The sequence below is a fragment of the Macrotis lagotis genome, chromosome 6 (genome assembly GCF_037893015.1).
Source record: "Macrotis lagotis isolate mMagLag1 chromosome 6, bilby.v1.9.chrom.fasta, whole genome shotgun sequence".
NCBI lineage: Eukaryota > Metazoa > Chordata > Mammalia > Peramelemorphia > Peramelidae > Macrotis > Macrotis lagotis.
This window is the reverse complement of record NC_133663.1, coordinates 31,914,827-32,491,542: the sequence shown is the minus strand read 5'-3', so window position 1 is coordinate 32,491,542 and position 576,716 is coordinate 31,914,827. Positions and strand designations below refer to the sequence as shown.

Here is a 576,716-nt window from a genome sequence, read left to right as displayed (position 1 = left end):
ATATTTTCAAGGAAGAGTACCAAAAGCCTATATCCTTTTTTTGCATTCAGCAAGTGTCTGTGATATTTCCAGGGGCTTATAGAGTGTTTATCTGAAACAGACCATTTAGATCCTTGCACTTGATGGATCAAAAAACTGTACTTACTAGGGACATCCTGTAGTTGGGAAAAACTATTTTGAGACCCCAGATTTTTGCCGTTCTAAAAAAAATAGTGATGTTCTTTCTGAGTTATTTCATAACTGTGATTGTTTACTTAAAACAATACTTTCTCTCTTATTAAAATCATTTCATAATATCCCAAAGGAAACCTGACAGGAAATCAGATGAAAAAATTCAGAAATCAGCTCCGTAAAATCATTTACAGACTTAATAGTTATGGATTTTGAGTTTGCATATAGTCTTCCAGACATGGATATTATTAAGTGAAGTTGGAATGAGTATTTTCCTGGGAAAGTCAATAACATACATATGTGTTTCTAATCATCCCTCATTGTGACATTAATCTCCCTTCAGACATAGTTCAGCCCCACAGTTCTATGGGGGGCAAGGTTAGTCCAGTCCAAAGTCCACTTCTGCTGTTTTGTTCACTATGGGCTGCCAGCTTGAATTGATGAAATGGATTATGTCTCTGAGTTTGGGTTTCATATGCCCAAAATATCCACAGTGCCCACACGTTTCCTGGCAAACCTAACTTTGCAAAGTAAACATAGATGATCTCCCTTCCATCTAGTCTTCTGGAAAGTTTAGAAATGATGCAACCTTTTGGTCAGATGAAATTACACAATGCTTTTTTTTCTTTTTTCTGTGAAGTGTGAACTTCCTTCTTCTCAAGAGTCCTTGGCAAGTCCAAAGTGAGCTCTTGGTTTTGTGATAAAGCAAAACTGTCTTACACAAGAGTAGACCAGTCAATGGACTACAATGGGGAGACCTGGGTGGCATCCACTGGACCAGGTTCTATTCTACATAGTGGTCCATGGCATGTCAATCACTTTATTTTTAAAAATTTTTATTTAAAGCAATGGGATTAAGTGACTCACCCAAGGTCATGCAGCTAGGCAATTATTAATTGTCTGAGATAGGATTTGAACTCAGGAGGACTCTAGGGCTGGTGTTCTGTGCACTGCATCACCTAGCTGTCCCCCATGTCAATCTCTTTAGAAAAACTGGACCTAACTTCTACCCAATCAAGAAACATTTATGAAGTGCCTCTTCTATGCTTCGGGATATTCAAAGACAGAAATAAGATAATCACTGTCCTCAAGGATTTTGCTTTCTATTGGGAGAAACCCTTTGTTCCCCTACAAGAAAATAGAAAATTCACAAAGTAAATCCAGAGAGGGCTTGTGGGAAAATCAGAAAAGGCTCCTTCTAAGAGGTAGCAACTCAACTGAGCCAAGAATTCTGATCAACCCCTCAAGAAGCATTGATTAAGCATCCTACCATGTGCTAGAGCCTGCAGATGAAAAGACAAAACCCAAAATATTCCCTGCCCTCAGAGAGGTTGAGGGGTGAAGGAAGCGGAGAGAGAGAATCCAGACATAGGAAGAGTCTGTATAAATAAAGGCAGGGAGGGAATGCCTTGAGTGAGGAGCAACCAGGAGGCCAGTTGGCTGGACCAGAGGGTGTGTGAAAGGGAGCAATGTGTAATAAGCCTGGAAAAGGTAGGCTGAAGCCAGATTGCCAAGGCCTTGGCATGACAATCCAAGCAGCTCCGCGTCAGCCCCAGAGATCGTCGGAGAGGAGCCTGGTACTGATGCATCAGCAAACTTGATTTTGAATGGTATACTTGCATCTAATACATCTGGATTCTGTATAGAACTCCTCTTTGGAGAGGGTCAGAGTTGACTCTCCACATGTGTTGGTCCACAATGCATCAGAAACTGCACTGCAAAATAAAAATGAATCAAGCCCTGACCTTAACTACCCTTCATTTTATGGGTCAACACGCTCATAGATAAGTCAATGTATTTTTGAGAGACAGGATTTTAGTGAATGCAGAGGGTTATCAGTAGTAGGTACCAAAATGAGCCTGAGGAAGTCAAAAAGCCTAAGGTTGGAGAGGAGGAGAGATTGTAACCAGGGCAATGACAGAGATAGGAGATGGAATGTTCTCTGTGGAGAGCTGGGAGAAGATCAGTTGAGTTGGATGAAGAGTTTGTGCCACAAGCCTGGGAAGGTAGGTGGGGAGCAGCTGAGGAAGAAGGGCAAGAGGGTACCAGAAGCCCAGGGACAGAAGTGACATGTCCCAGGAGATAAATGACAGCTGAAATTCAAAAGAAGATCCTTTAAACTCCACTCCAGGGCTCTTATTAATATAATATGGGATATGATTTTTCTTCTACTGTCTACTTTGTTCTGACTACAGGAAATTGGCACTAATACCCCATTCTTTATCACTCAGCTTACGTAGGATTATTTTTCTTCCTCTACCATAAGCCAACGGGTCCTTTTCATTCCTGAGACAATCCTTCCTCAATGCTTCAGAAATCATAGAATTTTTTTTATTCCTTGGCTCTGTGATCCAACTTGGCTCCCTCACATTCTAACTTACTTTATACTCATCTGCACCAATATCATATTTCTTCTATTTGAATATTAATATCTCTGTAGGCATTTTTAAAATCTCTATACCCCAAATTCCAGGCATAGTCCCCCCAGATGTACTAAGAACTTCAGTAAATGTTTGGCAAGAGAATGGCTACATAATGTGTCTTATAACCGAAGTGTTGTGCACAAATTTAGTTTAATTTGATAAAACACACACTTTATAGTGGACCCCATGTTAAACATTAGGGCAAAAAGGATAAAAATTAAAATAGAAATAGTCCCTGGGGCAGGTAGATGACTTAGTAGATAAATAACCTGCCTCAGGCACTTACTAAGTGGGTGACTCTGAGCAAGTCAGTTCACCCCCTTTGTCTCAGTTTCCTCATCTGTAAAATGAGCTGGAGAAGGAAATGACAACCCACTCCATTGCCCTAGTCAAGAAAATTTCAAATGGGGTCACAAGGAGTTGAAACAGAATGAAAAATGACTCAACACTGATTAAAAAAAACAAAACTTGGCAAGCCTTAAAATATTATGCAAATATTAGTGATGATGACAATGATGGTAGAGAGGCAGTGGAGTAGATAGACCTCTAAATCTGAAGGCGGAAAGATGTGAGTTCAAATCTGTCCTGAGAGACTCAAGAACTAATTTTAGACAAGTTAATGTCCGTGTATCTCAGTTTCCTCAGGATAACAGCAGCATCTACTTCCAAGATTTTTATGAGGATTAAATGGGATAATATTTATAAAAGACTTTGCAAACTTTAAAGAACTATTACAAATGCTAGCTATTACTGTTGAAGATAAGCATTATTGCAAATGGTAAGGTTACTGCTAGTGTTTTTATTATTATTATTTTAGGAAATGCTAGTAGGAACTGGGAAGGGTTAGGAGAAGGTGGTGCTTGAGCTAAATCTTGACAGAAGCTAGGGATTCCATGAGGTGAAGATGAGGAGGAAATCTGTCCCAGGCAGAGGTGGCTGCTGTAAAAGCTTGGAAACAGGGATTATTGTTTATGTGGAACCATAAGCAGGCCAGGGTGGCTGTATTGTGAAGCCTGAAAAAGGAAGAAATGACGAAGAATCCTGGAAAGTTGGGAAGGGGCCAATTTACAAGCCAAACAGAAGATTTTATAGTTGAACTTGGAGATAATAGGGAACCACTGGAGTTTATCGAATGCTTATAAGGGGGTGACTTGGTAGGAGTTTATTGCATAGGCCCCATAGGTTTTAGTAGAACAAACATGATTGATAAGAATGAGATATTATAAAAATATAAATATATATATATATGTGTGTGTATATACATATATATATGTGTGTGTGTGTGTGTGTGTGTGTGTGTGTGTGTGTGTGTGTGAAGAGACAGAGAGAATGTGGTGGCCCTTCATGAGTTCAAAACCATGAATTAAATCCAAATTAAAAAAACAGCCCATGGTACTGAAAGCTGTTTGCATGACCACTGGACATAGAAAGGACTCCTGGAGAAGTTGGCAGTGGAGCTGAATCCTTAATGGAGTTAGGGATTCAGCCAAGTGGAGGTGGGGAGGGAGAACATGTGATAATGGCTTGTGGAAGAACATGGAATGTCGAGAGGAGGACAACAAGAACCTGGAGAAGAGGAGGATTAGGCCTGGCCGTAATAGCTTTCTTTCAGGATTCCAAGGGGTATCAAGGGTTCTCTTGGCCCCTAGGAGACAGGAATGGGACAAGGGGTGGACCCTGTAAAGACTCAACATCAAGCCAAATTTTCCAAAGACTAGAGTTGTCTATAAGGGAATGTCCAGTGGGACCTTCATTCCACTAAGAGTCATCAAGTAAAGATTAGATGACAATTTTTGGGGGGGGGAAGTTGTAGATAAACTCTTTAGGTAAGACTTGGGCTAGGTGGCCATACCCTAAGGTTTTTCTAACTGAGATTTCACGGTTCTGAGAAGTTGGAGTAACTTGTAAATAATGTTTTTGTTGAAACTTCAGTTTTTCTGATGAGTCTACTCATTAGCTTATACTGTGGCCATTTTCTTCTTATGGTTTTATATGTTGGAGAGACATGGACCAGAGTTTTATTTTCAGAAGAAATGAGACATGAAAGGAAATGGAAATGGTGAAGATGGTAGAGAGAAGGGAAAAAAACCCTTTCGACTCATGTTCCTTATTTATACAAGGGGATCAGTTAAGTCCACAGTAAAAAAAAAAAGGTAGCCTCCCCACCTAATGAGGGTGGGTCCACCAGGATAGACTGTGGGAGGGCAGTTTTCATCCAGGGCCTGAACTGGTCAGGGTATGATCTCATTAGCTTTGTGAGTAACTTGGGTCACTCCTGCAAGGGGAGACACCACCCAGGGAGCAAGCCAAGGCTTCAGGATGTAGACAGGGTGATTCAGCAGGTAACAAACCTCTCTTTCTAGTCACTTCAGAGCCAATATCCAACAGACTGAGACATGTAAGCAGGTTTAGAGAAGATGAAACCAAACTACTGATCTTTGTCCTTTTTTTCTCCTTGGGTTTTTTTTTTCTTAGAAGAAAACATTAATATCCTGGTTGAGATAACCAGGCAAATCCCCTAGTGATTTAACCTTTATGTTCTTATTTCCTTCTTCCTTCAAATGAAATAAGGGGCCAGATATTGTTTGGGTGTCTAGGTTCAAGGAAGAGTTGTGACATCGAGGAAAGTTTTGAAAGACTTTCATCTTGCTCTTTCCTTATCATACTGAGAAGTTCCAGAAACTGTAAACAGTGTTTTACGTGAAGCTTTAGCATCAACAAACCGGTAAGCCTGGTTTTTGGACTTCTATTCTTGCTTCATTGTTGCCTTGATACCCCCATTACCCACCCTTGTGCCCATACACAGTAATGTTTAATAAATGCTTCCCCATCTCTCCACTCACATAACCACTGCCCCAGATCTCTCGATGGGAAGTACCTGAGAGATCACATAGTCTCACTCCTTCATTTTACAGAAAGGGGGGCAAAGAGGGTCAAAGAGTTAGAACTTAGAACTCTGCCTCACTCAATTCAATTCATGCCCATGATACCACTGGTCCTCTTCAAGAACAAAGGGCTGGGTGGGCATGTGACTAGGTAGTGCAATGGGTAGAGCACCAGTCCAGGAGTCAGGAGGACCTGAGTTCAAATCCAGGCTCAGACACTTGATATCGATAGTTGTGTGACCTTGGGCAAGTCACTTAACCATCACCTTCCCAAAAAACAAACCCCTCCCCACAGACAAAAACAAAAGGCTACATTCCCCCTCAGCCATCCCCCTCCAATAACAGCAACCAGGGTTACACACACAGACAGTATCTGAGGTCAAGTTTGAACTCAGATCTTCTTGACTTCAGACCTAGCTCTCTATCCATTGCACCATCTAGCTACCTTATATTGTCTGCCGTGTTAGATTGTAAGCTTCTTGAGGTCAGGGACTGTCTTTTGTTTTTCTTTGTGTCAACAGTTCTTGGTCAGTATAATACAACTCTTTCAATTTACAGATAATAACATTGTGCCCCCCCCCAAAGGGAAATAATTAGTCTAAAGTAACAAAGGTTGGGTCATTGGAGAACAGATTCAGAACTTGAATAGATATTGGAAGCCATGTGGTCCAAGCTTCTTGTTTTGAGATGAGGAGACTCAGTTGCAGAGGTTGACCCTCCCTCAAATGGCCAACAGCAGAACTGGCATCTCCACTAGGGTTCTTTGACTATAGTTGAGGGTCCTTTAAATTGTATACTTGTAAAGCTCTCTCCATCTCCTCTCTCTCTCTCTCTCTCTCTCTCTCTCTCTCTCTCTCTCTCTCTCTCTCTCTCTCTCTCTCTCTGTCCTCTCTGTCTCTGTCTGTCTCTGTCTGTCTGTCTGTCTGTCTGTCTCTCTCTCTCTCTCTCTCTCTCTCTCTCTATATATATATATATATATATATATATGTATGTATGTATACACACACACACATAGATATAGTAGATATTTTGAGAAAGAACATTTACATCTAAATGATATGAATCATTTTTCCTAAAAACATGATATTGGCTGGTGAAAAGTCAGACTGAAGGACAGAAGGAGCTGTCTTATTACTTTTAACCTTTGGAAAAATCAGTATCCCTGGTTCCTCCTTGGTGTTGACTTTGGTTTCAGACCTCATAAACCTCTAACTACAGAAAGGCCATCAAGCAGGAGTCTACTGGGAAGCTCTTTACCTCCTCCTCCTTCCCTTCCCTTCTTCCCCTAATCCTCCTGTTCTTCCCCCTCTCCCTCCTTTTCTTCTCCTTCTTCTTCTTCTTCTTCTTCTTCTTCTTCTTCTTCTTCTTTGTTTTTAGTTTGTTTGTTTTTGCAAGGCAATGGGGTTAAGTGGCTTGCCCAAGGCCACACAGCTAGGTGATTATTAAGTGTCTGAGGTCGGATTTGAACTCAGGTCCTCCTGACTCCAGGACCGGTGCTCTATCCACTGTGCCACCTAGCTGTCCCCCCCTTTTCTTCTTGCCAGCATATACCAACCTAACCTGCAAGATCTGCTTTGGACATACTGTCTATAGCTTCCAAGACTCCTCAAGCAGGTGACATATAGATTTAAAAGAATAAGAAAACTATTCCTTGAGTATGGGGCCATTTTGATGGCAAGTACTTTACTGTTATCAATTGGAACCACATTCTAAAAGATTCTGCACTACCCCCCCACCCCATGCATACACACAGTGTTTAGACAACAGTAATTAGATCCACAATTCATTTAACCAATCAACATCAATTAGCTTTTATCATGGGATATTTACTTTGAGGATATAGCAAGAAAAAACCACAAATATTCCCCTTCCCCTAACGTTTCAGAGGCACTCTCTTCCCTACATCTTTGGGAGAATGGGTTCAGACTTAATATATTTTTCTCTGTAGCTCTGGTTCTGCCAATTTAATGTTTATTTCTGGCATATTGCTATCACTGGGCTAAGTCCTGAGATTTCCTCCTCCTTTTCATGGCATCAGTGCTAAACTGGATTGGACTTTCAGACTTAAAATGCCTTGTTCTCCTGAGCTTATGAAATTCATTCTTCATTCCTGTAAAATCAAAGAGCAAACACAGACAAAACCAATGGAGGTGGCTAAGTGGTGTAGAGACTCTGGTAGACTCATCTTCCTAAGTTCAAGTCTGACCTCAAGTACTTACTATGTGATCCTGAACAAGTCACTTAACCTGTTGGCCTCAGTTTCCTCATCCATAAAATGAGCTGGAACAGGAAATGACAAACTATTTCATTAACTTTGCCAAGTCAAGAAGCTCTGAAGCCTATGAACTCTTGACAGGAGACAGAGCAGGCATTGTAATTCCCATTTTACTGATGAGAAAAGAGTCACATAGTTCACACGGCTTTTCAGAGTGATCCAGACTCATCTGCCTCAGACCTACCCTTCCTGCCCACGTTGTATCACATATAGAACAGATTCATCAATTCTCATCACTACTCCCTAAGGCTAAAGGTAACTTAACTATGGGAAGGTCCCTGCTTATTCAAAGGGAAGACCAATACCTTCCCTTGTGGTTGAATTCTATACCAAAGGAAAAACCAACCAGATTTCCTGTTTAATTTAGGCTTGGGACCAGAGTTCTTTCTGTGTCTGGTGAGGCCCCAGCAATGGTTATAGGATACACTATTGTCATTAATTGACTGAACTTCCCATTAGCACCGGGTCAGCCAGAGATCCTTCCTCTGTTTGTTGAAAGAAGGAAAAAGTACTTATTAAAAAATACTTATTATGTATCTTAGTGTGGCATGATTCTTAGAAAGTTGATTTTTAAGCCTGGAAGCCTCTAGTCTGGACTAGTCACTCAACATCTCAAAGCTCTAGAGTCTAGACAATTCTTTAAGATGACAGATTGTGAGGAAGATACAATCTTTCTTGGAAGAAGCAGGTCCTTCACCTGGGAGTTAGTTCTCTTAACTGCTGAAATCATAGCTGTAGCAATGATTCCCATCCCATATGATATGTCAAGCCCCAAGGATATAAATGCAAAATATAAATCCCTCAAGAAGTTTATATTCTGGTGGGGGGGGGTGGACACTTATAGCCTTGGAAGAGCACTTTGGTTTGGAAAACTATAGGGAGGGTGAGTGGAATCACAGTGGAGGAGGTTGACACACCCCATCCAGGGACAATGGTAGGCTTAATTTGATCATGGCTCCAGGGAAGCCATCTGGTGAGTAATTGGGGAGTCAAATGAAGCATGGCTGCAACTTCCTCAATAGAATGATCCAGTAAGGTTTTTCCTTCCATGGTCATATTTTTATCAAAGGGCTGAAGTTGACTGACAAGTCATCAGAGGGAGATGGGGGATGAAAGAGGGTTGTACACAAACAGTCTAGAGAGACTTTAGGATTGAAGCTTGGATCTGCCTTGCCATTCCATCCCATCTGTCTTTCAGGACGGGTCACCCAATGTATGAGTGGCAGAACCCAAATCAGAACTTGAACTCTGAATGCTAGTGCTCTCGGGGAATCAGTCAGATAATCAGCAAACATTCACTATGTGGCAGGTTTTATGTCCAGTTCTGGGGACACAAAAGAAGACAAACTGCAGAGTCTAACCTCAAGAAGCTTACTAATAGGGGACACCCTATAAAATGATCATGTACACAATAAATGTGGCAAATCAAAGGTAATCTATGAAGAAAGGGGAGAGGCATCACCTTGATTTCTACTTCCTCTGTATTTTATTGTTTGTCCTTTATTCTCGAAGAGGACCATGATATCAGGAAGGTGGTGCCATGATATGCAAGTGAATTGGATCGAAGTGAGGAAGGCTTGTGCAAAGTCATCAGTCTCCCTTTCTCTTCTGGAGCCATTTAGGTCCAGTGGCCAGATATGGATCAGGATGACTGGAGATGGCCTTGGATGGGGTGGGAGACATTGACTTTTTTAAGCTAAGCTCTTTATCAGTTTTTAATTTGTCTGAGGACATGCTCTTTCAATGATTAAGCAGGTAAAAAATGAGGCAGAGAATGGCCTCTTTTACCTAGTCCAAAAAGAAAAAAACCAAACCAAACTTGTGTGGATATAGTTGTTTATATCTTTAGATTAGAATATGAGTTCCCTGAAGGCAAGAAACAAGAGTTTGCCTTTCTTTGTACCCACAATATCCGCTCTTAAAAAATTAATACACCCAAAGAAAGCTTGTTATGAGTTCAGAAATAGCTGGGCCATTGGAAAAGGCCTCCCTGGTGAAGGTCTAGGGCTGAGGTTTGAAAGAAGGAGCTCCAGGGAGATCAAGAAGCTGAAGAGTCAGTGGTAACTGTAAGCGACCTAGAGTGTATTTCTTGTAAGTGGGTAGAATCTTAAAAAAAAGTTTTTTTTTACCTTTCCTGTAAAATTGGCCATAATGGATGTCTTATATGAGTTGTCTACTGGGTCCTCTCCCCCTGGCATCCTCAGGGCATACAACACAACCCCTTAAGCTGTGTAAGGAAGAAAGCCCTCCCTTTGGGCTCCAACCTAATTTTCCACTAATCCTGGGTTCCAACTGCCTAGTTTGAATGGAGAACTGTTTGGATGTAGCCAGTGGCCTACAGAGCTGCCAGATTAGACACTTCAGAAGGAAAAAACCCCACAGTGCTTCTTTGAAAGATGCTTGGAAGGGCGTTGCCACAGAATCTCAGTGGCTCCTGGCCACCCACCCAGGAGAAGACTCCAGGTGGTTGTGCCCACACTCCTTTCCAAGTGAGGAGGCCCTCTCAGGTAAAACCAGGGAAGGAAGTGCTCTGCCTAGACTAGGGACATCAAGGACCTGGGATCTGGGACACCATGGGTACCCCCTCCACCTCTCCATTTACACAGACTACACCCACTTCTCAACATGGTTGTTGCCTTTCCAGAGTTTCTGTGGCCAATACCCCCACAGTCAGTAGAGCGACATGTCTCCCTGGGCTTAGTCAGAAAGATCCAGGGACAACAGACTCCCAGTCTTGTCCCTAGGCCCTCCAGCTTGGAGGGACTTGGAAGAACTTTTGCTCCCCTGGCACAGCCCCTAGGAATCCTGCCAACATCATCATCATCATTCCCCCTCCCCAGGTCTTCCAAGAGTCCATGTAGGAATGACTTTGGGACTGATAATTTTTTTTAATTTAATTTTTTCAATTAATAAAACTATTTAAAAAACCTTCCTTCCCACCTCCTACATTGGAGGAAAAAATAAAAATAAAATCCTTTAAAAGATGCATAGTCAATTGATACAAATTCTTACATTTGTTATATAAAAGACATTTCTTTCTGCACCAAGTTCATCCCTCCTTTGAGTAACACTTTCCTCACTTTAAAATGAGGAAGCAGGATCGATGGGTTTCTGAAAAGTTCTTAATGTTTGGTGTCTGGGGTCCTATGATCCTATTTGTGGGACTTTGGACTAATCGCTTTCTTTCCCTTTGCCTCAAGTTCCTCTCCCCTAGTATAAGGGCATTGGCCTAGAAGGTTTCTAAGACCCTTTCCCACTCTCCATCTAGAATCCTATGATCAGTCAATCAATCAAAAAGCATTTTTATTCAGTGCTTTCTATATGTTATGGGAGGCTATAAGCTAGGTGGCTGGCACAATGGATAGAGCACCAGGCCTGGAGTCAGGAAGACGCCTCAAATTCAATCTGAAACACTGACTAGTTGTGTGACTCTGGGTAAGTCACTTCACCCTGTTTGCCTCACCTTCTTCATATGTAAAATGATCTAGAGAAAGAAATGGCAAAATATTCTAGTGTCATGGTCAAGACAACCCCATTGGGGTCATGAAGAGTCACCCTTGACTGTATGCATTATTACCTGTGCTAAGTATTGGGGATAAAAAAACAATGAGGGAAAGGGAGCGGATTTAGATGGCCTCCAGGTGCCCTTATTTCTCCATGTGGGATCTCTCTAAGAGAGATCTTGGCAGTTATTTTCCCATCTCTTCATTTTAGAGATGAGGAAACTAGTTCTTAGAGAGGTTACCTTACCCATGATCTCAGAACTGGTAAGTGTCCTATGATTCTATGATCGTATTATCCTTTGATGTGACTTTTGTGACCTCACACAAACCACTTCCCCAATCCATGTCTTAAGTTTCCCAATCTATAAAATTAGGAGATGGGACCAAATTATGCCTTTTTGATCTAAATCTTAAGATCTTAACTCATTTCAGAGACATGAAAAAACAATCCAAGGTCCCATGCCTGATACTACACAGATCATAAATCACCCAAATCATTCGGTATTATTCTTGTACATTATGATTAGGCATTCCCCTCTTTTAAAAAAATTCAACAGAGGAATTGTATATAAAAAAATCCATTTCTTTATATGAAACCACAATTACCCTGTTAATTATTAATATTATAATTATCAAGGAGTATTTTAATGAAGTATTGAAAATCATTTCATTGAGAATTCCCAAAGTGAAGACTGAAATACCTCCCTCCCTCTTCCTCTGCCATTGTGGTGACATAGTCTTGCGCGACTGGATAGTGGGAAGACTTTCACGGAGGATGGGAACATGACTCAGCTTCCTGAGGTATGCAAAGATCTCTCTAAGGAGAGGCAAGGCAGCCGGTCTTAGAATTCCAATGGAGTTTGGATACAGAGAAAATGAAGATTTCCCCAGCACTGACCACACAGCCTTGACAGGTTGTGACCCAGAATTCCTTGGGTTGATTTTCAAGGAAAGGTCCTTGGGGAAACGAGTTCATCCTTGGCACAGTTTGCATTTCAGCAATATTAAAGGTACTCATTTTTGGAATAAATATTCATGGTTAGATTTCTATGCTCCCCATCCCTTTCTGCTTTTAAAGTTTTATTTATTTAAAATTTTAGTTCCCTAGTATCCTTTCCCTTTCCTTCCCAGAGAGTCATTCACAGTAACAAAAAAAATTTACAGAGGAAATAAAACAAAACAAAAGACTAGCCCAGCAAAAAATTCAGCCTGTCAAAAGCAATTATTAAGTGATTACCATAAACTGAACTCAGGGATACAAAAAAGACAAAGTCCAATCCCTGCTCTCAAAGGGTTTCCATTCTAAAGGATAAAAAAAAAAAAACCAACGAACAATATTCACATAGTTTTGGACATATGAGGTATATACAATGCAAATGTAAAGCAATTTCAGAGGGAAGACAGTGAGGTGACATTGGGGGAGATGGGTGGGGGTCTGGAAGGAAAGACTGGCAAAGGTACCTACAGAAGATGAGATCTGAGTTGAGTCTTGAAAGAAGCCAGAGAAGTCAGGATGATTACAAGGATGAAATCACGTGTTGGACCTTCCCATTCTCCCTAAATATATTCTTTGTTTTTAGGTTTTTTTCCAAGGCAAATGGGGTTAAGTGGCTTGCCCAAGGCACACAGCTAGGCAAATATTAAGTGTCTGAGTCCGGATTTGAACCCAGGTCCTCCTGACTCCAGGGCCGGTGCTTTATCCACTGTGTCACCTAGCTGCCCATCCTAAATATATTCTTCAAGGCTTGTACTTGAAAGGCTACCTTTGCTCCCTAGCTTCTGTTTACTAGCTGTATGACCCTGGATGTTCTGAGTCTTGTTTTCATCATTTGTAAAATAAAAGCAATAATATTTTCCCAATCCATCTCCTAAACCTTCTGTGAATGATGAAGGAGGTAATAAGATATAAAACACCACATGAAGGGGAAATAGTATCATCTTAAACTCTGCTACAGCGGGTAACTTCATCCATCCATTTCTGAGGCATGCTATGGCACCTAAGATGCTTCCTAGGGTGTCATAGGTCCTTGACAACTTACTCAGATACATCAATGGTCTCCAAGGCTACCAGCTTTCAATTTCTGAACATATGTTCCTGTGAGATCTCACCAACGGGAGATTGTGAGATTCTTGTCCTGATCTTTTCTCTACTCAAAATGGAAGTGGCCTTTCTTCAGTTCTTTAAGCATTTTGGAAACACATTGGTATCATTTGGGTGATGTCTAATAGTTTTCCTGTTTCTTGCCCTATGATCAACCTACCTCTCTTAAAATTTTTGGATGCTCTCCTTATGTTACTTTTCACCATGCATATCTCCATTGGTCACCCATGAATCTTAATTTTTATTAATAGCTACCCTCATGTAGAATTTTACAAACATTATCTAATTTGATGTTTATAGCAATCCTAAAACATATGTATTCTTCTAATTCCCATTTTACAAGAGATGAAACTGAGGTAGACAGTCTAAGTGATTTATCCAGGTAATTGTCTGTGACTGGATTTGAACTCAGGGCTTCTTGAGTTCAGGTCCAAAGTTTCATCTACAGCACCATCTAGCTAACTTCCCCTTTTTATTTCTGCAAGTCAGTGGAGTTAAATGATTTGCCCAAGGTCATACAGTCAAGTAAATATTGAGTGTCTGAGGCTGGATTTTGAACCCCAGGGCTGGTGCTCTATCCACGGCATCCCCTAGCCAGCTTCTTCTTTATAGTCATTCCGTATATACTTGTGAGTTACTTGTGAATAGGGACTCTTTCATTCTTTGTATCTCCAGAGTCTAGCACAGTGTTTAGCACATAGTAGGTGCTTAATAAATGGTATTAACTGAATTGCAGATATTTGGTATCATCAAAAGAATACTAGCGCTCATTCAATACTTATTAAACCAAGGTCATAGGATCACAGATCACGAACTGAGAGGAGCCTCCCAAAAGGTCTAGTCCAACCCAATGGACAGATGACAGAGAAATTGAAATCTGGAGAAATGAAGTAACTTTCTCAGGTAGGGTCAGAAGTAGGAACTGAACCCAGGTCTTCTAATTGATTGAACTGAAATTTGCCAAGTCCCTATTAATGTGTGAGACAGTGGGAAGACAAAACTGGTCCTGCTCTCAAGAATATGCTATTCTCCTAGGGACTACCACATGGAAACAGATCAGTGAACACAAGATAATTTGAGTAAGGAGGAAGCATTAAAATCTGGGAAAGTTTCTAGTGGGAAATGGCATCTAAATGGATCCTTGGAAGCAACTGAAGGTTTCTGAGAAGTAGGGAGGAGGGAGTTAGTCTTGGTTCTAGGCAAAGATGGGGAAGTGGGAGATGGACTATCCAGTCCAGGGACTTTGTTGGCCAGCTTTTCCAGAGCATAGAGCATATTCATGCACCCTACATTTTCTCAGTGGGCAAACCAGACAACAATGGAAGAAGCAGGAAATTGGAAAATTCTCTGGAGGCAGATGGCTACAGGCTCTTGACTCTCCATCAAGTCCTGTGGGAGTCCTCTTCATGGTCAAATCCTTTTATTATCAAGTAGACCTATTTCATGGGTTGACGCCTTTTGAGCTGAAGGTGAAATAATTGAAGAACCATTTCATTTTGCATCATTTTATCACAGCGGTAGGGTGTTGGTGACATCCAAGGGTAAAATCTTTGTGCCTTTTTATTAGCTAGATTGACAACTGCCCATGTTTTCCCAAAGAAACAATGGCACATTCTCAAGTCTTCAAAATGAGCAAGTCAGGAGAACTTTAATCAAATCTATAGTAGGAAGTCTAGGGCTGTAACAATGCATTCACTGCCTAGTGTGTTATGAACTCACCATCTCTATGGCAACACTCAGGAACAAATGAAGAGAAATGTGAACAATTTGTCAGCATGGGTGGGAATTTGCCAAGTCTCATTTCATTTAATTAATTTAAAAATTAATAACATTTAAAACTGGAGATGTTCCAAAAAGTTACTACAATTTCTCATCTAAATAATTCCTATCTTTATTAACTTTCACAGTTCTTGAATGCCCATTAAGAAAGAATACCAGTCATTTAAAGAATGAAAAATACTTGTTTTGCAAACATAAAAGTGAGAATTAATTCAAAGTGAGCTATGCCTATTTAAACAATAAAGATTTTTGTCAAATTGGCTTTCTTAGAACTATTTTCTGAACAGAATTACTCATTCATTTGTTAAATTGGTTTCTGCCCCTCCCCTCCCTTCTTTATGTAGCTATAGATGTTAGAGAAAGAGACAGACCCAGAATTTCACTGGGAGAGGGAACTTCTTGGTGGGAAAATTTTCCCTTCTAATGAAGGATTATGCCTTGTCTGCAATTTATGGCCTTTTAGAATTAGCTGACGCACTGAGACATTAAATAATTTGCCCAGAAGCACATAGTCAACAAATATCCAAGGTGGCTCTTCCTGGCTTTGAGACCCTCTTTCCAACCACTGTCTACTTTTCTATAGCTAATGTAGAATGTACAGAAATATGCTCTTAGGTGAAGCAGTATGTGATCCTATCCAGCAGGGGTGTCAAACGGAAAGGATTACAGATTTAAAAACAGCAACACCACCAACAAAACCCAAGTAGGGTCCAAATCTGAACTGGACACTGAGAAATTGCTCTCAGTCTCTTTTGCTCCCCTAACCCCATGCCAGTCTATTTCTTAAGTGAATCCTGCTAACAAAGGTTAGGAATAGATTGTAAGGGATGACACAATCTTTTCTTGGATTATGGAAATAAATTGAGATTGTGAGAGGAAAATTCAAATTCTTCCCTTTAATTAATTAAAACCCCTGTGACAGTGACTTTCTCTCACTATAAAGGGAGATGGGGAAGTTTACTCCCATGCATTGCTAAATTTTCAAGTGAGCATTTTATATCTCAGAAATGGGAAAATTTGATAAGTTAGGTCTTTTTTTGTTGTTATTGGTTATCTTAGGCTTAAAAATATAACAGAGAAAAATGTTAATAATATAAGTTACATTTGAGTGTTTCTTACATACGTATCTCCTACCCACCCTCCTTAAATATTTATCAGCCCCCTCTGACCTGAGATACCTTGAGGGCCTTTCACAGCTTTGACTTGTTACTCTCACTCCAGTGGACTATGGAACTTTAGGGCCTGTTCCTCCCTCAAAGATGGCTATCAGTTCCCTTACAAGTATTCAGGCTCAAAAGACTCCAAATCATGAATTGGTTTCATTTGGCAATAAAAAGAAATAAGAGGACTCCCATAGGACTTCATGGCCAATCAAGACAACTCCAGTTGTCTTTCTCTGGAGAGCCATACAACAGTCTGATCTTCCATTGCTATTTAGTGTGGACACTGGGAAAACGTAGAGGATCCCAGGGTTTACTTCCATCTCTTTTTCTTTACTAGGAAATTCTCTCGCCACTAGAAGCTCTCCTCTGGTTGTTCTGTGTTCCTGTTCCATCATTTCTTTTTTCTTTCTTTTTTGGCTTTTGCAAAGCAGTGAGTTTAAGTAACTTGTCCAAGGTCACACAGCTAGGGAAGTGTCTGAGGCTGGATTTGAACTCAGTTCCTCCCAATTCCAGGGCTGTTGCTGTATCCACTACACCCCCAGCTGCCCCCTTTGCTATCATTCTTACGAGTCTCACTGACCCTCTTGACACCCGTGTAGAGCGATTGTTTTTCACAGGTCCCTGTGTATTCATCTTCCCACTAGAAGAGGGCCCCATCTCTAGGGGACTACTTTTGATTGTCCCTGGCTGCCACTGTTGTAGATCTTTCAGTCCCTGAGAATCAGAACAATTCTGGGATAATCTTATGCTTTATGCCTACTTCCCAAATCTCCATTTTCCATATTCAAGTCTCCTCAAGTGACTGTGGGAACATATAAAACATCTTTTTTTCCATTCTAGGTCAACACGAGATGAATCTGCTAGTATGCTTACTCTTTGCTTCAGTGAATGGATCTTGTGTTCCTTACTCATGTCAGAACTTCCCAATGAATCTTTGGGGGGGGGGGAACTCCAATTTTCTCTCCATTTATATTTCTATCTCCCATCTTCCTTCAGGGCTTCTCGGCAAAGCTGTGTAAATACCTTGGATTGCTTTTTGAAAGGTGTCTAAAAAGGAGAGGGGAAGGGTGAACTTGGCCACTGTGTCCAGCAAAGCTGAGTCCAGCAAGGACTCAGAGAAAGTAGGACAAAGTTAAGATTTGTTGTATCTTTGTTACATAACAGTTCAGAATCTCAGTGGATGGAGTACTGGTCCTGGTGTCAGGAATATTGGAGTTCACAGTGTGATAATGGGCAAATCACTTAACCTTGTCTGCCTCAGTGTCCTCATCTGTGAAATGAACTGGAGAAGGGAATGGCAAAGCCACTCCAGTATCTTTGCCAAGAAAATCTCAAATGGGCTCACAAAGAGTCAGACACAACTGACATGACTGAATTCTGCCAAATTCTTGCTTTGTTTTTTTGTTTTTAATACTATGAAAAGTCTAAGTAGAATTTATTATAGGACAAAAAGAAATCACTTGAGATGGAGACAAAAGGATACCATATGATAAGAGGAAAAATAAAGCTGTTCATTCCTGTCTTCACGTATTACAGATAGATAATTGATTCGTTTTTTTAGTTCTTCTGAGTGTTTCAAGCAGCTGTGAGATGGGAGATTAGGAAAAGGAATAAAACAATTCCACACTTAACTTGGGCTCATTTTTCTAGCAACCTCAATATTTACACTATAACTGAGATCCAAGAAATGAACCAGAAAGATTTTTGGGTAGCCCAAATGGAGGCATTTAAGCTCATGTCCATTATTCACAATCCCCTACTTAGGTCTTCCATCAGCGCCTGTTTTATATCCAGGTCAAATAAACTAGGTTATCTAACTTTTCAGGCTCCCAGAGAGCTCATAGGGAGTTAGGAGGAGAGAGAACTGAGAGGCAAGGAGCTAATAGCACATTTTTCTTTCTTTCTGTTTTTTTTTTCTTTTAGAGGCAGAGAATTGCAGAATAATCCAGAGAAATATGTATGTATGAATTGATGCAATATCTCATATACAGAACAAAGAGGACAATATTCACAATTATCATAGGATTGGAAAGAAGAGCAGCTCTGGAAGACATCAAGTCTTAAATCCTTGCAATGGCCAATGTGGAGTTCAGAGAACAGACTGAAGATGATTAGAGACTTCTCTTCTCTTAGGAAGGAAGTGGTAAAAATACAGGTATGGATTATGTCACTTCCCATTGGACATAGTTGGTGTATAGGTGAATTTTCACCAAAAGAGAGAGAGTCCTTCTATGGCTGTGGGTGGTACTAGTGTTATTGGGGATTTCAATCTAAATCTAATATAAAGAAAAGTACATAATGAATTTAATAATGACTTCATAGGCCATTAAAATTTTAGGGACCTCAGAAATCCTCTAGTTCAATTTCCTTACTGTAGTTAGCTATCATTTTTAAGCATGCACTATTTGTCAAATGCTATCTGTAATATTATATATATTCTATATAATGGTATTTGTATTCAAGTCCTCTATAAATAGGGAAACCAAGGCCTAGAAAGATTATATATCAGTCTCAAAGAGAAAATTCCCAAAGTCAAGGAGCAGGAAAATGATGATAGTGAGATTGGAACTTCCTTTGACCTTAAATTTAGCATTCTTTTAACTGTACCATATTTTTCTATCCAAAGTGTCAAGGATTTTTATAAAATCATTTTGCCACTCAAATGGGTTGGCTATAGTTTTCTGGACATTTATTTATGTGGGACTATTTGTCCCTGATCTTAACTTCAACTTAGGAAGGTTAAATGATTTGCCTTAAATATATATCATAGATAGGATTTGTCCCTAGGTCTCCTGACTCAAAATCTAAGTATTTTTCTCTACTTTTAAGACTATTGGGAGGAAAATAATTCTTAAACCCTAAAGTGTCATGCAAAAATGAATTATTACCGTAGATAAGCTGTAATTGGAATTTTGTTCACATTTCATTATTTTTAATAGGCGCTAACCTGTCAAATAGACAAATTATCCAATAGACAATTATCTGACAATATTCAAGACTGTTGTCAAAATAGTTATTATTAATTAAGCAGAGTTAAAAATTCTGCAAAGTGCTGGGAATAATCAAGGGAGAGACAACGTGGTACAGTGCATTGAGTAGAGTCTGGGATTCCTGGGCTGCTTCTAACATGAGCTAGATGAGCATGGACCAGTTCCACAACTTGTCTCTTTTCTCATCTGTAAAATGGAACATACCTGTCATAGTGAAATCATGGAGCAGCTAGGTGGTTCAGTGGATAGAGTCCTGAGTCTGGCCTCAGACACGACTTAGCATGGTGACCTTGAGCAAGTCACGTCACCTTGTTTACCTCAGTTTCCTCATCTGCAAAATGAACTGGAGAAGGAAATGGTAAATCACTCCAGTCTTGTTGCCAAAAAACCTCCAACACCACTAAACAGGGTCATGAAGAGTCAGACAAGATTGAAAAATGACTGAACAACAGAACCTTATCTCACAAGGTGTTAGACAGAAAAATTAAATGATATATGTGTATTCCCTAGGAAAGTCTTCTCTCATAGATGGGCCCCATAAAAAATAACCTTAATTTCTAGGCACTCTGTGGGTATGCATTCAGTAAGAATCATATCTCACAAGCACCTACTTAAATGCTTACTTTTACCAGAGGATCCAATCAGTTCAAAACAGAGGTCTTTACTGAAATAGCACAGTAAAAAAAAATGATACTGGAAAAATTCACTTCATAAACCTGAATCATACTTTCCCATAAATATACATCTCATGGAAACATAGAGGATCAAACATGGTGACACATATATCAGGAGCATGTATGTGAATGGACAGCTCAAGGTCTCGGTACTGAATCCCTGTTGTGTTCTGATGAAATCATCACTTTGGACTCTGTTTACACACCTTTGGGTGCTCTTCCCCATCTCTCTAGCTCCCTCAGCTTTCTCTGCTCTTCACTGGCTTCATTAGTCCCCTGACTTTGGGGTCCAGCTGCTCTTTGTTCCCTCCAACCTGCCAATCAACTTGGTTTCAGTATGTTTGAATAGAGTGACTAGAAAACCCATCCCTGAACCCAACTCATAAAATTGAAGGGAGCGCATCCCTAGACCAAAAGTAAATTTCTTCCTTTCTTTGTCTTCCTTCTTTCCTTTCTTCCTTCTTTCCCTCCTTCCTTTCCTCCTTCCTTTCTTCCTTTCCTTCTCCTTCCCTATCTTCCTTCCTTCTTTCCTTTTTTTCCTGTTTCTCTTATTCTTTTGTTCTTTCTCTCCTTTCTTCTTTCTTCCTTTCCTCTTTCCCTTTCTTTCTCTTTCCTGCTTTTTCTTGTTTTCTTTTATTCTTTCCTTCCTTCTTTCTTTCCCTCCTTCCTTTACTCCTTCTTTTTTCCTTTCCTTCTCCCTCCCTATCTTCCTTCTCTGCTTTCTCATTCGTTTTTTCTCCCTCCCTTGCTTCCCTCCTTCCTCCCTCCCTCCCTCCCTTCCTCCTTCCTTCCCTCCCTTCCTTCCTCCCTCCCTCCCTTCCTTCCTCCCTCCCTTCCTTCCTCCCTCCTCCCTCCCTCCCTTCCTTCCTTCCTTCCTTCCTTCCTTCCTTCCTTCCTTCCTTCCTTCCTTCCTTCCTTCCTTCTTTCCTTCCTTCCTTCCCTCCCTCTTTTTCCTTCCTTCCCTGTGTCTAAAGATGAGATCCAGTCCTTCACTTCCCCAAACTATCTGATTTACGATTAGAAATTCCCAACATTCTCTCTGGCTAACTAGGCAAATAAATTTGAACTAGAACAAAAGGGGAGAAAAAGAGGTAATGTAATTCCTTTCTGGTCCCCTGGCCCTCCTTCTGACCCTAATCCTGTTTATCTGTTAGCCGCAGAACCCCTCTCCTTTGGTTCTCCATTTTGACTGGAGAAAAACTTCTCTGTCCCTCTCTATAAGCAGAGAACTTTGTCAACCTTAAAAGCACTGCATAAATGTTAGTTGTTATAACCAGTTATGATAAAAGGATGTGGGTGGCATCGGGGTTTTTAGTTTTCTTTGTTAATTCAAAATTTTTGAAAAGTATGTCTTGGATTTCTCTGGATTAGCACTCCTGGATCAATTCTGTGGAAAGCAGAGTCCCCAGTGACTCCTGGATTGAATCTTTTCAATCCAATAGCTGATGTTGGATTGAATCCTCACTACCTGCAAATCCTTCATTATTAGCTGCTGCTGAGAGATTGAGCCGGGCCACTCACCACCCAGTTGTGAGGGCAGAGAGCTTATTTAACTACTTGCTTTTTATTGCTTTTCAAGTAATCCAATTTAATTATTTCATTATAGAAGTCATGATGACAGGACATAGATGGAAAATAAATGCAGGGAGAGAGAAAATAGAGTTTATAGAGTAGAGTCTGCTCTACCATAAAATATGGTTCTAATATTACTTTCCTTCAAGGAAGCCTGAGCCTAGGGTCAGGTAATTATGTGGTATTGAAAGAAAGAGAGACCAAAGTTAGCTGAGCAAATAGCATATAGTGATGCAATGGAGAAGAGGGATCCCACAGAGGCAAACATTTGATGAGGGAATATATTCATTCACATTTCATTGTACTTTAGAAAGTTTGCAAAATCCCTGGCTCAAAATAATCATGTGGCATGGTGTGTTGAAGGAGCTCTAGTCTGGAGTCAGAATTTTGTTTCAATCCCAAATTCTGGCTTTCTCCAGAGGTCTTTAGGCAGGACACTCATCCTCTCTGAGCCTCAGTTTCCTTCTCTATAAAATGGATGATCTATAGAATCATTACAAATTCTGAATTCTTCTTTGTGATCTTTATTTTAGAGAGGGTGAAAATGAAGTCTCTGAGAGGTAGGATTTGAACCCATGCCTCCTGACTGAGTGCTGTTCTTATTCTATTCTACCCTACTGCCTCAAAGGAAAGACATAAGACCTTTCATTATTCAGCAATTCGATTCCCTCAAGAGCAGCTGGTCCACGTCAGTGACTTACTCTGCCAGGGAATAATATTTATGGATAGAGGGAATTTCTAAAGTTCATTGCTCTGTGAGGATAAAATTTGATTAAATGTAAGACCCAGTGGGGAAGTGAACTTTGGCATGTTGTGGTGTGGAGGCAACAAAATATTTCCCAGTAGCTTCTCTCCCTTCTGAAAAATATGAATTCTTAGATGGTAATATAATCACCATTGCAAGGAAAAACAACAGAAGCCTTTAAAGATGAAGATAGATTTTGTTGAGAAGGGCTGGGCAAATATCATTTTGGAACATTATTTAGAATTATCCTTTAATCCAGAAATTCTACCCCCCTGGGAAACCGATGACAGAAAGAAGGGTCCTATATGTGCCAAAATATTCCCTAGAACACTTTTTGTAGGAGTAAAAACCTGCAAACAATGTGGTTACTCATGGATTGAGGAAGATCTGAACAAAATGTATCATAGAAATATAATAGACTATGGAATGTTTAAGGATGGATTTGAAGAAGTCAGAAAAGCATGAGAGGATATTCATGAACTGATGCAGGGCAAAGTAAACAGAACCAGGAAAAAAGAATTCACAGTAGATACAATAATGTAAATGAAAATAGTATTGAAAAAGTAATTGGGTTCACTTGAATAGCTAGGACTTATTTAGATTCCCAAGAATATCGGTCTCAGGTTGAACTGATCTGGGTGATTTCTCAGGTGCCCTCCAGATCAAAAACTGATTTAGGGACCTCTAGATGAGAAGTGGAGACTATGGATGTAGACTTTTTTTGTAACTCCACAGTCCACTGTCCAACCTCATCATTTCACAGAAAGTTCTCTCTCCAAAGTTACCAGTGCTCTCTCAATTGCCAAATCCAATAGCCTTTTCTCAATCCTTATTCTTCTGGGCATGTCTGCAGACTTTGACACCGTTGATTACTTGGAACATTAATACATGCTTTGACTGGATGACAATATTGATCGCCCTCTTCTCCTTGACATTCTCTTTCCTCTAAATTTTCAGAATATTCCTATCCCCTGATACTCCTCCTTTTGATTCTCCTTTGCTACATCTTCATCTAGGTCATATCCACTAATGAAGGGCATCTCATAAGGCTCTGTCTTGGGCTCCCTCCTTGTCTTCCTATTATTTTATTATTTCGTGGATTTAATTATCATCTCCATGTTGATGATTCTCAAATAGTCTCTTCTCTAACCTCTCTGCTCACCTCCCAGTTTCTCATCTTCAAATATTTTTTCAGACATCTTGAAATGAAAATCTCATAGGCATCTTACATTAGACATATCCCAAACTGAATTCATTTATCTCCTCTCTCTCTAATTCTCTCCTCTAACTTCTCTATTACTAATGAGGTTACCACCATCCTTTCAGTTACCCAGGCTCAAAACCTAGGAATCACCCTCAACCCCTTATTTTCTTCCAACCTTCATATTCAACCTATTCAAAGACCTGTTGGTCCATTCAACCTTTATAACTTCTATCACTTACAACCCCTTATCTCCTCTGACACTGCTGTCATCTTGGTGCAGGCCCTCACCACCTCGTGTTTGGATTATGATGATAGCCTACTGGTTGGCACAAGCATATTCCCACAATAGTCCATCTTCCTCTTGTTGTTTAGTTATTTCCCCCCTTATGTTCAACACTTTGTGACCCCATTTGGAGTTTTCTTGGTAGATACTGAAGTGGTTTGTCATTTCCTTCTCCAACTCATTTTGCAGATGAGGAAACTGAGGAAAATTGGCAAAGTAAGTTGCCTAGGGTCACACAGTAGTGTCTGAGGGTGGATTTGAACTTGTGCAGTTGAACCTTCATGAGGAGGGTCAGACCATGTGCTTTCATTGATATATAGCTTCCCTTCATCCACTGCACTCTTATTAAGAGCAGGAATAGTTACTATTCCATTTTAAGATTTAAAAATGTCTATTTTAGCAAATTAATACCTTAGTTTTTTTTTTAATCGAAAATAGTGTTAATGCCTCTTCTATGGGAAGCAGTTGGTTAACCAAATCTTATTAACAGAGAAGTGCCTCCTCTATTATGCATTACTTACCAATTTTCAAAGAATTAGACTCTGGTAAACTACACTTAACACTAAAGTTATAGGCAATATAATCTAATGTTCACTGGGTAACTCAAAGGTTATTTCAGGATCCCCGAGGCTGTCAAGTTCGTCCTTATGAAAGTCACGTCTTCTGGCACTTGAAATGTCTAGAATTGCTGTTTAAAGAAATTTCAGGTTGATAGATTGCCAGTGAAAGCAGCTTCTGCTGTAGCTAGCAAGTTTTCAATATTATTGGTTGTTTTTTTAACTTACAAATTCCTTAAAATTTTCTAAAATGCTCCACTTGTAATTGTACTGTGAATTAATTGAGAGTGAACACTGAGGCCTTCCAGTGTAGTCCCCCCATTTTATAGATGAAAAAACTGAGACCCAGAGAGGAAAGGTGCCTTCCAAAATCACATAGTGTCAGACCTAGTTCTTTAAGCACAGAAACAACAGTTTCCACATTAACTAGCTAGGTTCTATTACAGGTAGGCAGGTGATGCCATAGTGAATAGAGTGTTGGAGCTAGAGTGTGGAAGACTCACCTTCATGAGTTCAAATCTGACCTCAGACACTTCCTAGTTGGGTGACGCTGGACAAGTCACTCTACCCGTTTGCTTCAGCTTCCTCAACTGCAAAATGAGTTGAAAAAGGAAATGGCAAACTACTCCAGTATTTCTGCCCAGAAAACCTGAAATGGGGTCAGGAAGTTTTAGACACGACTGAACAAAATACCAGTCTCTTGGGATGGAAAACCCAAATCAATATTAAATAGAGTTTCAAACATGCTTAAATCTACAAATTTACAGAATGTTATGACCAGAAGTCATAAGCATCATTTAGCACAACTCCCTCCCTCCCTGTCTTCATTTTACAGATGAAGAAACTCAGGATCTCATAAAACAGTCTATACAATTAAAAGATGAAGTGCTGATCCTTTTGCTTCATTATGTCTCCATGTCATCCATATATTAACAAATAATTAAAATGCAATGGAGGTGGGGCAGGGGGCAGCAGAACACGGCCTGGATTGAAATCAGAGCTTCAAACCTGTTTGACCGTGGATGAGGCATATTATGTCCATGAGCCTCAGTTTCCTCATCTGAAAAAAACAAGGGAGTAGAACTAGATGTCCTCCAAAGTCCTTTATAGTTCTAAATCTATGACTCTATGAAAATGTAAATGAGGAAATCTGAATTCCATTTACAAGCTTCTTATCATTTATTGACCTTTCTTAAATTGAAAATTCAAGGGAAGGAAAAAATACTTAGACTGAACACAAAAGGAGATCTATTGAAATCAAAGGGGGGAAAATGGGCAAATCTCACACTATTACCTGAAGATTGCCAAGACATTATGTAAATAAATCATAGTGAGGTTTCCTCTTTCTTCCTTCCTTCCCTCCACCTTCCCCCCTCCGACTTGATTTATTTCTCTCCTATTCAACAAATGTCCTTTTAGAACATAGGCAATATGGCTCTAGAGTCCTGCATTGACCACAGGGCAAAGGGGTTTGGCCTCTCTATGGCTCTTCTCCTCCCCTCCCCTCCCTCCCACCTCAATATCCCAATGCCAATCCTTTGACACTTCTCAATTTATTACACATTATCTGCCCAGCTGTCTGAAATCCTATTCATTGTCAATCCTCTTCCTCTGACTGTATTTGGAAGTTTCAAAAATTCCTCTTGGTTCACTCATGAATGACATGACTTTATTGTGAAGGGTGGATTAGTGGTCAGATTATGGGGCTGGGCATAATAAACCCTGCATTCTTATCTGGCTCTGCCATTGGGCTGCTGTTGCCAGCGGCAATTCCTTTGTGTCTCTTTCTGGATGGTTTTAAAAAAAGATAAATGTGTTATTTAAGAGTGAAATGCGTCTACATCACCAATTCCTACCTCTCTAGGGAGTCATGAGACTCAGGATGAATGGCATCTGACTGTGTTGTGTTCTTTGGAGCAAAATGTCTTTCTTAGGAACATCCATCCATCCATATTTGCATACATACACACATATTAGATAAAAAGACACATGGAAAACAGATGACTTGAGATAACTCCCTGAGTGAATGCCTATAGCATCTCAGTTGATAGGATTCTTAGATTAGCAAATGAGAGGTCTCCTCACAGTTCACTCCTGGACTGCTTCCTCAGGTCTGAGTCATACATAGGTGTGTTTGCTTTTCCTAAAACCACAGGTCCCCACTGAAACTGCAGTTCATGAGCCCCACCATAGGTTTTCTCTATGTGTTAGCAAGAGGACATAGAAGTTTGAAGCAAAAACCACTTAATGAAACTGCAAAAAAAGTGATAAAAAATTTCCCTTCAGCATAATATCATTGGGAAGGGGATGCATATTGGAAAATAGGGATCATATATCCTAGTGCAGGTTTATGGATAATATGAAGGCAAGGGAGGTGCCTCACTAAGTTCATTCCTATGGGGCTGCTGTTATTTGTGGATGTAGTAAGATGAGTTGTTTTCTCTGCTGATGTGGAATTCTTGGATGCTCTACCATGTTGCTCTCTCCTACTCTCTTCTTGACTACTTTGGCTATTGTCTTTGGGATCAAGGCAAAAGCAGATCTGCCTTGGAATCTCCAAGTTTTGACCTAATTATTCCTCTCCCAAGGACTATTTCTCACCATTTGGACCAATCAGAAACTACTCTGATAAAAGGTGACCCTTTTGAATGACTTGAGTCTCTCTTAATCTAAGAGAAATGGGGATGGGGTGAACACTTAGCAGCAATGAGGTCAGATCATAAGAACCATAGAGTTGCAAGGTCTTTTAGTCCAACTTGCCTAAATAGCTACCCCCATACCAAATCCTTGACATGCGGTCAGCTAACCTTTTCTTGAAGTCATGGGGGGCGGGGTTCTCTGCCTCAGGAAGTAGCCTATATCTCATTGGGATAGCTCTGGTTGTTAAGAAGTAAAATCTACTTCTCTATAAATTCTACTCATTACTCAAGGATTGACCCTTTAGATCCAAACAGGACAAGTGAATCAATAAAAAGGTGAGAAGTACTAGGGATAATCTCAAAAATGGCAGAATGACTTCTGTTCAAATCCAAGGCAAAGTATTCACCATCACAGTAATATAAATCTATGTTCCAACTACTGATGCTGAGGAGGCCAAAGTTTCTCAGTTCTATGAAGACTTACAATATTTCCTAAAAATAATACTAAAAAAAAGATGTCACATTGATCATAAAGGATTGGCATGCTAAAGTAGGAAGTTGAAAGATAATTGAAATAAAAGGCATGTTTGACCTTGGAGTACAAAATGAAGGAACTGATAGAATTTTGTCAAAAGCTTTCTGGTCATAACAAACACTCTTTTACAATAACCTAAAAGACAGTCCTACACGTGGACATCCCCAGATGATCACTATAGAATGAGATGAATTCTTCAATCTGAAAGTCCTTGAAACATTAGAACACAACTCTCTGTCCCTCCCAAGTCTTCTCTGGGCTAGACATTCCCATGGCCTTGGATGAATCTTTATATGGCATGACTCAGAGGCTCTTCATTATTATCTCTACAGGTAAGGATTCAAGTACAGAGAGAAGTTACTTGCCAGGGTCACAGTAACTTTTATAACTTGGAACAATATGGAACCTGATCATTTCCCCTATAAGATACTTGACAAGAATTTTCCATGCTTTCTTAATCATTTTTTAAGTCAGTCCTGGAGATGGGGGTGGGATGGGCTTACTTCATTTGTTCCCATCTCTCCTTAAAAATGTTAGAGTCTAGTTTATAAATTTGATTAGTTTTATTTTTAAAAGCCTTTGCAATTTTCCAGGAATCACTTGGAAACAAGACACATGCTGTGCTTCAGGCTCACTGGGAGTGATTGCAAATTAGAGATTGCTTTCATTATATTTGTTATTCTTTTGTCTTTGCAACTTAGTTCTCAAAATAGGCTAGTGCATTCTCTGAGTTTTGCTTATTCATGTTTTTGCTTTCTTTTCTTCTCAAAATTTGCAACTTCCAATTTTATCCAATTATCTATAATGGGTGTTGATATAAAAATGTTTAGAGTAAAATAAAAAAGAGCTCTCTTAAAACATAACCAGATGTCAGATATTTTATATGCTCTCTGATATGACAGGCCAATAATTAATTAATTGTGTCACCTAGATCATTGGATGTGTTGACTGGTTTATTCTTTCCAAATTGATAAGACCTTTGCTATAGGTGGAAAGGAGGAAGATAAGGGCCAAAAGATGCTCAATCTTATTTTGGTTCTGTTTTCTCTGCCAAGAGGAATGACTTTTTCATTGGAAATAACCAAACAAAAATTCCTAACAGGGAATTGATACCTGAGATAATTAAGGGGACCATGAAAAACATCTAGCTGACCTGATGAATTCAAATCATCTGACCCAGATGAATATATCCCCAAGCAATGAAAGAAATGGCCAATGTCAGGGAACTTTGAAAAACTATAGAAATGGGAGAGGTGCCAAGAGACCAAAGCAGGGAAAATTGTTTGTTTTTGGAAAAAGGATAGAGGCAGAATCTATAAACTATAGGTTTGCGAGCTTGATTTTGACCCCTCAGAAAATTCTATATTGGATAATTAAAGAGATAGTTGGCAAATGTGTAGAAAGGGAAATGGTGATTAAAAGAACAGTTCGTGCCCAGCTAAGCTAATTTCTTTAGGTACATCTAGGTGGTGCAATAGATAGAGGGCTAGGCCTGGAATCAGAAAGATCTGAATTCAAATACAGCATCACATACTTCCTACTTGTATGAGCCTGGGTAAGTCACTCGACCTTTGCTGTGGTTTCTTCATCTATAAAAGGGGGGTTAATAGTGGGGTTTCAGCTCTAGATAGATGATCTCATGGATAATAAGACCTTTTACCATCTTGGTTGTCCTCTCACTTGTCAATGTGCTCTTAAACCATGCTGCCCAGAGCTGAACATGATACTCCAGATGATGAGTTGAATAATCTACCACCTCCCTGAGGATTGTTGTGACGATCAAATGAAATAATATTAATATAATTACAGTATATATACAGTAATATAATTACAGCTCATTACAATACCTGGCACAGAGTAAATGCCATATAAATTATGATTATTTTTTAGAAAGACCTCTAAACTCCTAGATGAAGGGAATATTATGATTTGTCTAACTTTTAGAAAATTATCTCATCCAGTTCTCATGGAGAAGACAAATAAATTCAGGACTGGTTGGCCAACTCAGCAAGTGGACTCATTGTCGATGTGATCTCTAGTATAAAGTCCAAGGGATTTGCATTTGGTCCTATGCTCCTTAACATTTTCATTAAAGACTTGGATAAAGACACAGAAGGCATATCCATCAAACATGCAGATGAATTAAAGCTGAAAGGGTAACCAACATGGTTGGATGACAGAGCCAGGATTCAAATGGATCAGGGTAGACTTAAACATTGGACTGAATCTAGAAGATGAAGTTCAGTAGGTAATCAGGAAAGTCTTAAATGTGGTTATCAAAAAACTAGCTCTCTAAATATATGATGAGGACTGAACTGCAAACTTGACATGAGTCAGCCCTGTGAGGCAACAGTTAAAGTTGCTAATGTGACCTTGGGTGTAGCTTCTGGTCGAGAGAAGTGTAGCTTCTGGGAAATGGGAGGTGGTAGATATGCTGTGATCATTGTGTTCAATTCTCAGCACCATGACTTTGACAAGCCAGAGATAACCAATATGGTAGACAGAGTTATGGCCAAGAGATCATCCATCTAGAGCTGAAAGAGGCCTTATAGACCAGTCAAACCAACTCCTTCATTTTATTAAGAAACTTGGAGAGGAAATGGGTGATCAGGGAAAGAAGGGATTTACTCAATGAAATCTTACAGACTTACAGAAAGTAAGCATCAGAGAGGCACTCTCCCTTGGTATTTGGAGGAGTGAGCATAAGGTTTCATCCTCTCAGTTTTAGAATGGGTGCTTCTAATCATTTTTTTTCATGGTCCTTGAGTCGATCATAGGCAAGACTGGTCAATCTGGGCATTTCATAGAATGAGAAGGACAAGATTCCTGGTCATCAGACAATGCCAAAAAATCTCAACAAGTGCTCAGTTACTGGTTTGAATGAAAACTGCCTCCTCAAGGTTGTTCCTATGAGAGGGACAAGATTCCTGGTCATCAGACAGTACCAAAAAATCTCAACAAGTGCTCAGTTACTGGTTTGAATGAAAACTCTGCCTCCTCAAGGTTGTACCTATGCCAAGAGACCAAAGCAGGGAAAATTGTTTATTTTTGAAAAAAAGGAAAGAGGCAGAATCTGTAAACCATAGGTTTGTGAGCTTGCCTTTGACTCCTCAGAAAATTCTGTATCACATCATTCTTCACCAATGGTTTTGAACTATAGGTTTAGAGACAGCAAAACCTAATGGGCAGAATGCTGAGTCTATAGACAGGAAGAACCTGTAGTTGGGTTCACATACTGCCTCTAATGCCTATAAGCTATGCTGAGACAGACAAGACGCTTAAAATCTCTCTGACTCAATCTTCTGGCCCTAAGTCATAGACAAGTGGCAAGTCCAAGTTCCAAGGCCCCAAGGTTTCCTACACTGATGGAATCACTGCTCTTTCAAGTATTGGTTAACACAGCCCTAGGAAGGGCTGCAGAAATGTGGAATTAGAGCAAAAGAGATAATATTCGTAGAGTACTTTGCAAACTTAAAACACAATATGAATAGTGGCTAGTATGGTTGCTATTATTATTACCACAATAGGCCATTACTACTCTACCTCAAAATACATTTTTCTGTATGAAACAATCTTGTTGAATACTAAATATCCTGGCACAATATAAAAATGCATGAGGGATAGATTCTCTTCAAACATTGCCCATTAAAGTTGTCAAAACCTTGTCAAAGTCTGAATCTTATTTAAGTGACTGGCTTATAATTATTCATTGAAAATGAAATCTCAGATCTCACATATGAAAGGCAGGCATGTCATAGGAAATGAAAGACCACTGTTGGTTTTTTTCCCACTAGATAGCACTGCTAACCACGTCGCTGTCCTTGTTCAACATTGACAGATAGCAGTAGCAGCAATAACAATAGCCAGCATTTCTGGAGTGCCTTAAGGTTTACAAAGCACTTTACATATATTACCTTATTTGTCCTTTATAACAGCTTTCTGAGTTAGATTTGGTGGAAAAAAATCATTTTATGGATGAGGAAACTGAGGCAGAGATGTTTAAGTGATGTGCCCAGAAGCTAATCAGAATTAGCTCTGAGCCCCCACCTAACAGTAAAACTTAAATTCTTCCATTGACTTGTTCTATTTGCTAAATCATAATTAGGTGACTTTGGCATGATGGAGTTGCCTTCTCATAAGAACAAACACTTTTAGTCATATTTATCTTATCTTTTGCATATAATCAATAAAAGGAATAGACAATATTTTATTTATTTTATTTTATTTTTTCGATAGACAATATTTAATCAAAACCTACTACATGGCTGTCCATGTAGAATTTTCCCAAGTTTCCAGAAAATTGAACAACGACTGCTCAGAATCCAAAAGTTCCAGGAAAGGCACTGTCTCTCTCCACCTCACTCACCATCCCCCACCCAGTGAACACTTAATTCATTTCCCAGCTGACATTTGACTCATAAATACAGTGAGGTCAGTAATTAATGAAAAGTCTCAAGAAATATGAATCAATGAAGTATGCACTCTTTGTCTCTCAGACTCAGAAGTTGGCTCAGTTGATTTTTTTGTTGTTGTTCTGGGCTTTGTCACTGGCAGGTTGTGGTTATTCAGTTGTGTCTGACTCTTTGTGACTCCATTTGGGGTTTTCTTAGCAGAGATACTGGAGTGGTTTCCTCTTCCGGCTCATTTCACAGATGAGAAAACTGAGGCAAATGGGATGAATTCACTTGCCCAGGGTCAAAGAGCTAGTACATTTCAAAGCCTGGATTTGAACTTATGAAGATGAGTCTTTCTGACTCTAAGATGTATGCTCTAGTCACTATACCCCGAACTGCCCTTCATTGGCAAGTACCTCTGACCAATCCTCAGTTTGACCAATGTATTTGCAAGGCAATGGGGTTAAGTGGCTTGCCCAAGGTCACAGAGCTAGGAAATTATTAAGTTTCTGAGGTCGGATTTGAACTCAGGTACTCCTGACTCCAGGGACGATGCTCTATCCACTGCAACCAATGTATTTTTAGTGAAGTAGCAGATAATGTCAAGACAGATTTGTGCAGAATTCTTACTTCTTTGATCGCCATCTTGCATCCTTTGTCCCTGATATGTTCTTGACTTGTCTAGGGCACGTTTTTCCTTGCCTGCCATGTTTAGTCACTTCCTCTTGAATAGTCTTTTTTCAGTTCCCACTGGGCAGCCAATGCCCTGCCAGTTCCTTTAGAGAGGGAAGGGTGCTGTCTCCAAATTCCAAGATTTTTTTTCATTGATTGGAAATGTATGCATGAGTGTGTGTTTTGTGTGTGTGCGTGTGTGTGTGTGTTTGTATGGTGGGGGGAGTGGGAGAGTGTCTATTCTTCTGTTTGAGACTAACATTTCTACAACCATGTTGTTCTTTTGAATCCACATATGTCCCACAGATATGCATTCTATCTATGACCACTAACTTGTTCTGGCAAATATAATCTGGAACACTGCCATTAGAGAATCCTGCATCGACAGCTGGAGTAATTCTGCATGAATGCTAAGTCCACCCTTTGTATCTTGTCACTTACAAAATATGTGGGTAGGTCATTATTATAAGCACACTGGAAAAAATCAAGTTTAACCTCTGTCCATTAGAGAATAATCACATGGCTCTTTCAGCCAAATGTGAACTCACTGAGCAAAGACACTCTTGTATTTTTTCAGTTTGTGTTTGCCTCAGCAGAGTTTGCAACTCTTCTCTAGGTCCCCATTTGGAATTTGTCTTTCTAACAGCACTGTTCTATATTATCTTTCTGTTACCCAAGGAAGGGCTGATTGCCCTGGTTATGGAGATGATGAAGAGTCAAAGAAAGATGCTGAGGTATGTGGGGCAGTTAACAAGAGATGTCCTTCCCCTGGGAGAGTCTGGAAAATGGCAAGATTCAAATTCATGAGTCTTTCATGCCTAATAGATGCACATCTGGCTTCCCAGACATCAATTTAGGGTCTGCTGTGATATCAATCAGCAAGTATTGTTAACAAACAAAAAGTCAAAGAAAACATGATACAAGCCCAAAAGAAGCTCACATTCTAATAGGGGAGATAATATGTATATATATATATATATATAGATATATATGTATGTATGTATGTATGTTTGTGGTAAACAAAAGGTTCACCTTAGAGTGAATAAACCACTAATGGTCAGGAAGCAATGTTTGTGGGCGAGGCAGGAGGACCTGCAGACCTGTACAAGGTGGGATTTGAGTTGAGTCTTTAAAGAGGCCAGAGGACATTAAGGTGCAAGGTAACAGAGTGAAAGGGGTAAAAAGTTGGGGGGAGAGAGAGAGAGAGAGAGAGAGAGAGAGAGAGAGAGAGAGAAGAAGAAGAAGAAGAAGAAGAAGAAGAAGAAGAAGAAGAAGAAGAAGAAGAAGAAGAAGAAGAAGAAGAAGAAGAAGAAGAAGGAATAGGAGGAGAGGGTTAAGAGGGAGGGGGAGGAGAAGGCAAAGGAGGAAAGGAGGAGGAAAATAAAGAAGATAGAACTTAATAGTAATGGTAAGACAAATCTTTGACCATAAATTGAAATGTTTGGTTTTCCCTTTGTGAGTACATGATAGGGAATGAATAACAATGCAATGTAGTCATGTAGTTAGTAAATGTCTTCCTTCCCATTCTTGATGTCATCCATTTGTCTCCTAATGGCCACATCCTCTTTGGAGACGTGGAACTGTTGCCACATGGCTCTTCAGAGTGTTCATCCTCTTAAACCTTGAGGCTGAGTAGAAAAGGTATAATTCCAGGAAATGAGAGTCTGTTTTCTCAGAGCAGTCTTGTGACCTCTGTCTCTTTATGGGTTATTGGTGATCTAGGTTCAGATTTTTGGTGCTCCTCTGGTTGGCTCCTCATGCTGCTCTCTCACCACCTGCAGACTCTTCTCCCTCACCAGTTGCATCAGCTTGGTCCTGTCCAGCCCTGATATCTTTCTGGTCCCAGGAGAGCAGTTGTGGGGTCAACATTGTCTTTTGTTGTCTCTTGTTGGTCACCTAAAGCTCTCCCTGGGCACCCTACATCATGTTCACTTCCCACAAGAAGCTCTTCTGTTCTTTTTGTTCCTTCTCATTTTTCTTGACTTCATGACCAGGGTATTCTGGAAACATGACCCCTATGACTCATTAGGCAAGGAATAGACAAATAGCCCTATTACAGAGAGAGGGAAGAAAACCATTTTCATGGCAAAAAAGCACCTCAAAGGAATAGGAATCTAAGAAATTAAAAGGTAGAGGACCAAGCCATCTTGCTACCTGCCCTGCAGATACAGTCAAAACCTGTGTATCCATGTCTTCTCCATTTTGGATCCAGTAGTCCTACAATTCCATTGCTTCTTGGTATTATTGTTTGAGGAGGATGATGTTTGTCCTTCATTCTCAAAGAAGACCATGATATCAGGGAGGTGAGACCTTGACATGAAACAATTGAATTTCATTGAGGGTGGAGAGGTCGTGCAAAGTCATCAACTTCACTTTCTCCTCCAGAGCCCTCTGGCTCCAGTGGCGAGATATGAAGCAGGATGACTGGAGATGGCCCTGAATGCAGTGGGAGGCCTTGATCTTTTAAATAGTAGATGTTTCCTAGATCAACAGAACAAAGCACCCTGCTCCTTCCTGTCTATGTATGGGCTTAACCTAAAAGAATCTAAGTTCCATGAAGGCAGAAAGCTGCTCATTTTTTAAATTTGCATCCTCATTATTTAGTATAATATCTGTAATATAAGAATTATTTAATAAATGGGACTTCCTCCCCTTCATTCATCCATGAGGTATTGTTCCTAAAATTATCTTTATTAAGGCTTTCAATTTCTTTCCTTTCCTCCTTCCAATGTTTTCTTTCAGAGATATTATATGGCTTTAAGTCTTGGAGAGTGACGATTTCCTAAGAAATAAAGTGAAAGATCATTCCAAGGGCAGTGGAGGAGATGTACCTGGTGAATATGAGCAAGTCCCTCAATATAGAGAGATATAGATTGGGCAGCAAGGTGGCACTATAGTGGATAGAGCACTGGTCTTAGTCAGAAAGACCTGAGTTCAAATCCAACCTCAGACATTGACTAGCTGTGTAATCTTGGGTAAGTCACTTCCTGTCTCAGTTTACCCCCTTGTAAAATAGAGATTACTTTCTAGGGTTGTTTTGAGGATAAAGTGAAATAATATTTACAAAGTACATTGGAAATCTTAAATGCTGTGTAAATCCTGGTTTCTTCTATATCACTAAGAGACAGCTAGGTTGTGCAATGGACAGAGTACTAGATGACTTTAAATCCAACCTCCCCTACTTACTAGCTGTATGGTCCTGGGCAAGTCACTTGATCCTGTTTGCCTCAGTTTCCTTATCTGTAAAATAAGCTGAAAAGGAAACAACTCCCCACATGGGTTCACAAAATGTCAGACATGATTGAAGTGACTGAACATACAAAACTATAACTAATTTAAGAAGGAACTTTGGTCCCTTTTGAAGGAAGGTGGCAAACTTACCAAAGTATAGGAGTTTTATAAGACACTTATATAGACAAGAAATAATTATTTTTGAACACATTTTTATCAAAAATGGAGGATATAGACTAATATATTTATTTGCAATGAAGGTACTAACCTGCATTGGTAAAGTATCCTCAACCAGGAATTCCCTATATCAATGAAATCACATTTCTAAACTATTCCTTATGTTTATATGGTGATTTTTCTCAAGGACTTTCATATTTCTTAAGTCATTTAGTTTTTAATTTAATTTTTCATTTTCTTTGTATTAGTATCTTGGCAAACAAAAATGAACATTTCAGTTCTTTCAATATACAAAAAATAGAGGATTATTAGAAACAGAACTTTTATTATATACCTTTTAAAATGTGTATATTAAATTTAACACAGAAGTAATAAAGCTGACCTACTTGTCAATGTCCTCTTCTGAACTCTCTTCTCCCCAGTAATTCTGTCTGCCTAATTTTCTACCAACTTAAGCAGTTATTGAATTAAAGTTATGTTTGTTTGTTTGTTTGTTTTAGGTTTTTGCAAGGCAATGGGGTTAAGTGGCTAGCCCACACAGCTAGGTCATTATTAAGTGTCTGAGGCTAGATTTGAACCCAGGTACTCCTGACTCCAGTGGCCAGTGCTCTATCCACTGCACCACCTAGCCGTCCCACATTAAAGTTTTCTTAAGCCATACCTTAGGGTCATAGTTAACTGGTTCATTTTCTTTCTTTTTATTCATTCTCACTCTCCTTGATTTGATTTAGACATCAATTTAGAACTTAATTTGATGAGTTGGGCAATATTTTGGCAAAAAATACCCGAAGCAGTTAGGTGGTGCAGTGGATAGAGCACTGGCCACTGGAGTCAGAAGGACCTGGGTTCAAATCTACCCTCAGACACTTAATAATGACTTATCTGTGTGACCTTGAGCAAGTCACTTAACCTCATTGCCTCACCAAAACAAAAAAAAAAACAAAAATTACAAAACTGGCTAGTTAGGGTCAATGCAGAATTTGCCAAAAGCCATGGTTTCCATTGGATAAAGCTTTTTTGATCAGAGCAACCAATATTAGCCATGAATAAAATCTCTTCTGAATCCCGAAGACTTTGGGGAGATTGGGGTCATTCTTGACCTTAATGAAGGTTTTCTTTGCTATTGAGTGAACCCTTAATGACCCTATTGTAGTTGAAATTGGACAACTCATATCTTTTTTTTAAATTTTAAATTATTTATTCATTCACTTTTCTAACTACATGCAAAAGATAATTTTCTTTTTTTTTTTTAGGTTTTTGCAAGGCAAATGGGGTTAAGTGGCTTGCCCAAGGCCACACAGCTAGGTAATTATTAAGTGTCTGAGACCGGATTTGAACCCAGGTCTTCCTGACTCCAGGGCCGGTGCTTTATACACTATGCCACCTAGCCACCCTGAAAGACAATTTTCAATAATCATTTTTGGTAAGGTTTTGACTTTCACATTTTTCTCCTTCCCTCTTTTCCCTCCCTCCTCCCCCTGACAGAGAACAAAATAATATAGGTTATATATGTATAATTATATTACACATATTTCCATATTAATCATGTAGTGAAAGAAGAATCAGAACAAAAAGAAAAAAATGAGAGGGGAAAAAGCTATATAACATAAAACAAATTAAAAAAAATTAAAACTGGTAAGTTTTGACTATTTTCAGACTCCATAGTTCCTTCTTTGGATGTGAATGGTATTTTCCATTACAAATCCTTTAAAATGGTCTTTGATTATTGTACTGCTGAGATGAGCAAGTTCATTGTAGTTGGTCATCACCCCCATGTTGCTGTTACTATGTACAATGTTCTTTTTTTTAAGGTTTTTGCAAGACAAAGGGGGGGTTAAGTGGCTTGTCCAAGGCCACACAGATAGGTAATTATTAAGTGTCTGAGACCGGATTTGAACCCAGGTACTCCTGACTACAGGGCCAGTGATTTATCCACTATGCCACCTAGCCACCCCTGTACAATGTTCTTCTGGTTCTGCCCACTTCAATCAGCTTCAGTTGATGAAAGTTTTTTCAGGCTTTTATGAAATCCCACACTCATGATTACTTATAGACCAATAGTGCTCAATCACATTCATATACCATAATTTGTTTAGCTGTTTCTCAATTGATGGACATTCCCTCAATTTCTAATTCTTTGCCACTACAAAAACAGCCTTTATAAATAGTTTTGTACATGTGGGTTTTTTAATCCTCTCTTGTGATCTCTTTGGGATACAGACCTAGCGATGGTATTGTTAGATCAAAAAGTATAGACAGTTTTATTGATTTTTGGCTGTAGTTCCAAATTGTTCTCCAGAAAAGTTAAATCAGTTCACAACTCCACTAACAACTCATTAATGTCTTAGTATTCCCATATTCCCTCCAACACTGATCATTTTCTTTTTTTGTCATATAGGTCAATCTGATAGGTATGAAGTGGCACCTCAGAGTTGTTTTAATTTGCATTTCTCTAATCAATAATGGTTTAGATCATTTTTCGTATGTCTAGATATAGCTGCAATTTGTATCTTCTTGAAGGTGACACTGACCTCTGGGGAATTTAGAAACAAGTTTGTCAGCCAGAAACAGTTGAGTTCTGAGTGTGGATCTGGCATATTAATCAATTGCTCAACATTTATTAATATCTATGATTTGCCAGACGATGCTACTAAAAGGTGCTTAATACTTGTTGAAGTGAAAGTAGATTGGATCAGATTGTCTCCTAGGGCTTAAAGATTTCATTGAGACAATCCACTATGTTGGGGGTCTATTTCTGGATTTTGTGACAGGAAGACATGGGTTCAATGATTAATATTCAGTAATTGTATGATTATGGGCACATCATCTTCATTTCTTTCTTAATTGATATTTTATTTTTCTGATTACATGTTATGAATGTCTTTCAACATTCATCCACATACGTATGCATATAATTAAGTTACAAAATTTCCTTCCACTCTCCCTTCCTATGCCCCTCCCTTCAGAGGCAAACAGTTAGTAACATATAAATTTGTGTTTAACATGCTTACAGATTAGTCATTTTTGGTATGGGGAAATAGGATTAAGGGAAAAGAAAGAAAGAAAACCATGGCCTAGAAAAGAAATACATAAGAGAAAATTTTTAAAAAGGGAATGAGGTGTTCATTCAGATTCTGCAATTTGTTTTGTTTTGTTTTTCTTCCTCCAGATGGGGTTAGTATTGTCCATAACAGATCTTCCAGGGTTGTCCTAACTCTCTGAACTGCTGAGAGGAGCTGCATCCATCAAGGTTGATCATCTCACAATGTTGTTGTTAATATGTGTGATGTTCTCTTGATTCTTCTCCCTTCGCTCAACATCAATTCCTGTAATTTGTTCCATGCTTTTCTAGAGTCTGAGTTCTTATAGAAGAGTAATATTCCTTATTATTCATATACTATAACTTGTTCAGCCATTCCCCAATGGGTAGCCCCTCAATTTCCAATTCTTTGCCCCAGCAAAAAAGAACTGCTATGCCTATTTTGGAACATGGGGGACTTCTCCTATTTTTATGATTTCTTATGGATATATTCCTCTTTGGGCATAGTTCCATATTGCTCTCCAGAATGACTGAATCAGTTCACAACTCCACCAACAATACATTATTTCTAAATAAGGATTCCTATAGAATTTGACTTTTGGGGTTGTTGTGAAGCTCAAATAAAATAATGACCATAGGATCCTTGTAAAACTTCAAGTACAATGTAAATACCAGAATATCTTAATTGCAGAATATTTTCACTACAGTTCAGTGACTTTCATTAGACCTAAAGTAATTTCCCAAGCACTTCCAACAGGCTTAGAAAAGATAAAGTTATATAGTAGGGGAACTGGAGTACTGGAAGGGACTCTTGTCCAAGATGGCAGCCTGAATGGAAGTAGGCTTTCTTCTTCCCCATTCTGACTCCAGCAAACACCTGGAGAACACATCAGATGGAATGATGGTCAAATAATCTAAGAAGATCAATAAGTATCTTCCAACTCAATCTTGCTTAATATTCAACCAACAAGGGGGCGGCTAGGTGGCACAGTGGATAGAGCACCAGCCTTGGAGTCAGGAGTGCCTGGGTTCAAATCTGACCTCAGACACTTAATAATTACCTAGCCGTGTGGCCTTGGGCAAGCCACTTAACCCCATTGCCTTGAAAAATCTAAAAAATAAATATTCAACCAACAGTCCATGGACACTAGAAAATAAGACCATCAGGGTCAGAGCTAACCAAGTACAGAGCCCCCAAATTGGACAAAAGATATACAAGAGATATTCTTAATCCATTTGAAGGCACAAGAACATAAACCCTCCAAGAAAAAAGTCCTATAGAGTTTGAAAATTTAAGGTGCTTTGGAAGACCCTGGAAATGATAGTAATCAGTGATAGCATGGCTCAGATAGAGACACCTTAGAGCCCTGAGATCTATCTTGGGAAGTTGTATGTGTGCTGAATATCAAAGGTTCCAAATCTCAAAGATTCAGGGGAAGAACTAATTTCTAAATTAGGAGGTTAGGTGGTCAGTGTAGGAACTCAGGTAACCCAGGGTGTGACCATTAGGCAAGACCATCCAATCTAAAGGTCTAGCAAGGGGCAGAGCCTGCTCCTGGCCCAAAGCCCCAGTTCAGGAACTAAAGATGGAAAAATGAGTAAACCAAAGAAGACTACAAGTAGTGAAAATCTGAAGATCCTTCTCTCCCTTATGAAGATAGTCTTTCCATAGCAATGGCAGGCAGAGACTGAGAGGATTAAGCTGATTTTCCCCACAAGGTCTAAATGAATACTGAAGAAATGAAGCAAGAGGCAAAAGTGAAATAAAAACTCTTCAGAAGAGAATTGGAAAAAAGAAATAGTAGAGAACCTTATGGAAGTCCAGGTAACTAGACTAGACTCAATCAAAATCAACAACTCCATTAGAAGGTAAGAAATATTATTTTTAAAGAAATCAGATAATTGAAAACTAGAAGAGAATGTAATATATATGTGTTTATACATATGTATATGCAAATACATAAATATGCACATGCATGTTTGTATGTAAATGGGGGAGGGGGTGTTTTGTATTCTTTTTTGATGGGACCCTGTAATTTCCTTGATAGAGAGCAGCAGTGAGGGACTTCTACCAAATATGCATTTTTTAATCCACTTAAGAGTCTTAGAGAGTTGTCTTGGCACACTTAGAGGTTAAGAGACTTGCTCAAGGTCACACAGGGATCAGGTGAGTGGATTGTAGGTGTGGGTGGGGGACCTGAATCTAGGTCTTTCTCATTCTGAAGCTAGCATTGGATTGCCACATATACCTAGGGAGAATAAATATGGGGGCAAAAAAAGAAAGGAAAGAAGGAAGGAAGAAAACTTCTCTAGAGTCTTCTTCCTTCTCTGCAGAACTGCCTAAAAATCCTGGGTCACATTTCTGAGGTTTTTCAAGGCTTGCTACTGGCTTCAGGAAGATACAGGAGGTTGAAGTATTGGCAATAGAAACACAGAAATATTAATGAATTGGAAATTTTAGGCACACCTATATGGGGTGGAAATTATGGGCCTTCCTTCCTCTGAATAAATATGTCCGGTATAATTATGAAAGTTAAGAAGTGTCCAAAATAAAAAAAATAATAAAAATAATTTTTAAAAAAGCCTCCCTTTACAAATGGTGCCTGCATCTGCAAAGCTTTCCCTTTCCTTCCCTCTCCCTCCATCAAAAAAAAAATTGTGGTTTTTCTGGTTCTATCAAGAATTGACTTATAAGGTTTGCCCCCTCTTCTTCCTTCCCCTCCCCCCATCAAGCCCATCTTTATATCCGCAGGACCAGGAAATAACAGATATAGTCCCTGAAGTGTGTGCCAAAATCTGAGAGCTTTCACCAAAGGATTGGGGGGAAGGGGGAAATTTTGCAAGAAAAATAAACGCAGTCTGGCAAAGGCTTTCAGTCAGGAAGTTGCTTGTGCCAATCCTGGCCTCAAAGCAAACACCCCACCCTCCTGAAGTTGCTAAGATGGCAAAGAAGGCCTTACCCTCCCCTGTTGACCAGACCTCCCTAGACAAATGGGTCACTCTAGGAACTGCCAAGACAGACTTCTAAATTCACCTCTGCAGACATCTAAGAGCACCTACCGAGGGGCCTCCTGTTGCCAAGTAAGGTAATTGTTTCTGGGCTAGGCTATTAGAAGATCAAAGAAGGTCACCCCTAAATCTTCACCATTCTGGCCCCCATCATGTCTGACATTCTACTCTTGATGGATTTCTTCTTGTGTGATGAGCACATCTCCCATTAGTCTGGTTACATAATAGGTCACTCACACCTTAGAATGAATTAGACCTAGATATAAATTCATGGACCAAGGGGGTCTTAGACGGGATCTAGTCCAATTTCATGGACAAAAATATAGGGCCTTCCTTCTTAGCAAGAGGAAATTGGAAGTAATCAACCTGAGACTCTAAGAAAGGGTCAGTGATGGCAGATACCAATTTCTGTTGACCTGCTAAAAGTGGGAAAAAGAATAGAAAAAGGAGGTAAAGAAGTTGAAATCTAGCTTGCTCTCCTTTTGAATTTTGCTTTGAGCTCACTCAGTATGTGTTATGGATCAAGGTATTCCTGATTTACTTATATGCATTTGTTTTCATGCAACTGGTTTTTCAACTTACATAATTTCCAATTTCACAAGATGCCAAACTCTGGCAACATGTGGTAGCCAAAAGCCCAATGGGAAAGGGGAAATAATTTTCAATGGTATAAGTAAAGTTACTGCAAATAACTCTTTGCAAAATTTGTGAATTAGGGGCAGTTAGGTGGTGCAGTGGATAGAGCACCAGCCCTGGAGTCAGGAGGACCTGAGTTCAAATTTGGCCTCAGACACTTAATAATTACCTAGCTGTGTGGCCTTGGGCAAGCCACTTAACCCCATTGCCTTGCAAAAAAAAAAAACCTAAAAAAATTGCGAATTAGGTGAGATTCTCTTTCTTACTAATCCATTTTCCTTTCCTTTCTCCCTCCTCTCCTTCTTCCTTGGGGGTCTTTCCTGCTCCTACTGCCCTGTGGCTTTCCAAAGCTCTCCATTGTCAAGCCCCATCAAAGAACATCCAGTTTTTGTGGAAAGAGAACTGGATGGAGTTCTTCAGGACTTCTCAAGGACAAGGTTAGATAGCAGGTCATCTGCAGAAGAGCAAGCTTGGTATAATCCCATCATTCAGGAGGCAGCCAGGAGAATCAAGGTTATCTCAGACAGCATTAAAAGAAGTATTAGATCCTGTTCTAGAGCTCATGGCCTTGCTTTACCCAACTTGGTCAGATCACATTGGTTCTAGCACCACATTTTAGGGAGAGTATTCTATAATCTGGAACTATAAAATTCCAAAGAGCAGCCATGATGATGGAGAGCCCTGAGTTCATGTCATTTGAGGATTCATTCCCCCCCCATCAAAGCTCTCTTTTTCCCATCCTTCCCATCCTCCCATTTCCCCAGGTTTACAACCTTGGCATGTTCTTCACTCTGCCTATCCAGTCAGTTACCAAATAGCACCATCTTCATCTTCTCGAGTTCAAATTCAGTCTTAGACACTGACTATCTCAGTGACCCTGGGCAAGTCACTTAACCCTGTTGGTCTCAGTTTTCTCATTTGTAAAATGAAATGGAGAAGGAAATGGTAAGCCACTCCAGAAAAGAGGAGTGGAGTGTGTGAAGACAAGAGTGAAGGTACCATCAGAACGTGGTGGGTTAGATTTCTTGAATTCAACAATTTAAGCTGTCAAGCCAATAAGCATTTATTAAGGATGTGATATGGACCACAAGAAATGTGTAGATTCACATCTCATGCCACCCCAAGTGTTTACACGGACTATTTGTTCCACCAATATGGTAGAGCGTTCCCAGCTCATATTGTGTAGGGAGGAAAGCTTTCCATCCCTCCCTCCCTTCTCAGTGACCATCTGAGGTAGTTGGTACTTGGGAAATGTAACTGTTTACTTTTGTCTCTGTGTTATTTGAAGTTGTTATTAAAAGAGTAGATGAGCATCTACCATGAATTTCTTTCCCTACATTTGCTCAGAGTGGGACTCAGAGAAGGAGAAAGTCAAAGCCCAATGGGAGAGAGATATTTTTCCTTCAGTCCAAGCAGGGGTGAGTGGGTAAGAGCCAATGAAGAGAACATGTTTGCTATTTTAAGTCATTTTCCAGACTACACATACAGACATATAAATGTGGATCATACCTGTAGACCTTTTCCTTTTTGAATCAGAGAAAAAAAGGAGACTGATGAGGAGGAGGAAGCTGCTTTTGCCTGAAGGAGGAGAAGGTACTTGTTTTGGGGAGACACACACACACACACACACACACACACAAACACAACCTTGGGTTTTACCACTCCTCTCCACAAAATACACAAATCATTGGTAGATATTATATAATGTAATGGTAAAAATGTGATCTACTATGCAATAAACTTTGCAAAAGCCTGTCTTTTCTTGTATCTTCATCAAGGATACCTCCTCTCTGTGTTTATATATATAATAATCTCATGAATATTTTATGGGAAAGGGTCAGTAGTGAATGATTCCTCTCTTAGCTGAATTTTTTAGAATTCTTTTAGTTGACTTTTTAGGGTAGCAAGAAGGTCTGAGAATTTTAGGAGCTGTCCAGATTCTCCCCTCTCTGATATCTTCAGAAATTATCTCTCAGACTAGGACAAACTTCTTAATCTTTTTTGTGTGTTTCAGGAATCTTTGTAGTAGTCTGATGGAGTCTGAGGGCCCAAGAATTATGTTTTTAAATGCATAAAATTAATTATGTAAGATTAGAAAAAAATTGTATTTAAACACAATTCTACATGTATTTATAGATGCATGTCCATCTATACATCATCTATTTATCTATTCATTCATTCATTCATCCTAATGTAGCCACACGTGTGTGTGTGTGTGTGTGTGTGTGTGTGTTAAAGTTCACAGCTTCCAAGTTAATCTGAAAGAAGGATCTCTAGAAGATTGAATAGATCCTCTGGAAGGAATTCAGTGAAGGACATGAATGAGAAAAGGAAGAAAATATGTGGAGGAATTCCTTCAAGGTCCTTCTCCATCTGTCTCAAATCTCCTGTTCCAGGCTTATTTCTCATTACCCCCCCCCCCAATTTGACATTGTATCTCCCACCTTCATAAATTTGCTCCATTCAAGTGTCCCCTATTCCTAGAATGTTTTCTTTCCTCAGTCTGGCTTCTGTGAATCTTTATCTTCTTTTGAGGCAAAACTTCTCTCCAAACTTTCCTGAATCCTCCCAGGAGTTGAGCATTCTCTTAGCTCACCTCCATCACTAGCTCCCTCCCCAAGGTTCAGCTCAAAGGCCAGCACCCCTTCAATGATTAGTCCCCTCCTTCCTATAAATTTGCATTGACTTTTTTGTATATGTGATATTTCTTCCTCCTCATTTCCTAGTAGAATGGAAATTCCTTGAGGATAGAGACTATTTCACTTTTGTATTTGTGTCCTAACCAAGCACACAATCTGCTTGAATGAATGGGGAAAAAATTTATTAATCATTGACTATGTGGCAAGCAAATGGACAAGTGAGAAAGCTCTTCCACTATGGTTCAGTGACTTTCCCAGGCTCACATAGCTAGTAGTCAGATTTGAACTCACCAGGATGAGTACTCCTGGCTCCTAGTCTTAGTTAGGAGAGTCTGGTCCATGAGGGCTGAGGCAACTTTGACCACAATTTGGAGCAGAGTGAGGATAATGCACTCTCTTTCATGGGGTGGAAATAGGTATCCATCCATGAAAGGAAGATAGGAATGGAAGCACTAGCAGGAAGGGTTATTTGGGAGTTGAGGGGGAAAGTGTTTCTCAAAGTGCCTGTTTCTTACTAAACTCAACACACATTAAATGTTTTTTTAGAATTTGGAGTCAGAGGGGACTAGATTTGAGTTGTAACTGCCTTTTGAGACTTTTGGGTAATCTCTGCACCCTTCTTGAGTCTCAGTTTCCTCCTGTACAAAATGAGGGGGTGGTTAGATTGTCTCTAAGATAAATTGAGTCAATAAGCCAATTAAGAGAGGACCTTTAGTTTAGTACTGGGGATACCAGAAAGTTCAGGACATAGTCCCTGCCCTCAGGGAGCTTACATTCTGTGGAGCTCTAAGGCCCCTCAGCACTAAACTACTGTCCCCAGCCTCTGACAGATTTGGACATTCAATATGGTGGTGAGACATGACCATCTCTGAGAGCTTGATCAAAGGAGACATGAGCTGTGCCCCATGATTTGAAATTTCTCATTTCCTTTCTTCTTGTTCTTCTTCTTCTTCCACCTCCTCCTCCTCCTCCTTCTTCTCCTTTTTTGTTTCTGACATTGCTTGGTAGGGAACTGCTACCTTTTCTATTTGTCAGGGTAGAGATAGAGTTCCATGGGAATCTTGAGAATAAACTCCACATATTAATTAACCTTCATGTTTGAGGATACTGATAGAGGTATCTTTATTGCTACCATTAGCAAGTATTGAGATGGTTATTTTTAAATGGGTTTGTGGTGCCCAATAGCCCAAGAGAATCCTGTGCCAGAGAAAAGACTAGGATGAAAAGAGGCCAAGTCTCATTTTACAAGATTTACAAGACTGCAGCTGTTGCCTTTCAACGAGAACAGTGGTTTCCACCCAATTGTCTTCCAGGAGCTCTCAGTGGCAGGTTGATTAGGGAGAATGCCCATAAACCACATGAAATATTCCATTTTAATGGTGATGGGTAGGGTCAAGGTAAGCAGGGAGCTGGTTTCCAAAGCCTGGTCAGTTCCTCCATTACAACATCCCTCAAATCTCATCTCTATTCATTCATCCTTCCCTTAGTTCCCATTCTATCTCTCATCTGCAGACCTGTCTCCCTGTGTCCAGTTTCAGCCCTCTCCGATGCCTATTTGATCTTTCCAAAGCCAGATCTGAACCTGCTGCTCCTTTACCCATGATTCTCAGTCTTGTTTTCTCCAACTTTATTGATCAATGAATAGAAAACCCTTTGGAGACCCTCTAGGCTAAGACCCTGAATTTTAAGAGGAAGAAAAACTTGGGTCGGAGGAAATTGGAATGACTTTGTCCGAGGTCAGAACAGCAAGAAATGGCAGCCTCAGGATTTGAATCTGGATGGTAGGAGCATATATTTAGAGCCTAAATGGATCTTGGGTGCCATCTTGTTCAACCTGCATATTTTACTAATTAAGAAGAGGATGAAGATTCCCCCAGTAGCAAAGGACAGAGCTGAGCTCTAATCCTAGGACCCCGACATCAGGGTCCTTTCTCTTGAACCCTATTTCATTATCCTATCAGGTTCTGCTATTAGCAGAAACCATGACCCAAAATGGGAATTCAGGATCTTCTAGCATCACATTTTTTTGCTGAGGCTCCTATCTAGGCCTCAAAGGCGATAAGTTTTCTGATTTGTACAAATGATTATTTCAAATGGAGCTGAAATGAAAAACTCATTATTTTAAAAATGGACACTTAGCTTTCATTAGATACTAATTACTTTCTGTTTTTATCGAATGAGATTTTGACTAGTGACTAAGAAGAGAAATTCATTGAAAGTCTAAAGTGCCTTATATATGTAACATCAGACTATAGGGTCATTTTTTTTTCCTTAAGAAGAGCAACCTCAATCTGACTTTGGGTCATCTCCAAGTATTCTAATTCTGGCAACTATTGAAAATCCTTTTAGGGAATAGGAGACATTCAATTACATTCAGCAAATGTTAAATAAGTAAAATAAATATTAAATAAAATAATATTTATTATTGAATAAAATAATGAAATATTAAATAAAATATTTTTACAAATCATTTACTGAAAACGCTGAACATGATTTTAAATCTTATCCATAACACTTGCTGTTATTGTTCATCCTTCATTTCTCAAAAATTACCAAAGACATCATAAAGGAGATATTTTGACTTGTAAATGAATTGGATTGAAATGAAGCAGGGCTGTGCAAAGTCATCAGTCTCATTCTGTCTTCCAGAGTCAGTGGGTCCAGTGTCAAAGACATAGGTCAGGACCACTGGCGATGGCCCCAGATTCAGTGGGAGCATTTAAGTTCCTATGAAATATTGAGAAATATTTATCTTGCTGATCCATTTCTTCATGTCTAACATTAGAGGCTTGGGCTAAGAATACCCCTAAGGTCTTTTCCTTCTCTAGCTCGATGACTCTAGGATCTAAATCTTTCCAGAGTCAAAAAACAATCAGAGTCCAAAGACAAAAAATCAAAACCATCTCATGCCCTTGAGAAGTTTACAATGGACCAGGAAGATAGAATGTGCCCATAAAACATTTTCATTCAAGGTAATTTAGAGAAGAAGCAAGGTGATTAGCATCTCCAAGCAATGGGGAAGAAGAATTTGTTCATGGTGTCAAAAACTAGTCTAGGCACCTCTCCGGCCCAGATTAGTAGTTTTTTGGCTAAATGTGCTAAATTCTTTATAAATATCATTGTATTTTATCAGTGAGCAGAGACACCCCCTTCCTTCCACCTCATCCTCGATCAAAATTCCTGCCTTTCTCTTGTATATGTAACCAGCAGCTAGCTTCCAAACACCGTACATCAACCAGCAATGACATTTCTTCCGTGGATTCATATCAGCTGTTCCTCTGCATCTTAAAGTCAAAGAAAGTTTTTTTCCCTGAAACACTAAGAAGCATTTAACCTTCACACAGCCTCAGGTGTAGTACTTGAACACAGGTCTTCCTGATTCTGGAACTCTCTCCACAGTCCCCCCTCTTAGGGTCTCATTTACAGAGCTCTTAAGTCAGAGGAGTTGGCCAAGAGCAAAATGAAAGAACTTACCTGAGGCTCCACAGTTGAGACCATATGAAGACTGGGATATGAGTGAGAGAGCTGAAGAGATGACCAGAGAGACTTTAGGGATTAGCCTGATGGAGCTCTAATCAGTGCCTGGCCAAGGGAGATGAGTGCAGTCCTATTTTGTTATGAATACATAACACATGCCTTTCTCCACCCTGAAATGCTTTCTTGCCAACATATCTTCTCCAGGGAGATGGGTGAGGAATGGAAGTCTCTGTTATTCCTAGGCCTAGCAGGACTCTCTGGGGCAGCCTCAGAGAAGATGCATCAGCTAAGACCAAAGTCCCCATCTTCCCAGATTGCTATGGTTTCTCACTGCATAGAGATTTTACATTGGTTCTCCCCCCACCCCATTTCAAGACCAGTTAAAGACTTCACAACCCAAAACAACATAATGAGAAGTACAAAATGACATTTCTGGCATCTAGTCAATGTTCCCCATATCTATCCACTCTATTTGATACTCAAAGTCACCTTTAGACTCAATATATTTTGCCTGGACTGTTGTCACTGGTTTTTTTAACATGTTCTTCCCACCACTGACCTCTCCCCAGGTTCCTCCTTCCCAGCCATTTCTGGTTGATGTAGGGTGCTTTGGAAGCTAGCTGCTGGTTACATATACAAAAGAATGGCAGGAATTTAGATCCAGGATGGGGTGGAAGAGGGTGTCTCTGCTCACTGATAAAATGCGATGACATTTATAAAGACTTTAGCACACGACTGACCCATTATAAACACAATAAATTCTTTTTTTCTTTCCTTGCTCCTTCTTTTCTTCCCTCCCTCCTTCCTTTCTTCCTTCCTTCCTTCTTTCCTTTGCTTATTGTACCTTGTCCCTCACCTCATGTTTTCATTTGTATGAAAAACTAAAACCTTGAGAGTTTCTAATCTAAATTAAAAAGCTGTCTGGGATGAAGAACTGAGAAAGAAACGGGTGCAAAATAGCGTGGAGAGAGGACAAATATGCATTGACAACTGACTGAGAACATGAGGATTGAAGGAGTGGGAACTATCAAAATTAATTCTAAGATTCAGCATAATCATGTCTTGGCAAGAATCTAATCCATCCCTTCCATCCAATTTAACAAATACCGATAATGCATCTGGATGATACATCCCCGCTAACAAAGAGCTTGTGTTATATTGTAGAATAGTGGTAGATTCATAGTTGAAGAACCTGGATTAAAATCTTGACTTCATTACTTACTTATTGTGTGATTTTTGGGCAAATTTCATAATAAACGTCTCTGGGATTAGATATTATTTTTCTGTAAAACGAAAGGCTTGGATCAGACGACCAGCAAGGTCCCTTCCAACTTTAAATCATAAGATAAAAATCTCATTGTTTTATAGATAAAGAAATAAAAGTTCATTCCCCAAACTGTGGTATTTTGGTTAAGTAAATTGTAGTTTAAAAAAAGTCTTTGATATTTACTAGCTATGGGGCCACAGCAAATCTCTTTTTTCTATTTCAGTTTCCTTATAATATCTGAAGTATTCTAACTATAACTTATAATGACTGCCCATATATCTTGCTCCCGCCTTCCAGGCCCCTCTTTAAATGTTGTCTTTCCCATTAGAACGGGGAAGGGCAGAGATAGCCTTTTAAAAACGGTCATCGGTGCAGTGATTAGCACAAGTTGTTCAATCATGTCCAACCATTTGTGACCCCAAGGACCATAGTGTCCATGGACTTTTCTTGGCAAAGATACTGAAGTGGGTTGCCATTTCCTTCTCTGGTGGACTAAGGCAAAGTGAGGTAAAGTGACTTACTCCAAGGCACACAGTTAGTGAGTGTCTGAGGTTGGATTTGAACTCAGGTCTTGCTGACTCCAAGTCCGGTACTCTATGTTATGGCACCACCTCTGTATACTATGGCACTACCTAGCTTCCCCAACAGAGCAGTGTGCATAGTAATGCTTCTTCATTGATTTTTCAGCACCTACCTCACTCAGTGAGACCAAGTATGTAAAATCCTTTTAGATACTTTAAAACCACGTATAAATGTCCATTATTATCTCATCTTAACCTTTCCTACCTACTATGTTGGAATTAAGTGACCCTTTCTAATATTAAAAAGCATCTGGATGACCCAATAGACAGAGCGATGGCCCAGAGTCAGGAAGATCTGAATTTAAATAGTCTCAGACATTTACTATCTGTATGACCCTAGGCAAGTCACTTTACTTCTGCCTGCCTCAGTTTCTTTATTCATCAAATGGGGGTAATACCTAACTCCCTTGTGAAGATCATATGGGATATCTGTAAATTGCTTAGCACCTAGTAGTAGTAGTATGTGTCCATTATAATGGACAACAGTCCTACGTAAGTGGTAGCTATGATTATTATTAAGAAGAAACTTGAAAAAAAAAGAAGAAACTGGGGTGGCTAGGTGGTGTAGTGGATAGAGCACCGACCCTGGAGTCAGGAGTACCTGAGTTCAAATTCCACCTCAGACACTTAATAATTACCTAACTGTGTGACCTCAGGCAAGCCACTTAATCCCATTGTCTTGTCAAAAAAAAAACCTAATTAAAAAAAAGAAGAAACCAGTGTCCAGTAAAATAGACAAATAAGTCCTTTTGCTGCATTTCACTTTTTCTTACTATGAGAAATTGATTGTGAGTGTGACACTCTCTGGGCTAAGTCTTCCTATATGTCCCGGCAGTCAATCAGTTGTGTGACTGCCAGGCAAAACATCTAATCTTTCTGAATCTGGATGTTCACATCTGCAAAACCAACTAATGCTTACACACTTTCTAGGGCTGTTGAACACAATTTCCACCCAACATTTTGTGGATCCAGAGGGCACGCATGGTTCATCTAAAAGGACAGTGGATTTGAAGTAAGAGGCTCTAGGCTGAAATTTGGGCTCTGCCATATGTGTGCTCAGTTGTCTTTGGCAAATCATTTCTCTATTAGTTTTCAGTGGTCTCTAGAGGTCTTGCTAACTGTAGATCTCCTGTGCAAATATCCATGTTGTAAAGACTCTGGATCTCAGTTGGTGTTATGAACTAAACTCATGAGAAACAACTAGGGATGATGGATTTTGAACTGAGAGTGACCATCTCATCTCGCCCCTTCATTTTACAGTTGAGGGAATGAAAGGAAAGATAAATGATTGGTCTAAGCCATGTGGATGGCAGGTAGTAGAACCCATACTGGTATTTAAACTTGCGTATTTTGACTCCAGATTCAGCCCTCTTTCCTCTATGGATCTCTCTGTAATGTGTCTCATTTAGGTCTTCTTAACCAGCAATAGAAATGTCAACTTGTGGGTCTTCGAAATATGGTTGATTTTTTTCCTATGGTACAACCTGAAGTCTTTGCCATTGAGCAAAGGCCAAAGTTAGATGGATAATTGCAAATACAATGACTTTCCCCTTCTAATCACCTTTCTATTGTAGCCCTGATCTTCAGGTTCAGACATTCTCAGTTTCCTTGTATCCCTTCTCAGGGTCTAACCTGAAAGGTGAATGGAATCCCAGAGGGTCTGAGATCAGTAGCTGATTAACTTTTATTTGTCAGACTCCCATGACCATTGGAGAAATGGTGGGAAGGAAGGGGGCCCTGAGACATTGCAAGGTTTGCCCAATTGCTACACAATTATCTGAGACATGACTATTGGAGGTTCAAGGGTCTAACCCTAGGGAAGCTGTGGAGTGTTGGGTGAAGAGCCACAGATTTGGAGTCAGAAGGACTGAGTTCAAATGAATGTTTGGTTATTGATTATATGGGTAACCTTGGAGAAGTCTTTAAGCTCCTTGACGGACCCCTTAAAATCTTTACTTCCTAACAAGGGCAAACTCACTCAGGAACAAACTCACCATGTAGTTTTCTGGAGTGAAAAAGGGGGCTCACACACTCAGGGGAGCAGAGTTTTCTCTAACATGGCCCAGACTCTGGGACAATATACTACCAAAGGGGAGATTCTCCTAAGAGGAAAACAAGCAGGAAGATAATTCAGTGAGTGAGAAAATAAAGTGTTCAAAAGTATTCTTAATATTATTAATTTACAGTCACATTTCAAAATACTTTACACCAGTAACAAAGGGAAAAAAATCACAGTTGCCAAGTATGCAGATTTTGGCAGAGATAATAGGATTAAGCTAGCTTAAAACTACACCAAGACTTTCAAACTAAGAGTCTAGTCAAATAGACACCCTTTACAAATATTATCTCATTTAATAACAAACAGCAATAACTAATATTTATATAGTGCCTACTATGTGCTAGTCACTCCGCTGTACACTTCACAAATATTAGTTTATTTGATCTTCATAACAGCCCTGGGAAGTAGATGCCATTATTTGCCAAATTTATAGATGAGGAAACTGACTTTCCCAGGATTACATGTTTAGTGTCTGAGGCCATATTTGAAATCAGGTCCTATCTAAAATTAGAGGGTAGCTAGTATGGCATGGTAGATAAGAATTCTGAGTATGGCATCATGAGTTAAATAATTTTTTCTCTTTTTTTTTGAGATAATGGGGCTAAATGACTTGCCCAAAGTCACATAGCTAGTAAGTGTCTGAGGCTGGATTTGAACTCAAGTCCTTCTGACTCCAGGGCTGGTACTCTATCCACTGTGCCACCTAGTTGCCCCTGAGCCTGGAGTCAGGAAGACTCAAGTTCACAAATTTAATTCTGGCCTCAGGTTCTTCCTAGGAAGGAAAATTACTTCACCCTGTTTGCCTCAGTTTACCCATCTGTAAAATGAACTAAAGAAGGAAATGATAAAATACTCCAGTGTCTATGTCAAGAAAGCCCCAAATAGGGTCACGAAGAGTTGGATGTGACTGAAAAACAACTAAACAACAAAGCAACCAATCTAAGGTTACACAGCTTGTTAGTGGAACAGATTTTTGATGACCTTCTGCCAAAATGAAATATTGATGACAACTTTTTTTTATTAGCCCCTAAACAAATTAAAGGGTTGGCCTCTTACCAGGGGATAGTTAGACAAATTCTAGCAAATGAATGTAATGACATATAATTGTGCCTCAAGAAATGACGAAATGAACAATTTCAAAAGAAACTTGGAGAATGTCAATGAACTGGTGTAGAGTGACATGAACAGTACAATTTACACAATGACGACATGACTGGAGAAAAATAATGACAAATTTTGAAAGTTTTAGCCATTTGATTAACACAAATGATGAACAATGAATCCAAAAGACTGAAGATGAAACTTACTACAGATCTTCTTCCAGAGAGGTGATGAATTTAAATTGCAACTAAAAAGACATATTTTCAAGACCTAATCATGTGAGAATTTTTTGATGGGACTATTCATGTTAATTATGAAGATTTTAGATTATAAATACATTTAAAAATGTATTTAATAATTTTTTCCTCCTTTGCTACTCACTATAAAATTAACATCCACTTCCAATCCATCTTATCTCATCTACTTCCCTTCTATAAACAATAAACAATGTGTGGGTAGTTATCATTTATATTTTTCACCTCTATTCCAAATATCTTAGGGCATCAGAGAGAGAGACCCATCCAGTCCTTCTGCTAGTGAAATGTTTGACCTTGGTCAAGTCACATCAGTTTTCTGGAGGTTGACAAAATTTCCTTTATAAAAGGAGAGAATTGGATGAGATGAGTTTGATTCATTCTAGATTCTACAATTCTAGTTTCTGGAAAACCCTCCACAGGTTACTTCCTTGTCTCTTCTCTTACAGAGAAGTTCTCATTCTCTGTATCTTATGCCACTCCCTAACCTCTCCCCACTACCCTTCTCACCTTCAGATAGATAGTCTTCCTTTCACTCTGGGGCACTTATGTCTCTCTCCTTGGAACAAACAATCATGAAATCTCTTGCTTTCCCACATAATCTTCATAACTTCATAACATGAATCAAATCATATAAATTCCTGGCAACTCAGAAAATTCAGAAAGCACTGCCTGTCAGTATGCTAGGGATGAAGAAAAAGACAACAACTGAAATAACCCCTGACCTTACTTAACCAGCCTAGATTCTACTTGGAGGACTAGGACAGAGGGAAGGAAGGAAGAACAACTTGTACCTATCTTGCATTCTACTGAAGGGTGAGAGGGAGGGAAGGAAGGCCGGCTTGTACCCAGAAAGTAAACTCAAAGAATACATTTTTAAAATGAACAAAAACAAAAAACAAACAGAAAAATCCCAAACTACACACACTAAATTACAAAGCCATTTCAAGAGGGAGAAAAAACTAAAAACTGTGAAACTTATTCTACCATGAAATTTGGGGAACATCTAGTCTAAACCCCCTACAGATGAGCAAACAGAAGTCCAATCACCCAGGGAATGAGCAACAGAGTCAAGATACAGACCCAGCTCCTAGGACTCCAAATCCAGTCCTCTTACTATACAAGTACCTGAGCCTTGAAGAAGGTTTGGGATTCCAAGAGGAGAGGGGAAGATGCAGTGAAAAGATACAGATGAGGACATGTTATATAGGGAGTACAGAGAAGAGAACAGAGCACCTGAAGAGCACCTTCCTTTAGTTTGGTATCAGATTGTGAAGGACTTTATATACAGAATAGAGGGTGTTCTAAAGGTGATAGGAAGCCACTGGAGTTTCTTGAGCAAAAGTTTTTTGTGTTGTGACCTGTGCTGTCTTTTGATTCACAGATTTAGAGGGACATTAGGGATCATCTAGGCCAAACTGCCCACTTTACAGATAAGGAAACTGGCTGAGGATTTGAACTCAGGTATTCTGACTCCTTCTCAGATGCTCTCTTTGCAATGTGGTCTTCACTAAGCTTCACTATTATTATTCCAACACCAATAGTCTTCAGGAAATTATCTGAAGTGAAATCAAGGGGTGGTGAGGTGGCTCAGTGGATAAAGCACTGGCCCTGGAGTCAGGAGTACCTGGGTTCAAATCCAGTCTCAGACACTTAATAATTACCTAGCTGTGTGGCCTTGGGCAAGCCACTTAACCCCATTTGCCTTGCAAAAATCTAAAAAAAAAAAATAAAAAAAAATAAAGTGAAATCAAAATCATGAACATTTTTATTCTGTTCTTTCTGAAATCTTACCTTTTTTCATATTAGTTGATTTGGAAGAGACTTGAAAGAATTCTTATCAAGCAAAAGAAGATATGGATTAAAATAATCCAGTCTGTGACTCCCAAAAAATCAGTTTCCCCTTCTCTAGAGGGAACCAAACAGTGGCATTGAGTCTGACTCAGAGTTCAAGAGATTTAGAAATTTAGAAGCTATCTGACATCCTATACATTTGATTATTTTATTTTTTAAATTTTTTGGTTCATATTATTTGATTCTTCAGGGGTAGCTCCCTCCACCAATACAGTAACTCATCTATGCCCTTTAGTCTTAGAGAATTTTCTGGGGATGGGAAATGGGAAATTAGTTAACGTACTAGGACCACAATAGCTGGTATGTGTCAGAAGCAGGGTTTGAACCTCAAAGCTCTTCTTGATGTGGAAGCTGGGCCTTTATTCTATTCCACAATTGAATTCAAAAAAATATTCAATTAGCAAACTCCTACTATGTATAAGACAGGTGGCTCAGTGGATATAGCCTTGGGTCTGGACTTAGTAAGTCCTGAATTCAAATCTGACCTCAGACATGGACTCACAGTGTGACCCTGGGCAAGTCACTAAGCCCTATTTGCCTCAGCTTCCTCATTTCTGAATTGACCTGGAGAAAAAAAATGGCAAACCACTTCAGTATCTTTACTAAGAAAATTCCAAATGGGGTCATGAAGAGTCAACACAACTGATATGATTGAACAACAACCACAATGTATTACAACCTGAGTGAGGTGCAGGGAATTTAAAATTAAACAGTTCTGCCTTCTTTATAGGAAGTTGCAATCTACCAGCAGGATGTGAAGAATATAAAGATATATAATAATCATTATTATTATTATAAAACAAAACAGAGCAACTCAAAATAACTTAATGAAAGAGCAGTAATAAGTGGGAGGAGGTGTGGGAGTGGGGATGAAGAAGGTTCTTGGGTAGGACCTGCACTGAGTCTGCAGGAGACTGGGGGACCCCTAGGACCCCCAGTGGTAACTGGGGGACATTCTTGAGGTGGGAGCTCTTTTGAGCAAAGGCACCCTGTCTGAAAAACAACCAATAGACTAGTTTGAGTAGAAAAAGGATAGCAGCAATGAGATGGGCATAGCTACTTCTCTTTCTTGGTGAGACCTGGTATACACTGTATACCCGTATACATATCTAAGGAGGATAGGCATCGATGGGTTTGGAGACAAGAGGACCTGTATTCAGATCCTTTCCCTGTCACTTCCAAACTAAGTGACCTTAAGAAAGTCTTTCCTTCATTTTTGGCCTCATCTTTTTCCATCTGTCCAATGAGGGTAATCCAGCTCCAAATATAACCACCATTTCTGATATACTGTAATTTTAACTCAGGGCAGCCAAAAGCAAAGATTTTATTTATTTTTTATTTTTTTTTTTTACTAAGCATCTAGGACTGTCATCCTGGTGTCTTGAATTCAGTGATAAGTTGCTTTTCTGTTTTGCATTTTAATCTTCTGCCAAGAGGCAAAACCCAGCTCCCATACCTTCTGAATCTGTGTGGCTTCCCCATACGTGAAGCTGACCTTTTCTAGCAGCTGGTAAACAGCTCTAAGATACAGGACCTATTCTCTTTGTTCGACTTTGCCTGGAGAGCTGTAAATGTCAGAAACTCCCAACTTCCTCTCGAACAAAGCCCATTGGTGAATCAGTCAAAGGAAGCCCAGCTTCCCCTTATGCCAGCACGCGAAGTTGCTTCATTACCTTCCTTGCCTGCTGTCAGAAGAGAGAGATGCCTTGGACCCCAGCAAGGCCACAATTTAAAGCTGTTTTTCCTCTTCCCACTGGAATGCACCATTGCAAAGAGCAGTCGGTTTTCATCCAACGTTTCCCTCCAGCTTGGGCAATCTGAAATAATAGGGTTGGATAATTAGGTCAGAGAGAGGGCAATTATAACTGATAAGGGATCAGATAAGAACTGCTTTGACTGTAGAGGGAAATTGAAAAATAAAGATAGAATTGGCCCTTTTTTCTTTTTTTCCCTCATTTTCACTTTTTTTTCCCCTTCTAGAGCTGAAGCTTTACCCTTGACTCTATCAATTAGTCATTCTGTGTGTCAGACATGGCACTTTTTATATAAATATTTTATTTGTTTTCCAATTATATGCAGTAGTAGTTTCTACCTATTATTTTGGGGTAAGGTTTGGAATTTTACAGTTTCCCCCCCTACTTTCCTCCCCCACCCCCCACAGAAGGAAATCTGATTATCCTTACATTGTTTCCATGCTATGCGTTGATCAAAATTGAATGTGTTGAGAGAAAAAAGGCATATCCTTGAGGAGGAAGTTCAGTATTAGAGATAGCAAAATTAATAATAAGAAGAAGAAGAAGGAGGAGGAGGAGGAGGAGGAGGAGGAGGAGGAGGAGAAGGAGAAGGAGGAGAAGGAGGAGAAGGAGGAGAAGAAGAAGGAGGAGGAGGAGGAGGAGGAGGAGAAGGAGAAGAAGAAGAAGGCAGTTTTTTTTTTTTTAATTGAAGGTAATAATCTTTGGTCTTTATTTAAACTCCACAGTTCTTCCTCTGGATACCAATGGTATCCTGTATCAGATACTAAGTGATGGAGATACACAGGTCAAAATAGTGTCTGTTCAGGGAAAACAGTCTAGGTGAGAGCAGATACATATGTGCAATATAGAATTAAGTGTTTAAATAGAAAATTTAGGCTTGATGTCAGAAAAAATGAGAGAGAGAAAAAAAGTCCTTCTTATCAGTGACAAATTCCCCAAAGGGAAATGGACTGTCCTGTTTTATCTCATTTGAGTCTAAATGAAGAACCACTGGGCTCAGAGTCAAGAAGACCTGAGTTTGGATTCTGTTGAGATATTACTAACTCTCCAATCCTGGAAAAATCATTTAACTTTTTTCTAGGCCTCAGTTTACTTGTCTGAAAATGGGGGGGGTTGTATTTGATAACCTATGAGCTTCCAGTTCTAAGTTGATAACCCTGAGTCTTGAGTTCAACGAAGTGAGGATTTTGTTTGGCCCTTGCTACTCTGATGTTCTGTGGCTGAGTAGAGTGCAAGCCCCTTAAGAGCAGGGATGGTTTTTGTATCCTCCATTGCGACTGCACAATGAATAGAGCACCAGCCTTGGAGTTCACATCTGGTTTCAGATATGCACTAGCTATGTGACCCTGGGTAAGTCACTTAACCCTAATTTTCTCCAAAAAATGCTCAAAAAACCCCCCAAAAGTGGGGCAGCTAGGTAGCACAGTGGATAGACTACCAGCCCTGGAGTCGGGATGACCTGAGTTCAAATTCAGCCTCAGACACTTAATACTTAGCTGTGTGATTTAGGCAAGTCACTTAATCACATTGACTTGAAAAAGAAAAAAGCCACAAAAAAAAACCAAGAAAAGAAAAAGCCTAAATGGGATTAAGAAGAGTTGGACCCCTATGAAACAACTGACCAAGATACCCGCAAAGAATTTATAAGTGCTTGCTGGACTCAAATAAATGGGTTTCTGTTCTCTGGACAAGACCTAGAAGACCATTTTATTGCAATTATCAGTTTTGTGAGCTGAGTGTTATTGAGGGAACCAAGCATTTGTGGAGTATCTGTCTGACTCAGAAATAAAGCTGATCTTGTGAGGAAAGTTCTGGGAATCATCACTAATGGCCTTCCCCCAGTCCCTTCCTCTTTAACTTTGGACTTTGGAGAGTGAACCGCCTGAGGATGAGCTGTAGAAGTTCTGGAATGGATGGAGAATGTCAGACTCCTGTTGAAAGATAAAGAAAACACTCTGAGGCTAATGCATGCCTTGAAGAAAAGGCTGCTACAAGATGGATATTGGCGCCATTTCCATTCTTAAACTCAACATTAGCAATAACGAGCTCTTAAAAAAATTTTGTTTACCTATATTTTTTAAAGAACAAGACGCTGTCTGTTTTACCTCTTTGTGTAACAACACACGAATTTTTCAAGATGCATTAAGTTCCAACTGACTAATGTCAATGCACCAAGAATTGGAAAGAAGTTAATTTATAATAACATGGTTTAGTTATTGCCAGAGGTTATGGAAACAACATAACCTGAGTCCGGGTTTGAGCAGCTTATGGCTCTAGGCAGCAAAAATAATGGAAATTCTGAAATTCAGTTTTAGAAAATTTGGTGCTTTATAGGATTGCATTAAAAATTGTCTTGAAGGTAAGTAACTTGGGAAGTCACAGAAGTATGAATCACAGGGTCAAAGAATGCAGTTGATGAATAAAAGGAAAATGGTGGGAAAAGAATCTAGTTGATGAATAAAAGGAAAAGGATGGGAAAACTTAGATTTCTGGACAAAGTGATTAGATAAGTGATTTATTCATGCTTGGGTGAATCCTAGTAATCTATGAATGTAAGATGTTTAGGAACTTCCTTATAGAAACTTTTATGTGCGTGTAAATGTGCATGTGGATGAGTACGGGAAGGTTTATTTTGAAGGGAACAGGAGAACTAAGGTCATAGAAGAGGACTGGAGTAGTTTATAGCAAAGTACTTTTAAAAGTTTTCATTTTTCAGTCATGTTTTTTTCAGTCATTTTTCAGTCATGTTCAACTATTTGTGGTATTTTCTCCATAAAGACACTGGAGGAGTTTGCTATTCTTTTTCAACTCATTTGATAACTGGGGAAACTGAGGCAAACAGGTTAAGTGACTTGCTTGGGGTCATATACCTAATTAAGTGTCTGAGGTCAGATTTGAACTCTAGAAGATGAATCTTTCCGCTTCCAGAACTGGCACTATTTACATGGTGGTGCCACCTAGAATCCTTATATATAATAGAAAGATTCAAAGGAGAGTATGGAAATTACTGTGATTGTTAAGAACTGAAAATGGGGATAGTACTGAAATGATGAGGTGAAGGTTTTTTTCCTAGGCCCTAATTAGTGTGAAGAATGAATTTCCTGAAATATCCACATGTCTTCAAATTTGCAGTATTTGAAGTTATAACCATATTAAATATCATCATTGGCTCTTGCCCAATGGAAATATGCAGAATGAATTTGAGTAATGCCACCATATTAGGGGATTCTGCATTCACACTAGGGACCTAACTATTAAAAAACAAGGTATGCTTGCAATAATTTATGAACACTTCTGAAAGGTGACCCATCTCGTACTATTTGGCAGCTTTTGGAGCCATTATAGAGAAAAACCAAGATTTGACCTTGACAGTCAGAATTGGGTCATCTTCTCTAGGTGCTCCAAAAGGAACAACCAAAAGACTTTTGTTTACAAGAGTAAAAAGATACTTAAAGACCTGCTGAAGGGAATCCCTAAACTAAATGACCCTCTAAGATCCCTCAGTTATTGGAACTCTGTGCTGTGAGACCAGAAAGGTCTGGAATTCCACATATTCAATCACAAGACTTTCTGTATTTTTGAGTACTGCCCTTGGGATAACTGAAAGTGACCCACACTTCAGTTCCTGGGTAGAGGCTATGGCTTTTATTTTTCCTTTGAAAATGAAAAATGATAACTTTGAGCATGTAGCTGTTTTAAAAATTGAAAAGTCCGATATCTTTGGCTAGCTTTGTCAGCTTATGATACCCATAAGCTTGTCTTCTCTCATAACCCTCTATATTTTATAGTTATACATATTCAATGTGTGTGTTTGTGTGTCTATGTGTAATATTAAGGCTTAGCATTGAAAAATAACATTATCATTCTTTACTTCACTTAAAAAAAGGACTAGCTTGCTATTCTTATATCTCTTTCCCCTTCCCCTTTGATTTTGAGACCTGTTCTGACTTTTCATATTGTGATGGAGGTATGGCGCGTGAACAGAATATCTAGGGCAGAAACAGGATATCTAGAATATCAAGTTCGCTTTTGCCCTCCCTGCAGAAGCTGAGAAGTTTGCTTTGGGGTGGATCATGATAAAGCACATTGGAGAGATGGATTATTGAGCATGTGCAGACAATTCTGAAACTGGTTCTGGCCAACTAAGCATGTATAGAAAAGCAGTCACTTTGATTGGACAAGGAGGCATTCAAAAAGCCCTTTTAGCTTCAGTTATGGTCTCTTTGCCTCATTTGACTTTGGGGAATCTTGGTAATTGCTTTGGTGAAAAAAAATGGAGTTTTACTGAAATTTCATAAGATCAAGAAAGCAAGTCCTGAGGACACAGAGGTTGGCTTCCAGATCAAGTGTGGCACCGGTCCAGGACTGACACCCTGAGGAGCAAGCTGGGTTCTTCAGGAAGCTCTTCAGCTCTCTGAGAAAGATTAACCTTGGACCTCTTGGGAAGAGATGCCACCTCTGGATGTGAATTTGGTGGGACCAATGCTCTGTAGAAATTGAATTAAGATGAGTTTTCTTTTCTCTACCTTTCCAGAGTTTGAGATGCTTAAATGTTTGTAGGTTTTTAAGTTAATATCCTTTTGCAAAAGTTAATCAATGAAATGACTAATGTGGAAATATTTTACATGATTGCACATGTGTAACTTATATCAGCTTGCTTGCTGTCTGAAGGAGGGGGAAAGGAATAAAGGAGGGATGGAGGAAGGACCTCAAAACTTATAAAAAAAACCCACAAATGTTAAAAAATAATTGTTTGAACATGTTATTCATGAAAAAAATAAGACATCATTAAAACAAAGTTAATTGATGTTAAGTGGCTAAATGGGGTGCTAGAAGGGGCAACACACTTGAATTTATGTCAATAAAGAATTGATAAATAATTGATGTCAATAAAGAAAAAGCTGTTCCAAGTCCTTCAGGGTATTTTGGAATCCTGAGGGAGATAGATGTAGACTGTCTGCCCTTGGGGAAATGAGTCAGAGTATGCACTTTACGATAGTATCATAGTTTTAGAATTGTAAGGAATCTCAAAAATCATCTCTCTGAGCTTCCTGATTCTATACATGTCAAAACTGAGATCTAGAGAGCTGTAGTGACTCCAAGAGGGCAGAAATTCATACAGTAAGTGTTTAATAGATGCTTGTGGATTGACTGATTGCTTAGGGACACTCGGGTAATATAAGATGCAAGATTTGAACTCAGGTCCTTGGGCTCCAGAACCATCACTTTCATGACTGTACTAGGTGTCTTCTACCTCTACTTCTCTTGGGAGTTCAAAGAATGATGTTCATTCTTCAAGATGCAAGTCAAATTCTTCATCTTCTATGAAACCTTCTCCTGCTCGACTCCCCATCTCCCTCCTTCAGACATTTCCTAATACTCTTGCCCACATTGCCCACATGTCCCTTATTTTGAATTGCTTGAGATGTCATCCCATCAGTTAGATTATAAATACCTTGAAAATAGGAGCTATCCTTCTCACCATCCCCTCCTCTATCTTTTTCTTGTTGTAACACTTTCTTCCCAGTCACTCAGGATCACTTGGGTGTCATCTTCCACTCCTCATTTTCTCCTAGCCCTACCATCTAATCAGATGCCAAATCTTATCTTGTCTCCCTTCATAAAATCTCTTGCCAAATCCAGGTGTCCTGATTCATATGTAGTCACTGTATCCACATAGCTCTAGAGGAGAAACTGAGGCTAGTGACTTAGTCTCGCCTCACTCAAATCCAATTCATTTGCATGTCTTGGCATCACCTCCCTGATGTCATGGTCTTTGAGAATGAAGGACAAACATCATCATCATCATCATCATCATCATCATCATCATCATGAATATGCTCCCTTCTTTCCCCTGACTACTACCCTCATTGGCACAAACCCTCATCACTTTATATTGGACTGTTATTGGTTGGGTTCCCTGCTTCATTTCTCTCCCCATTCCAGATCATTCTTCACACAGTCATAAAACTGATCTTTTCTAAAGTCCTTTAGATTTTTTCAATAAAGCCCAAGGCCCTCGAGACCACCTTCAACTACGGTTGCATTTTTGTCCAAATAACACTATTTTGCTTAGATTAGTAGCTAGAAGATGTATTTTGGGGATCCTACATGGGAGTGAATACAGAGTTGGGAATTACTGAGCCCTTAATGTGACTATTTCACTATCCTCCTTCAATAAACTCCAGTAGCTTGCTATCACCTCCATAATAAGCTATTAAATTCTTTATTTGGCTTCAAAAACCTTTTATAACCTGGCATCTTCCTCTCTCCCTCTCCAGGCTTCCTACATCCCACTTCCTTTCAGGTTCTCTGGGATGGGTGACCCTGACCTTCTTGCTCCTCTTGGCCAGGCGACTCCATCTCCCAAGCCCAGGCATCCTCACTAGCTGGCCCCCATTCCTGGAACCACTCCCTCTCATTTTCATTTCCTGGCTTCCTTCAAGTCTCAGCTACAAGGAGCCTTTCTCACTTCTCAATCTTGATGTCTTTCTTTTGAAATGATCTCCATTTATCTTGTCTGCATTTTGTTTGTACATGGTTGCCAAGAAGAAAGGGAGGTACATTTCCTTGACTTGGCTTTTCTGATCATTACAGTTCCACAACATTCAATTCCATATTTTTACGTGTTTTCCTATACATTTATTTACTGTTCCTTGTACACTATGTAGATTGTTTTCCTTACACTTTTTATTCAGTCTGTATCAGTTCATACCATCTTTCTCACTCCTCTATAGTCTTTATTATTTTTTAGGGCATAATAATGTTTTATTATAAATGTAATGAAGTTCCATTTTGTAATGACCATATTTTGTTTAGTCATTTCCAGTTTTTTGCTATTGCAAAAAGTATTGTTATGAGTATGTTGGTCTTTCTTTGGGTCTTAGATTTCTCTAGCTAGCATTAATATTTCTGGGTCAAACAGTTTGGATAGCTTAGTCATTTTTTTTAAATGGCAAAATTCCAAATTGAGGGTAGCCTTCTTTGTATCTAACTGATACTGATGATGCCCACTCAAAATGGGTCTCATTGAGGATAATTTCACCTTGAATTGTGGGAAGCTGTTGTTTCAAATATTATACAAACATCAAGAAATGAGGGGAAAAAGCATTTAGCCAAACTCCATTTTCTACTTCAGTAAATTGTATTTTTAATGATAGAGTATTCTTGAGTAGGTTTGGATTGAAATGTTCATACAAGAAAAAAAAGGAAATAAGTTATTTCCATTTTTGCTCTCCCCATCAACATGTTAACAACCGGTCCTTTAGATTTCTTCAATAAAGCCCAAGGCCCTCGAGACCACCTTTAACTATGGCTGCATTTTTGTCCAAATAACACTATTTTGCTTAGATTAGAAGTCAGAGGATGTATTTTGGGGATCCTGCATGGGAGTGAATACAGAGTTGGTAATTACTGAGTCCTTAATAACTATAAAATGCTTTCCAATCTCTTAGGAGTCTATCTTTGAAATAGTACAGTGAGATAGGCCACTTATCTTTTGAATTTACACACAGAGAAAGACAGAGAGGTTAAGTAGCTTCCCTGTAATCTAATGGCATGTTGCCTATGGAGTTCCAGTGATCAGCTTCCAGGGGTCCAGCATGAAAAGCATCTGTCATCTTTCCTTTCTAACTTGGAAGGTAAATATATTCCCAAAGCCATCCATTAGCTTCTGAATTATAGGACAATGGAAGCATTTCATCTGTTTTTTTTTTATTCCTTAACAGATTAAAAGGTACATTTTTTTAGCATCTAGTTTAAAGAAGGTTTAAAAATAACTCACTGAATAAAGAAAATTATTTTGTGGAAGAGAGGCTTATGGGAGGTTTTATAATGACCTTTCATCACAATGGCCATATATTCAAACCTCAATTTCAAGAACAAAGATTTCTACCAGGAAAAAAACTAATAACACTTCTCTTTCCTCATTGTTTTTGGTAATCGATTTTCTCTTTGACTTGGGTCAACTTAGCACATTTGGAAAATAGCCCTCTCTAAAAAATAAACATATGATACGTGTATTCTAAACCATTCACTGGTCCACCCTTGACTTTTTGAGATAACCCCCTAAACATCTTCTGTTTGCCCTGGGTATGGTCCAGCCCAGTCTTGCTGATATGCCTTCTTACCATGGATGATCCATGTCAATGAAGATGGACCAGGGATGAAAAAGAGGAGACTCTAACCTTTGTTCTAACTTAGTTCCCAGCTTCAGGAGAAGAGCAGATACTTCTTCAAGGCCTAACCCTGGAAAAACCATCTCTAGATCCAACCTTACCTTGGGAAGGGAAGATTGCTGTTATTGCTGCTTTTGTTGTTTGTCCATCTTTCACAGGGAGGACCAATGCCTTCAGGAAGGGGATATCCTGACTTGCAAGTGAACTGGAGATAGATGAGGCAGGGCTATACAAAACCAGCAGCCTCCCACTTGGGGAAGGGAGGAAGGGACCAAGGGAAAGGAATGTGGGGGAGGGGCTCGGATGAAATGATAGAAGTTAGACTGTCAATAGAGTTGATTCCTCCCCAGATCACAAACTAAACCTTGTTAATGTGTGCTTAATCCTCATAGTTTATGTTCCCATGTAGCGGGCAGTATGGCAGAATGGATGAAAGACCAGCCTGGGCAATCAGGAAGAACTGGGCTCAAATCTTACCTCTGACATATACTAGCTGACTGTCCTAGGCAAGCTAGTTAACTTCTGAGCGGTTTAGACAACTCTCTAAGATTATAAATTGTAGGGAAGGTGCCAACATGTATCGGTAGGTTGAATTTCCTCCTTTGGAAATTCCCTATGCCCGTAAAATCACAGGTCCAACTCTTATGATCTATTTGCAATTTTAAGGAAAATAAAAATTGGAAGAAATATGGTCTGCAAACAATCCATTATCTCCCGAGATGAGGTTTAAATTTTTGGATTTCCAAGCAAAATATCACCAAACAACCCTTCCTTGAAGGCACTCACTGCCTAGATAAATCTTGGTAGGGCATTCTAAGGGCATTTCTCCTTTTGCAGGAAATTGCTTAAGTGATTTGGGTTGCTGGTGGAAAGTAGGGTAAAGATCAGAGACCATTCCTGGGTGCCTCTATTGGTTCAGACTCTATACTTTACATGGGGCAAATAAGTCATGATGGGAGATGGGAGAACCTTTTGAGAAGGTTCTTTCTCCACCCATCCCCCACCCCCACCCCTGGAGTTTTGTTAAGTGAAACTCCAAGAAAATGGTTTATCTACATCAGAAATATAATAGAAATTAAGAGAAAATTTCAGACTATCATTCAAATAAAAGTTGAACTTAGTAAGTCCAAATTTGAAGGGAGAAGGGTTAATTCTTAAGGTAGACTTAAAAATGCCTCAACTTTTCTATAGACAATTACTTGAGTATAACTGGCTGAGGGACTTGTGTTATTAAGAGGAAGATGCTTTCTGGACCTCCAAAGCAAAGGAGGTGGCAGATCCCTTTACAGTGTAGGAAGAGGTGGCATAGTAGCTGAAGGCCATCCAAGCTTGGTAGGGAGAGCAACTGCCCAAGGACACCACCAGAGGACAATGGTGGTTCTGCGCAGCAGAATCATGGTATGTCTTACACTTGGGATTGTCATTCTACAGTGAGAGAGAAAATCAAAGTCCATCTGGCCTATTGTATAGATAAAAATATTGAGGACTATAGAGATCATAGAACCCTTCATAAAGATGTGGAAAATGACCTTAGAAGATATCTAACTAATTATTCTCATTTTCAAGATGAGGAAACTGGGTCCCAGAAATGTGACTCTTCAAAATCACATAAGAAAATATATATGAGAGATGAGATTTCAGAGTCAGAACTTTTCCCACAGTACCACTCATGTGTGCTCTCTTTACATTTATACTCGTTCCTTATATATCTAATGCTACCTATCTACTGCTATTGGCAGTAATGATAGTCTATGGATATATGACAATAATCTTTTTATAAAATCACTTATTTTGTTATACTGACTAATGAAGAGTCTTTTGTCCTATGGTTCATAAAATGGGGGGGGCTCAAAGGCTGTGTAAGGGTATGGATGCTGACCCACAAAAAATACACCAATGAGTCTGTATGCTTGAAAAATACTATATTTTTCTTATATAAACTTCAATGACCAGAATATGAGTGTGACACTATAGGCAGCTGGGTGGTGCCTTGCCACTACAGGTTTTTGCAACCTGTTTAATATTCATCTTGGTGAGTTCAAATCTAGCCTCAGACACTTACTGATTGTGAGACCCTGTTTGCCTCAGTTTCCTTAGCTGTAAAATGAGTTGGAGAAGAGAATAGTCAACCACTCCCTTATCTTTGTCAAGAAAACCAGTGGGGTCATGAAGAATTGGACAGGACTGAACAACAATTAGTTGATATAAATTAAATGTGTGACATTGAACAAATTGCTTTTTCTCTTGAGTTGTTTTACTGGGAACAAGAGGAAGCTGGATGAGTTGTTGCCCAAACTCCTCTCAAACTTTTTTCTGTGATGCTCTCTTCCTATTCTCATATCTCCAACCCGCCTATAGATTGGCTTCCTTTAAAACTGAGAGGCTCTCATACTAATTAGATGCTTATTGCTATTAACTTTACAGCTTTTCCTCTTGAAGCCTCTCATCAGACAGATGATCTTTAGATGAACTAGAATCATAAAAAGGGAGTGATCCAATCAGAGCACAGATTCCCCCTAGGCATGGCTTAGTACCAGCCAGTCAAGTTGGGATGGCCATCCTCTGAATCCCCAAATTTCCCCAGGTCTGTTGAGAATGACTTCCTGAGGACATCCTTTGGAGAGGAGACATTTAACAATCCTACCTAGGGTGATAGAAAGGTAAGAGGGATTTATAGCCAACATCTATAATAACCACATTGGAATCTGATGTCTGTAAAAAAAGCTGCAGAAGTATGGCCTTTGGTTCTTTGTTAATATATATCAATTAAAGTCCAAATGACTTTATAGTCTTAATATTGACTTGTTTTTGATGAGCTATAATTATTTAACTTTCCCAGGACACCATTAAAGGACTATTAAATTAGCAAGGCCTGTCCTGCCTCAGGAAAGATTTAGATTCAAATGAAAGAATCACTCTGAAGTGACCCCAAAGCAATGTCACTTGGATATTCCAAGAGAGGCCCATCAGCTGAGTTTAGTTTTATGACTGGCATCTTTGCAACCTTTGTATTGGATTCTAGATTCATCTTTGACAAAGACCTTGACAATAAAAGAGAGAAGAGGCAGGCAGGAAAAGAGAGGAGAGAGGAAAGAACGATGGAAGGAAGCAAGAAGAAAGGTTAGAAAAAGGAAGAAAGAAAGAAAGAAAGAAAGAAAGAAAGAAAGAAAGAAAGAAAGAAAGAAAGAAAGAAAGAAAGAAAGAAAAAGAAAGAAAGGAAGGAAGAGAGAAATGATAGGAAAAAGAAAAAGGAAAGCAAAAGTCATAAAGGGGTGGAAAATAAAGGAAAATAGAAGGAAAGAAAAAACAAAGGAAACAAAGAAATAAAAGGACGAAATGGAGGAAAGAAGCTAGGAAATGAGGAAAGGAGAGAGGAAAGAAGGGATGGATGGAGGGTGGAAGGCTAGGAGGGAGGTTAGAAAGAAAAGGAAAGTAGGGAAAGAAGGAGAAAGGAGGAGAGGAAAGAGAAGATAGAAATTAAAGAAATAGAAGGAGAGGAAAAACTCAGGGAGCAAAGAAAGAAAGAAAAGAAAAGAAGGAAGAAAAGAAAAGACAGGGGAGAGGAAGAAAGAAAAAAGAAACAGTGGAAGGGAGGGAAGAAGGAAAGATGACAGGAAAGAAAGAAATAAGAGAAGAAAGGGTAAAATAAAAGAAGGAGATTCTTTTTTTATAATTAGTTGTTAAACGTCAGAACTATTTCTTTTTTTAATCTTTGAATTCTCAGCATTAAGTACAGTACCTCATATACAGAAATTTAATCAAGAGAAAAAGTGAAAAGAGAGATTATAAAAAAGAAAGAAAGGAAGGAAAGAAAGGAGGGGAAAATGTGGTTTGGAATTGTTACGGAAGAACCTTAGCATTAACTTCAGTGCTTTGGGGATATGTGCAGATGGATACAAATCAAACCATTTCTTGCCACCTCTTCATTTCTTGCAAAGTTTTCTTGTTGGGGCTGTTCCCCTACCTCTAGGATTCCCTCACTTTGCACTTGCAGCCATCAATCCAAACACAGACTGTTCACCTCTATCCCATTCTCTTAAAACAATAATGATAATAATAATGATGTTTGTCCTTCATTTTCTTTTTTAAATTTTTATTTAGACAATGGGGTTAAGTGACTTGCCCAAGGTCACACAGCTAGGCAATTCTTAAGTGTCTGAGGCTGAATTTGAACTCAGGTCCTCCCAACTCCAGGGCTAGTGCTCTATGCACTGCAGCACCTAGTTGCCCCTGTCTTTCATTTTTGAAAGACTATGATATCAAGGAGGTGCTGTCATGACAAGCACATGAATTGAATTTGAGTGAGGGGGGACTGTGCTGAGTCCCCAACCTCACTTTCTCCTCTAGGGCCATCTGGATCCAGTGGTCAGACATGAATCAGAAGGACTGGAAATAGCCCTGGATGTGAGGCAGCCAGGGTTGAGTGATCTGCCCAAGGTCACACAGATAGTAAGAGTCAAGTGTCTGAGGCTAGATTGGAACTCCCATTCTCTCGACTCCAAGGCCAGTGCTCTGCCCATTGCACGACCAACTGCCCTTTCTTCAAGAACGGAAGGATTCAATCTTCAAGAAGGAACAAAAACCATGTTGGGAGTGGGAACCCATGAGCAAAAGCAAACCAATGTCCTTGTATCCGGACTGGGCTACTTGATTTACTTCTTGATATGAAGATCAAGAATGATGGGAAATTCATGTCTGAAGCGGGAGGCAATGGTTATTGTAAGTAACCCCTCCAAGACCCGCTGGAGGATGCCTGGGTCCAGCCCACATCAAGTAGAATAACCTAACTTTGTGGATCAGGGTTGAGTCTGGTCCTCAGGCCACAAAGCCAGTGGCACAGTTGTGGGGAGCCCAGGACCAGCCAGAGCTCTCTGGAGGGGGGTGAACCAGGGCCTTTGAGCAGGTGTCTGCTCTGTGGGTGTCCCTGGGAATCGTTTCACGATGTTCTATGATGCGCTGAAGGACTTGGGCAGTGATGTTGATATGGTACAAGGTCAGGTTTGACGACACGTTCGGAGCCCTCACTTGGGAGGGAACACGGCTTGAGCAATGCCTGGATCAACTCCAAGGATGATAAGGAGCGGCCCCTCCAAGATATTTGCAAAAAACTTTCCAACTTTATTATAATAATGTATAATTGTTGCTGTTGTTTGTCCTTCATCCTTGAAGAGGACCATGACATCAGGGAGGGGAAGCCGTGACATGCAAGAGAAGTGGGTTGAAGGGAGGAGAGGTTGTGCAAGGTCACGCAAAATATAGGGGAGCCAGGATGGAGGAGGGCAGGACTAAGGTCCGGGGCCTGCACGTGGGATTCGCCCTACACCAACGGGAAGGGGAGACCGACCAAAGGAATGCAGAATGAGTGAAAACCAGGTCAAGAGCCAGAGGCTGCCCCAAGTAACAGAAACACAAGTGCAGAGCAACCATGACTGGTTCAACAGAGACTCCTCCACATGGAGCAGGAGGGAGAATGGGTTTTGGCTAGGCTAATACAATTTACCCCATAATGAGACACACATTGGTGTTTTTATGAAAATAGTTTTCACCTGGTGGGCCCCCTGAAAGGTCTCAGGTACCCCTAAGATAATTCAGACCACGCTTTGAGAATTGCTCATTTTAAAGAGGAAGCCTGGAAAAGTAAAATGACTTATCCAAGTCATCACAGAGAGAAGCAGAAACAAGGTTTGCACTCAAGTCCTTTGATCCCACATCGAGCATTCTGTCCCCTGCCTTATATTGTTGTCATGTGAGGGAAGACTGAGGCTCGGAGGTGTCAAGGAAAAAGGGTATAAGATGTTGAATAAGGGGTCCTATGTCCAGATAGAAAATTGATCTCAAGCTATAATTGACCAACATTCCTCTTAGTTTAAAAAAAAATGAGGACCGTTAGGTGGTGCAGTGGATGGAGCACCGGCCCTGGAGGCAGGAGAACCTGAGTTCAAATCCAGCCTCAAACACTTAATAATTACCTAGCTCTGTGACCTTGGGCAAGCCACTTAACGCCATTGTCTTGCCAAAAAAAAAATCTTAACCCCCCCCCATGAAGTCTACTGATTATTCCACTTTGACTTCAGCCATTTCCAGATACTGATCTCTCTCCCTTCTTCCCCACCCCCCAACATGATGAGCCCTCCTTTGTAACAAAGAACAATCAACAAAAATAAAGTGACATCATCAACATGCCTCCCAATACTGCCCCCCAGTAGTCCCCCACCTTTCCAGCAAATGTTGGGAGAAATGTTTCCTCATTTCTTTTCTTGGACTCAATATTCACTTTCATTGTAGAAATCTTCTCCAGAACATGATTATAGTCATTTTGGTCCTGGTTCTGCCTAACTCTCTCTCTCTCTATTATCAGGCACATTTTCTTATTTTCCTCTGAATCCCTCTCCTTCAAAATTTCCTGTAGAACAAATAATATTTCAAAATCTTGATTCAAATCCTTCTTCACTTGGCAGTTAGGTGACCTTGGGTAATATCCTTCCGCCTTATGAGAGGAAGGTAGTTTATCCTATGTATATGTCACAATTTGTCCAACCCGTCTCCAGTGGATGATCACTCATTTTATTTTTCAGTTCTGTGTTTACCACCACCACCATCGCCACCACCACCGCCACCGCCGCCACCACCGCCACAACACTACTCCTGCTACTGCTACTACTACTACTACTACTACTACTACTATTACTACTACTACTATACTGCCAGTACTACTACTGCAAGTATTACCATGATTTTTACTATTACCATATTACTACTACCACCACCACTGCCACCACCACCACCACCACCACCACCACCACTACTACTACTACTACCTAACCATTATATATAGCATTTTAAGGTTTTTCAACATTAATCTGTTAATTAATATTAATTCATCTGATCCTCACACCAACCTTGGCAGGTAGATACTATAATTATTCCTTTTTTACAGATGGGTTAACTGAAGCAAAGAGAGGTTAAATGATTGACCCAGGGGTTCTAACCATTGTGCCACCATTTTTCACAAAAAGCATGCATAGTATCTGGAAATATGGGAAAAGACGCAGAGCAAAGAAAGGATAACTGCTGATGATATCAACAGAGAAAGCAGAGTTCTTCCAAATCTCTTTTAGTTTCTCTTTTTTTTCCTCATAAAAAAAATGAGCTCACTACTTACTAAGTAAGGTGATAGTGAGAGATCAGACATCTGTCCTTGGTAAGTACAAGTCATCTAGCCCAGAGAACCCATATCCTAGCTTCCTGAAGGGACCAGTAGATGTGACTGAAATCCCACCTTCCTAGTGATCTGTTAATATCTTCTATTAATTTTACATACAGCTTGCTTTGTTTATATTTGATTGATGTTGGCCCCCATTAGATTGTAAGCTTCTTGAGGGCAGGGATTGTCCTTTGTCTTCTTCTGTATTCCCATAGCACCTTGCAAATAGTTTGTAAACATTTAATATTATTTATTGATTGATTGATTGACTGTGAAGCCACTGTCAGGGACCATGGTGAAAGATCATAGTAGTTGGGCTAGGTGCTAAAGAAATAGAGGACAAATATCTTTTTGATGTTCATTTGCCAGTCATAGGTTCAGACACTTGACTTTCATCCCTGGCAAAATTCTAGAGCTGCTTATTAAAGAGATGCTTAATGAGCATCTAGATAAGGAAGCAGAGATCCCAAGGAGCTATCTCAGTTTGAGAAGAGCAAATCACACCAGACTAGCTTCATTTTCTTTTCTTTTTTGTTTTAGATTAGGGAATTGTGTTAAATTTAGTTTACCTGGATTTTATCAAAGAACTCAACAAAATCTCTCTTGCTATTTTTGTGGAAAATGGAGAATAGATGGAGGCTAGATATTAGTTCATTTAGAGATTCAAATGGGCACATCAGAAGAATTCATTGCCCACTCTCAAAGACCTTATGATCCCCAGCCAAAATCAATGTCTATATATTAACAGAAAAATAAATATTATATATGTAAGAAAGATGAATTTATTTACACATATATGTGTGTATGTATATGTATATGACACAGAGTCAAGCCTGGAGTCAGGAAGACCTGAATTCAAATGTGACCTCGACACTTAGTAGCTGTGTGAACCTGGGCAAGTCACTTAAACCCATTTGCCCCAACTTCCCCACTGTAAAATGAGTTAAAATGGCAAAACCACTTCAGTTTTCTCTGCCAAGAAAACCGCAAATGGGATCACAAGGAATTGAACATGACTGAAACCAGTGGACCACAATAATAAATGAAATACTGTTTGTCTCAGTTTCCTCATCTGTAAAATGAACTGGGGAAGGAAGTGACAAAACAACTCGTTATCTTTGCCAAGAAAACTCCAAAGTATTTCCTAAAGAGTTGGAAATGGCCGAACTAAAGAAACAAACGAAATACAAGGCGATAGGGAGCCAGTACAGTTTATTGAGCTAGACAATAACTTGACCAGACAGGTTTTTAGACTTAGAAATATCAATTTGGAAACCATGGGAAGCATGTCTGAGAGAGGAAAACCCATCAAGTAGCTTTTGTCTTAGTTATCAGCTACTGGTAACTGTTAACAAATCAGGTAAAAAGAAAAGTGTCCTAGTAATGAGCTCTAGGAGAGCTAGAAATGACCCGGCTTCCCGGCAGCTAACATCCTCCTTCAAAGAGTCCAAGAAAAGGCGGAAAAGTCTTGTTGGGTTTGTTGTGCAGGGATTTCTTTGCAGGTTGGAATAGAAAGAGATGACCAGTGAGGTCAAGAAATGAAATCGCAGTTATCTAACAAGTGCTTACCATGTGGCCAGCATTGGGGAAATAGCATCTTATATTTTATTAGGTCTCATCCAACTTCAACGTCTATGAATCTCTTATTTAGTCTGTGATTACTATTGTTCTGGTTGTAAGCAGAGACATGAACAAATTACGTTTCTCACTTGATTGTCCTTGGGGTTTTTTGGGCCTGTTTTCTTTGGCAACATGGTTGATATGGGAATATGATTTAATATGATTACACATTTATAATCGATATCTTGCCTACTCATGGAGGGGGCAGGGAAGGAAGGAATTTGAAAGTCAAAATTTAAAAAAAATCAAGGTTAAAAATCTTTTTTTTATATAGCTAGGATATATTTAATAAAATAAGTAAAATATATTTAAAAGAAACTACAGTCATAAATATGGATTATAGTAAATTCAGTTGCAGAAATTGACTAGAAGACAGCTGACCCCAGTTGGATATAAGACATCCACAAGACAGACTGGCTTCAGCCCATCAGAAGAGTCAAAAGCCACCCCCCCAGACTCCCCCAGATTCAGAGAAGGCCGTAGAAAGTAGAAAGCGAAATAATATAAGGAAGCAGACTTTGGGGGCAGCTCAGACACTTAATAATGACCTAGCTGTGTGGTCTTGGGCAAGCCACTTAACCCCATTGCCTAGCAAAAACCTAACCAAAAAAAGCCGTCTTTGAAGAGGGAAGAGATCCTCAGGGGTGACACATTCAGGGAAAGGGGCTTGAGACCCCGTCACCATAGGGAGGGACTGTGTTCCTCAAAAACCAGCTTACTGTAAAATAATCCAGATTACTCTGTCCTAGTTATGTTTTTGAGAAGTAGAAGTTATAACCACCATTCTCTAAGAACTTTTCATCTGGAAAGGAAAATAATACATTCATATAAAAATGTGTTTCATACCCAAGAATCTGTTTCTCATCATCAAAAACTTATGATTTCGCTGGTATGGGAATGCCCTTCACTTATGTAGATTGTGAGAGCAGCCAGAAGACCAGGGAAATTAAGAATCACCAATCTAGTAATTATCAAAGGCAGGAATTGAATCCAAGGTTTCTTGACTGTCAAGCATCCTGTCAATGTGGGTCCTCTTTTGTGCGGTCCAGGTTATCAGTACTATAGGGGTCAAGCAAGAGAAATCTGAAAACTGGAGCAATCAAGGAATGGCCTCTTGATAGAAAAGGGGCTTTAAAATTGGGATATAATTTAGGTAGAAGAAGTTTATGATTAAGAGAGCTGCTTCAGAATCAGAAAGACTGGAAATCCAGTCTCACTTTGAAACATATTGGCTGTGAGATTCTGAGCAAGTCCCTTAAGCTATCAGGGTCCCCAGGCAATTTTCTGAGATCATAAATTGCATAAGGAGATGTCCATTTACATTTGTCAAAGAACCCTCCTCATTAGAATTCCTAAGAAATCACAGGAAGACAGTATGAAGTCAGGAAGAGCATATTGTAATAAGGAACCATAAACCAAAATTCCTAAATCACAAGTCTGAACATCTCTCTATATTTGTCAGTGAAAACTCTTCTCCATTTGGCTCTAAACTGTCTTTCAAGATTGTATATGGAAGGGATCTCATTGGAAAAATAAAGTTAAGTAGGGTGGGGGCCTATTTTTGGGGAAGGAAATGGCAAACCATTCTAGTATCTTTGCCAAGAAAACCCCAAATGGGGTCAGAAAGAGTCAGACACCATAGAAAAAACTGAATATCCATGTGGGGGCCAATATCCTTATATTATATATATTATATCTGATGAGGGTAGGCCAGAGGTCAGTGGTCGGCTGTCTCCCAAATGTTGGGCATTAGTCATAGAGGGAGAGAAAAGATTGAGAAGAGTCTAAGAAGACCCTGTATCACCACTTCAAAAAAAGAAAAACTCAAAACGAACGTCCTTCGGATCAGTAGTAACATTTCTGCATAAATATTACAGAATTTTGAAATCATTTTGGTTTTTAAAAAGTGAATCCAAAAAGTGTTGAAAATCTTGGTCTAGAAATAACACCTTTCATAATTACTTGCAATAATCAGGATGGATTTTATTTAAGGTAACAGGGAAAATGTGTTCTTACTGTACAATTTGCATTTTTTAAAAATAACTACTGACTGGCAATGTCCTCAACTGGGAAATTGCAGAGACAAATACTCTCCCTGCAGTGACCTTGCTTCAGACACCTGAGATCCTCATGGGAAATTGGAATGGACAGCCTCAGTTTCCTTTTATTATCCCACCCTACTAGGTGGCTTTCTTACACTTGGCCCTCCCATCTCTCTGCCTGGAATACTCTTCCTCCCCGCCTCTAGCTTCTGATAAGACTCAGTTCATAGTCCTCATTTCACAGGAGATCTTGGCTGATAGTCATCCCTCTCCCCCTCCCCAACCCTTTGCTTCCCTCTTGTGTCTCAGGTGGAGTGGTCTGCCTCCTTGCTAAATCTGCTAAACGTTCAGCTTTGAGTTTTCCTCCTATCTATTTTATCTCTATCTAGTTATGTTCATGTTTCTTCTCCCTTAGAATGGAAGCTGCTCGAGGGCAGGGACTAATGTTTTGCTTTTTCTTTGTATTTCTAGCCCTTACTTAGCAGAGTGACTAGCACTTAGAATTTAATAGCTGTTTGTTGATTGACTTATTGTAAAATGAAAGTCGATAAGTTCCATATAACTACATTCAAGCCAGATTGAGGGCTGGGTCTGGAGTCAGGAAGACTCCTTTTCCTAAATTCAAATCTGGCCACAGACACTTACTAGCTTTGAGACCCCCAGGCAAGTCACCCAATCTGCCTCAGTTTCTTCCTCTGTAAAACAAACAGGAGAAGGGAATTGGACAGGACTGAACAACAACACCGACCCAGTGGACTACTCTCAGGTTTAAAAGAGATAGTAGGTGTAAAATGAGTTGAAAATCTTAAAACATAATGTAAGAGTCAATTATTATTGTATTTTCCTTGAAGCATTTAATACCCAGTGAATGATGGGGGAGAGAAGGTTTCCTGCCAACTTTGGGGCCAAGGATGAGCTGGTAACATCTTGTGTGCTTTCAAAAACATCGTGGACTTAAGATAAAAAGAATGGCATTGTGTAACTGTAGAAATAACCAAGCCCAGTGATGGTATGTGAGGGTTTTGTTGCCTCCTGAAGCTAAGGAGGACACCAATCTCATGATAACTGATGTAAAGAAAGTTATGAGGTGGATTTACAAGATGAGTATGTTGAATTAGCTGAATTGTGTTTGAGATATCAATGGTTTTCCATACAAGCTGTCATCTCCTTACTTTGTATTACTGGATCAGACAAATAGCTTGATAAAAATGTTTATGGACAAATTTACGACCTATCTTGTCCAAGATAATATTGTAACACTAGTAAGTTGATAAGTATGTTCTGTAAAGGGTAGTGGAATGGGGAGTTAGACAGTAAGATTCAGAGTCAGGGGAGACATGTTCAGATCCTGGCTTTGCATATCACTAGACGTGGGGTTATGGGATTGACACCATCGCCATCCTAAGTTTAGAGATGGAAGGCCCTTAGAGATCATTACAGCAAATTAATCCAAGCATCTTTTCCCAAACCCCTCATTTTATATGAAGAAAGTGAGTTCCAGAGAAAGGAAGAGACTTGCCCAAGATCCCACAGGTAGCAATCCACAAAATTGTGATTTGAACTGGGGTCCAGGGCAGTTAGCCTGGAGTCTAGAAGACTCATCTTCCTGAGTTCAAATCTGGCCTCACACATTGGGCAAGACATGGAATTCTTTTAAATCTCAGTTTCCCCATCTGTAAAATGAGCTAGAGAAGGAAAATGGCAAACCACTCCAGTATCTTTGCCAAGAAAAGCTCAAATGGGGTCACAGAGAGTCACACAACTGAAAACTCACTGAACAACAACCAGTGCTCAAGTCATTTTCTAAACTTCTATTTCTTTATATGAACAAGATTAATAATGATGTAATAGTAATAATATGATAATAGCACCTATTTCAAAGAATTGTCAGTCTGAAACAAAATAGGTAAAATACATTTTGTGAATATACAGTAGGCTTTTAATAAATGCATGCAAGAGAATCAGTATTACATGGTGAATTACATGTTGGCCTCAGAATCAGAAAGACATAAGATGAAGTCTTATCATTGACACCTCTGTCTGTGTGACCCTGGACAAATCACTTAACTTGTCAGCCAGCTAGGAAATTCTTCAAGATGCTCAGTTTCATTGGCCAAGGGAGTTCCTACACAATTAAAATCACAAGTTTGCTCCCTAACCCATGTCCTAAAGCACCTTGTAAGCTTTCAAGTAATAGATAAATGTCCTACCATGGTCTAGAAAGAGTTTCCCAGCCCCAATCCCCTCATTTTGGAGATGAGAAAAATGATGTATAAAGAAGTTAATTAAACTTGGCCAAGATCCACAAGTCAAAATGTCACAGGCAGAATTTGAATTCAAGGTCTCTGATGTCACTTTTTTTGGCTTCAGAAGAAATCTTATTAGGATGGGTCAGCATACTTTAATCTGCACACTCTGCATCTTAATCTATGGGTTCTTGGTACATACAAAGTGCGTAATAAAAATGACATTAGCCCTGTCTCTTGTTGTAAAACTGATTTACGAAAACTCAAAGTAGAATTTTATATTTATCTGTTAGATTTTCTCTTAATAGCTTTGACCCAAGGTTCTATCTTGTCAAAATCCTTTTTGATTTCTGTTCTTTTGTCTGCTGGGTAACCTATCATCCTCAGCTTAGAGTCATCTGCAATTTGTCAGAAAATACACATATTTATCCTTATGGAAACCCTTGATCATATTCACTAAATATGTATTATAAACCAGCTATCATGGTGGATGTTGATGATGAACAGACAAAAGTAAAACATGTCCTGCCCTCACAGAGCTTATATTCTACTGAGGGAGAGAAAACTTACATATAATTATATATAAAATAGATAGTCAATAGAAAGTGGATCAGAAAGAGCCTCTTAGTAAGGGTGGAATTTGAGCAGTCTTGGTGCAACCTTAATCCTGGTTGTCACCTGGGTTTATAATCTAGATGTCATTCTCAACATCTCTCCATCTCACCTTCTCAACTGCTCTCCTTACAGTCCATCAGTTGTCTTTTCTACCTTCAAGACCTCCCTCATGTATTCTTCCTTCTTCCTTCTTCCACTGCCTTCCTCACCCTTTTGGGTTGATCTCCCAATGATAAGTCTCTCCTTGCTCCTATCCATCCTGTCCTCGACTGCCTAATTACCTTCCTAAAATGCAGGTCTGACCATGTCTTTCCTGTTCAACTAATTCCAGTGACTCCCTATTGCCTTAAGGATCAAATAGAAAAATCTCCTGACTCTTATAACCCTTTGTAAACTACCTTTCTAATCATCTTGCACCTTCTTTCCTTCCACGTGCCTTATGATCCAGGGACAGCAGCTTCCTTGCTCCATCTCCCACCTCCTCGTAGTATTATTAACAGTAGGTTCTTAATAAATGCTAGCTGATTGATTGGCTGGGCTTGGCTCACATCCTGGAGCTGCAGGTTTCCTCTTGCTCCCCATGGTCTTTGTATATACTTTTCTGTGTTCAGATTATCCATTAGAATGTAGACTCCTTGCGAGGCCATTTTATCCTTTTCTTTGTGTCCTTTGTGTTGATTAGGATTTGAGAGACATCATCCACTTTTTGCTTTTTCTGATAAACCCAAGGCAACATGGGGAGCCATAGACTTCCCTATATAATTGGCACAGTTCTATTCAATAAGCCTGAATGAGAAGTTGCTATTGAATCGACCTCTGGGAAGCCAAGGCAAACCAGTTCACAAAAGTTTCTTAAGAATTCTTATATGATCAGCACTGCTAATAAAAACAAATATCCATCTATTATACTGAGGTTGGAGGAGTACTTTCCATTTCTTATCTTATTTGATCTCTACAACAGGCACTGGGAGGTTGGCGATGGACATTACATCATCTCTCTTATCATTGGTCAACTGAAGCTCAGATGGGTAAATGTGTCTGGATTATAGTCACATCGCTAGTATAGACCCAGGCTTGAACCTCAGTCTTCTGGACATGAGGCAAGTTCACTTTCCATTCCAGCACGCTTGAATGGATCATCCGCCACGTTCCAGTTGGCCCTGTCAACTGTCTCAACTATGTTGCCACTAGGCCCCTCATTACTGGACACAAGACACTATGCCGAGCACTGGAAGTAAAAAGAGAAATAAGAGTCCCCGACCTCAAGGATCTCACCATCTGTGCTGTCAGTCATCTAAGAAAGATCATCTGGATGATCCAATGGATAATACTCTGGACCTGGAGCCAAGAAGACCTGAGTTCAAATTCATCCATAGACTCTGGTCATGTAATCCTAGAAGTCGCTTAACCTCTGTTTGCCTCAGTCTTCTCATTTGTAAAATGAGTATAATAACAATATCTACCTCCCAACTGTAGTGAGGATCCAATGAGTAATATTTGTAAAGAATTCAGTTGTGTCAGCACAGTCTGAAGCGCTGGTCTGAGGTGAGGAGGATGTGAGCTCAATCTGACCTCAGATGAGTACTGGCTGTGTGACTTGGGAAAGTCATTTAACCTTGATTGCCTCACATCCAGGGCCATCTCTAGTCATCCTGATTCCTATCTGACCACTGGACTCAGATGATTTGGGAGGAGAAAGTGAGATTGGTGATTTAGCTCAGCCCCCTCTCACTCAAATCCCATTCATGTGCATGTTATAGCATCACTTCCCTAATGCCATGGTCTTCTTCGAGAATGAAGGACAAACATTATATAAATATTAGCTGTTAGTAATTATTGAGAAATGGCTGAAAACATGGTATCATCGGATCCTTTCCCCTGTATCTTTCTGCCTCTGTGACTTTAAGAATATTACTTTACCCTTTCCAGGACTTAGTTTCCTCTTTCCTAAAACAAATGGGTTGGATAAGACAGCCTCCAAGATCTTTTTCAGTTCTTGATTTATGATGCTTTGGAATCAATATTTTTTCCTTGTGTAGTCACTCTGTAAGTCAAGGGCAGAGATATTAAAAAAAAATTTTTTAAAGTCTTGTCTCTCGAAAGTTGTACCATCTATTAGCACATCTTGCCCTGTCGGCGACTTTGGGGAGATTATCTGGCTGACTATTTCAAAGAACCTTGAAGCTCTAAGGGGGGGAAAGCCAGAATATAATTGATCAGAGAGAGCTCCATGTTTGTCTTCCCCCTTCCCGCTCATGGGTCTCATTGCGGGAATTGGCGGTGGGGATGGGGGCGGGAATGTTGCAATTTGCTGCAATTGGGAAAATGTTGCAATCAGATAAATATTAACTTTCGAGTCATTGGTGTACATATTTTTAGAATTATGAAAAACATATGTGCCCCATATTGTCAGAGGTGTCACTGGGTTCTTTTTACTTGGAAGTGTTTGAGTAGGGAGTGGAGGCACTATAGCCAGAAATGATTGCGAAGTGAAAAACAAAAAAGCATCGATGAAACTTATTTTTTAAAGAAATTACATATTTTTGTTTCCTTCAAAGGGAGTCTTTTGTTAAAAAAACAATATTATCACTAACAAAAGGATACATGCCTTTGATCTTGTTAAAGGAAAACTCTCCATCACTGGGCTACCATTGCATTATTCTGCAAGGTCTTTCTGCAAACATGATACTTTCTTATTTGTTCCTAGATTAGATTGAATGAATGGTCAGAGACAGTAACAAAACTTTGTTTTATTAACTCACACCGGCCAGCAACAGTTCTCAGGAGCAGCCAGGATCTATGCCTTTTTCACACAGATAGGACTTAGTTTCATGGAACCAACAATGTCCAAAATAACACTTTTTATGAGAGCAAAGAATTGGGGGCGGGGGGAGAGGGGGGAGGAGAGGAAAGATGAGAAAACAGAGTACCCATGGATGGGTTGAACAAATTGTGCAATATAAATGTTATGGAATATTAGCAAACATTTGAGAGACACAAGGGAAGATTTTGAGAACTGATACCAAAGTGATATAAATAGAACCAAGAGGAAAATAAAAATGATGATAACAATAATGCACATCAAAAGAATAGTAAAGGGCGGCTAGGTGGTGTCGTGGCTAAAGCACCGGCCCTGGAGTCAGGAGTACCTGGGTTCAAATCCAGTCTCAGACACTTAATAATTACCTAGCTGTGTGGCCTTGGGCAAGACACTTAACCCCACTGCCTTGCAAAAACAAACAAACAAACAAACAAACCTAAAAAAAAATAGTAAAAAGAAGTTAAAGGGTGAGAAATTCTAAAGATCAATCATGGTCCTAATGAACAAATGATGAAATAGATTTCATTTTTTTAAAAGATAAATGGGGGATGCTGGGTGCAAAATATTGTATACTTGATTAGTTCTAGTCCCTGTTTTTATTTTTTATAAGCTCTGCCTAAATAGAGGTTAGAATGGCTAAAAAAAAGATGTTATTAAAAATAGTGGAAAAACTTCTTTTTGCATAACAATTTGTTATGAAGTCATTTGTCCATTAGCAATGATTAGTGGAAGGGAAAGGTTGGAATTCATATTGGTTATGATCTCTCTACGGTAACAAATGATTTTTGGAGAATTTGGTACTGACAGTATCCAAGATTTAGGATCCAAGAAATACATTTAGAGAATCATGATGACATTTGACGTATGTGAAAGTGTTTCCTTTTCTAATTGGCAGGTAGTAGAGTTCCAGCATCTAACTCATAGACAGAACGTGTAAGAATCCCACACCTAGACACTGCTGTTGGCTTTTTCTCCAGATGCCAAGGAACACAGCTATTCTTGTGTAGGTGAAGTATCATTTGGAAATAGAACTCTGCTTCAGAATAGTAACTGTTCTTTTTAATCATGTATTTCTGCAAGAAATTCTGTGCCTTAAATATCACCATTAGACAATGGTTAGAATTGTAGGAATATATTAGATTGCACGCAAGTTATACTTTTTAGTGCAATACAAGCAATGAGAAAAAAATGATAAAATCCTTCTGTTTAGATGGAGGTAAGGGGTTAATTTTGGGGGTGTCCTGGACTTCATTGGTAATCTAGAGAAGTTTGAGGTTCCTTTCTCAGAATCATGTTTTTAAGCACATAAAATAAAACACAGGATTTCAAAAGAAACAATTTCTAGTAAAATGCAGTTATCAAAAAAATTTTTTAAACAAAGTTCATGGACTCCAGGTTAATAATCTCTTGTCAAGAGCTTCCATTGGGACTGAAACATCCAAACAATCCTTTTTGAAGTCCCTGAAATGAAGGTTGGAGCTGTCAGTTAGATATACTCAATAAAAGTGCCAAGGAATGATTTAAATATAAAGATTAAAGTATTCTCTTTTTTGTCCTTGAGTCTTTTTTTCTGAGGTAGGATTGAGTTGTTCTTTAGAATGGAGATGAAGAGAACATTAGAAAGTGACCTCATCCTTCTCCTTGGCTTTCCTCCTTTATGGCCAATGGATATTTTCTCCAGATTTAGCTTTGGGCCCCTTCTTTGCCAAGAAACTTTGCAATTGAGATTGGAAGTTTTTTGTTTTCACTTTTAACACTGATATTTTGCTCAGTGGAAGTTTCATAAGAGAGATTTGTTGCTTTTCAGTGCCCTAGTTCAGACTTATCTTTCTAGGATATCAATAACTCATTCCTCTTGCCCAAGCTGACAAAGCTTTCTACTGATAATTCTCTCTGGCTACCGGGATAAAGGCTCTAGAGAGTGGAGAATTTATCCACCTGAGGTGCTAAGTTCCGGTTGATAAAAATAGATTTATAGAGACATGACCTGTTTATGCAACCAGGAGATGAGACGTCTTCTCCAGATAGAACCAAAAAAAGTGCCCTGAGGAAGTATATGAAACTTTGATCCATCCTTCTTGCCTATGGGCAAGGCAAAGGGGGTTACATGTAAACAAATATGACCTATGTGTTAAAACTAAACTATACTTTCAACTTGCAGGGGCAAGGGGAAGACTGATTGAGCCACGTCAAACACAGGCTTGGGACTTAGCAGCTCTTCATCTCCATTGACCCTTTAATGCAGTCCTAGCCCTTAGAAGATTAAAATGGAACAAAACAAAAAAAAAATGGATGGAGTTTTAGATACCTCGTTATGAAAAACAGCAGCAAAGTCATAAGATCCTTGGAAGAAAAATCCACTTCACTGCTGATCCTGTTAATAAATTGTTTAAAATGCTACATTCCAATCAAATTTGCTAGCACCTCTTGTCTTGTAATCTCTGATGCTTTGATAAATTGTAAACATGGGGAGAAGTCATTGGAAAAGTCTTATAAGATTGAGGAAGATACCACTAGGCAGGTGTGGCAACAACCTTTCTATTTCCAATCATCTCCAGGGGTAATGGACACGGGCTTTGGGAAGATGCTCACGTCCATGGACATAAACCAGTCTCCTTGCTGTTACCCCAATTTCTTTGCATATTCAATAGCAACAATCTTGAGACCTCCTTCTAGCTATGGAATGATGCTGAGAAGAAATTCATTGATCCTAGGAAGAATGAATGAATGAGTGAATGAAAATGTATTTATTAAACACTAATTTATTAAGCAATTAGGGTCAGTGCTAATTGCTGGGGATTCAAATAGTTTAATGAGGAACTCGTCTTTCAATGGGGGAAAACATACATAAGGAGATTTCAGTTTCAAGTCAGGGGTCTTTGGGGTACAGAGGCAAAACAGGTAGTAATATATTTCACAAAGTTATTTAGACTGATAAAAACCTCATATAGGATAGATTTGGGGCTGGAAAGGATCATCTCGTTCTTTATTTTACAGAGGAAGAAAACAAGGCACCAGAAAATTCGTGACCTTTCCAGAGTTACCATGGAGTCCGAATTTGAACTGGTCTAAATCTAAAATTCTCTCCCCTCTGCCAGAGTACCCTTATAATCTTGTCAAGTCTCTCATTTTATAGTGTATAAAGGGGACTCCAAGAGGGAAAAGATGGGTGATTACAGTCAGGTGGTGTGTTGTATAAACTCTAGATGTGGAGTCAAAAAGATCTGAATGAAAATTCTAGCTCAAACACTTTCCAGCTGTGCCACCCGATTCAAGACACTTACATTTCTTTGCGTCCATCTGTTCATCTATAAAATGGGCGTAATAAAGTAACTACCTCCTATCGCTGTTGCGACAACACGGTGAGATTCAAAGAAGATAATGGCAGGGGAAGTTTTTAGGAAACCTAAAATCTCTCTATAAATCCTCACTATTGTCATTATTGAATATTATATTTTGGTTTTGAAAGTAAAAATCACAAAATAGCACAGGCACTTATCAGATGATACGGAAGTGCCTAGTAACATTGAACATCAATATTAACAAATTCAGTCTTTCTGGTTCCTCCACAGGCTGCTGCTCTTTGTTGAATTTTTGCAGAGAACAACCCTCACTCCTATATACATACCTACACCTGCTTCTGTCTTCCACATCCTTCCCCATCCAGGGATCTTCCACATTCACATCTTTGGAAGTCAATGAATTAACATTAACATTAATCCTACTTTGAGAATTTCACTGTTTCAGTTGATTAGACACCCTCTGAGGGCAGTGCAGGACAGATAAAATATAAGATCCTCCAGGTGAGACCACTTTCCTTCTTGTCTTTCCTTTCCACAGAACCCAAGCTGAGTTTCTGGCATATCATCAAGACTAAATAGATGTTTTTTTTTGATTGATTGACAGTGAAGTGAAGAAAGAATTGCTCTGGAACTGGATTCAGAGTTCTGAGTTTGAATTCTGCCCATACAACTGAGTTATAACCATCTATCCACACCAGAAGAATATTAGTATTTAAAAGATAGACCTTTGTTTCAGGAGGAAACTTGGGGTCAGTCAAAGAACCTTGCCATTTCATAAAGGCTATGCAGCCAACTCTCCCCTTCCTACCCGGTTTTGGGCCTAATTCATTGTTCATTTGCTACATGTTAATAAGAAATATACACATATGTAATGTTATTTATTATTGTTATTTTATTACTTATTATTCTTGCTTTATTATTAATGTTGCTTTATTATCTGTAGCAAGTAATATATTCTATGATGCATTATAATATATCATATAGAATATGTTATAATATAGAATACATAATATGATAGCTCATAGAAGAAGGAGGACCCAAATTCAATTTTTTGTGTGTGTGTGAGGCAATTGGGGTAGCTTCTCCATGGTCACACAGCTGGTAAATGTCTGAGACAGGATTTGAACTCTGGTCCTCCTGATTCCAGGAGGACCCCACCACTGAGTTGCCCCCTAAATTCAAATTTGACTTCAGACCCTGAAATGACATCTCCAGTGATCAACAAATGATGTAGGTATAATTGGAAATTGACTTATTTATAATAATCCATCCTAAAATATGGGAATAGCTTTTTTTTTTTCAATGTGGATTTAACATTTGGAACAAATTTTGACTGAATAGTTACCTAGAGCGATGTTTCCTAAAATGTGCTGTGAGGACCACAAATTTTGTATAGTTATCCAGGTACTATAATAAATCATGTGACTATTTCCTACAGATGAGAAAAATTGAGGCTCAGAGAAAGGTTAAGAGCTTTGCCTGTGGTCACACAGCTGGACAATTGGAGGCAATATTTGCCCCCTCAGTCTACCTGATTCTTTGTTCAATGCCCCTTCTGTTTATCAGCTTCCCCTTAGAGATTTAGTCTGAATGCTATGCCTAAAAGATCTTTTTCTATTTCCCCAGTTAGTCTCCCTTCATCCCAAATATTTGTATTAACAGCAACAACTATTTAGTTTTTATCCTTGGATATACTGTATCTCATAAAGGTCCTGGTATACAGTAGGTAGCTAACAAATGCTTGATGATTAAGATTGAAATGAATTGAACCCTAAGCATGGATGCCTTGGTTTCTCAGCCACCAGCATCCAGGTCCATAGTCACCTTGGGCAGTCGTTCCTCTAGGAAATGGCATTATCTGCGGGACCTTCTTGTTTATTTCCAAGTCCTGAATTGTGGCTCATCCTGCCCAGAATGACTCTATCATTCCTGTAGTGATTACAGATAAAATGAAAAGCAGATCGGAAAGACCAGAGACTCCCTTAGAGGTCTGAATGGGATTTGGATTCAGTACCTAAGTAAAGAAGGGAGAGGGAGACAGCACTGCACAGGATGTGCTCGCCAGCTTCTTGGCAGCAGCCTGGCCTTTCTGGATCAGGTTTAATCAATAGTGACACTGTTCAGTTGAATTTGGATGCCTTACCTAGACTTCAAAAAACAAAACCAAAAACCAACCTAATCTTGTATAAAAGGATACAGGATGATTCCCTGTTCTGCTTTTCTTTCTTTCACTTTCCCTCTTTTTCCTTCCTTCCTTTCTCTTTCTCTCTCTATTGTTCTTCCTTCATTTCTTTCTTTCTTTCTTTCTTTCTTTCTTTCTTTCTTTCTTTCTTTTTTCTTTCTTTCTTTCTTCCTTCCTCTCTCTCTCTCTCTCTCTCTCTCTCTCTTTCTTTTTTTCCCTATGGTTCCTGTATTTGGCTTGAATGACATTATTAAACTATTTCCTGGAATGTCAAGGGCCTCAATTGTCCTGTCAAGAGAGATTCTTATTTCAGGGGCTGTAGGGAAGTTTGTGTGTGTGTGTGTGTGTGTGTGTGTGTGTGTGTGTGTGTGTGTGTGTAACAGAGAGAGACAGAGATAGAGAGACAGAGACAGAGAGAAAGACAGAGAGACAGAGACAAAGACAGAGACAGAGACAGAGAGACAGATAGAGAGATAGAGAGGTTGTGCATTGGCAGAAATTCAGCACATCTGAGATAATTTACAGAAGTCCAACGAGAGTGATCTGTAGCTCAAGAAAGGTTTTCAAGACTGCATGATGGCCCTGTGTAAGAATGTCCTTTGGGGTTGGGGGAGATGGAAGAGGTTTTCTTCTCCCCCCCCCTTTCCTCAACCTCATTTCAGAGCAGCTTAGCCCCTAGGCTAACGTGTCCACATGCTGACCATCCTCACTTCTGTGGCTGTCGATCTCATTAGCCAAGAGGGTCAGCCGTCTGCATGGCTGGAAACTGGTTATTTCAAAGCAAGGTAGGGCCTCAGACCTTCCTGCTGGAAAAAGTACATTCCTTTATTTTCTCTCTTGGCTTTACTGAAGGAACAGCCAAGGGGAGTCAGCTATTTGGCTTTTGCCTGTGGTCAAAGGCAGACTTAGATTTCTTCTTTCTAGTTTATGAACACAATTCCATCTCCTCTTTGGAATTAGTTTTAGCTGCCCATATCTGACCCTCAGTGTTAACCCAATAGATGCAATACTGGTCCCACTTGTCTGTGCCCACCATAGTGTGGGCACTGGGATGCTGGGAAGGAGGCCAGACTCTGGGATTTGAATGAGAATCCTGACTCTGCTGGTCAGTAATTTATAGGCCCTCAATCAAGTCATCTTATTATTGGAGAATGAGGATAATGGTGTTTATTCTCATTGCCTCGCACAATTATCAGGAGGAAAATGCAGTCAAAAAATGCTAACAAGAGTAATTGACTATAAAATTTGCTACTTTTCTTCTTATTTAAAACAATGGGGTTTTATGTGACTTGAATAAGGCCATACAGCTAGGCAATTACTAAGTGCCTGAGGCAGGATTTGAACTCAGGTCCACCTGACTCCAGGGCTGGTGCTCTATCCACTGCACCACCTAGCTGCCCCAAAACATACTATTAATAAAGTAATTTTACTGTAAAATTTACTACTAATAGTAATTTTACTATTTAATTTTATTATAAGAACTTACTATTAATAAAATAATTTTACTATAAAATTTACTACTAATAGTAATTTTACTATAAAACTTACTACTAATAATAGTGATTTTACCATTTGGTTTTACAATAAACATTTACTACTAGCAATAGTAATCTTACCATTTAATTTTACTATAAAAACTTACTATTAATAAAGTAATTTTGCTATAAAATTGACTACTCATAATAATTTGATTATAAAAATTACAAACAATAGTAATTTTACCATTTAGTGTTACAATAAAAATTTACTACTAGTAATAACAATTGACCATTAAATTTTGCTATAAAAATTAATATCTACAACAGGAATTTTACTACAAAAATTTACTACTGCCAATAATAATTTTACCATTTAATTTTACTATAAAATTTACTACTAGCAAAAGTAATTTGTTTTTACTGTAAAAATGTACTGCTAACACTAATCATTTTACCATTTAATTTTACTATGAAAATTTACTACTCCTAATAGTAATTTTACTATAAATTTACTAACTAGTAGTAATTTTACTATAAAAATGCACTGTTAATAATAGTAATTTTGTGATTAAAATTTACTACTATCAACAGTAAATTTATAAAAATTTACTATTAATAATAACTTTCCTCTTAAGTTTACGACTAACAATAGTAATTGTTATAAAAAATGCTGCTGAAAATAGTAATTTTACCATCTAATTTTGCTTCTAATGAAAGTAATTTTCTATTAAAATTTATCATCAATAATAGTAATTTTACTATTTAATTTTCTTGCATATATTTACTACTAATAATAGTAATATAGCACTTTTACGTAGTGACATGTATTAAATAATTTGTTCTAATAATTTATTATTGTTTACATATGTTTACTATTATTTTCTATTTGCTTATTACTTACAGTAATTTACTATTACCTCATTTGATCCTCATAACAATACTGGGAGTAGGTGCTATTGTTAATCCCATTTTACAAATAAGATAATGAAAGGAAGAGAGAGGTTAAGTGACTTACCCGGAGTTCATATTTGGACTTCCTGACTCCAAGTCCAATTGTAGCCCAATTATCCTACACATCTCTGATTTGAAAAAAGAAAAGAAAAGGAAGAGTTGAGAATTAGTTAAGATCTATATTATCCCTTCCTTTTACGCCTTAAGAAATTGGGGTACAAAGCCTAAGTGGCAAGACATGGCCAAGCTTGACTTTGGTCTCAGAGCTTTTCATTTTTGTCTGAAGACTTACATGGACGCTTCTGATGTTCTCTTGGGTGAAGGACTCCCAGGTGCACTCTGTCTCTTGGCTGCTTGGCCAGCCTTGCTTCTTTCTTATCCTCCTTCTCTATGTACAAATGTGGAGCTCTAGGCTCATCGATCCTGTGTTAGAAGGAACCTTAATAGACCTGATGCCATCTCCTTTCTCTACAGTCTTTCTTAGCAATCTTACTCATTGCTAGCCTAGGGAACAGTTAATCATCCAGATGGGTTAGAACCTGGAACATATGATAAAGTTGGCTCCAGGCAAGTTGAGAAAGATCTTAAACAAGGGACAAGGGAATTGATATTTTGTACTCAAGACAGAGGGGAGCAGATGAAGGCTTTTGAGCAGGGGGAAAAGAAGGGAAAGAGAATTGAGTAAGTATTTCTAAAGGGTCAACTATGTGTTGGACAGCTCAGGGTTGTCAGGAAGACGGGTTCAAACTCAGACTCCGACTCTTGTTTGTCTTAGTTCCTCCCCTACAAAATGGAGAAGGAAATGACAAACCACATTAGTACTTTTACCAAAAACATCTCCAAATGGGGTCACAAAGAATAGAGCATGACTGAGCAACATGAACGAGACATTTTACTAAACATTCCCAAATGTTGTCCCATTGGAGTGGAGAATGATAGGATCAGTTGTGGGTATCAGAAAGATTATTTTGGTAGCAATGTGAAGAGTCACAAAGAGACACAGGCAGAATGAATTTACAGGGTGGCCCCTGTAGGCAAAAGAAAACAAGGAAGAAAAACATCTGATCTCTGATAGATGAGATGGCCAGTCACAATTTCAAAAGACTGTCAGAGAAACAAAACCTCCCTCTCTTCGGCAGAGAGGTCAGTCAGTAAGCATTGATTAAGTACCTACCATGTAGAGTGATGAGGGACGGGGAGCCATAGCCCCCACATCAAATCTAAGATGTCAGATATGGCCAATGTTTGATTATTTCATCAGATCCCACCTTTAGAGTTGGAAGAGCACCCCAAATCATCCAGGCCAAGACCTTCATTTCATAAGACTTAGGAAGGTGCAAAGGTTGGATTCAAGGTCACACAGGTGGCACATATCAGGGATGGGTTTGAACCCAAGACCTCAGAGTTGGCACACTACTCACTATTCCACAAAAGTCTAACTTGGATTCAGGACATATTGTGGTCTCCAGACTCCTCCCCTGTACCTAGGCTACATATTCTAGTCTTAGATCCTAAGATCCAGACAAACAGACCGTCTCACTCTTCCTCATGCATGATGGTCTCTGTCCTAGATCCATGACTTCTACAGGCCGCCCCCTCATCCCTAGAATATGATTCTTCTTCATCTCCACCTTCTAGAATTTCTAGTTTCTGTGTAAGCTCAGCACGCGACTTTGCTTAACAACACACATACACACATAGACACATATGCATTTATATATTTATATATCTACATGCATGCCTATATATCTATACACATATATACATGCATGCACACACATGTATATGTATATGTGTATGTATATATATATTTATCTTCCAAAGAAGGATTCAAGAGGAGGGGAGGGCAACATCCTTGTGAAATGACAAGAATGGACCCCAAAGTCCTTAAAAAACCATTTCAACATTTACATTTACCACTTATTTTTAACACAAATGATTTCTAATTTGTTTAAAAATATTAAAAGAATACATTGGTAGAAAGGAGAAGATGCAGATGTAGAAACCAGTTAGGAGATTATTGTAATAGTTCAGGCAAGAATTAAGAGTCCTTGAACTAGAGGTAGTGGCTAAGAGAGTGGAGAGAAGGGGATGGATGTGAGAGAAGTAGAGAAGGGAAAATAATCAGTTTTGGACAATTGATTGGATGTGAACAAGAGCCAAGAGTCAAAGATGAAATGCATCAGACTTGTAAGTACATCTTCTAGGGAGTTTCTTCTCTCTCTTTGGTGTCCAGAATTCTGTGAGAAGACTATGCTGGGACCCTAAGGATCTGACTCCTCAATAATATGCTGGAAGCAGATACCACAAGGTTGGTGGGAGCAGTGATAGGGGGCCAGCTGCAGAATGGAATTCCCTCCTGGGGATTTACTCTCCATGTCAATAGGGCAGACTTAGCAAAACCTCAGATCACTGCTCTTGTTTGACTTTTAAGAAATGATCACGAAAGGAGCCTGAGAAAAGGTTGCTTTAATTCAATGACAAGAGAGCATAGGGATGCTGCCTGGAAGTGTGATCAGAGAGATACCCCCACACAACCAATATATTCTTCCACCAGTGAGGGAGAGAGGGACCATTTTGGCTGGAGCCGTTCAGCTCTACAAATTCCTGCTTTAAACAAACTATGCAAGAATTTCAGCTGTGACATCACATTGACATAGCCCACCGAGGAAGCTTGGGAAAAAAAGAGCTGGGGATCAAAATACACAAATCACAGATGTTTTCAGATGCCAGGGGATAAGCAGGATTTCCAGTGATAGCCTTCTGCAGCTCACCATCCATTCCTCTGACCCTAGAAATAAAGGGGCAAAAAGCTGTTTATAGCGAAGCTTTCCCCAGTCTCTCCTAGGAAACCCCTGTGTCACTCCTAATGTGAAATTCAGTCTTTGTTTGTGTCAGTGGGGGAACTAGTGAAGGAGGGAGTGTGACTCAGGGTAAAGGCATTCTGGTGCCCCTGAAGAATTTAGAAAGTTGGGAAAATGGGGGGAAATGGAAAAAGATCTCACATTTGAAATGAGATAGTTATTGCCCTGGCAGCTCTGCTCTGTAGGGACAGGATGAGGTTGGGTGGAAGGAGGGAGTGGGGGGTCCTTCTTCTCTCTGCCAGAGAATCTTTTGTAATGAAAAAAGAATTACCCCCTTCCCCTCTGACATCTTTCCTTGGGGAAATCAGAACTTTAATTTATGGGGGCAGCATTGTCTTACTGCCTGAACAAACAGCACCTTAAAAGTTGTCTCCTGGCAGGGCAAAAAAAAATGCTCCCTTTACATATTGACTTTTCTGAGCATTTTATTTTATTTTTTTCCATTTTAAAAACCATTTTTTTTCTGTGCATTTTTAGGGTCCTGCTTTAAGGAGGCAAGAGGTCTGGCTAGAATTCCTGGGAGATGGTGGCTGCAGGTCTCCTATGCTAGTCCCCATCCTCACAAACCCTTAATCTTCAGGCCACTTGTTCCAGGGCTGGGTTCTGAGCATCAGCCAATTCCTCACTTGCCTTTGTTCTTCCCTTCTTTATATAGGCTGGCCTCCATGGCTACAATGAACTCCCTCCTCTCCCTCTATATTTTAGAATCCCTAATTTACTTCAAATATTTCCTCCTCCATAAGGTCTTTCCCTCTCTTCTCAACTGATACTGCTTTCTCTCAATTGGGTATTTATTTTCCTATTTCAATCTCTCTTTATTTTTATTGTTTATATGTACATATGGTCACCGTCTTCCCGCTACATAGAATGTAAGCTGTTTGAGGTCAGGAACTGGTTTATTTTGGTCTTTTTTTCAGCCCTATTTAGCTTAGCACAGTCTTAGGTCAAAGTAAGTGCTTAAAAATTCTTGTTGGTTGAGGGCTTATGAAATGCCTATCATGTGCCAGACTCTGGTATTGGTCCTCACAACAACCCTGCGAGGTGGATGTTAATATTAATACCCATTTCACAGGTAAGGGAGCTGAGGCTGAGAAAGTTTACATGGCCCATCCAGGATCACTCATCTAGAAAGTGTCCAAACTTCAAGTCCAGTATCTTATCTACCGCTTCACCAAGATGACATAATAAAAGTAAAGTTCTCCTCATATTTTGGAATGCATATAATTGCTAGTTACTGTTATTATAATCCATTTAAGAATACAGCCACAGATGCACAGAGAAGTAAGGGATTGACAGGTCACAAAGATGGCGAGTGCCAGAGCTAAGGTAGAATGGAAGCTTCTTGAGAATAGAGATTCATTTTTGCTTAAATGCTTGGGTCACAGTAGGTAATTAATGTTTGTGGACCAAGAGGCAAGGACTAGGAATCAAATCTGGTGGGATCCTGTCCAGGATTTCCCCCAACTAATGATACCAGGATGTCCATATGCCTTCTTTTTTTTAAATTTTATTTATTTAAGGCAATGGGGTTAAGTGACTTAACCAAGGTCACATAGCTAGGCAAATATTATGTGTCTGACATCGCATTTGAACTCAGGTCCTCCTGTCTCCAGGGCTGGTGCTCTATTCATTAGCCACCTAGCTGCCCTTCCCATAATGCTTTCAATAGAACTCAACTTTCCTACAGTCACTCTCATTTTCTTTCCTAAATTCTCTTATTTCTTAGAGGTGGAACTGATTATTAACCTGAAATGACAAGATGATTAAACTTGACCTAATCACTACACTCTTTCCTCTCTGTTTTGGTGTATAAGTTCAAAAATGGCTTCATTATTCCTGACAGGAGACTTTGGGAAAGTCTCTGGTTAAAGACAAATGTATTTGACAGGGGAATCATGCTTTGTTACTCTAGATTATATCAACTAATGACTCTCCCTACTCCTTGATTTTGAAATCTAAGACAATCCAGGAAACCTTGTGTTGAATCAACCCTTTAAAAGTTAGTTAATATGGGCTTTTTTAAAAAGGAAGATTATTGTTTTTAAGAAGACATTTCTAAAATTTGTGTCTGGACCTCCAGTGGGATTGCCTTATTTGTGCAAGGATAACCCAGAGACTTTTAAGACCAATGTTAACCCTAAGAAATCTTCCACAGTCCTCCATTAACTCAAGGATAAAATTAAAAATTATTAGTTTGGCATCTAAAAAATCATAAAGTTTGTCATTTAATGACTCCTAGCCACCTTTCCAGTCTTATTTGTGACTTGACTCTCCTCCATTCCAACCAGGTTGGCCAATTCGCTTTTCTTGATGCCTGAATTTCCATCTCCCATTTCTGGATCCCTAAGTTTTGGAATCTGCTACTGCTTCACCTTTACCCTTCTCCCCATAGACTCCCTGAGGTCTTCAAAGCATTGTTCGGGGCCACTTCCTCCTTGCAGTTTTTATTGAGCCCTCCGATTGTCAATGATCTCCCTCTTGTGAAATGACCCAGGGCCTATTCATCTGTCTACATGCTACATCCTTCCACACCCTCTTAGCTTATTGAAGGTAAGCTTCTTGAGGAGCGGTGCGCAATGCTTTGGAAATACTAGATGTTTTATAAATACTTGTCTGGTGGGATTGAATTGACAGGATAATTTTAGTTAACTGTTCTAACCAGTTAACTAGTTTATGAACCTTGTAAACAGCATATCTAAAAGTCTTTTCAGAATCACCTCCCTTCTGAGTGATACAACTGATGTGTGTGTGTGTGTGTGTGTAATTTTGTTTTGTGGTGTAAGTTCTGATGTAGACCCCATTAGATGAGGCTCCAGTGAATGTGTCACACACACACACACACACACACACACACACACACACACACACACACACACACACACACACACACACTGAGCCAGAGGATCAATTTGAGCATGGCCTGATAGCTCCCCTCCCTTCCCCTCCCCCATCACATGGACAGAACTTCTCTAGCAACTCAATTCTCTCCAGGGTCTTAACTTTCCCTTTGCAAACAACTCACTCCCCTCTTCATTCAAGGGGCCTTAGCTTTCCTTTAAACACCTGGTGGGAGAAATATTTGATGGCTGTCTATGTTTTGTTTCCATCAGAATCTAGGCTACTCATTAGATCAGAATTTTTTTTCTAGGGGAGTGTAATTCTCAGTTATTTTCCATGTTTCTAAAGTTCAATATAATCTCACAACTTTGCATCTCTCAAGAATGAAAAGTCTAGTTTAACAGAGTTAAGCAAGGTATCTTTTACATCCCCAAAGGAGAATTCGCTCTCCTCCACTCTATAGCAGAAATGTTCCCTGAGATACAATACTCAGCCTTGGGTTTCTGTTAATTGCTTTCCAATCCCAGCAAAAACAGGGGGTTTGAAGTGACTAAATAACCCACAATCCTATTTTCATATGGAACCCACCTTTAGGAGATTAGGAGAAAGGGAACAAGAGAAGGTGGAAACTGTTTGCATATGGAGTCTTTTTTTCCTAGAAGCTATCCCTACTACATTGGGACGTTCTTCAACGCAGTTTTGATAAATCGTGAGTAGACATAAAAACTTAAATGGGAATTTTGGAGGAGTTTTTTGGAAAGCTAGAGATGACACATGAAGGCCAGCAGATGACAAAGAAAAAGTTTAGGAATGCATAAAATTTATGTAGAGCATTGTAAAATAGGAACATATTTTATCTTTTAATACTAACAATTCAGACATTTTCTCTGGTATGAAGGGAGGGCCAAAATGTTTTATGTGAAATTTCCAGATTGTGGGGGTACCAAACCCCTAACTCCTACAATGTGAAAGGGATAATTATATATTTTCTAATCTCTGAAAGGGATTTAGACATTCACTGAAGGCTGAAAGCACAGAATACCATAGACTCTGACCTTAGGGAACTTTGGGATTTCCTTAGGCTAAGGTATCAGGTATCCTACCCACAGAGAGAGAAGGGAAAAGGGGAAAGAAAGACCACTGATCTTTCTCCTGCCTCAACTGAGGCAGTCATATTGGATTCATTCAGCTAAGATAGAATTTGTGTGTGAAACATCCTCAGCTCCCTGCTTGGAGTCTCCTCTCAGCCCCTCCTGGCCCGAGTCATCTCCATGGAGCACACTTGCCTCTCCTGCTCCTTTTTTCCAACCTCTTCCTTGATTTGCATTTTTGATTTGATGGATTTCATCTCTTTTTTTCATAAGCCTCATTCCCTAAAATCAGAGTCTGTGGCACCCCGGGCAGCCAACCTTCAGATAAAGTCTTAAATTCCCACAGCTTAGGAAATCCTAGGGAAAAAGCAGGTCCATATTTAGACAGCCCCTACCTCTCCTTGCTCTGCATCTATATATTGTGCTGAAGCTCCTAAAAGTGGGTTGCATATGGAAATGGATTTGAAAACCTCAACATGCTATATTATTGTTATGATGATGATTATTGAACCATCAAATCTGGCCCAAAAGAAGGAGCATGGATCTGAAGTCCCAGGACTTGGGTTCAAATTCTATCTCTGTTGGATGATCAAATGCAAATCCATCGGCATCTTGGGACTTTGCTTTCCTCATAAGTAAAATGGGAGCATTGGACAAGATGACCTTGAAGGTTCTCTCCAGTTGTGATTCTGTGATCTTAAATCACTAGATGAAGGTGAGTATCAATGTAATTTTAAAAACCACCCAATAATTTAATAGGATGGTAATAAATGCTTATGAATCTTCCAGTATACTCTTGAGTTCACCAAGGTGGGCACTTCCTTTGAAGTATACTTAGCACTATCCTTCCACGCATTCTCAGTTATTCTAATTGCTGTCCTCACTACAGCTTTAGCTGGAGATCCTCTCAGTCTGGGAGAAGGGCTTCCTGGGGGTCTTATGACACTGTTCAGGAACCAGTGGAAGTCACAAGTTCTGCATTAGTTATTCCTCATTCTTGTCCCATTAGCTGCTGTCTTTCTTTCCTATTCCCTTGCATAATTCTTAGTGGGTAACCCTCACCAAGTAATCTGCCCATCATATCCCTTTCTACTGCCCCTGGAGTGGGTTGATGCTTTAATTCTCTTCTTTATTAAGCAACTGATGACACCTAGAGCTAAGCCAAGAAAACAACTTTGTCCTTTGGACAATAATTTGAGTTAATAATCTAAATATACCTCATTTAATTTTGATTTTGATTAGGACAAACCATTCTTTCTCTCCTCTTGCAATTCTACTCTCGAATGCTCTTGGTTAGATATTATTTTTCATAAATATGAATTTTAAATTCATCTCTCTTCACATGACTATCATGGGAAATCTTAGAACAGAAGTGACCCCCCAGTTTTCCTATTTAGCTCTTTTATTTCTATGTTCATTCTCTGTGTTTCTAGGAAGATGATTTTGAGAGATAATATTTACAGAGCCCTGGAATTGGTCATGAAGAGAATTCCAATTCTTCCTTCAGACTAACTGTGGGGCCATGAGTAAGTTCCTTCACTTCTCTATAAAATGGAAATAGTACCCAAACCCATTTTACCTTAGTGACAAGTTTTTTGTACCTCTGGAGAAAGAGCAATGGATTTGAAATCAAAATAGCTGAATATGAAAGGGGGAGTATTTATTAAATGCCCACTATATGCCAATTTTAGAGGTATTATCTCACCAACTATGGTAGATTCACTTATGACCTTCCTTTAAAGTTGAGGAGACTGAGGCAGAGGGGATATTAAGTGAATTGCTCAGGGTCACAAACTATTAAGTGTCTGAGAGTTTAGATTTGAACTCAGGTCTTTCTGACTCCAGGTCCAACCCTCTATCTACTGTGCCACTTGGCTGCCTCTGTGAATCCTGGATTTAAGTCATTTCACTTCTCCTCAGTTTCTCTACCTGTAAACTAAAAAGCTTGGATCAATTCATCTCTAAGGTGAAAATATAGAGCTCAAATTCTATGATTTTGTTGCACTTGGTTAAACTTGATTAACTCCATAGAAATTAGTTGTTATTTCAGAAAACCCCACATACTTTCAATAGTATTATTTCAATCATTTAAAATAGCTATAGAAGAAAAAATGGTTTAACCAACATTGTACCATTAAAGGATATTTGGAATATCATTTACTAAGACAAATGCTCTTCTCTACATAGGTTAATGATGATAACAGAGGAGCCAGGCTTTTGGATTCTATCCAAATCTCAACCCTTTTAAATAACTCCATTTCAGATTTAGAATAAAAGTTTTGTTTTCTTTTCAAAGCCATTTTAATGTTAACATTTTAGACCACTATGGGAGTTTTGCCTAATTTGTTGCCAATGGGGATGGGTGTGGTTGGAAAGAGAGAAGAATAAACCCCTTTCAAAATAAAACTAGACTTTCTTGGAGAGAAAATTATTTTAAATAAATATTTTCTACCACTAATGAAGTTTAGAAAAAAGCTTCATTTTCATGAAAATATACAAAGTAAAAATTGAGAAACAGAACAGCTGGGGAGTTGTCAACAATGCCCATTCAGCAGAACACCCAACTCACTTCAACACACTGAACCAAATACTTCAATCTTATTTCCTCCTTCAACAACACCCTTAGTATGTTTCCACTGGATACATGAAATGCAAATACTCTCGGAAAATAGCTATCCTCTTCCAACATGGAAATGTAATTTCATTTGGGGGAAGAAGAGAAAGGATTGCCACTAAGAGATGTATGATTACCTCAAGGTGGGCATGACTCATTCTTCAAAGAGCACTTTGAATCTCCCTTTGAATCTCAGAGAGTAGACTCACCCAAAAGGAATGGGGAAAGCCCTGAACTCTGATACTTGTGGTTTTTAGCACTAACAAGCTTTGAAAAAAAAATGGTAGAGTGCATAAAAGTACTGGATGTAATTAGAGGGAATGGTTTTAAATCTGACCCCTAATGGCTTATACTTTTGTGAACTTAAGCAGGTCACTTAACCTCCATGGACATCAGTTTCCCCATCTGTAAAATTCTGAAGTTAGACTAATTGGTCCCTGAGGTCTCTTCCAGCTCTCCATCTGTGATGTTAAATCAAATCATCCATGGTATCTGGAGGGAGGGATTTCAGAGACTGTGCTTCAAGATTCCTGGTGAAGATAGCCCACCCTATGTTTGAGCCACACTAATTATTCAGAAGTTTCTCCTTCATCAAACATAACAATTTCCCTCCCTTGCCCCTGATTCTGCCATAGGGGACCAAGTAGGCAACTAAATGACCCAGGGAGTGGGGAGCTGAGTTCCATTTCTACAACAGACACTGACTAGCTATGTGACCCTGGACAAGTCACTTAAATCTCTGCCACAGTTTCCTCATCAGTAAAATGCAGATAAAAATTGAACTTATCTCCCAGGTTTTTGTGAGAATAAAATGAGATAGTATTGGCTTACCTATATTAAAAATATTTATTTTTCATTTTAATAAAACTAAAAATGTTAAATGATAGTGATTATTATTAGGGGAAAGGGAACTAGCATTTATAAAGAGCCTACTAAAGGTTAGGCATTGTGCTAAGGGTTTTTCAAATATTTTTTTTATTCCTCACAATGATCATGGAAGGTAGATGTCATTATTACTATTCCCATTTTAGAGTTGAGGAAATTGGGGCAAATAGAAGTTTAAGCGATTTGCTCAGGGTCATACAGAAAGTCTGAGGTCAAATTTGAACTCAGATCTTTTTTGACTCCATAACAACTCTTCAAATACTTTAAAACAACCTTGTTTCTTCCTCAGTCTTCTCTTCTCCAAACTAAAAATCTCTACTTTCTTCAAGTGATCCCTATACTTCATGAATAAGACTTTCCACCATATTGGTCTATAACCTTGCTGGAACATCAAGTAAAAGTCAATAGAACTCTAATGAAAGATTGAATGATTATATGTGTAATATGATGAGAATTTTTTGTCCATTAATTATCCTTCTAGTCATCCTGATTCACCACCTTGGAACCATTCTTTATTCTTCTCTTCCCTTCTCTCTGTGTCTCTCTGTCTCTTTCCTTCTCTCTGTACCTGTCTCCCTTTCTCTTTCTCTGTCTCACCACCTCCATCTCTGTCTCTCTTACCGCTTTGTCTCTATCTCATTCTCTCTCCCTCAGTCTCTCTGTCTCTTCCTCTGACTCTCTCTCTCTTTCTATCTGTCTCTTTCCCTCTCCTCTCCTAGACTCTCTTTCTCTGTATCTCTCTTTCTCTCTCTCTCTGTCTCTGTTTCTTTCTCTTTGTGTCTCTCTTTCTCTTTCCCTCTTCCTGTCTCAGTCTCTCTGTATCTCTTTCTCTATCTCTCTTTTCCTCTTTCCTTACCATATACAATCAGTTACCAAGTTGTATCAAATCTTCCTCAAGGCCATCTGTAAAAATCCATCCTTCGCTTTCAACCCAACTGCCCTTGACCATTATTGAGACCTTCATCATTTCTACCCAGGGCTATTGCAATAGACTCCTACCTGGTTTTCTTGTCCCCCAACTCTCCCCACTCCAAGTTACCTTTCACATGGCTGGCGAAAAAACAAAGAATTACTACCTTAGAATTAACTCCTCTGGAGCCCAGGTTAGATGTCTTGTCCTATACAGAAAAATTCTTTGAAACCACCTCCTCCTAAGTATTAGGACTCTTTCCTTCTTGAGAAATGTATAGATATAGATATAGATACAGATATAGATACAGATACACATACAGATATAGATGAGATAGAGATAGAGATAGAGATAGAGATAGAGATAGAGAGAGAGAGAGATAGATATAGATATAGATGATATAGATATAGGTATAGATATATAGATATAGATATAGATATAGATATAGATATAGATATAGATATAGATATAGATATAGATATATAGATATAGATATAGATATAGATATAGATTATCTGTTGTGCCTGACTCCTTGTGAACCTATTTTGGGTTTTCTTGGCAAAAATTCTAGAGAAGTTTTCCATTTCCTTCTCCAACTCATTTTACAGATGAGGAAACTGATTCAACCAGAGTTAGGTGACTTGTCCAGGGCCACACAGCTAAGTATCTGAGAACAGATTTGTCAAAAGGACAGTCTTCCTGATTCCAGACCCAGGGCTCTATCCATTGTGCTACTACTTTCCTACCCATAATTATAATAGTTATAAAGGTTTTAATGATAATGCTAATGATAACATTTATGTACCCCCTAGGCAACTCTCTATGGAGATATGGAAATGTTGAGCCACATCAATAGATGGAGTTTACATATTGTCATTCCCTCTACCAATAAAATCATAAGACTGCGAAAAAATCATTTCTGGGCAGAATTCAAAGGTACTACCTGTATCTTTTATAGAAAGGAAACAGATTTCTCAGCTCATTAAAAAGGCCCATATGACATACTAAGAAAAAAATATTTTCTTTCTCCCTTTTCATTAAAAAAGACAGATGATAATGAAATGAAAATAAATGAAGGCATTCTACCTTATGGAGGAGGCTTTGGGGAGCTGTCCAGGACAGCTGCAATTTGTCCTACACCCTGATCCTTTCTCCTCAAGCCAGTTGTTACTGACTGGTCCAAGAATGAGAACATCCTGGTCTTTTGATTGCATCACATTCCTGTACTTCAGTTTTGTGCTTGTGGAATGAAGATACCTTGATAAAATGTCCCTGCTCTTCTTATGACAGATAGCTATCAAATAGACCTGAATTCAGGAAGATCTGAGTTCAAATTCAGCTTCAAACTGTGGGAATCTGGGAAATTTCCTTCACCTTCTGAAATGGGCATAATCATACTTGCCATATCTACCTTGAAAGTAGGCATTGTGAGTCTCTGTAAACCCAGTCACTGTGTCAAAGGACAAATTTGAACCCTGATTTTCCAGTACATTCTTACACCAAACTGCCTCTCCAAGGCAGGAGAAGGTTGACTTGATCTTCTAACTGTTGCTCTGGCTTTCTATTATGGCACAGCTGTTTCCAGATGTATTTCCTTCTGAACTTTGCATGCTGAAAAGTCATTTGTTACTTTTTCATTTTCCATCAAATTTTTACAAGCAGGTGACCTCTTGTTTCTTGAATGGCATCTTCTGCCTTCCCAAGTCCCAAATAGGGTGGTCCATTCCTTAACATCTTCCATGACTTTCACCCACACTCCTCCACAGTCCTACTCTGAGACCTTGTCAATCCCCAAGCATCTTCTCCCTGAAAAAAAAAAAGCTTTCAAGTCATTCACTGTTGTGATCCAGTTCATAGTGTCCTCCTCACTGGCACTTCTTCAACTTTTTGAGCTTTTCATAATCCAGTTTGGTTTTGGTCCAGACTTGTCTTTATCTTTTGGCTTCTGATAGGAAACTTCCATTCTGGTAGACCATGAGGACAAGGGGACACAGCGGACAGGAGCCAGTAGAGGGTAAACTGCTCCAGAGGAAATCTGTTGGCAAAAACTCCATCCTCAGCATCTGGAGGAGTTCGCATTTTCTTCAGAACAACCCTGCTCTCTTAGGACTTTGGAGAGAGAAATGTACTGATAGCACTCTCCCTCCCTCCCTCTCATTTTTCCAAAACCTTGTCTGTCATCTCCTTTTCAATCCACCCACCTCTGTGTGTGTGCATGTGTGCGTGTGTGTGTGTGTGTGTGTGTGTGTTTGTATATGCACAGACAGTTGGCTTTCCAGAAATGTGTAGTAAATTAAAGAGGGGAACTTGATGTTCCAGACATGGAGGAGAAGGGATGTGGTTGAGCTTGATCAGCATTCTGCATATGCATAGAAGGAGGAAGTGTGAAGCAACAGAATGAGGATTACTTTCGAACATTACTATTTTTAATGTTGTATTCATTTAAGCTAACTCTGTCAGTGGACTGGGATAGAACATAACTGGGGTGTGTGTGTGTGTGTGTGTGTGTGTGTGTGTGTGTGTGTGTGGTGTGTGTAGGGGGATGTTGAATACATTCAGATTTCATGCAGGTTCCAAACTTTTACAAGTAATGCAGTCTGCCTTTTGAGGAAATACCATATTTTCTGAAGTTAGAGCAAGAGGAAAAAAGCAAAACAAACATGACACCTTTATTTTTCCTCTGCCAAGAATAATGGTGACCAAGAATGCAAATTCAGTTTTGCATGCAGTAGGTGCCAAATAAATGTACCATAAAAGAATGAAAGTGTTTGAACTGATTTTTTTGTAAGAACAAGAATCAAGAATCTCAAAAGTAGAAAAGCTCTCAGAGGATGTCTAGTCCAACCTAGACCTAGATTAAGAATCCCCTCCATGTATATCATATTCTAATAAGTGTCTTTTTGGTCTTTGTTTTACAAAGAGGGTTGAACTAGATGACCTTTGTGGTACCATTTAACTCTACATGAAGGTTCTATGATCCTAAAACTTCCATCTTTTGACCTAGTTCTGCCCTCTGGGGCTCATCAGAATAGGTCAGTCCCTCTTGATAGCTACAGGTCTCCAAGCTGAAGGTCTCCATTTCCTTCAACTAAAGCCTCCCATCTTATGAACTCTACTATCACTCACTTTGGGATGCTTTCCAACAAGTCAATATTTTTTCGCTGAGTTGTCTTCCAGAATGGTCCCATCATTGAACTATTATTTTCCTAAGTCATAAACATTATTCCTTTCTTTATGTTTTCATTCTTTTTCCTGTCTGCAGATGCACTGTTGACTCATTTGAACTTGTAGCCCATGACAAATCCTCACTCTTGGGCAGATGTATGGCTGCCCAGTCATGCCTCTCCCCCTCCCCCTCCTTACTTCCACCTTGTACTTTTTTTTACTTTGGAGGCAGCTAGGTTACTCAGCACTTGGGATCATGAAGACCTGAGTCCAAATACATCCTCAGACAATTACTATCTGTGTGACCTTTGGGCAAATCACTTAACTTCCCTTTGCCTTAGTTTTCTCAACTGTGAAACAGAGATGATAATAGGGCCTACAGTTCAGGAGTTGTGACAATCAAATAAGATATTTGGGGATGGGTTTGTTTTGTTGTTGTTGGGGGTTTTTTTTGGCAAGGCAATGGGGTTAAGTGACTTGCCCAAGGTTACACAATTAGTAATTATTAAATGTCTGAGGTCACATTTGAATTTAGGTCCTCCTGACTCAAAGACTCTATCCACTACGCCACCTAGCTACCCCTCAAATAAGATATTTGAAAAGCAATTAGTGTAGGGCCTGGTATAGAGTAGATACTTATTGTCTCCCTTGTAAGGCTGATTTTTTGAACCCAAGTATAAGACTTTGCATTCATCCCTTTTAAATTTCATCTTCTTCAGTCTAGTCCAGTGTTCTAGCCTGTCAAAATCTTTTGGGAACCTGGCTCTGATTATGCTCAGATTCTGCACACTTTCCCTGAACTCCAGCCCTTGCTATCTTTATTAGCACAAAATGTCATAATTCATTTCCGTCAGCAGCTTATCCTTGCTAATGTAACATGATGTGCTGCCATTATCGATTATTCTGGGCTGTCTCATCCTAAAAATTCATGTACACTGAGGGCATGCTACTTTTTAAAAGCCACTGGGATGTGTCATCCAAACCAGGGCTATGCTGCTCGTCACCCTTCAGTAGTTCTTAGAGGGATCCGAGCTAGGAGAAAGCATCATTGTGACCAAGTACGATTATTATCCCAGCAGCAGGTTCAGCAGAGATACCTGCCTGAAAAACCCACCCTGAACCCAGTTTTCACCCATTCCTGATTGTGAAAAGGAACCTTAAAACTATCTCTATGGTGGGGGGGGAACTGAATTTTCTTAATTTTGGCTTCACTCTTCATTTCTTCCTCCATTTCTTTTTTTTGTAAAATATTTTTAGGCATCACCTCAATTTTCCCCTCTATCCCTTCCCCTTCTGCCTCTCAGAGGTATGTAGGTAGATAGGAACTCCATTAAACCACAGGACTTTTTTCCCTAATAAAGAAAAAGATTGAAAACAAATTCTGCAAAAGCAACACATTGAAAGAGTTTGATTTTATATACACTACTTTTTTTCTTGTTTTTTTTTTTTTTGCAAAGCAATGGGATTAAGTGGCTTGCCCAAGGTCGTGCAGCTAGGTAATGATTAAATATCTGAGATCATATTTGAACTCAGGTCTTCCTGACTCCAGGGTTGATGCTGTATTCATTGCAGTACCTAGTTACCCCGGTACAATATGTCTTAATGATAGATCCCAAGGTCTACAAAGAATTGTCCTTCTTTTTCAACTTGTGTCTTTTTTTCTAGCTCTCCTCAAGTCATTTGACTTGACTTTAGACCTCAATTTCCTCTGGACTCCGAGACGTAATGTGTCATAGGAGAGCCCTAGACTGGTAAAGGATGTGAGTTCAATTCTTCCACTTCCCAGTCTACATGACCTGGACCTCATCTGTAAAATGAGGGGTCAGATCTAATGACTTAACAATCACATCTGAGTCAAGTCCAGCCTCTCCTTGAAGATGTAAAGAAAAGAAAGAACCCATGGCCTCCTGACATTGCCCAAATTGTTTTTAATTAGGAAATCCCCCCTACAGGTTTCTCCCAGCTTTAGATGTAACAATCTAGTCATAAGTTTAACATTATAGGGGCAGCTAGGTGGTGCAGTGGATAGCGTCCTGGCCCTGAGTCAAGAGAAACTGGGTTCAAGTCCAGTCTCAGACACTTAATACTTAGTTGTGTGACCTTGGGCATTTAAATACCATGCCTTGCAACCCCCCCCAAAAAAATGTTTTTGCATTACAAGAGTCATAACTACAACTGGTCAATAGGAGCCTCTCCAAGAATACAACACTGTTAAAACAACAACACAATTCCGCAACTTGTTAGCAAAAGTAATTGGTTAAAATGGGAAGTTAACCAGTAAGTCCATTTCTTCATTCTGACCCTGAACCCCAGGTGAACTTTCCTCTCCCTAGGAGGGTTCCTAGTGGATTTTTACCCACTGAGCCAATTGAGACTAATTTGAATGACCTAGAGATACTCAGCTTAGAGGAGAGAGAGAAAGCTTTGCTAATGGGTGGATGGAGTGTGATTGGTTGTCAAATCTCATATCCATTAGCCTTGCTCTGCTTGGGTAGAATCAAGAACAATGAATGGACATTTAGACAGGATTAAACTTAGAAAACTTCCTAATTAATATGCATTTGGGCAATGTCAGGAGGCCATGGGTTCTTTCTGCCTTTAGGTCTTCAAGGAGAGGTTGAACTTGACTCAGATGTTATAGAGGGAAGTCTTTAATAAGAGTGGGTTGGTTGCCAAAGCTCCTTCTCAATACTGGATATTGGGATTCCCTGAGTAAGCATGAACCTCAAATCCCTATAGACTTGAGTAAGAAAATTTCTCTAGAAGGATCTTATCTCTCCCCCAAGTACTCCCCCTCCCTCACCCCCAGTTTCATAATATTTCCATAAATGAAATGCCAGAGTGAGTCTAAGGCTCTCCAATTCATCCCTGATCTTGCTGTGCAATTACTCTCTGGTTGAAAGAGCTATTGAGAGATAAGGTATTATGGGATTGAGGAAGGCCAGGAAGGGTTGACTAGAGAGACAGAGAACTACAAGCAGCCGAAAGGAATAATCTAGCATGGAGAAGAAAGGGACAAGTTAAGATGGATTAGTTCCATCTGTCTTTTCAAGGAGCATAACTTTGGATTTCCTTAAAATCACGATTCAAAGATGGGTAGAACAGTCACTCGTTACTATGTGATGAGTATGCTGTGTGATCAGTGTTAAAAAGTGAGATAATTCCTACCCTTAAGGAGTTTATATTTTAAGGCAAGAAGGAATAAGGTTCTAGGTCTTTTGGGGGGAGCTTGGATTTTCTTATTCTTAAATTTCATCATTACATCTGAATTTTTAAAAAAAAAAAATATATATATATATATATATATATATAAATTTTGCCATAGCTTCTGAAATTCCTTCCTTTTAGCCTCCTGTTACCCCTTCTTTCCATTAGCTAGGGGAGTGAGACGCCATGGGGAAAGGGATGTGAGTCACAGGATGAGGAAGGAGGTAGTGGGAAAGAAAAGGGGGAGTCACTCTTCCAGTTCCTTTCATACCTCCTTCCATCTCAAAACTTGTTTGAAGTGGGAATACACAAACTCCCCCGCTGTGACCACCTCTCGTCCATCCCCAAAATGTGTCATATATCATAGGAGGTCAGGAAAGGTCAGTTGAATTAACTTGATGGTAAGTGGGGTATGTTGGTGGCTGAGTGCTTTTCATCATCTTCATCATCTTTGGAAAGTAAAGTCTGGGAGGGTTTCTTTTACTCTCCAGCCAAAAAGCATATGTTGTTTACACTCTCCTGAGCTCCAAGGGGGAGGATCTGAATGAAGATGTCTGCATTGGACAAATGTTAGCAATATTTCCATTAGGAAAGCCAAACTGGTGGAGTAATCCAGTGGCAGCCAGCCCACACACCCTTTTAGCTTTTACAGAGCTTTGGATTTCCCTTCATTGGTTGGTTTCTAAGACCAAGGAGTTTAGGTATAATCAGGAATTGAGTCATTATAGTTCTGACTGTACCTTTAGCCATCATGTCAACATAGGTCACTAGATGTGTGACCTACTCATAGTAGATATTCATTAAAAATGAAACAGGAAAAACACAGGAAGACCGTGATGTGTGACCTACTCATAGTGGGTATTCATTAAGAATGAAACAGGAAAGAAAGAAATTTGCAGAATTGGAAGAACCTCAGGCTCTCAATGATCCAAATCATACTCCTCAAGCTATTCCTACTACAATATGGCTTAGGAGGGATTATTCTGACTTTGGGGGACATGGGACATGTGATCAGATCAATGTAGTAGGAAGATTAAGAGAAGAGCACCCATTCCCAAAACAGTTTATTCTACTTTTAGATAGCTCTAATTTTGAGGAAGTTTTTATTTTCTGACGTCAAATCTATATTTGTCTCTGTGATGCCTAGCCTTTCCCTTTAGTTCTCCCACCAAGGCCATAACTAAATCCTCTTTTTCCTCTCCTTAAAGAGGACTCTTGTGTCTCCCTGAGTCTTTATTTCTCCAGACAGAACATTCTCAGTTCCTTCAACATATCTTAATGCCTTCCCTGCTCTGTAAATTATTTATATTTATTTTTGTATATTTCTATATACTTAAATATGTCCATTCTGTCTTTCTCTAAAGAGCATAAATTCCAAGATCTGCTTTTTTTAATTTTTATACTCCCAATGCCTAGCACAGAATAGGAGCTTAATAAATTCTTGATTCATTGGTTGATGTAAAATAAACTTGAGGTCCTTCACCATGGTGGATGCCTTCCTCTGGACTTTGTTCAGCTCATCCAGTTGGGATCTGATTAGGCAAAGGACAAGCATGTCTATTATTTACTTATTCCTGAATGGGACCATTGTTTCTGAGGACTTCCATTTAAGTCTCCAAACCGGAGGAGCCTTAAGAAAAGCTTGACCAGCACAGTCAGAGAAGCACAGAGCATGACCAAACCGGAAGCCAGGTCGACAATTTGTAGAATCAGGTGGTACTCTTCATAGTGGAGTGGATCCAAACATATTGATGGGTATTTCATATAATGAAAAGGAAATATCACTGCATAACCTAGATAATTGGTTCCAGCAATTCCTGAGAATGAGTAGTAACAATAGGGTCCCAGAAGGGCAGATTGTATGGCAATTGCCATTTGAAGTGGGCATCCAATGACACTCAGGATAGCAAAGGTGAAACTAGCTTCCCACTGAAAAAGAGACAAAGGAATTATTATTTTTCAGGGGGATTGTTTCCAAAACTTCCTAGTAACATGAAATAAAACATTCTGGCTTCTCTTCCTTCCTCTTAGGTATGAGAGGGAAAGAGGTTCTTTCTCTCCTTCCCAGATCTTTCTAGTCTCTTCTCTAATTAAGTCTCCACAATATCATGGCAGCTAACAAATACAAGAGAGAAGCATTACCTTCAGTCAAAGATGAGGATAGTTTTATCATTCTGTGGAGCTTTCATCCTAATGTCTGGATGGTGGCATTTCTGCTCTTTGAGTCAAAAGAGGCAATGGCTCAGTGAGTCTTGAAGGTGCACTAATATTAAAATTGGTATGATATGGCTAGGGATTAGACTTTTGATTTTATTGTAATAGGGAACTCTCACACGAGAAAAGTCCCTTGACTGGTATAGTTCAGCATTTCCTCTTCAATCTGTTTAGTGTTAAAGCATTATCTAGAACACTTAGAACACCTGGCTGATGCCCAGGGTCATGCAGACAGAAGTAGACTTGAATTCAGGTCTTTCTAATAGACATAAATACACATACCTATACATATACATATATATGTATATAATATCTATATATAAACATGTTTGTCTGTCTATCTATCTATCTATCTATCTATCTGTCTTTCTGTCTATAGCTTATTTTTTTCCCCTTGCACCCTTCTAGAGAAGAGGTACTGTGACTTAGTGGAAAAAGCATTGGCCTTGGAGTTAGGTAAACCTGGGTTCCAATCCTACCTCTCTACAACCTCAGGAATAGTCATTCCCCTCTGTGGAATAAATAAAGTACTAAGGAGAAGCTCATCCTAGGCATTTTCTGCATTTTTCCAATTAGGAGAAATTTCTACATCCTATCTTCATAATGTCAATTCATATGGTCCTATGGTTTTTTCTTTAACATTGTACTTTTATTTGAAAGAGGCAGTAAAGTAGATTGATTCTTTCAAGATTTTCAGAATCATTGGCTGAAAAGAAAGTTTTCTGATTTAACCCTCAGTTTCTTAGAAGATTCAAAGATTTATCTTTAAGAGGGTGAATTAAAAAAAAATAAATACCTCAGGACATTAGAGAGGATCCCAAAGATATAGTAGGGTAGTGGTCATGAGAAAAATTATTAGCCTGGTTAGATCTTAGTTCTCACATCTGTAAAGGGGTTGTGGTAGTGCTGTTGGACCAGATGAATTCCAAGGTCTCTTAAAACTATGGTTTTGACATCCCCAACCATTCCACCTCCATAGTAAACACCTTTAGATTTACCAGAGATCTTTGTGTCTGTTTTCTGTGAGCCCAGAGGACAAAAATACCAACAGTAATTACCTGTAAGAAGAAAAACAAGGAAAAATTGTCAATGAATGAGTTCACAATGAGAAAGGATTGAGTTCATCTCATAGCGTGATGAGTCTATCATGAACTAGAAAGGGCTATAAATGGCTAAGTTAGTTACTGGCCTCATATCCTTCAGCCAAACAAGAGACCAAGATTTAAGGAACCTGTGGTGAGAATAAGTGAAATAACCCATCATTGTGGTAAAGGCATAGTTCTCACAGAGACAGAGGGCACTTCCTGGTTCACCAGGACCTTAGATCATAAACACAGAGGCAGTGAGAGGGCATCACACACAGAGTTCTAGAATTGAAGTCAGAAAGATCTGAGTTCAAATCTTACCTCAAACATTTTCTTAACTGTGTGAACATGGGCGAATCACTGCTTTAGTTTTCTCATCTATGAAATGGAGATAACAATAGTTCCTATCTCCTACAATCTTGAGACTCAAATATAATGAGATTTTATACACATACATATCTATACATATGCATATAGATCAAGAACTTTATTTATCTTAAGGCAACCTATAAATGTTAACTGCGATTGTTATTAGAAATGAAAGTGAATTCAGAGTCTATTTTATACAATATTCTCATTTGTACAGATCATGGAATGACAAAATCATCCAGGAAACAAATGTCCCATGTAGTAGAATGGTTACCACCTCTGTGGTGGTGAAGTGAGATATCACATCTTTTTACTTAAAACATTTTAAATTAATATATTAATATTATCTTATTATATTTCATTACTTTTATTAATATTTTAGTTTAAAAATAACAATCATGGACATGCATAGAATCCTTTTCTTGGAGGAGATCCATATATATTATTTCATCAATATAGGAAGCTCCCATTGTGAGCAAACCTTCCATTGGTACAGAGCAGAAACTAATCTGTAACAGAGGACTTTGTATCTCCAGAATGTAACCCAGAGCCTGGCACATGGTAGGAACTTAATAAATGTTTGTGGATTCAATGACTGAGTTGCTAGAGACTCTGAGGTATTCAGTGATTCCATGGGGGTCACATAGTCAGTTGGGATCAGAGATAGGAAGACTCCTATCTATTGTGTCCAGTTGCCTTTCTTATTCCTGTTAGCTTTGCAAAATACTTAGTACACATAATTTCATTTGATCTGCAGCCTCTGGGCTTCAGTTTCTCAACTGTACAATAAAAGGATTAGATGAGGCATCCCCTGACATCTCCTTCTGCCTTGAAGTCGATGATACTATAACCTTCCCAACAACTCAGGGAATTGGGTATTTGTTGTTGCTGATTTATTTTTCAATTGTGTCCAAGTCTTTGTGACCCCATTTGGGATTTTCTTGGCAAAGAGACTGCAGTGATTTGTCATCTCCTTCTCCAGATCATTTTACATATGAGGAAACTGAGGTAAACTGGGTTAAGTGACTTGCTCTAGGTCACACAGCTAGTGTCTTGAGGATAGACACTATCCTTGAGGATGGTGTTATGGATATTATTAGTCCCATTTTTCAGATTAAAAATATGAAGTTCAGAGAGACCAATTGATTATAGTTTCATAGCTAGTAAAGATAAGACAAAGAATTTGCTCTCATAAACCAAGGTTTTCCCTAAGCTCAAAGTTCCACATTCTTTCCCTATAACCCATTATCATTATGTTTTGTATTGACTGGTATTATTATTCCCAAGGAAGAAAAGAAGATGTTTGTCAGAGAGGACAGAACCAAGAACCAAGAACCAATGGTGGGTAGCTTTTTTTCCATTTTTGTTCTCTAAGAAACTGTAACTCCTGTGATTTAGTATAATATGATAAATCAGGGACTCTTTCTTGCAACCAAGATTTGCCCCAAGAATCAATTCAGTATGGAGGTTTTATTGTTTTTAACTTCATTAATTCCATTGCCTTAGAAGGGGAATCCATGTTTTCTAGGTCAGCGGAAGAAGGCCTGGGGTACAGAATAGAGATTTTTGAATAAGAAAGTGAAAGGTTGCATTAGAACTCAGCAAGCAAGAGTCCTTGAGAAGCCCGGCCAGGTTCTTGCTTGAATTGAGTATCAGGTATAAAGATTGAGAGCTCTGTGGTTGGTCAGGCTTGAGACTATTTCTTCCTGACTTACAAATCATGGGTCGTGGAATGTTCTGTGGTTGAAAGAGTACCCCAGGAAGAGTTGTGCCTGGAACAAAATTTAGAATGTGAGCAGGTCTAAAAATGGCACCAGTAGGACCTCCGTTGGACAGATCAACGTGGCACTGCTCATTGTATCAACAATTTTAAGGAAAAAGGAAATCCAGGATGTTGACCAAGCTGGTTTTGTGGCTTGCTGCTTTTGTAGACTGACTCTTTCCAGGTCTGGCAGATTTATTGTTTGGAGACCTAGATTTTTATTTTCCTGGCACGTTTCATTTTGAATTTTGCATTTGAAGATTTTGCAGAATTTTTTTTAACCTCCTCATGTAGTTGAGCCTGAAAATTCAATCTTGGCATGGCCATTCTATAAAGATCCCGTGGATAAAAGTTGAACCATCTGTATGTAGTCGTGAGTGGTTACTGGCTTCTCTCTCTCTCTCTCTCTCTCTCTCTCTCTCTCTCTCTCTCTCTCTCTCTCTCTCTCTCTCCAATCGGAAGGGTTCCAAGGGACCCTTTAAGATCAGGCCAGCATAAATAAAACAACTCGAAAACCCAAGGACAATCAAGAGTCATTGTAATACTGATGTTGCGATGGAGAATGATGACTGAACACTTTTAAAATCGATATTTTCAAAGGGGGAGGACTCAATTCACACTTGCTGTACATGTGGTTAATTGAATAAAGAAAAACTGAATTAGGATAACAGCTGAGGAGGGTTGATTCCCCCTCTGCTGGCTTCCCTCAAAGGAGAGAGTTGAAACTCTTGGACCATCAGCTTCCAGTTTCCTTTAACTATTTTGGCATGAGTATTGCCTTCTCTTTCCTTCCCAGGCTGGAGAACACTCTCTGCTTACTGAGGCCTGGTATTTTTGTGAGAGTTGCCTCCAGCCCGAATTTTGCTTTGTTTACACAGAACTCTGAAAAGGATCTTTCAGGGAGAAGGGTGCAACAGGAATGCAATTATGAGACATGCAAAGTCCGCCTTGTGGATGGCAGCAGGAGGACTTGGCACAGCATACTCACCATCTTTAGCTTTGGAGACTGGGAGAAGAGAGGGACTGTCCCCCTACTTCACCCTGCACTTGAAATTTCCCCTTTTCCAACTATTTCTTTTAGGGGGGTTGAGGGAGAAGGAATATTAAACTGCTTGAAGATGGAAAAAATCAGAAGAACTATATGTCAGAAGGGTTTGATGGTGAAAATGAAGATGAAAACAAAGACCATTGAGCTTATGTATGGGAGGGAACTAAGTAAGGGGAAAATAGAGCAAATGATTATAGATCTATACAGGACCTCAGAGACCATCCAGTCTAACTTTCTCACTTTGCAAATAAGGAAACTGAGGCACAGAGAAGTTTCACATAATTTGCTCATGAGATGGTAATAAGCATCTCATCCAGGATTTGAACCTTGCTCCTCTGATTTCAGAGCCAATGATTGGAATTCCCATTGTTTCTTCCTTCTCCCTCATTGCCTCCCAAAGAATAAAAGTGAACGAGAAATAAAGACTAGACATAAATAACACTATTATAATTAATACTGATATTAATTTTCAATTGTTGGAGATTATAGTTTTGCATGACTTGAATTGATAAGTTTTTTATTTTCTCAGCCTCTGGTATCTCCTCCTCAATCAAAAGATGAAAAAAGAAAAAAACCAAGCCCTTGTAACAAACATGAGTATTTGAGCAAAAGAAATCCCCTCATGGCTATGATCATATCCCAAAATGTACTGGATGTTTCCTTGTACACTTTGCATCCATCACCACAGACAAATAATTAGTAGTATGATTCATCACTGGTGCTCTGGAATGATGACTTATGTTGCTATGATGTGAGTTCTTAAGTCTTTCAAAGTTGTTGGTCATTACAATGTTGGCTATTCTGGTTCTGTTCACTTTGCTCAAATTCATTGAATTCATCTTCCCAGGTTTCTCTGAAATCATCGCTTTCATCTTTTCTTATGGCACAATAGTATTCTATTACTTTCACATTCCATAATTTGTTTGGCCAGTGTATCTTTCCAGACATATCTCATTACACCCCTTCACTTGTTCTGCATTCCATACAAATGGTCTGCCTACTGTTTACCCATAGATCACATTCTAACTCCTGCCTTATTCACCTGGATAAAAAGCAAACTAGTCTTAGGAGAGACAAAGCACTTGAGTAATTACACACTGTGACTTGAGAGACTGTCAAAGATTTGCCAGAAGTTTTGACCCTTTTTGCCACTGTTTGGATTTCAGTATCATTTCCCTTGGCAGCTCCCACTAAATGGCTAAAAGATAAATAGCTAAATGTGTTGTGTGGAAGAAGTAATGTATTAATCCACTGCCACCCATTAACCCAACAACAGAGATCCAGTTTTTGGATTAGCTGTCAACTTGCTATAAAAGAATGCCTTGGAACATGGGATAGTTTTGATATAGGTGCTTGAGCTGGGAAAGGTCTCCATTTTAGAGTCTTACTTGGGAAACATTATTGCTTTGTGCAGCTCTGGATATCCAGAAGGCAATATGAGGGAAGTGATGTTCCATCAGCAATGAAGAGGCACATGTGGGTGTTTAGACTCATTTAATAGTTGAATCTAAGATTGAACCTTGCAAGAAACTGGTATATATGGGGGGACTGGGAGACAGGATGCCCTAGAGCAGGTGCAGCCCTCAAAGACCATTCATGCAACGTTATTACATTTTATTATTACACCCATTGGTGATATGGGTTACACTGTAATCATAAATAAGTATTAAATTTTACATGTGGCCCTTAGAAAGGTTTTATTTGACGATGTGACTTAGTAGAGCTAAAAGGTTGGTCATCCATGCCCTAGAACAAGGCACTGAAGGAGGTCAGTTTAGCCAGTTGGGCTTTTTGCATATATGTTCAGCTTTAGCTCAGCAGCCAAATAAAAAATTTAATTCATCATCAATCAATAAGCTATCCAAAATTATCTATACATGGTCTTTAATGGAGAGCATGGTTCTCTATTATGCAAGTTTGGAAGCAATAACATTCACAGAGAGGATTACATCAGACAAACCACAGAAGAGAACTGTATTTCTGTAGAACTGGACTCTGGCTCTTTCATTAGCTATAAGACTATGGTAATTGATTAATTTATCAAAGAACATTTATTAAGCAGAATATTATGGCAGGCAGTTGTTGCTTGTCCTTCTTTGAATAGAACCAATGATATGAGGATGATATTTTGACATATTTGGTGAGTTGTTTTTAAGTGAGACAGAGTTGCAAAAAACAATCAGAATCACTCTCTCTTCCAGAGTCATCCAAGTCAAGAGAATAGGCAATGGTCCCATGCTAGGCAGTGGGGATACAAGTAAAAATAATGAAACAGTCTCTATTCCCAAGCAACTCACTCTTCCAATGCTCCTTTTAAAAAGTGTCTGTAATCAACCAGTCGGATGTTGAGTTGGGAAGAACTGAGTTCAAATCTAGCTTCAGTGGCCTTGGGCAAGCCACTTAACCCCATTGCCTTGCAAAAATAAAACATGAAAATAAACAACAAATCTAGCTTCGGACTCTAATTTTATGAGCCTGGGCAGGTCCCTCAAGTGCTCTATGCCTCTGTTTCCTCAACTGTAAAATGAGGATGCTAATAATAGCATCTACCTTGCAGGGTTATTTGTAAAGCACTTGGCACGGTGCTTACTTCTTAATAAGTACTTATTTCTTTTTTTCCTTTCCTAGTTAATTCTTTAATTCCACTCTGCTGTCAGGGACGCTGGATTTTCTCATTTCTACTAATTCTTCAAATGTTGATTTAAGTAAATTAATAAAAATAGCAATTCACATTTAGTGTGTGTGTTTTTACTTTACAAAACCATTTTTATCAATGACTTTATTTTATATATGGACCTTATGAAGCTTGAATTATTATTCTCCTTCTTTTATAGAGAAATTAATGGTAATACAGATAGTGCCCAAGGTGCGATAGCTATTCTAATGTTCAGTGCTCTGTGTTTTCCTGAGTAATTTCTCTGTCTTATATTTATCCCTCCCTAACCCATTCCCCTTTTTGGAAATAGCAATCACTCGTGGGGGAGGATTCTTTGCCACAAAATGAGTAGGGCAGTTAAGTGTCACAATGAATAGAGCACTGGCCTTGGAGTCAGGTGTATGGGAGTTTGAATCCAGTCTCAGATACTTGACAGTTACTAGCTGTGTGACCTTGCCTCCAAGGCCATCTCCAGTTGTCCTAATTCCTATCTGGCTACTGGACCCAGATGACCTGGAGGAGAAAGTGAGCCTGGTTAATTAGCACCATGCCCCTTCACTCAAATCCTGTTCATGTGCTTTGTCATGGCATCACCTTCCTGATGCTGTGGCCTTCTTCAAAAATGAAGGGCAAAAATTATTATTGTTATTAGTTTATTATGATGATGATTTTATTAGAAGTACAAAGCAAACAGTTGGTCAAGAATTCTGGGAAGATAGACTTAGCCTTCACAGACTGTGTGTTTTGCCATTGCATCCTCATAATTTGCCTTCCCAGGGTTGCGAGCACAAGTTCTGATCCAAGGATGTGTGAGGAAAGGCAGCAATGAGCTGGGTTTCTAACAGCTGTCTGATCCTTTTTTCCTTGGACCAAAGACAGTTAATCTTCAAATTAGAAACTTGAAAGAAATGGAAAGTCAAAAAGAAATGTGAAACAAATACCAACTTGTAATCAGCTGTAAATCATCTCCCTTTCCCTTCTTTCTGTTTCTCCCAGACACAAAAAGGTTCACTGAAGGCCATTTTCACATGGAGCTAAGAGCAATTGCAGAAAGGATGGAAGGAATTTCAGGCATTGTCAAGTCCGATTCAGTTTGACACTCATTGCTGTGTAATTCTGAGGGAATTATTGTAGTGAAAAAAAGGCTAAAAATTCCAACGATTCACTTAATGAAGGTCACTGAGGGTGGCCACAGAACAAGACCCAAATGTTGGTTTAATCCCTTCCTCCTACCCACAACCCCTCTCTTGTTTTAGCAAGTAGAGGGAAAGTGGCCTGGTGGTGATGGGAAATTATCAGAGTAAATATGGTAACTTGGGATGGCAAGGCCACAATATCTCCAAAGAACTCAAAGCATTTTCCCAGAACGGTATAATCATTTCCCAGGGCCTAAACTACAATTTGGGGAGAGGGAGCTTTTTATAATGTGGATAAGATGACTTCAAGGTTAGAGGGCCGACTTCAGATTCATCTGAACTGTGTGGCCCTAGGTAAGTCACTTAATCTTTTCCTTGCCTCCAAAAGACTCTCTAAGATTATAAATTGAACCAAAGGTTTTGATCTGATGGATACAAGGAATTTCTACAATAAAGATTCCTTATGCTAATGAAATCAATGGTCTAGATTTTTCATCTCTATCTACTTCTCCTTTCCCACCCCCTCAAATAAGTAACTCATTCAGGCCACGTGGTTACTAAGTTACTGCTTAAGCATCCTCAAAAACAATGTGATAAAAATTAATGTAGCTTCCCAGTGCAATTTGACACTGGGAGAACCAGGCCCACTGCCTCATTAATTCTTACAATGTCCTGGTTTAATTGGCTGGCTAGCATATTAAGCATTTGGCTCCTTAGCTTCTTTGGAGAAAGAGAGAGACAGAGACAGAGAGAGACAGAGACAGAGACAGAAATGCAGAGATAGAGATAGACAGAGAGACAGAGAAAGAGAGAGAGAAAAGAGAGAGGAAGAGAGAGAAGATAGGAAAAGGGAGAGAGAAAGAGAATAAAGGAAAAGGGAGAGAGACAGAGAGAGGAGAGGAGGAGGAGGAGGAGGAGGAGGAGGAGGAGGAGGAGGAGGAGGAGAAGGAAGAGCAGGAGGAGGAGGAGGGGGGAGAGAGAGAGCGAGCGAGAGAGAGAGAGAGAGAGAGAGAGAGAGAGAGAGAGCCACAGTGAGTTTGGAGTAGCCCAGACTAAAGCAAATGTTTCAGGATTTTACTCTCACTCTCTGCTGCCTATTTCTTAGTGACATATTTCCTATAGCCTGCCTCAAAGACTTTGGAAGGGAACTGATTGTATAAGGGGGCAGAACAAAGACATGAGAATGCAACACATGGGAAGCATTCAGAGCTTTGACCCTTACTAGCTATTTGATGGTATATAAGGCCATCACACTTTCCTCAGCTGTAAAATGGGATTTATGATCCCTATAGTGGGGTAAATAATATTTATTTCGAAAGGTTGCTCTGATTGGGGCAGCTAGGTGGTGTAATGGGTAGAGCACCAACTCTGGAGTCAGAAGGACCTGAATTCAAATCTGACCTCAGACACTTATTAATTACCTAGCAGTGTGACCTTAACCTCATTACCTTGCCCCAAAACAAAGTTGCTCTGAGAAACATGGAAAGAATTAGATGAACTGATGCTGAGTGAAGTAAATAGAACCAAGAGCACATTGTACAACACATTAACAACCACATTGTGAGATGATCAACCATGATGGATGCAGCTCTTCTCAGCAGTTCAGAGAGCTAGGAGAACCCTGAGAGACCTCCTATCAACAATGTCATCTACAGAGGGGAAAAACCACAGAATCTGAATGCATACTAGGTTCACTTTTTTAAAACTTCTAAGTTTTTCTATCCTATCTTAAAGGTTTTCTTTTTTTTACCTTTAGTTGTAATTCCTCATATACAAAATGGGTGATAGAAAAATGTATAAATCATGAATTCGCAAGTGGATGAATTTGAAAAGCTACCACAGATGTAATAGGAAATAAAATTTCAATAAAAGAAGAAAAAAACAATAACAAAAACCAAAAAGTTGCTCTGAGAGAAACTATGGAAAGCACTTTGGGGGCATAGGAAAAAAAGACTATCAGTTCCCAAGTCAGACTCAGTGCTGCCAATATTCTTGTCCAAGGTCACTTAGTCTCCAATATCCTCATTTTCCTCATCTATAAAATGAAGTGATTGGACCAGATTCCAAAAGTCCCTTCCAGTTCTAAATCTGATTCTATGACCTTAGGGCCCTATATATTTTCCCCTGCTTTTATTCATTCATGAACCTATCCTCTGAACAGCAGTTCAAAGGAGATTTTTTCACGGTCTTCAGTTACATATATCTAGTTTCACAATTATTTATTAAGTGTCCATTTATGCTGGCTATCATCATGGCTATCATCAAAAATGACTTGTGTGTACAGAGTCTGAGCCAGATTCTCTATCTTTATGATCAGTATGTACTGGGTATAATATATTATATATAGTTTTAGGTTGGTATATGTCATCAAATGTAACCCTCATAACAATCATAATTTAAGAAAATGGAGGCAGACAGAGGTGAAGGTAATTTATCCAGGAGACACACACACAGCCAAATTTGAACTCAGGTCTTCTTGCCTCCAGAGGAGGTGCTCTATACCCTGAACCACCTACTTGCCAGAAAGGCAATTAGAGATTATGAAACTGGAGACCATTTTACAGATGAAAGAACTGAGGCTCAGAGGGAAAGGTGAAAAAATTAGTTAGTGGCAGAACTGTGACTGTGACCCAGACTTCCTTCCTTTCAGCTAAATGTTTCTGCCACTGTGACTCAGAAATACAATGAAACTTGATATCTCTCATACCAGAATAACATTTCAGAGTTGAAGGGGACCAAACCATACCCGGAAAACAATCCCCCTCTTTAACATTCCACAAACGGGATATCAAGCCAAAATTTGCCTCTTTTTAACTTTTCCTCATTGTTTTCTATTCTACTCTCTAGGTCAAGGGTTAAATCATCTTTCATATAAAAACCCTTCCGTTACCAGAAGACAGTAACTAAGATCCCCTAAGTCTTCTCTTCTCCATGTCACTCCTCAGTTCAGTAAAGTGCCTTCAAAATCAAGTGAAATCATCCAGTAAAGATGAAATTATGTTTAGTGGGACTACAACATTGTGAATTCCTTTCTCTTATTTTTTATTACTTTTTCACATGGTTCATGCTTGTATTTTCAAAATTAAAATATCAGGAAATAAATTCCAAGAATATCTCAGAGCATCTGTTTAGTGGGAAAAAAGATGGAATAAATCAAACAGCTTTTCAGTCTTACCGGAATAATCAGTTATTATTTACTGCACATAACAAAATGGAAGTACCCAAATAGGCCAGTAATTACAAGAGTGATGTATTTCTATTTTAGCCAATTTTAGTCAATGCTCTCCATTTGTGTCATCACTACAATTTCACCCTATGAACATTATAGAGAATTTCAAGAGATAGATACCTTTCTGAATCATTACATTTAATAAAACATGAGTCCTACCAAAGCTCCATTCCAGATGGGGCAAGCGATCCGGGCACTCCATCCAGAGAACCAAATCTTATAGGAAAATACCGGAAAGAAAGCAAAGATCCCAGAGATTATGCTCAATGTTCCAAAGATGATAAGGACCAGGCCAGCAAACTGAAATGGGCTCCTCATTTTCTCCTGGGTCTAGAAACTCAAAAATGTTATGTCACTCAAGCATGTATGTCTTTAAACAAATGTCTCTTAGATGCTGTAGCCATGGCAGTCAAGAATAAACAACATATTCTTTAGAGAGGTAACAGGACTTGATCTGATTCTAGTGTGTTTTCAATGAGAGAGAGGGGGAGAGGAGAGGAGAGGAGAGGAGAGGAGAGGAGAGGAGAGGAGAGGAGAGGAGAGGAGAGGAGAGGAGAGGAGAGGAGAGGAGAGGGGAGGAGAGGAGACAGAGAGAGACAGACAGAGAGAGAGAGACAGAGAGAGAGACAGAGAGGCAGAGAGACAGAGAGAGAAAGAGACAGAGACAGAGACAGAGACAGAGACAGAGACAGAGAGAGAGAGAGAAGGTTGAGAAAAGAAAGGAAGAAAGGTAGAGGGACAGGGAGTGGGAGAGAGAGGTGGAAGGGAGGAAGAGGAAGAGAAAACCTGGGAGAAGAAGAGGCTAGGGAAAGAGAGACAAGAAAGAGACAGGAAGAGAGGTAGAATGATGACAAGAGAAGTAGAATGGGAGAAGGAGAGGGAGAAAGAGAGAAGTAGAGAAGTGGTGAAGAGGAGAGACTGGTGGGAGAGAGGGGAGAAATGAGAAAGAGGAGAGGGAAGAAGGAAGGGGGAAGGCAGAAGAAGGGAAGAGAAAAGAAGGAAGTGGAAGGATGAGAGAAGAAGTAGAGAAAAGAGGGGGAAGGAGAGGAGAGGATCTAGGTAAAAAGAAAAAAATGGGAAAAAAGTATAGTAGGGAGACAGAGAAAGAAAGAAGTGCAAGAGAGGAGGGGAGTAGAGATGAAAAAAAGACGAGAGAAGAAAAAGGAGCAAAGAGGAGAGGACAGAGAGAGAAAAAGAAGGGAGAAGGAGAAAAATGAAAGAAGAGGAGAGAAAAGAAAGGCAATAAGAAGAAAGGAAAGAAAGAAAAGAGATAGTTGGCTTACTGGATATTTTTAGAGATTCTTCCATTATTTTGTTCTGATCTGGGCAGTGACCACTTCCTGGCTCAATCAACCAGGAAGATTTGCTGACTCCACTAACAGTTTTTTCCCTTACAAAACCCTACATCCTTTGTGCCCCATAAATCAGCATTTACAGTTCAGTTTCCCACAAAACAGAGTAAAACAGGCGACTCAGAAAAATTTTCTGTTCATTCATGTTTTGCAAACTCCAATCATTGGAGCCAGGAAAACATTCCTCCACCTTATTGGATCTTATCATTTTAGCTTCACTAGAGCCCTTTTAAAGGTGATTCATTAGAAATGGATTCATCCTAAAAATGGATTTATCTTATTTTTAAAAAAACCCTATAGGATATAGTTTCATCATTGAGCTTTCCTCCCACTAAATGTTATGAAATCCCCTTAATTTAACCAATAATGGTGATTTAATTTAATAGATCTCTCTTTAAGCTAATTTTTCCCATTCCCATTTAGCAAGTGCAGAACATACAGATATAAGAGAAATGAAAACTCTGAGCCATGATTTCACTGGTGAAGAAAGCACTTTTGTTTTCATCTATTCTTGGATCAAAACTTGGGTTTTAGCTACTGTAGTCTCTGAACATTTAAATCATTATCTGTTAGCTTTTCAGGTAAGGTTATGTCTGTATAGAGATGAAGTCACTGAGATCTGGTCAGAAATCATTCATTAGGATTAGGTGACTGGGGCTTTGTTCCAGAGTGATGAACTCAGAGGTACCTGAAGTCAAGTATGGAACTTCATATCTGGTTTGAAAGACTTAGTTAAAATAGTAACTTGTTATTGCTTCATCATTTCAGTTGGGTCCAACTCTTTATGACCCCTTTGGGGTTTTCTTGGCAAAGATACTGAAATGGTTTGCCATTCCTTCTCCAGCTCATTTTACAGATGAGGAATTGAGACAGAGTTGTATGACTTGTCCAGGTATGGTAAATTAAGTAGGGAAAGGAGATCTTTAAAAACCTACTCTGCTTCCCTCCAGCTCTTCTGAAACTTACATTTCTTCTTCTTCCCATTCCTCTGATGAAAATAAAGACTTGGTCCATACTTGCTATTCCAGGTACAATTTGTGATCATCCCTTGCTTCATGCCTACCCAGATATTCCTTTATACAGAGCCCTTCCTAAGCAACTGGTGCCTTTTCTTTCTTGAAATGACCTTGTATATGTGTGCATTTATGTTTGTGTGCATAGTGTGTGTGTGTGTGTGTGTTTATATTGACTTCTTTGTGTTCATAAGGAATTCCTTTACCTCTAATGTACCTCCTTGAGAGGAGGAACCTTTTAGTTGTTGCTATTTATCCTGATATCCCCAGAGCTCAGAACAGTACCATGTATTTTTTCTCAATTAGATCTATGATTTCATAAGTACAATGAAATCTAAGTTAAGAATTTAATGTGTTACAGAATTAATAGGCTCAGAAAAACTTTCAAAGGTTATGGGGTCTAACTTGTACCCATAAAAATATTGCCACTCCAACATAACTAACATGTGATCATGTACCCTCAGCTTGGAAGACCTTTAAGGAGAGGAACCCTGCCAACTTTGCTCAATATTCCATTTCAATTTGCCATAGCTTATCCTGGCATCAGAACCATTGACCACTGTTTCTGTCTTCTAAGACTTTTTAAAAAGGACAAATTTGTTTCCTTTTCTTGATAACAGCCCTTCCAAAAGGGCTGAACATGGGCTTCATGCCTACCCATGCCTTCTTTTATTCAGGTTGAATATCCCTAGTTCCTTACTTCTTAAATGAGTGAATGACTTTCTCGTTATTGATAGTTACGCAATATCCGTCTTGAAAATGAATTGCATTAATTGGCAAAAGTTTGGATTCTAGGAGTGAGGAATCCGGGATGAGTCCTAGCTTGTGAGTCTGAGGGACTGGTAGGATAGTGTTGTCCCGGACAGGAATAGGAAAGGGAGGAGCAGAGGAGCGCATACAATTGTCATGAGAATAAAACTATCAATCACTTATAATAATAAAGGAAAAAATAAATAACCAAAAAGATAGCAATTACTTTTCATAAACTATTGGAGGTTAAAACTGCAATGAGATTTTTGGGAAAACCTATGTAATAAAATTTACATCCTAATCTAAATTAATTTAAAGATTCATTTCCTATCAATTAAAAGAAACACCAGGGGCGGCTAGGTGGCGTAGTGGATAGAGTACTGGCCTTGGAGTCAGGAGTCCCTGAGTTCAAATCTGGCCTCAGACACTTAATAATTACCTAGCTGTGTGGCCTTGGGCAAGCCACTTAACCCCATTGCCTTGCAAAAACTAAAACAAACAAACAAACAAACAAACACCAAAAGATTACCAAGTAGACTAGATGAAATAAAACAGAATTCAACTGGAAGAACAAAGTATTAAGAATCTCAAGAAAAATAATGGAAAAAAAAGGTGAGGTGGAGAAAGGAAAAGAATCTAGCATAATCAGATCTTAAAATATGCAACAATGCAATAATTATCAAAATATAAAATTACCAAAATAATTATCAAAGTATTTTGTTTGGGGTTATAAAAGAAAAAATAATTTGATTGAACAGATCCAGAAATAATTGAACATAGAATGCTTTATGAACCCAAGATCATCTACTATATTTACCATAGAATAAAGGGTGATAGATGTAACAGACTATTATATAAACATTATATATTATATCATATCATATTACATACATATTGCATATGAAGAGCACCATTCATAACTATGGAGTTTGGGGGAAGCACTTGAACAAACACTGAAGAAGATGAAATGGATATTTTAATTATGTAAAATTGAACATTTTTTCCATAAACAAAATCAATGGAGTTAAAATTAGAAAGAAAACAGTTAACTAGAAAAAAAAAATCTTAGCTTGAGAGAGGCATTTTCAGACCATACCCAAATGTAGGAATTTGCTTTACCTGAATATTCTTATTTGTTAAAAGGGAGAGGTTTTATTTTTTATTTCTGGAGGAAATAGGGGATATAAGGAGAAGTGGTGAATGGATAGTGTTAGCATTTTCCTCCAGAACAAAGAGAATAGAATGAAATAAGAAACAATGCACCATTTTTTTAAAAGAGAAGATAGCAGAAGGAAGTTCAGAAGGTAACATAGACTAGCAGGGAGATATTGATACTCTCAATCTAAATTTATCTTAAAATAAATAATGACCTTATACATAATGGAGATTTATGATTTCCTATAAAATCCCCTTTAATTTTTTTGTTTATGGAAACTTTTGTGTTTTTAATGTTTGATAATTCAATAAAAAAGAGGATATCATAAAGTCACCTTCTTTGACAGTGCAGGCACAGAGGAATGCTCTTGATATAAGTTACATAGATATAAGCAAAATATTTAACAAATTCTTTCATGCTATTTTTGTGGTCATAATGGAGATAGGTAGACAATTAACAAGGTGTCTTCAGGATTGCTTCAGTAGCCAAATGCAAAGCGTAGGTATGAATAATTCAAGTCAATTTAGCTGGAGTCTCTATTGAAGTACCCCATGAATCTGTCCTTGTCCCTGGATGTTTATTATTTTTTGTCAATGATTCTCATAAGAGTATAGAAGATAAAGCCAGATTTGTTGACCTCACCAATCTAAGAGGGAGCACTAATACTTTACATAACAGGCAAGTCTCCTCAAAATCTCAAAAGGCCAGAACATAGAAGTGATAGGGTCAAATGCAAAGTCTTATACTTGTGCATTTTTTAAAAATCAATTTTGCAAATACAAGGTGGAGTAGATGAGATCAAACAGCAATTTGTCTATAAAGGAACTAGAAGTTTGGGGTTGACTATAAGTTCAATATGTGAAATAGTAGCTAAAAACAGATTAGCTACAGAAGCAGAGCTTTTGAGAAATCAAGAATTAGTTGATAGAATTCTAGGTTTCATGTGAGGAAGACCTGGGTTCAAATTCTGCCTCTGACATTTGCTAGCTTTGGGGCTTTGGGCAAGTCCTTAACTTCTGTGGATCTTGGAAACCTGCATAGCTGAAAGAAGTTTCCATGCTGAGATTTCCATACACTGAAGAAATTAGAGACCCTTTGGGTAAAAAATATCCCTTGTACAAAAATATTCATAACAGTCCTGTTTATGGTGGCAAAAAAATGGAAATTAAGTGAATGTCCTTCAATTGGAAAATGGCTTAGCAAACTGTGGTATATGTATGTCATGGAACACTATTGTTCTATTAGAAACCAGGAGGGATGGGAATTCAGGGAAGCCTGGAGGGATTTGCATGAACTGATGCTGAGTGAGATGAGCAGAACCAGAAAGACATTGTACACCCTAATAACAACATGGGGGTGATGATCAACCTTGATGAACTTGCTCATTCCATCAGTGCAACAATCAGGAACAATGAGGCTATCTTTGAAGGAGAATACCATCTGTATCCAGAGAAAGAATTGTGGTGTTTGAACAAAGACCAAAAACTATTACCTTTAATTTTTAAAAAAATTGCTATCTTTTACTTTATGTTTCTTTCTTAAGGATATGATTTCTCTCTCATCACATTCAACTTAGATCAATATATAACATGGAAACAATGTAAAGACTAACAGACTGGGGCAGCTAGGTGGTGTAGTGGATAAAGCACCGGCCCTGGAGTGAGGAGTACCTGGGTTCAAATCCAGTCTCAGACACTTAATAATGACCTAGCTGTGTGGCCTTGGGCAAGCCACTTAACCCCGTTTGCCTTGCAAAAACCTAAAAAAAAAAAAAGAAGAAGGAAAAAAAAGACTAACAGACTGACTTCTGTGGGGGGTTGTGGGGGAGGGAAGCAAGAGTAGGGGGGAAATTGTAAAATTCAAAATAAATAAAATCTTTCTTTATGGGGGGGGGGGTGACTAGGTGGCGCAGTAGATAGAGCACCGGCCCTGGAGTCAGAAGTACCTGAGTTCAAATTTGACCTCAGACACTTAATGACTGCCTAGCAGTGTGGCAAGCCACTTGGCCCCATTGCCTTGCAAAAAAAAAAATCTAAAAAATAAAAGGAAATAAGGAAATTACAGACCCTTTACATGTTTGCTTTGCATAATATCCAGGACTAGGAAGATAATTCTTCTTGCTGGGAGAAACACATCTAAAAACATGCTCCTGTTGGGAGAACCTTTAGCAGTCACCTACTCTAACCTTCACTGGAACAGGAGTTTTTGCAATAACAGACACTCCTTAGAAGTGGTCGTTTCAGTCTTTGATTTAAGCCCTCTAACCAATAGTGTGGTTGATAAATAGTTGACAACTGGGTCTCTTAAAAAGAAGTTTGCAGGACACATTTTTTAAGCCTAATCTGCATTATTAAAACTTTCTCCATCACTTTTCCAATTCTAGATAATTAATAAAACAAGTCTTCAAGTCTTGATTTACAGCATTTGCCAATTTCCAAGGTGTAAATGCTCACACCGAACATTTAACAACTGGACACTGAGCTGGCTCCAGCAATCCCCTACCTTTAGGCTGCTATCTCCCCATGTAGTCCATTTTACTTTTGGATGATTTTCTTTGTTAAGTAGTTTTTCTTTACTTTGATCCTAAATCTGCATCTTTGCAACATCCAACTATTAATTGGAATAAGTCAAGCAGAGTAAGCCCAATTCTTCTGTCACATGAAATATATTTCCAAAATTTGTACTTGGCTGTTATGTTCCTTGAGTCATCTCTTCTGCCGACCACACGCTCCCAGCTCAGTCAACTAATTCTCATCTAGCAGGATCTTAAGGCTTTTAACCATCCTGGTTGCCTTCCTCAGGACATCTTGAACTTGACAATGTCCTTCCTAAAACATGACTCCCCAAACTGAATATGATACCTTAGCTATTGTCTGACAAGAATAATAGATAATGACGAATTGATTTTATTGGGGCATGCATTACATTAGCCTCTTGATTTTCTATAAGTTTCCATCAATGGGGATGAGTAAAATATACTGATTATTGGGGAGGGGGGAACAATATGATTGTTTTTTTTCACTATATGTTTTTCAAATAATACTAATTCCATTTATTTTGTAGCCATTACTATGGTAATATTCTCTAATAGTTATAAGATCTTAGGCTTTGCATTTTCTCAGATAGCAGGATAACTTTGAAATGTTATATATGTTAAATCTAAAAGACTTAGATGTATCTGAACCAATCCTCTTATTTTACAGACCAGAAAACCAAGACTCAGCGAAGTGACTTGCCCAAGGTCACCCAAGGTAGTATGTGGCATAGCAGTGATAAGAAGCCAAGCTGGTTAACTTTCAGCCAAAACAATGGAAGTTCCTTGAGATTAGGAATGACTTTGTTTTGTCACCAATCAAGATGCCTGCCACATAATGGCCATTCAATAAATTATTGTGGAATTGAATTGCATAGTTTCTTTCTTCTACTCCTTATACCATTTTTTTTTACATTGTATTTTGCTTTCTCACCTTGATTATGCTCAAGAGAGCTGTAGTCATGGGGTGGCTAGGTGGCATAGTGGATAAAGCACCGGCCCTGGAGTCAGGAGTACCTGGGTTCAAATCCGGTCTCAGACACTTAATAATTACCTAGCTGTGTGGCCTTGGACAAGCCACTTAACCCCATTTGCCTTGCAAAAACCTAAAGAGAGAGAGAGAGAGAGAGAGAGAGAGAGAGAGAGAGAGAGAGAGCGAGCTGTAGTCTGAAGATCTGAAGTTTGACTATCTTCATAGATGACACTGTTGGGGAAAAGCTAGGGATCTGCTCAGGACCCAGAGAATTAAATCTATGAATCAACAGACCAGTGAAAGTGGCTAAGTCCAGAACAGGAATGGTGGATCCCCTCTATAGACACGCCTAAAATTTAGTCCTGGGTGGAGGCCAGGGGGATATGAGGAGTCACAATAAAAAAAAAATTTAGAAAATTAATCTGGTTAGTTCCTTGCATTTTGGCTTCCTCCCCAGCCCTGATAACCAGTCCAGTAACATAGCTTACATTTCTTTTAGTCTCTTTGATCTAACAATAACAATAATCAATAAACTAGTATTTATATACCCCTATTATGTGTCAGATACTTTGCAAATGCTATCTCATCTGATACCTATAACAACCTGAGGAGGGGTGGATTTCATTATTATCCCCATTTTACCAATGAGGAAACTGAGGCAGAAATTAAATAACTAGCCTGAGATCACAGTCAATATCAGTGTCAAGATTTGAACTCAGGTCCTCCTGATTCCAGGTTCATCATGCTAACCACTGCACCACCTAGCTGCCCTAATTTTATGCAGTAGATATTTATGCAGTGGTTTTTATATATGCAAAAGTCTTATTTGGTAGAGTGATATATTTCCTAATAGAAGACATGTATGTAGCCTGAATAAATATGGTATATAATAAGCCTAATCTTACTTAATCTCTTCCTTATCGTGATCATATTACAATAAAGATTTGCCTTTAGATTGATTCCTTGTCTTTTTAGTCAAAGTCTACTCTGGTGGAGTCATCCAGTCTAATCTTTTTGGAACATTGAGTGTACTGATAGTTTGGAGAAAAGTTGGCTACGTGCTGATTAAGTTTCAAGCTGATGAATACAGTCTTTCTAAGTGGCTCTCAATTTAGCTCTCTGGAGAGCCAGAGGCACAGTCCTAAGGGAGGTGGGGGATAGCTTCAAATATGCCTCTCAGTCTTGTCTTAACAGAACACTACTGTTTCTCCTGATAAAACTGTTACTAACATGTGCTGTGTGCTTGGACAAATCAAGGTTCATTGGTACAGCTGAAAATCAACTTCAGATTTGGGGAGAGTTCACTCTGGAGGAAAAAGAGCTCATCTCTATGCAGCTGCTTTACACTCATCTCATTTGATGTTGATGACAACCTTTTGAGTTTAGGGACTACTGGGATTATTGTTCCCATTTTGTAATTAAGGACACAGAGACTCAAGTTGTTAAATGTCTTGTCCATGACCACATGGCTGCCAAGGGATGAGAACTTGGATCTTCTTTGTTGCGGTACCTCTCCCAGTGTGACCCTTCATCACATTTATGTAGGTAATTCATCCCAAGGGCTTCTCCCATGTCTTCTCATCCAGTGTAGCTCTTCCATAAATCTTCCACAGAGAAGGCACTCAATGGGTTGGAAGCCATTCTCTAAATCTGTGGTTAGTCAATGGATACTCGTGCAGTCCATTTTTTCTTCTCTGTGTTCTCCACACAACACCACCCCACCCTCTATTCTAGCCAGCCATGTCCTTAATGATATCTTTTATACTGTTTTTCACAAGTGAGCCAATGCTCATTGACCAAACTACAACCTACTTAGAACTACTACTGTTTTGTTTTGTTTGTTTGGGATTGATTTTTAACTTGTGCTTGCAATTCAGATTCTTCCATAAGGATGTCGGATGAGGTAATGAAGAAAAAGTTCTTTGCAAATCTCCAAATACTATATAGTTGTGACTTACTGTTGTGATTATGATTGCAATGTCCATAATCACCAGGAGCATTTTGGTGCTTATGAAGGTGATTTTTGTTATAGAGAACAATTTGGCATCAGTGTAAATACTGAACTCTCTCAAATGGGATTTTGCTTCTTAAGGAAGGAAGAACATGGAAAGATCCTAAGTAACACTGCTCCAATCTGACTTATTTAAGCTAGTAAGTGACTTTGAAAATTTGGTAGTTGCTCTAGGCTTCAGACCACATGTGATATTGGAAGTTTCTTAATAATGATAAAACATGACTCATGCTCTGACCATAGAGATCTGCTGGCAATTGCAGCATTTGGTTCATGTTTCATCAAGGATCCTTCAATCCACAGAAGGTTTCAGGCTAATGAAATATATATTGGATATATTTTCTTTAACCTGACAAAAGCTCTAAGTGACTCATACCTGAACCCATAAGTGAGTAAGACATTTCCTCTTCTGTCTTGGCTGAACCTCAGACTTCCCCAGTTAACTACATTGCTTCTAGACTTAAAATGTTACTCTGAGTGGGGTCCTCTTATGTGGAGTGGGGAAGAATTTAGGTAGTGATAGCATCAAATATCCCTCCCCTGTGGACAATACCCACCATCCCCAGTGACACATATATTCCTTCTGACAGCTATTCAGGGTTGGCCCCCTGACCAGGGGAAAGATATCAAATGACCTTTTTGGTCCTCATGACTCATAGTAACAGTAAGAGAATATATTGGGGTTGCTTGTCCAAGTCATGGTCCCTTGCTGGACCAAGCCTAGCTTTCTACTGTGTTTCTGCACTCTAATATCATTTTCTCCTTTCACATCTGCCCATTGTTTCATCTGATACTAGTTTCTCTTTCTAAGAGGTTCAATATTTACCTGATGTTCAGGCTGGATTTCTGTACAATTTTATCATGTAGTTATCTATCCCATATCTTCAAACTTTTAGTTTCCCTGAGGCAGGTGGTGCTACAGTAGATATAACATGGGGGCTAAAGTAGGAGATCTGAGTTAAAATCCAGCCTCAGACACTTGCTAGCTCTGTGACCCTGGACAAGTCATTTAATGCTGTCTCCCTCGGTTTCCTCAAATGTTAAATGGGGTTAATTATATTACCTACTTCCCAAGATTATTGGGAGGATCAAATGAGATTGAGATATTGGTAATGTATTTCACATACTGTAGGTACTTAATAATGCTTATTTCCTTTTTTTTTTGCTTCTTTCTAATGTAAGAATCAGTGTGGACAACTTACTATAAACTTGAATTCAAGTATCAAAAAAGCTCTTATCAATGGGGTAATGAGAATTTTGGACAAGAGGAATTCATACTGTGACATATCTCGCTTCTACCTTGATAAAATAAAGGTGTTGACTTTGATGATCAGAATTTTTTTGCTTTAGCTATATATAATATTTTTATGTATATATACACATATGTGAACATTTATTTTTAGTTATATATGGTCAAAATAACATAATTATTTCCCCTTGCACATAGTGAATACTCAATACATATTTGGAGTTTTATGCTTATTCAACAGGGAAAGTGGAACATTTGTGTTATGCTATATATGTAGATGTATTGTTAGGTGGAACTTGGAGGAGAGCACCAGAGGGGCAGAGGCCTCTTCCAGGGTGAGAAGGTTCTATGGACATGGTGGGAAAGTCCTAAGAATCAGCAGTGAAGCTAGAAGAAGAGCTAGGGGGATTTGGGCTTTTAATTCATGCCCATATTTCTATTTTTCTTTTCTCCCATAAACAATGGAAATGAAGACTCTCTCATCATACTGTGGGAAGATGTGACCAAACATAACCTTTCAAATCACAAATCTAGCCATAAGAGGTCATGTAGCCCAATTCTCTTGTTTAAGATAGACGAAGAATCTAAGACTCAGGGAAGTTAAGTGACTTGTCCAAGGTCACATAGAGAGTGAGTCAGAATTGAATTTGAACTCAGGTCCTCTGATTGCAGAGATGACATCTTTTTTCTTAGACTGCTTTGAAATAATTCCAGTTCTTTCTAATCACTTGGAGACTAAGGTTAAATTAAATTATCCACAGTCCACAGTCCCAAAAGGGGTCAGATTTTTTAGTATTCTGACAGGTGACATACTTGGTCTATGAGAGAGCATCATGAATTACCTAGATCTTCCTCATTCGGATTTTATCTACTTTTGTATGGCCTACCCTGAGATACATCTAGGAGTCATCTGGAATATATCACTGCTCTCCTACATTTTTTGCAAAGGAAAACAATTTAAGGGTGACATCAGCAAGCTTCAACAGTACAGCATCCTAAGATTGCAGCTGCAAGCAAATGCTTTCCCTGCCAGGAGAGATTTGCCAGGTGCCCCTCCTCTGTGGGCTACTGTTCAGAGCATCTTGTCTTTCTCCTATGGTCATTCCAATCATATTTGATCATGGAGATGGAGGTGTCCCAAAAAGAACTGTGTGTGGGTATGTGAGGAGTTGTGATTAACTGAGGCCTTGGCTGGAGATGAGTGAGAAGATTCAGAAAGCAAGAAGGGAGATGGGTCATGTGGGTGAGGGGAGACAGAGGTCAGAGGATAGGGAGGGAGAGTGGAAAATGAGAACAGAGAGGGAAACATTGATGAAGCCAGAAAGGGCTTCTTGGGTAGGTCACGGAGATGGAGCAATGCTTTGGCCAGAGTTGATTCAGGAACAGAATGGTAAGAGAAGCAGCAGGACAACCATGTACTTTCCACAGAAGACGCAGAGCTTGGGGAAAGATACCAGAGGGAGTGGAAGGGGGGAATAAAGGAAAAGCAGAATCAAAACAAAAGGAAGAAAAGAAGAAAAGTTATTGGAATCCTGACACGATGAACAAGTAGAGTTGGAAAGAGAACTAGGAGTGGGGAAGTACGAGCTCTTCATTTTGCAGAAGATGAAATCGGATCCCAGGGAGGTTAAATGATTCAGCCAAGGTCACACAGGTGGTGGATTCATATCAAGACGGGGAACGATCCTCAAAAGCCATCAAGTCCACCCCCAAGCTCATGTTTTGCGGATGAGAAGACTGATGATTATGGAAATGAAATCTCTTGCCCAAGGTTCTAGAAGCAGTAGCTAGAAGAGGTGGAATAAAACTGTCTCTTAGGATTACGTTTTCCTAGATTATGAAATTGTTCCTTGGAACAAGCCCTTGAAAACTGTGTAGATATAGCTTAGAATCTTTAGATTGAAAGTTATAAGGACTGTTTGCTGATCATCTATTCTAATTCAGAATAATACCTCATTCCTATTAATATAATCTTATATTGTTATCTCATTCCTCTCTCTCTCTCTCTCTCTCTCTCTCTCTCTCTCTCTCTCTCTCTCTCTCTCTCTCTCTCTCAGATGGGGATCAGTTAGGAATGGGTCCTGTAAATTCCTTAATATTCTTTTTTTGTTGAAATTCCTAGGGGGCAGCTAGGTGGTGCAGTGGATAGAGTTCTAGCTCTGGAGTCAGGAGGACCTGACTTCAAATATGGCCTCAGACACTTAATAATTTTTTGGGGGGTGGGGTTTGCAAGGCAATGGGGCTAAGTGACTTGCCCAAGCTCACATAGCTATGTAATTATTACGTGTCTGAGATCAGATTTGAACCCAGGTCCCCTGACTCCAGGATTGGTGCTCTATCTAATGCTCTACCTAGCTGCCCCCTGACACTTAAAAATTACCTAGCTGCCTGACCTTGGCAAATCACTTAACCCCATTGCCTTGCATAAAAAAATAAATTTTAAATATTTAAAAAAATGAAATCATCCAATCCCTATGCCTATGTAAATGAATTAAACGGATATTTATAGGAATTCCTTAATATTCAGTGTTCTATGGGTAGTTAGGTGATGGAGTGGATAGAATATGGACCCTGGAGTTAAGAGGACATGAATTCAAATCCAGCCTCAGACTTGATACTTATTAACAGTATGACTCTGGGCAAATCACCTAACCCTATTAACTTGCAAAAAACAAATTCACACACACACACACACACACACACACACACACACACACACACACACACACTCAATGTTCTATGGACAATTGCACAGTTCTATGGACAGTGCCTTTTGATGCTGGACAACAATATCAGGATGAAAGCACCGGCTCAATGAAAGATGCTCAGTGCACTTCTTGAAGCAAAGAGTGAGATGTGGATGATCTGAATGGATGGGGATGACTTCTTGTTTCCTTGCACTTTAATCGTATCCAGGTCCCTGCATTTGGAATATTTTGATTCCATGAAGCTTGGAGATGATAACATTGATTGCAAGATTGTTCCTCAGTTTTTATACCTCAATGAAACATGGTTCCACTGTGCTCCAATGGACGGCTTCTTCTAGATGTCATGAGTCTTTATTTTCAGTACAGGGATTTTGTCATCTGTCAGTCAGTGGAAGATAATGAGTTCCTAAAGTTTAATTATGATTGCCAGTTTTCTAGGTATTCAGCAGGTACTAAAGATTTACTGCTTGCAGTGAAACTTGGTTCTGTCTCCATCACTTCCTTGTAAAATCTGCACTAAGTCTGGGGCCCTTAAGGACCTGGTGTACTTTCTAGGGGCAGGAACTCCTTAATTGCCATCATAAAATCCCCTGTTTCCCCAAAAAATAAATTGAATAATTCAGACCTTAGATTGATTTTTTTTTTTGGTTAACAAATTGTTGGCTGAGTTCTTGCAAATGTCTCTCAAGTTTGGTCTTTAAATACCATTCCTAGATGTTAATCATTTCCATGTAGAGGTAACCCACTTGAGGTTACATTAGACAAATCCAAAGATGCGTAACTTTTATCAGATTTTATTACTCCTCAGTGAAGTGAGGTCTACCTGCCTCGAAAGTATTCCTATAGGTTTTTAGTAATTCATATTTGCCCTTAGAATGTCTATCAGTTCCATTCTTCCATTCTGGTGCCTGAACATTGATTTTTTTTCCTCTATAACTGCTTGTGGATAATGGAGTCAATGTTTTGTTAATATTGGGTGTGCTTTTGTTAGGATACTTTCAGAATCTGTTACGGTTCATTCTATACTTCTGAAAGTATACATTAAGGCTGGTCACAACCTTTTCTTTGATATTTTTATGCTCAATCTATCTACTTTAAATGATAGCAATTCATTACAGGTCCCCGACACCAAAAACTACAGAAAGGTCACCCTGGAACTTGTGATCAAAGGCTCCATTATCCTTCCTGTCTCCCAGATTCATTCCTTAGAATTATCCAGGCCTTCTCTCTTCCTCATTTTCCCTCTCATTTGCAATAAATTTCTGAGTCTTGACATTTTTCCCTTCACAATATTTATCATATCAGAAGACAAAAGCAGGAACAATTATAACTTTTACTCAGTAAACCAATTAATGTGGTTCACTCTCTTGCACTAATATACAGAGATCTGGGAGAAGGGGCACACACTTTAAAAAAAATCCAACAATGGGAAAATCAGAAATGACCTAACCAAGCTCTGAGTCCCCCTAATGCCTTGCTTCAGTCACTTTCATAGCCATTGGAACAAATTGCTTTCATATTCCCATTCCACCAGGGAAAATCTTCAAAATCTTGGGGTTGACATCTCCCTAACGCATCGGTAGTTACCCTTAACTTGGGTTCACCCATCTCCCAAGATGGTTTTCCAGGGTTTGACCACTACACATGCACAGTTTCTTGGAGACACAGATGAGAGAGGGGTGAATCAAGGAGGCACCGCAGGTGACTGAGCAACCCTCAAAAGGACTCAGTACACCCTCATGTTAGAGGTTCTAGTCCTCCTGAACACCAAACCTCACTGTTTGGTGTTTAAAGTCCTTCACCACTGATTCTAGTCTACTTCTCTATTATACTATGCCTCATTTCCCTCCATGCACACTTGGACTAGCCAAATGGGTCTACTTGATCACTGCAGCCCACCTCCAGACCTTGTTTCGATTGTCCCCTCAGCCTAGAAAATGCTATCTGCTCACTGATATCTCTTGGTTTCCTTCAAAACTGAAATCAAGTACCATCCCTTCAAGAAGCTTATTCTCATCTCCTCTCTGTCATCTCCTCTCTATCACATATCATCTCCATTCTATTATCTCCTCTCCCCCAGAAATTATGGTGCATATATGTTGTATGCATTTCATACTACCTGCCTTTGGAGAGAGACTGACTTTGACTCCCAAACTCACCCCACTTTTTTTAAAAAAAAGAATTTATGGATAGAAGACCCTAGAACCATGCAAGCAAGAAGAAGAGGCTCCAGACCATTCGTTTATCATTTTTTAAAATGGGAGTATCATAGAACCATGCAAAGAATATGGACTGTGGAATCAGAGATGCTGGTTTCAAAGTCTACCTCCAGGGCTTATCTTTGGGACCCTGGCTAAATCATTTATTTGCTTCCATTTCTTCATCTGAAAATGAGGTGCAAATAGACTTGATAGCCTAAGAAGACCTCTCAAAAGATTTATGTTCTCATGGCTCCATGATATGTTACAATTAACATCACATTTCTCTGAACCCATTAAGGATGTTGGGGTAAGTCTGCATTGGCCTTATGAAAATAAGAAGCAGTAAAATAAGGCTTAGCTTGAGAATAAAGAGAGAAGAGATCTGGGATATCCAACATACCACATATCTTAAGGTAAATGGACCAAAACAAAAGCATGAAGTAGGAAACAAGATAAAATAAATCCAAAGAAGAGGGAGGGAACACTTGATAGAGCTGCCAAATTTCCAGTTCCTGAGAAATTTCCTATGTACATTAGATTTAACTCTTTGAAGGAAAGGTCCCTGTCCAACATTGCTTATTTATCTTCTTTTAAGGAAAGTGTATGGCATAGGGATTAATGACCTGACCTGGGACCAAGAAGAGCTGGGCTTGAGTCTTACCCTTAACCCATACTGGATAAGGTAGCCCCAAGCAAGTTTCTTATCCTTTTAAGGTCCCAGAAAACTGTAAGGCTATGAGTAACAGAGAAAGCTCTAAGATGAATTACGGATGGGCTTATTTCCTTTTTTGGTCATTATTTTAAAAAATCTTTTTTTTTTAAGAGATGACTTCCATCATTACCATAGTCATTTTTATATATTGCTGGTCCCAATAACTCAGCACCCAAAAATAGCCATGCAGGGCAGTGGTTAGACCACTGGGCCTTGAGGTGGGAAAATTTCAATCCAAATCCTACCTCTGGCACTGACCAGCTGTGTGACCCTAGGCAGGTCTCTTAAACCTCAATTTGCCTCAGTTTCCTCAGTGGTCAAATGAGGATCAATTCCTATTTCCTTCTTCCATCTGTTTATGCTTTCTTGTCCTTTGTGACTGTTGTGACTGTGCTTCTATAGATACTCTAGACGGTTCCTTCCAAATGCTGGACACCTTCCTCAAGAACTCACAACCATTGAGTGGATTCCAGTGTAGCCTAGGGGTGATCTAGAAATCACTCGTCACTCTCACAATGGATCACACATATCTCTGATGGCATCCTGAATCCTACTTCTTCCATAGTTTCTCACTGGCATTAGAGTAAAGCCTATTTCTTTTCACCATGTAACAACATTAGAAGGAAGGAAATAAGAAAATTTATTAAATATATACTATGGATCAGGTACTATGGTAAGCATTTTGCAAATATCTCATTTTATACTCATAACAAACTTAAAAAGTAAGTGTTATTAATATTCCCATTTTATAATTGAGGAAACTGAGGCAGACAAAGCTTAAGTGACTTATCCAGGGTCATACAATTAGTGTCTGAGGAAGGATTTGAACTTAGGACTTCCTGACTTCAGGCTCAGCACTGTATCTACTGACATAACCTAGTTGCCTCTAGATAATTGACTCTCAAATTCATTTTAAAAAATTCTGAACTTAGCAAATACAAATAAAAATGGCATTTTTCACATCTATAGAACAGGAAAATGATTGTCCATATGGAGGGAGCTTTTTCCTTTAAACCAATGAAATTAAAAGTCCAAAGTTTAAAAGTTAAAAAAAAAGCTTCTATCATTAAAGCATACAGTCACCCCATAATGGATGATACTGAATAATTGACCATTGCCTGGCCAATTGACTCTTGTTCTCTCTCTCTCTCTCTCTCTCTCTCTCTCTCTCTCTCTCTCTCTCTCTCTCCTTTTTTTTTTTTTTTTTTTTGGTTTTTGAAAGGCAATAAAGTTAAGTGACTTGCCCAAGGTCACACAGCTTGGCAATTATTAAGTGTCTGATGCTGGATTTGAACTCAGGTCTTCTTGATTCCAAGGTTGGTGCTCTATCCACTGCACCACCTAGCCAATTGGCTCTTGAGAAAATTTAACCCGATCTTTTCCTATGAGAACACAATTCGGTCCTAGGTTTAACATATTGTTCAGTTGTTTCAGTTATGTCCTTCTGAGATAAATGGAATGAAGTAACTTGCCTAGGATCATACAGCTAGAAAGTGTCTGAGACCAGATTTGAACACAGAAAGATGCATCATCTTTACTCCAAGCCAAGTAGTAGTTAACCATAGGTTCTATGGGTTGGTCACTTAAACTCTCAAGTCTCAGTTTCCTCATCAATAAAATGAGGAGGGAGAAAAATTTGTGATTTTTGTGAAGACAAAAAAACTTTGAAAGGTTTAAGAACTCTGATCAGCATAATGAGCAACCATTATCCTCTCTAAAACTGGTAAGGAACTATCACACCTACTTCCTGACAGAGACATAATGGATAAGGGATAAATAATTCCTATATTTTTTGAAATGATGGAGTAAGAATTTGTTTTCTTTGACTATGCAAATTTGTTACAAGCCTTTTCTTTTTCTTTTTGTTTTAACCCAATGGAAAGAGGTAAGAAGAAGAGCTCAATTTGATAGTTGGAAAAAAATTAGAAATAATTAAAATGAAGAATTTGTTCTTGGCAGCCTGTTTGGTCCTTTCTATCAGGAAAACTATGATCCCAGGGCTACATTGTCCATGCCACCTGACTCAGAAGTGTCTCTCAGAAAGAGGTGATTTGAAGCATTACAGAGGAAGCAAATACTACTGTGGAACTGAGAGTTAGTCTGACAATTGTGACAATTTGTTAGGAATCCTGAGAAAAAGTTGTTAGCCAGTTCATCCCTATTGACCTAATAGCTCTGCATCTATCACCCCTTTGCTCAAGAGACTCAACTAGCTTATTATTGGAATAAGAAGTTGGAAGAGAACCAAAATATTACAAGCAGAGTAATGGACTTGATGACCTAGTTGGAAGGGAAAGATAATTGAAGTTCATTGTTAAGTAATAGATACAGAAAATGTCATGGACAGTTAAAAAGTCCCAGTGATGTACATATATCCCAGAGAAGACAAAGACAAAAGGCAAGAAAACAAGATATACAATTTATACAAATAATGAAAAGTGGGGGGCGGAGCCAAGATGGCGACATGAAGGGATGGAGTCTTAGGAGCTCTCTGATAAAAACTCATCAGCTAAGGACTCTAACTAAACTTTCGAGAGACAGAACTCACAAAGGGACCCAGTGAGGCAGTTCTCCTACTCAAGGTAACCTGGAAAAGAGCAGAAAGGCTCTGCTCCCCGGGGTTGGGGTCGGAGGGGCGGCCCGCCAGAGGGGTGGTCCGCCAGAGACAAGGAACTTCAGCCTCCCGGAGGCAGCCCCAGGGCACTGGGAGCTGCAGCTCACAGCAGCAGGGGAGTCTCCCGAGCTACACCCCGGGGAGCACCAGGCACAAAGTGGGGGAACAGCGGGGGACCTCTGCCAGAGCGAGCATGTGGAGCCCAGTCCTCAGGGCACACAGCCAGCAGCTTGGTCTTTCTGCAGCCCAGAGCCTGAAACAGAAGCAGCTGGAGCAGATAAGCAGGAGCCCCCAGGGCATGAGCCCATTGAGCTGAGGGAGGGGAGTGAAGAGAGACTGCAGAGCTCTGTCCTCTGCCCCTGGAACAGGACTCTGGGGCTCTGACCACATTCAGATCCTGATCGCAGTCCAGGCCACCCCATAAAACAGCAGGGCCCCCCCCACCTCAGCCCCATGGCAGAGGGGGGCGCATATGGTCATCCACAGACCAGGAAGGAGAACAGAGCCTCACACACTGAGACCCTGGTGGGAGTGTCCCAAAAGCTCAGGAAGCACCCCAAAAAACAGGCCTAAGCCTGTTTCCCAGCCTAAGCTGGGAAAGTGAACAAGCAAAGAAAGAAGAGGAAGACCATTGAGAAATATTTTGCAAATGAGCCCAAGAAGGATCAAAACACTCCGTCTGAAGATGAGGAAGCACAAGCTCCTGCATCTAAAGACTCCAAGAAAAACAGAAATTGGGCTCAGGCTATGATAGAGCTCAAAAAAGACTTTGAAAATCAAATGAGGGAGTTAGAAGAAAAACTGGGAAAAGAAAGGAGAGAGATGCAGGAAAAACATGAAAATGAAGTCAGCAGCTTAGTCAAGGAAATCCAAAAAAATGCTGAAGAAAATGGCATGCTAAAAACCAGCTTAGGTCAAATGGATAAAACAGTTCAAAAAGTTATTGAGGAGAAGAATGCTTTAAAAAGCAAAATTGGCCAGATGGAACAAGAGATAAGAAAACTCTCTGAGGAGAGCAAATCCTTCAGACAAAGAATAGAATTCAGGGAGATTGATGAATTTACCAGAAATCAGGAATCAATACTTCAAAACCAAAAAAATGAAAAATTAGAAGAAAATGTGAAATATCTCATTGAAAAAAACAACTGATATGGAAAACAGACTTAGGAAAGATAATTTGATAATTATTGGAATACCTGAAAATCATGATCAGGAAAAGAGCCTTGACATCATTTTCAAAGAATTACTACAGGAAAATTGCCCTGATATTCTAGAAGCAGAGGGCAAAATAGAAATGGAGAGAATTCACCAATCCCCCCAAGAAAGAGATCCCAAAAAACCAACCCCCAGGAATATTATAGCCAAGTTCTAGAACTCCCAAGTCAAAGAGGAAAATATTACAAGCAGCCAGAAGGACACAGTTCAAATATCGTGGAGCTGCAGTCAAGATCACACAGGATTTAGCAGCAGCTAAATTGGAAGCTCGTAGGGTTTGTAATACAATATACCAGAAGGCAAAAAAGCTTAGAATGCAGCCAAGAATGAACAACCCAGAAGGCTGAATGTCCTCTTCCAGGGAAAAAGATGGACTTTCAATGAACCAGGGGAATTTCAAAGGTTCCTTTTGGAATGGCCAGAGCTGAACAGAAGGTTTGATCTTCAGATACAGGACTCAGGTGAAGCATGGAGATTGGAGGAGAGGGGGGAAATATGAGGGACTTAATGAGGATGAACTGCATGTATAGAAAAATGATACTGATAATATTCATATGAACCATCTCAGTTAATAGAGCAGGTAGAGGGGGCTTTTATAGTTGAAGTACAGGAGAAAGTTGAATTCGAAGATAAAATATGGTGTAAAAATGGAGTCAATAAGAAAAAAGGGAAATGAAAAGGGAGAAAGAAAAAGGAGAGGGGGAATAGTCCAAGATATTTCACATAATAAGATTTTTTTATTACAATGAGCTATTGCAATGATATGGAAGGGGGGAGGCAAGGGGGAATGAGGGAAACTTTTCTCTCATCAGAGGTGGCTAGGAGAGGAAACAGCAAATATAGTCAATGGGGTATAGACATCTGGAGTAAGAAGGAGGGGGAGCAGGGGGAAGGGGTGGGGATGTGAATAAAGGAGGAGAGGATGGACCATGGGGGGAGAGTGGTCAGATATAACACATTTTCTTTTTTACTTCTTGCAAGGGGCTGGGATTGGAAGGCCTGCCCAGGACCATAGGGCCAGGTGGATTCTGGGCCTAAGGGGTGGTATGGGGGCTCAGGGCTTCTTGGCCCCAGGACCAGGGATCTGTCTGCTGTGCCACTCAGCAACCCTACAGCAGAGTCAGAGTGAAAGGAGAGAGAAAATAGAGTACATGATAGTGGAGAAATAAGAAAGGAGGGAGTTGCGATCAGCAATGGCAATGGTGGAAAAATATGGAAATAACTTTTGTGATGGACTTATCATAAAGAATGTGATCCACCCACGACAGAGTTGATGGTGTTGGAACAAAGACTGAAGCACATTTTTTGTTATGATTATTTGGGGGAGGGTGCAGGGCAAGTGGGGCTGGGTGGCCTGCCTGGGGCCACATAGTAGGGTGATCTTTGGGTGTCTGGGGCCGGATTTGGACCCAGGTGCTCCTGGCTCAAGGGCCAATGCTCTGTCTGCCACCCAGCCACCCCTACTATTATTGCTATTTTAAATTATTTGGGGTCTTTTTTTTTCTTCTTTTTGGTTTTTGCAGGGCAGTGGGGATCGGGTGGCTTGCATGTCACATGGCTGGGTGATTATTGGGTTTTACGAGGCTGGATATGGACTCCGGTGCTCATGGCTCCAGGGCTGGTGCTTCGTCCATTGCACCACCTGGCCATACCTACAATTATTACTATTATTTTCTTTTCTTTTAATTTTTTTTCTCTCCCCTTTACTTTTTTGCCCAAGCAAGTCTATCTATATTTATGGGGGGAGGGGTATTTTGTTTACTTGTAAACAAGTATATTTTATTAATGTAAAAAAAACCATTTGTACAAAATGAGAATAAAAAATAAATTAAAAAAATAATGAAAAGTAAACCTGAGCGTCTCTCAGTCCCTACTACTCAGCGAATAGTTCATCCAAGTTCTTAGGGTGAATGGAATTCAGGTGTATCAGGACTCATGGACTGAAGAGTTTTGTGTAAATGAAATTATTCCCCAACATGGAAAGGATAGAAATGCTCTGTTTCAAGAGGGATCGATGTCTAGGGGCACTGGCTGAAAGTTGATGTTTACCTCAGGATTCATTTGAGAATCAGAAGAATTACAGAAGATAAAATAATGGTGGGTAGATTGACCTGCATGGGAGACTATAAAAGACAACTGATAAAGCCCTGGAACTTCCTTTACCCTCTGTAGTAAGATAGGTTGTGTGTGTTTAGGGCTGAGGTGAGAGGCAGGTCTGATTGTATTGAATGTCCCTTTGCAAGAAAGTTGACTTTTTGGAGAACTGATTCAAACAAGGGTGTTTAGGTAATACTTCCCTTCTTGCACTTTCTCAAACCAGAAGATTAATATCTATTCACTTCAAAGCCTTCCTTTGCTTTAAAGTTTCATTTAAATTTCTTTCCATTTAGTTCTGAATTTGCCAACTATATAAAGGGACCAACCATAACTTCTAAGATCTAGGTATTTCCTTATTTGTGAATGAAGAATTGAAAAAAAGAGAGAGAAACAGTAACAGGTACATGATAGAATGAAAGGAAGGGACCTTTAGACTCGCTGTTTAAGTAGTTTTGTTTTTATTTTATTTTGTTTAGTTTTGTTCTGTTTCCTCTACTCCTTCCTGGGGGCTCAGTAGATATAAGAATGAGAATCATATTGATATATTTCAAAATATTTTGAATAAACATTTCAAAGTAGGGTAAAAGTTGACTCTCCCCTTTCCCTGCTTTAGATTGATTTGGTTGTCATTGCTATCTGGTGGGGGACTTTGCATGTTTTCCTACTCCAAATGATGCTCAATGAAATGTCTCTGGAGATGGAACCCAAGGTCAGTGACTACAGAGTAAGTTCTGCCTGGTGGAAAAAGAAAGAGAATGGTTCTAAATGACTAATAATGCCCACATTCCAAGGGTAGGGGCCACCTAGAGGAGAGTACCTAGCTTTTCTCTTCACCCATTTCAGCCAATCCTCAGAATAATTGGGCTACATTAAAAAAGGGGAGGGGAAAGAAAACCAAAGTCACACAGTATATAAATCTAATGCCTCATCTATTGAAGAGGAGAAAATGCTACTGCCTGCTTTCCTCAGAGAGGTGAGGGACTATAGGAGCAGAATATTGCATTCACTGTCAGATGTACTTTCTTTCTTTCTTTTTTAGGTTTTTGCAAGGCAATGGGGTTAAGTGTCTTGCCCAAGGCCACACAGCTAGGTAATTATCAAGTGTCTGAGGCCAGATTTGAATTCAGGTCCTCCTGACTCCAAGGCCAGTGCTTTATCCACTGCACCAGCTAGCCACCCCCAGATGTACTTTCTATATTTCTCTTGATGCATGGGAAGGTATGCTAAGTAAAGATGAGGATGGGGGCAGTGTGTAAATCAGGTTGTGGTGTATCAGGAAATGACTGATGCAAAAACATCATATGTTCATTAAAAAAATAGGTAATTTCCTTTGACTTTCTAGTAGATGTGATGTGAAATAATTTAACTTTGACAGAAGCCAATGACTGAACAGTCATGACAAGCAAATCACTTTCCTTATTTGATCCCCCCTCCATCCTGTTATTGGAAGAGAGATGAGAAGCTGGAAGAGAACCAAAGATATTACTAGCATAATAATGAATTTGATGATATAGTTGGAAGGGAAAGAAAATTGGAGTCCATTGTTAAGTAATAGCCATAGAAAATGTCATGGTCAATTAGACCTGCCAATGAAGACACCTGAGTCAAAGGTGTGAAATGATGAGTTATGATCGGATTGGAGCCTGAGAGGATTGAGCTGGGGAAAGGTCCACTCAGTCCTCCCAGCCCAGTTATCAACTCAGCTGGACTCAAAGTCTGTTGGAACATTTAATTTTAATGGTCTGTATTTTCCAGCCAAAATTAAAGGACTATGGAAGCCAATCAGTAACATTTTAACCTGTATTTAGTATTTAATAATGAATTGTGAATGACATACATAGAGGCATCTGTGGAAGAGATGAGAATAAAAAACATTTGTGTATATAAATATAAATATATATATATATATATATATAAGCATTTTATAATTATAAATGGAACTATAAATAAAGTCAGAACATCAAAGACCTGGAATTTTGTTGGAATGGGTTCCTAGTCATGAACATATCATAACTGATATATAATTTAGAATCTCAAATAGCTGCATAAGAATCAATAGAAGAAACTGAGGCAGACAGAGGTTAAGTGATTTGCCCATGGGCACACAACCAATAAATGTCAGAGATGATGCCTTCAACTGAGCTTTTTCTTATCTCAAATGTAAACTCTATGCATTATATCCTGTTGCCTCTCAAACACCTACATTACAAATCATCAATAAATCAATAAAAAGCTATTAAGCATCCACTTTGAGCTAGGCCCTGGAGATAAAATACAAGGGGGGTAAAAAGACAATTCCTGCCCTCCAAGAGTTTATAATCTAATGGAGGAATACAATGAAAAGTCAGAGGGAGTGGGAGAGGTACCCAGTTAGGGGGCAAGATGGAGAAATTCAAAGAGGTCTAAAATCAGTGGTTGTTGGAAAATCAAAAGAAGACTGTGCAGAATGCCCCCTCCAAAAATGGACATCCTAGAGACTATGGCCCTACTCTTTAATCAAAGGGGCAGCAGATACTGATGAGACGTGAGGCAGATTTAGTCTTGAAGCATGAGATTGTCCAATGATGTATTTACTGGAAAAGGAGGGCATGATTAAGAGACCTAAAGAAGCCCCAAGGCAGGGTAAATTATGGAGAATGCTAATGATAATTATTGCATTTCAGTCATTTCTGACTCTTTGTGACCCCATTTGGGGTTTTCTTGCAAAGTTACTGGAGTGGTTTGCCATTTCCTTCTCCAGCTCATTTTAAAGATGAGGAAAATGAGGCAAACACAGTGCCTCGTCCAAGTGACCTGTCCAGGGTCACCCAGCTAGTAAGTGTCTGAGCAGGATTTGAACTCAGGGAGATGATGTTCACACTTCAGGGGCTGGCACTCTTATCTACTGTGCCACATAAGCTGATGAGACATTCTAGACTCTAAATCCATCACAGGACACTATGGCACCACCTAGCTGCAAGTGCTTTAAGTAGGATAACTTATTTGATTCTCACTTATGAGGCCGGAACTGTTAGTATCTCCATTTCACAGAAACTGAGTCACAGAAAGGTGCCTCATTGTCCCTCCTAATCTCTGTCTGCTTCCCTGGCTTCCTTCCAATCTCCACTAAAATCTCAAGAATTCTTTTTTAGTCCCTTTAACTCTGGTGCCCTCTCTCTCTCTCTGTCAATTATTTTCTATTCATTCTGTACATAACTTTATTTTAAATACATTGGTTTGGCTTCCAGTAGATCATGAGCTCCTTGAGGTAGTGAGTGTTGGCTTTTTTCTCTTTTTGTAGCCCTGGGATTTAGCTCAGCACCTAACCCATATAGGAACTTAATCAATGTTTGCTGTTTGTTGACTTAAGTGGTTCACCCAGGGTCCGAAGCAGGATTCTAATTCAGATATTCCTGGTTCCAAACCCTGCGCTCCATGCATTGTGTCTCTTAGCTGTCCCCTATTGATTGATATCACCTATACCAATATGGATAACATGACAGAATCAATGCTGCTGCGACCTTTGGACCTTGGAGTCTCTAGTTTGCCAAAGGGGCTGCTGGTGAGCCCAGTGGCTAGAGCACCAGACTTGGAGTCAGGAAGATGCGTCTTCCTGAGTTCAAATATGACCTCAGACACTTACTTGCTGTATGACCCTGCGCAAGTTTCCTCATATGTAAAATAAAGTAGAGAAGAACATGGCAAAGTACTCTAGTATCTCTGCCAAGAAAATTTCAAATGAGGTCACAGCGACTTGAACGCAACTGAAATGACTACGTGACAAAAATAATTTAAATGCCAATTAAAAACATTTTTGTGTAAATAAATGATACAAACAGTCTGAAAATCCCTGTGATTCTGTGAATGGCTTGAACTAGATGGTTTCTAGGGTTCCTTTGGACTCCCAAATTCTATGATTTCTCTCATTTTCTTAAAAGTGACACACCTAATTGTTAATTATGATAGTAGTTATGACATATTTGTATATTGTTGTATTATCTCGGGAAGATCATTCTTTTTTTTCCTTTGTGCAAAGTAATGGGGTTAAGTGATTTGCCCAAGGTCACACAGCTAGGTAATTATTAAATGTCTGAGATCAGATCTGAACTCAGGTCCTTCTGACTCCAGGGTTGTGGCTCTATCCGCTGCACCACCTAGCTGCCCCATTAAAACATATTTCCTTCTGGTGGGGCAGTAGGTGGTGCAGCGGATAGAGCACCAGTACTGGAGTCAGGAGGACCTGAATTCAAATCTCGCCTCAGACATTTAATAATTACCTAGCTGTGTGGCCTTGGGCAAGCCACTTAACCCCGTTTGCCTTGCAAATAATAATAATAATAATAATAATAATAATAATAATAATAATAATAATAAAGTATTTAATTCTGATGGTAAAACATTTTCATAACTGATTAGAACTGAAGAAAAGATGATTTCTCATGAAATTGCAAACATGTACAATGTATATAATAATAAATATGTAACTTTTTCCTTTTTTCTTTCCTTCCCCACCCATCACCATAGAGATGGCTACCATAAGACATACATATACATATGTATTTACATATATATATGTGTGTGTGTGTGTGTATGTGTGTGTGTCAACTCATTTTATCTACATATTTCTATTAGTTCTTTCTCTGAAATATTTTTCAGATAGTATTTTCCTTCATATTCTTTGGTAGTTGATTTAAGTATTTACACTAGTCAAAATGACTTAATCACTCAAAATTGTTCTTAAAACAATATTGCTGCTATTATTGCAACATATTCTTATCTCTGCTCACTATATTCTTGATTATTTCTCGCAAATCCATCCATAGTTTTATTTGAGTTTTTTTTACAAGCAATAGGGTTAAGTGACTGGCTCAAAATCACACAGCTAGATAATTACTAAGTGTCTGAGACTGAATTTGAACTCAGGTCCTTTTGACTCCAGAGTATAGGCCACCCAGATGCCACAAATCTACCTATGTTTTTTCTAATATCACCAAACTCACCATTTTTTTATAACACAGTAGTATTCCATTATTCAACAGCCTATTATGTCCCAGGAATTATATTAGACAAAATACAAAGACAAAAGCAAAAAAAAAAAAAATTGTCCATAAGCTTCTCTTACTCACCACAAGTTAAGAAGGGGAGAAGAGACAGTCCCTGTTTTCCAGGAGTTTACATTCTAAGGATGGAAGACCATACATAAAAGGGAAAGATACCTGAAGGACCACCATATAGAGACCTTGGATCCCCTGCCAAGACAAGACAAAAAAGGAATTTATCAGATATAGGGAATACAGAAATGAAGTCCAAGTTTCTGGTGGGGTGAAGAGCACTGGAGAATAGTGACATGCCAAGTAGCTCTAAGGCAACCCCAGAGGAAAGACTAGCCTCTGGGGAGGATTGAGAAAAATTTCCCTTTGAGATGGGTGTGGAAGAAGTGAAGGCTTCTCAGAGGTGAAGGGGAGAGAAGAGGACTCTAATCACGCAAAGACCCAAGGCCAAGAAATGGAGAGTCATGTGTGAGAGACAGCAGAGCAGTCAGTCTTGTGGGACCCTAGCATACTGGGAAGGTGACACTTTCCTTTAAAACTGAAAGGGGTTTTTATGCAAAATAGAATAGCCCCCATTGGATCCTCGAGGTGTTAAGAAGCTATTGAGTTTATTGGGTAGGGGGAGTGACATAATCAAACCTATGGTTTGAGAATTTGGTGAAGGATGGATTGGAATGGGAAGACACCTAGGCTAGGGCTAAATATTCTGGGTGAAAGGTGGTGAGGGTCTGAACTAGCAAGGTTGACTGTGTAAATGGGGAGAAGCAGACAAAGATGAAAAATATTGTCAAGATGTGACAGAATTCTGACATGTAGTTGTAAGTGAGAATAAGAGTCATGGAAGACACCCAGGGTATAAGTTTTAGTAACTGGAAGAATAGGGTGCCCTTGGCAGTAGCAGGGAGATTCAGAAGAAGGGGGGGAGAGAATGAATTCTGTTTTGGACATAGACAAATAGAGGAAACGTGTATTAGGTTCTTATTGTGTGCCAGATACTGTCTCCATATTGAATTTGAGATGCTTATGGGACATTCAAGTTTAAAACTACATTAAGTAGTTCATGATGGACCTTAGGAGAGAGACAAGAATATGAGATCTATCCATCTGCATAGAAATATAGATGTATTTAAATGTACATATCTCTATATGAGTATGGGAGGAAATGGTAGCAGGAGGAGGAGGGAGACAGAGATAGAGAGAGGAGAGAGACAGACACAAAGACATATAGAGACAGGAGAGAGAGAGACAGACAGAGAGAGAGAGAGAGAGAGAGAGAGAGAGAGAGAGAGAGAGAGAGACAGGCTAAATATTTCTAATTTCCTCAATGGGTTCATCTATGACATGAACTCAAGGCTCTTCACTACCCTCGTTGCCTTCCTTTGGACAGTCCCCACCTTATCAATATCCTTCCTTAACTCTGGTGCTCAGAACTGTACACAATGCTCCAGCTGTTTTCTAACCAGGGCAGAGGCCAGAAGGCTCATCACCTCCTTGTTCCCGGACATTGGACCTTTCTATTATTATCCTCATGGTGCTGCTGCTGCTGAGGAATCTGAAGCTCAGAGAACTTAAGCAAACCTCTCAGGGTTACACATCTGGGAAGCCTCAGAGGCGGGATTCAAACTCAGATCTGGATTTCAACTCCAGTCCTAATCCCACTCTTCTCAAGGGGTTAGAGAGTGAATCTTCGTTGTGAACGAAGCTGTAGACTCAAAACATAAGAACCCAAAGTGATCCCCACCCCCGGCCCCATCAGCTTACAGTTATCACCCTCCAAGATCTACCTGGGGAGAAGGCTCAAGTCAAGTCCCATGGACCAGCTGGGGCATCACATTTCTCTGCTATATCATGGTCTGGCACTAGGTGTTGCTATGCAGCTGTTGCTAGGAACCTCTCCTGGTGGCTTCCTTTTGACTGGCAGCAAGTGTCCACACCCTGATCTGGGTGTCTTTCCTTAAATGCTTATTATTACAGTTTCATGATACACAAATTGCAGCTTCATCTAGGGGATACTCTAGGGAAAAGGGGCTCCCCAGTGAAAATGGTCAAATTGTCCTCATTCAAATATTTACTTGAACTCTATTTTTCAATTATTTGTAATCCGAGGGGAATGACATTGTCTCCGAGTTGTTTCCAGGAACTGAGTCTCTGCTCCAAGGTCAGAGATAACATTTGTTTATGGAAAAACAAAATAGGAAGGAAAGTTTAGCCCCATACTATTTGGGGTTTTGTCCTCCCACGCATGGCAAGCAAAAGCAAGGCCAAGGCTCCCAGACCTTGATTTCCCCATGGCAACAAGGGACGGCAAAGCTTTAACCCAGTCGAGTGATATGAATCATTGTTCAGCTTCCTTGTATTTTCCACGTTCTAAAGATTATTTTGAAAGGTCGGGATAGTTGAGGAGTTTGGGCAGCTGGTATTTGGGGAGACAGGCAAATCTTTGGTTGAACTCTGGTTTAGGGAGATCAAATTGAGAGGTTGTTTCAAATAAATATCAAACAAGATATTTATTTGTATAAAGTAATTGTTATTGACATTATCGTTTCAGTTATTTTATTTTCTGAATTCAACTGCACTTTGTATATCACCACATTAGAAAGGTACAAGATCAAAGGCCGAGTCCACTTCATAATCTATTGGCTGGGAGGATCCTATCCTGGAAAAACAATATACACTTATGGATTTCAATTCCTTAAGATGTTCAGTTTTAGTCTAGGTGATTTTTATCTCTCTTACTATGCAACCTTGAGCAAATCAACTAACCTAACCTAACCTATCAGAATTTTAATCTGCAAAATGGAAGGGCAACATGGGTCAGCCTCAGAATCAGGGAGGTCTGGGTACAAGTCTGCCTCTGACATACACTGGTCGTATTATCCAGGGCAAGTCTTTTAACTTAGAGGAAGCAAGGTAGTGATATGGAGAGAATACCATATCTGGACTCAGAAAGAACTGGCATGTCAAGTTTAAGGTGCCTATAGTTTAAGAAGTCCAATAGGACATCTTCCAGAATGGAAGTCGTGAGAGAGGTTGGGGTTGGATCAATTGATATGAGAATTATCTGCGCAGAGATGATAAATGGGAAGCTAGGTGGTTCATTGTGGATACAGCATTTGTCCTAAAGTCAAAGTCTGAGTTCAAATCCAGCCTCAGTAATTACTTGTTATGTGACTCTGGGTAAGTCATCACCTCAGTTTCATTTTCCTCATCTGATAATGATAGCACCTACTTGCCAGAGTTGTGAGGATCACGATTGTAACGTGCTTACCACTTTGGTCCAGCTTATAATAAGTGCTAAATAAATGTTAATTATCATCATCATCATTATTATTATTGTTAATTATTATTAATTGAATCCGCGTGAGCAGATGTGATTATCAAGTGAAATAACAGAGATGTAGATGAGGAAAGAACCAAGGTCTCATGAAAGGAGCAGTTTATTGAGACAATAAAAAGAATTAGTAATTAGGGAGAAGATGGTCTCTTACAAAAAGATCCCCCCACTCTAGCTTTTCTGGATTGTTTTGACAACACTAAATTGAGGTGAAGTGTAAAATGCCCAAGATAGCAGTTCTGAAAGTTTCTTTATATCCCAATATGATGAAGTATTATTTTCACAGATTATGATTAGTTATGTTGTTACAGAATCCTGCTTTTCAGTTGTTCTATTAACATCTACATGTTCTGAATTTAGCATTCTATTTGTGTATAGGAATAAATTATCTGTTCCACACCTGATTCATATTTGCATGTAGAATACATTTTTAAAACCTCCTTCTTTCTGGACAACCCCTAGATGTGAGTGATGATATAAGTTATAAGTTACATTCCCCTAAGGGACAAAGCCCCCCAAGGATGTAAGAAAAAGGAACTTAATCTTTTTTTATTGGAGGAGAGAATCTTCTGAATTAAACTCAGTCTACATGCCTGGATATACACCAGTTCCTGTGTATCCAGAAGCAGTTCTTCAAAGTTAGAAATATCACGACCATGATGATCACGATCATAATAATATTCATCATCACCACCACCACCACCACCTCCACCATCAGCATGATCACCATTACCACCACCAACACCACACCACTTCCACCATCATCATCATCATCACCACCACCATATCATAATCATTACTGCCACCACCATCACCACCACCACCACCACCACCACCACCACCACCACCATCATCTTTATCACTATTACCACCACCATAATTGACATTTCATTTATTCATTAGACACATTTATTAAATGCCTGCTATTACCAGTTATTTAAAAATTTGCAAAACATTTTACATACATTATTTGCTTTGAATCTCAAAATTATCTTGTGGTAGGTATTAGAGTACTATTATCCCCATTTTATAGATGACAAAATTGAGGATCAATTTATGCTGCCTGTGACAGCATAGCAATAAATGTCAGAGGTAAGATTTGTTTTTTTCAACTCCAACTCCAGTCTGTCAACAGCATTGTGTCTAAACAAATAATAAGGATAATATGTTCTCTTGATGCTAATGGAAAAAGTAAAAATTGCTAAACATAAATACACACTTATGGAAATATTTGCCATAGATCAAATGAAACTAAACAATGGACCAGATTGTGTTCATGGGTCAGAGGTTCCTCATTCAAGTTACAAACCCACCCTGTATGAAATTATATTGCCATTCATTTATCAGGTAAAATCAGGAAATTCCAAGGAATAACTGTATTTGGTTTTTGTTTATTCATGCCAGGAAATGGATTACAGTAGTTAAATAGCCCCATTCAAATCACACACACACACACACACACACATTTTTGTCTAGCAAAAACCACCTTGGAAAAATAGGGAGAGCAGAATACCCTCCTGGGCAAAGCTAAACTCCCAAAACCTAGAAGAATGTAAAGGTATAATATTATTTTGCAATAAACAATTTTTTGTATCTTTTGTTTTATAACACCTACTCAAAGAATGATAACATATAGAAAAGAATAAAAGAGAAAAAAACAGAGTTAGTTCAGTAAAAGGGACCCACACATCAACCAAGGCCCAGGTATTAGGGATTAGGGGTTGGCCCTCAGTGCTGTTAATTCATCGTGTTTTTAGCTCATTAAACTTCTTGGTGTCTTGACCAATTGAAGCAATTGCAATTATTTTTCCTTCTTGCATGTAATTCTTCCATTAAGGAATTTTGAGAGTTAATATAGACTAGAGAAAATATCTAGTCTCTCCCTATACCTGCCATCTTGTTGACCTTCTTTGCCTTTTGCTTTGTCTTTGCAATAACTTCCTCATAGGTCTCCCTGTTTTTAATCTCTTCTCTTTCCAATCCACTCATCCACACAGTCACTAAAATGATGTTCTTAAATCATAAGTCTGACCATGCTCTCCCCATTCCCTTCCTCCCCGTCCAACCTTTTTCTGTAAAGTATAAACCCTCTCTGGCATGAAAACCCTTTAAGCTATGACGCTAACCTTCCTTCCATTCCAACCTCATTTCACAGAACTTCCTATCAGATCTTTCTGTCCAAGATGAACAAGTCAGCTTACTACCCTCTGAATTCAACATTCTTGCCCCAAGTTTTATGTGAGCACATACTCCATCCCCACTTACCTGGATTGTCTTTCTCACCAATCTCGACCTTTCTAAATCTTTTTATTCCTTCAAGGTTCAATTCAGGCCCCACTCTCTCCAGGAAACCATGCTGGACACATCTAAGTATTACTTCTTTTCCCCTCCCCAACCTTCCTTAGAATTCTTTTTTTTTTTTTTTGCAATAGAATGGGGTTAAGAGAGTTTCTCAAGATCACACAGTTAAGTAATTATTGTCTGAAGCCTGTCTCCAGGGTTGGTGCTCTAGCCACTGCACCGCCTAGTTGTCCCCTTCCTTAGAATTCTTTACTTATTTTACTACAGTCTTCATCACATGCTAAAATTTGTTGTATCTCCTTCAGGAGAATAGAACATTCTGAAGACAGGAGCTATCTCACTTTTGGGTGTGTATTCTTAGCATTCAACATAGTGCCCAACAAATGGTGAGTCCTTAATAAAGACTTTTTCACTAATTAATTAATTCTTCCCTTCATCCAATCTTTCATTGAATGATTTGTTTTTCTCTTTGTATCTCTGGGCCAGCACAGTAAATAGTGAGCATTTAATAAGTGTGTGATAAATTCAATGAATTATTCATCAATGTCTGAACAATGCTCCCAACTGAACTCTTTTTTCATTGCTCAACCTGGTCTTTGTGATCACCAGAAACTCATCTGGTAAAAATATAGCACTGCTTCCCTCATGGGAGCAATCGGAGAATTGCTACAGCAATTTCCTACTTCGAATTTTCAGACTTTGGTCCTTCGGGGGTTACATGATCTCATTGCTATGGGTGCTTCCTCCAAGAGAACTGATTGCAATCCCTTATTGCTGTCATTCTAGACCAGGTCTTTCTATAAATCTCCTGTAGAGAATCCATTCAATTCATGTGATAGCATTTTCTGATGATTTATAACTTGTGGATATGAGGTATCTGTTAACCCTTATTCTCACGACTTCTTAACTCTGCCCCTTAGGACACTCTACTTCCTTCCAAACTCAGCTTAAGCCTCTTACCTGATAGCTTTCCTGATCTCTAAGAGCATGATGTCCTGCTCCCCCTAAAACATCTTATTTTTATTTCGTATCTTCTTCTGGAAAAGGCAGTGAGAAGGATGTCTTTGAGCAACACTCCCCTCACTATGATAAACATAAGTCATACTTTCATCATGTATGTAATTGGCATGCTCCTCTTCCATTAGGAAGGATGAACACACAAATAAATGAAAGGGAATTTATTAAGTGCTCATTGTATTAGAAGCACTGTGCGATGTAATGGAAATACAAACAAAAAGTTTGTAGATATTCTCTTCTCTCAGTGAGTTCACATTCTAATAGAGGAAAAACACAAATAGAAGGGCTCAGCTTCAAGTCAGATAGATAAGTTCCTTGATCTCTTGGTGCATCAGCAAAACAAATGGCATTATTTCTTCTTTGGTGTCACTTCCATGCATAAAAATCCTCATTTCCTCCCCTAATATTCCTAATGTTAAACATTTTATGTCTCAAATGTTGAACCATTCAACAGCACCAAAGACTGAGGATGAGACTGTTGTAAATTGTAGCCATCGAAGAAATGGGGGCTGACCCCACATGCATAGAGAGAATGTCATCACAATGTATGTAGTGGTTTCCCTATAAATTGTCTCCACTGACAGAATATAAAGTCCTCATGATGAGTTTTGTCCTTCATTCATTCATTCTTTCTTTTTTTTTTTTTTTTTTTTGCTAGGTAAATGGGGTTAAGTGGCCTGCACAAAGTCACAGCTAGGTAATTATTAAGTGTCTGAGGTCGGATTTGAACTCAGGTCCTCTATCCACTGCACCACTAGCTGTCCCTGTCCTTCATTCTTTTTTTTTTAATATTTTATTTTGAGTTTTACAATTTTTCCCCCTAATCTTGCTTCGCCCTCCCCCACCCCCCACAGAAGGCAGTCTGTCAGTCTTCACATGGTTTCCATGGTGTACATTGATATAAGTTGAATGTGATGAGAGAGAAATCATATCCTTAATATAAATATCCTTAAAATAAAGTATAAGAGATAGCAAAATTACATAATAAGATAACAACTTTTTTCCCCTAAATTAAAGGTAATAGTCTTTGGTCTTTGTTCAAATCCCACAATTCTTTCTCTGGATATGGATGGTATTCTCCATGGCAGATACCCTAAAATTGTCCCTGATTATTGCAGTGATTAAATGAGCAAGACCATCAAGGCTGACCATCACCCCAACGCTGCCATCAGGGTATACAATGTTTTACTGGTTCTGCTCATCTCGCACAGCATCAGTTCATGCAAATCCTTCCAGGCTTCCCTGAAATCCCATCCCTCCTGGTTTCTAATAGAACCAAGTATTCCATGCCTGTCCTTTATTACTAAAGAAGACAAGAAACCATGACAAGCACATATTTGAGCAAGGTAGGGGGAGGGGGCTGAGCCAGCCTCGCTTTCTCCTCGAGAGCTATCAGGTTCAATGGCTAGACATGGATCAGGATGACTGGAGATGTCCCTAGATGTGAGGCAATCAGGGTTAAATGACTTGCCCAAAGTCAGACAGCTAGTAAGTGACAATGTCTGAGTCAGGATTCAAATTCAGGTCCTCCTGACTCCAGGACTGCTGCTCTAACCACTATGCAACCTAGCTGTCCTAGAGAACAAGGGATGAATGACTGAATGAACAGCTTTTATTAAGTACTTTCTATGTGCTAAGCATTAGGAATACAAATAGAGTTTTGAGACAGTCCCTGCCCTTGAGGAGTTCATAATAGAAGATAACACATAGAGAGGAGTGGGGGCCAAGTCACAATGTTGTTGAGTGAAGCCAGTTGACTGACATTCCCTTACCAGGGTCAATGATTGTGTTGATTTGATTACAATTCTCAGAACAAGAAGTTAAAAGAAGGGGGGAGATGGTCAAAGAGAAGTAGAGGAAACATGGCATTGGGGAGTGCAAGAACAAATGGTCACTGGTGGTCCGTTTGGAAGGTAACTGTGGCACCCGATATTTGCCTCTGGGTTCTGAGCACCTAGCATAGCGGCGTCACAGAGTAGGCCCTTAATAAATACTGGTTGATTGGATAATCTCACCCATTTCTTTTTTCCAGTCATTGATGTTCTTGGAAATGGTATTTGGACTACTTCTTTCACACAATTCAGTATCACCAACCTATGATAGTTTCCTGATACCCACCATACAACTCTCCACTGTTTTTTGAGTGACTTGTGAAGGTATCCTGTTGTTATGAAAAGTCTATTTACTTTGGAGGTAGTGGGCCTGAAATCAATGCTATGTCTGTTAGTTGACCTTGAGCAAAACCCTCTCTTGGCCTCAGTTTATTCATCTATAAAGGAAAAATATTTAAGTAGGTGGTCTCTGAATTACCCCTGAGATGTAAATCTCTGACCCTAAGTATTTTCACTATCCTTCACCTGCAGAACTCTCATTTTTTAATATAAATTATTATTTTATATTATACTTTTATACAAAATATAAAATGGAACTAGATGACTGTTGAGATCTCTTCCAACTTAAAATCATGATCTTGTTTAGAAACCTCTGATTCTTTGGAGTTTGTGGTGTTTCATGATTCCAGGGTACATAGCATCACTGTGCAAATATTCAGGTTGAAAAGATGGATTTTGGTTTCAACGAGAGACCTTGACTCCCTAAAAGAATAGTAAAGTTTCTGAAATGCGACTGAGTCTCTTCTTCCTATTCATTTCTGACCCCTGATAATTGTCCATCTGTAGTAAATGTCTGAGATATATGTGTTGATGAGTTAACTCACTGGGTTGCCCAGCCAACATGTCATATAAAATGGGCAAGATGCCTCCTGCCTAATTTCACCAAGTGAATTTTCATAAAGTGGTCCAAAAGAATTGAGTGAGTGCTATGGACATGCCTCTGGGTTAGGCATTAGGTAGAATTTTTTAGAAAAAATGAGATAATCTCCATCATTGAAGAGCAAGTATGTTATATAACTCCCATTGAAAGATATCTGGAGGTCACATTTCTTCTATGAACCCATCTCTCAAGCTATGCAGGGTAGGATTGCTGCCAGACATATACATCATCTCAGAGATCAAATACAAATGCTCATTCAGCACCAGAATACAAATGAAATTTTAAAATATTCTTTCCACAAGAAAAAATGTAGAGTCACTTGCATTTTAATCATATACTTAACATTGATTTCTTCTAGAAATATGTTCCTGATTTTGTTCCATCAGAGTTGTAACAGGGGTGGAGAGCTTTGGTTCGGGATCCTGTAAATTCTTTCCATTTTTTATCAGGTGAAACAGCAGAATTCACCAGTTAGTAAAGAAGTGTGAGATAAAAAAGGAAGTTATAGGTTCCCCATAGCTACCCTTTACCATCTCTTTCATTGGAAACCAAGTGAGCACTTCAGTAGCCTGGTCTTATCCGCCTACCACCCTCCCACTTAGTTCACAGGGTTATGAGCCCCTAGTCATGATGGTCAGCAACCATGTTTGAAAGAAGGGGTTTTTTGGTCATTTGATTTGGGTTGTTTGTGCAAAAAATTCCAGTATAGCATATACTGGTATAGTATACCTTTCATGTCTCACCAGATCATAAGATCATAACTTAATTGCTGGAAAGGGCTTCAGAACTCATCCAGCTTCCTCATTTTGGGGATAAGGCTCAGAGAAGTGACCTTTCCCAGGGTCACAAGGTTCCATAGGATCATAGACTGAGAAGTTGACAGGAACCCCAGGGTTACTTTGTCCAGACTCAGCATTTTATAAATGAAGAAATTGAGGTCCAAGATGGTAGACTGATGTGTCCAATGTCACAAAAATGGCAAGTGGCAGAACCCGAAGGTTCCTCTTCAGGTGCTGTGTTCAGAAAATATGGATTATTTGGTGGCAAATCTCCAAATTTAGCTCCACTGACCATCTAATGACACACAACACACACAGAGTACATCATCAGACCTGTATTTGAAGGACCTACCATGGTGAAATGTGAAACTGGGTTGCATCTCCACCAAGATGAGGCAAGGGGGGGGCTTCCAGGAAGGTCTGCATCAACTCTTGCTAGGAAATGCAAATACTTTTTGGAAACATTCTCTTGGAGAAGGAAGTTACAAATACAATAGAGAATATGAAAAAGGCTAGTTAATCTTAAACTGCTAAGACCCTCTCCATCAACTCTGACATTGTCTTGGTTGCCATTTTTAGCAAACCATAAGAAAAAGAAAAAGGACCAGACTTCAGAGATGTAACAATTGTATAACATGTCTGCACAAACAAAAAAAAAAAGACGTGGAATTTCTTTGGAAGATTCCAAACCAGAAACATAACTAGAGATGAATGACTAGAGATTTGCCCTAAAGTTCTAAAATGTCAAGGCTGGTGACTGTTTTACTTGGAATTCTTCAGCAGCTAGAAATAACTATGCTTCATATCAGAATAATTAGACAAAATAGGTCATTGGTTGGATGATGGATGCTACCACCCTTGGATCTGTCCTGCTTCCTCCCTCAAGGTCTCTTCCTCAGGAAGAACTCAAGGAGTTCAGTCTTCCCTCCTGGTACATTATTCTAAGTTCTCTCTCTTTTTGTGTCCCAAGACTTGTCGAATGTCTCTTCCTTTACCAGATTGGTTTTAAAAAGTCAATTTGAGAGCATGATTTTGTGCCGTTTCCTCCTCAAACTAAAACTATTTACAGTTGATATAAAATGTCCCCTGACCATAGGAGTAAGCTGGTGTAGTGAATGTAGGTCTAAAAGGTATAAGTTCAAATACTGCCTCAGAAATTTAGAGACTGTGGGTCCCTGCTTATATTCAAATCTGAGCTTCATTTGTCATTGGAGAGTTGGATTCAGTGACCTAACTCCCAGAGTTATCCAGTGATTCTAAAATAAAATGTCTGAAGAGTTGCTACATTCACAAAATTAAAAATCAATAGGATGTGGCTCAAAAATCATTCCAGTTATATTAAGTCCATCACTTTACATGTAAATTCATTAGGTTTATAGTCTTTTACCAGTATGAGCTCTAATTAGCTTCTAACCATTTTATACTTAAAGAAAATTTGCTTTGTTGATCAAAGAATCTCATTTTAAGCACAAGGTAACACTGCTATCCATCAGGCTTGATTTTTGTTTTTGTTTTCATTTTTGTAAGGCAATGGGGTTAAGTGACTTGCCCAAGGTCACTCAGCTAAGTAAGTATTAAGTGTCTGAGGCCAAATTTGAATTCAACCCTCTCACTCCAGGGCCAGTGCTCTCTATCCACTGTGCCACCTAAATGTCCCTAGTCTTAATTTTCATGTGAATTGTTAGAAGCCTGTAAAAAAATCATGGCATCCAAGGACATAAGGAAAATAGAAACCTTTTCCCTTTAATTTAATTAAATAAGCATTTGTTAAATATAAGCTTTTGGACTGCTAGCTGGTGAAGTGGATAATAAGGTTCCTGAAGTCAGGAATACTCATCTTCTTCAGGTCAGTGCCTTAGGAATGTCACTTTGGCAACTATGTGGAGGATCATGGAGAGGGAAGAGATTGAAAACCAGGGGCTACAATTAGGAGAAGACTCCCACAATGCCAAAGCAAGAAGTAATGAACTAGAATTAGAAAGCAGTCATGTGGGTGGAGAGGACACAGATATGGAAAGAGGCAAAATGGCAAGACTTGGTGAGTCATTGGATATGGGAAGGGGTTGGAAGTATAAAGTGAGGAGGAAGAGTGATTCTGAGTCTGTTGATCTGAATTATTGGAAGGCTGAACCCATTAACAGGCTATTACAACAGTCCAAGTATGAGGCTACATGAGCCTGAAAATGATGGGAACCGTGGGAGTGTCAAGAGATCTTTAGGAAAAAACATTACTCCAGTAAGAATAGGTTACCTAAGAGTAGAGGTTGATTAAATGGTTGGCTCACATCCCATTTAGGGAATATTGAAATGATTCTGTTTGAGATTTTTATAAAACATAAAGCTTAAGTTCCTGTACAAATTGGTTCACTAAGTGATTTTTGAAAAATGTACAAACCCCTGAAGAACAGAAAAACAAACCAACAAACCCACAAAAACAATATAAACTTTGGTTGAGTTCATGGTTGTTTAAAAAAATTATACACACACTAAAGTAACACTTTGCTTCATTATTAACATTGAATTCAATTTGCTGCACATTTATTAAGCAGGTATTATGCCAGATTATGCTAGGCTCTGAGTCTACAAAGACTAAAGAAACAATCCCCATCCTTGGAGAGGTACCATTTCTTTAGTATATGTGTGTGGGTATATTTTCACTAAAAGCAAGCACAAAATATGTACAAAATTAACACAAAACCATTTTGGAAAGTAGGGAAAGGACTAACAATTGAGCTGTCAGGAAACAATCCATTTAAGAGGGGACTTCATAGATAAACCTTCAAGGAAAGGATGGCTTACAAAATGCAGAGGTGAGGGGGGGGTGCATTACAAGCATGGAGATTGGTTTGGGCAAGTCAGAAATGGAATGTTTCTTATCTTTTGATTCAGATCCTAGATTTAATCCAGAATTGAAGTCTCCTTGAAGAGTGATGTCAGCAACAGCTGATGGAATGGACAAACCATGGAGGATGACATGGCAAAGATTAACTAATCCAACCCTCTCATTTCATTGATGAGAAAATTGAGAAAATAACATGAAGAGTCCTTCAGTGTCATACCAGGAGTGAGTGGCAGATCCAGGATGCAAACTCAAGTCCAAGTATTCTCTATCCAATAGTCTTTCTAATATACTAGTCTGTCCCCAAGATTGCTAAAACAGAGAAGAAATAAGAACACCCACAGATGATATCCTCATGATGAACCAGAAACAGAAACTGAGAAGTGGTCCAACAGGTAGGAGGAGACCCAGGGAAAGTAGTATCAAAGAAACCAGTGAAGAAGATATAGCTTCCAGAGTTCAGCAGAGAGGGTTTCTTACATGGCTGGTGAATGAATACACAGGTTCCTTCATTATTAAGTCTTCTGGTCAACAGCTTCAACCAGTGTGCAATTACGACTTTCTTGACAGAAGTTCACACAAATACTTTGTCCACATCCTGTTGGAATTAAGATATAGTATAATTCTAACATTCATCATAAATAGTTTTATAACCCTTTGGGCATAGAAACACAATCCAATCCAATAGAAATATAAGGCATTAAATACTGAGATAATTCTAGCAATGGGTGTCCTTGAAGCTACAAAACAATTCAGGAAAATAAAGATGCTTCAAAACCATTACAAAAGTCCACCAAACAAATAGTTTCATAAATGCTTAGATCACTGGAAATCTATGTGTTATAACAAGAAAATGCAAGGGAACAGAGAGGTAAGGGGCAGTTATTCTATGAAAATTATTTTTAAAATAATTTGGCTGTCCTATATTAAAGGGAAACATTTAGAACAAGTGCAACTATTCTAAAACATTTGCTGACAAAACAAACATGGTCTTAAGAAATCTAAGCTTTAGCCAAAAAGCATGTAATACTAAATGAATGCTTGTAAAAACACCTTATGGCTGGGAAAAATTGCCTGGATAGATGTCAATGTTCACGTGCTATGGATAATGTCTGAAACTGGATAATGTCGATGTTAACAAACTAACAACCAGCATACAGATATGAAGTGAAATGATGTAAGTGATGATAGATGGTATGTGTATCTGTGTGCATGAAAAACTAGGTAAAGACTAAGTTGTAACTAGGTGAAATAAGTGACACAAATTTGATTCTGAAATGCTAAGTACCTACAGTAAGTAGGTTAGAAATTAGGAAACCTAGTACTCACCCAGGCTTATCACTAAGTAAATGACTGTATGGCCTTGGACAAGGTGACTTTCAAGGGTTCAGCTGCTATATTCTACCCAAGGCAAGTCTGACATATCAGATTCTCGGGATCCATATGGGAAATAACACCATAAGGGATCATGGAATTTACTAGTGTAAGAAAACTTACAAATCATACTATCCAATTGACTCATTTTATAGAAGAGGAAACTTCCAAAAGAGATGATCAAAAAGGAGATGATTTACCCCAAATGATGTAATTAGAAAGTGACCAAACCTGGATCCACATTGAGCAGAATAATCCAAAGAAATAAGCAAAGACCTCTAAATTCAAACTGGGTTGTTGCAAGACAACAGAGTGATGAAGTTCCAGGCCTGAGGTAGAATTCTGAGTGGGATTAACAAGACTGTTGATCCAATTGATCCTTCTAAATCTATGATACTATGATCCTATGATGTCCAAATCTTTTGTCTTTTTAATTTTTTTTTTGTGACAATCAGGGTTAAGTGATTTATTTGCCCAAGGTCTACAGCTATTGGTCTTTTTGAATTCTGTCATCTTGCACGACCCTCCCCAGGCATGGTTGTAGGTTGGGCTTGCTCTCCTCACTAAGTTTTGGCAGTTCATATTCAGTTAACAAATAGAAATTGACTCCCATGATCTCAAACAGAATTTAGCCATCACACGAGTCACTGCTATTTTTTGTTGTGTTGGAATAGATCAGACTTAGGTTTGAAGAGAAATTATATCCTTTCCTCCTCTCTTTGCATCCGACACTTTAGCATGCACCACTGAAGGATCCAATGGTAATGTTTTTGACTCATTAATGCACCTTACTAGGGAATGACTAATTCTCTTGGCATGAATGATCTGGCTCATCTTGGGTATTTGTTGCACTTAACATTGCTACATTTACAACATACTTCTTCATTAAAGACTAAAGGTCTCTTACGTAAAAATGAGCTTAGAGAATGTATTTCTCTTGCAAAGGTTATTTTTTTAAATGATTGGATTTAGAGCTAGCAGTCATATCCTGGAGAACTTCAATGCTTCATATTTAGTTTATTAGCAACATTTCATATATTCACCTATATTCCCTCATTGGTGTAGTGGATTCGGACTCAGCAAAACCCAAGTTCAATTTGCTACCTTAGATATTAGCTGTGAGGGTCTGAGCAAATCATTTAACTTCTCAGTCACAATGTCCTCCTTGGTAAAGTGGGGTTGATAACAATAGCACCTACTTCACAGGATCCAGGGGAAGATTTTGTGAAGTCACATGTATATCACCTCAAAAACTTCTGAGTTATTACTACCATTTAGTTATTATTTATTATTATTATTATTTGCTATTCAATGATGTTATAGTAACACCTTAGCCAAGAGTGCTAAGGAGCTAAGAGCCAACACTACCACCTCTACCACCACCACCACCACCACCATCATCATCATCATCATCATCATCACCACCACCACCATCATCATCATCATCATCACCACCACCATCATCATCACCATCATCATCATCATCATCATCATCACCACCACCATCATCATCATCATCATCATCATCATCAACGTTATTGTTATTATTGTTGTATGCTCTGTGTTTTGGGGTAGTATGAGTTGAATAGTACAAGGGAAGAAACATGTATTGTTAAATGTATGCTAGGCGCCAAATACTTTTACAAATATCCCATTTGGTCTTCACAACGACCCTCGGAGGTAGCTTCTATCATTATTATTCCCATTTTGCTGTTATTGTTGGGTTGTATTGAATCATGTTTGACTCTTTGTGTCTCCATTTGGAGTTTTCTTGGCAAGCATACTGAAGTGATCTGCCATTTTCTTTTCCAGCTCATTTTACATATGAGGAAACTGAAGCAAACAGAGGTTAAGTGACTTTCCCAGGGGCAGATAGCTAGTAGGTGCCTGAGGCTTAATTGGAACTCATCTTCCTGAATTTAGACTTGGACTCTCACCACTGTGCCACCTAGGAGCCATGACAGAACATATATATGTGATGATTAATGCTCTGGAAATGGGTTAGAGATGATATAGTCATGATAGAGTTGTATAGTGGACAGAAAGACCTAGGTTCAAGTCCATTTCTGACATACGTTGGTGTTCTAACTTAATCTCAGCTTGCCAAATATCTAAGACTTTAAACTGCAAAGAATGATTGAACAACCAAATCTGTTTGAATAAATGTTTTAAAATTATTAAGCTTTTACTGAGAAACAATATAGTATAATGGATGTGGCACTAGAATTGGAGTCAGAAAGTCCTGGTTTTAAATTCTGCCTCCCACAAAAAATACATGGTCCTGAGCAAGTCACGTAATTTTTCTTTGCTTCAGTTTCCTCTTCTATTAAAATGATGGGATTAGGTTCAGGGGCTTCTGAAGACCATTTTAACTCTAAATATATAATTGTACTGTGTGCTAAGCACAGCCAATCTGCATCAGAAATGGGAATTTCCTTAATGGAAGTTCCCCATATACACAGAATCACACCTCCAATCAAAAAGCTAAAACAAAACAAAAACCTAAACTAAAACCTAATCCCTTTATAGACTGTGGACTTTTCTGCTGCTGTCACTTGCATCTGACTTTTTGTGACCCCATTTGGGGCTTTCTTGGCAAGGATAGTGGAGTGATTTGCCATTTCCTTCTCCAGTTCATTTTATAGATGAGGCAACTGAGGCAGACAGGATGATGAGACTTGCCCAGAGTCACTCAGCTAGTCATTGTCTGAGGGGGTCAAACTGAACTCAGGAATATGAATCTTCCTAACTCCAGTCCCAGTGCTCTATCTACTTCACTACCTCACTGTCCCATACCATGGGTTTCCCAGGGGCCAAAATCAGAGGCCAAATAACATAAAAATGTTATTCTATTTTTCCCAATTCAATGCAAAGATATTTTTAACATTCATTTTTAGTAAACTTTAGAGTTCCACAGTTTTCTACCACTCTCCTTTCCCATGGTAGTAAGTAATCTGACATATTATATTTGTACAATCATGTTTAACATGTTTCCATATTATTCATGTTATGAAAGAAGAATCAGAACTAAGGAGGGAAAAAAACCAAGGGAGATGGACAGTTAGGTGGCACAATGGATAGAGCACTGGCCCTGGAGTCAGGAGGACTCAAGTTCAAGTTTGGCCTTAGACACTTAATAATTGCCTAGCAGTGTGACCCTGGACAAGTCACAAATAAAGAAATAAATAAGTGAGTGAGTGAATGAATGAATGAATAAAAAAGTTGATTAAATAAATTAATTAAATAAATAGAACAAATGAATGAATGAATGAATGAATAAACAAACAAATAAATAATAAATGAATGAACAAATAAATTAATAAATGAATGAATGAATAAGTAAATAAACAAGCAAATGAATGAATGAATAAACAAAGAAACAAATGAATAAACAAAAATAAAACCATGAGAAAGAAAAGACATAATAGAAGTTTTTAAAAGAGGACATCTTATGCTTTGCTCTGCATTCAGACTCCATAGTTTTTTTATCTGGTTGTGGATGTCATTTTTCATCACAAGTCTTTTAGAATTGTCCTTGATCATTGAACTGCTGAGAGGAGCTAAGTCCATCATGGTTGATCATCATATAATGTTGCTATTAATGCTTCTCCTTGTTCACACCACTCAGGATCAATTCATGTAAGTCTTTCCAAGTTTTTCTGAAGTCCTCCCACTCATGATTTCTTACAGAACAATGGTACTCCATCATATACATATACCATAATTTCTTCAGCCATTCTTCAATTGATGAACATCCCCTCAATTTCCAATTCTTTACCACTACAAAAAGAGTTGCTATAAATATTTTTTGTATGTGTGGGTCTTTCCCCCTTTTTATGATCTCTTTGGGATAAAAAAGCTGTGATATTGCTGGATCAAAAGATATGCAGTTTTACAACCCTTTGGGCTTGCTTCCAAATTACTCTCTAGAATGGTTGGATCCATTCACAACTCTACCAAAGTGTCCCAGTTTTCCCACATCCTCTCCAACACTAATCATTTTATTCGCTCTAATAGGTATGAGGTGATAACTCAGAGCCATTTTGTCTTTAATCTATAATGATTTAGAGCATTTTTCATGTCTATAGATGTTAGAAAATTGCCTGTTCATATCTTTTGACCATTTATCAATAGCATGACTTGTATTCTTTTAAAATTGATGGAATATGGGACTTAGTCCAATATCTGGCATTGCAAGATAAGTTCATAGGTCTTAGGGATCATCTGATCCTAGCTTTTCCTTTTATGGATAAGGAAACTATAACTTTCAGAGACATAAATAGGAAGGATGCTTTGCCTTGAGACATAAATAGAAAGGATGATGATGTTTTGTCCTTCACTCTCAAAGAAGACCTTGACATCAGGGCAGCTAGGTGCCATAGTGAATAGAGCACTGACTCTGGAGTCAGGAGGATCTGGGTTCAAATACGACCTGAAACACTTAATAATTACCTTCCTGTCCCTGGACAAGTCACAATTTTTTTTTTAAAAAAAGACCTTGACAAGCAAATGAATTGGATTTGAGGGGGGGGGGCGGGTTGTGCTAGGTCTCCAGTCTCACTTTCTCCTCCAGAGTCATCTGGGTCCAATGAGCAGATATGAATCAAGACGACTGGAGATGGCCATGGATGCCAGGCAATCAGGGTTAAGTGACTTGCTCAGGATCATATACCTAAGTTAGGATCAAGCACCTGAGGTTGGATTCGAACCCCAGTCCTCCTGACTCCAATGCCAGTGCTCTATCCATTTCAACAAGTAGTTGTCCAAGAAGGAAGTAGCAAAGTGCTTCTCTCACTGTGCCAATCTTGCCTCTCCATATTCTTCAGGATATGGAGAAAAGATGGACATGTTTGGCCATCTTTTCTCCACATCTTGTGGACTATGGAAGGATCACCTAATCTAACCCTCCCCCTAAATGCTATCTATGGAATGCTGATGCTTTACATTCCATGGATTATCCTGATCAGTTTGGCCTCTCAGCCAGCTAACACATGGGAAGGGCCCCTCTTGTCCTTCCTGCCCTGGAAAGCAGAAGCTAAATTACCTCCGGGAACAATCCACTGATTGCTATTGCTAATTACCGCTAGTAATGAAGATGTATGTTTGCAGGTATTGGAGCCAACTGTTTAACCGACAATGCTTTGGTCACATTGAGTAATTTTATATCCTGCTGAATTTACTAAAGTCCTGCAATCTCCCCAGACAGCTGTAAGATTCCAGTTATTAGTACACACACAACACTTAGCAAGTCATCTGTGACTAATAAAACTTGAGAAAGAGGGGAAGAAGGAATGGGCAGTCGGTTGTTTTGGCAATGTTTTCTCCAACTTGCCAAACTTTTCTTGGGCAATGTTTAGTCCCCAGAGTAGCCCACATGTCTAATTGTAAAAATCTGTCGGCATCATAGGATTCCAGATAGCTTGCTGATTTCCACTGAGGATAGTGATAGGAGGTTGAGTCTTCCATTGTAAGGAAAAGATGAATTCAAGGGGTAATAATGAAGTCAAGGACTGCGATGGGGGAGGGAGTTGACTGAAACTGTATGTTACTGGAGACAGATCTGAAAGCTTGGAAGTTTCCACTTGCTCTCACTTTGGGTATGACTTCTATCCATTCCAAGCCCCAATTCTTTGTCTGAAGGACTCCCTGTGACTAGGCCACTGGTGGCTACTCTTGGCAAGCTAGCTTCTGAGGTTTGCTTTCAAGTGGTCATCCTTCCTTGGTTTGCATGTGGCCAGGGTTACTGTCTTTACTCTTAACAGGATGTGCTGTTGTAAGAAGGATGGATTTGGACTCTATTCAAAGCAAAATCCCAGAGGTTTGTCCATTTGCTCAAGGCCCCCCAGTCACCTTTTCCCCCAAGTCCTTTTTTTCTATGGCAATGGGTGGAGTAAGACAAGGTGGTTGTGGGATCTGGCTTTTGCGGGCCCCTCCCATGATTGAATTCAACACATACTTATTGAATTGATAAATGCTAAGCTGTGGAAATAGAGATGGATTTGGAGGCAGAGGACCCAGTGAAAATGCTGTGTGCTGCATCCTGTGTCACTCTGAATCTCCTTTCTGGAGCCCAGTTCTGCCCCCTGTAAAAAAGGAGGAGGCTGGTCCATTTCAGCTCTAAATGTGCTGAGAGATAGAACACTGGAGATGAAACCTTGGAATTGGGGCCAGGAGGATGTGGGTTCAGATCTCACTTATCCTAGGCAAAGCCTCTGATGGGTCTGAGTTTCCTCATATTTCAAATGGAGATGATACCAGCTGGATTTAGTGTTTGGCAGTATATGTGCTTTCTCTCCTCCACCTTCTTCTTCTCTTTCTCCTTCTTCTTCTCCTCCTTCCTTCCTTCTTCTTCCTTCTTCTATTGTTCTCTTCTTCTCTCTCCTCCTTTTTCTTTTCTTCTCTTCTTTTCTTCTCCTCCTCCTTTTCTCTTCTCTTCCTTCCTTCTTCTTCTCCTTCTCTCTCCTCCTCCTCTTCTCTTCTTCCTTCTTCTCTCCTCCTCTTCCTCCTTCTCTCTCCTCCCTCTCCTCCTCTCTTCTCCTCCTCCTCTTCCTTCTCTTCTTCTCCTCCTTCTCCCTCTTCTCCTCTCTTCCTCTTCTCCTCCTTCTCCTTCTCTCTCCTCTTCCTCTCTCCTCCTCTTCCTTCTCCTCCTCTCCTCCTCCTCTGCCTACCTTCTTCTCCTCTTTCTCCTTCTTCTCCTTCTCTTTTCCTCCTCCTTTTCCTCCTCCTCCTCCTTCTTCTCTCTTCTTCTCCTCCTTCTCCTCCTCCTTCTTCTCTCTCCTTTTCTCTCCTTCTCTTCTCTCCTCTTCTTCTCCTCCTTCTCCTCCTCCTCCTCCTCCTCTCTCCTCCTCCTCCTCCTCCTCTTCCTCCTTCCCTCTCCTCCTCCTCTTCCTTCTCCTCCTCTCCTTCTCCTCTGCCTATCTTCTTCTCCTCTTTCTCCTCCTTCTCCTCCTTCTCCTCCTCCTTCTCTCTCCTCCTCTTCCTCCTTCCCTCTCCTTCTCCTCCTCTCTTCTCCTTCTCCTCTGCCTATCTTCTCCTCCTCCTCCTCCTCCTCCTCCTCCTCCTCCTCCTCCTCCTCTCTCCTTCTCCTCCTCCTCTTCCTCCTCCTCCTCTCCTTCTCCTCTGCCTATCTTCTCCTCTTTCTCCTCCTCCTCCTCCTCCTCCTCCTCCTCCTCCTCCTCCTCCTCCTCCTCCCCTCCCCCTCCCCTGTCTCTCCCCCACTCTCAGGGGCACCCAGGCCCCCGGGCTGGCCGCACTGGCAGAGCCGGGGCTCCTTCGGGTGCCTCGGAGGGGCGTCCGTCGCCCTCGGGTGGGCGCGGTCCGCAGGCCCCTTCCCTGGCCCAGGCCCCCGCGGCTGCCCTGCGCCCCCCCCCCCCCACCGCGTGTGCCCGGGCCGGGCCGTGTGGCAGCGCGGGGCGGGCACAGGGCGGCCGCGGGGCCCGGCCCCGCCCGGCCGCCAGTTCCGGCCCGCCCGGCTCCTCGGCGCCCCGGGCCCCCCGCGGCCCCGCCAGGTAAGGGCTGCGCCCCCCGCGGAGTCCCGGGGGCCCCTGCCCTGCGCCCCCCGCGGAGTCCCGGGGCCCCTGCCCTGCGCCCGCCGCTCCGGCCCGGGGGCCCCTGCCCTGCGCCCCGCTCCGGCCCGGGGCCCCGCCGCCCTGGAGCCCGGGCCGCGCGGCGGCCTCAGCTTTTTGCCTCCGTCAAATGGGCGCGAGGAGGCCGCGGCCCGGGCCGAGCCGGCGTGGGGGACAGACAGGGCGCCCCGGGGTGCCCCGCCGCGGACGGGCAGGTGCCCGGAGCTCCCGCGCCCCGAGGCGGCGGCGGCCAGGCGGGCAGCGCGGGCCGGGGGCGGCCGGGGAGGGCAGGGGGCGCCGGCCGAGCTTCGGGGCCGGCGTGGGGAGCGGAGCCTGGGGCTGCGGGTGCTGAGCCCGGCCGGGCCCGGGGGGGGGGCGTCTCTTTTTAGGGTTTTCTTCGCAAGGCAGTGGGGTCGGGTGACTCGCCCAAGGCCACGCGGCTAGACGAAGTGCCCGCGGCCGCACCTGACCTCGGCCCTGCAGAGCCGGCCCGGGCCCTCCCCGCGGCGCCGCCCGGCCGCCCCATCGCCCGGTGGCCGCGCCCAGTCCTGACCCAGCGACGGACTGGGTGGCACCGAGCCGGGAGCCTCGTAGCCCCCCTTTGGGGCCGCCGGGGCCAGACCCGCGGGCCCACGGAGCTGGGGGCCGCCGGGGCCAGTCTATCTCCCGTTCCAGCACTCTCTCTCTCTCTCTCTCTCTCTCTCTCTCTCTCTCTCTCTCTCTCTCTCTCTCGATTCATCTGTCCTTATCTGTCTATCAGCTTCTCTTTCTGTCTCTGTCTCTCCGTGTCTCTCATACTCAAATCTCTCTCTGCCCATAGACACCCAAATCTCTCTCGCATGTTGCAGTCTAAAATCGGCATCTTTCCCGGGGAACTTTTTTATCTCTGGTCTCTCCTGTAGCCACACTCACTCAGTAATTCAATGGAGGACTTTGTTATCTTAGAGAAACACATTTCTTTTTAAAACAAATGATGAAACACAAAACAAAACTAACGCTTCAGAAGTAGGAGTTGCAGATACGATTCAGCACTCTCCTGGAACAGCTCCAGTGGGAGCCTGAAGAAAGAGACCACAGAGTAAGGTGTCCTGGGCTCTGTTCTTAGCAGCATCCACGGCCCAGCCACTGGGTGTCCGCCCCATAGGGTGAGGCTCTTGGCCTTCTCTCCCTGCCAGGTCACCCAAAGTCGCTTTGGCATCGGTGACCCAGTCTCTGCTTCCTTGTGACCCATCTTCTATTCTTTCTCTCACCATTACCTTTCTTGGAGCTTTTCCCATTTCTTCCTTCCCCCTTTTTTGGAATGGAGTGGTTGGTTCCACAGACCCTCCTCAAGTGGGTAGATATTGGGGGTTTCAGCCTAAAGCAGACAATATCATTTTCTTGTTTTTTATGTTTTTGTTTTTTAGATTTTTGCAAGGCAAATGGGGTTAAGTGACTTGCCCAAGGCCACACAGCTAGGTCATTATTAAGTGTCTGAGACCAGATTTGAACCCAGGTACTCCTGACTCCAAGGCCGGTGCTTTATCCACTACGCCACCTATCCGCCCCTAGACAATATCATTTTCTACCAAAACTGTGTGAGTAATTATATCTTATAAGAAAATACTCTTCTTGCCTCGGTGATCATTTGGAAAACACTTCACAAGCCTTAAAGCTCTAAATCAATGCTAGCTCTAATCGCCAACATCATCTGTATCCTCCCTAGATGAGCTTCTCTTAGGATTTACTTCTAAGTAGCTTTGGGAAGTTAGGATTTCCATGAGGATAGGAAGCAAAAAGACTTTGGAACTTGGGTAACAATTCTGCTATATATTAATAATTAAGTTCAATTCTGTATTACTTCAAAGGATTGTTGGCTTATCTGAACTTTATAAGTCACTTAATACAATGCTCCTCTCCATTTTACAGATGAGGAGATAGAAGCCTATAGAAATCAAGTGTTCTATTCTAGGTAGTAACTATCAGAGACAAGCTTTGAACCCAGGGATTTAAGACACTAGGGACAGATGTGAAAAAAAATGAAAATTGTCCCTGTCTTCAAGAAACTCACAATATATTGAGGTAGGGATGCTGACAACATTTAAATGCATAAATAAGTATAACCTAATTTGAAGAGGAAGAGAGCCCTAAGGACCAGGGAGAAGAGGTAAGACATCTCCTAGGAGATGCTACCTGGATTGAGTCTTGAGGGAAGACATCTTCTAGGAGGTATCATCTGGTTTGAATCTTGAGGGAAGCGTGCGCATTCCTGGAATGGGGGCCAACCTATGCAAAGACATGGCAGAAGGAGATAGAATCCCAAGGCTGGGAAAGCAGCTAGGGCAGTTTGGTCACAAGGTGGAGTGGTTGAAGGACAATTATTTGACCATTCTGGAAATTGAATGAAACCAGATTTTGGAGGGTTTTACACGCCAAATCCTAGAGTCAAAAACACTGGACCACTCTTGATCAAGTAATTGCATAATCTGTCCTGTGCTTTAGGAAGATATTTTGATAACTGGAAAGTGAAGGCATCGGAAGTAGGGAGTTCAGTTAGGACACCTGGAATGAGGAGGATCTGAGGTAGTGTGGCAGCTATAAGAATGGAAAGAAGCACCCTTGGAGAAGTAAAATATCATCTTAAAAGAGAAAAAGATACCTTAGAAAAAGAGCTAATTTTTTTTAATGAATTTTCATCTTTGTCAGAAAGGTCCTCTAAATCCTGCAAGCTCGGGGCAGCTAGGTGGCGCAGTGGGGGTGCCTAGGTGGTGCAGTGGATAAAGCACCTGCCCTGGAGTCAGGAGTACCTGGGTTCAAATCTAGTCTCAGACATTTAATAATGACCTCGCTGTGTGGCCTTGGGCAAGCCACTTAACCCCACTTGCCTTGCAAAAAAAAAAATCCTGCAAGCTCTAATTATACCCATTTTATAGATGAGAAAGCTGAGGATGAGAGAAGTTAGTGACTTGCTCAGGGACTCACAGCTTGCAAGTGCTTGAAGAACACGTTGAATTCTGGTCTTCCCCACTTAAAGTGTAATGCCTTATTTAGTCTGACTTGTTGCCTCTCTCATCTTGACAGAGAATATAGAAAGGCTGCCTGAAAAATGGCTAGGAGAGCCTGTGTCAAAATTAGTTTAATTTACAGTTATTTAGTATTTTGGCTGTGACTTCTGTCTTCTTCCTCTGAAACTAAATAGTTATGTGAACCTGGGCAAATTCACTTAACTACTTTCTGCCTCAGTTTCCTCATCTGTTAAATGAAGTGTGTATGTATACTTGGGCATATACATATATATACTATATATATATGTATATGTTCATATATGTGGGTCTGAGAGGTAGCTATATGGCTCAGTGGTTAGAACACTGAACCTGGAGTCCAGAAAACCTGAGTTTCAAATGTGACCCCAGATACTTCCTAGTTGTGTGACATTAGGCAAGTCATTTAACCTCTATTTTGTCTTGATCCACTGGAAAAGGAAATGGTAAATCACTCCAGTATCTTTGCCAGGAAAACTCTATATGGTGTCCTGAAGAATTAGACACAATTAAACAACAAATGTAGACTTGGGTATTTTAGATACCCAAAAGAAGGGACAGAGTTTATTTTATGTTCAGTTAAGAGTTGGGAAAGGATTAGATAAAATAAAAAGAAAGGAAATAAGTGAAGAGAGACACAAAAAAGATCGCCCTTCCCCTGGGCTGTCCAATAGAATGGCAGGTTTCCTTGCTTGCAAAAGCTTGAAACAAAAGACTTCTCTTTGATTTTTTTTCTTCTTTCCTGAAGCTGATATTCGTCTCATTTAAGTCTTTGTATCATAAAAGCAAATTTTGCCCCACCTGTTTTATCAGCTTTTCTAAAAAGCTATCCAATCATTGTTTTGATGACTTTTCTGTGTTTGTTGGCTGAGTCTCCACCCCTCTGGTCCTATTTGCTAAGATGGTTCCAGACAGATGTGAAGCTGGAAATTAAGTTAACTGTAATTAATGTGTTTTTGTGATAGTATTTTCTTTGTGGCAGCAGAAGGCTAGCTGGTCCATGAATGTAGTTCTTTGTCTTTCAGCTTTCCTGAAATGTTTTATTAGAAGTCACATTGAACATCAATACAGGCAGTTTAGTAGCTATATACAAGCTGATTCAATAATTTCAAAGTACAAGTCATGTCAGCAAGCTTTTATTTATTCCTCATTGGTGTATTTAGGGAGATAAATGGCAGCAAAAGTAGATGTATCTTTTTTTTTGTTCATTTTGCAAGGCAATGGGGTTTAGGTAAGTATTAAGTGTCTGAAGCTGGATTTGAATTCAGGTCCTCCTGACTCCAGGGCCGGTGCTCTCTATCCACCATACCACCTAGCTACCTCATGGAAGCAAAAATAGATCATAAAACTTGAAGTCAGGAAGACATGAATTCAGATTTAGCCTGGGGTAACTAAATAATTACTTTCACAGACACTGTATTGTGTCTGTGTCTCTGGGAAAGAATCTTAACTTTTGGGGGCCTTGTTCCCTCATCTGTAAAATGAGGATGATAATAATATCTAATTTAAAGGGTGGTGGGGAGCATCAAATGAGATAGTCTTTACAAAACTCTTTTCATACTTTAAAACCCTATATAAATAATCACTGTCAGATAATTCTTCTTGTCCATTTCATTCTCTTTTTCTCTTATATGGTCATAATTAATGTGAAATTTTGCTTTTTCTTTTGGTTTTTGCTTTGGGTTTTGGGGGGAATTTTACATGATTTCATAAAAAAAATTTTAGGGGGCATCTAGGTAGTGCAGTGGATAGAGCACCAGCCCTGGAGTCAGGAGTACCTGAGTTCAAATCCAGCCTCATACACTTAATAATTACCTAGCTGTGTGGGCCTTGGGCAAGTCACTCTTTACCCCACTGCTTTAAATAAATAAAATTTTAAAGCAAATTTTTTTTTCAGATCTCTCTGATTCTCATACTTCTATGAATAGGACACAATTTATTTAACTATGTCCCCATTGTTGAATGTCTTGGTCACTGACTTTTATTTTCAATTACCTGTAATGTGACTATGAAACTATTTGTGGGGAGCAGTTAGGTGGCACAGCCCTGGTGTCAGGAGGACCTGAGTTCATTAAATAATTACCTAGACCTCAGACACTTAATAATTACCTAGCTATGTGACCCTAGGCAAGTCACTTAACCCCATTGTCTTGCAAAAAACAAAGCAAAACAAAAAAAAAAGAAGCTTTGCATGGATAACTTTTTTTTTATTTTGGCCAAGAAAAACCCTATATAGGGTCCTGAAGAATCAGACACAAATTAAACAACAACAAATGTAGACTTGGGGTATTTTAGATACCCAAAGGAAGGGACAGAGTCATTTTATGTTCAGTTAAGAGTTGGGAAAGGATTAGATAAAATAAAAAGAAAGGAAAATAAGTGAAGAGAGACACAAAAAAGATCACCCTTTCCCCTGGGCTGTTCAGTAGAATGGCTAGGTTTGGCATATTTAGAATATATGCACACTGATGGGTTTTTAAACTCTGTGCAATATCTTGCAGAATTGTTAGACAGATCTGTAGGCAGATCAAAGGAATCCCCTGATCATAACCTCAAAGATAGTCTGTATCTTCAAACATGGTGTATCTGGGTTGGATTTGCTCCCATAGGGTCACAGGTAGAATGGTAAATTTACAGGTGAAATTCCCTGCAAGCTGAGTGAAAAGAAACCTCTTTCTTAGGAATTCCTCATTGCCAGTGAGACCACAAAGCACAAATCTTCCTCTTGAATGGCATTTGAAGTAGGGTATTTGGGGGTTGGGAAGAGCTCATAATACCTCTTTCCTCTTTGGCCATGGCAAAATTATCTAACCTCTCTGGACCTCAGGTATACTTATGCATTCATTAATAATGTCCATGGAGATCTTCTCCCAGGGTTTCTTCAAGCCTTGAAGTAGATGAAACTCTTTAATCTAGGAACACTTCAGGTAATGTTTGCCTTGCAGAAGCTCTTGCCCAAGCCTGGATTGCAATCCTCATCTTCACCTCCATCAATGATCAGCTCATATTCTACCTCCTACCCCCCACTTTTCTTAACCCCCAATTAATCTCTCCCCCCCACTCTATTTTGCATTTATTTTTCTATATGCTTATTTGTATACCTTATATCTCCCCCATTATATCACCCTCTGAGGGGCTGGGTCAGTTTTTGTATCTCCATCTCCCATATAAAATGAATATTATGTGTATTAACTTCCTCAAAGATATTGGCAAGCCTCTCTTTGCAGTGTTGTTGCTGTTCGATTGATGTCCAAACTCTTTCCCAATTGGGGGTTTTCTTTCCTAAAATACTGGTGATCAGTTCTTTTTACAGTTGAGGAAACTGAGGCAAAGAACTTAAATGACTCATCCAGAGTCACATAGTTATTAAGTATCGGAGGCCAAATTTGAACTCAGGAGCATGAGTCTTCTTGACTCAAGGTCTAGTTCTCTATCCACTGCACCACCTAACTGCCCTGATGTTATCACCTGATTATTACCACCTTTAAGAGTTTCACAGAGCGGGCAGCTAGGTGGCACAGCGGACAGAGCACCAGCCTTGGAGTCAGGAGGACCTAAGTTCGGATCCAACCTTAGATATTTAGTAATTACCTAGCTGTGTGGCCTTGGGCAAGTCACTTAACCCCATTGCCTTGCAAAAACTTAAAAAAAAATAGTTTCACAGAATTGTACAATATTACGACTAAGAAGACATCTTCTTAGAAAGAAAATTTCCACCCCATCCTTTCCATTTTTTTCTCAGAGTCCAAACTGATCCCCAGAGAAATGACTTGTCACACAGGGAGCTCATGACAAAGCCCAGACAAGAGGTTGGGTCTCCTGACTCCCAAGTCGCTTCTCTTTCCAAATGCTGTTTATAGCCCCCATGTTCACCCACTTCCTTTGGATAGCAAGAATGTGGCATTTATCACCCTATAACTTGCTGAGCAGTTTAAAGCAGGGATGGCTCATGGGGAAAAAAAAACAATCAAAATCCAGACAGAAGTAAAAAGTAAAACTAATTTAAACTGATTTGATTTGATTTGATTGTGGAGGGTTTATAATAGAAAAGGACTTCTGAGAGAGACAGCTATCTAACAGGTTCATCTGACCAGATCTTAGTTATTAACAGAGTGTACAGTTTATTTAATTAAAAAATTATTGGACATATTTTGTTTATTGCCTTCATTTTCCAACATTTCCCCTGCTGCCATTCCTTCTAACAAAGAATAATATAGAGGAAAAATGGTAGGTCAGTGAACCTAAAAAACATATCAATTAATCAAGTCTAACAGTGTATACTGTGTTCTGCCTCCATAGTTTGGAGAAATGGCCAACCACTCCAGTATCTCTGCCAAGAAAACCCCCTAATGGGATCATGAAGAGTCATACGTGACTGAACAATAATAACCTCCTTCTCCCCAGCCTCCAGAGTTCCCCCAAAAGGAAGTTCATCGTTATTTAGTATAATTATACAGCACTTGGTTTTCATTCTGAAAATGAAATTTTAACATGTAACAGCAAACAATTTAATTGCACTTTACTTTGACCTTGTCACCAAATAAATGATGGAGAGGAAGGGATAAAAAAGAAGAGACAAAAGAAGGACAAGGAGGGAAAGAAAGACAGGGAGACAGGGGGAGCGGCAGATGAAGGTTCAATGATTGAGAAAGATGGACACACTAGAGAGAGGAACTGGGCAAGCTGGGTAACTTATTCTTATTATATCTGTCTTTTTAGGCTATAAGTTTCAATGTTCATTCATCATTGCCAGCTGAAACATGAATTAGCTGATAAGCCATTATTCACAGCACTTATGGTGGTTACTTATCTATATACCTTAAGAGATTTCTCTCTGAAAAAAAGAGATTACTCCAAATCAACTTTAATGGCTCATTGCCCCACCCTCAAACCCTTAACCATGTGGTTTGACAAGTTAATGACTGATTCTGGCTCCCTATTATAATAAATAATATTATATAATACATTATCATTTATTTTTTATTTAGTGTTTTGTAAACCACGTTCCTCACAACAGCCTTGGTGGATGTCTTAGAATAACCATAACCCAAGGATATAAACTTCTTGGGAAGGACTTCCTACAGTAAAGGTGCTTGGAAATTTGGGGAAGCAATATACCCCAAACCCAGTTAGTAAAAGCCAGATGTGTCAATGAGACATTGAAAATGTAAACACAATGCACTAGAGGGAAAGAGAATCAGATGGAGTAGTGGGAAATGCCATTATATTAAACCTAAGATAGACTTTTTTAAAGGTTTTTGCAAGGCAAATGGGGTTAAGTGCCTTGCCCAAGGCCACACAGCTAAGTAATTATTGTCTGAGGCTGGATTTGAACTCAAGTACTCCTGACTCCAGGGCTAGTGTTCTATCCACTGTGCCACCCTAGCTACCCCATAGGATAGACTTTTAAAAGGTGATCTGCATATAAGAGAGATCTATATTTTCATTTACAGTCTTTTTCTGTTATTTGGATCTAGACAAGTTTATGATTGTTGATGTTTATCAGGTTGAGAGAGACAGAGAGGGAGAGAGAGAGAGAGAGAGAGAGAGAGAGAGAGAGAGAGAGAGAGAGAGAGAGAGAGAGAGAGAGAAGAGAGAGAAGAGAGGAGAGGAGAAATTCTTATAAAGAAGGGCTTTGATAGGTTGACTTGGCCATGGTCATGCCCTGAGTGGCAGAAATAGGTTTTGAACTGGATCTCCAGACTGCAAGTTGGTTGCCTTTCCAAGATTCCTTACTTCAGTACTGAGAAGTAGAATATATAGTGAGGGGTGGCTAGATGGCGCAGTGGATAGAGCACTGGCCCTGGAGTCAGGAGGACCTGAGTTCAAATCTGGCCTCAGACATTTCATAATTACCTAGCTGTGTGGCCTTGGGCAAGCCGCTTAACCCCACTCCCTTGCAAAAACCTAAAAAAGAAAAAGGAATACATAGTGAAATGAATTCTGAATTTGGATTCAGGAGTTTCTGAGTTCTGATCTTGGCTTTGTGTGAGCCTCCTCTCTAAGATTTCGCTCAGGGAATTACTGTTCCAGTGAAATGACTGTTCCTAAAATCTATGTATGTCACAGGCAAAGTGCTTTCTTGATATAACCTGTAAATTAGGTCCTGTGGGTAATATTACTCCAAAATTTTACAGATGTAAAAAAGTGAGTTAAGTCATGTGGCTTACTCAAGATTGTAGAGCTAGTTGAGGGTGGAATTTTAATCCAAGCTTTCAAGACTTCAAATATGTTCTATGCCACACTACCTCTGTCCATCAATGAACAACATGAGACAAAAAAAAAATGGTAGCAGGGATTTGAGTGATTCTGTTGAAAGCAGAGATTTTATCTGGATTTCATTTTTTTGAGACTTGTATAATTTCTCCATCTCCTATTGGCCTAGCATGCAAAAGGTCTTCCTGGAGCATGTGTGTGAAAAATTCTGGTTATGGGTGTGTGTCAAGGGGACAGATATGCAAAGCAACAAATTGTTTCCTGCCCAGTAGCTGAAGGAAAGAGATAAATTACTAGTCAGAGTATTCCTCCTTGCACACAGATGGTTGGGATTTTTGTGAGCAATAGGTGATGGAGGAGAACTGGGTGAGGAACCTGTTGGGAAGCTGAGACTTTTATGTTTCAGAACCTTATGTTCCCCAATTACACAATGGCCAGAGGGTTATTCAGCTAAAGAGACTCTCATTTGGCTGTTCATTTCAGAACCTCATTTGGGGTTTTCTTTGCAAAGATACTGGAGAAGTTTGTCATTTCCTTCTCTAGTGCCTTTCATAGGAAACCGAGGCAAACAGGGTAAGGTGACTTTCCCAGGGTCACACACCTAAGTAAGTATCTGGGACCAGATCTGAACTCATGAAGATGAGCCTAGCTCTCTATCTACTATGCCACTTAGCAATTCTTCAATAGTATTCATAGTTTCATTGATTTAGAGCTGAAAGAGACTCCAGAGATTATTTAATCCATTCCTCTCTTTTTTGCAGATTGGAAAACTGAGGTCACTGAGGTTAAGTGACTTGTCACACCAAAGCAGTGATTTTAATCTAGACCTTTGATAATTTAAGGAGCCATGATTTTGTTGATATGGGTACTTTGTTCTCCAATGCAGATCAGCATCTTATCAGAACTCAGATAATTTTTGCTAGATAGACAGAAAATAAAAATAATAATGATATTTAGTAACTGGCATTAGTATCATGCTTTGGAGTTATCTCATTTGAGCTTCACAATAATCTCATGAAGTTATTCCTATAGATAAATTCTCTCCATTTAGCAAATAAGGAAAGTGATTCTTAGAAGTGAAATGATTTGTTCAGGAATGAAGGTATCAAAGGCAGGATTTGACCATGGGTCTTCCTGACTTTTCCTATTGTACCATGGTCATCCTATAATCAACCCTTTGATGAACATCTTCTATATTGGCTAGGATGGTCTTTTGGCAAGATGTTCAGTCCTTTATAAATCTGTCTGCCTATCAGAGAGAAGTCTGACTAACCTTTGAGAACCAAAAATTTTCTCCATCACAGTGATGCATCAGAATGTAACTTTAAAGGAGACTTGGAGCTTATTGTTTGTTTTATTTCATAATTATTCATTAAAACTTTGCAATGTTTTAGATGCTCTTCATAATAACCATACAACACTTTATGTATGGGCTTACACTTGAAGTCATTATTCAACTCAATGCAATCTGTTAAAGATTGTTAAGGTGTCTTCTGAACTTGGATTGTAAATTCTCTAGGTTCCACATACCTATTCATTTCTCTTATAATAAACCCAATTTTCATTTAAGCTTCGTGAAATTATGATTCCCTGTTGACCCATCCTACAAACACTGATTCAACATATACAAGATATGGATTGTTTTATTTTTGTCTTTGAATTCTTGCTATCTAATGTATACCTAACATTTAATTAAATTAAATTAACCATGTCATTCTCTGTCTCACTCAAGAATCTACTACAGTATATGGTTCAAGGGTTAGATAGGTCATCCAGCTCATTTCCCAATATCTAGTAGCAAATGCTCTCTAAATGAATTGTTTTATGATATACAATACCTCAGTGCCAACAAAAGGTGAAAAATCAATGTATAACTCATGTTTATTCCAGTTGGGTTTATCGAAGGATATGAATTACTTCAAGAAATGAATCATAGTTGGCAGGATCTCAGAATCTTCTTGAGTGTAGGGAGTGTTAAAACTGCCAAGACTTCTTGAGGATGTTTCCAGATTGAAGGACATGGCCTCAGGCTTGTTGAGTTTCTGTTCCTTTGCTAGCTGATAGTAGTAACTTTAACCACATAAAAGCTGAAAGATGAATCTTTGTCAACCATGAAATTTGAATCTGGATGGCTCTGGCCTGTATGTTCTGACATCAGTCATTATCAGTTAAACCCCTTCTCTCTAAATGTTCTTGAAGAGTTATAAGCACTAGCTGGTCAGGGCCACACTCCTGGTTTTGTCAGAGGACATGGCCAGTTTCTGAGGCAATTTGACCATGCTATATACTCAAGACCTTCAGCATCCTCATATCTGACAGATCTGTGATGGGTTTGTTCCTATAGCTAACCTAAAGATGGTAGGCAGTTGGTGACATTGGAAGATGGCAGTTTTCCTAGGATGAACAGTATGCTCACCTTAGACTCTAACATCTATTCTGAGATTGACCTTGACAGATGCTCCTGTTCTCTTAGAATGTTAGGGCAGGGGAATAGAGAAAGAAGGGAGGGAAGCCTTTTACTAAAGTTAAAGAAAAGAATTCTGACAAACAAATTTATGAGTATGCTTCAAATAAAGCTATTAACCCAAGCAAAAAAAAAGTCTTACATAAAAACTTTAAATATTCAAATGTAACCTCTTCTTTAAAAAGAAGAGTCTCCTAAATTGGGGATCACATTTGTGATATTCAAAAATAATAAGTATTCTCATTAATGGGGCAGGTGGGTGGTATGATGGATAGTGCTGGGCCTGGAGTCAGGAAGACTCATCTTCAAATCTGTCCTCAGACAGTTCTAGTAGCTTTGTGTGGACAAGTCATTTAACCCACTTTGCCTCAATTTAATGTGAAGTAAGCCTAAAAATGTAGGCTGTAAGCAGATTGTGAAAAACTTTAAATAATAAAGTGAGAATGAATTTTATCCTAGAGGTAAGAGGGCATTCCTTCAAGACTTTTTTCTGCCTGGTCCTTTTTCTTTAACCAATCTCTTCTTTTGATAGCTGTGAGCCATCTCACAGTTTCAGACACTACTATTGTATGGTTTCTGTCTGTAGAAATGAAACCAAGAAATTGTTACAGCCAATAGTTTTTTTTTTTTTTGTGGTTATTCTTGGTAGATTATTGTTCAGTCATATCAATCATGTCTGACTCTTCAGAAAACCTTTTGGGGTTTTCCTGGCAAAGATACTGGAGTGGTTTGCCATTTCATTCTCCATTCATTTTACAGAAGAGGAAACTGAGGCAAACAAGGTTAAGTGACTTGTTCAGGGTCACATACATCTAGTAAGTGTCTGCGACATTTACCACTTCAAAACTGGCAAAGACTAAAAATTGGGGATTAATTTATTCTTTTGTTGGTTTCTAGCTTAAGGCAGATTAAATTTAAAGATGTATCATGCAAAGATTCCCCCTCCAGAGAGCAAATTGTTAAATATGAACCAGAGCACTCACTGTTACTTGTTAAATGACATAAGTCCCAGTAGAAGGTGATCTCCTGAAGGCTTAAGGGTATTGTCAGAGACTGTTTTCTTTTGTTTTGATGTTATGTCACTAGTATCTACAATAGAATGCAAATGGTAGACACAGTAATAAATGCATGTATTGTATCAGAATATTTAAATACTTCTTTTAGGGTTTTTTTCCTAAGACAAATGGGGTTAAGTGGCTTGCCCAAGGCCACACAGCTAGGTAATTATTAAGTGTCTGAGACCGGATTTGAACCCAGGTACTCCTGACTCCAGGGCAGGTGCTTTATCCACTATGCCACCTAGCTGCCCTAAATACTTTTTAAAATAAAAAAATGTACAAAATTAATTTGGCTTCTATTTCTGTTTTTCTTTCCTCTTTAAAACTCTACCCACAAAACTCTAAACTTGGTGGTACCTCTTGGGCTAAGTGTTGGGTAAGCTTCAACTCTTATTTCATTTATTGGGTTTAAGAGCTGCTTCTGCACAAGATGCCTTTGATTTAGGGAGACCCTTAAAAGGAGGAAGGGAAATTGTGTCATAATTTGACGCTGGAAGGCAGCTCCTAATGTGAGGACCTTAAATTGGGTGAACCTAGATGAAAAGGGATGATGGGAACAGTGGAAAAAAGGGTCTGAGGATGATTTATGGAAGAACTCTTGATTATTTGGGCAACTGCAGCCCAGTGTGGTCTATCTAATTCTGCCAAATCTTGATTTTAGATGTATTTGTAATAGAATGGAAGGAGTCTTTGAATTAAAAGAACAGCCAGTCCAACACCATTAAGTCCTGGCTTTGACACTTTCCAAGGGTGAGATTTGATTTTTAGATTCATTGCTGTGAAATTACACTAATTGGGACAGCTTGTACTCATTGTTGAAACTCTTGTCATAGTTTCCATTTAGTCTCTCCCAAGGAAAAGAACATCTATTCACTAATTATTATGGAAAAATGCAGGACACAGACATGACATGAGAAAAGAGTATCTACTTCATAGATGATTATGAAAAAATAAGATGCAGATAAAGGCATAAGAAAAAATCATCGACTTCACGATTATTATGAAAAAAAATAGGATAAAGACAGAAGGCAACATAGGAATCATAAGATTAGTTAGTCGGTTAACAAACATTTATTAATTGCTTACTATTTGCCAGACTGTGCCAGTGCTGAGGATACACAAAAGACCTTCCTGCCTTCAAGGAGCTATGAGGCTAATGGAGAAAAAGGGACAACATGCCTAAATCACTATGTATATGCAGGATCTATGCAGAGCAGATGGGAGGCAAGGATTATAGCTTCAGCACTGAAAGGGAACTAGGAAAGTCTATTATTTAGTTCTTGGCTCTGCTCATTTTGCTCTTCATTATTTTGTTTAAGTCTTCCCATGTTTTTCTAAGATCATTGAGCTCATCCCTTCTTATAGCTCAGTAATGTTCCATCACAATCATGTACCTCAGCTTGTTCAGTCATTCCCCAATTAATAGGCATCCCTCTTCCAACTACCTCATTTTACAAATGAGAACAGACCCAGAAAAGTAAAGTGAATTGTTTTGATCACACAGATAGTAAATGGCAGAGCTGCGATTGGAACCCCAGGATGCTTCCTCCTCCAGTGCCTTTTTCCACTGTACCACCTTCCCTCGATCCTGTTGGTCATTTCCCCCACTTTAGTCCAGGACAGTGGTTTCATTAGTGTACAGACTTTACATTTATAGAACTTTTCTTCACCAAGGCAGGTCTCTGATTCATTTGTAATTTAAGAGTTTTAGAGAGGTGACTCCCGGGAAACTCTGAACAATAAAGGACTTGTTTGGGGGTCACTTTGCCAGTGTGTCAGAAGCCAGACTTGATCCTAGGTCCTCTTGATGTTGAGGTTGCACTATTCCAAGCTTTCTCTTTATGCTAGAGATATAAGAGAAAGGAAGAAGCCAGAACCATGTCTCTTTTATTGAAACAAAAAAGGTTTGGATTTTATTTAGTATATAATAGGGAAGGAACCATGGAAGGTTTTTGAGTGAAATAGTGGGTGGTGGTGGTAGTATGTATATGTGTGTGTATGTGCATGTGACATATTGATAACGATAACTGATATTATAGTGATTTAAAGCTTTAAAATACTTTGAATACATCATTTGAGCCTTCCAACAAACCTATAAGGCAAGGAATACAGATATCGTTCCCATTTCTGGAGGAAGAAATGGAGGTTGAGAAGTGAAATGACTTGTCCAGGGTCACACACCAAAAGTTTCGGACTCTCCCTGCTCCCAAGTTCAGCTCTCTGCCTCCATATTTCCCTCTCACAGATTGATGAGAGCAGGCATTATTAATATCATACTGGTCCTGGTAAGTATGATGGATTATTCATGTCTTATTCTGAGAGTACACAAATGAAGGAGGGTCATGCCTTTAACTTGAGTTGCACTCAGTTTGGGTTGGGGCAGAGCAGTTCATTGATGTTATTGTAGTTAATGTGTATATTGTTCTCCTGCTTTGTCTTCATTGACCTTGCTTCAGTTAAGTCTTCTTTTTCTTCTTTCTCTGAATCCATCAATCTCCAACATTTGTCAATTGGTTCAGAAATTCCCAAAAGGTTGAGGGGGGAGACAAAATGAAGCTTATTCTATGCCTAACTGGCATTGACACATGGGAACTGAGACTTGTCTTCTTGTCCACATTTGCAGAGATTTTTCTGGGAGCAATTTCAGGTAGGGGCAATGAGCCAAAAAAAAAAAAAGATCCTCTTGGTGTCATCCTTCAGGATGGAAACCCATCCATGTCAATCAGTCAAGTAACAAGCAATACCAATTATGAGGCCTCTGTCAAAGGTTGTTTTTTTGGGGGGGGCAAAGCAGTGGGGCTAAGCAACTTGCTAAAGATCACACAGCTAAGTAATTAATAAATGACTGAGGTTGGATTTGAACTCAGGTCCTCCTGACTACAAGGTCAGTGCTCTAGCCTCTGTACCATTAACTGCCCCCATCACAAGGTTTTTGAGAAAAATATTGTAAATCTGAAACCTCCTTATAAATATTAATTATTGCTTCAGTGTGTTTAGTCTATTTCTAATAGGAAATAACAAGAACTATGCCATTTTACAAGACTTTTTCTTTTATTCAGTCTTTTCCATTGTGTTCAAATCATCGTGCCCCCTTTGTGGGTTTCTTGGTAAAGATACTGGAGTGGCAGACTATTTTCTCCTCTAGTTCATTTTACAGGTGAGCAACTGAGGAAAACAGGGTTAAATGCCCTTCCCAGACTCACCCAGTTGACTAGTTAAATAACTGAGATTTGAATTCAGGAAGATGAGTCTTCTTGACTCCAGGCCTTGTGCTCTATCAACTACTATGTCCTGAGTTAATTAATGCTTGGTGAGTTGGATTTTTAGCATTTTGGCATTTTTTTTTAACTGAATAAAAGGCATATAGCTATCACTGTTCTTGGATAAATATTGCAGTCATGTTTTTGTTAGGTTAGAATTCTCCTATGGTGATAGACATTGGCAGCAGTCAAGGTTCCTCCACCCCATACTTCCCTGCTGAGCCCCACCTGTGTGTACAGGCCCTCCCATGTCTTGGGCAGGGAGCCTCAGAATTATTAGTCTTGTTGTAAGTATTCCCTCTAACTTCTGTTCCCTTCTCTCAAGTAAGACAACCCCCAAGACAGATGACCCCCATGTCAGACAGCCCCCCAAATAGTCCTCAGGTCAAATATCACCCTACCTTAGATGACTGCCAAATCAAATATCCCCACTCTACCTTCAAGTCAGATGGTCAAGTCAAGCAGCCCCCAGATCAGACAGCACCACCTCCCCCAGATGGCTCCCACCTCTTTCAAACTCTTGGACTTTGAATATTTGGGGCCCTTTGCCTTTCATAATTTTTCACCCTAATATAGAGCTTGAATGAACTCTGTTTACTTATAACCAGAAACCTAGTATACCCTTTTGGCCTGACCACTGCTTCCATGCCCTCCCTGTAAGCATAAATCCTTTTCTGACTTTTCCTCTCTGACCATCTTGAACCCTGAGCTCCACGGTCCCCAGTCTTCCTGTAAGACTTGACATCACAATATGTCTCTAGATTATATATATATATATATATATATATATATATATATATATATACACATATATATCAACAAACAAACTTGTATTAAGTGCTCTAGGGCATTCCTGACTAAAGAATAACACCTGCCCCCTTCTACCTCTCCTCCCCTCATACCCCCCATGCAACTCTTCATTTCCTACCAGGACTTTCCTATCAACCCTCTTGTTGAACCCTCCTGTCTTCCCCCCAATTTCAGCTTCTTTTGGTGCTTTGTCCTTTCTTAATAGATTTTAAGCAACTTGAGGTCAAGGACTATATTTATTATATTTGTTTTCTCATTGCTAAGCATTTTGCACATAGTGGATAATTAATAAATAATTGTTGACTGCCTAGGAACTGTACTATTCTATGGTGATACAAAGACAAAAATGAAACAGTCTCTATACTCTCAGGGGGTTACATTCTATTATGATAGACCTTTTGAAGACATTTAAGTGCCTACAAACATATAATAAGTAAAGCAAGGAATTTGTTAGTCTCACCATAAGCCTGTGAGGTAGGTACAATTGTTATTCATATTGGATTACTCATGATAATTTCCAGGATCAATAAGCTAGTAAATATCTAAGCTGGGATTTGAATCTCAGTCTTTCGGTGGTACAGTGATTAGAGCTGGTCCTGCTGAATTTGAATGCTGAAATCTGGCCTCAGACCCTTACTAGCTATGAAATAGGAAATAATGAATCTGAATAATACAGAGAAGCTTGGGAAGAATGAGTGCAGAATGAAATAAGAACTAGTTGTATGACCCTGGGAAAGTCACTTCACCCCATTTGCCTCAGTTTCCTCATCTGTAAAATGATCTGCAGAAGAAAATGGCAAACCACTTCAGTATCTCTGCCAAGAAAACCCCAAATGAGGTCACAGAGTCAGATACAACTGAAAAATGACTGAATAATAATAGACAAAGAGAGAACATTCCTGCATCTAAGGAGTATAGATTCTCAAACCTCAAAGGTATTTTGGTTTTCATTGTTCTGATTAGAAAGCAAAATGATCCCCTCCCCCAAATATTCACTTATAATCTGCACTTCCTTTGCTGAATTTTCTGCCCATTTCCTTTGATCATTTATCTAGTGATTATTGTACGTTACTCATCAATTCTAATTCTGGGAATTAGAATTTTTCTTATTAGATTAATCTTGCCAATTAGTTACTTTAGAAAATTCAATATTTATTCATATTAGTTTTGAGTATTCACTATTGTTTACATATCCTTCCTCTTTCCCCAGGCTGCTATAGCTTAGAGCATAGGGCACAACCTTTTTGTTAATAGGTGGGTGTTAAAGACATTTGGTTTCCCCCCCCTCATAGTAAATAAACGTCCAAATAGAACAAATATCACCCCACTAAAAATTCACAGGGGGGCAATGGATAAAGAGGTAGGGAGAAATATCACTCAATTTGGAGCCAGAGAGTCTTGATTCAAGATACCTTGTCTCTCAAATCTGAGATATGGGCTATATCTTTTCTTCCCTTCCCTAGAAAATAGTTTGAAAAAGCTTTCCTCATTACACAGTTTCTCTTTGGCCCTTTGCAATCTTATTTCAGTACCTACCAATACTGAATCCAGTCTCTCAAAACTCATCACCATTCATCTAGTCATCAAACCAAATGTCCTTTTTTTTTTTCAATTCTCATTTCTTTTTGCTTTTCTGGGAGAGGCAGTGAAGGCAGTTAGATGATCCAGTGGATAGAGCGTTGTACTTGAAGTCAAGAAATCTTTGAGTTTGAATCTGGATTCAGCCATTTACTAGCTATATGATCATGGTCATGTCATGACTTCTCTGTATATCAGTTTCCTATCTATAAAAGGCATGTTATAATAATCACACCTTTACTGCTTTTCTGGGAGAGGTAGCAAAGGCAGTTAGATGATCCAGTGGTTAGAACGTTGTATTTGAAGTCAAGAAATCTTGAGTTCAAATATGGATTCAGCCATTTACTAGCTATAAGACTGTGGTCATGTCACAGTCTCTCTGTATATCAGTTTCCTCATCTATAAAATGCGTATAATAATAACAATAATAATAATAATACCTCTCTCCCAGGATTGTTGTAAGAATCAAATGTAATAATAGAAGCAGAGTGATTTGCAAACTTAAAAGCGCAATATAAATGCTAGTGATTACTAGCTTTTGAAACTATCATTTCTCACCTTGTGCTAGAAACACTTCCTTGGTGTCAGAGTCCCCAAACTTTTTCATTGTCCTTCTACCTTTAATTACTACCTCTTTTCCTTAGTGGCTCCACATCCTCTTCCCGATTCCTTAATATTGGTGTTCTGCAAAGGCCTTTCCTTAGCCTCCTCTGTCAGTACTTCCTCTCATTGTATCTTCTCTTTCTATTTGATTGAAAGGCACATGAAAACAAGGATTATAAATTATCATCTAAATTTAGCACCATTTTCTGTATACTATAGGCGCTTAATAGATATTTCTTGCTGTTCCAGTTCTAGTTTTATACAGCATGTCCCAAAAGTCTTAGCACAGTTTAAAGTTTTAGGAGCTCAAAACAGCTTTAAAGACTTTTGAGATTGGCTGCATATTATTCCATGGCTTTAGTCAGACTGAATTATTTTCTTCTCTAACATACAACCTACCTTATAGGGCTTCCCTTGCACTATTTTCCATGCCCCAGCTGTCTCGCTTTCTTGTTTTACCTCTTATTTGAGCCCTGATGCAGGTGCTCCTTCCCCTATCCATAACACTCCCAATCAATAGCAATCCTCTTTTTTTTTTGTAGTGTGGAGAGAAGCACCTCTCTATGTATTTACTATTTAATATCAGGTATTACAGTTGTTTCATACTTGATCGTTCTTACAATATAAGTCTTACCAGGTTTTTCTGAAATTATCTTGCTCACCACTTCTAAAAGTCCAATAGTATTCCATCACAGTCATACACCATAACTTGCTCAACAATTCTCCAAATGATGGCCATCTCCTCAGTTTCCAACTCTTTGCCATCACAAAAAAAAAGAACTGCTATAAATTATTTTCTACAAATGGCTCCTTTTCTTTGATCCCTTTGTGATATTTGTTATTGTTTAGTTGATTAATCATATTGAACTTTTAAGGATTTTCTTGGTTAAAATACTGCAGTGATTTGGCATTTGCTTTTCCAGCTCATTTTACAGATGAAGAAACTGAGGCAAACAGGGTTAAGTGACTCATCCAAGATCATATAGTTAGTACAAATCTGAGGCTGTATTTGAATTTAAGACCAGACACTATCCAGTATGCTACCTAGCTGGCGCTTAAGACAATGCATATACATACATACATATGTATTTGTGTATGTGTCTATATGATCATTAATAATCCACCAATAGTGCATCAGTATTCCTGTTTTCCTAGAACCCCACAAACATGTCAGTTTATTTTTTATAATCTTTTCTGTATTAGTTTTCCTTAACTGTGTCATCTTGTTGTGAGACCATTCATGAAACAGGATGAATCTCTAAATGTATGTAATATAAAAGCAAAGTAGATTAATACAATTAAAATATTTATATATTTTTAATTCAGTGCATTAGTTCTTATACTATCTGGCTTATCTGTGTTGTTCCTTGAAGTCCCTTATTATCTGTTCTATTTCTTTAAATGTTTCATTGATGCTCTATTATTTCTTTTTTGAAGGAACCTTTTTCCACAAATTTCCACCCCTCCCTCCAAAATCTCCCTCATTTTACAAATTGGCATAGTCAGATAAAGCAAACTGGGTCTCATTTTGCATATCAAATTCATCATTTTCCCACCAGGAGTTGGTAACATGCTTCATCAGTGGTCCTCGTGAGTTGTGATCATTGCACTGAGCAAAATTCTTAAATATGCTTCAAAGTTGTTTTCCTTTAAAAATATTGGAGTGATTATATGAATTATTCCTTAGTTTTGCCCCTCTCATTATGCATCATTTCATGTAAGCTTCCCTAAAGTTCTCAGAATTACTCCCTTTAATCATTATTTGTTGTTCAGTCATGAACAACACTTCATGATGTACCATAGCAGGTCAATGCTGTCCCTGGGGTTTCCTTGGCAAAGATCTTAGAGAAGTTTGCCATTTCCTTCTCTTATTGTCAGATGATATGATCTTTTATACTTGTCTTGTATAGATCTGTAGTGTAGGATGTGACATGTTTCTGTCACATAATTTCTGATATACTGTTTTCTATTTTTTTTTGTTAAATCAATATTTCTTGTCCTCTGAGGCACTGAACACAATTTTTTGTTTGTTTCTGGATATTGTGCTTTTTCTGTAATGAAATTACTTTGTTTTTTCTGATTTTGTTCTTTTATGCTACCAATTCTTTAGAATAAAGTTTTTTAGTCTATTGAACTACGTAACTATTCATCCTTTCACCAAAGGTCATTTATTAGTGATAATTTTATTGTATTATAGTCAGTAAGGAATAGGTTCAAAAATTCTGCTTTTCTGCATTTATATCAGGTTCCTCCACACTTTCAACATGGCTAATTTTTGTAAAGTTACCGTGTACATCTGAGACAAATGTGTCCTTTTCCATTAAGTATTCTCCACAGAACTATTAAATCTAATTTTCCTAGTTCCACTGGATTCATGACCTTCATCCTTAATTACCTTTTTGCTCTATTTTAGTCTTAGATTCACTTTTGTATCTTATTGCTTGACTTTTTCTTTAAGTACTCAGTTGCTATGATATTCAGTGTCTGAGTGGGTGTATACATACATATAAGTATACAATTTATATTCACATTTATACACAAATGATTGGTATTATTCCACTGTCTGTGTGGTACCTTTGAGCACAATGTAACTTACCTGTTTATACTTTTAATTTTGTCTCTTTTTATTCTGAGGTCATAGTTGCTATCCTGATTTTTCTCCAGCCCCTTATTTTAATTCTATGTGAATCTTTATGATTCTCTTGTAATAAACCAAACTTAGATTCTCCTTCTAATCCATCCAGCTGTACTATTCCATTTAATGAATAAGTTTTTCTTATTAACATTCATGATTATGATTGTGATTGCATATTTCCCTGTAGTTTGTCCTCTTGGACTTTTTATTCCCTTTGTATTCTACCACCTTTTTACAACAGATAATGAATAAGAAGGAATATGATAAATACTAGTGTTCTGTAATTGAAATTACATGCTTCCATTTTACTTCCCCAGACTCTAATCATTGGTTCCTATACTTTTTCCCCCTTTTAATCTCTCCCTTATATATTGCACTTCCACATTTTGTTTCTCTCATGACAATTCCTTCCCCGACTCTACTTGTCCACTGTCTCCCTTTCTCTAAATCCCTGTTTATTTCTCAGTTGAGTTTAATGGTAGCACATCAGACTCTTGTGTGTGTGAATGGATGCATGTTCAACCTTCTTTTGTCCACTTTAGATAAGAGTGAGGTTCACATGATGCTCACTTCCTCTATATTTGTATACTTTTTTCTTACACAACTGAATTATGAGACATAGTCATTTCTTCCCCTTTCTTCTCTCCTGTACTACTTCCCTCCCCTTTCCTTTTTCTTCTCTTAAGAATATCAAAACAGAACAGTTATCCCCAATCCCTCTGCCTCATTCAATTGCCTCTGTGACCTTGAAGATGTTTTCTTCTGTAATGTAAGTACCATATCCTTGTAGAATGTAAATACTACATCATTATTTATCCTCTTCTAATTATTCAATTGTTTTTTACTTTTCTAGGTTTCTCTTTACTCCTGGGTTTATGGTTAGACGTTTCTACTCAGCTCTGGTCTTTTTATCAGGGGAATAAAAGTCCTCTATTCCATTAAAAGTTCATTTCTACACATACACACTTACCCACTCAGCCTTTCAAGGTAAGTGATTTTTTTTATCGGGTGTTCTCTTTTGCATTTTAGAATATTATATTCCAAGACTTTCTATTCTTTATAATAGTTGCTGAAGAGTATTGTATGATTCTGCAGATATTTAATTTCTTTCTGACTGCTTTTGTAATTTTTTTTCTTTGATTTGGAAGTCTGCATTTTGGTTATGACACATTTGAATCTTTATTTGGAGATTTCTTTTAGGAGGTGACTTATGAATTCTCTCTATTCTCACTTTGTGTTATTGTTCTTAGGAAATCTGGGCAATTTTTATTTATGATTCCTTGTGATCTAATATATAGATTATCTCTTGGTTCTTAAGGAGTCTTAATATTACTAATAATTATAATTCTTAAATTATTTTTATTTGTTTTCTAGGTTGGTTTGCTTTTGAGAGCAGACAACATTTTTTAAACTTAAAAAACTTTATTTTATATTATTATATTCTGTTGACTTATGAAATCAATGAGTTCTGTTTTCTTTATTCTAATTTTCAGAAAGTCTGAAATGTTTTCTACATTCTGCTCTAATCTATCTTCTTCCAATTCTTTCCTGCAGAGGTCTTATTTTTGCTTATAACGTTATTTTTTATCTCCTGATTAATTTCTTCTGAAAATTCTTATTGTGGTGTTTAGTTCAAATCATTTTTTTCCTCTGAGACTGTTTAGGGTTGTTATGGAATTTCTCTCTTCTTGGTTTACCTTCTTGGGCATCTCTTAAAATGGATTTCTTTATAGTCTTTGGGATCTTTTTTTTTAAAAACTCATATCTCCAATCTCAGTTCCTGATTTGGGTTTTTGTGTCTGGGCTAGACTCTACCCCTTCCCACTTTTGAAAGGAATGGATAGTTCAGCCTTGTTTGGTGCTTGCCTCAGTTTCCTGAGCTCTGCCACTGGTTTTCCCTTAATCTGATGTGTTTACATTTAGAATACTGGAGGATTCTGAGTACAGTCAGAGTTTTGTGATATGTTAATCCTAGTCAGGATGATTCTGAAGGCTTCTGTGTTCCAAACGCCTCCCCATTTAGTCCATTGATTCAAATTTGGGGTCTATTCTGAGATTACTGTTCTGGCTTTTTGAAGGAGTCATCTCTTCTAGGAGTTACAGTTTCCATTTTTTAAAAATTTAAGGCAATGGGGTTAAGTGACTTGTACAAGGTCACACAACTAGGCAATTATTAAGTGTCTGAGGCTGGATTCGAACTCAGGTCCTCCTGACTCCAGAGCCAGTACTCTGTCCACTGCACCACCCAGCTACCCCCTCCATTTTGGCTTTTTGCATTTTTATAGGCTGGATGGAAAAATTTTATTGATATTTCTTTTAGGGTTTCTTAGTCATTATTTGAAATGGTATCTTTTTTATCATTGTTGGAGCATATTTTGGGGTGCTAAACTATTTTGAGACCTATCATGATAAAGCAACTTTATTTTCAGGGATCATTTAACTGTTTGGCTGAGAAGGGATTTAAGTAATACCCATAGACTTTTACATATGCACAAACATGTAAATATTTTGTACTGTTAGTGTTTTGGTTTTAACCATTTTCAAATATGTCACATACTGTTTTCTATTCTGCACATTATTCTTTGTAACAAAAATTACAAAAGAAAGAGAAAAAAATGCTCTCAGAAAAAGTCCCAAAATCTGAACGTATATGCAACATTTCAAATCTAGAGTTCTTCATCTCTACAAAACTTGATTATTATAATTATCTGACAGTTGATTTTATTCCTTCTATTTACATTGTTTCTATCATTGTGAATATTATCTTCTTGTTTCTGTTGTTGCTGTCATTTAGTCATTTTTTAATCATGTCCAAGTTTTTGTTGAGGTTTTCTTGGCAGAGATACAAGAATGGTTTGCCACTTCCTTCTCCAGCTCATTTTACAGCTGAGGAAACTGAGGCAAACAGGGTAAATTGACTTGCCTGGAGTCACATAGCTAGTTCATTTTTCTTCATTCTGCAGCTACTCTTCCTAAGCTTCTCTGTATTATTCAGATTCATTACTTCTCATTTCACAGTAATTCTCCTTTACATTCATGTACTCTGATTTATTTATCCTTTCTATATTTTGTTGGCATCCACTTTGTTTCTAGTTTTTTGCTTCCACAAAAAAAAAGTATTTTTAGGGCGGCTAGGTGGTACAGTGGATAGAGCACCAGCCCTGGAGTCAGGAGTGCCTCAGACACTTAATAATTGCCTAGCTGTGTGGCCTTGGGCAAGCCACCTAACCCCATTGCCTAGCAAAAACTAAAAAAAAAAAGTATTTTGGTAATATAGCATATTAAAATTTGCAAAGTACTTTGCATATACTGTCTCAATTGGTTCACAACAACTCTGGAAGAGAATTGCTATTATCATCATTCCCATTTTACAGAAGGGGAAACTGAGGCTGAAAAAAGATTAAGTTGTTTTGGGTTTTTTTCCCAGGATCCCACAGTTAATCTATTTCTACCACACAATTTGGACTCATGCTTTTCTTATTCCAATTTCACTATTCTGTCTTATGGAGGAACTTTCTGTCCTTCATCTCCTTGGAGTATTTGCCTATAGGTGGGCATATGCCTCTGGATCAAAGGATATGGAGATTTTCAGTCATTTTGGTATGCTCAGAATTCCAAATTATTTTCCAGAATAGTTGGACCAATTCATAACTCTACCAAGAAATACTCTATTAGTGATGAATAAATATCATTTATGAATCTTTCATCTAAAAAAGATCCAAAACCCAAAATATAGCAAGCATTCTAAAGGACGGGGACAGTGCTATGAGAAATTTCTACTTTTTACCCTTTTCTGTACTTTTTATGAGAATTGAGATGTAGCAATGGCTCTTTTGTTATCTCTGTAAGCCTTTGTAATCCTTGAAACTGATACTGAAGGGACTATAGCTGAAAAAATGTTTCTTTCCCATCTGGTTTCACCAGAGAATGTGGGGTATGGCTGATTAAGGGTGAAATCATTTTTCCATAATATGTCCCAAAAAGATGATAAGTTCAAGAATGGAAGTACATTCTTAGAGATTGCCATGGTGTGTTCCCATGATTGAATCTTCAATGATTAATAGACAAAAGTGTCTACTCTGGGCCTATGGGGAAGTGCAAAATCCAACTGAATTCATCAAACCTTTTATTTTTTTCAAGCAACTATGCTAGATCTTTTACATATAAATACATAAACAAAATAATTCTACTCTCAAAGAACTTGCATTCTTACAGTGATTACATATAGAGTGATTGTAGGAGAAGGGAGTAGAGAGGCAGAAAAAGCTAATAACCATAAATCTAATCACCAGCATAATAGTGGATCAAGGAATGTCTCACATAGGAAGAAGCATCTGCTTTGAAAGAAATGAGGAATGCCTGGTGATAAGGGAGGAATGGAGTTTATTTCACATATAGAAGACTATGCACTTGCCCACAAGTTTGTACCATCTATTTAAGTCAACTGCAGATAAAAGAAAACACATCATTCTAATAATAACTGACTTCTTTAAGAGTCTTTACACACATTATCACATTTGAACCCGACAACAACCCTATGGGCTGGGAATCACAAGGGTTATTATTACCCCATATCATAGATTAAGAAACTGAAGCCCAGAAAGGTCAGACTAGTCACAATGGCCATCAAATGCGGAATGGCAGAGCCAGTTATGATGTGTGAATGAAATGGGTTTTACTGTGAAATAAGAAATAATAAAAACATTTATGCTTTAAAAATCTGACTTGAAATAGGCACTGGCTCTATTACCTTGGAAAAGTCATCTAACTTCTGTCTGCCTTAGTTTCCTCATTTTTTTTAGGGTTTTTTTTTTTGCAAGGCAAACAGGGTTAAGTGGCTTGCCCAAGGCCACACAGCTAGGTAAGTGTCTGAGATCAGATTTGAACTCAGGTACTCCTGACTCCAGGGCCAGTGCCCTATCCAGTGCACCACCTAGCTGCCCCTTAGTTTCCTCATCTTAAAAATTAGTATAAAAATATCATTCACCTCCCAGAATTGTTGTGAGGATAAAAATAAATTAATATTTATCCAGCACTTTGCAAATTTTAAAGTTCTATATATGTGCTACTGTAGCCATCACTGTTTTTGTGTTAATCTCTCACACAAGGGGCAGTTAGGTGGCGCAGTGGATAGGGCACCGGCCCTGGAGTCAGGAATACCTGAGTTCAAATCCAGCCTTAGACACTTAAGAATTATCTAGCTGTGTGGCCTTGGGCAAGCCACTTAACCCCATTTGCCTTGCAAAAACCTAAAATAGATAAATAAATAAATAATCTCTCACACAATTTAATAATAAACAGGAATGCAGTTTATGAAGTCAGAAAACTTGGATCTGAATTTAATCTCCTCAAATAACAGTCTTGATTCTCTTTCACTCTTTTATTCTTGGTTTTCTTCTCTTCAAAATGTGGGGTTGCACTAGACACTGTCTCTGGTTTCTCCCTGGACTAATTATGATGATAAGAAGTTCTGTGATTAGGAGTGATCATGCTGATTCTCTTACTTTTGAAGAAAATAGAATCTTTGACAATTCTTCTTTTCCCTTTCTCCCTTCTTCCCCCATTCCACCCTCCTTTTAGTCCTTAGCACGATCATGGTGCCAGATGCATGAAAATGTGGAAGGGTGGATGGGTGGAAGGGCTTGGTCTATGTCTACTCCAGTTTAGCCCACAAATGAATGGTTTTAAAAGAGGGAAATACACAAAACTCAGTTTCCTGTGAGTTCTCGCCGTGTTTCTTCCTGTTCCTAAGATAACATCACACAGTTATTCTGACATATTTATTGACCTAACTTAAGAAAGAGAAGTAGATTCAGAAAAATATTCATTCCTTTGGCTTTTCTTAATATTCCTTGTTCTTTGGTCCTCAAGGCCTGAGGTATTTCAGTTTTTGTTTCTCTATTTCTCTACTAAATAGTGTTAAGGAAAAGTCTTGAATTCTCAGTGAGGAAAAGCCCTCTATCAATGCAGGAGCACCCTGTCTGCAATATCTTGGCTTAGAGAGTTGACAGAAGTCCATGGTGGCCTGCACTTCCAAGAGCCTCAACTAGACTGAAATATAAGCAAGATATAATTAACCAAATATATAAATAAAATAACATATAAATAATATTACAGTTTGAAACTAAGTCAGCATGTGGGTAGGGATACTTTCATATGATTAGTGACCTTTGTTTTTGGGTTTGTTTGGTTTTTTTTTAATTTGACACCACTGAGAAGTTAAGTGTCTTTTCCAGGGTAACACAATTAGTATATGTCATCAGAGGCCAAACTTGAACCTGTGTCTTCCAAGCTTTGAAACTGGTTCTCTCTGGCCACTGCACATTTTATTTTATTATTTTATTTATTTTATTTTATTTTATTTTATTTTATTTTATTTTATTTTATTTTATTTTATTTTATTTTATTTTATTTTATTTTATTTTATGGCAATGAGGTTGACTTGCCCAAGGCCACACAGCTAGGTGATTATTAAGTGTCTGAGGCTGGATTTGAACTCACGTCCTCCTGACTCCAGGGCCAGTGCTCTGCACCACCTAGCTGCCCCACATACCTAAACATTTTATAGAAAATTTTGCTCGCTCTCTCTCTTCCATCCAGATACATATGTGTGCATTTATACATCTATATCTAGCTGTATACACTTTTATATGTATTTATATTTGCATGTGAGTCTGTGTACATGTGTATGTTTGTGTGTGTTCACACATGTGCATATAAAACTACCAGGTAAGGAAAGACCCCCTTTCTCCTTCACTATATATCTATATCTATATCTATATCTATATCTATATCTATATCTATATCTATATCTATATCTATATCTATATCTATATCTATATCTATATCCATATCTATATCTATATCTATATCTATCTATATACACCCACGTTATGCATTTTATGTCTATGAAGAACATCTCCTCTATCTATTGCTTATGAGCAGGAGAGAGCCATGTCATATGAACAACAAATGAGGAGGGTTGTACATGGAAGCAGTAGACTTTTGGTGTTGTAATCAAATTCATGACCCTCTAAACACAATATATTTGTTTTGGTGCTTCCTAGTAACTCGGGACAAATGCCAAGCTGCTCATCTAAAAGATGAACATTAGGATTACTTTTAAGAAACCAAACCAAATTGTTTAAGTTCCCCCCTTCAGTTTGGGTAGTTCTTCAGTATCTATAAATAGTTACTTCCTGATACCATATGCCATTTAATCATCATTGTCATCCTTCCCCACATACACATAAATGGCTCAGATCTTATGCCAGACAGCTTGGGATTGCTTGACCTGAACATCCCCTCATAATGTCCAGCACTGAGGTCCCCCTTGTGCTGCCCATATGCTTTGATTGAATCAGTTTTCTCCTGTGTCCCCTGACCCCATTCAATGGGTCTCTAAATTCCACATCCAGCTGTTTCTGATTCCTTTGACATGGGTGGGCAAGACTTTGAGGTAGTCGAAATTGAGTGACAAGGAGAGCTATCATCATCATCTTCAACACAAGATGTCTAAGACACAACTCACCGTCTTTCTCCCTAAACCTACCTCTCCCTCAATTTCTCTATTTTTATTGAGAAGCACTGCTATCTTTCAGGCTATTTAGATATACTACCTTGGAGCCAGTGTTGACTCTTCCCTTTCCCACCTCCCCATACATTTCGTTGCCAAGCCTCTGATTCTGCCCCCATAGGATTAATCTCCACTCCATTCACTCTATTTCAAGCCCTCACCTCTCTCTAGTCTCTCTTTTGTATATATTATATCTATAAACCTATACAAATTCATTCAATTACACACACACACACATACACACACACACACACACACACATATATAAAATGTCTGAACACATAGATACATAGCTAGCTAAAGCTAGGTAGATATAATTGCTCTCCCTTATTCTAGTTTTTCCTTTCTCCAAGTCATTCTCCACACAACTGCCAGGTCTGACCATGGCCCCTTCTCTACTTGAAAAGTTTCAATGGCTCACTATTGGGTTTTTTTTTTTGCAAAAAAACTTATTTTGGAAATTCATTATAAGATTCTTCAATATTTGATGCTTAGGCATTATACATATGACATTTCATAAGCTTTGGTTCCTATATTATTTCAAAATATTTATATTCAGAGATACTGGTCTAGAAAAACAGTTTAATAAATAACATGAGTTGTATGCTTTACAGATATGCTTATGAAATTCAAAATCAAAACAAATGTAGTCACAGATGAACTTTTCTCTCACTTTAAATATATATATTTATATGAATACACTGTCTATTGTTCATTAGAGATTGTTTCCTGTAAAAATACATGCAAATAAAATGAGATTGTGTGCAGAAATTACTAAGAGACTAAGGTAATCTCACAGATAGAATAAAAAGTTGGCTTTCTTAAAAAAATAAATAAATAAGAGACATAAGAAATTGGTTTGTCACTTAGCCAGAATCCCTCCTGCTTTTACATATTGACATAACGGGTGACATAGAGTTCCTGTTCCCAGGGCTAGTAGTAGATCCCCTTCCAGTCACAGTCTAATAGAGATAAAAAACAGCTCCATGAGGAGCATGGAAAATGAATAAGGCCACTGATGAATTATTTACTAGTCAATCACACTTTTTCTGACTTGCCAATCTTAGAACTTGTCAGGGTAAGATTAATGCATTTCTGAATGTAAGGAATCTCAGTGAACAGGGCAAGTCTTGCTACCTAAAAATTATGTAAAAATAAAGGTTAGAAGACTTAGTGTTGATGAGATCACTTCCCTCATTCCAAAATTTAAACAATTAGCTGCTAGAAATCTTAGAAATGACAATTTTCTATATAATTAAAAATATTCCCTTGATGTTTTACAATACAAGTGCTCTTGAAAGAATACACATATATTTTAATGAAGTCAAAGATTTCTTATTAAACAGAAATCATAAGTTAAACAAAAGTAGAAAACCTAGTATAATCTCTTGCTTAGAGTTGAAGAAATAATATTTCTTTTTTTCATTTCACCAATGAATATATTCAAATCATTTCCCTTTTCTGTCATTTCCTGGTCAGTCGTTTAACCGAGGCGGGTCACAGGCCAGGAGTCCTTTCCTCAATCCTTGTACTTGCTGATGTGTTTTCAACCTATGAGCAGCCTTTGGAATTGAGCAATTCTTCCATAAATCTAGTCAATGTTGGCATTTCTCATTAGTTTTTCTATTGGGTATTCATTATTAAATTCACTGCCTCCAAAAAGCTGTACCACATCGCTAGCTAACTGGTTTGCAATGTTACCAGGCAGACACTGACATTGGCAGAGTGGTAGGTACCAACGGCCAGTCTAATCAACTTCCTATGCTACTAATTCATAACTCAATTTGATTAGTTCTACCTTCATTGTCACCAAAAGGGGGCCTTCCTAAGATGTTCCTCTTTAAAGACATGCTTGGTAGTTTTGTCCAAAGCTGCCTGGGCAAACCCAGCAGCACAGCGGCTACCAGGTTTGGATTTATTCAAAGCACCCATTGCAAACTGGAAACTGGTGCCTTTCGCCAAGAACATTCTCTGAACATGATCGGATCTTCAAAGACAATCTCTCCGACCATATCTCCAAAGACAGTCCCTCTGATGCCAGAACATGGCTGATTGTTGTTTATCTTCTTTCTTCAGATCTGGATTCTTGGGGTGTCTGCTTCTACAATAAATTCACTAAAGGCTTTTAATTGCAGGGGCTTTGGGATCAAAGTTGTTATGAAACAAAAGAAAAAGCAAGTTGCTTTTTTCTATATTGTTTGTCCACATCTTTTGACCATTAGTAACACACTCATTGCTTTTCTTTTCCCCTTTGGTCTGTAAACCATTCACATCAGAGTCTGCTCCAGGTTTTTTACAAAGAAAGTACACACCAATGGTTGTTCATTCATCCTCCCAAGATTTTTCTTTTATTACTGATCATTTCCCCACAATGATAATAGTCATTTGTCCTATAGAATGTACTTCAATGACAGTGTGACAACCAGTGTTGTATAGCAGCCCAAGAAGCTAATGTGGTCTTGGGCTGTCCCCAAAAAAGCATAATTTCTAGGGTAATGAGGTTATAGTCCCATGTACTCTATTCTCATTAGACCAGAGCATGGATATTGAAGTGAATTCTGAGCACTATCATTTGAGAAGGATGTTGACAGATTGGGCAGCTATGATTGTGAGTAGCCTCATGATTTTGCCTTATTAAGACTGAATGAAGAAGCTGATGATGGCTAGTCTGGGAGAAAGAAGGCTTTGGGGAACATGATCACTGACTTGAAGTACTTGCAGGACTGGCATGTGGAAGAGAGATTAGATTTTTTTCTTTTTGATCCAAAGGACAGAACTAGGAACAATGTGGCAGAGATTGGAAAGGAAGAAATCTAAGTTCAATGTCAGTAAAAACTCCTTAATAATTAGTTATCTTCAAGAAGAATGGATTGCAGGGCAGCTAGGTGGCACAGTGGATAAAGCACCAGCCCTGCAGTTAGGAGTACCTTTGTTCAAATCCAGTCTCAGACACTTAATAATTACCTAGCTGTGTGGCCTTGGGCAAGCCACTTAACCCCATTTTCCTTGCAAAAAACTAAAAAAAAAAAAGAATGGATTGCTGCAGGTATGGCAGCATCCACCTCAATGAAGGTTTTTGAGCAGAATGAACACTTGCAGAGAATATTGTAAGTGAGGGAAACCTTTCAAGGAAAATTGGGCCAAAAGATCTTTTCAAACTCTAAGATTCTGTGATTTTCTGAAATTTTTTGATGCTAAAATTCCTGAAAAGTTTGAGAAGCACCTATTTAAGTCTGAAAATAGCCCTTGAGATCATCTAAGCCAACCCTTCACTTGACAGGTAAGAAAATCAATATTTAAAAAATTAAAATAGCATTAATAAAAGATTTTAAGATTTTCAAGGTGCTTTATAAATAACATCTCATTTTATCCTCATAATAACACTGTGAGGTAATTGATATTATTACTCCCTTTTCATGGACAAGAAAACTGAGGTTAAGTTACTTGCCTAGTGCCTGGGGCAAGATTTGAACTTGTCTTCCTGATTCCAAGTCCTGTGCCATGTGTCCTGGGCTAGAACTCAGAAAGGTTGAGTTATTTGCCCAAAGTTATACATTTGAGTGTCAGTAAGAACCCACATCAGAACTCAGGACTCCCAACTCTCAGTACAGTACCCTTTCTACTTTAGCATGCTGTTAAATTTGTTTACCGACAAGATAATTTTCAGTATATGTCCAGTCTACTTGATTGTGCTCAGTTTGGGACAATATCAAAAAGTTTAAGATTTGATCCTTCCCTTAAAGAGTTTATAAGTGAATAATATATTACAGTGTACTTTCAATGTTTTCTTCATAAAAGACCTTTTACAATTTAATAATAATAATAATAACAATTCATAGTTGATTATAATTAGAGTAAAAAAGTACTTTGCTTACATTCATTTTATCTTTTCCCCAATCTTATCAGGTAGCACAAATTTTTTTTTTCTTATTTTACAGATTAGGAAACTGAGATTCAGAGGTTCAAATGCATTCCCAAGGATATATAGCTAGTAAATTAGAGCAAATCAACCCAAGTGCAATGCTTGGGGGGTTTATTCCTCCATAACACTGCAATACTTCCCAATATGGCTTACGTATACCCAAATGGTTTCAATTTGTCTATAGCTGCATAATCTCTCCTGAGAAATCTCTCTGTACAGTGCAGATTGGCAACAATCATGTTATCTTACCTGGTGACTGGAAGGTCCTTGAGATCACAGATTATTCGATCCATAAGCATTTATTCAGTGCTTTCTTTTTTAGATTTTTGCAAGGCAAATGGAGTTAAGTGGCTTGCCCAAGGCCACACGGCTAGGTAATTATTAAGTGTCTAAGGTCGGATTTGAACCCAGATACTCCTGACTCCAAGGCCGGTGCTCTATCCGCTGCGCCACCTAGCCGCCCCCTCAGAGCTTTTTAATAAGACAAGCTTTCCTTTTTTTGAAGGTAGGGTAGGGACTACAATTATGATTTTTCCCCATGATGAGAAAGCTTCCTCTATTTTTTTTTTAGGTTTTTTCAAGGCAAACAGGGTTAAGTGTCTTGCCCAAGGTCACACAGCTAGGTCATCTTTAAGTGTCTGAGGTTGGATTTGAACTCAGGTACTTCTGACTCCAGGGCTGGTGTTCTATCCACTGTACCACCTAGCCACCCCAGCTTCCTCTATTAATGCAGAGTAGGAAGACTCTTTTTTTTCTTTCTTGTCTGAGGTCTTACCCTCCCAACAATTTTTTTTTCTTCATTGTCTTTTTTGGAAGTGATCATTCTTGGTTTCTTTGCCTCATCTCTCTCTTACCTAACCCTAACGATTGAATGAGTGTTGCCTCAGTCAGACTGTGAGCTGGGAAAGATTTCATTTTTAAAAGCCACTGCATCCAGAGGCATCTCCAGTCATCCTGATCCATATTTGGCCACTGGACCCAGATAGCTCTGGAGGAGAAAGTGAGGCTGGGGACTTAGCATAATACTCCCTCACTCAAATCCAGCTCACTTCCCTGATGTCATGGTCTTCTTTGAGAACAAAGAATAACAACTTATATATCCCCATAGAGAGTTTCCTGAAACACCAAAAAGGTTCGGTGACACTCCAGGGTCACCTAGCCATTATGTCTGAGATAAGGTTTGAATTCCAATTTTTCTAACTCTACAGCCATTGCTTTATTCACCAACCCATGATTTTCCATATAGCAAATTATCAAATAAGCTAAATAGAAAAGATAAGATTGGTCTAAAATATTTTCTGCATTCTTAAAAAAAATTAATTCCCAAGAATTTCTCAGTCTTTAGTTGAAGTTTTCTATTTTTAGTTTTTTTAAATGAGACTCAAAATAAATGAGAAATTAAATAAAAAAGCATATCAGACATGTCAGTGAATGTTAGCTCTTTCACACTTCAAAGATATTTGGAGTTGTTGTGCTTTATACCAGATATCTTTTAAAAAATATATTTTACAAGAGAGTAACCTGCAAAGTGCAGATGGTGAATAGATTAGTTTTGTTTTTAAACAGCCCTTGGAATTTGCATATTGCAACACATTGCTGAGCATATTGAACTTGAAATCTGGAATCTGGGTCCCCAGGAGCTTGATGGTCTCATCCATTTCCTGTGGGGACAGCTGGTACGAAGGCATCTTGGAAGAATCCTTGTTCTGTCCTGTTTTAGAGAGCAGATCTCTTTGGAAGTGATCTTTGTTGAAAGAAACATTTGAAAATCACCTAAATCACCTAACTTGTTCAGTGATCAGTCTGGTATTAGTTAATTTATATATATATATATATATATATATATATATATATATATATATATATGTGTGTGTGTGTGTGTGTGTGTGTGTGTGTGTGTGTGTGTGTGTGTGTGTGTGTGTATGTATATATATACACATATATATTTTTCTATTCCACATGAGTCATAGGATCATAGGTTGAGAAAGTGGAAGGGATCTTAGATTTCATGTGATGCAACATCTTTATTTTATAGATGTGTAAACTGAGGCACAGAAAAAAAGAGAAAATTAAACACTGAATTAAGTGGATATCAGCCCCTGTAGTCATGAGGACCTGAGTTCAAATGTGATGGCAATCACTTAGTAATTGCCTAGCTGTGTGACCTTGGGCAAGTCACTTAACCCCAGTGCCTTAAATAAGTAAAGAAAAAATTTTTTTTAATAACCTACTCCAACTGTATATCCATCAAAATGTGTTCGACTATAGAGAACTGTTTAACTTAGCCTGCCTCTTCTCTTTACACCTTTTCAAGGATGCCCTCTATCTCTGCTTAGATTATTCTCCTAAAGATTTTGTGAAGAAGGGAAAAGAGCCATGATTCAATAGTTACTGCTATTTTCATGAGCACTGTTTTTTTTTTCTTTGTGGAAGGTGGAGAGTAATAAAGTCTATGATTTTCTCAAGGATTTACTGTCTTGCCCTCTTCAGAACTGGTCCCTAAATGGGCTCAGAATTGTGTTGCCTCTGGCTTAGGTAACTGTATGGCAATTTGGTCCAAACAGCTGCTCTTTCCAGTTTTTATTGATTTTTCTACATCATCATGTAACTGCATCTTGAAGGCTTTGCTTAGAGCACAAATGTGGTGATTTCACTCTCATTTATGTAGAAGAAAATTTGTCTTTGAAACCTTTACAGATAGTCTCTATTTTTCATATTTTTTTGTCCTTCAAGTTTCATCTTTAAGTGCCCTAGGGATGATTATGTTTATTTGGGTCATATACCAAATGTTCAATAAACTTTTTTTTTTCCCTGAGCTACTTCTTGCTCTTTTATGGGCTTTTTTTAAATTCAGTACTTAGCATAGGGCCTAGGACCATAAATCCTTCTTGATTTGACTTGATTATACTCAACTTTCCTTTCCTTCCTGGTCACAAACTTTCAGAGAGCAGGGGTCACTTTCTCTCCAAGGTTCTTATCACTTCCATTTTGGTAACCAATTTCTCATTGTCATTTAATGTTAGATTCAGATTAAATAGTTCCTTTTCTTACTTCCTCTACTTTTTTAAAAAATGAAATTATTATTAAGATCAGGCAGAATTTCACCACTGCTCTGCAGTGGAAGAGAAAGGGTTTCAACAGATATGTAGATCACTGGACTTCCTTATCACTACTGTTTCTCTAGTCCACATCAATTTTAAGATCTTTTTCCCCAGCTCCTTGTTTGTATCTTCTCTCCAGATAGTCTGTTTATTGACAATTTCCCTTCTGTTTCTTTTTAGTTTGATCTATACTAAAATACTGAATTTGCTTACTTTCATAAGAATTTTATTCCTCATATTTTCATTTTTAAAAATGAAGTTATTCTGGCTCTTAGTCATCATTGCTTTCCTTTCTAAATCCTTACAAACCCTCCTTTGAAAAATATGCTCTAGAATTTTGCCAGAAACCAAAAGCAAGATCATTAGTATATAGCTTCTTTGTTGTTTTTCTCCACTTTCCTTTTTTGAAAGTTATAACATTTGGTCTTTTCTGGTCTTATGACACTTTTCTTGTATTTTTTCAAATATTACACACTAATAATGAATTTTTTTGACAAGGCAATGGGCTTAAGTAACTTGTCCAAGGTCATACAGCTAGTATGTTTCATGTGTCTGAGGCTGGATTTGAACTCAGGTCCTCCTGACTCCCCGGCCAGTGCTCTATCCACTGCACCACCTAGCTGCCCTCTGATAACGATTTGAAAATCAGACACAAGTATATTATTGTACAACCCTCTGACTTTAGATAGATAGATAGATAGATAGATAGATAGATAGATAGATAGATAGATATGGAAGCACAGAGATGTTAAATCATTTGCCTGAGGACTTGGGCCAAGGATAGATTTTTTTTTTTTTTTTTAGTTTTTGCAAGATAGTGGGGTTAAGTGTTAAGTGGCTTGCCCAAGGCCACACAGCTAGGTAATTATTAAGTGTCTGAGGCCCGATTTGAACTCAGGTACTCCTGACTCCAGGGCTGGTGCTCTATCCACTGCACCACCTAGCCGCCCCCCAAGGATAGAATTTGAAGTCAGCTCTTGTAACTCAAATCCTAAGATCTTTACCTTTCATCACAGTTCTGGAGGATTCAGTAAACATGTGGACCATGACTGTGTAGAAGCCAATTGTGATTAGGAGAACACCTTCTGGAAAACCTGGTGGAGGAACTGGGTCAAAGCCGTACTTGGTTGGTTGGATAGAAAAATACAATATATAGTATAATATGGCAGAAAACTGAACTTTGATTCTATTCTGCATTCCTGTAATTTTTTATATATTTAAGGAAATATGTACATTCACATATCTATCTATATCTATACCTATACCTATACCTATATCTATATCTATATCTATATCTATATCTATATCTATGTCTATGTCTATGTCTATGTCTATGTCTATGTCTATGTCTATATCTATATCTATATCTATATCTATCTATATCTGTATATCTATATCTATATCTATATCTATATATCTATCTCTTTATCAATCTCTATCTCTATCTTTATCTATATACACTGGTGTAAAGGAGACAAATAAGAGAGCAGAGAGGAGATTCATCCTCTCAAATTCTCACTGATGAGTAATTTGTTGAGGAAGGGGGCAGGAAGGACATAGAGGAGGTCTGAGTGTATACAAATGGAAAGTGTTCCCAGAAGGACCCATATAGAGTTCATGAAATGCTTACTCTGTTCCACAGGGTATGATTTTCAACTATTATAGGGAATTTTTGACTTGTTTCAAGATGTTAGCTTCTAGTCAGTCAATAAATACTTCTGAGGCATCTATCATATGCAACCATATGTGTTAAAAGAGGTAAAAAGTCCATCTCTGCCTTCAAAGGGCTTGTAATATAATGAGGGGAGATAATAAGTGAGCAATTATGAAGAAAGCAGCTATATTTATGTATATCAAAATATACACTCACCCATATGTATATTTAGTGAAAAGGAAACAATTAAAAGAAGGAAGGACTAGAATTAAGAGGGATTGGGCAAGGCTTCCTTGCAGAGATATGAATATTTTATCTGACACTTAAAGGAAGCTGCAGAAGCCAGAAAACAGATGAGGAAGGAAAACATTCTAGACACCAGCAGTCACAGACTATCAAGCGCTAAGAGATGAAGTAGTCAGGAGGCCAGTGTCACTGGATCAAACCTCCCTGGGAGGAAGGTTTAGGAAGACAAGAAAGGTAGGTTGGGGAGAGGTTATGAAAGGGTTTGAATGCCAAACAGAGGGCAGAGCCATGGAAGTTAATTGAGTATGAAAGGGACATGGTTATGATGAAGAAAGTATAAGTTTGATCATTTGCTGACACAACATCATTTTTCACCATCTAGCATTGCCATGGCATCAGTTAGACCTACACGCTGGGAAAAATCACTTTAGTGACTGAATGAAGGATGGATTAGGGAGGGGAGGGAGTTGAGGCAGGCTGACCCACTGACAGCTATTGCAGTAATCCGAGCATGAGATGATGAGAACCTGCTTTGGAGCAGTAGCAGTGTCAGAGGAGAGAAGGGGACATATTTGAGGGATATTACAAAAATAAAACCAGCAGGTCTTGGCAATAGATTGGATTCGGGGAAGGTGGGAAATAGTGAAGAGTCTGAGGAGCTAGGAGGATGGTATGACCCTCTCTAGTGAAAGGAAAGTTAGGTGGGGGAAAAGCATTAGACAGAAAGATAATGAGTTCAATCTGGACATGGTAAGTTTAAGATGTCTACTCAACACCTAGTTTGAAATGTCTGAAAAGCAGTTGGAGATGTGAGATTGGAGGTCACCAGGGAGACTGGAGCCAGATAGGAAGATTTGAGAATCATTAGCATAGAAATGGTCATTAAATCTATGGGAGTGAGGAGATCACCAAATGAAATGGTCTGTTTATACTTGGTCTTCAATCTGCTATTTTCTTGTGTCTTCCCCTAGAAGCATGATGTGTAGACTTTCCATTGCCCCAAATTTCAATAGGTATGGCTAATATTAAGCACAAAACAAGGGTTAGTTACCATTTTCCTTTCTTAAAAAGAAGACTAGACTAGACAATAAGGAGGCAAACAACAGTAAGGGAGGAATGGTTCAGGATGCAACATGGTGCACTTTAAGATTTGCTAAGAGATCTGCATGCGATACAACAGCCCTCTGAGATGGATGCTCTTGTTATCCCAATTTTATAAGCAAGAAAAACTGAGAATGCCTTATTCAAGGTCACAGCTTAGTACCCATTTGAGGCAGAATTGGAATTCAAGTCTTTCTGACTCCAAGACCAGTATCAATCATTTCTGTTCATAAAACCAATAAATGGGTCATTATGCTTAGTCTCCTGAGGGAAGAAGAGAGAGGTAGTCCTCAGAGGGGTTTCCTGTTTAGGAGGTGGGTTTCTTTCTTTGAATCAGAGGAATGGGAGAAGGATAATATTGAGGTCCTTGAGTTAACTCACCATTTTTCTCATCAATGTACTAAAACATCCTCATTAACAGAATGTCACAGTTCTTTCAGGAAGAGCTGCAGGGAGTAAAATGTCCCATGGTTCCAAAATGAAAGATGCACCCCCATCTCCAAACCCTCCAATTCTTCACCAGGCTTGCCTTTCTTTCTCCCAGCATTTTTTGCAAAGCAGTCAAAGAAACTCCAGTCTCATAGTGTTGGTGTTGTTGGATTTTTTGGAAGCATCTATCATCTCTGTGTCAATATGGATAAAGGGTAACATAAAATTCCCCCCAAAAAATCTGTTGACCATTCAGGTTTTTAATGCAATGAAACAATTAAACAATTGCTGTGAGAGAAATTGAAATTCAGTTCAGGGACTAAACTAAATAAACCATTTGCTGCCTGAACCAGAAGAGTGAAAAAGAACAAAACAAAAACTTTTATAGAGTCATTAGTTTCCATAATTGATAAAAATGAGAGTTGGATTGGTTTAGAGGTGGATTCATTTGTTTTTAAACCTATTGATCTCCAAGTCCTCCTGTTCTGAGTTAGGATTGTTAATTTTCAAAAGGAGTCAGAAGCCTGGGTCTACACCATCAGCATCCTAAGTGATGCTGAGTCTAGGACACGTGAGACTTTGGTGCAGGGCTGTGATTTTGAGCCTGTCCCTCTTAGCTTTTCTAGGCAATATGAGAAGAAAACACATTTACTTGAAACTGAAGGTGTGGAAAAGTGTCAACATTTCTTGTTTGATGCCTGTTGCTGTCTGTTCCTTGTTAATCATTCCATTTTCCCCTTGGTCTGGTGCCATTACTCATCTTGTCTGAGGGTTTTTCTCTTGGCAGCTGCCATCTGACTTACATATCAACTCTTAGCTTTGTAAGAGTGTGTCCCATTGCCCAAATTCAATGCAATGTAACAACATTATGTCTACTAAATGCAAAGCATCATGCTGCATGAAAAGGATGCAAGAGATGAAAATAAAAAAAAAACAATTCGGCCCTCAAGGAAATTATATTCTACTGAGGAATGGACTCAGATATTCAAAGAAGTCTGACCTCATTGCTTTGGAAGTTCCCTTCAGTGATATAGCCCCATCTTCTCTATGTCATGCCCTAAGGATGCCACAGGGGTTTACCCGACATGCTGGAAGCCATCCTTAGTTTTTCCCAACACAAGGAGGGTACCAATTGAGTACCAGATTGTCTACCTCTCATATATTACCTTTGCCTTGGGAACAGTTCATCTTCTTGTCCTATTATCAAATTCCTTAATGATATTGTTACATATAAACAATTCAAGAGACATAGTTTCTGGATAATGATTTTATTAATTATGTTAACAATTAGTAATAAAAGGATGATCATTTGGCCCTCTTTCCTAAACCAAAGATAGATCATGGTGTCTTCTTAATGCTTATATGCCATTGGAAAAGTGGGTGTTCCCAATAGGCAGCAAACAACTCTGATTGGTTAGTAATTAATGAAGAAAATGAATATTATAATGAGTGGTGGACCTATTCCAATGAGGAGCTATGGGACATGACTTTGATTATGTCATTCATGAACAAAGAGAGACTATCTTAAGCTATAGCACCCCCCAGTTCTAGACAAAGGATCTATTTCCTCCTCTCCCCTCCCCCCCCACCAAGCATGAATTGAATACAGTTGGCAAGAATTCACCTTAGATTAAACTCTTTTCTAAAAAACAAGAAAACAAACAAAAAATAAGATTAAATTCTTTGTAAGGTTCTCTCATTGATGGAAGGGCATGTATTTGGGGAATTGGGGCAATCTCATCCCTGAAGTAAGAAGTAATGAAGCATGAGGACTTCAACTGTATTTTTTATTTAATTTTCTCTGGTTGCATACAAAAACAAGCTTCAACATTCACTTTCAAAACCTTAAGTTCTGAATTCTCTCTCTTCCTCCCACCCCAATCCCTCTCATTGAGAAAGCAAGTTATTTAATATAGGTTAGAAATCCGTAGTCATGAAAAACATCACCACAATAGTCAATAAACATGAAGAAGAGACATTAGACCTTCCCAAGTTGGACCCAAAGGAGAAGTGGATGGAATTTGAAAGGTGGCAGATTTAACTTGATATAAAGAAAACCTTCCTACCAATGACAGATGTCCAGAAGTGACCTTGGCTGCCTTGGCAGGTGGTAGATTCTTCTTCCCTGGAGGTCTTCAAGCAAAGTCTGTCATGAAGGTTGTAATAGGAGATTCTTATTCAGGTAGGAGTCAGACTCCATGGTCTTAGGTCCCTTACCAACTTGAAAAAAATCTCATCTATTTTTCTGACAGTAGCTCGTCTAAAGGATCCTCTGCTGAAGGGATATATGTGTGTGAGAAGGCCATAGCACCAGCAGAAGATGTTGTTAGATTACTTTTGAGGACAATTGCTGGAATGAGGGTCATACTAGAAGCAGGGCCAGTGGTGGGGCGGAGGGAGAATCTGCTATTCCTGGAACTCAATCTGGCCTAGATGTAGAAGCCTTACTGTTGCATCACTTCCATCATTTTCATCACATTGGTTATAAAGGGATTTAGTTGCCTGTTTTTGCATATTTTTGGAAAGATTTCCAAAGTGGCCATCAAAAGCTGAGTATTTTCTTATTTCTTCATCACCTGAAGATGAATTTAAGAGTAAAACTGAACAAACAGAATAAGCAAAAATAAATTGAGTAAAACTAGGGTAGGGTGGAGGCAGCACTTTTGATAAGCTGACAAAGCATTGGATTTGCAGTGGTTTGACCAAATGAAGATTTGGAAGTGTTAAGGAACCTTTCTCTCTCTCTGTGATGAGGTTTGGGTTGGGGTTGGACTGGGACATGAGAAAAGTCATTTTGTTAACCCAGCCTGGATCTTAGAAAATTTGGAAACTGCCAACAGATTAATAACTGTGTTTCCTATCCATTCACTTACATTACTAGGTTCCTGGGCTCACAGGTTTCTCATTCTCCCTAACAAGATCATTTCCGCAGCCTCACAAAGGTTTGCTTTATTCTCCAAGTTGAGCATTAGAACACTTGGGCATTCTGTTTTGTTTAAACTAGGTCAATTCTAACTTTATCCCATTTTTTACTAATTAGCATGAACAAGCCCCCTTTCCCCCAAACAGGTCAATTCTAATTTTAGTTCAATTTTATTAGATTATCATCAAAAATGTACCTTTTCTTTCAAACTGAGTAGATTCTAATTTTAGTCCCAATTTTGTTAGATTATTGCCAAAAATGTACTTTCTTTAAAACTAGGTACATTCTAATTTTAACCAATTCTGCAAATTATTCAGCAAATATTTTTTAAAATGTCTAAGCATGGATTCACTCAAGTAATATCAAGCTTCCATAGGGATAATTTTTATGATTTTTTTTTCATAAGAGAGTGTGGTATCATAGAAACAACCCTGGTTCTGTAATCGGAAAGAAAAGGTACACACCCACTCTTTGTTGTTCACTTCCAGTGGGTCCTTGGGGAATTTACTCAATCTCCTTGGATCTCAGTTTCCTCAGTTGTAAAATGAGGAATTTGTACTAGATGTTCTGAGGTTTCTTCTACCTCTAGACTATCAATCGTGTGATTTTAATTTAGAGATTCAGAGTTCAATGAAAGCTAAGTTATAACATACTGCATATGTTCCTTAATTTATGTATTCCCAGTAACTGGAGCAGCTGGCATAAAAGGATAGGAGTCTCCTTTTCCATCTCTTTACTGTCTCCTACCTCCTTTCTTTTTCCAAGACCCAGAAAATAAAGTGAAATAAAAACAAATCATTTCATCAATTTTAGTTCTACTTGTAAGTGGATCTTTAAGAGCTATAAATGTATTATCATATGTTTACATGTTGTCCATTTGTATTATCAGACATTTGTTCTATTTACTCAGAAGTTCAGAATTTTCTCCAAGGTCAAAATATCAGGGGTGAGATCTGCTTATTTTGGGGAGTTCTTAGATCCTCATCATATTTCTTCTGAGAGATGGTTCTTGGCATGTGAAGAAAGAAACAGCCACTTGGGGGCATCCAGGTATTTATTTAGTGAATAATCTGGAGACTACCAAGGAGGAAATAATCTCTTTAGAATTAAAGACAAAAATCAAGCAAACAACCCACTCCTCTCTCCTCTGAAATAGAAAATTTGTCCTATAGTGTTGACGTCAGATGACCAGACTTTCCAACAACAACTTTCATTGCTAGATGACTTTAAGATTTACAAAACTCTCTAAAGCATTATTTGTTTGACCATTAGAGCAGTTATTTGGAACATTTTAGCTGTAGAATACTCCTGTGGCACAAATCTCACTTGTAGACATGATCAGATTTCCAGTAGGAGTGATACACCCAACCTGTGATCCTGTTATCTGTCCTTCATTTTGTTTATTCAGTTGACTCATCAAATATTTATGAATTCAAGTCTTTTTTCCTCCCTTTAAAAACAATACTGTTCCAGGTAACAGTATCAACATTAAAAATCAATCAACCAGCATTTATTAACTACCTTTTGTATGCCATTCACTGTGCTAAGGAGTAGGGGTAAAATAAATTTTTTTAATCACTTAAAGCTTAAGGTCTTCCACTTCTAAAATTATTATTTTGATATTATGTTTATACATGATTTTCATTTCCAAATGTGTCCTTTTCCCATCACCTGTGACTATCTGAATGACTTCAGACAATTAATTTTGCCTCCCTTTGCCTCAGTGTTCTCATGTGTAAAATGAGAGGGTTGAACCCTCTCACATCTTCAGAACCCATCCTTGAACTGATGGCATGAATAGAATAAACTGCTTTAAATTCATTAAATAGAGTCTTAGAATAAAAAGTACTTCAGGAACCATCTATCCAGCCCATTTTTAAAAATGAATTTCCATTATAACCCACCCACAACATGTCATTATCAAAAAAGAACTCAACTCCTGAGGTACAATGCTACCTCAGAGCCTGAGGCATCTCATTCCACTTTGAGCCAGTTCTAAGAGCTAGCATCCCTAGTTTATAAATTTATAGTTTACAAAGTATTTTTTACAAATATTGCCTCATCATTCTCAAAACCTACCCTGAGAATAGATGCCATTATTTTCCCATTTACAGATGGAGAAACTGAGGCAGACAGAGGTTAAGTGACTTGTCCAGGGTCACACAGCTACAAAGCATCCAGGGCTGGATTTGAATTTAGTTCTTTCTGATTCTAGGTCCATATTTATTCACCCTACTGTCCTAGCCACTCTGCTTATTTAAAGCATGTTTATTTATTTGCTTAGCTACATGTAGTGAAAAGTATGAGAAATTTGACTAGGTTAGCAATTATTCTGTTGAACTGATAATCAGTAGTTCAAGGAAAAAGGAACTAAAGACTTTAAAGGGATATAGGCTCAATAAACAAAGAGACCAAGAAAATGAATGTGATTTTCAACTATAATGAGAACCACAAAGTTGTCTTTGATAGACCCACCATATCTCTTTGTATAAGAGTCCTGCTCCTGGCAGTTCACCAAGACTGTGTCAGATTTAATGCAGATTCAATCAGCTTAGACCTCTTGTGCACAAGGGATCTGCCAGCCTCGGCCTCTCCCTTGGCTGGGATTACTGGCAGCATCCCCAAATCCAATATATATTTTTAAATAATTTGAAAGAACAGTAGAAACTTATGTTTTCTGTACTCTTTAATCAACTTAGTCATGGACTGAGAAGGTGTTGTCTGCAGAACATCATTTGCACAAGCCTGGTACTTCCTTTTTTCATTTTTTCATCAAGGACATTCTATATATCCTTGAGATTGATACAGGTTATTATCATAAAGAAATTTTAGAAAGAGAATACTTAATATTAAAAGAAATTAATTCAGGCTATTATTCATTGAAAGATCAAATATTGAAGCTTAAATATTTTGATCTTATAATGAGGATGGGAGTCATTGGAAAAGACCCTGAAGGCAAAAGGAAAATGGAACGATGGAGGAAGAGATGGATAGAGAGTACCATGTAAACAATGAATAAAACTTTGAAGTAGACTTCATGAGATAAGGCTTGTATATGTGTATAGTAAAATATGAAAGGAGCAAGTGCATCCTAAGCATACATCAATGACCCAAGTCCAAGAATATAAAGCTGAATGCCAGCTTTCATCTAATTCTCTTGGTTTTACAAGAGCCCAAGATGCTATTGACTATAGTAGCTCAGTTAGTAAGAAGCAGAGGTGGGATTTGAACTCAGGCCCTGTGACTCCAAATTCAACACTCTGAGGAGCTTCATTTTAATCCTGGCTACTATTGATGTGGAAAAATCACTAAGTCTTGATAGATATTTGCTTTCAGTTGGGACCAGTTTCCTCAAGGAAATCTTTCAGAGTCCAGGAATAAATTGTACATTGGAGCCTCAGGAAGTGGTGGGTTTTCCCTAATTTGTTCTCTTTAAGGAAAGGCTGAATGACAACTTGTCAGGTAGAGGGTAATCTGTTCATCTTTCTCAGGTACAAGTAGACTAAAAAAACCATATGAGAACATGGATATAGTAGATAACACACTTGACTTGGAGTTTGGAAGCTCTGAGTTCAAATTCTTCTCAAATACTATGTTGCCCTCAGACAAGTCACTTAACCTTCTATGTCTCAGTTTTTTCATCAGTAAAATAAGGGGGTTGAACTTAGTGATCTCCGAGGTTCCTTTTAGCTCTAATTCTATTATTTTGTCCCCTTCTTGTTCCTTTCAACCCTGAATATTTATTTTCTGACTCTCAAGTTAGACTGTCAACAAGCATAGTGTAACAGATAAATGGTTTGAAGAGATGGTCTGGTATGGAGAGATAATATGATATAATGGAAAACTCTTTACTTGGAGTTAAGAAAGATCTGGATTTGAAATTCACCTCAGATACTTGCTAGCTATGTGACCTTGGAAGAGTGGGATCATTTTTCTAGACCTGAATTTCCTTATCTTTTAAGGAATTTGGCTTGGATGAAGGTCTCTATGATCCTTTGATCTTTTGAATTTCATCTCTGATACATACTAATTCTGTGACCATGGAAAAGTCTTTTAGCCTGTCAACACCTCAGTTTCCTTGCCTGTAAATGGAGGATAATGATACCTGGCACAGCTATCTGGGTTGGTGGCTTTCTGCTCTAATTTCCCTAGTGAACCCAGGATCAGTTTGAGTCCAGGAAGGCAAAGAAGGACTTCAGATTTGAATGGCAATTCCAAGGACCTTATTAACTGTCTAGTGAAGTGTACTTTGGTAGACTGTGTGTGTACTCTGTCCCGACCTTGAAGAGCGTCTCACCCTGACTTTCATCTTGTATGATTCATATTCATGTTTTCCCAGAGGTTCTCTGGGGAAGCTCTTCTGCAATCCCTGGCATGAATAGCACAGACTAACATTCCTTGGGGAACTAGAGGGGAGAGAGAAACTATATCCCAGAATCATAAATTTAGAACTAGAAATGACCTTAGACTCATCAAGTCCAACCTCTTCCTTTTATAGATGAAGCCAAAACTCAAGAGACTCAGTTAAGGACTTGCACTGATCTTCTGGTAAGGGATAGTTTTTGATATGATTTTGAAGAATGGATAAAATTTGAAAAAAGTGGTGGGTATTTACTAGGATAGCAAACTGTAGGAAATGGGGAGACAACACAGGGTAGCTTTAGGAGACAGTGATAAGCTAATTTTTCTGGAGAGGGAAATTCCCATAGAGTGGAATAATAATAATAATGATAATAATAATACTAATAATAATTTTTATCCTTCATTTGGGAGGTGATGCCATGACAAGCACACAAGCTGGATTTGGGGAGGGGCTAAGCAAAGTCATCAGCCTCATTTTCTCCTCCAGAGTGGCCAGATATGAATCAGGATGACTGGAAATGGCTCTGGATCAGAGGCAATAAAGCTTAAGTTGCCCAAGACACACTGCTCATCAAGTGTCTGAGACTGGATTCAAACGTCTATCCTGACTCCAAGGTCAGTGCTGCTAAAACTTAGGAGGAGAACTCAGAAAGTAAGTTGTAAATAAAGATGGAATATATCAAAAACAAAGACATAAAATTGGCCACAATTTTTTCAAAGAGCTAAAAAAAGGAAAAAAATAGCAAAATTATGTTCTTCCTTAGGTCAATATGAATGACAGATAAGTTTAGTAGTTAGAAACCTGGCCTTGGAAGCAGGATTCTGATCCAGTCTGCAACACATTAGTTGTGTGAAACTTGGCAAATTATTTAATTTCTCATTGCTCCTGGCAACTCTCTTTAGAAGACTAATAGCTGCAGAGAGGTACCTGTTAGATCTGCATTGGTGAAAGGAGCTTCACTATTGGAATTTCTCTCTATTGATCAAATCATGTGTCCAAAAAATTCAAAGAAAATATCAAGTTCATTAAAGACACTATTTGACATGAAATCAGAAAGACTTGGATTTGATACCTGTGTTTCTTACTTATTATCAATTTGACCAGTACCTGATCTGTAAGTTGAATGGATAAGACTTGATGACTTCTAAGGTCCCTTCCACCACAAAAATCTATGATAATTATGTCAATATTCATGTGGGACTTTAAGGAAACAATTAGTGATTCCTATCTCTGGGAAGCAGGGTAGAATGATGGTAATCTGTGATTCACAAATAGTTGACATGTAAACCAGGTGGCAGTTGAAAGTTAGTAGGAAGGATTCATTTTTCTTTCTTTGGTTCTGTTAGAGCCACCTTTCTCACAATCTGGGACTTATTTCTCCACTTCTCACTTGGTCACTTCTTCTCTCTTCCTATCTGAGCACACTTTTTAGAATCTTTCTGGGAGGAAAGTGGATATTGTCCTGATGAGATTATCATAAAGAGTGAGGAGGAAAGGAAACCATGTCTGCAAACATGTCACATGGATGTCTGAAGTGCCTATGGTAGCTTATTTTCCTCTTAGGAAATTCTGAAAAAGTATGGAGAATCGATGCTCCCCAAGTCAGCCACATTCATGATCAGACAATGGCAAGACATATTAAGGACAATAAGCAGACTGGGGCATAATGCCAATGGAGAATTCTGGAGAAGCCATGTACATGGTAACAACAGGAAAGGAGGCAAGTCCATCATATAGCAGGAGGGAGGGAAAATGAAAACAGCCTATGTCTCACTCTGCAATGGAGACAGTATGGGATAGTGTATAGGAAGCTTCTGGCCTTGGAGTTAGGAAGAGAATTTTTGAGTTAAAAATCTCTTCTTTTTCACTTACTTCCTTTGAGACTTTAGTCATTTAAACTTGCTTGGCCTCAGTTTCCTCATCTGTAAAAAAGGGTTGATAATGGCCCTTATGTCCAGAGTTTAAAGTCCTGAACAAATATGACCATACATACTAAATACTTAATACATGTTTATTGATTGATTGATTTAAAGACACTCTAAGAGATCTTGGGGGCAGCTAGGTAGTACCATGGATATGGTACCAGACCCGAAGTCAGGGAGACCTGAGTTCAGTTCTCTGTTCTCAGACGTTTACTACCTGGGCAAGTCACTTAATCCTTTCTGTCTCAGTTTCCTCATCTGGAAAATGAACTGGAGAAGGAAATGACAAACACTCCAATATCTTTATCAAGAAAATTCCAGATGGGATCCTGAAAAGTCAGACACGTGTGAACAACAGTAACAAGGCATTGTACAGTTAATCTACTCCAATCCTCCTCCTACCCTCCTATTTTACTTATGATGAATCAAAAATTGAGAGTCTCAAACTGCCCAAGGTCACATAAATTGTGTCAGAGTGAAAAGTTTAAATGCAGTTTCTCTGATGCCAAATTCAACCTTTTTTTTCCCCAGTGTTCCATGGGTGAGCAATTATTTTTAATATTTTACCCATTGGTATCTAGAGGACAGTTCCTAAAATTTTGGGTGGATTGCTCTCCCCAGGAGGATTTGTAAAGGACATGAAATAGAGGATGGGAGGACTTTTATGGTTTTTAATCAGCATTATTGGAGAGTGTATCCATGTTGAGAAGCTCATAGGTCTGCTAAAGTATTAGAGGGACTGCACTATTCTGAACAAATTATCATGTTTACTTAACAAGGGCCAAGTAACCTCTTTGTTCCCTTTATTGTATAGTATGTTATTTGAAAAATTGTTAACCATTTGGAAGGTAAGAATATAATTAATTCCTAATGAATTTTACCAATTAGGGAAATTGGCCAAGACAAGAGCAAACCACATAGGAAATCTCTTAAAATCTGTGGATTTTAGGAAAGAAAAATAAGACATAGGAGTATCTGATTGTATAGCAAAACTCATTATAGGCTAGCAGCTAGGTGGCACAGTGGATAGAGCACCGGCCCTGGAGTCAAGAGGACACAAGGTTTAAATCTGTCCTCAGACACTTAATAATTGCTTTGCTGTGTGACTTTGGACAAGTCACTTAACCTCATTACCTTAAATAAATAAAATTTTAAAAAAACTCATCATAACAAATTTGGGGAAAAATTGAGTATACAAGGGGTGGCTAGGTGGTGCAATGGATAAAGCAATGGCCCTGGAGTCAGGAGTACCTGGGTTCAAATCCGGTCTCAGACACTTAATAATGACCTAGCTGTGTGGCCTTGGGCAAGCTACTTAACTCCATTTGCTTTGCAAAAAACCTAAAAAAAAAAAAAATGAGTATACATACATTTCTTTTTTTCCTTTTTAGGGTTTTGCAAGGCAAATGGGGTTAAGTGGCTTGCCCAAGGCCACACAGCTAGGTCATTATTAAGTGTCTGAGACCGGATTTGAACCCAGGTACTCCTGACTCCAGGGCCGGTGCTTTATCCACTACGCCACCTAGCCACCCCAGAATATATATACATTTCTGAAAGGCTCCAATTAACCTGTCCTCCTAGGAGTACCTAAATCACAGATTAAATACTGACTAACCATTGTAATAGAAGACTAATTACAAAATTAACCAATTGTACTTCTGTTCATTTATCAAATGTCAAAGCTAGTCATGTAAGGAAAGATTTTTGACTTGATTATAACCCTTAATAAATTAAGCCGTTTGAATTTAACAAGTCTGTCATTTCAAACTAAAAAGTAAAACAATGCAACTTTTTCTGTTATTGTTATGATCAAAACAGGGTGTTTGACATTTAAAATTAAATGTACAATTAGCTTTGCCAGTATAAAGCTGAATGAGATCACAATTGAATAAAGTGTTATTTGATATTCCCTTATAATGCTGTGGGTCTTTAGAGGTACCTTTCCCCACAAAGTAGGTCATATTATTAACCTCATTTTATAGATGAGGAAACTGAGGTAAACTGAGGTGACTTCTCCAGGATCACACAGGGGGTCTGAGATAGGCTTTAAATACAAATCTTCTTTTCTCCAAGACTAACATTTTATCTACTGACTCAAATGAGATAATACTCTCAAAATTTAGTACAGTAACTAGATCATAATAGAACCTTCCCTTTCTCAGAATACCATTTAGCTGCCTAGAGAGATATACAGAAAAAAATAAAGCAGTCCTTACCCTCAAAGATATTAAATTCTATCAGGCACCTACTTCTAAGACTCACAGCAAATAATCTTAATTTTCTACTTTTTCTATATCTTTCCTTTATTCATCTTTTTCTACCCATCGACTAGTAGCACAGGGAAGAAAAAATAGAAGATAGCTGCATCATCCCTCTGCTCCTAGAGATGGACTTTCACAAGTGCTGCTATGGACATAGTAAGGATTTTTCTTTCTGACTTGTATCTCCCTGGGGTGTGTGGTCAACAGTGGGATCCTTCAGTCAAAGAAATGTAGACATAATTGCAAATTACTTTCCAGAATAGATGAACCAATTCCTCGCAATGTATCACTGTACCTAGCTTTCCACAGACTCTCCAGCATTGATTATTTCATTGATCATTTTTGCCATTTTCAAAAACAGATCACACCTTATCTCTGTTCCCATAGCTATCAGCCTGATCTGGACCCTCACGCTATAGTGGGGAATCAATGAATTTGGAACCAAAAGATCTGGGCTCAAGTGCCATATTGCTATTTACTACTTATGTAACATAGACATGTTCTTCATATCCCACCTTCAAGTCTTTTTCACATGTTCTTTATGCTTGGAATAGCTTTCCTTTTGCTTGTTAAATTTCTCTTCTTCACGGAGTGGAGCCAAGATGGTGGCAGAACAGCCTCTCTTAGGAGCTCTGTCCAAAATGTCTCAAATTTCTCTTCTTTCCAATACCAATTTAATTGTCACCTTTTCTAGGAAACTTTCCCTGTCCTCAGTATTAATGATATTTCCCTCTCTGAGTTGACAAAGCCCTTCACTTTCATTTCCCTCATGTACAAATCATTTTATTTTATCTTGTGATGTGTTTGTGTGTTTGTGTTTGTGTGATGAGGAAGCTGAGAATGGAAGAGGTAAAGTAATTTGCCCAAAGTCACAGCCAGTATATACATGAGGCAGAATCTGAATTCAGGTCTTCCTGATTCCAAACATAATTCTCTATTCTTTGGGCTCCTCAGCTCAATATTCCAGATTTACTTTACAAGGTTTATGAAGGCAGGGACTGGTGAACCTTATTTAAACTTATGTATTCTAATGGCAACACGGTGTTCTGTACACAATGGATGCTTAATATAGGCTTGTTGAATGAATCAACGAATGAATATGTTCTTGTTCCAATAAAGTAAGGTGTAATTGCATGTAAGCATAATATGAGCAATGATTAAAGCTAGAATTATTTTCAAAGTAATAACTGTCAGGCAAAACAGGAAATGTGGAAAGGACTGGAATCTTCATAAGTAAAATGGGGGAGCAGTTGTTCATGGTGGTCTCTAAGGTCTTTCAAGTTCAAGTTAAAGACCTGAAATAAATCCTCACTTCTCCAAAACCCAGTCTATAATCCTAGGATCATCACATACATAACCACCAAAAAATCAAATATGACAAGTACGTAAGTGATGTGCAAACTTAGGGAATTCTCAGAGGAGAGAAACCAATCAACAATGCAAGTTGGTCATTTTTCTACAATTTCTAGTCTTTGAGATTTACCTAGAGCACTGAGGTCAAGTGACTTGTCTATTTACAAAACTAGGATTGCTCAGAGGCAGGACTTGAACCCAGGTCTTCCTTTTGTATCAAATCAACATGGCTTGGAGCAATAGTAGGACACGGGATTTGCCATTTTCACTATCCTTTGTATTAGGTAGGTTTTTATTACACTCAATCAAATATTCTGTTTCTCTCTTGAACTTAGTGACAGAGAAAATATGATTTCATTTCAATATATATTTCTAAGCATCCACCCTAGTCTGGGTGCTATGAGAAGATCTGAGATAAATAATCACAAATTTCTTGTCCCCAAGAGCCAATAGCTACTACATTAGAGGAAAAGGATCAGTACTTGTACCAACCACTTAAGCAGAGACTGATGGCCATTTGCCATTGGATGTGGAAGGGGGGATTCTTTCATTCTCTCTATTTATTTACCTATCATCCATCTATCTATCTATCTGTCTATCTAGCTATCTATCATCTAACCATCCTTTTTGTTTTATTTCACTATTGCCTCTAGATACTCCCTCCTGACTAGGTACTGAACTCTTCCACCTAACAAAGGAAACAAGATAAGCAAACCCACTGATACTTTTATCTGGTTTGACTGTGTCTGCAACAGTCTTTTCTTGTAAATCCTCACTTCTCCCAAAACCAGAGAAAGGAAAGCTTCCTTATCTCTTCAAGCAATTATTCATAGTATATATCTTTTTCATGGTCTTGCCATGTATGGTATTTTAGCCTTTGTGTATTTGTTCTTCTTATGCTCCTTATATCATTCTGCATCAATTCATATATATCTTCTATGTTTTCCTGAATTTTCCATATTTGTCATTTCTTATTGCTTACTAATATTTCACTGCATTCATATACCATGGTCTTTTCAATCATTCCCTCATCTTTACTTTCTGTAGTTTGCTACTACAAAGAGTGATCTGTGAATATTTTGGTATTTTAGAGGCTTTTCCCTCTGTCTTTGACCTCCTTGGGATGTGTCCAAAGATTGGGACTGCTAGGTCAAAGAGTATGGACAGCATCATCACTTTTCTCACACAAGTCCAAGCCCATTCTACTCTCTGTCCCCAGTACAGTTAAACCAATTCTCAGCTTTATCAACAATGTATGTCTGTTTTCCCACAGCCTCTCCACCATTGACTGTTTCAAAGTTGATTATTATATTTGTTTGTTTTGGGTTATATTTGCCAATTTCAGATTGGCCTTCAAAGTTCCTCTTAAATCTGAAATTCTGTGATTCCAACAAAAAAAAGAGGGAGGGATAAAATCTAATGTAAAGTGCCTGAGATGGACATTTGTTTATTATGGGAGTATATTGCAAGATTTTTGAGGCGATGGGGAAAACTATTTTTATGACAACATATGGTAGAAAAATAGGATAGAGAGCTACCCCCAGAACAAGAAAAATGAAGATTCAAGTCTTGCCTCTAATGCATGTTGTCTGAGTGAACTCTCAAGAAGCTGATAATCATAGATAAGATTTGATTTTAAAAATGTGGTGGAAAGAGTTATTACAGCAGTCATCAGGAGATATGGTTCAAGACCTGGCCCTACCAGTTTTTTAGCTCTCTGACCTGAGTTTTTCTGGGCCTCAGTTTTTTTTCCTATATGTAAAATATTGGGGTTGGGCCTCTCAGATTCCTTCCTATTGGCAGTGGGGTCCTGGCACACTGTTGAGAGTTCAACCAAGGACAGTCCCAGACTTTGGGCAGCAGTGTTCTTTAATGAAGAGAGATCTAGGAGGTATAAGAATATATATTTTATAGCCAATAGCAATTGGCTGGCTTTCAGAGATTTGTAGCAGCATTTCTAATCAGACTACAGTGAGGTTCTAGAAACTCTGAGGTACATTGCCTAGAGCAGAACACAGAAACAAGGTAGTGTAGGGAAAGAATCCTGGTCTTGGGGTTAGGAAATCTCTGAATTAAAATTCTGCCTCTGCTGCTTCCTAGGAACTAATATGGGCAAGGCACAGAATAGCAGGTGCGGTATATAATGTGACACAGTAGAAAGAACCCTGGTTCTGGATTCAGAGATAAAATTCCAACTCTGCTTTTATTTTTGGCATTTTTATTGTTTATTAATAATATATCTATTATTTAGACAAGTCCCAGCTCTTTGGGTCCCTATTTTCTTATCTGAAAACAACAGAATTGAACCCTGTGGGTACCTTTCTTTTCTCAGTTGGAATCCTGTGATGTGGCAAGTCACTTAAATGCTCCATGCCTCAGTTTTCCCATTTGTAAGTGAGTTGGGCTATATAATCTGTAAATTCTTTCCTGTCACTCAAATGGTCCCAGTCCCCATATCATATAAACAACCCCCTCAAGAGATACCTAATGATTGTCTAAAGTCAGACAGAACCTCATACTTCTTGAGGTATTTTTGAACTTTTGTATAGCTCTGCCAGCAAGTTTATGCCTTATATCAAGCCCAAATTTATCTCTTTGCAACCCTGCCTCCAAAGTAACCAGTATTCTTGATCCTTTATAACCAAAGAGATCACTTCTAAGCCTGCCTTTCTTCTGACTCTCCCCCTTTCCACTAATTTCTCAATACCTCTCTTAAGCTTGCTCAGTCTGAGTTTCCTCACCTGCAAAATAATATTTGAAATACCTGGGTTTTGTCCAAAGAATGTAAACTCATTGAGAGCAAGGACTATTTTTTTATCCCCTGGACCTAGCACAGTGCCTGTGGATTCTTATTAAGAATTATTGATTGATTGTGAAGGTCAGATGAAATGATATATATGTCAAAATACTCTGCAAACCTTAAAGTGATGTGTAAAAATCACCTGTTAGTTTTACAAGCCTCAGGAGGGCAACCAGGTAGCTGCCTGGGCAGTGCTCTCCTCTACCCCTCCTTTTCATCTTGAATAGTGTGGCTATGCTTAATATTTTCCGCCTCCCTTCCAAAGGGGCAGGGAGTGAGGCAGCCTTATGGGATTGAGGCAGTTTCCCATTATATACCTGATCAGTCTGAAATTCTACCCCATCAGCCTGGGAGGGGTGCAGTTAGAGAGCCCCAGACATAGCAATGCCCCCAGTTCTTTGTCTCCTTTCCCTGCTCTTGGCAGAGGGAGGGGAAATATCAGGCTAGCCAGTGATTTCCTGGGGATGTGGGTGGAGCAGAAAATGCCAGCCAGAAATGCAGGGGCCTCTCGCTTTTCTGAGAGAGTGCTAGGGATTGTGGGAGAAAGGTTGATCCACTGTATTTTAGTGGGCAAATCCCTTAGAAAGTAAGGAGCTGGGGCAGCTAGGTGGCTCAGTGGATAAAGCACCGGCCCTGGAGTCAGGAGTACCTGGGTTCAAATCCGGTCTCAGACACTTAATTACCTAGCTGTGTGGCCTTGGGCAAGCCACTTAATCCCATTGCCTTGCAAAAAAAAAACCTAAAAAAAAAAAAGAAAGTAAGGAGCTACAGATCAGAGGATACCAATCCTAGGAGGGTTCCTTAGGGAATACTATTCCCTGGATGGTAGAAGGAATTACAAAAGACTGTGCTTGGCTAAAAATCAGGAAATGTCCATTTTGGCATCATGCAGGTTGGCAGCAAATCATTTTCTTTTGTGGCATCTCTAGCATTTGGAGTCAGGGGAGCTGAGTTCAAATCCTATCCCTGACCCTACTCACACCCTCCCTAAGTCACAATCTGACAAATGAAATGGGTGCCTTGGTTGGCCCCTAAGGTTGGTACCAGATGTAAATGGATAATCCCATAAGCAAAAGGAATCAAAAGCTTCAGCAATAGAGAGTTTTGGCAAGGAGCAAGTGAGGGAGGAGATGGAATCTGCTTCCCTGGAGAACTGAGATAAGCATCTCTCTTTGAAGACTTAGGTGCCAGCCCTAGACCACCTCTTCACATCGCTTCCATTTCAGGGACCCTCCGGACTCCAAAGGAATTTTTTCTGGAGAAAGAGAAGAGAGCTTTCTCATTAGGCAGTGGGTCAATTTGAGGATGTCTAAGCAGGCACTTCAGACTCCACATGAAAGAGGTGGCTATGGATGTAATTATCTTCTTTGCCAAGGCCTTTTCATATCCTCGAGGAATGTTCCACCCTCAGGCAGCCTGTTGTAAAATGTCTCAATTCATATATATGATTCCCTCCTTCAGCTTGTCCTCTACCATCCTCCCCAACAGAAACACATTTTTTTCTGTTTCTTTCTGTTCTTTCTTTACTCCCCTCCATTTAGACACATGACTCAATCTTTCTAAACCTCATCTATAAAAATGGGAGCGGGTGGGATTGAATGCTATGGACTCCATCCTCTATGCTATTCTGATCAAGACAAATGAGCGGATAGATTGCCTTTTCTCCATACAAGATCCAAGCACGATGATGAATAGATGTCTTCCAGCTTCTTTCCTCAAGGAAGAAAATATTTACCTTTCAGCTCTAAATCTTAGAACCCATGTGTAACCTTGAACAAGTGTCTCAGGCTTCCCAAATCTCACTTGCACCATCAGGAAAATGAAGGAGCTAGACTAACTGCTTTCTAAGGGCCCCACAATCCTAGGGGATGATTTTACAAAAGCATCATTTAGACAAAGTCTCAGTTTCCTCATTTGTAAAATGGGAGGAGGAGATGGATTAGTTGGTTTCTGCCCTTTCTTTCCTATTAGCTCTAATTCTATGATCCTGGGGATGACCTTGGACAAGCATCACTTAGGTTAAGCCTCAGTTTTCTCATCTGTAAAATGGGAGAAGGGGTGAATTAGATGGTTTCTGAGCTTCCTTCCCTATCAACTCTCATTTGATGATTTTGGAGATGACCTTGGGGAAGAATCACTTAGGCTAAACCTCACCTTCCTCACCTGTAAAATGGAGGAGAGGTGAATTAGATGGGAAGTTAGAGAGTTTCTTTCTCTATCAGCTCTAACTCTATGATTTTCGTATGAGTGATCTTGGGCAAACATCACTTAACCTAAGCCTCAGTTTCTTCATCTGTAAAATGGGAAGAGGGATGGATTTTGTGATTTCTGAATTTCATTCCCATCAGCTCTAATTCTATGATCCTAGAGGTGACCTTGGCCAAGTGTCACTTAGGTAAAGCCTCAGTTTCCTCATCTCTTAAAATGGGAGGAAGGGCTAGATTAGTTGGCCCCTGAGGTTCACCCCAGCTCTGAATCTGAGCCTGTACTTCCTTGCCAAGGTCCCAGTCGTCCCTGGCTTTGGTCACCAGGTGGCAGTGCTGCCTCCATTTAGAGGCATAATCTAAAATCATGGGATTTATTTCCTTTTTCCCCTTCCTTGAAGTTTCCTTCTTCCTTGAAGGAGAAAAATGAATTCACTTTTGCTTCCTTGGGCAGATAAAGGCAGGTTCTGGTCCCAGACTCTCCTCCCTATTGAAAAGCTTTCCCAGGCTTTATGTGATTTCCATTTGACAAGAAATACAAGAAAATCTACTTGGCAGAAGCTTACTCATGGTTTCCTTGTGACATTTTGGCCTGGGGAGAATGATCTCAAGATGATTAACATGAGTAAGGAATTGCTAAATTGGGGATAAAATGGGGTTACCAAAAATAAGAGAGACTGAACTGGGCAGAGTAGCTCAATAAATACTTGGTGGATGAACATTTCTCTTAAATCATCTGTGTGTAGAACAGAGGAAGCACGTCTTCAATGGGACCTTCATTTCTAGTCACTTCTAAATAAGCAATGTGGTAGGGTGGAAAGAACTGTTGATTTTTAGTACAAGGACTTGGTTCAAATCCTGCCTCCAATATTTTCATGATATACTCTGGGCTTTAGTTTCCTGATCTGTAAAGTGAATGGGTTGGATTAGATGACTTCTAGAATCCTTTCCAACTTTATATAAGTTTTAAATATATTGGATCTTACCAATCCAATAAGATAGCTAAATAGTGCAAGGGTTGAAATACTGGACTTAGAGTTCCTACCTCAGACACTTAGTAGCTATGTGACCTTGGGTAAGTCTCAGCCTCACCTGTAAAATGGAGATGATCAAAGCACCTACCTCCCATGGTTGTAGTGAGGATGAAATGAAATAAGACAAAGTGCTTTGCAAATCTTAAAGCAATAAAATTGCATATTATTATGATGATAATGATAAGCATATAATAGTATAAATATGACACACCTTCTATGACAGAATATCTGGAATTATTCTTGGCACCAGAAATAGGAAAACAAATATCACCATGATCCCTGGTCTCCACATTCTACTTGATGGGGGGAGGGTAGAGTGTGAGAGATCATGGAAATCATTTGAACATAATAGACTTGCAGTTTCGTGTACAATCATCTTTTTTTATGGAAATACTGTTATGGAAATACTTGCTTTATTCCATAAATTAAAAATCAATTAATTTTTTTTAAAAAAGAAGGAGATCATAAGCTCATAGAACAAGAGCTGGAAGGTACCACAGAGACTATCCAGACTATTTTACAGATGAGAAAACTGAGACCCAGAGAAGCTAAAATGATTTATCCCAGGTCAGACAGGCAATAAATATCACAGGTGTGGTTTGATCCCAAGTTCTTTAACTGCAGAGGGTTTGAATTATAAGGTTCTTTTCTCCTTGAGGCAATTAAGTAAAAAGTCAAAGGTCATAGGAGCAGTTGGGATGGGGTGGGACAGGAAGTTCTAAAAACTAGAGATCTCAAGCTGATGGCACTTAAGCAGAATCTCTCTGGGAGCTGTGGATTTCAAGAGCAGGAGGTGAGAAAGGGAGTGCTCTCAGAACACTGGAGACTTTGGAATAAGGCAAATTTTCTCTCTCCCAAGAGGGGACGTGAAAGGCATTTATTCATCATTGTGCCTGGATCTTTTAGGGAGAAAAAAGCAACATATCCTATCATTTGTCTTGCTCAAAATGCCCCAGTGTATACATTAGTCAGCTGTAGTGAGTTAAAATCCTCTCTGCCATTACTGGTGTGACCCAGGGGTAAATGAATTCCATTTCCTGGGCCATTTTCCTTATCTCTAATGTAAAGGGATGAATTAGATAATCTTTTAGTAACCTTCCATCCCTCAACCTATGATTCTATGTTCTGACAAATTCACTTAGCCAAGAAAGATTTTTAAATCAAATTGTAAGAGCTGAGGTGAGTATTGCCTTGACTTCAGACCTCATTGGGGAAACTGGAATTAACTTTCATTTTGAAAAAAAACTTTCATTTTTAGTCTTCCGAGCATTTTGAACATGTGTCATGGGGTTCCCAATTTTGCAGATGAGGAAGACTGTTGAAATTTCCTTCCACATTTGATCTGATTGCTAGCAAGTTCTGAGTAGAGTTTGCATGATTTCAGCCTAAAGGGACCTGAGAATCATCTGGTCCAACTCCCTCATTTTACAAATGAGGAGACTAAGGCCCAAGTTCCAGAGTCCAGAGTCTAATTTAGTGCCTTTGAATCCAAATTTAATTTAACTGAATGACTATTCCCTAATTTAATTGCATAGTGGAAAGCAATTTACTGGAGACACAAGGACAAAACCTAAACAAGTCTTGACTTCAAGGAGTGTCCACTCTATTAGGAGGATACAACCTAGAAGTGATCAGAGTAAAACAAAATGATTCTGAGAGGTAGAGATGCCACTGCTAGAGGTAGGTGGGGGAAATGGGGAATAGAAAATGCTCTTGTAGGAGGTTGTACCTTTGAAGGAAGCCAGGGTGATGCTGATGTTTGTCTTTTGTTAGTGAAGAAGACCAAGACATCAGGGAGGTGAAGCCAAGACAAGCACATGAAAAGGATTTGAGTGAGGGGATGTTGTGCTAAGTCACCAGCCTCACTTTCTTCTCTGGAGCCATTTGGGTCCAATAGCCAGATATGAATCAGGATGGCTGGAGATGGCCCTGAATGGGAGGCAATCAGGGTTAAATGACTTGCTCAAAGTCACACAGTAAGTGGCAAGTATCAGCTTCTGACTCCAAGGTCAGTGCTCTATCCACTGCACTACCTGGCTACCCCGGAAGCAGAGAGGAAAAGAAACGTTCTCTTCCTACAATTACAGGGTGTTAGAGCTTGAGGCAATCATGGCTTCATCTAATCCAATTCCTTAATTTTATAAAAGAGGAAACTGCCGGAGAAATGAAAGGAAGTGTAGGATCACGGTTTGTAGCAGGAAGCAGTATCAAGTTCACCCCCCTCATTTTACAGTGGAAGCCTCTGAAACTCAGGGAACTCTGTGACCTTCCAAAGGTCACACAGGTAAAATGTGCTACTGCCAGAATCTAACCCTAGGTGTTTAAAGTGAGGAACTTCTCAGTCCTTCATTCTCCAAGAAGATCATGGCATCAGGGAGGTGGTGCCATGACAAGCAAGTGAATTGGACACCATCTGAGTCCAGTTGGTCTTCTTGGAGAAGGAAGGACAAACATCACTTGGGTCCAATGGCCAGATAGGAATCAGGACAACTGGAGAGGGTCTTGGATGCGAGGCACTCAGATGTAAGTGACTCTTCTAAGGTCACACAAGTGTCTGGGGCTGGATTCGAACTCCAGCCCTCCAGCTCCAAGGCTAGTGCCCCCTCCACTGCACACACTCCCACCCCACAGCGCTTCAGGCCAGGAGCTGGGGGTCCTGGAGCCACTAGTACAAGCTGGAGGGAGCAGATTGTTAAATGTTCAATGTGAGCATTCTTGGAGAATGCTGCGAATCAGGGTTCTAGAGTTCCGAAAAAGTGAGGAAAACACTGTTAAGAATTAAAGTCAAGGGGCGGCTAGGTGGCACAGCGGATAGAGCACCGGCCCTGGAGTCAGGAGTCCCTGGGTTCAAATCCGGTCTCAGACACTTTATAATGACCTAGCTGTGTGGCCTTGGGCAAGCCACTTAACCCTATTGCCAAGGAAAAAAGAATTAAAGTCAAGTTCAAAAGCGAGGCAGGCCTGCAGACCCACCCCAGACGGGGCCTCTGCCCGGCGCAAACTCCAGGATCCGCAGCCGCTCCCTTCCCCCTTTTCAGAGAGGAGCCCAATCTCGGCAGAGGGGAGCTCGGACCGGGCCAGGCCCAGCCCGGGAGCCCCGAGGAGCCTCCTCTCTCCGAGGCCCCGGAGCCCAGGGTCCGGCCTTGCTGGGCCCGAGGCGGGCAGTTGGGCGGCCCTGGTGGACCGAGGCCCGGTGCCCATCAGAGCCCCCTTTGTTCGCGCCTCGCGGGCACCGCCCCGCGCCAGGGGCCGCAGAAAAACAAAGCCCCGGGCATCCGGCCGGCTCCTCCTCGGAGCTCCGCCCCCGGGCCTCAGGGCGGGGTCTCAAGTTCAAGGCTGACTCCGATAGGCGGGCCGGGGCGGGGGCGGAGCCTGGGGGGCCGGGCCGGGCTCTGGCCGGAGAGTCCTCCTGAGCGCCAGCTCCTCCTCGGAGCTCCGTCCCCGGACCCAGGGGCGGGGTCTCAAGTTCAAGGCTGCCTCCGATAGGCGGGCCGGGGCCGGGGCGGGGCCGGGGCGGGCTGGGGGCCGGGCTCTGGGCCCGAGAGTCCGCCCGAGAGCCCGCTCCTTCGTAGGAGCTCCGCCCTCGGGCCCCGCCGCGCCCCGCCCCCGGCCCCCGGGGCGGGGTCTCAAGTTCAAGGCTGCCTCCGATAGGCGGGCAGGGGCGGGGCCGGGGCGGGCCGGGGGCGGGCCGGGCTCCGGACCCGAGAGTCCGCCCGAGCGCCCGCTCCTCCTCGGAGCTCCGCCCCTGACCTTCGGGGCGGGGTCTCAAGTTCAAGGCTGCCTCCGATAGGCGGGCCGGGGCCGGGGCGGGCCGGGGCGGGCCGGGCTCCGGACCCGAGAGTCCGCCCGAGCGCCCGCTCCTCCTCGGAGCTCCGCCCCCGGGCCTTGGGGCGGGGTCTCAAGTTCAAGGCTGCCTCCGATAGGCGGGCCGGGGCCGGGGCGGGCCGGGGGCGGGCCGGGCTCCGGACCCGAGAGTCCGCCCGAGCGCCGGCTCCGGGCTCCCGCAGCAGAGCGCCACCGTCCCGGGCCGCAGCCTCGCGGGGGGGCAACTCGTGGAGGGCCGAGCCGGGGGCCCCGCTTCTCCGCGCCGCCGGGATGGCGCTGCCGCCGCCCCAGGGGCCCCAGGTGAGTGCGGGGCCAGCCCCGAGCTGGCTCCCCGGGCTAGCTAGCGGGCCTGAAGAAGTAGCGGCGCCGGCCCGTGAGGGGGCCCCCGGCGCCCCTGCCCGGGGCGCTGCGCCACGCCTCAGCCCCGGGCTGGCCAGCTGGCCGGGGGCCCGCGGGCGGGGCCGGGGCCCGGGTCCTTCTCCTCGGCCCCTCCCGGGAGCTCCGCCCGGAGGCGGCGCGGCCGGGGTCGGGGTGGGCCACGCGGGCCGCCGGCTCTCCGCCGCCCGGGCGCAGCCAGACGCGCGCCGGGGCCGGGCGCGAGGCCCGGGGGGCCCGCTGGGCACGGCCCGGGGCCCCGGCCCTGCAGGTGTCTTGCACCCCGACGCGCGGGGCGGGGGCCGCCTCCTGGAGCCGGAGGAGCTGGGGGGCCCCCAGCGCGGGGCGGGCTCGCTCCTGGGGGGCCCCAGCCTGCTTTACAAGCGCAGCCACCGAGGACCAGAAGGGGCCCGTCCCCGGAGCTTCGCAGGCTCCTTTCCAGGATTTCTTTGGAAGAAGCTGGTCCGAGGCGGAGGGAAGGAGAACTCACATACTTATATAAAGAGGAGACTTGTGTCATAGAAGTTGTCGGAAAAAAATGGTGGAGGGAGTCTAGGCTGAGTCCGTGCAACTGAAGGTTTTCTTCCTGGCTCTCAGATTATCAGGCGGAATTTTCAGTCATTTCAGTCCCGCCTGACTCCTTTTGGATCCCATTTGGGGTTTTCTTGGCAAAGATTCTGGGGCCGTTGGCCATTTCCTTCCACGGGTCATTTTACAGAGGAGGGAACAGGGAAACAAGGCTAAGTGACTTCCCTCGGGTCAGGAAGCTAGTAAGTGTCCGAGGTGGGTTTTGGATTCCGTCAGATGAGCCTGCCCACTGTGCCACCCAACTGCCTTTATAAAACGTAGATACTATTAAGAAATGGAAATTACAGGAGCAGCTAGGTTGTAAGGTGCATAGAGCACCAGCCCTGGAGTCAGGGAGGACCTGAGTTCAAATCCAGCCTCAAACACTTCATAATTACCTAGCTGTGTGATCCTGGGCAAGTCACTTAATCCCATTGCCTTGCCAAAACAAAATAGAAATAGAAATTGCCAAGTGCGTAAAGAGTGAGCTAGTCTCTGAGGCTTCTTAATATACATTTCTAGAAATAAATGTTTTCTTTGTCAAATGATCTTAGACTTTGTGGTACAGTGCACTGCACTGATTCAAAGGGCCTGGGTTCAAACTCCAAACCCACCTTTTCCCCAGGTTTACTGTCTGTTTGACCTTGGCACGTCACTTTTTCCTCTGTAAAATTTGAGAGCTAGACAAGATCATTTAAAAAAAAGATTTGCATTACAAAGAAGTAGCAGGTCAACTAGAGGATGGTTTAAACTCTGCCATACCTAATTTGTCTTCATCTCTCCTCTGACATTGCCTTCTGTCTACTCTGGACTTATCTCATATAAGCCTAATAAATGACATTATTTCTTTGGCTACAGGGACTCTTTTTGCCTTTCTTTGCAGGCCCAACTCTTAGCACAGTGCATTTAGATCTAGCTGCAACCCATTGGGATCCAAGCAAAAACAGTTGACTGAGTTTTTGTTTTCTTAATTGCTTCTTCCACCATTATTGGAAAGAGTTCCCCATTATTAATTTAGATTCTCCTTCCCTCTAAATGCCTTCACTGGCTTGGTATCCACTTCTTTCAAAGAAATCTTGGGAATAATCTGATAAACTTCATGGAAGCTAGTTCTCATCCATACCCTGGGCTTCAGAATTGTCCATTTTCTCAGGTCACAGATGATAAAGGACTCAGGAGCAGAATGAATCACACACTTGCCCTCCCTCAAATATGATTATGTCTTGGTTTAGGCAGGCGGTATTTTCCTAAAACAGACTCTATTAGGCCTTCAAGAAACATCAAGGTATGTGTCATCACTTGTGGTACCTCCACTGTTACTAATGACTGTCAGTGACCCATAAATTAGAGGAAGACTTTGCTGGACATAGCCACCAGATTAAGAAAAAGACTCTCGGACTGGAAGCTGAAATGTACTCCTTAGGCCAGCTAGTCCAACTACCCGTTTTACAGATGCAGAGAGAGCAGGTGACTTGTTTAAGGTCACATCAGTAAGAGGCAGGAGCTGAATTGGAAGTCAGGTTCTCTGACTTCAAAGTTTTCCCCCTTTCTGTTGTACCAAGACATTTCCTATTTTCCTCATCAGTTAACTGGTGATGTCTTCTGGAGATTGGCAACTTGAAAAACTCATATTTTTTACTGACTTCAGAACTCCTTTTCAGGAAGATAGCTCTATAATGCTTGATGGGTATTAACAATTTTCTTATGGATAGCAGTATATCCAACTCAAAACATTAGTGATAGTGGAAATGGGGAAGTGGTATGGGGAAAAACCTAAATAACCAAATTTTGGGGTTTTTCCATAGGTACATTTTCTGACAAATTCTATTTCCATGAAAATGAAACTATCGTACAATGAGAATCAGTATAGCAACATGGATAGATTGCTGAATGTAGAGTCAGCAAGATTTAGATTTGAATCCCTCAAATAAGAAATTTAACTTCTCTGAATCTAACTTTTCTTATCTATAAAATGAAAAATGATAATAACAATAGTAACTCATGTTTATGCGGCATCTTATGATTTTCAAAGTGTTTTATAGAGTTTATATCACATAATCCTCATAACAATCTTGTGAAGGAAGTAGTATATAATTCCCTTTTTTTAGGTCATTGAGTAAGTGGTTTGCCCAAGGATTTGAACCCAGGACTTCCTGACTCCAAATCCTCCCAAAGCATGAATCTCATTGACTGCAATGTAGATCAAATAGATCAAATGTGTTTAAAGTGCTTTAAAAATGTATTATTATAAATGTCAGCTGTTAGTATCACCCTATTCACTTTTGTGGTGGCAAAATATTAAAAATTCATAATTTTTGGCATCAGGAACTTGCTAAGTTCAGACTTCTAACAATTGGAATAACAGGGACATAAGATGTTATGAGAATAGTGAAGTTAAAGGTCTTTGTTGACTGACTTGACTTCTTCCTGACTTTGTGCCTTATTTATTCACCCTTCTTTCTCTTCTCTAAATCTTGAAATACCTTTTCTTCCTGAGGGTATCTCTGTTACTACTTGCCTAGGTTTATTCAATTAGTCTCTCAACTTGTTACAACTAGAGGGTCAAGTTCATTCACTCTTACCCAATGTGACTTCCTTTTCACAAGCCACTCAGTAACCACGCATGTGAGGGCTATTTTATTTGAAAACAAAACTGAATCTCAAAATGAGAAGACAGGTAGTTTAGGCAAGCCATCCATAATAGGTCCAAGTCAGAGTGTTACAGTTCTGGATTTGAGTCAGAGAACCTGCCACATTACCCATGTGACTTGGAACAAATCCCTTAACCTCTCTGGGTCTCAATTTTTTCATCTGTAAAATGGACTTGACTACATGATTCCTTCCAGCTCACAATTTAGGATTTATGATCTCACTAAGATGGGCAGATCTTGACACATGAGGAGAATAAATTTTCCTTTTCTAGCTTCTGGGAACTGAAGTGAACCCCTTTAGGACAAACTAGTCCAACCACCTCCTTTGATAGATGCAGAAACTGAGATCCAGTGAGAGCAGGTGACTTGTTTAAGGTCACGCAAATAAGGGGCAGGGGCTGACTTGGAACTTGAGTTCTCTGATTTCAAATTTTCACCTCTTTATGATATACCAAGATGTTTCCTGTTTTCCTCATCAGTGAACTGGTCTTCTGGAGATTAACAAAAGCTTACAAAGTTTACTTGCCAAATCCAGTAGATATATGAAAAGAAGGAGGTAACAAATCAGTAACTAGGTCCAATTCAGTAGTAGGGAATGTTTTTTCTGACTTCTTGACCTGATTGGTTCTCTTGGGTTGGGCAAACTGGACTCATGTCTGAATCCACTGTCTCTTTTGCCACTTCTGACTGTTATTTCGAAAATAATAAACATAACAAGAAATAGAAAGGGTGAAAAGATGTTTTACTTTAATTTTCACAATAAATCTGTGAGGTGCATGCTGATAGGTATTATCTGAATTCTCTAGCTATGGAACTGGAAATGACCTGCCTGGTTTTACAAAGTCTTCAAGGTGGGAATGATGTACCAGAATTTGGGAAACAGACATTTTGCTATATTGCACTCTAGTCTCTGCTCAGATGCCATCCTTGCTGCATTGGGAAAAACTACTGCCTTAGAGTGGCAAATACTTTTTTTTCATTGAGCAATATACTGATCTGAGGGAAGAATTCTAGAAACAAGACTTCTGGTTCCATGTAATTCCTCGGTGAATTACTGTCCTTCCTTTATGAGGCTAATGCTCATTTATCTCATGCTATAAAGTATACAAAGTGCTCTTCTCAAGTCTTGTGGAAGTAACGGTGGACATATCATTGTCCCCCTTTTTCAGATGAGAGAGAGAGAGAGAGAGAGAAAGTAAAAAACACACTCTTCCAGGGTCACATGGCCAATAAGCATCAAATCCAACACTTTTGGTTCCAAGGTCAGAGACTTTCCCTCAATATTATCTTGTTAAATGCTACTGATGCTTCTCCAATTGAGCATAGGATTTGAGAACATAAGTTCTTTTTTTATTAGCTAGAAATTATCTAGTTCATTGCCAATGGTTCTGAGTACAAGGTGTGTTTGTTGGTATACTCTGAGGGTAACTGGGGCATTTTAGGATTGATGACCATATGCTTTATCTGCAATTTTTCTCTATTTTCCCCTAGCACCCATGTAAGTGGGAATAAACAAGATAATAGAGAGGAAGGGTAAGGAAATAAATGTTTATCAAGTGCTTAAAATACACTAGACAAAGCTCTAACCACTTCATAAATATTTCTTTTGATGGTTACTATATGACCTGAGAGGTAGGTGCTGTTATGATTGTCTTTTACAATCGAAACAGATGGAGGTTAACCCAGGCTCACACAAGTATAAGTATCTGAGGTCAGATTTGAACTCAAAAATTGTTTTTTGGGGGGCAAAGGAAAAATGGTAGTTTGTTAATCCGTTCCCTTTCCCTTCTAGTCCTTAAGTACAGGAGCCTCCTCAAGGTGTCTTATGTCACATGTGATGGAGAGCAGAAGGTATAGGAGAAGACATCCACTGAATGTGAATGTGGGATCTTATAGTGTGTCTACAGATATCAATTATTTATTATGCTGGTTTAGGAGATGGCACCAATAGAATGTCTCTAAGTTCTCTAAGTTTTAGTGTATAGAAAAAAGCACAAGATACAGAATTTGAGTTGCCTCTGATATTAGATTGATAGATTAAGCATTTATTAAGCACCTATATAGTTATTAATATATTTACATACACATTTTTAGATATTTATTCAGGTTTTTGTTATATATTTATTAAGTGCTATTTAATTTGGGAACACAAATACAAGCAAAAGGAAAGACAGCCGCTGCCTTCAGGGAACTTACATTCTATTGGGGGAAGACAATAGAGTATAAATTTCTTTAGGGAAGACAATAAGTAAAAAAGGAGAAAAGTAGGGATAGAGGATGGAAGGCCACCATGTAGGAGAATTGTGGAGAAATTTAGAAAGTGAGCAATACAGCAGTGTGCTGCAGTCAGTTTGAATTGGATTACTGAAATTGATTGTTAAATTTTCAGTGTAAGAATTTATACCTTGGAAATTGGGGACCACTACAAAAACAGGGCTTGTTGATTGTCCCAGACAGAGAAAATGTGAATAATGCAATTAAACTTAAGTGTGTTTCCTGCATACATTTTGTTCCTTCGGGAGAGAGTTGGGTTGTTAAAACATTTAACTAGTCTACCAGTAGGTCCCTTGGTAGTGTTGAGAGAGGGGTGAATATGTTTCATTTAGACATTTTCTCAAATAGAGGGTTTGAAGGAGAATTCACGAAAAGGAAGAGGTGATAGAGGAATCTTCCAGGGTGAGGTGACTGTTGGGATAGAGGTAGAATGTTTGGAAAATCAAGAGCAGAGTCAAGAGTAGGCTGATCGTAGTTGACTTGGACACTTCCTCAAATGAAGATTCTGAGGAGGAACCGGACAATTGGTGGAGGGATGAATGGAGACTTCACTACTTTCTAACTCTGTAACTTTGGGCAGACCCTTCATCTCTAGGATGAAGGAATACAGATGGTCTTTAAGATCCCTTTCAGCTAAAGCCCATTGATCCTATGGTCTTTGTATCTACAATTCTTCAATTACTGGAATTCATCTTATAGTAATGCAGACTGAAGCTATTGGAGATGAATTCAGAATTTGGCCTTTTTGTTCTGTTGAATTTAATTAGAAAAAACATTTGTGTTCAATTTATTCATCCTTGTCATGTGGGACTTCCTATTGAGAATAAGCAGCAGAATGGCATAGTGGAAAGCACTTTAGTTTTCTAATCAAGTAGATGCCGGACCAAATCTGGGTTCAGACATTTATTAATCATGTACTCGTGGGGAAATCATTTAATCTTTCCAAGCCTCAATTTCCTTATCTGGAAAATGAAGGCAGTAGTACTTACTTCATAGGGTTTTCTTAGGCTCTAATGAGGCGATGAATGGAAGACATTTTCAAAATGGTAAAATGACATGTAAATGTGAGGAAATAACAAAATGAAGGAAGTGTGGGGCAATGGGGAGAGAGCTGTCCTTGTTAGGAAGACACATGGTCACTCAGTGTGACTAGGCAATGCTCTGAGCACCCTCATTAAGAGGATTGGTAGAGAGACCTAGGATTTCTCCACACCAATGATATTATAGACCCATTACATGACCCATTATTATTATTTGACTCGTCTTATCACTGAACTTAATCATTCTTGATCATCAAAAACTTAAAAGCATTATGGAAATTTCGAAGGACTCTCAGAGCCTTGGAGATAAGTCAGAGACATCAATAATAGTTGTGGGGAGAACATGAGTTTGAAAATCAATAATCCATACTAGTGGGATAGCTAAGTGGTACAGTGTCTAGAGTATGAGAGCTGGAGTCTGGCAGACCTGAGTTCAAATCTGGCCTCAGACATTTCCTAGTTGTGTGATTCAGGAGGGCAAGTCATTTAACACTTTTGCTACCTCAATTACCTCATCTGTAAAATGAACTGGAGAAAATAGGAAACCATTCTAGTATCTTTGCCAAGAAAACCTCAAATGGGGTCAGGGAGAGCTGACACCACTGAAATGACTAAACAATAACAGCAACATCAATAATGCATACCGTTAGTGATCAAACCTCATGTAGCCATTACTTCCCCCTTTCCGCTTTCTTTTAAGCATGTCTTGTTTCAGATTCTAACAAATCACATTTATGTATTTAATTTTTCTCATTTTAAGTGTGTCTATTGACGTTTTTATTTTTACATCATTTTCTTTCCAGATATACCCTTCCCCCACACACATATAATGAGCCATCCCCAGAAACAATTAGGCTGTGACTTCTTTGTGTGCAGGGTCTTTTTTTGGGGGGAGGGGTGTTGCTTGGGGCAATCTTTGTATCCCCCATGCTTAGTATAGTTTCTGGTATGGTAAATGGTCGATTCTTAATACATACCTGTTCATTTAACTGAAAAGAAACCTAAAAATTATTGCAGAAAACAGGTTAGCAAAATTAACCAACACATCAACCTTTGGTTGATAATATTGGGTTAATTCTGTAGCAACTCTTAAGTATTTTTTTTTTTTAGTTTTTGCAAGGCAGTGGGGTTAAGTGGCTTGCCCAAGGCCACACAGCTAGGTAATTATTAAGTGTCTGAGTTCGGATTTGAACTCAGGTACTTCTGACTCCAGGGCGGGTGCTCTATCCACTGCACCACCTAGCTGCCCCTAACTCTTAAGTATTTTAAGATGGCAGCCTTTTGATTGTTTTGTGTCTTCACTTTATTTCACTATAGAATCATACATTTAGAGTTGGAAGGAATCAACTTTCTCATTTTACAGATAAGGAAACTGAAACCCAGAGGAGTTAATTCATTTGCTCAAGGTTATATAGCTATTGAGTGTCCAAGGCAGTATTGGAACTCAGATTGTCCAGCTACCTTATAGTATGCCTCCCATTTGCCTCTACAGACCTAGCTCCCCTAAAGAGTTACTAGTAGAGGTAGTTTTTATAACTACAGGACATTATACAGGGGCCTCATTGCCTTCAATGTTTTTAAAACTTTCCCCCAGGAGATGCATGTTCTATCTTCCTTCTCTTGACCTGATTTCTTGATAATATTTTCTTGCTCTTTGGGGGATGTCGATTTTTTCATACATTCATAAATATTTACGGAGCACCTCCCCAAACCACATTTAGGGGTAGGCCATGTGTTCATTTGCCAGGGTCCAGCTCACAGTGGGGACAGAATGAAGAACAATATTGAATGTTCTCTTTTTGTAAATGCATATAACTTTGTTTAAAGGGGCCAGTCTTTGATTTTTATTGATGTAGAGAACTCACAGATGACAAAACTCCTTCCACCAATGTGGGTCTGCATTTCCTCCAGAATTTAGAGTCCTAGTTGTCCAAATGATGAGACTTTGGGTGATTTGTTCAGGGTCACAGAGCCAGTGTGTATCAGAGACCTAACCAGATCTCTGGGGACAATGCCACTTGTACTAATCCAGGATGACATATAGCTTCCTCTGATACTCACCATCTTCAAATTACCTTTCTTGCTTTATCATACATCACATTTTTCTCTTTCTTGAATTCCATGGTCCAGTTAAACTGGCTTTGGACCTGTTACTCACCCCTGACCTGATATCCTGATATCTCCACTTTCTGAACCTTTAATTGGACTAGAGTATTCTCCCAGTTCACCTCCACCTCTTGGGATCATTGACTTCTCAAGTATCTCCTCAAGCACTATCTTGCTTAGAAGACCCTTCCTGGTCCCTACTCCTGCCTGACCCTGGTTACTAGAGTCTCTCTCTCTCTCTCTCTCTCTCTCTCTCTCTCTCTCTCTCTCTCTCTCTCTCTCTCTCGTTACTTTGTATTTGTCTTATAGCAACATTATCTGAATATTACCTCTCCAGTAGAATTGATCAATGGATGGAGTGGTGATTTTCCCCACTTCTGCACAATCCCTCTACCAGTGTCTTTTCATCTGGTGATCCAAATGATCTTTGGGAAACTTGCTGAATATTTAGTCTTGTTCCCAACGTGAAAGGATCACCCCCTTCCCCAGAGTGACCATTGTTATTGGAACATTCTGATCCTGTGTGTAGCCTCATTTCAGGAACATCTGTTTTTCATGAACCCTCTTGGAGGCAGCTGTCCATGTGCTGTGAAAGTAACTACACAGACCCCTAGGCTAGCATGAGGCAATTGCTATATAAATTGTCTGAATTTTTCCCCCAACAATTTCCTGAAGCATGGATCAATGGTATGTAGTCAAGGATATCACCTGTTATATCAGACAGGTGGCCTTCCTTCTAGTGCCTTAGAGTCCCAGTGTCAACATAAAGAAGTTACAGATGCAAATAATAAACAAATATTGAAAGTATGTTCCAAATACATGCAGAGACTTGTACTAGTCACCAGGACTGGTATAATATAGACTGGCCTTTAAAAAATTTGCATTCTAACAAGAGGCAGGAAAATCATGTGCATCCATAACTATGCTACATGAATGGGTATGATAAAGCAGGTTCCAAAGTACCATAAGCTATTTGAAGTCTAGGGAGAGATGGCATTTCAGATAAAGTTAAGGAAGCACTGGAATTGACTTTAAAGAATGGGAGGGACTTCAATAGACAGAAATGGATATGGGGAAATAAAGATTTTTATCCATAGAATATTCTATGTATAAAAGGTAGAGGATGTATGAATGAAAAAACTAAAGAGAGTTCTTTCTAGCCACTATACTAAGTACAACAGATATAAATATTCAAGGAATTTAACACTCTAATTGCATGATTCTTAATCTGAGATTATATATTCATTTATTTTTCTCCTCATCCTCTGCAAACTAAGTGAAATGGACAAATACATGATTTTTAAAAAATTGATAACTATTCAATATAGTTGATTTCCTTTGCCATCCAATGCATTGAAAATATTCTGAGAAGGGATCTATAAGCTTCATCACACTTCCAAAAGGGTCCATTGACACAAAGCAGATTAAAAACTCCATTTTCTTAGTTTAGGGTGGTGATGACCAAGAGGGATATTTTGGTTTGAAAAACTATAGGAATGTTTAGTAGAGATATTGTTGAGGAGACTAGCACATCCTTTCAAGAAGGATTTGAGTATGATTCCAGATCTGGGAAGGGTGGAGAGCTGGAGGATAATCCTGTTTGGTCAAGTCATGGTAAAATGTGGAGAAGTATTTAAATGACAGGATCAGAAATTTATACTTTATTTAGCAGGTAATGTCTGTTAGCACTCATTTTAAAAAATATTTACTAGTTACACTCCTACAAGGTGTTAAAGTTTGTAAATACAAATGCTAGCCAGAAGGAAAGTCCCTCCCTCAAGGAGGGCTACACAGCAAAGGAAGCTGCCCTATAGGCATGATAGAGAAAGTCTGGGCTACAGCCTGTAGATAAAAGAGACCTAGCTGGCCTGGAGCTTCTAGGAGGAGCATTCAATCCGAGGGAGAGCCTGGGGCAAAGGGATATGGGAGGAGAGACAGCAAAGATACTCCTGTGGTGTGAATGGAGAGACACTTTAGGTTTCCAAGTAGAAGAGTAATTCCATCTGAGGGGCACCTAGGAGAACCCTCTTCATTCTCATTTGAGTGGATTGGGGAGGAGACCCATTAAAAAGACCGGGGAAATCCATGAGGAGGCTGTTACAGTAGTCTCAGCTGAGAACAAGTAAGACCCTGAATTAGTGTAGTTGCAGTGGAAATGGTAAGAAGGGGACAGGTCAAGTAGGATTACAAAACTGAGGTGGACAGTCTGGAGTGCCTAAATGGATTTCAGGGGTAAGGGGGTGAAGAAATGAGGTGAATCTAAGAGAATTCTGAGCTTAATGATCCTGGGTGACTGGTAGGATGATATTACTCTCATTGGGAATAGAGAAGTTGGGGGCAGGGGGTATGGGAAATTGAAGACAAATTTGGGTTTGAACCTGAGTCCCAATGGTACATCTAGCTTGATGGTCAAGGCCTCCAGTAGACTTTTGGAAATATAAGATTAGAATCTGGGGAGAAGAGGCAACTGAATGGGGTGGTTCAGTAGAAAGAGCATTGATTTTCCAGTCACATGCTCTGGTTTCAAATCTCATCTTTCTGTATGACTTAACCCTCTGGGTCTCAGTTTCCTTGTTTTCCAAATGAACAGGATGGACTAGGCCTCTCCAGCTCTAAATCTCAGGTACTATGAAAAAGAGATTTGTGAGTTATCTCCTAATATGTGATTATTAAAGTCATGGGAGTAGATAAACCTTCCAAAGGTAAAAGGGCAGGTACATAGGGAAAGAAGACTGGGGACAACTCTGGAGGATGGTTATATTTAAGATAAAGGAGGCAGCAAAAGAGATAGGAGAGAGAGAATGGCTCAGCAAATCATTTGATTGTACATCTAGAGCTGGTAGGGTCCTCAGAGACCTTTTGGAAATTTCAATAGAAACCTTTATTTCTGCCAAGGGCCATTTGGATATTTATAACATCATTCACCTGTTACATTTGGTCAAACATTTAATTAATTCATCTCTAAAAAGCTTCTAGATTTTTGAATTTTGAGACCTGCCTGAGGTTGCTGTGGCAGTGCGAGATCATATATATGACCCATGGGGCAGATGTTCCCCATCTCTGGACCAGTGTGCAATATCTTCAATTTATAGGTAAGGAAACTGAGACCTGGGGAGATTATGTGCCTTACTCAAGCTTGACTAGGGCAGTGTCTGAGGCAGAATTTGGCCCCTGGACTTCTACCCCAAAGTCAATGTTCTCTCCCTGCCCCCCCCCCCCCCCCCCCCCGTCATCTTCCTTCTAATATGATGAGATCAAGGGTATAAAGATATAGGAGTTAGCAGCTTTTCCTCTTAGACTAGAGAGGAGGAGAAGCTAAATGAGGACAAAGAAAAGTTTAGAAGAATAGCAGAGGGGAGTTAAGGAAGATGGCATCAGATGAATTCACTCTATTGGAAAAGTAGGAAGTGAGATCATATACTGGGGGTGTTGGGGTACAGGTATAGTCAGGGACCTGAGAGAAGAGAGAATGAGAAGTCACCATGGGAAAGGAAATATGAGAGTCAATAAGGTGAATTTTAAAATTTGCCATATGGTTGGGAGGAATTATCTTGTGTGAGGAAGAGTGATGAAGACCCATTCAGAACTGTTCAATGGCTTCCTCTAATAAAAACATCTGGTCCTTTCATTGTAATAATAGTAACAATAAAATTTTTTTAAAGCAATAAACAAATGCAGTATCAATCTTAATGTCCATTTTTTTGAATTTTAAAATGGATTATTGTGATAGATTTTTAAAGTATCCTAACAAAAACACATACAAACAAAATACTAGGTCAGCTCTAAATAGAGTAACAAACAAAAGGGTAAAAGTGTATGTATCTATATCTCTATAGAGTGTACATGTCCTATCAAAACACATATAGACATATGCATATGTGTGTGTGCATGCACGCGCGCGCGCGCGCACACACACACACACACACACACACACACGCATTCTGATAAACCAATAAAAAAACCTTCAGAAATACTTTTGTAACTCAGGATTCACTTTACCTAACAATGGTAAAGTTTGATAACAGGTACTTACCATTAGGTTTGTCAAAGGTAACAAAATGGGGCTTAATCCAGTGATTAGAATGATAAGAACAAGGTCCATTGCAATATAAATGTAAGCATTCAGCTCTCTGAGTTGATGTTAGGTAGAGTTTGTGTAGGCTGTGATTATGTAGTCACTGGAAAATACTAGAGCAGATTAAAAAATCCTAAATGGTGGGTGGCATTCTACTCATCTAGATGAAGGTTTTTGTCCAAGGAATGTTCTTTATTGCTCATCTCCATTCCTGTACACAGGTGGTTCTCCCTAACCTCTGATCTCTACCCCAGTACTTGGAATGTTCTCCCTTCTTACTTCTGATCTTTGGAATCCCCAACTCCCTTTAGGCTAAGCTCAAAGACCATCTCCTACAAGAGATCTTTCCTGATTGATCCAGATGTTAGTTCTCCCCTTACAGTTACTTCTTTCTCTCTGTCTCTGTCTCTCCTCTCTCTCTCTCTCTCATTTTCTCTTTTTGTCTCTATCTCTGTCTCTCTCTCCCTCTCTATCTTTCTGTCTCTCTCCCTCCATTCATATAAAGCATGTATTTATGTGTGAATATAGATAGATACATACTTCTCTACAAGCAAACATTTGTGCTTTGTGCACATTGTTATTAAGGACAGAGGCCTTCATTTTTATCTTTCTATTCCTTTTACTTCACACAGTGTAGGTCATACAAAGTCATTTAATAGAAGCTTAATGAATTGAACAGAGTGGGGCTGGGTCTGCCCCTGTGCTTCTTTCCACTTTTCCTTTGGGACTGATTGGGAATGTCTCTGTGCCCACAACTGATTGTTTGGGCCGAGCATTGGGTTAATCTTCATTGTATGTGCAGGTCACACTCAATAAAAACAATGGGATCCCATGACAGGGTAGAGAGAGCCTCAGGGTTGAAATCAGAGGACCTGGGCGCAAATCTTGCCCCATGCTACCTACTTCCTCTGTGCCCAAGGAAAAATTGCTTGGGTTGCTCTTTATTTATTTATGTAGTGAGAGACTGGGCAGAGGTGACCTCTAAGTTTCCTTCCTTACCCAAGATCCCTGATCTTCAAGGTCCCTTTCAGCTTTTAATCCTAGGTAATTAGAATTTAAACATTGCAGGAGAAACAAAGAAAACATTATCATGACAGGTAAATTACCTTCTGGCTACCTTTGCTCAGGGAGATAGGAGGGTTCCTGGTGAAGTTGGCTTACAAAGTTCACAATATATCCAACAGCCATCAAATCAATGCTGATAAAGAGATACAGCTCCAGGTTATTTTTTTCTATCTTTTTCTAAAAACACATTGCAGTTTTTCATTCTTAATAAGGATGACAGTTTCATTTCATAACAGTGGTTGCCTAAGGAAATGAAATGATGGAAAGGAATTTAGGTGTTATTAAGAGATTGATAGACTATGAATGAGATTTACAGGTAGAATTCATATTGGCTGGTCTAGCCAGGGTAGATCCTGTGGTATAAGAGGATCGTGGTGTCCCCATTCTAAGAAGTTGGATGCTGTATCTAAATGCCCTGCTGTGGGAATTCCCAGTTGTTTTAGAGTTTTAAGTTAGTGCCTGATTTCTTCTTTTCCCCTGAGGTCAAAATGTGAACTGGCAAAATATCATCTATATCCACTGACACCCTTTGGTAGCCTACCTTAAAGAAATTGCTTTCATCCAAACATACAGCATTTACTTTTAAAATTCAGTTTTGTTTTCATTTCTAAATTTTCTCCTTCTTACTTCCCTGTAATCCCTCATTGAGAAAACAAGAAAAGCAAAAATCATTGCAAATGCTCTAGTGAAATAAATTCTCATATTGACCACATTTCGCTCCCCTCCCTTCCCCCCTCCAAAATATGCTTGAATCTCGTCCCTCAGCTCAATCTGGAAGCAGAGAAGATATTTCATGGTGATTCCTGATCCTGTAAGGGTCTGTGACAGCTTTGCCTCCATACATCCAAGACCAAAACATGATAATTCTTGCCCTTAATGAGCTTATATTTTCCTGTAATGTAAGTAGGGAGAGGGGTACTGAAGTTAGTGAGGAGGAGGGTAGAAATTCAGTGCATTCACTGAGCAGCAGGCAAAAGAGCAACACAAAATACATATTCAGTAATGGGGAAGCAGGAATAAAAATTGGGGGAATCCAAGCACTCATGTGGGAATTGGAGCTGGTACTGAACCGTGAAGTGACTTCCGGGGAGGTAGAGGTGGAGGGGAGCTGGAAAGTTGAACATTTCAGGAGTTCAGATTAGGAGCAGAGGTTTGGGGGGAAGGAGATAGAGATGGAAAGTTGGGAACAAAGGAAAAGCAAGATGAGAGAGAGAGAGAGAGAGAGAGAGAGAGAGAGAGACAGAGACAGAGACAGAGACAGAGACAGAGAGTGATACAGAGAGAAAGAGAGAGAGACAGAGATCCACTGGAGCCAGATTGTGAAAAGTTTTGGATGCCAAAGTTTGTATTCAATGACAACAGACAATAGGGAGCAATAGAAGTTTCTTGATGGTGGAAGTAATAGGGGTAGCTGTGAACTTTATGTATATCAGCATGGAGCAGCGAGCATTTTGAATTCAAGAGGAGGAGAGACTGAAAACAACAAAACAAGTTGAGAGGTTTAAAATTTTCCCAGGCAATCCGAGTTTCCTTGACCTTGAGGACCTCTGTAAAGCTATAGAGTAATGGAAGTTTAGAGTTGGAAGGTTCTAATGAGATGATCTAATTCAATTTCCTACCAAAAGAAGGAATCTGTTTCATAGAATTTCTGGAAGTTGGTCCTTTAGCTCTTGCTTGAATGCTTCCTGGAACAGGAAGCTAACTCACAAACTTGTTCAAAGTTGCCATAAACCATTGCAAAGTAATTGAGAGAAAGCTTTTCCTTCTCCTGGGCTAAAACCCACTACCCTAGAATTTAGACTCTATCGGGTCATAGTATGTAATGGTCATAGCTAGAAAGACAGTATGTCCTACTGTAGGGTAGAGTGCTGGCCTCCAACCTAGAAAGACTTGAGTTTAAGGTTCACCAAGGAGTCATCCTGGCTGTATGATGCTGGGCACATCCCCTAATGTCTCAGTGTTCCTGGGAAGGTCTCTTAAGACCATAAGAGGAAAAAATATGGCAATCTGCATGGGAAGAGGAATGTTCATCTCCTTGAAACTCCCTGGAATAAAATCATCATACATGCAATCCTTCTTCTTGAACAGGGGACAGCTAACTTATAGCACTTGTAGAATTTCAAATTGATACACACACACACACACACACACACACACATATGGATAAATATGTGTAGACACACTTATAATCACACACACATGCATATACAAATACATGTTAGGGTTTGATTTAAGATTAACGATGTAGTTCCCATAGGACCTCTTCAACCATCTAATCCAGCCCCTGTGTGATAGAGAATTTTCTCTATCAATCAACAAACATTTATGGAGGGCCTTTTATATGTTGGGAACTGGGGATACATAGTCAAAATGAAAAATCCATGCCATTTTGGAGATAATTTATGTGCATACACACACATATGTTTATATGCATGTATATAGATATGTTTATATTTTTGTAAATGTATATATTATATACAAATGAATTATACAATATAACTTTTTAAATGTATTTATGTGAACCTACACAATTATAAAATAATTTTGGGAATTCTGACCCCTAAATTCCTTCCTCCCATTAGTCAGTCCCTGCTCCTTGAAGACAGGCACCATGTTTTTATTTTTCTATGTAATTCCATCATTTTATTCAGTTCTTGATGCATAGTGGATGCTTAATAAATGTTAGACTGACTAATTGAATGATGACTGTACTCATTTTCTTTTAACGCGTTGGCATTTGGGGGATTTAAAAAAAGACCTTAGATAGGAGATGCCATTTGAACCTAGCTTTAAAGGAAATTGAGGATTACAAGAGATGATGAATCCAAGGCACTCTTGGGCATGGGACTCAGACTGTTCAAAGACAAAGAGATGAGAGATAGAATGTCATTTGTGAAGAATAGCCAGAATTTGAGAAGGCTGATAAAGTGGACTGGAAATGTAAGCTGAAGCCATATTATGAAGGGTCTTAAATGCTAAATATAGGAGATTCTATTTAATCCTGTAGGTCATAGAGAATCCTCTGGAGTTCATTTATTAAGGGAAGGGCATGGTATCAACCTGTGCTGTAGGAAGATCACTTTGGCAGGTGATTGGAGGATGGACTGGAAGGGGGAGAGACTTGAGCAGAGAACTATTTAGGAAGGGGTTGCATGAATACAGGTTGCATGGAGACATCTCTGTGGGTGGAGAAAAAGGAATTAATGTGAGATTTGGGGAGGTAGAACTGATGAGACTGGACCTGATTCATTGTGAAGGTGAGTGAGAAAGAATGAGGAATTAGGGAATGACTGGGTTGTAAACCTCAGTGACTGGAATGATAGCTGTGCCCTGGAAGAAAGAGAAGTTTTAAAGAAGACCCAGTGGGAGGGTGGGGCAGAACAAGGTGTGAAAGATGTATAATAATTTTTGGTTTGAACATATTGAATTTGTGACTTCCCATTACAAAGTTGGCTGGGTGGGACTGGAGCTCAGAGAGAGCCCTTCAGCCAACAATGAGCGAGCATCTGAGTTTTGCTTGGGAAGCCTTACCTCTTGAGGCAACCCATTCTGCTTTTTGGATAGCTCTGAGGAATAACAAGTTTTTCAGTAATTTCAAGTCCAAATCTGCCTCTCTATAATTTGTATACACTAATCTCAGTTCTTCTCTGTGGAGCCAAGGAGAACAATTCTAACATCTCTTCCACAGACTTGCCCAGACTTCCGCAACCTCCTGAACTATAAAAGACAATTGGATATAACTTCTGGTAAATCTCACAGATCAAGTGATTATTTTTCTGCTATAGGCAGGGTGTGAGTCAAAGGCATACAATTTCTTTCTTTATGTGGTTTCTATTTTGGTTGAATGAATGGACAAGTACATTACCTGGAAGACAGTTCATGAGAAACAAACTCATTCTACTTCTCATTGTTGTTGGGAAAAGGCAAAGAATGGAAGGAAGAAGTATGAATGAAATACAAGAGTGGTCACTTAGGACCCTAGGGAGAAGAACCCCACCTGTTGGTTTTAAATGAAAAATAAAAAAGACTTTGAACTAATCTAGAAAATACGACTAGATGACTTGAAACAAAGATAGGAAATCTTTTTATTCAACAAAGAAGATTAAGAGCAAACAGGATGTTACTACGACCTGATATTAAAGCCCTTTTTGGTGATGTATTGCCAGATTGTGTAACTGCAGATTCAGACTCCTGTTTAGATATCATTAATGTAAAAAGAAAATTGAAGCATCGTGAAGTAATATTTAAATTCTCATTCTTATTTCTGGGAAGATTCTTCTGGGAAAGAAAGGTTCTTCTCATCTACCTCACCTCTAAACTTAGACGATTTTGTTTTTCAGTTAAGCAGTTATACTTTAAATGTATTTTGTTAATGAAGTAGCTCAGGCTTAAATCAATACTCCATTGATTTTTAATGTAACCATGTTCTCTCAAATGGGTTAATGTTCCACCAAGACCAAATGACTTTTGATAAGGGGCTGACTCCTGTAGAGTAAAAAAAATTGCATTAATCTAGCCTTGTAAATCCTAAATTTATGGAGGCTGATTGATTTTTAAGTCAACCCTACAGACATTGCACCAGAGGAATGACCTGGAATGTCTGCTTGCCATGCTACTATGGATCTCCTACAGTGGTAATGTTCTTAAACTAATGTAGTTTATTTGTATAAAAGACACAGTGGAAGAGACAGCATGGCACAATGGGAAGAACATTGGCTCTGAAGCTATTGGTTTTACCCATTTCTGTCATTTCTTATGTGACTTCAAGCCAATCTGTCATTTCTTATGTGACTTCAAGCCAATCCTTCTATCTCTCTGGGTCTCAGTTTCTTCATCTGTGAAATAAAAGGAGGTACACTGGATATATCTTCAAGATCTGTCCTAATATGTGATCAGTGATTCCAGGCCATATGGAAGGAAGATGACAGAAGACATTTCCTATAAGATTTCATTAAAGTCTAGGAAGTAAGATTTATTTGGCAACATCTTATCAACCCCATGATTTTAAAGCCATTAAGTTCATAAACATTCATTAAATAAACATCTACTGTGTGCTAGAACTATGGAAAAGTGCTGGGGACACAAAGAAAGGCAAAAAAAAAAATAGTCCTGCTTTCAAGCAGATCATGGAACTTAGAACCTCTGATGCTAGAGCCCAGGGTTCTTGATTCTGTACTGTCTTTTCATAGGTGTGGAATGCTGTTCTGCATTAGTTTTGCAGAACAGAATTTTTTTTTCCTTGCCCCATCTGCATACAAGGGGGAAGGCTATACTTAGAAGATGATATAAACACCAAAGTTGGCAATCAAAATTAAAAAATTTGAGAGAAAAAAAGAATCCATTTTACCTCTACCAAGTGGCATCCTAAATTTAGAAGATTTCTCACTCTTGTGTTTACATAATACAACAGATGGTACAACTACAAAAAGAACAATTGTGGTCTTTTCTAAATAACATTTATTTAGAGTAGAGACTTGGCCCATCATTCCATGGACAGTGGGGACTTCCAGGTAGGGAGACTCCCAATGCAAGCTGGTACTTCTGCAATTTATATTCTTAGAAAGTTACCCTAAGCATGGTAAGGTTAAATCAGCATCATTCGCTTGAGGAAGACTTTGAATCCAAGTCTTCCTGGCTTCAAAACTAGCTCTATCTACTGTATCAATAGTTCTCTAACTTTGTGGTCTCTAGACATTTGTATACTAAAAATTATTGAGGACCTCCCCAAATGTACTTTTGCTTATGTGAGTTATAGTCTTAACTATATGTGAAATTAATATATATCAGTGCTATTATAAGAATAGTTTTGACTTCATAAATTCCCTGAAATGGTTTTGGAGACCCCCAGATTAGGGGGTCATAAGACCCTCTTTTAAGAGCCATTGCACTGTGTCATGCTGCTTCTTATAGACACAAAGCAAGGGGAACTTTCCTAACAATCAGGGTTTTTGAAAAAGAAAGTAGACCACCTCCTCCAGAGTAGGGAGTTCCTTACTTCTAGTAAAATATAGACTATAACTAGACAAAAGATTTGTCTTGCATTTCCCATTCTCTCCCTCTTGTTTGTGCTCTGGGCTGGTTTTCTGGCCTCACCAGCCAAAGTCTGGGTGGCTTGTTGGAGATGTTATAGAGGGGTTCTTGTTCAGATATGGGTTGGACTTGATGCCATACCCAATTCTGTGGGAAACATGATTAGTTCTGTGTATAAAGATTGATTGGATAGTCAAATGAAGGGTTGTTACATCAGAGAAGGGAGAGTCTAGAGAGAGGAAGACTTGATAGGAGACAATTGCAAAAGATAGGTGGGTGGGGATGGACTCCCATGCTTGGTTGTGAGTAGTGGGAATCCAGAGGAGGTTTGGGTACTGGTGATATTGGGTTGGAGTTAGAAGCACTTGGCAACTGACTGAATGAGGAAGATGAGGAAGATACAGTGAGGTTTTAAGCACATACAGATAATACCTTGATGTTAAGAAATCTACCTTGGGACTTCTCTTTTGCAAATATTGAAATATATGTATATATATATTTATATACATGTATGAAAATATACATGTGTGTGAATATATATACATTTTAAACAGGTCTTAAAAGTAGAATTTATGATGCAGAGTCTTAGAATTGATTGTAGATCCCCTATTATGTATCTGACTCTTTAGAGTAGTGTAGCAATTAAATCTAAATGCTACGGATGTTCAGACCTCCATGTCATGTCCAGCTGGCATTGTACCTTAATTTGTATCTGATTAAAACTATCTGAAAGGTGGTCATACAGTGTTTTCTTGGAGACTTCCAAGAAGGGCAACTCACCTCCTCCTGAAGTTTTTCTGGGTTGCAAACCTAGGTTTGACTCTGAAATTTGCTAAATAAATGTTTATTCTGTTCTTTCCTAGGGATATTGAAGAAATTAGTTTTTTTTTGAGGGGGGGTGGCAAATGAGAAACTAAATTCATAAGATATAGACTATAACTAAACAAAAACAAGATTAGTCTTGTATTTCTCATTGTCTCCCTCTTGTTTGTGCTCTGGGCTGGTTGTCTGGCCTCACCAGCCAGGCTCCTTGAATGGGAGCAGTATTCAAATGTTATTCATTCCATCCACATGTGGATCCTGGGACGTCACTATTTGTTTGGCTTGGCGACAACCTCTGCATTATGAGGCAGCCATTTGCCCGGTTGGACAACGTGAAATTTCAACATGTTTTCTGCTGACACGTTTCCCACAGCTTTACAATACAGTTAGAAGCCACACTGAGGCTTGAAGGGGCCCCGGGGGAAATGGTGAGATAGACCAGTCAATGTGGACAGCAATTGCCCCTTTTATTGGGTGTTTAAAGAGGGAAAGCCACGTGATCAAACTGGAGAAACCCAAACTGGAGAAGACCCCACAGATGGTGTTCAGAACTTTTCACTAACTCTGTAATATTTGGTATAAGATTAGCATCATCTCTAGAGGCAGCTAGAACTCACAGTGGGTAAAACACTGGACTTGAAGTCTGGGAGTACTGAGTTCAAACACACACTAGCTATGAGATGTTGTGATCTGTTTGCTTTAGTTTTCATGATTGTAAAATTAGGTTTCTGTGAGAATTAAATGAGAATTTAAATGAAATTAAGTTCATAAAGTGCTAGTATACAGTAAGAGTCTAATAAATGTTTGTTCTTGTTATCTTTGACATGCTGCTTTATTAGTTTCATTATATATGAATATCATGTGATTGAATATTATTAGTCCTACTTAATGAGATCACCTGTTTCAATTACCTTGAATAGTCCTCATTACATAATTATTTATATAGCATCATCATTATTGTTAGTGTGGAAGCTTCATTGGTGCCAATGGATGATTTGTCAGTCTAGGAACCTGAGAAATTGGGTCTTTCTTTTTTTGGGGGGGGGGGCGTTTTGCAAGGCAATGGGGCTAAGTGATTTGCCCAGGGTCATGCAGTTAGGTAATTATTAAGTTTCTTGACTTGGTCCTCCTGATTCCAGGGTGAGTGCTCTATTGAATTAGCAGGATGTGGGCATAGCACTCTAGTGCTCTTGACTCCAGGGTGAGTGCTCTATCCACTGCCTCACCTAGTTGCCCTGAAATTGTGACTTTTTTACAGTCACAATTTAGATAGATAGACAGATAGATAGATAGATAGATATGTATATCTATATCAGAGGCAGGATTTGAACCCATGTCTTCCTAGTCACAACTTGTATGTTTCTGAGGCAGCTGATGGCACAATGGATGCGTATCAGAATTATTTACTAACATTACTTCATGTTTCGCACCAACTAAAACAAGTTTAGGGGAAAGGGGTTGGATTCTGAATCAGATTTGAATTAAAATGCTGTTCCTTCAGTTACTATTCATGTAATCCTGAGAAATTCACTTAATTTTCAAGTGCCTTAATTTCCCCACTTGTACATGAGAGTTTGGGATTAGGTGACATCAAAAGTCCCTTCCATATCTAAATCAGTGATGCTGTGAGCAACCCTCTCTGGTAGGGTTCTATCATTCTCCTCATTTGACAGACAGTACAGTAAACTCAGAGTGGGGAGGAGCCTTGCCCACTGGGGTCATCCTGCTAGGAAACATAAGAAATTCATTCAGATACACCTCAATTCAAATCCAGCCTCAGACACTTACTAGTCGTGGGATCCTGGATAAGATACTTGTCCTCTATTTGCCTCAATTTCCTCAACTATAAAAAGTACTCTATAAATTTTTATTCTCTCCTTCCATTTCCTCCCCTCCTTTCAGTTTCCTCATCTATAAAATGAAGGGATTGAACTCCATGTCTCTCAAACTCCCTTCTAGCTTTCAGTCTATCATCAATGATCCCCAAGGGAAAGTCTAGAACTCAGCCTGTCCTGGGCAATCTCAACTACTCTAGATGTGAGAGTGAAGGAAAAAATCCCAAACAAAATTATGATTTTTAAATTGTTTATAAGTACCTTGGGTATCTTCCAGAGGGTCCAGGTCCTAAGCAAGCCACAGTGGGTTGGCTCTACCACCCAACAGATGAGTCAGGATGACATGAAGACTAGACTGGGAAGGGGAAAAGGAAAAATCAATGTCATCAAAGGGTTCCTATTACCAGGGAGAGATCTCCAAGCAGCTAGATCTGAGCAGATTCCTAGCTGAATGGCATTTCAACACCTGCCCTTACAGGTGTTGCATCTTACAAAGGAGGAAACTTGGGCTAAGGTTATGTAGGCAGTAAATATCAGAGTCAGGATTTGAATGCAGATCTCTCCTGACTCTAGATCTAGCATTGTAAAATGAGGTTGCTGTGAGTTTCATATACCATGTGCCTTTATTTTTAGCAGGTCAGTAAAGGGGGCTCCATGTCCTTTTCTATTTCTAACTTTAACCAATTCTTAAAACATTGAGGCTGCCCCCTCATCCTGCTGAGCTCAAACCAACACTAAGTGTGTGATTTTGAATATAACTCAAGCCTCAGTTTCTCATCTGTAAAAGGGGAATAAGACATAACACACACACACACACACACACACACACACACACACATATATATATATATATATACACACATATATATATATATCATATGGTTGTGAAAATCAAATTAAAAACGAATAGCAATCTTGAGTTTTCAAAGACTATGCCAGAAGGCCAGTGAAAGATTGTTTATCATCCAAGGACCAACCTACTGTTTGGATAGTCTGGTCACAGGGTAATGAATTTTTTAGCCACTTCAACTCTTAAGATCATTGATTGCATTGTCAAAGGGTTGAATCTGACTTTCCTGAGATACATGGCTATTTTTCTCCATGGACCCTATGGGAGTGAAAGAAGGAAAGAACAACTTGACTTGATGACCAGTATCAGCCCACACTTTAGATTACATACCTCAAGGTTGATGTCAGCCATCCGCAGATGCACTACAGCATTGTCATACCTAGGATTCCATTGTCTCACCCCAGCTGCTAGGGTTGAGTACCTTTTCCTAAATTAACTTGTATCTCTTTTGTATGTGCCTCTATCTATCATCCATCCATCTAATCTATCTATCTATCTATCTATCTATCTATCTATCTATCTATCTATCTATCTATCTACCTTCCTTGTCCATATGTATTATATCATCTATCCATCCATATATACCTATTTGTATGCTTTGACATATATATAATTACTTGATCTCTCCTAATTGCAATTTCCTTGTTGGTAAAAACTGGGGATAAAAATAGCACCTACCTCACAGGATAACTGCAAAACTCAAATGAGATAACAGAGAAAGAATTTTTCAAACCTCAAAGCATGATAAAAAATATGGTCTTCATTATATTAGTTTATTTTTCCTTCTTAACTCAAGTTTCTTCACTTGTAAAACACAATTTGGACTGATGACTTCCACGGTCCTTTCAGCTTCCATATAAACACAGAAAATTCAACCTGGCCAGGTTGGCATGGAAGAGCTGGTGAAATGGTGAGCTTCTCTAGGGTAGGGGCTGTGTCCTTTTGTCTGTTTTTTCAGGACCTAAACCAGTGCCTAGTATGTACAAAACACTTACAAGAGTGATGACTGGTATGAAAGGGGAAGACCCACACTGAGGAAATAATGATTCTCCATAATATTCAGAGCATTTCAAGGTTTTAATATACTTTGCTGACATTACTTCATTCCTTTTTCTTTTTTTTTCTTTTTTAGGTTTTTTTGCAAGGCAACTGGGGTTAAGTGGCTTCCCCAAGGCCACACAGCTAGGTAATTATTAAATGTTTGAGACCGTATTTGAACCCAGGTACTCCTGACTCCAGGGCTGGTGCTTTATCCACTACGCCACCTAGCCGCCCGCTTCATTCCTTTTTCACACCAACCAAATCATGGTTAGGGGAAAGGGGGTTGGATTCTGAATCAGATCTGATTTAAAATGTTGTCTCTCTACATACTACCCATGTGATCCTGAACAAATCACTTAATTTTCTAGTGCCTTAATTTCCCCACTTGTAAATGAGAATTTGAGATTAAGTGACATCAAAGGTCCCTTCTAGCTCTAAATCAGTGACACTATGAACAGCCTACTCTGGTCGGTACAAAGGATATCATACTCCCCATTATACAGATGAGGATAATAAAAACTCAGAGAAGAGAGGAGCCTTGCCTGCTAGGGTTATCCTGATAGGAAACATAAGAAATGGGATTCTGCCCAGATTGCTCCCCATTCTGTGGGTATGCACTTTCCATCCAAGTTTGACATTCTTGCTGCTTTGTACCTGGGACTGATTCTATCCATCTATCCTCTTGCTGTTGTGCTAATGGGGATGATCCCCACCTTGGATGGCAATGCAAATATTCCCTACCCACTGGGTTTATAATCTAATAAACCTGTTGTACACTCCTCAGATGGACAGATAAAATTCTAAAACTGAAAAATAAGGTAAAAGTCAGGTGTTACTTAATTTCAGAACTTAATTTCATAAAAATCAGTGCCAGACTTGAACCCCAGAGACTGGCACTCTGATTTTCCCAATTTGGTATTTTGAATTCTACCCCCACGAAAGAAGCATCTGAATAGACCCTCCAGGGTAAGGTACCATTCCCTCCATACTCTAGTTCACTGCCAGCTAACGTGTGATGGAGAGAGCTCTGCTGCCTGGAAAATCTGGGTTCAAACAAGACTTACTTGTTGTGTGATTTTGACTGGTTTCTTCCTCTGTAAAATGGGGAGAGTAAGAACTGAAGTACCAGGAAGACATTTGACCCAATGGAAATACTGAATTTGCAATGACACGATCTGGGTTAGAAGCCCAGCTCTACCATTTACCAACTGTAGGAAATTAGACAAATTGCTTCATCTCCTTGGGCCTCAGTTTCCTCCTCTGTAAAATAAGAGAATTGAATTAGATGGCTGCTGACTCCAGAATCTAGTTCATAGGCTTTCTACAAGTGTCAATCAACCAACCAACAAGCATTTCTTAAGCTAGAGATACAAGCAAAGAGTGATATGTACCCTTCCTACCCAGAAGGAGCTTCAATGAGACAGTATTTGTAAAGCAGTTGCATATCCTTAGGTGACAGGTGGGTGTCAGTTATTATTATGAAGAGGTCCCCTGAAAGCATCATTTATTTGCCCTAGGTGAACCCAGCTTCTGGGAATTATGGTTGGTACTTGGATTCTTGGATTGCTTATCCAACCAGCCAACTTATTCCAAACAATCCATCAACAGGTAGATTCTGGAGATACAAGGAGCAAGAACAAAACAATCTCAGCTTGCAATGAGGGAGACAAGGACATATGCGACAATAGTATCATGGGAAGATACACAAATTCTTCCAGAGTATTTTGGGAGAGAGGACGCTAGAAGTTGGGGACATCAAAAGACTTGAATCAAAAGGTGTTTCCTGAGCTGATCACAAAGAAAGAAGACTTGAGGGGAGGGACAGTAATGACAGAATGAAATCAGGGCATGATGGACGGTTTCTGCAAAGACCCGGAGGTGGGAGGCTTTGGCTGAATCCCAGATTACAAGAAAAGAGTAATGTCCTAATGAGACTGAAAAGATAGGTTGGGAGAAGGCTGTATAGGATTTTAAAAACTAAGCAGAGGAGTTAATATTTTATTGAGACAATAGGAAGCCAATGGAGTTCATGTGAGTAGGAGAGTCACCTCTCCAGATTTAAATTTAAGAGAAATTAACTTGTCAGCAATGTGGAAGATGGACTGGAGTGAGATGTTTGAGGCAGGGAGACCAGTTTGGAGGCTGTTTTAATCATCTAGGCTAAAGGTGGTAAGGTGGTAGTTGCATGAGTGGAGAGAAGCAATTGGATAGGGAAACTTGTGAAGGTAGAAATAGCAAGAGGTGGCATCATTGAACTAAGTTGAGTGATGGAGAGTGTGGGATCTAGAATGATGCACTTGCTCAGTATCTAACTGGGAGGGATGCCCATCAGCATCCTCATGATAGAGAATGCCAGCTACTATCAAGCTGGTTTCATTTTATTTCATTGGGCCAACAGATGACGGCTCTAGAAGTAGATAGTGGGAGTATTATTCATACCAGAAATTCCTCATATGTGATTCTTCTTCTTCCTTCTTGGTGTCTTTGCACTGGCTGTTCTCATGCCTCTCATTTCTACCTTGTAGTTTCCCTGGCTCAAATTCCACCTTCTAAAATAGACTTTTCCCAGAATTCCTTAATGGCCATCTTTTGAAGGTCTTCTTTCAGTGATCACCTTCCATTTACTCTGTCTCTCTTTCTATATACATATGTATGTATATATATATATATATATATATATATATATATATTATATGTGTCTACACACATAATATGTATACATCTGTGTAGAGATATTCACACAACACATACACACATGTCTCCTGTAAGTACATATTATTTGTTTGCTGTGTTTCCTCCATTAGAATGTGAGCTCCTTGGGAGTAGGGACCATGTTTTTGCCTGAGAGATAGCAAATGCTTGGGAAATGTTTGTTGATTGACTGAAAATTATGAGATAGATAATGTGATTATTAAATGTTTACTAAGCTAAGCGTAAGGAATATTAAAAAAAAAAGTGGAGTGACACAAGGTCACTACTCTGAAAAAATCTACATTCCAGTAGAAAGACAAAACATAAAAAGGGGAACTAGAAAGATGAATAAGGGGAAAAGATTAAGAAAGGAGAGATAAGAAGGGTACCCACATAAAAGCAGGTAGTCAGTGTGGAGAAAGTCTAGACCAGAGTGAACTGAAAGTCAACAGAATGACTGAAATTTCTTTCAAAATATGATTGTCCCACCTCAGAAAATCCTAGAAAGACTTAGATGAACTGAGCATTATACACATTAACAAGCAACATTGTATGATGATCAGTTATGATGGGCTTATCTCTCCTCAGCCATGCAATAATCAAAGACAATTCTAAAGGAATTGTGATGAAAAATACCAGCCACATCCAGAGAAAGGACTATGGAATCTAAATGCAGACCAAACCATACTATTTTACATTTTAAAATTTTGTTTTATACTTTTTTTTAAACCTTCTCATGGTTTTTTTGTTCCCTTTTGTTCCTATATATCTTTCACAGCATGACTAATATTGAAATATGTTTAACATAGTTATGCATGTTTAACCTATATCAAATTACTTGCAGTCAAGGGAATGCAGGAAGGAAAGGAGGGAGAAAAAAATGCAGAACTCAAAATCTTATAAAGTGAATGTTGGAAATTATCTTTGCATGTAGTCAGAATAATAAATAAAAACATTTAAATTCAAAAAATAGTATGGTCCTAGACCATCAGAATTGGTTTTGGGAAGGAGTTATTCTTGGGAGGGTAGGGCAGTACCCTACTTCTCAGTCCTTCATATTGTCGATCACCCTTTTTTCTTTGATGCTCACTTTTCTCTAGGTTTTCACTCTGACAACTCCTTCTCAATCTCCTTTGCTTCAGTCCTCTTGCCTGCTGACCATGAGTGCCTCCCAAGGTTCTGTCTTGGGACTTCTTCTCACCTCTCTCTGTTTTATTTCACTTGATAATCTCATCAACTCCCATGAATTAATTAATATCTCTTTATAAATGATTCTCAGATATATTTATCCAGCCCTATCCTCTCTCCTGATCTCCTCACATCTCTAACCGCCTGTTAGACAACTAGGCCTGGATATCCTGTTGATATCTTTAACTCAAAATGTACTGAAAAAGAACTCATTATCTTTCTTCAATTTATCCCATCTTCCTAACTTCCCTATTACTGCCAAGGCCACTACCACCCTCCCGGTCACCTCATTTTCTCTTTGTCTTTCACCCCATCTCTATCTCCTATATCCAATCTCTTGTCAAGTCTGGTAGTTTTTTTTTCATAATATCTTCATTTTAGGTCCTTTTTCTTCTATGCCATGGCCAACATCCTAATGCAGACCCATATCACTTGATACCTGGACTATTACCATAGGCTGCTATGGGGGAGGGGGTTGGTCTGTCTATCACTGTCTATCTCTCCTCACTCCAGTTCATTCTTCATTTGGCTGTCAAAGTGATTTTTCAAAAGATAAAGACCAGGTCTGACCATCAGCCCTAGTGGCTTCTGATCACCCCTAGGATCTAATATACTTATCATCCCTTTGGTTCCTAAAGCTCTCAATAACCTGTCCCTGTCCTTCCTTTCCAGTCTTACTATAATTTTTTTTCTTATTCTCTGCAATCCAGTGATACTGACCATCTTGATGCTCCTCATACAAGTCATTCCATCTTGTGATTTTGACATTTTCACTGACCCATTCCTAGAACCCTCTCCCTCTTTACCTCCATCTCATGATTTTCCTTGACTTTTTTTTCCAGTGTCTGCTAACATCTCAGCTTTTGCAAGAAGTCTTCCCCAGTCCTCCATCAATGTAGTACCTTCTCTTTGAGACTATCTCCAAATGTATCCTGTATACATCTTGTTTGTGCACAATTGTTTGCACATTAGACTGGGACCTCCTTAAGAGCAGGGAATGATTTATGTCTTTCTCTGTATCAGCTCATGAAGGAAGAACCATGGAGAATGAAGATGCTATCTCTACTTGCTACTTAAGTAATTCCCCATCTTAGCAACCTTCTGTCTTATTCAAATCATGGCCAATTTATGTTCAACTAAGGAATTACTCTTATTAGACATGAGAGAAGAAGGCAGCTGGTAGAATTTGGGTTTGACATGAAGACATTAGGAAGCCATTCTCTTTATATGAATGCAACTGTGACCCTGGGCTGCTTCCCAATTTTCCTTCCCCAGGACCAGAAGGATAGAGATGACAGTGATTTTTAGATTGCACTTAAGGACATTTTGAGTACTGAAGGTTAATCTGATTTTCTTCCCACATCTTTGAACTTTTTGTAACTATCTTGACTTTTTGGACCCACTAGAACCTCACCCACTGTCTCATGGGAAGTTGAATCACCTGCCAGTGAATGACACAACCTTTCACCAGTCTAATGAGATCTGGCACACTGAGGCTTATTTTCCCTTATGCAGTGATGTCAATCTAATCCCTGCATCTCTAATTATCTAAAGCAGCAGAGGAATGTGGCGGATGTTAGGTTTACTTGGCATGGCTCTACTTTTTTTGACTCACACTCACTGAAGGGGATGATTGGTTGAGTAACATGAGCCAAGCTTTACTTCTTCAGATGTCCAACATCTTGGGAAGGAGCACAGTTACTTTGTCTAAGTGCTTGCCTGCCTATCTTCATCCATCACACCTAAGGCAAAGATGCTCCTCAGAGAAAATGTATGTATTGTCTGGTCCTTCCCTTCCTTTTTATCCCCTACAAGTGGAGTGTGAGCCCCAAGAGAATAGACAGTGGTCTAGAAAGCTTTGCAAAACTGACCTCTTCTTGTCTTTCCAATCTCCTTTCCTATCTTCCATGCTCTATTTTAGTTAGGCTGACCTATTTGCCATTCCACCTCCCATCTCCAACATTTGGAGCTTTGCCCCCCTGCTTGACATGGGGATCTTCAAGCTTCCCTGGCTTCCTTTAAGCCTCAGATGAAATCCCAGCTTCTGCAGGAAGAATTTCCCAATCCCAAATCTCTCCTTGAAGATTATCTTCATCTCTTCTGACTATATCTTCTATGTTCCCACAATATTTCTAAGTTGTCTTCATCATTAGAATGTAAGTTTCTTGAGGGCAGGGACTGATTTTACCTTTTTTTTTTGGTAGCCTAGCGTTTTGTATACTTAGTATTTACAGCACGTGTTCAATGAACGCTTTTCCAATCCAGTCTTGATCTACTCACCCAACAGTCAATGCTTCCTTGACAAGAATTTTATGATAGCATCAGTAGCTCAAGACAGACTTGAAGACAGTTCTGGGAGGAAGGGGAAAAGATTGAACCCATTTGGTGCCTGCTTTGTGATAAACACTTTTTAATATTGTCTCATGAGACTCACAACAACAAGCAAAGGATTATCATTATCTTCATTTTACAATTGAGGAAATTGAGGCAAACAGATTAAACAACTTGAGAAATCTAGTTATTGATATGAGTTCAAAATATGCTGTCATGAAAAACATTACCATAATAAATGTATTATTATTATAAGAATAAATATAACCTCCCCCCAAAGGAAAGAGAAACCTCAAGAAAATATAGTAAAAAAAAAGTATGTATCAATCTGTATTCAGACCTCATCAACCCTATCTTGGGGATAGATAGCATTCTTTATCACAAGTTCTCTCGGGTCACAGCATTGCTGAGCAAAGGTAGGTCATTCTCAGCTGATGATCCTACAACATTGCTATTTCTTTGTACACAGTACATTTTCCACTGCATCTGCTCTTTAAAGTTTTTTAATGAGAGCATCCTATTCATCATCTCTTCCTTTTTTCTTTTTTGGTTTTTGCAAGGCAATAGGACTTGCCCAAGGTCACACAGCTAGGTAATTATTAAGTGTCTGAGGTCAGATTTGAGCTCAGGTACTCCTGACTCCAGGGTCAATGCTATATCCACTGTGCCACCTAGCTGCCCTCCTGTTCATCATTTCTTATAACATCATAATCACATACCACAATTTGTTCAGCCATTCCCCAATCTCCTCAATCTCCAGCTCCCTGCTACCAGAAAAAGAGTTTCTATAAATACCCTTATCCATAGAGATCCTTTTCCATTCTGATTTTCATCTCTTCTAATAAACAGACCTGATATTGGTATTGATAGGTCAAGAGGTAGGCATGGTTCCCTTTGGGCATGGTTCCAAATTGCTCTACAAAATTATTGGGTCCCTTTGCAACTCCTCTGACAGTATATTAATCTAATTTTCCCTCATGGCCTCCAACTTTTGACCTCTTCTCTTTCTGTCCTTTTAGACAATCCAATAGGTATAAGATAATAGTCTTAGAATTGTTTTAACCTGCATTTCTCCTATCAATAGTGAGTTAGGACATTTTATAAAAATGATTTAAATAGATAGCCTTGATAACCTCCTCTGAAAACTTTTTGTGCCTTTTGATCATTTATCAATTGGAGAATGGCTGTTATTTATTATAAATTTGATTCAGTTCTCTATGTTTGAGAAAAGAGTTCTTTTTCAGAGAAGTGTTTCAATATTTTTCCCTACTGTTTCTGTTGCTAATTGTATTTCCCTCCATCCCATTCTCCCCACCCCCATTTCTTCTTTCTCCTTTTACTCTGTTCCTCTTCAAAAGTATTTTGCAACTGACTGCCCCCTCCCACAGTCTTCCTTCCTTTCTATCACCTTCCCCCCCTTTCTCCCATTCCTTCACCTTCCTACTTCTTCAAGGCAATTGAGTGTGTAATGTTATTTCCTCTCTGAGCCCATTTCAATGAGAGTAAGGCTGACTCACTGCTTCTCAACTCCCTCCTCTTCCACTCTGCTGCAAAAGTTGTTCTTGCCTTTTATATAAAATAACTCAAACTATTCTACCTCCCCTTTCCCTTTCTTCCAGCACATTCCTCTCTCACCCATTAACTCCATCTTTTTAATATATTATCCCTTCAAATTCAGCTCCCACTTGTGCTTTGTCTACATATGCTCCTTCTAACTGTCCTAATTAATGAGAAAGTTCACATGAATTATCAGTATCATCTTCCCATGCAGTACTATAAGCAGTTCAACATTATTAAATCCTTTATGATTTGCCTTTTCTGTTTATCTTTTTTTGCTTCACTCAAGTCTTGTATTTGAAGATCAGATTTTCTGGTCAGCCCTGGTTGTTTCATCAGAAAATTTTGCAAGTCCCCTATTTCATTGAATGTCCATATTTTCCCCCTGAAAGAATATGTTCAGTTTGGGGGCTGCTAGGTGGCGTAGTGGATAAAGCACCAGCCCTGGAGTCAGGAATACCTGGGTTCAAATCTGGTCTCAGACACTTGGCCTTGGGCAAGCCACTTAACCCCATTTGCCTTGCAAAAAAAAAACCCCTAAAAAAGAGAATATGTTCAGTTTGCTGGGTAGTTGATTCTTGGTTGTAATTCAAGCTTTTTATCTTTTGGAATATCATATTCCAAGCCCTATAGTCCCTTAAAGTAGAAGCTGCTAAATGTTATGTTATCCTGACTGTGACTCCACAATATTTGAATTCTTTCTTTCTGGCTGTGGGCAGTATTTTCTTCTTGACTTGGGAGCTCTGAAATTAGCCTATAACCTTGTGGCAGTTTTCATTTTGGGAGCTCTTTCAGGAGGTGATTGATAGATTCTTTCAATTTCTATTTTGCCTTTTGCTTCTAGGATATCAGGATAGGTTTCTTCGATAATTCTTTTTTTTCCTGCAAGGCAATGAATTAAGTGACTTATCCAAGGTGACACGAGTAGGTAATTATTAAGTGTCTGAGGTCAGATTTGAACTCAGGTTCTCCTGACTCCAGGTTGAGTGCTCTATCCAACTGTGTCACCTAGCTGCCCCCCCCCCCATAATTTTTAAATTCTCTCTCCTGGCTCTGCTGCAATGAGATATTTGACATTTTCTTCTAGTTTTTCATTTTTTTGGTTTTGTTTTATTGTTATTGATTTCTCACAAAGTCATCAGCTTCCACGTGCTCCATTCTATTCTTTAAGGAATTGTTTTCTTCAGTGAGTTTTTGTATCTCCTTTTGATTTTGGCCACTTCTGCTTTTATAGGGCATTCTTCTCCTCATTGACTTTTAGATCTCTTTTTCCATTTGGCCCAGTCTGGTTTTTGAAATGTTATTTTCTTCAGTGATTTTTGTATCTCCTTCACCAAGCCACTGCCTCAGTTTTCATAATTTTCTCATATCACACTAATTTCTCTTCCCAACTTTTCCTCCACCTCCCTTACTTTCAGAATCCTTTTTGAACTTTCCTAGGTCCTGAAATTATTTCATATTTTTTAGAGGCTTTAGATGTAGAAGCTTTGACTTAATCTTCTTCTGAGTATGTATTTTGAGCTTCCTCATGACCTCATGATTGTTTATAGTCAATTTTTTTCTTCTGTGGTTTGCTCATTTCCCCAACCTATGACTTGATTTTAACTCTTTGTTAAAGTTAGGCTCTGCTTCCAATGTGGAAGACATACTAATACAAGCTTTTGGGAGTTTTTGCAGCTGTTTCCAAAGATACTTCTAGAAATCTACAAATTTTCAATTCTGTCAAGATTTTATGAGAGGTTATGACTACTCTCCTGGCCTCTGATCTGTGTTTGACCACAAGCATTCCTTTTTTTAAAAATTTTTTTAGGTGGTTTTTTTTTTTGCAAGGCAAAATGGGTTAAGTGGCTTGCCTAAGGCCACACAGCTAGGTAATTATTAACTGCAAGGTCGTATTTGAACTCAGGTACTCCGATTTCAGGGCTGGTGCTCTATCCACTGAGCCACCTAGCTGCCCACAAGCACTCCTTTCTGTGAAGAGAGTCCCTGCTCCACTGGGACAGTAAGCTCTGAGGTACTTTTGCTCCTTTTCCTGGGACTGGGACCCTAGACTGCAATCCAGATGTGAGTATGGGCGAAGTAACTGCCTCGGTGATAGTAAAGACACCCCTGCAATCTCCCCATCCCACCCACTCCACTACAATCCATGGACTGAGAGCTGCTATTCATTAGCTGCTGGGTCTGGGCTGTGCTCCATGAGCCTGTACTGGATTGTGCTCCCCTCTCACCCTGGTGGGGCAGACATTCCTTACTGACCTTCCAAGTTGTCCTTGGCAATCTCTGCACTAAGAGGTCTGGAAACCACCAGTACCACCACTGACCCAGGTTTCCAGCCATCTGTTCTTGGACGGCTGATCCCGGTCACTCTAGCATGCTGCTTTGGGCTTCCCTCTCACCCCAGGGCAGCAGACCCTTCTCACCTGATCTTCCAAGTTGTCTTGGGCTGGAAGACCATTTCCCTCAATCTTTATGTGGGTTCTGCCACGCTAGAATTTGTTTAGAGTAATTATCTAAAAGTATTTGAACTGATTTGGGGGAGAGCTTGGGTGAATCCTTGCCTTTACTCTACCATCTTGGCTTTGCACTCTAAAATGGTGACTTCTAAGAATCCTTTCCACATCTAAATCTTTGACTTTATGACCTTAAGAAAAAACTTCTTGACCATTTGAGGGATCCAAAAGAAGACTGAGCTTCCCAGAGAAGCAGCAGTTTCCCTGGAATTGTTGGCCTTCAACACAGTCATCGACCACTTATTGGGAATGTTTTAGACTGGCTTCTGGTTCAAAAATGGATTCAAGGGACAGCTGAATGACACAGTGGTTAGAGTACCAGTCCTGGAATCAGGAAGACCTGAGTTTAAATCCACTTAAGACATGTAACATTTATTAGTTGTGTGATTCTGAAATCAATTAACCCTAATTGCCTCAAAAAGAGAGAGATAGACAGAAGACAAAGAAAGAGAGAGAATGTATTGGACAGAATGGTCATTCCTTCCAACTCTTAGGTTATGAGAATGACAAAATATGTTTTGCACAAAGCTACTATAATAATGGGAGACTTTATGAGCATGCCTTGAAGGTTAAATGTTGATGATAACTGCCTAATATGGCATAGAAATTTTCTACATAAACAATTTTGTTTTGGGATGCAGCCAGTCAGTCTGTAAACATTTATTAAATCCCTACTGTCTTCCAGATGCTGTGATAAGCTCTGGAGATTCAAAATGAAGCAAAAAACAACCCTACTCTCAAGAACCTGCTCAGAATATAATGGTACAAACAACAAGAAAATATATACAAATAAGTACTATACAGAATAAAAGTATTATTATATAAGTATTTTATGGGAATGAGGGGGACATGGAATCAACCTATGATTTCATTGAGATAGAGAACTCTAGGTGAGGAAATACCAATCAGTATCTTCTCTACCATTTATAGGGCTAGGCCTCTAGGGTTCCTTCTAGCTGTGAGATTTTACGATTCTATGAGTCTATGAAAACCTCAAGCACATGATTTTACAACTGTTTCCTAGAGAGAAATGATTAAACAAAGATTTAAAAATACTGATTTCTTAAATGCTATTGAATTTGACTGGGAGAAGAAATCTTGAAAATAGAACATTCAGTCAACCATCCTTTTAAGCATTAGAAACTTTTAAAAGTATCTACTATGAGCCACTTCAAGAGTCCTGTTTCTAAAGGAGTTAAAGAATCTAAAGGAGAATTCATGGGTACCCAAGTTATCTATCATCTCTTAAATGAGAAAATATTTAACATAGCACTTATGTGATGCTCATTCTCTTTCCCCCACTTAGGAAAAAAAACAGCAAAACAAACTAAATGCACTCAACCCTTCAAACTTGGCCTCTTCTTATTTGAAGTAATAGAATTCACCCAGTTGGGCTCTCTTCCTAGGCTTTGAAAGTTTCATATCTACCTTCCTTGGTTCCAACTGGAACAATACTGCATAATAGCTTTCATCTCTGGGGTCTGCAGAAATGAGCTGTTTAGTGTTGGAAATGTTCAGTCTCTTTGTACTTTTTGAAGTCTTAAAATTTTGGGTTCAAGGGTGGAGGCTCCTTCCCGGAGCCAGGATGATGACATTTGGCCATTTTCAAAGTGGTGTGCGAGTCATTTTTAATAAATATTGTTCCCTAAGGGAGGAGGGTCTCCAACTTAAACATTCTTCTCTCGTGTTCAAAGTGATGATCAGTAGAGATGAAGCTGGTAGCCAGGACCCTGTAAATAAGAGCCTTCCAGAAGGTTATCAACAGCATGGAAAAACCAGCCATCCTTCAAAGACTTTCTTGGCAGTGTTTGTTGCTATTGCAAAAGCAGAAATAGAACTGGAAGAAACCTAATTGTCCAGTCATGGGGGAATAGTTAAACAAATTGCGATACATTAATAATGAGACACTGTCATGCAACCAAGATAGACCATGTAAGGAATATGAAGAAATCTGGAAATTCACCAAAGCATAACCTCATCATAGAAATTGTCCTAGAGCAGTCAAAGGCTAAGAGATCAATGAGTCCAACTTTTTCATCTTACAGGTATGGAAGGCAAGGGATTTGTCCAAGTCACAAAGTAGCAAAACTGGAATTTGAACCTAGGTCCTATTTTGCTAAATCCAACACTCTTTTTTTTTTGCCGAATTCTCTTCTTATCTTTATCCCTAAATCAATCCCTCCTCTTAATTTTCCTGATCAATCCTTCCAAGCCCTCAGGTCTAAAACAGAGGCCTTCTCCTCACTTCTTCACTCCCATCACCTCCTGTATCTGATTCCAGTCTACTTCCCAAGCTGGTTATATGTTGTTCCATCTTCTACACTCTGAAGTTCCTAGGCAAAATAGCTGACTTACTATTTTCAGATATTCCATCTGCCTGAATGCTTTTGTTTAGGCCAACACTTTTGTCTTCATCTTTCTCTCCATTTCTTGGAAGATCTGGTTTCCATCAAGGTGAGACTGAGGCAGATGCAGACCAACCACTCATTTATAACTTCTCAAAGAGTGTCCTAGGGTTCTAAGAGGTAATAAAACTTGTCCAGGATCATATAACTGGTGTGTGTCCAAAAGCTTACCTGACAGACCTCCAAGGCTGGTCCCATCCACTGTGTCCCCATCTCTTATAGGAGAAATGAGCAAATCAAAAACTTCCAAGTTGTCAGGAAATGAGTGAAATGTTGCCTGGGTTGTTTCCTCCCCTCCCATTTTCTTCTTATTTTTAGTAACTTCCATTGGTAGATAATATTTTTTTACAAAGGGTTCTTCTAACACCCTTAGATTAGGCAGGGAGACTTTTTACCCAGGCTCCTTCCAGACAATTTTAGATGCCTGACATTCTGGCACTGACCCAGATGACAGAGCTGGCAGGCTCCTAGGCTTGTTAGCAGTCATGGGGGCAGGGAAGTGGCTATTTAAGCTATTGCTGCTGAGGTCTGGCCTACCCAGCACATTCCTCAGAAAAGTCTATGCTTGCCTTTAGAATTTTCATGAGCTGTGTCTCACTTCCCATAGACTGGGGAAAATCTGACTACATCATTTAAAAATATTTTATTAGTGAAAAATAATGGTCTCATTTCTTAATACCAGCCCACCCAGTAGACCCCTGCTTCATTTGTTGTTTTTTGTTGTTGTTTTTTTTTTTTAGGTTTTTGCAAGGCAGATGGGGTTAAGTGGCTTGCCCAAGGCCACACAGCTAGGTTATTATTAAGTGTCTGAGACCGGATTTGAACCCAGGGACTCCTGACTCCAAGGCCGGTGCTTTATACACCATGCCACCTAGCCGCCCCAGACCACACTTTGTAACAAAAGAGTATAGCTAAGAAAGACAAATGCTGCACCAACTGTATTTTGCAGCATGTGTATATCTTGATCCATACCTGTAGTCCACCACCTCTCTACAAGAGAAAAGAGGCATTTTTCAAAGTGGGTTCTTTGGATTCCATTCAACTCACTTTCAAGATAAGAACTGAGAAAGCTTTGAATGTGGTTTTCCTTTCAATTATTTCGGTCATTGTGGATATTATTTCCTTAGCTCTGCAGTTTGGTGTGATAGAAATCACAGGTGTGATTCAATCACAGAACTTGGGTTCAAAGTCTAGCTTTCCCCTTTAGTGCCTATGTGACCTTGGGTCAGTCACCTAATCAATAAGCAATTGTTGGCTGCTGAGTGGTGCAATAGATAGAGTGCTAGATCTCAAGTCAATATGACCTAACTCAAATCCAGCCTAGTGGGATGACCCTAGGCAAGTCATTTAACCTCTGTCTGCTTCATTTATAAAATGGGGATAATAGCACCTGCCTTCCAGGGATGTTGTGAGGATCATCTGTGATCACATTTGTGCTATATAAATGTTAACTATCAACAAGCATCCATTAACCAGGCACTGTACTGGGGATATGAAGAGATCGACCTGTGATTTCATTAGTAATAAGATCTCCCTCCATTAATGCTAAGAGGCACCTTCTCTGTCATTTGCCATTCTAGAAAAGTTGGTGGGATATGCCTGGGGTCACATATTCTACATGCTTCAGAGGCAGGGCTGGAGCTATAGTTTCTTGGTTTTTCAGACTTTGATGATGGCTTTCTATGCCCTAACTCTCAAGGAGTTTGCATTGGGAACATACTATATCTAAGTATCTACGAAAAGGGCTTGGTCTCCCAATGACAAGGCTGGATGAGCTGATCATTGCTCAGATGCCACCCAGCTCTAAATCTTTCACTTAGGATTATGGTCCCCTGTCCTCATGGCTTTCAGAAAGCTCTCCTTGGAGGGCTGGCCAACATATGTGGTCCTGCCGAAGAGCAGAATGGAGGAATATATGTTTTCTAACTGACTTTTTCGTCCTTGCGTCTCTTGAGAACTCTCGTGTTTCATCAGTCCCAGGGGTTCAGGCTCTTGAGAGGAAGGAAGAAGACAGAAATTCCATATAGAAGAAATACCTTGTATTTTCTCATCTCTGTCTTATGATCCTTTCTGAAGTGGACTATTGGAACCCAAAGAACTAAAGATTGGGACCATTGCCACCATTTTGGGAACAAATACCTCTGTGGGTACTGAGCAGTTGGTCCTGTGTTAGACATCAGGATGGACCTGGATTCTGATCCTAATTCTGAACCCAGACAAGTTGCTTCAATTCAATCTCAATTGAATAAGCATCTATTAAGTGCCTACTGTGTACAGTCATGCTAAGTGCTGGAGATTTATTTTATAATTTAGTTCAACACTTATCAAGTATCTATTATTTTATTGACATGAGGTAGTTGAAAGAATTCTGAATTTGGAAGGAGAGATCTTTGGCTCAAATCCCAGCTCTATCACTAGGTTCCTTTACCTATAAAATATGGGTCTTGGACTTGATGATTCCAAAGGTCCCTTCCAGAGCTACATTTCTGATTCTATGTTCCAGAGAGACTTTTATTTTTGTATTTGCAAATTTATGTATTCCACATTTTCTACCACCCTCCCTTCTCTCTCCCTCCCCTTGGTGGTGAATAGTCTGGTAAAAGTTATATACATACATTTTTGTTTAACATGTTTACATATTAGTCATCTTGTGTAAGACAATTAAGGGAAAAGAAAGAAAATCATAAGATAGGAAAAATATGAGTTTTTTAAAAGTGTACATAGTATACCTTCAGATTCTATGCATGGCATTGAACATAACAAGTCTCCCAGGGTTGTCCTAGCTCTCTGAACTTCTGAGAGGAGCTGTGTCCAACTCACAATGTTGTTATTAATGTGTACAATGTTCCAGATAGAATTTCTCTCCTCAAAGAACAAAGACAAAAACAAGGGCAATCTCTGCCTTCAAGAAACCCAGAATTTCCTGGAAGACAACATGTAGACAGACAAATATGTACAAAATGCGCACACTATAAATAATAGGAATTTTGTGCTGGGGTAGAGGTGGGGAATCACAAACAACCAGGAGAGTAAGAAAGACTTCACGTAGGAGGTCAGTCAATCAGTAAGTATTTTATTAAGTGTTTACAAGCTCCTGGTTCCATGCTAAGATCCAGGAATAGAATAAAGAGAATCTGAACTATTTGGTTATTTGTTTGATTTTTGCAAGGTAATGTAGTTAAGTGACTTGCCCAAGGTCAATTGGTAGGTAATGGTAGGTAATTATTAAGTATCTGAGATCAAATTTGAATTCAGGTCCTCCTGATTCTGGGGTCGGTGCTCTATCCACTGCGCCACCTTAGCTGCCCCCGACTATTTGTTTTTTTAAAGAAATTTAGGGATTCTGGTGGCAAAGGCAAGGAAGCAAAGAAGTCTATATGACCTTTGGGAAGTCTATATGAGATTATATGTGGAAATCGTCTGGCAAACCTTTAAACATTTAGAGAAATATCAGTTAATACAACACCCATCACCACCACTCTGCTATCACCACTTAGAAGAAGCACTGGGATTGGCATCAGAGGGTCAGGGTTCAAATCTCCCTTTTCATGCTTATTGTGTGACTCTAAGTAAGTCCAGCATCCTTAGGACTCAGTTTCTTCACTTGTAAACTAAAGGGATTGGAGTGATTGATCTCAGAAGCTCCTTCCAGCCATACAACCAGTATTCTATGATTCTATAATGTTAAGGAAGAAGAAACAATGAAATGATTAATGATTTGAGATCTTTTTGTTACTTTTCAAACTGTGTCTATTAAAAATCAGCAGAAAAAATGACCCTGTCTTTGGAGTTTAAACTGTTCTCTCCTAACATTCCAAATCAAATGCAAGAGGAAAGAAAAGTGCATCATTTCCTTTTCAATGAATAAGTTTATTGGATCAATACAGGGGAACCCTCTCTGGGAAAGAGAAATCATTCCGATTACAGATTCATGCCATCTCAGGTGACCTTTGACTGTTTCTATCTAGAACAACCAGGGAAAACATAAGTTTCTGAAAAGTGAGAGTTTGACATCTTTTTATAGAAACTGAACAGTGGGTATACATTCCCTTTGTTTCTTTAAAAAATGCGCTCTTCTAACATTTAAGCACTCTATTTTTAGAGACCTGACCATAATTTTTTTTAACAATACTAATTAGCCTTGTGGGGCTGGGAAAACAGACTACAGGGGGGAAGAAAAGCTTTCTTGACGAACCCCTAATTGTTTTAGTTAACCCAGCTTCCAGGCACAAGCAGGGATTTTTATTTTCACTTGAATCTAAAATACTTTTATAGGGTATATGGGTGAGGAACATTAATAGAGGTAGAAAAGTAGTGGCTTATGGGAATGCAATGAAAGGGGTGATCCCTTCCCTTCCCTACAGCCTGTGATCTCTTCCAATGCACCTTTCATAAGGGCAGGTTAGACCACTAACCACAGAGTAGGTATAAGATTTTCATACCAGTGTGCCTCTCACCTTCCCCTTCATCCCCCATAAACACCCTCATACAGAAACTTATTCCTAGGACTATACCCCAGTCTTCCCCCTCCCCTCCACCCATCCCTTCCTTTATACTTCTCTCTTGAAATGTATTTTTCCACTTGTATCTTATCTAATACCTTCATTCATTTAAATCTATTCAAATGTTAATATACCTATGAACAGTTTAGTGACATTGATAATGCTCAGTGAAATTGTTAATTGATAAATATTATTGGCAGCAAACTCTTTCATCCATGTGTGTTATGACATACTTTTCAAATCTGGAAAAATGGCTCTACTAGTTTAGTCTCAAATTACAAATGGAAAACATTTTTCTTTGTTAATGGGAGTAGGACAAAGTCATTTCCTGGCTTTCTAAAGGAATGTTTCTAAAACTGATCCAACCCAGGTATATTAACATCTCTTATAGGCCACCAATTATACATAGTTTTTTCTCTGGTGTTTAATGACAGATGTTTTCTTACCAGTCTAAACAATTCTTTTTTTAATTTTTTTGATATTTATTTATTCTCTTTTTGTACAAAAAATTTTTTTATACATTAATAAAATATTCTTGTTTAAGAGTAAACAGAATACCCCCTCCCCCCCCCACAAAATATAGACTCGCTTGAGCGATAAAGTAAAGGGGAGAGAAAAAAATTAAAATTAGAAAAATAATAGTAATAATTGTAGGTATGGCCAGGTGGCACAATGGACCGAGCCCCAGCCCTAGAGCCAGGAGTACCCAAGCCCATATCTGGCCCCATACACCCAACAATTACCCAGCCATGTGACATGCAAGCCACCCCAACCCCACTGCCCTGAAAAAACCAAAAAAAGAAAAAAAAAGACCCAAAATAAAATAAAATAGTAATAATAGTAGGAGTGGCTGGGTGGCAGACAGAGCATTGGCCCTTGAGCCAGGAGCACCTGGGTCCAAATCCGGCCCCAGACACCCAAAGACCACCCCGCTATGTGGCCCTAGGCAGGCCACCCAGCCCCACTTGCCCTGCACCCTCCCCCAAATAATAATAACAAAAAATGTGCTTCAGTCTTTGTTCCAACACCAACAACTCTGTCGCAGGTGGATCACATTCTTGATGGTAAGTCTATCGCAAAAGTTAGTTCCATATTTTTCCACCCTTGCCATTGCTGATCTCAACGCCCTCCTTTTGTATTTTTCCACTACCATGTACTATATTTTCTCTCTCCTTTCACTGACTCTGCTGTAGGGTAGCTGAGTGGCGCAGCAGACAGACCCCTGGTCCTGGGACCAAGAGGCCCAAGCCCCCCTACCACCCCTTAGGCCCAGATCGACCTGGCCCTATGGTCTCGGACAGGCCACCCAATCCCAGCCACTTGCAAGAAGTAAAAAAGAAAATGCGTTATATCTGACCACTCTACCCCCATGGTCCATCCTCTCCTCCATCATTCACATCCTCACCCCTTTCCCCTGTCCCCACCTTCTTACTCCAGATGTCTATACCCCATTGAGTATATATGCTGTTTCCTCTCCTAGCCACCTCTGATGACAGCGAAGATTCCCTCATTCCCCCTTGCCTTCCCCCCTTCTATATCATTGCAATAGTTCATTGTAATAATGAAAAAAAAATATTATATGAGATATCTTGGCCTATTCCCCCTCTCCTTTTTCTTTCTCCCATTACATTTCCCTTTTTTTCTATTGACTCCATTTTTACACCATATTTTATCCTCAAATTCAGCTTTCTCCTGTGCTTCAACTGTAAAAGCTCTCTCTACCTGCTCTGTTAACTGAGAAGGTTCATATGAGTACTATCAGTGTCATTTTTCTATGCAGGAATACACGTAGTTCATTATCATTAAGTCCCTCATATTTTCCCCCTCTCCTCCAATCTCCATGCTTCACCTGAGTCCTGTATCTGAAGATCAGACCTGTTCAGCTCTGGCCATTCTAACAGGAACATTTGAAATTCCCCTGATTCATTGAAAGTCCATCTTTTTCCCTGGAAGAGGACATTCAGCCTTGCTGGGTAGTTGATTCTTGGCTGCATTCTAAGCTCTTTTGCCTTCCGGTATATTGTATTCCAAGCCCTACGAGCTTCCAATGTAGTTGCTGCTAAGTCCTGTGTGATCCTGACTGCAGCTCCACGATATTTGAACTGTGTCCTTCTGGCTGCTTGTAATATTTTCTCTTTGACTTGGGAGTTCTGGAACTTAGCTATAATATTCCTAGGGGTTGGTTTTTAGGGATCTCTTTCTCTGGGGATGCTCTCCATTTCTATTTTGCCCTCTGCTTCTAGAATATCAGGGCAATTTTCCTGTAGTAATTCTTTGAAAATGATGTCAAGACTCTTTTCCTGATCATGACTTTCAGGTATTCCAATAATTTTAAATTATCTTTCCTAAGTCTGTTTTCCACATCAGTTGTTTTTTCAATGAGATATTTCACATTTTTCTTCTAATTTTTCATTGTTTTGGTTTTGAAGTAATGAATCCTGGTTTCTCATAAATTCATCAGTCTCCCTGAGTTCTATTCATTGTCTGAAGGATTTGTTCAGAGAGTTTTCTTATCTCTTAACATCTGGCCAATTTTGCTTTTTAAAGCATTTCTTCTCCTCCATAACTTTTTGAACTGTTTTATCCATTTGGCCTAAGCTGTTTTTTAGCATGCTATTTTCTTCAGCATTTTTTTGGATTTCCTTGACTAAGCTGCTGACTTCATTTTCATGTTTTTCCTGCATCTCTCTCCTTTCTTTTCCCAGTTTTTCTTCTAACTCCCTCATTTGATTTTCAAAGTCTTTTTTGAGCTCTATCATAGCCTGAGCCCAATTTCTGTTTTTTCTTGGAGTTTTTAGATGCAGGAGCTTGTGCTTCCTCATCTTCAGACTGAGTATTTTGATCCTTCTTGGGCTCATTTGCAAAATATTTCTCAATGGTCTTCCTCTTATTTCTCTGCTTGCTCATTTTCCCAGCCTGAGCCTGGTTTTGGGGGTGCTTCCTGAGCTTTTGGGACACTCCCACCAGGGTCTCAGTGTGTGAGGCTCTGACCTCCCTCCTGGTCTGTGAATGATCATAAGCGCCCCCCTCTGCCATGGGGCTGAGGTGGGGGGGGGCCCTGCTGTTCTATTGGGGGGGGGCCTAGACTGGGATCAGGATCTGAATGTGGTCAGAGCCCCAGAGTCCTGTTCCAGGGGCAGAGGACAGAGCTCGGCAGTCTCTCTTCACTCCCCTCCCTAGGTTCAATGGGCTCATGCCCTGGAGGCTTCTGCTTACTGGCTCCACCTGCTTCTATTCCTGGATCTGGGGTGCAGCAAGACCACTCTGCTCACTGTATGCCCTGAGGGCTGGGTTTCATGTGCTTGTTCTGGTAGAGGTTCCCCCCCCCCCCGCTGTTCCCCCAATTTGTGCCCAGTGTTTCCCAGGGTGCAGCTCAGGAGACTCCCCCACTGCTGTGAGCTGGGGCTCCCAGCGCCCTGGGGCTGCCTCCGGGAGGCTGAAGTTCTTTCGCTCCGGCGGGCCACCCCTCTGCCGGGCCTCCCCTCCGACCCCAGGGAGCAGAGCCTTTCTGCTCTTTTCCAGGTTACCTTGAGTAGGAGAACTGCCTCACTGGGTCCCTTTGTAGGTTCTGTCTCTCAAAAGTTTAGTTAGAGTCCTTAGTTTAGAAGTTTTATGAGAGAGTGCCTAAGAGAGGATCCTCTCTTGTCCCCATCTTGGCTCCGCTAAACAATTCTTTCTAATTGTTTTCATGGGCTTTATAATCCTGGGATAGTAATTAAAGTTTTAAAGTTCCCACAGGTCCTTGGAGATTTTTATTCTTACTATCTTCACTTTTCAGGTGAGCAAATGAGTCATAGCTTGAGGATTTTACCTAAGGATTCTAGTGGGGTTATTATTGACTCCCATCAATCAATGCCAAACTTGCCTTCAAACTGCTAAAACCCATTCATGACCCTTGGCCACCAGGCAATATCCTGAGCAGTGCCCCTAACACTGTTAGCCTAAGCAAGCCTCCTGATTGCTTGGTCGGTATCCAGGTGTTTTCTGTATTCCATCCTCCCCAACCATAACCCAGCCTCGGGATCCTCCCCCCACCCCCCCAACTATTTAAGGAGCAATTGTGAACCAGACTATATGACCCTGAGTAAATCACAACTCAGGGATTTGTAACTTAGAATATGTATATATTTGCATATATGAACTATATGTGGATATATATATATATATATCCACATATATTCATATATAGGTTTCCATATAATTTCTTATGTAATTTTCCTTATTTTAATTAATTTTCTTATATTTTACTTAATTAAAAACTTTTTTTCTGAAAATGCATCCATTGATTTTAGCAGACTGCCAAAGGGGTACATAATATTCCCCCCCCAAAAAAATTTGAGAACCCTGACCCAACTCTCAAAACTCCAGGGAACTCCCTGAGTTGGTATGTTCCAGGCAGGTCAGTGATCTGCACTGATTTCAGAGAGTATTTCCTTTTCTGTATTTCCTTATAGATGTGAAATCACAGATTTAGTCCCCTGCAAACAGGAGTACAAATCACAAGACTAGAATTTTGACTCCATTCCCAGGTTGACCAGCTGTGGAACTTTGAACAAGCCCCCTCTCCACTATGGGCCTTAATTTTTCCATCTATGAAATGATGATATTTGTCTATCAGAGGTGTCAAACTGGAATGTAAAGTATCAGATTAGAATGTAATTGGGAAATGTTTTAAAAAATAAATAAAAATACACATAGATAATGTTAATCTGAGGTTTTCTAATCCAGAGATGACTTTGAAGGCTCCTTCCAGACCTGAAATTTAAGACCTCAGTTTAATAAACTTTAATTAAGAGCCTGTTATTATAGAGAACTGGGTTGGTGTCTGACATTTTAAAGGACAGATTTTGTTTTTGAGAAATAGGCAGAAATATAAATTAATGTAAGGCAGAATGTGATTGGTCCAAGAAGAATTGAGATAAATAGCCTTGAGAGAATGGTCACTTTAATTTGGGTGAATAAGAGAAAGTTTTGTGGAGAATTGGCCCCCTGGTCTAGTCCTTGATCTGCAGACATCATACACTCAGCATCTATAGAATTGTTGACTCCTCTCACTCTACCTGGCCAAAATTCCTTATCACCATGGAAGGCACCAACAGCCTTCAAATCTCAAGGCTCAAAACTCTTCCCTAGAAGGGAAAGTTAGTGATGATTCCACAGTTTTGGGACTGGAATCTAGGAGGACAGAATTAGCATCTACAAAACTAAGAAAGTTGGCAAGGAGAGTTATTGGATATGCTCAGTTTGAGATATCAATAGAACCCAAAGCTAGAGTTTTTCAGCTGGGAGTTGAAAAAGCAGGTTTAAGTTGGAAGTATCTGTGGTTTGCTGGTAAATGACTTTCAAAAATGTTTATAGGACACACTTTTAAGTTTTATCTGCATTTAACATGTTCACCATTACTTTCTAATGTCCAGATGATCTTCACAACAATAAATCAAGCCTTGATTTTTGGTGTTTGCCAATTTCTGAGATAGAAATAATTATTTTGAAAAAATTTAACTGTCCAATTGAACCTAGTCCCACATGGCTATGGGAGATGGGGATGGGATAGTTCTAATTTTTCAGGGCATTCCAGAAGGAGTATGGCCTCTAATCAAGGTTTTGGGGAGTCCTGATCTCAACAAAACTTAGGAGGTCACTTGTGACATAGTCTGTAGAGGACAATTTTATTCAGGCACAAATTCAATTAGATGACTCCTCTTGTGCCTTCCAGCCCTGAGATTCTGGGATGTTGACTTTGTGTGAGAACTATATTGATCTGATTCACTTAAGCACAAGAAGAAACAACTACCTTTGCTGGGAATCATTGAGATGATGAGTGACTTGCCTAGGGTCACATAGCCAATTCTAGGGAGGAAGGGACTTGAACCCAGGTCTTTCTGACTACAAGTCCAACTCCATATCTATTGCTACACAAGTAGTGAGTATGTAATCTTTAGAATGTAGGCTGAATTGAATTTTTAAAGACCAGACTTGAATACCTCATCTTAGCTCCAGACATTATCTTACAATTAATACACAGAATCATATAACAAAGAGGCTAGTTTTTTGATGTGGTGACTTGGCAGAACAGATCTGAGAATGTAAATTATGGACCAGAAAGTGTTAGACCATTTCAAAAGGTAAGAGTCATGAGAATATTTGGAGAGTTTCCAAGATGGTGAGATGCTTTTACTAAGGTGCTCTCGAAAAAATTCCTGAACTGGGATTGAGTTGAATAGTCACTTGGATGATTGAGAGGGCAAGAGAGGAGTTCAGAATTTTCAACCTGGGTGAATGGGAGAGTACTATTGGCATTTCCTTTCTAAAGCTGTTTTAAAATGGCCCATCGATAAACTGCCATAATCCTCTCTTGTTGGCACCATCACCCCCTCAGGTCTCACTGTCTCCCAGGACATGTAAATGGGAATCATTTGGAAAGTAGAATAATGCAAATCTGGAATTATAGCATATATATATATATATATATGTATGTATGTATGTATGTATATAGAAAAAAGTCATACTTAAAGAGAAATGGTTTCCATTCTACAGTAACAAGATTGTTCTCTTAAACACTCCATGGTAGTAGGGAGAAGCTCAGCCGCTGACAAATCATTTCCATTGGAAACAACCACCTCCTAGTAGCATCGATGTGTATTGTTACATGATAAAGTTGTCCTGTTTGCCTTGAATTAGTATTAAAAATAGCCAAGAAGCATCATTATCAAAAAAGCATCTTATTAACACATTAGATTTGCTTGGAGCAGCTCATTTGGCAGAGGGTTATGGAAAATTGTAGGAACTGTGGAAAACAGGCTTAAAGCAGTTGTTCATTTGCTTTCATTTTTTTAGCCAAGACAAAAAAAAAAAAGAAAGAAAACAATAGTTTTTGTCCACTGAGCTATGGAGCCTGTAAATTTGACTTAAGTTTTTGGCAGCATCACCTCTGATTTCTTCCCCCAAGATGGGAGAATGCCAACATCAGCACTATGTCTGATAGAAACATCTATCTCCAGGCAGAAAACAAAGACTGAATGTGGGGTGACATTGGGTAATGGGAATCAAAGGACAGACTATAAGCAGGGTACGGATGCTTTGGGTCACCTGGTAACCAAACTACTTCTTCTTTTCACACATCACACAGCTATGTAGCAACACAGAAAACTGGGTCCTGGAAATTGTAATTTAAGGGGAAAACTGCCCAGAAAGTAGCCTTTTGATGAAATTTTGCTAATGTACTTTTTTGGGTGAGGTCCTAGGAATAGGATTTTTAGTTCGGGAAATATGGAATTTTACAGATGGTGAGACTAAGAAAGACAGATGAAGGAACTCTTCCAAAATGATAAAATTAGTAAGTGGCAGAGTCAAAATCTGAATCCAGGTCTTGTGACTCCAATTTCATCACTTGTTCCCCTCTCCTACAGATCTTCAAGATGAAGTTCACAAGTCTTAAAAATTGGCTTAGTTGAGCCAGTGAATGAGCTAATGAAAGGACTTTTATTTTAATAAGGTACTTGGAAGGTGCTCAAGAAATCCTGGTTGAGTTGAATTGAGTAGACACTTTATCAAATGTGGGCAGAATTGAATGTTTGAATAAATTGTTTATTTTTTAAAAAACAACAGATATTTTGTTAAACGTCAAGACTTGAAGAGTGCCTTTAACGTCAAACATCTATCTTAAAAGTAACATATAGAACTGTCTTTGTACAGTAGAAATTAAACTCTGATTAATAGATAGGCATTAAGCCTACTTGATGACAAAGAATTAAATTTATTACTTTAATGTGTGCATAGTATACACATATATGCATATATTTGAATATTTTATATATATTTATTATATATGTATATTTCCCTTAGGAAAAGAATCAAGATAGTTTCTAACATTCATTTGCTACTTAATGTGTGTGGAGGCTCATGTTCATCCAGTAGAAATTCTAACTAATCTCATTTTAATGAAATACAAGGAAACAAAGACACTACATCAGATAGATGGGCAGTGTTTGGATTTAATGAGTTGTGAGAGGAAAGCTGTGTTCTTTGGGAGGCAACTGAGAAATCTGGGGTATTTATTTCTCATGGTATATATAAATATGATTTGTGAAATGTACTCATGAATGCAAAAGGAACATCTTTTGTCCAACCAAATGACAGTGATTTTTAGTTGAAGGAATTTGGCACATTGGTTAATGAACTTAAATGCTTAGCAAATATGCAGACCTTTTTAATCTTTTATTCCCTTCTTCTCCAAGCCAGATATACACACACACACACACACACACACACACACATACACACACACACACACACACACACACACACACACATGTGCCATATTGTGAAGTAAATAATAATAACTACAACCTCAAGAAGCCTGCTTGACTGAGAAAATTCTGATTATGGAAGTGAGAAATAAATTTGAATATGAATTAAATTAGACAAGAGTTTCTTAAGTCCCATCATATATCAGGCCTCCTATTAAACATGAGGAATTTTAAAATCAAGGAGCCTACATTAATCAACAAATATTTATTAAATATCTCCTATGTGCTTAATAAATGGGGTGTTGTTCTAGGTGCCAGAGATACCAAGGAAAGCATAGAATAATCCCTGCCCTCTACGAATTTACATGAATATGTATGTGTATATATTTATATATAATAGAAAGTAATTTATAAAGAAGAGGATAAAGATGTACCAGGGAGATATATCCACTAAGGGAGAAGAAATAAAATAAAAATATATCCACAGTCATTTTGGAAGGACAACGGAAGCTCTAACTACTGGAGAGTCCTGTAGTTAACACTTGAACTGAACCCTAGGAGTTGGAGGTATGGGAAGAAAGCATTCCAAAAAGTACAAGGGAGGAAATAAGGAAGAGGGATTAGTTTCGGGAGAAAGAATTAATGTTTGTCCTTCATTTATTTTTTTTTAGTTTTTTGCAAGGCAGAGGAGTTAAGTGACTTTCCCAAGGTCACACAACTAGGTAATTATTATATGTCTGATATCAGATTTGAACTCAGAGCTGGTGCTTTATCCACTGTGCCACTTAGCTGCCCCTGTCCATCATTTTTAATGAAGATCAAGACATCGGGGAAGTGATGTCATGACAAGTCTGTGAATTGGATTTGAGTGAGGGGGGGTCTATGCTAAGTTACCAGCCTTACTTTCTCCTCCAGACTAGGTTCATTATGAGAATTATCAGCTTTTAGCCTGTAAGTTCAACAAGAGAAGGGAGGGAGGATACTTCCTAATATGACCTCTAGAGCCACACTTCATTTAATTTCAGTTGATAAGAGAAACAAAATCACAGACCATCTGGCTCCTTCCAGTCCAAGTGGATGGAGGAAGCAAGTCATCTTTGTCCCACGGTGGTGTAATTGGGGCATTGTTTGCCAGTTTTACTATTGAGCAAGAAGGGTCTTGGATTTCTTGAAGGTCTCCATCCAAGCTCAGTCAACAACCTTTTGTTAAGCCCTTCCTATGTGTTAGAGACACAAAGAGAGGCAAAACAGGCCTCCCTTACCCTCATGATGAGATGATCATATGATTTCGGTGTTGACTAATATCAGAAAATTATAGCATCATGCATTTAAAGCTGGGAAGGTACTTTGAGATCATCTAATCCGGCTCTTTCATTTTGCTAATGAGGAAACCAAGACCTAAGGGTGCCACTGGATTGCCCAAGACTGAGTGGGTGGTATATAGATCCATCTATTTTGCATTGGACTATGCTGTCTCTAAAAGAGAACTATGGCTTTCTCTACTTGAAACATTGACTTACTAGAGATTTTTGATTTGTTTGTCTAAAATTGTCTGAAAAGAGAGTGCCACTGTTCATAATGAAAGAAGAACCTATTTTTTTCCCTAATGCAAATGCAAACAGAATCAGCCAGAGTTGCTCTGAGATCTTCATGGATACTCTCCCCTCATGGTACTGAATGTGATAATGATGTCTGAGCATAATTTCATAGCAAGGTAATGAAACCAATTACATTATCTGAACTGTAAACACAAAAAAGCATTCTATTTCTCTGACTGAGTCAAAAAAAGACCACTGTCCCCGGCAGCTGCTCACCCACCACTATATATTATTGTGCCTGAAAGAACACATTGGTTATTAAATGAAGGTTTAGAGGCTGGAGAGTGGCAGAGAGGCTCAGAGCTTAGGCATCAGGGACTAAAGTACTACTGTTTAACTTTGAGAGATCTTCTGGAAGGAAATCTTGATTTGGAGTCAGACAGCCTGGATTCAGATCCCAACTCAGCAATTTAACTTTTGACAAGTCATGCCTTGCTATTGCCTCAGTTTTCTTATTTGTAAAATGGGGGCGTGGATTAGATGATTTTTTAAAGTCTTTTTCAATCCTATGGTCTTAACTAATATTTATATGGCCTTTCATAAATCCCTTCACCTTTTAAAGTCTCAGTTTCTTTCTTCATCTGTAAAATGAAAGGGTTTGACTAGATGACCTTGGAAATCTTTCAGTTCCTATACTTGAACCTTTATTTATCTCCCGGTAGGCTGGGCTGAATCTTAAGCTTTTTATTTCCTTTAGAGTACTTAACTATATGTTGGATATTAGATATGAGGGTTAGATATTTTAGTGTGTGTGTGTGTGTGTGTGTGTGTGTGTGTGTGTGTGTGTGTGTGTATCCCTCCCCTCTTTCTCTAAGTTTTTAGTTTTTACAAGTGAAAGGACCTTAGCAACCTTTTTAGCTCATAGCACATAGGAAGTGTTTCATAAATATTCATCAGTTGCTTAACAGAGCTACTATGATGTCCCCATTCTACAGATTCATAAAGTAAGCCTCAGAAGTTTGCCTGAAGTTACTCAAAGAGTGATAGAGTTAGGATTTCTCTAAGGAACCCACAGGGATAGATGCAAATACACACATATACACTATGTATATACTGGTTCATTTTACTTTATTTTGCTATATTTATTATACTTTACTATATTTATATAGAGATATTTGGACTTAAGATACCTTGGAGGATAGCTTTCTCTTCTCTCATTCATACTTTCCCAGTTAATTTATCTGCTTGTTCTCATTTTTTTTAAAGTTTTCTTCCTCTTGAGATCTTTGGCTGCCCCTCCCTACATTAGAATGCAAACTGCTTGAGAGAAAGGAGTGTTGTTCACCTCTTTTTTTATATCCAGCACTTAGCATAGTGCTTGCCTCATAGTGGGAGCTCAATAAATGTTGATTGATTGATTTCCATTTTCCCTTTTTATAATCCCCTATTTCTCGCTTTCTAACTCCTTCCTCTTTCACGGTGAATTCCTAAGGTATGACCTCAAAACTTTTTCTCCCACCCTGGGGAATTCACTTAACACCAGCTTCATTCATTCCTTTCCCCAACTGACTTCTGAGGGGAGAAAATGGCAGTTCCCTTTCCTTCAGGTCTGGAACAACCTTACACATTTCGTGCCCAACCCGTTACCTCTGTTCTTTAGTTCTCTGACTGAGCACTACTGGCAGTGTGCTATTAGTCCAGGTGAAGCATACTCCTACCTTCCTATTTCTCCAGCTCTTGCTCAGGGAAGCAGGGCAGAGTTGAGTTCCATTGCCTGTTGCTGCAGAATGGAGAAAGGGCAAAGGCAAGGAGAAAGGACTGGCAGAGACTACACCAGCAATCAGCAGAATTAGAGCGGATAGATCCCCGACTTCAAGTCCATTGGTTGCATTGTGCTCCCCAGGCAGAGTGTGTAGAGGCTGGCTGAGGAAGGGGTCCTTAATGAGCACCTTAAGCATTAGGGATTAGCCATCCCTGTTTAATTTATCTTAGTCTGTGGAAGTATACTTATCCCCATTTTACATGTAGGAAACTTAGGCTAAGAAAGGTTGAGTGACTTTCCTAGAGTCATGTAACTGTAGCTATTAAATGTTTTAAGAGATATGAAAATTCAGCTCTTCCTGACCTCAGACTCAGCACTCTAGTCACTGTACCACCTAGTTACCCCTCTTAATACATGCTTTTTCTTCATTCATCCATTTCCATTTAACTTATCCTTTTTGTTATGCATTTTATTCTCAAGTCTTTCAGAGAGTATATCTTTATTTAATCTTTTGCATCTGACAACTAAATCTCTCATTGAGCACAACTTCTTTTATTTCAATCATTAACTTCTGGCCAGAGAGCAGAGCACCATCTCTAATAGATAGCCAAGGGTTCTAATTTTGCTGTACAGAGAAAATTGTCCAAGTGAATCATAATTCTGTTTAATGAATAGGATCTAAAGTCTTTATAAATTAACAGGAAAGGTAGAATGGAATATCTTCTTTTATTTGACTTGTCTCATTCACTCCAAAATTTCTACCAATTTGAGCTATAAATATTATAAGAAAAAAGGTAACAGCACCCAAGTTGGGCACCACAATTTCCTGGTAAGAATTTATGTATATAAATGAAAAAATAGTTTAACATGAATAGGATCCAATTAATAACTTGATTTCCTGATACCATTTTTCAAGGCAGTAGAAAGATCACTGATGTTGCAGCATCAGTTCCATTTCCAACTCCTTCCTCTTTGATGGTAAATTCCTAAGGAATGGACCTCAATACTTTCTCAACTTTCTCCAACATTGGGGAATTCACTCATCCCCAACTTCATTCATTCCCTTCCCCAACTGACTTCTGAGGGGAGAGAATGGACCTCAGCTGAATGCCAGTTTCCTTTCCTTCAAGGCCTAGGATGACCCCTACATATAGTACCTTGCCCTTTCTCTCTGTTCTTTAGTTCTCATTTCTCATTGCTTTCTTTGGTACTTCTTTTTCATTTTAATATGATTTCCAGATTTCGCAGTAGCCTGTATGCTATATTGGAAAACCTAGAAAGTCAAGAGAATTTAAGGAAAGTCAGCATATTGGCTGAATTCCATGTGACCAACTCTTCATGGTTTAGAATTGACAAGAGTAGCTTAAGATAGTCATGAATGAGCATCAGTCTGTACTGTTGGAGGGAATGCTCATATTGACGGCACATTGGGGTATTTTTATTATTTCAGTGGATCTTTAATTCTATTGGTATCTCTTCCAGTAATGCAGAAAGAAGCCTTTGCACTGTGTATGTGTTGTCCATGGTCTCCTACAAATTCTCTGTTGTTGTTGCTGCTATCATCATTATTATTATTATTATTATTATTAATACTATTAGAGATTTAAGACCTGGGTTTTGGTCCCACCTTTGACACATACTAGTTATGTGATCCTGGGCAGGTCATTTACCTTCTTAGTGTTCTAGCCAACTCTCTAAAAATATAAATCTCACAAAAAAAATAACGCTAACCTGGACTGGCAGAACGTTTTTCTTCATCAATGAGTTTCCAACAAAATCACAGGTTTAATCCTTAGTACTATTAATATTTTGGTAAATTCATCTTCAATTTGAAAGGTGTGTGATACATCTGTGTTGATGCTCTATTCATCAATGCTGGTGATGTGAGTCCTCATTTACCTAGCAGCCCTGAGTGGGAGAGCACTGGACTCAGAGTTAAGGAAATTTCCAGATCTGAGGTAACTTTGTCCATAGGGAGCAATGTGGCAGAGCATGAATGAGTAGGGAAGTAGGAAAAACTGACCATCACTTAATCATTAGGTGGCCTTTGAAAAATGCTACTTCCAAAAAACCTTATCACCCCATGAACAGTGTAATGATGAGCCTTCCCAGACTTAATTTGAGTAAATTGTGGAGGGGAGGCATATAGTCCACCCTGGACTCTTCCTTGGAGCATTTTCAGCTTTGCAATTAATCAGTCAACCACTCAACATAAACTATATTGTTTACTATGTGGCAGACATTGTGCTGTCTTGTCTGATGGTACAAAGAAAGAGCTTGTGAGCCACTTGCAGAGGCAAGTGGAAAGTCATCTCCTTACGTTGATGAGGGATTAAGGATTTTGGTGCAGGGGCACTCTTAACAAATATGTTGATCAATCATTTTTCATTGTGTCTGATTCTTTGTGACCTCATTTGAGGTTTTCTTCACAAAGATACTGGAATGGTTTGCCATTTCCTTCTCCAGCTCATTTTTATTAATGAGGAATCTGAGGTAAATAGGGTCAAGTGACTTGCCCAGGTTCACACAGCTAGTAAGGGCCTAGAGCCATATTTGAACTTGGAAGAGAAATCTTTTTGACTTCAGGCCTGCCTGACCTCTGTCTGAGACTCCCCTTCTTCACAAATGCCAATTAAACATTTTTTTAAAATTGCGCTGAATTTATTTTTATTTTAATCTAGTCTTCTGATTGTATTGGCAAAGGCAACTTTGTGTGGAAATGCCTCTGATTTAGATTCGAAACTCTTTTGGAATGTATGATCTGAAAGTACTGGGAAGATTTGACTTTCTCAGTGGTTAAAGAGTCAATATATGGCCCCAGGAAAGACTTGAATTCAGGTCTTCCTGACTGCAAAACTAGTTGTCTATCCACTATCCCATCCTGCCTCTCTAATCTCCAAATAAAATTGTAAAATTCAAACTTGAATTTTAAAGTTTATTTGTTCAATAAATATTTATTTAGCTGTCCTGGTGAAGATTACTCTGTTTCCAAGAGCTGAAGGAATGACAAAGATTAGATAAGATATCATCCCTAAGAGACAGGATAAGGCAGTGGAAAGATCACTGGACTTAGAGACAAGAAACACCTGAGCTTGAATATATTTCTGGCATTTGTTCCAAGGGAGTGTGGGCAAGTCATTTAAAGGAGGCAGTATGGTACCACAGAAAGAAAGTCTTCTGTCTCTGGAGTGAAACATCTGAGGTCCAAATCCCATTGAGTGTACTTATGTAACCCTGAGCAAAGGTTGTACTCACTTGGGCTGAAGTTTCTTCATCATTGCAATGATGGGATGAGGCTACATGGACTCTCAGGTTCTTTTCAGCCCTAGACCAATGAACTTCAATAATAATATTATTTAACAACAAAAATAAAGGCTACATCTAGCTCATAGGACCTTTGTGAGATTTACAAGGCTTTATATAAATGATTTCTTCCTTTTCTTCCTTCTCCTTTTCTTTTTTGTTCTTGTTTTCATCCTCCTCCTTCTCTCTTCTTTCTTCTCCTTCTTCTCTCTTCTTCTTTCTTCTTTTTCTCCTCCTCCTTTCTTCTTCTTTCTCCTCCTCCCTCTCCTTCTTTCCTTGCTTCTTCTCTCTTCTTCTTCCTCTTCCCCTTCCCCTTTCCCTTCTCCTCCTCCTCCTCCTTCTTCCTCTTCCTCCTACTTCTTCCTCTTCTTCCTTCTTCCTCCTTCCTCCTCCTCCTCCTCTTCCTCCTCTTTCTTTTTTCCTTGACTTCATGGAGGCAGTCTAGTAACTGTTGGGTGATTTCAAATGTTTTTGTTAAGTGACTGATTTCAGTCTCCCTAGGGAGACTTTCTTTTTGGTCATGGATAGGAGACACCCGGACACTTCTTTGCTCCTGGCAATGGCACTTTTCTTATATGATTTCAGGTGATGTTCTGGAGGTATAGTCTATTTCTTAAATAATATCACTATCAATCACATATTTATAAATGCTGAAGGATTTCCTTAGGAATATTAGGACACAACTTGAAGCTGAAACAATTTTCATATTGTTTTTCTCCACCAGCACCCTTCCCAATTCCCAACTCTGTCAGCTGGATTTGGCAAGGAGAGATCTGCTCTCTTTGGGTGATCTCAGCTAGAGAAAGGGGTACTGAAGTAGAAGGAGGTGCGTCCTCTATCTGGCAGGCCAGTATTCTAGTGTCAGACTATAAGAATCTAAGCTAATAAGTATGAGAAAAGCAGAGGGACTATCCTATAGGGGAAAATTTGGTGGAAGCTAAAGGAATGAAGAGGATGGTGGTGGCAGGGCAGAACAATAAGGTCATTGTTCAAGAGAACACAAGGAGATAGGAAATAGGAGTCCTTATCTGATGAACAGCAGTGCTGCAGAGTAGAAGGATAAGATCTGAATATAAGTCCCATTTCTTCCATATGCTAGCTGTATGACACTGGGCAAGTTGCTCAGTGCTCTCAACAACTCTTTCAGGTTAGAAATTGCAAAGAAAGTGGAAGAGGATATTTTCTCAGCTATACTATGAAATCACAGGTTCCATCTCTAGTCATATTCTTATATGGAGAGATAACTTATTTCTATAAATTTTAACATAAAATTTATAATCTATTAAGTCAATAAAATCTATAAAACTTAAAGTTTGAAAGGCAGTTTCCTGATCTGGGATTTGAATCCTGATTATCTCATTTGAAATCTGGTATTTAGTTCTCTGATTCTCATTCAGAAAAAAGAAGAAAAGACCAGATTGTTTTTCACTGACTCCCTCTCCCTCCCCTATCTTCCACCTACTTATATGGCCCTGAGGTTGTAAGATAAGACTTGACTAGAACCTAAAGCAATATGTAACTACTTCCTGAATCCAATGCAATAGACATTTATGAACAGTTTACTTTGGACTTGACTCTGAGAATTCAGAGACAAGAAGAAATGACTTGCTTGTCCCCAAGAAACTTAATGGAGGGCTATGACAGATACCTAGATAAATAAACTGAAAGAGGAAGAGGAAGAGGAAGAAACACCAATAACTAAGGAGAGGTAACCAATGATGGCAATAAATATGCCCACCAGACTTCTTAGAATTTTGTAGAAGCAAATTAATAAACATAATTGACATTTATCTATTGCTTTAATCAAAGCTATTTACATCATTTATCTTACTTAATCCTTTCCACAAAAAGCCATGAGAGGGAAATATCCCAGATGGTATTTTTTTCTATTTCATAGAGAAGAAAATGGCAAACTGCTTCAGTATCTTTGCCAAGAAAGTCCCAAATAGGGTCATAAGAATCGAACATGACTGAATATATCAAGTAATAAAAACTGATGAGAATCTATGAAGAGTGAAACTATGGGATCCATGCTTCTTAATGTTTGCTATTTGGGAGCAAAGTATTAAATTGTCATTCAAGCTTATTTTTGCCTCACAATTTCATTTTATTATTCTCAGTTAACTTCCTATGAAGCAAGAGAAACCAAGATATCAATTTCTAGGAGAAAGTCAAGGATTCTAAAAATTACAGAATCACAAAGGGATAAAATTCATGTGACTATAGAGTGAACTGCCATTTCTAAGTTCTAAAAATAACCTTGACTTACTTAGTAATAAACTTGAAAGGACTCAGTTCATAGATGTGAAAACTAGGGCTAATTACTGCTTCAGTCCTTTAGGCAGAAACATACGTATTAGTGACCTTTACTAAACCTGCAATCTGGCCTTTTGTTGGGTAATAATGTTTTTTGTCCTTCATTCTTGAAGAAGACCCTGACTTCAGGGAAGTGATGCCATGACAAGCACATGAATTGGATTTGAGTGAGGGGGTTGTTGTGCTAAGTCACCAACAATCTCACTTTCTCCTCCTGAACCATTTGGGTCCAGTGACCAGATATAGATCAGGATAATTGGAGATGACCTGGATGTGAGGCAATCAGAGAAATTACTATGGACATTGACTCCAAACCTCTTTGGCCCAGCCATACTGCCCAGATGTCCCAGCATCCCTCCTCACAGAATGATAGACACAAGAGCTGGAAAGATGTTAGAAACCATTTTCCCCAGTTTATATCTAATCAAGCATCCAGAAAGTGATCATCCAGTCTTTGCTTGATATATAATATTATATTGTCAATATGAATTTAGAAATATAAATAAATAGAATAGAATAGGAATGTAACATTATTAACATTTGATTAATGATTCATGTTTTATATCTCTTCCTCCCACACCCCAAAGTTGCTAAATCTTAGACTCCATTTTCATGTATATAACTGAGAAACTCTCTACACTCAACATAGGGACTTTTTGTTTAAAACTTTCAACAGTACTGGAGGCTCAAAACTCAGCCTTTGAAATGAAAAATGAAATCTATATAAACCCCACTACCTTAGCTACTGATGTGCAGCGGCTTGTGGGATGAGATGTCGGGAGTGAAATAGAACCCTTTTTGTGAAAGAAGTCTGATCTCATTCTTGTACCTTGAGTATATATCAGTTAGAATAATTTTCACCCAAAACTGTATTTTTCAGCCAGACTAATGTTAAGCCAAAATCTCTGATAAGAAATGTATCATGTGTTTCCCATACCCCATAACAAATTGTATTCTATATTGCTATAGATACTGGAGAATGGTTTTATACCTGGAGAAGAATCTTTTAATGTCTCCATATTGAAATGCCCATTAAATAGCATAATTTTAGCTTAGAAATCATTCTTCTTAGGTGAGCCCATCAAGAAGACGTATGCTGCTTACCTGAGCATGGTATTTGCTATTGTTGATTATATCACAAGAGTTGCTAATTTTTCATAAGGGTCTCTCTTCTCCAAGGCCCTTGAGTGGAAGCATGCTGTCTTTGAGATGTGTCATCCCTCTCCCAGAGCTGATAGTAAGCCATCCATACCTCCTCTTCCTGTTTTGCTGCTGCTTCCATCCTTTCTTCCATGAATCCCCTAGGGAAGAAGAAGCAGCATTGGACCTGGAACCTGAGTTCAAAACTAGTCTTCAGACCCTTACTAGCTGTATGACCTTGGATAAGTCACTTAACTGTTATTTACCTCAGTTTCCTCAATTGATAATCATAGAGGGCAGCTAGGTGGCACAGTGGATAAAGCACCAACCCTGGAGTCAGGAGGACCTGAGTTCAAATTTGACCTCAGACACTTAATAATTGTCTGTGTGACCTTGAGCAAGTCACTTAACCCCATTTCCTTAAATAAATAAAATTTTAAAAATTGATAATTATAGCACCTATCTCTCAAGGTTGTTCTGAGGATAAAATGAGATATTTGCAAAATTCTTAGTATATTATAGGTGATTTAAAAATGCTTATTTCTTTCCCCTTTCTTTTCTTTCCTCCTTTCTACTCCTAGTGCACTTGATAGAATTCATAACATCTTTTCATTAAAACAATTTTATGCATTCAACAAATTTGTACTTTTTTTCTTACTCCTATGCTAAGTTCAGGGATTACAGAAAGAAAAGTTGATAATATTAATAAAATTTACTAATAGTATCTAACTTGTAGTTCCCATGTTCAAGGAGTTCCTTTCTACTGGAGATCATATAATGTGTATATGGGTTAAAAAATAAAAGAAGTATGCAAAAGGATACAATATAATTACAAAAGTTAGGAGATAATGTCTCATAGAGGCAAACTGATCAACCAGTGTGGATGGAACTAGGAATATGATAGAAGGCAGAAGGAAGAATCAAGGATGACTTAGAAGTTGTGACCCTGATGGGGTGGATGAGAGATGCCTTCAACAAAAATGAAGTTAAGTAAAAATGATGAGTGGTGGGGAAAATACACATACACATTCTGGCTTGATCAAGTTGAATTTGAGATGACTAGAGAATGTCGGGCCAGAGCTGTCCAGGAGGCACTTAGGAACCCGAGGCTGATGAAATTCTGTTGTTGCTTGTCCTTTGTTTTTGAAAAGGACTATGACATCGGGGATGTGATCCCTTGACTTCCATGTGAATTGGATTTAGTTTGGGAGCAAGGGGATTGTGTAAAATTGCCAGCCTCACTTTCTTCTTTGGAGTCATTTGGATCAGGTGGCCAGATATGGATCAGGATGACTGGAGTTGGCCCTAGTCCTTGGCCTTTTTAAGCTAAGGTCTTTAACAGGTCTCAGTTTAACCGAGGCATCTTTTGTAATGTTGCTTAAGGGAAAACATGTTCCCAAGTCTCAACAGTGGACTTTAAAATACTGAATACTATCCATTTGTAAGTTGAAATCTATAACTCAGTCAGCCAATGGATATTTATTGAGCAGGGATAGCTAGGTGGCACAGTGCATAAAGTACCAATTCAATAGTCAGGAAGACCTGAGTTCAAATATGGTATCATGACTAACCATGTGACTTTGGGAAAATTTCTTTTTCCTATTTGTTTCAGTTTCTTCATCTGTAAAATCAGTATAATAAGAAGCCCTATCTTTCAGGGATGTTATAAGACCCAATGAGATATTACTCGTAAAGTGATTAGTACGGTGGCCGGCACATGGTAAGAACTCTATAAATATAAACCATTAGTTACCATCATCCACATGCCAGAACTTTTCTAAGTTGTGGGTGTTAAAGTAGATCTGTTCAAGTTGTTTTTCAGCCATGTTCAACACTTCATGACTCCATTTGAGGTTTTCTTGACAGATACAGGAGTGTTTGGTATTTCCTTCTCCAGTTCATTTTACAGATGAAGAAACTGAGGCAAACAGGGTGAAGTGACTTGCCTAGGATCACATAGCTAGGAAGTGTCTGAGGCCGGATTTGGACTCAGGAAGATGAATTTTCCTGACTCCAGCTCTAGCCACTGCACCACCCAACCACCCCAAAATGGATCTAGGTACAAAAGAATTTTGTGATTGTTTTTCAGAGCTATGCTTTAGTGGGTGAAGGAATCTCCAGAATGGATATTCTTTTTAGCAGTGTTGATCAACATCTCATCTATAATCTAGAGTTTTCCAGAATTGTCGGGGAGCACTTGGAGGTAGTATGGCATGCTCACAATTGCATGACTTGTAAGTGGCAGAGCAGGAAATGAAACTTGATATTTCTGAATCGAAGGTCATCTCTCTTCTATCTCAAATGATACACTGGACGTTATTGTCGTTAATACATAGATAGTGTTCCATAAATCTGTCACATGGTATAACATCCTAGGGTCAGAAATTTATAACTAGAAAGGATAGTAGAGATCATTTAGATCACTTTTCCTCATCTTATTGATGAAACCCAGAGATAGAAAGAAACTCACATATGGTCACATAGTGAATATTAGAGTGGATATTAGATTTTAGTGGATATTAGACTTTCTAGAAGCTTCTCTCTTTTTTCCCTCTTCCTCTTCCTCCTCCCCTCTCCCCTTCCTCCTCCTCCTCTTCCTTCTCCCTCTCTACCTTTTTTCCCTTCTCCCCTACCCACTCTGCTGCTCCCCTTCTTCTTTCTCATTTTTCTTCTTTTCCTCCTGTCTCCTCCTCCAAAAATCAACATTTGATTATTGAAATAGAAAACCCAAAGGGAATTCTCCCAAGACAAAAAAAAAACTTAGCTTTATCAGGATGTAGAATTTCCGAATAGTAAATTTTCATTTTGAGAAAAAGTGACTACATTGATACCTATCAGTATTGCCATTATGGTTCCCTTTAAATTAGTTGATGTGTAGCTGGGCTCCCTCCAGATATGCATCAGCCAGCCCTCACTCTTGTCACCTGGCCAGCCCAGCACCTTTTATAAGCATACATTTCTTGGATGAAAGATTTTCCATTATGATTTTCCTGGCTTTCATCATCCCTACTACACCACAGCCCACTTTCACAGATGAAAGACTCATTAGCATTATATTGTAGATCTACTACCTCCGTCCCTTTTAAGTCTAAGCACCCGACTTCAATTTAAGCCTTTTCTCCCCAGGTTAACTTTTAAAAGATCTGCAGCCTATAATCACACACACACACAGGCATCAATTATATAAAATATATTTAATAATTGTATATATGTATATACAATGCATTTAATAGCCAGCAACAAAGAAGGTGATCAAATAAACATGCACAACAAAGAATAAAATCCTTTATGAAGTCCAAGGCATCTCACAATTGAATTGACTGACAAATATTGTTTGTTCTATGTTCCTTTCCAAATTCATCTGAAGTTTTATTACATATCTATATGGATGTGTGTGTGTGTGTATTTACCCATACACACACATATATATGGGCAGCTAAGTGGTACAATGAATAGAATGCCAGGCCTGGAGTCAGGAAGACTCATTCTCTTGAATTCAAATCTGACCTCAGGCATTTGTAGTTGTGTCACCCTGGACAAGTTACTTAACCTTGCTTGCCTCTGTTTTCTTATCTGTAAAATGAGCTGATGAAAGAAATTGCGAACCACTTCAGTGTCTTTGACAAGAAAACTCCTGGACAACTTTGGAAAACTCTTAAGTTATGGAGGGGATGTTGATCAACCTTGGTAAAGAGAATGTTCATATTAGAGATTCCTTCACCCATGAAAGCACAGCCCTGAACAGCAATAATAAAATTCTTTTATACCCCGATCTACTTTAGGGTGGTTGGGTGGTGCAGGATAGAGCGCCAGACCTGGAGTCAGGAAAGCCCACCCTCATAACATGTATGAAGAATTGAACGTGACTGAAGACTGAACAACCAGTATATATGCATATATGTATATTTGTTTAGACATCTATATTCTCTACACACATTTTTATAGATACATTGCATATACCTATATATAATATATATGTATATACATATATATTCATATTTACACAAGAAACAAAATAGATGCCCATCAATTAGGAAAGGATTGAACAACTTGGGGTGAATGAAGGTTATTAAAGAATATTGTTCAGGAAAAAGTTATGATTTTGAGGAGTCTTGAGTTTCCTCCAGGATTACCTTTCTTGAATCCCTCCCCCAAACTGCTAGGTCCTTCCCCTTCAAAATTCCTGCATATTTTCATTGTATTTATTTCTTTAGATTCATATTTTTGAAGATATTTAGACTGTAAGCTCCTTAAGAACAGGAATTTTACACCTTAGTCTTTGTATTCCCAGTATCAACCACAATGCCAGGCAAGTAGTAAGTAGTGAACAGTTCCTTAACCTGAGGCCTATAAACCAGTGCATGGGTATCCCATAATCTTTTCAGTCACTGGTTCCAATTGTTGAGCATATAGATTATTTTTAAAACAATTTTTTAAGATAGATTATTCTTTAAATAAATAAAGAATATTTTGTACTATTTTCCCTTTATATTATTATTTTTTAAAAAATAAAAGTCCTAGTAAGAAAGTATTGGTCAGACTGCCTAATTAGTTTTGCAACATTTTTCTCCATGTTTCCCCATTAGAGAAGGAGACTTGACCTGTGATTTCATCACAATAGAGACATAGAAGGAAACTCCCTCTGCCCATTCAAGTTAAATCTTATAGGGTTGTCCAGGTCACTGAGAGTTTAAGTGACTAGAATGGGTTCACAAAACCAAAATGTAATATATATATATATATGTATATATGTATATATACACACAGATTTGAACACAGATCTTTAGTTTTGAAACACCGCTCTATCCACATTGCCTATCACACACTTGCTACATTTCTCTCTAGGCAGTGTGCACCAGTATAACATCCTATCAACAATCTATTCAATTTTCATTTCTAAATGACCTTGACAATATTTCATCATTGAAGGGGAATATTTTCACCATTCTTATTGTATATAACTTGGTATCTTAAGGTTTTCTAGATTTGTCTTTCTCTAATCAAAGAGAATATGAAAATATTTTTCTGTGGTTACTGAAAGATTACATTTCCTTCTTTGATAATTTATATACTACTTTTTCTCCCTTGATAATTAAATCTTCATGTCTTTTGATCATTGCAGAGAGGGCATGTTATACCACATATCCACACATAAAACAACATACATGCATGTTTGTACACATACGTATATGTGTAGACAGGCGTGTGACACACTCATACACAAATGACGCATGTGTTGTGGTATGACACATGCATGCAAATATATGTTTTGTGATTACATTTTTCTTATGGGATCCAAACATCAGGCCTTTATCCTCTAGAAAATACATAATACATATAACATGGGTGTTCATACATGTATGTAATTGTGAACAACAAAATGTCCTCACACATATATCTATAGACGCATGTGTATACAGCACATTTGCCTGTGTTTTATGTGTAAATATTCCTTAAGAGCTCCAGATAGCTAACCTTTACCCTATAAAATACCTATCTCAAAGGATTTTTGTAAGCAACAAAGTAAATAATTTATGCAATGCTCTAATGCACTTTGCTAACTTCAAAGAGTATATAGATGATAATTATTATTGTTCTCACAAACTCTATCTATATTCCACTCAAATTACTGTCTGGGCAGAACTTTCCATTTCACACCTTCATGCCTTAGTCTTCCTCCAAAGACTTCTTTCATCTACTTCTAAGCAGCCCTAGCTTTCTTCAAGGCTCAGTTCAAATCTACCTTGTCCAGGAAGTCTTCCCTCATCTTCCTAGTTGTTGGTACTCTTTCCTTCCTCAAAATATCCCACATTTACATATCTATGTACCCATTTTATTTATTTGTATCTATTTACATATCTATTGTGTTATGCAGTATAGGGCAGTTGGGTGACTCTAACTGCAAGGGCGCTGAATCTGGAATGTGGAAGACTCATCTTCCTGAGTTCAAATCTAGTCTCAGACCCTTGCTAGCCGGGTCTGTAACCTGGGTCTATAACCTGGGTCTGTAAACCCTCACATGCCTCAGTTCCTCATCTGCAAAGTGTACTGGAAAAGGAAATTGGTAAACCACTCTAGTATCTCTGCCAAAAAAAACCCGTTACCAAGAGTTGGAAAAAATTGAAAAATGACTGAATGACAGTACTGAAATGACCTAATAGTCATACTAGCTCATATTCAAATGAAGCTTAAAGGTTTACAATGTTTACATATATCATTTTGTAGCCTCTGGCTACTTATGTTTGATTCTGTCTATGAGGAATCATTATTCATACTGGGAAAGCACAGGTGGAAATAAAACAAAAATTTATTAAAAAGGTTACGAGACACAGGAAGGATGAGAGAGAGAGAGAGATAAAAGAATAGCCAAATGGTGTTGGTTGGGCCATGATCAGTGAAGACTGTAGCCCTGAGCCAGGGTCCAACCCAGGTTTTTATGTCTTACTTCTTATCCAGAGGGCAAAAGGTAAACTCCCTTCCTCTATACTGGGCCAGGAATTAGGCAGAGGGTAAAGCCCAAGGAGATCCGGATACAAATTTTACAGTAAACAGTGAATCAATGGTACCTTAAGAATTAAGAGGGTCTCCACCCTAAGCAGCTTTTAAGATTACAATTATTTTTCTTACAATCATAATTCTCTACTTCAAGTCAATTTATATCTCAAGGGTCAATTTACATCTCCACCCAAATTCTTTCTGTTATATTCAAATTCTCTTTTTCTTCCCCTGCATGAATTTCATTCTGACTGTCAATTTTTCAGAGATAGAGGTTATTTTGGTGACTTTTTTTTTGTGCACAGTAGGTACATAATAAGGGCTTATTGAATTAAATTACTTCGGATGGCTGAGAGCTATGTACAGTTGGTTGGTTGTTGGTTTTTGTGGTTGTGTGTAGTGCATTTTATCTTGGATTTAAGCCATGAGTAAAGTTTTACTCAGCCAACATAGTGAAGCATTCTTAAAATGAAAACCACTTCCTCTTTCCCAGCTCCTGGGCCTCAGAACCATCAGAACTTAAGATGTCTCTGAAGAATGAACCTCGAGTAAACACCTCTGCATTGCAGAAGATCGCTGCAGACATGAGCAACATTATAGAAAACCTGGACACCAGGGACCTCCATTTTGATGGAGAGGAAGTGGATTTTGATTTGTCCCCCGATGATTCCAAGTCGGGTAAGATGGGAGATCCCTGTCCCTTCAGCACCTAAAAATTGCTAAATTCATTTCCTCTGGAGGTATGGGGAATAGGAAGTGAATGTATAAGTTAGGAATGGAGCCGCAGTTCTACGAAAGCAGCCAATTAAAGACCAGAGCCTTTAACTGTCTTACCCTGGGTCATAAACCCTCAGTTGCCTCAGTTTCCTCATCTGAAAAATGAATTGGAGAAGGAAATGGTAAACCACTCTAGTATCTGCCAAGAAAACCCCAAATGGGGTTACAGAAAGACAGATACAACTGATGAAAACCCTTGGAGTCTGCCCATTGGGAGTTGGGGGGTGTAGGCCTGAATGTCAGGATTCCAGACTTAGAAATAAAAGAGCCTTCTGAGGTGGTTCCAGGTTGACCCCCACCTGCCTGGAGTCTCACATTCATGGAGAGCCAGAATGGCTCAGAATCCTTCCATCTATCATCTCACCCTCTTCAGATTCCATTAGGATTCCCCCCTTCCCAGTGATTGCATTCCGGCCCCTCTAGACTACAGGATGGGCATGGCTACTCAAACATATTGACGATTCCCCTGCCATTCCACCCCAAGGACTCCTTGACCTCACCATCAACCATGCCCCCGTAGCCTAAAGAATACCAGACTTTTCCATCCTACCAGCAGCTGAATTCTCCTATATGTGTTGTCTCCTTAAATAGAAATTGAGCTCATTAAAATCAAGGCCTATCTGACTTTTCTATTTTTGTTCTAGTACTTAGCATGGTATTTGGTAACGCGTGGCTTAGTGGACAGCTCACCAGGCCTGGAGAAAATCAAGACTCCTCTTCCTTAGTTCAAATCTGGTCTCAGACACTTATTAGCTGTGTGACCCTGGACAAGTCATTTAACCCTGTTTGCCTCAATTTCCTTATTTGTAAAATGAGCCAGAGAAGGAAATGGCAAATCACTTCAAAATCTTTGTCAAGAAAAATCAAAATGACATCACAAAGACTTAGATACTACTGAAACAAATGAACAGCAACAAAACAATGATTGTATTTCTATTCCTTTTCTTTAGAACTATTCCAAACCTCTCCTTTTACAGGAGAGGAAAATGAGACTCAATCAAGTGACTTATCCAAGGATGAGGATTAAAGCCTGTTCCTCTGGCTCCAAATCCAGAATCTTATTTCTACTGCTTATTACTTGTGGAGTTTTCCATTTTTTTTTTGATCCAGTGACTTCATTATTGAGGAAGTTTCCTCTAATGACTATTGGCACCTTCCCTCTAATTTAGAATCTTAAGAGTTTTCTAATGCTCTGCAAAGTTATGTGACTTACCCAAAGTCACACAGCCAGTATGTGCCAGATTTATGATCTGAACCCAGTACTTCTTTTTTGTTTGTTTTTGCAAGGCAATGGGGTTAGTGACTTGTCCAAGGTCATACAGCTAGGTGATATTAAGTATCTGAGGTCAGATTTGAACTCAGGTCTTCTTGACTCCAGAGTCAGTGCTCTATCACTATGCCACCTAGCTGTCCCCAAATCCAGGACTTTTGATTTCTTGAGGCTAGCTTTCTAACAACCTTGTAAGTCACAAAATGCTATCTCTCCAGTTACCTGTATTACATAGCCAAATCATTTCACCTTTCTCAGCGTGTTTTGTCAACATTAAAATGCTAAATTTTGAGAATTCCACAAGTCCTATCAGTCCACACTATGATCTTAAAAAAAAGTATTGTTACCATTCATTTTATAAAAAATTGATTCTTGTCAAGGCCCTGTGACCTAATGACTAGAGTACTAACCTTGGATTCAAGTCTAAAAACAATTATTAATCATCCACTATGTGCTAGGGACTATGCTGACTGCTAGGGCTATGATGAAAAACATAAACCAGACCCTATTTTCAAGGATCTTGCATAGTAATGAAGGAGACATCATGTAAAGAAGGTGTGTGAAAGACCAATTGGAAACTATCCCAGAGGGAAGAAACAAAGATCAAGGAGAACTGGTAAAGGTTTCTTGCAAAAGAGATTTAAGCAGAGACTTGAACGGAGCCAGGGAAGTTCAGCAAGAAGAGAGTTCTAGACATGGAGAATCCCCCATAGTCCAGATATTGCATGTGGTTATTGGAGGAGCAGTCAAGAGGCAGAATACGTGGAGAAAAGAAAGGTGTAAGAAGACAGGAAAGGTTGGAATGGATCACGATATGAAGGGCTTTGAAAGTCAAATAGAGAATTTTAGATTTGATCTTAGGGGGTATGGACAACTGCCAGAGTTTACTGAAGAAGGGAGTGATTGGCATTAGTTAGATTGGCATTTCAGGATGATCTATAACAGTTGAGGATTGCCTGGACTATGAGTCAGGGAGACAGTAGTTCAGGTGAGAGGTGATATGGGTCCAAGGAGGGAGTAGAGAGTTTTTTTTTTTTAAAGAGAACTGAGAGGGGCAGCTAGGTGGTGCAGTGGATAGAGCACTGGCCCTGGAGTCATGAGCACCTGAGTTCAAATCTGACCTCAGACACTTAATAATTACCTAGCTATGTGGCCTTGGGCAAGCCACTTAACCCCATTTGCCTTGTAAAAACTAAGAGAGAGAGAGAGAACTGAGTTCAAATTCCACTTGGATGTAAGTCATCTGGATGGTGACCTCTAGGTAGGTTAGCCTCAATGTGCTCACCTGTGCGAGGTGGAACCATGAGGAAAGGCAAAGCTTTTTTAAAGATATAAAATGCTCTTCTGATTGTTGATGGTCATCAAATTTACTTTAATCAATTGATTGTTTTTAGTGCGCATCCCCTTCTCTATTATCTACCACACTCAAGGATTTAAGGAGCCCAACATAACCACCTATCTCACTGGGTGTCCCATCAAAGCCCAGGTCTTGGAAGTGGAGAGATTCACCTCAACAACAAGGGTCAGTACATGCCTGTATCCTCACTCCTACTTGTACATTGCTGATTCACTTACTTGCTTTTATATATCCCAAAAGATTGTTCCCAGTGGGTTGACTAAGCTACAACAGTGCAGATAGCATCTCTTCCACCATGTTAGTTGGGTAGAGAGCCTTCCTAATTTGTTGGCCACCAAAATTCACTTGGCAGCAGGTGACTTGATGAAGAGCCTCTTGGGGCTTAGCCAGGCTGATCTATTGGCCAAGAGATATACACCCTCTCATCTGGTCTACATTTAACTTCTAGTCAGCTTGGTAGGACCAGAGCTTGCCCTTTGCTTAAGACTCCAGGGTCTCCATATAATTATAAAGCTCAGGATAGGACTTGTATTTCTCCTAATTTCCTCAAGATTTCAAAGAAAAGCCTACCAAGTACATTAAAACCTTTCTATTTTCTTTTCTCTATTACATGAGGTTTTTTTTGGTGACTCCCAAATTAGATTCTACCTTATTTCTATCAATCCTCTTGTCTCCCTGTGTCTGCCATGTTTGCCTCCATGTCCATATCTTTGTTCTCCAGCTAGGAGTAATGGGTCCATTTCTGATCTCTTGCTTTCTCCCCTTGCTATCACCACACAGTGGGAAAAGCCCAAAAATTTACATAAAACCTCATTTTGTCTCTTTGTAAATTCTACCCATATATCATAATTTTGACCACTAGAACCAGATAGACTGAGACTGATCTCTCCCTTCAAAATTGTGGAAGGAAGCCAACATGATCTCATGCATCTTCTTCTCTTTTTCATGATAAACATCCCTAGTTCCTCCCACCAATCTACTTGTATAGTCTCAAGACCCTTTGACCATGCTTTTAGCCCTTCTTTGAATGCTTGATAATTTAAATCTTTTAAAATGCAGCATCCTCAACTGAACGTAATATTCCCATTGTGGTATAGTTGAGGCAGACTAAAGAAGAAAATAGACTATATACTATGCAGACCATATTTTAATTATCTTTGCATGACTCGTAGCAAAGTTCTTTGCTAATAATAGTGGCTTAATGAATGAGCTTTGACTACACATATAACAATATCATGTAGGGTTTTTTGGCCACATATTTTCAGAGAACTTCAGGGACTAGCAATCTCTCAAAGATGGATCCAAGGTGATTTTTCAGCAACTCACAGGTACCATTACCCCTACATGCTTAAGTAAAATTTCAGAGCTAGCAAGTTTGTTTTGCTTCTATTACTACCTTTTTCCCCCTGTTTCCTGGACCCTCCTCCATACTTCTTTCCAGGTTCCCAGTACCCTATGATTGTCCAAGCTCTTTCATTGATGGCAGTCTACATAAGCTGATCCCATCTCTAAAGATTCTTATGATTCAAATTTATGCCTTCCCATTTCCCAAAATAAAAGCTCTGATTTCCACATGGCTTCATTTTAGCCAGTCTGATAAACTAATTATTGTAATGAATAGTATAATCTTCTAGAATAACACTTTTGAAAGAAGTTTTAATCTTGAATCTTTCATTTGTGGGCTAAGGAAGGATGAGGAATTGGAAAGACATTTTTGAAAAGAAGATTATTCAGGGTACCTCTCATCGACTTTAAGACTCTACCACATTAATCTAATTTTCTAGGCTCCTTTTAAGGCAGCACAATGGGAAATTCCCCATTACCATGTTTTCTGTATGATTTCTGGGAAATGAAAAAGAGCAAAGTAGTCCCACTTTTTTTTAATTTATTTTTTTATTCTCATTTTGTATAAATTTTTTTTACATTAATAAAATATTCTTGTTTACAAGTAAACAAAATACCCCTCACCTCATGAATATAGATAGACTTAATTGGGCGAAAAAAATTAAAGGGGAGAGAAAAAAAATTAAAATTAAAAAAATAATAGTAATAATTGTAGATGTGTCCAGGTGGCGCAATGGACGAAGTACCAGCCCTGGAGCCACGAGCACCCAAGTCCATATGCAGCCTCATAAACCCAACTATCACCCAGCCATGTGACATGCAAGCCACCCAATCCCCACTGCCCTGCAAAAACCAAAAAGAAGAAAAAAAAAAGACCCAAAATAAAATAAAATAGTAATAATAGTAGGGGTGGCTGGGTGGCAGACAGAGCATTGGCCCTTGAGCCAGGAGCACCTGGGTCCAAATCCAGCCCCAGACACCCAAAGATCACCCTGCTATGTGGCCCCAGGCAGGTCACCCAGCCCCACTTGCCCTGCACCCTCCCCCAAATAATAATAACAAAAATGTGCTTCAGTCTTTGTTCCAACACCAACATTTCTGTCACGGGTGGATCACATTCTTTATGATAAGTCCATCACAAAAGTTACTTCCATATTTTTCTACCATTGCCATTGCTGATTGCAGCTCCCTCCTTTCTTATTTCTCCACTACCATGTACTATATTTTCTTTCTCCTTTCACTCTGACTCTGCTGTAGGGTCACTGAGTGGCACAGCAGACAGATCCCTGGTCCTGGGGCCAAGAAGCCCTGAGCCCCCATACCACCCCTTAGGCCCAGCATCCACCTGGCCTGGTCCTGGACAGGTCTTCCAATCCCAGCCCCTTGCAAGAAGTAAAAAAGAAAATGTGTTATATCTGACCACTCTCCTCCCATGGTCCATCCTCTCCTCCTTTATTCACATCCCCACCCCTTCCCCCTGCTCCCCGCTCCTTCTTACTCCAGATGTCTGTACCCCATTGAGTATATTTGCTGTTTCCTCTCCTAGCCTTCTCTGATGAGAGCAAAGGTTCCCTCATTCCCCCTTGCCTCCCCCCTTCCATATCATTGCAATAGCTCTTTGTAATAAAAAAAAAATCTTATTATGTGAAATATCTTGGACTATTCCCCCTCTCCTTTTTCTTTCTCCTATTCCATTTCCCTTTTTGTCTATTGATTCCATTTTTACACCATATTTTATCTTCAAATTCAGCTTTCTCCTGTGCTTCAACTATAAAAGCTCTCTCTACCTGCTCTATTAATTGAGAAGGTTCATATGAGTATTATCAGTGCCATTTTTCTATGCAGGAATACATGCAGTTCATCATCATTAAGTCCCTCATATTTTCCCCCTCTCCTCCAATCTCCATGCTTTACCTGAGTCCTTTATCTGAAGATCAAACCTTCTGTTCAGCTCTGGCTATTCCAAAAGGACCATTTGAAATTCCCCTGGTTCATTGAAAGTCCATCTTTTTCCCTGGAAGAGGACATTCAGCCTTGCTGGGTAGTTCATTCTTGGCTGCATTCTAAGCTCTTTTGCCTTCCGGTATATTATATTCCAAGCCCTACGAGCTTCCAATGTAGCTGCTGCTAAGTCCTGTGTGATCCTGACTGCAGCTCCATGATATTTGAACTGTGTCCTTCTGGCTGCTTGTAATATTTTCTCTTTGACTTGGGAGTTCTGGAACTTGGCTATAATATTCCTAGGGGTTGGTTTTTTGGGATCTCTTTCTCGGGGGGATTGGTGGATTCTCTCCATTTCTATTTTGCCCTCTGCTTCTAGAATATCAGGGCAATTTTCCTGTAGTAATTCTTTGAAAATGATGTCAAGACTCTTTTCCTGATCATGACTTTCAGGTATTCCAATAATTTTTAAATTATCTTTCCTAAGTCTGTTTTCCATATCAGTTGTTTTTTCAATGAGATATTTCACATTTTCTTCTAATTTTTCATTTTTTTTTTTTGGTTTTGAAGTATTGATTCCTAATTTCTGGTAAATTCATCAATCTCCCTGAATTCTATTCTTTGTCTGAAGGATTTGTTCTCCTCAGAGAGTTTTCTTATCTCTTTTTCCATCTGGCCAATTTTGCTTTTTAAAGCATTCTTCTCCTCCATAACTTTTTGAACTGTTTTATCCATTTGACCTAAGCTGGTTTTTAGCATGCTATTTTCTTCAGCATTTTTTTTGGATTTCCTTGACTAAGCTGCTGACTTCATTTTCATGTTTTTCCTGCATCTCTCTCCTTTCTTTTCCCAGTTTTTCTTCCAACTCCCTCATTTGATTTTCAAAGTCTTTTTTTTGAGCTCTATCATAGCCTGAGCCCAATTTCTGTTTTTCTTGGAGTCTTTAGATGCAGGAGCTTGTGCTTCCTCATCTTCAGACTGAGTATTTTGATCCTTCCTGGGCTCATTTGCAAAACATTTCTCAATGGTCTTCCTCTTATTTCTCTGCTTGCTCATTTTCCCAGCCTGGGCCTGGTTTTGGGGTGCTTCCTGCACTTTTGGGACACTCCCACAAGGGTCTCAGTGTGTGAGGCTCTGTCCTCCCTCCTGGTCTGTGAATGACCATAAGCGCCCCCCTCTGCCACGGGGCTGAGGTGGGGGGGCCCTGCTGTTCTATGGGGGGGCCTAGACTGGGATCAGGATCTGAATGTGGTCAGAGCCCCAGCATCCTGTTCCAGGGTCAGAGGACAGAGCTAGGCAGTCTCTCTCTTCACTCCCCTCCCTGAGCTCAATGGGCTCATGCCCTGGGGGCTCCTGCTTATGGGCTCCAGCTCCACCTGCTTCTGTTTCTGGATCTGGGCTGCAGCAAGACCAAGCTGCTCCCTTTGTGCCCTGAGGGCTGGGCTCCACGTGCTCGCTCTGGCAGAGGTCCCCCGCTGTTCCCCCACCTTGTGCCTGGTGCTCCTCGGGGCATAGGTCAGGAAACTGCCCCCACTGCTGTGAGCCTTGGCTCCCAGTGCCCTGGGGCTGCCTCCAGGAGGCTGAAGTTCTTTTGCTCTGGCAGCCGCCCCTCCGACCCCAGGGAGCAGAGCCTTTCTGCTCTTTTCCAGGTTACCTTGAGTAGGAGAACTGCCTTACTGGGTCCCTTTGTGGGTTCTGTCTCTGGAAAGTTTAGTTAGAGTCCTTAGTTTCACGTTTTATCAGAGAGCTTCTAAGACTCGATCCCTTCTTGTCGCCATCTTGGCCCCCCCACTTTTTTAATATACATCTGGATCCAGTCTCCTGGCATTATCTCCCCTTTCCCTCAGTCACCTCTCCTCCCAAATGTGCTTGTACTTGGGTGACCAAAGACCACTGACTTAATATTTCTAGACAGAGGGTTTTAGGTAATTCCAGGAATGCATCGTCTAAGGGGTTTAAAACCTAAGAGTCTTTTAATGATGTGCTTGTGTGAGGAGTATACAAAACACTAATGCCATTTTCCGAACAATCTAACTTCTGTAAAGTGAGGGGATTGGTCTTGTTTGACAAGAGTCATTGAACAACTTTCTGAGAATTATGGCTACTCCTTGTTTGTCCATTCTTCAAGTCTGTGACATGATTCAGTTCTTCATTTTTTAAATATCACAATCAATTGGTGTATCAGTTGCCATCCAGATGCCAGTAATTTTCATCTCTCACTGCAGGTACCAAGTATTAATCTATACACTATTGAATTAACGCATGGTGAATTTACATGGCAAGTAAAAAGGAAATTCAAACATTTTCAAGAATTTCATAGAGAACTACTGAAGTACAAAGCTTTTATTCGAATTCCAATTCCCACTAAAAGGTAAATGTTTCATCTATTTCAGAATGAATTCAATAAGCTTTACAAATGCTACTTAATGGTTATATGAACTTGGGCAAGTCACTTGATCTCAATGACCCTTAAGTGTCCTCATTGGTCAAATGAACATGCTGAACTCAATGATTTCTGATAACTCTTTATTTTAGTCTATACTATACTCTAGATCTATAATCTTAAGTATTATCAAATACTTCTTACTAATGATGTGACATTGGAAAAATCCCTTTATTCCTTTTTACCTCAGTTTCCTTATTTGTCAAATAAGGGAGTTGCTATCTAATTAGTTCTTGTTTTTCTCCCATTGGAACAATGTGCCCTTATCCCTTTTATACTCTTATATTCTGTAGTTTCATTTGAACTGTACATTGGTGCATTGTGGCAGATGGGAAATCCTGAAAGAACTATTAGAACTTCAAGGGGTGGCTAGGTGGCGCAGTGGACAGAGCACTGGCCCTGGAGTCAGGAGTAACTGAGTTCAAATCTGACTTCAGACACTTAATAATTACCTAGTTGTGTGGCCTTGGGCAAGCCACTTAACCCCATTTGCCTTGCAAAAAACCTAAAAAAAAACTATAGAACTTGCTAAATATGAGTCATGTTATAAAGGTATTTTCCCATTGTTTAATGAGTCAGTTTTTTGTTCCCATGGACCATAGCACACCAATATTGTCTGCAGAATTTTCTTGGCAAAGATACAGAAGTGGTTTGTCATTTTCCTTTTCCAGTAGAAGGCAAACAGAGGTTAAGTGATTTACCCAGGGTCACACAGCTATTAAGTGTCTGAGGTCAGATTTGAACAGTGTGTTTCTTGTTTAAGTTGTGTGCATATTTGCATTTAGATTTATTGATGCTTTCTTGGTTTTTACTTTATAGTAATTTATTTCCTGATAGACCTTAGAAATATAAAGATAGAGGTAGATTGATATAGATATATTGTTGGAAATATGAAGCATTTCACTTTTTTTCGTTATCGTCAATTGTATGTGTGGTTTGCCTGGTTCCACTGACTGTCTCAGAACCAGCTCATACGTCTTCCTTGTTTTCTTGTATTCTTTATAATCCTTGCTTGTTCTTGTTCAATAATATTCCTTTTCTGTGTGTGTTTTAAGGCATACATTTCGAAGACAAAATGTCAAAGGAGAAGAACCAAGGTCAATGCCAAGCTTACCTCGGACATCAGAAAACATGGTCAGAGAGGAACAGTTCTCCAGTAGAAGGGTAAGTCCTTCACCTTCTCTTGTCTCAACTATTTGTTACCAATTGAATCAAATCAAACTCATTCTGAGTTGAAATTGTCATCTTTAATGGTCCTCTGAAATCTGTGTCATATTCTTCCATATGTTTCCATATACTTATTACATATATATTTTCTATATACATTTCCATATATTTGTCAATATTTAAGCAGAGAGAGGCAGTGTGTCATATTGGCTAGGGAGATGGCCTGAGAGTCACAAAGATTTGTGATCTCTTTGTCTTAGTTCTAGGACTAGTCACTTTACCACTGTTCAGTTAGTTTATAATTCTAAATTGTGATATAGTTGTGGATCTGAGTTAATAAAGGAAGTTTCCTCCTTAGATTTCCCCAGACCAATAAAACCATGGATCCATTTGAAAACTAGAATTTGAAATCAGGAATAACTGGATTTAATACTGTCTCTGATACTGACTACCTGTGTAAATCACTCAACGTCTCTGAAATTTAGGCAACTCTCTAGGATTTACCTACCAAATTGTATATAAGATTGGAGGAAGTTGGAGGTATGTAAACCCCATTGTCAAAGGGTAGAGTATCATACATCAAAATAGTGGAACGGAAATCTCTTGAGATAAAGCCTCACTTTCCCCCTACTTTAAAAAAAGGTCCACTACTGAGTTAGAAATTAAACAGTAGAGAATTCACAAGTTAATGTCAGTTTTCAAAAACCAATGAAAAATTCCAAAAATAATCCAAAGAAATAAGCAAAAACCTCTAAATTCAAACTGGGTTGTTGCAAGACAACAGAGTAATGAAGTTCCAGGCCTGAGGTAGAACTCTGAGTGGGATTAACAAGACTGTTGATCCAATTGATCCTTCTAAATCTATGATACTATGATCCTATGATGTCCAAATCTTTTGTCTTTTTAATTTTTTTTTGTGACAATCAGGGTTAAGTGATTTATTTGCCCAAGGTCTACAGCTATTGGTCTTTTTGAATTCTGTCATCTTGCACGACCCTCCCCAGGCATGGTTGTAGGTTGGGCTTGCTCTCCTCACTAAGTTTTGGCAGTTCATATTCAGTTAACAAATAGAAATTGACTCCCATGATCTCAAACAGAATTTAGCCATCACACGAGTCACTGCTATTTTTTGTTGTGTTGGAATAGATCAGACTTAGGTTTGAAGAGAAATTATATCCTTTCCTCCTCTCTTTGCATCCGACACTTTAGCATGCGCCACTGAAGGATCCAATGGTAATGTTTTTGACTCATTAATGCACCTTACTAGGGAATGACTAATTCTCTTGGCATGAATGATCTGGCTCATCTTGGGTATTTGTTGAACTTAACATTGCTACATTTACAACATACTTCTTCATTAAAGACTAAAGGTCTCTTACGTAAAAATGAGCTTAGAGAATGTATTTCTGTTGCAAAGGTTATTTTTTTAAATGATTGGATTTAGAGCTAGCAGTCATATCCTGGAGAACTTCAATGCTTCATATTTAGTTTATTAGCAACATTTCATATATTCACCTATATTCCCTCGTTGGTGTAGTGGATTCGGACTCAGCAAAACCCAAGTTCAGTTTGCTACCTTAGATATTAGCTGTGAGGGTCTGAGCAAATCATTTAACTTCTCAGTCACAATGTCCTCCTTGGTAAAGTGGGGTTGATAACAATAGCACCTACTTCACAGGATCCAGGGGAAGATTTTGTGAAGTCACATGTATATCACCTCAAAAACTTCTGAGTTATTACTACCATTTAGTTATTATTTATTATTATTATTTGCTATTCAATGATGTTATAGTAACACCTTAGCCAAGAGTGCTAAGGAGCTAAGAGCCAACACTACCACCTCTACCACCACCACCACCACCACCACCACCACCACCACAACCACCATCATCATCATCATCATCATCATCACCATCATCATCATCATCATCATCACCACCACCACCATCATCATCATCACCATCATCACCACCACCACCACCACCACCACCACCATCATCATCATCATCATCATCTTCATCAATCATCATCATCATCATCGTTATTGTTATTATTGTTGTATGCTCTGTGTTTTGGGGTAGTATGAGTTGAATAGTACAAGGGAAGAAACATGTATTGTTAAATGTATGCTAGGCGCCAAATACTTTTACAAATATCCCATTTGATCTTCACAACGACCCTCGGAGGTAGCTTCTATCATTATTATTCCCATTTTGCTGTTATTGTTGGGTTGTATTGAATCATGTTTGACTCTTTGTGTCTCCATTTGGAGTTTTCTTGGCAAGCATACTGAAGTGATCTGCCATTTTCTTTTCCAGCTCATTTTACATATGAGGAAACTGAAGCAAACAGAGGTTAAGTGACTTTCCCAGGGGCAGATAGCTAGTAGGTGCCTGAGGCTTAATTGGAACTCATCTTCCTGAATTTAGACTTGGACTCTCACCACTGTGCCACCTAGGAGCCATGACAGAACATATATATGTGATGATTAATGCTCTGGAAATGGGTTAGAGATGATATAGTCATGATAGAGTTGTATAGTGGACAGAAAGACCTAGGTTCAAGTCCATTTCTGACATACATTGGTGTTCTAACTTAATCTCAGCTTGCCAAATATCTAAGACTTTAAACTGCAAAGAATGATTGAACAACCAAATCTGTTTGAATAAATGTTTAAAATTATTAAGCTTTTACTGAGAAACAATATAGTATAATGGATGTGGCACTAGAATTGGAGTCAGAAAGTCCTGGTTTTGAATTCTGCCTCCCACAAAAAATACATGGTCCTGAGCAAGTCACGTAATTTTTCTTTGCTTCAGTTTCCTCTTCTATTAAAATGATGGGATTAGGTTCAGGGGTTTCTGAAGACCATTTTAACTCTAAATATATAATTGTACTGTGTGCTAAGCACAGCCAATCTGCATCAGAAATGGGAATTTCCTTAATGGAAGTTCCCCATATACACAGAATCACACCTCCAATCAAAAAGCTAAAACAAAACAAAAACCTAAACTAAAACCTAATCCCTTTATAGACTGTGGACTTTTCTGCTGCTGTCACTTGCATCTGACTTTTTGTGACCCCATTTGGGGCTTTCTTGGCAAGGATAGTGGAGTGATTTGCCATTTCCTTCTCCAGTTCATTTTATAGATGAGGCAACTGAGGCAGACAGGATGATGAGACTTGCCCAGAGTCACTCAGCTAGTCATTGTCTGAGGGGGTCAAACTGAACTCAGGAATATGAATCTTCCTAACTCCAGTCCCAGTGCTCTATCTACTTCACTACCTCACTGTCCCATACCATGGGTTTCCCAGGGGCCAAAATCAGAGGCCAAATAACATAAAAATGTTATTCTATTTTTCCCAATTTAATGCAAAGATATTTTTAACATTCATTTTTAGTAAACTTTAGAGTTCCACAGTTTTCTACCACTCTCCTTTCCCATGGTAGTAAGTAATCTGACATATTATATTTGTACAATCATGTTTAACATGTTTCCATATTATTCATGTTATGAAAGAAGAATCAGAACTAAGGAGGGAAAAAAACCAAGGGAGATGGACAGTTAGGTGGCACAGTGGATAGAGCACTGGCCCTGGAGTCAGGAGGACTTGAGTTCAAGTTTGGCCTTAGACACTTAATAATTGCCTAGCAGTGTGACCCTGGACAAGTCACAAATAAAGAAATAAATAAGTGAGTGAGTGAATGAATGAATGAATAAAAAAGTTGATTAAATAAATTAATTAAATAAATAGAACAAATGAATGAATGAATGAATAAACAAACAAATAAATAATAAATGAGTGAACAAATAAATTAATAAATGAATGAATGAATAAGTAAATAAACAAGCAAATGAATGAATGAATAAACAAAGAAACAAATGAATAAACAAAAATAAAACCATGACAAAGAAAAGACATAATAGAAGTTTTTAAAAGAGGACATCTTATGCTTTGCTCTGCATTCAGACTCCATAGTTTTTTTTATCTGGTTGTGGATGTCATTTTTCATCACAAGTCTTTTAGAATTGTCCTTGATCATTGAACTGCTGAGAGGAGCTAAGTCCATCATGGTTGATCATCATATAATGTTGCTATTAATGCTTCTCCTTGTTCACACCACTCAGGATCAATTCATGTAAGTCTTTCCAAGTTTTTCTGAAGTCCTCCCACTCATGATTTCTTACAGAACAATGGTACTCCATCATATACATATACCATAATTTCTTCAGCCATTCTTCAATTGATGAACATCCCCTCAATTTCCAATTCTTTACCACTACAAAAAGAGTTGCTATAAATATTTTTTGTATGTGTGGGTCTTTCCCCCTTTTTATGATCTCTTTGGGATAAAAAAACTGTGATATTGCTGGATCAAAAGATATGCAGTTTTACAACCCTTTGGGCTTGCTTCCAAATTACTCTCTAGAATGGTTGGATCCATTCACAACTCTACCAAAGTGTCCCAGTTTTCCCACATCCTCTCCAACACTAATCATTTTATTCGCTCTAATAGGTATGAGGTGATAACTCAGAGCCATTTTATCTTTAATCTATAATGATTTAGAGCATTTTTCATGTCTATAGATGTTAGAAAATTGCCTGTTCATATCTTTTGACCATTTATCAATAGCATGACTTGTATTCTTTTAAAATTGATGGAATATGGGACTTAGTCCAATATCTGGCATTGCAAGATAAGTTCATAGGTCTTAGGGATCATCTGATCCTAGCTTTTCCTTTTTATGGATAAGGAAACTATAACTTTCAGAGACATAAATAGGAAGGATGCTTTGCCTTGAGACATAAATAGAAAGGATGATGATGTTTTGTCCTTCACTCTCAAAGAAGACCTTGACATCAGGGCAGCTAGGTGCCATAGTGAATAGAGCACTGACTCTGGAGTCAGGAGGATCTGGGTTCAAATACGACCTGAAACACTTAATAATTACCTTCCTGTCCCTGGACAAGTCACAATTTTTTTTTTTAAAAAAAAGACCTTGACAAGCAAATGAATTGGATTTGAGGGGGGGGGGCGCGGGTTGTGCTAGGGTCTCCAGTCCTCACTTTCTCCTCCAGAGTCATCTGGGTCCAATGAGCAGATATGAATCAAGACGACTGGAGATGGCCATGGATGCCAAGGCAATCAGGGTTAAGTGACTTGCTCAGGATCATATACCTAAGTTAGGATCAAGGCACCTGAGGTTGGATTCGAACCCCAGTCCTCCTGACTCCAATGCCAGTGCTCTAATCCATTTCAACAAGTAGTTGTCCAAGAAGGAAGTAGCAAAGTGCTTCTCTCACTGTGCCAATCTTGCCTCTCCATATTCTTCAGGATATGGAGAAAAGATGGACATGTTTGGCCATCTTTTCTCCACATCTTGTGGACTATGGAAGGATCACCTAATCTAACCCTCCCCCTAAATGCTATCTATGGAATGCTGATGCTTTACATTCCATGGATTATCCTGATCAGTTTGGCCCTCTCAGCCAGCTAACACATGGGAAGGGCCCCCTCTTGTCCTTCCTGCCCTGGAAAGCAGAAGCTAAATTACCTCCGGGAACAATCCACTGATTGCTATTGCTAATTACCGCTAGTAATGAAGATGTATGTTTGCAGGTATTGGAGCCAACTGTTTAACCGACAAATGCTTTTGGTCACATTGAGTAATTTTATATCCTGCTGAATTTACTAAAGTCCTGCAATCTCCCCAGACAGCTGTAAGATTCCAGTTATTAGTACACACACAAACACTTAGCAAGTCATCTGTGACTAATAAAACTTGAGAAAGAGGGGGAAGAAGGAATGGGCCAGTCGGTTGTTTTGGCAATGTTTTCTCCAACTTGCCAAACTTTTCTTGGGCAATGTTTAGTCCCCAGAGTAGCCCACATGTCTAATTGTAAAAATCTGTCGGCATCATAGGATTTCCAGATAGCTTGCTGATTTCCACTGAGGATAGTGATAGGAGGTTGAGTCCTTCCATTGTAAGGAAAAGATGAATTCAAGGGGTAATAATGAAGTCAAGGACTGCGATGGGGGAGGGAGTTGACTGAAAACTGTATGTTACTGGAGACAGATCTGAAAGCTTGGAAGTTTCCACTTGCTCTCACTTTGGGTATGACTTCTATCCATTCCAAGCCCCAATTCTTTGTCTGAAGGACTCCCTGTGACTAGGCCACTGGTGGCTACTCTTGGCAAGCTAGCTTCTGAGGTTTGCTTTCAAGTGGTCATCCTTCCTTGGTTTGCATGTGGCCAGGGTTACTGTCTTTACTCTTAACAGGATGTGCTGTTGTAAGAAGGATGGATTTGGACTCTATTCAAAGCAAAATCCCAGAGGTTTGTCCATTTGCTCAAGGCCCCCCAGTCACCTTTTCCCCCAAGTCCTTTTTTTCTATGGCAATGGGTGGAGTAAGACAAGGTGGTTGTGGGATCTGGCTTTTGCGGGCCCCTCCCATGATTGAATTCAACACATACTTATTGAATTGATAAATGCTAAGCTGTGGAAATAGAGATGGATTTGGAGGCAGAGGACCCCAGTGAAAATGCTGTGTGCTGCATCCTGTGTCACTCTGAATCTCCTTTCTGGAGCCCAGTTCTGCCCCCTGTAAAAAAGGAGGAGGCTGGTCCATTTCAGCTCTAAATGTGCTGAGAGATAGAACACTGGAGATGAAACCTTGGAATTGGGGCCAGGAGGATGTGGGTTCAGATCTCACTTATCCTAGGCAAAGCCTCTGATGGGTCTGAGTTTCCTCATATTTCAAATGGAGATGATACCAGCTGGATTTAGTGTTTGGCAGTATATGTGCTTTCTCTCCTCCACCTTCTTCTTCTCTTTCTCCTTCTTCTTCTCCTCCTTCCTTCCTTCTTCTTCCTTCTTCTATTGTTCTCTTCTTCTCTCTCCTCCTTTTTCTTTTCTTCTCTTCTTTTCTTCTCCTCCTCCTTTTCTCTTCTCTTCCTTCCTTCTTCTTCTCCTTCTCTCTCCTCCTCCTCTTCTCTTCTTCCTTCTTCTCTCCTCCTCTTCCTCCTTCTCTCTCCTCCCTCTCCTCCTCTCTTCTCCTCCTCCTCTTCCTTCTCTTCTTCTCCTCCTTCTCCCTCTTCTCCTCTCTTCCTCTTCTCCTCCTTCTCCTTCTCTCTCCTCTTCCTCTCTCCTCCTCTTCCTTCTCCTCCTCTCCTCCTCCTCTGCCTACCTTCTTCTCCTCTTTCTCCTTCTTCTCCTTCTCTTTTCCTCCTCCTTTTCCTCCTCCTCCTCCTTCTTCTCTCTTCTTCTCCTCCTTCTCCTCCTCCTTCTTCTCTCTCCTTTTCTCTCCTTCTCTTCTCTCCTCTTCTTCTCCTCCTTCTCCTCCTCCTCCTCCTCCTCCTCTCTCCTCCTCCTCCTCCTCCTCTTCCTCCTTCCCTCTCCTCCTCCTCTTCCTTCTCCTCCTCTCCTTCTCCTCCTGCCTATCTTCTTCTCCTCTTTCTCCTCCTTCTCCTCCTTCTCCCTCCTCCCTTCTCTCTCCTCCTCTTTCCTCCTTCTCCTCTCCTTCTCCTCCTCTCTTCTCCTTCTCCTCTGCCTATCTCCTCCTCCTCCTCCTCCTCCTCCTCCTCCTCCTCCTCCCTCTCCCTTCTCCTCCTCCTCTTCCTCCTCCTCCTCTCCTTCTCTTCTCTGCCTATCTTCTCCTCTTTCTCCCTCTTTCTCCTCCTCCTCCTCCTCCTCCTCCTCCTCCCCTCCCCCTCCCCTGTCTCTCCCCCCACTCTCAGGGGCACCCAGGCCCCCGGGCTGGCCGCACTGGCAGAGCCGGGGCTCCTTCGGGTGCCTCGGAGGGGCGTCCGTCGCCCTCGGGTGGGCGCGGTCCGCAGGCCCCTTCCCTGGCCCAGGCCCCGCGGCTGCCCTGCGCCCCCCCCCCCACACCGCGTGTGCCCGGGCCGGGCCGTGTGGCAGCGCGGGGCGGGGCACAGGGCGGCCGCGGGGCCCGGCCCCGCCCGGCCGCCAGTTCCGGCCCGCCCGGCTCCTCGGCGCCCCGGGCCCCCCGCGGCCCCGCCAGGTAAGGGCTGCGCCCCCCGCGGAGTCCCGGGGGCCCCTGCCCTGCGCCCCGCTCCGGCCCGGGGGGCCCCTGCCCTGCGCCCCGCTCCGGCCCGGGGGCCCCGCCGCCCTGGAGCCCGGGCCGCGCGGCGGCCTCAGCTTTTGCCTCCGTCAAATGGGCGCGAGGAGGCCGCGGCCCGGGCCGAGCCGGCGTGGGGGGCAGACAGGGCGCCCCGGGGTGCCCCGCCGCGGGCGGGCAGGTGCCCGGAGCTCCCCGCGCCCCGAGGCGGCGGCGGCCAGGCGGGCAGCGCGGGCCGGGGGCGGCCGGGGAGGGCAGGGGGGCGCCGGCCGAGCTTCGGGGCCGGCGTGGGGAGCGGAGCCTGGGGCTGCGGGTGCTGAGCCCGGCCGGGCCCGGGGGGGGGGGGCCGTCTCATTTTAGGGTTTTCTTCGCAAGGCAGTGGGGTCGGGTGACTCTCCCAAGGCCACGCGGCTAGACGAAGTGCCCGCGGCCGCACCTGACCTCGGCCCTGCAGAGCCGGCCCGGGCCCTCCCCGCGGCGCCGCCCGGCCGCCCCATCGCCCCAGCGACGGACTGGGTGGGCACCGAGCCGGGAGCCTCGTAGCCCCGCTTTGGGGCCGCCGGGGCCAGACCCGCAGGCCCACGGAGCTGGGGGCCGCCGGGGCCGGACCCGCAGGCCCACGGAGCTGGGGGCCGCCGGGGCCAGTCTATCTCCCGTTCCAGCACTCTCTCTCTCTCTCTCTCTCTCTCTCTCTCTCTCTCTCTCTCTCTCGATTCATCTGTCCTTATCTGTCTATCTGCTTCTCTTTCTGTCTCTGTCTCTCCGTGTCTCTCATACTCAAATCTCTCTCTCTGCCCATAGACACCCAAATCTCTCTCGCATGTTGCAGTCTAAAATCGGCATCTTTCCCGGGGAACTTTTTTATCTCTGGTCTCTCCTGTAGCCACACTCACTCAGTAATTCAATGGAGGACTTTGTTATCTTAGAGAAACACATTTCTTTTTAAAACAAATGATGAAACACAAAACAAAACTAACTCTTCAGAAGTAGGAGTTGCAGATACGATTCAGCACTCTCCTGGAACAGCTCCAGTGGGAGCCTGAAGAAAGAGACCACAGAGTAAGGTGTCCTGGGCTCTGTTCTTAGCAGCATCCACGGCCCAGCCACTGGGTGTCTGCCCCGTAGGGTGAGGCTCTTGGCCTTCTCTCCCTGCCAGGTCACCCAAAGTCGCTTTGGCATCGGTGACCCAGTCTCTGCTTCCTTGTGACCCATCTTCTATTCTTTCTCTCACCATTACCTTTCTTGGAGCTTTTCCCATTTCTCCCTTCCCTCTTTTTTGGAATGGAGTGGTTGGTTCCACAGACCCTCCTCAAGTGGGTAGATATTGGGGGTTTCAGCCTAAAGCAGACAATATCATTTTCATGTTTTTTTTGTTTTTGCTTTTTAGATTTTTGCAAGGCAAATGGGGTTAAGTGACTTGCCCAAGGCCACACAGCTAGGTCATTATTAAGTGTCTGAGACCAGATTTGAACCCAGGTACTCCTGACTCCAAGGCCAGTGCTTTATCCACTACGCCACCTATCCGCCCCTAGACAATATCATTTTCTACCAAAACTGTGGTGAGTAATTATATCTTATAAGAAAATACTCTTCTTGCCTCGGTGATCATTTGGAAAAACACTTCACAAGCCTTAAAGCTCTAAAATCAATGCTAGCTCTAATCGCCAACATCATCTGTATCCTCCCTAGATGAGCTTCTCTTAGGATTTTACTTCTAAGTAGCTTTGGGAAGTTAGGATTTCCATGAGGATAGGAAGCAAAAAGACTTTGGAACTTGGGTAACAATTCTGCTATATATTAATAATTAAGTTCAATTCTGTATTACTTCAAAGGATTGTTGGCTTATCTGAACTTTATAAGTCACTTAATACAATGCTCCTCTCCATTTTACAGATGAGGAGATAGAAGCCTATAGAAATCAAGTGTTTCTATTCTAGGTAGTAACTATCAGAGACAAGCTTTGAACCCAGGGATTTAAGACACTAGGGACAGATGTGAAAAAAAATGAAAATTGTCCCTGTCTTCAAGAAAACTCACAATATATTGAGGTAGGGATGCTGACAACATTTAAATGCATAAATAAGTATAACCTAATTTGAAGAGGAAGAGAGCCCTAAAGGACCAGGGAGAAGAGGTAAGACATCTCCTAGGAGATGCTACCCTGGATTGAGTCTTGAGGGAAGACATCTTCTAGGAGGTATCATCTGGTTTGAATCTTGAGGGAAGCGTGCGCATTCCTGGAATGGGGGCCAACCTATGCAAAGACATGGCAGAAGGAGATAGAATCCCAAGGCTGGGAAAGCAGCTAGGGCAGTTTGGTCACAAGGTGGAGTGGTTGAAGGACAATTATTTGACCATTCTGGAAATTGAATGAAACCAGATTTTGGAGGGTTTTACACGCCAAATCCTAGAGTCAAAAACACTGGACCACTCTTGATCAAGTAATTGCATAATCTGTCCTGTGCTTTAGGAAGATATTTTGATAACTGGAAAGTGAAGGCATCGGAAGTAGGGAGTTCAGTTAGGACACCTGGAATGAGGAGGATCTGAGGTAGTGTGGCAGCTATAAGAATGGAAAGAAGCACCCTTGGAGAAGTAAAATATCATCTTAAAAGAGAAAAAGATACCTTAGAAAAAGAGCTAATTTTTTTTAATGAATTTTCATCTTTGTCAGAAAGGTCCTCTAAATCCTGCAAGCTCGGGGCAGCTAGGTGGCGCAGTGGGGTGCCTAGGTGGTGCAGTGGATAAAGCACCTGCCCTGGAGTCAGGAGTACCTGGGTTCAAATCTAGTCTCAGACATTTAATAATGACCTCGCTGTGTGGCCTTGGGCAAGCCACTTAACCCCACTTGCCTTGCAAAAAAAAAATCCTGCAAGCTCTAATTATACCCATTTTATAGATGAGAAAGCTGAGGATGAGAGAAGTTAGTGACTTGCTCAGGGACTCACAGCTTGCAAGTGCTTGAAGAACATGTTGAATTCTGGTCTTCCCCACTTAAAGTGTAATGCCTTATTTAGTCTGACTTGTTGCCTCTCTCATCTTGACAGAGAATATAGAAAGGCTGCCTGAAAAATGGCTAGGAGAGCCTGTGTCAAAATTAGTTAATTTACAGTTATTTAGTATTTTGGCTGTGACTTCTGTCTTCTTCCTCTGAAACTAAATAGTTATGTGAACCTGGGCAAATTCACTTAACTACTTTCTGCCTCAGTTTCCTCATCTGTTAAATGAAGTGTGTATGTATACTTGGGCATATACATATATATACATATATATATATGTATATGTTCATATATGTGGGTCTGAGAGGTAGCTATATGGCTCAGTGGTTAGAACACTGAACCTGGAGTCCAGAAAACCTGAGTTCAAATGTGACCCCAGATACTTCCTAGTTGTGTGACATTAGGCAAGTCATTTAACCTCTATTTTGTCTTGATCCACTGGAAAAGGAAATGGTAAATCACTCCAGTATCTTTGCCAGGAAAACTCTATATGGTGTCCTGAAGAATTAGACACAATTAAACAACAAATGTAGACTTGGGTATTTTAGATACCCAAAGGAAGGGACAGAGTTATTTTATGTTCAGTTAAGAGTTGGGAAAGGATTAGATAAAATAAAAAGAAAGGAAATAAGTGAAGAGAGACACAAAAAAGATCGCCCTTCCCCTGGGCTGTCCAATAGAATGGCAGGTTTCCTTGCTTGCAAAAGCTTGAAACAAAAGACTTCTCTTTGATTTTTTTTCTTCTTTCCTGAAGCTGATATTGTCTCATTTAAGTCTTTGTATCATAAAAGCAAATTTTGCCCCACCTGTTTTATCAGCTTTTCTAAAAAGCTATCCAATCATTGTTTTGATGACTTTTCTGTGTTTGTTGGCTGAGTCTCCACCCCTCTGGTCCTATTTGCTAAGATGGTTCCAGACAGATGTGAAGCTGGAAATTAAGTTAACTGTAATTAATGTGTTTTTGTGATAGTATTTTCTTTGTGGCAGCAGAAGGCTAGCTGGTCCATGAATGTAGTTCTTTGTCTTTCAGCTTTCCTGAAATGTTTTATTAGAAGTCACATTGAACATCAATACAGGCAGTTTAGTAGCTATATACAAGCTGATTCAATAATTTCAAAGTACAAGTCATGTCAGCAAGCTTTTATTTATTCCTCATTGGTGTATTTAGGGAGATAAATGGCAGCAAAAGTAGATGTATCTTTTTTTTTGTTCATTTTGCAAGGCAATGGGGTTTAGGTAAGTATTAAGTGTCTGAAGCTGGATTTGAATTCAGGTCCTCCTGACTCCAGGGCCGGTGCTCTCTATCCACCATACCACCTAGCTACCTCATGGAAGCAAAAATAGATCATAAAACTTGAAGTCAGGAAGACATGAATTCAGATTTAGCCTGGGGTACTAAATAATTACTTTCACAGACACTGTATTGTGTCTGTGTCTCTGGGAAAGAATCTTAACTTTTGGGGGCCTTGTTTCCCTCATCTGTAAAATGAGGATGATAATAATATCTAATTTAAAGGGTGGTGGGGAGCATCAAATGAGATAGTCTTTACAAAACTCTTTTCATACTTTAAAACCCTATATAAATAATCACTGTCAGATAATTCTTCTTGTCCATTCATTCTCTTTTTCTCTTATATGGTCATAATTAATGTGAATTTTGCTTTTTCTTTTGGTTTTTGCTTTGGGTTTTGGGGGGAATTTTACATGATTTCATAAAAAAAATTTTAGGGGGCATCTAGGTAGTGCAGTGGATAGAGCACCAGCCCTGGAGTCAGGAGTACCTGAGTTCAAATCCAGCCTCAGACACTTAATAATTACCTAGCTGTGTGGCCTTGGGCAAGTCACTCTTTACCCCACTGCTTTAAATAAATAAAATTTTAAAGCAAATTTTTTTTCAGATCTCTCTGATTCTCATACTTCTATGAATAGGACACAATTTATTTAACTATGTCCCCATTGTTGAATGTCTTGGTCACTGACTTTTATTTTCAATTACCTGTAATGTGACTATGAAACTATTTGTGGGGAGCAGTTAGGTGGCACAGCCCTGGTGTCAGGAGGACCTGAGTTCATTAAATAATTACCTAGACCTCAGACACTTAATAATTACCTAGCTATGTGACCCTAGGCAAGTCACTTAACCCCATTGTCTTGCAAAAAACAAAGCAAAACAAAAAAAAAAGAAGCTTTGCATGGATAACTTTTTTTTTATTTTGGCCAAGAAAACCCTATATGGGGTCCTGAAGAATCAGACACAATTAAACAACAACAAATGTAGACTTGGGCATTTTAGATACCCAAAGGAAGGGACAGAGTCATTTTATGTTCAGTTAAGAGTTGGGAAAGGATTAGATAAAATAAAAAGAAAGGAAATAAGTGAAGAGAGACACAAAAAAGATCGCCCTTCCCCTGGGCTGTTCAGTAGAATGGCAGGTTTGGCATATTTAGAATATATGCACACTGATGGGTTTTTAAACCTTGCAATATCTTGCAGAATTGTTAGACAGATCTGTAGGCAGATCAAAGGAATCCCTGATCATAACCTCAAAGATAGGCTGTATCTTCAAACATGGTGTATCTGGGTTGGATTTGCTCCCATAGGGTCACAGGTAGAATGGTAAATTTACAGGTGAAATTCCCTGCAAGCTTGTGAAAAGAACCTCTTTCTTAGGAATTCCTCATTGCCAGTGAGACCACAAACCACAAATCTTCCTCTTGAATGGCATTTGAAGTAGGGTATTTGGGGTTGGGAAGAGCTCATAATACCTCTTTCCTCTTTGGCCATGGCAAAATTATCTAACCTCTCTGGACCTCAGTATACTTATGCATTCATTAATAATGTCCATGGAGATCTTCTCCCAGGGTTTCTTCAAGCCTTGAAGTAGATGAAACTCTTTAATCTAGGAACACTTCAGGTAATGTTGCCTTGCAGAAGCTCTTGCCCAAGCCTGGATTGCAATCCTCATCTTCACCTCCATCAATGATCAGCTCATATTCTACCTCCTACCCCCCACTTTTCTTAACCCCCAATTAATCTCTCCCCCCCACTCTATTTTGCATTTATTTTCTATATGCTTATTTGTATACCTTATATCTCCCCCATTATATCACCCTCTGAGGGCTGGGTCAGTTTTTGTATCTCCATCTCCCATATAAAATGAATATTATGTGTATTAACTTCCTCAAAGATATTGGCAAGCCTCTCTTTGCAGTGTTGTTGCTGTTCGATTATGTCCAACTCTTTCCCATTGGGGGTTTTCTTTCCTAAAATACTGGTGATCAGTTCTTTTTACAGTTGAGGAAACTGAGGCAAAGAACTTCAATGACTCATCCAGAGTCACATAGTTATTAAGTATCGGAGGCCAAATTTGAACTCAGGAGCATGAGTCTTCTTGACTCAAGGTCTAGTTCTCTATCCACTGCACCACCTAACTGCCCTGATGTTATCACCTGATTATTACCACCTTTAAGAGTTTCACAGAGCGGGCAGCTAGGTGGCACAGCAGACAGAGCACCAGCCTTGGAGTCAGGAGGACCTGAGTTCGGATCCAACCTTAGATACTTAGTAATTACCTAGCTGTGTGGCCTTGGGCAAGTCACTTAACCCCATTGCCTTGCAAAAACTTAAAAAAAATAGTTTCACAGAATTGTACAATATTACGACTAAGAAGACATCTTCTTAGAAAGAAAACATCCACCCCATCCTTTCCATTTTTTTCTCAGAGTCCAAACTGATCCCCAGAGAAATGACTTGTCACACAGGGAGCTCATGACAAAGCCCAGACAAGAGGTTGGGTCTCCTGACTCCCAAGTCACTTCTCTTTCCAATGCTGTTTATAGCCCCCATGTTCACCCACTTCCTTTTGGATAGCAAGAATGTGGCATTTATCACCCTATAACTGCTGAGCAGTTTAAAGCAGGGATGGCTCATGGGGAAAAAAAGCAATCAAAATCCAGACAGAAGTAAAAAGTAAACTAATTTAAACTGATTTGATTTGATTTGATTGTGGAGGGTTTATAATAGAAAAGGACTTCTGAGAGAGACAGCTATCTAACAGGTTCATCTGACCAGATCTTAGTTATTAACAGAGTGTACAGTTTATTTAATTAAAAATTATTGACATATTTTGTTTATTGCCTTCATTTTCCAACATTTCCCTGCTGCCATTCCTTCTAACAAAGAATAATATAGAGGAAAATGGTAGGTCAGTGAACCTAAAAAACATATCAATTAATCAAGTCTAACAGTGTATACTGTGTTCTGCCTCCATAGTTGGAGAAATGGCCAACCACTCCAGTATCTCTGCCAAGAAAACCCCCTAATGGGATCATGAAGAGTCATACGTGACTGAACAATAATAACCTCCTTCTCCCCAGCCTCCAGAGTTCCCCCAAAAGGAAGTTCATCGTTATTTAGTATAATTATACAGCACTTGGTTTTCATTCTGAAAATGAAATTTTAACATGTAACAGCAAACAATTTAATTGCACTTTACTTTGACCTTGTCACCAAATAAATGATGGAGAGGAAGGGATAAAAAAGAAGAGACAAAAGAAGGACAAGGAGGGAAAGAAAGACAGGGAGACAGGGGGAGCGGCAGATGAAGGTTCAATGATTGAGAAAGATGGACACACTAGAGAGAGGAACTGGGCAAGCTGGGTAACTTATTCTTATTATATCTGTCTTTTTAGGCTATAAGTTTCAATGTTCATTCATCATTGCCAGCTGAAACATGAATTAGCTGATAAGCCATTATTCACAGCACTTATGGTGGTTACTTATCTATATACCTTAAGAGATTTCTCTCTGAAAAAAAGAGATTACTCCAAATCAACTTTAATGGCTCATTGCCCCACCCTCAAACCTTTAACCATGTGGTTTGACAAGTTAATGACTGATTCTGGCTCCCTATTATAATAAATAATATTATATGATACATTATCATTTATTTTTTATTTAGTGTTTTGTAAACCACGTTCCTCACAACAGCCTTGGTGGATGTCTTAGAATAACCATAACCCAAGGATATAAACTTCTTGGGAAGGACTTCCTACAGTAAAGGTGCTTGGAAATTTGGGAAGCAATATACCCCAAACCCAGTTAGTAAAAGCCAAATGTGTCAATGAGACATTGAAAATGTAAACACAATGCACTAGAGGGAAGAGAATCAGATGGAGTAGTGGGAATGCCATTATATTAAACCTAAGATAGACTTTTTTAAAGGTTTTTGCAAGGCAAATGGAGTTAAGTGCCTTGCCCAAGGCCACACAGCTAAGTAATTATTGTCTGAGGCTGGATTTGAACTCAAGTACTCCTGACTCCAGGGCTAGTGTTCTATCCACTGTGCCACCTAGCTACCCCATAGGATAGACTTTTAAAAGGTGATCTGCATATAAGAGAGATCTATATTTTCATTTACAGTCTTTTTCTGTTATTTGGATCTAGACAAGTTTATGATTGTTGATGTTTATCAGGTTGAGAGAGACAGAGAGGGAGAGAGAGAGAGAGAGAGAGAGAGAGAGAGAGAGAGAGAGAGAGAGGGAGAGGGAGAGAGAGAGTGAAACAGACAGAAAGGGAGGGAGAGACTGAGAGAAAAGTATAGGAGAGGGGGAGAGAGGGGGAGAGACAGACACAGAGAGAGAGAGAGAGAGAGAGAGAGAGAGAAGAGGAGAAATTCTTATAAAGAAGGGCTTTGATAGGTTGACTTGGCCATGATCATGCCCTGAGTGGCAGAAATAGGTTTTGAACTGGATCTCCAGACTGCAAGTTGGTTGCCTTTCCAAGATTCCTTACTTCAGTACTGAGAAGTAGAATATATAGTGAGGGGTGGCTAGATGGCGCAGTGGATAGAGCACTGGCCCTGGAGTCAGGAGGACCTGAGTTCAAATCTGACCTCAGACATTTCATAATTACCTAGCTGTGTGGCCTTGGGCAAGCCGGTTAACCCCACTCCCTTGCAAAAACCTAAAAAAAAAAAAAAGGAATACATAGTGAAATGAATTCTGAATTTGGATTCAGGAGTTTCTGAGTTCTGATCTTGGCTTTGTGTGAGCCTCCTCTCTAAGATTTCGCTCAGGGAATTACTGTTCCAGTGAAATGACTGTTCCTAAAATCTATGTATGTCACAGGCAAAGTGCTTTCTTGATATAACCTGTAAATTAGGTCCTGTGGGTAATATTACTCCAAAATTTTACAGATGTAAAAAAGTGAGTTAAGTCATGTGGCTTACTCAAGATTGTAGAGCTAGTTGAGGGTGGAATTTTAATCCAAGCTTTCAAGACTTCAAATATGTTCTATGCCACACTACCTCTGTCCATCAATGAACAACATGAGACAAAAAAAATGGTAGCAGGGATTTGAGTGATTCTGTTGAAAGCAGAGATTTTACCTGGATTTCATTTTTTTGAGACTTGTATAATTTCTCCATCTCCTATTGGCCTAGCATGCAAAGGTCTTCCTTGAGCATGTGTGTGAAAAATTCTGGTTATGGGTGTGTCAAGGGACAGATATGCAAAGCAACAAATTGTTTCTGCCCAGTAGCTGAAGGAAAGAGATAAATTACTAGTCAGAGTATTCCTCCTTGCACACAGATGGTTGGGATTTTTGTGAGCAATAGGTGATGAAGGAGAACTGGGTGAGGAACCTGTTGGGAAGCTGAGACTTTTATGTTTCAGAACCTTATGTTCCCCAATTACACAATGGCCAGAGGGTTATTCAGCTAAAGAGACTCTCATTTGGCTGTTCATTTCAGAACCTCATTTGGGGTTTTCTTTGCAAAGATACTGGAGAAGTTTGTCATTTCCTCCTCTAGTGCCTTTCATAGGAAACCGAGGCAAACAGGGTAAGGTGACTTTCCCAGGGTCACACACCTAAGTAAGTATCTGGGACCAGATCTGAACTCATGAAGATGAGCCTAGCTCTCTATCTACTATGCCACTTAGCAATTCTTCAATAGTATTCATAGTTTCATTGATTTAGAGCTGAAAGAGACTCCAGAGATTATTTAATCCATTCCTCTCTTTTTTGCAGATCGGAAAACTGAGGTCACTGAGGTTAAGTGACTTGTCACACCAAAGCAGTGATTTTAATCTAGACCTTTGATAATTTAAGGAGCCATGATTTTGTTGATATGGGTACTTTGTTCTCCAATGCAGATCAGCATCTTATCAGAACTCAGATAATTTTTGCTAGATAGACAGAAAATAAAAATAATAATGATATTTAGTAACTGGCATTAGTATCATGCTTTGGAGTTATCTCATTTGAGCTTCACAATAATCTCATGAAGTTATTTCTATAGATAAATTCTCTCCATTTAGCAAATAAGGAAAGTGATTCTTAGAAATGAAATGATTTGTTCAGGAATGAAGGTATCAAAGGCAGGATTTGACCATGGGTCTTGCTGACTTTTCCTATTGTACCATGGTCATCCTATAACCAACCCTTTGATGAACATCTTCTATATTGGCTAGGATGGTCTTTTGGCAAGATGTTCAGTCCTTTATAAATCTGTCTGCCCATCAGAGAGAAGTCTGACTAACCTTTGAGAACCAAAAATTTTCTCCATCACAGTGATGCATCAGAATGTAACTTTAAAGGAGACTTGGAGCTTATTGTTTGTTTTATTTCATAATTATTCATTAAAACTTTGCAATGTTTTAGATGCTCTTCATAATAACCATACAACACTTTATGTATGGGCTTACACTTGAAGTCATTATTCAACTCAATGCAATCTGTTAAAGATTGTTAAGGTGTCTTCTGAACTTGGATTGTAAATTCTCTAGGTTCCACATACCTATTCATTTCTCTTGTAATAAGCCCAATTTTCATTTAAGCTTCGTGAAATTATGATTCCCTGTTGACCCATCCTACAAACACTGATTCAACATATACAAGATATGGATTGTTTTATTTTTGTCTTTGAATTCTTGCTATCTAATGTATACCTAACATTTAATTAAATTAAATTAACCATGTCATTCTCTGTCTCACTCAAGAATCTACTACAGTATATGGTTCAAGGGTTAGATAGGTCATCCAGCTCATTTCCCAATATCTAGTAGCAAATGCTCTCTAAATGAATTGTTTTATGATATACAATACCTCAGTGCCAACAAAAAGTGAAAAATCAATGTATAACTCATGTTTATTCCAGTTGGGTTTATCGAAGGATATGAATTACTTCAAGAAATGAATCATAGTTGGCAGGATCTCAGAATCTTCTTGAGTGTAGGGAGTGTTAAAACTGCCAAGACTTCTTGAGGATGTTTCCAGATTGAAGGACATGGCCTCAGGCTTGTTGAGTTTCTGTTCCTTTGCTAGCTGATAGTAGTAACTTTAGCCACATAAAAGCTGAAAGATGAATCTTTGTCAACCATGAAATTTGAATCTGGATGGCTCTGGCCTGTATGTTCTGACATCAGTCATTATCAGTTAAACCCCTTCTCTCTAAATGTTCTTGAAGAGTTATAAGCACTAGCTGGTCAGGGCCACACTCCTGGTTTTGTCAGAGGACATGGCCAGTTTCTGAGGCAATTTGACCATGCTATATACTCAAGACCTTCAGCATCCTCATATCTGACAGATCTGTGATGGGTTTGTTCCTATAGCTAACCTAAAGATGGTAGGCAGTTGGTGACATTGGAAGACGGCAGTTTTCCTAGGATGAACAGTATGCTCACCTTAGACTCTAACATCTATTCTGAGATTGACCTTGACAGATGCTCCTGTTTTCTTACAATGTTAGGGCAGGGGAATAGAGAAAGAAGGGAGGGAAGCCTTTTACTAAAGTTAAAGAAAAGAATTCTGACAAACAAATTTATGAGTATGCTTCAAATAAAGCTATTAACCCAAGCAAAAAAAAGTCTTACATAAAAACTTTAAATATTCAAATGTAACCTCTTCTTTAAAAAGAAGAGTCTCCTAAATTGGGGATCACATTTGTGATATTCAAAAATAATAAGTATTCTCATTAATGGGGCAGGTGGGTGGTATGATGGATAGTGCTGGGCCTGGAGTCAGGAAGACTCATCTTCAAATCTGTCCTCAGACAGTTCTAGTAGCTTTGTGTGTGTATGACCTTGGACAAGTCGTTTAACCCACTTTGCCTCAATTTAATGTGAAGTAAGCCTAAAAATGTAGGCTGTAAGCAGATTGTGAAAAACTTTAAATAATAAAGTGAGAATGAATTTTATCCTAGAGGTAAGAGGGCATTCCTTCAAGACTTTTTTCTGCCTGGTCCTTTTTCTTTAACCAATCTCTTATTTTGATAGCTGTGAGCCATCTCACAGTTTCAGACACTACTATTGTATGGTTTCTGTCTGTAGAAATGAAACCAAGAATTGTTACAGCCAATAGTTTTTTTTTTTGTGGTTATTCTTGGTAGATTATTGTTCAGTCATATCAATCATGTCTGACTCTTCAGAAAACCTTTTGGGGTTTTCCTGGCAAAGATACTGGAGTGGTTTGCCATTTCATTCTCCATTCATTTTACAGAAGAGGAAACTGAGGCAAACAAGGTTAAATGACTTGTTCAGGGTCACATACATCTAGTAAGTGTCTGCAACATTTACCACTTCAAAACTGGCAAAGACTAAAAATTGGGGATTAATTTATTCTTTTGTTGGTTTCTAGCTTAAGGCAGATTAAATTTAAAGATGTATCATGCAAAGATTCCCCCTCCAGAGAGCAAATTGTTAAATATGAACCAGAGAACTCACTGTTACTTGTTAAATGACATAAGTCCCAGTAGAAGGTGATCTCCTGAAGGCTTAAGGGTATTGTCAGAGACTGTTTTTGTTTGTTTTGATGTTATGTCACTAGTATCTACAATAGAATGCAAATGGTAGACACAGTAATAAATGCATGTATTGTATCAGAATATTTAAATACTTTTTTTAGGGTTTTTTTTCCTAAGACAAATGGGGTTAAGTGGCTTGCCCAAGGACACACAGCTAGGTAATTATTAAGTGTCTGAGACCGGATTTGAACCCAGGTACTCCTGACTCCAGGGCAGGTGCTTTATCCACTATGCCACCTAGCTGCCCTAAATACTTTTTAAAATAAAAAAATGTACAAAATTAATTTGGCTTCTATTTCTGTTTTTCTTTCCTCTTTAAAACTCTACCCACAAAACTCTAAACTTGGTGGTACCTCTTGGGCTAAGTGTTGGGTAAGCTTCAACTCTTATTTCATTTATTGGGTTTAAGAGCTGCTTCTGCACAAGATGCCTTTGATTTAGGGAGACCCTTAAAAGGAGGGAGGGAAATTGTGTCATAATTTGATGCTGGAAGGCAGCTCCTAATGTGAGGACCTTAAATTGGGTGAACCTAGATGAAAAGGGATGATGAGAACAGTGGAAAAAAGGGTCTGAGGATGATTTATGGAAGAACTCTTGATTATTTGGGCAACTGCAGCCCAGTGTGGTCTATCTAATTCTGCCAAATCTTGATTTTAGATGTATTTGTAATAGAATGGAAGGAGTCTTTGAATTAAAAGAACAGCCAGTCCAACACCATTAAGTCCTGGCTTTGACACTTTCCAAGGGTGAGATTTGATTTTTAGATTCATTGCTGTGAAATTACACTAATTGGGACAGCTTGTACTCATTGTTGAAACTCTTGTCATAGTTTCCATTTAGTCTCTCCCAAGGAAAAGAACATCTATTCACTAATTATTATGGAAAAATGTAGGACACAGACATGACATAAGAAAAGAGTATCTACTTCATAGATGATTATGAAAAAATAAGATGCAGATAAAGGCATAAGAAAAAAACATCGACTTCACGGATTATTATGAAAAAAAATAGGATAAAGACAGAAGGCAACATAGGAATCATAAGATTAGTTAGTCGGTTAACAAACATTTATTAATTGCTTACTATTTGCCAGACTGTGCCAGTGCTGAGGATACACAAAAGACCTTCCTGCCTTCAAGGAGCTATGAGGCTAATGGAGAAAAAGGGACAACATGCCTAAATCACTATGTACATGCAGGATCTATGCAGAGCAGATGGGAGGCAAGGATTATAGCTTCAGCACTGAAAGGGAACTAGGAAAGTCTATTATTTAGTTCTTGGCTCTGCTCATTTTGCTCTTCATTATTTTGTTTAAGTCTTCCCATGTTTTTCTAAGATCATTGAGCTCATCCCTTCTTATAGCTCAGTAATGTTCCATCACAATCATGTACCTCAGCTTGTTCAGTCATTCCCCAATTAATAGGCATCCCTCTTCCAACTACCTCATTTTACAAATGAGAACAGACCCAGAAAAGTAAAGTGAATTGTTTTGATCACACAGATAGTAAATGGCAGAGCTGCGATTGGAACCCCAGGATGCTTCCTCCTCCAGTGCCTTTTTCCACTGTACCACCTTCCCTCGATCCTGTTGGTCATTTCCCCCACTTTAGTCCAGGACAGTGGTTTCATTAGTGTACAGACTTTACATTTATAGAACTTTTCTTCACCAAGGCAGGTCTCTGATTCATTTGTAATTTAAGAGTTTTAGAGAGGTGACTCCCGGGAAACTCTGAACAATAAGGGACTTGTTTGGGTGTCACTTTGCCAGTGTGTCAGAAGCCAGACTTGATCCTAGGTCCTCTTGATGTTGAGGTTGCACTATTCCAAGCTTTCTCTTTATGCTAGAGATATAAGAGAAAGGAAGAAGCCAGAACCATGTCTCTTTTATTGAAACAAAAAAGGTTTGGATTTTATTTAGTATATAATAGGGAAGGAACCATGGAAGGTTTTTGAGTGAAATAGTGGGTGGTGGTGGTAGTATGTATATGTGTGTGTATGTGCATGTGACATATTGATAACGATAACTGATATTATAGTGATTTAAAGCTTTAAAATACTTTGAATACATCATTTGAGCCTTCCAACAAACCTATAAGGCAAGGAATACAGATATCGTTCCCATTTCTGGAGGAAGAAATGGAGGTTGAGAAGTGAAATGACTTGTCCAGGGTCACACACCAAAAGTTTCAGACTCTCCCTGCTCCCAAGTTCAGCTCTCTGCCTCCATATTTCCCTCTCACAGATTGATGAGAGCAGGCATTATTAATGTCATACTGGTCCTGGTAAGTATGATGGATTATTCATGTCTTATTCTGAGAGTACACAAATGAATGAGGGTCATGCCTTTAACTTGAGTTGCACTCAGTTTGGGTTGGGGCAGAGCAGTTCATTGATGTTATTGTAGTTAATGTGTATATTGTTCTCCTGCTTTGTCTTCATTGACCTTGCTTCAGTTAAGTCTTCTTCTTTCTCTGAATCCATCAATCTCCAACATTTGTCAATTGGTTCAGAAATTCCCAAAAGGTTGGGGGGGGGACGACAAAATGAAGCTTATTCTATGCCTAACTGGCATTGACACATGGGAACTGAGACTTGTCTTCTTGTCCACATTTGCAGAGATTTTTCTGGGAGCAATTTCAGGTAGGGGCAATGAGCCAAAAAAAAAAAAAGATCCTCTTGGTGTCATCCTCCAGGATGGAAACCCATCCATGTCAATCAGTCAAGTAACAAGCAATACCAATTATGAGGCCTCTGTCAAAGGTTGTTTTTTTGGGGGGGCAAAGCAGTGGGGCTAAGCAACTTGCTAAAGATCACACAGCTAAGTAATTAATAAATGACTGAGGTTGGATTTGAACTCAGGTCCTCCTGACTACAAGGTCAGTGCTCTGGCCTCTGTACCATTAACTGCCCCCATCACAAGGTTTTTGAGAAAAATATTGTAAATCTGAAACCTCCTTATAAATATCAATTATTGCTTCAGTGTGTTTAGTCTATTTCTAATAGGAAATAACAAGAACTATGCCATTTTACAAGACTTTTTCTTTTATTCAGTCTTTTCCATTGTGTTCAAATCATCGTGCCCCCTTTGTGGGTTTCTTGGTAAAGATACTGGAGTGGCAGACTATTTTCTCCTCTAGTTCATTTTACAGGTGAGCAACTGAGGAAAACAGGGTTAAATGCCCTTCCCAGACTCACCCAGTTGACTAGTTAAATAACTGAGATTTGAATTCAGGAAGATGAGTCTTCTTGACTCCAGGCCTTGTGCTCTATCAACTACTATGTCCTGAGTTAATTAATGCTTGGTGAGTTGGATTTTTAGCATTTTGGCATTTTTTTTAACTGAATAAAAGGCATATAGCTATCACTGTTCTTGGATAAATATTGCAGTCATGTTTTTGTTAGGTTAGAATTCTCCTATGGTGATAGACATTGGCAGCAGTCAAGGTTCCTCCACCCCATACTTCCCTGCTGAGCCCCACCTGTGTGTACAGGCCCTCCCATGTCTTGGGCAGGGAGCCTCAGAATTATTAGTCTTGTTGTAAGTATTCCCTCTAACTTCTGTTCCCTTCTCTCAAGTAAGACAACCCCCAAGACAGATGACCCCCATGTCAGACAGCCCCCCAAATAGTCCTCAGGTCAAATATCACCCTACCTTAGATGACTGCCAAGTCAAATATCCCCACTCTACCTTCAAGTCAGATGGTCAAGTCAAGCAGCCCCCAGATCAGACAGCACCACCTCCCCCAGATGGCTCCCACCTCTTTCAAACTCTTGGACTTTGAATATTTGGGGCCCTTTGCCTTTCATAATTTTTCACCCTAATATAGAGCTTGAATGAACTCTGTTTACTTATAACCAGAAACCTAGTATACCCTTTTGGCCTGACCACTGCTTCCATGCCCTCCCTGTAGCATAAATCCTTTTCTGACTTTTCCTCTCTGACCATCTTGAACCCTGAGCACCACGGTCCCGTCTTCCTGTAAGACTCGACATCACAATATGTCTCTAGATTATATATATATATATATATATATATATATATATATATATATATATATACATATATCAACAAACAAACTTGTATTAAGTGCTCTAGGGCATTCCTGACTAAAGAATAACACCTGCCCCCTTCTACCTCTCCTCCCCTCATACCCCCCATGCAACTCTTCATTTCCTACCAGGACTTTCCTATCAACCCTCTTGTTGAACCCTCCTGTCTTCCCCCAATTTCAGCTTCTTTTGGTGCTTTGTCCTTTCTTAATAGATTTTAAGCAACTTGAGGTCAAGGACTATATTTATTATATTTGTTTTCTCATTGCTAAGCACTTTGCTCATAGTGGATAATTAATAAATAATTGTTGACTGACTGCCTAGGAACTGTACTATTCTATGGTGATACAAAGACAAAAATGAAACAGTCTCTATACTCTCAGGGGGTTACATTCTATTATGATAGACCTTTTGAAGACATTTAAGTGCCTACAAACATATAATAAGTAAAGCAAGGAATTTGTTAGTCTCACCATAAGCCTGTGAGGTAGGTACAATTGTTATTCATATTGGATTACTCATGATAATTTCCAGGATCAATAAGCTAGTAAATATCTAAGCTGGGATTTGAATCTCAGTCTTTCGGTGGTACAGTGGTTAGAGCTGGTCCTGCTGAATTTGAATGCTGAAATCTGGCCTCAGACCCTTACTAGCTATGAAATAGGAAATAATGAATCTGAATAATACAGAGAAGCTTGGGAAGAATGAGTGCAGAATGAAATAAGAACTAGTTGTATGACCCTGGGAAAGTCACTTCACCCCATTTGCCTCAGTTTCCTCATCTGTAAAATGATCTGCAGAAGAAAATGGCAAACCACTTCAGTATCTCTGCCAAGAAAACCCCAAATGAGGTCACAGAGTCAGATACAACTGAAAAATGACTGAATAATAATAGACAAAGAGAGAACATTCTTGCATCTAAGGAGTATAGATTCTCAAACCTCAAAGGTATTTTGGTTTTCATTGTTCTGATTAGAAAGCAAAATGATCCCTTCCCCCAAATATTCACTTATAATCTGCACTTCCTTTGCTGAATTTTCTGCCCATTTCCTTTGATCATTTATCTAGTGATTATTGTACGTTACTCATCAATTCTAATTCTGGGAATTAGAATTTTTCTTATTAGATTAATCTTGCCAATTAGTTACTTTAGAAAATTCAATATTTATTCATATTAGTTTTGAGTATTCACTATTGTTTACATATCCTTCCTCTTTCCCCAGGCTGCTATAGCTTAGAGCATAGGGCACAACCTTTTTGTTAATAGGTGGGTGTTAAAGACATTTGGTTCCCCCCCCTCATAGTAAATAAACGTCCAAATAGAACAAATATCACCCCACTAAAAATTCACAGGGGGGCAATGGATAAAGAGGTAGGGAGAAATATCACTCAATTTGGAGCCAGAGAGTCTTGATTCAAGATACCTTGTCTCTCAAATCTGAGATATGGGCTATATCTTTTCTTCCCTTCCCTAGAAAATAGTTTGAAAAAGCTTTCCTCATTACACAGTTTCTCTTTGGCCCTTTGCAATCTTATTTCAGTACCTACCAATACTGAATCCAGTCCCTCAAAACTCATCACCATTCATCTAGTCATCAAACCAAATGTCCTTTTTTTTTCAATTCTCATTTCTTTTTGCTTTTCTGGGAGAGGCAGTGAAGGCAGTTAGATGATCCAGTGGATAGAGCGTTGTACTTGAAGTCAAGAAATCTTTGAGTTTGAATCTGGATTCAGCCATTTACTAGCTATATGATCATGGTCATGTCATGACTTCTCTGTATATCAGTTTCCTATCTATAAAAGGTGTGTTATAATAATCACACCTTTACTGCTTTTCTGGGAGAGGTAGCAAAGGCAGTTAGATGATCCAGTGGTTAGAACGTTGTATTTGAAGTCAAGAAATCTTGAGTTCAGATATGGATTCGGACATTTACTAGCTATAAGACTGTGGTCATGTCACAGTCTCTCTGTATATCAGTTTCCTCATCTATAAAATGCGTATAATAATAACAATAATAATAATAATACCTCTCTCCCAGGATTGTTGTAAGAATCAAATGTAATAATAGAAGCAGAGTGATTTGCAAACTTAAAAGCGCAATATAAATGCTAGTGATTACTAGCTTTTGAAACTATCATTTCTCACCTTGTGCTAGAAACACTTCCTTGGTGTCAGAGTCCCCAAACTTTTTCATTGTCCTTCTACCTTTAATTACTACCTCTTTTCCTTAGTGGCTCCACATCCTCTTCCCGATTCCTTAATATTGGTGTTCTGCAGAGGCCTTTCCTTAGCCTCCTCTGTCAGCACTTCCTCTCATTGTATCTTCTCTTTCTATTTGATTGAAAGGCACATGAAAACAAGGATTATAAATTATCATCTAAATTTAGCACCATTTTCTGTATACTATAGGCGCTTAATAGATATTTCTTGCTGTTCCAGTTCTAGTTTTATACAGCATGTCCCAAAAGTCTTAGCACAGTTTAAAGTTTTAGGAGCTCAAAACAGCTTTAAAGACTTTTGAGATTGGCTGCATATTATTCCATGGCTTTAGTCAGACTGAATTATTTTCTTCTCTAACATACAACCTACCTTATAGGGCTTCCCTTGCATTATTTTCCATGCCCCAACTGTCTCGCTTTCTTGTTTTACCTCTTATTTGAGCCCTGATGCAGGTGCTCCTTCCCCTATCCAGAACACTCCCAATCAATAGCAATCCTCTTTTTTTGTAGTGTGGAGAGAAGCACCTCTCTATGTATTTACTATTTAATATCAGGTATTACAGTTGTTTCATTCTTGATCATTCTTACAATATAAGTCTTACCAGGTTTTTCTGAAATTATCTTGCTCACCACTTCTAAAAGTCCAATAGTATCCCATCACAGTCATACACCATAACTTGCTCAACAATTCTCCAAATGATGGCCATCTCCTCAGTTTCCAACTCTTTGCCATCACAAAAAAAAGAACTGCTATAAATTATTTTCTACAAATGGCTCCTTTTCTTTGATCCCTTTGTGATATTTGTTATTGTTTAGTTGATTAATCATATTGAACTTTTAAGGATTTTCTTGGTTAAAATACTGCAGTGATTTGGCATTTGCTTTTCCAGCTCATTTTACAGATGAAGAAACTGAGGCAAACAGGGTTAAGTGACTCATCCAAGATCATATAGTTAGTACAAATCTGAGGCTGTATTTGAATTTAAGACCAGACACTATCCAGTATGCTACCTAGCTGGCGCTTAAGACAATGCATATACATACATACATATGTATTTGTGTATGTGTCTATATGATCGTTAATAATCCACCAATAGTGCATCAGTATTCCTGTTTTCCTAGAACCCCACAAACATGTCAGTTTATTTTTTTATAATCTTTTCTGTATTAGTTTTCCTTAACTGTGTCATCTTGTTGTGAGACCATTCATGAAACAGGATGAATCTCTAAATGTATGTAATATAAAAGCAAAGTAGATTAATACAATTAAAATATTTATATATTTTTAATTCAGTGCATTAGTTCTTATACTATCTGGCTTATCTGTGTTGTTCCTTGAAGTCCCTTATTATCTGTTCTATTTCTTTAAATGTTTCATTGATGCTCTATTATTTCTTTTTTGAAGGAACCTTTTTCCACAAATTTCCACCCCTCCCTCCAAAATCTCCCTCATTTTACAAATTGGCATAGTCAGATAAAGCAAACTGGGTCTCATTTTGCATATCAAATTCATCATTTTCCCACCAGGAGTTGGTAACATGCTTCATCAGTGGTCCTCGTGAGTTGTGATCATTGCACTGAGCAAAATTCTTAAATATGCTTCAAAGTTGTTTTCCTTTAAAAATATTGGAGTGATTATATGAATTATTCCTTAGTTTTGCCCCTCTCATTATGCATCATTTCATGTAAGCTTCCCTAAAGTTCTCAGAATTACTCCCTTTAATCATTATTTGTTGTTCAGTCATGAACAACACTTCATGATGTACCATAGCAGGTCAATGCTGTCCCTGGGGTTTCCTTGGCAAAGATCTTAGAGAAGTTTGCCATTTCCTTCTCTTATTGTCAGATGATATGATCTTTTATACTTGTCTTGTATAGATCTGTAGTGTAGGATGTGACATGTTTCTGTCACATAATTTCTGATATACTGTTTTCTATTTTTTTTTGTTAAATCAATATTTCTTGTCCTCTGAGGCACTGAACACAATTTTTTGTTTGTTTCTGGATATTGTGCTTTTTCTGTAATGAAATTACTTTGTTTTTTCTGATTTTGTTCTTTTATGCTACCAATTCTTTAGAATAAAGTTTTTTAGTCTATTGAACTACGTAACTATTCATCCTTTCACCAAAGGTCATTTATTAGTGATAATTTTATTGTATTATAGTCAGTAAGGAATAGGTTCAAAAATTCTGCTTTTCTGCATTTATATCAGGTTCCTCCACACTTTCAACATGGCTAATTTTTGTAAAGTTACCGTGTACATCTGAGACAAATGTGTCCTTTTCCATTAAGTATTCTCCACAGAACTATTAAATCTAATTTTCCTAGTTCCACTGGATTCATGACCTTCATCCTTAATTACCTTTTTGCTCTATTTTAGTCTTAGATTCACTTTTGTATCTTATTGCTTGACTTTTTCTTTAAGTACTCAGTTGCTATGATATTCAGTGTCTGAGTGGGTGTATACATACATATAAGTATACAATTTATATTCACATTTATACACAAATGATTGGTATTATTCCACTGTCTGTGTGGTACCTTTGAGCACAATGTAACTTACCTGTTTATACTTTTAATTTTGTCTCTTTTTATTCTGAGGTCATAGTTGCTATCCTGATTTTTCTCCAGCCCCTTATTTTAATTCTATGTGAATCTTTATGATTCTCTTGTAATAAACCAAACTTAGATTCTCCTTCTAATCCATCCAGCTGTACTATTCCATTTAATGAATAAGTTTTTCTTATTAACATTCATGATTATGATTGTGATTGCATATTTCCCTGTAGTTTGTCCTCTTGGACTTTTTATTCCCTTTGTATTCTACCACCTTTTTACAACAGATAATGAATAAGAAGGAATATGATAAATACTAGTGTTCTGTAATTGAAATTACATGCTTCCATTTTACTTCCCCAGACTCTAATCATTGGTTCCTATACTTTTTCCCCCTTTTAATCTCTCCCTTATATATTGCACTTCCACATTTTGTTTCTCTCATGACAATTCCTTCCCCGACTCTACTTGTCCACTGTCTCCCTTTCTCTAAATCCCTGTTTATTTCTCAGTTGAGTTTAATGGTAGCACATCAGACTCTTGTGTGTGTGAATGGATGCATGTTCAACCTTCTTTTGTCCACTTTAGATAAGAGTGAGGTTCACATGATGCTCACTTCCTCTATATTTGTATACTTTTTTTCTTACACAACTGAATTATGAGACATAGTCATTTCTTCCCCTTTCTTCTCTCCTGTACTACTTCCCTCCCCTTTCCTTTTTCTTCTCTTAAGAATATCAAAACAGAACAGTTATCCCCAATCCCTCTGCCTCATTCAATTGCCTCTGTGACCTTGAAGATGTTTTCTTCTGTAATGTAAGTACCATATCCTTGTAGAATGTAAATACTACATCATTATTTATCCTCTTCTAATTATTCAATTGTTTTTTACTTTTCTAGGTTTCTCTTTACTCCTGGGTTTATGGTTAGACGTTTCTACTCAGCTCTGGTCTTTTTATCAGGGGAATAAAAGTTCTCTATTCCATTAAAAGTTCATTTCTACACATACACACTTACCCACTCAGCCTTTCAAGGTAAGTGATTTTTTTTATCGGGTGTTCTCTTTTGCATTTTAGAATATTATATTCCAAGACTTTCTATTCTTTATAATAGTTGCTGAAGAGTATTGTATGATTCTGCAGATATTTAATTTCTTTCTGACTGCTTTTGTAATTTTTTTTCTTTGATTTGGAAGTCTGCATTTTGGTTATGACACATTTGAATCTTTATTTGGAGATTTCTTTTAGGAGGTGACTTATGAATTCTCTCTATTCTCACTTTGTGTTATTGTTCTTAGGAAATCTGGGCAATTTTTATTTATGATTCCTTGTGATCTAATATATAGATTATCTCTTGGTTCTTAAGGAGTCTTAATATTACTAATAATTATAATTCTTAAATTATTTTTATTTGTTTTCTAGGTTGGTTTGCTTTTGAGAGCAGACAACATTTTTTTAAACTTAAAAAACTTTATTTTATATTATTATATTCTGTTGACTTATGAAATCAATGAGTTCTGTTTTCTTTATTCTAATTTTCAGAAAGTCTGAAATGTTTTCTACATTCTGCTCTAATCTATCTTCTTCCAATTCTTTCCTGCAGAGGTCTTATTTTTGCTTATAACGTTATTTTTTATCTCCTGATTAATTTCTTCTGAAAATTCTTATTGTGGTGTTTAGTTCAAATCATTTTTTTCCTCTGAGACTGTTTAGGGTTGTTATGGAATTTCTCTCTTCTTGGTTTACCTTCTTGGGCATCTCTTAAAATGGATTTCTTTATAGTCTTTGGGATCTTTTTTTTTAAAAACTCATATCTCCAATCTCAGTTCCTGATTTGGGTTTTTGTGTCTGGGCTAGACTCTACCCCTTCCCACTTTTGAAAGGAATGGATAGTTCAGCCTTGTTTGGTGCTTGCCTCAGTTTCCTGAGCTCTGCCACTGGTTTTCCCTTAATCTGATGTGTTTACATTTAGAATACTGGAGGATTCTGAGTACAGTCAGAGTTTTGTGATATGTTAATCCTAGTCAGGATGATTCTGAAGGCTTCTGTGTTCCAAACGCCTCCCCATTTAGTCCATTGATTCAAATTTGGGGTCTATTCTGAGATTACTGTTCTGGCTTTTTGAAGGAGTCATCTCTTCTAGGAGTTACAGTTTCCATTTTTTAAAAATTTAAGGCAATGGGGTTAAGTGACTTGTACAAGGTCACACAACTAGGCAATTATTAAGTGTCTGAGGCTGGATTCGAACTCAGGTCCTCCTGACTCCAGAGCCAGTACTCTGTCCACTGCACCACCCAGCTACCCTCTCCATTTTGGCTTTTTGCATTTTTATAGGCTGGATGGAAAAATTTTATTGATATTTCTTTTAGGGTTTCTTAGTCATTATTTGAAATGGTATCTTTTTTATCATTGTTGGAGCATATTTTGGGGTGCTAAACTATTTTGAGACCTATCATGATAAAGCAACTTTATTTTCAGGGATCATTTAACTGTTTGGTTGAGAAAGGATTTAAGTAATACCCATAGACTTTTACATATGCACAAACATGTAAATATTTTGTACTGTTAGTGTTTTGGTTTTAACCATTTTCAAATATGTCACATACTGTTTTCTATTCTGCACATTATTCTTTGTAACAAAAATTACAAAAGAAAGAGAAAAAAATGCTCTCAGAAAAAGTCCCAAAATCTGAACGTTTATGCAACATTTCAAATCTAGAGTTCTTCATCTCTACAAAACTTGATTATTATAATTATCTGACAGTTGATTTTATTCCTTCTATTTACATTGTTTCTATCATTGTGAATATTATCTTCTTGTTTCTGTTGTTGCTGTCATTTAGTCATTTTTTAATCATGTCCAAGTTTTTGTTGAGGTTTTCTTGGCAGAGATACAAGAATGGTTTGCCACTTCCTTCTCCAGCTCATTTTACAGCTGAGGAAACTGAGGCAAACAGGGTAAATTGACTTGCCTGGAGTCACATAGCTAGTTCATTTTTCTTCATTCTGCAGCTACTCTTCCTAAGCTTCTCTGTATTATTCAGATTCATTACTTCTCATTTCACAGTAATTCTTTACATTCATGTACTCTGATTTATTTATCCTTTCTATATTTTGTTGGCATCCACTTTGTTTCTAGTTTTTTGCTTCCACAAAAAAAAGTATTTTTAGGGCAGCTAGGTGGTACAGTGGATAGAGCACCGGCCCTGGAGTCAGGAGTGCCTCAGACACTTAATAATTGCCTAGCTGTGTGGCCTTGGGCAAGCCACCTAACCCCATTGCCTAGCAAAAACTAAAAAAAAAGTATTTTGGTAATATAGCATATTAAAATTTGCAAAGTACTTTGCATATACTGTCTCAATTGGTTCACAACAACTCTGGAAGAGAATTGCTATTATCATCATTCCCATTTTACAGAAGGGGAACTGAGGCTGAAAAAAGATTAAGTTGTTTTGGGTTTTTTTCCCAGGATCCCACAGTTAATCTATTTCTACCACACAATTTGGACTCATGCTTTTCTTATTCCAATTTCACTATTCTGTCTTATGGAGGAACTTTCTGTCCTTCATCTCCTTGGAGTATTTGCCTATAGGTGGGCATATGCCTCTGGATCAAAGGATATGGAGATTTTCAGTCATTTTGGGATGCTCAGAATTCCAAATTATTTTCCAGAATAGTTGGACCAATTCATAACTCTACCAAGAAATACTCTATTAGTGATGAATAAATATCATTTATGAATCTTTCATCTAAAAAAGATCCAAAACCCAAAATATAGCAAGCATTCTAAAGGACGGGGACAGTGCTATGAGAAATTTCTACTTTTTACCCTTTTCTGTACTTTTTATGAGAATTGAGATGTAGCAATGGCTCTTTTGTTATCTCTGTAAGCCTTTGTAATCCTTGAAACTGATACTGAAGGGACTATAGCTGAAAAAATGTTTCTTTCCCATCTGGTTTCACCAGAGAATGTGGGGTATGGCTGATTAAGGGTGAAATCATTTTTCCATAATATGTCCCAAAAAGATGATAAGTTCAAGAATGGAAGTACATTCTTAGAGATTGCCATGGTGTGTTCCCATGATTGAATCTTCAATGATTAATAGACAAAAGTGTCTACTCTGGGCCTATGGGGAAGTGCAAAATCCAACTGAATTCATCAAACCTTTTATTTTTTTCAAGCAACTATGCTAGATCTTTTACATATAAATACATAAACAAAATAATTCTACTCTCAAAGAACTTGCATTCTTACAGTGATTACATATAGAGTGATTGTAGGAGAAGGGAGTAGAGAGGCAGAAAAAGCTAATAACCATAAATCTAATCACCAACATTAATAGTGGATCAAGGAATGTCTCACATAGGAAGAAGCATCTGCTTTGAAAGAAATGAGGAATGCCTGGTGATAAGGGAGGAATGGAGTTTATTTCACATATAGAAGACTATGCACTTGCCCACAAGTTTGTACCATCTATTTAAGTCAACTGCAGATAAAAGAAAACACATCATTCTAATAATAACTGACTTCTTTAAGAGTCTTTACACACATTATCACATTTGAACCCGACAACAACCCTATGGGCTGGGAATCACAAGGGTTATTATTACCCCATATCATAGATTAAGAAACTGAAGCCCAGAAAGGTCAGACTAGTCACAATGGCCATCAAATGCGGAATGGCAGAGCCAGTTATGATGTGTGAATGAAATGGGTTTTACTGTGAAATAAGAAATAATAAAAGCATTTATGCTTTAAAAATCTGACTTGAAATAGGCACTGGCTCTATTACCTTGGAAAAGTCATCTAACTTCTGTCTGCCTTAGTTTCCTCATTTTTTTTTTTTAGGGTTTTTTTTGCAAGGCAAACAGGGTTAAGTGGCTTGCCCAAGGCCACACAGCTAGGTAAGTGTCTGAGATCAGATTTGAACTCAGGTACTCCTGACTCCAGGGCCAGTGCCCTATCCAGTGCACCACCTAGCTGCCCCTTAGTTTCCTCATCTTAAAAATTAGTATAAAAATATCATTCACCTCCCAGAATTGTTGTGAGGATAAAAATAAATTAATATTTATCCAGCACTTTGCAAATTTTAAAGTTCTATATATGTGCTACTGTAGCCATCACTGTTTTTGTGTTAATCTCTCACACAAGGGGCAGTTAGGTGGCGCAGTGGATAGGGCACCGGCCCTGGAGTCAGGAATACCTGAGTTCAAATCCAGCCTTAGACACTTAAGAATTATCTAGCTGTGTGGCCTTGGGCAAGCCACTTAACCCCATTTGCCTTGCAAAAACCTAAAATAGATAAATAAATAAATAATCTCTCACACAATTTAATAATAAACAGGAATGCAGTTTATGAAGTCAGAAAACTTGGATCTGAATTTAATCTCCTCAAATAACAGTCTTGATTCTCTTTCACTCTTTTATTCTTGGTTTTCTTCTCTTCAAAATGTGGGGTTGCACTAGACACTGTCTCTGGTTTCTCCCTGGACTAATTATGATGATAAGAAGTTCTGTGATTAGGAGTGATCATGCTGATTCTCTTACTTTTGAAGAAAATAGAATCTTTGACAATTCTTTTCCCTTTCTCCCTTCTTCCCCCATTCCACCCTCCTTTTAGTCCTTAGCACGATCATGGTGCCAGATGCATGAAAATGTGGAAGGGTGGATGGGTGGAAGGGCTTGGTCTATGTCTACTCCAGTTTAGCCCACAAATGAATGGTTTTAAAAGAGGGAAATACACAAAACTCAGTTTCCTGTGAGTTCTCGCCGTGTTTCTTCCTGTTCCTAAGATAACATCACACAGTTATTCTGACATATTTATTGACCTAACTTAAGAAAGAGAAGTAGATTCAGAAAAATATTCATTCCTTTGGCTTTTCTTAATATTCCTTGTTCTTTGGTCCTCAAGGCCTGAGGTATTTGAGTTTTTGTTTCTCTATTTCTCTACTAAATAGTGTTAAGGAAAAGTCTTGAATTCTCAGTGAGGAAAAGCCCTCTATCAATGCAGGAGCACCCTGTCTGCAATATCTTGGCTTAGAGAGTTGACAGAAGTCCATGGTGGCCCACACTTCCAAGAGCCTGAACTAGACTGAAATATAAGCAAGATATAGTTAACCAAATATATAAATAAAATAACATATAAATAATATTACATTTTGAAACTAAGTCAGCATGTGGGTAGGGATACTTTCATATGATTAGTGACCTTTGTTTTTGGGTTTGTTTGGGTTTTTTTGAATTTGACACCATTGAGAAGTTAAGTGTCTTTTCCAGGGTAACACAATTAGTATATGTCATCAGAGGCCAAACTTGAACCTGTGTCTTCCAAGCTTTGAAACTGGTTCTCTCTGGCCACTGCACATTTTATTTTATTTTATTATTTTATTTTATTTATTTATTTTATTTTATTTTATGGCAATGAGGTTAAGTGACTTGCCCAAGGTCCTACAGCTAGGTGATTATTAAGTGTCTGAGGCTGGATTTGAACTCACGTCCTCCTGACTCCAGGGCCAGTGCTCTGCACCACCTAGCTGCCCCACATACCTAAACATTTTATAGAAAATTTTGCTCGCTCTCTCTCTTCCATCCAGATACATATGTGTGCATTTATACATCTATATCTAGCTGTATACACTTTTATATGTATTTATATTTGCATGTGAGTCTGTGTACATGTGTATGTTTGTGTGTGTTCACACATGTGCATATAAAACTACCAGGTAAGGAAAGACCCCCTTTCTCCTTCACTATATATCTATATCTATCTCTATCTCTATCTCTATCTCTATCTCTATCTCTATCTCTATCTCTATCTCTATATCTATCTATATCTATATACACCCACGTTATGCATTTTATGTCTATGAAGAACGTCTCCTCTATCTATTGCTTATGAGCAGTAGAGAGCCATGTCATATGAACAACAAATGAGGAGGGTTGTACATGGAAGCAGTAGACTTTTGGTGTTGTAATCAAATTCATGACCCTTTAAACACAATATATTTGTTTTGGTGCTTCCTAGTAACTCGGGACAAATGGCAAGCTGCTCATCTAAAAGATGAACATTAGGATTACTTTTAAGAAACCAAACCAAATTGTTTAAGTTCCCCCCTTCAGTTTGGGTAGTTCTTCAGTATCTATAAATAGTTACTTCCTGATACCATATGCCATTTAATCATCATTGTCATCCTTCCCCACATACACATAAATGGCTCAGATCTTATGCCAGACAGCTTGGGATTGCTTGACCTGAACATCCCCTCATAATGTCCAGCACTGAGGTCCCCCTTGTGCTGCCCATATGCTTTGATTGAATCAGTTTTCTCCTGTGTCCCCTGACCCCATTCAATGGGTCTCTAAATTCCACATCCAGCTGTTTCTGATTCCTTTGACATGGGTGCGCAAGACTTTGAGGTAGTCGAAATTGAGTGACAAGGAGAGCTATCATCATCATCTTCAACACAAGATGTCTAAGACACAACTCACCGTCTTTCTCCCTAAACCTACCTGTCCCTCAATTTCTCTATTTTTATTGAGAAGCACTGCTATCTTTCAGGTTATTTAGATATACTACCTTGGAGCCAGTGTTGACTCTTCCCTTTCCCACCTCCCCATACATTTCGTTGACAAGCCTCTGATTCTGCCCCCATAGGATTAATCTCCACTCCATTCACTCTATTTCAAGCCCTCACCTCTCTCTAGTCTCTCTTTTGTATATATTATATCTATAAACCTATACAAATTCATTCAATTACACACACACACACACACACACACACACACACACATATAAAATGTCTGAACACATAGATACATAGCTAGCTAAAGCTAGGTAGATATAATTGCTCTCCCTTATTCTAGTTTTTCCTTTCTCCAAGTCATTCTCCACACAACTGCCAGGTCTGACCATGGCCCCTTCTCTACTTGAAAAGTTTCAATGGCTCACTATTGGGTTTTTTTTTTTGCAAAAAAACTTATTTTGGAAATTCATTATAAGATTCTTCAATATTTGATGCTTAGGCATTATACATATGACATTTCATAAGCTTTGGTTCCTATATTATTTCAAAATATTTATATTCAGAGATACTGGTCTAGAAAAACAGTTTAATAAATAACATGAGTTGTATGCTTTACAGATATGCTTATGAAATTCAAAATCAAAACAAATGTAGTCACAGATGAACTTTTCTCTCACTTTAAATATATATATTTATATGAATACACTGTCTATTGTTCATTAGAGATTGTTTCCTGTAAAAATACATGCAAATAAAATGAGATTGTGTGCAGAAATTACTAAGAGACTAAGGTAATCTCACAGATAGAATAAAAAGTTGGCTTTCTTAAAAAAATAAATAAATAAGAGACATAAGAAATTGGTTTGTCACTTAGCCAGAATCCCTCCTGCTTTTACATATTGACATAACGGGTGACATAGAGTTCCTGTTCCCAGGGCTAGTAGTAGATCCCCTTCCAGTCACAGTCTAATAGAGATAAAAAACAGCTCCATGAGGAGCATGGAAAATGAATAAGGCCACTGATGAATTATTTACTAGTCAATCACACTTTTTCTGACTTGCCAATCTTAGAACTTGTCAGGGTAAGATTAATGCATTTCTGAATGTAAGGAATCTCAGTGAACAGGGCAAGTCTTGCTACCTAAAAATTATGTAAAAATAAAGGTTAGAAGACTTAGTGTTGATGAGATCACTTCCCTCATTCCAAAATTTAAACAATTAGCTGCTAGAAATCTTAGAAATGACAATTTTCTATATAATTAAAAATATTCCCTTGATGTTTTACAATACAAGTGCTCTTGAAAGAATACACATATATTTTAATGAAGTCAAAGATTTCTTATTAAACAGAAATCATAAGTTAAACAAAAGTAGAAAACCTAGTATAATCTCTTGCTTAGAGTTGAAGAAATAATATTTCTTTTTTTCATTTCACCAATGAATATATTCAAATCATTTCCCTTTTCTGTCATTTCCTGGTCAGTCGTTTAACCGAGGCGGGTCACAGGCCAGGAGTCCTTTCCTCAATCCTTGTACTTGCTGATGTGTTTTCAACCTATGAGCAGCCTTTGGAATTGAGCAATTCTTCCATAAATCTAGTCAATGTTGGCATTTCTCATTAGTTTTTCTATTGGGTATTCATTATTAAATTCACTGCCTCCAAAAAGCTGTACCACATCGCTAGCTAACTGGTTTGCAATGTTACCAGCAGACACTGACATTGGCAGAGTGGTAGGTACCAACGGCCAGTCTAATCAACTTCCTATGCTACTAATTCATAACTCAATTTGATTAGTTCTACCTTCATTGTCACCAAAAGGGGGCCTTCCTAAGATGTTCCTCTTTAAAGACATGCTTGGTAGTTTTGTCCAAAGCTGCCTGGGCAAACCCAGCAGCACAGCGGCTACCAGGTTTGGATTTATTCAAAGCACCCATTGCAAACTGGAAACTGGTGCCTTTCGCCAAGAACATTCTCTGAACATGATCGGATCTTCAAAGACAATCTCTCCGACCATATCTCCAAAGACAGTCCCTCTGATGTCAGAACATGGCTGATTGTTGTTTATCTTCTTTCTTCAGATCTGGATTCTTGGGGTGTCTGCTTCTACAATAAATTCACTAAAGGCTTTTAATTGCAGGGGCTTTGGGATCAAAGTTGTTATGAAACAGAAGAAAAAGCAAGTTGCTTTTTTCTATATTGTTTGTCCACATCTTTTGACCATTAGTAACACACTCATTGCTTTTCTTTTCCCCTTTGGTCTGTAAACCATTCACATCAGAGTCTGCTCCAGGTTTTTTACAAAGAAAGTACACACCAATGGTTGTTCATTCATCCTCCCAAGATTTTTCTTTTATTACTGATCATTTCCCCACAATGATAATAGTCATTTGTCCTATAGAATGTACTTCAATGACAGTGTGACAACCAGTGTTGTATAGCAGCCCAAGAAGCTAATGTGGTCTTGGGCTGTCCCCAAAAAAGCATAATTTCTAGGGTAATGAGGTTATAGTCCCATGTACTCTATTCTCATTAGACCAGAGCATGGATATTGAAGTGAATTCTGAGCACTATCATTTGAGAAGGATGTTGACAGATTGGGCAGCTATGATTGTGAGTAGCCTCATGATTTTGCCTTATTAAGACTGAATGAAGAAGCTGATGATGGCTAGTCTGGGAGAAAGAAGGCTTTGGGGAACATGATCACTGACTTGAAGTACTTGCAGGACTGGCATGTGGAAGAGAGATTAGATTTTTTTCTTTTTGATCCAAAGGACAGAACTAGGAACAATGTGGCAGAGATTGGAAAGGAAGAAATCTAAGTTCAATGTCAGTAAAAACTCCTTAATAATTAGTTATCTTCAAGAAGAATGGATTGCAGGGCAGCTAGGTGGCACAGTGGATAAAGCACCAGCCCTGCAGTTAGGAGTACCTTTGTTCAAATCCAGTCTCAGACACTTAATAATTACCTAGCTGTGTGGCCTTGGGCAAGCCATTTAACCCCATTTTCCTTGCAAAAAACTAAAAAAAAAAAAAAAAGAATGGATTGCTGCAGGTGTGGCAGCATCCACCTCAATGAAGGTTTTTGAGCAGAATGAACACTTGCAGAGAATATTGTAAGTGAGGGAAACCTTTCAAGGAAAATTGGGCCAAAAGATCTTTTCAAACTCTAAGATTCTGTGATTTTCTGAAATTTTTTGATGCTAAAATTCCTGAAAAGTTTGAGAAGCACCTATTTAAGTCTGAAAATAGCCCTTGAGATCATCTAAGCCAACCCTTCACTTGACAGGTAAGAAAATCAATATTTAAAAAATTAAAATAGCATTAATAAAAGATTTTAAGATTTTCAAGGTGCTTTATAAATAACATCTCATTTTATCCTCATAATAACACTGTGAGGTAATTGATATTATTACTCCCTTTTCATGGACAAGAAAACTGAGGTTAAGTTACTTGCCTAGTGCCTGGGGCAAGATTTGAACTTGTCTTCCTGATTCCAAGTCCTGTGCCATGTGTCCTGGGCTAGAACTCAGAAAGGTTGAGTTATTTGCCCAAAGTTATACATTTGAGTGTCAGTAAGAACCCACATCAGAACTCAGGACTCCCAACTCTCAGTACAGTACCCTTTCTACTTTAGCATGCTGTTAAATTTGTTTACCGACAAGATAATTTTCAGTATATGTCCAGTCTACTTGATTGTGCTCAGTTTGGGACAATATCAAAAAGTTTAAGATTTGATCCTTCCCTTAAAGAGTTTATAAGTGAATAATATATTACAGTGTACTTTCAATGTTTTCTTCATAAAAGACCTTTTACAATTTAATAATAATAATAATAACAATTCATAGTTGATTATAATTAGAGTAAAAAAGTACTTTGCTTACATTCATTTTATCTTTTCCCCAATCTTATCAGGTAGCACAAATTTTTTTTTCTTATTTTACAGATTAGGAAATTGAGATTCAGAGGTTCAAATTCATTCCCAAGGATATATAGCTAGTAAATTAGAGCAAATCAACCCAAGTGCAATGCTTGGGGGGTTTATTCCTCCATAACACCGCAATACTTCCCAATATGGCTTACGTATACCCAAATGGTTTCAATTTGTCTATAGCTGCATAATCTCTCCTGAGAAATCTCTCTGTACAGTGCAGATTGGCAACAATCATGTTATCTTACCTGGTGAATGGAAGGTCCTTGAGATCACAGATTATTCGATCCATAAGCATTTATTCAGTGCTTTCTTTTTTAGATTTTTGCAAGGCAAATGGAGTTAAGTGGCTTGCCCAAGGCCACACGGCTAGGTAATTATTAAGTGTCTAAGGTCGGATTTGAACCCAGATACTCCTGACTCCAAGGCCGGTGCTCTATCCGCTGCGCCACCTAGCCGCCCCCTCAGAGCTTTTTAATATGACAAGCTTTCCTTTTTTTGGAGGTAGGGTAGGGACTACAATTATGATTTTTCCCCATGATGAGAAAGCTTCCTCTATTTTTTTTTAGGTTTTTTCAAGGCAAACAGGGTTAAGTGTCTTGCCCAAGGTCACACAGCTAGGTCATCTTTAAGTGTCTGAGGTTGGATTTGAACTCAGGTACTTCTGACTCCAGGGCTGGTGTTCTATCCACTGTACCACCTAGCCACCCCAGCTTCCTCTATTAATGCAGAGTAGGAAGACTCTTTTTTTTCTTTCTTGTCTGAGGTCTTACCCTCCCAACAATTTTTTTTTCTTCATTGTCTTTTTTGGAAGTGATCATTCTTGGTTTCTTTGCCTCATCTCTCTCTTACCTAACCTTAACGATTGAATGAGTGTTGCCTCAGTCAGACTGTGAGCTGGGAAAGATTTCATTTTTAAAAGCCACTGCATCCAGAGGCATCTCCAGTCATCCTGATCCATATTTGGCCACTGGACCCAGATAGCTCTGGAGGAGAAAGTGAGGCTGGGGACTTAGCATAATACTCCCTCACTCAAATCCAGCTCACTTCCCTGATGTCATGGTCTTCTTTGAGAACAAAGAATAACAACTTATATATCCCCATAGAGAGTTTCCTGAAACACCAAAAAGGTTCGGTGACACTCCAGGGTCACCTAGCCATTATGTCTGAGATAAGGTTTGAATTCCAATTTTTCTAACTCTACAGCCATTGCTTTATTCACCAACCCATGATTTTCCATATAGCAAATTATCAAATAAGCTAAATAGAAAAGATAAGATTGGTCTAAAATATTTTCTGCATTCTTAAAAAAAATTAATTCCCAAGAATTTCTCAGTCTTTAGTTGAAGTTTTCTATTTTTAGTTTTTTTAAATGAGACTCAAAATAAATGAGAAATTAAATAAAAAAGCATATCAGACATGTCAGTGAATGTTAGCTCTTTCACACTTCAAAGATATTTGGAGTTGTTGTGCTTTATACCAGATATCTTTTAAAAAATATATTTTACAAGAGAGTAACCTGCAAAGTGCAGATGGTGAATAGATTAGTTTTGTTTTTAAACAGCCCTTGGAATTTGCATATTGCAACACATTGCTGAGCATATTGAACTTGAAATCTGGAATCTGGGTCCCCAGGAGCTTGATGGTCTCATCCATTTCCTGTGGGGACAGCTGGTACGAAGGCATCTTGGAAGAATCCTTGTTCTGTCCTGTTTTAGAGAGCAGATCTCTTTGGAAGTGATCTTTGTTGAAAGAAACATTTGAAAATCACCTAAATCACCTAACTTGTTCAGTGATCAGTCTGGTATTAGTTAATTTATATATATATATATATATATATATATATATATATATATATATGTGTGTGTGTGTGTGTGTGTGTGTGTGTGTGTATGTATATATATACACATATATATTTTTCTATTCCACATGAGTCATAGGATCATAGGTTGAGAGAGTGGAAGGGATCTTAGATTTCATGTGATGCAACATCTTTATTTTATAGATGTGTAAACTGAGGCACAGAAAAAAAGAGAAAATTAAACACTGAATTAAGTGGATATCAGCCCCTGTAGTCATGAGGACCTGAGTTCAAATGTGATGGCAATCACTTAGTAATTGCCTAGCTGTGTGACCTTGGGCAAGTCACTTAACCCCAGTGCCTTAAATAAGTAAAGAAAAAAATTTTTTTAATAACCTACTCCAACTGTATATCCATCAAAATGTGTTCGACTATAGAGAACTGTTTAACTTAGCCTGCCTCTTCTCTTTACACCTTTTCAAGGATGCCCTCTATCTCTGCTTAGATTATTCTCCTAAAGATTTTATGAAGAAGGGAAAAGAGCCATGATTCAATAGTTACTGCTATTTTCATGAGCACTGTTTTTTTTTTCTTTGTGGAAGGTGGAGAGTAATAAAGTCTATGATTTTCTCAAGGATTTACTGTCTTGCCCTCTTCAGAACTGGTCCCTAAATGGGCTCAGAATTGTGTTGCCTCTGGCTTAGGTAACTGTATGGCAATTTGGTCCAAACAGCTGCTCTTTCCAGTTTTTATTGATTTTTCTACATCATCATGTAACTGCATCTTGAAGGCTTTGCTTAGAGCACAAATGTGGTGATTTCACTCTCATTTATGTAGAAGAAAATTTGTCTTTGAAACCTTTACAGATAGTCTCTATTTTTCATATTTTTTTGTCCTTCAAGTTTCATCTTTAAGTGCCCTAGGGATGATTATGTTTATTTGGGTCATATACCAAATGTTCAATAAACTTTTTTTTTCCCTGAGCTACTTCTTGCTCTTTTATGGGCTTTTTTTTTATTCAGTACTTAGCATAGGGCCTAGGACCATAAATCCTTCTTGATTTGACTTGATTATACTCAACTTTCCTTTCCTTCCTGGTCACAAACTTTCAGAGAGCAGGGGTCACTTTCTCTCCAAGGTTCTTATCACTTCCATTTTGGTAACCAATTTCTCATTGTCATTTAATGTTAGATTCAGATTAAATAGTTCCTTTTCTTACTTCCTCTACTTTTTTAAAAAATGAAATTATTATTAAGATCAGGCAGAATTTCACCACTGCTCTGCAGTGGAAGAGAAAGGGTTTCAACAGATATGTAGATCACTGGACTTCCTTATCACTACTGTTTCTCTAGTCCACATCAATTTTAAGATCTTTTTCCCCAGCTCCTTGTTTGTATCTTCTCTCCAGATAGTCTGTTTATTGACAATTTCCCTTCTGTTTCTTTTTAGTTTGATCTATACTAAAATACTGAATTTGCTTACTTTCATAAGAATTTTATTCCTCATATTTTCATTTTTAAAAATGAAGTTATTCTGGCTCTTAGTCATCATTGCTTTCCTTTCTAAATCCTTACAAACCCTCCTTTGAAAAATATGCTCTAGAATTTTGCCAGAAACCAAAAGCAAGATTATTAGTATATAGCTTCTTTGTTGTTTTTCTCCACTTTCCTTTTTTGAAAGTTATAACATTTGGTCTTTTCTGGTCTTATGACACTTTTCTTGTATTTTTTCAAATATTACACACTAATAATGAATTTTTTTGACAAGGCAATGGGCTTAAGTAACTTGTCCAAGGTCATACAGCTAGTATGTTTCATGTGTCTGAGGCTGGATTTGAACTCAGGTCCTCCTGACTCCCTGGCCAGTGCTCTATCCACTGCACCACCTAGCTGCCCTCTGATAACGATTTGAAAATCAGACACAAGTATATTATTGTACAACCCTCTGACTTTAGATAGATAGATAGATAGATAGATAGATAGATAGATAGATAGATAGATATGGAAGCACAGAGATGTTAAATCATTTGCCTGAGGACTTGGGCCAAGGATAGATTTTTTTTTTTTTTTTTAGTTTTTGCAAGATAGTGGGGTTAAGTGTTAAGTGGCTTGCCCAAGGCCACACAGCTAGGTAATTATTAAGTGTCTGAGGCCCGATTTGAACTCAGGTACTCCTGACTCCAGGGCTGGTGCTCTATCCACTGCACCACCTAGCCGCCCCCCAAGGATAGAATTTGAAGTCAGCTCTTGTAACTCAAATCCTAAGATCTTTACCTTTCATCACAGTTCTGGAGGATTCAGTAAACATGTGGACCATGACTGTGTAGAAGCCAATTGTGATTAGGAGAACACCTTCTGGAAAACCTGGTGGAGGAACTGGGTCAAAGCCGTACTTGGTTGGTTGGATAGAAAAATACAATATATAGTATAATATGGCAGAAAACTGAACTTTGATTCTATTCTGCGTTCCTGTAATTTTTTATATATTTAAGGAAATATGTACATTCACATATCTATCTATATCTATACCTATACCTATACCTATACCTATATCTATATCTATATCTATATCTATATCTATATCTATATCTATGTCTATGTCTGTGTCTATGTCTATGTCTATGTCTATGTCTATATCTATCTATATCTATATCTATATCTATCTATATCTGTATATCTATATCTATATCTATATATCTATCTCTTTATCAATCTCTATCTCTATCTTTATCTATATACACTGGTGTAAAGGAGACAAATAAGAGAGCAGAGAGGAGATTCATCCTCTCAAATTCTCACTGATGAGTAATTTGTTGAGGAAGGGGGCAGGAAGGACATAGAGGAGGTCTGAGTGTATACAAATGGAAAGTGTTCCCAGAAGGACCCATATAGAGTTCATGAAATGCTTACTCTGTTCCACAGGGTATGATTTTCAACTATTATAGGGAATTTTTGACTTGTTTCAAGATGTTAGCTTCTAGTCAGTCAATAAATACTTCTGAGGCATCTATCATATGCAACCATATGTGTTAAAAGAGGTAAAAAGTCCATCTCTGCCTTCAAAGGGCTTGTAATATAATGAGGGGAGATAATAAGTGAGCAATTATGAAGAAAGCAGCTATATTTATGTATATCAAAATATACACTCACCCATATGTATATTTAGTGAAAAGGAAACAATTAAAAGAAGGAAGGACTAGAATTAAGAGGGATTGGGCAAGGCTTCCTTGCAGAGATATGAATATTTTATCTGACACTTAAAGGAAGCTGCAGAAGCCAGAAAACAGATGAGGAAGGAAAACATTCTAGACACCAGCAGTCACAGACTATCAAGCGCTAAGAGATGAAGTAGTCAGGAGGCCAGTGTCACTGGATCAAACCTCCCTGGGAGGAAGGTTTAGGAAGACAAGAAAGGTAGGTTGGGGAGAGGTTATGAAAGGGTTTGAATGCCAAACAGAGGGCAGAGCCATGGAAGTTAATTGAGTATGAAAGGGACATGGTTATGATGAAGAAAGTATAAGTTTGATCATTTGCTGACACAACATCATTTTTCACCATCTAGCATTGCCATGGCATCAGTTAGACCTACACTCTGGGAAAAATCACTTTAGTGACTGAATGAAGGATGGATTAGGGAGGGGAGGGAGTTGAGGCAGGCTGACCCACTGACAGCTATTGCAGTAATCCGAGCATGAGATGATGAGAACCTGCTTTGGAGCAGTAGCAGTGTCAGAGGAGAGAAGGGGACATATTTGAGGGATATTACAAAAATAAAACCAGCAGGTCTTGGCAATAGATTGGATTCGGGGAAGGTGGGAAATAGTGAAGAGTCTGAGGAGCTAGGAGGATGGTATGACCCTCTCTAGTGAAAGGAAAGTTAGGTGGGGGAAAAGCATTAGACAGAAAGATAATGAGTTCAATCTGGACATGGTAAGTTTAAGATGTCTACTCAACACCTAGTTTGAAATGTCTGAAAAGCAGTTGGAGATGTGAGATTGGAGGTCACCAGGGAGACTGGAGCCAGATAGGAAGATTTGAGAATCATTAGCATAGAAATGGTCATTAAATCTATGGGAGTGAGGAGATCACCAAATGAAATGGTCTGTTTATACTTGGTCTTCAATCTGCTATTTTCTTGTGTCTTCCCCTAGAAGCATGATGTGTAGACTTTCCATTCCCCCAAATTTCAATAGGTATGGCTAATATTAAGCACAAAACAAGGGTTAGTTACCATTTTCCTTTCTTAAAAAGAAGACTAGACTAGACAATAAGGAGGCAAACAACAGTAAGGGAGGAATGGTTCAGGATGCAACATGGTGCACTTTAAGATTTGCTAAGAGATCTGCATGCGATACAACAGCCCTCTGAGATGGATGCTCTTGTTATCCCAATTTTATAAGCAAGAAAAACTGAGAATGCCTTATTCAAGGTCACAGCTCAGTACCCATTTGAGGCAGAATTGGAATTCAAGTCTTTCTGACTCCAAGACCAGTATCAATCATTTCTGTTCATAAAACCAATAAATGGGTCATTATGCTTAGTCTCCTGAGGGAAGAAGAGAGAGGTAGTCTTCAGAAGGGTTTCCTGTTTAGGAGGTGGGTTTCTTTCTTTGAATCAGAGGAATGGGAGAAGGATAATATTGAGGTCCTTGAGTTAACTCACCATTTTTCTCATCAATGTACTAAAACATCCTCATTAACAGAATGTCACAGTTCTTTCAGGAAGAGCTGCAGGGAGTGAAATGTCCCATGGTTCCAAAATGAAAGATGCACCCCCATCTCCAAACCCTCCAATTCTTCACCAGGCTTGCCTTTCTTTCTCCCAGCATTTTTTGCAAAGCAGTCAAAGAAACTCCAGTCTCATAGTGTTGGTGTTGTTGGATTTTTTGGAAGCATCTATCATCTCTGTGTCAATATGGATAAAGGGTAACATAAAATTCCCCCCAAAAAATCTGTTGACCATTCAGGTTTTTAATGCAATGAAACAATTAAACAATTGCTGTGAGAGAAATTGAAATTCAGTTCAGGGACTAAACTAAATAAACCATTTGCTGCCTGAACCAGAAGAGTGAAAAAAAAACAAAACAAAAACTTTTATAGAGTCATTAGTTTCCATAATTGATAAAAATGAGAGTTGGATTGGTTTAGAGGTGGATTCATTTGTTTTTAAACCTATTGATCTCCAAGTCCTCCTGTTCTGAGTTAGGATTGTTAATTTTCAAAAGGAGTCAGAAGCCTGGGTCTACACCATCAGCATCCTAAGTGATGCTGAGTCTAGGACATGTGAGACTTTGGTGCAGGGCTGAGATTTTGAGCCTGTCCCTCTTAGCTTTTCTAGGCAATATGAGAAGAAAACACATTTACTTGAAACTGAAGGTGTGGAAAAGTGTCAACATTTCTTGTTTGATGCCTGTTGCTGTCTGTTCCTTGTTAATCATTCCATTTTCCCCTTGGTCTGGTGCCATTACTCATCTTGTCTGAGGGTTTTTCTCTTGGCAGCTGCCATCTGACTTACATATCAACTCTTAGCTTTGTAAGAGTGTGTCCCATTGCCCAAATTCAATGCAATGTAACAACATTATGTCTACTAAATGCAAAGCATCATGCTGCATGAAAAGGATGCAAGAGATGAAAATAAAAAAAAAAAAATTCGGGCCTCAAGGAAATTATATTCTACTGAGGAATGGACTCAGATATTCAAAGAAGTCTGACCTCATTGCTTTGGAAGTTCCCTTCAGTGATATAGCCCCATCTTCTCTATGTCATGCCCTAAGGATGCCACAGGGGTTTACCCGACATGCTGGAAGCCATCCTTAGTTTTTCCCAACACAAGGAGGGTACCAATTGAGTACCAGATTGTCTACCTCTCATATATTACCTTTGCCTTGGGAACAGTTCATCTTCTTGTCCTATTATCAAATTCCTTAATGATATTGTTACATATAAACAATTCAAGAGACATAGTTTCTGGATAATGATTTTATTAATTATGCTAACAATCAGTAATAAAAGGATGATCATTTGGCCCTCTTTCCTAAACCAAAGATAGATCATGGTGTCTTCTTAATGCTTATATGCCATTGGAAAAGTGGGTGTTCCCAATAGGCAGCAAACAACTCTGATTGGTTAGTAATTAATGAAGAAAATGAATATTATAATGAGTGGTGGACCTATTCCAATGAGGAGCTATGGGACATGACTTTGATTATGTCATTCATGAACAAAGAGAGACTATCTTAAGCTATAGCACCCCCCAGTTCTAGACAAAGGATCTATTTCCTCCTCTCCCCTCCCCCCCCACCAAGCATGAATTGAATACAGTTGGCAAGAATTCACCTTAGATTAAACTCTTTTCTAAAAAACAAGAAAAACAAACAAAAAATAAGATTAAATTCTTTGTAAGGTTCTCTCATTGATGGAAGGGCATGTATTTGGGGAATTTGGGCAATCTCATCCCTGAAGTAAGAAGTAATGAAGCATGAGGACTTCAACTGTATTTTTTATTTAATTTTCTCTGGTTGCATACAAAAACAAGCTTCAACATTCACTTTCAAAACCTTAAGTTCTGAATTCTCTCTCTTCCTCCCACCCCAATCCCTCTCATTGAGAAAGCAAGTTATTTAATATAGGTTAGAAATCCGTAGTCATGAAAAACATCACCACAATAGTCAATAAACATGAAGAAGAGACATTAGACCTTCCCAAGTTGGACCCAAAGGAGAAGTGGATGGAATTTGAAAGGTGGCAGATTTAACTTGATATAAAGAAAACCTTCCTACCAATGACAGATGTCCAGAAGTGACCTTGGCTGCCTTGGCAGGTGGTAGATTCTTCTTCCCTGGAGGTCTTCAAGCAAAGTCTGGGTGGTCATCTGTCATGAAGGTTGTAATAGGAGATTCTTATTCAGGTAGGAGTCAGACTCCATGGTCTTAGGTCCCTTACCAACTTGAAAAAAATCTCATCTATTTTTCTGACAGTAGCTCGTCTAAAGGATCCTCTGCTGAAGGAATATATGTGTGTGAGAAGGCCATAGCACCAGCAGAAGATGTTGTTAGATTACTTTTGAGGACAATTGCTGGAATGAGGGTCATACTAGAAGCAGGGCCAGTGGTGGGGCGGAGGGAGAATCTGCTATTCCTGGAACTCAATCTGGCCTAGATGTAGAAGCCTTACTGTTGCATCACTTCCATCATTTTCATCACATTGGTTATAAAGGGATCTAGTTGCCTGTTTTTGCATATTTTTGGAAAGATTTCCAAAGTGGCCATCAAAAGCTGAGTATTTTCTTATTTCTTCATCACCTGAAGATGAATTTAAGAGTAAAACTGAACAAACAGAATAAGCAAAAATAAATTGAAGAGTAAAACTAGGGTAGGGTGGAGGCAGCACTTTTGATAAGCTGACAAAGCATTGGATTTGCAGTGGTTTGACCAAATGAAGATTTGGAAGTGTTACGGAACCTTTCTCTCTCTCTGTGATGAGGTTTGGGTTGGGGTTGGACTGGGACATGAGAAAAGTCATTTTGTTAACCCAGCCTGGATCTTAGAAAATTTGGAAACTGCCAACAGATTAATAACTGTGTTTCCACTCCATTCACTTACATTACTAGGTTCCTGGGCTCACAGGTTTCTCATTCTCCCTAACAAGATCATTTCCGCAGCCTCACAAAGGTTTGCTTTATTCTCCAAGTTGAGCATTAGAACACTTGGGCGTTCTGTTTTGTTTAAACTAGGTCAATTCTAACTTTATCCCATTTTTTACTAATTAGCATGAACAAGCCCCCTTTCCCCCAAACAGGTCAATTCTAATTTTAGTTCAATTTTATTAGATTATCATCAAAAATGTACCTTTTCTTTCAAACTGAGTAGATTCTAATTTTAGTCCCAATTTTGTTAGATTATTGCCAAAAATGTACTTTCTTTAAAACTAGGTACATTCTAATTTTTAACCAATTCTGCAAATTATTCAGCAAATATTTTTTAAAATGTCTAAGCATGGATTCACTCAAGTAATATCAAGCTTCCATAGGGATAATTTTTATGATTTTTTTTTTCATAAGAGAGTGTGGTATCATAGAAACAACCCTGGTTCTGTAATCAGAAAGAAAAGGTACACACCCACTCTTTGTTGTTCACTTCCAGTGGGTCCTTGGGGAATTTACTCAATCTCCTTGGATCTCAGTTTCCTCAGTTGTAAAATGAGGAATTTGTACTAGATGTTCTGAGGTTTCTTCTACCTCTAGACTATCAATCGTGTGATTTTAATTTAGAGATTCAGAGTTCAATGAAAGCTAAGTTATAACATACTGCATATGTTCCTTAATTTATGTATTCCCAGTAACTGGAGCAGCTGGCATAAAAGGATAGGAGTCTCCTTTTCCATCTCTTTACCGTCTCCTACCTCCTTTCTTTTTCCAAGACCCAGAAAATAAAGTGAAATAAAAACAAATCATTTCATCAATTTTAGTTCTACTTGTAAGTGGATCTTTAAGAGCTATAAATGTATTATCATATGTTTACATGTTGTCCATTTGTATTATCAGACATTTCTTCTATTTACTCAGAAGTTCAGAATTTTCTCCAAGGTCAAAATATCAGGGGTGAGATCTGCTTATTTTGGGGAGTTCTTAGATCCTCATCATATTTCTTCTGAGAGATGGTTCTTGGCATGTGAAGAAAGAAACAGCCACTTGGGGGCATCCAGGTATTTATTTAGTGAATAATCTGGAGACTACCAAGGAGGAAATAATCTCTTTAGAATTAAAGACAAAAATCAAGCAAACAACCCACTCCTCTCTCCTCTGAAATAGAAAATTTGTCCTATAGTGTTGACGTCAGATGACCAGACTTTCCAACAACAACTTTCATTGCTAGATGACTTTAAGATTTACAAAACTCTCTAAAGCATTATTTGTTTGACCATTAGAGCAGTTATTTGGAACATTTTAGCTGTAGAATACTCCTGTGGCACAAATCTCACTTGTAGACATGATCAGATTTCCAGTAGGAGTGATACACCCCAACCTGTGATCCTGTTATCTGTCCTTCATTTTGTTTATTCAGTTGACTCATCAAATATTTATGAATTCAAGTCTTTTTTCCTCCCTTTAAAAACAATACTGTTCCAGGTAACAGTATCAACATTAAAAATCAATCAACCAGCATTTATTAACTACCTTTTGTATGCCATTCACTGTGCTAAGGAGTAGGGGTAAAATAAATTTTTTTAATCACTTAAAGCTTAAGGTCTTCCACTTCTAAAATTATTATTTTGATATTATGTTTTTACATGATTTTCATTTCCAAATGTGTCCTTTTCCCATCACCTGTGACTATCTGAATGACTTCAGACAATTAATTTTGCCTCCCTTTGCCTCAGTGTTCTCATGTGTAAAATGAGAGGGTTGAAACCCTCTCACATCTTCAGAACCCATCCTTGAACTGATGGCATGAATAGAATAAACTGCTTTAAATTCATTAAATAGAGTCTTAGAATAAAAAGTACTTCAGGAACCATCTATCCAGCCCATTTTTAAAAATGAATTTCCATTATAACCCACCCACAACATGTCATTATCAAAAAAGAACTCAACTCCTGAGGTACAAATGCTACCTCAGAGCCTGAGGCATCTCATTCCACTTTGAGCCAGTTCTAAGAGCTAGCATCCCTAGTTTATAAATTTATAGTTTACAAAGTATTTTTTACAAATATTGCCTCATCATTCTCAAAACCTACCCTGAGAATAGATGCCATTATTTTCCCATTTACAGATGGAGAAAACTGAGGCAGACAGAGGTTAAGTGACTTGTCCAGGGTCACACAGCTACAAAGCATCCAGGGCTGGATTTGAATTTAGTTCTTTCTGATTCTAGGTCCATATTTATTCACCCTACTGTCCTAGCCACTCTGCTTATTTAAAGCATGTTTATTTATTTGCTTAGCTACATGTAGTGAAAAGTATGAGAAATTTGACTAGGTTAGCAATTATTCTGTTGAACTGATAATCAGTAGTTCAAGGAAAAAGGAACTAAAGACTTTAAAGGGATATAGGCTCAATAAACAAAGAGACCAAGAAAATGAATGTGATTTTCAACTATAATGAGAACCACAAAGTTGTCTTTGATAGACCCACCATATCTCTTTGTATAAGAGTCCTGCTCCTGGCAGTTCACCAAGACTGTGTCAGATTTAATGCAGATTCAATCAGCTTAGACCTCTTGTGCACAAGGGATCTGCCAGCCTCGGCCTCTCCCTTGGCTGGGATTACTGGCAGCATCCCCAAATCCAATATATATTTTTAAATAATTTGAAAGAACAGTAGAAACTTATGTTTTCTGTACTCTTTAATCAACTTAGTCATGGACTGAGAAGGTGTTGTCTGCAGAACATCATTTGCACAAGCCTGGTACTTCCTTTTTTCATTTTTTCATCAAGGACATTCTATATATCCTTGAGATTGATACAGGTTATTATCATAAAGAAATTTTAGAAAGAGAATACTTAATATTAAAAGAAATTAATTCAGGCTATTATTCATTGAAAGATCAAATATTGAAGCTTAAATATTTTGATCTTATAATGAGGATGGGAGTCATTGGAAAAGACCCTGAAGGCAAAAGGAAAATGGAACAATCGAGGAAGAGATGGATAGAGAGTACCATGTAAACAATGAATAAAACTTTGAAGTAGACTTCATGAGATAATGCTTGTATATGTGTATAGTAAAATATGAAAGGAGCAAGTGCATCCTAAGCATACATCAATGACCCAAGTCCAAGAATATAAAGCTGAATGCCAGCTTTCATCTAATTCTCTTGGTTTTACAAGAGCCCAAGATGCTATTGACTATAGTAGCTCAGTTAGTAAGAAGCAGAGGTGGGATTTGAACTCAGGCCCTGTGACTCCAAATTCAACACTCTGAGGAGCTTCATTTTAATCCTGGCTACTATTGATGTGGAAAAATCACTAAGTCTTGATAGATATTTGCTTTCAGTTGGGACCAGTTTCCTCAAGGAAATCTTTCAGAGTCCAGGAATAAATTGTACATTGGAGCCTCAGAAGTGGTGGGTTTTCCCTAATTTGCTCTCTTTAAGGAAAGGCTGAATGACAACTTGTCAGGTAGAGGGTAATCTGTTCATCTTTCTCAGGTACAAGTAGACTAAAAAAACCATATAAGAACATGGATATAGTAGATAACACACTTGACTTGGAGTTTGGAAGCTCTGAGTTCAAATTCTTCTCAAACACTATGTTGCCCTCAGACAAGTCACTTAACCTTCTATGTCTCAATTTTTTCATCAGTAAAATAAGGGGGTTGAACTTAGTGATCTCCGAGGTTCCTTTTAGCTCTAATTCTATTATTTTGTCCCCTTCTTGTTCCTTTCAATCCTGAATATTTATTTTCTGACTCTCAAGTTAGACTGTCAACAAGCATAGTGTAACAGATAAATGGTTTGAAGAGATGGTCTGGTATGGAGAGATAATATGATATAATGGAAAACTCTTTACTTGGAGTTAAGAAAGATCTGGATTTGAAATTCACCTCAGATACTTGCTAGCTATGTGACCTTGGAAGAGTGGGATCATTTTTCTAGACCTGAATTTCCTTATCTTTTAAGGAATTTGGCTTGGATGAAGGTCCCTATGATCCTTTGATCTTTTGAATTTCATCTCTGATAGATACTAATTCTGTGACCATGGAAAAGTCTTTTAGCCTGTCAACACCTCAGTTTCCTTGCCTGTAAATGGAGGATAATGATACCTGGCACAGCTATCTGGGTTGGTGGCTTTCTGCTCTAATTTCCCTAGTGAACCCAGGATCAGTTTGAGTCCAGGAAGGCAAAGAAGGACTTCAGATTTGAATGGCAATTCCAAGGACCTTATTAACTGTCTAGTGAAGTGTACTTTGGTAGACTGTGTGTGTACTCTGTCCCGACCTTGAAGAGCGTCTCACCCTGACTTTCATCTTGTATGATTCATATTCATGTTTTCCCAGAGCTTCTCTGGGGAAGCTCTTCTGCAATCCCTGGCATGAATAGCACAGACTAACATTCCTTGGGGAACTAGAGGGGAGAGAGAAACTATATCCCAGAATCATAAATTTAGAACTAGAAATGACCTTAGACTCATCAAGTCCGACCTCTTCATTTTATAGATGAAGCCAAAACTCAAGAGACTCAGTTAAGGACTTGCACTGATCTTCTGGTAAGGGGTAGTTTTTGATATGATTTTGAAGAACGGATAAAATTTGAAAAAAGTGGTGGATATTTACTAGGATAGCAAACTGTAGGAAATGGGGAGACAACATAGGGTAGCTTTAGGAGACAGTGATAAGCTAATTTTTCTGGAGAGGGAAATTCCCATAGAGTGGAATAATAATAATAATGATAATAATAATACTAATAATAATGTTTATCCTTCATTTGGGAGGTGATACCATGACAAGCACACAAGCTGGATTTGGGGAGGGGCTAAGCAAAGTCATCAGCCTCATTTTCTCCTCCAGAGTGGCCAGATATGAATCAGGATGACTGGAAATGGCTCTGGATCAGAGGCAATAAAGCTTAAGTTGCCCAAGACACACTGCTCATCAAGTGTCTGAGGACTGGATTCAAACGTCTATCCTGACTCCAAGGTCAGTGCTGCTAAAACTTAGGAGGAGAACTCAGAAAGTAAGTTGTAAATAAAGATGGAATATATCAAAAACAAAGACATAAAATTGGTCACAATTTTTTCAAAGAGCTAAAAAAAGGAAAAAAATAGCAAAATTATGTTCTTCCTTAGGTCAATATGAGTGACAGATAAGTTTAGTAGTTAGAAACCTGGCCTTGGAAGCAGGATTCTGATCCAGTCTGCAACACATTAGTTGTGTGAAACTTGGCAAATTATTTAATTTCTCATTGTTCCTGGCAACTCTCTTTAGAAGACTAATAGCTGCAGAGAGGTACCTGTTAGATCTGCATTGGTGAAAGGAGCTTCACTATTGGAATTTCTCTCTATTGATTAAATCATGTGTCCAAAAAATTCAAAGAAAATATCAAGTTCATTAAAGACACTATTTGACATGAAATCAGAAAGACTTGGATTTGATACCTGTGTTTCTTACTTATTATCAGTTTGACCAGTACCTGATCTGTAAGTTGAATGGATAAGACTTGATGACTTCTAAGGTCCCTTCCACCACAAAAATCTATGATAATTATGTCAATATTCATGTGGGACTTTAAGGAAACAATTAGTGGTTCCTATCTCTGGGAAGCAGGGGTAGAATGATGGTAATCTGTGATTCACAAATAGTTGACATGTAAACCAGGTGGCAGTTGAAAGTTAGTAGGAAGGATTCATTTTTCTTTCTTTGGTTCTGTTAGAGCCACCTTTCTCACAATCTGGGACTTATTTCTCCACTTCTCACTTGGTCACTTCTTCTCTCTTCCTATCTGAGCACACTTTTTAGAATCTTTCTGGGAGGAAAGTGGATATTGTCCTGATGAGATTATCATAAAGAGTGAGGAGGAAAGGAAACCATGTCTGCAAACATGTCACATGGATGTCTGAAGTGCCTATGGTAGCTTATTTTCCTCTTAGGAAATTCTGAAAAAGTATGGAGAATCGATGCTCCCCAAGTCAGCCACATTCACGATCAGACAATGGCAAGACATATTAAGGACAATAAGCAGACTGGGGCATAATGCCAATGGAGAATTCTGGAGAAGCCATGTACATGGTAACAACAGGAAAGGAGGCAAGTCCATCATATAGCAGGAGGGAGGGAAAATGAAAACAGCCTATGTCTCACTCTGCAATGGAGACAGTATGGGATAGTGTATAGGAAGCTTCTGGCCTTGGAGTTAGGAAGAGAATTTTTGAGTTAAAAATCTCTTCTTTTTCACTTACTTCCTTTGAGACTTTAGTCATTTAAACTTGCTTGGCCTCAGTTTCCTCATCTGTAAAAAAGGGTTGATAATGGCCCTTATGTCCAGAGTTTAAAGGTCCTGAACAAATATGACCATACATAACTAAATACTTAATACATGTTTATTGATTGATTGATTTAAAGACACTCTAAGAGATCTTGGGGGGCAGCTAGGTAGTACCATGGATATGGTACCAGACCCGAAGTCAGGGAGACCTGAGTTCAGTTCTCTGTTCTCAGACGTTTACTACCTGGGCAAGTCACTTAATCCTTTCTGTCTCAGTTTCCTCATCTGGAAAATGAACTGGAGAAGGAAATGACAAACACTCCAATATCTTTATCAAGAAAATTCCAGATGGGATCCTGAAAAGTCAGACACGTGTGAACAACAGTAACAAGGCATTGTACAGTTAATCTACTCCAATCCTCCTCCTACCCTCCTATTTTACTTATGATGAATCAAAAATTGAGAGTCTCAAACTGCCCAAGGTCACATAAATTGTGTCAGAGTGAAAAGTTTAAATGCAGTTTCTCTGATGCCAAATTCAACCTTTTTTTCCCCAGTGTTCCATGGGTGAGCAATTATTTTTAATATTTTACCCATTGGTATCTAGAGGACAGTTCCTAAAATTTTGGGTGGATTGCTCTCCCCAGGAGGATTTGTAAAGGACATGAAATAGAGGATGGGAGGACTTTTATGGTTTTTAATCAGCATTATTGGAGAGTGTATCCATGTTGAGAAGCTCATAGGTCTGCTAAAGTATTAGAGGGACTGCACTATTCTGAACAAATTATCATGTTTACTTAACAAGGGCCAAGTAACCTCTTTGTTCCCTTTATTGTATAGTATGTTATTTGAAAAATTGTTAACCATTTGGAAGGTAAGAATATAATTAATTCCTAATGAATTTTACCAATTAGGGAAATTGGCCAAGACAAGAGCAAACCACATAGGAAATCTCTTAAAATCTGTGGATTTTAGGAAAGAAAAATAAGACATAGGAGTATCTGATTGTATAGCAAAACTCATTATAGGCTAGCAGCTAGGTGGCACAGTGGATAGAGCACCGGCCCTGGAGTCAAGAGGACACAAGGTTTAAATCTGTCCTCAGCCACTTAATAATTGCTTTGCTGTGTGACTTTGGACAAGTCACTTAACCTCATTACCTTAAATAAATAAAATTAAAAAAAAACTCATCATAACAGATTTGGGGAAAAATTGAGTATACAAGGGGTGGCTAGGTGGTGCAATGGATAAAGCAACGGCCCTGGAGTCAGGAGTACCTGGGTTCAAATCCGGTCTCAGACACTTAATAATGACCTAGCTGTGTGGCCTTGGGCAAGCTACTTAACTCCATTTGCTTTGCAAAAAAACCTAAAAAAAATGAGTATACATACATTTCTTTTTATTAAGTGTCTGAGACCGGATTTGAACCCAGGTACTCCTGACTCCAGGGCCGGTGCTTTATCCACTACGCCACCTAGCCACCCCAGAATATATATACATTTCTGAAAGGCTCCAATTAACCTGTCCTCCTAGGAGTACCTAAATCACAGATTAAATACTGACTAACCATTGTAATAGAAGACTAATTACAAAATTAACCAATTGTACTTCTGTTCATTTATCAAATGTCAAAGCTAGTCATGTAAGGAAAGATTTTTGACTTGATTATAACCCTTAATAAATTAAGCCGTTTGAATTTAACAAGTCTGTCATTTCAAACTAAAAAGTAAAACAATGCAACTTTTTCTGTTATTGTTATGATCAAAACAGGGTGTTTGACATTTAAAATTAAATGTACAATTAGCTTTGCCAGTATAAAGCTGAATGAGATCACAATTGAATAAAGTGTTATTTGATATTCCCTTATAATGCTGTGGGTCTTTAGAGGTACCTTTCCCCACAAAGTAGGTCATATTATTAACCTCATTTTATAGATGAGGAAACTGAGGTAAACTGAGGTGACTTCTCCAGTATCACACAGGGGGTCTGAGATAGGCTTTAAATACAAATCTTCTTTTCTCCAAGACTAACATTTTATCTACTGACTCAAATGAGATAATACTCTCAAAATTTAGTACAGTAACTAGATCATAATAGAACCTTCCCTTTCTCAGAATACCATTTAGCTGCCTAGAGAGATATACAGAAAAATAAAGCAGTCCTTACCCTCAAAGATATTAAATTCTATCAGGCACCTACTTCTAAGACTCACAGCAAATAATCTTAATTTTCTACTTTTTCTATATCTTTCCTTTATTCATCTTTTTCTACCCATCGACTAGTAGCACAGGGAAGAAAAAATAGAAGATAGCTGCATCATCCCTCTGCTCCTAGAGATGGACTTTCACAAGTGCTGCTATGGACATAGTAAGGATTTTTCTTTCTGACTTGTATCTCCCTGGGGTGTGTGGTCAACAGTGGGATCCTTCAGTCAAAGAAATGTAGACATAATTGCAAATTGCTTTCCAGAATAGATGAACCAATTCCTCGCAATGTATCACTGTACCTAGCTTTCCACAGACTCTCCAGCATTGATTATTTCATTGATCATTTTTGCCATTTTCAAAAACAGATCACACCTTATCTCTGTTCCCATAGCTATCAGCCTGATCTGGACCCTCACGCTATAGTGGGGAATCAATGAATTTGGAACCAAAAGATGTGGGCTCAAGTGCCATATTGCTATTTACTACTTATGTAACATAGACATGTTCTTCATATCCCACCTTCAAGTCTTTTTCACATGTTCTTTATGCTTGGAATAGCTTTCCTTTTGCTTGTTAAATTTCTCTTCTTCACGGAGTGGAGCCAAGATGGTGGCAGAACAGCCTCTCTTAGGAGCTCTCTCCAAAATGTCTCAAATTTCTCTTCTTTCCAATACCAATTTAATTGTCACCTTTTCTAGGAAACTTTCCCTGTCCTCAGTATTAATGATATTTCCCTCTCTGAGTTGACAAAGCCCTTCATTTTCATTTCCCTCATGTACAAATCATTTTATTTTATCTTGTGATGTGTTTGTGTGTTTGTGTTTGTGTGATGAGGAAGCTGAGAATGGAAGAGGTAAAGTAATTTGCCCAAAGTCACAGCCAGTATATACATGAGGCAGAATCTGAATTCAGGTCTTCCTGATTCCAAACATAATTCTCTATTCTTTGGGCTCCTCAGCTCAATATTGCAGATTTACTTTACAAGGTTTATGAAGGCAGGAACTGGTGAACCTTATTTAAACTTATGTATTCTAATGGCAACACGGTGTTCTGTACACAATGGATGCTTAATATAGGCTTGTTGAATGAATCAACGAATGAATATGTTCTTGTTCCAATAAAGTAAGGTGTAATTGCATGTAAGCATAATATGAGCAATGATTAAAGCTAGAATTATTTTCAAAGTAATAACTGTCAGGCAAAACAGGAAATGTGGAAAGGACTGGAATCTTCATAAGTAAAATGGGGGAGCAGTTGTTCATGGTTGTCTCTAAGGTCTTTCAAGTTCAAGTTAAAGACCTGAAATAAATCCTCACTTCTCCAAAACCCAGTCTATAATCCTAGGATCATCACATACATAACCACATTACAAAAATCAAATATGACAAGTACGTAAGTGATGTGAAAACTTAGGGAATTCTCAGAGGAGAGAAACCAATCAACAATGCAAGTTGGTCATTTTTCTACAATTTCTAGTCTTTGAGATTTACCTAGAGCACTGAGGTCAAGTGACTTGTCTATTTACAAAACTAGGATTGCTCAGAGGCAGGACTTGAACCCAGGTCTTCCTTTTGTATCAAATCAACATGGCTTGGAGCAATAGTAGGACACGGGATTTGCCATTTTCACTATCCTTTGTATTAGGTAGGTTTTTATTACACTCAATCAAATATTCTGTTTCTCTCTTGAACTTAGTGACAGAGAAAATATGATTTCATTTCAATATATATTTCTAAGCATCCACCCTAGTCTGGGTGCTATGAGAAGATCTGAGATAAATAATCACAAATTTCTTGTCCCCAAGAGCCAATAGCTACTACATTAGAGGAAAAGGATCAGTACTTGTACCAACCACTTAAGCAGAGACTGATGGCCATTTGCCATTGGATGTGGAAGGGGGGATTCTTTCATTCTCTCTATTTATTTACCTATCATCCATCTATCTATCTATCTGTCTATCTAGCTATCTATCATCTAACCATCCTTTTTGTTTTATTTCACTATTGCCTCTAGATACTCCCTCCTGACTAGGTACTGAACTCTTCCACCTAACAAAGGAAACAAGATAAGCAAACCCACTGATACTTTTATCTGGTTTGACTGTGTCTGCAACAGTCTTTTCTTGTAAATCCTCACTTCTCCCAAAACCAGAGAAAGGAAAGCTTCCTTATCTCTTCAAGCAATTATTCATAGTATATATCTTTTTCATGGTCTTGCCATGTATGGTATTTTAGCCTTTGTGTATTTGTTCTTCTTATGCTCCTTATGTCATTCTGCATCAATTCATATATATCTTCTATGTTTTCCTGAATTTTCCATATTTGTCATTTCTTATTGCTTACTAATATTTCACTGCATTCATATACCATGGTCTTTTCAATCATTCCCTCATCTTTACTTTCTGTAGTTTGCTACTACAAAGAGTGATCTGTGAATATTTTGGTATTTTAGAGGCTTTTCCCTCTGTCTTTGACCTCCTTGGGATGTGTCCAAAGATTGGGACTGCTAGGTCAAAGAGTATGGACAGCATCATCACTTTTCTCACACAAGTCCAAGCCCATTCTACTCTCTGTCCCCAGTACAGTTAAACCAATTCTCAGCTTTATCAACAATGTATGTCTGTTTTCCCACAGCCTCTCCACCATTGACTGTTTCAAAGTTGATTATTATATTTGTTTGTTTTGGGTTATATTTGCCAATTTCAGATTGGCCTTCAAAGTTCCTCTTAAATCTGAAATTCTGTGATTCCAACAAAAAAAAGAGGGAGGGATAAAATCTAATGTAAAGTGCCTGAGATGGACATTTGTTTATTATGGGAGTATATTGCAAGATTTTTGAGGCGATGGGGAAAACTATTTTTATGACAACATATGGTAGAAAAATAGGATAGAGAGCTACCCCCAGAACAAGAAAAATGAAGATTCAAGTCTTGCCTCTAATGCATGTTGTCTGAGTGAACTCTCAAGAAGCTGATAATCATAGATAAGATTTGATTTTAAAAATGTGGTGGAAAGAGTTATTACAGCAGTCATCAGGAGATATGGTTCAAGACCTGGCCCTACCAGTTTTTAGCTCTCTGACCTGAGTTTTTCTGGGCCTCAGTTTTTTTTCCTATATGTAAAATATTGGGGTTGGGCCTCTCAGATTCCTTCCTATTGGCAGTGGGGTCCTGGCACACTGTTGAGAGTTCAACCAAGGACAGTCCCAGACTTTGGGCAGCAGTGTTCTTTAATGAAGAGAGATCTAGGAGGTATAAGAATATATATTTTATAGCCAATAGCAATTGGCTGGCTTTCAGAGATTTGTAGCAGCATTTCTAATCAGACTCCAGTGAGGTTCTAGAAACTCTGAGGTACATTGCCTAGAGCAGAACACAGAAACAAGGTAGTGTAGGGAAAGAATCCTGGTCTTGGGGTTAGGAAATCTCTGAATTAAAATTCTGCCTCTGCTGCTTCCTAGGAACTAATATGGGCAAGGCACAGAATAGCAGGTGCGGTATATAATGTGACACAGTAGAAAGAACCCTGGTTCTGGATTCAGAGATAAAATTCCAACTCTGCTTTTATTTTTGGCATTTTTATTGTTTATTAATAATATATCTATTATTTAGACAAGTCCCAGCTCTTTGGGTCCCTATTTTCTTATCTGAAAACAACAGAATTGAACCCTGTGGGTACCTTTCTTTTCTCAGTTGGAATCCTGTGATGTGGCAAGTCACTTAAATGCTCCATGCCTCAGTTTTCCCATTTGTAAGTGAGTTGGGCTATATAATCTGTAAATTCTTTCCTGTCACTCAAATGGTCCCAGTCCCCATATCAGATAAACAACCCCCTCAAGAGATACCTAATGATTGTCTAAAGTCAGACAGAACCTCATACTTCTTGAGGTATTTTTGAACTTTTGTATAGCTCTGCCAGCAAGTTTATGCCTTATATCAAGCCCAAATTTATCTCTTTGCAACCCTGCCTCCAAAGTAACCAGTATTCTTGATCCTTTATAACCAAAGAGATCACTTCTAAGCCTGCCTTTCTTCTGACTCTCCCCCTTTCCACTAATTTCTCAATACCTCTCTTAAGCTTGCTCAGTCTGAGTTTCCTCACCTGCAAAATAATATTTGAAATACCTGGGTTTTGTCCAAAGAATGTAAACTCATTGAGAGCAAGGACTATTTTTTTATCCCCTGGACCTAGCACAGTGCCTGTGGATTCTTATTAAGAATTATTGATTGATTGTGAAGGTCAGATGAAATGATATATATGTCAAAATACTCTGCAAACCTTAAAGTGATGTGTAAAAATCACCTGTTAGTTTTACAAGCCTCAGGAGGGCAACCAGGTAGCTGCCTGGGCAGTGCTCTCCTCTACCCCTCCTTTTCATCTTGAATAGTGTGGCTATGCTTAATATTTTCCGCCTCCCTTCCAAAGGGGCAGGGAGTGAGGCAGCCTTATGGGATTGAGGCAGTTTCCCATTATATACCTGATCAGTCTGAAATTCTACCCCATCAGCCTGGGAGGGGTGCAGTTAGAGAGCCCCAGACATAGCAATGCCCCCAGTTCTTTGTCTCCTTTCCCTGCTCTTGGCAGAGGGAGGGGAAATATCAGGCTAGCCAGTGATTTCCTGGGGATGTGGGTGGAGCAGAAAATGCCAGCCAGAAATGCAGGGGCCTCTCGCTTTTCTGAGAGAGTGCTAGGGATTGTGGGAGAAAGGTTGATCCACTGTATTTTAGTGGGCAAATCCCTTAGAAAGTAAGGAGCTGGGGCAGCTAGGTGGCTCAGTGGATAAAGCACCGGCCCTGGAGTCAGGAGTACCTGGGTTCAAATCCGGTCTCAGACACTTAATTACCTAGCTGTGTGGCCTTGGGCAAGCCACTTAATCCCATTGCCTTGCAAAAAAAAAACCTAAAAAAAAAAAGAAAGTAAGGAGCTACAGATCAGAGGATACCAATCCTAGGAGGGTTCCTTAGGGAATACTATTCCCTGGATGGTAGAAGGAATTACAAAAGACTGTGCTTGGCTAAAAATCAGGAAATGTCCATTTTGGCATCATGCAGGTTGGCAGCAAATCATTTTCTTTTGTGGCATCTCTAGCATTTGGAGTCAGGGGAGCTGAGTTCAAATCCTATCCCTGACCCTACTCACACCCTCCCTAAGTCACAATCTGACAAATGAAATGGGTGCCTTGGTTGGCCCCTAAGGTTGGTACCAGATGTAAATGGATAATCCCATAAGCAAAAGGAATCAAAAGCTTCAGCAATAGAGAGTTTTGGCAAGGAGCAAGTGAGGGAGGAGATGGAATCTGCTTCCCTGGAGAACTGAGATAAGCATCTCTCTTTGAAGACTTAGGTGCCAGCCCTAGACCACCTCTTCACATCGCTTCCATTTCAGGGACCCTCCGGACTCCAAAGGAATTTTTTCTGGAGAAAGAGAAGAGAGCTTTCTCATTAGGCAGTGGGTCAATTTGAGGATGTCTAAGCAGGCACTTCAGACTCCACATGAAAGAGGTGGCTATGGATGTAATTATCTTCTTTGCCAAGGCCTTTTCATATCCTCAAGGAATGTTCCACCCTCAGGCAGCCTGTTGTAAAATGTCTCAATTCATATATATGATTCCCTCCTTCAGCTTGTCCTCTACCATCCTCCCCAACAGAAACACATTTTTTTCTGTTTCTTTCTGTTCTTTCTTTACTCCCCTCCATTTAGACACATGACTCAATCTTTCTAAACCTCATCTATAAAAATGGGAGCGGGTGGGATTGAATGCTATGGACTCCATCCTCTATGCTATTCTGATCAAGACAAATGAGCGGATAGATTGCCTTTTCTCCATACAAGATCCAAGCACGATGATGAATAGATGTCTTCCAGCTTCTTTCCTCAAGGAAGAAAATATTTACCTTTCAGCTCTAAATCTTAGAACCCATGTGTAACCTTGAACAAGTGTCTCAGGCTTCCCAAATCTCACTTGCACCATCAGGAAAATGAAGGAGCTAGACTAACTGCTTTCTAAGGGCCCCACAATCCTAGGGGATGATTTTACAAAAGCATCATTTAGACAAAGTCTCAGTTTCCTCATTTGTAAAATGGGAGGAGGAGATGGATTAGTTGGTTTCTGCCCTTTCTTTCCTATTAGCTCTAATTCTATGATCCTGGGGATGACCTTGGACAAGCATCACTTAGGTTAAGCCTCAGTTTTCTCATCTGTAAAATGGGAGAAGGGGTGAATTAGATGGTTTCTGAGCTTCCTTCCCTATCAACTCTCATTTGATGATTTTGGAGATGACCTTGGGGAAGAATCACTTAGGCTAAACCTCACCTTCCTCACCTGTAAAATGGAGGAGAGGTGAATTAGATGGGAAGTTAGAGAGTTTCTTTCTCTATCAGCTCTAACTCTATGATTTTCGTATGAGTGATCTTGGGCAAACATCACTTAACCTAAGCCTCAGTTTCTTCATCTGTAAAATGGGAAGAGGGATGGATTTTGTGATTTCTGAATTTCATTCCCATCAGCTCTAATTCTATGATCCTAGAGGTGACCTTGGCCAAGTGTCACTTAGGTAAAGCCTCAGTTTCCTCATCTCTTAAAATGGGAGGAAGGGCTAGATTAGTTGGCCCCTGAGGTTCACCCCAGCTCTGAATCAGAGCCTGTACTTCCTTGCCAAGGTCCCAGTCGTCCCTGGCTTTGGTCACCAGGTGGCAGTGCTGCCTCCATTTAGAGGCATAATCTAAAATCATGGGATTTATTTCCTTTTTCCCCTTCCTTGAAGTTTCCTTCTTCCTTGAAGGAGAAAAATGAATTCACTTTTGCTTCCTTGGGCAGATAAAGGCAGGTTCTGGTCCCAGACTCTCCTCCCTATTGAAAAGCTTTCCCAGGCTTTATGTGATTTCCATTTGACAAGAAATACAAGAAAATCTACTTGGCAGAAGCTTACTCATGGTTTCCTTGTGACATTTTGGCCTGGGGAGAATGATCTCAAGATGATTAACATGAGTAAGGAATTGCTAAATTGGGGATAAAATGGGGTTACCAAAAATAAGAGAGACTGAACTGGGCAGAGTAGCTCAATAAATACTTGGTGGATGAACATTTCTCTTAAATCATCTGTGTGTAGAACAGAGGAAGCACGTCTTCAATGGGACCTTCATTTCTAGTCACTTCTAAATAAGCAATGTGGTAGGGTGGAAAGAACTGTTGATTTTTAGTACAAGGACTTGGTTCAAATCCTGCCTCCAATATTTTCATGATATACTCTGGGCTTTAGTTTCCTGATCTGTAAAGTGAATGGGTTGGATTAGATGACTTCTAGAATCCTTTCCAACTTTATATAAGTTTTAAATATATTGGATCTTACCAATCCAATAAGATAGCTAAATAGTGCAAGGGTTGAAATACTGGACTTAGAGTTCCTACCTCAGACACTTAGTAGCTATGTGACCTTGGGTAAGTCTCAGCCTCACCTGTAAAATGGAGATGATCAAAGCACCTACCTCCCATGGTTGTAGTGAGGATGAAATGAAATAAGACAAAGTGCTTTGCAAATCTTAAAGCAATAAAATTGCATATTATTATGATGATAATGATAAGCATATAATAGTATAAATATGACACACCTTCTATGACAGAATATCTGGAATTATTCTTGGCACCAGAAATAGGAAAACAAATATCACCATGATCCCTGGTCTCCACATTCTACTTGATGGGGGGAGGGTAGAGTGTGAGAGATCATGGAAATCATTTGAACATAATAGACTTGCAGTTTCGTGTACAATCATCTTTTTTTATGGAAATACTGTTATGGAAATACTTGCTTTATTCCATAAATTAAAAATCAATTAATTTTTTTTAAAAAAGAAGGAGATCATAAGCTCATAGAACAAGAGCTGGAAGGTACCACAGAGACTATCCAGACTATTTTACAGATGAGAAAACTGAGACCCAGAGAAGCTAAAATGATTTATCCCAGGTCAGACAGGCAATAAATATCACAGGTGTGGTTTGATCCCAAGTTCTTTAACTGCAGAGGGTTTGAATTATAAGGTTCTTTTCTCCTTGAGGCAATTAAGTAAAAAGTCAAAGGTCATAGGAGCAGTTGGGATGGGGTGGGACAGGAAGTTCTAAAAACTAGAGATCTCAAGCTGATGGCACTTAAGCAGAATCTCTCTGGGAGCTGTGGATTTCAAGAGCAGGAGGTGAGAAAGGGAGTGCTCTCAGAACACTGGAGACTTTGGAATAAGGCAAATTTTCTCTCTCCCAAGAGGGGACGTGAAAGGCATTTATTCATCATTGTGCCTGGATCTTTTAGGGAGAAAAAAGCAACATATCCTATCATTTGTCTTGCTCAAAATGCCCCAGTGTATACATTAGTCAGCTGTAGTGAGTTAAAATCCTCTCTGCCATTACTGGTGTGACCCAGGGGTAAATGAATTCCATTTCCTGGGCCATTTTCCTTATCTCTAATGTAAAGGGATGAATTAGATAATCTTTTAGTAACCTTCCATCCCTCAACCTATGATTCTATGTTCTGACAAATTCACTTAGCCAAGAAAGATTTTTAAATCAAATTGTAAGAGCTGAGGTGAGTATTGCCTTGACTTCAGACCTCATTGGGGAAACTGGAATTAACTTTCATTTTGAAAAAAAACTTTCATTTTTAGTCTTCCGAGCATTTTGAACATGTGTCATGGGGTTCCCAATTTTGCAGATGAGGAAGACTGTTGAAATTTCCTTCCACATTTGATCTGATTGCTAGCAAGTTCTGAGTAGAGTTTGCATGATTTCAGCCTAAAGGGACCTGAGAATCATCTGGTCCAACTCCCTCATTTTACAAATGAGGAGACTAAGGCCCAAGTTCCAGAGTCCAGAGTCTAATTTAGTGCCTTTGAATCCAAATTTAATTTAACTGAATGACTATTCCCTAATTTAATTGCATAGTGGAAAGCAATTTACTGGAGACACAAGGACAAAACCTAAACAAGTCTTGACTTCAAGGAGTGTCCACTCTATTAGGAGGATACAACCTAGAAGTGATCAGAGTAAAACAAAATGATTCTGAGAGGTAGAGATGCCACTGCTAGAGGTAGGTGGGGGAAATGGGGAATAGAAAATGCTCTTGTAGGAGGTTGTACCTTTGAAGGAAGCCAGGGTGATGCTGATGTTTGTCTTTTGTTAGTGAAGAAGACCAAGACATCAGGGAGGTGAAGCCAAGACAAGCACATGAAAAGGATTTGAGTGAGGGGATGTTGTGCTAAGTCACCAGCCTCACTTTCTTCTCTGGAGCCATTTGGGTCCAATAGCCAGATATGAATCAGGATGGCTGGAGATGGCCCTGAATGGGAGGCAATCAGGGTTAAATGACTTGCTCAAAGTCACACAGTAAGTGGCAAGTATCAGCTTCTGACTCCAAGGTCAGTGCTCTATCCACTGCACTACCTGGCTACCCCGGAAGCAGAGAGGAAAAGAAACGTTCTCTTCCTACAATTACAGGGTGTTAGAGCTTGAGGCAATCATGGCTTCATCTAATCCAATTCCTTAATTTTATAAAAGAGGAAACTGCCGGAGAAATGAAAGGAAGTGTAGGATCACGGTTTGTAGCAGGAAGCAGTATCAAGTTCACCCCCCTCATTTTACAGTGGAAGCCTCTGAAACTCAGGGAACTCTGTGACCTTCCAAAGGTCACACAGGTAAAATGTGCTACTGCCAGAATCTAACCCTAGGTGTTTAAAGTGAGGAACTTCTCAGTCCTTCATTCTCCAAGAAGATCATGGCATCAGGGAGGTGGTGCCATGACAAGCAAGTGAATTGGACACCATCTGAGTCCAGTTGGTCTTCTTGGAGAAGGAAGGACAAACATCACTTGGGTCCAATGGCCAGATAGGAATCAGGACAACTGGAGAGGGTCTTGGATGCGAGGCACTCAGATGTAAGTGACTCTTCTAAGGTCACACAAGTGTCTGGGGCTGGATTCGAACTCCAGCCCTCCAGCTCCAAGGCTAGTGCCCCCTCCACTGCACACACTCCCACCCCACAGCGCTTCAGGCCAGGAGCTGGGGGTCCTGGAGCCACTAGTACAAGCTGGAGGGAGCAGATTGTTAAATGTTCAATGTGAGCATTCTTGGAGAATGCTGCGAATCAGGGTTCTAGAGTTCCGAAAAAGTGAGGAAAACACTGTTAAGAATTAAAGTCAAGGGGCGGCTAGGTGGCACAGCGGATAGAGCACCGGCCCTGGAGTCAGGAGTCCCTGGGTTCAAATCCGGTCTCAGACACTTTATAATGACCTAGCTGTGTGGCCTTGGGCAAGCCACTTAACCCTATTGCCAAGGAAAAAAGAATTAAAGTCAAGTTCAAAAGCGAGGCAGGCCTGCAGACCCACCCCAGACGGGGCCTCTGCCCGGCGCAAACTCCAGGATCCGCAGCCGCTCCCTTCCCCCTTTTCAGAGAGGAGCCCAATCTCGGCAGAGGGGAGCTCGGACCGGGCCAGGCCCAGCCCGGGAGCCCCGAGGAGCCTCCTCTCTCCGAGGCCCCGGAGCCCAGGGTCCGGCCTTGCTGGGCCCGAGGCGGGCAGTTGGGCGGCCCTGGTGGACCGAGGCCCGGTGCCCATCAGAGCCCCCTTTGTTCGCGCCTCGCGGGCACCGCCCCGCGCCAGGGGCCGCAGAAAAACAAAGCCCCGGGCATCCGGCCGGCTCCTCCTCGGAGCTCCGCCCCCGGGCCTCAGGGCGGGGTCTCAAGTTCAAGGCTGACTCCGATAGGCGGGCCGGGGCGGGGGCGGAGCCTGGGGGGCCGGGCCGGGCTCTGGCCGGAGAGTCCTCCTGAGCGCCAGCTCCTCCTCGGAGCTCCGTCCCCGGACCCAGGGGCGGGGTCTCAAGTTCAAGGCTGCCTCCGATAGGCGGGCCGGGGCCGGGGCGGGGCCGGGGCGGGCTGGGGGCCGGGCTCTGGGCCCGAGAGTCCGCCCCAGAGCCCGCTCCTTCGTAGGAGCTCCGCCCTCGGGCCCCGCCGCGCCCCGCCCCCGGCCCCCGGGGCGGGGTCTCAAGTTCAAGGCTGCCTCCGATAGGCGGGCAGGGGCGGGGCCGGGGCGGGCCGGGGGCGGGCCGGGCTCCGGACCCGAGAGTCCGCCCGAGCGCCCGCTCCTCCTCGGAGCTCCGCCCCTGACCTTCGGGGCGGGGTCTCAAGTTCAAGGCTGCCTCCGATAGGCGGGCCGGGGCCGGGGCGGGCCGGGCTCCGGACCCGAGAGTCCGCCCGAGCGCCCGCTCCTCCTCGGAGCTCCGCCCCCGGGCCTTGGGGCGGGGTCTCAAGTTCAAGGCTGCCTCCGATAGGCGGGCCGGGGCCGGGGCGGGGCCGGGGCGGGCCGGGGCGGGCCGGGCTCCGGACCCGAGAGTCCGCCCGAGCGCCCGCTCCTCCTGCCGAGCTCCGCCCCCGGGCCTTGGGGCGGGGTCTCAAGTTCAAGGCTGCCTCCGATAGGCGGGCCGGGGCCGGGGCGGGGCCGGGGCGGGCCGGGGGCGGGCCGGGCTCCGGACCCGAGAGTCCGCCCGAGCGCCGGCTCCGGGCTCCCGCAGCAGAGCGCCACCGTCCCGGGCCGCAGCCTCGCGGGGGGCAACTCGTGGAGGGCCGAGCCGGGGGCCCCGCTTCTCCGCGCCGCCGGGATGGCGCTGCCGCCGCCCCAGGGGCCCCAGGTGAGTGCGGGGCCAGCCCCGAGCTGGCTCCCCGGGCTAGCTAGCGGGCCTGAAGAAGTAGCGGCGCCGGCCCGTGAGGGGGCCCCGGCGCCCCTGCCCGGGGCGCTGCGCCACGCCTCAGCCCCGGGCTGGCCGGCTGGCCGGGGGCCCGCGGGCGGGGCCGGGGCCCGGGTCCTTCTCCTCGGCCCCTCCCGGGAGCTCCGCCCGGCGGCGGCGCGGCCGGGGTCGGGGTGGGCCACGCGGGCCGCCGGCTCTCCGCCGCCCGGGCGCAGCCAGACGCGCGCCGGGGCCGGGCGCGAGGCCCGGGGGGCCCGCTGGGCACGGCCCGGGGCCCCGGCCCTGCAGGTGTCTTGCACCCCGACGCGCGGGGCGGGGGCCGCCTCCTGGAGCCGGAGGAGCTGGGGGGCCCCCAGCGCGGGGCGGGCTCGCTCCTGGGGGGCCCCAGCCTGCTTTAGAAGCGCAGCCACCGAGGACCAGAAGGGGCCCGTCCCCGGCGCTTCGCAGGCTCCTTTCCAGGATTTCTTTGGAAGAAGCTGGTCCGAGGCGGAGGGAAGGAGAACTCACATACTTATATAAAGAGGAGACTTGTGTCATAGAAGTTGTCGGAAAAAAATGGTGGAGGGAGTCTAGGCTGAGTCCGTGCAACTGAAGGTTTTCTTCCTGGCTCTCAGATTATCAGGCGGAATTTTCAGTCATTTCAGTCCCGCCTGACTCCTTTTGGATCCCATTTGGGGTTTGCTTGGCAAAGATTCTGGGGCCGTTGGCCATTTCCTTCCACGGGTCATTTTACAGAGGAGGGAACAGGGAAACAAGGCTAAGTGACTTCCCTCGGGTCAGGAAGCTAGTAAGTGTCCGAGGTGGGTTTTGGATTCCGTCAGATGAGCCTGCCCACTGTGCCACCCAACTGCCTTTATAAAACGTAGATACTATTAAGAAATGGAAATTACAGGAGCAGCTAGGTTGTAAGGTGCATAGAGCACCAGCCCTGGAGTCAGGGAGGACCTGAGTTCAAATCCAGCCTCAAACACTTCATAATTACCTAGCTGTGTGATCCTGGGCAAGTCACTTAATCCCATTGCCTTGCCAAAACAAAATAGAAATAGAAATTGCCAAGTGCGTAAAGAGTGAGCTAGTCTCTGAGGCTTCTTAATATACATTTCTAGAAATAAATGTTTTCTTTGTCAAATGATCTTAGACTTTGTGGTACAGTGCACTGCACTGATTCAAAGGGCCTGGGTTCAAACTCCAAACCCACCTTTTCCCCAGGTTTACTGTCTGTTTGACCTTGGCACGTCACTTTTTCTCTGTAAAATTTGAGAGCTAGACAAGATCATTTAAAAAAAAAGATTTGCATTACAAAGAAGTAGCAGGTCAACTAGAGGATGGTTTAAACTCTGCCATACCTAATTTGTCTTCATCTCTCCTCTGACATTGCCTTCTGTCTACTCTGGACTTATCTCATATAAGCCTAATAAATGACATTATTTCTTTGGCTACAGGGACTCTTTTTGCCTTTCTTTGCAGGCCCAACTCTTAGCACAGTGCATTTAGATCTAGCTGCAACCCATTGGGATCCAAGCAAAAACAGTTGACTGAGTTTTTGTTTTCTTAATTGCTTCTTCCACCATTATTGGAAAGAGTTCCCCATTATTAATTTAGATTCTCCTTCCCTCTAAATGCCTTCACTGGCTTGGTATCCACTTCTTTCAAAGAAATCTTGGGAATAATCTGATAAACTTCATGGAAGCTAGTTCTCATCCATACCCTGGGCTTCAGAATTGTCCATTTTCTCAGGTCACAGATGATAAAGGACTCAGGAGCAGAATGAATCACACACTTGCCCTCCCTCAAATATGATTATGTCTTGGTTTAGGCAGGCGGTATTTTCCTAAAACAGACTCTATTAGGCCTTCAAGAAACATCAAGGTATGTGTCATCACTTGTGGTACCTCCACTGTTACTAATGACTGTCAGTGACCCATAAATTAGAGGAAGACTTTGCTGGGCATAGCCACCAGATTAAGAAAAAGACTCTCGGACTGGAAGCTGAAATGTACTCCTTAGGCCAGCTAGTCCAACTACCCGTTTTACAGATGCAGAGAGAGCAGGTGACTTGTTTAAGGTCACATCAGTAAGAGGCAGGAGCTGAATTGGAAGTCAGGTTCTCTGACTTCAAAGTTTTCCCCCTTTCTGTTGTACCAAGACATTTCCTATTTTCCTCATCAGTTAACTGGTGATGTCTTCTGGAGATTGGCAACTTGAAAAACTCATATTTTTTACTGACTTCAGAACTCCTTTTCAGGAAGATAGCTCTATAATGCTTGATGGGTATTAACAATTTTCTTATGGATAGCAGTATATCCAACTCAAAACATTAGTGATAGTGGAAATGGGGAAGTGGTATGGGGAAAAACCTAAATAACCAAATTTTGGGGTTTTTCCATAGGTACATTTTCTGACAAATTCTATTTCCATGAAAATGAAACTATCGTACAATGAGAATCAGTATAGCAACATGGATAGATTGCTGAATGTAGAGTCAGCAAGATTTAGATTTGAATCCCTCAAATAAGAAATTTAACTTCTCTGAATCTAACTTTTCTTATCTATAAAATGAAAAATGATAATAACAATAGTAACTCATGTTTATGCGGCATCTTATGATTTTCAAAGTGTTTTATAGAGTTTATATCACATAATCCTCATAACAATCTTGTGAAGGAAGTAGTATATAATTCCCTTTTTTTAGGTCATTGAGTAAGTGGTTTGCCCAAGGATTTGAACCCAGGACTTCCTGACTCCAAATCCTCCCAAAGCATGAATCTCATTGACTGCAATGTAGATCAAATAGATCAAATGTGTTTAAAGTGCTTTAAAAATGTATTATTATAAATGTCAGCTGTTAGTATCACCCTATTCACTTTTGTGGTGGCAAAATATTAAAAATTCATAATTTTTGGCATCAGGAACTTGCTAAGTTCAGACTTCTAGCAATTGGAATAACAGGGACATAAGATGTTATGAGAATAGTGAAGTTAAAGGTCTTTGTTGACTGACTTGACTTCTTCCTGACTTTGTGCCTTATTTATTCACCCTTCTTTCTCTTCTCTAAATCTTGAAATACCTTTTCTTCCTGAGGGTATCTCTGTTACTACTTGCCTAGGTTTATTCAATTAGTCTCTCAACTTGTTACAACTAGAGGGTCAAGTTCATTCACTCTTACCCAATGTGACTTCCTTTTCACAAGCCACTCAGTAACCACGCATGTGAGGGCTATTTTATTTGAAAACAAAACTGAATCTCAAAATGAGAAGACAGGTAGTTTAGGCAAGCCATCCATAATAGGTCCAAGTCAGAGTGTTACAGTTCTGGATTTGAGTCAGAGAACCTGCCACATTACCCATGTGACTTGGAACAAATCCCTTAACCTCTCTGGGTCTCAATTTTTTCATCTGTAAAATGGACTTGACTACATGATTCCTTCCAGCTTACAACTTAGGATTTATGATCTCACTAAGATGGGCAGATCTTGACACATGAGGAGAATAAATTTTCCTTTTCTAGCTTCTGGGAACTGAAGTGAACCCCTTTAGGACAAACTAGTCCAACCACCTCCTTTGATAGATGCAGAAACTGAGATCCAGTGAGAGCAGGTGACTTGTTTAAGGTCACGCAAATAAGGGGCAGGGGCTGACTTGGAACTTGAGTTCTCTGATTTCAAATTTTCACCTCTTTATGATATACCAAGATGTTTCCTGTTTTCCTCATCAGTGAACTGGTCTTCTGGAGATTAACAAAAGCTTACAAAGTTTACTTGCCAAATCCAGTAGATATATGAAAAGAAGGAGGTAACAAATCAGTAACTAGGTCCAATTCAGTAGTAGGGAATGTTTTTTCTGACTTCTTGACCTGATTGGTTCTCTTGGGTTGGGCAAACTGGACTCATGTCTGAATCCACTGTCTCTTTTGCCACTTCTGACTGTTATTTCGAAAATAATAAACATAACAAGAAATAGAAATGGTGAAAAGATGTTTTACTTTAATTTTCACAATAAATCTGTGAGGTGCATGCTGATAGGTATTATCTGAATTCTCTAGCTATGGAACTGGAAATGACCTGCCTGGTTTTACAAAGTCTTCAAGGTGGGAATGATGTACCAGAATTTGGGAAACAGACATTTTGCTATATTGCACTCTAGTCTCTGCTCAGATGCCATCCTTGCTGCATTGGGAAAAACTACTGCCTTAGAGTGGCAAATACTTTTTTTTCATTGAGCAATATACTGATCTGAGGGAAGAATTCTAGAAACAAGACTTCTGGTTCCATGTAATTCCTCGGTGAATTACTGTCCTTCCTTTATGAGGCTAATGCTCATTTATCTCATGCTATAAAGTATACAAAGTGCTCTTCTCAAGTCTTGTGGAAGTAACGGTGGACATATCATTGTCCCCCTTTTTCAGATGAGAGAGAGAGAGAGAGAGAGAAAGTAAAAAACACACTCTTCCAGGGTCACATGGCCAATAAGCATCAAATCCAACACTTTTGGTTCCAAGGTCAGAGACTTTCCCTCAATATTATCTTGTTAAATGCTACTGATGCTTCTCCAATTGAGCATAGGATTTGAGAACATAAGTTCTTTTTTTATTAGCTAGAAATTATCTAGTTCATTGCCAATGGTTCTGAGTACAAGGTGTGTTTGTTGGTATACTCTGAGGGTAACTGGGGCATTTTAGGATTGATGACCATATGCTTTATCTGCAATTTTTCTCTATTTTCCCCTAGCACCCATGTAAGTGGGAATAAACAAGATAATAGAGAGGAAGGGTAAGGAAATAAATGTTTATCAAGTGCTTAAAATACACTAGACAAAGCTCTAACCACTTCATAAATATTTCTTTTGATGGTTACTATATGACCTGAGAGGTAGGTGCTGTTATGATTGTCTTTTACAATCGAAACAGATGGAGGTTAACCCAGGCTCACACAAGTATAAGTATCTGAGGTCAGATTTGAACTCAAAAATTGTTTTTTGGGGGGCAAAGGAAAAATGGTAGTTTGTTAATCCGTTCCCTTTCCCTTCTAGTCCTTAAGTACAGGAGCCTCCTCAAGGTGTCTTATGTCACATGTGATGGAGAGCAGAAGGTATAGGAGAAGACATCCACTGAATGTGAATGTGGGATCTTATAGTGTGTCTACAGATATCAATTATTTATTATGCTGGTTTAGGAGATGGCACCAATAGAATGTCTCTAAGTTCTCTAAGTTTTAGTGTATAGAAAAAAGCACAAGATACAGAATTTGAGTTGCCTCTGATATTAGATTGATAGATTAAGCATTTATTAAGCACCTATATAGTTATTAATATATTTACATACACATTTTTAGATATTTATTCAGGTTTTTGTTATATATTTATTAAGTGCTATTTAATTTGGGAACACAAATACAAGCAAAAGGAAAGACAGCCGCTGCCTTCAGGGAACTTACATTCTATTGGGGGAAGACAATAGAGTATAAATTTCTTTAGGGAAGACAATAAGTAAAAAAGGAGAAAAGTAGGGATAGAGGATGGAAGGCCACCATGTAGGAGAATTGTGGAGAAATTTAGAAAGTGAGCAATACAGCAGTGTGCTGCAGTCAGTTTGAATTGGATTACTGAAATTGATTGTTAAATTTTCAGTGTAAGAATTTATACCTTGGAAATTGGGGACCACTACAAAAACAGGGCTTGTTGATTGTCCCAGACAGAGAAAATGTGAATAATGCAATTAAACTTAAGTGTGTTTCCTGCATACATTTTGTTCCTTCGGGAGAGAGTTGGGTTGTTAAAACATTTAACTAGTCTACCAGTAGGTCCCTTGGTAGTGTTGAGAGAGGGGTGAATATGTTTCATTTAGACATTTTCTCAAATAGAGGGTTTGAAGGAGAATTCACGAAAAGGAAGAGGTGATAGAGGAATCTTCCAGGGTGAGGTGACTGTTGGGATAGAGGTAGAATGTTTGGAAAATCAAGAGCAGAGTCAAGAGTAGGCTGATCGTAGTTGACTTGGACACTTCCTCAAATGAAGATTCTGAGGAGGAACCGGACAATTGGTGGAGGGATGAATGGAGACTTCACTACTTTCTAACTCTGTAACTTTGGGCAGACCCTTCATCTCTAGGATGAAGGAATACAGATGGTCTTTAAGATCCCTTTCAGCTAAAGCCCATTGATCCTATGGTCTTTGTATCTACAATTCTTCAATTACTGGAATTCATCTTATAGTAATGCAGACTGAAGCTATTGGAGATGAATTCAGAATTTGGCCTTTTTGTTCTGTTGAATTTAATTAGAAAAAACATTTGTGTTCAATTTATTCATCCTTGTCATGTGGGACTTCCTATTGAGAATAAGCAGCAGAATGGCATAGTGGAAAGCACTTTAGTTTTCTAATCAAGTAGATGCCGGACCAAATCTGGGTTCAGACATTTATTAATCATGTACTCGTGGGGAAATCATTTAATCTTTCCAAGCCTCAATTTCCTTATCTGGAAAATGAAGGCAGTAGTACTTACTTCATAGGGTTTTCTTAGGCTCTAATGAGGCGATGAATGGAAGACATTTTCAAAATGGTAAAATGACATGTAAATGTGAGGAAATGACAAAATGAAGGAAGTGTGGGGCAATGGGGAGAGAGCTGTCCTTGTTAGGAAGACACATGGTCACTCAGTGTGACTAGGCAATGCTCTGAGCACCCTCATTAAGAGGATTGGTAGAGAGACCTAGGATTTCTCCACACCAATGATATTATAGACCCATTACATGACCCATTATTATTATTTGACTCGTCTTATCACTGAACTTAATCATTCTTGATCATCAAAAACTTAAAAGCATTATGGAAATTTCGAAGGACTCTCAGAGCCTTGGAGATAAGTCAGAGACATCAATAATAGTTGTGGGGAGAACATGAGTTTGAAAATCAATAATCCATACTAGTGGGATAGCTAAGTGGTACAGTGTCTAGAGTATGAGAGCTGGAGTCTGGCAGACCTGAGTTCAAATCTGGCCTCAGACATTTCCTAGTTGTGTGATCCAGGAGGGCAAGTCATTTAACACTTTTGCTACCTCAATTACCTCATCTGTAAAATGAACTGGAGAAAATAGGAAACCATTCTAGTATCTTTGCCAAGAAAACCTCAAATGGGGTCAGGGAGAGCTGACACCACTGAAATGACTAAACAATAATAGCAACATCAATAATGCATACCGTTAGTGATCAAACCTCATGTAGCCATTACTTCCCCCTTTCCGCTTTCTTTTAAGCATGTCTTGTTTCAGATTCTAACAAATCACATTTATGTATTTAATTTTTCTCATTTTAAGCGTGTCTATTGATGTTTTTGTTTTTACATCATTTTCTTTCCAGATATACCCTTCCCCCACACACATATAATGAGCCATCCCCAGAAACAATTAGGCTGTGACTTCTTTGTGTGCAGGGTCTTTTTTTGGGGGGAGGGGTGTTGCTTGGGGCAATCTTTGTATCCCCCATGCTTAGTATAGTTTCTGGTATGGTAAATGGTCGATTCTTAATACATACCTGTTCATTTAACTGAAAAGAAACCTAAAAATTATTGCAGAAAACAGGTTAGCAAAATTAACCAACACATCAACCTTTGGTTGATAATATTGGGTTAATTCTGTAGCAACTCTTAAGTATTTTTTTTTTTTAGTTTTTGCAAGGCAGTGGGGTTAAGTGGCTTGCCCAAGGCCACACAGCTAGGTAATTATTAAGTGTCTGAGTTCGGATTTGAACTCAGGTACTTCTGACTCCAGGGCGGGTGCTCTATCCACTGCACCACCTAGCTGCCCCTAACTCTTAAGTATTTTAAGATGGCAGCCTTTTGATTGTTTTGTGTCTTCACTTTATTTCACTATAGAATCATACATTTAGAGTTGGAAGGAATCAACTTTCTCATTTTACAGATGAGGAAACTGAAACCCAGAGGAGTTAATTCATTTGCTCAAGGTTATATAGCTATTGAGTGTCCAAGGCAGTATTGGAACTCAGATTGTCCAGCTACCTTATAGTATGCCTCCCATTTGCCTCTACAGACCTAGCTCCCCTAAAGAGTTACTAGTAGAGGTAGTTTTTATAACTACAGGACATTATACAGGGGCCTCATTGCCTTCAATGTTTTTAAAACTTTCCCCCAGGAGATGCATGTTCTATCTTCCTTCTCTTGACCTGATTTCTTGATAATATTTTCTTGCTCTTTGGGGGATGTCGATTTTTTCATACATTCATAAATATTTACGGAGCACCTCCCCAAACCACATTTAGGGGTAGGCCATGTGTTCATTTGCCAGGGTCCAGCTCACAGTGGGGACAGAATGAAGAACAATATTGAATGTTCTCTTTTTGTAAATGCATATAACTTTGTTTAAAGGGGCCAGTCTTTGATTTTTATTGATGTAGAGAACTCACAGATGACAAAACTCCTTCCACCAATGTGGGTCTGCATTTCCTCCAGAATTTAGAGTCCTAGTTGTCCAAATGATGAGACTTTGGGTGATTTGTTCAGGGTCACAGAGCCAGTGTGTATCAGAGACCTAACCAGATCTCTGGGGACAATGCCACTTGTACTAATCCAGGATGACATATAGCTTCCTCTGATACTCACCATCTTCAAATTACCTTTCTTGCTTTATCATACATCACATTTTTCTCTTTCTTGAATTCCATGGTCCAGTTAAACTGGCTTTGGACCTGTTACTCACCCCTGACCTGATATCTCCACTTTCTGAACCTTTAATTGGACTAGAGTATTCTCCCAGTTCACCTCCACCTCTTGGGATCATTGACTTCTCAAGTATCTCCTCAAGCACTATCTTGCTTAGAAGACCCTTCCTGGTCCCTACTCCTGCCTGACCCTGGTTACTAGAGTCTCTCTCTCTCTCTCTCTCTCTCTCTCTCTCTCTCTCGTTACTTTGTATTTGTCTTATAGCAACATTATCTGAATATTACCTCTCCAGTAGAATTGATCAATGGATGGAGTGGTGATTTTCCCCACTTCTGCACAATCCCTCTACCAGTGTCTTTTCATCTGGTGATCCAAATGATCTTTGGGAAACTTGCTGAATATTTAGTCTTGTTCCCAACGTGAAAGGATCACCCCCTTCCCCAGAGTGACCATTGTTATTGGAACATTCTGATCCTGTGTGTAGCCTCATTTCAGGAACATCTGTTTTTCATGAACCCTCTTGGAGGCAGCTGTCCATGTGCTGTGAAAGTAACTACACAGACCCCTAGGCTAGCATGAGGCAATTGCTATATAAATTGTCTGAATTTTTCCCCCAACAATTTCCTGAAGCATGGATCAATGGTATGTAGTCAAGGATATCACCTGTTATATCAGACAGGTGGCCTTCCTTCTAGTGCCTTAGAGTCCCAGTGTCAACATAAAGAAGTTACAGATGCAAATAATAAACAAATATTGAAAGTATGTTCCAAATACATGCAGAGACTTGTACTAGTCACCAGGACTGGTATAATATAGACTGGCCTTTAAAAAATTTGCATTCTAACAAGAGGCAGGAAAATCATGTGCATCCATAACTATGCTACATGAATGGGTATGATAAAGCAGGTTCCAAAGTACCATAAGCTATTTGAAGTCTAGGGAGAGATGGCATTTCAGATGAAGTTAAGGAAGCACTGGAATTGACTTTAAAGAATGGGAGGGACTTCAATAGACAGAAATGGATATGGGGAAATAAAGATTTTTATCCATAGAATATCCTATGTATAAAAGGTAGAGGATGTATGAATGAAAAAACTAAAGAGAGTTCTTTCTAGCCACTATACTAAGTACAACAGATATAAATATTCAAGGAATTTAACACTCTAATTGCATGATTCTTAATCTGAGATTATATATTCATTTATTTTTCTCCTCATCCTCTGCAAACTAAGTGAAATGGACAAATACATGATTTTTAAAAAAATTGATAACTATTCAATATAGTTGATTTCCTTTGCCATCCAATGCATTGAAAATATTCTGAGAAGGGATCTATAAGCTTCATCACACTTCCAAAAGGGTCCATGACACAAAGCAGATTAAAAACTCCATTTTCTTAGTTTAGGGTGGTGATGACCAAGAGGGATATTTTGGTTTGAAAAACTATAGGAATGTTTAGTAGAGATATTGTTGAGGAGACTAGCACATCCTTTCAAGAAGGATTTGAGTATGATTCCAGATCTGGGAAGGGTGGAGAGCTGGAGGATAATCCTGTTTGGTCAAGTCATGGTAAAATGTGGAGAAGTATTATCTGGAAAAGTTAGGAAGGAAGTTTGAAGCCAGATTATGAAGGATCTTAAATGACAGGATCAGAAATTTATACTTTATTTAGCAGGTAATGTCTGTTAGCACTCATTTTAAAAAATATTTACTAGTTACACTCCTACAAAGTGTTAAAGTTTGTAAATACAAATGCTAGCCAGAAGGAAAGTCCCTCCCTCAAGGAGGGCTACACAGCAAAGGAAGCTGCCCTATAGGCATGATAGAGAAAGTCTGGGCTACAGCCTGTAGATAAAAGAGACCTAGCTGGCCTGGAGCTTCTAGGAGGAGCCATTCAATCTGAGGGAGAGCCTGGGGCAAAGGGATATGGGAGGAGAGACAGCAAAGATACTCCTGTGGTGTGAATGGAGAGACACTTTAGGTTTCCAAGTAGAAGAGTAATTCCATCTGAGGGGCACCTAGGAGAACCATCTTCATTCTCATTTGAGTGGATTGGGGAGGAGACCCATTAAAAAGACCGGGGAAATCCATGAGGAGGCTGTTACAGTAGTCTCAGCTGAGAACAAGTAAGACCCTGAATTAGTGTAGTTGCAGTGGAAATGGTAAGAAGGGGACAGGTCAAGTAGGATTACAAAACTGAGGTGGACAGTCTGGAGTGCCTAAATGGATTTCAGGGGTAAGGGGGTGAAGAAATGAGGTGAATCTAAGAGAATTCTGAGCTTAATGATCCTGGGTGACTGGTAGGATGATATTACTCTCATTGGGAATAGAGAAGTTGGGGGCAGGGGGTATGGGAAATTGAAGACAAATTTGGGTTTGAACCTGAGTCCCAATGGTACATCTAGCTTGATGGTCAAGGCCTCCAGTAGACTTTTGGAAATATAAGATTAGAATCTGGGGAGAAGAGGCAACTGAATGGGGTGGTTCAGTAGAAAGAGCATTGATTTTCCAGTCACATGCTCTGGTTTCAAATCTCATCTCTCTGTATGACTTAACCCTCTGGGTCTCAGTTTCCTTGTTTTCCAAATGAACAGGATGGACTAGGCCTCTCCAGCTCTAAATCTCAGGTACTATGAAAAAGAGATTTGTGAGTTATCTCCTAATATGTGATTATTAAAGTCATGGGAGTAGATAAACCTTCCAAAGGTAAAAGGGCAGGTACATAGGGAAAGAAGACTGGGGACAACTCTGGAGGATGGTTATATTTAAGATAAAGGAGGCAGCAAAAGAGATAGGAGAGAGAGAATGGCTCAGCAAATCATTTGATTGTACATCTAGAGCTGGTAGGGTCCTCAGAGACCTTTTGGAAATTTCAATAGAAACCTTTATTTCTGCCAAGGGCCATTTGGATATTTATAACATCATTCACCTGTTACATTTGGTCAAACATTTAATTAATTCATCTCTAAAAAGCTTCTAGATTTTTGAATTTTGAGACCTGCCTGAGGTTGCTGTGGCAGTGCGAGATCATATATATGACCCATGGGGCAGATGTTCCCCATCTCTGGACCAGTGTGCAATATCTTCAATTTATAGGTAAGGAAACTGAGACCTGGGGAGATTATGTGCCTTACTCAAGCTTGACTAGGGCAGTGTCTGAGGCAGAATTTGGCCCCTGGACTTCTACCCCAAAGTCAATGTTCTCTCCCTGCCCCCCCCCCCGCCATCTTCCTTCTAATATGATGAGATCAAGGGTATAAAGATATAGGAGTTAGCAGCTTTTCCTCTTAGACTAGAGAGGAGGAGAAGCTAAATGAGGACAAAGAAAAGTTTAGAAGAATAGCAGAGGGGAGTTAAGGAAGATGGCATCAGATGAATTCACTCTATTGGAAAAGTAGGAAGTGAGATCATATACTGGGGGTGTTGGGGTACAGGTATAGTCAGGGACCTGAGAGAAGAGAGAATGAGAAGTCACCATGGGAAAGGAAATATGAGAGTCAATAAGGTGAATTTTAAAATTTGCCATATGGTTGGGAGGAATTATCTTGTGTGAGGAAGAGTGATGAAGACCCATTCAGAACTGTTCAATGGCTTCCTCTAATAAAAACATCTGGTCCTTTCATTGTAATAATAGTAACAATAAAAATTTTTTAAAGCAATAAACAAATGCAGTATCAATCTTAATGTCCATTTTTTTGAATTTTAAAATGGATTATTGTGATAGATTTTTAAAGTATCCTAACAAAAACACATACAAACAAAATACTAGGTCAGCTCTAAATAGAGTAACAAACAAAAGGGTAAAAGTGTATGTATCTATATCTCTATAGAGTGTACATGTCCTATCAAAACACATATAGACATATGCATATGTGTGTGCATGCGCGTGCGCGCGCACACACACACACACACACACACACACACACGCATTCTGATAAACCAATAAAAAAACCTTCAGAAATACTTTTGTAACTCAGGATTCACTTTACCTAACAATGGTAAAGTTTGATAACAGGTACTTACCATTAGGTTTGTCAAAGGTAACAAAATGGGGCTTAATCCAGTGATTAGAATGATAAGAACAAGGTCCATTGCAATATAAATGTAAGCATTCAGCTCTCTGAGTTGATGTTAGGTAGAGTTTGTGTAGGCTGTGATTATGTAGTCACTGGAAAATACTAGAGCAGATTAAAAAATCCTAAATGGTGGGTGGCATTCTACTCATCTAGATGAAGGTTTTTGTCCAAGGAATGTTCTTTATTGCTCATCTCCATTCCTGTACACAGGTGGTTCTCCCTAACCTCTGATCTCTACCCCAGTACTTGGAATGTTCTCCCTTCTTACTTCTGATCTTTGGAATCCCCAACTCCCTTTAGGCTAAGCTCAAAGACCATCTCCTACAAGAGATCTTTCCTGATTATCCAGATGTTAGTTCTCCCCTTACAGTTACTTCTCTCTCTCTGTCTCTGTCTCTCCTCTCTCTCTCTCTCTCATTTTCTCTTTCTGTCTCTATCTCTGTCTCTCTCTCCCTCTCTATCTTTCTGTCTCTCTCCCTCCATTCATATAAAGCATGTATTTATGTGTGAATATAGATAGATACATACTTCTCTACAAGCAAACATTTGTGCTTTGTGCACATTGTTATTAAGGACAGAGACCTTCATTTTTATCTTTCTATTCCTTTTACTTCACACAGTGTAGGTCATACAAAGTCATTTAATAGAAGCTTAATGAATTGAACAGAGTGGGGCTGGGTCTGCCCCTGTGCTTCTTCCCACTTTTCCTTTGGGACTGATTGGGAATGTCTCTGTGCCCACAACTGATTGTTTGGGCCGAGCATTGGGTTAATCTTCATTGTATGTGCAGGTCACACTCAATAAAAACAATGGGATCGCATGACAGGGTAGAGAGAGCCTCAGGGTTGAAATCAGAGGACCTGGGCGCAAATCTTGCCCCATGCTACCTACTTCCTCTGTGCCCAAGGAAAAATTGCTTGGGTTGCGGTTTATTTATTTATGTAGTGAGAGACTGGGCAGAGGTGACCTCTAGGTTTCCTTCCTTACCCAAGATCCCTGATCTTCAAGGTCCCTTTCAGCTTTTAATCCTAGGTAATTAGAATTTAAACATTGCAGGAGAAACAAAGAAAACATTATCATGACAGGTAAATTACCTTCTGGCTACCTTTGCTCAGGGAGATAGGAGGGTTCCTGGTGAAGTTGGCTTACAAAGTTCACAATATATCCAACAGCCATCAAATCAATGCTGATAAAGAGATACAGCTCCAGGTTATTTTTTTCTATCTTTTTCTAAAAACACATTGCAGTTTTTCATTCTTAATAAGGATGACAGTTTCATTTCATAACAGTGGTTGCCTAAGGAAATGAAATGATGGAAAGGAATTTAGGTGTTATTAAGAGATTGATAGACTGTGAATGAGATTTACAGGTAGAATTCATATTGGCTGGTCTAGCCAGGGTAGATCCTGTGGTATAAGAGGATCGTGGTGTCCCCATTCTAAGAAGTTGGATGCTGTATCTAAATGCCCTGCTGTGGGAATTCCCAGTTGTTTTAGAGTTTTAAGTTAGTGCCTGATTTCTTCTTTTCCCCTGAGGTCAAAATGTGAACTGGCAAAATATCATCTATATCCACTGACACCCTTTGGTAGCCTACCTTAAAGAAATTGCTTTCATCCAAACATACAGCATTTACTTTTAAAATTCAGTTTTGTTTTCATTTCTAAATTTTCTCCTTCTTACTTCCCTGTAATCCCTCATTGAGAAAACAAGAAAAGCAAAAATCATTGCAAATGCTCTAGTGAAATAAATTCTCATATTGACCACATTTCGCTCCCCTCCTTTCCCCCCTCCAAAATATGCTTGAATTTCGTCCCTCAGCTCAATCTGGAAGCAGAGAAGATATTTCATGGTGATTCCTGATCCTGTAAGGGTCTGTGACAGCTTTGCCTCCATACATCCAAGACCAAAACATGATAATTCTTGCCCTTAATGAGCTTATATTTTCCTGTAATGTAAGTAGGGAGAGGGGTAGTGAAGTTAGTGAGGAGGAGGGTAGAAATTCAGTGCATTCACTGAGCAGCAGGCAAAAGAGCAACACAAAATACATATTCAGTAATGGGGAAGCAGGAATAAAAATTGGGGGAATCCAAGCACTCATGTGGGAATTGGAGCTGGTACTGAACCGTGAAGTGACTTCGGGGGAGGTAGGGGTGGAGGGGAGCTGGAAAGTTGAACATTTCAGGAGTTCAGATTAGGAGCAGAGGTTTGGGGGGAAGGAGATAGAGATGGAAAGTTGGGAACAAAGAGACAAGAGAGAGAGAAAGAGAGAGGGAGAGACAGAGACAGAGAGGGATACAGAGAGAAAGAGACAGAGACAGAGAGATCCACTGGAGCCAGATTGTGAAAAGTTTTGGATGCCAAAGTTTGTATTCAATGACAACAGACAATAGGGAGCAATAGAAGTTTCTTGATGGTGGAAGTAATAGGGGTAGCTGTGAACTTTATGTATATCAGCATGGAGCAGCGAGCATTTTGAATTCAAGAGGAGGAGAGACTGAAAACAACAAAACAAGTTGAGAGGTTTAAAATTTTCCCAGGCAATCCGAGTTTCCTTGACCTTGAGGACCTCTGTAAAGCTATAGAGTAATGGAAGTTTAGAGCTGGAAGGTTCTAATGAGATGATCTAATTCAATTTCCTACCAAAAGAAGGAATCTGTTTCATAGAATTTCTGGAAGTTGGTCCTTTAGCTCTTGCTTGAATGCTTCCTGGAACAGGAAGCTAACTCACAAACTTGTTCAAAGTTGCCGTAAACCATTGCAAAGTAATTGAGAGAAAGCTTTTCCTTCTCCTGGGCTAAAACCCACTACCCTAGAATTTAGACTCTATCGGGTCATAGTATGTAATGGTCATAGCTAGAAAGACAGTATGTCCTACTGTAGGGTAGAGTGCTGGCCTCCAACCTAGAAAGACTTGAGTTTAAGGTCCACCAAGGAGTCATCCTGGCTGTATGATGCTGGGCACATCCCCTAATGTCTCAGTGTTCCTGGGAAGGTCTCTTAAGACCATAAGAGGAAAAAATATGGCAATCTGCATGGGAAGAGGAATGTTCATCTCCTTGAAACTCCCTGGAATAAAATCATCATACATGCAATCCTTCTTCTTGAACAGGGGACAGCTAACTTATAGCACTTGTAGAATTTCAAATTGATACACACACACACACACATATATATATATGGATAAATATGTGTAGACACACATTATAATCACACACACATGCATATACAAATACATGTTAGGGTTTGATTTAAGATTAACGATGTAGTTCCCATAGGACCTCTTCAACCATCTAATCCAGCCCCTGTGTGATAGAGAATTTTCTCTATCAATCAACAAACATTTATGGAGGGCCTTTTATATGTTGGGAACTGGGGATACATAGTCAAAATGAAAAATCCATGCCATTTTGGAGATAATTTATGTGCATACACACACATATGTTTATATGCATGTATATAGATATGTTTATATTTTTGTAAATGTATATATTATATACAAATGAATTATACAATATAACTTTTAAAATGTATTTATGTGAACCTACACAATTATAAAATAATTTTGGGAATTCTGACCCCTAAATTCCTTCCTCCCATTAGTCAGTCCCTGCTCCTTGAAGACAGGCACCATGTTTTTATTTTTCTATGTAATTCCATCATTTTATTCAGTTCTTGATGCATAGTGGATGCTTAATAAATGTTAGACTGACTAATTGAATGATGACTGTACTCATTTTCTTTTAACGCGTTGGCATTTGGGGGATTTAAAAAAAGACCTTAGATAGGAGATGCCATTTGAACCTAGCTTTAAAGGAAATTTAGGATTACAAGAGATGATGAATCCAAGGCACTCTTGGGCATGGGACTCAGACTGTTCAAAGACAAAGAGATGAGAGATAGAATGTCATTTGTGAAGAATAGCCAGAATTTGAGAAGGCTGATAAAGTGGACTGGAAATGTAAGCTGAAGCCATATTATGAAGGGTCTTAAATGCTAAATATAGGAGATTCTATTTAATCCTGTAGGTCATAGAGAATCCTCTGGAGTTCATTTATTAAGGGAAGGGCATGGTATCAACCTGTGCTGTAGGAAGATCACTTTGGCAGGTGATTGGAGGATGGACTGGAAGGGGGAGAGGACTTGAGCAGAGAACTATTTAGGAAGGGGTTGCATGAATACAGGTTGCATGGAGACATCTCTGTGGGTGGAGAAAAAGGAATTAATGTGAGATTTGGGGAGGTAGAACTGATGAGACTGGACCTGATTCATTGTGAAGGTGAGTGAGAAAGAATGAGGAATTAGGGAATGACTGGGTTGTAAACCTCAGTGACTGGAATGATAGCTGTGCCCTGGAAGAAAGAGAAGTTTTAAAGAAGACCCAGTGGGAGGGTGGGGCAGAACAAGGTGTGAAAGATGTATAATAATTTTTGGTTTGAACATATTGAATTTGTGACTTCCCATTACAAAGTTGGCTGGGTGGGACTGGAGCTCAGAGAGAGCCCTTCAGCCAACGATGAGCGAGCATCTGAGTTTTGCTTGGGAAGCCTTACCTCTTGAGGCAACCCATTCTGCTTTTTGGATAGCTCTGAGGAATAACAAGTTTTTCAGTAATTTCAAGTCCAAATCTGCCTCTCTATAATTTGTATACACTAATCTCAGTTCTTCTCTGTGGAGCCAAGGAGAACAATTCTAACATCTCTTCCACAGACTTGCCCAGACTTCCGCAACCTCCTGAACTATAAAAGACAATTGGATATAACTTATGGTAAATCTCACAGATCAAGTGATTATTTTTCTGCTATAGGCAGGGTGTGAGTCAAAGGCATACAATTTCTTTCTTTATGTGGTTTCTATTTTGGTTGAATGAATGGACAAGTACATTACCTGGAAGACAGTTCATGAGAAACAAACTCATTCTACTTCTCATTGTTGTTGGGAAAAGGCAAAGAATGGAAGGAAGAAGTATGAATGAAATACAAGAGTGGTCACTTAGGACCCTAGGGAGAAGAACCCCACCTGTTGGTTTTAAATGAAAAATAAAAAAGACTTTGAACTAATCTAGAAAATACGACTAGATGACTTGAAACAAAGATAGGAAATCTTTTTATTCAACAAAGAAGATTAAGAGCAAACAGGATGTTACTACGACCTGATATTAAAGCCCTTTTTGGTGATGTATTGCCAGATTGTGTAACTGCAGATTCAGACTCCTGTTTAGATATCATTAATGTAAAAAGAAAATTGAAGCATCGTGAAGTAATATTTAAATTCTCATTCTTATTTCTGGGAAGATTCTTCTGGGAAAGAAAGGTTCTTCTCATCTACCTCACCTCTAAACTTAGACGATTTTGTTTTTCAGTTAAGCAGTTATACTTTAAATGTATTTTGTTAATGAAGTAGCTCAGGCTTAAATCAATACTCCATTGATTTTTAATGTAACCATGTTCTCTCAAATGGGTTAATGTTCCACCAAGACCAAATGACTTTTGATAAGGGGCTGACTCCTGTAGAGTAAAAAAAATTGCATTAATCTAGCCTTGTAAATCCTAAATTTATGGAGGCTGATTGATTTTTAAGTCAACCCTACAGACATTGCACCAGAGGAATGACCTGGAATGTCTGCTTGCCATGCTACTATGGATCTCCTACAGTGGTAATGTTCTTAAACTAATGTAGTTTATTTGTATAAAAGACACAGTGGAAGAGACAGCATGGCACAATGGGAAGAACATTGGCTCTGAAGCTATTGGTTTTACCCATTTCTGTCATTTCTTATGTGACTTCAAGCCAATCTGTCATTTCTTATGTGACTTCAAGCCAATCCTTCTATCTCTCTGGGTCTCAGTTTCTTCATCTGTGAAATAAAAGGAGGTACACTGGATATATCTTCAAGATCTGTCCTAATATGTGATCAGTGATTCCAGGCCATATGGAAGGAAGATGACAGAAGACATTTCCTATAAGATTTCATTAAAGTCTAGGAAGTAAGATTTATTTGGCAACATCTTATCAACCCCATGATTTTAAAGCCATTAAGTTCATAAACATTCATTAAATAAACATCTACTGTGTGCTAGAACTATGGAAAAGTGCTGGGGACACAAAGAAAGGCAAAAAAAAAAATAGTCCTGCTTTCAAGCAGATCATGGAACTTAGAACCTCTGATGCTAGAGCCCAGGGTTCTTGATTCTGTACTGTCTTTTCATAGGTGTGGAATGCTGTTCTGCATTAGTTTTGCAGAACAGAATTTTTTTTTCCTTGCCCCATCTGCATACAAGGGGGAAGGCTATACTTAGAAGATGATATAAACACCAAAGTTGGCAATCAAAATTAAAAAATTTGAGAGAAAAAAAGAATCCATTTTACCTCTACCAAGTGGCATCCTAAATTTAGAAGATTTCTCACTCTTGTGTTTACATAATACAACAGATGGTACAACTACAAAAAGAACAATTGTGGTCTTTTCTAAATAACATTTATTTAGAGTAGAGACTTGGCCCATCATTCCATGGACAGTGGGGACTTCCAGGTAGGGAGACTCCCAATGCAAGCTGGTACTTCTGCAATTTATATTCTTAGAAAGTTACCCTAAGCATGGTAAGGTTAAATCAGCATCATTCTCTTGAGGAAGACTTTGAATCCAAGTCTTCCTGGCTTCAAAACTAGCTCTATCTACTGTATCAATAGTTCTCTAACTTTGTGGTCTCTAGACATTTGTATACTAAAAATTATTGAGGACCTCCCCAAATGTACTTTTGCTTATGTGAGTTATAGTCTTAACTATATGTGAAATTAATATATATCAGTGCTATTATAAGAATAGTTTTGACTTCATAAATTCCCTGAAATGGTTTTGGAGACCCCCAGATTAGGGGGTCATAAGACCCTCTTTTAAGAGCCATTGCACTGTGTCATGCTGCTTCTTATAGACACAAAGCAAGGGGAACTTTCCTAACAATCAGGGTTTTTGAAAAAGAAAGTAGACCACCTCCTCCAGAGTAGGGGGTTCCTTACTTCTAGTAAAATATAGACTATAACTAGACAGAAGATTTGTCTTGCATTTCCCATTCTCTCCCTCTAGTTTGTGCTCTGGGCTGGTTTTCTGGCCTCACCAGCCAAAGTCTGGGTGGCTTGTTGGAGATGTTATAGAGGGGTTCTTGTTCAGATATGGGTTGGACTTGATGCCATACCCAATTCTGTGGGAAACATGATTAGTTCTGTGTATAAAGATTGATTGGATAGTCAAATGAAGGGTTGTTACATCAGAGAAGGGAGAGTCTAGAGAGAGGAAGACTTGATAGGAGACAATTGCAAAAGATAGGTGGGTGGGGATGGACTCCCATGCTTGGTTGTGAGTAGTGGGAATCCAGAGGAGGTTTGGGTACTGGTGATATTGGGTTGGAGTTAGAAGCACTTGGCAACTGACTGAATGAGGAAGATGAGGAAGATACAGTGAGGTTTTAAGCACATACAGATAATACCTTGATGTTAAGAAATCTACCTTGGGACTTCTCTTTTGCAAATATTGAAATATATGTATATATATATATTTATATTTATATACATGTATGAAAATATACATGTGTGTGAATATATATATTTTAAACAGGTCTTAAAAGTAGAATTTATGATGCAGTCTTAGAATTGATTGTAGATCCCCTATTATGTATCTGACTCTTTAGAGTAGTGTAGCAATTAAATCTAAATGCTACGGATGTTCAGACCTCCATGTCATGTCCAGCTGGCATTGTACCTTAATTTGTATCTGATTAAAACTATCTGAAAGGTGGTCATACAGTGTTTTCTTGGAGACTTCCAAGAAGGGCAACTCACCTCCTGAAGTTTTTCTGGGTTGCAAACCTAGGTTTGACTCTGAAATTTGCTAAATAAATGTTTATTCTGTTCTTTCCTAGGGATATTGGAGAAATTAGTTTTCTTTTGAGGGGGGGGTGGCAAATGAGAAACTAAATTCATAAGATATAGACTATAACTAAACAAAAACAAGATTAGTCTTGTATTTCTCATTGTCTCCCTCTTGTTTGTGCTCTGGGCTGGTTGTCTGGCCTCACCAGCCAGGCTCCTTGAATGGGAGCAGTATTCAAATGTTATTCATTCCATCCACATGTGGATCCTGGGACGTCACTATTTGTTTGGCTTGGCGACAACCTCTGCATTATGAGGCAGCCATTTGCCCGGTTGGACAACGTGAAATTTCAAAATGTTTTCTGCTGACACGTTTCCCACAGCTTTACAATGCAGTTAGAAGCCACACTGAGGCTTGAAGGGGCCCCGGGGGAAATGGTGAGATAGACCAGTCAATGTGGACAGCAATTGCCCCTTTTATTGGGTGTTTAAAGAGGGAAAGCCACGTGATCAAACTGGAGAAACCCAAACTGGAGAAGACCCCACAGATGGTGTTCAGAACTTTTCACTAACTCTGTAATATTTGGTATAAGATTAGCATCATCTCTAGAGGCAGCTAGAACTCACAGTGGGTAAAACACTGGACTTGAAGTCTGGGAGTACTGAGTTCAAACACACACTAGCTATGAGATGTTGTGATCTGTTTGCTTTAGTTTTCATGATTGTAAAATTAGGTTTCTGTGAGAATTAAATGAGAATTTAAATGAAATTAAGTTCATAAAGTGCTAGTATACAGTAGGAGTCTAATAAATGTTCTTGTTATCTTTGACATGCTGCTTTATTAGTTTCATTATATATGAATATCATGTGATTGAATATTATTAGTCCTACTTAATGAGATCACCTGTTTCAATTACCTTGAATAGTCCTCATTACATAATTATTTATATAGCATCATCATTATTGTTAGTGTGGAGGCTTCATTGGTGCCAATGGACGATTTGTCAGTCTAGGAACCTGAGAAATTGGTTCTTTCTTTGGGGGGGGGGGGGCGTTTTGCAAGGCAATGGGGCTAAGTGATTTGCCCAGGGTCATGCAGTTAGGTAATTATTAAGTTTCTTGGCTTGGTCCTCCTGATTCCAGGGTGAGTGCTCTATTGAATTAGCAGGATGTGGGCATAGCACTCTAGTGCTCTTGACTCCAGGGTGAGTGCTCTATCCACTGCCTCACCTAGTTGCCCTGAAATTGTGACTTTTTTACAGTCACAATTTAGATAGATAGATAGATAGATAGATAGATAGATAGATAGATAGATATGTATATCTATATCAGAGGCAGGATTTGAACCCATGTCTTCCTAGTCACAACTTGTATGTTTCTGAGGCAGCTGATGGCACAATGGATGCGTATCAGAATTATTTACTAACATTACTTCATGTTTTGCACCAACTAAAACAAGTTTAGGGGAAAGGGGTTGGATTCTGAATCAGATTTGAATTAAAATGCTGTTCCTTCACTTACTATTTATGTAATCCTGAGAAATTCACTTAATTTTCAAGTGCCTTAATTTCCCCACTTGTACATGAGAGTTTGGGATTAGGTGACATCAAAAGTCCCTTCCATATCTAAATCAGTGATGCTGTGAGCAACCCTCTCTGGTAGGGTTCTATCATTCTCCTCATTTGACAGACAGTACAGTAAACTCAGAGTGGGGAGGAGCCTTGCCCACTGGGGTCATCCTGCTAGGAAACATAAGAAATTCATTCAGATACACCTCAATTCAAATCCAGCCTCAGACACTTACTAGTCGTGGGATCCTGGATAAGATACTTGTCCTCTATTTGCCTCAATTTCCTCAACTATAAAAAGTACTCTATAAATTTTTATTCTCTCCTTCCATTTCCTCCCCTCCTTTCAGTTTCCTCATCTATAAAATGAAGGGATTGAACTCCATGTCTCTCAAACTCCCTTCTAGCTTTCAGTCTATCATCAATGATCCCCAAGGGAAAGTCTAGAACTCAGCCTGTCCTGGGCAATCTCAACTACTCTAGATGTGAGAGTGAAGAAAAAAATCCCAAACAAAATTATGATTTTTAAATTGTTTATAAGTACCTTGGGTATCTTCCAGAGGGTCCAGGTCCTAAGCAAGCCACAATGGGTTGGCTCTACCACCCAACAGATGAGTCAGGATGACATGAAGACTAGACTGGGAAGGGGAAAAGGAAAAATCAATGTCATCAAAGGGTTCCTATTACCAGGGAGAGATCTCCAAGCAGCTAGATCTGAGCAGATTCCTAGCTGAATGGCATTTCAACACCTGCCCTTACAGGTGTTGCATCTTACAAAGGAGGAAACTTGGGCTAAGGTTATGTAGGCAGTAAATATCAGAGTCAGGATTTGAATGCAGATCTCTCCTGACTCTAGATCTAGCATTGTAAAATGAGGTTGCTGTGAGTTTCATATACCATGTGCCTTTATTTTTAGCAGGTCAGTAAAGGGGGGTCCATGTCCTTTTCTATTTCTAACTTTAACCAAAAAACATTTAAAACATTGAGGCTGCCCCCTCATCCTGCTGAGCTCAAATCAACACTAAGTGTGTGATTTTGAATATAACTCAAGCCTCAGTTTCTCATCTGTAAAAGGGGAATAAGACATAACACACACACACACACACACACACACACACACATATATATATATGTGTATGTGTATATATATATATATCATATGGTTGTGAAAATCAAATTAAAAACGAATTGCAATCTTGAGTTTTCAAAGACTATGCCAGAAGGCCAGTGAAAGATTGTTTATCATCCAAGGACCAACCTACTGTTTGGATAGTCTGGTCACAGGGTAATGAATTTTTTAGCCACTTCAACTCTTAAGATCATTGATTGCATTGTCAAAGGGTTGAATCTGACTTTCCTGAGATACATGGCTATTTTTCTCCATGGACCCTATGGGAGTGAAAGAAGGAAAGAACAACTTGACTTGATGACCAGTATCAGCCCACACTTTAGATTACATACCTCAAGGTTGATGTCAGCCATCCGCAGATGCACTACAGCATTGTCATACCTAGGATTCCATTGTCTCACCCCAGCTGCTAGGGTTGAGTACCTTTTCCTAAATTAACTTGTATCTCTTTTGTATGTGCCTCTATCTATCATCCATCCATCTAATCTATCTATCTATCTATCTATCTATCTATCTATCTATCTATCTACCTTCCTTGTCCATATGTATTATATCATCTATCCATCCATATATACCTATTTGTATGCTTTGACATATATATAATTACTCGATCTCTCCTAATTGCAATTTCCTTGTTGGTAAAAACTGGGGATAAAAATAGCACCTACCTCACAGGATAACTGCAAAACTCAAATGAGATAACAGAGAAAGAATTTTTCAAACCTCAAAGCATGATAAAAAATATGGTCTTCATTATATTAGTTTATTTTTCCTTCTTAACTCAAGTTTCTTCACTTGTAAAACACAATTTGGACTGATGACTTCCACGGTCCTTTCAGCTTCCATATAAACACAGAAAATTCAACCTGGCCAGGTTGGCATGGAAGAGCTGGTGAAATGGTGAGCTTCTCTAGGGTAGGGGCTGTGTCCTTTTGTCTGTTTTTTCAGGACCTAAACCAGTGCCTAGTATGTACAAAACACTTACAAGAGTGATGACTGGTATGAAAGGGGAAGACCCACACTGAGGAAATAATGATTCTCCATAATATTCAGAGCATTTCAAGGTTTTTATATACTTTGCTGACATTACTTCATTCCTTTTTCTTTTTTTTTCTTTTTTAGGTTTTTTTTGCAAGGCAACTGGGGTTAAGTGGCTTCCCCAAGGCCACACAGCTAGGTAATTATTAAATGTTTGAGACCGTATTTGAACCCAGGTACTCCTGACTCCAGGGCTGGTGCTTTATCCACTACGCCACCTAGCCGCCCGCTTCATTCCTTTTTCACACCAACCAAATCATGGTTAGGGGAAAGGGGGTTGGATTCTGAATCAGATCTGATTTAAAATGTTGTCTCTCTACATACTACCCATGTGATCCTGAACAAATCACTTAATTTTCTAGTGCCTTAATTTCCCCACTTGTAAATGAGAATTTGAGATTAAGTGACATCAAAGGTCCCTTCTAGCTCTAAATCAGTGACACTATGAACAGCCTACTCTGGTCGGTACAAAGGATATCATACTCCCCATTATACAGATGAGGATAATAAAAACTCAGAGAAGAGAGGAGCCTTGCCTGCTAGGGTTATCCTGATAGGAAACATAAGAAATGGGATTCTGCCCAGATTGCTCCCCATTCTGTGGGTATGCACTTTCCATCCAAGTTTGACATTCTTGCTGCTTTGTACCTGGGACTGATTCTATCCATCTATCCTCTTGCTGTTGTGCTAATGGGGATGATCCCCACCTTGGATGGCAATGCAAATATTCCCTACCCACTGGGTTTATAATCTAATAAACCTGTTGTACACTCCTCAGATGGACAGATAAAATTCTAAAACTGAAAAATAAGGTAAAAGTCAGGTGTTACTTAATTTCAGAACTTAATTTCATAAAAATCAGTGCCAGACTTGAACCCCAGAGACTGGCACTCTGATTTTCCCAATTTGGTATTTTGAATTCTACCCCCACGAAAGAAGCATCTGAATAGACCCTCCAGGGTAAGGTACCATTCCCTCCATACTCTAGTTCACTGCCAGCTAACGTGTGATGGAGAGAGCTCTGCTGCCTGGAAAATCTGGGTTCAAACAAGACTTACTTGTTGTGTGATTTTGACTGGTTTCTTCCTCTGTAAAATGGGGAGAGTAAGAACTGAAGTACCAGGAAGACATTTGACCCAATGGAAATACTGAATTTGCAATGACAGGATCTGGGTTAGAAGCCCAGCTCTACCATTTACCAACTGTAGGAAATTAGACAAATTGCTTCATCTCCTTGGGCCTCAGTTTCCTCCTCTGTAAAATAAGAGAATTGAATTAGATGGCTGCTGACTCCAGAATCTAGTTCATAGGCTTTCTACAAGTGTCAATCAACCAACCAACAAGCATTTCTTAAGCTAGAGATACAAGCAAAGAGTGATATGTACCCTTCCTACCCAGAAGGAGCTTCAATGAGACAGTATTTGTAAAGCAGTTGCATATCCTTAGGTGACAGGTGGGTGTCAGTTATTATTATGAAGAGGTCCCCTGAAAGCATCATTTATTTGCCCTAGGTGAACCCAGCTTCTGGGAATTATGGTTGGTACTTGGATTCTTGGATTGCTTATCCAACCAGCCAACTTATTCCAAACAATCCATCAACAGGTAGATTCTGGAGATACAAGGAGCAAGAACAAAACAATCTCAGCTTGCAATGAGGGAGACAAGGACATATGCGGCAATAGTATCATGGGAAGATACACAAATTCTTCCAGAGTATTTTGGGAGAGAGGACGCTAGAAGTTGGGGACATCAAAAGACTTGAATCAGAAGGTGTTTCCTGAGCTGATCACAAAGAAAGAATAAGACTTGAGGGGAGGGGCAGTAATGACAGAATGAAATCAGGGCATGATGGACTGTTTCTGCAAAGACCTGGAGGTGGGAGGCTTTGGCTGGATCCCAGATTACAAGAAAAGAGTAATGTCCTAATGAGACTGAAAAGATAGGTTGGGAGAAGGCTGTATAGGATTTTAAAAACTAAGCAGAGGAGTTAATATTTTATTGAGACAATAGGAAGCCAATGGAGTTCATGTGAGTAGGAGAGTCACCTCTCCAGATTTAAATTTAAGAGAAATTAACTTGTCAGCAATGTGGAAGATGGACTGGAGTGAGATGTTTGAGGCAGGGAGACCAGTTTGGAGGCTGTTTTAATCATCTAGGCTAATGGTGGTAAGGTGGTAGTTGCATGAGTGGAGAAAAGCAATTGGATAGGGAAACTTGTGAAGGTAGAAATAGCAAGAGGTGGCATCATTGGACTAGGATGAGTGATGGAGAGTGTGGGATCTAGAATGATGCACTTGCTCAGTATCTAACTGGGAGAGATGCCCATCAGCATCCTCATGATAGAGAATGCCAGCTACTATCAAGCTGGTTTCATTTTATTTCATTGGGCCAACAGATGACAGCTCTAGAAGTAGATAGTGGGAGTATTATTCATACCAGAAATTCCTCATATGTGATTCTTCTTCTTCCTTCTTGGTGTCTTTGCACTGGCTGTTCTCATGCCTCTCATTTCTACCTTGTAGTTTCCCTGGCTCAAATTCCACCTTCTAAAATAGACTTTTCCCAGAATTCCTTAATGGCCATCTTTTGAAGGTCTTCTTTCAGTGATCACCTTCCATTTACTCTGTCTCTCTTTCTATATACATATGTATGTATATATATATATATATATATTATATGTGTCTACACACATAATATGTATACATCTGTGTAGAGATATTCACACAACACATACACACATGTCTCCTGTAAGTACATATTATTTGTTTGCTGTGTTTCCTCCATTAGAATGTGAGCTCCTTGGGAGTAGGGACCATGTTTTTGCCTGAGAGATAGCAAATGCTTGGGAAATGTTTGTTGATTGACTGAAAATTATGAGATAGATAATGTGATTATTAAATGTTTACTAAGCTAAGCGTAAGGAATATTAAAAAAAAAAGTGGAGTGACACAAGGTCACTACTCTGAAAAAATCTACATTCCAGTAGAAAGACAAAACATAAAAAGGGGAACTAGAAAGATGAATAAGGGGAAAAGATTAAGAAAGGAGAGATAAGAAGGGTACCCACATAAAAGCAGGTAGTCAGTGTGGAGAAAGTCTAGACCAGAGTGAACTGAAAGTCAACAGAATGACTGAAATTTCTTTCAAAATATGATTGTCCCACCTCAGAAAATCCTAGAAAGACTTAGATGAACTGAGCATTATACACATTAACAAGCAACATTGTATGATGATCAGTTATGATGGGCTTATCTCTCCTCAGCCATGCAATAATCAAAGACAATTCTAAAGGAATTGTGATGAAAAATACCAGCCACATCCAGAGAAAGGACTATGGAATCTAAATGCAGACCAAACCATACTATTTTACATTTTAAAATTTTGTTTTATACTTTTTTTTAAACCTTCTCATGGTTTTTTTGTTCCCTTTTGTTCCTATATATCTTTCACAGCATGACTAATATTGAAATATGTTTAACATAGTTATGCATGTTTAACCTATATCAAATTACTTGCAGTCAAGGGAATGCAGGAAGGAAAGGAGGGAGAAAAAAATGCAGAACTCAAAATCTTATAAAAAAAGTGAATGTTGGAAATTATCTTTGCATGTAGTCAGAATAATAAATAAAAACATTTAAATTCAAAAAATAGTATGGTCCTAGACCATCAGAATTGGTTTTGGGAAGGAGTTATTCTTGGGAGGGTAGGGCAGTACCCTACTTCTCAGTCCTTCATATTGTCGATCACCCTTTTTTCTTTGATGCTCACTTTTCTCTAGGTTTTCACTCTGACAACTCCTTCTCAATCTCCTTTGCTTCAGTCCTCTTGCCTGCTGACCATGAGTGCCTCCCAAGGTTCTGTCTTGGGACTTCTTCTCACCTCTCTCTGTTTTATTTCACTTGATAATCTCATCAACTCCCACGAATTAATTAATATCTCTTTATAAATGATTCTCAGATATATTTATCCAGCCCTATCCTCTCTCCTGATCTCCTCACATCTCTAACCGCCTGTTAGACAACTAGGCCTGGATATCCTGTTGATATCTTTAACTCAAAATGTACTGAAAAAGAACTCATTATCTTTCTTCAATTTATCCCATCTTCCTAACTTCCCTATTACTGCCAAGGCCACTACCACCCTCCTGGTCACCTCATTTTCTCTTTGTCTTTCACCCCATCTCTATCTCCTATATCCAATCTCTTGTCAAGTCTGGTAGTTTTTTTTTCATAATATCTTCATTTTAGGTCCTTTTTCTTCTATGCCATGGCCAACATCCTAATGCAGACCCATATCACTTGATACCTGGACTATTACCATAGGCTGCTATGGGGGAGGGGGTTGGTCTGTCTATCACTGTCTATCTCTCCTCACTCCAGTTCATTCTTCATTTGGCTGTCAAAGTGATTTTTCAAAAGATAAAGACCAGGTCTGACCATCAGCCCTAGTGGCTTCTGATCACCCCTAGGATCTAATATACTATCATCCCTTTGGTTCCTAAAGCTCTCAATAACCTGTCCCTGTCCTTCCTTTCCAGTCTTACTATAATTTTTTTTCTTATTCTCTGCAATCCAGTGATACTGACCATCTTGATGCTCCTCATACAAGTCATTCCATCTTGTGATTTTGACATTTTCACTGACCCATTCCTAGAACCCTCTCCCTCTTCACCTCCATCTCATGATTTTCCTTGACTTTTTTTTTTCCAGTGTCTGCTAACATCTCAGCTTTTGCAAGAAGTCTTCCCCAGTCCTCCATCAATGTAGTACCTTCTCTTTGAGACTATCTCCAAATGTATCCTGTATACATCTTGTTTGTGCACAATTGTTTGCACATTAGACTGGGACCTCCTTAAGAGCAGGGAATGATTTATGTCTTTCTCTGTATCAGCTCATGAAGGAAGAACCATGGAGAATGAAGATGCTATCTCTACTTGCTACTTAAGTAATTCCCCATCTTAGCAACCTTCTGTCTTATTCAAATCATGGCCAATTTATGTTCAACTAAGGAATTACTCTTATTAGACATGAGAGAAGAAGGCAGCTGGTAGAATTTGGGTTTGACATGAAGACATTAGGAAGCCATTCTCTTTATATGAATGCAACTGTGACCCTGGGCTGCTTCCCAATTTTCCTTCCCCAGGACCAGAAGGATAGAGATGACAGTGATTTTTAGATTGCACTTAAGGACATTTTGAGTACTGAAGGTTAATCTGATTTTCTTCCCACATCTTTGAACTTTTTGTAACTATCTTGACTTTTTGGACCCACTAGAACCTCACCCACTGTCTCATGGGAAGTTGAATCACCTGCCAGTGAATGACACAACCTTTCACCAGTCTAATGAGATCTGGCACACTGAGGCTTATTTTCCCTTATGCAGTGATGTCAATCTAATCCCTGCATCTCTAATTATCTAAAGCAGCAGAGGAATGTGGCGGATGTTAGGTTTACTTGGCATGGCTCTACTTTTTTTGACTCACACTCACTGAAGGGGATGATTGGTTGAGTAACATGAGCCAAGCTTTACTTCTTCAGATGTCCAACATCTTGGGAAGGAGCACAGTTACTTTGTCTAAGTGCTTGCCTGCCTATCTTCATCCATCACACCTAAGGCAAAGATGCTCCTCAGAGAAAATGTATGTATTGTCTGGTCCTTCCCTTCCTTTTTATCCCCTACAAGTGGAGTGTGAGCCCCAAGAGAATAGACAGTGGTCTAGAAAGCTTTGCAAAACTGACCTCTTCTTGTCTTTCCAATCTCCTTTCCTATCTTCCATGCTCTATTTTAGTTAGGCTGACCTATTTGCCATTCCACCTCCCATCTCCAACATTTGGAGCTTTGCCCCCTGCTTGACATGGGGATCTTCAAGCTTCCCTGGCTTCCTTTAAGCCTCAGATGAAATCCCAGCTTCTGCAGGAAGAATTTCCCAATCCCAAATCTCTCCTTGGAGATTATCTTCATCTCTTCTGACTATATCTTCTATGTTCCTACAATATTTCTAAGTTGTCTTCATCATTAGAATGTAAGTTTCTTGAGGGCAGGGACTGATTTTGCCTTTTTTCTGGTAGCCTAACATTTTGTATACTTAGTAGTTACAGCACGTGTTCAATGAACGCTTTTCCAATCCAGTCTTGATCTACTCACCCAACAGTCAATTGCTTCCCTGACAAGAATTTTATGATAGCATCAGTAGCTCAAGACAGACTTGAAGACAGTTCTGGGAGGAAGGGGAAAAGATTAAACCCATTTGGTGCCTGCTTTGTGATAAACACTTTTTAATATTGTCTCATGAGACTCACAACAACAAGCAAAGGATTATCATTATCTTCATTTTACAATTGAGGAAATTGAGGCAAACAGATTAAACAACTTGAGAAATCTAGTTATTGATATGAGTTCAAAATATGCTGTCATGAAAAACATTACCATAATAAATGTATTATTATTATAAGAATAAATATAACCTCCCCCCAAAGAAAAGAGAAACCTCAAGAAAATATAGTAAAAAAAAAAGTATGTATCAATCTGTATTCAGACCTCATCAACCCTATCTTGGGGATAGATAGCATTCTTTATCACAAGTTCTCTCGGGTCACAGCATTGCTGAGCAAAGGTAGGTCATTCTCAGCTGATGATCCTACAACATTGCTATTTCTTTGTACACAGTACATTTTCCACTGCATCTGCTCTTTAAAGTTTTTTAATGAGAGCATCCTATTCATCATCTCTTCCTTTTTTCTTTTTTGGTTTTTGCAAGGCAATAGGACTTGCCCAAGGTCACACAGCTAGGTAATTATTAAGTGTCTGAGGTCAGATTTGAGCTCAGGTACTCCTGACTCCAGGGTCAATGCTATATCCACTGTGCCACCTAGCTGCCCTCCTGTTCATCATTTCTTATAACAGAATAGCATTCCATCATAATCACATACCACAATTTGTTCAGCCATTCCCCAATCTCCTCAATCTCCAGCTCCCTGCTACCAGAAAAAGAGTTTCTATAAATACCCTTATCCATAGAGATCCTTTTCCATTCTGATTTTCATCTCTTCTAATAAACAGACCTGATATTGGTATTGATAGGTCAAGAGGTAGGCATGGTTCCCTTTGGGCATGGTTCCAAATTGCTCTACAAAATTATTGGGTCCCTTTGCAACTCCTCTGACAGTATATTAATCTAATTTTCCCTCATGGCCTCCAACTTTTGACCTCTTCTCTTTCTGTCCTTTTAGACAATCCAATAGGTATAAGATAATAGTCTTAGAATTGTTTTAACCTGCATTTCTCCTATCAATGGTGAGTTAGGACATTTTATAAAAATGATTTAAATAGATAGCCTTGATAACCTCCTCTGAAAACTTTTTGTGCCTTTTGATCATTTATCAATTGGAGAATGGCTGTTATTTATTATAAATTTGATTCAGTTCTCTATGTTTGAGAAAAGAGTTCTTTTTCAGAGAAGTGTTTCAATATTTTTCCCTACTGTTTCTGTTGCTAATTGTATTTCCCTCCATCCCATTCTCCCCACCCCCATTTCTTCTTTCTCCTTTTACTCTGTTCCTCTTCAAAAGTATTTCGCAACTGACTGCCCCCTCCCACAGTCTTCCTTCCTTTCTATCACCTTCCCCCCCTTTCTCCCATTCCTTCACCTTCCTACTTCTTCAAGGCAATTGAGTGTGTAATGTTATTTCCTCTCTGAGCCCATTTCAATGAGAGTAAGGGTGACTCACTGCTTCTCAACTCCCTCCTCTTCCACTCTGCTGCAAAAGTTGTTCTTGCCTTTTATATAAAATAACTCAAACTATTCTACCTCCCCTTTCCCTTTCTTCCAGCACATTCCTCTCTCACCCATTAACTCCATCTTTTTAATATATTATCCCTTCAAATTCAGCTCCCACTTGTGCTTTGTCTACATATGCTCCTTCTAACTGTCCTAATTAATGAGAAAGTTCACATGAATTATCAGTATCATCTTCCCATGCAGTACTATAAGCAGTTCAACATTATTAAATCCTTTATGATTTGCCTTTTCTGTTTATCTTTTTTTGCTTCACTCAAGTCTTGTATTTGAAGATCAGATTTTCTGGTCAGCCCTGGTTGTTTCATCAGAAAATTTTGCAAGTCCCCTATTTCATTGAATGTCCATATTTTCCCCCTGAAAGAATATGTTCAGTTTGGGGGCTGCTAGGTGGCGTAGTGGATAAAGCACCAGCCCTGGAGTCAGGAATACCTGGGTTCAAATCTGGTCTCAGACACTTGGCCTTGGGCAAGCCACTTAACCCCATTTGCCTTGCAAAAAAAAGCCCTAAAAAAAGAGAATATGTTCAGTTTGCTGGGTAGTTGATTCTTGGTTGTAATTCAAGCTTTTTATCTTTTGGAATATCATATTCCAAGCCCTATAGTCCCTTAAAGTAGAAGCTGCTAAATCTTATGTTATCCTGACTGTGACTCCACAGTATTTGAATTCTTTCTTTCTGGCTGTGGGCAGTATTTTCTTCTTGACTTGGGAGCTCTGAAATTAGCCTATAACCTTGTGGCAGTTTTCATTTTGGGAGCTCTTTCAGGAGGTGATTGATAGATTCTTTCAATTTCTATTTTGCCTTCTGCTTCTAGGATATCAGGATAGGTTTCTTCGATAATTTCTTCTTTTTTTTTTCCTGCAAGGCAATGAATTAAGTGACTTATCCAAGGTGACACGAGTAGGTAATTATTAAGTGTCTGAGGTCAGATTTGAACTCAGGTTCTCCTGACTCCAGGTTGAGTGCTCTATCCAACTGTGTCACCTAGCTGCCCCCCCCCCCATAATTTTTAAATTCTCTCTCCTGGCTCTGCTGCAATGAGATATTTGACATTTTCTTCTAGTTTTTCATTTTTTTGGTTTTGTTTTATTGTTATTGATTTCTCACAAAGTCATCAGCTTCCACGTGCTCCATTCTATTCTTTAAGGAATTGTTTTCTTCAGTGAGTTTTTGTATCTCCTTTTGATTTTGGCCACTTCTGCTTTTATAGGGCATTCTTCTCCTCATTGACTTTTAGATCTCTTTCTCCATTTGGCCCAGTCTGGTTTTTGAAATGTTATTTTCTTCAGTGATTTTTGTATCTCCTTCACCAAGCCACTGCCTCAGTTTTCATAATTTTCTCATATCACACTAATTTCTCTTCCCAACTTTTCCTCCACCTCCCTTACTTTCAGAATCCTTTTTGAACTTTCCTAGGTCCTGAAATTATTTCATATTTTTTAGAGGCTTTAGATGTAGAAGCTTTGACTTAATCTTCTTCTGAGTATGTATTTTGAGCTTCCTCATGACCTCATGATTGTTTATAGTCAATTTTTTTCTTCTGTGGTTTGCTCATTTCCCCAACCTATGACTTGATTTTAACTCTTTGTTAAAGTTAGGCTCTGCTTCCAATGTGGAAGACATACTAATACAAGCTTTTGGGAGTTTTTGCAGCTGTTTCCAAAGATACTTCTAGAAATCTACAAATTTTCAATTCTGTCAAGATTTTATGAGAGGTTATGACTACTCTCCTGGCCTCTGATCTGTGTTTGACCACAAGCATTCCTTTTTTTAAAAATTTTTTTAGGTGTTTTTTTTTTTTTTGCAAGGCAAAATGGGTTAAGTGGCTTGCCTAAGGCCACACAGCTAGGTAATTATTAACTGCAAGGTGCTCTATCCACTGAGCCACCTAGCTGCCCACAAGCACTCCTTTCTGTGAAGAGAGTCCCTGCTCCACTGGGACAGTAAGTTCTGAGGTACTTTTGCTCCTTTTCCTGGGACTGGGACCCTAGACTGCAATCCAGATGTGAGTATGGGCGAAGTAACTGCCTCGGTGATAGTAAAGACACCCCTGCAATCTCCCCATCCCACCCACTCCACTACAATCCATGGACTGAGAGCTGCTATTCATTAGCTGCTGGGTCTGGGCTGTGCTCCATGAGCCTGTACTGGCTTGTGCTCCCCTCTCACCCTGGTGGGGCAGACATTCCTTACTGACCTTCCAAGTTGTCCTTGGCAATCTCTGCACTAAGAGGTCTGGAAACCACCAGTACCACCACTGACCCAGGTTTCCAGCCATCTGTTCTTGGGCGGCTGATCCCGGTCACTCTAGCATGCTGCTTTGGGCTTCCCTCTCACCCCAGGGCAGCAGACCCTTCTCACCTGATCTTCCAAGTTGTCTTGGGCTGGAAGACCATTTCCCTCAATCTTTATGTGGGTTCTGCCACGCTAGAATTTGTTTAGAGTAATTATCTAAAAGTATTTGAACTGATTTGGGGGAGAGCTTGGGTGAATCCTTGCCTTTACTCTACCATCTTGGCTTTGCACTCTAAAATGGTGACTTCTAAGAATCCTTTCCACATCTAAATCTTTGACTTTATGACCTTAAGAAAAAACTTCTTGACCATTTGAGGGATCCAAAAGAAGACTGAGCTTCCCAGAGAAGCAGCAGTTTCCCTGGAATTGTTGGCCTTCAACACAGTCATCGACCACTTATTGGGAATGTTTTAGACTGGCTTCTGGTTCAAAAATGGATTCAAGGGACAGCTGAATGACACAGTGGTTAGAGTACCAGTCCTGGAATCAGGAAGACCTGAGTTTAAATCCACTTAAGACATGTAACATTTATTAGTTGTGTGATTCTGAAATCAATTAACCCTAATTGCCTCAAAAAGAGAGAGATAGACAGAAGACAAAGAAAGAGAGAGAATGTATTGGACAGAATGGTCATTCCTTCCAACTCTTAGGTTATGAGAATGACAAAATATGTGTTTTGCACAAAGCTACTATAATAATGGGAGACTTTATGAGCATGCCTTGAAGGTTAAATGTTGATGATAACTGCCTAATATGGCATAGAAATTTTCTACATAAACAATTTTGTTTTGGGATTCAGCCAGTCAGTCTGTAAACATTTATTAAATCCCTACTGTCTTCCAGATGCTGTGATAAGCTCTGGAGATTCAAAATGAAGCAAAAAACAACCCTACTCTCAAGAACCTGCTCAGAATATAATGGTACAAACAACAAGAAAATATATACAAATAAGTACTATACAGAATAAAAGTATTATTATATAAGTATTTTATGGGAATGAGGGGGACATGGAATCAACCTATGATTTCATTGAGATAGAGAACTCTAGGTGAGGAAATACCAATCAGTATCTTCTCTACCATTTATAGGGCTAGGCCTCTAGGGTTCCTTCTAGCTGTGAGATTTTACGATTCTATGAGTCTATGAAAACCTCAAGCACATGATTTTACAACTGTTTCCTAGAGAGAAATGATTAAACAAAGATTTAAAAATACTGATTTCTTAAATGCTATTGAATTTGACTGGGAGAAGAAATCTTGAAAATAGAACATTCAGTCAACCATCCTTTTAAGCATTAGAAACTTTTAAAAGTATCTACTATGAGCCACTTCAAGAGTCCTGTTTCTAAAGGAGTTAAAGAATCTAAAGGAGAATTCATGGGTACCCAAGTTATCTATCATCTCTTAAATGAGAAAATATTTAACATAGCACTTATGTGATGCTCATTCTCTTTCCCCCACTTAGGAAAAAAAACAGCAAAACAAACTAAATGCACTCAACCCTTCAAACTTGGCCTCTTCTTATTTGAAGTAATAGAATTCACCCAGTTGGGCTCTCTTCCTAGGCTTTGAAAGTTTCATATCTACCTTCCTTGGTTCCAACTGGAACAATACTGCATAATAGCTTTCATCTCTGGGGTCTGCAGAAATGAGCTGTTTAGTGTTGGAAATGTTCAGTCTCTTTGTACTTTTTGAAGTCTTAAAATTTTGGGTTCAAGGGTGGAGGCTCCTTCCCGGAGCCAGGATGATGACATTTGGCCATTTTCAAAGTGGTGTGCGAGTCATTTTTAATAAATATTGTTCCCTAAGGGAGGAGGGTCTCCAACTTAAACATTCTTCTCTTGTGTTCAAAGTGATGATCAGTAGAGATGAAGCTGGTAGCCAGGACCCTGTAAATAAGAGCCTTCCAGAAGGTTATCAACAGCATGGAAAAACCAGCCATCCTTCAAAGACTTTCTTGGCAGTGTTTGTTGCTATTGCAAAAGCAGAAATAGAACTGGAAGAAACCTAATTGTCCAGTCATGGGGGAATAGTTAAACAAATTGCGATACATTAATAATGAGACACTGTCATGCAACCAAGATAGACCATGTAAGGAATATGAAGAAATCTGGAAATTCACCAAAGCATAACCTCATCATAGAAATTGTCCTAGAGCAGTCAAAGGCTAAGAGATCAATGAGTCCAACTTTTTCATCTTACAGGTATGGAAGGCAAGGGATTTGTCCAAGTCACAAAGTAGCAAAACTGGAATTTGAACCTAGGTCCTATTTTGCTAAATCCAACACTCTTTTTTTTTTTGCTGAATTCTCTTCTTATCTTTATCCCTAAATCAATCCCTCCTCTTAATTTTCCTGATCAATCCTTCCAAGCCCTCAGGTCTAAAACAGAGGCCTTCTCCTCACTTCTTCACTCCCATCACCTCCTGTATCTGATTCCAGTCTACTTCCCAAACTGGTTATATGTTGTTCCATCTTCTACACTCTGAAGTTCCTAGGCAAAATAGCTGACTTACTATTTTCAGATATTCCATCTGCCTGAATGCTTTTGTTTAGGCCAACACTTTTGTCTTCATCTTTCTCTCCATTTCTTGGAAGATCTGGTTTCCATCAAGGTGAGACTGAGGCAGATGCAGACCAACCACTCATTTATAACTTCTCAAAGAGTGTCCTAGGGTTCTAAGAGGTAATAAAACTTGTCCAGGATCATATAACTGGTGTGTGTCCAAAAGCTTACCTGACAGACCTCCAAGGCTGGTCCCATCCACTGTGTCCCCATCTCTTATAAGAGAAATGAGCAAATCAAAAACTTCCAAGTTGTCAGGAAATGAGTGAAATGTTGCCTGGGTTGTTTCCTCCCCTCCCATTTTCTTCTTATTTTTAGTAACTTCCATTGGTAGATAATATTTTTTTACAAAGGGTTCTTCTAACACCCTTAGATTAGGCAGGGAGACTTTTTACCCAGGCTCCTTCCAGACAATTTTAGATGCCTGACATTCTGGCACTGACCCAGATGACAGAGCTGGCAGGCTCCTAGGCTTGTTAGCAGTCATGGGGGCAGGGAAGTGGCTATTTAAGCTATTGCTGCTGAGGTCTGGCCTACCCAGCACATTCCTCAGAAAAGTCTATGCTTGCCTTTAGAATTTTCATGAGCTGTGTCTCACTTCCCATAGACTGGGGAAAATCTGACTACATCATTTAAAAATATTTTATTAGTGAAAAATAATGGTCTCATTTCTTAATACCAGCCCACCCAGTAGACCCCTGCTTCATTTGTTGTTTTTTTTGTTGTTGTTGTTTTTTTTAGGTTTTTGCAAGGCAGATGGGGTTAAGTGGCTTGCCCAAGGCCACACAGCTAGGTTATTATTAAGTGTCTGAGACCGGATTTGAACCCAGGGACTCCTGACTCCAAGGCCGGTGCTTTATCCACCATGCCACCTAGCCGCCCCAGACCACACTTTGTAACAAAAGAGTATAGCTAAGAAAGACAAATGCTGCACCAACTGTATTTTGCAGCATGTGTATATCTTGATCCATACCTGTAGTCCACCACCTCTCTACAAGAGAAAAGAGGCATTTTTCAAAGTGGGTTCTTTGGATTCCATTCAACTCACTTTCAAGATAAGAACTGAGAAAGCTTTGAATGTGGTTTTCCTTTCAATTATTTCGGTCATTGTGAATATTATTTCCTTAGCTCTGCAGTTTGGTGTGATAGAAATCACAGGTGTGATTCAATCACAGAACTTGGGTTCAAAGTCTAGCTTTCCCCTTTAGTGCCTATGTGACCTTGGGTCAGTCACCTAATCAATAAGCAATTGTTGGCTGCTGAGTGGTGCAATAGATAGAGTGCTAGATCTCAAGTCAATATGACCTAACTCAAATCCAGCCTAGTGGGATGACCCTAGGCAAGTCATTTAACCTCTGTCTGCTTCATTTATAAAATGGGGATAATAGCACCTGCCTTCCAGGGATGTTGTGAGGATCATCTGTGATCACATTTGTGCTATATAAATGTTAACTATCAACAAGCATCCATTAACCAGGCACTGTACTGGGGATATGAAGAGATCGACCTGTGATTTCATTAGTAATAAGATCTCCCTCCATTAACGCTAGGAGGCACCTTCTCTGTCATTTGCCATTCTAGAAAAGTTGGTGGGATATGCCTGGGGTCACATATTCTACATGCTTCAGAGGCAGGGCTGGAGCTATAGTTTCTTGGTTTTTCAGACTTTGATGATGGCTTTCTATGCCCTAACTCTCAAGGAGTTTGCATTGGGAACATACTATATCTAAGTATCTACGAAAAGGGCTTGGTCTCCCAATGACAAGGCTGGATGAGCTGATCATTGCTCAGATGCCACCCAGCTCTAAATCTTTCACTTAGGATTATGGTCCCCTGTCCTCATGGCTTTCAGAAAGCTCTCCTTGGAGGGCTGGCCAACATATGTGGTCCTGCCGAAGAGCAGAATGGAGGAATATATGTTTTCTAACTGACTTTTTCGTCCTTGCGTCTCTTGAGAACTCTCGTGTTTCATCAGTCCCAGGGGTTCAGGCTCTTGAGAGGAAGGAAGAAGACAGAAATTCCATATAGAAGAAATACCTTGTATTTTCTCATCTCTGTCTTATGATCCTTTCTGAAGTGGACTATTGGAACCCAAAGAACTAAAGATTGGGACCATTGCCACCATTTTGGGAACAAATACCTCTGTGGGTACTGAGCAGTTGGTCCTGTGTTAGACATCAGGATGGACCTGGATTCTGATCCTAATTCTGAACCCAGACAAGTTGCTTCAATTCAATCTCAATTGAATAAGCATCTATTAAGTGCCTACTGTGTACAGTCATGCTAAGTGCTGGAGATTTATTTTATAATTTAGTTCAACACTTATCAAGTATCTATTATTTTATTGACATGAGGTAGTTGAAAGAATTCTGAATTTGGAAGGAGAGATCTTTGGCTCAAATCCCAGCTCTATCACTAGGTTCCTTTACCTATAAAATATGGGTCTTGGACTTGATGATTCCAAAGGCCCCTTCCAGAGCTACATTTCTGATTCTATCTTCCAGAGAGACTTTTATTTTTGTATTTGCAAATTTATGTATTCCACATTTTCTACCACCCTCCCTTCTCTCTCCCTCCCCTTGGTGGTGAATAGTCTGGTAAAAATTATATACATACATTTTTGTTTAACATGTTTACATATTAGTCATCTTGTGTAAGACAATTAAGGGAAAAGAAAGAAAATCATAAGATAGGAAAAATATGAGTTTTTTAAAAGTGTACATAGTATACCTTCAGATTCTATGCATGGCACTGAACATAACAAGTCTCCCAGGGTTGTCCTAGCTCTCTGAACTTCTGAGAGGAGCTGTGTCCAACTCACAATGTTGTTATTAATGTGTACAATGTTCCAGATAGAATTTCTCTCCTCAAAGAACAAAGACAAAAACAAGGGCAATCTCTGCCTTCAAGAAACCCAGAATTTCCTGGAAGACAACATGTAGACAGACAAATATGTACAAAATGCGCACACTATAAATAATAGGAATTTTGTGCTGGGGTAGAGGTGGGGAATCACAAACAACCAGGAGAGTAAGAAAGACTTCACGTAAGAGGTCAGTCAATCAGTAAGTATTTTATTAAGTGTTTACAAGCTCCTGGTTCCATGCTAAGATCCAGGAATAGAATAAAGAGAATCTGAACTATTTGGTTATTTGTTTGATTTTTGCAAGGTAATGTAGTTAAGTGACTTGCCCAAGGTCACTTGGTAGGTAATGGTAGGTAATTATTAAGTATCTGAGATCAAATTTGAATTCAGGTCCTCCTGATTCTGGGGTCGGTGCTCTATCCACTGCGCCACCTTAGCTGCCCCCGACTATTTGTTTTTTTAAAGAAATTTAGGGATTCTGGTGGCAAAGGCAAGGAAGCAAAGAAGTCTATATGACCTTTGGGAAGTCTATATGAGATTATATGTGGAAATCGTCTGGCAAACCTTTAAACATTTAGAGAAATATCAGTTAATACAACACCCATCACCACCACTCTGCTATCACCACTTAGAAGAAGCACTGGGATTGGCATCAGAGGGTCAGGGTTCAAATCTCCCTTTTCATGCTTATTGTGTGACTCTAAGTAAGTCCAGCATCCTTAGGACTCAGTTTCTTCACTTGTAAACTAAAGGGATTGGAGTGATTGATCTCAGAAGCTCCTTCCAGCCATACAACCAGTATTCTATGATTCTATAATGTTAAGGAAGAAGAAACAATGAAATGATTAATGATTTGAGATCTTTTTGTTACTTTTCAAACTGTGTCTATTAAAAATCAGCAGAAAAAATGACCCTGTCTTTGGAGTTTAAACTGTTCTCTCCTAACATTCCAAATCAAATGCAAGAGGAAAGAAAAGTGCATCATTTCCTTTTCAATGAATAAGTTTATTGGATCAATACAGGGGAACCCTCTCTGGGAAAGAGAAATCATTCCGATTACAGATTCATGCCATCTCAGGTGACCTTTGACTGTTTCTATCTAGAACAACCAGGGAAAACATAAGTTTCTGAAAAGTGAGAGTTTGACATCTTTTTATAGAAACTGAACAGTGGGTATACATTCCCTTTGTTTCTTTAAAAAATGCGCTCTTCTAACATTTAAGCACTCTATTTTTAGAGACCTGACCATAATTTTTTTTAACAATACTAATTAGCCTTGTGGGGCTGGGAAAACAGACTACAGGGGGGAAGAAAAGCTTTCTTGACGAACCCCTAATTGTTTTAGTTAACCCAGCTTCCAGGCACAAGCAGGGATTTTTATTTTCACTTGAATCTAAAATACTTTTATAGGGTATATGGGTGAGGAACATTAATAGAGGTAGAAAAGTAGTGGCTTATGGGAATGCAATGAAAGGGGTGATCCCTTCCCTTCCCTACAGCCTGTGATCTCTTCCAATGCACCTTTCATAAGGGCAGGTTAGACCACTAACCACAGAGTAGGTATAAGATTTTCATACCAGTGTGCCTCTCACCTTCCCCTTCATCCCCCATAAACACCCTCATACAGAAACTTATTCCTAGGACTATACCCCAGTCTTCCCCCTCCCCTCCACCCATCCCTTCCTTTATACTTCTCTCTTGAAATGTATTTTTCCACTTGTATCTTATCTAATACCTTCATTCATTTAAATCTATTCAAATGTTAATATACCTATGAACAGTTTAGTGACATTGATAATGCTCAGTGAAATTGTTAATTGATAAATATTATTGGCAGCAAACTCTTTCATCCATGTGTGTTATGACATACTTTTCAAATCTGGAAAAATGGCTCTACTAGTTTAGTCTCAAATTACAAATGGAAAACATTTTTCTTTGTTAATGGGAGTAGGACAAAGTCATTTCCTGGCTTTCTAAAGGAATGTTTCTAAAACTGATCCAACCCAGGTATATTAACATCTCTTATAGGCCACCAATTATACATAGTTTTTTTCTCTGGTGTTTAATGACAGATGTTTTCTTACCAGTCTAAACAATTCTTTTTTTAATTTTTTTGATATTTATTTATTCTCTTTTTGTACAAAAAATGTTTTTATACATTAATAAAATATTCTTGTTTAAGAGTAAACAGAATACCCCCTCCCCCCCCACAAAATATAGACTCGCTTGAGCGATAAAGTAAAGGGGAGAGAAAAAAATTAAAATTAGAAAAATAATAGTAATAATTGTAGGTATGGCCAGGTGACGCAATGGACCGAGCCCCAGCCCTAGAGCCAGGAGTACCCAAGCCCATATCTGGCCCCATACACCCAACAATTACCCAGCCATGTGACATGCAAGCCACCCCAACCCCACTGCCCTGAAAAAACCAAAAAAAGAAAAAAAAAAGACCCAAAATAAAATAAAATAGTAATAATAGTAGGAGTGGCTGGGTAGCAGACAGAGCATTGGCCCTTGAGCCAGGAGCACCGGGGTCCAAATCCGGCCCCAGACACCTAAAGATCACCCTGCTATGTGGACCCAGGCAGGCCACCCAGCCCCACTTGCCCTGCACCCTCCCCCAAATAATAATAACAAAAAATGTGCTTCAGTCTTTGTTCCAACACCAACAACTCTGTTGCAGGTGGATCACATTCTTGATGGTAAGTCTATCGCAAAAGTTACTTCCATATTTTTCCACCATTGCCATTGCTGATCTCAACGCCCTCCTTTTGTATTTTTCCACTACCATGTACTATATTTTCTCTCTCCTTTCACTGACTCTGCTGTAGGGTAGCTGAGTGGTGCAGCAGACAGACCCCTGGTCCTGGGGCCAAGAGGCCCAAGCCCCCCTACCACCCCTTAGGCCCAGATCGACCTGGCCCTATGGTCTCGGACAGGCCACCCAATCCCAGCCCCTTGCAAGAAGTAAAAAAGAAAATGTGTTATATCTGACCACTCTACCCCCATGGTCCATCCTCTCCTCCATCATTCACATCCTCACCCCTTTCCCCTGCTCCCCCCTCCTTCTTACTCCAGATGTCTATACCCCATTGAGTATATATGCTGTTTCCTCTCCTAGCCACCTCTGATGAGAGCGAAGAATTCCTCATTCCCCCTTGCCTTCCCCCCTTCTATATCATTGCAATAGTTCATTGTAATAATGAAAAAAAATATTATATGAGATATCTTGGCCTATTCCCTCTCTCCTTTTTCTTTCTCCCATTACATTTCCCTTTTTTCTATTGACTCCATTTTTACACCATATTTTATCCTCAAATTCAGCTTTCTACTGTGCTTCAACTGTAAAAGCTCCCTCTACCTGCTCTGTTAACTGAGAAGGTTCATATGAGTACTATCAGTGTCATTTTTCTATGCAGGAATACACGCAGTTCATTATCATTAAGTCCCTCATATTTTTCCCCTCTCCTCCAATCTCCATGCTTTACCTGAGTCCTGTATCTGAAGATCAAACCTGTTCAGCTCTGGCCATTCTAACAGGAACATTTGAAATTCCCCTGATTCATTGAAAGTCCATCTTTTTCCCTAGAAGAGGACATTCAGCCTTGCTGGGTAGTTCATTCTTGGCTGCATTCTAAGCTCTTTTGCCTTCCGGTATATTGTATTCCAAGCCCTATGAGCTTCCAATGTAGCTGCTGCTAAGTCCTGTGTGATCCTGACTGCAGCTCCACGATATTTGAACTGTGTCCTTCTGGCTGCTTGTAATATTTTCTCTTTGACTTGGGAGTTCTGGAACTTGGCTATAATATTCCTAGGGGTTGGTTTTTAGGGATCTCTTTCTCTGGGGGATCGGTGGATTCTCTCCATTTCTATTTTGCCCTCTGCTTCTAGAATATCAGGGCAATTTTCCTGTAGTAATTCTTTGAAAATGATGTCAAGACTCTTTTCCTGATCATGACTTTCAGGTATTCCAATAATTTTAAATTATCTTTCCTAAGTCTGTTTTCCATATCAGTTGTTTTTTCAATGAGATATTTCACATTTTTCTTCTAATTTTTCATTGTTTTGGTTTTGAAGTAATGAATCCTGGTTTCTCATAAATTCATCAGTCTCCCTGAGTTCTATTCATTGTCTGAAGGATTTGTTCAGAGAGTTTTCTTATCTCGTTAACATCTGGCTAATTTTGCTTTTTAAAGCATTTCTTCTCCTCCATAACTTCTTGAACTGTTTTATCCATTTGACCTAAGCTGGTTTTTAGCATGCTATTTTCTTCAGCATTTTTTTGGATTTCCTTGACTAGACTGCTGACTTCATTTTCATGTTTTTCCTGCATCTCTCTCCTTTCTTTTCCCAGTTTTTCTTTCAACTCCCTCATTTGATTTTCAAAGTCTTTTTTGAGCTCTATCATAGCCTGAGCCCAATTTCTGTTTTTTCTTGGAGTCTTTAGATGCAGGAGCTTGTGCTTCCTCATCTTCAGACTGAGTGTTTTGATCCTTCTTGGGCTCATTTGCAAAATATTTCTCAATGGTCTTCCTCTTATTTCTCTGCTTGCTCATTTTCCCAGCCTGGGCCTGGTTTTGGGGTGCTTCCTGAGCTTTTGGGACACTCCCACCAGGGTCTCAGTGTGTGAGGCTCTGTCCTCCCTCCTGGTCTGTGAATGATTATAAGCGCCCCCCCTCTGCCATGGGGCTGAGGTGGGGGGTCCTGCTGTTCTATGGGGTGGGGCTAGACTGGGATCAGGATCTGAATGTGGTCAGAGCCCCAGAGTCCTGTTCCAGGGGCAGAGGACAGAGCTCGGCAGTCTCTCTCTCTCTTCACTCCCCTCCCTAGGTTCAATGGGCTCATGCCCTGGAGGCTTCTGCTTACTGGCTCCACCTGCTTCTATTCCTGGATCTGGGGTGCAGCAAGACCACTCTGCTCACTGTGTGCCCTGAGGGCTGGGTTTCATGTGCTTGTTCTGGTAGAAGTTCCCCCCCCCCTGCTGTTCCCCCAATTTGTGCCCAGTGTTTCCCAGGGTGCAGCTCAGGAGACTCCCCCACTGCTGTGAGCTGGGGCTCCCAGCGCCCTGGGGCTGCCTCCGGGAGGCTGAAGTTCTTTCGCTCCGGCGGGCCACCCCTCTGCCGGGCCTCCCCTCCGACCCCAGGGAGCAGAGCCTTTCTGCTCTTTTCCAGGTTACCTTGAGTAGGAGAACTGCCTCCCTGGGTCCCTTTGTAGGTTCTGTCTCTCGAAAGTTTAGTTAGAGTCCTTAGTTTAGAAGTTTTATGAGAGAGTGCCTAAGAGAGGATCCTCTCTTGTCCCCATCTTGGCTCCGCTAAACAATTCTTTCTAATTGTTTTCATGGGCTTTATAATCCTGGGATAGTAATTAAAGTTTTAAAGTTCCCACAGGTCCTTGGAGATTTTTATTCTTACTATCTTCACTTTTCAGGTGAGCAAATGAGTCATAGCTTGAGGATTTTACCTAAGGATTCTAGTGGGGTTATTATTGACTCCCATCAATCAATGCCAAACTTGCCTTCAAACTGCTAAAACCCATTCATGACCCTTGGCCACCAGGCAATATCCTGAGCAGTGCCCCTAACACTGTTAGCCTAAGCAAGCCTCCTGATTGCTTGGTCGGTATCCAGGTGTTTTCTGTATTCCATCCTCCCCAACCATAACCCAGCCTCGGGATCCTCCCCCCACCCCCCAACTATTTAAGGAGCAATTGTGAACCAGACTATATGACCCTGAGTAAATCACAACTCAGGGATTTGTAACTTAGAATATGTATATATTTGCATATATGAACTATATTTGGATATATATATATATATACACATATATTCATATATAGGTTTCCATATAATTTCTTATGTAATTTTCCTTATTTTAATTAATTTTCTTATATTTTACTTAATTAAAAACTTTTTTTCTGAAAATGCATCCATTGATTTTAGCAGACTGCCAAAGGGGTACATAATATTCCCCCCCCAAAAAATTTGAGAACCCTGACCCAACTCTCAAAACTCCAGGGAACTCCCTGAGTTGGTATGTTCCAGGCAGGTCAGTGATCTGCACTGATTTCAGAGAGTATTTCCTTTTCTGTATTTCCTTATAGATGTGAAATCACAGATTTAGTCCCCTGCAAACAGGAGTACAAATCACAAGACTAGAATTTTGACTCCATTCCCAGGTTGACCAGCTGTGGAACTTTGAACAAGCCCCCTCTCCACTATGGGCCTTAATTTTTCCATCTATGAAATGATGATATTTGTCTATCAGAGGTGTCATACTGGAATGTAAAGTATCAGATTAGAATGTAATTGGGAAATGTTTTAAAAAATAAATAAAAATACACATAGATAATGTTAATCTGAGGTTTTCTAATCCAGAGATGACTTTGAAGGCTCCTTCCAGACCTGAAATTTAAGACCTCAATTTAATAAACTTTAATTAAGAGCCTGTTATTATAGAGAACTGGGTTGGGGTCTGACATTTTAAAGGACCGATTTTGTTTTTGAGAAATAGGCAGAAATATAAATTAATGTAAGGCAGAATGTGATTGGTCCAAGAAGAATTGAGATAAATAGCCTTGAGAGAATGGTCACTTTAATTTGGGTGAATAAGAGAAAGTTTTGTGGAGAATTGGCCCCCTGGTCTAGTCCTTGATCTGCAGACATCATACACTCAGCATCTATAGAATTGTTGACTCCTCTCACTCTACCTGGCCAAAATTCCTTATCACCATGGAAGGCACCAACAGCCTTCAAATCTCAAGGCTCAAAACTCTTCCCTAGAAGGGAAAGTTAGTGATGATTCCACAGTTTTGGGACTGGAATCTAGGAGGACAGAATTAGCATCTACAAAACTAAGAAAGTTGGCAAGGAGAGTTATTGGATATGCTCAGTTTGAGATATCAATAGAACCCAAAGCTAGAGTTTTTCAGCTGGGAGTTGAAAAAGCAGGTTTAAGTTGGAAGTATCTGTGGTTTGCTGGTAAATGACTTTCAAAAAATGTTTATAGGACACACTTTTAAGTTTTATCTGCATTTAACATGTTCACCATTACTTTCTAATGTCCAGATGATCTTCACAACAATAAATCAAGCCTTGATTTTTGGTGTTTGCCAATTTCTGAGATAGAAATAATTATTTTGAAAAAATTTAACTGTCCAATTGAACCTAGTCCCACATGGCTATGGGAGATGGGGATGGGATAGTTCTAATTTTTCAGGGCATTCCAGAAGGAGTATGGCCTCTAATCAAGGTTTTGGGGAGTCCTGATCTCAACAAAACTTAGGAGGTCACTTGTGACATAGTCTGTAGAGGACAATTTTATTCAGGCACAAATTCAATTAGATGACTCCTCTTGTGCCTTCCAGCCCTGAGATTCTGGGATGTTGACTTTGTGTGAGAACTATATTGATCTGATTCACTTAAGCACAAGAAGAAACAACTACCTTTGCTGGGAATCATTGAGATGATGAGTGACTTGCCTAGGGTCACATAGCCAATTCTAGGGAGGAAGGGACTTGAACCCAGGTCTTTCTGACTACAAGTCCAACTCCATATCTATTGCTACACAAGTAGTGAGTATGTAATCTTTAGAATGTAGGCTGAATTGAATTTTTAAAGACCAGACTTGAATACCTCATCTTAGCTCCAGACATTATCTTACAATTAATACACAGAATCATATAACAAAGAGGCTAGTTTTTTGATGTGGTGACTTGGCAGAACAGATCTGAGAATGTAAATTATGGACCAGAAAGTGTTAGACCATTTCAAAAGGTAAGAGTCATGAGAATATTTGGAGAGTTTCCAAGATGGTGAGATGCTTTTACTAAGGTGCTCTCGAAAAAATTCCTGAACTGGGATTGAGTTGAATAGTCACTTGGATGATTGAGAGGGCAAGAGAGGAGTTCAGAATTTTCAACCTGGGTGAATGGGAGAGTACTATTGGCATTTCCTTTCTAAAGCTGTTTTAAAATGGCCCATCGATAAACTGCCATAATCCTCTCTTGTTGGCACCATCACCCCTCAGGTCTCACTGTCTCCCAGGACATGTAAATGGGAATCATTTGGAAAGTAGAATAATGCAAATCTGGAATTATAGCATATATATATATATATATATATATATGTATATATATGTATATAGAAAAAAGTCATACTTAAAGAGAAATGGTTTCCATTCTACAGTAACAAGATTGTTCTCTTAAACACTCCATGGTAGTAGGGAGAAGCTCAGCCGCTGACAAATCATTTCCATTGGAAACAACCACCTCCAGTAGCATCGATGTGTATTGTACATGATAAAGTTGTCCTGTTTGCCTTGAATTAGTATTAAAAATAGCCAAGAAGCATCATTATCAAAAAAGCATCTTAATAACACATTAGATTTGCTTGGAGCAGCTCATTTGGCAGAGGGTTATGGAAAATTGTAGGAACTGTGGAAAACAGGCTTAAAGCAGTTGTTCATTTGCTTTCATTTTTTTAGCCAAGACAAAAAAAAAAAAGAAAGAAAACAATAGTTTTTGTCCACTGAGCTATGGAGCCTGTAAATTTGACTTAAGTTTTTGGCAGCATCACCTCTGATTTCTTCCCCCAAGATGGGAGAATGCCAACATCAGCACTATGTCTGATAGAAACATCTATCTCCAGGCAGAAAACAAAGACTGAATGTGGGGTGACATTGGGTAATGGGAATCAAAGGACAGACTATAAGCAGGGTACGGATGCTTTGGGTCACCTGGTAACCAAACTACTTCTTCTTTTCACACATCACACAGCTATGTAGCAACACAGAAAACTGGGTCCTGTAAATTGTAATTTAAGGGGAAAACTGCCCAGAAAGTAGCCTTTTGATGAAATTTTGCTAATGTACTTTTTTGGGTGAGGTCCTAGGAATAGGATTTTTAGTTCGGGAAATATGGAATTTTACAGATGGTGAGACTAAGAAAGACAGATGAAGGAACTCTTCCAAAATGATAAAATTAGTAAGTGGCAGAGTCAAAATCTGAATCCAGGTCTTGTGACTCCAATTTCATCACTTGTTCCCCTCTCCTACAGATCTTCAAGATGAAGTTCACAAGTCTTAAAAATTGGCTTAGTTGAGCCAGTGAATGAGCTAATGAAAGGACTTTTATTTTAATAAGGTACTTGGAAGGTGCTCAAGAAATCCTGGTTGAGTTGAATTGAGTAGACACTTTATCAAATGTGGGCAGAATTGAATGTTTGAATAAATTGTTTATTTTTTAAAAAACAACAGATATTTTGTTAAACGTCAAGACTTGAAGAGTGCCTTTAACGTCAAACATCTATCTTAAAAGTAACATATAGAACTGTCTTTGTACAGTAGAAATTAAACTCTGATTAATAGATAGGCATTAAGCCTACTTGATGACAAAGAATTAAATTTATTACTTTAATGTGTGCATAGTATACACATATATGCATATATTTGAATATTTTATATATATTTATTATATATGTATATTTCCCTTAGGAAAAGAATCAAGATAGTTTCTAACATTCATTTGCTACTTAATGTGTGTGGAGGCTCATGTTCATCCAGTAGAAATTCTAACTAATCTCATTTTAATGAAATACAAGGAAACAAAGACACTACATCAGATAGATGGGCAGTGTTTGGATTTAATGAGTTGTGAGAGGAAAGCTGTGTTCTTTGGGAGGCAACTGAGAAATCTGGGGTATTTATTTCTCATGGTATATATAAATATGATTTGTGAAATGTACTCATGAATGCAAAAGGAACATCTTTTGTCCAACCAAATGACAGTGATTTTTAGTTGAAGGAATTTGGCACATTGGTTAATGAACTTAAATGCTTAGCAAATATGCAGACCTTTTTAATCTTTTATTCCCTTCTTCTCCAAGCCAGATACACACACACACACACACACATATACACACACACACACACACACACACACACACACACACACACACACGTGCCATATTGTGAAGTAAATAATAATAACTACAACCTCAAGAAGCCTGCTTGACTGAGAAAATTCTGATTATGGAAGTGAGAAATAAATTTGAATATGAATTAAATTAGACAAGAGTTTCTTAAGTTCCATCATATATCAGGCCTCCTATTAAACATGAGGAATTTTAAAATCAAGAAGCCTACATTAATCAACAAATATTTATTAAATATCTCCTATGTGCTTAATAAATGGGGTGTTGTTCTAGGTGCCAGAGATACCAAGGAAAGCATAGAATAATCCCTGCCCTCTACGAATTTACATGAATATGTATGTGTATATATTTATATATAATAGAAAGTAATTTATAAAGAAGAGGATAAAGATGTACCAGGGAGATATATCCACTAAGGGAGAAGAAATAAAATAAAAATATATCCACAGTCATTTTGGAAGGACAACGGAAGCTCTAACTACTGGAGAGTCCTGTAGTTAACACTTGAACTGAAGCCTAGGAGTTGGAGGTATGGGAAGAAAGCATTCCAAAAAGTACAAGGGAGGAAATAAGGAAGAGGGATTAGTTTCGGGAGAAAGAATTAATGTTTGTCCTTCATTTATTTTTTTTTAGTTTTTTTGCAAGGCAGAGGAGTTAAGTGACTTTCCCAAGGTCACACAACTAGGTAATTATTATATGTCTGATATCAGATTTGAACTCAGAGCTGGTGCTTTATCCACTGTGCCACTTAGCTGCCCCTGTCCATCATTTTTAATGAAGATCAAGACATCGGGGAAGTGATGTCATGACAAGTCTGTGAATTGGATTTGAGTGAGGGGGGGTCTATGCTAAGTTACCAGCCTTACTTTCTCCTCCAGACTAGGTTCATTATGAGAATTATCAGCTTTTAGCCTGTAAGTTCAACAAGAGAAGGGAGGGAGGATACTTCCTAATATGACCTCTAGAGCCACACTTCATTTAATTTCAGTTGATAAGAGAAACAAAATCACAGACCATCTGGCTCCTTCCAGTCCAAGTGGATGGAGGAAGCAAGTCATCTTTGTCCCATGGTGGTGTAATTGGGGCATTGTTTGCCAGTTTTACTATTGAGCAAGAAGGGTCTTGGATTTCTTGAAGGTCTCCATCCAAGCTCAGTCAACAACCTTTTGTTAAGCCCTTCCTATGTGTTAGAGACACAAAGAGAGGCAAAACAGGCCTCCCTTACCCTCATGATGAGATGATCATATGATTTCGGTGTTGACTAATATCAGAAAATTATAGCATCATGCATTTAAAGCTGGGAAGGTACTTTGAGATCATCTAATCCAGCTCTTTCATTTTGCTAATGAGGAAACCAAGACCTAAGGGTGCCACTGGATTGCCCAAGACCGAGTGGGTGGTATATAGATCCATCTATTTTGCATTGGACTATGCTGTCTCTAAAAGAGAACTATGGCTTTCTCTACTTGAAACATTGACTTACTAGAGATTTTTGATTTGTTTGTCTAAAATTGTCTGAAAAGAGAGTGCCACTGTTCATAATGAAAGAAGAACCTATTTTTTTCCCTAATGCAAATGCAAACAGAATCAGCCAGAGTTGCTCTGAGATCTTTATGGATACTCTCCCCTCATGGTACTGAATGTGATAATGATGTCTGAGCATAATTTCATAGCAAGGTAATGAAACCAATTACATTATCTGAACTGTAAACACAAAAAAGCATTCTATTTCTCTGACTGAGTCAAAAAAAGAAGACCACTGTCCCCGGCAGCTGCTCACCCACCACTATATATTATTGTGCCTGAAAGAACACATTGGTTATTAAATGAAGGTTTAGAGGCTGGAGAGTGGCAGAGAGGCTCAGAGCTTAGGCATCAGGGACTAAAGTACTACTGTTTAACTTTGAGAGATCTTCTGGAAGGAAATCTTGATTTGGAGTCAGACAGCTTGGATTCAGATCCCAACTCAGCAATTTAACTTTTGACAAGTCATGCCTTGCTATTGCCTCAGTTTTCTTATTTGTAAAATGGGGGGGTGGATTAGATGATTTTTAAAGTCTTTTTCAATCCTATGGTCTTAACTAATATTTATATGGCCTTTCATAAATCCCTTCACCTTTTAAAGTCTCAGTTTCTTTCTTCATCTGTAAAATGAAAGGGTTTGACTAGATGACCTTGGAAATCTTTCAGTTCCTATACTTGAACCTTTATTTATTTCCCGGTAGGCTGGGCTGAATCTTAAGCTTTTTATTTCCTTTAGAGTACTTAACTATATGTTGGATATTAGATATGAGGGTTAGATATTTTAGTGTGTGTGTGCGTGTGTGTGTGTGTGTGTGTGTGTGTGTATGTGTGTATCCCTCCCCTCTTTCTCTAAGTTTTTAGTTTTTACAAGTGAAAGGACCTTAGCAACCTTTTTAGCTCATAGCACATAGGAAGTGTTTCATAAATATTCATCAGTTGCTTAACAGAGCTACTATGATGTCCCCATTCTACAGATTCATAAAGTAAGCCTCAGAAGTTTGCCTGAAGTTACTCAAAGAGTGATAGAGTTAGGATTTCTCTAAGGAACCCACAGGGATAGATGCAAATACACACATATACACTATGTATATACTGGTTCATTTTACTTTATTTTGCTATATTTATTATACTTTACTATATTTATATAGAGATATTTGGACTTAAGATACCTTGGAGGATAGCTTTCTCTTCTCTCATTCATACTTTCCCAGTTAATTTATCTGCTTGTTCTCATTTTTTTTTAAACAGTTTTCTTCCTCTTGAGATCTTTGGCTGCCCCTCCCTACATTAGAATGCAAACTGCTTGAGAGAAAGGAGTGTTGTTCACCTCTTTTTTTATATCCAGCACTTAGCATAGTGCTTGCCTCATAGTGGGAGCTCAATAAATGTTGATTGATTGATTTCCATTTTCCCTCTTTATAATCCCCTATTTCTCGCTTTCTAACTCCTTCCTCTTTCACGGTGAATTCCTAAGGTATGACCTCAAAACTTTTTCTCCCACCCTGGGGAATTCACTTAACACCAGCTTCATTCATTCCTTTCCCCAACTGACTTCTGAGGGGAGAAAATGGCAGTTCCCTTTCCTTCAGGTCTGGAACAACCTTACACATTTCGTTCCCAACCCGTTACCTCTGTTCTTTAGTTCTCTGACTGAGCACTACTGGCAGTGTGCTATTAGTCCAGGTGAAGCATACTCCTACCTTCCTATTTCTCCAGCTCTTGCTCAGGGAAGCAGGGCAGAGTTGAGTTCCATTGCCTGTTGCTGCAGAATGGAGAAAGGGCAAAGGCAAGGAGAAAGGACTGGCAGAGACTACACCAGCAATCAGCAGAATTAGAGCGGATAGATCCCCGACTTCAAGTCCATTGGTTGCATTGTGCTCCCCAGGCAGAGTGTGTAGAGGATGGCTGAGGAAGGGGTCCTTAATGAGCACCTTAAGCATTAGGGATTAGCCATCCCTGTTTAATTTATCTTAGTCTGTGGAAGTATACTTATCCCCATTTTACATGTAGGAAACTTAGGCTAAGAAAGGTTGAGTGACTTTCCTAGAGTCACGTAACTGTAGCTATTAAATGTTTTAAGAGATATGAAAATTCAGCTCTTCCTGACCTCAGACTCAGCACTCTAGTCACTGTACCACCTAGTTACCCCTCTTAATACATGCTTTTTCTTCATTCATCCATTTCCATTTAACTTATCCTTTTTGTTATGCATTTTATTCTCAAGTCTTTCAGAGAGTATATCTTTATTTAATCTTTTGCATCTGACAACTAAATCTCTCATTGAGCACAACTTCTTTTATTTCAATCATTAACTTCTGGCCAGAGAGCAGAGCACCATCTCTAATAGATAGCCAAGGGTTCTAATTTTGCTGTAGAGAAAATTGTCCAAGTGAATCATAATTCTGTTTAATGAATAGGATCTAAAGTCTTTATAAATTAACAGGAAAGGTAGAATGGAATATCTTCTTTTATTTGACTTGTCTCATTCACTCCAAAATTTCTACCAATTTGAGCTATAAATATTATAAGAAAAAAGGTAACAGCACCCAAGTTGGGCACCACAATTTCCTGGTAAGAATTTATGTATATAAATGAAAAAATAGTTTAACATGAATAGGATCCAATTAATAACTTGATTTCCTGATACCATTTTTCAAGGCAGTAGAAAGATCACTGATGTTGCAGCATCAGTTCCATTTCCAACTCCTTCCTCTTTGATGGTAAATTCCTAAGGAATGGACCTCAATACTTTCTCAACTTTCTCCAACACTGGGGAATTCACTCATCCCCAACTTCATTCATTCCCTTCCCCAACTGACTTCTGAGGGGAGAGAATGGACCTCAGCTGAATGCCAGTTTCCTTTCCTTCAAGGCCTAGGATGACCCCTACATATAGTACCTTGCCCTTTCTCTCTGTTCTTTAGTTCTCATTTCTCATTGCTTTCTTTGGTACTTCTTTTTCATTTTAATATGATTTCCAGATTTCGCAGTAGCCTGTATGCTATATTGGAAAACCTAGAAAGTCAAGAGAATTTAAGGAAAGTCAGCATATTGGCTGAATTCCATGTGACCAACTCTTCATGGTTTAGAATTGACAAGAATAGCTTAAGATAGTCATGAATGAGCATCAGTCTGTATTGTTGGAGGGAATGCTCATATTGACGGCACATTGGGGTATTTTTATTATTTCAGTGGATCTTTAATTCTATTGGTATCTCTTCCAGTAATGCAGAAAGAAGCCTTTGCACTGTGTATGTGTTGTCCATGGTCTCCTACAAATTCTCTGTTGTTGTTGCTGCTATTATCATTATTATCATTATTATTATTAATACTATTAGAGATTTAAGACCTGGGTTTTGGTCCCACCTTTGACACATACTAGTTATGTGATTACCTTCTTAGTGTTCTAGCCAACTCTCTAAAAATATAAATCTCACAAAAAAAATAACGCTAACCTGGACTGGCAGAAAGTTTTTCTTCATCAATGAGTTTCCAACAAAATCACAGGTTTAATCCTTAGTACTATTAATATTTTGGTAAATTCATCTTCAATTTGAAAGGTGTGTGATACATCTGTGTTGATGCTCTATTCATCAATGCTGGTGATGTGAGTCCTCATTTACCTAGCAGCCCTGAGTGGGAGAGCACTGGACTCAGAGTTAAGGAAATTTCCAGATCTGAGGTAACTTTGTCCATAGGGAGCAATGTGGCAGAGCATGAATGAGTAGGGAAGTAGGAAAAACTGACCATCACTTAATCATTAGGTGGCCTTTGAAAAATGCTACTTCCAAAAAACCTTATCACCCCATGAACAGTGTAATGATGAGCCTTCCCAGACTTAATTTGAGTAAATTGTGGAGGGGAGGCATATAGTCCACCCTGGACTCTTCCTTGGAGCATTTTCAGCTTTGCAATTAATCAGTCAACCACTCAACATAAACTATATTGTTTACTATGTGGCAGACATTGTGCTGTCTTGTCTGATGGTACAAAGAAAGAGCTTGTGAGCCACTTGCAGAGGCAAGTGGAAAGTCATCTCCTTACCTTGATGAGGGATTAAGGATTTTGGTGCAGGGGCACTCTTAACAAATATGTTGATCAATCATTTTTCATTGTGTCTGATTCTTTGTGACCTCATTTGAGGTTTTCTTCACAAAGATACTGGAATGGTTTGCCATTTCCTTCTCCAGCTCATTTTTATTAATGAGGAATCTGAGGTAAATAGGGTCAAGTGACTTGCCCAGGTTCACACAGCTAGTAAGGGCCTAGAGCCATATTTGAACTTGGAAGAGAAATCTTTTTGACTTCAGGCCTGCCTGACCTCTGTCTGAGACTCCCCTTCTTCACAAATGCCAATTAAACATTTTTTTAAAATTGCGCTGAATTTATTTTTATTTTAATCTAGTCTTCTGATTGTATTGGCAAAGGCAACTTTGTGTGGAAATGCCTCTGATTTAGATTCGAAACTCTTTTGGAATGTATGATCTGAAAGTACTGGGAAGATTTGACTTTCTCAGTGGTTAAAGAGTCAATATATGGCCCCAGGAAAGACTTGAATTCAGGTCTTCCTGACTGCAAAACTAGTTGTCTATCCACTATCCCATCCTGCCTCTCTAATCTCCAAATAAAATTGTAAAATTCAAACTTGAATTTTAAAGTTTATTTGTTCAATAAATATTTATTTAGCTGTCCTGGTGAAGATTACTCTGTTTCCAAGAGCTGAAGGAATGACAAAGATTAGATAAGATATCATCCCTAAGAGACAGGATAAGGCAGTGGAAAGATCACTGGACTTAGAGACAAGAAACACCTGAGCTTGAATATATTTCTGGCATTTGCTCCAAGGGAGTGTGGGCAAGTCATTTAAAGGAGGCAGTATGGTACCACAGAAAGAAAGTCTTCTGTCTCTGGAGTGAAACATCTGAGGTCCAAATCCCATTGAGTGTACTTATGTAACCCTGAGCAAAGGTTGTACTCACTTGGGCTGAAGTTTCTTCATCATTGCAATGATGGGATGAGGCTACATGGACTCTCAGGTTCTTTTCAGCCCTAGACCAATGAACTTCAATAATAATATTATTTAACAACAAAAATAAAGGCTACATCTAGCTCATAGGACCTTTGTGAGATTTACAAGGCTTTATATAAATGATTTCTTCCTTTTCTTCCTTCTCCTTTTCTTTTTTGTTCTTGTTTTCATCCTCCTCCTTCTCTCTTCTTTCTTCTCCTTCTTCTCTCTTCTTCTTTCTTCTTTTTCTCCTCCTCCTTTCTTCTTCTTTCTCCTCCTCCCTCCTTCTTTCCTTGCTTCTTCTCTTCTCTCTTCTTCTTCCTCTTCCCTTTCCCCTTTCCCTTCTCCTCCTCCTCCTTCTTCTTCCTCTTCCTCCTACTTCTTCCTCTTCTTCTTCCTCTTCTTCCTTCTTCCTCCTCCTCCTCTTCCTCCTCTTTCTTTTTTCCTTGACTTCATGGAGGCAGTCTAGTAACTGTTGGGTGATTTCAAATGTTTTTGTTAAGTGACTGATTTCAGTCTCCCTAGGGAGACTTTCTTTTTGGTCATGGATAGGAGACACCCGGACACTTCTTTGCTCCTGGCAATGGCACTTTTCTTATATGATTTCAGGTGATGTTCTGGAGGTATAGTCTATTTCTTAAATAATATCACTATCAATCACATATTTATAAATGCTGAAGGATTTCCTTAGGAATATTAGGACACAACTTGAAGCTGAAACAATTTTCATATTGTTTTTCTCCACCAGCACCCTTCCCAATTCCCAACTCTGTCAGCTGGATTTGGCAAGGAGAGATCTGCTCTCTTTGGGTGATCTCAGCTAGAGAAAGGGGTACTGAAGTAGAAGGAGGTGCGTCCTCTATCTGGCAGGCCAGTATTCTAGTGTCAGACTATAAGAATCTAAGCTAATAAGTATGAGAAAAGCAGAGGGACTATCCTATAGGGGAAAATTTGGTGGAAGCTAAAGGAATGAAGAGGATGGTGGTGGCAGGGCAGAACAATAAGGTCATTGTTCAAGAGAACACAAGGAGATAGGAAATAGGAGTCCTTATCTGATGAACAGCAGTGCTGCAGAGTAGAAGGATAAGATCTGAATATAAGTCCCATTTCTTCCATATGCTAGCTGTATGACACTGGGCAAGTTGCTCAGTGCTCTCAACAACTCTTTCAGGTTAGAAATTGCAAAGAAAGTGGAAGAGGATATTTTCTCAGCTATACTATGAAATCACAGGTTCCATCTCTAGTCATATTCTTATATGGAGAGATAACTTATTTCTATAAATTTTAACATAAAATTTATAATCTATTAAGTCAATAAAATCTATAAAACTTAAAGTTTGAAAGGCAGTTTCCTGATCTGGGATTTGAATCCTGACTATCTCATTTGAAATCTGGTATTTAGTTCTCTGATTCTCATTCAGAAAAAAGAAGAAAAGACCGGATTGTTTTTCACTGACTCCCTCTCCCTCCCCTATCTTCCACCTACTTATATGGCCCTGAGGTTGTAAGATAAGACTTGACTAGAACCTAAAGCAATATGTAACTACTTCCTGAATCCAATGCAATAGACATTTATGAACAGTTTACTTTGGACTTGACTCTGAGAATTCAGAGACAAGAAGAAATGACTTGCTTGTCCCCAAGGAACTTAATGGAGGGCTATGACAGATACCTAGATAAATAAACTGAAAGAGGAAGAGGAAGAGGAAGAAACACCAATAACTAAGGAGAGGTAACCAATGATGGCAATAAATATGCCCACCAGACTTTCTAGAATTTTGTAGAAGCAAATTAATAAACATAATTGACATTTATCTATTGCTTTAATCAAAGCTATTTACATCATTTATCTTACTTAATCCTTTCCACAAAAAGCCATGAGAGGGAAATATCCCAGATGGTATTTTTTTCTATTTCATAGAGAAGAAAATGGCAAACTGCTTCAGTATCTTTGCCAAGAAAGTCCCAAATAGGGTCATAAGAATCGAACATGACTGAATATATCAAGTAATAAAAACTGATGAGAATCTATGAAGAGTGAAACTATGGGATCCATGCTTCTTAATGTTTGCTATTTGGGAGCAAAGTATTAAATTGTCATTCAAGCTTATTTTTGCCTCACAATTTCATTTTATTATTCTCAGTTAACTTCCTATGAAGCAAGAGAAACCAAGATATCAATTTCTAGGAGAAAGTCAAGGATTCTAAAAATTACAGAATCACAAAGGGATAAAATTCATGTGACTATAGAGTGAACTGCCATTTCTAAGTTCTAAAAATAACCTTGACTTACTTAGTAATAAACTTGAAAGGACTCCTCAGTTCATAGATGTGAAAACTAGGGCTAATTACTGCTTCAGTCCTTTAGGCAGAAACATACGTATTAGTGACCTTTACTAAACCTGCAATCTGGCCTTTTGTTGGGTAATAATGTTTTTTTTCCTTCATTCTTGAAGAAGACCCTGACTTCAGGGAAGTGATGCCATGACAAGCACATGAATTGGATTTGAGTGAGGGGGTTGTTGTGCTAAGTCACCAACAATCTCACTTTCTCCTCCTGAACCATTTGGGTCCAGTGACCAGATATAGATCAGGATAATTGGAGATGACCTGGATGTGAGGCAATCAGAGAAATTACTATGGACATTGACTCCAAACCTCTTTGGCCCAGCCATACTGCCCAGATGTCCCAGCATCCCTCCTCACAGAATGATAGACACAAGAGCTGGAAAGATGTTAGAAACCATTTTCCCCAGTTTATATCTAATCAAGCATCCAGAAAGTGATCATCCAGTCTTTGCTTGATATATAATATTATATTGTCAATATGAATTTAGAAATATAAATAAATAGAATAGAATAGGAATGTAACATTATTAACATTTGATTAATGATTCATGTTTTATATCTCTTCCTCCCACACCCCAAAGTTGCTAAATCTTAGACTCCATTTTCATGTATATAACTGAGAAACTCTCTACACTCAACATAGGGACTTTTTGTTTAAAACTTTCAACAGTACTGGAGGCTCAAAACTCAGCCTTTGAAATGAAAAATGAAATCTATATAAACCCCACTACCTTAGCTACTGATGTGCAGCGGCTTGTGGGATGAGATGTCGGGAGTGAAATAGAACCCTTTTTGTGAAAGAAGTCTGATCTCATTCTTGTACCTTGAGTATATATCAGTTAGAATAATTTTCACCCAAAACTGTATTTTTCAGTCAGACTAATGTTAAGCCAAAATCTCTGATAAGAAATGTATCATGTGTTTCCCATACCCCATAACAAATTGTATTCTATATTGCTATAGATACTGGAGAATGGTTTTATACCTGGAGAAGAATCTTTTAATGTCTCCATATTGAAATGCCCATTAAATAGCATAATTTTAGCTTAGAAATCATTCTTCTTAGGTGAGCCCATCAAGAAGAAGTATGCTGCTTACCTGAGCATGGTATTTGCTATTGTTGATTATATCACAAGAGTTGCTAATTTTTCATAAGGGTCTCTCTTCTCCAAGGCCCTTGAGTGGAAGCATGCTGTCTTTGAGATGTGTCATCCCTCTCCCAGAGCTGATAGTAAGCCATCCATACCTCCTCTTCCTGTTTTGCTGCTGCTTCCATCCTTTCTTCCATGAATCCCCTAGGGAAGAAGAAGCAGCATTGGACCTGGAACCTGAGTTCAAAACTAGTCTTCAGACCCTTACTAGCTGTATGACCTTGGATAAGTCACTTAACTTATTTACCTCAGTTTCCTCAATTGATAATCATAGAGGGCAGCTAGGTGGTACAGTGGATAAAGCACCAACCCTGGAGTCAGGAGGACCTGAGTTCAAATTTGACCTCAGACACTTAATAATTGTGTGACCTTGAGCAAGTCACTTAACCCCATTTCCTTAAATAAATAAAATTTTAAAAATTGATAATTATAGCACCTATCTCTCAAGGTTGTTCTGAGGATAAAATGAGATGTTTGCAAAATTCTTAGTATATTATAGGTGATTTAAAAATGCTTATTTCTTTCCCCTTTCTTTTCTTTCCTCCTTTCTACTCCTAGTGCACTTGATAGAATTCATAACATCTTTTCATTAAAACAATTTTATGCATTCAACAAATTTGTACTTTTTTTCTTACTCCTATGCTAAGTTCAGGGATTACAGAAAGAAAAGTTGATAATATTAATAAAATTTACTAATAGTATCTAACTTGTAGTCCCCATGTTCAAGGAGTTCCTTTCTACTGGAGATCATATAATGTGTATATGGGTTAAAAAATAAAAAAAGTATGCAAAAGGATACAATATAATTACAAAAGTTAGGAGATAATGTCTCATAGAGGCAAACTGATCAACCAGTGTGGATGGAACTAGGAATATGATAGAAGGCAGAAGGAAGAATCAAGGATGACTTAGAAGTTGTGACCCTGAGGGGGTGGATGAGAGATGCCTTCAACAAAAATGAAGTTAAGTAAAAATGATGAGTGGTGGGGAAAATACACATACACATTCTGGCTTGATCAAGTTGAATTTGAGATGACTAGAGAATGTCGGGCCAGAGCTGTCCAGGAGGCACTTAGGAACCCGAGGCTGATGAAATTCTGTTGTTGCTTGTCCTTTGTTTTTGAAAAGGACTATGACATCGGGGATGTGATCCCTTGACTTCCATGTGAATTGGATTTAGTTTGGGAGCAAGGGGATTGTGTAAAATTGCCAGCCTCACTTTCTTCTTTGGAGTCATTTGGATCAGGTGGCCAGATATGGATCAGGATGACTGGAGTTGGCCCTAGTCCTTGGCCTTTTTAAGCTAAGGTCTTTAACAGGTCTCAGTTTAACCGAGGCATCTTTTGTAATGTTGCTTAAGGGAAAACATGTTCCCAAGTCTCAACAGTGGACTTTAAAATACTGAATACTATCCATTTGTAAGTTGAAATCTATAACTCAGTCAGCCAATGGATATTTATTGAGCAGGGATAGCTAGGTGGCACAGTGCATAAAGTACCAATTCAATAGTCAGGAAGACCTGAGTTCAAATATGGTATCATGACTAACCATGTGACTTTGGGAAAATTTCTTTTTCCTATTTGCTTCAGTTTCTTCATCTGTAAAATCAGTATAATAAGAAGCCCTATCTTTCAGGGATGTTATAAGACCCAATGAGATGTTACTCGTAAAGTGATTAGTACGGTGGCCGGCACATGGTAAGAACTCTATAAATATAAACCATTAGTTACCATCATCCACATGCCAGAACTTTTCTAAGTTGTGGGTGTTAAAGTAGATCTGTTCAAGTTGTTTTTCAGCCATGTTCAACACTTCATGACTCCATTTGAGGTTTTCTTGACAGATACAGGAGTGTTTGGTATTTTCTTCTCCAGTTCATTTTACAGATGAAGAAACTGAGGCAAACAGGGTGAAGTGACTTGCCTAGATCACATAGCTAGGAAGTGTCTGAGGCCGGATTTGGACTCAGGAAGATGAATTTTCCTGACTCCAGCTCTAGCCACTGCACCACCCAACCACCCCAAAATGGATCTAGGTACAAAAGAATTTTGTGATTGTTTTTCAGAGCTATGCTTTAGTGGGTGAAGGAATCTCCAGAATGGATATTCTTTTTAGCAGTGTTGATCAACATCTCATCTATAATCTAGAGTTTTCCAGAATTGTCGGGGAGCACTTGGAGGTAGTATGGCATGCTCACAATTGCATGACTTGTAAGTGGCAGAGCAGGAAATGAAACTTGATATTTCTGAATCGAAGGTCATCTCTCTTCTATCTCAAATGATACACTGGACGTTATTGTCGTTAATACATAGATAGTGTTCCATAAATCTGTCACATGGTATAACATCCTAGGGTCAGAAATTTATAACTAGAAAGGATAGTAGAGATCATTTAGATCACTTTTCCTCATCTTATTGATGAAACCCAGGGATAGAAAGAAACTCACATATGGTCACATAGTGAATATTAGATTTTAGTGGATATTAGAATATTAGACTTTCTAGAAGCTTCTCTCTTTTTTCCCTCTTCCTCTTCCTCCTCCCCTCTCCCCTTCCTCTTCCTCCTCTTCCTTCTCCCTCTCTACCTTTTTTCTCTTCTCCCCTACCCACTCTGCTGCTCCCCTTCTTCTTTCTCATTTTTCTTCTTTTCCTCCTGTCTCCTCCTCCTCCTCCTCCAAAAATCAACATTTGATTATTGAAATAGAAAACCCAAAGGGAATTCTCCCAAGACAAAAAAAAAACAACTTAGCTTTATCAGGATGTAGAATTTCCAAATAGTAAATTTTCATTTTGAGAAAAAGTGACTACATTGATACCTATCAGTATTGCCATTATGGTTCCCTTTAAATTAGTTGATGTGTAGCTGGGCTCCCTCCAGATATGCATCAGCCAGCCCTCACTCTTGTCACCTGGCCAGCCCAGCACCTTTTATAAGCATACATTTCTTGGATCAAAGATTTTCCATTATGATTTTCCTGGCTTTCATCATCCCTACTACACCACAGCCCACTTTCACAGATGAAAGACTCATTAGCATTATGTTGTAGATCTACTACCTCGTCCCTTTTAAGTCTAAGCACCCGACTTCAATTTAAGCCTTTTCTCCCCAGGTTAACTTTTAAAAGATCTGCAGCCTATAATCACACACACACACACAGGCATCAATTATATAAAATATATTTAATAATTGTATATATGTATATACAATGCATTTAATAGCCAGCAACAAAGAAGGTGATCAAATAAACATGCACAACAAAGAATAAAATCCTTTATGAAGTCCAAGGCATTTCACAATTGAATTGACTGACAAATATTGTTTGTTCTATGTTCCTTTCCAAATTCATCTGAAGTTTTATTACATATCTATATGGATGTGTGTGTGTGTATTTACCCATACACACACATATATATGGGCAGCTAAGTGGTACAATGAATAGAATGCCAGGCCTGGAGTCAGGAAGACTCATTCTCTTGAATTCAGATCTGACCTCAGGCATTTGTAGTTGTGTCACCCTGGGCAAGTTACTTAACCTTGCTTGCCTCTGTTTTCTTATCTGTAAAATGAGCTGATGAAAGAAATTGCAAACCACTTCAGTGTCTTTGACAAGAAAACTCCTGGACAACTTTGGAAAACTCTTAAGTTATGGAGGGGATGTTGATCAACCTTGGTAAAGAGAATGTTCATACTAGAGATTCCTTCACCCATGAAAGCACAGCCCTGAACAACAATAATAAAATTCTTTTATACCCCGATCTACTTTAGGGTGGTTGGGTGGTGCAGGATAGAGTGCCAGACCTGGAGTCAGGAAAGCCCACCCTCATAACATGTATGAAGAATTGAACGTGACTGAAGACTGAACAACCTGTATATATGCATATATGTATATTTGTTTAGACATCTATATTCTCTACACACATTTTTATAGATACATTGCATATACCTATATATAATACATATATATTCATATTTACACAAGAAACAAAATGGATGCCCATCAATTAGGAAAGGACTGAACAACTTGGGGTGAATGAAGGTTATTAAAGAATATTGTTCAGGAAAAAGTTATGATTTTGAGGAGTCTTGAGTTTCCTCCAGGATTACCTTTCTTGAACCCCTCCCCCAAACTGCTAGGTCCTTCCCCTTCAAAATTCCTGCATATTTGCATTGTATTTATTTCTTTAGATTCATATTTTTGAAGATATTTCCTAGATTAGACTGTAAGCTCCTTAAGAACAGGAATTTTACACCTTAGTCTTTGTATTCCCAGTATCAACCACAATGCCAGGCAAGTAGTAAGTAGTGAACAGTTCCTTAACCTGAGGCCTATAAACCAGTGCATGGGTATCCCATAATCTTTTCAGTCACTGGTTCCAATTGTTGAGCATATAGATTATTTTTAAAACAATTTTTTAAGATAGATTATTTTTTAAATAAATAAAGAATATTTTGTACTATTTTCCCTTTATATTATTATTTTAAAAAAAATAAAAGTCCTAGTAAGAAAGTATTGGTCAGACTGCCTAATTAGTTTTGCAACATTTTCTCCATGTTTCCCCATTAGAGAAGGAGACTTGACCTGTGATTTCATCACAATAGAGACATAGAAGGAAACTCCCTCTGCCCATTCAAGTTAAATCTTATAGGGTTGTCCAGGTCACTGAGAGTTTAAGTGACTTGAATGGGTTCACAAAACCAAAATGTAATATATATATATATATATATATATATATATATATATATATATATATATATATATATATATATGTATATACAGGATTTGAACACAGATCTTTAGTTTTGAAACACCGCTCTATCCACATTGCCTATCACACACTTGCTACATTTCTCTCTAGACAGTGTGCACCAGTATAACATCCCATCAACAATCTATTCAATTTTCATTTCTAAATGACCTTGACAATATTTCATCATTGAAGGGGAATATTTTCACCATTCTTATTGTATATAACTTGGTATCTTAAGGTTTTCTAGATTTGTCTTTCTAATCAAAGAGAATATGAAAATATTTTTCTGTGGTTACTGAAAGATTACATTTCCTTCTTTGATAATTTATATACTACTTTTTCTCCCTTGATAATTAAATCTTCATGTCTTTTGATCATTGCAGAGAGGGCATGTTATACCACATATCCACATATAAAACAACATACATGCATGTTTGCATGCATGCGTATATGTGTAGACAGGCATGCGACACACTCATACACAAACGACACATGTGTTGTGGCATGACACATGCATACAAATATGTTTTGTGTTTACATTTTTCTTATGGGATCCAAACATCAGGCCTTTATCCTCTAGAAAATACACAATACATATAACATGGGTGTTCATACATGTATGTAATTGTGAACAACAAAATGTCCTCACACATATATCTATAGACGCATGTGTATACAGCACATTTGCCTGTGTTTTATGTGTAAATATTCCTTAAGAGCTCCAGATAGCTAACCTTTACCCTATAAAATACCTATCTCAAAGGATTTTTGTAAGCAACAAAGTAAATAATTTATGCAATGCTCTAATGCACTTTGCTAACTTCAAAGAGTATATAGATGATAATTATTATTGTTCTCACAAACTCTATCTATATTCCACTCAAATTACTGTCTGGGCAGAACTTTCCATTTCACACCTTCATGCCTTAGTCTTCCTCCAAAGACTTCTTTCATCTACTTCTAAGCAGCCCTAGCTTTCTTCAAGGCTCAGTTCAAATCTACCTTGTCCAGGAAGTCTTCCCTCATCTTCCTAGTTGTTGGTACTCTTTCCTTCCTCAAAATATCCCACATTTACATATCTATGTACCCATTTTATTTATTTATATCTATTTACATATCTATTGTGTTGTGCAGTATAGGGCAGTTGGGTGACTCTAACTGCAAGAGCGCTGAATCTGGAATGTGGAAGACTCATCTTCCTGAGTTCAAATCTAGTCTCAGACCCTTGCTAGCCGGGTCTGTAACCTGGGTCTATAACCTGGGTCTGTAAACCCTCACATGCCTCAGTTCCTCATCTGCAAAGTGTACTGGAAAAGGAAATTGGTAAACCACTCTAGTATCTCTGCCAAAAAAAAACCCGTTACCAAGAGTTGGAAAAAATTGAAAAATGACTGAATGACAGTACTGAAATGACCTAATAGTCATACTAGCTCATATTCAAATGAAGCTTAAAGGTTTACAATGTTTACATATATCATTTTGTAGCCTCTGGCTACTTATGTTTGATTCTGTCTATGAGGAATCATTATTCATACTGGGAAAGCACAGGTGGAAATAAAACAAAAATTTATTAAAAAGGTTACGAGACACAGGAAGGGTGAGAGAGAGAGACAGAGAGAGAGAGAGAGAGATAAAAGAATAGCCAAATGGTGTTGGTTGGGCCATGATCAGTGAAGACTGTAGCCCTAAGCCAGGGTCCAACCCAGGTTTTTATGTCTTACTTCTTATCCAGAGGGCAAAAGGTAAACTCCCTTCCTCTATACTGGGCCAGGAATTAGGCAGAGGGTAAAGCCCAAGGAGATCCGGATACAAATTTTACAGTAAACAGTGAATCAATGGTACCTTAAGAATTAGGAGGGTCTCCACCCTAAGCAGCTTTTAAGATTACAATTATTTTTCTTACAATCATAATTCTCTACTTCAAGTCAATTTATATCTCAAGGGTCAATTTACATCTCCACCCAAATTCTTTCTGTTATATTCAAATTCTCTTTTTCTTCCCCTGCATGAATTTCATTCTGACTGTCAATTTTTCAGAGATAGAGGTTATTTTGGTGACTTTTTTTGTGCACAGTAGGTACATAATAAGGGCTTATTGAATTAAATTACTTCGGATGGCTGAGAGCTATGTACAGTTGGTTGGTTGTTGGTTTTTGTGGTTGTGTGTAGTGCATTTTATCTTGGATTTAAGCCATGAGTAAAGTTTTACTCAGCCAACATAGTGAAGCATTCTTAAAATGAAAACCACTTCCTCTTTCCCAGCTCCTGGGCCTCAGAACCATCAGAACTTAAGATGTCTCTGAAGAATGAACCTCGAGTAAACACCTCTGCATTGCAGAAGATCGCTGCAGACATGAGCAACATTATAGAAAACCTGGACACCAGGGACCTCCATTTTGATGGAGAGGAAGTGGATTTTGATTTGTCCCCCGATGATTCCAAGTCGGGTAAGATGGGAGATCCCTGTCCCTTCAGCACCTAAAAATTGCTAAATTCATTTCCTCTGGAGGTATGGGGAATAGGAAGTGAATGTATAAGTTAGGAATGGAGCCGCAGTTCTACGAAAGCAGCCAATTAAAGACCAGAGCCTTTAACTGTCTTACCCTGGGTCATAAACCCTCAGTTGCCTCAGTTTCCTCATCTGAAAAATGAATTGGAGAAGGAAATGGTAAACCACTCTAGTATCTGCCAAGAAAACCCCAAATGGGGTTACAAAAAGACAGATACAACTGATGAAAAAACCCTTGGAGTCTGCCCATTGGGAGTTGGGGGGTGGGGCCTGAATGTCAGGATTCCAGACTTAGAAATAAAAGAGCCTTCTGAGGTGGTTCCAGGTTGACCCCCACCTGCCTGGAGTCTCACATTCATGGAGAGCCAGAATGGCTCAGAATCCTTCCATCTATCATCTCACCCTCTTCAGATTCCATTAGGATTCCCCCCTTCCCAGTGATTGCATTCCGGCCCCTCTAGACTACAGGATGGGCATGGCTACTCAAACATATTGACGATTCCCCTGCCATTCCACCCCAAGGACTCCTTGACCTCACCATCAACCATGCCCCCGTAGCCTAAAGAATACCAGACTTTTCCATCCTACCAGCAGCTGAATTCTCCTATATGTGTTGTCTCCTTAAATAGAAATTGAGCTCATTAAAATCAAGGCCTATCTGACTTTTCTATTTTTGTTCTAGTACTTAGCATGGTATTTGGTAACGCGTGGCTTAGTGGACAGCTCACCAGGCCTGGAGAAAATCAAGACTCCTCTTCCTTAGTTCAAATCTGGTCTCAGACACTTATTAGCTGTGTGACCCTGGACAAGTCATTTAACCCTGTTTGCCTCAATTTCCTTATTTGTAAAATGAGCCAGAGAAGGAAATGGCAAATCACTTCAAAATCTTTGTCAAGAAAAATCAAAATGACATCACAAAGACTTAGATACTACTGAAACAAATGAACAGCAACAAAACAATGATTGTATTTCTATTCCTTTTCTTTAGAACTATTCCAAACCTCTCCTTTTACAGGAGAGGAAAATGAGACTCAATCAAGTGACTTATCCAAGGATGAGGATTAAAGCCTGTTCCTCTGGCTCCAAATCCAGAATCTTATTTCTACTGCTTATTACTTGTGGAGTTTTCCATTTTTTTTTTGATCCAGTGACTTCATTATTGAGGAAGTTTCCTCTAATGACTATTGGCACCTTCCCTCTAATTTAGAATCTTAAGAGTTTTCTAATGCTCTGCAAAGTTATGTGACTTACCCAAAGTCACACAGCCAGTGTGTGCCAGATTTATGATCTGAACCCAGTACTTCTTTTTTGTTTGTTTTTGCAAGGCAATGGGGTTAGTGACTTGTCCAAGGTCACACAGCTAGGTGATATTAAGTATCTGAGGTCAGATTTGAACTCAGGTCTTCTTGACTCCAGAGTCAGTGCTCTATCACTATGCCACCTAGCTGTCCCCAAATCCAGGACTTTTGATTTCTTGAGGCTAGCTTTCTAACAACCTTGTAAGTCACAAAATGCTATCTCTCCAGTTACCTGTATTACATAGCCAAATCATTTCACCTTTCTCAGCGTGTTTTGTCAACATTAAAATGCTAAATTTTGAGAATTCCACAAGTCCTATCAGTCCACACTATGATCTTAAAAAAAAGTATTGTTACCATTCATTTTATAAAAAATTGATTCTTGTCAAGGCCCTGTGACCTAATGACTAGAGTACTAACCTTGGATTCAAGTCTAAAAACAATTATTAATCATCCACTATGTGCTAGGGACTATGCTGACTGCTAGGGCTATGATGAAAAACATAAACCAGACCCTATTTTCAAGGATCTTGCATAGTAATGAAGGAGACATCATGTAAAGAAGGTGTGTGAAAGACCAATTGGAAACTATCCCAGAGGGAAGAAACAAAGATCAAGGAGAACTGGTAAAGGTTTCTTGCAAAAGAGATTTAAGCAGAGACTTGAACGGAGCCAGGGAAGTTCAGCAAGAAGAGAGTTCTAGACATGGAGAATCCCCCATAGTCCAGATATTGCATGTGGTTATTGGAGGAGCAGTCAAGAGGCAGAATACGTGGAGAAAAGAAAGGTGTAAGAAGACAGGAAAGGTTGGAATGGATCACGATATGAAGGGCTTTGAAAGTCAAATAGAGAATTTTAGATTTGATCTTAGGGGGTATGGACAACTGCCAGAGTTTACTGAAGAAGGGAGTGATTGGCATTAGTTAGATTGGCATTTCAGGATGATCTATAACAGTTGAGGATTGCCTGGACTATGAGTCAGGGAGACAGTAGTTCAGGTGAGAGGTGATATGGGTCCAAGGAGGGAGTAGAGAGTTTTTTTTTTAAAGAGAACTGAGAGGGGCAGCTAGGTGGTGCAGTGGATAGAGCACTGGCCCTGGAGTCATGAGCACCTGAGTTCAAATCTGACCTCAGACACTTAATAATTACCTAGCTATGTGGCCTTGGGCAAGCCACTTAACCCCATTTGCCTTGTAAAAACTAAAAGAGAGAGAGAGAGAGAGAGAGAACTGAGTTCAAATTCCACTTGGATGTAAGTCATCTGGATGGTGACCTAGGTAGGTTAGCCTCAATGTGCTCACCTGTGCGAGGTGGAACCCAGACTTGTAGCTGAATTAACAGACAGCTCCATGAGGAAGGCAAAGCTTTTTTAAAGATATAAAATGCTCTTCTGATTGTTGATGGTCATCAAATTTACTTTAATCAATTGATTGTTTTTAGTGCGCATCCCCTTCTCTATTATCTACCACACTCAAGGATTTAAGGAGCCCAACATAACCACCTATCTCACTGGGTGTCCCATCAAAGCCCAGGTCTTGGAAGTGGAGAGATTCACCTCAACAACAAGGGTCAGTACATGCCTGTATCCTCACTCCTACTTGTACATTGCTGATTCACTTACTTGCTTTTATATATCCCAAAAGATTGTTCCCAGTGGGTTGACTAAGCTACAACAGTGCAGATAGCATCTCTTCCACCATGTTAGTTGGGTAGAGAGCCTTCCTAATTTGTTGGCCACCAAAATTCACTTGGCAGCAGGTGACTTGATGAAGAGCCTCTTGGGGCTTAGCCAGGCTGATCTATTGGCCAAGAGATATACACCCTCTCATCTGGTCTACATTTAACTTCTAGTCAGCTTGGTAGGACCAGAGCTTGCCCTTTGCTTAAGACTCCAGGGTCTTCATATAATTAAAAAGCTCAGGATAGGACTTGTATTTCTCCTAATTTCCTCAAGATTTCAAAGAAAAGTCTACCAAGTACATTAAAACCTTGTTATTTTATTTTCTCTATTACATGGGGTTTTTTTTGGTGACTCCCAAATTAGATTCTACCTTATTTCTATCAATCCTCTTGTCTCCCTGTGTCTGCCATGTTTGCCTCCATGTCCATATCTTTGTTCTCCAGCTAGGAGTAATGGGTCCATTTCTGATCTCTTGCTTTCTCCCCTTGCTATCACCACACAGTGGGAAAAGCCCAAAATTTACATAAAACCTCATTTTGTCTCTTTGTAAATTCTACCCATATATCATAATTTTGACCACTAGAACCAGATAGACTGAGACTGATCTCTCCCTTCAAAATTGTGGAAGGAAGCCAACATGATCTCATGCATCTTCTTCTCTTTTTCATGATAAACATCCCTAGTTCCTCCCACCAATCTACTTGTATAGTCTCAAGCCCCTTTGACCATGCTTTTAGCCCTTCTTTGAATGCTTGATAATTTAAATCTTTTAAAATGCAGCATCCTCAACTGAACGTAATATTCCCATTGTGGTATAGTTGAGGCAGACTAAAGAAGAAAATAGACTATATACTATGCAGACCATATTTTAATTATCTTTGCATGACTCGTAGCAAAGTTCTTTGCTAATAATAGTGGCTTAATGAATGAGCTTTGACTACACATATAACAATATCATGTAGGGTTTTTTGGCCACATATTTTCAGAGAACTTCAGGGACTAGCAATCTCTCAAAGATGGATCCAAGGTGATTTTTCAGCAACTCACAGGTACCATTACCCCTACATGCTTAAGTAAAATTTCAGAGCTAGCAAGTTTGTTTTGCTTCTATTACTACCTTTTTCCCCCTGTTTCCTGGACCCTCCTCCATACTTCTTTCCAGGTTCCCAGTACCCTATGATTGTCCAAGCTCTTTCATTGATGGCAGTCTACATAAGCTGATCCCATCTCTAAAGATTCTTATGATTCAAATTTATGCCTTCCCATTTCCCAAAATAAAAGCTCTGATTTCCACATGGCTTCATTTTAGCCAGTCTGATAAACTAATTATTGTAATGAATAGTATAATCTTCTAGAATAACACTTTTGAAAGAAGTTTTAATCTTGAATCTTTCATTTGTGGGCTAAGGAAGGATGAGGAATTGGAAAGACATTTTTGAAAAGAAGATTATTCAGGGTACCTCTCATCGACTTTAAGACTCTACCACATTAATCTAATTTTCTAGGCTCCTTTTAAGGCAGCACAATGGGAAATTCCCCATTACCATGTTTTCTGTATGATTTCTGGGAAATGAAAAAGAGCAAAGTAGTCCCACTTTTTTTTAATTTATTTTTTTATTCTCATTTTGTATAAATTTTTTTTACATTAATAAAATATTCTTGTTTACAAGTAAACAAAATACCCCTCACCTCATGAATATAGATAGACTTGCTTGGGCGAAAAAAATTAAAGGGGAGAGAAAAAAATTAAAATTAAAAAAATAATAGTAATAATTGTAGATGTGTCCAGGTGGCGCAATGGACGAAGTACCAGCCCTGGAGCCATGAGCACCCAAGTCCATATCCAGCCTCATAAACCCAACTATCACCCAGCCATGTGACATGCAAGCCACCCAATCCCCACTGCCCTGCAAAAACCAAAAAGAAGGAAAAAAAAAAGACCCAAAATAAAATAAAATAGTAATAATAGTAGGGGTGGCTGGGTGGCAGACAGAGCATTGGCCCTTGAGCCAGGAGCACCTGGGTCCAAATCCAGCCCCAGACACCCAATGATCACCCTGCTATGTGGCCCCAAGCAGGCCACCCAGCCCCACTTGCCCTGCACCCTCCCCCAAATAATAATAACAAAAATGTGCTTGAGTCTTTGTTCCAACACCAACATTTCTGTCACGGGTGGATCACATTCTTTATGATAAGTCCATCACAAAAGTTACTTCCATATTTTTCTACTATTGCCATTGCTGATTGCAGCTCCCTCCTTTCTTATTTCTCCACTACCATGTACTATATTTTCTTTCTCCTTTCACTCTGACTCTGCTGTAGGGTCACTGAGTGGCACAGCAGACAGATCCCTGGTCCTGGGGCCAAGAAGCCCTGAGCCCCCATACCACCCCTTAGGCCCAGCATCCACCTGGCCTGGTCCTGGACAGGTCTTCCAATCCCAGCCCCTTGCAAGAAGTAAAAAAGAAAATGTGTTATATCTGACCACTCTCCTCCCATGGTCCATCCTCTCCTCCTTTATTCACATCCCCACCCCTTCCCCCTGCTCCCCGCTCCTTCTTACTCCAGATGTCTATACCCCATTGAGTATATTTGCTGTTTCCTCTCCTAGCCTTCTCTGATGAGAGCAAAGGTTCCCTCATTCCCCCTTGCCTCCCCCCTTCCATATCATTGCAATAGCTCTTTGTAATAAAAAAAAAATCTTATTATGTGAAATATCTTGGACTATTCCCCCTCTCCTTTTTCTTTCTCCTATTCCATTTCCCTTTTTTTCTATTGACTCCATTTTTACACCATATTTTATCTTCAAATTCAGCTTTCTCCTGTGCTTCAACTATAAAAGCTCTCTCTACCTGCTCTATTAATTGAGAAGGTTCATATGAGTATTATCAGTGCCATTTTTCTATGCAGTTCATCATCATTAAGTCCCTCATATTTTCCCCCTCTCCTCCAATCTCCATGCTTTACCTGAGTCCTTTATCTGAAGATCAAACCTTCTGTTCAGCTCTGGCCATTCCAAAAGGACCATTTGAAATTTCCCTGGTTCATTGAAAGTCCATCTTTTTCCCTGGAAGAGGACATTCAGCCTTGCTGGGTACTTCATTCTTGGCTGCATTCTAAGCTCTTTTGCCTTCCGGTATATTATATTCCAAGCCCTACGAGCTTCCAATGTAGCTGCTGCTAAGTCCTGTGTGATCCTGACTGCAGCTCCATGATATTTGAACTGTGTCCTTCTGGCTGCTTGTAATATTTTCTCTTTGACTTGGGAGTTCTGGAACTTGGCTATAATATTCCTAGGGGTTGGTTTTTAGGGATCTCTTTCTCTGGGGGATCGGTGGATTCTCTCCATTTCTATTTTGCCCTCTGCTTCTAGAATATCAGGGCAATTTTCCTGTAGTAATTCTTTGAAAATGATGTCAAGGCTCTTTTCCTGATCATGACTTTCAGGTATTCCAATAATTTAAAATTATCTTTCCTAAGTCTGTTTTCCATATCAGTTGTTTTTTCAATGAGATATTTCACATTTTCTTCTAATTTTTCATTTTTTTGGTTTTGAAGTATTGATTCCTAATTTCTGGTAAATTCATCAATCTCCCTGAATTCTATTCTTTGTCTGAAGGATTTGTTCTCCTCAGAGAGTTTTCTTATCTCTTTTTCCATCTGGCCAATTTTGCTTTTTAAAGCATTCTTCTCCTCCATAACTTTTTGAACTGTTTTATCCATTTGACCTAAGCTGGTTTTTAGCATGCTATTTTCTTCAGCATTTTTTTTGGATTTCCTTGACTAAGCTGCTGACTTCATTTTCATGTTTTTCCTGCATCTCTCTCCTTTCTTTTCCCAGTTTTTCTTCCAACTCCCTCATTTGATTTTCAAAGTCTTTTTTTTGAGCTCTATCATAGCCTGAGCCCAATTTCTGTTTTTTCTTGGAGTCTTTAGATGCAGGAGCTTGTGCTTCCTCATCTTCAGACTGAGTATTTTGATCCTTCCTGGGCTCATTTGCAAAACATTTCTCAATGGTCTTCCTCTTATTTCTCTGCTTGCTCATTTTCCCAGCCTGGGCCTGGTTTTGGGGTGCTTCCTGCACTTTTGGGACACTCCCACAAGGGTCTCAGTGTGTGAGGCTCTGTCCTCCCTCCTGGTCTGTGAATGACCATAAGCGCCCCCCTCTGCCACGGGGCTGAGGTGGGGGGGCCCTGCCTGGGATCAGGATCTGAATGTGGTCAGAGCCCCAGCATCCTGTTCCAGGGTCAGAGGACAGAGCTAGGCAGTCTCTCTCTTCACTCCCCTCCCTGAGCTCAATGGGCTCATGCCCTGGGGGCTCCTGCTTATGGGCTCCAGCTCCACCTGCTTCTGTTTCTGGATCTGGGCTGCAGCAAGACCAAGCTGCTCCCTTTGTGCCCTGAGGGCTGGGCTCCACGTGCTCGCTCTGACAGAGGTCCCCCGCTGTTCCCCCACCTTGTGCCCGGTGCTCCTCGGGGCATAGGTCAGGAAACTGCCCCCACTGCTGTGAGCCTTGGCTCCCAGTGCCCTGGGGCTGCCTCTGGGAGGCTGAAGTTCTTTTGCTCTGGCAGCCGCCCCTCCGACCCCGGGGAGCAGAGCCTTTCTGCTCTTTTCCAGGTTACCTTGAGTAGGAGAACTGCCTCACTGGGTCCCTTTGTGGGTTCTGTCTCTGGAAAGTTTAGTTAGAGTCCTTAGTTTCACGTTTTATCAGAGAGCTTCTAAGACTCGATCCCTTCTTGTCGCCATCTTGGCCCCCCCACTTTTTTAATATACATCTGGATCCAGTCTCCTGGCATTATCTCCCCTTTCCCTCAGTCACCTCTCCTCCCAAATGTGCTTGTACTTGGGTGACCAAAGACCACTGACTTAATATTTCTAGACAGAGGGTTTTAGGTAATTCCAGGAATGCATCGTCTAAGGGGTTTAAAACCTAAGAGTCTTTTAATGATGTGCTTGTGTGAGGAGTATACAAAACACTAATGCCATTTTCCGAACAATCTAACTTCTGTAAAGTGAGGGGATTGGTCTTGTTTGACAAGAGTCATTGAACAACTTTCTGAGAATTATGGCTACTCCTTGTTTGTCCATTCTTCAAGTCTGTGACATGATTCAGTTCTTCATTTTTTAAATATCACAATCAATTGGCGTATCAGTTGCCATCCAGATGCCAGTAATTTTCATCTCTCACTGCAGGTACCAAGTATTAATCTATACACTATTGAATTAACGCATGGTGAATTTACATGGCAAGTAAAAAGGAAATTCAAACATTTTCAAGAATTTCATAGAGAACTACTGAAGTACAAAGCTTTTATTCGAATTCCAATTCCCACTAAAAGGTAAATGTTTCATCTATTTCAGAATGAATTCAATAAGCTTTACAAATGCTACTTAATGGTTATATGAACTTGGGCAAGTCACTTGATCTCAATGACCCTTAAGTGTCCTCATTGGTCAAATGAACATGCTGAACTCAATGATTTCTGATAACTCTTTATTTTAGTCTATACTATACTCTAGATCTATAATCTTAAGTATTATCAAATACTTCTTACTAATGATGTGACATTGGAAAAATCCCTTTATTCCTTTTTACCTCAGTTTCCTTATTTGTCAAATAAGGGAGTTGCTATCTAATTAGTTCTTGTTTTTCTCCCATTGGAACAATGTGCCCTTATCCCTTTTATACTCTTATATTCTGTAGTTTCATTTGAACTGTACATTGGTGCATTGTGGCAGATGGGAAATCCTGAAAGAACTATTAGAACTTCAAGGGGTGGCTAGGTGGCGCAGTGGACAGAGCACTGGCCCTGGAGTCAGGAGTAACTGAGTTCAAATCTGACTTCAGACACTTAATAATTACCTAGTTGTGTGGCCTTGGGCAAGCCACTTAACCCCATTTGCCTTGCAAAAAACCTAAAAAAAAACTATAGAACTTGCTAAATATGAGTCATGTTATAAAGGTATTTTCCCATTGTTTAATGAGTCAATTTTTTGTTCCCGTGGACCATAGCACACCAATATTGTCTGCAGAATTTTCTTGGCAAAGATACAGAAGTGGTTTGTCATTTTCCTTTTCCAGTAGAAGGCAAACAGAGGTTAAGTGATTTACCCAGGGTCACACAGCTATTAAGTGTCTGAGGTCAGATTTGAACAGTGTGTTTCTTGTTTAAGTTGTGTGCATATTTGCATTTAGATTTATTGATGCTTTCTTGGTTTTTACTTTATAGTAATTCATTTCCTGATAGACCTTAGAAATATAAAGATAGAGGTAGATTGATATAGATATATTGTTGGAAATATGAAGCATTTCACTTTTTTTTCGTTATTGTCAATTGTATGTGTGGTTTGCCTGGTTCCACTGACTGTCTCAGAACCAGCTCATACGTCTTCCTTGTTTTCTTGTATTCTTTATAATCCTTGCTTGTTCTTGTTCAATAATATTCCTTTTCTGTGTGTGTTTTAAGGCATACATTTCGAAGACAAAATGTCAAAGGAGAAGAACCAAGGTCAATGCCAAGCTTACCTCGGACATCAGAAAACATGGTCAGAGAGGAACAGTTCTCCAGTAGAAGGGTAAGTCCTTCACCTTCTCTTGTCTCAACTATTTGTTACCAATTGAATCAAATCAAACTCATTCTGAGTTGAAATTGTCATCTTTAATGGTCCTCTGAAATCTGTGTCATATTCTTCCATATGTTTCCATATACTTATTACATATATATTTTCTATATACATTTCCATATATTTGTCAATATTTAAGCAGAGAGAGGCAGTGTGTCATATTGGCTAGGGAGATGGCCTGAGAGTCACAAAGATTTGTGATCTCTTTGTCTTAGTTCTAGGACTAGTCACTTTACCACTGTTCAGTTAGTTTATAATTCTAAATTGTGATATAGTTGTGGATCTGAGTTAATAAAGGAAGTTTCCTCCTTAGATTTCCCCAGACCAATAAAACCATGGATCCATTTGAAAACTAGAATTTGAAATCAGGAATAACTGGATTTAATACTGTCTTTGATACTGACTACCTGTGTAAATCACTCAACGTCTCTGAAATTTAGGCAACTCTCTAGGATTTACCTACCAAATTGTATATAAGATTGGAGGAAGTTGGAGGTATGTAAACCCCATTGTCAAAGGGTAGAGTATCATACATCAAAATAGTGGAACGGAAATCTCTTGAGATAAAACCTCACTTTCCCCCTACTTTAAAAAAGGTCCACTACTGAGTTAGAAATTAAACAGTAGAGAATTCACAAGTTAATGTCAGTTTTCAAAAACCAATGAAAAATTCCAACTGTTAACCTGAGAATTCAAAAATAAATAAATATATGGAAACACTTTTTGTGTTCTAAAAGGGAAGAGTTGGTTTAGCCAACTTTGTGGTTCTGATTCTAGTTTGAAAACCTTTGGAGAGTGGTAATTTTTTCAGTTTGATCATTGTATTCTTAGCACCTATGGAGGCATTTTTCTTTAAAAGACTCTGGTTCTATTTTGTTGTGTGAGAGTATGATTGGAAACACTGATTTTGTGATCAGCATGTTTCCCTATTGGCACAAGGGAATAATGCTCAACTTGGGAGCAGATTTAATTCTGTAGATAGATTTACTCTCCAGCTCTTCCTGTTCCTGAGTCCAGTTCTCTGTCCACTTTGCCAAATTGCCTCTGATAGAGTGTGACTCTGAACAAGTCACTTAGGCTCCTGGTCTAATCAATTCTCTAAGACTATTAGTTGAAAAAAAGGAACCAATCTGTGTTTGCTCATCTGAAAAGTTCCCATAGGCAATTTAAGTCTAAAAGTATTTATTAGGCACCTACTATGTGTATCAGATACCATACAAATGCCAGGGATGCAAAAAGAAAAAATGATCCCTGCCCTCAAGCAGCTTAAATTCTAATATTCCTATATAATGAAATCACAGGTTGAATCCCTTTTTGTTCTCCAAGTTGCCCATCTATAGGTGATTCAAATAAAAATCTCCAAGTATTTATAGAACACCTACTATGTGTCTTCCCTTGCTATAGAGGTTGAGATGGAGAGCGGAGAGAATGGGGATAGATGCCAAAAAAGGAAAAATCCTTACCATCAAGGAAATAATAATCTCATTAGGACCTAGAAAATGGAATGTTAGAGTTAATTAGTAACTAAAAATTTAAATAACTCAAGAGAACAATAGAAGATTGTTGCTATATGAAATATATAGGACAGTAACTGGTCCTTGAGGTTAGAATCATTTTTTTATGGCTTTCCATTCTTTCAAATATTTACACATTACAACTGAAACTAATATTTGCATTTCAGAAACAGCTGGAAGATTACTTGACAAAGCTATTAAAAATGCCCATGTATAGAAACTATCATGCCACGGTGAGTATCATGCAGTGATTTGACTTTGGAAATAATATCTTTCATTGGAAATAGAGAATCCGATTTGTGACAGTCTCGGATTTATGAAAATGAAAGCTCCATTATTGCATTGTTTATTAACTTGCATTCCTTTATCCACTTATATATTGAGACTTTAGTTCAAAATAGATGAAAATGGAATTGAAAATTGATCTGACATGAGAAACATCCAGATGATGGCGATAGAATGCTATTGCAATGGATATAAAATCTCATTGATGTTGGCATTCTTTCCTACAGTACAGACTGTGATTCCTCCATGCCTTCCTACCCTCTGATATTTTAGTCACATCTCCCCGAAGTTCCTATGGGAACATGAGTCCAATATGCTTGGGGTGGGGGTACTTTCCTAGGTGTTTTGGCTGGTGTTACTTGTTATCCCTTGCTCTGCCAACATGACCTGCTCACTTCTATTTCCAGGCATGGATCTCATTGATAATTATCTCATTGATATTCAAGTAGTTATGCTTCCTAAACTTCCTCATATCCCATATGATTAGTTGATTTATTTTGGATACTGAGGTAAAGAAATAGCTTTTGTTTTGTTTTGTGTATGTACAACTGATTAAAAATTTCTGTTTGATTTCTGGGGTGAATTGATTTGTTTTCAAGTATTAGTTGTGTTTTATTTTGACATTATAGTAATTTTAATACATTATTACTATCCTCATGTACCCCTCCCCTACTTCCCCAACAATGAGTCTTCCTATTTTTCTTTAAATTTTTTTTAAAGTATTATTTTATTTGGGGGACATCTAGGTGGTGCAGTGGTTAGAACAGCAACTCTGGAGTCAGGGGAATCTGAGTTCAAATCCAGACTCAGACCCTTGATTCTTACTAGCTGTGTGACCTTGGGCTTAACTCCAATGCCTTGCGAAACCAAAACCAAAAAATTTTCCCCAGTTATACATAAAATTTTTTAACACTCTTTTTAAAAAAAAAAAATTAGAGTGCTAAATTTTCTCTCTCGTTCCCTCACCTTCTTAAGGTAGTAGGCAATTTAATATGGGTCATACATGTTCAGCCATGCAATACATTTTACCATTTTGTTGTTTGACTTTTTTTCTCAAAGAGGACCACGATATCAGGGTGGTGATGCCATGACATGCAAGTGAATACAATTTAATGAGGGAGGACCATGCAAAGTCACCAGCCTCACTTTCTCTTCTGAAGCCATATGGATCCAGTCACCAGATATGGCTCAGGATGACTAGAGATAGCCCCTGGCTGCAGTGGAAGCTGTTGACCTTTTTTTAAGATAAGGTCTTAAATATTGATCTTGAGAAAGAAGACACAACCTCAAAGGAAAAGACAAAAACAAAAAATAAACCAAGTGAAAAAATAATATGCTTCAAATCTGTATTCAGATTCCCATCAGTTCTTTCTTGGGGGTAGAATAGTATTTTTCATCATGAGTTCTTTGGAGTAATCTTAGATCCTTATATTGCTGAGATGAGATATTAGTTAGAGTTGATCATTGCCTAATGTTGCTGCTACTATGTACAATGTTTTTCCTGGTTCTACACATTTTGCTTTACTTTGCATCAGTTCATATAAGTCTTTCCAGGTTTTTCTGAAATCTTACCTATTCATCATTTCTTATGGCACATTCCATTCCATTCCAATCATATACCACAATTTGTTCAGCCATTCCTCATTTGATGAGTATCTCCTCAATTTCCAATTCTTGCCACTACAAAATGAACTGCTATAAATATTTTTGTACAAATAGGTCCTTCCCCCACTTTTTTCCTTTTTCATCTTTTTTGGGACATAGACTTAGTAGTGATACTGCTGGGCTGATGCAGTTTTATAACCCTTTAGAAAAGGTTTCCTTTTTAACAGGGGAAAGCATATTTAGGTTAAAAACCAAACCACATCATAGTCTCAGCCTTAACTAGTAAAATCAGGAAGCCTCAGATTTTTTTTCCTTTCAATTTTGAAAGTGGTTTTAGAAAATTCAACTGCTTGACAACATTGTTTTCAGACAATTTAATTTTAGGTTCAGTTCAACAATTCAACTTAATGTTTATTCAGTTACCAAAGCAACAAGCATTTATTAAGCACTTTTTTGTATACCTGTGTACCAAATGCTTAAATATGATCACATTTGATCCTCATAACAACCATAGGAGGAAGATGCTGTTATCCTCTACATATTACAGTTGACCAAACTGAAGCAAACTGAAGTTAAGTGACTTGCCCAGCTCTCAGATGCTAAGAGTAGGAGACTGGATTTGAATTCAGGTCCACTTGACTTCAGGCTCAGCACTATGCACATTAGGCCACAACCTAGTGGTGAAGTAAGAGCTGAACCAGATTTCAACCAATTTCTTTACAATTCCCATTAAAAATCCATAATGATTTTGCTCCAAGTTAACTTTTCCCCTCTCCCATAATTCACTTTTTGCATTTCTCTTAACTTGAAAAATATGGTTAGATGGTGAATTTCCCTTTCTGGTTTTCATGTATGTTGGCAGTTCCAACATACTCATTGAATTGAATTTTTTAAATAAACTCTCTTTTTTTAAAAAAAAAAGCTTTAATTTCTCTTCCATGCCTAGTAAGCGTCCTAATTTTCAACCTCATTTGGTTGAGTTTTCTGAATTATCATCAGTATTTCTTTGAAACAAAAAGAGACTCCAAGTCAAAAAAAGTCCCTTTAGCAACTAAAAGTGTTTTTCTCCCTTTTAAATGTTTGTTTGGATTCATTTGGTGGAAAGTGCTAATGAACTCAGGGTAGAATGCAATTAAATTATGCTAGTCTTACCTAACAATTTTCTCCATTAATAAAACATAGTCTAGCCTAGTCTACTGAACAAAAAAAAAAAATCTCATTAGAGCAAATACCCCCATTTCCCCCCCCCCAAACTCTGCTTATCTAAATTCTTTCTCTGTTGAGTTGAAGGAAACTTGATAAATTGACTTTAAAAATAAACACTGATTTGATTTTCCCAGGCCCTATCATTCTACTCAAGTTATAGTTTTCTCAGGTTATTTGTCAGTTTTCTCATTCAACAAACATAATGTGAGGCACTGGCCTAAACATTTAAAATTATTATCGCATTTGATTCTCACAACAGCCCAGAGGGGTAGGTGCTATTACCCAGATAAATTAGGAGCAGTTACAGAAGGAAGACACCAGGATAGGGAGAAATGGGGCAGGCTTCTTGATGAGAGGTTTTAGTCGAGAATTGCAGCTAGGAGGTGGAGATGAGGAAATGAGAAAGGAGTATGATATTAGTCTACCTTCCTCACAAGAGCAGTTGTGATTAAATTTTAAATGTGCTTTATAAATATGAAAAATTATTAGTGTTAGGCTTATATAAGTGAAATTCTCCAGAATCCTCAGATCCTGGGGAGTGAAAAGACCTATTTACTTTTTCCTATTCATCTTTTTTTTTTCCAATTCAAAATAGAAGAATAGGCAGGCACTTTGTTGGAGGGGAGAAGCAGTGGGTCCTGCTAGAATTTGTTGTAGACCTATTTGATGTCATTGTCTATCACCCATTTCTTTTTTTTTCTTTTGTTTTGTTTTTTAGTTTTTTGCAAGGCAAATGGGGTTAAGTGGCTTGCCCAAGGACACACAGCTGGGTAATTATTAAGTGTCTGAGATCTGATTTGAATTCAGGGACTCCTGACTCCTGGCTGGTGCTTTATCCACTGTGCCACCTAGCCACTCCTTACCACCCACTTCAGGTAGCTACCTGGTTGTTTTCATGAATTTACTGAAGAACTTCTTTACAAGTGATTCTTTCCAAGGTCCAGGAAGTATTCTTGCCTCAGTTTAATGAAAGCCTTTTAACATTAATGGATGCAATTTTATTAAAATCAAGGAACATTTATCTATTAAATGCCTATTACATCCCAGGTTCTGTGACAGGCTCTGGAGGCACAGAGACATAAAAAAAATTAATGGGTCCCTGCCCTCAATGGGTTTACCTTGTATGGTGGTCACCATCTAATGGTTATGAGCCATATATGGGACCTTGGGCAAATTAAATTTCTCTGCTTCCCCATGTCTAAAATGGCTCTAATATGTTTGTTGTCTTAAAAACCTGAGAGAACAATAGAAATTGTTGTTGTGTCATTTTCTCAGGCTTTTATGACTCTTTGTGACTCCACTGGATTTTCTTGGCAGAGATACAGGAGTAGTTTGCTATTGCTTTCTCTAGATCATTTTACAGGTGAAAAAGTTGAGGCAAAGAAGGTGAAGTGACTGTCCGGGATCACACAGCTAGCAAGTGTCTAAAGCTAGGTTTGAACTCAGGAAGAAGTATCTTCCTGACTCAGGGGGTCCTGAGGCTTGACTTTGTAGTCTCTCCATTACAACTTTTCTTTTATACATTGACTTTCTAGATGTTGAGTCTCAGTAAACACATTTGAATTTCTTGACCTTCAAATACTGTTTGCATTTGAAATATTTTTGAAGGAAAGTCCCACCTCTGACACTGGCTGTATATATGGAGTAGAATCTTAAGCAAAATAATTAACTTCTGTATGATTCAGTTTCCTCGGAAGTAAAATGAAGATATCAGTACCACTAATATCTACTTCAATAATATGTGTATCCAAAGACCTTTTGGCATCATTGATTTAGAGCCAGAAACGACTGTCCTTAAAAGTCCTCATTTTGCATCATCCTCATTTTGCAGATGAGGAAACTGAGTCCCAAAGAGGTCGCAAGATTTAAAGCCAAGCCTTTTAGATAGGTCATCGTTTGCACAAGAATGATTTGCTTCTTTCCTTCCTGGGCAGTTCATTCTATTTGGAAAGAATTTCTATTGTTAACAAGTTGTTTTTGGTGTTTTTCCCCCTGATCTCAGAGTCTAAATCAGCTTTTCTTTAACTCTGCCCCTCAATCTTAGTTCTCCAGAATAATTTCAGTTCCCCTTCCTGAAATAACTCTGAATATTTTAGGATGTCTGTCATGTGGTTTCCAAGTCTTCTCTTCTCCAGGCTAATCACCCCAATTATTTTTATTGGCATTGGCATGGACACAAGGCCCTCCTGGTCTTAGGAGACCAGATTGGCCTAATCTTCCTTCCAATGCCCTCTCCATTCTGTCCTCTTTCTTCTTTGTGCATAGTTGTTTGTGTGTTGTTTTTCCCATTAGATTGTAAGCTCCTTGAGGGCAGGAACTATCTTTTGCCTTCCTTTGTAACCCCAGCACTTAGTATAGTGACCAACACATAGTAGGTCCTTAATAAAAGCTCATTAATTGATTGAGTACAGAAGACATTTCTTTATTCATCAAAGAATAGACATATTGACTTTTAAATTCCTACTTTCAGAAAGTTTGCTAATTCGAGGAGACATTTACAATATTTTCCAAAATTTCAGAGAAAGCATGATATTATGAATGGTGTGCTTGCCTCAGTCTATAAGACATGGATTCCAATTCTGCCTCTAACTCATACTGTGTGATTTCCAAATAAGTCACTTGAACTCCCAAGTTACTAAGACTGAATTACAGAGTAGGTGTTGATCTGCATCGACAGAGGGAGTTTTCTCCCCCTAAAGAAATCAAAGCTACAAACACAACATCTGAAAACCTGTGTTCTTTTGATACTTAGAAAAAAAAGACTTTTTCAATTGGGGAGGAATGTACATGGTTTGAACTGAATTACCCTTTGTTATTGTTTTAGTTGTTTTTCAGTCATGTTCAATTCTTCATTACCTCTTTTGGGGTTTTCTTGGCAAACATACTAGTTTGCCATTTCCTTCTCCATTAGCTTAAGCCAAGCTTCCTTTTTTCTCCCTTCAAACAACCTATTGCCAACCTAAATTAGCTGACATTCTCATGTTTCCTTTGTAGTTTGCTAGGTGTGTTTCCTAGAGAGATGGTGGGTGCAGGTTTCTGATTTGAAAACTCATGGCTTGAGACTGTAAATGAGGCTCAACATCACTAACCAATTGCAGAAGATGTTTTAAAATAAAAAGTGATTGGATAGAAATAAATGCTGAAACATTAATAACAATAATAATAATTTTATCTACTTGTGTAATAATGTTAAGCATGAAATACCATTAATAGGAGAGCAACTTGTCATAAATCTGTCTCAATTCAACTCCACCAAAGATGAGAATAAAGTATTAATGACAGTAATATTAATAATAATCATAGTTCACCTCTACACCATAGTTCCTTTTTAATTTCATATTTAATTTATGGAATAAAACTAGCATTTCCATAACAGTACAATAAAAAAGTATTCACATGAATCTATAAATCTACTATTTGCATTATTTTCAAGACATTTTTCAAAACTATGAAGGGAAAAAAATAGCTCAAGTATAATTATCCCCATTTTACCACTGGAGAAACTGAGGTTCAGTTTCCATGAGTTACTCAGATCTTCATAGCTACTAACTATTGGAACTTTGGGATTCAAATCCAGGTCTTTTCATTCCTATTCTTGAGCTGCATCCACAGTGTGACTTTTCACAGTGTGACTCGGCAGGTAGAATCTCTTCTTGTGAAAACTGATCATGAGGGGGAAATGAGCATGGCAGAAATTATATTTTCTTTACACAAGTATATGTGGAGTATGTGCCTGTACCTCAGAGAACTTTGTCCACAGAACTGAAAAGGAGTCCCTAGAATGAAAAAGAGGTATAAATTACCATTGGGTGCTAAAGAAAAAAATCCAACAAAGGGGGTAGCCACTTAGGAAGAGGTATATATATTAGCCTAAGGAAATACCAAAACATCTATGTTGTGGTTCATTGCATGTCTTTTATGAGTTCCCACTGTGATTATTTTATAGCCATATTGTTCAAATTTTTCTCATCCTGAAGCCAGGGTTGCAGAACCAAGTGTAAACCCCTCCAGGTCTGCTTCCTAAAGACTACCTTCTGTTTTATTTTTTTTTTGGGGGGGTGTTTTTTTGCTTCTGTTTTTGTTTTGCAAGGCAATGGGGTTGAGTGACTGACCCAGTGTCCCACAACTAGATAATTATTAAGGCCGTATTTGAACTCAGGTCCTCCTGATTCCAGGGCTGGTGCTCTATCCACTGTGCCATCTAGCACAAGACCATCTATTGTTGACTGGGTCCTAACATGTAACTCCTTGGTCCCTTTGCAGACTGAGTTCCTGGATGTGAGTCAGTTGTCCTTCATCCATGATTTGGGTCCAAAAGGCATGTAAGTTCAAGTTGATCATAGTTTAAATGAATCATGGTACATTGGTCAGCATCACTGCTGAGATGCTCTGGCATGAGGACTGCCCCAGGGATGGTGTCCTCATGTGGCCAGATGTTGGCCAGATGTTGATGTTCTTCTCCCCCTACCCCCCACAGATTATAGAAACTGTGGGAAATTATCTGACAGGAACCTCGCCCATCATGCTGCTGTGAACAGCTGTGGCAGTCCCTAGTGAGCCCGGTGAAGAAATTTCCTTTATTTTTTAATCCCAGAGTACATTACAAACTGTTGGTCACAGCTGGACAGTTGGGGGGGAGGGGAGGGGGGATCAGGGGCAGGGTAGGGGTTGGATAGAAATACAGCAAATAGGAAGACTTTCCTTTTGAGGATCCTGCAAGACCGAGCATTAATCCTTCCAGTGGCCTGGATTTTTAAAGTCATTTTTGGATATGCAGTATAGACTTCAAAAAGGGCTATTCATTTCTCCAATCTTTAGTCTCTTATATTGGGAGAATTTCTTGTTATAGTTTGATTGTGCTAGAGGGGTGTGTGTGTGTGTGTGTGTGTGTGTGTGTGTGTGTGTGTGTGTGTGTGTGTGTGTGTGTGTGTGTGTTTGGATATGCAGTATAGAGCAGAGAAAGGGTTATTCATTTCTCTAACCTTTAATCTCTTGTGTTGGGAGACTATCTTGTTTATAAAGAGTTTGGCTTTGCTGGTGTGTGTGTGTGTGAATAATCCTGAGGGTTATTCATTTTTTGTTACTACCCTTTCTGTTTGACCCATGCCCAGTAGTCACAGAGGACTTAGAATAGGGAGGACCCTTGGAGATCATCTACTTTCCAACCCTTTTATATCTTAGAAGATCACCAGTGACTCAGCTGATGGTGTCCCAGTAACTAGACAACCAGATTTGGAGTCAGGAAGACCTGAGTTCCCATCTAACCTCAGATGTGAGGTGCTGTGAGACTCTCGGCAAATCACCTAACCTCTGCCTTAGTTTCCTCATCTATAAAATGGGCATAATAATAACATCTACCTCCTAGACTTAATCTCAGCATTAAACGAGATATTTGAAAAGTGCTTTGCAAACCTCAAAGTGCTATATTAAGCTAATAATGATAACAACAACAAATGCTTAGTGTTACTAATACATGACGCAGCATTCAGGTGAAGTGTAAAACTGTACGAGAGGGACATCAGGAGAAGAAACCAGGTCTTTCCAAGTCTAAATTGACCTTAGTGACAAATTAAAGTTCACTAATTGATTTAATTTTTCTTTTGCCATAAAAAAGAGTTTGCCAGAGTAGATAGAATGATATAGTTAAAGATGATAATGTAATAATAGCATCAATAGCTATCATCTATATAGGCTTTTAAGGTTTGCAAAACACTTTCCAAGTATCATCTCATTTAATCCTCATAGCGACCCTGGGAGGTAAGTGTTATTATCTCCATTTTATAGATGAGAAAACTGAAGTAGGAAATTATGACTTTCCCAGAGTTATATAATTAGAAAACATTTGAGGCACTATTTGAATCATGGCTACTGATTCATGAACCATGCCCACTTCTCTATCTACTTCACCACCTTTGTTGCATCAGGTGCAAGAAGACCTAAGTTCAAATCCTACCTCAGACATTATTTAGAGGGATGACCTTAGGTAAGTCACTTTCCTTCCTCTGAAATGAGGAAAATAGTAGATAATAGTAGAAACTCTCTAAAAGTTTGCTATGAAACTCCAAGATGATGAATAAGCACAACTCTCTGCCAGCGTCAAGTTCATGATAACATTTAAAGTTTGTAAATGTAAATTATCGCAATTCTTTCAGAGAAGGCATGATAATGAAAAGATCTGGTGGACATCGAATTCCAGGTCTGAATTGCTGTGGCCATGGAAGAGCCTGCTATCGATGGTCCAAGAGGTAAGTTTTGGGAGTGCTTCTATCGTTTTTATAAATGACAAACCCTTTTGTCCTTATTGGTGTAGAACCTGTCTGTGTCCTGTCATGATACTTCCATTGAAGAACTCCATCATATGCTGTAGACCTTCCTTTAGACCTTGTCATCTTTCCCATGTGGGCTTTAAATTAATTTAATAAACATTTTTAAATATGTTTGACTAATAAAATTGATTTAAAGGTAGAAATTTGAGAATGTAAAATAACTTATTTACAAAACTCCCAAATTTTCTCTCCAAATCAACAAACACTTAGATGTTCTCAAGTTGATACCCATTTTATATTTGGTATCCTTTTATTGTCAAGTCACTTCACCCTGATTGCCTCGCACCCAGGGTCATATCCAGTCATCTTGATTCATATTTGGTTACTGACCCCAGATGGCTCTGGAGAAGAAAGTGAGGCTGGTGACTTAGCACAGCTCCCCTCACTCAAATTTAATGCACATGCTTGTCATAGCATCACCTCCTTGATATTGTTCTTCAAAAATGAAGGACAAAACATTATTGTCAAAACAGACTATTGTACGGTACCAAGAGTATTTTTGAAATACTTTTTTTTAGCTGTTGGGTTTTTGAAAAATGAATCCAGTCAGAGGCTGCAGCTCCTAGCTCTTACCCCTTATTTTTTGAGCCTCTGCTTCTACTATCTGTGAACTTCTCTATCCGTAATTTCCTTATTTGTGAAATGAGGGATTTGGTCTAAGATGGCTTCTGAGACCCTTCTACCCCTGTCAATGAAGCAGTCAGCCAACAAACATTTATCCAGCATTTAATGTTTGCCAGGCAATGTGTAGGTATTCTGGGCTAGTTATTTTGCTGTTCAGTTCAGTTGTGTCCGACTCAATAATACACAGAAAGAAAAATTGTACCTGCCCTCACAGAACTGGCATTCTAATGAGGAAAAGAAAGGGGGGGATAAAAGAGTTCAAAGGAAGAGAGGGAGATGGTGGGTGTGGTAGAGAAAGTCTGGCATGTAGCCTGGAGAAGAATGAGACATGACTGGTTTGAGTCTCCTCCATGGAGAGTCTCAGAGGAGTCCTCCAATTAGATGTTGCTTTGCAAAACCCATGAAATCAATTCCCTCATGGATAATCCCACTTTACTATCTTGAAATTTATATCTGAAATTCGTGATACATCTGCAACCTTCTCTGTAAACTTATTCACCATTTTTCATAGCATAGCCCTAAGCTATTTGGAAGATCATCATGTCACGAGCATCTATTTTCATCACCAAATTGTTGAATCTTTTCCTAGCAACAGGAAGTCTAAGTAGAGAAAGGCACTTGTTTCATGTTGAATGTAAGCTCCTTGAGGACAGGGAATGGTTCTCATTTTTTTGTCTTTGTATCCCTAGCACCATAGAAATGCTTGGGTAAAAGAGATTAATGGCAGTGAATTGAAATGCTTATCTAATTGAAACGAATTTTTGAGGAAAATATACTCTGGAAGGTTTAAGTCTAACTTCATAAACTAATTTATGGGAAAAATGAAATTACTTTAAAAATGTTCTTGCCACTCCTATGTATTAGATGAAAGTTGATCTGAAAGACATTGCCAGAGAACCCCTGCTGATTTAATTATCTGAGGGATGGAAAGTGCCTTCACTTTTAACATTTTTAGAAAACACATTTCCAAGCTGATTGGAGCCACAGTTTTATATTATTAAGCATTTCTAATTGTGCTTTATAAATTAAAAATAACAACAAGATAAATGGGGAGGAATGATCGTGTCTTGTAAGCAGATTCAGGGAGAACATTTCCCAAACAGCAGATGGTTTATTGGTAGAGGCGAGAGTCACACTTTGAAAATGATCTGACACCTGGTGGTAACTATCCTTTTGTTGTGAGGCCCATTACAACCCTCCTGGGTCCTTGGTCTTTATTCATAGAATGACCCTCAACTGAGAAAAAAGAAACAAACGAGTTAGTAAATTTTTAAGTAGAATAATAGAATTTTAGATTAGCAGTGGATGTCAGAGGACCCCTGAAGCCTGCCAATGACCCTGGAGCTATTTTATGAGTTCTTTGTATATATTTGTTATAGTGTTATATTATGTATATGGTATTTATTATAGTATCTATATAGTTATAATGAATATGATATTGTGTTACATTAGATAATGTGTATATGTATACATAATGTATATATAATATTCATTATATTATTTATATACATATATATATATAACCCATTGTTTTACAACTATGTATATGCACATATTATGTTAGAAAGAGAATTTCATGTCTCCAGTGGATTCTTGGGACTTTGTTCCTTTGCATTAAGGAGGGAGTTTGGCAAGATGGAAAAAGGCAAAAATTTAATAGCAATTATAAACTCTTTAAGGGGAATAAAAACAATTTCATTTTTGTCATTTTTTGTCATCAATACTTTACAAGGTGCCTGGCTGGTTAGTTAGCAAGTTGGTTGATAAACCTAATCTATCCCATATCTGAATATGTAAATTCCTTCAAGGGGACAGTTCAGTTGCCATGCTCTACTTAGGCCTTTGTTAATAGTGCATGCTATCTTAAGATGATTATTTTGAAACTATATTAATATATATGTATATATACACTTGAGAGCATATTAGCTAGAGAGAGCCAGCTCAGGGCCAGAAAACTCTCAGTTCAAATCTCACCCCTGATACCCACTGAAACTCCTGGGTGATCCTTTAAGACTAGATGTTACATAGAAAATACCAGCTTGCATTAAACAAAGGGAGTTTCCTCATCTGGAAGAATCCCCTGTTCCAATGATGTTATTCATTGTATTATATTTTTTTTGCAAGGTAAACGGGGTTAAGTGGCTTGCCCAAGGCCACACAGCTAGGTAATTATTAAGTATCTGAGACCGGATTTGAACCCAGGTACTCCTGACTCCAGGGCCGGTGCTGTATCCACTGCGCCACCTAGCCACCCGATGTTACTCGTTGAATGAGTGAGAATCCCTTGGCCTATTAGTTATCTTCCAAACTTTGTTGGAAAACTTGTACTTACCAGGAACCACCTAATTCTCCAAGTAATCCACTCTATAGGAAATCTAACCCTAATTGTATCTCACAGATGAGTAACCAAAAATTTTTTATCTCATAGCCACCTCTCCTCCTCTGAACCTTCATTCAATCATAAGCCTACCTATAAGGAGGCAGGAAAATATTTATGAAGTTTTCACTATATACCATTAGGCTAAGCTTTGGGGTTAGAAAAATACAAGCAAAAAAAAAATCCTGATCTCAAGAGCTTACACATAGCTGGGGGTAGAGAGAACCCAAGAGGAGTGGAAAGGCAAGGGGAGGGACACGTAGCCAAGAGCATTGGCCATTCACAATCCCATCACCCTGTTTTTACCTGCTTCCAGGTAAAAACACCTCCTCTCTCCCTGCTCTCAAAAACAGACAAACCAAATGAGACATACTATCCATTTCCTAATCTCAGAAAGGAACCACCACCACCACCACCACCCTGGCCCTGAAGCTATCTTGTCCAGATTGCAAATGATTTAGTATCTCCACTACAACTCATCTGACAAGTGGGCATCCAACCTTGGCTTAAACCTACTGCCTCTCAAGACCACTCATTCCATTTTCAAAAGCATCCATCTGTAGCACTTTTCTCCACTGATATCAAATCTGCTCCTTATTCCTAGATCTAAGGTTACTCCTACTCCTTGGTCTAGTCATCTAGTAATGTCAAACTGAGATGTGTTGGTCTGGCATGACTTCTTATGCAAGAAGACACGATGAATCATTTTAAGGACCACTTAACATTCTAAATTTATGCCAACCATCCATTTAATAAAATATTTTTGAATTTTGCCAGGAGTCAAAGCCAGGTTCACTGGCCTATTGTTGGAAGACTCCTAGGCTTCCTGGTCTAATGTTGACCCACTGACCTGGAGACCTGGAGACTTCACTTCCTAGAAAATTGTCCTCCAATACTGTGGTACTTTTCCTATTCTCCTTAGATTATTCAATCATCACACCTCTCACTTCTGTCAGTACCCAGGGATGTAGTTCATCTAGGCCTGGTACATCAAGGGACAGCAAAGTGAGGAAATTATATATAAACCCTGTGTTTACATTAAATATCAATTTCTTCCTAGCTGTTTTTGATATCTCCAGCCCAAGACCATTCTCCCTGACAGAGAAAATAGAAGGAAATGGAGACTTGAGAAACTCTGCCTTCCTTTATTATTGTTTCATCTGTCCCAAGCAGTGGCCCTATCTGTCCATTCCTTGTTCCTTTCTTTTTTTTTTCCCAATAAAGCTAAAAATTATTTACCTTAACCTTCTTCACCAAACTCAGTTTATTCTTTATAGTACCTATGTGCTTTATATGTATCCTTCTTTATCTGGATTTACTTCCATCTTCTGTACCTGTTCACTCCCCAAAAAAAGTATGTTGTCCAACATTTTACTCTGTGCCGATCTGTTTGATGCAAAAAAGGACAAAAACAGTCCTTGTCTTCAGGAAGCTTACAATCAATTGGGGGGGGGGGTAAGGAAGTAACTGGGTGATTCCATGGATAGAGTGTTGGGCCTGAGTTAGGAAGATCTGAATTCAAATCTGACCTCAGATACTAGTTCTGTGTGATCCTAGACAAGGCATTTAACCCTGTTTGCCTCAGTTTTCTCATCTGTAAAATGAACTGGAGAAGGAAATGGCAAAATCCTCCAGAATCTCTGCCAAGAAAACCAAGTAGACAGTATTCGTGTGCTGTGTTCCAAGGGATCATGAAAAGTCAGACCTGATTGAACAGTAGCAGAGCTTAGCTATAGCTACCTATAAAGCAGGTAGCAAGAAAATGGTCTTCTATTTTCCAGTCTCCTCATCTATTTCTCCTTTTTGTCCAGATGAACTCTTGTCCAGTACACTCCATGGACAGTATCACTTCGGTCTCTGCCACAGATTTTCTTCCCCCCAGTGCTGACTATCGTGCTCTTTGTTCCTGCATTTCTTCACTCTAGTAAATCTTGCTATATGGTGTCATTTCAACCCCTGAGTCCCTTTTCTGTCTTATTCCTTTGAAATAAAGTATACCCTTCCAGAGCCATATATTCCAGTCATGAGTCTCGTCCCACTAATTCTAAGTGATACCTCTGAGATCTTTTTTGATTCATGGAGAAAATGAGTGTAGCTCACAATACTTGTAACTTTGAGTATTTTTGTATTGACATAATGCTTCCATGTCTTTTATTTTTTACTCTTTTCCTGAATCTTTACCTCCTGTGAATTTCTGTATATTTATGGCTATTTTGGATCTCTAGTCATACATTACAACCATAGTCTATGATTTCCAACTTATTGAAATAGAGTTGTCTCTGTCTTCTTTCCTTTTTTAGATTAGATTTTTAAGACTCTAGGTAAACAACTGGTTTATGTAGTGTAGTTGATAGAGTCATGGGACTGAGAGTTGGGAAGACCTGAGTTCAAATTCAGCCTGACTGTATGGCCCTGGGTCATAATCACTTAACTTCTTCCTTAGTTTCCTCATCTGTAAAAGATGGATAAATAATAGTACTTCCCATCCAGGGTTGTCATGAGGATAAAATGAGGTAATATTTGAAAGTGTTTTGTAAACATTGTTATTATTATTATAATAATACAGGTTTTTATTAAGCTTTGTTAGGTATACTCCATTCATAGTTAGAAAGTTATTCATTTGTAATTTAGACTGTGATCCTAGGATTAAACACCCATCTTGTTGTTCTTTTCAATATTTTATTTATTCATCATTTTTTGTAAGGTTTTGAGTTTTACATTTTTCTCACTCCTTCCCTTCCTTATCTGCTCCCTCTGACAGAAATCAATATAATATAGGTTATGCATTCTAAACACAGATCCATATTAATCATGTGGTGAAAGGAGAATCAAATCAAAACAGAAAAAAATTAGAGAGAGAAAAAAGCATAATACATAAAACAACTTTTAAAAATGGTCTGCTTTGGTCTGCATTTAATTTCCACAGTTCCTGGATGTGAATGGTAGGTCTTTGATTATAGTACTGCTGAAGTGAACAAGTCCATACTCACCAATGCTGTTGTTGGAGTGCATGATGTTCTTCTGATTCTCCTCACTTCACTGCGCATCAATTTGTGCAAGTCTTTCCAGGCTATTCTGAAGTTCTGTCCCTCATGATTTGTTACAAAACAATGATGCTCCATCACATACATATACCACAATTTGTTTATCCATTTCCCAATTGTTTGGCATCCCTTCAATTTCCAATTCTTTGCCACTATGAAAAGTGCTACTATAAATATTTTTCTTCATGAGATTCTTTTACCCTTTTTTTGTGATCTCTTTGGGATACAGACCTAGCAATGGTATTTCTGGATCAAAGGTTGTACACAGTTTTATTACCCTTTGAGCATAATTCCAAATTCCTTTCCAGAAAGGTTGGATCAATTCACAACTCTACCAAGAATACATTAGTCAGATGCCATCTTCTTAAATTAATATTCACTTCCCAATCTACTTCTCTTCTGGTGTCCTGATCTTTGATAGCAATGATGGAAAACCACCCTCTTCCTGGAAGATCTTTCTCCAGTTTCTTAACCCAAACTTCCTATTTCATATTCTTCTTGTTGTCCTACCCCCACCTTCCCCATGAATCACTAGAAGTAGGAAGCAGTCATCTGGTTTAACAGGTCTTTGGAAATTCTTTGGCACCTCTTGGTTACATTCTCTGGGAAGATTTCTCTGTTATCACCAGGTTAACAAAATAGCTGCTTCTGCTGACCTATGCCAGATGAGCTCCCTTCACCTGATAGTACATGTTGATCATTGGCATCATGGAAGGCCAGTGACTGCTTCCTCTCAAGACCCATTTCCCTCCTTCCTTTCTCTCCACCTTCTCGAGGAGCTTTCTGTAGGTCAGATGCTCATTGATCAAGAATGACTTAGTCGTACCTCAAAACAGGGGGATGGATGAAAATCATAGAATTGCAATGTTAAAGGGAATCCTCATTAGTCATTTCATATGACCTTTCCCATTGCATTAATCTTAGTTGCATCATCCCTGAAAAATGGTCATCTGGCTAGAGTTTATAGACCTGGTGACAGAGATCTATTACTTGCTCTATCCCTTGAGGCAGTGTATTCCATTTTTGTTCTCCCTATACATATATATCTTATCCACATATATAAAAGGGAACTTTTATATATGTGGATAAGAAATATATATGTATACCTACCCACACCCTTATACATATATATATGTATATATATGCATATATATTATATGTGTGTATGTGTGTATGGTGCATATTTTATAGCTATGTACATATAGATTTGCACATGCTGACCCTAGAATCAGAACTAGACCTGAGTTCAAATTCAGCCTCAGACACTTACTTAGTTCTATGAGTCTGGGCAAATCTCTTAAGCTCTGTTTCCCTCAGTTTCCTCAACTTTAAAGTGAGGATAATAGTCTCTACCTCCCAGGGTTGTTATTTGAGTTTCTAATGAGGTATTATTTATTAAGTCCTTAGCATAGTTCCTGGGACACAGTAAATACTATATGATGTTTTCTGTTATCATTAGCATCATCATCATTATTGTTTTTATTTATCCCTACCTCCTGTGTATGACATTGTTCTACCTTCCAAACTCCTGACACATCAGCATTCCCCTTTGCCTCATCATATCCTTTTGCTTTCATCTTTGGTTTTAACATGAAATCCTTTTTCATTGTTTTTTAAAGGAACATTTTATTGTCCCTTAAGAGTAAAAAGGCCTTATTCAAACACCCAGATCGTCTCTTCTTGGAGGGAGCTCACGTTAGCCTTTGAGCAGACACAACAGTCACTTGGCTGTCAGAGAAATACAAATATAGCATCCTCCATATTATAGCAACCACTGCACAAAAGGTCCTTGCTTTTCCTGTTTCTTTAAGGGGAAGTCCATCTTCCTTTGTCCTCAGGAGAAATACTATAGGAAATTGTTAGTATGTGTCTTCAGTCTAGATATATCATTAGTTAGCACCTTGACCCTCACATGCAAGCTTCCTTTCTCTTGTCTTAGTAACCTTTGGTTCTATCTGTCCTACATAGACTTTTTGGGGGGAGGCATTTGGGTTGTGACTTGCCCAGGGTCACTCAGCTAGTAAATGTCTGAGACTGAATTTGAACTCCTGATTCTAGAGGTTGTTCTCTACCTAGCTGCCTCTCCTACTTAGTCTTTACTAAATCCTCACTTCCCTTCCTCTGACTTCAGTTTCCTCTTCTGCTTCTCCTACAACTTTCCAAGTTGCATTAAATTTTCCCTTCCCAAATGAATCTTGTGCTTTATTCACAGCTCTGCATCTTTTTTACAATTCCTTTTCCTTTTTTAGCACAAGTCATTATTTGACTCCTTTTCTTACTCAGCCTTTTCCCAAGGAAACCAATAGTAGATACAATTTCACTGGTATTTTGGGGTTTCAAAAATCATAGTGTTCTATCGAAACTAGGAGTGTCTTAGAGATTGAATGTTGGCCCAGAAGAGAAGGGTAGGTGGTTGTTGCCACATAATTATAGATATTTACTTTACTGAACTGTGAATTCTCCCAGTGATTGAGTATTATGGGATGTGTCAGTAGATCGATGAATATTATCTTCTGGCTGGCTGACACTCATTTACTCATTAACAAGACAGTCTCTGTCACACACAGTTCATTGCAAAGTGATCCGTACTTGTCAGGAGAGTGTTCTTTGAGTATTGCTATCACTGTGATAGATGCAATTTATATAATTGGTGCTAATTATAATGTCGTCATCAGAGATCCAAGGACAAAACAAGACTGAGAGAGGTATAGTGGTACAAGAGAAAGAACACTAAATTCAGAGATGAAACCTTCTCATTTGAGTCTTTGTTTTCCTTTATTTTGACCATTTAACAGTCACTTTCATCTATAAAATAGAAATCAAATACTTATGCTATAGAGAGTGACCACATGCTATGGTATTTCTTGGTGTCAGAAATGTAGAAGCAAGTAGGGGTTACAGTAGACAGAATATTGGACTTGGAGGTGGGATGATCTGAGTTCAAATTCTGCCTCAAATTTTGTATATTAGTTGTATCATACAACATCTTCCTGCCTCAGTTTCCTTATCTGTCAAATGGATGTAATAATAGCATCTCTCTTCTAGGGTTGTTTGTTGGGTTTTTTGGTTGTTGTTTTGCAAGGCAATGAGGTTAAGTGATTTGCCTAAGGTCACACAGCTAAGTAAGTATTAAATGCCTGAAGCCAGGGAGCAACTAGGTGGCTTGGTGGATAGAGCACCAGCCCCAGAGTCAGGAGGACCTGAGTTCAAATCCGGCCTTAGACACTTAATGATTGCCTAACTGTGTGTCCTTGGGCAAGTCACTTAAACTCCACTGCTTTAAATAAATAAAATTTTTTAAAAAGTTTGAGGCCAGATTTGAACTTGGGTCCTCCCCAGGACCGGTGCCACCTAGCTGCCCCATTAGGGTTGTTGTGATGAATAAGATAATATTTGTTAAGTACTTTGCAAACATTAAAGTTACATAAATACTAATTATTATTATTATTATTATTATTGCTGGCTATGTCAAGCAAGTAGCAGCCCCTCAGAGTCCTAGACAATTCATTAAGTCTCTCAGTTGCAAAGAGCATTGGTGGAGGAAGTTTTCTCCCAAGGAACTTCCCAGGTAGTGAAATCACAGATCTTGCCCTAAACCTCCACAAAATTGTTGTGAAACTCTGTTTTGATCAAACACATGAAATTGTCTCACCATTGTAAACTTTTATGGAGGCAGATAGACTAGTAATTCAGTTTAACTATTGAGCAAACACTGACTGCCATCTGCCAGGAACTGAGGACATTCCTTCCCCGAGATATTGAGATTTTACTGAGGGCAAGGAATATCCCTACAGGTGAGAAAGTGGTAAGCCAATATCAATAGGAACAAAGTAGTTATGATGACCAGGCTTCCAGAAGCAGGTGAAGTAGAGCTGAACTTTGAAGGAAGGGCAGGTTCCAAGAGGCGGAGGTGAGGAGGCAGAGCATCCTAGATGTGAAGTCAGAGGGTGCACAAGGATGGAGATGGAGGGGAGAGATGGAGTGTCATATGCAGGGAACTGGCTCATCTGACTGGAACAGTGAATGCATGAGGAGAAATGAGGTGTAATCATCCTGGAAAGGTAAACGGGAACCAAATTGTAAAACAGTGTAGGTGATGGGGTGATGAAGAGATGAGCCTGGATGATTGTGGCATGAGTTGAAGGGAGACATGTCAGAGATGTGGCTGGGAAGAATCAACAAGACTTGGCAACTGTGGGGGGTGAGGGAGAGGAAGGTGCAAAGATCAGTTGATCCAGGATGCATTTATTAAACACCTATTGTATTCCAGTCACTGGAAGGGACCTCAGACAACATCTAGTCTGACTCCCTTCATTTTACGGGAGAGAAAATTGAGGTCCAGGGAGGTTAGGTCATTTGGTCAAAGTCATACAGGTAACTGGGATTTGAACCCAGGTCCTCTGAGTCCAGAGGCAGGGAATCCTTCCACAGTTGACTTAAAATGACTAATATTATAAAGGAACTCATTTTCAAACTGGGATGGTTCTGGGAGCTGATCAATGTACTCCCTCTAGTGGTGCAGATTGTAATCCATCCCCACCTTCTCACCCCATCCACCATTTTCTCCATGTTCTCCTGGAAATCCCCCACAAGGAACATCTCCTCATCATCTTAAAGTTCACTGTGCAGTTGAACTTTTTAAAAATGTCGCTTCTGGAATGAATGAGAGAAATTCTTTTGCAGACTAATATGGTATAACCTTCACTTAAAGGCCAAAATAATAAAACACCAACTGGACAAAAATCCAAATGGACAAAACAGAGAAGTTTTGTAGGCAATGATTATTTTACAAAGTTCACCATGATTTTCCTTTTAATAGTCAAAACTTTCAGTATCTTTAAACTATTTCCTTAATAAAAGTGTGACATTTGATTTTTGCATCTCTACGATTACATAAAGTGAGAGACTCTCAAGACAGATAGTCCCTAAAGTCCATTGAACTTAGGTTCAGAAAAGACATGGGCTCAAATACTGACTCAGATGCTTACCAGTAATGTGAACTCTGACAAATCATTTCATCTGAGCTTCCTTTAGTTTCTTTGTATGTAAAATGGGGGTGAGAGGAACCTAAGTTTAATGGTTAGAGATGGTTAGAGGACTGGAACTGCAATCGAGGAAGACCTGAATTCAAATCTCACCTCTGGAATGTACTTGCTGTTATCCTGAGCAAGTCATAACCCTGGAGTGCTTCCAAGCGACTTTCTAAAATGTAATTTGCTGAATATATACCACATAGATTAGGTGAGAGACAGCTAGATGATGCAGTGGGTAGAGCATCAACCCTGGAGTCAGGAGGATCTGAGCTCAAATCTGGCCTCACTTACTAACTGCATGACCCTAGGCAAATCACTTTACCCTAATTGCCTCAAAAAAAGAGGTTGTATGTATTAGAAAAAAGGAATTTCATCTCTAGCATAATCCCTGATCTTCCTTCCCCCTGCCCTGGACCACAAATTGTATCTAAGTATATATTGATTAGTGTTGTATAATTGCAGTCTTATTTTTTTTTGTCTTCCTCCCAGTCCATTTGCACCTTCTCATCTACACCATAGTATTTCTCAGCTATGCTTCTACCCCGATGGGTAGAAATATAATAAAACCATATATACTATTTGTTTAATATCTCTTTTCATTTTTAACTGCATTGAGAACGATTTTTTACAAATTCTGAAAATAACTCATAGTTTAGTTTCAACAGAGATGTGAAAAGCAGAATGATCATGCAATGATGGACTTCCTAAATTAATTAAAAGAAGGGTTATTCCAGTCCTTGGTTATGTGCCTCTAGCATGATCAGCTAAATGAAGAGATGGATAGATCACTGAATCAGGAGTCAGGAGGACTTAAGTTCAAGTCTACTCTCAGACATTTATTAATTGGGTGACTCTGGGCAAGTCCCTTAGCCTCTGTCTGCCTCAGACAAAGGAAACCTCATTTCCTTTACTGTAAAATTGAAATAATAATAACACCTGCTTCCCAAAGTTATGTGCATCAAATGAGATAGTATTTGTTAAGCAAATAAAAAGTAATTAAAACAGTGTTTAAACATATTAGACACTTAAGAAATTCTTCTTCCTTCAAAGAGAAAATATTACAAGCAGCCAGAAGGACACAATTTAAATACCATGGAGCTGCAGTCAGTATCTCACAGGACTTAGCAGCAACTACATTAAAAGCTCGTAGGGCTTGGAATACAATATACCAGAAGGCAAAAGAGCTCAGAATACAACCGAGAATCAACTACCCAGCAAAACTGAATGTCCTCTTGCAGGGAAAAAGATGGACTTTCAATGAACCAGGGGAATTTCAAATGGAATGGCCAGAGCTGAACAGAAAGTTTGATCTTCAAATACAGGACTCAGATGAAACATAGAGAGTGGAGGAGAGGGGGGTAAATATGAGGGACTTAATGATGATGAACTACATGTATTCCTGTACAGAAAAATGACACTGATAATACTCATATGAACCTTCTCAATTAACAGAGCAGGTAGAAGGAGCTTTTATAGATGAAGCACAGGAGAAAGCTGAATTTGAAGAAAAAATATGGTTTTAAAATGGAGTCAATAGAAAAAAGGGAAATGTAATGGGAGAAAGAAAAAAAGGAGAGGGGGAATAGGCCAAGATATTTCATATAATAAGGTTTTTTTCCTTTGTTACAATGAGCTATTGCAATGATATGGAAGGGGGGAAGGCAAGGGGGGGTGGGAATGAGGTAATCTTCGCTCTCATCAGAGGTGGCTAGGAGAGGAAACAGCATATGTACTCAATGGGGTATAGGCATCTGGAATAAGAAGGAGAGAGGGGGGATGGGGGAAGGGGGGGATGTGAGTGATGGAGGAGAGGATGGACCATGGGGGGAGAGTGGTCAGTTATAACACATTTTCTTTTTTACTTCTTGCAAGGGGCTGGGATTGGAAGGCCTGTCCAGGACCATAGGGCCAGGTGGGTGGTAGGGGGGGCTCAGGGCCTCTTGGCCCCAGGGCCATGGATCTGTCTGCTGTGCCACTCAGATACCCTACAGCAGAGTCAGTGAAAGGAGAGAGAAAATGTAGTACGTGGTAGTGGAGAAATACGGAAGGGGGGAGTTGCGATCAGCAATGGCAACAGTGAAAAAATATGTGATGGACTTCTAAAGAATGCGATCCACCCACAACCAGAGTTGGTGGTGTTGGAACACAGACTGAAGTATTTTTAATTATTATTTTTTGGGGGGGTGCAGGGCAAATGGGGCTGGGTGGCTTGCCTGGGGCCACATAACAGGGTGATCGCTGGGTGTCTGAGTCCAGATTTGGACCCAGGTGCTCCTAGCTCAAGGGCCAGTGCTCTGTCCACCACCCAACCACCCCTCTTATTATTACTATTTTATTTTATTTTAGGTCTTTTTCTTTTTTTTGGTTTTTGCAGGGCAGTGGGGTTGGAGTGGCTTGCATGTCACATGGCTGGGTGATTGTTGGGTATATGGGGCCAGATATGGGCTTGGGTGCTCCTGGCTCCAGGGCTGGTGCTCCATCCACTGTGCCACCTGACCATACCTACAATTATTACTATTATTTTTTTTTATTTTATTTTAAATTTTTTTCTCTCCTCTTTATTGCTCAAGTGAGTCTATATTTGGGGGGAGGGGTATTTTGTTTACTCTTAAACAAGAATATTTTGTTAATGTATAAAAAAATTATTTGTACAAAATGAGAATAAATAAATATTAAATTAAAAAAAGAAAAAGAAAAAGAAATAAATTCTTCCTTCCCTTTGTTTTTTTAGTAAAGCACCAGGTTGTGTCAGGATAAAGATGTATATTTTTTCTCCTTGAGTGATTCTCTGAAATTTATGTATATCCTTGCAGGTGGTTAATAGTAAAGGATTCCTTCTTACTCTATATGAAGCCTGACAGTGGAGCCATTGCATTTGTCCTTTTGGTGGACAAAGAATTCAGCATTAAGATGGGGAAGAAGGAAACTGACACAAAATATGGGCTCCGGATTGATAATCTTTCAAGGTGAGAATTTTAGCTACTTTCAGTATTTTCAAAAATTGTTCTCTCATGTGTTCTATGCATTTTAAAAAGTTTGAGTATTGATTAGGAATAGTCTGATGTCATTAAAATAATGCATGATTATAATAGTAGATGGCCTAGTTAGATAAAAGAGGATTTACATGCTCCATTGGTTTTCTCAAGAGGTTAAGATCAGGGAAGCCCATTATATTAAAGTTATGAGAAAAATAGACAAGGGTTGCACCAAAGAGACTAGCATAGATAGGGGATGGTTTCTTTCATTGGAAGGAATATCAACATTTATAAGAATGGTATTGGAATATTTTAATGACATGTTCATCTATTTTTGAGTGAAAGGAGGGAGGAGGAAGATGGAGAGAGAAACAGTTTCAAAGTCGCGAAGATCCAGTTTCTTGTCCCACTTCTGGCGTATCCTGACAGTATGACCCTAGAAAATTTATTTAACCTAGGAAAATTACTTAACCTCTTGGTGCCCCCAAGAAATTTTCTAAGCCCTAAGATACAGAGAAGGTGCTGACCTGTATTAATAAAGAAAATTTCCTCTTGGGTGGGGTGAAATAATTTATAAGTTCACTCTTATCTCACTAAAATGTAGTTACTATGGGAATATTTTTATGACACATTTAATCCTTAGAATAGAAATTCCATTATAGGAATGGAGCACAGGTCATCACTGAAGCTCACTAAAACTGTTTCTTCCTTTTTTATAGGACACTGATTTTGAAATGCAACAGCTACAGACATGCACGGTGGTGGGGTGGGGCCATTGAAGAATTTGTCCAGAAACATGGTGCCAATTTCCTCAAAGAGCACAGGTTTGGCTCTTACGCTGCAATCCAGGAGAATATCTTGGCCAAATGGTAAGGAATTTTCCTTCTAGGTATAGCATAGATTGAACCTGAGGTCCATGATTTCAAGAGATCTGTGAATTTGGATGAGGAAAAAAATTATATCTTTATTTTGAATAATCTCTCATTGTAATTAGCATTTCTTTTGATTGTGAATGTAGGCAGTGAACCACAACAGTATTAGTGGAACTTTAGACTTTGTCATTAATAGAAATCACAGATGTTTTCATGTGACATTACATTTGTTGTAAATCATTGCTTTGAAATTCCTATAGTTATTAAACCCACCAGTAAATGACAGGCAATCATAGTCATTCTATCTATAGACTGTATTTCAGTATAATTGGCTTCATTTGTAATCTTATGAATTTTATTTAATGCAATTAAAAACATCATTCTGAAAAGAGGCCCCTATGTTTTCCCAGACTACCAATGGGGTACTGCCAAAATACAATATAATTAGACTACTAAAATAATCAGATGACTTGAATTAATGTGATTTTTTAAAATTTGGATGGTATTTCACTTTCTTTTTTTCCAAAGGAGTTTGTCATCATGTGGAAGAATGGATAGAAATGAGTTTTTCTACTTAAGTATCTTACAAATTTTATTTTCCAGTGGATGGGTTTATGATGGGTTTTCCATCTTGCAGGCTGAACTTCAGTCATATAGAAAGTACATTGAATTTTTTCTTCTTGGTACATTAGAGAATCAGTGTGGTAAGATGGAAAAGGCACACCTGCATCAATTGACCTTATGGCAAATCACCCAAACTCTTTGGGACTAGATTTCCTCATCTGTAAAATGAGAGGGTTAGGCTAGATGGCTTCTTCCTGGTCTGGATGTATGATACTTTAAACAATCAAAGGAATTATTAGCCAGTTAATTTTCCTTTATAACAAAATACATTCAGGTTGAATTTGTTTTCCTTGCCCATTCATTAATGGGTAATGAATATTGTTAAGTGTTAGAAGAGAAGCTTTCTGTGGTTTTATGCTAAGAGCTAAGACCTTCCCATTAGTGGTAAATGACCTCTGAGACTGTAAAAGGAGGAAATCATCCTCTTAATCCCCCAGAAACATCTTTAGTAAACCTCCTTTTTCATTTGCACTCAAACCATCAAAAACAAAATGATCAAGGTAGTATTTCCTAACCCAAGACTCAGAAATAGACTGTATGACTTAAGATAGGAAGGTCTAGGTTCAAATCCTGCCTTACATTTAACCAACTGAATGATGGTGGGAAAAGTTATTTAAATTCTTTCATCTTTCACATTAATTTGAGAAATCCTGTAGCACTTTTCCCACAGACTTGTAAAGGACTTTTCAGACCTTCATCTGCTTATGTAAAGTTATCAAAACCATGAATTGTCCATTTACATCTATAGTGGGTGTCTCCATCCTATAAATCTCTTACACTGATGAAATCATAGATCTGAAATGAAAACAAATGAACTCTGATGTTTTGCTAAGAGAGATTTGATGTTGTTTTCAGTGAAAAATTTTTAAAGGACCTATTTGTTTTCTTGCAGGTATGTTAATGCAAAAGGGTATTTTGAAGACATAGCAAATGCAATGGAAGAAGCTAAAGAAGAGATTTTCATCACGGATTGGTGGTTAGTATTCCCAAGTGAGGATCTGGTCCAAAGGTCTCCCCATTTGATGTAGCCCACAATGTGGGGCCCTGTGCAGAAGTCTTACACTATGGAAACTAACATCATGACCAGATGGTCTGGCAGTCGCCTGCACCAACTCACAACTCAAGTCTCCAGTCAAAGGCCTTTTCAGAAAATTTGGCATCCAGGCAGGGGATTTATGTCTTCGGTTTGGAGATTTCTTTTTTCTCTCTTGTTTGGAGGAGAGATGCCCAACTGTTTCCTTCAGGGAGGACTGTAGGCCGAGTGGGTGTTCAGTGACAAAGCCTTCATTTGACCCTTTCTCTGATTTCTTGGGACTCTGCTGCTAGTTACAGCTCACACATCCCTCTGAGTCTTGTTTCTTGGAGGATGCAATGGTTTCATTTGAGCTTCTTGATTAGAAATGTCAGATAGAAGAATTGGGACTAGTAGCTGACTAGATGGGTTTCTTCTTTCTTATCACCGAATTAATCTCAGACTTTCTGACCCCCATTTAAAGTCTGTGATGATTCCTAATGAAAAGTTAGTGGTGGAAGCCTCCACCAGAAAACCCATTCAATTAGTAGGAAGGCATATTCTTAGAGTCTTTGATTTTTTGACTTGGGCTCCTGCCTACCTGTCTTTCCAGCCAGGATTCACAGGATAAACCAAAGAGCATCTTGGAAGTGTTCAACTATAATAAATGTTATTTTCTTTCTAAGAATTCATTTTCTTCTCTGTCTGTCTGTCTGTCTGTCTCTCTCTCTCTCTCTCTCTCTCTCTGTGTCTCTGTCTCTCTAAGACAAGTTCCCATTTAACAGAGGTTCAAAGATGTATTACACATGGTCATAATTAACAAGTTTTAGAGCCAGGATTTGAATTCTAGTCTTTCCCAACTTCAAATCCAACCCCTTTTGCATTAGGAAGATGCTTCTTCTCAATTGTTTTTCCTTTCATGTCTCACTCACATAATATCCCCGTCTCAGAAGAAAGGAGTTAGCCCCAGGTTCTGTTTGATTTTCAAAATACAACTTTAATATTCTCCCACTGCATCCAGGACCATGTCCAGTTCTCCTCTTCCATATCTGGCCCCTGGACCCCAATAGCTCTGGCTGTGACTTAGCACACAATGCTACCTCACTGAAATCTAATTCATGTACCTATCAGGCACATGGTATCTCCCTGATGTCTCGGTCCTCTTCAAGAACAAAGGACAAACGACAACAACAACAATGAACTGTTAGAGTCTGGAGCCATATGAAATAGAATTCCATATTTAGTAGCTAATTCCTATTTTAAAACACTTCTTAAAAAGCAATGCCCAGACATGAATGAGATACTAGTCTAGCCATAATTGCTGCCATTAAAAACTCATTTCTTTGCTTTCTGAAGAAAGAAAAATGTCCTTCTTGACCCTTCAGAAAAATAAAGTACAAATTCCCAGCCTCTTAGGTATCTGAAGAGACAGGGTGCTGAATGTTTTCTTTCCTCTTGTCTACCTTCAAATGAGTAATGACTCTAAAACTAATATCTGGTGAAAACAGACTCTAAAATAAAAACTACCTTCCTGATTCTGGAAGGGAAAACCACTTGGCTTTTCTCAGTCCCAATTTCCTCATCTATAAAATGGGGATAAGAAAATGGCAATAAATAATTATTTCCCAGTGTTGTGAGGATTGAATTAAATAACAAATAGTGTTTTGTAAATCTGTTATCAGCATTGACATCATTGTTGTGACTATTGTATGTTATTCATAATAGTTGTTACCTCCTCAGGTCACCTTTGAAAAATCTACTTAGTTATTAAATTACCTGAGGAATAGTTATGCTGGACACTGTAGACCTTTCCTTATCACAATAAGAATCATTATACAGTCTAATATGGGGTCTAACAATGAAGTAGCATTGTTTTTGTGTTCATTCATGTCTAACTCTCCATTTGGGGTTTTCTTGGCAAAGATACTAGAGAGGTTTGCCATTTTCTTCTCCAGTTCATTTTACAGATGTGGAAACTGAGGCAAATAGGATGAAGAGGCTTGTTCAGGCTCACATAGTTAGTGTCTGAGGCCAGATTTGAATTCCTGAAAATGAGTCTTCCTGACTCCAAGCCTGACTCCGTATCCATTATGCCTCCTAGCTACTCCGCTTTAAAATATACCCACAAGTTAAATCTTCCCTTCTCTACTTCACACTTCTTATTAAGTAAAAAAAAAAAAATTCTCTTTGGAGAGTGGTTGCCAGAGATGAACATTTCCCCATGAATAAAATCCAATACTGACAACATATGAATTTAAGCAAAATGAATCTAGGCTTCTTTCACATTGTTGATAATTACCTAAAGAAACACTGATAAGTAAATTCAGCCCTTGGTCTAAGAAGACACTCATTAGTGGTTGTCCTGATGGTCTCCAATGGTCTTTTAGTTCTATTTCTTAGATATTCCAACTTCCTTCAAGGGAAGGTGGTACTCTCTCCTACATAATTTCTCCAAATCACTCATTACGTTCTTACCCTCTTGAAATAACTCAGAAGTCCAGGGCAAAGACAGGACCAGTATGACAAGGGAGAAGGACAGAAATGGGAGAGTTTCTGGGTCTGGACCACCTTAACAGGACCATATACCTCCCCATTAGTTCCATCATGACCCAGCTCTGGGACAAAGTAAGAAATGTGGACAGTTTGGGAATAATTGATGAACCTAGGGAGCTGTCAACTGAGGAAGAAACAGAAAGGAAGGGAAAGAAGGGAATGGAATAGAGTTACCGGAACCATAGAGGCATCTACGTAATATTTACCCAATAAAAAATAATCAGTATACATGCTTCCCCTCATCTTTCTGCTAAAAAAAAAGGAAGTCATTATCATTCCCTTCTTAAGGACTGTTTGTCAATGTAATTATTCATTTAGGTTTCCTTCTTTTTTTTAAGATTTTATTGAGCAGACACTATGCTAAGCATTGGAGATGTAAAGAAATGTGAAATGTAGGTTCACATTCTAATGGAGGTAAATATTTAAATAACTGTCTATATAGAAAATACAGGACTAACAGGTATACCAGAGGCAAGATCTGAATCCAAGCCTTCCTGACTCTAAATCTTGTGCTCTTTCCCTGATACCATGATAATTCTCTTCTGTTAAAAAAAAAAAAAGAAAGATTTGGACTAGATCACATGGAAGGTCCCTTCCAACCCTAAAACCCCATAAGCCAAGATTCCATAATAGAGAGAAATAAGTAACCAAGCTATTTCATTAATTTATTCAACTTGAGTAACAGGCAGAACATAATTGATATTATATACCTTGGCTTATTCCAATATTAGTTTGATATCTTTTACTAAAGTTCTGTGATCTAAAAACCTTTACTCCCAAGTATTTTGGAAATTGAACATTCAACAAGGCTGAATCTCTTGAAAATGTTATCCTTAAATTTTTAAAGATCAATCAAAAAGAATGTAGTATTTATTATTATTAGAATTTATTAGAATCCATATACTCACAGAGATATGTTTAGATGATTATGGGTAGCACTTTTATCTTTAAGAATTCTCCAGTTCTAGTAAAGTTTAATTGTTGAATCCTCAACATTTTATGGTTTGTATTTGTATAATGAATTGGCTGACAGTTTATGAAAGATAAAGAGCTCTGGCTATTTAATTCCAGTTCTGAGTAATTTTTTTCCAGGCATTTAATAACAGTTAAATGTTTTGCAACCTACTAAAATATGTTATGCAACTTCTTACATTTTCTTGCACAGTCTGTGTTTTTCAATAAATTTGACATACTTATAACCCTTGTGACCTTGATAACCTTTTTGTAATTTCTGTTGGCCATGACCTAGTCCCAAATTCCCATGATAAACATCTCCATTTCTCCCAAACAAATACAATTGACAACCATTAGTTCAATGCATATCGTTAGATGAGTTTCTTGGGATGTCACTCGTAGTGTGTCTTTTGGTTGCACTGTTGGTTTATTATTATTATTATTATTATTATTATCATTATCATTATCATTATTGTCACCATATATGAACCAGACTATTTAGTCACCAAGGGCAGGATATAGGGATGAGTTAGAACTTGAATTCTCTCATTATTGAGACACAGGTAGAGAAGTAAATTGACTTTACAGATCATTTGAATAACTTTGGAACTACAATTTATGATTTTAGGTTAAGTCCAGAAATCTTCTTGAAACGTCCAGTGGTAGAAGGAAATCGTTGGAGACTAGACTATATTCTCAAACGGAAAGCAGTAAGTACTTGACAGATGTGTCCCCTAATGCCCACCCCCCTGCAAAAAAATTCCTATTGATTTTTAACATAATCTACTTAGGTTCTCTGTGACTCTGCTATTCTCTGTGTACATGTGAACCCCTTACTGGACAATCTAGTGTCCCTTCCATCTAAGGTCTCTATCTCTGTGAGTTTCATCATACATACAAAAACTATTTCCTGATGGCCATCCTTCTGGAGGGCAGACTTCATTGAATTTAGTTAAGCCAGTCTTCAGATACCTGTCGCATCCTTTGTCTCTGGGATCCTCCCTGAAATCTTTTTCACTTTCATAAAACCTGTGACAGTTTTATTCCTGTGGCACTGTCTCCAGGAAGCCAGCATCACCATCAAGTCATGAGGCAGTATTGGGATAGGACATTAGTAAAGAAATATAATCATCCCCCAATTTTTCTCATAATTTATCAAAAAGCAATATGTAGCTTGCTCACAATCTCATTCTCACAGTGCCATTTTTCTCCATTAATGTTTGACTCCATGGAATGAATCTTTTATAATGCATTCCATTAACAACTCTTATCCTGTCAGCTGTTGTTACAGTCTCAAGTCCTAAAGTAGAATGAAAATTACTCGTCCAAAGGAAAAACTTTGTGACAAATCTTAGAGAATGCCTAGTTCAGTTCATTCTGTTTTAGAGATGAAGAAATCGGGGCCCTTGGGAACTGCCTAATGCACAATGAGCTTAAATGACTTGCACTGGGTTCTAAAGCTCATCAGTGTCAGATATGGGATTTGAACCCATGCAGATTGGACCTATAATTTCATTGGTGTGAGAAATTAAGACCAAGGAATTTCTTCTACCAGTGCAGACAGATGTATACCCTATAACCCACATTCTTAGAGAGTTATCTAGAACTCTGAAAAGTTAAGTGACTTGCCCAAGGTCACACTGATAATAATCAGAGTCAGGACTTGAACCTGAATCTTCCTGGAGTCTAAGATTAATTCTCCATTCACTACACTTGCTGGTATTATTTGTTCAGTCCTTTGTTCAGACTCTTTGGGGTTTTCTTGGTAAAGATACTGGAATGGTTTGCCATTTCCTTTTCCAACTAATTTTACAGATGAGAAAACTGAGACAAACAGAGTTAAGTGACTTATCCAGGGTCACACAGCTGGTAAGTGTCTGAGGTCAAATTTGAGCTCAAGAAGATGAATCAGCCTCATTCCAATCCCAGTGTTTTATGCACTATGGCACCACCTAGCCATCCATTCACTGCTCTCTGTCCTGAGTCAAATTAAAAGGAAAGTGAAGGGATCTGTCGGTCAATCAGTCAGTATTGCTATAAGCTAATACTTCTGTTAAGTGCAAAGCAAACAAAGATAATTACCATGAACTTTATCATCATCTCTACCCTGATCCAGGAAGTTAAGAATATAACTTTTCCTCCATGCTTTGGAAGGACTTTTTTTTTTAGGATGTATCATAAATGTTCCCTGGTCAGGGCTGACAACCCATGATATCCCTTTGTTATCTGCCATCTCCTTCTTAGCTCATGCTCTCTCTTTTCTTCCCCTGCCTTTCCCTATACTGAATATTGTCAAACGTTCCCTCCTCTCTTTGTTTTCTTTCTTCTCCTGTGGTGTCTTATCCTACTCTTGGGAACACTCAGTACTGATGGTGGGTAAGTAAGGAAGGGATGTAGTCAAAGAGATATTTTAGAAATAGTAATCTAGTGCTGATATGTGGCATGAGAGCATAGATTTAGAGCTGGGGAGGGGCTTAAGATATATTTCTGTACTAATTATATTTCTTTACTAAGAAAACTGAGGGCAAAAATGTGGAGTATATAAATGGCAGAATTTGGAATTTGAATCAGATTCTCTAATTCTAAAATGAGTGTTCAAGTCCACTGTACTACTGAACCTCCCTTAGATTAGAATATGGAGAGATTGGAACAGACTGGAAAAAAGAGCAAAATCAGAAGTCAGGGAATGGTTTTGGATATTGTGTCCTGAAGTGATAAAAATAAATGTGCAGTGGGCAAATGGAAATGCAATATTGGAGTTTGAGTCACAGAAGAGTCTTCATGCCCCCCATAGTCATCTTTCAACAAGTCCCCCTAGGTCTTGGGGTGGTGTGTATCCGTTGTCATTGAGTTCATGGACATTTGAACCAGTCTTCCATCATGTTAGTACCAGGGATTCTCTTTGTTCCTCTCAGCCCCCATGTTCAGGTGGTGACAGTGGCCAACACTGCTCATCCTTTATTATTCTTTTCATGTAAATCCATACTCTCTGAAACTCATTGTTATTAAATTGCTGATAACTGCATAAATCTCCCAAGAAAATGATAATTTCATTAGATTAATTTCCCTTGTGATGCATCGGTCTCTTTGTCCTTTTTCTTCATCTAGCCTGGCCCTTGCAACAGCTGGATCATCAATTTTTAAAACTGAATTGACATTTTCATACGCTCATAAACACCCATCATTTAAATAATTTAGTCCTGGAAAGTCACACACTAAATCCATGAACTTCTGCAGTCATGGGAGGATATTTATTCTTGCATTAATGGGCCGCAGGATCTCTGAAATTGAGAGAGATGGGCACCTTTGACACCTGAATAGGCCTATTCTTTGATGGGATGAATTCAGGAGGCTTTGTACAGACTGCCAGTGTTACTGTGTTTGTTCATCCTAGCTAAGCCTATTCTCCTCCCTCATCCAGAATCTATTTAGAGCTCCTAGTACCATAATTTGTTCATTCAAAAACATTTATTAAGCACCATTATTTGCCAGGATCTGGGGATTGAAAGACAAAATGGAAGACAGGACTTACATTCTATGAGAGTTATAAAGGCAGGGAAAGACATACAAAGAAATACAAAATAATCTAAGGTCCAAGATGAACACTGACCTCTGAGGCATTAGGAAGACCCAGTGAGAGAGGTGGCCCTTGAGTTGAGCCTTGAAGATACTTAGAATGCTCAGAGGTAGACATGAAGATTTGCATTCTAAGTCTGGGGGATATGACTTGGGCAAGGGGACAGAGATGAGAGATGTGGGGTCATGTATGAGAAACTGATTGTTAGTGTACCAGTTTGACTGAATTTGCCACTGCTTTTTCGTTTGGTTTTTTTTTTTGCAAGGCAAATGGGGTTAAGTGGCTTGCCCAAGGCTACACAGCTAGGTGATTATTAAGTGTCTGAGACCAGATTTGAACCCAGGTACTCCTGACTCCAGGGCCGGTGCTTTATCCACTGTGCCACCTAGCTGCCCCTGCTTTTTCAAGAGGAAAAAAAACAGAAATAGAAGAAATGTGGGACTGGGGAAATGAGCACTGGAATCCAAAGACCTAGACTCAGATCTCTGCTCTGGCAATGTGACATTGGGGTGAATTAGTTTATTTCTCAGGGCCTGCATTTGCTGACTTATAAATGAATGACTTGGTCTAAATGGCACAGAAGATAGAGGTCTGGATGTGGAATCAGGAAGATCCAAATTCAAATCCTGCCTCAGACACTTTTTGTTATTGTTAGTGTTGTTATTATAAAGAGTTGTGAAATAAATATTTTGGTACCTTGACTTTCATGAAATTTACTTTAGATTCACTCTTTTTTGTCATTCCTTTGGATCATATTTATTTTTAAGCCTTAAAGCAAAAGAAAAAAATGTATGGGTGGTTTGATACAAAGGACTAGAGAGCAGACTTTGGATTAGGAAGATCTGGGTTCAAGATCCACCTCTGCCCCAAATGGGCTGTAGGGTTCTGGGAAAAAAATTGTTATTAAACTGTTCATCTTTTATTCCTCTGTCTTTCCAGCACTAAGATGGGAATCATAATTCCAGTCCTGGTGATTGTGAAATTGAAGATAATACTGAAAGCACTCTATAAATGTGAACCATTAATACATTTCATATCACTCATTTAAGTAATTTGATAGGGTTTAATTTTGTACACATCATCTTATTATTTCATTTTATATCTAATATTATTAATAAAATTGGACTTTTCCATTGTCCTTGCCCTCAAGTAGTTTGTGTGCTATTGGGGGAAACAAAACAATTTAAACATATAAATAAATACAAAATATGTATCAATTAAATACTGGACAGTGAAGAAGGAGGAGGATTCCAGTAATAAGAAGGATTTTCTTCTGGTGAATGTGGCACTTGAATGAGAAAATCCCAGGAGAATGAAAGTATCCAAGGCAGTGTATAAACCTATGCAAAGTCATGGAGGTAGGAATTGAACTGCCACTTAAGGGAACCAGGAGGTTGTCCAGTTTGCCTGGAATGTAGCATGGGAGGGGAGAGGCAGTCTTTCCACTAAGAACCTATAGCCATTAGTTATTTTTCTTTTCTCTTTTTTTAACAGCAACAAGGGGTGAGGATATTTGTGATGCTCTACAAAGAAGTTGAACTGGCCCTTGGCATCAACAGTGGATACAGCAAGAGAACTTTAATGCGCCTGCATCCCAACATCAAGGTCTGCAACATGGGCTGAGAGTCTTTCCACATTCTTGTGGGATTCAAAAGCGTTTTTTAAGACATTTTACAGTAGTAGTGACAATCATCCATTAAGAGCACCAAGCGCATCTTTTAAAAAACAACACCAAAAAAACCCTGAAAATTATTCTTTAAAGAGAGGAAGGTAGTGTGACATTGTAGATCGAAAACGAAGAGGTCCTAGATTCAAGTCTGGTTTCTAAGACCTACTGGTTTATTGTCCTTGGACAAGTCACTGAATCCCTCAGTGTCCCAGGAAAGTCTCCAAGTCCAAGTTGCAAAAAAGAGAGGACCCTTATAGAATGAGGAACTCTGTAAGGAAAAATCACTTGATGGTTTTTTTCCTCTCTTCCTTTCAATAATGCCTCATCTCTGTTCTCTTAATACAGAATCATTGTGATAAGAGGGTACACGTGATCATTGACTCTTTACCAAAAAGTTAACAGTTATTAGGGAATATGATGTTATCAATGAGACACCCCCCCGCCTTGATTCATGGAATAATTTAAATTTCCCCTGCTGGTTAGCATAGATAGGATCAAAATATTGGTTATTAAGTAGAAGGGGAAAAAATAGGTTTGTTTTTAAATGTTTGTGAATATTAATTTTGCCACAACTTAGTGTAAAAAAAAAGTGTTTAATATTCTCCAGACAAAGGCTATACCAAGACCTCCTATCCTCAAGTTGCTTACATTCTACTGACCAGTTTCAGTTGTATTTTCAGTAATTTTCATATCCTGACATTATAACTACCAGGCTAGCCAAAATGAATGGTTAATTCTGAGGATTCAGAATTTAAAAAAAAAACACTCTTGGAGAATCATCAGAATATTTCAAACAGAAATAATTTGTTGGGGCTGAATTGTGTAACCTCGATCATTGATTTTTCCTTTACTAGGATAAGACTACCTTTATTGTGGCATAAAAATAATGAGCCTCGTAATATTTTAGTATGCTAATCTACTATTATTTTGGTATGTTAGTCTCTAGGCATTTAGGTGGATCAGTGAGTAAAGCATCAACCCTGGAGTTGGGAGGCCTGAGCTCAAATCTGGCCTCAGACACACTGGTCAAGTCATTTAACCCTGTTGCCTCAGTTTCCTCATCTGTAAAATGAGTTGTAGATAGAAATGGCAAACCTACTTCAGTATCTTGGACATTTAACCCTGTTTCCCTAAGTTTTCTCATCTGTAAAATGAACTGGAGAAGGAAATGGCAAACCACTCCAGTATCTCTGTCAAGAAAACCCCAAATGAGTTAGTCTACAGTATCATAATTTGGCCTAGACTTTAGACATCAATTCCAATTCTCTCATTTTACAGATGAAAATGCTGTAAATTTAAGTTACTTGTCCAGGATCCATGAGCAGCAAGAACAATTGGGGTTAGAACTAAATTCATACTTGCCTAGCATGTTTCACATATTATCTCATTGAAATATCAGAATATTCTCTGGGAGAAAGTGACTTATTTTATCTCAGTTTTACAGAGGAAGAAACTACAGATCAGATATGTTCAAGGGACATTTCTGTGGTTCCACATTATACCCTCCCTCTGAGATTATTTCTAGTTTATTTTGTATAGACCATGTATGTAGAATTATTTGCATGTTTTTTCCTCCATTGGATTGTGAGCAGGGACCTTTTTTTTTTTGCATCATAGTCCTTGACCTGGAGATCTATAGATGTTTAAGAAGTGTTTCTTGACTCCATTGGAGGTGGGAATTGAACCCATGACTCCCAGTCAAGAGCACTACCCACCAAGAAAATTTTTTCTCAAAATTTTTTCAGCTAGATAATTTAATTAATAGAATATATTGAAAATTCTCCTTGTTAGATGGGTTTACCATATATTCAAGCATTAGTTAAAAAGATAGATGCTATGAATTCATTTAATAAAAGAGAAAATATGAAAGGTAGCCATGAAATAAAGTTGAACTTTCCAGAATCATATACATAGGCAAAAATTTAATAGGAATAGCCACCCTCAATTTTTCTGTAGGTTCCAGGGAGCACCTCCCACTATTGATGACAAAACATATTGAACTGATTTGTAAGTCATGAAATACTATATAAATATCAATTATTGCCATTAAGCTTTGATTAAAAAACTTACTTTCTTTGATTAATTGACATGGCATATTTCAATATTTGACTGTTAACTGTACATATATTAATAGCTATAGCATGTTAGGAGAAGCATCAACATTTTTTGTGAAAACTCTTCTCCACTTGTTGACTTATTCTCCCCCCCAGGTGATGAGACACCCAGATCATGTTTCTTCCAGTGTGTATTTATGGGCTCACCATGAGAAACTTGTTATCATAGACCAATCAGTCGCATTTATTGGTGGAATAGACTTGGCCTATGGAAGATGGGATGACAATGAACACAGGCTGACAGATGTGGGCAGTGTCAAACGAGTCACTGTGGGACAGTCAACTTTTTCCCTCACAGTAAGATATGGAGAGATGTTTGGCAAGTTATCTTTAGGTTACAAGTGAATGTGAGTTATATTGGAAGGAATAAAGGGAAGGAGGGAAAGAAGCAGGGAGGGATGGAAGGAAGGAATGAAGGGAGGGAGGGAGGGAGAGTAGGGGAAGAAAAGAGGGAGGGGAAAAAGGAAGGAGATTAGGAGGGAAGGAGGGAGGGAGAGAAGGAAGGGGGAGGGAGGAAGGAAGGGAAGAAGGAGAGAAGGAGGGAAGAAGAGAAGGAAGTGAAGGAAGGAAGGACAGTAGGAGAGAAGGAAGGAGGGAAAAGGAAAGGAAGGAAAGACAGACTATAATGTACACATACATGCAAAAGGAAGAGTAATAATTAGTAACCATTAATTATTAGCATACTTCTAGAAGTTTTTCTTTTTTTATATTTAAGTATGACATTCTAATCTGTCTTTGGATAGAGCTATGTGGTCAGTGGTTGCTCTCAGTTCTTCTCTGGGGCAGCTGTTTGGAAATTGAAGCAAGTTATAAATGCTGCACCTTAACTAAGTTTGACTTAATGGGGGGAGGAGGCAGGGGTTTGTTGCAACACCCGTTTTTAGTGTTTCTAAACATTTAAAAGTTTTGCCCATATTTTTTGTCTGCAGGGGGAGATGGGAGATTCCAATGAAGCCTTGAACCTCAAAGGAAAAAAAGAAGTTAAAATCAATCTCCCATTCCCAAAAAATAATGATGATTTTGACTCTAAGATGAAAGGCGTGGGTAAAGGAAGCAAATTCCCCAAATTCAGTCTTTACCGACAGCTATACCGCCACAACCTGGAAAATGCTGATAGCATCAGCAGTCTGGATAGTGGCTCAAGTAAGTCCTAGTCCCTTGAGAACTTTCCTTTTTTAAAAAAAAAAACCCAAAACTAAAAAGTCTGGTTTTAGTAATGATTTTTATTTTTATATTATATTCACTTCCATTTGCAGCATTGAAATTATAGATACTTTTGAGGTTTCATTTTCCAACAATTCCCTGTCCCATTGGTACCTTCCCTTTAACAGATAACAAAGAAAAACCATTTAAGAATAATTATCTATTTCAACTATCATGACTGAGAGAATGCACAAAATTCTAAACCTGTGGTTCACCACTTCACTATTGAGAGGAAGGTTGTATTTCAAACAGTAGTCATCTTTCTATGATCTCTCTGACCATTCATATATTTATAGCAACAGGCTATGTTTTTTGTTTGTCCACCTCCCTGTAAAATAATATACTAAACTGTTGGCGACCATCATCTACTTTCCTTCCTGGTCTCATTACATTTTCCAGAATTGATCCTTCATTTTGAAACAAAACAATTGGTGTTTTTCTAGCCCTAAATGGTCAAAAGAAGGTGTGTACCCACACACCCACAGAAACACCATGCATACATACATACATACACACATAACATAATACACACACACACTCTCCCAAATTTTAATGGTAGTAGAATCATACCAAAAAAACATGAATTACAAAACAGCCAGAGAATATATCAAGAGAATTTTCCAGACTTGGACAAAAAAGCATTAGCACTTTTTTCATTAGCTAGCAATGGTGCATTTGGCTTACATAAGCCCATTTGAAATTCTCTCCAATTTATTAATTTATTATCTGTTCTGGAGTTGAGTCATTTATACCCCAAGGATTTGCATTCCCTGAAGTCATGGATCGATATAAATTTCTAGCCAAGTCTTAAAGCTAACCAACCAACAAAAAGTCCAGACCTATTTTATATTGATCTTTAGTGACTATCCATGTGTTTGTAAAAAAGAGCATCTCAACTTTCCCCAGGTTATACTAATCATTGTAGAAGCCGCCAGCATTTAATCCGAGGGTTAAAGCCCCACTTGAAATTCTTACATCATTCCAGCGAGTCCGAACAAAGACTCGCAAGCTCTGGAGGTGGTAAGTGAAGGCGGACGCAGGCAAGGTTCTCTGTAAGCTTTGGCTTTTTGTTCATGCCTGGTCACCATGAGTGTGCAATGTTTCTGGATCAATACGCTATCCATGCAGTGTTCATTCATTCATTCATCATTCATTCACTCATTCCTTCACCAAGTAGTTGTTGAATGGCTGGCTGTTTTATATCAAATGCTTTGCTGGTTACTATTAGAGAACCCTACATATATGTGCTGTGGTTCCTGCCCTTCCTCACTATCCTCTGTGTAGATCCATAATAAAATAGATCCATCTCACTGTTGCTTGAGGCTCAGTCAGAGAATATAACTGACTTGTTCAGGCTCAAATAAGCAATATTTTTGTTAGTGGCAGATTTGAATGTGCATTTTTATAAAGGATATTTCAATTGCATCTTTCCTAGATTGAAGGACTTCCCATTTTTTTTTACAATGTTTGTGAGGGCAACATTCAAAGCAAGCTAGATGAATGTGGGAAATCATGGGAGTCAAAGGAAATGAATGATCTGGGTCAGTTATTAGAGCTTTGAATGAAAACTCAATGTTATGGATTAGTGGAAAGAGGAGAAATCATTTGGGCTTGGAAAAGGACCAGAAGGGATCAAGGTCTTAGAGGCAGATTGGATAGATGTGGTGATGGCTTGATTCTTACACTCAACTGATGTCAGTGAAGATAATGAAGAAGATGGGAAGGCTAAAGAAGAATGTTTGATAGGTTATTAACACTAAAGATGGGACTGTGTGCTAGGGAGAGAAGAAAATGAATGAGGCATTAGTGGAACTTAAGACATTTGAGCATGGACCAAGAGGACAGGAGTCAATTGCAATGTTATCTTAAAAAAAGCTTCCTTCGATAGATGTATGACTTCAACTGATGAGAGGTAGAGAGTTTCTGGTAGATTGAGTGAAAAAAAAAATAACCATCAAAGCTGGAGTTAGAAAAGCTGGTTTCAAATCCTAGCTCTGTATCCATCGGACTTCCAAATCTGATTCAGGGAATTAGCATTGAGGAATACTGTCTTCCCAGCACTGGGAAATCAAAACTGAAAATCATTAACCCAAAGAGACCCAAGTCTAGATAGACATGAGATTCAAAACTGGTTACTTGCTAGAGTTGATCACAAGACCATAGCTTGTTACTTGGAAGTTACCTTAGAGACCATCTCATTCAACTCCTTCATTTTATAGGTGGAAAGACTGAGTCCCATTGAGGGAGAGTGACTTGCCCAATGTCACAGAATTAGGATTAAAAAATCAAATCTTCTCAATTCAGATCAGTAGAATGGAGTTCCATTCATGTAGTTATGAACAGACTTGATTGTTTCAATTGGATGTACAGTAACCTGATAAATGAATCACATAGTATATTTTAAGGGTTTGTTTTCATTGATGATGAGTAACAATCAGATGGAATGTGACTGTGAAATCTCCTGCTGACTCAGCATTCAGAAACCTTGACTGTAATTAGTCCTACTTGATGATTAGTTACATGGCAGACTCCTGTTTAAAAAACTGCTGTGGTTTCTTAGATCAGTCTTTCTCCTGTTATTTTACATGTCTTGTTTACCCCAAATTATATACTTTTGGGAGGAGCTCAGTTTCTTTGATTTTTATTGATTCATGAATGCTTGTTCAGAAACGATTTGCTAAACTTTTTAGTTTCAATAAGAGTAGATGTATTTGGTTTGGCTAGGAGGAAGAAACCCCAAAACTTTTTTTATTAAGCCAAAAGGTCCAATTTCTCAGTTAAAAAAAATTCTTACAACAAGATTGTTTCCTACCTAAATATTACCAGGGGAGACTAAGCAACTTCATTCATTTAGCAAATACATATTAATCTGTACGTTTTTGTTGTTGAATCCTTTCAGTTGTATCCAACTCTTTGTGATTTCATTTGGAGTTTTCTTGGCAAAGATATTGGATTGGTTTGCCATTTTCTTCTCCAGCTCATTTTACCAATGGGAAATCAAGGCAGAATTAAATGACTTGCCCAGAGTCACATAGCTAGAAAGTATCTGAAACCAGATTTGAACTCAGTCTCCTTGATTCTCAGCTCAATGCTCTATTCTCTAACCCCATCTAGCTGTGCACAGTAGTGTCCATATTACAATCTTCTTAAAATGCTCCTCTAGGCTTTCGATTTCATTCCTCTGGCTGACTGAATAAAAAAGTCAACCTGCAGATTGGGGCTCATGAGCTATTGCTTTTAATGAATATTTACTGAAAAATGTGTTCTGAGGGTTCAATGTATGGAGAGAGAAAATCATCAGAGTACAGTCATTAGACTGTAAGATCCTTTAGGGCAAGAAGTAGAAACAATATGATATGAGGTAGTAAATTATGGAACCCACAAAAATAGTGTAAATTTTAATGGAAGTTTAGAGTTTACTGTCTACTAATGGGGCTCACTCTCTAACCTATTCAACATACTGGCTGCTTGGTCTCTGAGGATGACACTAACCTACGGTAACTCAATGATTGTATGGAAGTGCCATATTCTCAGAAGACCCATTCATACTGCTCATTCTATACTTCTGGCCTGATTCAACATCCATACTGGCTTCCTGGTCCAATGGGGATGACTCTATCCTAAGTCCAACCCAATCACTGTTATCATGGAAATAGAAACTGAATGATAGAATGAGTAAGAATGAGGAGTCAAGGAATTCATCAAGCTTGAAAACCTGCATGGTGGTACCTTCAACAGAAATGAGAAGCTCACAAGAGGTGTGATTGCAGGGGAAACACAATAAGTCATACTTTGGACATATTGAGATTGAGCTACATAAAGAACATCCAGTTCAAAATTAAAATTAAAGTTTGGGATTCAAGAGAAAAGTTGGACTGAGTATATAGTTTGGGAGGCGTACTGACAGAGTTGATTACTGAGACGAATGGAAAAAGTTACTGCAGGAAGAAAAATAGGAAGAGTAGAAAAGATGGACTTTTTAGAGCTAGTTCCATTTAAACATTGGAAGAAGGAGCAATAGATGGAAACAAGCAGCTGTGGTCAACAGGAGCATAGGATAAAAGAAAAATCAGGAGCATTATTTCCCAGAAGCCAAGGGGAAGTATCATAAAGCAATACAGGAGTATATCTTTCACTATATATGTTTTGACTAGGTAAAGAACAATCTTGATTGTAGGCTATGAGCATATGAAATCATCCATTAATTTAAAGCTGTATTGCTCATATTAATTAGAATGAAAAATAGTAAGAAGCATGAATATGAGTTTATGCTTTTCCATCATAGAGTTATGCTAGGAGATATCCTACATGATTCTGGCAAAGTCCTTAAAAGAGATTTGTGCTTTGAAATTTTTACCTTTTTAGTTTTCCCCTAAGGAGTACCCAGGAAATGTTCCTACAGAGTTAAAGATGATTTAAACTTTTAGAGCAACATCAAGTCCTAATTTATTGCATCCCCACTGGTTAAGGTTCCACTGGACTTTGGATAGAAGCCTTCCTTTTTCTAATTCTTGTTCTGATGGAGTCACTGCAGAAAGAGACAATTGTACAATAATAAAGGAATGTGTGTGTATGTGTGTATGTAATGGGGGGATGTGTATGAGAAAGAAAGAAGAAGGAAAGAGGAACAGGGAGAAGAAGAGGAAAAAAGGGGGAAAAAGGAAACAGAAGAGGGAAAGAAGAAAGACAAAAAGGAGGAAAAGGAGAGGTAACAAAAAAATGAGAATTTTTTGTCTTTCTCAGTGTTTATGTTCAAAAGAAAATTCTAGCTCATCATGCTTTTCTTATATGTATATCTAGATAAAATCATAGGGGGCAGCTAGGTAGCACAGTGGATAGAGCACCAGCCCTGGAGTCAGGAAGGACCTGAGTTCAAATCTGGCCTCAGACACTTAATAATTACCTAGCTATGTGGCCTTGGGCAAGCCACTTAACCCCATTGCCTTACCAAAAAAAAAAACTAGATAAAATTATAGCTTTATCTTTATCTATTCCTCTACCATCTTGACCTTTTGACCTTGGCATCTTCTTTCTAGCCCACCATCTCAACAAATAGATTTTTACTATGGAGACTTAAAATTTTCCTCTAACCATGGACATAAAAACATTGAAGCCTTAGAGGTCATCTAGTCCAAACTTTTCACTTGATAAATGTGAAAACAGTGGCCAAGAGAGGTTAAATATCTTGCCCAAAGTTATCCCAAAGTCACCAGTTTGGTGACTGGTTTTATGACTGTCTATTCAGGGCCCATTCTACTGCATCTTTGCTCTCAGTGTATCAGAATCAAAGTCCAAAGACTTCACTATCTACAATGGATGTCATCATGCCCCAGGATCCAGAAGAACTCCAAGGGCACCTAAACAGGGAAGCAGGAGGGAGTGTGGTAAGGCAGTAAGAGGCATCTGATCAATGGGGCTGCAGAAAGATGAGTAAGGATGTCCCGCATGTAGCCTCTCCTCCCACAATCATGAAATAATGAAGTTGGAAAATAGGAAGAAAGAGGGTCCTTCACATGAAGTTCTCCCTACGCTAACCTATCTCCTGGGGTCTCATGTTGCTCCAGGCTCCATGGTAGAGAAGATGATAATTTGGTCCTTAATGTTGAGTTTGAGGTCTGTTTTGAGACAAATCAGGTCTGTTTTGGGGTACTGCAGGCCATTGCTCCCAGGTGAAGTCAGGTAGAAATGAGGTGTTGGATGTTTATGCTTCTCTTCAGATAGCTGGATGACTGAATTTAATCTTTTAAAATTAGTGTTTGAGGGCAGCTAGGTGGCACAGTGGATAGAGCACCAGCCCTGGAGTCAGGATGACCTGAGTTCAAATGCAGCCTCAGACACTTAATCATAACCTAGCCATGTGGCCTTGGGCAGGCCACTTAACCCCATTGCCTTGCAAAAACCTAAAACAAAAAATAAAATTAGTGATTGGGCATATGTGTGCTTGTGTAAGAATATCTTTCTAAATTCACAGATTTTCTCTGTTGGATTAAAATGAAATGGTGAGAAGCCACTAATCTGCACACATTAATCAAGCACCTATTATATTTTAGGCCTTGTGTTAGGTGACAGGGATATAGAGGCAAAAAAATGAGGTAGTCCTTACTCTCCAGGAGCTTACATTCTACTACAAATTTAACCCATTTTTTGTCTCCCCCCCCACTCTTCTTTTAATTTCTTGTTCCTTATATAGGTTGGTTAAAAAAAAAGTATTCACTAGCATTTTAACAGTTGTACTTCTGGAAATGAAGCAATTCAAATACCCTATCTAAATATTCATTTTGATTTTTTGAAAAAAAATCTAGACTTTTCTGGGTATAATTTCCAATATGGAAATTTCCTCCCTCGACACAGATTGAGATCTTGCTTTTTAACTTACAGTTTACCTTGTAGTAACTAGTTAGACTATGGCTTGCCCACAGTCGGACAGCATAATTTGAACACGTCTTCCTAACTCCAAGATCAATGTTTATCCACTAGCTCACTCTGTTTCTGAGTTTTGTCTTGGGTTTCCCCCAAACTGTGCTTGTCCATAGATATTCTAAAGGATGTGAGTTGTCAACCTAAAAAATACTGATAGACATAATGATTATCTTAATCTGTGCCCTCCCTGACTATTTTATACAATTCTGCCCTATCCCCTGACGGATTGCTTTCTATTCTGCATGTGCTATGAACTTCCAATGACCATTTATCTCAAACCATTGACTCTAGTATAGTTCTGGCAACCCTTGCAATAGATATGTTGCAGAAAATCTTTGCCCCATGTTGCCATATGCTGCTGCTGCTGCTGCCGCCACCACCATATGCTTTTGTCTGTTGCTGTCATGAATTTTCATGGGTTACTGGCAGGCAGAAGAATGAATGTTCAGGTGTCTGAGACCCTCACCCTTTGACATATATGTAAATACAACCCCACTCACTGGTCATGTTACACACTTTTTCTTCATTGAGAAAAATTTAACTCCCTCATTGCCTCTGAATCTTTCCCCCTCCTGATGCACTTTGTTTTATTTTTATTTACTATTCTCCAACTAGTCCTATGTTTCCAGGTAGCATGTTGTGGATTCTAAGAACTAAATTGATAACTGGAAAAGTGTTGGTTCTATAAGGCAATAGTAGCCTTATAGGCAATTCAATAAAATGGATTCAGCCAATACTCTGCTAATCACTGAATATCAGATTCAAGTCCCATGGTTTGAGTAAATGGCTGCAAGTTTGAAAGGGAGAATTCTCTTTTTTTACCGAGACAACTACTTCTCTCCTTTTATGAGCTTGTAAAAGTTTTATTTTTTTATTCACTTTCATTTTTAATTCACAGCATTTTTTAACTGAAAGGAGATAGGATCATAACTAGAAAAGCCAGAAGGACTTTAAGATAATCCTATGAACTCAGCACACTCATTTTACAGGTGTAGCAATTTCATCTCAGAGAAATGAGACCTATCCAAAGTCACATAGCTAGGCATTGGCAGAACCAGAAATTGAAACCAGGTCTAGCGATGTTTCCACCACAGCATACTCTATGCTTATCATTATATAGATGTCAGGTACTACTACCTTTCCAAAATTTCTTTGCCCCTATTGTGGGAGTTATAGTACACTAAAACCCTTCATTTCACTAAACTTTTCCATCTCAAATTTTACCAAGTCCTGAATTCCAGAACTACCTTCTTCCTTCAACACCATCATTTATGTGAGTCAGGGGTTCTTATTTTAGGGTCTAGAAGCACCTCCCAAAGGATCCATCGACATGTTTAAAGGTTTCCATGTTGTTGGATGGAAAAAACATATTTTTATCTTTGCTAACTTATAAGTGAAATTTAGGATTTCTTTAATAATTTATTAGACAGCCAAAAGGGGAAGGGGGAATACATGAAACAAGAGGTTAAGAAACCCTGATAGTAAGGGATAGGACTCCTATCTCTGAGATCTGTCTTATTGAGTTTCTGAAAGTATGTTTTCTTCTGCAAACTTGCAGACACGGGATCCATCCGGAGTTTGCAGACGGGTGTTGGAGAACTCCATGGAGAAACTCGATTCTGGCATGGCAAGGACTATTGTAATTTTGTTTTCAAAGACTGGGTTCAACTGGATAAACCCTTTGCTGGTGAGTGTCGCAGCAATCTGGTAGAAGCTGGGATGGGAGTGTGCATTTTGACTTGAGGCTATTGATTCACATCCAAAGTTATCTCCAGTCATCCTGATTCATCTCTGGCCACTGGACCCAGATGACTGTGGAGGAGAAAATGAGTCTGGTGACTTAGCTAGTACCCCTTCCCTTAAATCCAATTCATGTGCTTGTCATGGCATCACCTCCCTGATGTTGTGGTCCTTATAATGAAGGACAAATATTATTATTGACTTTGTCAATCCTCTTTATAGTTATTAGTAAAGAGAATATCTACAAATGTAACCGTTGTTATTTATGGTTATATTCCTTTTAACATTTGGATTTAAATGTTCAAAAGTCTAACAACCCTTTAGAGCTTGTGGAAGTAGACCAGGTCACTTTGGTTTTTAGTTTTTAGTTGTTGTGGTTTTTTTTTTGCAAGGCAATGGGGTTAAGTGGCTTGCCCAAGACCACACAGCTAGGTAATTATTAAGTGTATGAGGCCGGATTTGAACTCAGGTACTCCTGACTCCAAGGCCAGTGCTCTATCCACTACTCCACCTAGCCGTCCCCAGGTCACTTTGACTTTGAAAGAGCCAACATTATCATGGGCATTCCCTGCATTGTTGGCGATGGCAACATCATCCACACATTAGTTAGATAGACTTCATTAGTGATGAGCTTTTCCAGACCCATGGGGCTTTTCTTGAGCCTTTAGCTACCCAAGCTGTCACCCAACCCATGCAAAAGTCAATCCATCTTGGAGAGACTCTACCAAGACATAGGTTCATAGGATTCAAAGAAAAATCAAATCATCCCTAATCTCAAGGAACTTTACCAAAGAAAAGATAAACTGAGGCAATTCTCTGGACAATATATCATTTATTAACTAAGGAATATGACCTGATCTGGTAATAAGATGGTTCAAATGATCCTACCTCTAATTAGAAAACTCTAAATTGAGGGTGCAACACATTTTTATAAACATAAAAAAAGAACAGAACAGAAATTATCTAATTGTCCACATCACAGAGATGAAAGATAATTTTTGGTTACGTCAAAGGAAGTGGGAATAACCTCCAAATGTCATGAGGAACTCTCTCTATCTCTGAGGAATGCCTTTGTAAATTTACAGGACCTAGCTGTATCCTGAAGTCACTGATAAAGGAAGACTTAGAGGTGACTAGGGAAAGAGATAAGGCCACCGTAATTGTTAATGATGGGGCAAAATCAGGTTGTCCTGGCTCTCAAGGATACCCCACAAGACTAGCAGGAAATGCTGAGATAATATTTGTGAGAGTATTATGAACAAAGTTTTCTTTAAACAGTAGAAATTGTAGGAAAGCTTAACTTTTAACATCTAACTAGAGCGAGGGAGAAGCTGAACCTTAGTTTCTTCTTTCAGAAGAATATGATTTCGGAGTAAAATCAGATATAAAATACAAGATCAAGAATTAATTTCCTCATAATTTGTTTATAGAATAGATTATATGTAGGATATATTACATGTAGAATATATGTAAATTATATATACTATATATATATACTAAATATACTGTATATTAAATATATTTCACATAGAATATGCTATATATTCTCTATATAATATGTGATGTATAATATATTCCATCAAGGAAAGTATATTCTATCAGAATATATTATATAATTAATATTCTAAAAATATAGTATATATGAAATATATTCATTAATGTATATATTAAATTACATTATTCATTGGAACCTATTATATAGAAAATATATTCTATCAGAATATATTATTTAGAAAATATAGAGTATCTGGGGAAGTAGGATCATAAAATAAGAGTAGAAGGGACCTCAGAAACTAGCTAATCTAATGCCTTCATTTGACAGAATTAGAAATTGTGATCCATGAAAGTTAAGAGATTTTCCCATGGTAGAAAGCATCAAAGACTGTAAGTCCAGGGTAGGTGTTCTTTCCATTGCAATGCACTGACTAGTTAGCAGATACATTAGGAAATGGTGATGATAGATAGATAGATAGATAGATAGATAGATAGATAGATAGATAGATAGATAGATAGATATTAATATCTCTGTATATGAAGAATAAGGAAAGAGAATAACAAAGTGCTAAGCTCTTTAAAAATATTATCTCACTTGATCCTCACAACAACCCAGGGAGATAGATGTTATTATCTCTGTTTTACAGTTGAGGAAAATGAGGCAGACAGCAGTTAAATGACTTGGCCAGGAGTCAGACAGTAAGTATCTGAAAATGTATTTGAGTTCAGGTGCTCCAGACCTGGTGATCCATCCATCATGCCATCTAGCCGCTAATATAAATATAAGCTAAAATAAATATAATTTAAATGTAAATATAAAGTGAATGTAAAGATATTTGAGAGGCAGAGAAAAGAGGATAGGCACAAATCCTGAAGAGATCCTCATATTTAGCAGTTTAAAATTATTCAGTTCAGCAAATGTTTATAAATACCCTGTGTGAGGCATCATGCTAAAGGAGAGAAATTATTCTGTATCACAGCTCTTGCCTTGTTTTACAATTGCAAAGTACCTTTTTATGCTAACTGATTTAGGAATTGCAAATATTATTGTTCTCATTTTACAGATGGGAAAAATGAGGATCATGGAGGCTAAGTGATTTGTTCATAATTATATAGCTAGTCAGTACATGAAGTGAGTTGTTTCAGTCCTGTAAGTCAGGAGGGAAGCCCCAGATCCACAAGAGCGAATTGTTAGATTTTCATTGTGAGCATTTAAACCTTGGAAATCACAAATACCACAAATCAGGGCTTAGTTTATTGTTCTGTTGAATATCCAGGCTTAAGAAAATAATAATGTGGTTAAACTTAAAAGTGAGTCACAAGTACATTTTTCTTGAAGAGCTGGTTGTTAAATGTTTACTAGCACATCCCTGCTCGATAGGCTCTCATTTCTACTATAGCAGAATCAAGTCTTTCCATAGTAGTTCTATGTTGACAGTAAGAAATTGTGTTGTAGAGTCATTTTTCTTTCATAGTCAAATTTTTATGACTCAATCTGGGGTTTTCTTAGAAAAGGTGCTGAAGTGGTTTTGCCATTTCCTTCTCCAGTTCATTTTGCAGATAAGGAAAATGAGACCAACAGGTAACTTGCCCAGGGTCATACTGCTAGTAAGTCTCTGAGGTCAGATGAGGCTTCCTGACTCCAGACCCAACACTCTTTGTACTATGGCACCACCATTGTTCACATAGTTGTGATAATTCTACTAATTTCCCTCTTGATATGTCTTCATGTCATAATCAATTTTGTTAGAATAGATTCAGAGAACTTGGATTCAAATCCCACCTCTGATATTTACAACTCATGCTATCTTGGATAAGACAGTTAATCTTTCTGGGCCTTGGTTTTCTTATCTGTAAAATGGGGAAATTGGACCAGATGAATTCTAAGATCCTTTGCAATTCTGCCTTCATGATCCTAAGAGTCGGATTCCCAAAGATGGAATTCTTCAAGTGACCATCTCTTATTTAATTCAGACTTTAAGAGTTTCATTTTCCTTTTGATGGAATGGGTTGTCTTTGTCGCTCATCTCAGGCTCATCTGTCTAATTGGAAAAACGGATGACGCTTTACAAATGATCTACCCTTGCTTTAAGATGATAAAAGAAAAAAATATATCAAACACAGAGTCCTAGGATAATTATCATGAGCTCAATTTTATATCTTGGTGGCTGATTATCTGCTCTCATCTAAGGGAGAGAAGAGAAAATATAAAATACTTAAAGGGTCATTTACTCAAGCTGGTGGAAGTCAAGCATTGATACATCTGAATCAGGGAAATTCAATTCATTTCAACAATTCAATGAATGTTAATTATATGCATCACCATGGGCAACCAGCTGGTGCAGTGGAGAGAGCTCTAGGACCTGCAGTCAGGAAGATCTGAGTTCAATAAGACACTAGCTGTGTGACTTTGGGCAAGTCATTTAAACCATTATTGCCTTAGTTCCTCATCTGTAAAATGAGAACAAACTGGAGAAGGAAATGGCAAACCAGTCTGGTCTCTTTGCCAAGAAAACCCCCATGGACATGTCCATGATAGACTGAACAAAAATAAAACACAACATAGCAGAGTCTGAGAATACTAACACACACACACACACACATCAAAATAGCCTCTGCCTCAGGGAGGTTACATTTTACTGGGGGAAATAAGGCAAGATAAGTAAATAAAAATGAGTGACAAAGGAAAACCAAATTCATGAAGGTGAGTTTCTGTAGTTGAGAAGGGACTGTTTCAGCTCTAGCTTGAAGGAGGTTAGAGACAAAGGTGAAGAGAAAGAGCATTCCAGATTGAGAGGATCACCTGTTCACAATCCAGAGATGGGGGAGGGAACATGGAGACAAGGTGCATGATAAGATCATAGGTCCAGACTTCAGACATGAGCATCATTATTTGTCATTTGACCGTCTGATGTGTCTGGGTAGATTTCATTGACAGGTATTCCACCCCAAGAATGCCATGGCATGATATTGCCTCTGTCGTCCACGGAAAGGCTGCACGAGATGTTGCCCGCCATTTCATACAGCGATGGAACTTCACCAAGGTAGGTTGTTCCTTTGAGCACCACCTGGGCACCAAGATATGATGCACACTTCTCCAAGAAGGGCAGAGACAAAAGAATAGAGTATGGGGGATGAGACATCAGGGATCAAGTGCCCAAATGAGCATAAAAACAAATATTTATATGGTGTCATCTATAATCTATAACTATCCTATGTTTCTACACATAATATTAATATATATGGATGCTTATATATAAATATATTATGCCTATGCTGAGATAGAGCATATATTGGTTGTGAGGGTTAAATGAGATGTTTCATATATATGAATATTTATATATATAAATATAAGTATAGATATAATATATTTATATATAATCCTGTATGTATAACATATACATGTATCTATACATATATATCAATTGAGATATGTTTTATATAAAATATAATAATCATTGATAATATTATTAATATGCTAATGGTTATTATATATTAATAATGTAATGATCAATGTGTTAATAATTATTAATCCTATTAAATTTATGTGTGTGTGTTGATCATCACAGCAATCCTCTGAGGTAGGTGCTATTATTAGACATCTTATAGCTGAAGAAACTGAGTCTAAAGGCAATTAAATGACTTGCCCAGTTTCATACAGCTGATAAATCTCTAGGGTGATATTTGAACAGGAGTCTTCCTATCAGCCCAGAGCTCTGTCCATGTTACCAGCTAGCTACTGGAAGGACATGTTAGTTCCTTATTTTCTAGATGAAGAAACAGTCCCAGAGGAGAGAAGAGATTTGACCAAGGAAGCAGTGCCAGGACTGGACGTTGACTCTCTGGTCCTTTAATTCTCTGTTATATCTCTGTGGTCTTTTCCCTCTGACTGCCACCCAGACTGGGCTGAGCTTCTCCATTAGATCCTGAGTTCCTCCATTGGATGGTTGGCTGCTGTGGAGGACTATCTTTTTGCTGCTCCTAATGGTTCGCATATTATTGACTTTGATTGAACCTGAGAATAGAGGGCAATGATATCTCCTGCCCTTTGTATTTTACCAAGCCCTATTCATCAGCAAAACATCAACATTGATGTTTTACTGAAATATGGGACTATAACAGAAAGACTTTGTGCTTGTAGCCTTCAGACAGGCCCTGAAGCCAACTGTCCGGCTAATGATGAAGGAAAGCTTCATTTAGAGTGCGGCATCTTCTAGCTCATCACACAGCTTCTATGTCTAATTGAAAATATGGATGGCACTGGAAAAATGGATACCTTTCCCTTATTTCAGTATGAATATTTATATGAGGAAGGATAGGCACAAAGTAGCTTTTCTCCTTCAGAGAATCTGCCTTTGTCTGTATGGAGATACTTACCTGGCAACCAATATGAATTTCTGTTGATCTAAAAGTTATTTATATACTTTTGTATTTTTAAAAATCATTTTATTATTTATTTATTTTGTCGTTATTTATTTATTTTATTGGCTCATTTCCATGGAAACATCATTCATCCTAAGTAGTCCGGTTGCACTAGGGCTTACATTCCCTTCATGAACTTGGGGCATCTTTACCGTGTAGTCATGGCCTTTGCATTCTTCACATATATCCTGAACTTTCTCTACTGGGTTGGAGTCACATGTCCTAGCATCCTTTGGGGCTCTCCCCTACTCCACATGGCAGGGCCAGGGGACTACCTGTCCTTTCCCTCCCTAAGGGGCATTTGTTTCTATCTTTGGAGGCAAGACAGTGGCCTTCAAACGGGGGGGAAGGCACCCTTTCCAGGGCTGTTGCTGTTCAGTCACGTCCAACTCTTGTTGACCCCATTTAAGGTTTTCTTGGCAAAGAGTTTCTTCTTCATACAGAGTTATTGTGACTTGTTTAGGATCACACAGCTAATAAGTAATGAGGTCAGAATTGAACTCAGGAAGATGACCTGGCTTTAGGTCTGGTATTCTATCTACTAGGCCCCCTAGCTCCCCCCTCAGTTTTACAGATGAGGAAACCGAAGCACATTCACTATAAATAGCAGAACTGGGATGGGTGGAGGATTGAGTGGCTTTCCTTTTCTTCCCAAATTAATATTTATTTGCATGACAATGCAGAAAGTCAGACAAATCCACAGGCTTAGAGTTAGCCCCCAATTCATACCAAAACCAAATATCAGTAACTAGGGTCTATGGATTTCAAAGCCTACTTCCATTGATGGGGATAATATTTGTTAGGAAAGGGTGAATTCAAAAGCTTATTAAAAATGTTGATAGCCTAATTTTTATAAATCTTTCCCCAATCTCTTCCTAAGGGAGGAAATAAGCTTCTCCTTGTTTGCTTCAACAAAGATATCAAATATTTAGGTGGGTATCTAATATTTTAAGATTATAAAAGTGATAGATTTGCAAATTTTTTTGACTCCATCTGAATTAGGGCACACAAGTTACAAATTAAAAATGGAAATGACAAGTTCCCAGTGAAAGAGGAATCAAAGGTAGTAGACATATAAGTTTAAATACATATTATCAAGATGTCATTGCAATTTGAGAAATAGCAGCCCTCTTTGCAAGTGAACGGCAATTATTTTCCTTGGTAATTTGCAGAATTTCTCAGTTTGATTTATAGTGTGGTGCCTAGCATCAACCATTCTCCCTGGCACTGGAAAACTGAGTGGTAAACACATTTTTTTAAGTAAACAGGATCTCTTGGAAACAACGAAAACATTCCACACATAAATCTTGAGGAATAAATTTTTTTTTAAAAAAATGCCCAGCTTCTTTTTTCCAGCCCATCACAGTCACCTTCTAGTTTATCTTGGAATGAAATAAGCATTTCCATAACATAATATAATAAAAAAAAAGATGATTGCAAATAAAACTGCAAATTTCCTATGTACAACTTGCTATCCCTTTTAAATGTACAACAAAATTACCATATAAATTTCTTTTTTTCCCCTTTTTTCCTTCCTTGAGATGGCCATTATTAGACACAATAGGTATATATTATGTAAAATTATTCTATTCATCCATTTATCAGTTCTTTCATTTTTTTCTCTTTTTTACAGATTATGAAGTCAAAATATCGATCTCTTTCTTACCCATTCCTACTACCCAAATCTCAAGCTACTGCCCACGAGTTGAGATATCAGGTGCCTGAGTCTGTTCATGCCACAGTACAGGTAAGTAAAGAAAACCACAATTTTATTTCATTTTATTTTTAAATATTCTATTGGTGTTTTGCTGTGTTTTTATTTTTGCATCACATTTGTCATTTAATATATTTTCCTTCTATTCTGTGTGTGCCTGTACATAGACACACACACACACACACACACACACACACACACACACACCCTCCTTCACAATATAAAAAAAAGATGTTAATCAAGAGTGTTCAATGGAGTTCCTAGGTTTGCTATTGCCTGCAGTATTCCATACTCGTGGATATCCATGACCTCTCTCTTAAAAGAAGGGGTACGGAAAATATCATTGCTATCAGCAAAACAGATGTCAAGTCACTGTTGTTTGTTTCTATAACTAGTGCTTCTATCCTACCCTTCTAAAATGTATTCAAAATGAATCATTTCCTATCTCATTTTAATGGCTATACTAGGTTATTCCTTCTTTAGTCAGTGATAATAAAGGCTTCTTATTTTAATGTGCTGTCATTTCCTCTTTTTAGAAATTTTATTAGATGAGATGAATCGATTAGAGTTGCAGTCGGCTTTCATCCAGAAAATGAAATCATAAGACCTTCATTTTGGAAGGGACCTTAGAGATCATCTGGCTGAAGCCACTTATTTTATAGAAAAGGGAGCTGGGGCCTGGGAAGTTGCAGTGATCTGCTACGGCCCACTCCCTTGGAGCAGAAAGGTCCAAGGGGATGCTGATACTGCCTCTCTAAGACAAGTCTGTAGAAAATCTGAACCTTTTTTTTTTTGGCAAGGCAGTGGGGTTAAGTGACTTGCCAAAGGTCACACAGCTAGATCATTATTAAGTGTCATGAGTTCATATTTGAACACAGGTACTCCTGATTCCAGGGCTGGTGCTCTATCCACTGTGCCACCTAGCTGCCCCCCAAAATCTTAATTTTTAACCAATATGTCCAATAAAATTTCAAAGGTAATAAATAGGTGAGAGTGAGAACTAAGACATCAGATGGTGGCTTTTCCATGTCATTCACAGAAGGCTTGGTAGAATAAGATCTCATTTTGGAGATAGTCCCAAGGAAGTACAGATTTCACATCTTGCCACAGACAAATACTTTGTGCCACTGGATAAATCACTTAATCTTGTACTTCAGTTTCATCCTCTGCAAAATGAAGGGTTTGGATCCTCTATGGTCCTTCCAGCTCTAAATTCACAATCATATTATTCTCAATAAATCTGATTCATAGCTCTGTTATTATAAATTCATTTTAGAGTTTTTTTTTAAAGAAAGGGAGTTTGCTTAGTTCATCATTGTTATTTTATCATCATTAAAAATATACATTGATTACTACTTACTTAATGAGATAGGCAATGAACAAAGTAGGAATGGATTCCCTTTCCATCTGGGAAGGTAGTGGTCTTAGCAACAATGTGATTGGGTATATTGAAATTAATGATGGTTAAAAAAAACAAATGTATCACCAGTATCTGAAGTCATGTATTTTGTACTGAATGTCAGCAAAATGGGGCTTGTAGTAGATTTGAGCAATGAGTCGTTAACTATGTGACAACTATGTCTCCATGTGCCAAAGTTCCAATTGCTTTAAGCTTATACTCGTTGACATGGATCCATTCATTTATTAAATTCAGTTGTGTAGTTTCTTCGTAGTCTTATGGCCCTATCTATATTGCCTAATGAAGAAAATGGCACATAATCTAAGATACAATCAGGACCTCTTTTAGAGGAAACTCAAAGAAAACTGTGGCAAGAAGAAATTTAAGTTCACATTAATATTTGACTTGTTGACATACTGGATAACATCTTTTTTTATTAATTGCATTATGATTAAAACCTATTGCATTTGGAGCCCCTCTCAATGAAACAATGTTATTTGTTTCATATGGGAGGAAGAAGAATGGAGAGCATCCAACGGGGAGATTTGAGCTCTGGTTCTGTCTGGACCACTGGCATTTCACATGGCCTACAGGGAAAACAGGGCTTTCATTTTCTTACATTCTTTCTCCCCACGCCTTTGGATACTGTCTAGAGTTATAGGATCAAATAAACATTCCCAATATGGAAAGCATTTGGTACACTGGGTTAGCTTACACAGTTGCAACTTTTTACTGACAAGTCCCAGTGAATTTTCCAAAGATTCATTCATTTACCTATCTGGTTTAATTCACTTCAATTCAACAACCACTTTGTAAGCCCCTTCCTATAAACCAGAAATCATGGTAAGCCATGGGAAGGCAAAGTTAAAAATTGAAAAGCAGTTCCTCCCTTCAAGGATTCTACTGTAAATCATAGATCTTCATAGATAAGGGTGACACATCTTGATTTGAGGAGAAAGAGTCCAACTAACTGGGGACTTTCATGAAAAACTTCAGAAAAGTGAATCTGAAATGAGCTTATGGGCATCTTTTGTTCATTAGAAGGATAAATACAGAAATTGAAACTAAAATATTTTGGTCACATAATGAGAAGACAAATATCATTGGAAAAGACCCTGACATTGGGAAAGATTGAAAGGAAAAGGAAAAGGGGATGGTAGAAGATGAAATGAATAGAGAATATCGTGGAAGCAATAAGCATGAGCTTGAATGGACCATAGGAGATCATGGAGGATAGAAGGACCTGGCTTGCCATGGTCCATGTGGTCATAAAGCGCCAGATACAATTGAACAAATGAACAACAGCAACAAATATACACAATAGAGATTTAGCATTGAGTAGAGAACATGAGGCATTTCTCTCTTTCCTACCAGAAGCCAAGATACAAGCTAAGGAAAAATATCAAAGGATCCCAGATTTAGAGCTGGAAGAGACCCTAGAAGTCACCAAATTCAATCATCTCATTTTCTACATGAGATACCTGAGGCCAAAGGTCACAAAGGTAGCAAGTATCAGAGGTGGGATTTGAACCCCAGGTCCCTTGACTGCAGAGCCTGCACTTGCTCTGCTCTATCATACTGCCTGATTTTAGAAGACTTTATCTCCACATTTTATTTTTCACTTTATAGTCCAGAGGTGAGTCTTTCTGAGTTGTAGCATTTTACCTAGAAATGGAGTTCATTACCTACCTATAACTTGACTGTTTTATCTTAAAAAAACAAGGCTCAGAACAAGTTTGACAGCCTAGCTTTTTGTAAGCTTCATTGCCCTAGGCCTTTTAGGACAAGAAGGGTATTGATGAAGGAGAGATGAAACATCCAGAAACTGCGTCCACCTGGTTGTATAATAAATAACAGTAGCTGACATTTACATATTCTCTCATTTCATCCTCCCATCAACTTTGTAAAATTAAGGTTATTATTATCATTCCAAAGACTACAGTTGAGCAAAGTAAGGTTCAGCAAGAGTTTAAGTGACTTGCCTGGCAGGGAGGGGACACAACTGGAAATATCAGAGATGAGATTTGAACCCTAGTCTCCTGATAACCAGAAGAGCAATCATCTTTTATACCTCACTTTATTTGGAACCTAAAGTATTATCAGCATCGGATTATCTGCAATAAATCTGGGCTGGAATTCTGTAAGAATGATTGCAAGGGGCTATAGCCAGAGATAATGAAATTTGATCATCTCTGCATCGTGTGTAGAAGCCAAGAATTTTTGATGAAAAAAAGCTGGAGGCAACACAGGAATCATAAGTTACAAGTGAATTATAAATCATGTCACAATAAAAGGTATAGCCAAAAGTCTAATGGGATCTGCTTGTTCAAATTAGTTTCTTCCATGGGGAAGTAGTAGAAAGGAGACTCATTTTTCAAATGCAATGAGATAATATGTATAAGGTACTTCATAAACCTTAAAGCGCTATATAAATGAGAGTTATTATTATTTTAAAAGGGAAAGTAGTTTTATGGGAAATGGACTGGGAAGAGTATGGAACAGTTGGGAGAGAGAGTAGGATTAAAAGCCAGAAACTTAGGGCTCAAATAAACCATTTTTCATATAGTACCTGGGGGACTCCACATTCTCATTCAGTCTTTAAATCTATGTTCCTTTGACTAAGTGATCAACCAGAATTTATCACTAGGTATCAGTTACTATAATACAAAGCTGATAGTCAAGCAGGAACTAAAAGACAGACAGCTCTCATATCCTCCTCTTCCTCTCATATCTTTACACGCACACAAACACACACACACACACACACACACTCTCACGTGTTTTCTCCTCTACTTCTGATTCTTCTGATTCTTTCCACTAGGCTTCAGTTAAGATAGCACAACCCCAATAATTTCACCATCATCATTAGGGTTCTCTGGGCATGCCTCAGTTTGTCAGTATCCTTAATAAAATATGATATCCCAGACTAAGCACAATATTCCAGATGTGGTCTGAATTGAAAACTGTCCAGAGGAATCATCACCTCCTTCACTTCCTTGATGTAGACATTCATCATATCTCTATTGACATGCTTTAAGATAATTTTTTTCATTGCCATATCATATTGGTGCATATGAAACCTATAGGTCACTGAACTGACATTTTTCTTATGCACCATTATTTTTATTTTTTATTTTTTTAGGTTTTTGCAAGTCAATGGGGTTAAGTAATTTGCCCAAGGCCACACAGATAGGTAACTCTTAAGTATCTGAGGCTGGATTTGAACTCAGGTACTCCTGACTCCAGGGCTGGTGTTCTATCCACTGTGCCACCTAGCCACCCCCAATATGCACCATTATCTAACTGTGCCTCTTCAATCCTGCACTTGTTCAGTTGACTTCTTAATCTAAAACTAAGATTTCATATTTATCTCAATTGAATTCCATCTTAATTAGATTTCATTTATCCCTATTAAATTCCATTCTACCCTATTGAGATTCCTTTGAATACTAATATTGTCATTTGGTAATATATTTACTATTTTATATCTCAACTTTGTATCATCTGCACATTTTATCTTACTTTTTTAGAGACAAAAACATTATTTAGGTATTGCAGTGGTTAGCAGAAACTAAGGAGGAGAGAGATTAGCAGCAGCAGCTGCTGCTATCAGGAAATAAGTAGTAAGGAAAGATATAGAGGCAAGAGAGTTTATTTGGGGGATCATGCTCCCCAGGAGCGGACTGGCTTCCTAAAGGAAGACACACCCATCTGCATGTTTTATAAGCACAATAGATACCTTCTCCCCACCTTGAGGTCACTGATAATAATACTTGGAATCCACACAAACTGTGTTGTTACCTAGTTCATCTCTCCATTTTGTCCTTGAAAGTAGCATGTGAGATTTGGTCAAATGCCTTGCTGAAAGTCTAGACTTTCAATGCATCATTTAATTGACTAATGGTCTAGTGACTTTTTGACTTATTGCCACTATTATTCCCACAAAACACTTTCTTATTAGAAATTTTCTTAGCAATGATAGAAATCATAGAGGAGGCATAGGGATGCATTCCTAGGAATGGATTCCTAACCTGCAGTGCCTCACAGAGTGTTCCTTTCATCTCTCTTGTCTAGCCAAGGTAGGAAATAATCCTTCTTCCCTCTGGCCGGTTTCCTACTAAGTTACTAAGTGGTACTTCTGAGATAAAGAGATGATAGATAGATAGATAGATAGATAGATAGATAGATAGATAGATAGATAGATAGGGATGGATGAATAGATAGGTGGATAGATAGATGGATGATGGATAGATGAATAGATAGTTGGATAGATGGATGTCTCAATGATAGAGATAGATGAATAGATAGACAGATGGATAGATGATAGATGGATGAATAGATAGGTGGATAGATGGATGGATGATGGATAGATAAATAAATAGATGGATAGATGGATGTCTCAGTGATAGAGATAGATGGAGATGAATGATTATCTAGATAGATTAATGGATAGATGGATGGATGAATAGCTAGATAGAAAGATATATGGATAGATAGATGTATAGGAAAAGAGATAGATAGCTATATCTGTATGTGTTTGTAGATGCACACATGAATTTTTTTATATATATATATATATATGTGTGACTTCTTTATATATTTGTATTTATACCAAAATAGACATACATATATCTTGTATATATTAAATATAAATGTATTACTCTATAATATGCATATTCCATGACATAAAATATTCCATATATTATATAGTATAGGTATATATTAAATATGTACATATATAAATATTTATACACATATCTCTATCTTACACATCCATAGCTGTTTGCATGTTGTGCTTGATAACTAAGTGATAGACTCAGAAGTCCCCTATAGCCCAGGGCCAATCAGCACCTCCACTGTCCTAAGTGAAGAGGATATACTAACCCCACGATTTCTGGCCTATCCTCAGCTCCACCCAGGCCCCCTCCCCAGTCCCCAGCCAGAGTGTCCCAAGTCTTCATTGCTACCAATGCTGGGGTGGCACAAATTCCCCCCTACCCTCTCCATTCCCCATCTATCTTATTTTTCCTGTCTACACACACACACACACACACACACTTTTTTTTTCCTTAGAGAATTGTTCTCAAGGAGAATCACTATAATTAAGTGTTAGCATTCATTCCTCATCTGAATTCTGCAGCCCTGATACAGCTATAGTGCCCTCTGGCATCATTAGTGAAATGACTCAGGAAAGAGAGAGAGAGAGAGAGAGAGAGAGAGAGAGAGAGAGAGAGAGAGAGAGAGAGAGAGAGAGAGAGATATTTAGGAAAAGATTCAGCCCCCCAAAAAAAATTGATTTCTAATTCTCCAAAATGGTTTCTAAGCCTTGGCCCGTTGCTCTGGCAGCTTCAACAGCCACTTCCCAAATAGGGCTGGGCACTTTCCTTTAGCCCTGGGCACATGGACCAAAGCCTGCCACAAGAATGCAGAGGGCAAAGAGCCAGAAAGAGGCAGGGAGCACTCTCTGAAATTGCTGAGGTGCAGAGAATCAAAAAGTGCAAGGTGTGGGATTTTTTTTAAGGGGAATAAACTCTATTAGCCAGCAGTATAATGACTGCTCTAATATGTACCAAATAATGAAAGTTAGGCTTCCTCTAAGTTTTTAAATGTACAGTCAGCCCAGCTTGGTGAAGAGAGCATTGGATAGGGATGGCATAGTGGCATAGTGGATAAAGCACTGGCCTTGGAGTCAGGAGTACCTGGGTTCAAGTCCGGTCTCAGATACTTAGTAATTACCTAGCTGTGTGGCCTTGGGCAAGCCACTTAACCCCATTTGCCTTGCAAAAACCTAAAAAAAAAAGAGAGAGCGCATTGGATTTTTTTGTTTGAGAATCTGGAGTTGAATGCAGAGTATGATACATAATCATTGTCATCATTCTTATATCACTTTAAAATCTAAGGATCAAGTCTCTTGACTCTCTCAAAAACCTTATATAAGTGGATGCTATGATTATCATCCCTTACTTACTGTTTGGAAGCCCCAACTTGAAATTGTCTCTGAGCCTCAGTTTCCCCATGTGTCAAATGAGACTAATAGATTATATGAAATGACCTCTAAATTCCCCACAGCTGCTAGAGCTGATTGTTAAGTTTTCTCTAGGATCCTTTACACCTTGGTCATTGGCTACCACTGCAGACCAAGACTTGACTTCTTATTTTGTGAATTGTCTAGACTTGAGAATGTAAAAAGAACATATCAATAATGTAGCTTAAATTTAAGAGTGTATCTTGTTAGACATTTATGATCACCGTTACTAGACGTCTAAATCCCATAATTCTATGGCAATATCTGTTAAGACAACTAGTGGCAAAATGCTTATTCATTCATTTATCAGTTCATTCAACCAGCAGTTCCATTGGCGGGTGTCTATTGTATAGTGAAAATAGAATATAGGAAAGTTTATATTAAACGTGATTTCTACCATTTTGGAATTTCCAGTCTAGTTAGTGGGAAAGAACCTAATGTAGTTGTTGTGTGATGTTATTATTATAATTAAAATTATAATTAGAGAATTGAAAAACAAAGGCAGATTTAAATGACAAACTTGTTTAGGACCTGTAGAATCCAGAGTGGGTAGGAATTTGCAGGCAAAAATAGAGAGGGAGGATATTCCAGAAATAGAGAATCTCTTGAGCAAAGACAAGGAGGTGGGAGAATGGAGAATATTTTCAGGGACAATGAGTCCTTAGCCAATTTGGATTTGAATGCTGACTCTGATACCTAATCATTATTGTTGTCATAATAGCTGACATTTTTCTATCACTTAAAAATCAGTATGTGGAGGAGATTAGAAATTTGGTGCCTTGGAAAGTATACTGAATTTGGAATCTTGAAAATTTGGGTTCAGACCCCAGCTCTGCCATTAACTACTTCTTTGACCTTGGTCAAATTCCATTCCCTCCATGGGCTTCCATTTCCAGCTGTGAAATGAGAGTTTTAGACTAAATTACCTTCAAACTTGTATTCAGCTGCAAATCCTATCATCCTTTGAGCTATAATAACAAATCTCATTTCTTCAACCCATAAAGTTTGTTGAAGTATTTTCTTCTCAGTCCTTTCAGATGGGGAGTTTGAGCATTATTGTGCTTTGGTGTATGACAATATATCAAGGACTAGTGATTTCACCAAACATGGAACCCTCCATGCATCCAAGCAATCTGCAACTTTCTTCTATCTTCCCTGTGCTTGGTGAACCTTGGGGTGACAGACTCCTTAGAGTGGTGGGGGGAAAAAACTAAGGTTCAGAAAGTTGTGGAAATATATGGTAAAAGAAAGTTAAAAGCAGAAATTTTTCACAAAGTTTAACAGTGACAGGGAAGAGAAGAGGCAATATCCATCCATTGGATAAAGGGAATGGGGTCAGGGACTCATCTTTTTTTTAGGACTTGGGGAAACTTGAGTTATTTTGTCTGCAATTGGAAAGGAGCCAGAAGTTTGAAAATACTTAAAGACAAGAGGTGACTGCTGGAGCAATTTCCTGTAGCAAGTGGGAGGGAATGTCATTGAGTGGTCAGATTGAGAGATTAGCCTTGGTTCCTTCTCTATTAGAGATTGGGAAAGAGAAAAAGTAAAAGAAGATAAAAATATCCAGAAGTGGAGAAGAATACGTGAAGGAAATTAAGAGAGATCTCATGTCAGAGGGAATTGTTTATCATTCATTGGAAGGGTGGAGGATGGAGCTCGGAAATCAGGTGGGGGATTAAGCAATGAGTAAAAGTTTTGGAACAATTACTCTTACCAATTAGCTGGAACAACAAGAAGGGTAGAGATCAAAAGATTTCCAAGCAGGATTGAGGGCCCATTCATGCTCATGGATGATGAATTTGTAGTAAAATCAGCTCAGTTCTGTGACTTTCCATCTCAGGGTAGGGTGGTCAGTTGGAGTTGGGGTAAGTTATGACGAAGATGACCAGAGATGATGCACCTAACACCACTTTGTCCTCAGTATAGGAGCTCTTTTCACTAAAATGCCCCCCCCAGTTGAAGCATGTTCTCTCCCCCACTTCTGGGAAACTAAGGCTATACCGCATTCAATCCCAAATCATTGTATGGTCTTGGTGTCTGTAGATGGAGCATTCCTGAGCAAGCTTGGTCTAGTACTCAAAAACACTACTGGAGTGAGTCTGTCTTGGCAAACAATGAATGAGCTGTTCGTTAGCATTTGTGCAAAGTGTCCCAGGAATGCCACTGTAAGATGAAATGCCACTTTAGATTATTGTAAAGTCATAAAGTTTGGCGATATGCGGCTCAAATTTGAGCAGGGCAACATGGCAGTGAAGGAGAACTATTTGAATCATTTTCAAGCAATTTTATGAATGTTAAATTTATCCCCCCCCCATACCAGGATCCTCAGCACTTAGCAGAGTAGTTGCTTAACAAATAGTCATTGCTTGATTGATCAATTGTATGGTTTTGGTCTTGAAGCATTAATACAGTACAAAGGCACTGACAGCTTCAATGTAGTTTGGTCTTAGATGAAATGAGGGACAATAACATTGCCTTCTGATGGGTTGGAGGATCACTAACCCTTAACATTTGCCATGTTCCTGCATATTAAAGTTCCCTCTGTCTTACCCTTCAGACACTTATGAGCTGTGGGACCCTAGGTAAGTCACTTAACCCTGCCTCACTTTCCTCATCCATAAAATGAACTAGAGGAAGGAAATGGAAAATGGAAGGAAATGGCAAACCACTGTAATATCTCTGCTAAGAAAAGCTCAAAAGGAGTCAAGGAGAGTCAGACACAACTTAAAGGGACTCAATAGTACTCAAATACTCAAAACAGTACATTTAGGGGTGTCTAGGTGGTGCAGTGGGGGGGCGGCTAGATGGCACAGTGGATGGAACACCAGCCCTGGAGTCAGGAGTACCTGAGTTCAAATATGGCCTCAGACACTTAATAATTAGCTATGTGGCCTTGGGAAAGCCACTTAACCCCGTTTGCCTTGGAAAAAAACCCTAAAAAATAATACTATATTTAGAATGGCATCTAGGTGACACAGTGGACAGAAGGTGAATCTTGGAGTCAGAAAGACCTGCGTTCAAGTCCTTTTTTCATACACTTATTAGCCATGTGACCTAAGGCAAGCTCACTTGACTACTGCCTTCCTCAGTTTCCTTCCTGTAAAATGAAAGTAATAATAGCACCTATCTTTTAAGGTGACCATGAGGAGGAAATGAGATTAATATTAATTTTAATATTTGTAGGCAAAAGCTGAAGGTGCCATATATAAGTGCTAATTCTAACAATAATTTTGATTATTAAACAATGACATCAATATTCATAATTATGTATAATTATATAAGTGATAATACTATTTATTGTTATTAGTATTAGCATACCTTTAATACGTAAGACCTGTAATGATAATGATAGTGATAATTATCCTCATTTTTCTATTGAGAAAGCCAAGACTCAAATTCAGATCTTCTTTCTCCAAAGCTCATCTGTCTTCCAGGATCAATACCATAACTACTCCAAATTATTACAAGAACTTTAAGACAAATTAACCTTTAACTCACAGAATACATTGGAGAGGGATGTTTTTAGGGCTAAGATTATAACACTGTAAATAATAGCTAAAATTCATATACCATGAACCTCAGAAAAACCTATGAGATCGATAGTAATATTATCCCCATTCTACAGATGAAGAAATCAAGGATCTGAGGTGGTTATGGCTTTACTGTGGGTACTACTAAGTTACTAAGTTTCTGAGACTAAATTTGAACCCAGGTCTTCTTGACCTTCAAATTGGATGGATGTTAAAATTGGGAGACTCTAAATTCTGCGTTGCCATAAATTCAACATTAAAGCAGATTAAAGAAAAGCCATCTACTTTCCATCTTGCTTCAGAAAAATCACCAACTCCATTTATTAGTATCTAATGATTGCTGATTGAGTAACTGAGAAAAGTAGAGGGATGAGGGAAACAGCATTGGATTAATGATGAGACCTGAGTCTGAAAAGGTAAATGAAGGCATCAGGTCAAGAAAAGAAATGCAGTTTGGGAGCAATTCTAGGAAAATTAGAAATGTTCCCCTCCAAGAAGAGACTCCTATTATGCAACTTATGAGTTCTACTTGGAAACAATAGAGTAAGAAGACTGGGAATTGTGCTTGGCTGGAGGTATTCTTTGTGCTTAAAAAGGTCACAGTAGAAAGAAAAATGATGGGTTCCAGTTGGAATTTTGAGAAGAAACATATTTTTAAAGAACCACCCCTGCATTTTTCATATACATTCTGTAATTTTGTAATGCTGAGGTTTGAAAAGTGGAGGTTCGACTTGACTCCAGCTCTATTTGGGGCAATATGATCTATTCGCATTTCTGCAAGAGTTATGACCAATTTCAGTCTTGGCACCATTACTGAGGTTTAATCCAGAAATGGAATCTGGGCAGAAAAAAAGAAGGGGAACAGCTGGAAAAAAAATAGGCATTCGGTGGTGATGAAAATATTTCACTGAAGAAATACACACATTTGTCTGAGCCATCTAATTTTTTATTTTGATGCAGTAAATTGGATTACAGGCTTTTCATTTGAGCATCTAGAAGCTCAACTAACATTGGCTAATGACCACAGACTACATAGTCTTTGTGCTCGTCTTGACCCAGAACATAATATAAGAAATGGCCATAACTTTCTTATTTTTTTTGAAGGGGATTGGAGGGAAGCAATTAGAATTAAGTGACTTGCCTAAGGATACAGTGATAGTAGCCATAATTTTCACTGGCAGTATTATTTAGGCCCACTGCAGCTCTGTTCTTACAAATTTGGGTGCAAATAATAAGAGTTTATTTGTTTAGTTTGCTTTTTTTGGTGGGGGGAATGGGACGGCTAATTGGCACAAGAGTTAGAGCTCTAAGCCTAAAGTCTGGAAGACCCAGGTTCAAATCTGTCCTTAGATATTTACTAGCTGTATGACCCTGCACACATCATTGAACCTCTATTTGACTCAGTTTCCTCCCCTTTAGAATGGGGATGATAATAATAATAATGGCACATAGCCCTCAGACTAGTTTTGAGGATCGAATGAGATAAGAATCACAAAGTATTTAACACGGTGCCTGTAAGCACCACATAAATGTTAGGTAGCATCATTATTCATGAGTATCTAATTCTGATGGTTTCCTCAGGGTAGACATGCATTTTCGCCAGTCTTCTGCACCTTATAATCCAGAGAATTGCCTGGGCAGTGAGAGATCAAATAATTTGTCTGGGATCACATGATCAGACTTGAACCCAGTTCTCCCTGCCTCTGGGGTGGACTTCTTTCTGTTCCTCAGGCTACCCCCCCCTTTTCTTTTTAGATAATCAGATAAATTTTTTAGATAATTAAGGGACTTGCCCAAGATCACACGGTTAAGACTCTAAAGTCAAATTTGAACTCAGGTCTTCCTGACTTCAAGCCAGTGTTCCATCCACCATACCACCTAGCTGCCCCCCAAAGTACTTTCTGGATTAGGAAAACCCTTATTCTTTTATTGAACTGACTTAAGATAGAATCTCCATTTGAATATACTTTTTATTTTTTAAAAAAGGCCCTTATAAAAAGCCACAAACCCAAAGTTAGCCATTTATGGACTGTCTCTAAGGAAAGTTAACATCATCATCCTTGTGTCCACCTGGTCTGAAATGAATAAATGCCATCCTGGGCCTCACGAATGTCCTTAAGGAATCTGCTTCCTCCCATACCACCATCTCTTCTCATCTCTTTGATGACTTTCCTGATGCCTTTGAAGGAGGCAGGATAGTCATGTTGTGACAGTGAGGGATGAAAGATGGATAGTCCATATCCTCCATGGAATTCTGACCTAGGTTTGAATCTTCCATCTTCTATGTATTGCCTGTTGTCGTTCAGGTTCTTTTCAGTTGTGTCTGATTCATCATGACCCCATTTAGGGGTCCCTTGGCAAAGATACTGGAGTGGTTTGCCATTTCCTTCTCTAATTCATTTATAGATGAGAAAACTGCAAATAGGGTATTATATGAGTATGTGGGCACATGGATGTATGTGTGTGTGCATGTATATATACATTTCATTTGATCCATTGGACAGAATGCCCACTTCAAAGAGATCAGGACCCCATTGAAGCAAGTAGATGAGATCTGCCCATGCAAGGTGGTTTTTCTAGATGGAGTGCAACATTTTCAATCCTCATATTCTATGAGGAGGACATAAGGTTCTCCAGCCCCATGAGGGGGAACCTGAAGAGTCTCCATCCCGAGAATTCTGGAGCCTGGAGGGTTAACAGTCTCCAGAGAGTGACTGGAGAAGGTCCGAGTTGGGTGGGGAACCGGAAGCAGTAGAGGTGATGACCAGAGGCGCTCATCTGGGGCGAGTTTTGGCTGGTTTTCAGACCTGGGTAAAAGGCCATTTAGTAAACTGAACTCCAGGGAGAGGCTCCCTTTACTGGGAGCAAAGGGAGGGGTAGAGGAGAGGGCTTCCACAGGGTCATGTTCAGAACTGACGGAGGCCAGAAAAGGAACTCACAATGGGAGGTGTGTGCAACCATCCTCAGGAGAGCATGTAGAGAGCCAGAAGGAAAGGGGCAAGGTGTACCCTTGCTCCTGGGTTCTTTTCCTGGTATTTGTTTTGGATTAGTTGACTGGGTCCCTAACACTTGGCCAGGTTTTGATGGACTCCACTTCTAAGTCAATCAGCAATTAAAACAATTCCAAGACAAAGAGGTGGCAGGGGAAGGTGAAAGGGGGAGAATGCAGAGCCAAAAATAAAATTGAATTAAAAAAAGACATTGCTGAACTGAAGCTCTAAACAAGCAAACAGATAAATAAAAGACATTAAATATAGAATAAATTCAGAATTTCAGACTATCGCTAGTTTCTTACCTGTAGACAGAAGTAGACTCAAAGTATGGAATTAGGCGGACATGTGTTGTTATCATTTTCACAAATTTCACTGGTTTTCTTACAAGTGAGTCGCTGGGGAAATCACAGTCATTTCCTTTTGATATAAGGACCTATAATCTCATCAAAGCCAGGACCGTCCATGCAGATTGGCACCTGCTGAATACTTTAGAGTCCAGGCATGAAGAGCATGAAGAGTTAAATGACTTTCCCAGGGGCACACAACCTGAATATCAAGAGGTCAACATTGAAGATAGTTTTGTATCCCCTGCACCAAAGAAAAGGGCATCCACAAGAGAGATTTATCTCTGTGGTATGTCATGAGAGACAGAGTAGTATAGAAGAGAGAGCATCTCCCCTGACCCTCCTAACATCTCAAAACAAGGATTATTATCCCCATTTTACAAATGGGGAAGCTGAGTTTCAGAGAGATATATGCTTTGTCTGTGACCACACAACTAATAGGTATCAGAGGCTGAGTTTCAATCTAGATAGGTTTGAACCTACCATTTCCACTATAATTAAGCTCAGAAGATAGTAATTTTTTTTCTGTTAATGATGCAAATTTCTGTTTTAAAAAAGTTACCTGGAAAAAAAATTCCCATGGTCAAAAGACACTTATATCTGTCTCAGGTATATCTGTTAACTGAAGTAAAAGTGTTCTTTGAAAGGGGGAAAAAGCCACATTTTGAAATCATATTTCATAAGGTAAACTCTTTTAGTGGAAACTGCATTTCCATATTTTCAATGTGAAATGAAAATATTCCTGATAGGAGGGTAGCCTGCTCATCCATGACTTCACCCTAAACAATGTCTTGAAAATAGGAAATATTCTTAACAAATTTATTGTTGTAAAGTCATTTTTCAGTTGTGTTCAATTCTTTGTGACCCCATTTAGGGTTTTTGGGGGGGAAGAGATATTGGAATGATTTGCCATTTCTCTCTGTGACTCATATGACAGATGAAGAAATAGAGGCAATCAGGGTTAAGTGATTTGTCTAGGTCCACACAGTGTCTAAGACCAGATCTAAACTCAGAAAGGTGAGTCTCCCTGACTCATGACCTGATGATCTATGTACTATGGTGCTCACTTGTACCTTTCTTAACAAATGCTTGCATAAAAGTATCTATTATTCCCAGGAACCATTGAGGCAATGTAGTCTAATGGAAGGAGCATGGATTTTGAGGTCAGAACATCTAACGTTGGTCAGTGTGACCTTGGGCAAGTTAAGTCATCTCTCTGGGCTTCATCTGTGAAATGGGGATAATAATAGTACTTACCTTGCAGGATTGTTGCGTGAATCAAATGAGATAATAATTATAAAGTACCTAGCACAATTATAATAGTAATAATGATTATTATTAAAATCACATCCATTAGAGAGTAATTTAAGTTTTAACCTTTCTTAATTTTCTCTTGTAGTTACTCCGTTCTGCTGCAGATTGGTCGGCTGGTATAAAATATCATGAAGAATCCATCCATGCTGCATACACATATGTGATAGAGAACAGCAAACACTACATCTACATAGAAGTAAGTCCCAGGATGGGAAATAGCAAGAATCTGCTTTCCCCAGAAGAATACTTATTTATGACAGTGGCCCCTGAATTCAGGGCCAACCATCTCTATGGGTGGCCAACAGCTGTATGGTCTGACAGCAAGAGATCTGATCAGAGGAGATCTCTTTATTTTCAAAATGTCACATCCATCATGACCTCTGAAATTCTATCATTAGATTAATATTGCTTGGGGTTAAGATCCAGTTTGTCCTAGAATTCCTTCTTAAAAAGACATGATGCGTGGCTTAAGATTTACCTTGTTTTTTACTACTAACAGAAGCCTGGAAGAACAGGACCTTGGACAGACAACACTACTAGATGGTAGAGTTAAATCGAGAATATGGAGGACTTGAGGGGCTGAAGAGGTAGAGACCCAAGTACAGTTAGCTTATTGAAATGGAAGCATCAGGAGCTTCCATTTGATTGTATAATATCTGATTGAACATTTAACAACAGGCTTTCAGGAGCCCCAGTCTGAGCTAGTTCTAGTACATTACCCTCTCCAGATAGCTTCCATCCAGGTTCTCCAATGAAGGATAGGAAGGTAGCCTGCTCAGCCTTGACTTTACTCTAAGCCAATAAAGACCTGAAACCATTATACTCATTAAAGTCAAAGTGAGGTGGATGGAAGCAATAGAGCTGAGGGTTTTCCAAGAGTCCTACACTCATTGTGTATCAGACTTGGGACATGAACCCATGGGTTCCTGACTCTAATGCCTGCCCTCTACCCTCCCTCTCAGCTAACTTTCTACAATATCTTATGTTGCAATAAATTTATTTTGCCCAATGTGTTCATATTGCAAACTCTAGTTAATGGGAAAAATTAAAATATTTTAAATTAATGAATCCCAGGGGAAAAAAAAAGATAGAGGTAATAAAAGTCTGCCCATTTTAAATAAGTGAACCTTATGAACTCAGAATATAATATAATATTCCATATTATGATATTTTTACTTCTTTAATCTGGTCAAATATAATTAACCCAGTATATGATCTGATCAAATGTAATTTAATTTAAATTACCTTCCAGAGAGTTGTCAGTATGGAATAATAGTTCCATCATTCACTCGACTAAGTTGTATCAAATTATTTTTACAAAGAACTTCAGAAGTTTCTAACACTAATAGTCAGGCAGTGTGGCACAGATATGGAACTACTAGTCTAAGAGCCAGTAAGAATTGACTTCAAGTCCTGACCCTATGTGTGACAGTTAGACAAATTAGCTATTTTCTCAAAGCCTTGGTTAATTCTGATAGCTTGAATCTAACTAATTAATTTTGAAATTATCTTGTCCTCTCCTTAAGAATATATGTTCCTTGAAGAAAGGGACTGTTTTTTCCTCCTTGTCTGCCTGCCTTCTTTCCTTCATTCATTCATCCCTCCCTCTTCATCTCTCTCCTCTCCTCCTCCCTCCTTCTATCCCCCTCCTTGTCCTCCCTTCTCTTTCCCCGCTTGCCCTCCATCTCCTCTCCCTCTTCTTTCTCTCCTCCCTTTTCCTCTATCCCCCCTCTCCTCCCTCTTTCTCTTTCTCCTCTGCTTCCCTCTATCCCCCTCCCTCTCCCTCCTTCTCTTTTTCTCCTCCTCCTCCCCTGCCCTCCATCTCCTCTTCCTCCTTCCCTACCCTCTTCATCTTTCTCCCCCTTCGTCCCCTTCTTACTCTTCCTCCCCTCTTGGTAGTACTAAGGAACTGAGTGATTTCAGTGAGGGTCACATTTGTTTTCTCTAGAACCAGTTCTTTATTAGTTGTGCTGATGACAAAGTTGTCTTCAACAAGGTTGGTGACACCATCGCACAGCGGATCCTCAAAGCTCACAGGTAACTTTTCAGCACTGTCTTGGATATTGGGGATTTGGGAGACATGGGTGGGTTCTGGGCCAGCTACTAAGCCACTGGGAGAATCTGCAGCTTCATATTCTCACATCGATGGTTAGGAAAGCTTTGGGCTCAATATTTGCAATTTGACTTCTTCGATCCATGTCATTGGTTAAAACTTTTTTACCCTGTCTTTGGAGAGAATTCAAATTCCAGCTGACTTTGGTAATTTTCACTATTTTCCAGCTTCTCCAACTTTTGACATACTTTCCAGGCTTGAGGGAAAAAACCCAAGCCCAGTCCCTGTCATGTTTTCCGTTAAGATTTTTCTTCATCTAATCTTCTGCAGGCAATGGGTGTGTTCCTTCAAGTGACTGGTTTCAACTCTATGGGAAGGCTTTCCTTTGATGACATCAGGTCATTTGAGTGAAGGCAGCAGCATACACACATACATATCTGGATAAAAATCACTCTTGCCTGCAGAAGGTCAAAGCGAAAATGTCCTGGGGATTCTAGATTAGATTACCAAATTGGTTGGCATCATCAGTTGGTCTTCCTTCTAAGAGTTTTGAGAAATGGTGATTGATCTGAGACTTTAGGATTATTTCCTATACATTTGTGATGATTAGTAGAAGATATATTTTCTTAGCTCATGTTGAATATGAGACTCCAGATGAAAAAGCCACTAATAGAATCCTTCAGATTCTATAAAAACTTTAGTCTTTTAATGTCAAAGATCTGTGATTGCTACAGTGTGAGACTCACCCCACTGAAGCAGATTGTGTTTTATCTATGACTGATAGCCCTGGAAAGTTGTCTGAAAGTCAGAGAAATTCAATGGTCACATGGTCACAACTAGCAAGTGTTAAAAATCATCAGGATTTGAACCTAGATCTTCCCAGATTCTCTACATTATCCATCATAACATGCTGCCAGTCTCTAGGCAGGCAAGTTCATCTCTCCTAACTTTTCTCATATCCAACATGTAAACTCTATAAGTCCAGTAAATGGCTACTAATCATCCAACAAATATTTATTAAGTACCTGGTAGGTGCTAAAGATCCAAATACCAGTGAGATTGCCCTACCCTCAAGAAGTTTACATTTCACTAGAAAGATCCAGATATGTCTATATGGGATAGTCTATGTAGACTAAGCAGCAGGTAATTTCCTGGAGGTCAGGGATTATTTTGTTTTTGTGTTTGTATACACAGAAGTTTGTATAAGGGTCTTATTTATTTTTTTGAATGAGATCTGTGATGTCATTGCTTCAGAGAAATCCATGGTGACAAAATGCATTAATACAGATCAGCCTCTTCTCTGAAACATATCTATTTTTTTAGATTTTAAAATTCCTTTTTAGCTTTTTAAAAAAAAATTGAGTTCTAAATTACCTCCCTCCTGCCCGTTCCCCAGCCCCATCCATTGAGAAGGCAAGAAAAATGAGATTGATTATATATATTAAGTCATAAAGACCACATTTCCACATTAGCCACAATGAATTCTAGAATAATCCTAGAGTTACCTGATACTCCAAATTAATTGACTTGCCCAAGGGCACATTGCCTAAATAAGATTTGAACCCAGCTCTTCCTACATCCAAGCCTTGCATGCTGTGAGCCAGATAATACTCTCTCTCTCTCCTTTGCTATATATATAGTAGAGGCTTAATAAATGTTTGTTAAATTGAATGAAGGTTGATCTCTACTGTGACCTTTATATACATGAGCCTAATAATCATAATATTAGCTAGCTCTTACAATTTGCTAGACACTATGTTAAGTACAAATGTTTGTGCAAATATTTTACAAATATCTCATTTACTCTTTGTAACACCTTTGGGAAGAAAATGCTCTTATTATTCCCATTTCACAAGTGAAGAAATTAAAGCAAGGAGAGGGTGAGTGACTTGCCCAGGGCCACACAGCTAGTAAGTGCCTAAGGCTGTATTTGAACTTGGGTCTTCCTGATTTGCACCATCTTTCTGCTTCATAGAAAAAAAAAGGCACAGGGGTCATCGAATCTCTTTCTCTGAAAGTTTTTAAAGAAAGTCATGGAATCTTTCTGTGATTTCTAAAGTCTAGTTTTGCTTGGAGACCTTTCCAGTCACATGATTCTAGAATATTCTACATTGAGGGAAAATTTAATCCCTTTCTAGTTCTGTTGAGTCTCAGAAATGTTGAAGTTACTTTTATTACATTTGTGGAGCACATTTGGTAAAGGAGATTATTCTTGGAGTTGAAGCAAAATCACAGGAATTACATAAATTACAAAATATGTCCATTGGGGCTAGCACCCAGCAAATGTTTTAAGTCTGAAAGCAGCCCATATCACATGGAATGATTCCTTGTCCATCATAAATAAGTCAATGACTTTATTTCCTGTAAGAGGGGTGCCAATAAAGATGTGAAAGATTTATTTTTGGCTACAGAGATTGTTTTATATAATAATTTTTCTAAAATAAAGATCATATTAGACAATTTTATATAGTTTTATAGTACATATAAACTCTGAGGCTATGTAGCTCAATTCTGACTTTCTCAGATAAATCTTTGGGACCTAGGGCAAGGCTATATTTCCCCCTCAGGGTATCAGAGGAGCAGAGAGTGATTCTCTCCTGTCATAGCTTTGAGTCCCCCCACTGGTGTGCTTTCCCCTGAAATTATTAGTTGATTTAGTCACTCATCCTTATGTAGCTTTTACAAAGGGGTGGTATAATAAGAAAAATATAATTCAATATGCCCTCAGGGTTAATCAGTTCTTTTTCTGGTGGTTAAGATAGCATTTTTATCATGGGTCCTTAGGAATTATCTTGTATCATTATCTTGATCAAAGTAACCAAGGCAGGGTGGCTAGGTGGCATAGTGGATAAAGCACCAGCCTTGGAGTCAGGAGTATCTGGGTTCAAATCCGGTCTCAGACACTTAATAATTACCTAGCTGTGTGGCCTTGGGCAAGTCACTTAACCCCATTTGCCTTGCAAAAACCTAAAAAAAAGTAACCAAGGCTTTCACAGATGATTATTGTACAAAATTGCTGTTATTGTTGGTAAATAGCACTTTTTTTTATCATGGGTCCTTGGGAATTATCATGGATCATCCTCTTGATCAAAGTAACTAAGGCTTTCATAAGTGATTATTGTGCAAAATTGCTGTTATTATATACAGTGATCTCCTGGTTCTGCTCACTTCACTCTGCATTAGTTCATATAAGTCTTCCTAGGTTTTTCTGAAACTACTCACTTCATAATTTCTTATAATAAATTCTAACTGGTTTAATTTATTATTTTATTATTATGATTTCTATGATTGGTTAGATTGAATTGAATAGGAATGACATGATTTTCAAATCTTTCCTCCCTATGCACAGTTTCTTTCTCTAACCATGATGAAGTACTACCCCTTGGGCTTTCCTCTGCTCCCCCACTTCCAGATGATTACTTTCCCTTCCCACTAGCCTCAGTCACTCTCTTCATTGATCTTGACAAAGACTTCATGGGTTAGAGAATGAGCAGTGTTCCTTCAATTCAGTCTTCCAAGTAAATATGCTTAGACATTAGGCAGGAATTTAAAATTTAAAAACCCCAAAGCATGGTTCTCATAGAGGCTGAAAGATTTGTGGAAACTAAGGAAATTTACCCCAGCCCCCTTCTAGATATCTTTATCAGCAGCAATGAGGCATCTCTTGTGATAGTTGGAGAGCAAGGTCATGTATATATGAATGTGTAAATAAGTGTATGTGAATATAGTAAATGTGTGTGTTTGGGTGAGAAGAAACAGGCTTCAATTCAGTTACTTTTTTGTAAACAATTATTGTGTAATTGGCCTTTGAAGGGTTTCTGAATATCACCCCAGGGCTGCTATTTGAGGAAAATAGAGATGCATGCACCTGTTTCTTAGGTGATAAGCCAGTGAATGGTAGAAAGTCATTCTTAGAGCATTTATCATCAGGGAATTGACACACTCAGACAAAATGCAGAAGTGAGTTTTGGGGGGGAAGAAATTCATTTGCTGCTAATAGTTGCTAATAGGTGATATGCATACAGTTTATGAATTGTTTAGCTTATATTATCTCATTTGATCCTTCAGTTCAAAAATATATTCATTAGGCACCTATATGGCACCATTACAACAGCTCCGTGGGAGAGCTATTATTAGCCTTATTTTACATATGGGGAATCTGAAGATTGGGGGGAGGATGTGCCCGAGATCACACAACTAATGAATTCCAGGTCAAGATGATTTCATTGATTATACAGTTTCATCAGTTACATGATCATAGATCAGGAAATGGCAGTGATCTTAGAGACTGAGTCTAACTCTCTCATCTTAGCAGTGAGAAAAGAAGGAAAGGAGGAAAAAAATGCAGGAAAGGGAAGGAAAGGAGGAGGGAAGGTGGGAGAGAGAGAGAGAGAGAGAGAGAGAGAGAGAGAGAGAGAGAGAGAGAGAGAGAAGAATTTGTATTCCTTACAGACAGCTATTATCTCCTTTTCCAGTGTTCTCTTCAGGCCAAATATCCAAGCACATTCATTAGACATCAAATAAATTCATGGGAACGACATGAGATGTTTTTCAATAAATGGTTCCCCAGAAGCCTAAAAAAGAGGGGCAAGTTTGTGTTTTAAAAGCAAACATGAAATGAATGTATTGTGGTTGCCAGATAGATGATGACTTCTTGTTTCTTGTCTGCATCCTATAATTACTGTAACCTATTATTTGCATCAGTGTGTGGGTACCCAATGGAGAGGACATGTCAAGTATGTTTTAGAATTTTAAACTGCAGTTATAATAGGATAGCTTGAAATTTTGTTTTAATTCCATACACCACCCGCTAGAGAAGCAACTAGTCAGTTATTTCCATTTCTGAGATCTGGAACTGACAGAAAAAAAAAAGCTTTGTTTCTGCTCATACATCTGGAAGACTGATGGACAAGAGGCTCCTATCATCAACCAACAAACATTTATTAGGCACTTACTATATGCTAAGGGCTGGGGATGCAAAGCAAAATAAAAACAATCTCAAGGGGCAGCTTGGTGGAGCAGTGCATAGAGCACAGGCCCTGGAGTCAGTGGTCCCTGAGTTCAAATCCAGTCTCAGACACTTAATGATTACCTAGCTGTGTGGCCTTGGGCAAGCCACTTAACCCTATTTGCCTTGCAAAAACCTAAAACAAAAAAAAAAACTGTCTCAGCTGTTGATGAGCTCACTTCCCAGCATGTAAATGACCCATATAAACAGAATGCAGATTAATCATAGGTTCTCATAAAAGAGTAATTGAGGGTAATCATAAAAATCTCCACAATAATTTTCAGACTGATTTGCATTGAAAACACAGAAAAATGAAATAATACAATTCAACAAGCATTCATTGAGTGTTTACTGGGGATATAAAGACAAAAACCAAAACAATCCCTGACCTCTAGGAGTTTACAGTCTGTTGAGAGAAAACACCGCCAGATAAATATGTGCCAAATATGGAGAATGAGAGAGAGAGAGAGAGAGAGAGAGAGAGAGAGAGAGAGAGAGAGAGAGAGAGCGTGTGCGAGCAGGAACATCAAAGTAATATCTTCCTTCCTTTGACACTTAGAACTCTGTGACCTTGGGCAAGGAAGGAGGGGGAAAGGAGTAAGCAGTTGTTTATTAAGCACCTACTTTGTGCCAAATACTTTACAAATATCTCATTTAAACTTTTGCAGGACACTTAAACTTAACCTTGCTCTGTCTTAGTTTCCTTATTTGTAAAAATTAAGAGGTTATATTAGTTGACCTTTCAGGTTCCTTCTAGTCCTAGATCTATGACCCAATAAGCTGGGAGATCTCTAAGAAGTCATTCCTGAACTGTATTTGGAAAGAAGGCAGGCATACTATTGAGATATAGGTGAAGAGGGAGTGTGTTCCAAGCATAGGACCAGCATCTTCAAAGACAAGGAGATGGGAAATGGAGCACAGTGACCTTTAAGGTTTCTTCTAAATCTATAAGCCTGTTTTCTCTGTGACCTGATTATCTGAAATTATTTTCATAAATCTATCCACCTGTGTGAGAAGTACCTTATTGCAACAGAAAGCAAAATGACTCCAAGCAAAATGACTCCTCTCTTGCTCTTTAAAATTATTATGCAACAATAAAATACATGAAAAACAAAGAGTAACCATAATGCCTCAATTTCCTTTTATTATTGTTTTTATTTCCTTTTACTCTTAATTTTATTTATTATTCTACTGAACTATCTCCAAGTTTTGAAAGATCCATTTCAAGATCAGCTCACTAGAATAGTGGGTAGCTGTGGCTTGTAGCTAGGAAGTTGTTTTTGGTACAACCACCCACAGGACTTCCTGCACTCGGCTAAAAGGACTATCAAATGTTGGCTTCTTGGCAAATATTCTCTTGTTCCCTTCTTTTTCCCCTGTTGAAATATCCACATACCAAGCTTCACCTTTTGCCAAGTCTCCCTGCAGTTGCAACTGATAAACAGACGCATCATTGGACAAACCCAGGAAGAGAATAATAAATGGCAAAGTTTGAACCTAGACCTTGACATGATCATTAAATTCAAAAAAAGCTACTAAAATTCTAAATCTTAGGAAGGAGAAAACAGTGGGGAAATCTAGTGCAAAAGAAGGATTTAAAATAGAAAATCATGGAAAATATCATCCACATTGAGACAAATGGAGCCTGAATGCAGACCAGAGCATACTATTTTCCATTTTCAAAAATTTGTTTTATGTTTTATGATTTTTTTAACCCTTTCATGGTTTTTTGGTCCCCTTTTGTTTCTGATTCATCTTTCCCAACATGACAAATATGAAAATGTTTAACATAGTTATCCATGTATACATAATGCATGATTACTTACTGTCAAAGGGAGAGAGAAAAATGGGAACTAAAAATCTTATAAAAAATGAATGTCAAACTATCTTTGCATGTAGTTGGAATAATAAATTTAAATTTAAAAAACAAATAGAACATAATGGTTCCCAAGGACCTATTTATTTATACTGTACTTACTATTGCTCCTTTTGGTAACATGTTATTTCTTTGAAGGCAGGAACTGCTTCATTTTAGTCTTTATATCTTTGGGGTCAGCATAGCTCTCAGTTCAGAGAAATTATCTTATAAATGTCATTGAATCATCAAGTAGCACATTTTTCACTGTGATATTTAATCTGTGTTTGTTTTCTAGAAGCACAGGAATCAAAAGAGAACTCTCCCAAAGACCTGCTGATTTTTGAAATTCATTTTCAGGGTAGTGGTCTGCAGGCATCCTTTAAGGATTTACTCAAGGTTAGACACAAGCACTGGTACTGAGAGTAAAAAGACAGACAAGAAACAATCCCTGCCTCCAGGAAGCTTCTATTTATCTATAGGATGCAACATCTATAGACAAAATAGTTTCAAGAGGGATGGAATGCAGTAACATGAACAATGCTTGATAAACTTCAAAGAGACATATAAATGTTAGTTTTTATTTTATAAAGAGGGAGCATACTAATAATTGGAATGAGAAGGAAAGATCTCTTGGAGGGTATGGTGCAGTAGATTTTTTTTTTAGGTTTTTGCAAAGCAAATGGGGTTAAGTGACTAGCCCAAGGCCACACAGCTAGGTAATTATTAAGTGTCTGAGACCAGATTTGAACTCAGGTACTCCTGACTCCAGGGCCGGTGCTCTATCCACTACACCACCTAGCCGACCCAGCAGATTTTTTTTGTAAGCTAAAAATATACAGTTATGAGCACCAATCCTGAAGTCAGGAGGACCTGAGTTCAAATCTTGCCTCAGACACTTAATAATTGCCTTGCTGTGGGATTTTGGTCAAATCACTTAAACCCATTGCCTTGCAAAAAAAAAATGTGCAGTCATGCAAAACATTTCCATAAAAGTCATGATGTGAAAGAAAACATAGACACCCCCCCTCAAAGAAAACTCAAGAAAAATAAGGTTAAAAAAAGTAGGCTTCAATATGTATTCAGACACCATCAGCTCTTTCTCTGGGGAAGGACAATATTCTCCATCATAAGTCACTTCTGAACAAACTTGTCACTCACAGCTTATCATCCTTCAGTGCTGTTTTTACTTTGTATACAATACACTTCCCATTGCAGCTACCCACGTAAGTCTTTCTGGGTTTTACTGAAAGCATCCTGCTCATCATTTCTTATAGCAGAATAGTAGTCCATCATAATCATACACCATAGTTTGCTCAACCATTGCTCAACTGATGAGCATCCCCTCAGTTTCCAGTTCCTTGCCACCAGAAAGGAACTGCTACAAATATCTTTTCACGTATAAGTTCTTTTCCTTCTTGTTTTTCATATCTTCTAAAATACAGACCTAGTAGTGGCATTGCTCGTTCAAAGGGCAGGCATGCTTTTATACCCTATTGGGCATATCCAAATTGCTCCACAGAATGGTTGAATCATTTCACAACTCCTCCAAGAGAACATTAATGTCTCATTTTCCCTATGTCATTTTCCTTTTCTGTCCTTTTGGTTCTAATAGGTATAAGGTAATACCTTAGAACTGTTTAAATTTGCATTTCTCCAATCAAAAATGAGTTAGAACTTTTTTTTTTTAGTATGGCTATAGATAGCATTGATAAATTCATCTGAAAACTGTTCATATCTGTTGATCATTTATTAATCAGGGAAAATGATCATAATTTTTATAAATTTGACTCAGTTCTCTATGTTTGAGAAATGAGACTTTATCATAGAAGCTTATTTCACTATATTTTCCCCATTACCCTTGCTAACTGTATTTTTCTCCATCCTATTCCCTCTCACTCACATTCATTCAATTCTCTCTCTCCTTTTACCCTGTCCCTCCTCAAAAGTCTTTTGCTTCTGACCAGTCCCTTCCCCAACTACCCTTCCTTCTATCACCCTCCCCTTTTTTCTTATCTCCTTCCCTTCCCACCTTCCTGTGGGATAAAATATTCACTCTTTAACCCAAGTTTAATGAGAGGAAGGTTCACTAACTCTCCCTCAACCTTCCCCCTCTTCCACCACCGTGAAAAGCTTTTTCCTTGCCTCTTTTATAAGAAATAATTCTGCTTTAGACTTTGAAGAAAATGAGAGATTCTCCAAGATAAAGGTGATGAGGGAGTGCAAACACACTAAAGTGGTAGATGGAATAAAGTATATGATGTACACCTTATAGACCAGTTTAATTATAAAGAGTCCATGGATAGTACAGAAAAAGAATTTTATGGGTCAACTGAGCCCAGCAGAGGATTCACTATTTTATCTAAGGGAACCACTGGGAACTTTCTGAGCAGGAAAACGACATAGTCAGATTTGGGTTTGAGCAATATCAATATGGCAGCTGAACAGAAAATGAGTTGGAGTGGGAACGCTCCAAAAGCTTTCTCTGCAGAGACTAGGAATTTATGTCCTCTCCTTGGGGGCCCTACCTATAAGGTAGCCTTAGCTTTATGAAAGTCAGCTTAAACATTGGAAAATGAAGGAACTTCTCTAGATGGCTGACTTTGGACAAGGGCCTCAGAAAAAGAGGTGAGCACCCAGGAGATGGGATCTTTTTTTTTCATGTCTTCACATCTTCAGTGTTTAAAACATTTTCTTTGGTGGTGTTATTTTTTCCCCCCTGAATGTATGATTTTTTAAAAAATTAATTATTTTTTCAAATGAACAAGTAATTGTTTTTCCCTCCCTTCTACCTCCTCTCTTTGAACAAAAGGAAAGAAGAAACCCCTCAAAATCAATAACCAAATTCCCACATTAGTCATATCCCAAACCACATCTCATTTTGCATCTTTAAGGAACTATTATTTCATTGTGGAATTCCCTAATATGAAAATGTTCTCCATTGAAGTCACCCAGGTTCACACTGCTGATGTCAGAATCTGGGCTTGAACCCAGGTTTCTTTATTTCAAGGCCAATAGCCCTCTCTATTCCCTACAGCAATGTAAGGTACTTTAATTTGAATCTGATAGAGATTTTCATTCCTCTTAATATTTGATCATGTCAGGAAATCTGGCCATTCTTGAGATGAACCTCGGAACAGTGATTATTGAGTTAAAATTTTATCTGGACTTCGAACTGGTAGACTCATTTGAAACTATATTAAGCAATCCTTCTGCTCTCCTCTTCCCCAGTCTCCTGTTTATCATTTAGGGATATGAGTCATTTTTTCTGTAATTCTTAGGGAGAAAATTTTGAAATTCTTTGAATGATGCTTTTCAGCCCAAACTGTGCTTGCCATCTAGTGGTTATCCCTGGACATTACAAGACCCAGCTTAAAGTCTTCCCACATAGAGCTGCCAGGCCTTGGAGAACAATCCAAGCTACCTGTGGCTCCACCTAAGAGTCATGACCCTGACTATACCATGGAAAAACAAGCTTAAACAGAAGTGTGAAAGGAGCAGTTGACTTGCCCAAGAGGGGTCAGCTTCCTGTGACACAAGAGCACATCCAGTGAAATCTGTCTAGTGACAAAGGCATTGTCAAAAATGTTTGTTGTTCAGACTGTTTGTCATGTCTGGTTCTTTGTCATTCAGTTTGAAGCATTTTCTTGCAAAGATGCAGGAGTGGTTTACTATTTCCTTCTCCAACTCGTTTTGCAGATGATGAAACTGAGGCAAATTCAGTGATAATTGTGTTTCCTTTTGGTCTTAGTAAATGTTGTTATATGTATATATCCATTTATGTGTGTCTGTGGAGATATATATATACACAGATGTATATATTTAATGATTTTCTATAAATGCAAATTTGGCTAGACTCATTTGTGGCATGGATAGCTATCTGGAATCTGCCCCAGTGTGGGAAGCAGGAGAAAGACTGTAGGTAGGTATTTATACCTTTACTCATTTATTTTAAAGAAGGGTGTTGAGTTGCAATTCTATCCATCAGCCACACCTTAAATAGTATTGGTTTGAGGAGGTTATTATTTGAGGAGGCTCAAGATCAATGCCATTTCCCCCAATTGCTCTAAAAGGGAAGGATAATAATTTATTTTCTCCTGTTTAGTTCCCTCCTACCTAATGGTGGTTACAGAACAAAAAAAAAAAAAATCATGAATATCTGTTAAAGCTTTTTAAGCAAAGTAAGCAGTAAAGAGAAATTGGAGAAGCTTTACAAGTTAGAGTAGATGATAAAATTCATCAGAGTAGATTGGGTTTTTGCCTTGGAGTAAGGTAAAAATAATAGCTCGACCACTGGAGTAGAATCATGCCTGGACTGTGAGGTTAGATGTTGGGAACCATTGTATATGGGAGTAGTGTGAATTATCTTCACCTTGAACACCAGAATCTTTTCTTGCTGGAGGCCCTGGGAGTAGGAGTGGATTAGAGACCTGAAAGGTATTTAGGCACTGGTGTTTTGGTGAATAAACGGAGCACTTGGAGATCTTGATGGAGTGCTCGTCTCCTTTGTCATCCTTGTCTCCCACCTCTCCAACACTTGCCTGGGGAAGATTGAGGAAGTCCAGGAAAGGGACTCAGCAGTTAGAGACATTGGAAATCATAGGTCATATTAAGGGGATAGAGGTAGCTTCCTATATACGTCTTCACACTAAAGTCTCCAGTTAGCTTTCCAAAAGTTTGTAGCTGCCTTTTCTTTTTTTTTTGTCTTTTTAAAAATTTTTATAATTTTATTTTTCCAATTAGATGCAAAGGTAATTTTCAACATTTATCCATTTGCAAGTTATTGAGTTCCACATTTTCTTCCACCCTCCCCTCTCCTCCCCCCCTCCTCATGGTGGTGAACAATCTGGTGAAAGTTGTACATGTTTAATTGTGCCAACATATTTCTATATTAGTCATGTTGTGAAAAAGGAATTAGAACTGGGGGGGGGCTGTGATAAAGTAAGAAAAAACATAAAAGAAGTAAACTTTGCTTAGCATTCAGACTCCATAGTTTTGTCTCTGGATGTGGATGGGAGCTGCCTTTCAAACACATCTCTCTTAAAGTCCTCTGACCATCTGAAGATGTCCAATCTCCATCACTGAGATGTGTGATGTTGTGGTTCAGTATTCCTTCAAACCCACAGGAGTTACATCTTCCTTCAGGGAAATAAAAGATGGTCTTCAGTGTACTGTCCTATATGAATAAATGGATATGATTCTATGGATTTGTATGGAGATATGTATATAGATATATTTAATTATTTAATACATAATAAACAGATGTTTATATAGACCTACATATAGAGAAATATCAAGATAGATTTTATATAGAAATGTAAAAAGATATTTATATAAAGATATCTATCTAAGTGCATATGAAAATTACATATATATATACAGATCTACAGAGCTATCCATCTCTCTATATCTATATTGATCTATCTAAATCTATATTTATATATATTTATATACAGAAATATAAAAAATTGATTTGACAGGCTCTTCTATTTATTCTCAGAAAACCATATAACTTACCTGAATATTATTTCACATGATGGCTTATTGTACTGTTGGGTCATTTTTGTATTTCCCTTTTGCAGAGAGGGTCAGAGGTACCGTGTGTATGTGGTGATCCCGCTCCTGCCTGGATTCGAAGGAGATATTTCAACAGGAGGTGGAAATGCACTCCAAGCCATCATGCATTTCAACTACAGGTAGTCAAATTTGAAAGGGTATTTGGCATTTTGATCTCTTAACTTGTGACGTATATACCAACAGAATAGAAATAAATTCTTTCCATAGGAATTTGGCTAAATTTTATATTAAAACTGATATAAAACACTTAATCCAGTGATTTAAGATATGCAAAACACTTATAAACATCCTATTTGATCCTTAAAACAATCTTGGAAAGTGAGTGCCATTATATCACAGCTGAGGAAACTGAGGCAAACAGCAGTTAAATGACTTGTCCATGATTATACAGCTAGTCTGAGGCCAGATTTGAGTTTAGATCTTTCTGACCCCAAACCCTGCCCTCTATCTACTCTTTCACTTAGCCTCTGTACTGAATATTTACAATTTGTTTGTATTTTCCTATCGTGTGGGTATCATTTGGATAGGTTACCATTGTGGACAAAATCCAAATTGTATACCTTACTAGATCTATCTTTGGGTTCTCATGTACCATGCGACTTCAGATCTGCGTTTCTATCTGCCAGTGTTCTCATAGATCCCACCAAAATGGAAAGTTTTCAAATACAGGTCTAGGGTCAGTGCATACATCTTTTAGTCCTAGAGCCACCCAAGCTCCAACAGCCTCATCTCCAGATTGAACACATAGTGATGCATCTCTCCCCTGTGGTGAGTTAAAAAACAGCTCCTAGACATAGATGTCTTACAACCTTGGACTAAGTCCAACTCTAATCACTAGAGCCATTGATAAGAACTAAAAAAGACTGGTCTCATTGTGAACCTAGTCTTCAGCATGGCAGGTATAGAAAACCCCAAAAGATGACCCCCAATGGAGTTCATTCCCTTGAGTCCTTTTAATGTGCAAGTCATTGTTCTAAGTTGGTGAGTTTTCTGTCATCTTATGCTGAGGATAGAAGTTTTGAGAATAACCTTTGAAGCACTGAGGATAGGAATGTTCTCTTTAAAGATGTATATCATCAGTTCCTATGTGAACATGATTATGGAGACCAGTGAAGGCCTAGTCTACAAGAGAACCATGGCATGTATGGTCAACCAATCAGTACAGATCACATAGTCCCTTCCCTTGCTACTCAGTCACAGAACTTGTCTCCAGCACATCCATGCCACCTCCTTTGTGTCTCATCTTCCCAATAATCCTTTACTCTTAACCCCTCCCAGACTTTGCAGGCTCCCAACTCTACCTTTATGTTCAAGTGTTGGGTCCATAGGGTGATGACAACCTCACTTCATCTCAAGTACTCACTTAGCTATCATTGAAAAATTCCCTTTCCTCTCTCCTGGTGTATGCTGTGACCTGGACTTCATGGCCAATGCATGGGCAGAATTCCAGGGCAATTAGATGGTACAATGGATATAGCCCAGTTCTAGAGTCAAGAGGACCTAAGTTCAAAACTGACCTCAGAACACTTCATATTTACTAGCTGTGCGACCTTGGGTAAGGCATTTAACTCCGCCTCGCATGCAGGACCATCTCTATTTGTCCTGATTCATTTATGGTCACTGGACTCAGAAGGCTGTGGAAATGATTTAGTACAGAAACCCCCTTCTCCCCACCCAAATATAGTTCATTTGCATGTCATGGCATCACCTCCCTGTCACGGTCTTCTTCTAGAACAAAGGACAATAATATCATCATCCTGGCCAAAACAGGGACTTAGGCTTGTTCTAGGCTCAGGGCAATGACCAGTAAGTAAGAGCCCCACCCGCTTATCTTTGGGTTTTTTTTTTAAAAAGGACAGAGTCAGGATATACAGGTAGGGAAAGGTAGCAGTCTAAATTACTGAGATCATTACGTGACCTTTCCCCAAAAAATCCATCCCCCTATTTTGAACTTCCTTAATAATTCTCATGGATACTACCCTCCTGGCCAGTCCAATTCCTAACCTCATTTTCATCCTCTTCTCTTCTCTCACTCACCCCTTATATTCAATCGGTTGCCAAATCTTGCTGTTTCTACCCCAAGAATATCTCTCATGTATGTCTCCTTTCTCCTTCTTACACAACTGTAAGGGGCCCTTAACTCATATTGTAGTAATCTCTGCCTCAGTTTTTTTGTCACTCCAGTCCACTCAGATGTAATTTTTTTTAAAAGGTCAAGACTAATCATATCAATTCTATTACTCAATAAATTCTAGCTAAATATTACTACTCTTAATCTGATTTTTTAAAAATATCTATTTTCCATGTTGTAATGTAGATAAGTCAATATGCACACATTAGGAATATGGGATCAAAAATTTTTTTTTAACTGATCAAAAAAGTTTGTTGACCTCTGTTGTAGATCCCAAAGATAAGACTGCCATGGTGGCTAATGGCAGTCTCTGCTGAAAATAGTTGTTCATCCAGGGAGTCACTCTGTATTGAAATTCTGTCAAATCCTCTACCATTTCACCTTTTTTTTAATATGTTAAGGAGGAGAAAAAAGTTGAGAAAATTCACCTCCCTCCCCTCTTTGCAGAGGTGAGGAACTGTGGATATGAATAATTTCACATACTGTTAGACCTAATTATTATGTTGATTGGATTTGCTGAACTGCTACCCCTTAAAAAAAAACCTTTGTAGCAAAGGATGGGAATGTATGGAATGTTCAGGACTAGCACCTCTAGTGTGAGCCCTTTTTAGAGCTGCTCCTTTACCCTTGGTGTCCATCTGTCACCCTTCTCTCACCTGTGAGTCATAGAAACCAAAGAATGGCAAAATCTGGTAAAATCTATACCCACAGATGAGTCCTCAAACCAGTCAATGAGATATCCAAGCATGGGAAGACTGCCTTTGGCAGAATGGGTGAATGAGAACAATTTGTTAGAACATCCATAAAGGCAGCTAAAGTAAGTTCATGGAGCACTTAGAACTTGGTCAGACAGCAAAGATGCCAAGGTCATCTGCTGCATCCTGAACCACTCCCAGTCATCCCCTCTTTTGTTCTGCCCCTGGACTTCAATGACCCCGGAAGAGAAAGTGAGGCTGATGATTGCAACCTCTGCCTCACTTAAATCCAATTCAGGTGCTGTCGCTGGTCTTCTGCAAAAGTGAAGGATAAGGGGTGGCTAGGTGGCACAGTGGATAAAGCACCAGCCCTGGAGTTAGGAGTACCTGGGTTCAAATCTGGTCTCAGACACATAATAATTACCTAGCTGTGTGGCCTTGGGCAAGCCACTTAACCCCTGTTGCCTTGCAAAAACCTAAAAAAAAAAAAGTGAAGGATAAGTTGGGACATACTTAGAAATGTAGTTGATATAAAAAAAAGATAGAAAAAATTAATTTTAGTCATAGCAGATCATATTCTGAAAACCATAGTGACTTTTTTCCATTTTTTTCTTCACAAGTACCTCTAAGGGGCAGCTAGGTGGTGCACTGGCCCTGGAGTCAGGAGGACCTGAGTTCAAAATCTAGCCTCAGACACTTACTAATTACCTAGCTATTTGACCTTGGGCAAGTCACTTAACCCCATTGCCTTGCAAAAAAAACTTTTTAAAAAAGTACCTTGGGGCAGCTAGGTGGCGCAGTGGATAGAGCACCAGCCCTGGAGTCAGGAGTACCTGGGTTCAAATCCAGTCTCAGACACTTAATAATGACCTAGCTGTGTGGCCTTGAGCAAGCCACTTGACCCCATTTGCCATGCAAAAACCTAAAAAAAGTAAAAATTAAAAAAAAAAAAAAAAATTTTAAGTACCTCTAAGATGAGTGCAGTAGATAGAGCACCGACCATGGAGTCAGGAGGACCTGAGTTCAAATCCTGCCTCAGACTTGATATTTACTAGCTGTGTGACCTTGAGTCAGTCACGCAACCCCACTGCCCACAACTACAACAATAACAACAAACGTATCTCTAAGAGCAAGGAGGGGAAATATTTTATTCTGATAGAATATCCTGAAAGAAAAGAGAATAGCCACGCTACTTATGTGACCCTAGACAAATGCCTTCAATTTTTAGGGTCCTAGGTTCTCTCTCTAAGAACCTAAGTTCTAGAATGCAGATACTCTTATTTTTCTGTATTCTTAAAATAATCCCCAACTCATATTCTTGGATCCAGTGGCCTCCTGACTGTTGTACCAACAAAGCGCCAAGAATACTCTCTGCTTGTCCTCCACGTTAGAATACTTCACCTCCTCTGCTCCAAGTACTGACCCTTCCTGACACATTAAATCTCACTAAAAGCCTGTCTGGGAAGCCTTTCCCAACATTTCTTAATTCCAATGCCTTCCCTCTTTTAATTTCTTTCTACATGTCTGGTATTAGACCTTGCTTTTTCTATACTTGTTTGCATGTTGTCTCCTCCATTAGCCTGTAAGCTCCCTTGAGAGCTAGGACTGACTTTTGCCTCCTTTAGTATCCCCCAACCCTTAGTCTAGCCTCAAATATGATAGGCGTTTTATAAATGTTTATCAGTTAATTGATTGACTCAGCATTGGTGGAGGAACATTCAACACCAGAATTTCACATACCTATAAAATCCCAAGTTCTATGCAAAAAGAAAAAAAAAAGGAAGGAATGTTCTTTGGGGCATTTGAAAAGTATTTATTAATGGAAATCAGGTTTCCAGATGTAGTGATGGAAATAGAAATCTGAAACTCCTAACTCACCTGGCTAGGCTTCCATAAGCAGAACCTAGCCTGAGGCAGGGACTGAACAGCAGAAAAAACAGGTGACCATTTTCTTGTCATTTCACAAGAATTTCTGCAATTTTCTTGTTTCTAAGCTTTGATCTCAGGAGGAAATGATTCAGCCTTCAGGCTCAACCTGTCAGCTAAGTGACCTGATGGCAATTTCCTATTTCTTTGCCTCTCTCTGCCCACTCAGAGCCTGATCTCTTGCAAAGGTATTTTACAACTGCTTCCTTGTCAGAACGTGCTTTAGTTTCTTCATTGGGAAGCAAGTGACATTTTTGAGATTGGTGTCGTTCCTCACGGATTCTTGATGAATTCCCCTTTGCACTTGGTGAAGTTTTGGGGAAAGATGACATTTTCCTTTAGGAAGGATTCTGCCTAGACATAGTCAATAAGGGACTTTTGAAATTTCCCTTAGTCTTCATTATTAGCTTGGAGTCAAAAAATGCCCATTTAATAAGCTTTTTGAGATGACAAAAGTATTACTGTCACACCAAAATTGAATCATATCTCCTTGATTTGCCAATTTCAGATAGGTTAAGAATACTCTAAACCCAATTGGAATTGTCGTGATTAATATTTAGTAAAGAACCCCAAACAAATTCATTCACCTGCTCCATTGTATTTATGTATACTTCACCTTCCAAAATGATACCAACATTGTCTAGGCATGACTATATTTTTTAAAGATTTTCATTGTGTTTATAGAGAACCAATGTAGTTAATTCATGATTCCCCCATCCCCAGTGGAATCATTAGAAATAACTTAAATTAAATTAGAGAAAAACTAACTTAAATTAAAATAGAACATGGTCCCAAATAGCATCCCTGATATCTGGGTACCTTCTAAGCTTCTCTATGTTCTCTCTTGCATAAGGGTTTCTTCCTCGGTTTATTTCTTTCCACAATATGGAATGATGAGAAATGTAGATAGATCCATCTTGTCCTTGGAAAATTCTACCACAGTCTTCCATGCTTCAGGAGTATAAATGGTATATTCAATGATTTTTGAATCTAGGCAACCCAAAGAAAACAATTAGTAAATAGACAGAATGTTTTTAAAGCCTTCAGCCAGTTTTGTTTGCATAACATAGGCATAACCTAAAACATTTTTTCTAAATTGTTGACTCTTTATATTTGTCTGGAGAACTAGTTCTCTCTGAAGCAATGTTTTTCTCTCAATTAAGGAAGTTTGAATATATTTAGATTATTGCATCTCACCTAAATTCCCAAAAAGAATGATCCCTTGGTAACTTTCTTTAAACTCAAACATCAGTTTCATAACTTTCCCATGTTCTTACTCCACAGAAATTCATTCAAGTGTTTGAACATTTTAATTTAATGATTCTACAAGTTAAATTTCTCTTTAAAGCACCAAAATGGTTTTTAACAGGCTCCTGTTAGTCTTTCATGTGATAGAGCATTAATGTCTACCCTTTCCTCCAAAATGACATTGGGTGGTTTCAAAATGCTGATAATTGTTTTTGTGCCTTAAATATTTCCAGAACCATGTGCAGGGGAGAAAATTCCATCATTGGACAATTAAACGCTGAGAGTAAGTGATTTGTTTCTTATTCACCTTTGATTATTTTTGGTTACAAGAAATGGAGAGCGGTGAGAGGCCTATAGCAGATGGTATCCTAGATTGGTAAATAAAAGAGACCCTTCAAGAACATTTGGTCAATCTCCTGGTTTCTTTAGTTGAGGAAGCTGAAACCCAGAGAGAGAAATTTTAAACAAGGAAAAAAAGTCAAATTCAGCAGGTATTCTGATTCCCAATGAATCCAGTGCTCCACCCACTGTATCCTACTGATGGGAAACTCATGGTCGCCAGTTTGGGGGAAGAAGGGATGGTGGAAATGGGGAGAGCCAACAGTTTTATTAACAGCAGTTATGTGGTCACTGTTCTCTATTTATAAATAAATACTCAAATTATTTAAGTGTAAATTATGAAATTCCACCTAAATTATGAATTCGACTCTGAAAAGGTGAAATATATTTGAATTCTCACTATTCAAAGTTGTAATTGTGTAAAATATGGTCATTGAATCTCACCTAATGGAAAAACACAGTGCAAATGTAAATTATGTGACCACTTCAAGGAATTCTTCATGTATAATAATAAGGATACTAGCTAACAACTAATAAGTTCCTACAACACTTTACCAATATTATTTCATTTGATCCTCATAACAATCCTGCAAGGAAGGTGCTGTTATTTTCTCCATTTTGCAGTTGAGGAAACTGAAGCCAGTAGTGACAATCACCTTTTTGGCCTCTAATCTATTATCACTGTTATAAGATGGGTTCAGGTGGAGAGGATTACGCTGTACATTATTTTTGAATAAATTAAATGGATACACCTGTCATATCAGTAAACATTTTCCCAATATCATCTTTAATCTATAGTTGGCAATCAGTGGATAAATTACATATCATTCTGCGGACTTCGAACACACGCAGAACTGGAAGGAAATCTTGTCACAGAGCTCATTTATGTCCACAGCAAGTTGCTCATAGCAGATGATAATACTGTCATTATTGGTGAGTCAAATCATGTCTTAGTTATTCATCTTGGTGATTTCTGTAATAATTGTGATTATTCCATAGAGAGGCACCATATTTGTGTGGGAACTCCCTCCATCCATGCAGATCACAACCCAAGATCTCTCTTTTTTTTGTTTTTTGTTTTGTTTTTTTGCAAGGCAGTGGGGTTAAGTGATTTGCCCAAGGTCACACAGCTAGGTAATTATTAAGTGTCTAAGGCTGGATTTGAACTTAGGTCCTCCTGACTCCAGGGTCAGTGCTGTATTCACTGAGCCACCTAGCTGCCCCCCCAAGACCTCTTTAATTAAAAAACTCCTGAACATTCTTGCAACCTGTTTCAGTTTGGAAACATCTCTTTATCTCTCTCCCCTTTAGTTTTCTCAATTTATAGTATAAGAAGGGTTAGAGTTAATTAGGAATGCTAAGGTCCTTCCCATCTCTAAATGTCTAGATCTCTTCATTTAATTATGTTAAAGTGGGAATTCCTTTCATATTTATTAGACTTGATGGCCATTTCCAACTCTTAAAACTCTGAAAATCCCAAGTAAATGGAGTTGACTAGATCCTGGGAAGTGGTGGGGAAGCATATGGCATAATAAGCAAGGAAATAACAGTGATTTATAAACATCAGTGCCAAATTAACAATCCCAGAAACTATTGCATACTATTCAAAACAGAGAAGAATTTGTTTGCCATTTTGCTCAAGGTTCTATTTTTTAGACTTAAACAAGAAAATTGCATTAGTGTTGTGAAGAAAATCTATCTAATTGGTAGTGTGGGATGATCTCAGGGATCATGTCTGTATGATCTCAGACCAAGGAGAATTGTAATGTTGGGCTAGTCAGTGAAGTAATTCTGCAATCCCAAGAGTATTTAGCATTGACTGGTATTGGGATCTGCCTTTTGTTTACCTCATCGAAGAAGATACCAACTTGATTTTATATAAACTTTCCATGCTCTATCTGCAGTGAATTTACATTTTCCCCTACTCTGAATTTTTGTATGTTTGCCATATGACATTGATACTTTAGAATTCTTTATGAAAAAACAAGAAAGAAGAATGGGTTTTTTATTACTTGTTTTGATCCCCTCTGTGGTCACAATTGTCTTGTCACTGAATTCTACCCATTTCTTTTAAGTTACATTTGGGGTTTTTTTAACTAGATTTGAGAGGCATAAAGAGGTTAATGTTCTAAGATCTATGGAGCTCCCCTTGGGTTTGTACAGCTTTTCTATTGGAACTCAATGTAGATCCCTGAAGGGTCTTTCTTCTCCCCATCCAATCTGTCATTGGCCCCAATACAGACACTCTCATCTAAGATACCAAGGAGAACTCTAAATTTTCTGTGCCCTATGAAGTTCATGAGACCCTTTCAGCCTTGGTGATGGTGAAAGTGGAAAGAGGAGATAAATAAAACAGGGCTTCTTCTCCAACCTTTTTTTTTCCTTAGGGGTATAGTGATAAAGTCCTTTCCTATGTCAGACATTCAACTCTTTGGCTCAAACCATCCCAGCGTATCTATAGAAGCCTCAAAAGGCATGGCCAACTAAATTTTCTTTCACAACATGAATATTATGGAAATGTTTTGCATGACTACATATGTATAACATATCAAATTGCTTGCCTTCAATGGGGTGGGGGGGTTAGTAGGGAGGGAGGGAGAGAATTTGCAACTCAAAAGTTTTTAAAGTGAATGGTTAGGGTTAGGGTTTAAATTTGTTTTTACATGTAACAGGGAAAAATATAATAATAAATAAACTGGGGGAGGGCTTCTTAAGGAAGTACCAGGCTCACAGTCACTAAAGGACCCAGATCTGATCTACCCTAATAAATACATGAAGACATAGCATCAGATGGAGGAGGGGGAAGAGGAGGAAGAAGCAGAGGAGTGGAAGGAGCAAGAACAGAGCTGTCATTTATTCAGTGCTTACTTTGTACCAGAAACTGTGCTGAGCACCCTAACCTTACAATAACCCTAGGTGGCAGGTCCTGTTATTACCCTATTTTATCTCCTTGCCCAATAAGCTCCTTGAAGGCGATCTCCACTACGCTTTCATCCTCACGTTCCCAGCCTAGCCACGTGCTTGCTTAGTGGTTGTTTCCCAGTAGATTGTAACAGGTGCTATCTCACTTTTGTCTCTATATCCTCAGTATTCGCACCGTATCTGGGGCCCGTAGTAGGTATTTATCGGAGGCTTTTTGAGTACAGGATGAAGCTCCAGGGGCTTCATGTAACCTATTCTCTGACCATACAAGAAACTTCTTTCTCACTTCCCTCAAGGACACTCTTTGCTAACTAGTCAAAAGTCTGAATCCCAGGTTTATTTTTAGATTAAACTTGGCAGTGATAGCAGGGAGGGCAAAACAGTTACTGCTGGCAAAACTGAAAAGGAAAAAAAATTGGCCATGAGGATTTCTAATTTTGTTCAGCTCTACCTAGGTCCTAAAATGACAGTTCTGGATGTTTGTCATTTAAAGGTCATTTTTTGTCTCTTGGTTTGCTCGGTTTTACATAATATCCAAATATTAAATAGATTTAATCAAAGAACCAAAATTTTAAAAGATTAGAAAAGGAACATTTGAAAAACTTGGCCTCTGAAGCCCCAAAAGGACAAATTTCATTTTCATTAGTCAGAATTGATAAGTTTTACAAAACAACTCTTCATTCATATTAAGGAAAATCTGGTTCTTAGAGTCTCAACAGGCCTTTATTGACCCCTTCTTAAAGGTTTGACTTCCTTTTTCTTGCTTTCCTCCTTAAGACCAGTACGCATGACTCATAGAAATGATTTCTTTTCTGAGGAAAAAAAAAACAAAAAAGTGGAGGTGTTTTGTTCTTTTTCATCTTAATAGAAGGTCTGGCTCTGAGTAAGTGGGCACACTGCTGGGGAGCTCCATTAGTCTGTTGGTCTCCTTTGGAAAGAAGGAATACAAAGCAGTATTTTCAGATGCCCTCCTTCACATAGCTACAGATAAGTTAGATTTTGACAAAGAAAGAAAAGGCGTCTTCAAAAGTTTTCGAGACTAGGGGGAGAGTATTTAAGGACCTTATCTGAAAGAGGTCAAAGATGACTCTGGCTAAATTCTCCAATATGGTGGCAGGAGGCAAGGTGGATTTGGAGCAGCTCCCAAATTAAGTCATAAAACTTGAAGGGAGCCCCCAAATTTTGTTTGTCCTTTCTCATGATGAAGGTGCCCAGGATACAGCATAGAGTCTGGTATGAGAATGGACCCTAGGGATCATCAAGTTCAAGGCTACCATTTCTTTCATTCCTTGCTGTTTTGTTTTGACTTAACATGTATTTTCCAACAAGCTCCATCAATATATTACCTGAAAATAAAGTCAGTTTACTGTTTCTTAAGACAAAAGGAGGAAAGAGGTTTTCTTTCATTTTTCTAGTGTGGTTCATTGTTGTTTAGTCTTTTTCAATCATGCCTAACTGAATAAACCCACTTGGGGTTTTCTTGGCAACAATGCTGGAGTAGTTTGCCATTTCCTTGTTACCTTTCACAGTACTGTTGACATTGATAACTCTATTTTTAATTTCTTTCCCTTGTTATTTTGTTTTCCCATGTTTCTATGAATTCTTCATACATGTCATTTCTCATCTGTAAAATGTGAATTATAATATCACCCACCTCCCAAAGTTGTGAGAGTCAAAAGATACCAGATGTGTGTGTGTGTGTGTGTGTGTGTGTGTGTGTGTGTGTGTGTGTGTGTGTGTGTATGGTGTTTTGCAAACCTAGCAGTCAAGTTCAATTCTCTGACCCCTTTTGGGGGATTTTTCATGGCAAAAATACTGCAGTGGTTTGTCATCTTCTTTCTCAGCTCATCTTATAGATGAGGGAACCAAGAACCAAGGCAAAGAGGGTAAAGTAACTTTCCTAGAGTCACACAGCTAATAAGTATCTGAGTCTGGATTTGAACTCACAAAGATGAGTTTTCCTGGCTCCAGACTTGATGCTCTATCCACTGTACCACCAAGCTGCCCCTTGCAAATCTTAACAAGTGATTTCATCACTAGCTATTATTCCATTCTGCACAATAATATTTATTTGCATTTATGTACTGTGGTTTGTATAGGCAGCAATTATTGGTCAGAGTTTATTTCTGCCTTTTTGTTATTACAAATAATATCCTTGTGAACATTTTGGTACCACAGAGTTATTACTTGATTTCATTGGCCCCCTTGGGATAAAGCAGAGAGGATCTTTGGATCAAAGAATATAAAGAATTTGATAAAAACATTCTTGCTTAATTCCAAATTCAAATTGAAAAAAAATTATATGATAATAGTTGATATTTCTATAGTATTTAAATTTTGCAGCATTTGCATCTGAGCCTCACCACAATTCCATGAGGGATGTGGAAACTGAAGATAACCCCTAATGACCTAGCTAGTTAACATGTGAATCAAGATTGAAATATAGTAGGGGTGGCTATGTGGCGTAGTGGATAAAGCACCGACATTGGAGTCAGGAGTACATGGGTTCAAATCTGGTCTCAGACACTTAATAATTACCTAGCTGTGTGGCCTTGGGCAAGCCACTTAACCCCATTTGCCTTGCAAAAACCTAAAAAAAAAAAAGATTCAAACATAGGGTTTCCTGACTTTAGGGCCAGTTTTCTAACCATTGTGGCTCCTGGTCATTGAGTTTCACTGGGCCTCAGTTTCCCCACCTGGAAAATGAAAATACCTCACAAGATAATTGTGAAGATCAAAAGGAATAATATATGTATATGCAAATCACTTTGCAAATCTTAAAGTGCTATAGACATCTCAAGAATTAGAAAAATGGGGGTGGCTAGGTGGCACAGTAGATAGAGTACCAGCCCTGGAGTCAGGAGTACCTGAGTTCAAATCCAACCTCAGACACTTAATATTTACCTAGCTGTGTGGCCTTGGGCAAGCCACTTAACCCCATTGCCTTGGGGGGAAAAAAAACTAAAAAAAAAAAAGAATTAGAAAAATTCAGTGGTTGGTCCAGGGTCACACAGGTGGCCATTCTCCCTACTAGGGTTCAGATTCAGACCCTATGACTCCAAGTCTAGCATTATTGTCACTTTCCCACACTGATTCTCAAAAACAAAGAATTTGTGTTCTCTTTTGGTTACCCATTATTCTAGACAGCTCTACCGACCATGAATCCTATGCATGTCACTGTAGAGATTGCACCATTCATCATGCTCTACGTCCCAAGTAAACTCTTGCCTCATTAGAATGAAGTTGCAAAGAGGCAAAGTTTGGTTTGATATTAGGAAAATCTTCCAAACAAAGATGCCTTTCCAAGAGCAGAATGCATGGCCTTAGGAGGTGGTGGGCCTTCCCCCTTATTGGAGGTTTTTCAGGCAGAGACTAGATTACTCTAGATGGATAGAAAGCAATCAAGCTCTATAGATATAGATACATACCCATATAACACATGCATATAAGTTATATGTTTGTGTATAAAGAGGTGGGGTCGCACACACACATTACATATATGTGTAATCATATATCATATTTAAGCACATGTGGAAGATTCTTATAGATGTATATCACATGTATGTATAGGCACCTGCATACATACCTATATGGTTATATGCATATGCCAATGTATAGATGTATATTTGAAAGAGAGCACTTTCAAATTTACAAGGTACTTTATATAAGAATTGGTCTCATTTGATTATTGTTCAACTAGGGGTTGGGTTACATGAGTCCCTTACGACTCTGATTTTCCATGATTTCCCTATAAAATAGATGAAGCCTCCAGAATCTAATATACCCCATTAACAAAGAAATCCTGTTAACATTTGGATGGCATTTCTACACGTCAATATTTTATTTTAATTTTGAGCAGACCTGATCCAGCCCAGCACCTCCTAATGGTTTAGCATTTGTCAACTTCACTGACAATTTGTGGCACCACATTTCTTCACATTTCTTGTAATTCGATGAATATGTATGAAGTGCCTCCTTCCCCATGGGTAAGGCACAACTCTCCTGAAATGCAATGCTTCCATTGACTTGCGTGGACCAGGAGTGGGCAGGGCTGTTTCAAAGAAATGACCTAAAGAGGGTTGAGATAAAGAGGAAAGGACATGACCACAGAGTTATAACTTTAGTACTGGAAGGGAAATTAGATCTCATCTGATTCAACCCCTTCATTTTATAGATGAGGAATTGGGATTCCAAGACAATGCTGATAACAAATAATTGCATAATTCATTATTTCCTTTTGGGCTCATATGCCCATGTCACATGGAGGAACCCGAAGCTTGGGGAAGTTGTGATCTATTCAAAACCACAGTCATTGGGAGAATCAGATAACCTGCCAGCTATTTGAAGTGTTGCCTCCGGATATAGATGGAGGGCCATGCCTTGGTTTGCCAGGAGCATAGCAGAGAAAAAAATTAACATGGTGCTGTTCCATCTTCCAGGAAAACAAGAATTTGATTTTCTTGGAATCATTGTGTTAAATCTGAAAACTGAATTAGCTTAATTATGTTTTGGAAAACTAATAGAACACCTCCACATTAATTCTAATTTCAAAATTTTCACTAGTCCTAGTGTTTCAAGGAGGAAAAAGATTGATCCAAGGTTATAAACCTAGAAAACTTCCCTCACATTTGACAAAATGGATTCTGATTAATTACTGAAAGTAGGTAGGATTTAGAGCTTAAAAAATACCTTGGCGGGCATTGAGTCAAGGGGATCTTGCTTTGGGGTCAAGAGATTTCAGAATGTCTGTCAATGTAAATAGAGAATAAAAAATTACTCACTTATTCATTCATTCATTTACTTACTTGTTCGTTTGTTTGTTTGGTTTTTGCAAGGCACTGGGGTTAAGTGACTTACCCAAGGCCGCACAGCGAGGTAATTATTAAGTGTCTGAGGCAGGATTTGAACTCAGGTACTGCTGGCTCCAGGACGGGTGCTCTATATCTACCTCACCACCTAGCCACCCCAACATATTTATTTTCACTAAAACATCTAACTGAAATTTGGCATTTCTTTTAGTAATTTAAAAATATGATTTTTTTTAAAAAAATATGATTTTTGAGGAGTAAGTTTCACTGTTCTATTAAAGGGATCCATGAAACAAAAAAAAAGGTTAAGAAGGTTCATCTAGACCAGCTCTCTCTTTTTGTAGGTTTTGGGAAACTGAACCCCAGAAGGAAAGAAATCACTTCCCCAAGGTCACATAGGCAGTAACAAGCAAATTTGGAATTTGAAACCACACCACTTGGCTTCAAATACAATTTATTTCAACTCCCCCCTCCCCCACCAGTTCTAGGTTGTACCTTCTGTAGTTTCTAAACCATAGAAAATAGATCCCATTCTTAGAATTTAGACTCTAGTTCTGAATTCATTATTGATTATTGCTATTATTTAACAAAAAAAGGGAAACATGTTTAAGTGATTAAGGCTGCAAGAATCTAATCACAGACTTAGTGATGGAAGGAAGCTTAGAGACCATTGATTGAGTTCTAACCCACCCTCCATTTTGAAGGTGAAGAAACCGATCAAAACAAGTTAAATGGCTTTCCCAGAGTCACTCAACTGCTGTTTCTGAGGCAAAATTGGATCCTGGGTTTTTTCCAACTTCCAAATCCAGTCTATTCCATCTAGTATAAGGCAGATAAAAGTGAACGTCAAGAATTAAGTTTAGAAACAAATGTTGGAACAGAGATAAAAAGAGAATACAGATTGCTTAGCTGTGTGACCTTGGGCAAGTCACTTAACCCCACTACCTTGAAAAAAATAAAAATAAAAAATAAGAGAATACAGAACTGAGCTGAACCTATAAGAATAAGAGCCATTTCTCAATTGATAATGGGTCAAGGGATTTGAACAGGCAGTTTTTAGAGGAAGTAATCAAAGCTATCAGTGGTAAAATGAAAAATGCTCTAAATCAGAAATAGAGAAAACATACTCTCTAGAACATGAGGACAAAGTTATTAGGAAATTATTGGGAATTTGGATTAGCTATTGCCACATTGAGTTTTGGGGTTTTTTTGGGGGGGAGAGTGTTTTTGTTTTTTCTTTGCTTGAATTTGTGTTTACCAGAAATTAACTTCTCTTGCAACCCTCCACCCATAAATAAAATTAATATAATATACTATAATAGAAAAATATAAGTAAATAAAATATTATGTCCCTTATACCCTAGATTCTCCCTGAATACCACCCTCTGAGGTATTCATAGTGTCCAGGACATAGTAAATGTTTAATAAGTGCTTGCTATTTATTTATACAATACTGTATAGGACATATCAAGAGGGATCATAGAATCACAGATTTAGGAATGTACCTCAGAGACCATCTAATCCAAACCTTTCATTTGACAGATGAAATCTTTGGGTCCCAGTGGCCTACCCAAGGCCCACCACTAGTAAGTATCAGAGGAAAGAATTGAACCCAATCACTCTCACTTCAAAGTCAGTAGTGGTCCCACTTTCCTCTCATTCTTTTTCCCACCTGTCCCACTTTGGGGAAGAAGAACGCTTCCCTAAAGGTCCTTCAGCCCCACAGTAGCCTGGTTTAGTGATCCCAGCTGTCACCAAGCTTCCTTGTTGTTTTATTGATAGAGCCTGTCGCATCCCTGGTAATAAGGAATCTGGGTTCTTGGGTGACACATGGTTGACAGGCTGTTGACTCACAGCCTGCTGTGGCTGTGTTCATTAAAGTCCAAGGGGCTGGTGATGACAAATACTTCTGAATTTATTTCCAATAGTCTTTGCTTTACTCCATAACTATAAGTCTCTTCTGTAGTCATATCTTACACCATTTAAGTGGATCTCAAGCTCAGACCGGTTCCTGCATCTGGGTAATCTAAGAGTCAGGCAGAGAAGTGGCAGAAAACAGTGGCAGCTTTCTATCTCCCTTGGGACCTCCTTAGATGATCCAAGATAACCTTGGAGTCACAGATTTATTTTTACCTTTTGTATCCTGGAGAATCTTTGCTTAAAAACCCATGTGGAGTGATAGGCCCATAGTATCTGTCTCAGATTTGATGTGTGATGCTATACTGCTGTTGCTAGGATGAATTTTGCAATGCAAGAGATTTTCCTTGCACCAAACCATTCCAAGTGTTTGTTGGCGATAAATGCCATGGTCTGATGATCACTTGATCTAAGAGATAATACTTTGGATTAAGCAGGTGTGCCTATGAGGAGGAAGCCCACTGGAGAGAGAAAATTGCTTCCCTTTCTCAGGCATCCATTCTCAAGAGCTCCTCAAACAGAAAAGTCTTTTGGCTACTGCAGTGGTCAAAAATAACAGTATAAAGGGGATTGTACAGCTGATGCAGGATGCTTTGAAAAGCAGCCCATATTGCCTTTTCCCCAAAGCAAACCCTTTTCTGGTTCTTTCAGTTCTTTTGATTGCCTCAGTAAAAGCTGCAGTTGGGTGATGGTCTCACTAACCTCTCTTTGTATTATTTCTGAGATTTTAATTGTCTCTAGTCTAGAGGCGCAGATAGTTTTGTTTTTGCTTTTGCTGAAAACTCACTCTCTCTCTCTCTCTCTCTCTCTCTCTCTCTCTCTCTCTCTCTCTCTCTCTCTCTCTCTCTCTCTCTCTCTCCTTCTCCCCTCCATAAAGACAAGCAACAAACATAGAATGATAGATGAAAAGCCAGACTAAAAGCTAGCAGGACCTGGGTTCAAATCCTCCTTCTGACACTCTAACTGTGTGACTCTCAGCAAGTTAATTAATGCCTTGGTATTCATTGCAGATGTCTAAGACTATCAGGTTCATTAAGATGGACTTTCCTCATCTGGAAATCCTTTCTTCCAATGAAATTAAAGGTTTAATCCCTAATCCTTTAATAAGAGAATATCAAACTTTAAAAGAATCATAAGAGTATCAACTAGAAAGGACCTTAAATCAGATTGCTCATTGCCCTCATTTGACAGATAAGGAAACTGAGTCCTTGAGAATGGAGACACTTCCCCAATCACAAAGCTAGTATGTAGAAGACCTCATTCATTAGAATCCAGGTTTTCTGATTGTTGAATGGTTGTAGTATTGGGAAAAAGGACAGTGTTCCTGGCGTCTGGAGACCTGGAGGTTCACCTCCCTCCTCTGCTACCTGTGGGAATTTGGGCAAATCCCCTAATTCCCTCATCTTCAGCCTCCTCATCTATAAGATTCTGAGGGTATTGATCTCAATAACCTCCAAGGTCCATCTAAGTTCTAATCTATGATCCTATGACCCTCTAATAAACCAAGAGCTTAGATGAGAAATATGACAAGTGAGAATGAATTACTTTTTCTGGTGATTCAGATGAAATATTAGCATTTAATTTGGTCTTTGGGGGGAACCTTTTATATAATATAATGTAATAAATATAATATAACACAACATATAACCACATAACATAATAGAACATGATCTATAATTAACATATGATGTGCTTTAATATAATATAAAATAATATATGTGTTATAGAAATGTATTACTAAAATGAAAAAAACAAAAACTGTTAAATAATTATTCATTTATTTAATAAACATTTACCAGATTGTATCTACTATTTGCCAGACAGTGACAAAATGTAAAACTCCCTGCCTTTTAGGAATATTACATAAGGGGTGGGAAGGAAGAAAGGGGTAGAGATATAGGTAAATACATCTCTGTTTCAAGAGGTTGATACTGATAAAAGGGCAATCAAGACAAGGGTCTTTGGGGGTGTGCAACTGTATTGATGCCACTCTAATGAAACAAAGATTAAAAAAAGAATCCTAAAGTTCTAACTGAGGGTTCAGGAGAGGGAGAGATATTATAGTTGACTTCAAGTATTTGAAGGGATAAAATGAGAAGAGTAATTAGACTTAATCTTCTTGGTCTCAGAAGGTAGAACAAGAATGATGGGGGCAGCTAGGTGGCACAGTGGATAAAGCACCGGCCCTGGAGTCAGGAGTACCTGGGTTCAAATCTGATCTCAGACACTTAATAATTACCTAGCTGTGTGGCCTTGGGCAAGCCACTTAACCTCACTTGCCTTGCAAAAACCTAAAAAAAAAAACCCAACAAAAAACAAAAAAAGAACAAGAATGGTGGGTAGAAGTTGCAAAATGGCTACCATGGGCTGAAGAATTCCCTACCGTGTCCGATGCTTTGTTATCCCATTTGGGGTTTTCTTGGCAAAGTGGTTTGCCGTTTTCCTCTACAGATGAGGAAACTGAGGCAAACAGGGTGAAGTGACATACCCAGAGTCACATAGCTTCTAACAACAGGATGATCTCATTAGGTATTTGTATCCCTAGCCCCTATAACTGGCCTTATCCCCTTCATCCCTCCAAAAAAGTTTGATATCATGTAACATGGAATGTCAATTAATTCGATTCCATAAACATTTATTAAGTGCCTACTGTGCCAGACACTGTGTAAAGTACTGGGAACACAAAGAAAGAAACAGTAAGTCCTTGTGGAGGATTCATTGCACTAGAATGGGAGGTACCATAGGTAGCAATTCACAGAAGAGACAGAGAACCGAAAGGACACTTGAAGATCATCCCATCCAATGCCCTCGTTCCATAGAGGAGGAAGCCCATATTGGAAGGTGACCTCTCTGATAGTACATGGGCAGTAAACACCTAGATTCAAACCTAGGCCCTCTGATACCATATTCAGCATTCTTATCACTCTGTGATATGTATTTGGGACTAAACAGGATTATGACTTTGATCAACATAGCTGAATCTAACCAGGCCTTAAGAAAAACACGGAAAAGTTTCCTAATATTCTGTGGCTTAAAAAAATGAGATTTTATAACCATGTCATAGGATGGTGAAGATTGTGGGGTTTTGATATTGACAGAAAACATTTTTTTTCTGTTTTTCTCCAGGATCTGCAAATATAAATGACAGGAGCATGCTAGGAAAGCGTGATAGCGAAATGGCGGTCCTTATACAGGATACTGAGACTGTCCCCTCTATGATGAATGGAGAAAAGTACCAGGCAGGGAGATTTGCCCAGGGACTTCGGCTGCAATGCTTCAGGTAACCTCACCCAGAGGAATGAGTAACTCAGGGTTGCCCATGTTCCCCAATGGATTTCCTGTGAGTTGAGTCTTATGATTCAAGGAACAGATATTTTTTGAAAGGATTGTGGTGTAGTTTATCAAAATGTGGCTAAGATCACTTCAGCTTTTAGGTTATCAGGGTTAAACTGTTAGGTGTCTCTGAGCAAGCAGCATCCTCACTTTCCTAGGAAAGAAAATAGTATTGGATTTCATTGGATTTGATTTTGTTTTCATCTGAGATCTGGGTACATGAATCTATCTACACAAAGAAGTCAATTCATCAACTTTCAACCAACAAGTATTTATTAGGTGCTTTCTGTGTATAGATACCACAAAAGGCACTGGAAAAGATAGAAAATTAAAGTAAGGAAGGGAACTCCTTAGCCTAGTAGGGAGTTTAACACATAAGCATATCACCAATGCATGATGAATGCATTAAAATAAAAGACAGCAACTGGATAGAGCACCAGCTCTGGAATCAGGAGGACTTGAGTTCAAATTTGCCCTCAAACCCTAGTAAGCTGTGTGACCTTGGGCAAGTCATTTGACCCAGATTTCCTCCCTTTCAGGGCTATCTCCTGTCCTGATCCATATTTGGCCTTTGGACCCAGACTTCTCTAGAGGAAAAAGTGAGACTGGTGACTTAGAACAGCATCCCCCTCACTCAAATCAGATTCTCAATTGTTATAGCATCACTCCCAGATTGTTATGGTCTTCTTTGAAGAAGAATCATCATCATCAGAATGAAAGAACAAAATGAATAAAAAAGAAATGAAAATGACTCAAGCACAGGGCTCAATACTAGAAAACAAATGCAAGAGGAAGACATTCCCTGCCCTCAAGTGGTTTATGTTCTAAAAGGGAGATGAACAATTGTATAGTGAAATGGAAGCCAGAGAAAGGAGTGTCTTTGGGACACTAGGGAGAGTTAGAGATCTGCACAAAAAAAGAGGTTCCTGGAGGCCCAAGGAGAAAGATCATTGCTAATTGTTGAGAGCTGAGGAAGAGGGAATTAGAGAAAGTATATTTTGACCTGACTTAATAGATAGGATTTCAACAAGAAGCAAGAGTCTAATAAAAAGAGAAGATGGAAAGGTTGAATCTTAACTCCACCCCCCCCCCCCGACTGTATGAGTTTAATTTAGTTTCTCTATGCCTCAGTTTCTCCATTTCTAACAAGATTTGTAAAGGAAAATAGAATCAATTCCTTTAACTTGGCTATGTGATTCTACAACATCCTGCCACCATTTGGACCATATGGCATTTCTGTGTCTTGTGAATAGAGTAATATATTTCAATGCAGAAATTAGAGGTGGATGACAAGTGCAAAACCTACTTATAATCCAAGATCTTCAGTCCTAGTCTTTGTGTGTGATGTGGGCTCTTTGGGGAAAAGTCATTGCACAAATGTGGTTGAAGAAGTTAATACAATGCTCCAACCTTTGTCAAGGTCCATTTTTAGAAACTGGTCCATCTGCAGATAGGCAACCAAAGGAACCCATCAGTCTTGTACAAATGGAAATGACTGGAAATGACTGATCATAACTCTACAAGACCATGAACCTTGTTAGTTTTGCCCCATTTTCTCTTGGGGGTCATTTAATTCATCAAATCTAGTTCTCAAAGTTGAAATTTTTCTTTGGTATCTTCAAATGTGTTTCAACATCTTATTCACCACCATTATCACTGGTGATTTCACCTTTTTGTTATCCCCTACACCTCCTTCAAAGTAGGTTGAGCTCTCAGGGTTTTTTCCCCAACACTTTTCCTAATTTGGACCATCTAGCATGTGATCCACCCACAGAAAAATGCACACAAGCCAGCTTCTCATAAATAACATACATGCAGACACACACACACATATATCCTTTCTTGGACTATGAATATCTACACATTCTCTTCCACCCATTTAAAGAGAGGAGTTGTTCCAGGACTAGCTTTTCATTTTGCCATGTTGTAAAACAGATAATATATTAGAGAACAAGGCTGCTGCTGTATTGTGTCAACTTCAATTTCTAATTTTTAATGAGAACTGTTCCCGAAGATAAGCCACGTGGCCCCAAACATAGCTATTTCTCACTTACAAGCACATCCTCAAACCCCCTTCCATCTGGGCCAGTTTTGAACAGGCAGGAAGACACATTTCCATCAGAAGGTGACTCTAAATAGACTCTGTGACAGTGGTCCATTCTGATGAATAATCAGCACGCATGAGAAACATTCATTAAGGCTGAACAATTATTCAAACAAAATTCTTTTCTTATACTATGTATTGATTTTAAAGTGTAATGCTTAGTGTGATGAAAAACAATGGCAGCATCCTTTTTTTAATAAAAAAGAAATGAGAAGTGGACCATATAAAAATCAGCCTTTGCATTCCAGTTTTGCCATGGTCCTAGTTTATTTGCGGTAAGTGCTTATTCTTATAATACACGCTGCAGAATTCACTATATTTGCCACAAATGATAACTTCTCAACAAGGACAATATGATGGCAGAAATGACAAGAAGGGTAACAATGTTGCCATCAACAATGCTGAAACAACAGAACAAGAACCACAGCTGTAAAACCGTCTGCATTCGTATCATGCTTTGCCTGTACCAAGTATGTGGGCAGCCAGGTGATGCCATAGTGCAAAGAATTCTGGAAAAATCTGGAGTCAGGAAAGCTCACCTTCATGAGTTCAAATCCAGACCCTAACTAGCTGTGTCATCCTGGGCAAGTCACTTAATCCCTGTTTGCCTCAGTTTCCTCATCTGTAAAATGATCTGGAGAAAGAAATGTCAAATCACTGCAGTATCTTTACTAAGAAAACTTCAAATGGGATGACAAAGAATCATGCATGACTGAAATCACTGAACAACAACAAACATCAGATATAAATTCCATTAAGACCTTTGGGGTCCATTTGTCCTGAAGCAAATTTATTTGGAAGAGGGCTTAGGCTTGTTGGTGGGAATTTGTTCTGCTGTCTCTTTTTCCCATAGAACTCAGTGGGGATAATAGAGAGTGCTTCAAATCAAAGAGACTTAAGGAAGAAAGAAGGAAGTATAAAAACCTTGATAAAGTCACAAACCTAAAAAGGAGTTCAAGTTTAGTGTTGTATTCTTAGTTCAAGGGCACTTTACCAGAGTAATTGGCTGTGTTTAGGTGGAGTTAGAAATGACCTAAAAGTGTCTGGGTAATAATGAAAACACTCATCAACAATACAATGCTGTTTTTTTTTAATTAGCATAATATTGAGATTTGTTTAGAAGAGGTATCTAGAGAGCACAATGCCTCCCTAGTCTTCAGCAGCCTACTTTGTCTTGTAAGTAACAGAAACCTAATTTCAGTGTTCTAATTCCCATTTTATAGATAAGGAAAAAAACTAATAGTGTTTCCATGTCTTACCCAAGGTCATATGTCTCCTATGTGGGGAGGATTAAAATGAAATCTTCTGACTCCAAGGCCAACACAAAGCCACATCTTTCTCCATCAGACCTACTGTCCATCTCTGATCTTAGGGCTCTCCAGTTAACTTGGAGTTGTTAAGATTTTGTCCAGTAGTTCAGACTCCTTCTTGGTAGTCAGGAAGCCTTTAACTCTTAATTCCTTGCTTTGCACATTTGTTCAACATGATTTTGGAGTCAGTGTTCTTGGGTTTGACTCTTGTCCATTTGAAGTTCTTGGGATCTTGGACAAGTCCCTGGCCAGCTCTAGTTACTCTTTCTCTAAAAAGAGGAAATTGCTCTCAAAGAATTCTAAAGTCCTTGTGATTCCTCATATCTCTTTTCCAAAAAAGACCCATATCCATTATATACTTTCTTTTGATCATTCTAACACCTTCATTCTGACTAGATTACTCCTCTTTGCTCTTCCCCCTTTGGCAGACTGTGGAAGCTTTTTTCTTGAATCAATTTTATCGATACCTCCAAACTGGACCTTCTTCTATAAAAAAGGAAAACAGTTCAGTGAAAACACCCTCTGCATTGACACCATCTGATACCATATATAACATTCAGCCCTAGTAATCCTCCACTTCTCAATCAAGAAAAGTGTGTTTCCTTATGCATTTTTGGTTTCCCTTACTCAGAACTTCCTTAGGGATTTTTTTCATTGACATCACTGTCATACAGCATTCCATTTATTGATTGGTTCATTCCAGACTGGTGGGAGGAATCTGCCCAAAGAATTAACCCACAGTTGAGTTTATTAACAGTAAAATGCATTCTTAAAAATCCATCCTAGAGTTAGCCAGATACTCTTGCTTCTTTCTGACTTTAGGATCAGGGCTCTGTATACCATACTAGATACTGCTTCTAAATCTCAATGTTGTGCTAATTTAAAAAAAACAACAATACGGTATTGTCAATGCATGTTTTCATTATTACCTAGTGACCTCGTGATCATTTCCAACCCTACTGAATAAATAATACAACACAGAACTAGAACTTCCTCATATGTTTGTGACTTTTTTATATTATCAGTTATTATTATTTCTGATCCTATTCCCCAAGGTACTGTCTCCAGTGCTCCCAAATACTGAGCTTCTTCCCAATATAGCATCATCTGTCACCTACCATTAAGCTTTCTAAGATTCCCATTTACTCATAGTGGAAAACCATTAGGTTTCATTACAGATCAATAAAAATGTTATCAGTTCCTTTTTTATATCAATTATTTCCTGATACACACACACACACACACACACACACACACCATACTCCCTTGTGACAAAGAAAAAAGAACAGTTAAAATTGACATTTAACAATTGAATCTGCCCACATATTACCATTCCATACCTATAGCCTCCCCATCTCTCTACTGATGGGAGGGAAACAAATTTCATCACTACTTCCATCACTGATGGATCACTGCTGCCTTGTAAGTTTGTTTGTACTAATAGTGATGTGATCTTGATTGATCTTATTCTGATTCTGTTTACTTTAGACCTCTTTCTCTCTCTCTTTTTTTTTTAAGGTTTTTGCAAGGCAAATGGGGTTAAGTGGCTTGCCCAAAGCCACACAGCTAGGTAATTATTAAGTGTCTGAGACTGGATTTGAACCCAGGTACTCCTGACTCCAGGGCCTGTGCTTTATCTACTGAGCCACCTAGCCGCCCCCCCACCAGACCTCTTTCTCTTAAAAATTAATTTTGTTTTCCTCGAAAGAAAGAAAATGGTGATTTTTTTTTCTTTTTTTTGTTTTTGTTATTTACTTTTTGTTTGTTTCTTTTTTTTTGCTTTTTTTTACCATCTTTTGATCACCCTGTGTTTTGCTTTTCTGGTAGGGTCGTCCTCGGTTATCTTTCAGAGCCATCTTCAGAGATTCTAGATCCTGTGAGTGACAAATTCTTCAAAGAGGTCTGGATCTCAACAGCAGCTCGGAACGCTACTATATATGACAAGGTGAATCTCCTGTTTCTTTCCATTTTCCCATTTTTAAGTCACTTATGGGGGGAAATGATCCCAAAAGGGAAGAAAAAAAATTTTTAATGTTGCCTTCCTGTTTGCTCAATTCATTTTGCTAGATTATAATTTTTGTTTTTTTAAAAGCATCCTTCAAACCCAAACAGGTATGTGCTTCCATAAAAGATCAAGGTTTAGCTACCTAAAATTGACGACTCTGAAAGAATTATACCTTCTCATTGATCGAAGGAATCTTGGAGTTTCTGCCATATTTCCTGCCACAGATGGGAAATTCTTTCACAGTGTCCTTGATCAATGAGAATTTGAACACTTGTAGAGATAGGGAGCTCACTTTTTAATGCTACCATCTCTTCTAATATGAAATTATTATTATTGCTTTTGTTAAACCATTGAATAAGAATCAGACCTGTGATTTCATTGGCACAAGGAACTCTAAGATATAGAAGCTGCCTCAATCAGTAAGAATCTGTATCTTTTTTTAACATCTTATGGTCTTTGAGAGTCCCTTAGAATACTAAGAGGTTTAGTGACTTGTTCACAATCACACAGTCAGTGAAGGTCAGAGGCAAAACCTAGGTCTTCCTGTCTTCAAGGTCAGTACTCTATCCACTACATCATGCTGTCTCATATTTTTGTCATATATAAATATATATATATGATATATATATGATATATATAAATATATATCATATTTTTATTTATTTGTGATGATATTGATGATGATGATAATGGTGATGGTGATGATGATGACTCCTGCTGTCAGGAAGACCCAGGTTCACATCCATGTTCAGCACTAGCTATGTGACTCTGGACAAGTCACTTAACTTCTGTTTGCCTCAGTTTCCTCAGTTGTCAAATAAGACCTCTCTTATAGTGTTGAAGTGAGGATTACATGAGATAATATTTGTAAAGCACTTAGGGAAATTTCATTACTTTGAATATTTCTAGAGATGATGAACTCACTCCTTAAAGTGACAGACTTAACAACCCATAATGTTATATTATTATAAGCTATGTAACATTATTATCAAATATTATTATATTATCCCTATAGTGTGCTAAAATTTACCTTGCCTTTAAATTTCACCCATTTTCCCAGGAAGAAAGTTTTTTTTCCCTAACAATTAGAAATGTATAGAAAAAGAAAGGGGGTTCCTCCTGAAGAAGCAAGTTTTTCACCACTGAAGATATTCACACAGAGCTGAAATTGTTAGAGATATTGTGGAGGGGAACCTCACATTTTAGTACCCTTAGCACTTAACCATCTCTAACAGTTCATCCAGTGGTATAATTCTCTGTTCTTTATAAATCATAGAATTGTTTTACATAGAAAAAGAAAATTCTAAGTCTTATATGTCACCAAGAATTATTGACCATCTACATTCAGCTTTTGTTTTGATATGGTTGTTTATTTTTTACTAACAAATCAAATGTCTTCATCTTTATTACTGGCCTGGGAATTAGTAGTAGTAGCAATCATAGTTACTAACTGCTGGCATTTACATAGCACCTTAAAGTTTACATATTGTCTCATTTGATCTGTATGATAATTATATATATATATATATATATGTGTGTGTGTGTGTGTGTGTGTATATATATATATATACATATATATATATGTATATGTATATATGGAATCTGGGCTAACTTACCACCCAGGGCTGACTCAAATCCAATGTGTCACCAGAGCATTGAGAGAGAGAAAGAGTCAGAGACATAGAGAGAGGCTTTGAGACAGAGGCAAAGAAAGACAGAGACAGAGCTTAACTCCATTGCCTTGCAAAAAAAAAAGAATGTAACTGAAAAAAAGACATTAGAGGAAAGGTAAAGAGAGAGACAGAGACAGAGAGACACAGACTCAGAATCAGAGAAAGACAGAGAGACAAAGATTTAGACAGAGGGTCACAGTGACATACAGAGAGAGAGAGAGAGAGACTGACTTAGAGTCAGAGGAAAAAGACAGAGCTTAACCCCATTGCCTTGGGGAAAAAAAGGAGAATCAAAATGGAAAAAAAAACATTAAAGAGAGGTAAACAGAAACAGAGACAGAGTCAAGAGAGAGACAAAGATTTAGACAGAGAGGGTCACAGTGACAGAGACAGACAGACATACAGAGACACAGAGAGGGATTAGAGAGCTTGAACTAACTATTATGCATTTTATAGCATACCTCTGCCCAAGGGCCTCAATTTCCTCCTTTGTAAAATGAAATAATTGCCCCAGATAACCTCTTTGTTGTGGCTACTCCCAGTTTCATAATCATGGAGAAGGCACGCTATCCCAAGCCTTCAGATTCTCCCTGGTCTTTGTCTTGAACAGGTTGACCTAGCCTTACGAGTCCTATAGATCAAACAAGGTTCTGCAGCTTCCACTTTAAAAGCTATAACCCAGTGTGGCATGGAAGATGAACAGTGTCACCCATTTCATAATGTTCTTTGGAATGTTCTTTGTTTTGATAGATCTGTGTACCCCACCAAACTAATAGGCGCTGCATAAAAGCTGACTGTCCCGACTGAATATTTGCCATAAAATGTGTCTGCTGACATTTCCTTGGAAACGCCATTGATGATTGATTTGTCTGCTTCTCCCAGGTGTTCCGATGCCTTCCCAGCGATGAGGTGCACAATCTCCTACAGCTCCGGGAGTTCATTACCAAGCCAATATTAGCAAAGGAGGATCCCGGACGGGCAGAGGAAGAATTGAAAAAGATTCGTGGGTTCCTTGTACAATTCCCTTTTTATTTTTTGTCTGAAGAAAATTTGCTGCCTTCTGTGGGAACAAAAGAATCCATGGTGCCAATGGAAGTCTGGACTTAGGAGAATGGAGGGTGTCTTCCCTGGTCCCCGTCTCCCTTTTTGGAGGTGATTTTGCACATGGGCCAGGCTCTCTCTACTGACGAGATCTCTGCCAGTCTACCTGGGGCTTTTAAAGAATGTTCCAGGTATTCAAATGGTCCAGACAAAAAGAAGCACAACTAGAGTGTGATGAAGACACTAAAAGTCAGAAGCAGACAATGGCTTAGGTAATGGGCAGGTTGAATACATCTTAGACTTGATTGGTGATTTGACATTTGATTGTGCAAATCCCACAAGAGAAAGGAAATAATCCAAGTGGGAACATGAAAGTTGTGCCTCCAAATGTTCCAAGGTGACTGGAGGGGCCTTGGACCTGCTTCTCCTTCTGCAATGGTTTGAGCTGCTCAGGTCCCATGGGCCTTCAAGGTGCAGCTTCAGATATGATCTGCACTCAACGATGAGATTGCTTGATGCTACTCACAGCCTGCAAATGATCCTTGATCATCTATTCCCAAAGTAGCATTGTCCACTCAGCAAGATTAGCAATCATCCCACTTTGATAAGTCTCGTTGGCCCTTTCTCCTTTTCAAGGAATGAAAGGACAGAACTGACTCTATCTTTTTTTGCAATCCCATGTTAGGTGCTGCCTTTCCTCCAACCCTCAATTGTTGTTGTTTCTCTGCCCTCACCTTAATAAGAGAGGAATGGAAGTTGTAAATCAAAAAAAAAAAAATTAGCTTTCCCATCAGGAGAAATATCCTAACAATGAGAGCTATCTAATAGTAGTGGAGTGAAGGGGCCTTCTAGAAAGATGGTGGGTCATCTTCCATGGACTTCTTCAAGTAGATACTGGAGGATCACTTATTGAGTATGTTAGAGTGGGGATTCCTTAGGTATATGAACTGATTAGATGATCCAGAGCACCCTATGCAACTCTTAAAATTCTGAGAGTAGATTTCTACAGGTTTGTTGTTGACCCAGACATTATAAAAGTGAGTCATGCCAAAGCTAGGCTGACTATTTGAATTTGAAAGCATAAATCTATCTCCATTCATTCTTAAAACTTGAGCCTGAATGTAGCTCTTTGAACCTCAGTGGAGGTTCTCTGCACAGATCAAGGAGGAGAGGAAACTTCTTCAAATCCTGTGAAAGTTTTTTTTTGTCACCATAATTAGCCTTTTAACAGTTTGCCAACAAAAATAACAAAAGCCTTTGCACAACCTGTATTTTGTTAACAAGTCAGAACCATAGTTGTGGCTCACCCCTTCCATCTTATCTTCTTCACGAACATCTTGAAAAGAACCACATATCATATACATCCTTTGGAGTAACAAACAAACATGAACATTCCATGAGGACTAGCCAAAGGCTTCCATCATTTATCCATTTGGCCGTCCTTCATCCATTTACTTCACCATAATGGCTGAAAATCTTCTAGGAGAATACCATGTACTTTAGCTCCAAGGGGCATCCTATTGCCCTCAAAAGAATAGCCAATGTGGATTTCTAAAGTCCCCAATATCCATTGTTAACGATGGTTATATCATATGGCATCTATGAAAGAGGCACAAAAAAAGTCATACCCTGCCCTTGACTCTAAGATTTAGGATGCGTACTCAAAGAAATAACTAACAACACGTTGAAGGTGGCATCATAAGATTTAGATTGGAGAGAGTCCTTGGACATCAGACCAACCCCCTCATTTTACAGATGCTCAAAGAGACTGCTCACAGAGGAATAATAAGTAGAAGAGCCAGGTCCAAAACCAAGGTGCTCTGACTCCATTGGGTTTGGTTCTGTACAGCAGGGAGGAGGGACAGGGCTTGGGAAAGCCAAGTGATAAATGGCCACATAGAAAATATGCAATATACAAGTCAAGTTCCCAGAATCATAAGATCATGGATTTAGAGACAAAAGGACCCTAGAGGCTATCAAGTCCAACTCCCTAATTTTTAGATGAAGGAACTGAGTCACAGAGAGGTTAGATGATTTGCTCAGGATAACACAGCCAGTAAGAAGTCATGAATTAGCATGATCAGAGGAAAGATTCATGGATGAACTGCAATTATATAATTGGAATTATATATCAGAATAAAATATAACTAATTACATAATAATCCATGTAACAAAGTTCCATGATTGATTGGGGGACCTCTTAGAAATTAGCTATTTCCTTTCTCTCATTTTATAAATGAAGAAACTAATATCCAGAGAATTTAAGCAAACCCCCTGGCATCATGGAGGTAGGAAGTAGAACAAGATTTTGATTTCGGGTCAGAGAGCTCCAAGACTGGGGCTCATTTTGCTGAATCATGGTAATGATTGAATTAACTGGTAAAGACAGAATTTGTACTCAGTCTGTCTGAGAACAATCCGATATTCCTTCCATGACAATACACTACATGCAGATATTACGATGCTCATTTTATAAGATGAGGCAAGAGAAACCCAAAGTGACTGGGTCAACCTTAAGTTGACTCACCCAGAGTGACCCAGGTTTGGATTCAAACTCAACTCCTCTGATTCCTAGTCCCCACACCAAGAAGCAGATGAAAGAGAGTTAACAAAAGGAGAGAAATTGTTTGAGCCTTAGACCAGTTTTCTTCTGACTGGCTTCCATTTAGAGTTTCATTCATATGCCTTGTTTACAACTTTTAAAAATGAAAAATGGTTGTTGCCGCTTATCCCAGAAAGTGAGAGGTGTGTGTGTGTGAGTGTGAGAGTGTGTGTGTGTGTGTGTGTGTGTGTGTGTAGCTTCGAATGGTGGATTTTATACATTATACTGAAGGATTACTTTTGAACCATACAACCCTCAGCACCTACCCCACTAATCATGTGCAAGGTCTGGGTGAAGAAATAGGCCTAAATCATTCTGTGACAATATAGTCCTTCCCAAACAGAAACCATTAAGTTTCCCTAAAGCCCAATCTTTAAAAAATACACACCCAGGAAGCATCTGGTTTAATCTTCAACATGCAAGTGATTCAGGGTGTTGAAAAACTACTATTAACCTTTTTGACATTTCAAATGGGCTATAAACTTAATAGATGTATACAGGCAAGATACCTGCAACCCCTGGTGTTCTGTGTAAAAATACATCTATTGTCAAGAACAAAGGGGCCTGTTGTAAAAAAAATAGATGAGTTGAACGGAAGGGAGTGTGGTTATCGCCTTGACATGACCCTGAGCAAACCAATTCCAACTGGTGAACCTTCATGGATTCAATGTCCTTTAATGTACTGTGGTCAAGTAAAGATTTGTAGTTGCCTCCACTGGATAGTGAAAATTGCAATGCAGTGGGCTTTCCATCAGGTCATCTTAAGACCTAACATCACAGCACTGCCTTAGAGGATACCATATTTTGTTTGCATGTTCTAAAACCACTATAAGGGTTTGTTTAAAAAAAATAAGGCACAATAATCCTGAGAGATTAGAACCTATGTATGGTATCCTTTAGTCAAGCCTCAGTTTCTCGACAGTTCATTTCTTTCAGATTTTTTAATCATTTTAGTGTTTTATCAATTACAAGTCTTCCAAAAGTCCCAAGGAGCATTCTTGCGACTATAGACATGTCAATAGGAGAGTTATTATAAGCAATAGTTAGTTAATTTATACACCCAAGATCCAAGATTACCTCTAGACATTAGAATAGATCGTTTCTATTAGCAATCTCCATGATTTCATCAATGTTGGGCACACTCTCCATCGATTCAGATTGCAGTCTCCTCCACACCTTGGTAAATGCTTTCATGAATTTATGCCCTCCTTCCCCCCCCAAAAAGTGAATGTCTCATCTAAAGACCCAATTTCTGATAGTGAGCCTTTCTAAACTGGGCTAGTCCTTGGGCAACCAACAAAGTTGATAGTTAGACTCATACTCCGTCTTTCTGGCCTGAGTGGAATCTTTCAGGCCGGGCTTCATTCAAATAGTTTTAGAGAATTAAATGTTGTGTCCACATCTTGGTGACTTAGTGGAAGGATGAAATTATAAGCCCAAGGATATAGAGCTGGAAAGCTGGGAGGCCATCATGACTATCCTAGGTAGATAGATATATATAAATTAGTCATTTTCATGGGATATATATGTATTTATATATACACTTAAATGCATATATTTACACGTTTATACAGATAAACACACACATACATTCACATATTTCTCTCCCCAGGCAGCTACTTACATTTTTTTAGGCCAGGAAGAATTTCAGCCTGCCAATCAAAAAAGGTACCTCCAATGGAATTCTTCTGACTAAAGACATCTTAAGGGCTATGTTATTGGTGTATTTTTATTTTGGTTCTTTTGTATGTATTTGAATCACAGATACTAGATTCAATGATTTTCAACTATTAAAATAAAAAAGATGAATGAAACCATGAGTGAACCAATGAATTATATAATGAATAAAATAACCCTTTTTTAAAAATCTATTTTGTGATATTTTGGTAAATGGGTATCACCTTCCCTGCCCCCCCCAAATTCGCTTGCTTCATTGAGAGGATGCTAAAGGGCATTTTAGATGGGGCAGATAAGACACGATAACAGTTTTAGGGGTTTTTTCCAACTTTGAAAGTATCTCCTAAAGTCCATTCCTAAGAAGCTATTGCAGAGGATAAGTTGGTACAATCTGCTCCCATGCCTGAAAATTGAAGGTCAGAGATTTGGAATTCACCCAAAAAGAAAGTTGAGTAGCCTCATTTAAAAGGGAGTATAAATTGGTTTATGTTATTTTATACCATAGCTTGTTTCTAATGATGGCTACACCAATCAAGTTTAGAGAGTTTAATCATATGAACAATAATTTTTTAGGTAATTTTTAAGACTTTTAAAACTTTTCCATTATACTATTTGAAAAATATTTTTAACTTAAAATGAAAGATTTATTTGTTGGGGAAATGAAAAGACTGGGCTTGGTTGATCATTTTGAACTCTTTTGACCAAAAGCTTTTATTGTACCAGTTCAGGATTTGTATGTTTGTCTTGTCTATGCACTTGTGTGTGTGAGAGTTTCCTTCTCAGAACAATGTTTTGCTTTAAAATCCCTAATTGAAGAAAATGCTAAATTTCAATTAGAGGTTAGTGAAAATAAAGATGTAGTTGTCTTTCCATTTAAATGTGTTTTTTTTTCTATTTCCATTCATGGAATCCCAGAAACCTATGCACAGGGAACCATGGGGTCCAAGTTAAGAATTCCTCATTTAGTTGAATCAAAGAAAAATTTGTTGGAAAAGTTTTCTTTTATCACAGCTTTATTCTTTCCCTCCTTTCTTCCTTCCCTTCCTTCCTTCCTTCCTTCCTTCCTTCCTTCCTTCCTTCCTTCCTTCTTTCTTTCTTTCCTTCCTTCCTTCCTTCCTTCCTTCCTTCCTTCCTTCCTTCCTTCCTTCCTTCCTTCCTTCCTTCCTTCCTTCCTCTGTCTAGATTCTCTGTTCAAAGAGGCTTGGATATGATCATTGCCACCAGCAAGCTCCTGGAGCATTTTTAAAATCGAATTTTCTTTGAAATCTTTTGCTTTAACATCATCCCCTGAGAACCAGGCCTTATACAGAAAAAAAATAAGAAAAAACATTATATTAGCTTAGGTACTTTAAAAAGTTTAACATTATGTTCCACATTCAGAGCCTCTCAGTTTTAGGAAGTTGTACCTGCTCCTATTTCTTCTTTGGAGTCAGCTTGTTCCTTTTTTAATTGTTGGTTTTGAGACAAAGCTCTGCCTACTGCCATAGCATTGGAAAACCTGATCCATCCTCTGCCCAGCTCTTCCCACTTCATCCCCAAGCCTCACTTCTAGTTAGGACAAAATGATCCAGAAAATTTTACTGCAAAAAAACATCCCTGGGGCCCAATTGTACCCTCTTTCCAATCTGTTGGAGAGACCTTCTAAGAGCCAGCATGGACCCTTCAGAGGAACCCATTATCAACATGGGGCTCACAGTTATATATTTTAT

At 39.0% G+C, this 576,716-nt stretch overlaps 3 protein-coding genes and 1 long non-coding RNA gene across 7 annotated transcripts; 2 read left to right on the top strand and 2 right to left on the bottom strand.

Moving 5' to 3' along the window:
* Positions 1–78,624: 78,624 nt before the first annotated feature.
* Positions 78,625–91,046, bottom strand: LOC141491606 (uncharacterized). Its single transcript, XR_012469663.1, has 3 exons — positions 90,575–91,046; positions 90,347–90,410; positions 78,625–81,592 (listed from the first exon to the last, which is right to left on the bottom strand). It is a non-coding gene; the product is annotated as an uncharacterized LOC141491606 (long non-coding RNA).
* Positions 91,047–107,478: 16,432 nt separating this feature from the next.
* TMEM212 (transmembrane protein 212) lies at positions 107,479–121,677 on the bottom strand. Its single transcript, XM_074192520.1, has 3 exons — positions 121,515–121,677; positions 111,069–111,128; positions 107,479–109,785 (listed from the first exon to the last, which is right to left on the bottom strand). The coding sequence occupies exons 1-3, from the start codon at positions 121,671–121,673 to the stop codon at positions 109,417–109,419; spliced, it is 588 nt and encodes a 195-aa protein (XP_074048621.1). The 5' UTR covers positions 121,674–121,677; the 3' UTR covers positions 107,479–109,416.
* Positions 121,678–233,538: 111,861 nt separating this feature from the next.
* Positions 233,539–310,959, top strand: LOC141490725 (phospholipase D1-like). Its single transcript, XM_074190928.1, has 5 exons — positions 233,539–233,608; positions 300,520–300,704; positions 303,468–303,595; positions 308,941–309,086; positions 310,214–310,959. The coding sequence occupies exons 2-5, from the start codon at positions 300,551–300,553 to the stop codon at positions 310,392–310,394; spliced, it is 609 nt and encodes a 202-aa protein (XP_074047029.1). The 5' UTR covers positions 233,539–233,608; positions 300,520–300,550; the 3' UTR covers positions 310,395–310,959.
* A 7,364-nt stretch (positions 310,960–318,323) lies between these two features.
* PLD1 (phospholipase D1) lies at positions 318,324–575,895 on the top strand. Of its 4 annotated transcripts, none has more exons than XM_074190925.1 (28): positions 318,324–318,350; positions 340,937–341,070; positions 447,972–448,156; positions 450,957–451,084; positions 456,391–456,536; positions 457,665–457,773; positions 459,503–459,568; positions 466,695–466,753; positions 468,584–468,676; positions 482,649–482,801; positions 483,530–483,679; positions 485,199–485,282; positions 489,454–489,535; positions 493,897–494,007; positions 496,282–496,482; positions 497,115–497,328; positions 498,295–498,408; positions 505,367–505,495; positions 509,968–510,086; positions 513,098–513,211; positions 528,869–528,979; positions 530,732–530,820; positions 543,282–543,395; positions 549,510–549,559; positions 550,414–550,548; positions 562,389–562,542; positions 567,837–567,954; positions 570,570–575,894. In XM_074190925.1, the coding sequence occupies exons 3-28, from the start codon at positions 448,003–448,005 to the stop codon at positions 570,792–570,794; spliced, it is 3,222 nt and encodes a 1,073-aa protein (XP_074047026.1). In that variant the 5' UTR covers positions 318,324–318,350; positions 340,937–341,070; positions 447,972–448,002; the 3' UTR covers positions 570,795–575,894. The 4 variants fall into 4 exon arrangements, with proteins under 4 accessions (XP_074047026.1, XP_074047028.1, XP_074047025.1 ...); XM_074190924.1 differs by lacking the exon at positions 318,324–318,350 and adding an exon at positions 340,764–340,852; XM_074190927.1 differs by lacking the exons at positions 318,324–318,350; positions 498,295–498,408 and adding an exon at positions 340,763–340,852 and having other exon boundaries at positions 570,570–575,895.
* The last annotated feature ends 821 nt before the right edge of the window (positions 575,896–576,716 follow it).

Coding starts and splice junctions, on each gene's coding strand:
- TMEM212 (XM_074192520.1), bottom strand. CDS start 121,673: ATGAGGAGCCCATTTCAGTTTGCTGGCCTGGTCCTTATCATCTTTGGA. Junction 111,129..121,514: donor CCATCTGGAATGGAGCTTTG/GTAGGACTCATG, acceptor TTCTTCTTACAG/GTAATTACTGTTGGTATTTT. Junction 109,786..111,068: donor AACAGACACAAAGATCTCTG/GTAAATCTAAAG, acceptor TCTCTTTTTCAG/TGGGAAGCTAGTTTCACCTT.
- LOC141490725 (XM_074190928.1), top strand. CDS start 300,551: ATGTCTCTGAAGAATGAACCTCGAGTAAACACCTCTGCATTGCAGAAG. Junction 300,705..303,467: donor CCCCGATGATTCCAAGTCGG/GTAAGATGGGAG, acceptor GATTGTTTTTAG/TGCGCATCCCCTTCTCTATT. Junction 303,596..308,940: donor GATTCACCTCAACAACAAGG/GTCAGTACATGC, acceptor CTCTCACTGCAG/GTACCAAGTATTAATCTATA.
- PLD1 (XM_074190925.1), top strand. CDS start 448,003: ATGTCTCTGAAGAATGAACCTCGAGTAAACACCTCTGCATTGCAGAAG. Junction 510,087..513,097: donor AGCGATGGAACTTCACCAAG/GTAGGTTGTTCC, acceptor TCTTTTTTACAG/ATTATGAAGTCAAAATATCG. Junction 530,821..543,281: donor CGGATCCTCAAAGCTCACAG/GTAACTTTTCAG, acceptor TCCCTTTTGCAG/AGAGGGTCAGAGGTACCGTG.